The sequence below is a fragment of the Topomyia yanbarensis genome, chromosome 3 (assembly GCF_030247195.1).
Source record: "Topomyia yanbarensis strain Yona2022 chromosome 3, ASM3024719v1, whole genome shotgun sequence".
Classification (NCBI taxonomy): Eukaryota; Metazoa; Arthropoda; class Insecta; order Diptera; family Culicidae; genus Topomyia; species Topomyia yanbarensis.
The window spans coordinates 44962079-45485771 of record NC_080672.1 but is presented as its reverse complement, the minus strand read 5'-3'; the positions used below and the strand labels follow the sequence as shown (position 1 = coordinate 45485771).

At 39.3% G+C, this 523693-nt stretch overlaps 2 protein-coding genes across 15 annotated transcripts; both read right to left on the bottom strand.

Annotated features, from left to right (window-relative positions):
* Positions 1-11089: 11089 nt before the first annotated feature.
* LOC131692917 (phosphatidylinositol 4,5-bisphosphate 5-phosphatase A) lies at positions 11090-96491 on the bottom strand. Of its 12 annotated transcripts, none has more exons than XM_058980317.1 (11): positions 96334-96406; positions 95923-96167; positions 83270-84003; positions 29060-29206; positions 28770-28995; positions 28536-28711; positions 28246-28476; positions 28030-28183; positions 15528-15623; positions 13853-14146; positions 11090-13791 (listed from the first exon to the last, which is right to left on the bottom strand). In XM_058980317.1, the coding sequence occupies exons 3-11, from the start codon at positions 83299-83301 to the stop codon at positions 13510-13512; spliced, it is 1638 nt and encodes a 545-aa protein (XP_058836300.1). In that variant the 5' UTR covers positions 83302-84003; positions 95923-96167; positions 96334-96406; the 3' UTR covers positions 11090-13509. The 12 variants fall into 12 exon arrangements, with proteins under 12 accessions (XP_058836300.1, XP_058836301.1, XP_058836299.1 ...); XM_058980318.1 differs by having other exon boundaries at positions 83270-84000; XM_058980316.1 differs by lacking the exon at positions 95923-96167 and having other exon boundaries at positions 83270-83504; positions 96334-96491.
* A 14977-nt stretch (positions 96492-111468) lies between these two features.
* LOC131687761 (uncharacterized) lies at positions 111469-381656 on the bottom strand. Of its 3 annotated transcripts, none has more exons than XM_058971853.1 (4): positions 379667-381656; positions 121856-121981; positions 112776-113375; positions 111469-112705 (listed from the first exon to the last, which is right to left on the bottom strand). In XM_058971853.1, the coding sequence occupies exons 1-3, from the start codon at positions 381654-381656 to the stop codon at positions 113257-113259; spliced, it is 2235 nt and encodes a 744-aa protein (XP_058827836.1). In that variant the 3' UTR covers positions 111469-112705; positions 112776-113256. The 3 variants fall into 3 exon arrangements, with proteins under 3 accessions (XP_058827836.1, XP_058827837.1, XP_058827838.1); XM_058971854.1 differs by having other exon boundaries at positions 112971-113375; XM_058971855.1 differs by lacking the exon at positions 121856-121981.
* Between the last annotated feature and the right edge of the window lie 142037 nt (positions 381657-523693).

Here is a 523693-nt window from a genome sequence, read left to right as displayed (position 1 = left end):
TTATGACCCTCGCTCCACAATGCAGTTTGCGATAGAATTGCTCAACTGAAAATTATTAAATGAAATGAATGAAAACAAACATTAGACTATAGCATTTTGTACGCATGCACTTCAGAGGTCCAAGGGTTACAATTTCTGTTCTAGTTCTCGGATCGCCAACACATTTTTTTCGATTTTTTGGCCCAGTTCTCAAGGGAAATCCAGTTTTTAACTTTTTGCATACATATTGCATTGAATGAAGAACTTAGATAATGTATTCATAAAGTATTAGTAATAATTCGATTGTCCGTTCATTTTAAAAGGCTATTTTCTATAACTTTACAACTGATTTAATTTCACTTTCAAAATTTCTCGAAATATCATGTTCTAAAAGTTCTCAACCGATATAATATTCGAAAACAGTTATAAAAATGTCTCATCACACTGGTAGATGGATTCAAAGCGTTTTTTTTAAATAAGTGCACGAAAAAACATGCGCCCTTCTAAAACATACTTCTGAATCAAAATGGTTTTACTGTTAGTCGAAAACAAGATTTACAAAACGACCAGAACTGCCAAATATGAATCGGGAATGGTCGAGTTTTTTGATATTCCCTATTTATTTCTAGGATTCATCATACACATCATGACGTTATTTATTTAACTGATAATCGATTTTTTCCTTTGAATGGATATCGATATCTTTATCCTCAAGAAACTGACATAACTGGACCCTCAAGCAACTGACATAGGAACATGACTCAGATAAGCGAGCCACTCAATACGTTGTGTACATTGTGTTAAACTTCATTTTCTAGCCCTAATTTATTTCATTTGAAAATTTATCCCCGCCCTGTCACGAAATCTTGATTTTATCCCTACTGGTAATATATCAGTAGGGTATCTTAAATAAACTTGTTACGTCACTTTTCAGTTAACCCCAGCATCCATAAGCTACACATTGTCACAATTATTTTTCACCTATTTCACCCTTAATACAAGGCCTCTGTCTAGAATATACTTTTTTTGCATAACTAGTAGGTAGGTATTTGAATAAAGAAAACTAATATCGTCCGGCGAACATGTTAGCGATGGCCCTCGCGATGCTAAATTGATATAATCCTTCGGTGTTCGCGATTCTGAAATACTTCGAGGTAATCTTTTTTCTGTGTTCGCGAACATCGCTTCGAAGCTCCGTGTAACTGTTCCAAAAATATCGATCACACGAACCAAGAGCTTAGCTCGTGTTCGTCGAAAACTACGCAAAAACTTTTACATATCTTTCCGAACATCAATGAAATGAACAAGAAGCTTCATTTGTCCTCGCCGAAGAGCATGCAAAAGTATCGCCCAAATGTCCGCAATTACGATGGTAAGCGATTGTGATGCGAAGCTTGTGAATACGAACCAGTAACGCAAAGCTTCGCGCTTTGAAAGTATTCGAACATAGGTTCGGTTCGAATATTTCCTGCCCTGCATATCACTGGACCTCAAACAGAGTAACCACGACGCACGGTTCCCGAACAAGGCTCTCCACCAGAGGTAAAGCTGCCATCATAAACTCAACAATTATTCGCTCATCGAAATATTTCTAGAACCTTTTATGACGTGCTTCTGAAAAGCGTACGCCTCCATATTGCACGATCTCATCGGCGCTCCCCGGCATTATCTTGCCGGTCATCACCAATGTGCAGACAGCCGAGCGATCCAGGCATTTAAGGTTCAAGTTACCTTTTTTAAGCATGTGTTAGAATTGAACGCTTGGTAGTGTGCGTAGGAAAATTTGTGTTCAGCTTTGCCACCGGATTATCCATTTAAACCTTTTTAAAACTCTAAAAGAAGAATATCAGTCGATTTATTAGATCATCACGATTCAATTCATGCAAAATACCTGCTAGAAAAACCATCGGCTTAGCTAAATGGTGCTTTTGAAAAAGTGGCTGTGGTTTTTTCATTGCGCAGTTGTGTTGCGTACCCCAGCTCGGTGTGGTAGTGTGATAAAAAATCACAGCCACTTTTTCAAAAGCACCATCCAGCTAAGCCGATGGTTTTTCCAGCAGGTATTTTGCATGAATTGAATCGTGATGATCTAATAAATCGACTGATATTCTTCTTTTAGAGTTTTGAAAAGGTTTAAATGGATAATCTGGTGGCAAAGCTGAACACAATTTTTCTTACGCATACTACCAAGCCTTGAGGTAACTTGAGCCTTAACCTCACTAGGTGCTGCAGTGCAAAAGAAGACGCAATAGTGTCGGTGAGAGAGCTTCGACCGGCAAGACAAAGTCACTGCGGAGAAGAAGTACGTCTGCCCACGCTCGCGAACTGATTGTCGGACGATACGAGTGACGAGTTTGTTGGCATTGGGTATCAGCCGTCAGCCGAAGGCGTGCTTGTGTAGAAAAACAGTGACCCTTAAGGCTCAAGTTACCTCAAGGCTTGGTAGTATGCGTAAGAAAAATTGTGTTCAGCTTTGCCACCAGATTATCCATTTAAACCTTTTCAAAACTCTAAAAGAAGAATATCAGTCGATTTATTAGATCATCACGATTCAATTCATGCAAAATACCTGCTGGAAAAACCATCGGCTTAGCTGGATGGTGCTTTTGAAAAAGTGGCTGTGATTTTTTATCACACTACCACACCGAGCTGGGGTACGCAACACAACTGCGCAATGAAAAAACCACAGCCACTTTTTCAAAAGCACCATTTAGCTAAGCCGATGGTTTTTCTAGCAGGTATTTTGCATGAATTGAATCGTGATGATCTAATAAATCGACTGATATTCTTCTTTTAGAGTTTTAAAAAGGTTTAAATGGATAATCCGGTGGCAAAGCTGAACACAAATTTTCCTACGCACACTACCAAGCGTTCAATTCTAACACATGCTTAAAAAAAGGTAACTTGAACCTTAAAAGACAGTACGTAGCAAGTGTTATTATCGTATTAAGGCTCAAGTTACCTCAAGGCTTGGTAGTATGCGTAAGAAAAATTGTGTTCAGCTTTGCCACCAGATTATCCATTTAAACCTTTTCAAAACTCTAAAAGAAGAATATCAGTCGATTTATTAGATCATCACGATTCAATTCATGCAAAATACCTGCTGGAAAAACCATCGGCTTAGCTGGATGGTGCTTTTGAAAAAGTGGCTGTGATTTTTTATCACACTACCACACCGAGCTGGGGTACGCAACACAACTGCGCAATGAAAAAACCACAGCCACTTTTTCAAAAGCACCATTTAGCTAAGCCGATGGTTTTTCTAGCAGGTATTTTGCATGAATTGAATCGTGATGATCTAATAAATCGACTGATATTCTTCTTTTAGAGTTTTAAAAAGGTTTAAATGGATAATCCGGTGGCAAAGCTGAACACAAATTTTCCTACGCACACTACCAAGCGTTCAATTCTAACACATGCTTAAAAAAGGTAACTTGAACCTTAAGACCGCGCCACGCGGGAGTGTGAGCAGAGGGGGTGAGACAGAGGGACTCTCTATCGTCGACGGCGGGTCTCCGAATTGTGTGTGTGTGAGTTGTGGCACGGTGCAATTGCGTCAGAAGAAACGAGCGACCCGTATTAGTGTTCCATCAGCACGTTCGAAACACCGATGGCGGTGAATCATCAGAGGGGCCCCTCTGCGTCACGTCGAAGTTCGTCCGCTTATAACAGTAGTCACCGGAGACAGCAAGTGTGAAGCAGGAAAGTTAGGGCAAGATAGAAAAATGTATTTAGGACAACGGGCACAATATACAAGATGTTAACATGATTTATTTTTTTGAATGCTTATTGGCTGCCCGAGTATCTCACTGACACTAAATGCGCTTTAACCGGGCGAGAAGACAAAGGGAAACAGATCTCTTCCACCCAATGAGTTGAGCATGGCTTATTTTCACAGTCTATGGTGTTTACTTGATTTTTATTGTTAATTTTATTGGTTTTTCAATACAATCAGTGCCAGTATATGGACAGGGAGGAAGAAGTGTAACAAACTGTCCAGTCCATTCGAATCTCGACGAGGACTGAGACAAGGTGATGGACTCTCGTGTCTACTATTCAACATCGCTCTGGAAGGTGTGATGCGACGAGCCGGGCTCAACAGCCGGGGCACGATCTTCACGAAATCCGGCCAATTTGTATGCTTCGCGGACGACATGGACATTATCGCCTGAACATTTGGAACGGTGACAGACCTGTACACCCGCCTGAAACGCGAAGCAGCGAAGGTCGGACTGGTGGTAAATGCGTCCAAAGCAAAGTATATGCTGGTAGGCAGAACCGAAAACGACAGGATCCGGCTAGGAAACAGCGTTTCGATCGACGGGGATACCTTCGAGGTAGTGGAGGATTAGGTCTACCTAGGATCCTTAGTAACGGCTTACAATAACGTGAGCCGTGAAATCTGAAGACGCATCATCAGTGGAAGTCGGGCCTACTATGGGCTCCAGAACAAACTGCGGTCTAGAAAGATTCACCCCGCACCAAATGCACCATGTACAAAACGCTTATAAGACCGGTGGTTCTCTACGGGCACGAGACTTGGACCATGCTCGAGGAGGACCTGCAAGCGCTAGGAGTTTTCGAGCGACGGGTGCTAAGGACGATCTTCGGCGGTGTGCAGAAGAACGGTGTGTGGCGGCGAAGGATGAACCACGAGCTCGCTGCAATCTATGGCGAACCCAGTATCCAAAAGGTGGCCAAAGCTGGAAGGATACGGTAGGCAGGGCATGTTGCAAGAATGCCGGACAACAATCCTGCAAAGGTGGTGTTCGTTAATGATCCGGTTGGTACAAGAAGGCGAGGAGTGCAGAAAGCACGATGGGCGGACCAGGTGGAACGTGATTTGGCGAGTGTTGGGCGTAACCGTCGTTGGAGAGCTGCAGTTACAAATCGAGTATTGTGGAGGCAAATTGTTGGTTCAGTGTTATCATGAAATTGATGTTGAACTAAATAAATGAATGAATGTTTTGGTTCCATCTCCGCGCCGCTGCTCAGTATGTATCTTTCCCGCTTTCATCCTAGCGTTAGCCAAGAAACTGTCGAAAAATGTCTAAGGAAGGACTAAATTGTGACGAGGAAATAACGATTATTCAGCTTGTTAAAAAGGCATAGACGTCAGTACTTTGAACTTCATATCCTTCAAAGTTGGAGTTCACCCAAAGCACCGTGATACAGCTCTTAACCCTGACACATGGCCGCAAGGCATACTTTTCAGAGAATTAGAGGACAGCCGTACCCAGAACATTTGGAGCCCGCAGACTGATTTTCCACCGCCTCCAGAAGAAGCATGTACTACCCTAATGCAGACCGGCCCAACAATGGCCATGCAGAGGACTCGGCAACGATTGGCCATTCCACTATACCAAGCTACACCGCCCTTGTGAAGGAGTATCGATGCCTATCGCATACTGGGATGCAACGCAGTTGGTACTATGGAAGCCCTCGATCGCCCCGCTACAGTCGAGCCCTTGCCGCCAGCGTTCAGCAGTCGTCCCGGTCCTGTATGTGTGGGTGGCGAAAGGGTCTTCCAAACCGCCTTTCTCGGCAAGTATTATACAAATTGTAACGATACAACGGTTGAACCGATTCACGCTTCTAGCTCATCGTACGACTCTCGCCGTAAGCTGCTACCATCCCGTTCCTGCTCTCCGCATTCCGTCATCGGGTTCCAACGCATACTGGGACGCACCGCAGTTGGCACTATGGAAGCCCTCGATCCCCCCGCCACAACCGAGCAATTGCAGCCAGCGTTCATCAGTCGTCCCGGTCCTGTGTGTGGGATGGATGAAAGGGTCTTCCAACCAGCCGGCAAATATACATCTGTTCCAAACACTTCAAGCGCTGATGTATTCTTTGCTTCCAGTATTTTGCCTTTTGCTCCGACATCTTGTTATCAGATTCAAGCACTTCTCTTGCCGACGACGAGTCGTATTTTGGGGCGCGACGCAGCTGATTCGGGATACCTTGAATCCCTCACAACAGTGGACCAAGCGACCGTGAGCCTTTCCGATACTGTTCGTGGGATTGACGAAAGGATCTTCCTACACGGAAACATGGCTTCGCTCTCTGCTATACCTGATCCGTCCTCCAACAACAACGAGGTTTACTACAAGAATTTTGGTGGCTTAAATTCATCAACAGACAGCTATTTGCTCGCGACCATGGGTTGCTGTTACGACATTATCGCCTTGACCGAGACGTGGCCAGGTCTATGGTTCAACATTCGATGTCGACCACTGTGACCTCAACAGCCACAAAACGTCAGGCGGTGGTGTGCTTATCGCCGTTCGCCATGGTATAAAAGCCCGAGCGATCAACGATGAGCGGTGGGCGAGCTCTGAGCAAGTGTGGATATCAGTGAAACTTGCCTATCGCAATCTGTTCCTGTGTGTCGTGTATTTTCCACCTGACAGAATTCGTCATTCCAGCCTGATCGATGTACATCTTTCTTCTGTTTTTTCATCACATCAGTAGCAGCCCCGTCTGATGATATTGTTATACTGGGCGACTTCAACATACCTGGCTTGACGTGGTGCCAGGTAAGTAGTGCTTTTCTACGATTGGATATCGACAAATCTGCGCTTATTAACAATACCAGTTGTATTTTGGACAACTACTGCAGCGCAACTCTTCGGCAAATTAATAATGTCATCAACGAGAATGGCCGTACATTGGACCTCTGCTTTGTAAGTGCCTACGCTCCGTACTGCTGAACTGCACCGACTCCTTTAGTCAAGCAGGTGCGTCATCATCCCCAACTACATCTTGTATTCGCTGGTGACGTAGGAGTGAATTTTGCAGACGTGTCAAGCTCTATCGTCTACGATTTTAAAACGCTGACTACGACAGCATCGTTAGCACGGTGATAGATATAAACTGAGACAGAAAAGAATCCGGTTTACCATCTTATATGTCGTTTATTGTTGTTTTAGGCACCGACACTAAGGAAATTTTCCAACTGCTCTCCGACAAATTTTCAAGCGTTTTTTTCCAACGAGCGCCTTCCATCACAACAAGTCGCTGCCGCCGCCAATTTAACTGCTTCTCTAGGACGAACCATCAACCAAATTTGTGTTGATAGTGCTGCCATTCTTGCATCAAATGCCAAACTCAAAGCATCTAATTTCCTGGGGCCAGATGGCGTTCCATCGATTTTTGTCAAAAAGTGCATCAGCGGGCTTTTTGAACCACTTCGGCGAGTCTTCGAGCTATCACTCACTTCTGGAACTTCCCCTCCCTGCTGGAAAGCAGCTGACATGTTTCCAGTTCATAAAAAGGAAACAAATCGAACATTGAAAACTATCGGGAATCTCGCGTTTAAGTATCGAAACTATTCGAGCTGGTTGTTTTAGACCCTATTTTCTTTCACTGCAAACACTACATTCCAGACGACCAACATGGTTTTATGCCTAAATGATCGACAACGACCAACCTGCTCGCGTTCATAACATATGTACTCGATGGATTCGCTGACAGATTTCAAACCGATGCTAATCACATGGATCTATCTACGGCCATGATATCGCATTAGCGAAGCTGGACAAACTCGGTATTCATGGACGGGTTGCCTTCAACGATGAGCTATGGAGAACGTATGGGCTCTAGTTTACAGGAGATTTGCCAACTATTCTCTTAAAATTTCGCGAGTGTTTTCTCCAACGAGAAACTGACACCGACCCAGGTTTCACGCGCGGCTCTTACTGTACCTCAATCATACCAGTCTTTGAACTCTATCAATATCAACAATAATACAACTGGCGATTGGCCAAATGAAGACTTCAACCTCGGCAGGCCCAGATGGTATACAAACTATCATTCCAAAAAAATGCTCTGCCGGTCTAATTGAACCTCTTTGTCATCTGTTTCAATTGTCGCTAACAACCGGAGTATTTCCCGAACTCTGGAAATCCTCCTTCATGTTTCCAGTTCACAAAAAAGGTGACAAAAAAGTAGTTGACAACTACCGTGGTATTACAACGCTAAGCGCAGTTCCTAAGCTGTTTGAAATGACTGTGTTGGAACCCATCTCCAGCCACTGCAAACAGTATATCTCCGAGACTCAGCATGGACTTATGCCGAAACGTTCAACATCTACGAATCTTCTGTCGTTCACTACATATGTTACAGATGCCATGTCGGACGGCCTTCAAACTAACGTTATCTACACGGACCTTTCTGCTGCTTTTGACAAGATTAATCACGCTATTGCAGTGGCAAAGTTGGATAGACTTGGCTTTGGTACTAATATTCTCCGTTGGATGCAATCGTATCTCAGTGATCGTCGTCTAGCAGTCAAGATAGGTGATTGTGTATCCGAAGAGTTCTTTGTTTCATCTGGTATTCCGCAAGGCAGCCATCTCGGTCCATTGATTTTTCTTCTGTATTTCAATGACGTCAACTTTTGTTTAGAAGGACCACGGTTGTCTTTCGCCGACGACCTCAAGTTATACCATAGAATCCGGAATACTGATGATGCAGCTTTCCTTCAACGCCAACTGGTAACCTTTGCGGAATGGTGCGAGTTCAACCGAATGACCCTAAACCCCAAGAAATGTACGGTCATTACGTTCTAGAGGAAGAAAACGCCAATTCGATTCGATTACTGTCTAGCTGAATCCACGATTGACAGAGCGAATTGTGTCAAAGATCTCGGAGTTTTTCTCGATGAACAACTGACGTTTAAACAGCGTATCAGCAATATTGTCGCAAAGGCATCACGCTGTTTGGGGTTCATAATGAGAATATCTAAGCACTTTTCAGATATTTACTGCTTGAAATCTCTCTACTGCTCACTCGTTCGATCAACACTGGAATATTGTTCAGTTGTGTGGAACCCTCATTATCTGAACGGTGTCCATCAAATTGAGACAGTACAGCGCAGATTTGTTCGGTTTGCCCTTCGTCGATTGCCTTGGAGCAACCGTCACCAGCTGTCAAGTTACGAAAGCCGGGGTTTGCTTATTGGACTCGATACATTGCAAGTGCGGCGGGATCTATTCCGTGCTATGACGATTTCGGATATTTTGCAAGATCGAATTGACTGTCCCGAGCTTCTCAGTGCGATAAATATGAACGTTCGCCTTCGCGCCCTTCGCAATAATTTATTCCTCCGATTACCTCTTCGCCGGACTAACTATGGAGTAAACGGTGCCATCATTGGTTTGCAGCGGACCTTCAACAGAGTGTCATCCGAGTTCGATCTTCGCATTCCACGTAGCAGATTACAATTTGACTTTTTAAATAGATTAAGAAATTATCATTAGGACCACACTGTGTCTGTTGATATCTGGTTTCGTTCCTACCTCGATGGTAGGCAACTGCAAATCAGCATTAAGGACTGTTTATCTGCACCCTTCTTCGCTACATCTGGCATCCCACAAGGAAGCCATCTCGGTCCAGTAATATTCCTGCTCTACTTTAATGACGTCAATACCACATTACAAGGACTACGCCTTTCTTTCGTTGACGACATGAAAATTTTTCGACAAATGCGGGATAAAACCGATGCCGAGCTTCTTCAGAGGGAACTGGAGAGCTTTAGTACGTGGTGTGATCTAAACAGAATGGTTTTAAACCCGAGCAAATGCTCAATCGTTAGGTTCCCGCGGAAACGCCATCCGACTCAGTTTAACTACCATTTATTCGACTCGAGCATTCCAAGACACTCTCACATCAAGGATCTCGGAGTCATTATGGATTCGGCACTAACGTTCAAACCGCATACTTCATACATCGTAGATAAGGCATTAAGACAGCTTGCGTTCATCTTCCGAATAGCGAAAAACTTCAGGGTCGTATATTGTCTTAAATCGCTTTATTGCGCGTTGGTCCGCTCAACGTTGGAATATTGTTCTGCTGTTTGGAATCCATACTACCAGAACGGGATTGACAGAATCGAGGCTGTCCAACGCCGGTTCATACGCTTCGCCCTTCGACATCTCCCATGGCGAAACAGATTCGAACTGCCGAGCTATGAAAACCGTTGCCAATTGATACATCTCGATACACTCAGTATTCGGAGGGACTGCTCTCGAACCCTGTTCGTCGCGGACTTACTCTCTGCCAGAGTGGATTGCCCTACAATCCTCGAATGTCTGGATCTTCAAGTCCGCGTTCGAGCTCTACGTAATAACTCTCTTCTGCGAGTTCCATTCAGGAGAACCAACTATGGGCACCAGAGCGCTATTACCGGACTTCAGCGTATTTTTAATAGTGTGGCGACGGCTTTTAACTTCAACCTGACAAGGAATTCGATAAAAAAATTTCTATCCTGAAATGTAATTAGCTTAACCAACCTCCATTGCGGTCAAGGGTCAGTTGGTGATGATACAACAAATAAACAAATAGACACGTCTGCAGAAATGTAGAAGGGACGAAGGGTTCTGGCTTGGAAATCGGCCTGTAGTTGTGGAGGGTCGAACGTTACAGAAATTTCGAATGCGAATGGTTTATGTAGTAGTTTGTAGCATTCCGTTGTTTGATATAAAGTATACTACTTAATTCGTGGTCTGATGTGGTGTTTCCAGTACAGGCCTTCGATTTAATCACTCAGTCAGGAGAATCTGTGATCATCAGATCGATAGAGTTGTGGTGTTCTCGGTAATACGTGTGGAGCCGGTTGGGTGAATTGCTAAACGTAACGTTGATGTGTGTCAGTGCGTCGTGATTCGCTGTTGACTGGGTTGAGGGAACATTGATGTTAAAATCACCGACCACAAACAGCCTGTCGAATCCGATATCGAGAAGGAGTATTTTTTCGAAATACTGGGGAGAAATGAGGGTTCGAACCGTTTGGGATGTAGAGGGCCACCACACAGATGTTCAGCTCGTCCATCTTCATGTGGACCGCGAGAATTTCAAACCTCCAGGTCATAGGAATTGCCGTCGAATGATGATTTGATTATCGGTGTAGCTTTGATTCCTTCGCGTCCAGACCTACTTCACCACAGGTTTCTGTACCGCGACCTCCACTGGTAGACAGCTAGTGTCTGGTGAGATTGTATGCGGGTATGTGGATGGGGCCTTTGAAAAATAATTTGAAAACGACGACAACCCGATACAGAACGGCGTACGCCAAGAAAAGTGTCATCGCTGTATTCAAATCAAACAATTATCTCCAATGCTGAAATGCTCCATATGCAGTTTATTGTTTACTGGTGTGATTTATAGATACTTAAGTGTAAACAAGCTTCAACTTAGTGCATCTGACTCTCGATAGTGTTGCGTTTCTAGCAATGTAAACTTGATAGCTATAGTAGCTTCGTGTAGTTTATTCTACCGCGATTGTTTATACAACGATATTTGCAAAGAATCATCTGTATCTTGAATACAGACAACAACAAAGCGTAACTGCTTTATAAGAGCTTCACAGCGTAGCAGTAGTCTTTAACCTATCATTCGATAATCTATTGAACTAAACTAGTTGTGAACTTAAGCGTAAAACAGTGGTCCGAATTTTGGCAAAGTGGTTGAATTCTAATTCCTATTTGAAAAAGGACCGTGTTTTTTGTTCGTCCCTTTCGAAGGGGTTGTTCTAGTTCTGTTGGCGATGGGGACATTTTGGTATATCAGCATTATTAACTACCCATAATCGCCGGTCAGTCCCACGAAGATGGGGAATCCCTTGATGGAAAATATGCGGTTATTGACAGTCATCAACACATAGCTGAGCGACCGAAAATAAAATTGCCGAGGGCAAAACATGCTTCGTAAAACTCGTTTTAAATATAATTAGCTTGTAAAAATCGGATATAAACTTCACGCGTAAATATTGGACTGAAATCCTTAAGCATCAGAAACGCCTCAAAAGTTCTCAACTACAAAACTCGACAAAGATGAAGTTCCAATAAAAGATGCTTTTGACAGTAATCAAGTCATACGCACGAGCTTTTGTATATCGCCACATTCAAGATTAATGGTTGACTACACAAAACTATCTTGAGAGAATTGGATATATGCTTGGTTGTTTTTATACCAAGCGTTTTTTTTTTATCTGACTCTAACAGAGGAGAGCCTCAGTCAAATTTTGTTACTTTACGTTTATATCCGATTTTTACGTTCTAATATATTGGAAGCGAGTTTTACGAAGCATGTTCTATCCCTGCCATACTTATTTTCGTTCGCTCATATATTAGACTGTAACAATCGGATATAAACTTCACGCGTAAATATCGGACTGAGATCATCCAGCATAAGAACCGTGTAGAAAGTTCTCCACCGATAAGCCTCTAGCATACCGGTTAAAATAAATAATTCAATCACTGGACAACCCTTATAACGTTACGTTCAAGATTAAAAGTTCGATAAAGATAAGTACTTCGTAAGAACCGGTTGAAGTGCCAGTCCGATTTTTACGCTTGAAGTTTATATCCGATTTAGACATTCCAATATGTTTCAAGCCAGTTTTACAAAGCATGTTCTGTTCTTGCGACTTTTATTTTCAGTCGCTCAGTTGATAGTTGATAAATTTATTTATTTGCAATTAAATTTGCGTTGATTTTTTTGAATTTAGATTTATTCTATCGGTTTTGGTGCACAAGCGCAACAAATAACCATTTGGCTAACTTAATTTACATCTTATCTTGTATCAAAACGTTTCATGGCGGCTGTTCCAATTGTAATAATGCTCTAAGTGTTCACGTAGCAGTTCTACTATAAAATCAACAACTCCGCGGAAAGGCTATACTTAAAAGTCTGGTGCAAACAGGGAAATGTGCTGGACGCAATGTTTCGTTTTTGGTTGGTATAAAGAGAAGATCCGAGGTGGCAAAAAATTTAAAATTTATCTATTTTCAGCATTCAAAATTGCAGCAGCCTCAAGAATTGGACTACAAGTTGAACAACTTGCTCATCTGTTTGACTGCCTATAATCGCAAGTCAGTCCCATGTGGATAGAGAATCAATGGAACATGGGACTGACTTACGACTAGTTGACTAGTTCATCAAACAAGCTTTTAGTTTATAAAATTTTGTTTCATCGTATATTTGCTTCATATATAACTTCATTCAATAAATACTACGGTACAGCTTCATACTGTCGGTTAGAGAAAATTTATACAAAGAAAATTGCGCCTTTTCAAATACATCTTGACATGTTCTATGTGCATGACCTATGTTTTTATCGTTGTTGTCCAACAGGGGGAAGAGTCATAAACCAACAGTTGTGTCCACCACCCAGGAAATCTCTTGAAGAATACAATTCTAATTCAATGTCACTAACATCTACTTCGCGCATTGATGATCACGTTGACCCCAACACATTCGTGCTCATTTTAGCCAATTAGATAAAGGTAACCCCATTCGCTTCTATTACGAATAATTCTAATCAAAAGGCCCCTTTGAACAGTAACTGTAAGTTCATAGCAAACTAAATGACCCAATTTTTAACCGTCCTTATCACGCGTTATAACAGCTAAATTTAGTGACTATAATTTATCACACTCGAGTGCCCGGCGAGAAACTGTTTACTTTTCCTATTGTTCATTATTTTGAGCCAGTGCAGTGGTTTCCACTGTGGCTGCTCCTTCCCGGCTAATCGATATCATCGAAGGATGGCGAGGGGCATCGTTTTTCCACTGCAAAAGTGTTACTAATGCCCACCAGACCCGTCACACCACGCGTACCCGTGCTCTGGAAGTACAGTAGTTGGTAGCGAACGCCCAGCGGAACGCTAACATTTTCGGAGAAGGTCAACTCAACCGTTCGGGTGTTCTTCATCTGCTGCTGTTGCTGTGCGTTCAGTTGGTGTTGCTTCTCCTTGTAGCCCTCGGTGTACTCGTACGCCAGGTATTCGCTCAGGCTGGTGAAATCCTCCTAAAATAGTATTATCATTTTAGAAAACAGTTCCAACACAGAGACAAAGCGTAATACTAACCCGATAAATGCCGATCCAGTCGGCAGTACCCTCCTCGAACCCGGCCGGGATCGTGTACTCAATCTTGTTCGGTTCACCCACCGACCACAGCTCGATCGGTTTGAATACGATCGTCCGCTCTGTCGTGTCCTCGTACACCTGTGCGCCATCAATCAGATCGGAAACGAGGTCATCGAATGAGTTGAATGGTGGTGCAGTGGACTCGGTACCGTTGGCGATCGCCATCCGGTAGCTGAGCCGTTGATGGTGATGGGCCTTGAAACGCTCACCACTGTACTGGGGCTTACGGACAACCTGGACGACCGCCATCCCAAAGGTTAATTCGACAATAAACCCCATCCATCGATCGATCGGTTGTCACAGTGTGGATGTGTGGTTGATAGTGCAGGTAGATTGATTTACGCATGGGTGTGTGTGAGCAGTTATTGTTTTGTTTTTTTTGTGCAGTTGTAAGTGCGGATGTCGACCGAACAAAGGATTAGTATTTAAACCGAAGAGAAAAATAAACAAAACACATATTTTTGGTTGTGAAAAACTAAAAGCTAACTAAAACTAGATATTGCCTACGAAGCAATCAACGTAAGATGAACGAAAATGGAGAGGTAAGATGAAACCTAGGAGCAGACCTGGAAGCGATAAATTCTCTAATTTATGCCAGTGATCACGCAAAGGCTTCTAATTCAAGGCACGTGGTCGCAAACAGCCTACTGGGCGGTTATTATTTTGTCACGAAAACTTTTCGAATAACAAGATGTGAGATTTTGAGCGAAATATTGGACGAACCGGTACTCGTCAAGTACAGCATTTGACAGTAAATAAAACAGAAAAGCTGTCGAGTTAACCCGGTTAACCCAGCCGGAAATGATCCGAATATCTGGCTGACTTCAGTCGAAAATCCGGCCAATATGACACAATCGATTTCGACTCTCGGAACCCACTGAGACGTCCAAAAAAATGTTTCAAAATCGTTCAACACGGGTCCAACGATGGGCGTTTGTTAAACGGTTATATGGACGTTGTCCAAATTGGTCCAACGTACATCCTTCATTGGACGATTTTGAAACCAACCGTTCTTAGAGGGAATCGATTATGTCATTCAAACCGAAATGCCGACGGAAACAGACAAAACTGTGAACCTCCATAATCGAAGTTAAAAAATAAGGAAAACGCTTTCCGGAAGGTTTTTACTGTGGGTCTCTTTCGTTTACAGTTATGATTAGTGCTTGGCATATAACGTTATGTCTGAAATTTTCCCTTATCCTAAATTATTCGAACCCTAAGTCGAGACTTGAAACTGTACCAAAAACGTTGAAACAGTATCCGAACCGTAAGTGACCATAACTTTGCATTTAATCGAAAACGACATACCAGAAGATTGACATCTCTTTCCTTTAGCCAAATAAATATGAAGCTACCGAGATTACAGCGCCTCTACTGAACGAAGGTAGGAAGTTCAATGTAAAAGAAAATATAATGTTTGCGTACATCACTGTAGAAAGCCCAGAAAAGGTGTCACTCGTGCCTCCAAATTTTGGACAGAGTTGCCAGTTTTCAAGACATGTAATCTTCGATTTAATTCAATACAAAGTTTCAGCTTTGCGTGCAATTTCCGTGGATTAGATGTCTTCGAATAGCGGGGAAGCATAGAAAAAACTGCAAAACGATACCGACTCACCCGATGATTGACGGTCTTCAGCAATAAAGCGCGCTTTTTGCTGCGTTCTGTCGCGTAATATTTGTGATTGAACTCTTCTTTGGGTTTGATTTGGCACTGTATTCGTGTTAGTGATAATGAGCGAAGATTTGCGGAAAGGTTTAATCATTAGATTTGCGTAGATTGAGGCGATACGAATGGCATTTACTGATAAAAGATAGTAAAATAATACACAAAGCTTCCAAGATATAAAAGCATGAAACTTAAGGCAATATATTTTTTTTAAACAAAGGAAACTCACAGAAAGCCAATGATCAATAACTTATAGAAAGCAGTATGTAAGGACGATGTTCACCTTTACTCAGGCTATACAGGTATGCGCAATTCTTCTGATGCACACTGATTGAGCGCATCCCGACCAGGAGAAAATAGCTGGGCAATAACCCGAGCATACTAGTTTTTGGTATTCATGCCAAAACTTAGTATTAATTGATTATTATACCTTATTGAAGTATAAGGCAGGTATCAAAGAAACATTTTTCAATACCTGCTTAATACCTCAATGAGGTATAATACTTTATTTTAGTATTATTTATGTATTCCAGTTATATTTACAAATACCAATCCAATACCTTATTGAATACCTCCATAGAGTGAATTTTATTATTGGAAGGTTGAAAAATGTTTTATTATTATTCAGGTATTATAATAACTCGTTTCATTATCAAATAGTTATTTGTAGAACATGTCTGTGTTATTTTTTCTTGGTATTTTACCTCTCATCAATACCACAAGGTGGTAAACAGTCGTTGGTATTGATACCTAAATTTAGTATTCCGCAGTTATTTTCTTCTGCTCGGGATACTTATCCAATACTAAAATCCGACGGATATCATAGTATAGCATTTGATAAGCAATTTACTATTAGTTTAAGTACGCTGGGCGTCCCCATAAATAAAATCGCACCGGTTTTTTTTACTGGGACTTTACTTTCCCGATAAAATTGAGCACGATTTTTTCGTGCTTCCGGCCATCAACGCCAACCTTATAGAGTACCACTCGGTAGACTAACGAGTTAATCATTTGGTACGTTTTCAGTCAAGCCTGTTAGAACCGCTGGGCACGACCGACTGAACCCACCCGTAGGCAAGTATGAAATGTAGATTGGGCACAAGGAGTGGAACCCAATGGCCTGAAGTTAGCGCCGCTACTGATGTTTCTAGAAATCTTATTGACAGGGGACAAGAAACGGTGCAAGCAAAAGAAAATATTAAAACAAAAGGTACAGCAGGAAGTAAGAGAGCTAGTTTATTACAGGTCAGATCACTATTGAATTTCATGTCGAAAGATGAGGTTAAATTTAGATATAATTAAACAAAAGGACTGAAGTTTAAATTGTTTGTGGATTTAATGGTGGAAGTGCGGAGTTTATAAAACTATACTGTTGAAGGTATGGTATATTTTCTATAAAAAATTGATTTACTTATTCCTAGTTACAGATACTGAATAATAGATTTAAAGAAAGGAATTACTGTTCAGGTCAGGTGATACTGAAAGGAGACACTGTTCAGGTTGCGTCGACATAGAAGAGTGGAAAACTATTGATGTGAGTTCGATGGATTTGTTACTTAACTTAATTAAACTTAATCTGAACAAAATTAATATTTACAGTTTTGAGCTACTGTTACTAAAAGGTTGTTGCTACAAAAAGGATTGTGCCACTAACTGAACCTAACAAAGCCAGTTGATCGAGACTATTTCAATGGTATCACAGAAGGTGGAAGCATGAAGTACGAATACGGATGACCATAAAAACAATTTCGTGTCAACTTTTAAAACCCAACGAGGGTTTTGATATTGGATTTTGAAGATAAATCCAACTTCGCAAAAAGTAATAGGTAGGGGAGCCCGGGGCTATTCGCCCTTTTAGGTGGATAGATGTGAAAGAATTTTTCGGTATAAGCTCCTAATTGTTAGTTTAAAACCTCAACAACATTTCAGAGTCATAATTTTTTTTTGCGCCGCTCCATGGCAGCGCATTCGACGATTAGCAAAACTACGTTTTTACATCCTTTTACAATGTAGGGATAATTTGGACCTCCCTACGGGGCAATTCAGGCTGTAATTTTTTTTTAGTTTTTTTACCCTTTAATTATGTTTACCATTGAAATCTTTATTGGTGAAACTCCTGAAGATGCAAAAAATAGTCTTAATCATTTGGATCCTAGAACAACTGTGCAAATTCTTAGCTCGATAGGTGAAACTATATTTCTGCGCCACTTTTTTAAGTTTACATGGGATTTTGTATGGGAAATTACTTTTAATACATGTATTTCTACTAAATAACTTTCGCACTTTTGCCCCCCGTGCCTCCTGAGCCGCCAGTGGCCATAATATTGCACATGAAGGTCGAAAAGTTGATTCAAATTATTGATATGTATGCAAAAGGAATAGAGTTCTATGCAAACGATTTCACTCACACTACTTGGCGATTTGTTTACCTCCAGCTGTCATATATAAAACTGTCAGCCAATTTAAACATTTGAATTAGCTCTCGTAAAGCATTTATAATGGTGTTGAAATGCTCTATGTTGCTGTAAAACTTATTCGGGGGACGTAGAATTCCGGTTGGTCATATTCCGACCGAAAAGTTATTTTCGATTTGTTTTCCTCCATCTATGACAGGTGGAGGAAAACAAACCGTTGAACACACTAATGTCGTTTTCGCTTGAAGCAGAAACTAAGTCAGTTTCGGACCTAACTGCTGTCAAACCGTTTGAAGCCAGTTTCCAACCTAGGTTATGCGCCACTGAACTGAAAACCGGGTTGGGTTCCAACCTGAAATATATTTCGGGTTCGCTCACACCACCGCTGTTTGACGAGAACCCAACTCAGTTTCATTAAAAACGTTCATTTGAAGCAACTAACCTGGGTTAGTTTCTAGGTTCTCAATCGAAAACGACATAATACAGTTACAGATTGTCAAGTACTCTATATGTCGGGGTGGCGGTACAAAAGGCCGAATCACAAAAAGCCGAAACCCAAAAGGCCGAAGATGTTCTAACCCACCACAAAAGGCAGAAACCCGAAAAGGCCGAATCATAAAAGGCCGACTCCCAAAAGGTCGAATCCCAAAAGGCCGAATCATATAAAACCGCAAGTCCAACATGCATCAGAAATCGAATGATCTTATCTGTTGTACTCAAGGATGCAAAAAATCGTTCCACTGACAATCGATCGAACCTCTCTACTGATATTTCATCCCCAATGATACTTATTAATAAATACGCAGTGATAGAAAATCGGTTACTATGATCTGATGCAACAACCTAGAAAGATTTTTCATTTTCACTATCTCCGATCAGTATCAGACCTGAGAAAAAATCATCGAAAGAGAGTATAGTAGACTAATTTTCGATAATTTAGATCCAGGAAAACTGAAGTCAATTACACTTCGTCACAACTAGAAGCATGTCAGGAGATCCCAAATCTCAGCGAAGTTGTGGAATATTGGTGGTATTGATGTCCATGAATTTTGGAATATTGGTCTTGGTGTTACTTTAGCCACCCCACCATATGATGTATTGGAACATAGAGTCCGGGTACTGATTGTACAAAACGTTGCAACACTGGAATCTTTATTCGGGCTTTCCCCGTGACTTTGGCCCCTGGTTAGCGTTATCGCACGTTTTGCTCTCAATGCCGTTTTTGGGAAGAAATTCACGAAACAAAGGGAATATTAGCATGAAAAGTTCAGCTGATATAGCTCGCACAGAAGTAAAGAGAATAACTTGTTTCTGGGATTGAATACAGAAATTCTGACCTGTTGTTTATTTATTCCAGTAAAGCGGCAAATATGCAACGAGAACAGTGTCGTAAATATTCCAAACATTATTATTCTATTGAAAAAATCGTAAAAAATCACTCTTCATAGAAAGTTTCCAGTTCCAACCGCTCTACATATTTATTATTCTGAAAAGGTACATCGACATTTTGTAGACCCCGCTTTTTAGCAACTTCGTGGAATAACTTCATTGTGTTCTGTCTCGAGTTGGTGATTATGGAACTATATTAGGCTTAATGCAAGCAGTAGCATGTGTAACAGCGACCAACTTGCCGTGTTTAATATTCTACATAACAGGTAGTACGGAAAGTTGCGCTCAAACTGATATTATTTACTATATCATCATTGGAAGTTGTCAGTTCCAACCGCTCTACATATTTGTCATTCTTTTTGGACCAGTCGGCCTAACGGCTTTCGGCCTAATGACCCAGCACCAGTTCCAATCAAATTCTTTCAAAGGTTCCAATCAAATTGTTGAAAGCTGATCATTCGTTAAAATCTTGTTTTCAGTTCCAAAGACTTTATTTCTCATCCTGTTTGGTGCATTCGACCTAGTGTGCCTCGCTCTACTGACTATTCGGCCTTATGTCCTTCCGCCGGATGACCCTTTGACTAATGACCCCCAGCGTCGTTCTAATCTACTACAAAATGCCCGAAAAGACCTAATCAGAAAATATGTAATGCGGATAGTGTATATTTTAACGAAAAATGGTCAATCAATGTTGAACAGATTTTTAGAAATTCTGCCATGCTAATTATTGTACTATCTTTTCAGGTATTTTTCCTTCTTTTTAACATGAGCTGTTCTTTTGAATTTAATTTAATTTAATTTAATTTAATGAAATCAAAAATAAATTAAAGCAGTTTTCAGCTATCAATTCATGTTATGATATGCACCATGTGTTATTACAATAACCTTAGCGATTTGATCTTGTGCTTCGGCCTTTGGAAGTTCTGCCTTTTGTGATTCGGCCTTTTGTGATTCGGCCTTTCGTGATTCGGCCTTATGTGATTCGGCATTTTGTGGTTTTCGGCCTTTAGTGATTTCGGCCTGTTTTCGTTTGGCTTATGGATGCAGCCATTTCTGTAATGATAAGAGACTAACGTCTTAGACCGGATAGTACCGTGCGGCGTTACCAACTTGATTAAAGCTTACTGCTAGAGTGCTAAAGCGTAAACCAAAGAGAATAGGGAAAGAGACGAATAGTGTGAAGCCAAAAATACCTTATTGAGCAGACCAATCGTGCAATGTAAATAAACATTACTCATGCCTGAGTTGGATGAGATAAGTATTGAACTTCTATCAAAAAAGAAATTTGAATTTTCGTCAGAATTTAGTTCAATCGTGATTGTAAGGTGCATTCTAGAGTATATGTATGAGTAAAAATAAGCTTTAGAATTATTTCATCTCTTTGTTTCGAAATGCACATCGTTTGATAAACAAATCCATCGATCGACATACGGTTTGTTTTCAAAATATAATAGGAGTCATTTAAAGTGCTGCCTGTAGAAGCGGTTGCCAAAATTCTAGTGTTGAAATCATCATAAAGGGAGTGTTGCCGTTTTGACTGATTTTCACTCTTCGTCTCTTTCACTATTCTCTTTGGCGTAAACCACTATTTGATGGAGATTTAAATGATCACCTGAGTACAAAAAAGCAACTCAAACTAAACCCTGTCTTGACTTATGTAATGTTTACTAGCAGAAAACAGCACCTCGTTGATAAGCGATTCGAAAATTTTTGACTCGACTCTCAGCGAAGTGATTTCCCGTTAGTTCTAGATGTTGCATTTGCCACCTTTCTTGTGTACCGGAAACATGACTGAACACTTCCAATCATCGGGTAAAGTGGCACATTGAAAAGGTGCGTCAATCGCTAAAATAGCGCTTGAGAATAGGGCATCGTCAATTTGTCAATTTGAGAAACGAAAAACTGGCGGGATCGCCAGCATCGAACCAGGTGCTCTTTTTGGGTTCGACTAGGAGCGAAAAGCTTGGTAAGGCCAGAACGACGGAGATCATAAAGAAATTAGAATAGTTCTACGAGTTCATTAAAGTCAAGAACAATGTCCATACTAGCAGCTAGACTAGAATTGATTATTATTATAGCTATTAACTGCAAATTCAAAACATACATGCTTAGGCGCGCGTGTGCGAGAAATAGTGCCACCTTGAGCGATGCCGTCCATCTACTGAAGACACTGTGAGTATCATCAAAAACCGTGGTGGCACCATACACAACCTAACCCTAACCTGATTCTCATCCCGAAAGCCTCATGGAAGGTCACGAGTGTACAAGCGTGATTACGTGCTCGGAAAGAACAACGGATAGCAACATTTCATGGCAGTTGACCTCTCTAAAGCGCTAGATTAGGCGTCAAAGGATGATCTACATGCTAATGACCAGCCACAGAAACACAAGCAACACAGGATTCCCTAAAGCCAGGTTCAGCGAAAAAAAAGTTGGATACCTAGAGAGGCGAGAGATGAAAAAGCCGAAGCACGATCAAGTAGAATATTTGAAGGCAAGAAAGCGGTTGGTGCCCTATCGTAAAACACAAGGCGAAGGGGACACCAAACCACCTGTGTAAACATTCGAATAAAAAAAGATGGGTGGGTAATGTCTGCGACATAACCGGAGAGATGTAGAATACATAAGGAACACGTTCTTCAAATATGTTGATACTCATTGGAATTTTCGGACAAAAGGTGATTTGGGTGAGGAATATTTCAAATTATTCTTTTTTTTATTATTCTTTGTATCCTCAAACAAACCGACCAAGTAGGCATCACTGGCTTCATTACGGCTGAGTTTTGTAAGCGTAGCTCGACTTTGAAGTCATACACAACCTTACGAACCAGACGCTGGAATCAGTGATGCCACAAGTACAGATTTATCTAGAAAGGTACAGATTTTCGAAGCATTTTTGGTACAGATTCTGTACGGTACAGATTACAGATTTTTGTAAAAAAGTACAGAATGGTACAGATTTTTTTACATGATATTAGAATGCGAGCGGCGGGAAACCTGGTTCCAGCAAATCAAAGGGTTGATGTCTAAGTGAAAGCCGAGCGAATCTTTTCGGAGTGCATACATTTACTCTTTACTTTATGTTTCTCGCATCCTGTTGATATTACCAGCCCCATCTCAACTTCTCGCTGCCACTGATTTTCCCGAATGAAAAATATCTTTAAGAAAAAAAAATTTCAAGCAACCTTGTCATTATTTGGGTACAGAATCCGGTACAGATTTTTCTATAGAAGAGTACAGATAGAAAAGATTTTTCAACTCCCGGTACAGATTTAATTGTGGCAACACTGGCTGGAATGTTAGCCAGCGGATTAGTTGCTCCGTTGCCCTTTAGTTGGGGCGAAATACTGGCATGGCGACAGTTCCTGATCGGTAGTTGGTTGCGATGGGCCACCAGTAGCTGAGGCACTTTTTCTGACCGTCATCATTGCCAACTACTTTCCTCCGGTGGACTGGCTGCTTGCTAGTGGTTGAACGAATACGAATGATGAGAAAAACCGACCGACCAATATTCATATATGAACCCACGAGAAAGCACTACTATCGCTCTCTCGCTCGTTTTCGTGCCATTCCTGCGCCTTTCCTTTCCGTTCGGCTACCAATACTAGCATAACCAAAACGAATATTCTGTCTTTCCATCGCCTTCAATCTAGTGGCCAGTGCTAGCAAACTTGCATGTTCAGTTTTTCAATAACAACATTCCAACAATATTTTCAAAGAATGTTGCAGATTTGAAAAGAAGGAAGGAAAAGATTTTCACAAATTTAAATTCTTTTGTCTTATTTGTTAGCGCTGATACTGGCCATGGGATGCTGGAGGATTCGTTTTAGTTATGATGGTATTAGCAGCAGAAAGGAATGGAAAAGCAGTGCACGAAAACGAGCGAGAGAGGATAATTTAAATTCTCTTTCTTTCTTTCCATACATCGTATAATTTATATAGCTTTCTGAAAATTATTTGTTATGCACCATAAAATGTAAATTTCAGTTTAACTCTTATTAGAACACAATTAATTGGTCCTGTAAAGAACCGTTTATTGATTTATTGCGGGAGCATAATTCAGACGCACTGTAAGCTTAGCTCGACTTTGCAGTCCTGTACAATCTCACGAACCAGACGCTGGAACGATAGCCTACAGATTAGTTGCCCTTTAGTTGGGGCGAAATTCTTGCAGGGCGACAGTTCCGATGAGTCACCAGTAGCTGGGGCACTTTTTCCGACCGTCATCATTGCCAACTGCTTTCCTTCGAGGACTGGCTGCTTGCTAGTGCTTTAACGAATACGAATGGTGAGAAAAACCGACCGACCAATATTCATATATGAACACACGAGAAAACACTACTATCGCTCTCTCGCTCGTTTTCGTGCCATTCCTGCGCCTTTCCTTTCCGTTCGGCTACCAATACTAGCATAACCAAAACGAATATTCTGTCTTTCAATCGCCTTCAATCTAGTAGCAAACTTGCATGTTCAGTTTTTCAATAACAACATTCCAACAATATTTTCAAAGAATGTTGCAGATTTGAAAAGAAGGAAGGACAAGATTTTCACAAATTTAAATTCTTTTGTGTTATTTGTTAGCGCTGATAAAGGCTATTTAGTTTGCTACTAGCAAGGAGCTGCACAAACAAATCGATTTATGCAGTTAATCAACGGAGGCTGCCAAAAAGTTCGAATAAAAGCATGCGACTAGTGTACTTTGCACGTTCTATATTTTATCAATACTAGAGAGAATCGATAAAATAATTCAAAGTGTAATAGCAACATGCAATTGTGGCAACACTGGCCAAGAGATGGTGGGGGAACACGCACATTCGTTTTAGTTATGATGGTATTAGCAGCAGAAAGGAATGGAAAAGCAGTGCACGAAAACGAGCGAGAGAGGATAATTTAAATTCTCTTTCTTTCTTTCCACACATCGTATTTCTTATATAGCTTTCTGAAAATTATTTGTTATACACCATAAAATGTAAATTTCAGTTTAACTCTTATTAGAACACAATTAATTGGTCCTGTAAAGAACCGTTTATTGTTTTATTGCGGGAGCATAATTCAGACGCACTCCCCACGGACACGGTGAGCCAGTTTAATAATACAAACCGACCAAGTAGGCATCGTTGGCTTCTCGGGGCATCATTACGACTGAGCTTTGTAAGCGTAGCTCGACTTTGCAGTCCTGTACAATCTCACGAACCAGACGCTGGAACGATAGCCTACAGATTAGTTGCCCTTTAGTTGGGGCGAAATTCTTGCAGGGCGACAGTTCCGATGAGTCACCAGTAGCTGGGGCACTTTTTCGGCCTTCGTCATTGCCAACTGCTTTCCTCCGGTGGACTGGCTGCTTGCTAGTACTTGGACGAATACGAATGATGAGAAAAACCGACCGACAGATATTTATATAATCGCGCTAATATGCACTACTATCGCTTTCTCGCTCGTTCTCGTGCCGTGCATGAGCCTTTCCTTTCCGTCCGGCTTCTAATGGCCTAACCAAAGGAATATGCCGTCTTTCCCCCAGCAACTGCTCTCGTCAAGCAACCCAATGCGAATAATCATAGGAACAAACATGTAGTGGACCTATATATAAACTTTTCATTATTTTATTGTTCGGTTGGTCCACTATAGTGACGGCTGTGTGCGGGATGGGCTGAAAATTTTCACTTTTCCGAGTCGTTTTCGAAAGATTTTTCAAAACACAATTTTTTGTTATTAGTGCATGTTATACATACTTCAAATTTTAATACAGCATAGAGGAACATATTTTCAACAAATTGGCCTAAAAATCAAATCACTCTGTTAAGTATGTTAAAAGTTATTAACGTTCAAAATCTGACGCGGCGCCGCAGCCGATATTTTGAAACGGGACCCCTATATTGAAAGCTTAAATGTATTCTACATTAATACTTTATAAATAATGATTGCACTCTATTTCGCCTACGTGAATAACTATTATATCCAAGCTTGCACAGAAGGTCAGTCTACCGCTTGCTGGAAGTCTGCTGGCTAATCGTAGTGGCTAGCGACTAGTTCCTGCTTGCTACTGCCATTTAAAAGCGACTGTTATTTTTCTTATACACATGGACTTAGATATCACGAAAATATTAAAAGAGATACACTGATCGTCGAGGCGAAGAATGGAATGGTATATGCTCAGCTTCTTCAATAAGTAAGAATCGTCGCACTCAGAGAGGCGAGGTGCTCTTGGAACTGAAGAATAACCCCGCGGTCGAAAGATTAGCCTTCAAAATGCTCATGGAAAAATCGCTAGGCGAGGAAGCAACCGTGATGGTTCCATCCCGCGAGACAGTGATTGAGTAGAGGAACGTGCACGAGATCACAACATAGGACAAGCTGAGAAGTGCGCTGAAGACGCAATGTAATCTGGAGGATGCACCAATGGTAGTCCGGCCGAGGAAGGTGTACAGCGGTACACAGGCGGCATCGATACCGGTACTAACATTTGTTTTAGAAAACATGGCTGCTGAGCTCGCTCCACATGGCGAAATGGCTCCTCAATCTCCAATCTAGTTTAATTCCACGCGAGATAATACTGTCGCCAAATTTCTACAGCAGTCAAAGGGACCTTTCATTTGAGATCAAGTTTGTGGTGAATGTGGTGAAGTTTGTGGTCTAACAATCACTGAGAAATCGCTATGGAATTAAGTCAGGAACTTGTCTAATTCCCCCGGGTCATCCAGGTTCGTCATAGTTGGCTAACTTGATTTGCATCATCTAGACCTTGATTCTCCGAACCTTTGCTGGAAAGTATAATTTAAAAATGATTACAAATCCCTCCTTTATATGGGAAAAACCAAAATATCAACTGATCGCAGACGCACATAAACTGATCGCGAATAAACATAAAAAAATCAATCGCAAAAAGGAGAATTATTTCGCGACATAATTTCGCAAGTTATGTTAAACTTGAGATTTAACTGAATGAGTTTCGAACCCTAATTGCTGTAAATATGTGTGATTTGACAGCAGTAAAAAATCGGGAAGTAATGTGATACATACAGGTGGGTCATTGATGACACTTTAGCATTTGTTAAATGTAATGAATTGTGGGGCTCAGATGAACTGGCGCTCGTCTACTCCCGAAACCATTTCACTATCAAGTGGGCCCCAAAAACTCTTGTGTCTAGCACAGTTTGGCCATGCATAAAGACAACGCTGTTCTCCATCAGATGGTTTAGCTCTTAATATTTCACCCGATTGGAACCGATGACTATCCCGAGAGAAACTTAGAACAAGTGGTAACCTTCGCGGTTCAGCGAAGCGCATACAATCGGCACAGAAACTGAGGCTATCTGATAAGTGAGTTCTCTTATTTACTCTGATAGTCAGGCTTCTATAAAGCAACCAAGAAAAGAAGCCAATAATCGCGTGACGAATTGAAATCGAAAATAAAATGTTTGAAGGTCTATACGGTATGCCGGATCGTTCTTGAGTTGCACTCGAACGTGCCAAATGAAACGGAACGAATGTTGTCGGATCTTTTGATCAGAAATAATACATTGCTTGGGCAATGGCGATTATGATGCACTTTTGTCGATTCTGTAGACTGACTGTCACAGCATCTTCGAATGTTTCAAGTTTTTGGTGTAGCGTACCCGAAGGATTTAAAATTGGATAGATTTAGAATAGCACCAGAAGTCTTTGCCAGTGATGTTCGCTAATAACGCAGTACTTTTGGATCATGTAAATGAGTGAAACAGAGAATCAAAATGTATTTTTTCCGCTATGAGTCAACACAGTAGTGGTTGATTTGAAATGCTGCAGACGCCCCTCATTTGACGAGGTGAAACGATTTTTGAATGAGAAAATGATCATTACTAGTATGGAAATAATCTCTATCTAATTTTAATATATGAGAAACACAGTACAGGTAACTCACATATAAAACCGATTCAGTTCGTCCTAAATCACTTAGTAATGAAATGCATACAATCAAACAGGAATATCGAAGTGTTTAGTCTCGAAGTCTCCTTAAAACATACGACATGTAAATACTTCTCAGAATATCTGAATACGGTCTAAAATTCATTGTCGACAGTTATTTAAACTGTTTACAAAATATAGTAAGAAGCAGGGGAATTTAGGAATGAAGAACATCATTAACCAGTAATCAATATTTAGTCCAAGTGCAAACATTTTGTTTTGCCAACTTCTACTGCGGCAGAAAAACAACTCTCATCTCAGTTAGTTAATAGAATTTCTAACGAACAGAAAAGTAGCAATAGATCTTCCGCAACCTAATGGATGTGTTACCGGTTAGAGGGTTCAGAAGCAGGCGCCTGTTGCCAATAGCAAAGCAAAGACTAATGTGTATACACAATCAACCGCAACAATTCCTGTCTGGCGCCGTAGGCGGTGTGTCTGATGATGATGGACCAACGTTCACAGACGCACACACACACATTGAGTGAAAATGGGATGGCATTGCACAAAGTACAGTGGTGAGTTTCCTTTAACCCGATGCGTAGTGATGGAATGGAAGGAAATGAAATCAGGCCACACTTCATTAGCAGTAGTCGATGTATCGCATCAGTAGGAAATAGGAATACATTATGGAGCCTAACTTCATGGCGGGATTGCCTTCCGGAGAGATGTTGGGAAATGTGAATATTCCGCAGACAAATGCATACCTTGATCGTGAACTCACTAGATACCGGCTTGTGGTCACTAATGTTATAGCTGGGATGGCTTTTGTAGGAGGTCTGATCCACCGAGAGTTTCACGTTCCGGTAGTTGTTCTCCTTAACGGCGTACAGTATCCGATCCGTCCATGCGGGTCGTCGCCTAAAAGCAAAAAGATAGTTATTCGATCCAACATTGTTCAGCTGTTCAATACTAGCTCATACTTCATGTCGTAATCGTTAGTGCCTTGCTCAAACTTAAAAGTCGGTGGGAACTGTGGCAAACGTTCGTTAAGTTTTTGGAAAGCTCGGTGTTCCCGCCGGACGAGCAATAGTTGATCTTTATCGATCAATTTCTTCAGCTGATCCTTCGCCACCATTGTCCGAATTTCCTCCGCTGAAGTTGTAGCCTCACCCGTTAACCGAAAGTTGAGATCACCGAACCAGAATACGTAGCTGGAAAACAAAAAACAATTTGTTATGATAATTTAATTAACGTTTTGACCACTAAATACTCATGGTCGAAAATGGACTCTTTCGTTTTGACGTGAAATTTGTGCTCCTGTACTATCTTCTCGTAGTCATTTATCCTCTCCTCCAGCATGTGATCGTGAGCGGCCAGATGAGCGTTTACCAAACAAATAGAACACCCGTAAACGTTTAATCTTATACTAACAGCACCTTTGTTACCCTGTGGAAAGTAATAACTAGATTATTTCGTTATATTCTCCAGAAACCATAAATCATACCCATATCCCACCGAGCCCTGTTCGGGTGTATTCGGTTTCGATCTGCCGCAGGTGAAGCAAGTGTTTCCGCCTGGCGAATACTGACAGTAGCAAGCCCTGCATCTGTTCCGTTTTTATCACAACGTAATCCCGCTCCTTGAGCAGCTCTTTGAACTTCTGGGTCCACAGGTCATCCTTGAACAGGTTGTACAGTGTGTTCTGCGGTTGGGCATTAACTTCTTGCAAGCTGGAAAGAATAGCAACCGTTATTGGTGTAGGTAGGTATTGGAGAAGTTGGTTAATGATCGTACCCAACGACGAAAAAATCTGGAAGGTCTGCGTCATGTCCGGATGTCAGATCCAGCCCCAGTAGTTTGTTAAGTGAAAGGTTCTCCGGAAATTTAGTGCCTACGTTCCAGGTTACTATGTACAGCCTGAAAAGAGTCGGTAAAGCGAGACTGTGCTGAGTTTGGATATAGATCGTTGGTTGAATTGTGTTTGTGTGCAATAACGTTAGAAATTGTGTAGTTAGGTATGTTTGGAAATTCGTGTTAGGTATTTTTGAAATTCAAGTTCGAGATGTTTTTCCGTTCAAAGCGTGGTATCTCGGGACCGGATAAAATTATATTGAGGTTTTAGGTGTTTTTATATACAAAATGTCTGAGCAATGCTACAGCCTCAGAACTTTTAATTTTATTACTTCACGTGAAATGATCCATATACCAAATGAGAACTACACAAGTTGTTGGTGTAATTTTGTGGTGAACTGTATATATACATATATACCTGGCTGCTACTTTTTCTAATCGATGCTACATGATCAATCCATTGTAGTCTATTCTAAGAACCTTCCGATGTCAGCATGTATGTATACTACATGCAGAATTTTTCCTCGAACACACCAAGTACTCGATAGTTTGCCTTTTTCAACGCTTATGCATCATGGCCGTATAGAACAACATGGAGCAATTTGTATATAGCATGTTTTATGTGTGTCTGTAGACTACGTGACATTAGTTAACTACGCAAACCCTAGAAAGTCACATTCGCAGCTGCAATACGCAGTTTTACCTCGCGGCCAACATCGTTACCACATGTCACAAGATATGTTAATTCGTCGACAACCTCGTACCGTACCCCAGTAATTTCCACCTCGGAACCAAATCCGTTCGGTCCATGTACTTTGTCTTGCCAGACTTTATAGTCAGTTCGATTCTCGTGCCCTCTCTTTTAAAAAGCAAGAATTCATCTTCCACTATTCTGCGACCAACGCCAATTATGTCGACATCGTCCGCAAAGCCAAGAAGAACGTGTGAAGTTCACAAACAAAGTCTGCATCCTCATTTCGTACCGAACAGAAATCAAAAAGCGCACCGCTTGCGAACAGCATACAAATAAAAAATACTAACGTGTACGTTTATCATATAGACACAACATAGTTCCGTTATCCCTAACTGCGAGTGAAATGAGTGAACCTCAAAATAAATGTCGACAGTTGCGGGAGAACACATTTGCGATAGACTTTTTGCACACCCGTCTTAGATATGCAGTACGCGGGGTGGAACTGTTGATTATGGTGAAAATGGAATGTATTCTTCTTACAGTAGTTTCACACATACAGACAAGCAGCACTAATCACGTCCAACTCCTTCGGCGAAGCAGAAAGCTTTGTTGTGAAGAGCAATATGGAACACGACGTCGATTATGAAATCGTCAAACGTGTATATGGACAATGATCTTACGGAAATTCGCCTACACGATTTGGCATCTCGCCCTATTACGGATTATATTAAAAGATTCATTGTATTCAAAAGATCGAAGTAAGGAGAAGTGGAATCAGTCAATGGAATCATAACACTTGGTGAAACTTTTTTCACTGGCGTTTTCAACAGTGTTCAGGTGGTGCGAATGCGACCGAATCAACCTATAACTTCTTACTTCACCTTCAAGGGCAGATCATCGTAAGGTTATAACTACATCCAAAGAACACCATGTACATACCCTGGGCAGGCACCCACGTGCCATCACTGTAACCAGACGGCACACAACGGTAAGCTACTAACCAACTACAAATAACACTAACAAAAAACGTTCAACATCTGCTGATACGTCACAGACAGATGTCGGAAAAAACAATATCCCTCGGTAACCGCAAACCAATAGTTAACATACCTAGAGAAGTGTAGTGTAGCGGTAAAACACGAAGTGCAAAAGCAGGAATCATTAGGATGATTGCAGCAGTAGCGTTGCTGAAAAGTGTCCTTACTGAGGGAAACCTCGACTTAATCTCTAAACTTGTCTGACGTGAAATGCCGTACTGTTAGACTAGAAGTCTCCTCAGTGTGGGGAGAAGTTCCGCAATAACTCAAAATTGCCAGAACCCAACCGGTTCTGCACTGCAGTAAAAGCTCTGGTAGGAATGTTGAGCTATTTGACATTTTTGGTGTTCCTTGAAGGGCTGGGAAACTTTCATTTGATCTCAAATTTCTGCGCTTCTAATCAGTAGCTGTTTGATTCGAATTTGCTATGCTATCAAGAGGAAAATATAAGCATGGAATCTCTTTTGACCATAGTTTTTGAGGGCATTAATAGGTTTCCTCACAATGGGATCGTCAGAACCGTACATTTCCTGAGCCAAGAGAGTATAATAATTTGTCGTGGTGACTGGCGTAGTCTTTTAAGGAAACACTTAACTACATAATGCAATGCGCGACACGAGGTACGAATAACCGAACAGACAGACGAAATGTATCGAACAAGACGTAATTAAGTGAAGTAGCCCTTGCAAAGCTCATACGACTTTTGATGGTAAAAACACTTTTGTACCGTCCTGTGTGACAGTCATTCAAAATATTCGCTCACTAGAGCAAGGCTTGCTTGAAACAATCAACTCCGCGCTTTAGTAGATCCACACATGACAAATTCGAATCGGTAATCACACCGTCGATTTTAACTTTGTGGGCAGGCATGTAGACTCAGTATTTCTTCATAAAATACTTGTCGACAGTAATGTCATGTGCATATTTTAGTGAGGATATCTTTATCTAGGCGAACTTCCGTGATATCTGTCACGGTTGAAAATTTCTGCGTCAGTTCTTTCGAATGTTTTACAATTCTTAGAGAATCATCTTTGATCTGAAAAAAAATCACATGTGGTCCGACTTCCAGTTCAAATTGTATGATTTTTTACGAAAAGTCGAAGTTTTCGATGACGAATATTGTTCTTGTTAATTATTTTTACCTTTCTTCTTCGGTAGAGTTAATTTATGCACGAGTTTAGAACCCAACGCAAACTGAAACTTTAATAATACGATGGAATAGACAGAAATTAAGAGGGATTTAGGATTGAGCGAAAGTCAAACATGATAAATTTTTTTGGAAATCTAGGTTTTTGGTATTTTTTTCAACAGTCGGAAATATATATGACGGATTTCGCGCTAAATCATATTCAGAGTTGGCAGCACCCTCTCAGATTTTAATGAACCTTTCTGTACATGAAAATTTTGTCACAAAAAGCAACTTTGCATACTTTTTTTACATTTTTTTTTTCAAAATGCTATAAGGCCGTTACAAATTATTTCCGAAGTTTTTGTCTCTATCCTTGTAAATAATCAAGGGGGGGGGGGTGCCAAAAAAAAATTACATATAAAGAAAGTATGTTTATTCAAAGATCAGGTTATTACAATCCAATTTAATTTCTTTTTGTTTGTCTTCCTCTCGGTTGTTTTTGATAAATGTTTGCGGGTTTTGGTGTCTGTAATTTGCATTGATCGCAGAGTACAATTCGATTTGCTGCAGGTGTAACGCTTCTACTAAGACACTTCGCATATTGTGCAAAGAAACCAGGAAGTGTAGGTCCAGCCTGATAATGCAGACAAATGGGGTCAAAACACGTTATTTTTGTACTCTGATAAAGTTCGGGAAACTCGTTAATATCTGCACCACAGACGAACAACTTGTCTTCGAAGAACTGTTGTATCTGCAACATCTGCTTTTTTTCAATGGCATATCTCGTGTACAACATTCGCGGAAATTCACACTCAGTACATCGGACAATTAATCGTGCTCGGGTGTGGGCCAAAGGGAATGGAGCTTTCGGAAGATTATTAGTGTAGGTTGATGTTGCTGTACTGGCACTCGGAACGTGTATCTGTGGGTTTCCGCCCAAAAACATCGGTAAAGTTTAAAAATTGGTCACCTACAAGCTCGGGACTCGGTAGCCAATTTATGTTATCGAAAACCTCTGAAGGTAATCTGATGCTCTGATGGTACCGGCACGCTGCATCTTTGCATTTTTCAATTTTGATAGTATATTTTGTACAGCGTACGTGTTTGGCTACAAAATCTTTCATCTCTGGAATGCTCATCACGTTAGCCTTGAGTAGATGTTTGGAAATATCAAGCTCTGGCCATCGATAATTAATCAACTGTTTCAGTTCATCGATCTCGACTGAGGAAGCAGGTTGTCCAATCAACACTTTTTCGCCTTTATATGTTAACCTTTGGAACCGTTCGGTTAACAGCAATCTTGCATCCTTCGTTCTGTCAAGAGCTAGTTGACGAAAATCAACTTCCGGATGCCTCTGCTGTGCATCCTCCCACTGTTTCTTACTCAAAAAAGCGCACTTTTTTCGTTACTTTCGAGGTGATTCCTAGCCAATGAAACTCCAACTAATGCAATGTTAGTAATGCTCATAAACCGTTCAGCTGGGTTTATAACTGAAAAAATGGTGGTATTCGTACAACAGCCAAAAAATCAAGATCAAGTTCAAAAACTAATGACATGTAGCTTAAAATGACTTGAAATTGACGTCACATTATGATCTGGACCTCCATCCGTTCCAAAAAACATCATCGGCTTCGAATAGTCGGCAAGAACAAGATTTTTAACAATTTCCGCCGCATGACGGAAAGCAGTGGATGGTTAAAAAATAGCATCCTTCAATATTATCGTAGGCTGTCCGTGATACCACGAATCGGTGAGCTCTCTAGGCGGAACAAGTTTGATAGTTACGGATGGCACGATGTGCTGCGGTATATTATCGTGATCCATTGCGTTTAAACCCTTTTCGTCTAAACCAGCCATCAACACTTGCCTTTGACGACGTGTAGCACTAACAGGTGCTCCTACAGACCCCACGGGAATAGAAGCTTTATCATAAGGAAAAAATATCAACGCGCTATCCGAAAACATGCCTGCAAAGAGTGTTTCGTTGTAAATCTCGTAAGAATCTGAAAACTTTTAACAAACCTGCCATTATTTTCAGATATTGAAACTGCTTTGCTCCGAAATGCTGATCGATATGAGCTTTAAGAAGTGTTCGTTTTTGTAACCCGAATTTAACGTTGAAACGACCATAGCACCGCTTCGCAAGTTGTTCAGAGTTGCTGTTACGTGGAACAAACTGTAACCGAAAATACGCATACGATGGTACGAAATTGTGATCAGAATTCGGGAACATTTTCTGCATCTCATCTTCACACTTCTGCATCAAATCTTGGAGTGACACACAGAGAGGTAATATCCATGTTATTTCTCCATGGCGACGTTCCTCGGCGATAGTACAATCGTTGGCAGCTATAACCTTTTCGGCTGTTTTCCAGAAGTTCGCGAATTTTCCTCCTGATGAAGCTTTCGCTTCGCATTCCAGCTCTAATACCTCGGGTATTTCATACCCTTCTTCCAGTAGTAGCCTGTATCCAGCTTGCAGTGAATTATCCAGCTCACTGTCGTCGTCTGCAACAGAAGTTGGTTAAGTAGGTTGGTTTATGTGACATAAATATGTACTTTAATTTACCTTCTACTGCAGAGACAAATTCTTGAACTTTTCTAGTGGTCCATTTAGTTGTTCCACTATACACTTCGGAAATCCGCTTGATTTTATCCTGCTTCAGACGTTCAATTCTATTCTGCTAATTACGATTGCCGAAGCGATTGAATTCTCTTCTTTCGACACTTTCCAAATAAATGTTCCGTTCGGTTTGAACGACCTGTAGAGCTGTACAGGAAAACTTAAACATAGTCCAGCAATGAACTTATGCTTCAACCTACGCTCGGTTGGAGCGAAAAACACAATATTTATTTCCGAATACTCCGGAAGTTCAGACAGGTGTTGCTCTAGGCTTTTATACCGGAACCTCGCTAGCTCGTCTCGCTTCCCGCATGGAGGAATGATCTTCAAAACACGATTTTCTCGAGTTTCTGGGACAATTGCTTGAGCAGTAGCCTTGCTGTCAATCGCTCTGATGATGTGTCGAATGTAGTCCGAAATTGCTTTCTTAAGTTGCAAAACATCATCAAACACGACTTTCCAGCTGTGTGACTGCAGAAAACGCTTCGTCATTAGTTGTTCTAATTTTTCGTGATTAAAGACTAGCTCATCCAGTTTGATTTGCGGGATGGTCTTTTTTGTGAGTTCCATGGTATAGAACGTCTCTTGATTAGGCGGAATAAAGTGTAGCGTTTCCGGAGATTTCGATACATTCGAAGCAACAGAAAATTTATGCCAATGGCCATCTAATTGCCATAATGTCGTGACGACTTTTGTCATGAATAGTTCCATATCTGATTTCTGATATATACGAAAACCCACTTTGTTCTGCTTCAAATAAACAACAAGGCGATTATAAATTGCCGTTCGACCGTCTTGCTCCGGCCGTTAATCCGGCAGTTTTAAAACCGCGGCGCAGTTCATCATTTTATCAAAAACATTTGTGCTGGTTCGTCGTTTAGGAATATCTGACTACCGGACATTCTATTCGTGGCTGAAATTTTATACAGTTCTTTAAGTTGGAACGATTGTGCTTCAGCATATACAATTTCTATTTGCTCTGCCCCATGGGGTAAATCAATTTCCCGCTGTATTAAATCGAAGAACGATTTTTGTAGCTCAACTCCGATCACAGATTGTTGAATCAGCTTACCATCACTTTCAATTCTGAGAGCAATCGGAACTGTGGTATTCGCGTTCTGTAAAAGAGGTGTAAGCGTTAGTAAACATTAATGTAGAGAGTAATTTTAACTTACCGTATCCATATTGATTAAAATCAATACGATTTTCTCTGCTAGAAGTTGAAATTTCCGGAAAAATCTATAAATTTACGCAATTAGACGTGCGCTGTACGATGGAAAATAAAAACAGTCATTGTTGCCAGTCACTGTGTAGCGATGAGTGAATGACAGGAACCGCTGTTCGTTTCACACAGTAGTGTTCCTCTAGCAAGAGTCTGGACAAAATAAATATAAATAAATTGGTAACCATACGTCAGCACAAGAATATATATGAACACTGAGAAAACTTTTTATACTGCGAAAACTTTTTTTTTGCCCCTCGATTTTTCGAGCCGGTAATGAAGGGGAGGGAGACAAAAACTTCGAAAAAAATTTGTAATGGCCTAATCTAAAAATGACAAATCCTACAAAAAAATGTTGTAGGAGTGAATTTCACAAAATTAGTGAAGTTTTTGAATAAAAATAATAAAAAAAATGCTTCATCGACTTCTACACTGGAAAAAATCGATTTTAAAAATTTAAAATCGATTTACAAAAAAACCCTCTTTGATTTGAATGAAATTTTGTTCCAAGATAGAAAATGATGTTGCTTACCTACCGTCAAAAATTCAAGTTTGGCATTTTCAAGGAAAAAAGTTGTTTGAAAAAAAACTTTTCCTTCTCCAAACTGATTTTTTCAGTGTATTTTCATCGAAAACTAAACCAATGAAAGTCATAATCATCTCAGAATCCAATTTCCAAAGTTGCCTGATACAAGCAAAAAGTATCAGTAACGAATTTGGTATAGCATCTCTGACTCTACTGGAACGAGGCCGAAAGGATTCATTTAACGGAGATTTGGTACTAGAACACTTAGCGCACGACCAGACAACATGTTTAATATCGCGATAACCACTACAAGCGCAGAGACCGCTCTCCACGACCCCAATACACTGGAGATTCGAATTCTACGTTTAATTATTGTACAATGTACATGACCCGAGACATCACCCGTATGGAATCATGACCCTCATCCATTCTCTTGGACCAAGGTTTGTTGATACATTTAGGATTCCTGAACATCCATCACTCCACGAAATTTGCCAATTTTAGAGCGTCCTCTGAGAAGAAATATTTAAAAACTCGTTGAAGTTACGCGATCCTTCATAAATATCACCTTCAAATGTCTTTAAAGTCCACCTTCTCATTATCATTTTAATCCAACTGTCCGCCTTCTCATTACCCGAAATGGAGTACTGCGAACGAACTTAAACTAAGCTAATCTGCAATGATTTTTCAGTACTCAAAAACTCCCACGTTTCTCCAGGAAATACAAAGAGTGCTTTCCATGCTCCATCAAACGGAGAGCCTCCTGTAACTGTAACGATGTAGGCATGGTCGTTGATAGGTAAATATAAAGCCATCAGTTTTGTGGGGAGGATATTGGCATAGTCACTTTTATAATTGCACTCAGCACTGCTGTCATAATAAAAGCGATGCATAGCTGTCATCATATGACGAACGTTCCGTGTATTCCATTCACAGGATGAATCGAATACACAACGCAGGCCCTAGCCACCAGACGAAACATTGTTTCTCTGATGATCCGTCCGTTAATCCGTCGACGGACCGGTGCCAATAATCGCGTTTCTAAACTTTCATCAAGTTTTTCATTTGCATTTGTAGCGTCGAGTATATTGGGAAAAATTCGGGGGATCTGACGTTCAAAAGTCCCTTTCGCGTACAATTCTAAGCAATCTCTGCCCACCACAAAGTAGGAGACTTTACGGTTGTTCGCGTCGGGTACTTCGTCTGACCTTTAATCGTAGTGCAAATGCATTGTGTAAAACCTGGGGGAAATTCCTGCTAGTTTCTAAGATTACCAGAAAAAAAATCATCTAAATCAAAGATGGGGTTATTTTGTAAATCAACTTTAAATTTTTAAAATCGATTTTTTTTCAGTGTATGAGTCAATGAAATTTTTTTTCAATATTTTTATTCAAAAATTTAACTAATTTTGTGAAAATCACTCCCACAACATTTTTTTTTGTAGGAATTGTCATTTGTAAACTATAGCAATTTGAAAAAAAAAATGGTAAATTTTTTTTATCCTTTTCAAAAGACAGTCTAGATCATTTTTGGAAAAACAAAGTATGCAAAGTGGCTTTTAGTGACAACGTCTTCATGCAAGATGGGAGAAAGGTGGGAACATTTGACACTTTTGAGTGTATTAGTATTATACTTGCAAAATTAAGCATGGCGGCCGGGGCCCTTGAAGTAAACATCAACATCCGAACGAGCATCCTGATTCTTTGGCGCACGATGAAAAGTGAGAAAACGCCGAGCTTCACTTCGGATCTATCGATTAGAACACTTATGGACACTTTTTACCTCGAAAAAAACCGATTAAATTAACTATGACCGAACCGAAACAAAACTTATGGCAACAGAAGGGCCCGCTACGTCAACTGTTTGTGCTTTTCTTCTTCATGTCCTCTTGTTTTTTCGGCTTCATCAAAGAAAAATGACAACCGCACTCACACACAGAAAATAAATATATTTCAACCATAGGGTCTGTTGATTAAATTATATAGCTGAATCATATGTTGGTTGTTTTCATGTAACTTTACAATGTTTCACAATATCGCCTTGATGTCAAAGAGAAAGTTGCAGGAAAGTTTACGGGCCTTTCGAAAAACCTATTATTGTTGATGGAGAAACGCGACTAACTTATAAAAAGGTCGTAATAAAACAAAATAATTGTGTTGTTAAAACAAAAGTTAAAATATCTCAAGAACTACTACATTTTAGAAAATTTTTGTTAAGAGCATTTCGATTTAAAATGGCGTTTAGAATCATATTCAAAAAGAAAATTGTATTTTTGACTGCAAATAGTAAGAATTATAAAAAAATGTCAAAAGTTGTTGTTAGGAAAACTTTTTTATTGAAAGCTTCTCCAGGATCCAAATACACTAAAAAAAAGTTGCTTTTACGTCTTTAAAACGATAAACATTAATTTTTTGACATTTTTTGATGGGGTAACGCGAATAACTTTTAAAAAGAGCATAATTACACGAATTAATTGTTTTTGAAGGAGCAAAATTTCAAATATCTCGAAAACTATCGCATTTTGGAAGATTTTTGTTAAATGCATTTTGATTTTAAATGGTGCTTAGAATTATATTATATAGATTTATATTCTGTAATAAAATTACAATTTGTCAATTAGTATGAAATTTAAAAACATGTACGAAGTTATTGTTAGGAAAACTTTTTTACCGATTTTTTCTCCATCATGCAATCACATTCAAAATGTTAGGTGTTTGGTAATAAAATATAAAAAAATTAAAAAATGGGTTTTTCCGCAATTTAAATTTTTATCATGAATTTTTGTTTTTTTGAAAAATGACACAACATTTTTTTCAGTGTATATTTTTTTTTCAGACAGAAGTATTCATTCCCTGTAACTCGTTCTCAGATAGTTTTGCTGTATAAAATACAGTAATCGAACAAAAAAAAATTTGAAATTCATACACGTAGAAACGTTTACGCCCTTTTGAAAAGTTGCTCTTGAGTCAAAATTATCTTATTACCTGTGGAAAATATTTAGTCTTGCATGACGGTGAAACGTGTAAAATTTCATTGGAATCTAAGATGGTCGGTCACAATTTTAAAGATTTTCGGACGGATCTTCGTGGAATTCCTCTTTTACGTTTACTGTTTGACCAGCAGTGGGGTCGCTAGCAGCTGGACTTTTCATGCAAAAGTGAATGGAACATAAATGATTCCATAAATAATACCCTAAATTTTGTGAAAAAGTTGACTTGAAAATGTCATTACCATGTTGCATCTAATTGAAAATGATTAGGAATATATTCTAAATATTACAAGCACACAAAATAGATCGCAAATCATGGACTAGGAATCATGAACCAATTCACGAATACATGAATAATATTTTATGATTTTGTGAACTATTTCACGAGCATGGATATTAGATCGTGACTAATATATTGGGAGTCATCAATAGATTCATTAATAAAATTTCGAGTTTCGTGAAATAGCTTTCGAAAAAATAGCCAGAATGCTCGATTTTGTGCAATAATATTCCCAAATCTATGAATAACATCTGGAGTCAACTTTTGGTTTTATGAATAATTTTCATAGAGTTGCAAACTAGTTCAAGTACAGAAAATCGATTTGGTAGACATAGAAGAAACCGTGACTGAGGTTCACAAAAGAAAAAAAATATTTCCACTATTAAAAGCGTCTTGCGGGCGTTACTGTAGGAAAATTGAACACATGATTTTTGTTCATGGTCCTGTTTTCATAACGTAGAAACGTGATTGTTCCAGAATTAATGGCACTTTATTCACGATTTGGGATACAATATTTTTTCCGTGCAACTTCCCTCGGCATGATACTGTACCTTGATGTGGTGCGGGGGCTTTTACACCAAAGCAGTATTACAGTGATTCTATCACAGAAACTTGGGATACGATTATTTTCTTTTTAGTTAAGCTACATTTTGATCAATTTTAGTTCTTAACTTGGCGACCTTTATTATCCACTGCCATGGTCAAATAATATACAATGCGAGTTTAGGGCCAAGTTCTCTCTGCAGGCACCCTTCTTTTATTGCTATATTTTAAATTATATCCATGCTAACACTCACTAACACAAATTGCTTATTCTCTCATATACACTCACAATTTCTCATTCCAAATGTACAAACGTGGTCTTCTCGATAACACAAATCTGGTCACAAATGCGAACACCCGCGATCTCGCCAATATTCAAACACCCCGGTGATTAGGTGAACGTTTGCACCTAGAAATTTACTTACGCGGTCTCAAACATCAACCCACCGCTCGCGCAATCATGAATCGGTCACGTCCGGAAGTCTCTACCCTAGATCCTAGTAACCCAAACTCATGCCTTCAGTTGGACCAATAGAAATAAATATTAGACAAGACGTCTACATGCGATCATTGAAGAACACGCGCACATGCGAATGGCCACAAGCTTATAAAAATAATGTATCCACGCGAAGTTACATATACATACAAATGCTCGAGTACTTCGCGATTATCCACGCACAACCACACCCACGATCTCGCAAACAGGTTAACACCCCGGTGACTAACTGAACGGTTTAGCACTTATAAATTCACAAACGCGGTCTCAAGAGTGAACCTCCAAATGCCCGAATTTATACACACGAAGTCAAATACACGCGGCATACAAATGCTATTCGCGATCATCTACGCAACCTACACCCGCGCTCTCGCAGACATGATAATACGAACGTCTCAGTACTTATAAACATTCGAACGCGCGCTCAAGCGTGAATCTACCGTCCCCCGCACTCGCGCGATCATGAATCGGTCAAGTCCGGAAGTCTCTATCCCCGATTCCAGAAGTACAGAGGTCCATGCCTTCAATTGAATCAATTAAAATGAAAGCTCTCATATAAACTGGACAACACGATCCATGGCGACATGACTGGGAACTCCAAAGACATGGAGTTACTCACTCCCTGTCAGAATGTGATCCGTACACCGAAAACTAAATATCAGAATGACAGTCCGTATGGATATCCAAGAACACATGCGAATATTTGAATGGCCAGAGGGCTACGAAATCGAATGCATTCACGCAAATTAACATATACGCGAACGCACGCGACAAACACGTTAACATACGAAGGCTTCAGCTCTTCGCGATCATCTACGCACACCTTCTGTTCGCGATCACGCAAACTTTATAACACTCCGGTAACAATGTCAACGTTTTAGAAGTTACAAACGCGAACCCGCAAACGCGCGCGATCATGAATCGGTCACGTCCGGAAATCTCGCGCGATCATTCGTATTCTAGCAACTTAGGTCCATACATTCAGTTATACCAATCAAAAAATAAAGCTCATATCCACTAGACAACACGTTCCCTGGCGACATGACTGGGAACTCTAGTAATATGGAAGAACCTACTTTCTTCTCGAATCTGAACCGTGCACAAAAAAGTATCAGATTCAAAGTCCGCGTGCGATCATTCTAGAACACATGCGAATATGCGAATGAATATATACAAGCGAAATTACATACATGTTAGCATAAGCGACATACAAACGCACACGCCATCGAACACGTTAACGTAAAAGTGCTCGAGCCCTTCGCGATGGTACACGGGATCGCGGAGTTCCTACGCCCGCACATACCTGAACCGTACAATAAACATCACATTCAGAATCACGGCCCGCTAGAATTGGCCTAAAGCAGTGTTTTAGTAGGCGCCATTACCTGTCTCGTCTGCAATTGTAGTATGTTATTCTGACGGGAAGCCCTTCCGAGAATCTAGCTCTACAGCTCCAGTAAAACAATTCTAAAAAAAAAAATATTTTTTTTCCGTGTAACTTCTGTTGTATTTACTTGTCCATGTGCAAGTTATACTTTAATTAAACCTTCACCGCGTAATATTCGCTGACAATGCTGCTAGCATTCATAAATATCGCAACTTCCAACAATTTAATTTCATCTGCGCAGGCCCGTAGCGTGCTGTTAGCCCGGTTGACCCCCACCAAGAACGCCAGCATTAGGAGAGCGTTGAAATCTTGTTCTACTATATCAGCTTAGTAAGGATAAGTCATAAATTAAGTTATTTCCATGTACACAATTAACCATTGTTCGAGGGACCAACTGAAAAAGAAAGCCAACGCAAACATGGAAGGGGCGTAAAACGATACTCTGTCAAGGGCGCCAGAATACCACGCTACGGCCCTGACAGTTGATCGCCATAATGTTGCTTCAACGTGAGACCACGTTTTAACTTCACTTATTTTTATGCATATGAGTTCCACAACAGACTTTGAAGCCATAGTTCTTTGCCTTATAGAAGCAATCAAAACAGTTAGAACTGTTTACAATTTTATGCGCAGAGCAGTTATAGCAACCATATCAGACCGAGCTAGAACAAACTGGGTAAATAATTAAATTATTTATAGTTTTTTTCACTTTATTAACGATTTTCAAGTAGCTAGAGATTACTGAGTAGGGAGGGTTATGAAAAATTAGAGCCATAGTACTCAAGTGTGAGCAAGAATGTGAAATTAACAGATAGGAAAACTAGAAGTGGCAGGGTCATTAGAAATGGGCTTAAAGCCTACCGGCTAATCTTTTGTCTTCTGCTGGTAGGAGTCGAGCTTGGGCAGAATAACTACAAATCACTCAAGTCTACCAACATGTCTCTTGGTAAAGAGACTTATCCCTCTTTACCGTGAGAACCTACAAAAGAGAGGCCACGTAAAATCACAACTGAAAACTTGTCAACGATTAGCATCAATGAAATACTGCTGTTCATCTCTATTTGCCTTCGGACTACCGGGGTAGATTTTTATTAGACTATTGCCGTTGCGCTCACAGTAGTAGCGGGTTTGCTACTGAGTGTAAAGTGGTGTCTGTGTCTACAGAGACAACCCACCGATGCCGATGCCGATCCCATCAGTTCCTTTTTCTCACGGTAAAGAGGGACAGGTGTTGGAAGACTTGAGTGATTCGTAGTTATGCTGCCTAAACTCGACTCCTACCAGCAGAAGACAAAAGATTAGCCCGTAAGATTTTAAACCTGTTTCCAATGACCCTGTCACTTCTAGTTTTTCCGATCTGTGTATTTCACATCCTTGCTCTCACTTGAGTACTATGGCTCTAAATTTTCAACTTTCCCTACCCAGTAATCTCTAGCTAATTGGATATTATTAAAAAGCAAAAATGAAAATGTAACTACATATTAGTCGAAATTGAAAAGGAAAAAAAATATTTATAGTATTGGGTTATAAGCTTATAAGTTACAAGGAAGTGAAAAATTCATTGTGGTAGCATTGTTAGAAAAATTATTAATACCAGCTCAGTTCTGATACAGTATGAAATTAGTAGTGTAAGAAAGCTCTCTGCTAGCATTTAAAGCTTAACTCATAAACCAAGAATAAATTCTGTTCTCAGTAATGCAATTCTGAAAAGATCATTCTCGATGTTTGAAAACAACTTTTCAAAACAAAGAAATCTTAGATTTTTCAATGCCATAACATTTAAAAAACCAAAGAGTACTATTGACAATATCATCTGAAAGTACATCAAATTCGAGATGCCTCGTAGTGGTACTTAGTATTAGGTAGTTTTGCAGCAGAGATCGTTGATGTATCAACCAAATAACAATTGTCCTAAATGGCTTCTTTGAGTGAAACATGCAGGCTTTTCCAGTAGTAAAAAAGACAATTTTGTGTGAATAATATTATGGATAAGTCGGATTATATAAATAAATATTACACAGGTTTGAGTGACCTTCACTGAATTCCCGAAACTTTGTAAATCTAGGAATGCATATGTTTATGTCAAGGTCTCAGCCTTTGTTCGATTTTGAACCCATGTTAATTATTGTTAATTCCCAAGGTCTGCTGTGATTATTTTTTAACTCTTCGCACTCATGAATTAACCTTCCATGGGTCAGTAAACGTTGCAGGCCTTGCACTCTTTCTACCACCGACCGCGAAATTGGGTCTGCTTTCGATACGGTTCAACGGCTTTCACTCGATCGGTATCGTCCGTCACGAAATTGCATTTATTGCAGCTATCCTTCCGCAAGCAACGCACCAACTTCAAGAACACAATACAGGCAACATTCCAGCAGCAAAACACGCGTGCTGCCGTAAAACGGTTTCAAAATAGTTTATATTTCGAACGAAGCCCAGCATGGGCATAAACTTTAGGTCAGTATTTAGTTCGACGTGGTTACTTTCTTGGCAGCGAATAGCAAAACAAATAAACTACCCAGTCTAAAGACGAGCAGCAAATGTTGACTAATTTGCCCTTCAGAGCTGCGACATTCAAATATCCGAAATGGTCTTAAATGCCATTCTCCCAAATATCTTGTTAGACGCTTTCGAAATTCGCGAAATGACACTGGTCTGTGATTTACGCTTCGTGCCTAGCCCAGTGTGCGTTGGAACATTGCACTATTCAACCTTTCCATGACCCGCGCGATTTCTCCTCAACCCCAAAAAACAATTGCCCACGATGCGTACCTTTTCGTCATCACATTGAATGACGCGACCTGCTTGGCGTCATGTCGAACAGATTTTCTCCGTCGCTTGGAAGATGATTTTCGGCGGAACATTCTGAGCAGCAACAGACTGACTCGGTACACACGATCAGCTTTTTCACAGGAACCAACGATTTTCACTTAGAAGTAGAACTAGACTAATGACTAGAACTTGATCGATCGGGTAACTAAGCCACAAAACGAACTACCGCGAAACTCTTCTTTCGCGCGAACCAGTCTGAAAGACACTGAAAGCTTCACCGTTTGGCCGACCACAAACAGACCTCTGCTGCACTGACTGGTCGGTCATCAGCTGGCCCGAAGAAATGTTTCAAACATAAAGCTAAGCCTAGCCGCACATAAATTCATTTGGTTGTTGTTGTGGTTGTGGCAGCTCAGTGCAGCTGAAATCGATGGAGCGCGGAAACGCGATCATATGATCGCGGTACGTACCACATACCTACCTACCTACCAACGTTTACCAAGCGATCGAATGGCGAAACAATGTGCAATCTGCTATGCTGTGATATGCCGTGTTAGGGGAGTGTGGCTTTTTTCAGTGGCGTAAATGTTTTTTGGGCAATAGTTACATTTTGTGTAGAATCCGAGTAAGAAAATTGTATAAGCAAGTTCTAATAGCCTGTCGGTTGATAGATAACGGAACTTGTGCCGAATTCGAGTATTTTTATGTGCCTATTTAAAAGTTTTATTGGAGAAATGTCGAGAAAATTTAAATTGGTTTTCGCTAAAAGTTGATGATTTGGGAGGCAATGTGAAGTTGCAAGATCCACCGGGAAGCATCCAGAATTGGCTACGTTAATAGCACGAATTCGGTTAATGGTAAAGAACGTCTTTATCCAATTGACGATATCTACAAAACAGAAACTGAAGAAGACGGGTTGACTGATTCATATTTGTTGTAAAAAGTGCCCTACCTTCGCCTGCGAAAAAATGCCACACCTTCCCCTACTATGTACGATTGCGACCGGTCAACCAATTGTTGCTAGTGTAATGAATGAGTTTCAGTGTGGATAGAAGCGCCAAAACCATGTGCGTGCATTAAATGGACTCCTTCTGCGAGGGGGAAATTGGTTTAGAGTGCTCCATTGAGGCTTGATCGCTGAGCAACCTGATCAGAAAATCATAAAAAACTCTATCAGAACTATATCTTCCGATGATACTTGTTATAAATTTCTGTGATTTTAACTACAAAACCTGATTTATAACTCAATTTGTTACAAAAATTGTATTAAAAATATCGCCTAATCAACCTGTGATCTTTCCCCGAGGGGAGCATTTCACCCTCAGAAACCCGCGAAGTGATATAGATGCAAATGGAAAGGAATAAAATCGAAGCGAGCTAACAATGACGAAATCGAAAGAGCTCCGTGACGAGGTATGCACCTAACATACACAAACACACACACGCACAAACGAACGAGTCATTGCAACAATTGCAGACATAGCGGACGGTAATTAAGATTTATTTACGGCTTTTACACCGCCGCCGGCATAGTGCTAGCTAGTTTGGCTCTAACCTGCCGTTATTGTCTGGCCTCATACAATCATTAGTCGAAGAGCGCCGAAACGATTGACCGGTAGGAAAGTGAAATTTTATGCGGCAGTCTTGTGAGTGTGTTAGCACAGCGTTTTAGACGATGACGGTTGACGAAATGGTTAATTTATTTCGCGTGGTTCGCGTAACTTCTTCGGAATTCATTAAGTTAGGATACGCTACATTGAGGAACAATTATAAAATTCTACCTTTATTACACAGGATAATCCGTCTATTTTGGTCATGATAGGGAGAGCGCCGCACTATTTCTTTAAATAATCGGCCTTCAATCTTTGGAATGCCTAGAAATTGGTATCAATATCTTTATTATTTTGACTCAAGAGCAATTTTTTAAAAGGGTGTAAACATTTCTACGTGCATTAATTTCAATTTTTTTTTTGCTCTATTACTGTATTTTATACAGTTAAACTTTCTGAGAACGAGTTTTAGGGAATGAATATTAAGGTACGAAAAAATTATGCGCTGAAAAAAATGTTGTGACATTTTTCACAAAAGCAAAAATTTGAGTTAAGAATTGAACTTGCAAAAAAAAACCTAAAGAGAAAAGGAACATTTTGAATATGATTGTATGATGGAGAACTTATTGGTAAAACAGTTTTCTAACAATAGCTTTATACATGTTTTTAAAATTCATACTAATTGATATACAAAACTGTAATTTTATTACAGAATATAATTCTAAGTATCATTTTCAATCAAAATGTATTTAACAAAAATCTTTCAAAATGCGATAGTTTTCGAGATATTTGTAATTTTGTTCCAACAAAAACAGTTAATTCGTGTGATTATGCTATTTTTAAAAGTTATTCGCGTCACCCCTTCAGAAAATGTCAAAAATCTAATGTTTATCATTTTAAAGACGTAAAAGAAATCATGGAATTTTGGATCATGGAAAATCTTTCAATAAAAAAAATTTCCTAACAACTTTTGACAAATTTTTATAATTCATACTATGTATTTGCAGTCAAAAATACAATTTTCTTTTTTAATATGATTTTGAACGCCATTTTAAATCAAAATGCCAATAACAATAAATTTTGAAATGTGGTGGTTCTGGAGATATTTTAAATTTGGTTTTAGCAACACAATTCTTTTGTTTTATCAGCATCTTTTCAGAAGTTATTCGCGTTTCTCCACCAACAACGATAAGATTTTCACAACACCCATAACATTTCCTGTAACTTTCTCTTTGACATCAAGGTGATATTGTAAACCATTTGAAAGCTATACGTAAACAACCAAAATACTATTCAACCATAGGGTGTTACGATTAAATTAAATAGTTTGATCATATTTTGGTTGTTGTCATGTAGCTTTCAAATGGGTTATAATATCGCCTTGATATCAAAAGAGAAGTCACAGGAAATGTTATGGGCCTTTTGAAAAACCTATTGTTGTGGACGGAGAAACGCGAAAAACTTCTGAAAAGGTCGTAATAAAATAAACGAATTGTGTTGTTAAAACCAAATTTAAAATATCTCCAGAACCACCACATTTCAGAAAATTTTTGTTATTGACATTTTGATTTAAAATGGCGTTTAAAATAATATTTAAAAAGAAAATTGCGTTTTTGACTGCAAATAGTTTCTTTTACGTCTTTTTAGATTTTAGACATTTTATGATGAGGCAACGCGAATAACTTTGAAAAAGGGGATAATCACACGAATTAACTGTTTCGTTGGAACAAAATTCCAAATATCTCGAAAACTATCGTATTTTGGAAGATTTTTGTTAATTGCATTTTGATTTAAAATGATACTTAGATTTATATTCTGTCATAAAATTACAGTTTTGTATGTCAATTAGTATGAAATTTTAAAACATGTATAAAGTTACTGTTAGAAAAACTTTTTTACCGATAAGTTCTCCCTCATCAAAATGTTTCTTTTCTTTTTAGGTTTTTGTTGACAAAATATAAAAAATTAGAAAAAATGGGTTCTTTGCAATTAAAGTTTTTGACAAAAATTCTTGTTATTGTGAAAAATGACACAACATTTTTTCAGCGCATATTTTTTTTTTGTGCATAAATATTCATTCCCTGAAACTCGTTCTCAGAAAGTTTTGATGTGTAAAATACAGTAATCGAACAAAAAAAAATTGAAATTAATGGACGTAGAAATGTTTACACCCTTTTGATAAATTGCTCTTGTATCGAATTTTTGCAATTTTGAAAGAAAATCATGGAGATTCATAAACCGACAACTCGAAAGTTTCGTTCGAATCGACGATGGTCATATTTTGTGGTTGCCAACAACTTCAAATCGGTTAATAATAGATAGCAATAGCAAAGACGAAAATAGGCGCAATACCCTACACCGATAGAGCTCATTAACTGGTTTTGCCTTTCTCATATAAAAAGGTTATGCAATCACTCTAAAAATAGTCAATCTAATCCCGACCCGGAGGGCCGAGTGTCATATGCCATTCGACTCAGTTCGTCGAGATCGGAAAATGTCTGTGTGTGTACGTATGTGTGTATGTATGTATGTGTGTATGTGGAAAAAAATGTCACCTCTGTTTCTCAAAGATGGCTGAACCGATTTGAACAAACTTAGTCTCGAATGAAAGGTACAACCTTCCCATCGGCTGCTATTGAATTTTTATTGATTGGACTTCCGGGTCCGGAGTTACGGGATGATGAGTGCGACCATACAGCAAATCCCCATATAAACTGAAATGAAAAATTCTCAAAGGGGGGAGTAAGGGAAAATTTCAAAATCGAATTTGCATTTTTAATGCCAAATGACTTTAAAATGCATGAAACGTTGAGATTTGATGTATTTGATTTTGACGAAAGTTTAATTTTTTGGACTTTGGTACATTTTTGCCTTTCTCATATAGAAAGGTTATCCAATCACTCTAAAAATCGTCGACCTAATCTCGACCGAATATATTTCTGACTTTTATAAGCTTAGGTAGGAGTATACAGTGAGGGGTTGCTACTTTAAAATTAAAACGAGTTTAAAATTTCTTAACAAGTTGAAAATTTTCGGCAAGGTCCGGACCCCCCGGATCTTCCTTCTTGATCCGCCGCTGGTTTCAAGCGATGTTTCAGTGTCGACACATAGTATCTCAAGATCGTGGCTGTCGAATCATTGTATGTAAGTGCAAATCGAACTGAATATGTAATATACATTTCTACCATTGTATTGAACATAACCAGCCATGGAATCGTAATTTGGACAAATGAGAAAGGCACAATTGCACCACTAGGTGGATTAAAACAGGTTTTCGTTGAGAGTAGTCAAACTGGAGCTGTAGAGCTTGGTTATCAGAAGGGTTCCCTGTCAGATTCACTCACTACAATTGCAGACTAGACGGGAAATATCATCCACTAGAACACCGCTTAAGGTCAATTGCAGCAGACCGTGATTCTGACTGTGATGTGTACGGTTCAGATGTGCGGGAACGAGCGTTTATTTGTTCGCGCTAAAGATCCGATGCTATAGCGTTCACCAAATCATCCGGGCGCCTCTTTTTGTTTATTGGGGCTTTAACCTAATTGGTCATTCGCCCCCGGACGTTTTTGCGTTTGCGAAATCGTGGGCGTAGGTAATCGTGATTGCATGTTCGCTCTCGTATATCGTCGCAAACGGCTCGAGCGTTTGTATGTTAACGTGTTCGATCGCGTGGGTGTTTGTATGACCCATTTGCTATATATGTTCATGTAACTTTGCATGTATACATTCGATCTTATTACTGTGTGACCATACGCATATTCGTGTGCGATCTTGGATGATCGCGCGGATCATGAATCTGAGACTTCAGTTTCAGTGCACGATTCAAATGGTTGACGAGAGAGAGTTCTCCCATATCACTAGAGCTCCCGATCATGCCGCGATGAAACGTGTGTGCTAGTGAATAGGGGCGTCATTTTTCTCTGATTGGTCCAACTCAAGACATGGACATACATGCTGCAAGTGTGTAGGAACTTCCGGACGTAACGCGCGAACATGCGAACTCTTGACACCACGTTTGTAAATTTATAAGTGCTAAAACGTTTACTTAGTCACCGAGGTGTTATCCTGTTTGTGAGATCGTGGCGGTAGGTGTGCGTGGATGATCGCAAACGGCTCGAGCGTTTGTATGTTAACGTAATTGTTGCGTGTAACTTCGCATCGATAAATTCGATTTTATGACCGTGTGGTCATTCACATATTCGCGCGTGTTCTTGAATGATCGCGCGAACCGTGAATCTCATGCTTAATTTCAGTGTACGGTTTAGATACTAGTATAGAGTTCCCCCATATCATTAGAGTTCCCGGCCATGTCGCCATGGAACGTTTTGTCTAGTGGATATAATTAGATGGTCGGGTTTCATTTTTTCGAGCCCGAAGCCGACCCGAACCCGAGAGCTTGAAAATTGAAAACCCCGAACCCGACCTGAGCTCAGAATTACGGTGCCCGGCCATTAGACCGAATGGGCATTAGCAGGGTTGCCAAAATTAAATCTGTATTTTTGTCCTTAAAATATTTTCATCTGTATTTACTCTTCGAAAAATCTGTGTCGATATCTGTATCGAATCAGTTGAGTCGTTTAACCTTTTGCTGGATTATCTATCGAATCCTGTGGTTTAAATCCGTCAAGCAAGAACCTGTTTAGATTTTTGTAAAAAAAAACACTACAAATCGTTCTGATATTTTACAACCAGAAACTTGAGCTTTACCGATGCGCACAATGAAAAAATAATTTTCTTCTTCATTTAATGACTTTTATTTATATATAATGTTATCACAAAAAACAGATATAAAAGCTAGAACAAACTTTCCCGAAAAACCTGTGTAAACATTTAAATGAAAATATGTTGAAAATCACCATCGCAAACAGGTTCACATGCGTGAATCACCATTGTATCCAAGTTTGCACACAAGTTTCGTATTGCTGGCCGATCAAAGCGCCGACAAGTGGCAAGTTGCTACTTGCTGTTGTCATTTCAAAGCGATAGTTTTATTTCTTACACAAGCTGATAACTTTACTTGTATGTCAGTTCTCAGTGATGTTATATAACGTCGACCAATGTAGCTGTCGAATTTTCGGACAAACAATTGAGAATTAGCAAAGTCACAGAGCATTACAATTTACGTTTCTGGAAGTAGAGTTCAGCCAGGCGTTTGCTGGGTGCTAACCTGAGTGTATTACAAACCTTTACCTTTCAGAATGAGCGACCACTCTCAAAAGTGAAGATATATTTTAATTAGGCTGTGCACGCAGACAAAGTCGACATAAATCATGACTTTTACTGTGAGCCGTGTTTACCAACACTGCTATTAAACTGTAAAGCAATGTTTGTAAACACGGGTCACAGTAAAAGTCATTTTTAAGTCGACTTCGTCAGCGTGCACATCCTAATACAGAGGGATTAACTGAGAGAGACACAGAGGAAATATTACTGAAACTGAAAAAAATCTTTCTAAAAATAGTTTTTGTTACATCATTTGTCAAAAATCTGTATATCTGCACATACAGATTCTTGGTCTGAAAATGGCTGAAAAATCTGTATAAATAGAGATTATTCTGTATTTTTGGTAACCCTGGGCATTATACCGAATGGACATTAGGCCGAATGGACACTAGGCCGAATGGACACTAAGCCGAATGGACACTAGGCCGAATGGACACTAGACCGAATGGACACTAGGCCGAATGGACATTAGGTCGAATGGGCTCAAGGCCGGATGCTTAATAGAGGATGGAAAAGGAACCGAAGCTTATCCTGCACAGCTTTCGGGGCTTCTCGGTATGAGCTAAATTTCCGTATCTCGATTGAACGTATCTCGAATCTCGTATTGTTTTCATTATCTTAATAATACAATTTTTTTTTTATTTGAGGTCCGAGGACACGGATTGAAGCAATGTGGGGTAGCTACGTTTGGCGCTAATATAATTTATTTTTTACATTTCGTAGGCAACGATGTCCGGCCATTAGGCAGTTAGACAGAAGGATGTTAAGCGCATAAAATTTGTCTATAATCAAAATAATCTGTTCTGAGACAATTTAATCAATCATGCATTATAAAGTCTTGTGGAATGGAAACAATCCAATTTTCTTCTTTCATATTCTTTCTCTTTTATTTTGTCTCACCCTCTACCACTATCTCTTAGTTTTCTATTTTGTTCTACATTCTCACTCAAAATCTCTAATTATTTTCCGAACTCAATTAATTTAAATCATTGATGCTTTATCCTTCTTTTTAATATGAGCTGTTCTTTCAAATTATATAGAACATTGAATACAACTTTTACTAAAGTTCGTTTTCTTTATTTCGATTATGTTAATTAAAACGGATAATTTATTCTAAAAGTTGTCAATGAACATGCCAAAATATTGCCAAATTTTTTTTAAGAAGGCATACATACATGAACAAAAATGCTGTCGGATCAAATATTTCGCCAGAAGCACGCATATTAATTTATTTTTTTTATTTATTTACTTATTGAACCGTATGCAGCGAAGCTAGTGTGATGCGTAACTAAGGGCATAACCGAGGGCAAGCATCCAAAGCAGTGTAAAGCTGCTGAGGATCCCCCGGACGAGATGGTCGCCGACCTGCCCGGTTTGAAGCGATGTGATGTAGCCTCATTAGACGTCCATTTTAATTTTTTATTCCATGCAGTCAATAAATATGTAGCGAAAAATTGGGTGTAAATATGCTAAACGTTATAATTATAAGTTTAAAAAATCTAAATAAATCACCTTTCATGGAAAACTTCCAACCACTTCATCTATACCTCTCTTTGGTTTATTCGGTCTAATGGCCATTCAGCCTTTTGCATTCGGATGAATGACCATCCGGCCTAATGAACATTCGGCCTAATAACCACCATTCAGCCTAATGACCATTCGGCCTAATGACCATTCGGCCTAATGACTGGATATATCTTTTTAAGAACCTATATCTGACGCAAATGATCACTTAATGATATTTCGAGGTGAAAAAATACATTTTAGCTACGTATCCTCCGCATCGAGTGCGGCGTCTCAACCGTAATTTTGATACGGCATCTCTCCCAAAAAAATCGAACCATTTGAAAAAACGAAATTTTAATGTGGTGCTGAGAAATTTTCGGCACTCCGTGATGCAACTGGACGCACATATTTAATCATTAATAAAATTTTCGTGAGTTAATAATAAGGAATATTTTACATCTCCAGATGGCTAGACCGATTCAACCAAACTTAGTCTCAAATGAAAGGTATTGTGCACCCGTAAATGGCTATCAAGTTTCATCCCGATCCGACTTCCGGTTCTGGAGTTACAAGTTGTGGCGTGCGATCACATAGCAAATTGCGATTCAAACCGATACTCCGATGAAAGCAAAAAAGGTAAAAAATTAGCTAAAATGTCTCTCAAACAACTTAAATTTGCTGTTCTAGGTCACCGACGGCCAACCAAACTTTCGTTGACTACATTGACCACCATAGACGGTTCCGGAAGTGCTCGGGAAAAGCGCCCATCTTTCAAAATTGACGAACTCACATCAGTTTCCCGGAAATGGTTCGGCCGATTTTCACAAACTTAGTCCTAAATGATAGCTATAATATCCCCACAGATGTCTATAAAATTTCGTACGGATCACTTATATGGGTCCGGAGATATAGACTAAACCGTCCGGTCACATATGAAATTCCCATATAAGCCGGAGCTCAAATTTTCTTTTCAAGGGGGGGACCCCATGAAATTTCAGAAATCGAATTCTTTTTTTTTGATGCCAAACATCTTTAAAATGCATGAAACGTCGAGATCTTATGCTACCTCAAAAAAAATTTTTTTTTATGAAAATCGACTTTTTGGGGCTTTGCCAATTTTGCACCTTTTTTCAGTTCAATATTACCGTGGCTGTTTTTTCTTTTGCAAAATTTTAGAACTCGAATAATGATTTCTTTTCTTGTATATTTTTCATGTCATGTATAATAATAAAATGTAAGTTATGCATTTGAAAGCTTTTAATGAATATAAACAACGCTAACATTCTCGTGTTCATGATTGAGAAAAGCACAATTGCACCGCTAGGTGGATTAAAACAGGTTTTTATACATACACTTTAAAAAAAACTTTACCATGACAACACTATTATATATTTTACCTTCAAAATTGGATTACGAAAACAAGAAAAAATCCGTTGGCAACATTCTCATCGGAATGAATGCTAAAATAAGACCTCTAGCGAATTCGGTATCGCGGATTCGGATTTTTTTAATGAAACACAAAACAGGCAAAATATAGTGAAGTATTTGATTTGAACGCTTGTTACTAAACAGTACTCACATTTTAAAAAATCCTACCAATTGTGCCATTGTCATGACTTGAGGGTTATGGGAGTCTACCGCAACACGATGCTTTCGCGAGGTGACGCAGAACACGCGAACAAGGGTGGAAATTGTCCATCAATAATTTTCTTTTCTTTTCCACAAAGTCAAAGAGCATGTTTTTCGGAACTGCTTGTCTTGAAATTAGGCTAAAAATTGATATAACTTTCAACTTCAACTTTCAAAATTCGTTCAACGGTTACTAAGATTTCTTTTATCCTCGCTGTTTCATGTATGTTTGTATATTAAGTAAGATTCACACGATACATCAGGCTTCCGTCGCCGGTACGGAACGTTAATGAAACGTCAAGATTAGTTACATGCAGTTAAATGGAAGCATTTACATACAACATCAACGGCACGGAACGTTTTGACGTACGGCACGTTTGAACGGGCACAAGAGAAAAGTATTAAACTTATCCTGACGGTGACGTTCCGTTGACGTTGACGGCAGCTGATGTATCGTCTGAATCGTAGTTCATTCGATTTGGCCGCATTATTTATTTTATTACAGTATCCTGACATAGTGAGATTTTCAAACATCCCAATGTAGCACCTTTATTTACATAAGAAAGGTAAAAATAAGTCTTATGTCCTAAATACAGTATTGATGAACCAGTAGTTTTGTTCCATTCCTACATCCACTGAAGTTTCTTTTTATGCGGGGGATACGTACCGCATAAAAAAATCCGCATAAAAAACCGCATAACTTTGAAAATCCGCATAAAATAAAACCGCATAACTTTGAAAATACGAATAAAAAAATGCATAAGGTGTGAAATATTTTTCAATATTAAGAGCCATAGTTCTCAAGGAAGAGAAAGGATTTGAAGTAAGAAAGTTTACAGAAAAGCGTGGAGTAAGGTCATATGAGCAAGCTTAGAGATTCCCGGCTACTTAACTCTTTTTCTTCTGTAACGCTGGAGTCAGGATCTTTTGGCATTAAATGCGAATAACCTAAGTTTCGGAAGATCTTCCACTGCCGGGGAACTCTTCGTCGGAGTAGGAAAGATCCACCGTCGGGGACTATTCCGAGTAGTCCGTAGCGAATCGCCGGCTTGAATCATCGGGGCGCCAGTGAATCGGACGCAATCCTCCACCGGGAATCGTTGGACTGACCTCGGCATTCTGCCGGACTGCATCTAAGGAAGAATAACGTGTCCGTTAACGGTTGCAGGAGACATTCTTTCGTCGGGGAACTCTCCGCCGAGGTAGGCTAGCTCCACCGTCGGGAACTACGCCGAGTAGCACCGAACGCGACAGACCTTGGTCGTTGGGGCACCAACGAAAGCCGGAAGCCACCCCCAACCGGAATCGCCAGGTCGACCACAGCATCCAACTGGTCAACGTAGAGAGGAAGGCATGTAGAATATCATGTCGTGCAGGACTGATATGGCGGTTACAAGACAAGCGAAATCTAGCACGACCAGCGAGACCTGGAATCAAGTGAAGTGCATTAGCACGCCTCCCCCCTAAGTAGTCATTTCAAATGGAATCGGGGGGATCAGGCAAATGTCGGACTTCTTGGTGGAGTTTAGAGGAATAGGGTTCAGAGTTATCTTCTCTGTTCAGAGTCCCTCACTCTGGCACAAGATGGACGAAATCGGTAGTATGGTCTAACTATTGAACGTGTGCCGGGTCGACGTCAAAGCTTTATCACCAAATAAAAAAATGCACGCTCAGAGACTTTTTTCCGATCTCGCCGAACTGAGTCGAATGCTATAAGAGATTCGGCTCTACGGGCCTCGGTTAAAAAGTCGAAATTCCGACCGATTGCATAAGTTTTATTATGAAAAAGGTAAAAAGGTATTCAGTCATTTTCTGTTTTTATTTTCACTGCATCAAGAATGCTTCTCATATCCTTAACCCAAATACCAGTAATTTATAACCTAAAATAAAAATATGAACATTTCATGTCTTTTGTTTATGCATGTACATTCACGAGGATCTATCTTTCGATAAAAGTCGCTTCAGGTGATGCCCTAGAAATTAAAAGGAAGCTACATAAAAGAATCGCATAACTTTGAAAATCCGCATTTAAAAAACCGCATAACTTTGAAAATCCGCATAAAAAAGTCGCATAAAACCGCATAAAGTCTTCAGTGTACAGCTCTTAATGACATAATGTTATATACCAAACACAAAATGGCTTGATAATATTGTGTAATGTGCATACTAGCGTCAATTTTGCATCTTGTCACTGCATTTTTATTTTGTAGAATCACGGTGTAGAACAATTATTCACCTTCACCGATCATGTGACATATCGCTTTCGTCGCTATTTTTCTCCTTCAATCGATCCGCAATGCCTACGAAGCTCAGCAACAATCTTGAGCCTTGCTTCCGTTGTACCTGTGTGCACACTGGAATATAACCCTTTTCTTTGATTGCTTCACGTACCCGATCGAAGAGAAATAACAAACTTTTAATAGCATGTAGAAAATTATGCGGTGTCGTAAGCATCAGTTGAAATAACAGGAACCTGTAACAATCAGCAATAGTTTTGCTAATATTTTACTGTAACCTTCAGCTCGAGTATGACCTGGAATAATTACGCGAACAATCGATTTTATATAGGTCAAAAGCCCTGGGCTGGGACCGTTCCCAAGATGGGACGTTTTGCGGAGGCATTGTGGTAAGCTTTTGTGTAATTGGTTGTTTGCAATATGTTCAACAGCACACTAATCAATGAAAGGCCTAAACTATTTATAGCTTCCTGCAATGGCCAAAGAAGAATAACGGATTGAATAAATCATATTGACATCGATTTGATCCAAATCAACAGATCAAATGCAATTTATTATTTAATCAAAGCAGTAGGGGGAAGTGAATTGTTCTGGACACTGTACGAATGTGTGTATCTTAAAAACGACAATATTCATTAAAAATCAATTGCGTTATAGAGTTTCTAGAAATGCTACTAAAAGATACTGTTACAAAAACCGCGAACTATCAGATATGTAGTATTGGTCTTTGGAAATTTACATCTGAACTGAACTCATCAGAAGTTTACCATATTCAAATATTTCCAACATTCATTCGCACATTCCACAACCAAACAGGTCCGACAAGGTAGCAATACAAACACGTGACACTACGGCGAAGGCTAAGTTGCCTTACCAGTCATCAATTGCTCGTAAAATGAATGCTTGGCTAGGATTTTATGGCGAACCCCACCCCTCCCTGGTCCAGTCTAGCTCGTAGCGGGATGTAGGATTACAAACTTGCTCAAAACGCTATCAACCTTGACCTCCAATCCGGTCCACTAGCCTAGTGGTGGATGACGTACGAACTGTTTACGGAACCGGATGATGTAACTTTTCAGTGTGATTTGATGGCGTCGTCTCCTTCTCCTACGGAAAGTTCAAAGTGCCTTCACACAGTGCAATGACTGAATACCTATCCGATTGTGTTTCATGGAAAGGGTTTAGAATGCAATACGTATAGAAGCCGTACACAGTTGTGCGGGGTTATGCATATGGCAGCAGATAAATGCGGGAAAACGGAAACGAATCGATATTTCATGCCAGTACCTATGCTACGTACACATTCGTCAATGTTTCAGTACCTAATCATGTTTCCCCCCGTGAAATAGCATTCGGTTTATGTGACTAATGACCCTAATGAGTAATGTATGGAACAATCCATTGGGTATGGTGAGGTGATTCTCTTTGAAACTTGAAACGAGCTCTGGTGACAAAATGAATTCAAAATTCAGAAACATATAAAATTCCAAGTGTAACGCTTCATTAGACTTTAATTCTAACACACACCATCAATTGCAGTCGCTTCTGGCACAAATATCGATTGACGTTGCAGCTGCTTACAAACAATAATTAAAAACACAACCCAGCTGATAATTACTACAGCAAAGTCTGGAGTGAGCGGTGTGATGAACTAGGAATGGAAGGTGATTCGTGATTGTGAAGGTGTTGAACTGAACCCGGACCATGCGTGCTTGAGTCATGTGTTCGCCAGAGCAAACCGATAAATAAGCTGGTGCGGAAAGCAATTTAGATTGAAACATAACTGTCACCAACAGGCAGAATTGTATCAACCGATAAGGTCCTTAAATGTGTCTGACAACATAGTGACAGAAACGAAATTACTAAAGCTACCAGTACGGTCAGGCAGGTGGAAATTCATAGCGTACAATAAAGCTAACTGATAATAGCGAATATCGCTTGTGCAAATATAACTAATAAAATTGGTTTTTCCCAATCAGATAATCACTACAGAATGATATCAAAATTACATATGGTCGGTGTTAAGTCAGACCGGACTAAGTGACAAAATATTGATTTCGAGAACCACGAGTTTAAAGTTTGAATCGCAGCATCCTTTACATTATGATTGGAAATTAATTTTTGCCATAATTCTTGTTTATTGTTACATATTACATATTTGTCTTCTCATTATTTCCCTGATCGGAAGCAAACGATAAGGAGGATGGAGGAAGTAGAATTGGAAGGGTGGGAAAAATAACAGCACAAAAATAACCAGCAGGTATGGTAAACTCACAAGTAGTTCAAACCGCCTGCGAGAAAGCCTAAAGCTATTTACAGCATTGGATAAGAAACTTTGGTATGTCTCTGAGTTTCAGTCGCCCAAACGGGGTGTTGTCTATGTAAGGACGTTCGAAAACTCGAAATCGCAGTTGCGCTACTGCTGGAAGTTGTATATCAGATTATAAGGTTCCATAGTCGGAATCACAAAGATCACACGAAAATGATTCAGCGTGCTGAATAGTTGCCACGTGATAATTGAGTTTGCAGTGACCGGTTAAAGCCCTGGTCAGCATTCCGCAGTGGAGTTTCGAAAAATGTAGATTTTTCGAAATCACTGGGCACGGTTGTTCCAGAAACGCCTTGGTTTGGCGACACGTTTGTAGATTTCACCAATAACGAAGCCATTCCGTTATCCAACTAGTCAAAAATGGCAAGACAGGATCAGGACCAACGAAATAAACCGCCGCACATGTTCTGGCTAATCCGTCCGCCAGTAGTTCTTCGATTTGGGCTCGGTATGCGATCACTAGCTTGAATCGTGATTTGTTTGTACTAAGGGCTTCTCGCGAAGGGCCGATTGTACCTCGCACATAATCACGAAGATTTATTTATTTATTTATTTATTTTATTTATCATCTGACCTAGTTGGGCTTAATGAATATGGGGATGGGGAAAAGCCAATTTGAGTGAAACATTAACTCTTCTCAAATTGGCATAAAAACCCCATATTTTTCCAATTGAATACACAATACAGAACTTGACAGAAAATAACAAGAACTTAACAATAAAAGGAAAAAAAATATAACTAAACAGGTTAATACAAAAAATTAAACAAAAGTAAAAAACAATAAAAAAGCGGCAAATAAAACTACAGATTAAAATGTCGTCGTTAAATATTTGTCAAGTCGGAAAGTCCTTAGCAGCCGGTTCTTGAACGTAGTGGATGACACATTGAAATCGAAATCCGCCAAACACATCGTTGACGGAAGGCGTCTTAATGCATAGCGAACGAATTTTCTTTGAATGGCTTCAATTCTTGCTATCCGAATTAACACCATAATACAGTACAGTGAGCGAAGACAAAGGGGGTCGTTAAATTCATTCGAAATTTTAAACATGAATCCCATCTGGCGGTTTGCCATGTTAATGATATAGTCGAAGTGAGGTCGAAAACAGAGTTACAATATTCACAATTTTTTCTGTATTGCCACAGACTTTTTTCACAATTTTTTATCACAGACGGCAGATTTTTGGCATTTCGATGAAAATTTCACAGATTTTCACAGATTTTTGGAAATATTGTGAATTTTCTCAGAATTTTCGCAAATTTATCACAGATTTTTTTTCCTGTTTTAGTTATCACAACAGATGGTAAAAAGATATTTTTGACCGAAACACAGATTTCAATGTGGCATCCCTGTTAGAAAAGAGAGTGCAGAATCCAAAGTGACTCAACACTTGTCGTACACGCTCAAGATGCTGATCTCCAATACAGTAGTCGTATGAAATTGGCTTGTGTTTGCGATGATACGATATTACACTGCAGTTGTGAATACTAAAGCGAGTTTAAGGAGCACCAGCCATTGAAAGTGTCCAAGAGCTGTTAAAGGGCGAACACGAAATTATTGCGACACATTCAACAGGGCATAACTTTTTTACAATTTGGGTAAAAATCAACCAAATTTTGCACACTTTCTCATTGATGTGTATTATTTATATGCTGTAAAACTCGAAGTCGTGTTTTTCGATTCAACGAAAATGGAGGTGAACCAACGCGAGTCGAGAGAACAAATTCTTTCCAAACACCTGGAATTTCCTGACCTGTCGCACCGGTAGTTGGGAAAAATGTTGAACATTCACCATTCAACCGTCTCCAGAGTGTTGAAGCGGTTCCAGGAGCGGTTGACGTTGGACCACGGCAAAGGAGCTGGAAGAAAACCGGGACCGGAGAACAAAGAGACGGAGGGAAAGGTGAAGCGGATGATTAAAGCAACTCCCAACGTCTCAAGCCGTGATTTGGCTAAAAAGATCGGCATGTCGCAGAGCTAAGTCCAGAATGCAAAGAAGAGAGCTGGACTGCATACATACAAGGTACAGAACTTCCCAAACCGCGATGAGCGGCAACAATCGACGTCTAAAACTCGGGCACGGAAGCTCTACGAGAAGATGCTGACAAAATATGGCTGCTGCGTGATGGACGACGAAACGTATATAAAAGCCGATTTTAAACAAATTCCGGGGTTGGAGTTTTTCGCCGGCAAGAGCAAGTTCTATGTGGACGACAAATTTAAGAAGAAGAAAATGTCGAAGTTCGCCTCCAAATATCTCATTTGGCAGGCCATCTCGTCGCTGTTGTGCTATCTTATGACAAGCGCCATTTTGCACATTTCGAGAAAAACGATTTTTAAAGTTTGATAATGAATATCTCGAAACTTATAAATGGTATAAACAATTCAAAGAAGACAATTGATGCTTCTATCTATTCTGTATTAATTTCCCAAATATTACGAGGATCAGTTGATTATGTTACGAGTTTTTACAATAAATGTAAACAAAAGTCGCACTTACACGTGTCATAGGTGTGTATTGATGACAAAATTTGTATGGCGTGCCATAATCGTGTATGGAAAATTTTCCATAGAAATAAATCATCAATAATTAACTTTTATTTATATCTTTGGCTTCAGTTGGTCTATAAAGAATCGGCGAGATGCATTTTGAAGGAAATGAGTCAGGGAATCTAGAAAAAATAGTTATTTTTGGTTACAGTGTTGCCAAATATGCTATATTTCCAGTTCAAAACTTAAAATGCATTTTTCTCACAATTCGTATATTTTTGTTTTAAAAATTATTATGCCATTGTGTTTCTCAGATAGTTTTACATATAAAAACATCTTATACATCAAGATAATTTGAGCCAATCCCCAGACACAGTCATTTGAAACAAAAAATTAGAAAATTCTCAGCACGTTTCTCACTAAATCTCAGTAACCAAGCAGAATGTCAAAATTCTGTAAACGCCACTTTGTAGAGATTTTTTAGTTAAGTAATGTGGCATATCTAACTCAGTTTACCCCAAAATGGCGTTTGTCATAAGATAGCACAACAGCGACGATCTGCTCTTGCGGACTGAGGAGTGAGCCTTTCGTGACAAAGGGCACAGTAAATGGCGAGATCTACAAATCTGAGTGCCTCGAGGAGCGCCTTTTGCCGTTCTTGCAGCAGCATGACGAAGCTCCGCTATTTTGGCCAGATTTGGCATCATGCCACTATTCTAAAAGTGTCCTGGAGTGGGATGAGGCCAATTCTGTCCATTTCGTTCCAAAGGACATGAATCCGCCAAACTGTCCGGAGCTGCGCCCGGTGGAGCAGTACTGGGCAATGATGAAGTGGGAACTTCGGAAGAGCAAGAAGACAGTCAAAGACGAGAAGGACATGTTAAGAAAATGGAAAAAAAACTGAGAAACTGGTACCGGATGACACTGTAAAGACTTTGATGGAGAGCATCAAGCAAAAATGCGTTCAATTTTACACTCAAGGCTCCATCGATTAACTTTTCTTTTGATTTTTGAAGTAAATATATGTATAAAACTACTCTAAAATTTTGGTTTGATTTTAAACATTATAAGAAAATTGGCATGACATTTTCGGTGTCGCAATAATTTCGTGTTCGCCCTTTATAAAGCTGATGCACAATTTAACGTCATTAGTGTAGAATATACGACAATCCGGTGGTAATACCGTGGCTAGATCATTGATAAAGATTGTGAATAAGAGTGGGCCCAAGTTACCTCCTTGGGGAACACCCACACATCCAATTCTTCTTCCTTTCTGCCAGCATCACGGCTTGATGCTATCAGAAATGGAGAAGAATGATCGCATGGTCGTTCTAGGCGAGGATTTGTGAAGAATTTTTTACCGGCGGTAAAACATGATGAGTTATGTTCTACCATAGACCATGCGGTAGACTTGGGTGCAACGCTCAACTGCTACTTAGCAGAAGGCAAAGGATTCTTTACATTTCCTACCGATCATGTCCATATGAGCCTGCCTAGTCCTAGTTTTCCGTTCTAAGTTTATAACTGATTCACTCTAGAATACCTATCCGTTTTTCAATTTCATTGCTTTCGTTTCTCTTAGTCTCAAATTTGCCGAAAACAACCAACAAAATCGATACAGAATTACACTAGTTGCAATAGCTTCAGTTCTATAGATAATACTCATAGCTATTGTTACTCAAATGAAAGATAATAATTACAGTTATTAGTGTTACTTGTTTTTGTGAAGAAATCTTGTGTAAATCAAAAGTTATAGATAATTAAAAAGGTTGTTTATGATCAACATGGGCATGAATAGGTTAAGAGACGGCACCGCTGGTCTGTGTTCAACCCCAGCCGAGGTCGTTGAGATTTTTTTAGAGCTGAAAAAAATCTGTGGTCAAGTCTTCCTTCGGAAGGAAAGTAAAGCTGTTGAACCGCGGTCCATGAATTTGATGGGTCGATATCTACTCCAGTCTCTGGTGTCGGTCCTTGGCTTCGTAGCGAAAGTAGGCTGATGGAAAATAATTAGAACATGAAGAAGTATCGCAAGTATCGGACTAACATTCCTTCCCTTTCCTTCCGCGATCTACGTTCGGATCTGGCCGACGCCGGTGTTGATCAATAAACACTTTGGGATTACCAGGAATTGCACATTGAAAGATGCTTGGCTCTTCTAATGCAGTAGCAGCCAGGGGGGGGGGGGGGGGGTGTCGCACAAGCTCAAGCTCAAACTCAACATGGGCATGAAGTTTGATCTTTAGAAGGGCCTTAAGGGCTGCAGTAGAAGTTGTCGTAAAAGCACTAGTCAACACCACCGGCGCCATTTTTAGCAGATAGTTTAAATTTGATATGACCGTCATGACCTCTCCCCTCTGCCACCACACAAGGACAGTATTGGAGGTACAATCGTCGTGTAAATCTAACAGATTTGTTTGGGTTGGAGACCTCAGGTCTTTCCAAAAGTTCGTCGTTGCACTGCCCGAAGGCCATGTACGTTTTCTTGACTCAGAACTCAATGTGAGCAGACCAGTTCAGTTTGGAATCCAATATAAACCCAACATGACTTGAATTGCACACATTTGCACACGCTTTTTCGTGAAGAGAGCCACTGAAGTTTTGTTTGAATTAACCGATGATTGAACTTGCCGACACCACCGTTCGACAGCTCTTAATGCTTGTTGCATTAAGTCAAAGATTGTTCCGATGCAAAGTCCGGTAATTAGTATTTGGTAGTTGTCAGCAAACCCGTAGGTTGAAAAAGAAAATGCGTTGAAGCGGTCGGTCCTCAGGATGTAGCTGGACCTTCCGGTACATCTTCTCGATGTCGGCTGCAATGGCGATCGTGTCTGTGCGGAACCTCATGACGATCGACAGCAGGTCCTTCTGGACAACAGGTCCAACGAGCTACTTATCGTCGACGGAAAATCTTGACGACATTTTACACGACGCGTCGAAAACGTCGTCGATGATGCGGGAGGTAGCAGTGCGGGTTCACATCGTCTGCTGGATCGATGTGCGCCATTCGTGCGTATTCGTCCATGAATTTGCAGTATGCGTCCTTGGCGGGTGGATCACGCTCTAGTCGCTTCTCCAGGCTCAGGAAACGACGTCCGGTGATGGTTCTGGATTCGCTGAGATTGACTATCGGATCACTGGTGGGTGGCAAACGAATGAGATAACGACCGGACGAATCGCGAGTTGTGGTAGTAGTGTAAAGTTCTCCGCACTGTTTTTTTTTTCAACGGAATACACAGAACACGGTTCACAGCTTTTAGCTCCTATTACTTCTGCTACGCTTGTTCTAAGCTTCGATCGATAGCGGCAAGATGGCAGATGCGAGTAACGATGGAATGATCGATGAATATCTTCCCGGAAACAGTCCATCAAAACACCGTTTCTATTGGCAACGGCAGACCCTCTCGCAGGGAACGCTTGCTGACATGATGCAGCTCGTGGTACGCTTCACCACCAACAACCATGTCAATGTCGTATGGGATGTGAAATCTGGGGTCTGCCAACGACAACTTGGGAAGATTCCAAACGAAAATATCGATCGGAGCGGTCGAAAGGTTGACCGTGGTTGGTCTATTGAGGATCAGAAACTCAAGTCGGAGTCGTGGAATACGATGTCCACTTCGGCTTGATCATAGCAGTCAATTGACACTTGATCTGCTTGATGTATTTGCAGATAGCAGCTACTGCGATATCCACTTTGGTATGACGAAGATTTAGGGAATTCGCAAGCCTTTTGGTAATGAAGTTGCACATAGATCTGGAATCAGAAAATCAGAAAATCATATCAAGAAAATATCAAAATTATTTCTTGATTTGATATTTATATCATATAACCATATAATTTTGATATATGTCGTTTGGAACGAATTAAGACTAAATTAAAATTATATCATGTTTTGATTTGTCAATAATGATATCAAATAATATATCATATTTATATCAACCATATCGTATCTTTTCAACATAGTATGTACAACAAAATATTATCTTTCCAAGACAGTTTGGCAAAGTTATAACGATATCACCAGAGATAAATACATAAGATAATGTACGCTTTGTAAAGCTACTCGATGATTACAGATCACAACAGAGAAAATGTTCCGCTGTAGTACCACGAAGCAGCAAGTAGTTTTAAAGATTTGATTAGATGGGTTTCGGCATACGATAAGCTGAAAGAGCAACACTTGGTCTGCCTTGAAGAGGAATGGAAGCAAAGCCTGTAACAAGTGCAGGTAAACTATTAAAGAAGAGTAAAAGAGAGAAGAACATACGAAAGAATAGTAACATGCATTTTAAGGGATCATCCATAAATGACATAGCATTATAATGGGGGAGGGGGTGTTTTGTATTTTGTGATGTTGTGTGACGACAGGGAGGTAGGGGGTCATGTCATGCTACGTAGCTTTTTAAAAGAGGAATAGGGGTTGGCCTGATATTACGACAATCTTACCTGTTTCATCGTTTTTTTATTTTTACGGGGTTAAGAGGGGGAGAGTTAACGTCAAGCTACGTAATTACCAGGGGGTATTTAGAGGTTTGTGACGAAATGCTACGATGGGGGAGGGGGTGTTAAAAATCACTCCAAATGCTACGTCATTTATGGATGGTCCCTTAAAACTATGAAGGATGTGAAGTGAAAAACAGGAACGACCTCAAAAAAATAAATGAACTGATTTTAAAATTATATGCTGAACTAACTGCGAGTTCAAGTAGCTGCGTAGGTAATAAAAATTATAAAATTAGTAGCACAGGGAAATTAAATGCACATTTTTTGAGAGACACTTGTACTAAATATAATAATGAATTATCTTTCACAAAAAAAAATTTAATTGAATTTAATTGCATTAATTAAAAATAATAAAAAAATGATTTTTGTGATAAAATGCTGATATTTTCAGATATATTTACTGCGCTCAATTAGATATAAAATATCTTAAATATCCGTTTGTGTGATATAAATATTTTATCAAACCAAGATACAACCAGGATACATTATACTAAAAAAGACTGAGATATAATAAGATATAACCGATACATTTTCTTGGTATAAAAACTTGATATTTTAACAACTATCCAGCTACATTTTATATCAAACAGAGATATATATTTTGCCGTGATATAATATCTTATTTTGATATAATTTTGATGTGAATTTCTGATCGGGGAGAGAAACAGTTTCCAGCAAAACTGTGCTGTGGTCAGCCTGAACCGCTAGGCTCACTTGGCCGTTCGGTTTTACCGAATCGGAGGGGCCAGCGATGTTGGACGCCGAGGAAATCGGCTGGCTTGCCGCGATGACAGAAGCGTATTGCATCTCCGGCACAGTTCCTGGTTTAGTGGCCAGTAAGGAAACAATTCTAGCCCGGGCGCTTCTGGGAACCAGCTCTCGGTGTTACAGAAAGGACATCTCGGGAAACGCTGGGCATTGGAAGAGAAAATGCTTCTCGGAAAGGCGAGATACGAGAGAGCACTGTAGTTTGGCTGTAGCTGGTTGTTGGGACCGATATTGCGGGTTGGTCACGACCGACGTCAGTATGTGCCATCGTCGTTATTGCTGGTTTTCTCTTTCCATGCACGCAGTTGGGTCCAGCTTGTAGCAAAGGAGGTTCATCAACGGGGTGCCCAAATAATGGAATGGCTCGCTTAACTTTGCCAAAGCCATGACTGTGGAAATCGTCACTCAAAACTTGGATTTCTTGAGGATCTTCTCACTTGATTGGTGGGATATCAAATAGAGCTCTAAAAAGTTAACGCTTCAAGGACCACTGGTTGTCACACCGCTTTAGCAATGCTTCCCAAGTCGATGCGTAGTTGTCCGCTCTAATATCTACGGACTCGAATGGCTTTCGGGTTTCATCCTCCAGTGACTGCAATAGGCACTGCAGTTTCGCTGCCGTCGGAATATGTGCATTGCTGTGGATCATTGACGTATACATGTCACGGAATGCGAGCCAACACGAGAAATCACCGTTAAACTTGGGTAGGCTTAGATGGAACGAAGACGAAACATGGACAGTTGCCGTCATTGTGCTGTGCAGCATGGTTGGGTTGGGATCAGCAGCACGATTGGACATCATAAATTCTTTTACCGTACAAAAACGCGTCTCGAAATCCATTCTTTCTTCCAGGTGGGAATCCAACATCTCCGGCTTATCGTACAGTTCGATTTGTCATTATACATCCAGGGACTCCTTGTAGTTCCAGTCCAGTTAATTGGAATTCGGCAGGCAGGTATCGCGAACCTCCACAGACCTCTTTACTGTATTCCGCTATATCACGTACTCCGACAACTTCTTTTCTGCCATTTTTGAGCCACTCCACTGATCTACACTACCCCCACTTTAAAAATCGGAAACGGGAAAACGGTATAAATCGAAAAATCGGACTCCTACACGACACGGAATCGAAAATGGCGTCGCGATATGCCACTTTTTCGCGGAACGGCCGAGAATGGCACGCAAATCGATCGAATCTATACGAATTTACCATTCACCACCACCTTAGCAAAAACATGCATTTTTTTCGCAAGCAGAAAATTTTCAAAAAATTCTTTTTCGAGTTGGCGCAGATCAGCTGCGAATACAAAAGTTCATGATGAACTGCAGCGATAGCGTCCAAAATGCCCCTAACGGTAGGCACCTTTGGGGGACTGGAAAGGGGCAGTGTCTTTGCCGTAGCGTCGCGTCAGTAGCAATTTGCAATGGCATACTCACCGCACCGATCTTTCCTGGTTGGGGTTTCCTCCGATCCGGTTCGAAGGACCAAATGTTGTGGTAAACCGGCCGCTAACTCTGATACCCGTAGTTTCGATTAACTCAGTGTCAAAAGAGGGTAAAACACGATGTTTCTGCGATGATTCTGCGATTGACCTGCAGTTCCTCCGTAGAATCCAACAATTCGATCAAATCGATGAATAACAAAACTAAAGTTACTCTTCAATTTAATGTTTGGCTTTAAAAAAAATCGATAATACGGCAATATGCGTATTATATATTCTAAAAAGAAATTCTAAAAAAATCGTCTTCGCACGTTTTTGGTGAACGAGCATGGACTGAGCATGGAAATTAAATTAATTGGACATTAAATTAATTTAAATGATTATTAAAAATCGTTATTAAACTTCAAACTCATAACATTTTTGTTAGAAAATTCTTATCCAGTTTGAAAAGTTTCAAATTTGGAGGAAAAATTTAGCATTGCAGTCATCAATTGAAATATTGATTGCAGCAAAAGGATTTTTTTCTTCCGTGATGCTATCCAGATCATCGAAGCAAAGGAAGTGTTGTGTGGAAATGAAATTGGAAACCTGAACTTAAGCGACCACGTCTGGTTACACTTTCATTTTTGACCGGAACTAGGAGGTATTTGACAGGGAATCAATAGATGATAATGCCTGAGGGTAACAAATCATCCTTCATTGTGCAAGTACCGATAGTCTAACGTTGGCGTCGGCCAGGAACTACTACACAGAGAAGTAAGCATGTTTTATACGAATCAATAAGAAACATGATCGGAAATTTATTTACTAATTTAATACAACAACTTAGAAACTGTTAAGTATGATGTAGGGAATTGGCATTTGTCGTCGGATACCACATGGTCTCAAAGCTACAAACAAACCTCTAACTTTTCGAATTGTGAAAGGTTATATGAGAGCTGCAAATACTGTAAAGCTGTAAAGCCGGAATTCCTGTCACACTTCTAAACGTTGAGAGTGACCGATTGCACGAAGTACTCCACTGTATGATCAGAATGATCTGAGTGAAAGAAACGCATTCGAACTGTTTGGATGGCCTCATATGGCTAATCAACAAGAAAGGTCATAAACTCGAGTGCATCACACACTTTCTAATTTGTTGTTCAAAGATTCGATCCGATAATCAAAGGAACAGAGCCAACATCATGAGATCTCACATTCTTTTTGGCTTCGTAGACAACATTGACATCATTGAAGTCGATCGCAGAGCAGTGGAAGAGCATTTCCGCATTTTAACAAGCAAGGTGCGAGAATCGAACTGATTACAGGTATACCTCGATTTAACATACCCTCGATTTGACATATTTCGATTTAACGTAATTTTTACCTCGATTTAACATATATGCAAAAAATTTTAATGTCAATGTTACTAAAACGAAATGTTAAGAATCAATATCAATTTTATTCTATGATCCACTTCCAATGCTTAAAGAAACATAGTTTATTTTCGTTTTTTCGCTAGATTATGTTTAATATTCTGAGATACAAAAACATTCTTATTTTGATACCGCGCAACAAAATGAACACACGAATTTGTGGTTCAAGTTAATTCCTGATAATAGTTTTATGGGTTTTTATGTGTAAGCTAAAAATAGATAACTGGAAAGATATGGTTGATGGAAGGTATAGGGCGGTGACAAGATATTGGTGGACGGTGAGTCCCACTAATAGGCATTGGGGCTGTAGCGGTTATTACGAAAATTTGTAATGAAGTCATGACAGTTCCTCGATGTTTACGCACCCAACTAGAGCTTGAACGAACGTAAGCTCGATTCCTGCTAAAGATAATATCTTTTCTCAGGCTGTATTGAACAGGTGAATGTCTCAGTGCATGTCGACATTTTTCAAAAAAAAAACTTCGTTATGGATCGACTCCTCTTGCAAAAAAAATGCAATAGACGATAATGATGGAAGATACAAGTCTTCCTTAAATATACGACTCCTGGTAAGCACACGGTGTTTATTTATACTTAATGTAAACAGAGGAAGCACACAAAAACAATGTTAGTCCGACACTGATTGTGATTATATTCTTTATATATTACTGCGTATTCTGTATATCTGTGTATATTATTCTTAACAACTGCAACGGGTAGAGAATGGTCGTTAGTAGAGATTGGGATTCGAATAAACTGTACTGGCATTTGCGTACGATTTAAGATGGTCGAAGACTCTGGATACTTGGCCCCCAGGAGTACCATAACAAATGTTCACGTTTAAATAGAAATCCAGGAGATAGATCCATTAAATAAAAAAGAAGATAGATCCAAAAAAATGAAAAGAAGATTTCCGTCTTTGTCGCCTGTTACAACGTGAAAGCAAGAAACCAGTGGATCAATTCTTGGCTACGCGGCTATTTTGGAGATCGATAATAGTGACATCAACATTCTAGTGAATTCCACCTCCTCGTCGTACATAAGGATTAAACATTTTTTTTTTAATATTTTTGTACTGTAATTAAAATGTCTTATTCATTTTGATGAGTTTGACTTTTAAACTGAGGTATTGTATCTGTCGTGTACAAAATGATTTAATCCAACTTTTTCCTTAAGGAGAACTATTAACTACCGCTTTCAGCATAACAGTCCCATTTGCAAAATCATTAAGCCGAGCAAAACGCATTTGAAATTCTTCGCTGTTTTCATTTGATTCTTCTTGAATCAGCAGGAATCCCTAGATTTTTTCAACGCATTCTATGCATCTAGCACAAAACTCTTATAACTTAAATAAAAGGGTTAAAAAAGACGCATATTTAATGAAAAATGAGTGTGGGACGATTATGCTGCAATTCATTAGCATAGTCTGCTGAATATACGCATAACAGTCTCATTGTCTATGTGCTATGGCTTCGGAAATGTCATCATAGAGTGCATTGTTTACACATTTCAACAGCACGCATCATAATTTGTTTTGAATTTTTCTGTGGTATATTATATTGAATTCACTATGTCAGCATTAGATTTATTAAAGTTGTATGGCAGTGAGCTAAGTTCGGATGAAGATTTTCTTGGTTTTGATTCAGTCGATGGAGTATGTGAACGTTTCGCACAAAATCGGAATCAATTTCAATTTTCATCTAATCATCAACGTATCGAACCATCTTCTGAATCAGAGGATCCGGTTGACTCTGATGGAAGTTTCTTCGGGGAAAAAATAACACGCAAGAACAACCGCAAAAGAACCTCGAAAGAAATAAAAAAGAAACTCAATGCAAAAAAACGCCGAGCAGCCCATCAAGTAAAGCTACTTCATTGCGATTGCCGGAAAATGTGCTGGGAAAACGTGTCAAAAGAGGATCGAGTGATTGCCCACACATAGCTGGAAAATGTCATGGTTATGACCAGTCATCTGGTGACTGGTCGCATGTTTGCTCGTGACATGTACAAGTTGCGGATTCTTGCGACATGTGACACAAGCGCGTGTACTATGACACGATACATTTTCCCCGTGACATGTCATAAAATTTGTACATGTTTCAAAACAAAACTGGTTTGTCAAGCGGCTGTACATTTACTGAACTGTGACATGTATGTTCGTTTGCGAACGGTCGCGACAATAGAAAAACAGGTTTGTTTGTTATGTGACATGTCGACAATGAACCGGTATTGAAAATGGGTAAAATATTGGATACCGTACTTTGGTGGATAATTGGAAATATAGAAAATGAGATAATTGTTTTTCTTTCAACATTTCACAAATAAATATTGTTTGTTATTGCGGTTTAGAGGTGTTGAAAAACAATAGTTTTAGACATTTTAAACGCACACTGGGAAGTAAATGCGTCAAAATCGAAAAAAAAAATTCATCTTTTCACAGATAAACATTGTTTGTTATTGCGAGTTAAGAGGTGTTTAAAATCAATTGTTTTAGACATTTTAAACGCACACTAGGCAGTAAATGCGTCAAAATCGAAAAAAATTTAACTTTTCACAGATAAACATTGTTTGTTATTGCGAGTTAAGAGGTGTTGAAAAACAATAGTTTTAGACATTTTAAACGCACACTGGGAAGTAAATGCGTCAAAATCGAAAAAAAAAAATTCATCTTTTCACAGATAAACATTGTTTGTTATTGCGAGTTAAGAGGTGTTTAAAATCAATTGTTTTAGACATTTTAAACGCACACTAGGCAGTAAATGCGTCAAAATCGAAAAAAATTTAACTTTTCACAGATAAACATTGTTTGTTATTGCGAGTTAAGAGGTGTTGAAAATCAATAGTTTTAGACATTTTAAACACACACTGGGAAGTAAATGCGTCAAAATCGAAAAAAAAATCATCTTTTCACAGATAAACATTGTTTGTTATTGCGAGTTAAGAGGTGTTGAAAATCAATAGTTTTAGACATTTTAAACGCACACTGGGAAGTAAATGCGTCAAAATCGAAAAAATTTCAACTTTTCACAGATAAACATTGTTTGTTATTGCGAGTTAAGAGATGTTTAAAATCAATTGTTTTAGACATTTTAAACGCACACTAGGCAGTAAATGCGTCAAAATCGAAAAAAATTCAACTTTTCACAGATAAACATTGTTTGTTATTGCGAGTTAAGAGGTGTTGAAAATCAATAGTTTTAGACATTTTAAACGCACATTAGGAAGTACACACAGATAAACATTGTTTGTTATTGCGAGTTAAGAGGTGTTGAAAATCAATAGTTTTAGACATTTTAAACGCACACTGGGAAGTAAATGCGTCAAAATCGAAAAAAAATCAACTTTTCACAGATAAACATTGCTTGTTATTGCGAGTTAAGAGATGTTTAAAATCAATTGTTTTAGACATTTTAAACGCACACTAGGCAGTAAATACGTCAAAATCGAAAAAAATTTATCTTTTCACAGATAAACATTGTTTGTTATTGCGAGTTAAGAGGTGTTTAAAATCAATTGTTTTAGACATTTTAAACGCACATTAGGAAGTAAATGCGTCAAAATCGAAAAAATCAACTTTTCACAGATATACATGGTTTGTTATTGCGAGTTAAGAGGTGTTGAAAATCAATAGTTTTAGACATTTTAAACGCGCATTAGGAACTAAATGCGTCAAAATCGAAAAAATCAACTTTTCACAGATAAACATGGTTTTAGACATTTTAAACGCACATTAGGAAATAAATTCGTCAAAATCGAAAAAAAATTCAACTTTTCACAGATAAACATTGTTTGTTATTGCGTGTTAAGAGGTGTTGAAAATCAATAGTTTTAGACATTTTAAACGCACATTAGGAAGTAAATGCGTCAAAATCGAAAACAATTCAACTTTTCACAGATAAACATTGTTTGTTATTGCGAGTTAAGAGATGTTGAAAATCAATAGTTTTAGACATTTTAAACGCACACTGGGAAGTAAATGCGTCCAAATCGAAAAAAATTCAACTTTTCACAGATAAACATTGTTTGTTATTGCGAGTTACGAGGTGTTGAAAATCAATAGTTTTAGACATGTTAAACGCACATTGGGAAGTAAATTGCATCGAAATCGAAAAATTTTCAACTTTTCGCAGATAAACATTGTTTGTTATTACGAGTTGTTTACTATTTTTACCTGCAACCGTCGGCGTGGCGGCGCTGGGCACACCTCTAATTTTAAACGCATTTTTAAATTTCCATTTTGTCGAAATTACTTCCCGTTGTGCATTTCAAATGTTCAAAACCTTTGATTTTCAAGTCCTAATAACTCGGAAAAACAAGCAACATTCATCTGTAAAAAGTCAATTTCGCGATTTTGACGCATTTACTTCCCCATGTGCGTTTAAAATGTTCAAAACTAGTGATTTTCATATCCTAGTACAGTAGGATTCCGTTTTTGGCAACAATTTTATTTTTTGCTGTTGCCAAAACCGGAACCGTGCCAAAAATTGAACCTTATTTTTAAATTTACGACTTCAAAAATGTTTCAAGGATTTTTAACCATGTGTGAAATGGAATTAGATGAAAGGAAAAAATAAGAAAATTCAATTTTATTCATATGTTTATCAAATTCAGTCTTCACACAGTGATCACCTTCCATAAAAAAGTCGGTCAAAACCTCAAAAGGGATCCGAATTTGATAAAAACTTCACATTGGGGTAATTTTACGTCGCTGAATTCATGTTTGGTGTTAATTTATTATTTCTTTTTACCCGAAAATTTTGGCACCTAGGGAGGTTTGCAAAATCAACATTTACGAATATAAAGTGCACTATATCTGAAAATGCATTTTCAAAAAGACATCGTAAACTATTTGGGAGCTATCAGTTTTATATTCCTAAATACGGGCTTTCGATATGTATTGCAAATTTAGTGCCAAGTTTTGTAGCGACGTTGTATTATGCGGTGTAGCGCATTCATCTGCATTCGACTATAAAAATTGATTCCGTCTAACACTAGTTACACTGCTACCACTTGTATTATACATAAACAATACATTTCTATACTTATTGTTATCATTAAATACGACACATATAGTGTAAAACATAGTTAAGGACATTATACATGCGAGCCACAACATAGCTGGTGCGCCACACACACCCCTCTCCCCTGCCTAACCTAGTATCTGACATGAGCAAATATAAAAATAAGTTTTTCAACACACTAACCTTGCTGGTGTGCCACGAAACTGCTACTTAAGGAAGCTAGAATATTTTCCTATACAATCAATCCGAGTTTTTGACGGAATGCCATCTGTAGCTCCTATTTTGTGCGAAAATATCGCCCCTCTTCACTTGGGGTTTCTTTTCGAAACACTTCTCGTTTTCATTGCACTTTTTCAAATGCACTTTTCTCACACACCACTGCAAAAACACTTGCGAAACTTTAATCGTTTACTAACAAAACTTCAAATTTTCTACCAATGTGCAGATGACCAAAGAAAAATGTTCGGAAACTCTCATTTGTGCGTTTGAATTTTCACTTCAGATTTGAGTTTTTCCTAATGTAAACAAGCGAGTCGGTGCCTAGCAACGTGGCTTCCGCATATTTTCACCTTAACCTTTAAATGCATAACGCTTTTTTAAAACAACATTGCGAAAAACATCACAAAATTATCACAGTAAAGTATTGAAACTGTAAGACAATTTTAACAAAATTAAAAAAAATGATTTGGGCTTTTGAGGATTAATATGACTCCCATGTTTGGAAATAAAGTCAAATGCAATGTCAATTGATACAAAAAATATCTATTGCACATTTTTAAAAGATTTATTATGTACAACAAGAATGTTGACAAAAACGGAGTGTGCCAAAATGGGAGCATGCCTACAACGGAACGTGCCAAAACGGAATCTTACTCCATTTTGACGCATTTACTTACTAATGTGTGTCTAAAAAGTCCAAAACTATCGTTTTTCAACTTCACGTAACTAGCAATAACAAAAAAAAATTTGTGTGAAAGTAGATTTTTTTCCATTATGACGCATTTACTTTCAAGTGTGCGTTTAAAATGTCTAAAACTATTGATTTTCAAATCCTCGTAACTCGCAATAACAAGCAATATTTATCTGTGAAAAGTTGTAAAATTTTCGATTTTGACGCATTTATTTCCCAGTGTGCGTTTAAAATGTCTAAAACAATTGATTTTCAACTCCTCGTAGCTTGCACTAACGAACAATATTTACCTGTGAAAAGATGAAAATTTTTCAATTTTGACGCATTTACTTCCCCTTGTGCGTTTAAAATGTCTAAAACGACTGATTTTCAACACCGCTGAACTCGCAATAACAAACAATATTTATCTGTGAAGAGATGAAAATTTTCAAATTTTGACGCATTTACTTCCCAGTGTGCGTTTAAAATATCTAAAACTATTGATTTTCAACACCTCTTAACTCGCAATAACAAACCATGTTTATCTGTGAAAAATTGAAAATTTTACGATTTTGACGCATTTACTTCCCAGTGTACGTTTAAAATGTCTAAAACTATTGATTTCCAAAACCTCGTAACTCGCAATAACAAAAAATATTGACCTGTGAAAAGTTGGAAAATTTTCGATTTTGATGCATTTACTTCCCAGTGTGCGTTTAAAATGTCTAAAACAATTGATTTTCAACTCCTCGTAGCTTGCAATAACGAACAATATTTATCTGTGAAAAGATGAAAATTTTTCGATTTTGACGCATTTACTTCCCCTTGTGCGTTTAAAATGTATAAAACGATTGATTTTCAACACCTCTTAACTCGCAATAACAAACAATATTTATCTGTGAAGAGATGAAAATTTTCAAATTTTGACGCATTTACTTCCCAGTGTGCGTTTAAAATGTCTAAAACTATTGATTTTCAACACCTCTTAACTCGCAATAACAAACAACGTTTATCTGTGAAAAGTTAAAAAATTTTCGATTTTGACGCATTTACTTCCCAGTGTGCGTTTAAAATGTCTAAAACTATTGATTTTTAACTCCTCGTAGCTTGCAATAACGAACAATATTTATCTGTTAAAAGATGAAAAAATTTCAATTTTGACGCATTTACTTCCCCTTGTTTTTTTTTTTTTTTTTTTTTTTTCGAGAGTTGTCCTACTGGAGCTGTAGAGCTAGGTTCTCGGAAGGGCTCCCCGTCAGAATCACATACTACAATTTGCAGACGAGACAGGCAATGTCGCCCAATAAAACACTGCATTAGGCCAATTGTAGCGGGCCGTGATTCTGAATGTGATATTCATTGTACGGTTCAGGTATGTGCGGGCGTAGGGACTCGCGATCGCGTGTATCATCGCGAAGGGCTCGAAGATTTGTACGTTAACGTGCTCGATCGCGTGTGCGTTTGTATGTCGCGTGTGCGTTTGTATGTCGCGTGCGCGTTTGTATGTCGCGTGTGCTAACGTGTATGAACTTCGCGTGTATATATTCTATTTCATAACCGTGTGCCTTTCACATATTCGCGTGTGTTCTAGAATGATCGCGCGCGGACCGTGAATCTGATACTTAATTTTTGATTTTTGGTGTACGGTTCAGATTCCAAAAGAAGGTGGGTTCTTACATATCATTAGAATTCCCATTCATGTCGCCGTAGAACGCGTGATCTAGTGGATATGAGCTTTATTTTTTTTTTTGATTGGTCCAACTGAATGTATGGACCTAAATTGCTAGAATGAATGCTAAAGATTTCCGGACGTGACCGATTCATGATCGCGCGCGTTTGAGGGTTCGCGTTTGAGACCGCGTTTGTAACGTCGTAAGTACTAAAACGTTCACACAATTTCCGGAGTGTCATCAAGTTTACGCGATAGCGGGCAGTAGATGATCGCGAAGGGCTTAAGCGTTCGTATGTTGACGTGTTTGTCGCGTGTGCTCGCGCGTATGGGACTTCGCGTGTATAAATTCGATTTTGAAACCCTGCGGCCATTCATATATTCGCGGACCGTCATTCTGATCTTTAGCTTTCGGTGTACGGATCACATTCTGACAGGGAGAGAGTTACCCCATATCACTAGAGTTTCCGGTCATGTCGCCATGGAAAGTTTTGTCTAGTGGATATGGGAGTTATTTTTCAATTTTATTATTTTTTTTATTAATTAACAAGGACCTAGATTGTTGGTACCGAGGATAGAGACTTCCGGACGATCCCGATTCATGATGGCACGAGCGCGGGAGTTTGTAGGTTGACGCTTGAGATCGTGTTGCTAAGTTTATGAGTGCTGAGATTTTCACCTTATCACCGGGGTGTAATCACGTTTGCGAGTTCGTGGGCGTAGGTTGCTTGGAAAATCGCGAGGGGCTCTAACGTTTGTGCGCTGACGTGATTTTGTAACGTGTGTTCTTGAATGGTCGCGCGAACCGTGAGTCTGATATTAAATTTTCGGTGCGCGGTTAGAATTCTAGCAGAGAGTGGGATCGTTTATATCGATAGGGTTCCCGGTCATGTCGCCATGAGACGTTGTTGTCTAGGTATGAGCGTATTTTCTTAATTGGTCCAGCTGAAGGCATGGACCTAGGCTTCTAGGATCAAGGATAGACTTCCGGACGTGATCGATACGTAACCGCGCGCGGGGGCTTTTTTATAGGTTCATGCTTGAGACCGCGTTTGAGAATGTGTGAGTGTTAAGACGTTCACTATCACCATTTTTGCTGACCCAGCTGAAGGCGGGTGTAGAATGGCAGTATAGGACTCGAAAAGAAGAAATAAAGGACAATATATGAGAGATGTAATAGATTAGATAGGTACAAGATACAGCTGAATTTATGATCATCACATGAAAGACATACATTAGTACTAAGAATGGGGCCCTAAACCCACATTGTATATTATTTGACCATGGCAGTGGATAATAAAGGTCGCCAAGTTAAGTACTAAAATTGATCACAATGTAGCTTAACTAAAAAGAAAATAATCGTATCCCAAGTTTATGTGATATAATCACTGTAATACTGCTTTGGTGGAAAAGCCCCCGGACCACATCAAGGTACAGTATCATGCCGAGGGAATTTTGACGCATTTACTTCCCCTTGTGCGTTTAAAATGTCTAAAACTATTGATTTTCAATACCTCTTAACTCGCAATAACAAACAATATTCATCTATGAAGAGATGAAAATTTTTCAATTTTGACGCATTTACCTCCCAGTGTGCGTTTAAAATGTCTAAAATTATTGATTTTCAACACCTCGTAACTCGCAATAACAAACAATATTTATCTGTGAAGAGATGAAAATTTTCCAATTTTGACGCATTTACCTCCCAGTGTGCGTTTAGAATGTCTAAAATTATTGATTTTCAACACCTCTTAACTCGCAATAACAAACAATGTTTATCTGTGAAAAGTTGAAAATTTTTGGATTTTGACGCATTTACTTCCCAGTGTGCGTTTAAAATGTCTAAAACTATTGATTTTCAACTCCTCGTAGCTTGCAATAACGAACAATATTTATCTGTGAAAAGATGAAAAATTTTCAATTTTGACGCATTTACTTCCCAGTGTGCGTTTAAAATGTCTAAAACTATTGATTTTTAACTCCTCGTAACTCGCTACATTTACTATCAAAAAGTTGAAAAAGTTCAAAATAATTCAATTTATATAGCGTCTACCATTCCGTTTATCTGCCACTGCACGGTACTTAAACGATCAAGAATAAGATACAGGTCAAACAAGCAAACCATAACAAAATGTTCATCTTTGTACAGGTTCGTAAACTGTGTGACTGGTATCGCCTTACGCGCGACAGGTAAATTATCCTCATGACCAGTCTTAAGACCGATGACGCATTTAAATTCCATGACATGTCACGAGACCAACCATCGAGGCTTGGAAGCTAACCTGTTTGAGACATGAGACATTTTCAGCAGAGCGTGAATGTACGGGTGGCTTGACATGTCGCGAAAAATGTACACAGGTTCCAACTATGTGCCCACAACATATTCTGGAAACAAGACGCCTCGGGTCAGAGCGCGATTATCCGCGAAAGAGTCCAGCGTATTCCTGTCACAAGACGAACAAGAAACCGGTATATTATTGATAATCCCGTTAAAAAGTATCATTACGTCTTCAATATACAAACGTCGAATGGCGAAAACGTGGCTGTCTGCCGAAAGTTTTTTCTAAACGCACTCGGATATTCGGAAGATTGCGGGTAAATTATAAATAATGCTTAAACTACTATAAAACTGAATTTACATTTAAAGCTTCTTTCTACTTGAACTCATGATTTACAGTAATGTTATTTATCGATGTTTGACTTATGATGAAGACAGCGCAGTGAGAGTATCGAAACGTGGGAAGTATAGACGAAGTTCTACGAAGAGAGATGCTATAATAGCCCATATTCAAACATACAACCCAACGATATCGCACTACCGACGTGAACATGCCCCAAATCGACTTTATTTGCCATCTGATCTCGCTGAAAAATCCATGCATCAGAGCTTTCAGGATACGCATGATTTTGAAGTGAGCTACACGACATATTCTCGGCAAATAAAAGCAATGAACATTTCGTTTGTGAAACTGGGGCATGAACAGTGCGAAACTTGCGTTGCGGCATCCGAACACTGTAAAGATTCTGGTCATCCAATCGAAGAATCGACACAGAACATATCTTGTTCTACATGCAGCAAATTTTCGCAGCATAGGCGATTTGCAAAGCTATCTCGGGCTGCTTATCAAGACGACGGCGATGAGGTCCAGCGCGGACATATCGTGCTGGCTGTCGACCTTCAGAAAGTAAGAAGTGTTTTAAAAATCCATACAATTTTTTATCTGCGTTTATTTGTAAGTTATTCAGCTTCCCCGACTAGAAGGGCTTAAAAGCGTGGTTTTTTCTCAGCGGTTGCTGGCATTCAACGAAACCTTTGCTCCTGTCGGAAAGTACACCCGAACATATCCTGTAGTGGCATGCCTTTGGGAAGAATCAGTCAGTGGACGGTCCGCTTGCGATATAACCAGTTGCTTCCATCGCGTATTAAAAAGATATGGCGATTCGATTAAAATTACGCTCTGTTTAGACAATTGTTCCGGACAGAATAAGAACTGGAATCTATTTCTTCATCTAATTCTTCTATTGAATTCGGATTCAGTTAAGGTGAATAAATTAGTTCTGAAGTTCTTTGAATCTGGACACACATTCATGTCAGCCGACAGTTTTCATGCCGCAGTAGAGAAACGAATGCGAAACAATACAGGTGGTCCGATACTAACATATTCGGATTTTAAAACTGTAGTTGGAGAGGCAAAGAAAAAGGTTGAAGTTCTCGATATGACACACGATCATTTTTTCCAAACAACGCTAGTTGCTTCTCAGTATACACTGAATCAACTTCATCCACGCCCATACATCGAGAATATCCGACAAGTAGTTTTGAAAAAAGGAAGCTATCACTTTAGTTATAGCAGCTCGGTTGAAACAAACTGCCACTTAGAACATTGCATTCCGTTTTCAAAAAAGCAGCTGAAAATAATAACTGGTAGCAACTTTCATTTGGAAAACTTTCTCAAGCCACTGAAAGCACCGCGCGGAATAGATCTGAACCGAAAGAATGCACTACTGAGCAGAATTTTGCCAGTTATTGAAGAGAACAAAGAACAATTCTGGAACAATCTTCCACATGTTGAAACAACACAGAAATAATTTTTCCTTTACTTGCTATTCTATTAATTTCTTCGAAATAAAATAATGATTTATGTTGCTACTATTCTATTTTACTAAATGAAATAACGAAAATAAAAATTACGTGAATAACAAACACTTTTTACATCAGTTTTGTATTGATTCGCCAGTGGGACTGTTATGCCGCAATTTGTAAGATGGGACATTACGACTTGATATTTTTTTTGTAATTGGTTCTAACAAACCACTTAATTTTATTAATTTTTCTTAAATTTTAGAACAAATCTTAACCTTTAAACAAAAAAATTCGAAATCGACAATAATGCAGGTGGGACTGTTATGCTGAAAGCGGCAGTATAGCGCTACAATGGCTCGATTTGGTTGTTTTTTCTGCAAGAAGAACTCGTGTGCTTACAAAACTTCGTGACTAGTTGTTTGCTCAAGAACTCAAGTAGTGTTCTCTTTTTGAATTCTGCGATTATCTAACGGACAGGTTGGTCTACCAAGATAAAGATGATACAAAATAGAAACACAAATTTTCTTACTTACTAAAGTTAGGCATTGTGTTCTTCATGCACACAATGGTTAATCCAACTTTGTTGACTATTCTTATAAGTGTCCTGAATTCTGAGAAAATTTTGCGACGAACTTTATGAAATGAATATCTGTTAGAATTGGCGAATACTTGGCAAGGTTAAGATAAATATGTTGTTTATGTTCAGAAGAGCAATCTAATTGTTTAATTGTGAATATGTGGTTTCTATGTCACTGTTGGGTGGATACAATCAGTAATATCCTCGTAAATATTTCGTGTGATGAATAAAAAAAATAATTCTATTCAAAAACAAATGTTTCTTTTGTGTTTCGATTTTACATAAAATTAGATTTAACGTACACGATTGAATCGGAAAATGTATGTTAAATCGAGGTATACATGTATACACTTTGACAAGATAAAGTACACGGTAGCTGATAAAAACGGTGTTTGTATCGAGGGCAACACTAAATTAGATTGACCAAACCAGTTTTAGTTAGAATACCGAACTGTAATTGGCGACGGTTGACGTACGTGCGATTAAATTTTCTTGGGTTAAAATCTCCCTCTTATCTTCAGTGACAACATTCATCGCAATCATGACCGCATAAGTAAATACGAATTTCGCATGAACCACTGTGATACTTGAATGAGACGTCAAATTTAAGGTATCGTAAATTCAATTTGTTTATTGCGTTCGACAGACAATCACCCACAGCACCCAATTACGCGATACTTTCAGTAGCAGCTGTACTAGTACCGATAAAATGATACTAAGCTGCGAATAAATAAGCACCCGTATCTTAGTGCGCGAGAAGCACCAGCGATGCCTTGGCCTGAAACCCCGTACCGCTATAAATTAAATTGAACTTTGTTCCTGTTCAGGTTGATAAGATCGTCACACAGCGAACGAGAACTAATGCAAGATTTGTATCACAAAGTACCTTTCCTTCGAAGCCTGCATTCAAATCACGATCGCGTCATCGCAAAACAACAAACCTTGGCTGATTACAAGTTGGTTTCCCTGAGGTTACTAACAACTGGTTTGTGTTTTTATTCGAGTAGATGATGTCATGCGAATAGCATTTAGTTTTTGAAGGATGAGTGAACTACACAATTCCGCTGAGAATGTACTTTTAACGAGACAATTTGATTTATTTATTTTTATACTTACTTCACATCCCAATTATTGCCACTGGGACTCATCTTTTCCCCCCTGGTCAGCTGGGCAGCTGCTCGACAGACTTTGCAGTGTACTACTTCTCCCACGTTGCAGCAGACGACGACGACGACGATCTCCAAGTTCTATTTTTACTGGACTTCCACGCGTTTGGGGAGACGACGGCGACAACGACGACGACGACGCCGCTACCGGCGCGTGTTCTTCGTTATGTCTTGGGTCAGGTTTTCTTTGCAATATACAAAAAAAAACAAAGTTGAATTACACTTGGGAACACTTAACTTGTGTGTTTGGATGGACAATATTGGTCCCACTACATAGTAATTAAGTGACACTGCAAGTTTTGCACACAGCAAAGCGGGTTTCTTTTCCAAACTGTTACCACTCTGTCTTCTTTATTGCGATGACCACTAAACTCTAACGTCAACCGCAATGAGATTGCGCGGTTGTTTATTACGGAAATAAACTTTATTGAGCACTGGTTGAGTTATCTTATCAATCTACCGATTCACAATTTTTCTAATCGTTCACTGAGTTTATCACGAGCTTAAGGTCTTGTTGCCTACATATGAAGCGTTTTCGAAGAACCAGACCACAAAAACCAATATCCGTTCGCGCTAGTGCGGGTTTTTGTTGCGGTTTTGTGTTCGAAACAAGATTGCCTTGGCTAGTTCCCAAGTTCACAACGAAGGCGTGCTGTTTGTGACCTGTCCACTGAACCGATGCTGCTGAATGATTATGAGTGCCGTAAAGTGTTGATGGAGATAGCTTTGAATGTGTATTGCTATGTACGTTTGTGAGCACATTGAAAACGCTTGGTTGTATGTTAGGGTTGCCAGCAAGCTATTTAATGTCAATTGATATTTAAAGTGTGATATTTAGACCTTTTACTTTCTTTTTTTATTTCGATCATAGAGGTTTTAACCTTAAGGTAATGTAAGCCTCTTCGCGTTTGATCTCTTACGAAAAATTTCTAACCCTATGTGCGGGGTCGGGACTTGAACCCAGGAACGCTGCATAAAAGGCAATCGATTTACCAACTACGCTACGCCCACCCCCATAGACCTTCTACTATGATTTAAATTGGATGAAAATTAACAGTAAACAAATCACGAAAATTTGACAATCGTGGACGCTAATTTTCGATTGATAATTTCGTCGGTAAGTGCACGAGCTGCCTCTCGTAAATTAGGCCCGTTTTCGCTATAAATGTGCTGTGGAGTAGGGCATCGCAAAAAAATTTTTTTTGTTGAATTCTCAAAGCACCCCCCCCCCCTCTCATATTGTGACAAATGTCAAAGTAAGCTTAGATGCCAAATTTCACATCATTTGGACAATTTTAGACCCTCGCCCACTTCGCTTGAATTTTTTTGAAATTGGTTGTATGGGAAAATATGGGAGGAAAATACATTAAATGCTATAACTTTTGAAGTAGCAATCAGAAAATTACAATTTATACCTCTTTTGAAAGGAATTAATCTTAGTATTTGAATGGCGATATTTTTGGGAAAATACGGAAAAGTGGGGTACTGGGTCATTTTGGCCCCAAAATCCCATATCTTCATTGATTTTTCTGCTCTGTGACGCAAATCGTACATATTTTGTAGTATTTCTAATGTGAAAAAATCTCAGAAATCGAACGGAACCCTTTTGACCTTAGTCCGAATACGAAAAGTTGGGGTTATCATAAAATGTAACTTGGTGAACGTGTAAAATTCTGAGGAATAAAACAACAATAAAAACGTTAGAGTTAAAATTCAGAAACATCAAACTTTTTGATATTTACTCTGCAAATCTCATTTTTTTCATTATTTGTCCGAATACCTCAACTTCCCCTATTTTTCCACGAATGAAGTTTTCTCATGTGATCACCAAGCATATTTTACACTAAAAGTAGTAAATCAAATAAGAATTTTGTTGTTAAATGGAGTTAATTTGTGCGATTTTATGATAAAAATATAAAATCGACACTATATGTCAGATAATTTGATGTTCCTGAATTTTACCGGTAACGAATCTATTTTTGTTATAATCCTAAGTAGCGATATATGCACGAGAAGATGATGAAGTTTAATATGAATGACAAAAGGCCATTTAACCCCAACTTATCGTATTTGGACAAAGGTCAAAAAGGCTCCGATCGATTTTTGAGATATTTTCACATTAGAAATACTACAAAATATGTATAATTTACATCACAGAGCAGACAAATCATTAAAAATATGGGATTTTTGGGCTAAAATGACTAAGATTATTTCCTGTCAAAAGAGGCATAAATTGTAATTTTCTGATTGCTACTTTAAAAGTTATAGCATTTGATGTATTTTTCCTCCATATTTTCCCATACTACCAATTTCGAAAAATTTCAAGCGAAGTGGTCGGGGTCTGAAATTGTTCAAATGATGTAAAATTTGGCATCTGAGCTTGCTTTGACATTCGTCACAATACGAGAGGGGGGGCCTTTGAGAATTAAAAAAAAAAAATTTTTTTTTGCGATGCCCTACTGTGGAGAGCTTTTTCGTGCAGTCTTCCCATGAACATCGATAAGTTTGAAACTGTGTACAAAATTTCGTGCACGCGTTCAACATCAAACTTACTTTGCCTTTGTCTACAGGTTCGCCTCGAACACCGAACCCAAGCGAACAATGTGCAAACTTAGGTTTAAACAACGTGTACGTACACCGTGTGCGTACACAAGAAAGGCACACACACAAAACAGAATGAGTCAACACTAGTGATGATGAGTGATAGAAAGAGAAAACTATTGTCAAGAACCTGTGTGTACGAACACCGCGTACGTACATGGGGTTCGGTTGTGCAGACGAACATGTGTACGTGTTTTGGTACGCATTAGCGCGTTCGAGTTTGCACACGAAATGTGGGCTTAAGATGAGCACAGAACTAGAGCGAACATGGTGTTCGATGTTCATTTGGGAAGTCTGTTTTCGTGCAACGTGTCAGCGAATTTAAATTTCACAGGAATGTGATCTATTTTTACATGCCAAACGTGTTTGGTTAATAGGCTATTGCTGAAAAACCAAGGCCCAACCAGGCTACCATTTTTTCAAGCCAATTCTGTCTTTGTTAAAACCAATGAGAGCATGGGCGACATGGGCTTAAAAGCGGCTGAGCCCATCTTATGCTGACTACCGTCAACGTCTTTTTTGTCTTTTTTCTTCGTATTAAAGTTTAAAAAATTTCAAAAGCCCAAGCCTTTAGTGTATTGGCACTGTGAGGGACTCATGACTCACTTTCGTGCCTAACCACTAAAAACTCTTCTTACTCATTTTTTGCCCTTCGTCCCCAAGGAACTACATCAAGGTACTACTTCGTGGGGGAGGGGAGTCATTTTGCTTTCGTCGCACCTCTTTCTTTTGCTCACGAGATTTCCGCATCTATCTCGGAACCCGACTTGATTCATGAAATGGGTCGACATTTGACCCACTTAACTCTCGACTCTTCTTTTGCTTTTCGTTTCCATCTCGTCGCTGTTGTGCTATCTTATGACAAGCGCCATTTTGCACATTTCGAGAAAAACGATTTTTAAAGTTTGAGATTGAATATCATGAAACTTATACATGGTAGAAACAATTCAGAGAAGACAATTGATGCTTCTACCTATTCTGTACTAATCTCTCAAATATTACGAACATCGGTTGACTATGTTGCAAGTTTCCACTAAAAATGTAAACAAAAGTCACACTCACACGTGTCATAAGTGTGTATTGATGAAAAAATTGTATGACGTGTCATAATCGTACATGGAAAATTTTCCATAGAAAAAATTCACCAAATATGAACTTTTATTCATATCTTTGGCTTTATTTGGTCTATAAACAATCGGTTAGATGCATTTCGAAGGAAATGTGTCAGGGAATCTAGAAAAAATGGTTATTTTTAGTTACAGTGTTGCCAAATAGGCAATATTTCCAGTTTAAAGCTAAAACTGCGTTTTTCTACCAATATATGTATTTTTCTTTTAAAAATTATTATTCCATTGTGTTTCTACGACATTTTTACACATAAAAGCAACTAAAACTTTATTATAATTTGAGTCAATCCCAAGATATAATAATTTGAAGCAAAACATTCACAATTTCTAATAACTTTTCTCGCTATATTTCAGTAAACAAGTAAAATTTCAAAATTCTGGAAACGCTATCTTGTAGAGATTCGTTAGACGAGTAACATGGCATATCTAACTCAGTTTACCCCAAAATGGCGTTTGTCATAAGATAGCACAACAGCGACGATCTATTATGTAGGCCTATATCACTCGTCTCAGTTAGTCGTTTAACTGCTGATTCTAAGAACCCTTTCAGCTCCTGTTTCCGTGAGTAATTCAGCTCTCAGCCTTATCCCGATTTACGCGAAGAGTCCCCGGCGGTCAACACACCCTACTCCGATTGAAAGATACCTTGCGGTGGAATTTCACTCGGTATCAAAGCCTGTTTCGTGAACCAATTAGCTCCCATTTTTGACTCGACGTAGTTCAACAGTCCACGGCGGTGAAACTACCCTATCGTGATTTCCCCGGAAATAGATTTCTCCCTATACTGATGTTCGTTTCCATGAACCATTTAGCTCCCTGCTTAGCCCCAAGCAACTTGGTCTACTGCGGTGGACCTAGCCTACTCAACGGAAAAGCCAGTAGGGGCTAAAGTCTGTCCAGCGATTTCGGCCGGAGCATAGCTTCCGGTTCACTAGCGCCCCAACGACCTATCGCTGGCTGTTCGACGCGGTCTACTCGATCTAGTCCTCTGCGGCGGATTTAGCCCACTTACAAGCTACCCGGCAGGGTGTCAAGGTCGGTGCGGCAATTCCGATGGAGTCTGGCATCCGGATCGTTGGCCTTCTAGTCCGGAGCGCAGCTTTGTTGGTCCCTACGCCGATTTCGCTGCAGCTCGGAAAGTATACTCGACACTACTCTGTTGACTGGATCCCATATATGTTCATCGTGGCACATCCCTTCGATTGTCACGCCAGGATTACGGGATTGAACTTCTTCGAACCTAGGGCATTCGAAGATCACGTGCTCTGGCGTCTCTTGCTGGTTCACACACTCCGCGCAAAGGGGTGACCAAGCGTGTCCAAACCGATGCAGGTACTTCGGAAAGCATCCGTGCCCGGACAAGAACTGCGTTAAATGGTAGTTCACCTCTCCATGCTTCGTATGCGCCGACAACGACATATTTGGGATGAGTCGGTGGGTCTACCTTCCTTTCTCCGCGTTGTCCCACTGTTGCTGCCATTTAGCCAACGAGCCCGCTCGGACCAGTCTCCTTGCATTGTGTGCATTTTTATTCTGGTAGGACTCCCCTTCCTCAGCCAGTGTGATGCAGATGGGAATCATCCCGGCAATGACGCATACTGCCTCTGACGATATCGTTCTGTACGCACTCGCGACACGAACAGCCATTAGGCGAAATGTGCTTGTCAACTTCATCCGGTTCCGCTTTGAGTTCCGCGCAGCAGCCAAGCCGGTACGCCATACCTCGGCATGATCCTTGCGTTAGTTGCACTCGAAAACTTCTCACATACATAGTCGACATGGCTGTTGTAATTTAACCGATCGTTGACATTCACACCCATGAGCTTCAGCGCACACATCGACGCTGATCACGACGCTGGATTTTTTATTCGGTTGCTGACCAGCACTATCTCGGTCTTGTGGTGAGCCAGCTGCAACTTGACGTCAGCCATCCAGGTTTCCACGATGCCTATTGTCTCTGCCGTCAACATCTCCACTTCCTCGAGGGTCTCGCCGGTTATCGTCAGGACAACATCTGCAAAGCCGACGACTTCGGCTCCCCTGGGCAGTTGCAGCGTTAACACTCCGTTGTACACTATACTCCAGAGCGTATGGAGCCCTGAGATACCCCGCCGTGACCCTAATCGACCCCTTGCTAATGTTCGTATCGTAGACCAGCACTCGGTTCTGTGCGGCGCTACGGTGATAGCCTCCCAGCTGACACCATTAACGCGTTGGTCACGTCGATCGTATCATCCACTGTGCGGATGGCGTCCACTGTCGATATCCCTTTGCGGAAAACCCAACTGCCTTTGCGATAATCCGTTCACTTTCAGCGTAGGTCGTCGGCCTGTTGAGGATGACCCTTTCCAGAAGTTTACCAAGTGTATCCAGCATGCATATAGGCCGACACGATGCTGGATCTCATGGTGGTTGGTGGCAGCAACACTAGCTTCTGGATCTTCCATCTATCCGGGAAGTAGTCTTCGTCCAGGCATTTCTGTAAAATTTTCCTAAATATGTCCGGAAACGCCAGGATCACCGACTTTAGTGCCACGTTGAGGATACCATCAGGACCAGAAGCTTTCTTCGCTTTTAGCCCTTTTGCCACTATAAAGAGCTCGTCGTTGGAGAATTCATTATCACCAGCATTTCGACTGGCTACATCAAAGAGACGGTGTAGGTTAGATCGTGATTCGGGAAGAGATCCTCCACAATTTTCTGTTTATCAGCGCACATTTCAGCTGGCGTCGTTGGACCCTTCATCTTGGTAATAAGGAAACGGTAAGCGTTGGCTCAGGAGTTAGTATCTACTGCTCTGCACAGCTACTTGTATCAGGTAGACTAATTAAGTACTATCTGGCGTTTAAAAGCGGCGCTAGCAGTCCGGAATGTCACCCTACAATTTTCTCTAACTTCCTCAAGTCATGGATCAGCACGGATGATACTGAGCTTTTCGTTCCACCAATACACCGGACGCCGACATTTTCTCGTTTCCATTTCCTTGGCTCTGTTACGTCACAAGTCCTCGCTAACGTTTCTGACAGCTCATGGGCACTCTGAAATGGAACGAGGCTGGCAGCACGAAGTGCTTCCACAAAGGTCTTTGTCAAACTGCTTTATTTTACACTTCCCCTCACTAATCCTCACTCTCTACGTTATAACGCAATTCCGCCGACCAATTGTATAGTGAATTGCCTGGTATAGGGTCGGTTTGTGCGTCCAACATCCGATTGTACTGTTCTGGTGTCCAACTTGAGGAAGCATAACAGCCACATACGAATACACCACTGATCTTAGCAATCACGAAGCCTTCGTGTGTACTATCCTGCCTGCCTTCGGCTTTTTGTACTCTAGGCATAAGAAGCCTCTCGTCATGTGGTCCTTTCCGCCCTTCTTTATGCAGAGCAAGCACTTCGGTCGATTTGTGCAATCTGTATCCCTTTTCTGCATAGATCAGATCTATCCGAACCTCTACAGATTCTAGCCTGATGGCCAAATGTTAGTGCGCTCCTTACTTTGTCTTCCGTTGTGATCTCGTCCAGATTCCTGCGCTCGACCCTTGCTTCTTGAACTAAAGCTTTCACGTGCGCATCTCCTTTCATCGCGTCTGCCACGAGATCAGTAGATTCTTCTTCAGCTCGAACAACATCTTACGTACGCCTGGTTCTTGCTACATTCTTCTCCAGATCCTTTAGCTTAGGATCCTCTCTCACCCTTACGTCACATCGTCGTTTGCTTTGACGACTAGAGCGTTTCCCGTATACCGCTCCGGGCGTAGCCGAAGGTCTTCTTTCTTCTTTTTCTTCTTTTCATCTTTTTCTCTCTTTACCTTCTCGCTTCTACGGTTTCTACAGTTCGCCATTTGTAGGCTGTTTCGCTGTCTTTCACCGACCTACTTGGGCTTCTTCGGTTCCTCCTCCTTTCTTGGTATTTCCTTAAATCTTTTCATAGAACGGGAATACCGGCCCCCCTCGTGATTTAATAAGCTTCTGCTTTCGCTGTCTCCGTAGTTTTCAGTGTCTTTTCGACGTTTTCAGCTCACTGCCAACGTCTGTAGTTATTTTTTCGTGGACTGTATAAAAAGCCACGATCTCGAGTGCATCTAAACGGCTCATTACTACTCGACGAACTAATTTCTTGGTGGGGACGATGCGACCCGTTAAGCACAGTTGACCGTGGTAATCAATATCATGCCAAGTACTCGTTCTGCTATCGTCGATTTCTCCGACTGTAAGAAGCGTTTCGCTGTTTCCTAGATGTCGACCCTAACCCGTCGAAGAACCTCCTCAGAATTTGATTGCCAGTTTCGAAACTCGAACTCAGCTTTGTCGAAAATATGCCACTCCTCTTCTACAATCCGCATCCTTCTTCTAATGTGTTCTTGCTATTCAGAAAATAATCATCATAAGTGTTATTAATAATCGTCGAGGTAGGATTCTGGATACAACTACCAAAATTCCTGTGTATTTGTGTTTTTTGCATATTGATACGGTGAGCACTTGTACAGGTTCTGATCGAACCAGGAATCTTTCAGCTAGTCGATCTGTTTGTCTGACTAACAGCTCCATAGCATAATTTTTCCACTTTCGCCGGCTGTAAAAAATCCGTTATTTGTATTTGTATTTGTGAGCATATAAATTCATCTGACAAATTGTCTTAATGAATAAAAAAACTTAAAAGCTAATTACGGCGAACAACACGAAAATGGTTAAGTAGCCGTTGACGAAACACGTTGGACGACATATTAAAGTCAAATAAATCTGCAAATTCGTTGAACCGCACGCAAATGAATCGAAGCGGGTCATGCTGACCGTATTGCGTATTCCGAGGTTCCAGGGACAGGAGGTTTCGGCGACGAAGAGGTCTCTCTGGAGCGTACAAACTTAGCTGCATAAGCAGAGAGGGGCAGTCAATGTCGCCCGTCATTAGTTTTGCAGCGAATGAAGCTTGTGAGGTGATTCTTCGTACCTCCAGCGGTTCGATGTTTAGCAGACGGCAGCGGTCTTCGTATGGTGGCAAGTTTATTGGGTCACGCCATGGTAACTGCCGCAGAGCGTACCTTACAAATTTCCGTTGAACACCTTCAATCCTGGCGATCCAGTTAGCATGGCAAGGGCACCATACCACAGCATTAGATTCCAGCAAGGAGCGTACGAGCGAACAATATAATGATCTTAAACACAAAGGATCTCGAAACTCTGCTGCAATTTTGAAGATGAATCCCAATTGTCGGTTTGCTTTTGATACAATATCGTCGTAGTGAAGTTTGAAGGTCATTTCACGATCTAGAGTTACGCCAAGGTCCCTGATGTGCTCTACCCGCATTAAAGAGCTTCCACAAACTTGATAATCATACGCGATTGGCGAACTTTTCCGATGGAAGGAAATCACACTGCATTTTGCGATACTTAAGCACATAAAGTTCTTTTTGCACCATTCCTCGAACAAATGCAGCATACCCTGTAGCTCCAAGCAGTCAGATAGGCACTTGATGATTTTAAGAATTTTCGTATCATCCGCATAAAAGAAACGACAATCCGACGGAAGCAGCAAAGAGTGATCGTTTATAAATAACGAGAACAGTAACGGGCCGAGGTTACTACCTTGTGGAACTCCGGACTGGTTTGAGAACATTTCCGATGTTGTCGAACCTATTTGAACCTGTACACAGCGGTTCGTCAAGTACGACCTGAACCAAGCAACGGCCATTGCAGAGAAGCCAAGTAATTCCAATTTTTTAAGAAGAATTCAATGATCCACGCGGTCGAATGCTGCCTTGAGGTCCATATATGCGGCATCGATTTGCCATCCGGAATCCATGTTTCGTATGCAGTTCGTGGTAAACTGCATAAGATTAGTCGTTACGGAGCGTTTTGGAAAAAAAAAAAACCATACTGTTCACTATGTAACTCTTGCAGCAGGCGAACAGAGTGTCGTTTACGATTATTTCAAAAAGCTTTGAGCAGGCACATAGAGAAGTAATTCCTCGATAATTGGAAACATTACGTTTATCCCCCTTTTTCAAAACTGGGAACAGGTGGGAAAACTTCCAGCGTGCAGGGAACTCACTTTGTTGAGCCGAGAGATTAAACAGCCTAGCCAGCGGGCTACAAAGAGCAACTGCACAGCGCTTCAGCACGGACGACGGAATACCGTCAGGGCCAGCAGTAAACGATAGTTTCAATTTTCGTGTGGCGGCTACTACCATGTTTTGCTGCAATACGCGGAATACTGAAATCAAACACATCACAAGGCATCCTGCACGTTGCTTCTTCTATCTGGATCGGAGTGGCGGAACGATCATGGAATACTTGTTTAAAGTGTATTGCAAAAAGGTTGCACTTCTCGGTTTCGGTGCAAGCAGTTATATTTTCTGAAAACATGGAGCATGGCAGCCCCGTTTCTTTTCTTTTGGAATTGACAAACGACCAAAAAAGTTTGGGGTTCCGACGAAGGTTCTCTTCAGTGCGCTTGACATGACGATTGTACAGGAAGTGATTGTAGCGGAGATGCTGGTTGCTTGTGGCATTCAATTGTCTTTTAAAATACGGCGACCGGAAACTGCAGTACTTTCGCAAAGCAGCTGATCGCGCTCGCTTGAGAGCGCGTAATCTTGGATTTGACCACGGTGGTTTCTGCGGGGGCAGTTTAGGTGGAACGGAACGGGAAACAGCATACTCCACAGCGGCACTGAAGCACTCCACAGCTTCATCAATACTGGTGGACGATTCAATAAATTGCCAATTGGTGGCAACTCCCGTTGTCGAAATTGTAGTTTGACCTCCCGCAGTGGTAAACAGATGTTTGTGAGGATTCCAGACAATACACATGGGAAGATACCAGACGCGATTTTAATCAGAATTGCGTTACTCCCGTCACGCCAAACTTTCTGACAGCTTTTTGGATTGTATAGTTCATGTGCTCATTTATGCTCAGTTTGTCGTTCAGTGTCACCCCAAGGTATGGTTGATAGTTGCAACTGGTTCAACCATCTCTCTATTTCAACAATTGCAGAACATACAATTGCTCGGCCACGTAGTTGGTCAGATATGTTCTTAGAAATATTTAGCTTGATTTTTTTTAATTTAAATTAATCCCTAAACTTTGTCAGTTCAAGGCTCATTAGCCTGATGCACTCATCAAACCTATCCTGCCTATAATCGCAAGTCAGTCCCATGTAGATAGGGAACCCCATAAAACATGGGACTGACTTGCAATTATGGGCAGTATCGCTGTTGGTAAATAAAGCTGTGTCACCGAAATAGTTTTACATGCGCATTCTCCATTATTAATGTGATACACAAAAATGGTCGTAGGTCACTACCCTGTGGACCATTAAAGTCAATTTCGGCTTTCAATGATGTAGAGTCTGCATCCATTTCAGAAATAAATTAGGCGCGGTTTCAATCGGAATAACCCAGATTGTTCACACAATTGTTCTTTAAAGACTGTCTCTAAAAGTTTCTTGCGGATCGGCAGCATTTTTATCGGCCTACAATCTTCCGCTCAGGATGAATTTGGAACTTTTGATACTGGAATGAGGATCGTCTTCTTTCATGCTTCCGGAAAAAACACCTTACCGGAATGACTCATTAATAACTGTTAACAATTTTTCAACAATTATGTCAAACGCATCCACCATACAACATTATACATTCCCGGACAATTTTTAAAGTTTGAGACAATCTTCTTAAGTTTAAGCACATTGACAGGCTTGAAAACATAAAACTGATTTTCGGTTACCTCGCTTTCCACCACTAGCTGCTGGAATCGCTTCGTGAATCTCTTGAACGCTCTTGATAAAAAAAGTTCCATATCAACATTTGAATAGGGCTAATAAGATATGTAAACAAACTTTTGTTTTGCTGATTCCTCCTAATTTGTTATCATTTCAACTTAGAAAACATTTGAAATTGATTCTACCAAGGATAAAGATGTTGATTCATGTGTATTTTTCATGAAATTCAACTCGGTAGCGGAATAATGAGCGAAATAAGTTTGTTTACAAAAGTCATGATTTTTTCCATGTTCAGGTTTGATATGTTTTTTATCATTTCCAGAGCCTCTTGGAAACGCTAACATATAACATTGTTGTTTTTATTTGGCACCTTTGTTAAAGATTACGGACAATTTTGTTGAAAAATCCTTTTCCAAATTTAATTTTTTTTAGTAACGCACTTGCAGTTCTTCGTCAGCAAACTAGAAAAACTTAAAATTTTACAATGAACTCTCTTCGAACTGAAATAAGGTATAGAAATGTAACTAGTAAAGTTAATAAATTACAATTACAATGGAATTGACACGGAGGCGACTGTAATGCAGTGATTCGATTGCCTTGTGCGCAGATCACCTGGGCTCGATTCACAAACCCGCACATAGGGTTCTAGCTCGAAAAGAGACAAATGACTCTAAAGTTGGATCATGGCCCTTAACGTCATAATTTTGAGTTTGTCTAGGATCTTTGGAAATTATTAATCCCAAATAATAATTAATAATAAAATTATTACAGTGAAGACCCGATTTTGCCAGTTTTTTGATGGACTCTAGTAGACAAACCAAGTCAAATCCTTTCTTGAGCATATTTTTTTAATTTTTGAGATGAAAAATATGCAAAAATAAAAATGACTGATGCTATGGATAGGGTTTATAGAAGACTATATAATAGTAAACTGCTTCAGATTATTAAAAAGAAAAAAAATGTCCCGATTTTGTCAACATCATCGTTTTGTAAGCCTAAAATTCACCAAAGGGGCTGATAAAAACTGGTTTTCGCTATATTAACAATGCAAAATAAATAAGCCAAATTTTGCTGGTCACCCTAATCATTCTATGAATCTATGCTGCCCGTTCCTACAGCACAGCACAGGCTGCAGCTTCTCTCGAAGACACGAACTTATGAATCACGCTCCCTTTTAACACCACATGATGTACCCGCTCCGCTCCTACCAACCACAGCAAATATCGTACTGTTTGCTCTGTACTTGTACCACTCCACCCAAAGATCGCACCACAGTTATTTATATTACTATACTCGGCCACCACACACTTAGTTTTTCTTTTATTATTTTCACATCGAAGTACTGTCTTTCACTCTTTTCAATTATTAATATTTTTGAATATTCGTACATGCCCCTTTTACTTTGGAAGAATTTACTTATTTTAAAACAAGCCACTACGTTCAGCAATTCGGTCCAGGTGTAGTATTGCCACTTTGACAGTGGCAATCACGAAAACCCGTCAACGATTATTATCAACATTTTTTTCATCGGCCCGGCGAAGGAAAAAGAGCAGCACAACAAAATACCTTGAAATAAAATTTTATATTAATCTTCGCGATTCGCGACGGAGCCTACCGTCAACGCAACACTATTTCACATCAAGGTCCCGTACTCGACTGACACTTCTTTTCAGTGTGGAAGAATCTGGTTGACAATTTTCGCGAAAACAACATTCGAGACTCGTGAGTATCGCTTCTCGTGAGAGCACAAAATCTGCCGTCAAGGCGAACCGACACGGGAGCGATGTAAACAAACGATCACCGTATCGTGGCGAGGCGAGCGTCATTCATCCGCTAATGGCTAGAAAGAGAGGGTAATAGAATCTCGCAGGCAGGGATGCCATTATGCCTAGCACAGCCAGAGTTTTTTGCAGCTTCCAGACAAAAATACAAACCTCTCCTTCTGCCAGATTTTTAGGTGTTTGCACAAACATTTTGCAAATATGCCACAAATCTTCCAAAAATTGATTGATAAATTTCGATGACTTTGAGGTCGCTGTTAAGTGACAAATTTTGCCAGACATTTTTAGTTGATCTGCCAGATATTCTTTCGACAATACACGGAAACGAAAAACTACCTAAAATTGAGTTCCTGTGACTCAATCTCGTGGTATCGTGTAGGAAGTTAAAATTAGGTAAACCGTGTTGAAGGTAGTTTCCATTTAACGACGGCAAAAATTACAACTCATTGATAGGTTTTTTATACTCAAATTTAAATTGAATTTACCTAATTTTGAGTATTCTCCAAACAACTCAAAAGTACCTTCCTCCACTGAAGATCTCGACTGAGTCGAATCTCTCGTTTTTAAGTGCGAAAGCGACGCACAACTCAAAAGTATGTTAAAAGAATCTGCAGGTTGTTTTATTTAACCGTGTAGTGGCAACTCTGCTCAGGAACATGAGGTTCCACACACTGAATTTGACAGGTTTCTCTGCAGAACGGTTAGGTCTTGTATCTTTTTCATCGGGGTGCTGAACTTAGCAGAGACACCGCATACAATTCTCGACAAACATATGATTACGGCCTAAAAGCCAAGTGTCAAAATCCACTCAATGGAAATTCCAGGCAAACTGTTACTAGTCGAATACAGTTCACAACAGTTTATGAAAGAGAAAACTTTTCTCTTTCATTTACTACCAACATATGTGATTGGCGTGTAACGGTTTCTCCGGAATTTCCATTCAAAGTGGATTTTGACAGTTGGCTTTTAGGCCGTAATCATATGTTCGTCGAGAATTGTTTAACATTTTGCATAGAGTACGGGATTTGGTCATTCGCTCGGAGACGGATTGAAAGTTATTCGAATTCACGTTAAACTGCTTCCCATTTAGTTTAACATGAAGAATAATAGGAATGCAACAAGCATGCTCCTATGGCTAAAACAGTAAATTTATTGGTCATAAATTCAAATCATAACGAAGTATTTCTTAAGCTTGCATGCGTCAGTTTTCAGTAGACCTAAGTTCCCCAGGGAAGAAGCTTTTTAATCGTTGCTGGTATAAACAAGCTACGAGAAAAACGTGCATCCGCAAAGTTTTTCTGCTAAATACGGGTAGGTCTGTTTCATTTTCGTTATGATCGTGCTGATCTTACGTCTTCCCTTCAATTTCTTAGTTGTCGATTAATTTTTTAAAATGGTATACATTTTTCAGGAAATCGAATGAAGAAGCGACAAGAGCAAAATATTTTTTATATTGATATTTAACACTCGGAATACCAAGGGGGTAAAAAAAATGGGAACGCTTACTTTGACCGGTCATATCTCAGCCGTTACATAATCGATTTTAAATCTGTCTTCACCAATATAAAGGTATGTCTTTTGTGAACACGTCGTTTTAAAAAAATAGAAGAATAGAGTTGTCTACCGTAAGTTAGAGTAAAAAGAGTATAACAAAGTCAGTGAGAAAAAAAATGGGAACGCTTCTTTGACTTGCCATATCTTAGCTGTTTGCTCACCAATTTTAATTCTTTCTTCACCATTGGATAGGTAAATCTTTTATAAAAACAGTGAACAAAGAATGATGGAAAACAAATTTGTATATCTGAAGTAATTGTGAAAACAGTAATTGAGAGTCAGTACAGACGAAATGAGTTTTTCTGTTCAAACAATCGTATCACGACCGTTTGTCAACCAATTTCAATTTTCCTTACACCAATGCAATCCTTAGAGCTTCTAGACTTGTAATATATGCAATAAATAGTAGATTTTCAAAAATTACTATACTTTTTCGAGTTTTTACGGATTTTTACAATGTACGTGGCATACGGTTGATTGAAATTCTTTGCGACTTGTTAGTTTTACGGTTTGAAAATTACCTGTTTACTCAATAGTTCTACATATTATACATGGATATTATTATATCAAAATGTTTGCACAAACGTGGAGAAACACAATATTGTATGTAAGTTACTAAATAATAGAGTGTGTTAGGACGATTCAGTAAATACGAAGAAGTTCAGAATTTTAAAATATTCGTCATATAACTTTAAATTTGAAGCGATGACCTATACATTTTAATACACCAATCGATTGTAATTGATGGCGGCTACAATTTCTGAAAAAAACACATTTTTATATTTTCTCAAAAAATAGCCAAAAGTACGTAGAAGTACAGAAATTTCATTTAGTTGGCAAAAAACGTCGAATTCAAAGCGATGCCCCATACCTTTTTATATACCAATCGATTATAATTGATTTTGGTTACAATTTCTGGAAGAACAATTTTTATATTTTCTCAAAAAATAGATAAAAGAACGTAGAACTACAGTAATTTCATTTAGTTGACAAATAGCTTCAAGTGTTCAAAGCTATCACCTATGCAATTTATACACCAATCGATTGTAATTGATTTTGGCTACAATTTCTGAAAGAACAATTTTTTATATTTTCTCAGAAAATAGCCAAAAATACGTACAAGTACAGAAATTTCATTTAGTGGGTAAATAACGTCGAATTCTAAGGGAGGATTTATACTTTTTTATACACCAATCGATTGTAATTGATGGCGGCTACAATTTTTGAAAGCACACATTTTTATATTTTCTTAAAAAATAGACAAAATACGTAGAAGTACGGAAATTTGATGCAGTTGGCAAATAAGGTCAAATTCAAAGTGATGGCTTACATTTTTCTATATACCGATCGATTGTAATTGATTTCGGCTACAATTATTGCAAAATAAACTTTTAATATTTTCCCAAAAAAACGACAAAAATACGTAGAAGTACATAAATTTCGTCTGATTGGCACATAACTACAAATTTCCGTACTTCTACGTATTTTTGGCTAATTTTTTAGAAAATATAAACATTTGTTCTATCAGAAATTGTAGCCGCCATCAATTACAATAGATTGGTGTATAAATTTTTATTTGCAGTTATTTGCCAATCAAATGAAATTTCTGTACTTCTACGTATTTTTGTCGTTTTTTAATAAAATATAAAAAGTTTATCTTGCAACAATTGTAGCCGAAATCAATTACAATCGATTGGTATATATAAAAGTGTAGGCCATCACTTTGAATCTGACCTTATTTGCCAACTACATCAAATTTCCGTACTTCTACGTATTTTGTCTATTTTTTGAGAAAATATTAAAATGTGTTCTTTCAGAAATTGTAGCCGTCATCAATTACAATCGATTGGTGTATAAAAAAGTATAAATCATCCCTTAGAATTCGACGTTATTTACCCACTAAATAAAATTTCTGTGCTTATACGTATTTTTGGCTATATTTTAGAAAATATAAAAATTTGTTCTTTCAGAAATTGTAGCCAAAATCAATTACAATCGATTGGTGTATAAATTGCATAGGTGATAGCTTTGAATACTTGAAGTTATTTGTCAACTAAATGAAATTACTGTAGTTCTACGTACTTTTGTCTATTTTTGAGAAAATATAAAAATCGTTCTTCCAAAAATTGTTACCAAAATCAATTATAATCGATTGGTATATAAAAAGGTAGAGGCCATCACTTTGAATTCGACGTTATTTGCCAACTAAATGAAATTTCTGTACTTCTACGTACTTTTGGCTATTTTTTGAGAAAATATAAAAATGTGTTTTTTCAGAAATTGTAGCCGCCATCAATTACAATCGATTGGTGTATTAAAATGTATAGGTCATCACTTCAAATTTAAAGTTATATGACGAATATTTTAAAATTCTGAACTTCTTCGTATTTACTGAATCGTCCTAACACACTCTATTATTTAGTAACTTACATACAATATTGTGTTTCTCCACGTTTGTGCAAACATTTTGATATAATAATATCCATGTATAATATGTAGAACTATTGAGTAAACAGGTAATTTTCAAACCGTAAAACTAACAAGTCGCAAAGAATTTCACTCAACCGTATGCCACGTACATTGTAAAAATTCTATCTCCTAAAAACTCGAAAAAGTATAGTAATTTTTGAAAATCTACTATTTATTGCATATATTACAAGTCTAGAAGTTCTAAGGATTGCATTGGTGTAAGGAAAATTGAAATTGGTTGACAAACGGTCGTGATACGATTGTTTGAACAGAAAAACTCATTTCGTCTGTACTGACTCTCAATTACTGTTTTCACAATTACTTCAGATATACAAATTTGTTTTCCATCATTCTTTGTTCACTGTTTTTATAAAAGATTTACCTATCCAATGGTGAAGAAAGAATTAAAATTGGTGAGCAAACAGCTAAGATATGGCAAGTCAAAGAAGCGTTCCCATTTTTTTCTCACTGACTTTGTTATACTCTTTTTACTCTAACTTACGGTAAACAACTCTATTCTTCTATTTTTTTAGTTCGACGTATTCACAAAAGACATACCTTTATATTGGTGAAGACAGATTTAAAATCGATTATGTAACGGCTGAGATATGACCGGTCAAAGTAAGCGTTCCCATTTTTTTAGACCCCCTTGGTAGTCCGCGTAACTTTTTACCCCCTTGGTATTCCGAGTGTTAATATAGTACGCTTGACTTGTAAATTTGATTGGATTGAAAGGCGCGCTTCCAATGTAATGTACAACGCATATATTTCAAAACGCCTATGCGCCTACAGGTATACAAATTAAGCACAAACGCTATCGCTCCTCCAAAGCGCTACAAACTGCTACAGTAAACTCACAATAATGCAGCATGCTTATTGTAAAAATATGAAAGATTCATTTGTGATTTTCCCAAATTACGAATATTACTAAGCGACATGGCTTGCTCCGAAAACTTTAAAAGTGTTGTGTATTTCTTTTGAAATAGTTACATGTAGTAATAGCATCTAAAGATCTTTACGGCATTATATGCTGTAGGTATTATATGGAATGTTTGTTACTTTGGAGGAATTTTTCTGGTGTTTCTATACTTTTTATGAGACTTTTGCGGAATTTTCATGCTAATATTGCACTTCTTTAATGTTTTATATGAAACCTTTAGGTATTTTTATGATCCACTTCCGCTATTACTGGTATTTCTATGGTAGCATTTGGTATTTCGAGACACTTTATGTTATTTTATTAAATTTGTGATGATACTTTTGGAACTTTTGTGCTTAGCTTATGGTTATTTTCTGATGTTTAGATGGTGTTCTATGATATTCTTGAAAATTTTTGGTTCTTTATGTCACTCTTGTGGTATTTTTGATTTTCGTACTTTTATAGCGCACTGTGTTGTTTTATTCTCTGCTGAACGTAAGTTTAGCTAGTCTCTCTTCCGGCATTCACGCCACATGATCAGCCCACTGTAGTTGGCTGTGTAAAATTTACCACTCGATGTCAGCATCCTTAGCATCATCTGAAACAAATCTAGGGAAGAAATTATCCAAATTGGTTGAATATCAGTAGTGAAGAACATATCAATATCAGTGAACATCAGCTCAAAAGTATCCAAGCAAATTACTAACCATGATTTGATGCTAATAGACCACAAACAAGTTTTTTGTTGTTTATTAGATTACACAAGGTGGTTTTAGGCAATCGAATCATTAGTTGCTCGCATGTCAAACGAGCAACACCATGACTATAACGTCGAGACGCTATGAATTTTCTGCAGTGGTGGCATTAACCCGCACACAGCTAAGCTGTGTACGGGTACCAGTATTACTTGTACTCGTTTCCTCGCTGTGTGCAAAGTATATTGTGCACTCTTCACCTTGCTGTGCGATATGAAACTTTTCATACATGCACAAGTATAGAATTACGACAGGGGTGAATCGTGTACACACGTTGATTTGCTAAAAGGGTAAGTAGAGTGGCTTTGGATTGAGTTCAACCGAAAAATACATATCAAGAAGACTGGCTACTCTATCCAGAAACTGAAGACAGTGACATCAATACCTCTCGCGGGTAAAGGTAGATGCACCAACAAATACATACTTTTATGTTGAGCTTCCTACCTTGGTACAATACAGGTTCTGTAACTTCCGTCGCTTCTCAATTATATGGGGGAAGGAAAAAGACATCAGTCTTCTTGATGTGTAATCTTCGGTTCTACACTGCAGGGTGCGACGTGTGTGCGCTGCGTTGGGTTGACGATATGGGGGGAATTCTCATACCAAAATGTTTTCGGCGGTTTGTAGGTACGTAGGGTAATGAGCATATTGGCATTCACGATTCATGTTTCGGATATACGTGAAGCGTTTTTTATCACTAAAGACTTGTGGTCGAATCGTTGATCGCCGCGCGCAGGTTGTGTTTTCGCTCTCCGTATACATTGGCTTTATAACGTAACATTCATCTTTCCCGTTTATAAAAAGTTTCGAACTGCAGAAGTTATTTCATGCGCAGTATATCCTGCGATTATCAACGTGTAAAACAAACGCAATTCTACAATATTTTGCTAAACTGTTTTATTTGATTTATTTCAACTACCGAGGTGCCATTGTCCGTCTGATCGAAGCGTCGCTATTTTAATTTTGCTGTGCAGAATGGTTTGCGAAGTGTGTTATACGGCGATCGATTGCAAAGTCGGTATTATTACTATTATTAGTGTGCGCCAGGATTTCATGCTCAATGTGTGGGATTGAACGAGGTTAACATCAATGCACTCACCAAAAATATGATCTAATTATGCGATACGTGTTTGGAAGCATTCATTGAAACTGTCGCTACCTCGCTGACTGAGTCACCAGAGCCGAACCCTTCTTCGAACAACATCGAGTGTGAGGTGGCTTATATGAAAAAAAAAAATCGATGACATTCAAAACACATTATCGCAACTATTGCCTCAGAAGCGCCCATGCCCATTTAACTCTACCCCGGTTTCGTCTGTGGATTCACCGAATGAATCGAAGAATAGAAGCCGGATTGATTCACCAATTGGTAATGCACATCGAATATAGAACCTCACGTTACCGAAAGCGAAGTGAGTGCCTAAGTTACTGAATGTCTCGGACTCAATTCAAATGAAAGAACTGACATCAAAAAACTTGTTCCCGGGTGGGAGACTATCGAGGATGTTGACTATGCGTCGTTCAGAATAGGGCTTGATGGAAAGTGGAAGTCACTAGCCCTGCAGGCGTCGACTTGGCCTCGAAACGTCCGCTATCGTGAATTTGTTAACTGATACAACACTACGTGGAAACCTAGATGTTGAACAACACATTACTGACTACTGACGATTTTGATTATCTTACTGTTTACAATAATAAGTGTTCATTTCCAAATGCAAGAATGTTCTGTGAGAAGTGTTATATTTTTGTCCTGTCTGAAATGTATTAAAATATAAATTTTGTAATTGTAACTAGTATAAGGAACCACCATTGGGGCCAAGGGGCCATTGGTGTAAATAAATAAATAACAAAATAAATCTGACAACATGCTTCTGTCGGTGTTTCGAATGCATGGTTGGCGGGTTATGTAGAGATATTGGTGGGCACGCAAATTGAGTTATGTTAGTGCAGTATCAGTTTTGTTTTTAAAAAGCGACGCGAATCTATAACAATTCTTGCTAGTTAACCTAAGTGGTTAGTTTACAAGTAGGTCGAAAATTAGTAAGCGCCCGGCCAAAATCGTCGCGTATTAAGAGCTTTAAATTAGTGATCGCCGATCAAGGATGGCTCGAATGAAGAGAGTTTTAGTTTAGCTATCCCGGCCAAGACCGGAACTGCAACGTGTAGCGATTGTATAAATTCTAAACTCAGTTTCTTTGACTTACGTATGAAATAATCACGCGAGAAAATAAATTTACCGGTACCGTAAACGAAATCTCCACACGTGTTTTCATTTGCTTTACACCGTGTGCGGTTTTGCTCTTGGTTGCGTTCAACCGAGGTAAGAAAACCGAACCAATACTTCGTTTACACTGCACCCCGGATTGGTTTTGGTTTTCGTTTATCGATGAACGAGTATGGAACAAGTGAACGAGTATGGAATTTCGAATCGCCACTTCATAATGATTTATTTTAAAGAAATGTGTAATATGGATATTTTAGGTAAAAGAAATTGTCCAACACTCGATAATAAAGCAAAGGTGTATAACCTCCGCTAGTTTATGTCCAACATGAAAAATCAAAATTTAAGATGGATGGCTATTCATTATATATACAGCAATTCCATGAAAAAAGTTTTACGATCTCTCAGAATTCTGCAATATTTGGTAGAATCGTTCCTTACCGAAAAATATTAGATTTTCATGGGTTATCATGAAAGGTATTTAAGTATAGTTTCAAGTTGTAGTTATAAAAATATTTTACTTATTTCTCTTCATGCTTCTTCTGGATTTTTGATACAAAAATAAATAATGCCGAAATATGACCCTTTTAAAACCACCAGGATTTTTATCGAAATGGAATTTCTAACCAAAGATGACGCTTGGTAAAAATATTTTGAACGCGAGGGTGTTTTTTTTTTTACAATGGAGAAGACCTTTATGTCCTAGCCCAGTACACGTGCTATTGGTAGGGTCCAATCTACCGCACGGGGTGCACTGGGGGCGTGTCGGACTCGAATGGTGACCAGCCATTAATACCGACTAAACTCCATTGGGCTCCGCCATCATTCCTCCCAGGAACTACCTCTCGGTATTACTTCTGGGGGGATGGCTGTACTAAATGTACTCATTCACTCTCACTCACGCGTTCATACATCCTGCATGAGGCTTACTTGGGTGCTCTCTCAATCGCACTTTGATTCACTCTCAAACACTCCCACATGAGGCTGACTTTTGTGCTCACCTTTTACGTTCCATGCGAGGCTGACTTGTGTGCTCACCTTACTCGTTCCTTGCTAGGCTTACTTTTGTGCTCGCCCCACCCATACCATGTGAGGCTGACTTGGGTGCTCACCCTATCACCTGATTCACTCTCAATCGTGCCACTCTATTGTACCTTTGTCACTCCCCCTGGCATCCCATGTGGGGCATTTTTCTTAGGCCCCACTTCTGACATACCATGCGAGGCTGACTTGTGTGCTCACCTTTTTCATTCCTTGCTAGGCTGACTTTTGTGCTAGCCTCTACCAACCTGTGAGGCTGACTTTTATGCTCACCCTTAACATGCAGTGTGAGACTGACTTGGATGCTCACCCTTTCACTCCTCTGCCACGCCATGAGGCATCGATAGCTTAGTTCCAACATACTACGCTACGACCCTCCCGTCTTGGCATGAGGCAGTCCACTTATACGCCTATACACTCACTCTTCTGTCTTGCTTCGGGGTGGCTGGGTTTACCCCTTACGCGGTTGCCATTCGCTGCGCCAACCTACCTCGGCATGAACAGACCATTCACTCTCTTATTTTGCGCTTGGCCTTTTTCGCTCCAACTAACCAATCACTAGTTAGCCGTGCCCGCCGTCTGTTGCTCGGTTCGCCAGATTACCTGTAGCCTACTGGCAATCTGGATGGTAGCAGCCGAGACTGCGTTCCACTTCTCCACCGTTTGACACATCCGCTGAATAAGGGTATCCGGGGTTGTGTCCCAGCCACAGACGTCAAGCATTGCTCTTCTTTCGACGTCGAACCGATGACATACGAACAGTATGTGTTCGGCAGTTTCATCTACACCTGGGCAGTCCGGGCATACTGGGACCTCCGCGTGCCCGAACCTGTAGAGGTACTGACGGAAACAGCCATGGCCTGACAGGAATTGTGTCAGGTGGAAGTGAACTTCCCCATGGGGTCTTCCCACCCAGCTCGATATGCTAGGTATCAGCCGGTGGGTCCACCTACCTTTCGAGGAGTTGTCCCACTCACACTGCCATCTGGCGACCGAGGTTACCCTGGTGCGCTTGCGGGCTCCCCTATTTCCACGTAGCTCAAAGCACTCCTCATCTTCCCGAATGACCAGCCCGACTGGCATCATGCTCGCTATCACGCAGGATGCATCGTGTGATACCGTGCGGTAGGCAGATATCACTCTGAGGCACATCACGCGTAGGTGCTCTCCAGTTTCTGTAGGTAACTGGTTACCCTCAGTGCTCTTGACCATGACGGGCCGCCGTACCTGAGGATAGATACGGCAACGCCTGCCAGTAACCTACGTCTACTGGCGCACACCTTTGAGCTGTTGAACATCATTCTCGATAGTGCCGCAACAGCAGTCGACGCTCTCTTGCACGTATAGTCGACATGGCTGCCGAAGGTCAGCTTGTCGTCTATAATGACTCCGAGAGACTTCAGACTTCGCTGTGAAGTGATCGCGACTTCTCCCACATGGATAACTGCATGTTGTGCCGACTTGCGGTTGTTGACGATAACTACCTCCGTCTTATGATGAGCGAGCTCCAGGCCTCTCGCGCTCATCCATTCCTCCACCGTGCTAATCGCGTTTTCTGCGGTTAGTTCTACCTCAGGAATTGACTCCCCGTAGACCTCCAAGGTTACGTCGTCGGCAAAGCCGACGATCTTGACCCCAGGAGGGAACTTCAGTCTCAGAACCCCGTCATACATGAGGTTCCATAGCACCGGGCCTAGGATCGAGCCCTGCGGGACTCCGGCGGTAATCGGAACCCTTTTCTGACCGGCATCGGTCTCGTATATCAGTACGCGGTTTTGGAAGTAACTTTCCAGGATCCGGTACAGACCCACCGGTAGGCTAAGCCGGTGTAACGAGAGCGCGATGGCATCCCAGCTTGCGCTGTTGAATGCGTTCTTCACGTCAAGTGTCACTAACGCACAGTATCGAATACCTCGCCTTTTTCGTTGGATCGCTATCTCGGCAGTATTTATCACTGAGTTGAGAGCGTCCACTGTGGACTTACCCTTCCGAAAGCCAAACTGGTTGCTTGACAGACCGTCCGTACCTTCCGCGTACGGGGTGAGCCTGTTGAGGATGATCCTCTCAAGCAGTTTGCCAGTCGTGTCTATCAGACAGATTGGTCTGTACGCCGATGGGTCGCCTGGCGGCTTCCCGGGCTTCGGCAACAGCACCAGTTTCTGCCTTTTCCATCTATCGGGTAAACGGCACTCGTCAAGGCATCTCTGCATAGCTAGCCTGAACATGTTCGGGTTCGCTATGATCGCTGCCTTGAGAGCGTTGTTTGGAACTCCATCCGGCCCTGGAGCTTTGTTCATTGCTAGGGATTTAGCCACTGCGAGTAGTTCTTCATTCTTCACTGGAGCCACCATTTCGACCGTGCCCGCACTGTCTCGTAGTGCAGGTGGCCAGGGGCTTGTGGCTCGAGACGGGAAGAGTACTTCGATAATCGTTGCCAACCGGTCCGGAGACCGTTCTGGGAGTGAGGAGCCCCCTTTGGTCTTGGCCATCACAATCCGGTAGGCGTCACCCCACGGATTCGCGTTGGCACTCTCACACAGGTTGTCGAAACACGCTCTCTTGCTGCTCTTAATAGCCTTGTTAAGGGCCAATTTCGCAGCTCGAAACACTTCACGGCGGTTCTCTCTTGCATCCTCTTTGCATCCTACGTCTAGCTCTGAGACAGGCTGACCGTAGAGCTGCAATCTCGGCACTCCACCAGTATACCGGGCATCTACCGTTTCTTGGCAGTGTTTTTCTCGGCATAGTGGCGTCGCACGCGCGTGATAGAATAGCTACCAGCGCATCCCCGCTTAGACTGTCGGTGTTGGCCTCCAGTCCCAGCGCCGCGGTGAAAGCTTCGCTGTCGAAGTGATTGGACTTCCGCCCGCGTACCTGACAGGGATCTCCCGCCCTCGGATGCTGCACACCATAGTTGATCTTAAAGCGGATTGCTAAATGATCGCTATGGGTGTAGCCTTCGTCTACCCTCCATTCCATGCCTGGAGCCAGACTCGGGCTGGCAAAGGTCACATCAACCCACGCCTCCACTCTGTTTCTACGGAATGTACTAGCGGAGCCATTATTAGCTAGCACAGTATCGAGTTTCGCAAGCGCTTCCATTAGCGCTTGACCCCTGCTATTTGTACAGCGGCTGCCCCACTCCACTGCCCAAGCGTTAAAGTCTCCCGCTATTACTACCGGTTTCCGGCCCACTAGGTCCGACGAGAGCCTGTCGATCATTTGGTAGAACTGTTCTATTGGCCACCTTGGTGGGGCGTAGCAGCTGCAATAGAACACACCATTGATCTTGGCAATCGCCACACCCTCGGCGGAGGGGTGTATTACCTCTTGAACCGGGAACCGTCCCGTTGTACAGATTGCCACCATTCCAGACCCGTCCGACACCCAATTGCCGTTGCCGGCAGGGATGCTGTACGGGTCTGATAAGAGGGCGACAACTGTCCTCGACTCCGAGACCGACTGCCACAGCAGCTGTTGGGCTGCTGCACAATGGTTAAGATTTAGCTGTGTGACGTTCACGGCTTCTTCTTATTTAACTCACCGAAGGGACACGAAGGTCCGCCCATAGCATGTTTATGGGCTTGCTTCTTAGCGGTGCAGATAAGGCACTTGTGTGCCTTAGTGCACCCCCGCTCTTTATGTCCCTCCTCGCCGCAGCGACGACATAATTTGCTCCTATCTATGCCTTTGCATTCACATAAGCAGCGTTGCCAATGTTCCAGATTTATATGGAATCTTCCCGATTTTTCCTAACTGTACAGACATTTGTTTAAGCCAGACATTTTGCCAGATTTTTCCAGATATTCTGAGTTCTACGTTAAACCCCAGAAGAAATGCCATTATACCAGATTTATCTGGCACAGCTAGAGCTTTTTAAGCCTTTAGCAGAAAGATAAACCTCTCATTCTACCACATTTATAAATCATAGAGATTGTTACACACAATTTTTGGAAATCTGGGTCATATTTTCCAAAACAAAAATCGATTAATGTTCTATCAAGACCAAAATGTATGCCAAATTTCTATGACTTTGAGGTAGCTGACAAGTGACAGATTTTTCCAGACATTTTTATTTGATCTGCCAGATTTTCTGGCTGTTCAAATAAAAATAGTTGCTTTCTGAACTCGTAGTAGTTGCTACGTTCCGTCGTCAGCTCGAAGCAATATATCCCATGACTGCCGCCAGGCATCATTTCAATGATGTACAGGCGCGCCTGTTTTATGCATACAATGATCACAGACTACAGAAAAAACAGAACACTCTTTCTTTCGGAGCTAAATAAACGAATTTCAAGGGGATGGGGTGGTTGACTAGTTGGGTGCGAGAAACCGCGCTCTCTTCCACTTTCAATTATGTGTATAACTTCACCACGACGCACGCTCCAGAGTGCACTGCGAAGGAGTGTGCTGTTTTATTAGTTTTTTTCTTGCAAACGGTAGTGTGGTTGCGATTGACGATTTGAAGGAGATTATGTTGGTTTGTTGAATACTGATATAAGTTTCTGTTGATGGTTTGATACTGGGGGCAAACTGGGAAACGTGAAACGAGATTTTCAGTTTACTTCTTTTGTTTGCGAATTTCACTGCTCTACAAGTGAAATGCTTCGTTAAAAGTAATGTCCTGGTACTACTTTGTTATTATCATACGTGACAATTGCAGGGTTATTGCGAAGAAACCTGGTTGGTTAAGGTTTGAATATATTATTTTTATTGGACATTCGCCTGAACTCTCTATTGTTGACATTCCACGGCCCTTCTACTGGCTTTTAACTGTGAAGTGAGTTTAACTTCCAGTGAGTCCAAATAGTATTTGTTATCCGATTTGGTCTTTAATTTATTTTATTTGTGCATGCCATGCTTTGAAGTGGCCTATTTTTAAAATAAATCAGCTAGACGAATGGCTTTTAATTCTACTATACATATGTGTAATAAAATATTCAATAATGTGAGTAGTAAAGGTAGTACTATCCACTTGAAAAATAATTACCCGCTGAAAACTTGGGAACAAACCCAGCAGTTGAATTTTGCCACACATGTGTCTCGGGTGGACGATTGCAAGTTTCGAGGTAGGACCGAAATTTCATTTGCATAAACGCATCGCAAGTGATGTACGTGTAAGTAATGCAAAGATATAAATAACAGAAACACTTGACAGCAGAATTTAATACAATCATGCAAAAGATATTAAAAATTACAGCATTCGAATTATCAGTCCAAGTGTATTCTACTTCACTTCGGCTATGTCTCTGACATTATACCTACCCATCTTTTTTAATTATCTTTATTATATCAATTGGAAAATTGAAATACCATATTTTGGCAATTAATTCTTTGTGCCAAACACAAGCTTTTTCAATGTCGAGTAGAGCAACTGGAATAGCCCTCTGAGGTTTGGTTTCTCTAACAAGTTGATGAGTAGTTGAATGTCATTTTAACTATATTTTTTTTAAAATAATTTACTAATACAAGTATATAGATAAATTTGTCGACCACTAAATGCTCCTGCTCAGTTTTTTTCTGGCTCCAGAATAGTAATAACCTTGGCATTTTTCCATCTTTCAGGAATGTATGCTAATTCAAAACATTTTTTGAATATTTTGACCAAGTATTACCGACTTTATAGGCAATTCACATCACGATCAGCAGTCGTATTGCGAACTTAAAGAAACTGATTTATGTCTGGCGGGAAAAGCCAATAGTTGCAATCATTAGAGTAATATAAAACCACAAATTGTCAGCGATGGCTTCCTTGTTGTGTATGGCGAGATAAACAGAGTTGATTGAAAATGAAAATATTCCTCAATTGAATCCGTGAACGCGCAAAATTACTTCAGTTAACGTGGAATGTAGATTTTAATTAAAAATGAAACCTGCAAGTAAATTAATCCAATGGAAGTTCTTTCGGCTCTATTCCACTGTACAAAAACACGATCACATTTATTCGATTTTTTACCTTATAATATTTCCAAATAATTTCTCGACTAAACTCGTTAGCACTAGTATTTACAACGATATCCACTCTTACAATGTATTGCTTTCGTTTCGGTGTAACTACCACTATTTCGAATACAGCGTTAACTATAAAACTACGCTCTCGTAACTCAGCGCTCAGGGTAGGCTCAGAATTCGAGGAAGACTTATTTAGGTGGCATTGTACGACGGAAGTTGCCTTAATTCGTAATGTATCTGACTTGGCCTTCCGCGAGTTTTATCGGCCCTTGGATCGTCCCATGAAGGAGAAGAAAACTCCCCACCCGCAGGCAGGGGAAGGTCAGTATCAATATAGTAGATAGTTTTTTTTCTTGCACACTATTTCACGGTGCGTTTAAATGTAGATAAATTCTTTCACAGAGAGTATTTGCTGAGTTTTGTTTGAACATGTTCCTCTAAGTTTAACTCATCGCTATATTTACGCTAAACTAAGTCTTAAACTAGGTATTAGATGTATGTATAGTTTGTGTCTATAAACAAGTCTGCTGTCTTGATGAAATGAACACTAAAAGTAGAGCTTTTTATCATACACACGTCTTGTACACGTGTTTGGATGAAAAGGATTGAAAGTAAAAATGATTTCTAAAATTGAATCTGTTGCATGTTATTAATGTCATCTAAATTAAATTCTAACGTTCAAGGTTGAATACGCCAGAACATTTTTTTGAATTATTATCCAAAAGTCCTAGTATGCGTCAAAACAAAAACTAGCTGCGTACTTGAATGTATAACAGTTCCTCCAACGATTGGTAGCTAATACGTCATCAACACCACGTTTTTCATAGACCGTTTTGGCGCATCCTAGGATCTTGTTCAAAAGGACTTCGGTTATTGCTCTATTATTTGCTGTTTTGTTGTCGAAGCTGCTCTCATTTTTCATTGAGTCATTATTTTTTGCCCCTATTTCAAAATTAACCAGATTTATTTAATGAGCCCTCCGTGATGCAATAATAATGAATTCCATAGGTACGGGTGCCTTACTGGGCGTTTGTTGCGTAATTGAATTTTTCCTTTGCTGATGCGAGAGCATAATCAAATTTGTTTGTTGGGTGCTTTTTTTCTTGCCACAGATGGGGGATGAATGCTGGCTAAATTGGCCTCATGGTAGGTCTCATAATTTGCTAAATTAGTACGCACTAACGTACTTCGTTCGTCGGTCTGCCATTATTATACCATGTTGAGAGATCACATTTTCTCGATAACTCTGGAATAGCGGAAAATAGAGGCTTTAATAGGAATTTGGTTGTGAGTTGCAAAAATTGGTGGAAACTTACTAAGTTCTAGTGAAGTGAAAATTCTAGTCCTAGATGAATTTTATCTATGGTTTTGCCGGGATGTGCGGGTGAGATGAGCAAGCGGAATCCGTCGATGTGTTGGGTGATTACGGATTTTTCGCCGTGCTACTTTCTTTCTTATGTAAATTATCCTATTTAGTACGTAGCGGAGTTGTTCCTCCTTACCGATCTTACCATCTAAAATCACTTGTTTCAATCTGTTTCTACTGCAGTTGGTAATATAACGCTAAATCCAAGCATGCGGTGGCGACTGCGGCTCAAAAATACTATTCTGTTCCGTACGCGGGTCTCACATTTGCAGAACCAAAGGCGTAATCCCGTAATCGCTCTGTTTGACAATCGCCAAAAGTTGGAAGCGAGACTGGGAGACCCACGCGATTCGGGGGATTTTGAAATCACTAGTAGTTTTGCGCGCTTTTTAATTTTGCTGTAGGAATCAAGGACCTGGTCGCAGCTCTAGCTAGTACATCATCCCCGGATGGACGCCGCCGCCTCGCTGGAAGTACACGTTCGGATTACTGCTCATCGTTTGCTCCAGTGTGGTGTAGAGATTGGCCTCGTCCGGGCGCATGAATAGACCTTTGTTTGTGGGAGGGGAAAAGGAAAAGTAGAAAAGCAATAGTTAGTGTTGTCAGTGGTTAATGTGTTGCTTAATCATCGATTAGTTTTTAGTATTAAAGAAGTTAATTTTTGCACGATTTGCGTTTAATTTTCACAATATTATTTTTTATTCTAAATACTTTCTATAATAAATACGCATATTTCGGCTTTGTTAAGGTTTGTCATAGTCGCTTGTATTTGCTATGGCGCGTGTGTTCATTTTGGCGTACAAGTATGTCTGTGTACGGTGCAAGTGATAATAAAACGATCATATTTCAATACATAAATTGTCGATTCAGTAAGTTTTCGATATTGTATTCCTTGATTGTATCAGATCAGATAATGCAACGAACAAAGGCGTACTAAAATTTCACAATCCTAGATCTTAGATGTGCTCAGCTTATTTCACTTTCCTGTGTAGTTAATTGGTCTAATGATCACTTTCAACAACACATATTCGACGATGTGTTGCATTTTTTATCTGCTTTCGTTGCACTCCTCCTCCCCCGCAACCGAAGAAATCGGTGGTGCGTTGTTTTCCATTTAACTTAACATTATTTTCTCAAAACATAAAACACAACAGTTCGGCCGGTGTGGCACGCAATCGAAAGTGCAGTACATATCAACATACCACAGAGAAGTGACTGTTTAAGTGTTTCGATTTTGTTGCTCATTGTTTGTTTGCTTGTTTGTTTGTTTAATTTTACGCATTCCCTCCCCGAAAACATGTTGTTTTTTTTGTTGTTTGCCGGCAGAAAACTCTTTTTGTCTGCCTCTGCTTACTATTTACTATTTCGCTAATTTAAGTCAAATTTAAATCCTCTGTCGCGGAACAAGGCACAAGCCTTTACGCTCAAACACGCGAGCCTTCAATGAGTCATGAGATTAAGCGGGGGCTTCTACTGCGGCTACGAGTAACTATACAAGGTTTTTGTTCAGAGAATGAATTTGACACGACACGATTAATTTTATGAATATAACAAATGAGCATCAACGAGGAAAGTGAGAGTAATAATGGTATCCATTATGATAGTTGACAGCATTCGGGAGGTGGTGAATTTGGTGGAGTTACGAAACCGGGAAGTATTTTTGCACGGCTTACCGCTGATTTATGTAGGTACCCCTTTGCTGGTCATCGGTACTTTGCTAGTACCTGGTGATGTAACAATTGATGTTGGCAAAGAGAGAGAGATACGATGGAAACGTTTAAATAGGGCTTTTTCACGTCAATAATTATACTGAGAGATACTGACAGTGACGTTGTGTTGGATCCTCTAATCCAAAGTTTATGGTTTCGACTTGAAACATTTGAGTTTTGCTTCCGGATTTAAATTTTAATGTGGTACATATTCAAGTTTCTAATATCAGCAGTGACAAGCGCGTCATTTGGTTATTAATCTCCCTAAAGCTTAAAAGCAAATTTATGTTTGGTCCTTTACTGCCTATGATCACATATCAGTCCCATAAAGATAGGAAATCCCTTAGAAAACGGGACAACTATGCGAACATGGGTAGTTTATGAACATAAACAAATAAATTTATTGGCAAAGTTGTAGAGAATACCAAAAGCATTAACTTCGCTTAAAAGACTATGTGTCTATCTGTCGATTTTAATAGAAATTTGTGAAAATTTCTATGATATACCCATGAAAATTAGTTTTTTCAAAAACCGCAAATTTCCACAGACGAAGCTATACCAATACGAATCTGTAAAGCAAACACTATCATATCCAGTGATAACCATTTGTCACATACTGTCTTTTGCATGCTAAATATACAGTGAAGACCCTATTATATCAGTCCCCGATTTTTCGTCCCATGATTTTGTCTACCCCCGATTTTGTCAGCTTTTTGACCCGATTTTTTCAGCCTCATGTAAAAATTCGTCTGATGGGCTCTAACATGCGAATCTAGTCAAATTCGAGTAAATTCCTTTTCTAGCATATTTTTCTTATAAATAAGCAAAAATAAATAAATCATTTTTCTTAAATTTTGCACTGTAGGAGCTCCTTAAGGGAAATTTTTACTAAGTGATCAGAAAGGGTTATGAGACTATGTCAAGGGACTAGAGGAGAATATTTTAACCACTGCAGTTATTAAAAAGCAAGAAAAAAGATGTCTCGATTTTGTCAATGTCCCTGTTTAATTATCCTAAAATTCACCAAGGGACTGATAAAAACGGATTCCAAAAATGGCGAAAACTGTATTATGAGGCCGTTCATAAATTACACTACATATTTAAGGGTAATAGAAGAAAGTATGCATTTTGTTACATAGTGGCTAGAGGAAGATGGGGCGCTGAAACATAGCATACGAAACAACAATGTGCTTCTCACTTTAGGGGGATTAATTACCAAACTAATATTTTCTCCAAAGTTGGAAATATTTTGTAAATAACCTTGACTATATCATATTTTTAATAAAGATAGAGGTTTTAATAAAGTGGAGAGAAAATAAATTAAAGGGGGAGTCGATCTTACCCTTATGGGGTGTCGGTTTTACCCGCAGTGCCCAGAAGAAGTCACTTTTTTCCAAGTTTTGCCACCAATAATTTTTAATGCAATAAATATTTTGAAGCGCTTTCGATGATTTCAGAAGAAGCATTCTGCGTAGAAATTATAATTTTCTTGGTTTTGCGATAACTTAAAGTAGTAAGCTTAAGGTGTCGGTTTTAACCATAGTTCCCCTACGTTGTGGTCGGAAAATTAGAAAAAACATGCAATCAATTATTATCTTCGTTATAGAGTTATGGTGTCTTCGGAAAAGTTGCTAGCGGTGTATTTGGTTGAGGTACACTAGTTCGGAATTCAGTCGCTAGGGCGGCGCTGTTATCAGCTTTTTTACTAAAGCTAGATAGAAATGAGGTGTCTTCGAAAAGGCGGAGGTCCTTTTTTTACGTATCTCCTCTGAAGATGCAAACTTTGTAGGTCCTGTATGTTTTGAGATAGAGCATATTTTGGTTAAAAATTTTACTTAGGTACAGATTATGTTTTCAAAAATGCGCCATATTTCAACACTTGTAGGACCTACAAAGTTAGTATCTTCAGAAGATATACTTATAATTACCTGACATACAACTTTGTTGTCGACACCATCTTTCTATCTCGGGGAGAGGGGGGGATATGAAATTTTTTTGTATATGTATGAAAAAATGTTCAAAAACATTCTGAGCAGGAAAAAAATGTTCAAAACCAACAACTCAGGGAACGGGTTTGGATAGTCAAGGTAGGAAAGATAGCTGTTGGTATAGAATTAATGCTCTTCCCCTACGAGGACAATCTGGGCGGCAAACTTCAGACTGTCTAATTTACTGAGGTCTTCAGTTCCCTTGTGCAATTCAGTACCACTTCCTTGTTGAGCTACCGACTGGTTCGCGAACTACTCTGTCTAGTCCCCGACGATAGATCTAGCCTACTCCGACGAAAAGTTCCCCTGCGAGAGAAGTTCGATAGCGAGCCAACCAGTCAGGTGCTGCGGTCAGTTCGGCGATTCCGGTAGAGTAGGGCATCCGGTTTGCTGGAGCCCCGGCGCGGCTGGTGGTGTATCGTCACGATCTACGCGGTCTCGTTCCCGGCGGTTAATCTGACTGTACTCTGACGGAGAGGTCCCAGACGAAAGAAGTTCTCCCGATACCGATTCTTATTTGGTTTCAGTACTACAACTTCTTGAGCCCTTTGGCTCCGTAACCGGTGCCGTTTAGCACCGCAACTCCTTTAAGCCCTTTAGTTCTCTTCTTGGGCCATTTAGCACTACTTCCTTGATGACCCATTCAGCTCCTCGACTTGTTCGCGAACAACTTGGTCTATTCCCCGACGATGGCCCTGACCTACTCCGACAGAGATTTCCCCGCCGGGAGAGGTTCTCCCGAGATCGAGCTAATCAACTAGGTGCCGAGGTCAGTTCGGCGATTCTGGTGAAGCAGGGTATCCGGTGCACTGGTGCGTCAATGACCCACGACTAGTGGTGTCTCGTCGCTGTCTACTCAGTCTAGTCCCCAGCGGTGAATCTAGCTTACGCTAACGGAGAGTTCCCTGGCGAAAAAGTTCTCCCAATATCGATTCTTCTTTGGTTTTCGCTATTTTCCCATCGGAACAACCGGTGGGGTGCCGTGGTCGGTCTGACGAATCCGCATGAAGCGTGACGTCCGGTTCGCTGGCGTTTCAACGACTCATACTCGCTGCTCTGTTGCAATCTACTCGACTAGTCCTCGGCGGTGAATCTAGCTTATTCCTGCGGAGAGTTCCCTGGTGGTGATCGCTCTCCCGAAACTTGTTCGATGCCCATTCCGTTGTAAGACGGTCATGATCTACATCAGCGGTTCTCAACCTTTTTCGTACCACGGACTCCTTAGATACCACAGTGGGTTCTGCGGACCCCCATAGATAAACATCAATTTTGTATGCTATCAATATGTTAGGATTGCAGCTTTCAGCGCCACGGTTGGTATTCCATCCGGACCGGGGGTTTTCTTTGATTTTAGTCACATCGACGCTTCTTTGAGCTCGTCGTTAGTCACTTGCCACTCGGCTGTGTTACTTCCTTCTTCTTGTTCGCCGTACGGTGTCGGTGACCAGGTAGTTGAATCGTGATTAGGGAAAAGACCCTCAACGATTATCTTTAGCTTACCCGGGTATATTTCAGCTGGTGTCGACGGACCCTCGTCTTCGTCATGATGACTCAGTACGCGTCCCCCAGGGATTGGCGTTTAATTCTCAGCACAGCTATTTATGGCTTCCTAAGCTTGATCTCTCGTTTTCTCGAAACGTCGCTTGCGCTCCTCTCTCACTCTACGATCTTACGCTCTGAGCCCGCCTTCTGGCTCTAAGACAAGCAGCGTGTATCGTACTGAGCTACTCATTTAACCCGTAAGCTGCACGCCATCTACTGCATGGCCCTAGTTTTCGTGACATTGTAACGCCACAAGCCGTCACAATCCTTCTTGTTAGATCAGCCGCATCAACGTACTTGATTCCGTTGTTCGTCGAAGTAACTCAACAAAGAGGTTATCGTTAAGGTTGCACAGAGAATGCGCAAAAATTCGCAAACGAAAAAAGCAGTTTTTTTCCACACCGTATGTCAGATCTTCATAAAAATCAATCAGCAGTACTGTAACAACATTCTACATACGCTGATTGATTTTTATGAAGAGCTGACATACGGTGTGGAAAAAAACTGCTTTTTTCGTTTGCGAATTTTGCGCATTCTCTGTGCAACCTTAAAGGCTTTCGTCTTCCACTTTAGCTTGCGGCCCGTCCTTCTTCGTGCTGCAGCAGGGTTCCATTGGCCGATGCGGTAGCGAATCGCCTGGTGGTCTCTATGGGGATACTTCTCTCACACTCTCCAGTCCATGTTCGCCGTCTGTCAAGGACTACAGAATGTGGCGAAATTTCTCTCGGTACCGATATCCGTTTCGTGGATCAATAAGCTCCCAGCTCCTCGCTTCTCCGCGATCTATTTGTTATAGTCCTCGGCGGTTGAGCTAGCCTCCACAACGTACCGTCAGGTAGGTGTCGAGTCTGCAGCCAATTTTCACTACAAGGAAATATTTTCACAAGATAACTTTTGCAAATGAAACTTTGAGAATTTCATTTAAAATATTAGGCATATTTTTGTTTTTAACATATTGCATTTTTTCAAAATTCTCCAAAATACGTCGGGGGGAGGGGGTTCCGTCCCCAACCCCCCCCCCCCCCTGCTACATGCCACTGTAAATGGTATAAACAATTCAAAGAAGACTATTGATGCTTCTATCTAATCTGTATAAATTTCCCAAATATTACGAGGATCAGTTGACTATGTTGCGTGTTTTTACTATAAATGTAAACAAAAGTCGCACTCACGCGTGTCATAGGTGTGTATTAGAGTGACAAGAAAAAATGGGCCCGATCGGCCCACACCTGAGTCTCTAGTCTCACCAGGAGTACTTGCTCCAAATTTGAAGCAAATCGGACAAGTCTAGCTAACGGACCAACGTGCCTGAAGTTTGTATGGGATTTTTCGATAATTTGCATGGAGAAAACCCACTAAATCGCATTTTCGCCGCTAGGTGGCACTGTGTGCATCGAATTATGACTATAATTGAAAATAAGAAAGATAATTTAATTGTCTACAACTCTGTTGAAGACTGCTAGTCAATCCGGCTTCGTTAAAAGAAGTTATTAAAACTTTAAGGTAGTGATGTCTGAGTCAGTTTTGCATGGGGCCTAGCAGTGCATGGTTTGTACCAGTACTCGATTCCCTTCCCACGAATTAAACATTTTTGTGAAATAATGGTGAAACTTATTTTTTTTAGCCAAAACATAACTCGTACTAAGTACTACAATTCTTCTAAACATACTATTCAGCTAAACCTAATCATTATTTCACAAAAATGTATAGTTTGTGGGAATCGATGAGACACAACAATGCACTGCTAGGCCCCATACAAAACTGACTCAGACATCAATTCGTTAAAAGTTTAATAACTTCTTTCAACAAAGCCGGATTGACTACCAGTCTTCGACAAAGCTGTAAACAATTAAATTATCATTCTTATTTTCACTTGTAGTCATAATACGATGCACACAGTGCCACTTAGCGGCGAAAATGCGAGATAGTGAGTTTTCTCCATGCAAATTGTAGAAAAATCCCATGCAAACTTCAGGCACGTTTGTCCGGTAGCTGGACTTGTCCGATTTGCTTAAAAATTGGTACAAGTCCTGGTGGGGCTAGGAATCGACTCAGGGGTGAGTTTTCGAAAATTCATTATTTTTCTGGGCAGTCTATTGTGTATTGATAACAAAATTTGTATGGCGTGTTATAATCGTGCATGGAAAATTTTCCATAGAAAAAATCAGCAATTATTAACTTTTATTCATATCTTTGGCTTCAGTTGGTCTATAAACAATCGGTGAGATGCATTTTGAAGGAAATGAATCAGGGAATCTAGACAAAATAATTATTTTTGGTTACAGTGTTGCCAAATATGCTATATTTCCTGTTTAAAACTTAAATTGCATTTTTCTCACAATTCGAGCATTTTTGTTTTGAAAATGATTATACCATTGTGTTGCTCAGATAGTTTTACATATATAAAAACATCTTATACATCAAGATAACATGAGCCAATCCCCAAACACAGTCATTTGAAGCAAAATATTAAAAATTTCTTAGCGCATTTCTCGCTATATCTCAGTAACCAGGCAGAATGTCAAAATTCTGTAAACACCACTTTGTAGAGATTTTTTAGTCAAGTAATGTGGTATATCTAACTCAGTTTACCCCAAGATGGCGTTTGTCATAAGATAGCACAACAGCGACGAACTTGCCAAAGTCACCATAACTCTAACTAAATTGTGGGTCTCCTTTTGGACGCTAGGTACCCCCAGGGTTACCCCCTCGAACTACGGAAATGTTTGTGAATTGAAAGCTAGTTTAGCTAATGATCTTATTTTTCTAGACAACATGGGTCAATGAACTAGTAATAAAACCGTGTATTTTAACAATAAAAACAATGTTGATTTGGAAATTCGGAAGTTTTTTTCCATTTTCTGTAAAAAATTCAAAATGTGGGTTAGCCCATTTCGGACGCCAGCCATTCAAATGTGAAAATTATGAAATACAGAACGAATCGCTGAATTAAGCTTGACACTGTCTTAGACATTGAGCTAATGTACAAAAAAAGTTAAGAGAATCTCATTATTTTACTCCCAACCAAGGTCAGGCATCTTCGCCCTAGCAACAATAGTTAGATTGTTCGTTCCACGCGGAGTGGAATTCCGCTCCGCCAGAAAATGAGTTCAACCGAACTTACTTTTGTTCAGCTTTTAACAACCTACTAAACTAAAGATCTACAGGCAGTACTAGTACGTAGTACTCAGTGGCGAAGATTGATCTCGGTTTCAAAGCTCTATTATGTCGGGCTTGTTCCAGTAGCGTTCGCGGTGTGTTATAATTTACTAGCATTTTCTGGTTGGTGGCAAAAGTGGGAGGCACCGACCGTTTTGCCCCGTGCGCTTGTATCGGAAGTCGTTGGCATAGTAATCTTTCACTTGCAGACAGTCAGTTGAAGTTGATCGTCGGTCGGGTCGGTGGGTGGTTGGTTTGCTTGGTCTGGAGGTGACGAAAGGGGGAGGGTTGAGTTATTTGTTTCGGGATGAATTGAGTGTTGAGTTGAGCACAGAGTGTTGACGTAATCGAGACGTAACTGAAACCGCCTCGCACTCAAATTCTGTCGATGGTCTTAAGTAATGGTTCGGAATGTAGTGCTGTTAACGAACCTGCGAAATGCCAATCATTAGCGAAAGTGTGGGTGTCTCGGTTTTTGAAACTAACTTGTCCCCGTCTCCAAACTCTTACTTCGAGGGGGGTTTTGGGGTCCCCAAAGCAGCACTTAACTAGCGCGTGGGTTATTTAATTATACATGCATTTAGGTATTAGGGTACTAAAATGAATCAATCAACCGGTAATATCGTACATACCTGGATACCGTGCCTGCTGCGGTGCCGGCGAGGGATAGTAACAGAAGGGATGTGTCATGTGTGCTGGAAAGTAATGATACATGCGGGGCGTGTAGCTCGGGGGTGCCGTAACCAGTGCAACGCGATCTAGAAATATGCAACGGGAAAAAAATGGTTTTTGTGTGTGCGTGGTAGTTTGTTTGTTGGAGTATTTTGTCCAATTTTAAACTATTGACTGTACTTGAGTGTGCGTGAGTTGGGTGCTTTTTTGACAGATTCAATGTTTCCTAATTAATTACGATTAACTTAAGCACTATTTATCAAACAGTAAATTTAATGTGCAATCTAGTCGGTGCTTACGTCTATATTTACAGAAAATGATTCTTCAAACTCTCTTCAACAGCACGGAGTAGGCCTTTTCAATGCTACATCGAGACAGTGTATGGTAAGTAGAAAAAAAAAACCAATAAAAAGGCTTGAGATGCCATAAAAACCAGAGAAAGAATACGATCCCAAGCCCTCTTAATGATCATGATTGATTAGCTTTAATTTAGCATCTTTATGACACTCGACTTCCGATTCTAGCTGAAGCGTTCTCCAGCGGTTGGGCCGCCACCATCATCTGCATAGAATACCGTTTTCAAACAATAAACAACTAGCATGAGAGCCAGGTAAGCCGGGAAGGCTTGGAAGGAAACTCCACGTTCTACAGTTCTTTTTCGCGAAAATCCCACCTATAATTAATGTCCGAAAGTTAGAAGCCGGTGGTTGCGATGTGTGTGAGAACTTTTCCTGTCCCGGTCTCAGATGGTTGGTCGTATATCTCCGGCAACTCAGAGAGGCGCTAACAGGCTGACAATAAATTACCGACTATTGATCGCATCATTATCTGCCGGTCTAGGAGAGAACTGAGATTCTGTTTTACCGCTAGACAGGCATCTGAATCAGATTATTGGAACCCAGCTACACGCCGATGCAGGCGCTGGAAATGAGTTATGCTCTTCACATCATTAGCCCTGTGGCTTGTTCCATAGTCGGAGTTCCGATGGGAGGAAGCGCTGGAATGTTCGGCAGAACACCTCCATTGAAAACTGATAACAACTACATTCGTGGTGTTGGCGGCGTCGTCGTTGTCGGTTGTCGGTTGCGGCAGTGGCTGCAACGAGAGATTGTTCCAGTGGCATTCCGGCCATCACGCCGCTGCTCTACCTGGTTCAAGTCAGTCTTGCACCCCAGGTATGTGCTGGTCCCTGTAGCTACAAGCTCATGGTAATTCCCAAGCTCTTGTGTCTTCTGGCAGCAGTGCAAACATTGCACACAGGAAGAAATTCACCGGAATGTTTGGCATCTCCGGATCGTGTGGAAGCACGGGTTGATTGGCTTAGGGCGGTGAGGTGAGGGGTCACGACAGTGACGGAGAGGACAGTTTCGCTGCGTCGCGCCAATATTGATTATCGCTGGCTTATGCTAATTCCGCGCGCCCGGGACCAAGTGGGAAGTGTGCAAATAAGGAAGGACATTTTTTTGCGTCAGTATCGTGCAGTGCGGCAGGCGGGTGGATTCCTGACATTTTTGAATCGCATTGAGTAATGCCTGTAATGGCTTGTATCGTGTTTTTTTAATGCAACCAGCGGTGTTCAAATAAGCTCAGGTAAAAAGAATTGAAGTTCGGAATGGACGCTTTAATAGTATTCTTAACAGAACAATTAGCTTAGAACGGTACTGTTTAAATCCTTAGTTTGTAAGTTATTAGATAACTTACAAACTAAGGATTTAAACAGTACCGTTCTAAGCTAATTGTTCTGTTAAGAATACCATTAAAGCGTGCATTCCATTGTCTAACGAATTGTTGTGTAAAAACCAAAAAGGATTATGACATTTGCGCGTAAAGAGCAGAAAACCTATAATCAAATTAATTATTGGGGAGGCGTTACGAGTTCGTCTCATCAGAATTCGACAATACATTAGTGACAGAGCAAAGCTAGCGCCGGATTTAATAATGTAACAACGGTTAGGGGATCAAGAAAAAAGATTCCTTAGTTAATCATGCGACTAGATTTACATATTTTTGTTTTTGACCCGAACCACCTTCGCTTACAAGTTCAACCAGCAAAATTCTGATGAATTCGCCGTATTTTCAAACGGAAAAACACATCTGACAGACTGATCAATGCCTCAGCACATTGTTTACACAAAGTAAAGTGACTAAGTGCTTGCGTATAGCTTTACGCGCAGTAGTTACTCTTTGTTAATTCGTCATATCAGTACTCCGTGCATGTACATATTTACAAGCGAACCCATCAGGCGATCACCGGTGGAATGGTCCGCGGTGCTGTACGGTTCCAGAAGTTTTTCTTTTGCCAATGCAATGCGACACGACGACGCTCGGACGCCGCATCGTCACTTCCAGAAGGAGCTACTCTTTTTCACACTTGCATCACAATGCCGCAGTACAATCGCGTAGGGTACATATTTGCATATTTTTTTGTGGCTTTGTTTACCGACATCGGCGAAGCTGCCAGGAGGTGGTAAATAGTATAGGGACTTGCCGTCGTCGTTGTCGTCTACGTTTGTAAATCGTAGCGCACAACATCTCGGAGAAAGGTTGTAAAGGAACGTGCTTAGAATAATAATAGAGCTTGCAAAAGCGACGTAGCGGTCATTGAAGAACTCTGGATCGGGATTCTTGAGAACATAACATACACGAACAGAGCCTTCCTTGTTCCCGGTGCGAGATAAGCTAGTTTAGTTATATGTACCACCAACGCGCCCGTTTTAGAGGACCCACCGACGGAGCTCGACATGAGCAGCGTGAATGTATGAAAGTAAAACCGTATAGGGTAGATGCTCCCTAATTCTTCTCAGTCCCATTATTTGGCTTAGTATCTGATGATTTAATTTGAAACAAATGCATCAACATGGCTTCACTGAATTCGCCATTTGAGAAAAAATATATAATTTAATTTTGGTCTGGAATTTACGTTTCGACATCGTCTCATCAAAATCCGACACTAACTTAGTGACAGAACTAAAAAACGAAGACGTAACAATTTGTGTTCCTGGGCAAACCCATAGTCAAGCGGTTGACCAGGGGTTTGCTGAAGAAAATTTGTGTTTTCCGTTTTTCGAGGCTACTGTCGATCCGGCGCAATAATGGTTTCAAACTCCTTAATGGAGAAAAAATAGTTTTTAACTACATTCTTCTCCACTACGGTAGAGTGTATATAATTTAGGGTTCTAGTGATTTTATAGCATTTCCCGCCTACATGAAACTTCAAACACAAAACGTCACAATTGGGTCATTAAATGAGAGAAAAAAATCATTTTTTATTACATACATCGATAAAGCTGATTTTCGTGATTGCAACAATGTTTTTTTCCAACTCAGGAAACCTAAAAATAATATTAAAATTCAAAATAAAGAAAAATGCTGACAGTCTGGATTTGACACTATCAGAAGGATTTGACACATCGAATTTCACAACAAATGATGCCCTGTCGGAAAAAAATAATACATGTTTTCCCGGTTTTCCCGCAGGGTTATTTTTATTTGACATAAACACCATCTGTAGTTTTCCTATGTATGGTTGCAAGGTTACATAAGATTTATTTTAAAAAACGAAAAAATCGTTTTTATGTATTACAACGATTTTTTTAAATAATGTTATATTATGTGTATTGGACCTAAAATTTATCGAATGGAACGGAAAACTATATATAGCTTAATGACCCAATTAGTCGGAATGCTTACTTTAAGTTGATATATTTCCACTGTTCTCCAACTGATCCTGACAATTTTAACACCAATGGATAAATTAACATTTGTGGATGTGTTCAGATGCCATGAGATTAAAAATTGATTTATTTTATAACATGAAAACATTTGATTTTACCGTGACATGTTTATTTTTTACCCACAAAATTTAATGTATGTATACAATGCTCATGTTCCACTAACACATCAGTAATGCTGAAAAATGCGTTGTGTATTGCATACATACAGAATATTCGTAGGGAAAAACATGTCACGAATAATTGTGAATTTGATTTTCAATCTTGTGGCAATTCAATAAACACGAGATGATGTGCAACCAAGCTAGGACAAGTTAGCGATTTCTGGAGCCAGTGTGGAGCCAATTTGACATTTTAGAATTTGACTAATGGGATACTGTTTTCATTACCACAGGGCTCATTTCGCAGTGTTTTGCCTCATGATCAGTGCAAGTTGCATAATAAAATAATTTGAATTCGTCAATTTTGTATCGTGAATATTTGATATATTAAATAACGCTGAATATTTGAATAAAGACTCGACATATCAATCATTTGTTTACCATTTATATATTAGTTTCCTTCTGATCGAATATCTGTCAATAGAATTCATATCAAGAAAAAAATATTTTGAATTATTTTTGAAGAACATTATTTGTGACGTTAGCCTGTTAGCGTATTTGCAATATTGAAATTTACTATTCTCGTGTACGATTAGAGTGTCACTGACTCATGTGTAAAAAGAAAATAAAATATAGAGATGTCGGGTCATTATCCAGTGATTCTGCGTTTTTATTTAAATCTATTAAGGGAATCTTCTCCTGGAATCGGCGAAAAATCAAAGCAATATTTGAGAATATTTCAAGGAAAATATGAAAAACATATGAACTTCTGCTTTTGACCTCCTTAAATAAAAAGTGTGTAGTCTGCAGACTGTTCTGTAACGAATCGTTCACATAGCGAGATGGTGGAAGGATGAGTCGAATGGATTTATGAATGTTAGTTTTGTTCTTGCGGTTTGAGATGATATTATGCTGGCCAGATTTGCTAGAAACATATAGTATGTGATGTGGCGAAATGTTTGTTAATAAAACGGACATTGTGTATTATAGAAATATATCTTAATATGAAAAAGAAATTGGCTGCACTGCCAACATCGCTAGCCGCATACAGTCTGCAATTAATCAGCAGGGCACAAGAAAAGCAAGAAAACTAAAAATAAGAAGCCAGTTGTCTCGTCTTGTTTTAGCCAGCCCCCTGTCAAGAATGGCGTCTTTGTACAGCCAGCATCACTGCCATGAAAATCAAAACAATAATTTTGGATCGAATTATTGAAAGCTGTATTTGGTTACTAAGTGCTGATGTTCTGAATATTATATGGTATCTAATCATCCCGCAAGATGCAAAACGTCGTGTGGAATGCTTCAATATTGTGCGCCGAGCAAAATTCTTTGTTTGGGGCTTTATAGCTATAACGCCCCATATATGTAGGTCGCTGTCAAACTCCATATGTTGGTATAGGGTTGCATAGTGGTCGGAAACGTCAAAAACGTGAACTTAATTCACTAGAGGCCAAACCATCGAATATATTCACAGGGTGTCTTTGGAGGAATTGTTCGAATAAATATTCCCCACAATCTGATAACAATGGAAATTAGGCATGGCTTACTATGATCGAACTAAAAAAATTAACTTTTTATACTGACGAGATAGAAAGTTGGTGTCTTCGACAAAGTTTTAGAAATGCTCATAGTGAAGAATTTTGTTGAAGAACTTGAGCTTGTAGGAGTAAAGGTTATCGATTTATAAGACGTTTTCTATGACAACCCCCTTAAATCTAGTTTTTTTAATATAACTTTTTTCATTATGACTTTTCGTGCAAACTATGTATAACACAAATATGTAGGTATCAAAACTACATAATATTGTCGAAGACTGTATGTAAAAATACTCATTTGTTTCAAAGTTATTGAAGATTTTTATATTTTTTTACACCAACTTCAACTACGTATAAGAAAGAAAGGTGCAAACCAAAATGCAGGAACAGGCACTTTTTTAACTCTCTAAACTATGCACAATAAAGCTAAGAAGGTTTGGTGCGTGGCACTCTAGAACCCTATGAATAGGGTAAGCTTACTTTATCATGTTTTTTGACTTGACTTTTTGATTTTTGCCGTAAAATTTAATAAATAATGGTATGACATTCTTTTGTAAGCATTAAATTCATTATGACATGTCTATTTGAGTATATATTAGGTTGGAATCTCCAATGATATTAAAAACTTTATATTTTTGCTCCTACGTTTATAAAATCTGAAATATTCAGGTATAAGTGAAAATAATACTTGTAATTGAACATTAAACCAAGAATTTCAAAAATTGGGGCAAAAAAACAAAAAAAATTTTTTTTGCTGATTTTTGTATGGAAAAAGTCAAAAAACATGATAAAGTAAGCTTACCCTATTCATAGGGTTCTAGAGTGCCACGCACCAAACCTTCTTAGCTTTATTGTGCATAGCTTAAGGGACCACTTCAATGGAAAATAATGTGTTTAAAGTGAAAATATTCCAGGAACACTGTTGGTTACTTTGATTGCGTTGACAAGACAAGTCAAACAAAAATCTAGCGTTTCATTTGAAAAAGTCGTTTTTCACTAACGTTCTCAACATGCTCAACAACAAAATCGGTGTGCAAAAATAAGATTATATCCTATAATTTGAGTACTGCGTAACTGGAACTGGTAAAAACATCTTGTGGCTCATTTATTATGATAGTGCCATTAGTTTTATATTAGATTTTTCGGATTTATACAAGGCAAGGTAACGGTACACAGAATAGATGGTATGACAGGTACACGCAAAGAAACAGCTGAACTCTGCCCTTTTGGATGAGACAATCTTTATTTTATTACTGATCGTAAAATTGGAATCAGTATATATTGACTCGATTGGTACGCACCCCATGTTATTCGAAGATTTGTGCCCAGCCTTGTCCCCTTATAAGATTCCTAATAAGAAGGGAAAGGAGACAAAAGGAAGGGGAATGGAAAATGACAACACAATACAATCAACACAAAACAGTAAACAGCATGAATTCTTCATTCCCGGAGGAATAATTAACCCTACTGACAAAGCCTATAGCTCTTTGCCACACTGGGTTAGGAACTATAGCATATCCTTACTAGCTTCCTGTACAAAAGTTTGTGTATGTATATAGAACCAAAAATCCGATTACGTAATTGCGTTATTGTAGAGCAATTACATATCAAAAGATTTGAAGTTCTGTAATCGAATTCACTGTCACACAAATAATACTCAGCACGCTGAGTAGGAAACTTGTGATATTTGAGTTTACAATGTCCAGTCAGTGCTTTGACTAGAATATTACAACCGACACCAAAGTTTTTTTTGAAGAAGAGGAAATATCTAAAAAATAAAAGGTCTGGTGAATTTAGTGCGTCGATAAGGATTTTTTGTAGAATTTGCCATCGAGTGTACAGTAAAAAATATTCTGATGAAACACTCTTTGCTGTAGAGAGGAGGTAAGTTTTATACAGCCTCTGTTGTATTCAAATTATCATTTGGCTACCTAATTTTTATAAACGTTTTTTCACCGTCATATATCTAGTAATTTAAAAAAATTGTAACCATTTATTGTTATAAAAGATATTTGTAAAACTATTCAACTAGCAATCTAGTTGAAAAATGGCTTATGATCAGATGTGATTTCGTTTCTTTTGTAACGCAATGCTTATCTCTACGTTCTACTCATTTGATACCTTATAAACTGATATCATTTTATTGTCAAACATGTTATCGCAATATTTTCAACTTCTTCTAGCGAGGGTAAATTCATAAACTGTTTTTCATCAAACTTTTTCTGTGTTTTCATTCTCTATTTGATTGCCCATTCTATGACAACCGCTGGCAGTTGTCTTTGTTTAATTTGATAACAGATTTCTCATCCTGATCCTATCTGATCCCACAGAACTTTTCTTTTTTGTGCTGAAAATAGTCCCGTAAAATTTTTGCAAATCTTTCCAGCAAAAGCTTACCTCGTACTTCGAAATTTTTTTCTCGAAGTACCCCTTCTTACATCGATAAAATTTTATACCGGCTTTCACTTGAATGTGTAAGTTGCCTGTGTAGCCGCTGCAAGCATTCGACTCACAGTCTGGATTTTCTCGTTTGTCGCTATTGGTCATTCAACGTTGATCCAGCCGTTCCACAGATGCCCTTTTGTATTTTTAACACTTTGTGACTGTAGTAGACCGCCTCGTGAACCTGATACCTTGCTGTGTTTAGTTTATCTCTTATTAGTAGCTCAATTATTCGTTCGTTGAGCTTTTCAACATATTCTTTAGCAGCATCCTGATTCAACAGTCACTGTTTGACTAAGCATGTAAATAGTTCTCTCCCAGCACATCATGGTTAGAATCGACGATTTTTGGAAGATACTAACATCGACGACATCAACGAAATAACCATTTGTCAAAACCTGGTTGTTTTGAAAACACGTTTCACCATTTGGATGTCTACAAATGCGTTTCCGAATATTTTGTTGTACTAAGTATTACACATAGCCATTTTTTCTGCCTGCTGCAATATTGACGTTTACGCTGTCGTCGGTGGTTCTGGGGAGACTCTCATCACCAATAACTAGGCGAAAAAATTCTTCCCTACCGACCTTTGCATTTTCCACCCCGCTGATTAGCTTCACACCATGTTTTATGTACTCTTCGTACATCATGTCTACACGTTTATTGAACTCCCTTTCATATCATCGGGTTTGTCGTTCGTTGGCGTATATACGTTGGTAGTTGAATAACTTGCTTTTTCTCTTCAATAAGTAACATAACTCTTCATCACACTTCTACCGAAGACTGTAATATATTTTTCACATACCATCGCCGGATGCGATCATTATTACCTTACGACGGTTGCAATCAGTTATTAGACTGAATGTAAAAAAATATTCTATTACAAATTTAGGCACTCCAAAAAACGATTGGCTACATTGCAAATGTTCTTTAGAGACAAATGATGTCTGCCTCATGCATAAGTTTCGATTATATACTACTTTTGGTATCTTTATTCACCATTGAATATAGAGTTTTACTAGAACCAGAAATACCGGCAAATGCATTTGTTCATGTTTTGCCGCATCGGTTCCATAAATTTGATATAATCCTTTTTCAATTAGCTCACTAGATAAACCGTTTGACAGCGATGAAAGTGTGTCAACAAATAAGTGAAACTATGGGTAGATGGCCATGGGATATAATTTTTATGAAACGTGTTTTCACACTGTAACAAACGAACAACCATGAATGGTCAAATATGTCAGCATGTTTCATTCATTAGTTGAACGTAAATCGAAAAAATACGCTTCAAAATTGTTTTTTCATGACAAAATGTACTGTCGATGCATTGGTCCATGTATAAAGTTAATAATGTTTCGAAATTTATGTCTCAAAGGATTCAATATTGAATTCTGACCACATTACAACAAAATGCACACAGTGCGCACTAACTTTGACAAATTCCATAGTGTTGCCGATATGAATGTAAACAAAAGGTTACTTTCATAGAACTTTCGGACAGGAAATTCCGATTCAAGGGCCTTTTTGATGGATTCTGCTGACTTGAAGAGCTTTCATTGGGTGTCACAAAGGGATCAAGGTGAGTTGAGTACTATTTATTTGGTAGAGGCTTAGATAAACTGCCCAGAAAATTGCGGCGTCATGTAATAATATGGCATTGCAATCTATACTAGGCCTTTAGATTTCTGGACAGGATATCTTTGCTAATAATGAATTAATTAATTTTGTATTCATTTTAAAATATTTTCTATGCTCTATTTTAGGTATTGAAGTGATTTGAATGCCGTCAGCGCCGTATATACGGTGAAAAAAATCGTTATATGCAGTAAGTAAATATTCACAGTTTATTTTGAAGTGGTCCGTTAAAGAAGTAAAAAAGTGCCTGTTCGTGTATTTTGGTTTGCACCTTTCTTTCTTATACGTAGTTGAAGTTGGTGTAAAAAAATGTAAAAATCTTCAATAACTTTGAAACAAATGAATATTTTTACATACAGTCTTCTCCAATACTATGTAGTTTTGGTACTTACACATTTGTCTAGAACATAGTTTGCACGAAAAATCACAATGAAAAAAGTTATGTTAAGAAAACTAGATTTAAGGGGGTTGTCATAGAAAACGTCTTATAAATCGATAACCTTTACTCCTACAAGCTCAAGTTCTTCAACAAAATTCTTCACTATGAGCATTCCTAAAACTTTGTTGAAGACACCAACTTTCTATCTCATCAGTATAAGAAGTTAATTTTTTTAGTTCGATCATAGTAAGCCATGCCTAATTTCAATTGTTTTCAGATTGTGGGGAATATTCATACGAACAATTCCTCCAAAGACACCCTGTGAATATATTAGATGGTTTGGCCTCTAGTGAATTAAGTTCACGTTTTTGGCGTTTCCGAACACTGTGGGTTGCCAGGGGGCTGGTTTTAGCACCAAGTCATAGATATCAAAGAGAATAGGGAAAGAGACGAATAGTGTGAAGCCAAAAATACCTTATTGAGCAGACCAATCGTGCAATGTAAATAAACATTACTCATGCCTGAGTTGGAGGAGATAAGTATTGTACTTCTATCAAAAAAGAAATTTGAATTTTCATCAGAATTTAGTTCAATCGTGATTGTAAGGTGCATTCTAGAGTATATGTATGAGTAAAAATAAGCTTTAGAATTATTTCATCTCTTTGTTTCGAAATCCACATCGTTTGATAAACAAATCCATCGATCGACATACGGTTTGTTTTCAAAATATAATAGGAGTCATTTAAAGTGCTGCCTATAGAAGCGGTTGCCAAAATTCTAGTGTTGAAATCATCATAAAGGGCGTGTTGCCGTTTTGACTGATTTTCACTCTTCGTCTCTTTCCCTATTCTCTTTGATAGATATCACATATCGACAAAGCTGACATTTAAGGTTGCACAGAGAATGCGCAAAATTCGCAAACGAAAAAAGCAGTTTTTTTCCACACCGTATGTCAGATCTTCATAAAAATCAATCAGCAGTACTGTATCAACATTCTACATACGCTGATTGATTTTTATGAAGATCTGACATACGGTGTGGAAAAAAACTGCTTTTTTCGTTTGCGAATTTTGCGCATTCTCTGTGCAACCTTAAGATCACAAATGTGGTAAACAAGCCGGAAAATATCGACATTTATAAGGTTCTACTTTTTTAATCCTTTTGACAGCGTCGGTAAAGTAGTTTTTGTACGTACAGGTTTTGTTGTTCACGAAACTAAATTTGAACTATATGAGAAATGGTAGAAGGGACTGGGAGCGGGCACAGAGTAGTTCGTAATTCGATTGCCTTGTACACACCTGGGTTCGATTTCCAAACTCGCACATTTGGTTATAATTTTTTCTAAACGACTTTATGTTCCAATGTACAATGTGCGTCCGCGGATTATAGCCATTTTTGAATTATAATTTATAACAAACGCCACACATTAGAGTATTTGACCGAAAAAACCGGCCGAAATTAAGAATTTCATAAAATTTTAACAGTTACATTATACTATATAACTATTGCGCACTTTCCACCAACCTGGACTCCGCACTTTGCAAGTGATCAAAAGTTTAAGGTTCAACTGAGAACGCCTCAATAAGCGGTCATCTTGGAAAACGAAAAAAGCAGCTTTTTCTCACACTGTTGAAAAAATCTTCATGAAAATGAATCAATGTATTCGAGACATTGGTAGAGTATTACTGATTAATTTTTATGAAGAGATTTCCAATGGTGTGAGAAAAAACTGCTTTTTTCGTTTTACAAGATGGCTGCTTTTCCATGCTTTCTAATTTGAACCTTAGTGGAAGAATAGTAAGTGCGCAGCGCGGTTTCTGTGCCACAAGTAATATGTGTTTTAGTAGTTCCTGCGTTAGATGGTAACCATGTTGCGTATATTTTCTAAAGTTTGCCAACATTGCTAACTGTCAAAGATGGAGGTTTGTTTATTCTGCTTGGCTGATTAAAAATCGTGCGTGAAAGCAGAATGCTCAACAAACATATGATTACGGCTTAAAAGTCAACTGTCAAAAATCTCTGTGACAGGAAATTCTGTTCAAACCGTATTTTGACAGTTGGCTTTTAAGCCGTAATCATATGTTTGTCGAGAATTATCCAAACATTGATGATTCGAACTGTTTCCGACTCAAATTTTCTATCTTTTTAATAAATCAAGGCGAGGGTCATACTTTGATGTATTGGGAAGCGTACATTATTTTATTCCAAATGTCCTTCGTTTTAGTTATAAACCTAGAAATATTTTGAAATTTCTCAGATCAAGTTCATTCCGAGTCAATGAAACTTTTCAATCATCGGAGCTTTTTGTTGATAAAGTTAGTGGCATGCATACCCCTCGCGGCTCATAGCAATCAAAAGCTCTTTTACAGTGAATTGACTAGTTTTCTTCACTTAAAATTCACACATCACTTATTCTGTAGCAGCGCAACTAGTGGTCGGATTTAGGATGTTGTGGTAGCGATTTGTCTGGAAAATACACGTAAAAGTGAAAGTTCGAAATTTCGATACGTGTAGAATTAAAAAAGTTGTGCAAGATGGAAGCCGAGAAAAAATATTGGAATGTGAAGATCGAACTCGGATGACACTCTGTTGAAGGTCCGCTGCAAACCAATGATGGCACCGGTTACTCCATAGTTAGTCCGGCGAAGAGGTAATCGAAGTAATAAATTATTGCGAAGGGCGCGAGGGCGAACGTTCATATTTATCGCACTGAGAAGCTCGGGGCAGTCAATTCGATCTTGCAAAATATCCGAAATTGTCATAGCACGGAATAGATCCCGCCGCACTTGCAATGTATCGAGTCCAATAAGCAAACCCCGGCTGTCGTAACTTGGCAGCTGGTGAGGGTTGCTCCAAGGCAATCGACGAAGGGCAAACCGAACAAATCTGCGCTGTACTGTCTCAATTCGATGGACACCGTTAAGATAATGAGGGTTCCACACAACTGAACAATATTCCAGAGTTGATCGAACGAGTGAGCAGTAGAGAGATTTCAAGCAGTAAATATCTGAAAAGTGCTTAGATATTCTCATTATGAACCCCAAACAGCGTTATGCCTTTGCGACAATATAGCTGATGTGCTGCTTAAACGTCAGTTGTTCATCGAGAAAAACTCCGAGATCTTTGACACAATTCGCTCTGTCAATCGTGGATTCAGCTAGACTGTAATCGAATCCAATTGGGGTTTTTTCCTCGAGAACGTAATGACCGTACATTTCTTGGGGTTTAGGATCATTCGGTTGATCTCGCACCATTCCGCAAAGGTTTCCAGTTGGCGTTGAAGGAAAGCTGCATCATCAGTATTCCAGATTCTATGGTATAACTTGAGGTCGTCGGCGAAAGACAACCGTGGTCCTTCTAAACAAAAGTTGACGTCGTTGAAATACAGCAGAAAAATCAATGGACCGAGATGGCTGCCTTGCGGAATACCAGATGAAGCAAAGAACTCTTCGGATACACAGTCACCTATCTTGACTGCTAGACGACGTTCACTAAGATACGCACTTGGATGACAACGTACATAATAGCCCGAAAGAAATCTGCAACCTATTTGCAACATTTTTCCAAGAAATATATACAACTTTTTCTGAACAAGACCGCGATCGCGATTATTTTGCTTTTCTTCCAGATTTTCCTATGGATATTGGCGTCAGTCATGTCATAGTGGAGGACATTTTCAATGCTCTAAACCATTTGGATTCATCAAAAGGTGCTGGCCCTGATGGAATTCCACCATTATTTATGAAAAACCTAGCAACCGAGCTTACAACTCCATTGTTCTGGCTCTTTAATATGTCTTTACAATCTGGAGAGTTTCCCAAAACATGGAAGAGTTCTTTCTTAGTACCTATATATAAATCTGGGAAAAAATCTGACGTTCGCAATTATCGTGGAATAGCCATAATCTCCAGCATTCCGAAACTTTTTGAATCAATCATTAACGAAAAAATATTTCTTCAAATAAAAAACAGAATTACTAACCTCCAACATGGCTTCTTCAAAGGTCGTTCGACCTCAACAAATTTACTAGAATTTATTAACTATTCACTGATTGCAATGGACAATGGAAACTACGTGGAAGCACTTTACACAGACTTTAGTAAAGCATTTGATCGAATCGACATCCCAATGTTACTTTATAAATTAAAAAAAATGGGAATTGAGCCTGAGCTGCGTACGTGGTTAGAATCATATCTATCCAACCGCCAGCAAATAATCAAATTCAAAGGAAAGCAATCTAATCCAATTGAAGTCACCTCAGGAGTTCCACAAGGCTCTCATTTAGGACCTCTATTGTTTATTTTATATGTGAACGATATTTCCTTCCTTCTCAAAAAACTGAAAGTACTAATCTATGCCGATGACATGAAACTTTACTTGGAGATAAGAAATGCCGAGGATATTGATACATTCCAAAACGAAATTCTAGTTTTCCACACGTGGTGTCAAAAAAGCCTCCTACAGCTAAACGTGAAAAAATGCAATTCAATCACTTTTAGTCGAAAACGACAAACATCGAATGTTGTGATTACCTTACGAAGACAGACTGTAGCAAAATGTGAAAGAATTAGGGATTTAGGCGTTATATTAGATTCCAAGTTAAATTTTATTGATCATTATAACACAATTATTCACAAAGCTAACAACATGCTCAGTTTTATAAAACGCTTTAGTTATCATTTTGTAGATCCGTATACAATCAAAACATTATATATTGCTTATGTTAGGTCGATATTGGAATATTGCAGCATCGTTTGGTGCCCTTTTTCAAGCACACATGAAGAAAGAATAGAATCTGTACAAAAACAATTCATATTATTTGCCCTTCGTAAACTAGGTTGGATAGCATTTCCTTTGCCATCTTATGAAGCACGCTGCATGCTTATCAATATACAAACATTGAAGGAACGTCGTGAATTTGCAATGCTTTCGTTCATTAATAATATCGTCTCGCATCGTATTGATTCAGCCGAAATTTTATCCAAATTGAACTTTTATGCACCTTCTCGACAGCTACGAAACCGAAGCATATTCTCAATAACTCCATATCGCACAAATTATGCAAAATATGGCCCTATAAATCGAATGATGGCTGTTTATAACCGCTATTGCGAATCAATTGATTTTACAATGTCCAAACTAAAACTCACACAATATTTTATACATAAAAGAAATTCTAACGCATAAGAAAATGATTCTGTAAAAGCTGAAATTGTTTTATTTATAATAAAATTACGTATATATATATTTTAGTAAATAAGAAAAATGTAAACATTACTGTAACTATACCAGTCTACATCGATTGACGAAATAAATAAATAGATTGCATCCAACGGAGAATACTAGTACCAAAGCCAAGTCTATCCAACTTTGCCACTGCAATAGCGTGATTAATCTTGTCAAAAGCAGCTGAAAGGTCCGTGTAGATAACATCAGTTTAAAGGCCGTCCGACATGGCATCAATCACATATGTTGTGAACGACAGAAGATTCGTAGATGTTGAACGTTTCGGCATAAATCCATGCTGAGTCTCGGAGATATACTGTTTGCAGTGGCTGGAGATGGGTTCCAACACAGCCATTTCAAACAGCTTAGGAACTGTGCTTAGCGTTGTAATACCACGGTCAACTACCTTTTTATCACCTTTTTTGTGAACTGGAAACATGAAGGAGGATTTCCAGAGTTCGGGAAATACTCCGGTTGTTAGCGACAATTGAAACAGATAACAAAGAGGTTCAATTAGACCGGCAGAGTATTTTTTTATAATAATAGTTGGTATACCATCTGGGCCTGCCAAGGTTGAAGCCTTCATTTTGCCAATCGCCAGTTGTACCATATTATTGTCGATATTGAAAAAGTTCAAAGACTGGTATGATTGAGGTACATTAAGAGCCGCGCGCGAAACCTGGGTCGGTGTTAGTTTCTCGTTGAAGAAAACACTCGCGAACTTTTCAGAGAATAGTTGGCAAATCTCCTGTAAACTAGAGCATAGCTCATCGTTGAAGGCAACCCGGATTCCATTCTTTGCTCGTTTACATGCTTCCAGAATGTTTTAGGGTTCGGACTTCAGCTTACGTTGCACGTTTCGCAAGTAATCGGCATGGCAACGCTTCGATGTCTTTTTATAGACTTGGTTAACATGAACGTAGTGTTGTCGCAGCACGTAGCCCCCAAACTTGGAGTACTTCTTCAGAGCGGCTCTTTTAGTCGCTTTTAACCGTCTCAGCTCGGCAGTGTGCCACGCTGGGTGCTTAGATTGAAGGCCACTTCTTTTGGGTACATAACGATCGATAGCATAGCTCATAACATTGGAGAAGGTCTGCACTGCAACGTTGACATCATCATTGTCGAGAATTTCAGTCCAGTAGATATTCGACAGGAAGTCAATAATGCTATTATAGTTGGCTTTTCTAAAATTATAGCTGACGCAGTCATGCTTCACTCGAATCGCTTCAAGCAATATATGGAGGGGAGGGTGGTGTCTAACAGTCTTTACCAGGGGGAACGGTGCTGCGGTAACTTTTGGCGCGTAGTCAGATTTGCTCGAAAAACAGAGATCAAGGATTCTGTTGTTCTCGTTCACCACATTATTCGTTTGGCGCAGCAGATTTAGACTGTAGCAGTCAAGTAAACCAGCATGAAAAGATGACAGTTCGGGATCAGCGAACATAAATCCGTCAGAAGCAGAGGGCCATTTTAATCCGGAGAAATTGAAATCACCAACAATCAGGATCTCATCAACCGGGCTTGCTTGAGCGGAAATCCGTTCCAGTGACTCAGTATGTGAATCAATCAATGTCGAATCGCGAGTGCGGTCCGGTGGAAGATAAACCACGCAAAGAAAAAGTGCGTAGCCAGCCAGTTTGATTCGCACCCACACCTGCTCGACACAGACCCCCAAAGTATCGTCAATCAGTTGCACTTTCAATCGAGGATGGATTGCCACAAGTACACGGTAAAAAATTGACACGTCAAATCCAAATGATTTTGCACTTGAATCAGATCATTTTCCATCACTAGCAATTGAAGTGATTTGGTATTGATTTTCTAATGATTCATAACTAGTAACGAAGTGATCTAATATTTAAGAACTATTCAATGGAAACCACCTTCAAATTGAAATGTATAGCTGTTGAATTCGCACTACTGTATAAATCTATTGAATTTAAATGGTTCCGCTTTTGTTTTAAATGTCAAAGCGCGAGTACGCTAACATTTTTTACAAACAAGCAAAAAGTATAAAACTTGTGGCATTCCCAGAGTATTCTGGAGCGTAAGTATTATACATTTTTTATGCAAGTATTTATTTTCAGGCAAAGGAATCGAACGAAATACATAGACAGATCGTATGAAAAACGTATAGGTTTTTAGGCATTATCCGTCAGCAGCAATATGCAAAGCATTCTAAATTTAAGTGATTTACTGTTGATTTCGTTGTGCTTTGATATGATCTATTCTAAAGGATTGGCACATCGCATTGAAATGTTTGACAAGTAGTGCGAATTCAACAGTAAATCACTTTACATCAACGTGAGAATTTTTTACCGTGTACCCCGCCGCCGGTAGCCTTGAAACTGTTGCGTGAGCTGCGATCAGTACGGAAAACATCGTAGTTGGCACCAAATGCTTGCACTGACAGAGTGCTATCGCTAAGCCACGTCTCTGTGAGGGCGATTATGTCGAAGCATTCATCCGAACTTGCTATCAAATAATCGTCGATTCCTGAATTCATACCACCGGCATTCTGGTAATATATTTGTAGGTTTGAATGCCGCGATTGACTGGAAGCGAGAAGTGCTGATCAATGCTTGCATTAACAAAATCAGGTTCGTACTTGCCGTTGGTATCGATTTGGAAGACCCCTTCACCACTCCTGCACACAGGACCGGGACGACTGATGAACGCTGGCTGCAATGGCTCGACTGTGGCAGGGGGATCAAGGGCTTCCATAGTGCTAGCTACAGTGCGTCCCAGGGTGCGATGAGTCATACCAGCATAGCATAGAGTGCTTAGTTCTTCTGTGATCGTTGTAGAGCCGAATGTGCTATGAAGAGACGTGCTCGTTACGATGGGATCAAAATTTTGTTTTTGACATTGAAGATTCACAGCGGCGGTAGAGCTGTATTCATCAGCAGACTAAGTGAAATTCACATTGAGGGCGTGCAGCATCTTGTATTGCTTCGGAAGGACATATACCCTTCTTGGCTTTACCTGACACAGAAGAAGTCGCCGATTCGTCAGGTAGACCGAGATCGCTCGCCGGGGTACAAGAAGTTGGACAGACGAGTTTATCCAGAATAGCTTGGCGCTACTGTTCACCACCAGATGGATTCTTCTCCGCCTCAATCCTGATGATAGGTCGTTGGATTTTTGAATTGGTCACAAATTTACGGTAGTAGATGTTCTCCGGAAGTCTTTGGACAGAGCCTTATCCCTGTATGATTTGCTAACGCCAACTTTTAAAATAATGAAGCTCAGAGATAAGAGATCCTTGTCCTTAGGAACTAGACGAACTATTCTCGGTTGCAGATTCTCCCCCAGACAATCTTTCACAAGGGTAGAAACTTCATAATCCGTCGTGCTGGGATCGAATGCTGACAAGTAAACCCATAACAGCTCCTCAGGTGGTGAAATTGTTTTTATTGTTTCAAACGCAGCTTTGGAAACACTTCGTAAACACTCCCCAGCAGACGAGTTCCCAGCATTTAAATTGACAACTTTTCATTTGGTAATAAATGTTATATTCCAATTATGCAGCACCTCGATCATTGGAACATTTTAAAACTTCAGTCCCAAACACGTTCAAGATCGAAAACAGTTCCGATAATTATCAATGATTGTGCTATGCAACTAGTTAAATATAGGTCACGCCAATCACAATCACCTTCATCGCTTCCAAAATAAAAGAAAACAACCACATAAAACATCTTCCAAGAATCAACCAGCCCGTCACTGACTGTGTATCTTGCAGACAACCGTAATCGTCAAACGGTTGGTGGTGTGCCGGAACCAACCGTTCCAAGGTCTGCCCTTTACGTAACAACCACACAATAAAATCTGATACCACGCTACAATCTCCCCGAGGGATCAGTTTGATCAAACAGCTTTAACCTAGAAAATAAATCAAACGAAAAAAGGCAGCTTTCTTCGCATTCACAACCCGGAGGGTAAAGCACTGCTGCTGCTGCTGCTGGCTGTCTTGTAACCGTAAAAGATAAGACAGCAAAACAAAACAATGCACACACGAAAAACGCGCACCACATTCTGGCCACAGTCAGTCAGCCAACCAGCCAGTCTCGGTCGGGAGGAATCTTTCGCGCGCCGGGGTTCGTTCACCCACCCGAGCAGGGCACATGTACTGACTGCCCAAGAAGGGTTTGACCTTAGTGCAACCCAAACCACTGCCAGGCAGGCCGTCAGTCAGCTCAGCTAGGACCATTACACACGTCGGGCTGGCACACTCCGGTATCCACGGAGATGCCCGTTCCGAGATTTGAGACAATCATCATTCGTGGTCGGGGAAAAACATAATAATTCACGCCAGCTCACGTGGTCGGAACCTCGTTGTTGCAACGTAACAAATGGATAATGGGGAGAGGAATCGGCGAGGTTGACATCCGCCTAGGATGGTTCCGATTAGAACGAGAATCGATGAAAAACAATGTTTGCATAGGTACCTTATTTTATGTTTAGTTCAATTTAATTGTTTATGGAGAAAGATTTACAATTTGTTACCGAACACGGTCGTCTCGAATGTTTCTAACTCATGTACATACGGTAAAAATTTAAATTGTGGTCTACCCCAACACCAAGCGCGGTTTATTCTCCGTAAAATTCTTCGTCACGGATTTTCCCAAAGATTGCCACGGGGATAAGCGGTAGTTAAAGCTTCTGGAGAAAATTGTTATTTTTTTGTTTTTGTTCCCTCTTCTACTACCTCAGTACAACTACCAGCATATCAAAATGCCTACGTATTTACTATGTAGCTAGTGGGTAAACGCTGTTACTTCAAATCACCTGCACTGGTGATTTTCTAGCTTCCATAAAAAATTCCTATCCCGCTTGCTCCGTGCCCGGAGCTATTAAAAAACCAGCAACAAGAGGATTAAAGTCTGGCGCTAAATCTTTGTGAAACGTGCAGTCAAAACAAATCATAATTCATTCTAATGTTGCCTGTTGGTTGACTCGTATAACTGCCACAGAACGGTTCTTGCCTTTGAATAGGGTATTTCGAGCTTGAAGAAGATTCACTTGAGGCTGGTTTTCAACAATGCTTCAATTGTTAGGACGCAATGGAATTAGTTGAACAGGAGTGACATTTTTTTCAAAACAGTGTTGTATAACTGCGTTGGAAGCATGACAGCGTGAACAAAGGTGGAGTTCTAGCGGAACTAGTAAAAGCTTCTGAACAATGCATAGAGGGTGGCAAGACGATTGAGATTGAGATTGAGTTTGTCTGGAGCAACATTTTACCGACCACCAATAAGCAATTCTCAGTTTGAGATTTCGTTATGATGGTGGCGATCTTTGTATCACACCAGCCATACGAATGAGCTTAATCAGTTTTGTCGGTAAGCCATGTTCAAGCATGATTGGGTGACAGCTCGTTTCACTGAATCGTACGCCGCCTTGAAAGTCACAAACAAACGGTGAAGCCGCAATTTGTATTCTCGTAATGAACCCTGATTTTGTCGCAAGGTAAACATTTGGTCCGCCGTTGATCGTTCTTCTCGATAACTGCTTTGGTATTCGCCGACAAAGAATCCAGCCGACGAGCGCAGAACAGCTAAACAGAACACGTGAGAGTACTTTCTAAGCGGCATAGAGCTATATGCCTTGATAGTTATTACACTCTAGTGTGTGTCCTTTGTTGTAGATAGGGAATATGACTCCATCCAATCAATCCGAAGACATTTTAGTCTCTACGCATCGCTCGATCGAGATACAAGTGTTTTGTTTCCAGTCCGTGCGACAAAGAACAGTACTAATCCGCGTACAAGGTTATCTGGCGCATTCTCTGCCTCTTCGAGGTTTTGGGCTTTTATCTTCTCTTGTGCGTGTATTAAGCGTTAGGCCGTATTCCTCAGCCTTTTGTTAGCAAAGTGAGGATTGAACAATAACCAGCTATATACGCTGGACTGGTGCGTCGTGGGAAGCGAATATACAGATAAGTGAAATCTACCTTTTTGATACATTTGCGTCTTTTTCCCGTCTGCGCGGGTGCTGACCCCGTGCGTTGACGGTGTCGATGGCTCCCACCCCGGATGGCCAAATGGAGGTCGAATCGACTCCCAAGACTCTCCCCCGTCCCAAACAATATCCAGAGCTCTCGACCGGTCCCTATGTGGTCTTCTTTCGGCCCAAAACAAAATCGCTGAATCTATTACAGATTTCGAAAGACCTGACGGAACGATTCTCGACTGTGACCGAAACAAAAAAGATCCGTGTTGACTAACTCAAAGCAGGCAAACGATATTGCTTGCTGCGAGCACTATTACGACACTAATACACGTAATAGTCCTTATAGCACTATAAGGACTATTACGTGTATATTCGAGCTGTAAAAGTACAGTCTGAAGGCGTTGTCACCGACGAAAGTTTGACATGCGAGGATCTGCTGCAGTACAGGGTTGGCCGTTTTAGAGACCGCTTACTTCAGCCAGTGAAAATGCTTGAGTGCAAGCGTTTGCACTCAGTAGTAGTTGCGGGGGATGGTTCAAAAACGTACCCCCAATCAAACTCTTATCGGGTGACCTTCGCTGGTACCGCTTTGCCAAATTGCGTCCTCTTGCACAAGGTTCGTCTGCCTGTACGTCTGTTTGTACCGCTGGTCATGAATTGCACTGTGTAAACAATTGGGTCACACAGCCACCCATTGTAGCAATAAGGCCCGCTGTGTAAAATGCGGAGAGAATCATGTGGATGATTCGAGCAGTAAGAATGCTGAGAAGTGTCCTTACTGTGCATAGATTCTGCGTGATATCTCGGCATGTCCCGCGTACAAATTACGTGGGGATAAACTAAAACGTTCCCTTGCGGGGCGATCCTAACGTTCTTTCGCAGAAATACTGAAGAAAGCTACGCCACCATCCCAATCAAACATCTATGCTCACTTGCCTCCTGACGAGGGCGAGGCTGATGACCCACAAGATGGAACATCTACTAGGGCGCCTAGAAGTTATAGGAAGAGGAGGAACATTTCCTCTCCTAAAGTTCCTTGTAATGGCCAGAAGGTATCCCTTGACGGGGCTCCGAAAGTCACATCTATTGGAAGAGTTGCAACCAAACCGAAGCAATTAGCTCCTGGTCTCGGAGGATTAAGCTCAGAGGAGGAGTTCCGAGCACTTCCAGGAACATCAAAAATCCCAAGTGTTCCTTTGTTTCAGTTCGAGAATAATCACAGCACTGGAATTATCAAACTCTCGGACATAGTGAACTGGATAATAAAAACTTTCAATATAACTGATCCTATTAAAAGTCTTATGTTAGCTTTTCTCCCTACAGTAAGAACATTTTTAAAGCAGTTGACTGCGAAATGGCCCCTCCTTTCAGCGATTGTATCCTTCGATGGCTAACTCATCGAACGAAGTCATGGATTTGATCACTGTTCTACAGTGGAATTGCAAAAGTATCATCCCGAAAATCGATTCCTTCAAAATTTTAATAAATAGTTTGAGTTGCGATGCATTTGCATTATGTGAAACTTGGTTAACTTCAGATATAGATCTCAACTTTCACGATTTTAATATTATTCGCCTGGATCGAGACACTCCCTATGGAGGAGTGCTTTTGAAGATCAAAAAGTGCTATTCCTTCTACAGAATTAACCTTCCCTCGATAACAGGTATTGAAGTTGTCGCTTGTCAAGTAACAACTAAAGGCAAAGATCTTTGCATTGCTTCCATATATATCCCCCCCCCCCCCTAACACCGCGATTGGGCATCGCCGGCTTCATGACATCATAGAATCCCTGCCTGCACCGCGACTAGTTTTAGGAGACTTTAACTCTCACGGTACGGAATGGGGTTGCCTTTATGATGATAACCATTCCTCTTTAATTAACAATATTTGTGATAACTTCATTAATTCTAAACACGGGTGAAATGACACGGATTCCTCCCTCACCAGCGCAACCAAGTGCATTAGCAGAGCTTGGAAAACGAATCAGCTGAAAAAGAACGAACACTCTTCATTCGTTCTTCGCTTCACGAACATACACCCTATTGAACCATTCACCACTGAGCTGCGGAGTTGACGGCTTTGGTTCACCACCACCGAGGCTGGTGAATCATTGCTGTTCTAAAGTGTAGGTATATGAGCATAGCGTAATAGTACCCGTTGCTCATTCTCTCTCCCATTCGAAGAGATATCAACTGCTATGCATCATTCGTTCTCCATAGCAAGCTGTACATAGGCACCCAGATTCTCTTTGCTTGCTGGGTGCGAATGTAGGTACGAAAAATGATGCCGCCCAGCTGCCCCGGAGAGCAGCACTCATAACGAGAATGTGTTTGTTGTCTTTTATTATTTTTATTCGAGATATTCTGTGCGCTTTTCATATGCAATATTTTTTTAGTTTTGTCATCAACCTATTGAATATGTCGAATTGTGAAAATACAAATAGGGTTAAGGGAACATGTGGAGACTTTACCAAGCACGAAATTCAACAATTATTAATAACGTGTTCCATTTGGTACTTAATTTTTTTTATATTTGTTTCGATCCCATCAGCTAATTTTTCATCTTCTTCATTTCGTTTTTCATCTTGCTCCCTTACGCTTATATTTGAAACTTTAAACGCGATTATCACGATATTTGCGGTGACTACGAGTGCCGAAAGAGTTTGCAACGGATTTCAAAACTTTATTTTTGCTTGTTCGTAATTTAACTGCCGTGTCCTTGAACGATTCCATTTTTTCGTCAAAATTTTCATATTAATGTTATGGATTTGTTAATAATTTTTTTCAGGTGAAAATGGTGTTTTTTTTTGGAAAAATCGTTCCCGTTTCCAAAAAGAAGAGAATTTTTTTTCAATCAATCCTTCAAGGACACCACAGATAGATACACTAATGATTTTTATGGCTGATTTTGTGACACGTGAACCTGCAATGTAATCAGTACAGTTAATCCAAAAAAGCAATGCATTAAAAAAAATCAAAGCTCATGAAATACAATCGTTTTATATTTTTAACTAGTACTAAGAACCTCAACAATATGGGAAGAAAAGATAACAGCATGTTATATGCCATTGTTTTTTGTTCTGATATTTTAAAATTCTCTTGCTCCCCAAGCCTTGGTCAAGGCTCCCGCGGTGGGTAGACTTGACCAGAAAAAACGATCACAGAAAAACTTTTGTAACTTTTGAAAAAGTAAATTATCAATTCTGAAAAAAATCGTTAATACGCAGAATACTTTTGCATATTACATTTCAACGAGTTTTGGAAGACATTCAATTATTAAACCAAAAACAATTTGTCTTATGGAATACAATATATTTTTAAATATTCATAAGCCAGTCGTTGTTCAAGTTCAACTCAGGGGTTTTTTTAGTATTACACAGAACTAGAAAAAATCGTAAAAATTTACGTGTTCTGCTCCTGACATATACGAGCATCAAAAATGTTTTAGATTTAATTTTAATTTCACATGACTATGAATTGCGTAAATCATGTTTTATTTAAATGTCAATGAATGCAATTTGTTAAATTGTTTTTATTAACCAGTTGACAAATTTTGAATGATAGGATAATAATGTTGATGGAATAGGAAAAAAATATAGTGTGATTTTTTTCCATATAAACAAAATTTGAAAACATTTTTGGTTGCCTGGTTGCAATAAAAATCTCGGGTAACTTAGAATAAAGGCATTAAAGTCAACTGTCAAGATTCATTTGGAGGATATTCCGAATAAAACTTTATTCGCCAAGCTCGGAATAATTGCAGCGAACTAATCTGTTCAGATCACTAAAGCATTAAAGCGGGATACTAATTTCTTCCCAAAGATTAAAAGGCATGTGTAATTTTGTTATTCCTGCTCAACTTTAGACGCAGCTCGAAGTAATTTTTCGATTATTAAATATTCCACAATATGCCGTACATTTTAGACACTCCGTTAGTAGGTATCCAATTTAATCAGGAGTCATAAATCGTGCTCATCGAATTTGTGGTTAATATTATATTTGTTAATATTTAACCTGTCTGTACAACATTTAGGAAAAGAATGTAGTACATCATAGTTTGAAACATATATTGTCCTTGTTAAATGTGAATAACTTTTAACCAAGCTTATAACCACTTCGTTTTGGTTCACGATTATAAAATTTCAAATATTCGTAAGCTAGAGATACAATGTTAGAAAAAAATGAACCTATATGTGTTGGGCTGAATCGTCTGAGGAACCAACATCCAAAAAACTGATAAATGCATATCGATGTTTGAATATCCACGATTTCCCTAAATTTATAATGCATCGTGAACTGAACTAGTTCTTCAATTTTTTCCCCTCAAACCTCAGCAGAATCAAATAAGCGGTACCTGTTGCCTAATGTCCGCTTCACAAGCCATATGTTCTTAACTGACGTAGCGAAAGACGCTGAAAACCGCTAATATGGCCAGAAAAATTTTATATTCAGATTCAGCATTACACAATGAATCTGAATGGTTCAACAGCTTGTATGTTCTTGAACGAATTTCACTAAATAATCAACCAAGCAAAGAGGAACCACTATTCAAGAGAGAAGAGAATACTGATATCCTCTCTCTCAATGATACTCACAACTGTTCATCACTATAATGATACGTGCTTATGCAAGCGTGTGTGGATATATTCGTTCCTGTTTCTGTTTCCTCGTGTTGTTGCTTCGGTATCCATAGCGGCAATTCATTCGGTTGGGGTGAAGGCAAGCGTTTTACTGAACTGTATTGTGGTTCGTTCGGATTGAATTTGAATGAATGGTGAAAGCTCTGTGCATTAGATTTATCCCTTTGTTCGACCACGCTACAGTTAGAATGCGCGTGGAAGGTAATCCCTGATCCCTACGGTAGCGACCATCTGCCGATCGTAGTCTCGATCACCAACAGCTCAAGACCATTGGAATCAATCAATATTTCGTATGACCTCACACGAAATATCGATTGGAAGAGCTATGCGGTCGCGATATCCGATAACATCGAATCTACCCAAGAACTTCCTCCGGAGGAAGAGTACAGCTTTTTGACTGGCTTGAGTCTCGACAGCGCGAATCAAGCTCAGACTAAGCCAGTACCCGGCGCGAACATACAAAAACGTTCTCCCAATCCCTGGTGGGATAAAGAGTGCTCAGACGTGTACGCAGAGAAGGCCGCCGCGTTTAAGACCTTCCGGAACGACAGGTTACCCGCTAGTTTTCAACAGTACGCGACGTTAGACAGGCGAATGAAGAGTTTGATGAAAGCCAAGAAACGCGGTTATTGGCGCCGGTTCGTCAACGGATTAACGAGAGAAACATCGATGAGTACTCTTTGGGGAACAGCCCAACGTATGCGAAACCGAAACAGTACTAACGAGAGCGTGGAATATTCAAACCGTTGGATATTCGATTTTGCCAAGAAGGTTTGTCTGGATTCCGCCCCGGCACAGAAGATCTACCGCGCCGCGTCCCCTCACGATAACGCGAACGAAACACCCTTTTCGATGGTGGAGTTCTCACTTGCTCTCTTGTCGTGTAACTATAAAGCTCCAGGGCCAGACAGAATCAAATTCAACTTGTTGAAGAATCTGCCAGACTCTGCCAAGAGACGCTTGTTGAACTTATTTAATAAGTTTCTTGAGGCTAACATTGTCCCACACGATTGGAGGCAAGTGAAGGTCATCGCCATCCAAAAACCAGGAAAACCAGCCTCCGACCACAATTCGTATCGACCGATCGCAATGCTATCCTGTATTCGGAAGTTGTTCGAGAAAATGATCCTATCCCGCCTCGACAATTGGGTTGAAGCAAATGTCTTACTATTAGATACACAATTTGGCTTTCGCAAAGGCAAAGGGACGAACGATTGTCTTGCGTTGCTCTCAACCGAAATTCAAATGGCCTATGCTAGCAAAGAGCAGATGGCATCAGTGTTCCTAGATATTAAGGGGGCTTTTGATGCAGTTTCGATCAACATTCTTTCTGAGAAGCTGCACCAGCATGGTCTTTTAGCGACTATAAACAATTTTTTACTAAACTTGTTGTCGGAAAAGCACATGTATTTTTCGCATGGTGACTTATCGACATCATGATTTAGCTACATGGGCCTTCCCCAAGGCTCATGTCTAAGCCCCCTGTTATACAATTTCTACGTCAACGACATTGATGAATGTCTTAACAATTCCTGCACGTTAAGGCAACTTGCAGACGATGGCTTGGTGTCTGTTACGGGACCCAAAGTTGTCGATATACAAGGACCATTACTGTTACTTGCCGAACCAGAAGGGTCGCGGCTTATATTGCCCCTAGTCCCTGGTCAAGCCACGGGGACCGTTTGGGGTGGGCTCCGAAGGCCTCTTTTCTTGGCTAGCTCGAGCTTGAGGCACGGAGGCTTCAGGGTCGGCTCAATGTCACTCTATCCAATCGGAAGACAAACACGGTCTTTTCATTTTTTTTTAATTATTTATTGTAACTTACAATTTTTGTGTATGAGTGTAGGTGTATACAAGGCCGGCCGGCGAACGCTGGGACGAAGCGGGAAACGGTCGGCTGCTGTTGCGAGGGCTACGACGACGGGATGCTGCTGCGATGGTCTGCTGTTGGTGTGGCGATGGTACACGTGGGCTGTTGGGTGGCGGGGTCCTATGTGCCCAGCGATGCCACTTTCTGGCGAGTGCGTCGATAGGCGATCACTGCGGTTGATCTTCGGTGACAGGCCGGCGATTCAAGGGCACTCTGGCACCTCGTAACTGGTTTCAGCTACCTGCTGATGCCTCGGAGGTCGCGCTGGAACCTCGTGGCTGGTTCAGTGAGCTCGTGGGCACTTTTGACTTGCTTTTAGCGATGATGGTGCCACTATCGACGACGGGCTGTTCAGGGACACCACGCTCGGACTATAAGCCACTCCGATGGCTTTAGGATCTAATGTAATATAATGGGTCCTGCAAGCGGATAATATTGACGAGGGAGGGAAATCTTATAGGTTTGCTACTGGGAAAGCTCTTATTTTTATTTCATACCTGATTCCTTCTCGGGATTTATTTAATTAACTTTCTATCACTCCTCTATTTGTTCCACTATAATTTTACGGTATAAAAATATTTCCAACTGTCTATCTTCTTACTTTTTTAACTTTGATGTCTGCCTTTCTTGAAGTCTTTAGCAAAAGTGATTCGCATTCTTTCTATCCTAACCCAGTAGCTTCCCTCTCACTCGCAATTTTCCTCTCCCGTTTGGCTTTATTTCCTGCTTTCCCATGGTTTTCCAATCCCGAGCGTTTCCTGTTTTCCTAACGTGTGTGTAATTTGATGTTTTGTGTTCATGTGTTACATATTAAAGCTTAAGTATTTATTTAGATCGTTTGAAAATAATTTACGTGTGCTTTATTTTAATTTTCCTCCTAATCACATTAAACATTAAACATTATATGAAATATTTAGATACAAAAATAGGCGTTATATATTTATTATCCAAGACACGTATCTAATACTTTTGATAGTATATACTTCCTAACTGTTATACGCAGTATTATAGCGTATCTATTACTGCCTACGTTCGTGTTGAACAGCAGTATGGCAAACTCTCTTGCTCGCGTTTTGCTCTCGTTTTTTGCAACTGGTCTATGGGGTAAAGGGCCCAGATGGTAACATTACAGACTACCTTGGACAATTTGTCTGCTTGGGCTATTAAGCTAGGTATCGAATTCTCCACGGAGAAAACTGAGCTAGTTGTATTTTCTAGGAAGCGTGAACCAGCACAATAACAGCTTCCACTAATGGGTCAAACTATAGCTTAGGTCTTCACATTAAAATATCTAGGGGTCTGGTTCGACTCGAAAGGCACTTGGGGATGCCATATTCGGTATCTGAAACAGAAATTCCAGCAAAGGATCAACTTTCTTCGTACAATAACCGGAACATGGTGGGGTGCCCACCCAGGAGACCTAATTAGGTTGTATCAAACAACTATACTGTCGGTAATGCTTTCGCTCCGCCGCGAACGTACATTTCATCAAACTCGAAAGAATTCAGTATCGTTGTTTGCGTGTCGCCTTAGAGTGCATGCACTCGACCCATACGATGAGTCTCGAAGTGCTGTCGGGCGTACTCCCGTTGAAAAATCGATTTTGGGAACGATTGCTCATTCGATGCGATATCTTGAACCCGGTGGTGATTGAAAATTTCGAAAGGCTTGTTGAGCTCAATTCTTAGACCCGCTTTATGTCCCTGTACTTTGACTACATGGCGCAGAATATTAATCCTTCTTCTTACAATCCCAACCGTGTACATTTCATAAATATTTCAGAATCTACTGTTTTCTTCGACACATCTATGAAAAACGAGATCAGGGGCGGCGAAACTCTTTACGCCCGAGTGGGTAGAAAGCATAGGGCGAGGAGTCCATTAGTAAGGATTTTTTCCCTTTTCGCAATGCACACGCTTACATTACATTCACATTAAATTACGTTCGTTTATGCAAATGGAATTGTGGTACATCGATGTTTTCAAATGTGTGTAGTGCGAGATACATGCGTTGCACATCTCAATTTTTTGAAATGGTTCAATATTTCGAGTGGGTAATTACCCACTCGGTTATTTTCGAGTGGGTAGTACTACCCATACTACCCACGCTTTCCGCCGGCCCTGGACGAGATTAGTGGAATTCCGGACCACATACGCCCACAAGTGGTTCCAAACATTTTTTATAATAAATTCCGAGAAGTCGACTGTTCTAAGATGTTTTATACTGACGGATCAAGCCTCGAAGGGTCCACTGGCTTCGGTATTTTCAATCAATAGTTCACCGCCTCCTACAAACTCAGTGACCCCGCCGCAGAACTAGCTGCTATTCAGTATACCCTTGGAGTCATTGACACATTACCCGCAGACCATTACTTCATCGTCTCGGATAGTCTGAGTTCTATTGACGCTGTTCGCTCGATGAAACCTGGAAAGCGCTCCTTGTATTTTTTGGGGAAAATACGGGAGCTACTGAGTGCTTTATCTGACAAATCTTTCCAGATTACTTTGGTGTGGGTCCTTTCCCATTGCTCCATTCCGGACAATGCACCGTGCACCGAGTACAGTATTGCCAGGTCTCGGATTATGAACACCCTCCGGGCCCGAGGAAGACCACCCAACGTCCCGGTTTGAGATGTGCTGGCAAGCCGCGATGTCCTCTATATGTCTCTTATATACACCTTTGTAAAAACCATCAATATAAAAATTTAACTGCCCCTTCTTATTCGTTACCATTCTCAGAAACGCTCTCTTCCACTTGTACCATACACCCACGAAGGTTTGACTCCAAGGCGACACAAAAAATCTCTGTCGAATGAGCCAACAAACACGGGGCCTACAGTACGAACATCACACGCGCAGATCGCACTCTTTCCGATCCGCATCTGAGCCGTCTGGAGAAACCCCTGCCAACTCGAGGAAGAACACCCGGTCTCCCTGTACAAAATTCTTCTTGCTGATGGCTACCCGAGTCTACATCCTATGCCGTTGATCTCCCGATGCCTGAAACTGAAAGTTAATAACTTTCTTCCCTGCCATCTTTGCCCACCCTCCCTCACTCGGACTCTTATACCCAGAAGTATCACCCCTTACCCCCACCCCCCATCCACCAAATTGCTCCCCGAAGCATTTAGCTCTTTCTGTCTCTTCTAGTTCTAACTATTATACAAAAAATAACTCTAATTAATCTCTCCGAATCTTCACAAAATTGAATCACGCCCTCTAGTTATTCCTAGTTTTAGGATAGATATAAAAATTGCCCCCCTTAGTTAAAAATTATTTGCTTCAATAATCTCCCTGCTAAAAATGTCAAACCATATTGCCATAAAAACTAAATGACCCCCGCAATCTTACGAAAATTATGTATAGCTATAAATTCTTCTCAGTTTAATTTAAAAAAAAAATTAATGTGTAATCCCCTAGTTTTAAGTAATTTGAAATGTAAAAAAACCAAGGTTGGCACCTTTAAGCTAACGCAAACCTGCCTTATCAAATAAACAAATTGAATAATAAAAAAATAATGTGTTGTTGCCATTTTTTCGACCTAGAATAGGCCTTCGACATGACATGGCGGACGAACATTATTAGTATCTTATCCAGTAATGGGATACGTGGGAATATGCTACATTTTATAAACAACTTCCTACGTCAACGATCGTTTAAGGTAGTAGTAGGTAATACATTCTCTCCTTTGTTTGAACAAGAAAACGGGTTACCACAAGGGTCTGTGTTAAGTGTGACACTGTTCCTGGTCGCGTTGAACACCATCCGGTCAGTAATTCCAAATGGTATGATCAAAATGAAATTTGCAGATGATTTCGTACACTTGATGAAAGGCAAATCGGTACAAATGGTTCAAGAGAAACTACAACCAGCATTGAATGAAATAAGCACTTCGAGCAATGTAACAGGATTCAAATTCTCTACGACAAAAACCAAAGCTATCCATTTCTGTCGGAAGACAAGTTGCTCGGTTGACCCCATATTGACACTGGATGGGCATAAGATCGAAGTCGTAATCACTCATAAGTTTCTTGGACTTATTTTCGACAAAAAATAAAATTGGAACCAACATATAAAAACGTTGAAAAACAAAGCGTTGGGTGTCATGCGTTTAATCAGAACACTGGCGAATACCCACTGGGGTTCCGATAGGCGACCCCTACTAATACTGTACAAAGTACTCGTGTTATCGAAAATGGAGTATGGGTCGTTTATTTACTGCACCACACCAAAAACAACTCTTCAAAAACTAGATTCGGTCCACAATCTTGGGATACGAATAGCAACAGGACCGCTGAGAACTAGTCCAGTAAATAGCCTAATGGTTGAATGATGCCACTAAAATACCGACGAGATATCCAAATGATGACCTACGCTACTAAAGCCTTCTCTATACCATACCATCCAATATTTGACACCACGACATCTGAAGTGGACGTGACCAGATATCGAAACCACTCGCCACTTCCAAAATCGTTCGTTTATAGGAACATCGAATTTTCGAGAAATATCAAAAAGAGTTCGAGATCGCCGTTCTTATCATTTCAGACCACCATGGATTGACCAGCCTCTGAAAATTGACTGTTCCTTAGCAATGCTACCAAAAAAATTCCACCACAAACGTAATATACCAGAAAGCCTCCCTAGAAAGATTAGACCGATACAACACGTACTACATAATCTGTACAGATGGATCGAAATCGGATGACCATGTTGGATGTGCAGCACATGGCCAAGGATACGTATCGCAGAAGCATCTATCGTCCAAAACGCCTTCGTACACAGCCGAAATAATGGCAATAGTAGATGCAGTCGATCATTGTAACCGTACTGAGCCCGGCAGACAATTCTTGATCATAAGCGATTCTCTCAGTACCCTGAAAGCATTGGAGAACCCATTTTCTGATAACCCGTTAATCCAGCAAATTCAAGATAATAGAAAAACTGCAAATGGAAAGGAATTTATATTTCTATGGGTCCCTAGCCATCGAGGAATACCAGGCAATGACGTAGCGGATGAACTAGCAAAAAGCGCAAACCATGAGCAAATGTATACTACGCAAACGATGACGTACAACCCAATCTCAATGATTAAAAAGGTGGGTTCAAATCATTGGCAAGCAGAATGGTGGAACTCAACTGATAATAAATCAAGAGAACTGAAAGAGACAATAAAAGAATGGAAGTCTTCACATCGCCGTTCGAGAAGGGAATCGGTGGTTCTAACACGATTGAGAATCGGACACACAATTTTAACCCATGAACACATTTTCAAACGCGAAAACCCCCCAATATGTGAAGGATGCAATGAGCAGTTAACTGTAAAACATGTGATAACAAATTGTCAAGAATATCAACATCTACGAAACAAATACAAAATTAATTTTCAAAGTTTAGAAGACAGACAGGTATCGGAAGTCCAGAGGTGGGTAAGAAAACCAACCGGTACGTATATTCACCGGTATGGTTGTCAAAATCTCAACACGTGTAAAAGAGTGATGCACATCGTATTCGGTTTTGATTTCATTCACACGGTAAACGAAGTCAAAATCTCCACCGGGTCTCAGTTTCTAAAACCAAACCGAGTCACTCAGCACCGTTTACATATGTGCACGAGTTTCTACTTGTGTTCATGTATTCTTAGCAGCGGTTTCGGTTCGGCTTTAGAAAACCGAACCTGGTTTTTTCTATACACGGTGCTGCGGTTAAAAGAAGAAGCAGTAAATTCGTATGCAGTGCTGCCGAATAGACAACTGAAGTGAGTTCAATTAGTTGTTGAGAGTCGATGGGGCAATACCGAAATGGCTGGTTCTGAGCAGTTGTTAACAGTTCAACAATTGATGTTTGTTTCAATGCTGAAAACCAAGATGGCGTACACAAACTAAAAACCGCTACCTTGTTTTGGCGAATATTTGCATGAAACCGAGAAATGCAGATATATTTGATTCGGCGAAATTGTCTAGAGCATATAAATTGACATTAATGCCGAAATGTTTAAATTGAAATTAATGAAAACAATGAAATCAGCAAAGTCAATGAAATAACAAAAACAATAAAATCCATTAAATTAATGAAATCAATAACTTCACATTCATTCAAAGAGTCCTGTTGTATTTATATCGCCAATAGTCGTATCAATGAAATCTAATCCATGTCTGGTTGTCACATTACGTATACATATGTCCTTATTATTACTGTATGGCACATCGAATTGTTACATATATCCTTGCACAGAGGCAATTGTGTGTATGTGTGTGTTATTCACATATGGTAAACAACTCAGACGCAAGTGGAGGAAACTCACTGTTAAACGATTAGGTCCTTATTTACTGAGTACTGGTAAAACACATTTCGGTCATTGTTGCTGTTACTGTATATCGTTTTGACACATTATGGAGGTCCTCTAGAAGGTTTGGTCGCGAACATTCGAGTTAAGAGAAAACTACCACTCAATTATTCAATTACTAAAAAAAAAACTTCATTTATTGAGAACAGCAACCAAGTAACGAATAGCAAGAATACTTTTATTTAATAGGCCGCCGTTGGACACTAAGTTTCTTTAAGGAATAAATATTTCCGGCGATACCAGTCGATGTGTGTATACAAATCTACTGCAGAACAATCAAATTTAAAAAAAAATTGCGCAAACATTCGAATGAAAAAAAAACAAAATTATTCACATTGTAACCAATCACGAAATTGTCCGTCTCATTACAACAAATCATATAAAACGTCCTTCAATCATTAATGTGGATATTGGTCCATACTGTAACCATGCTAGTTGTTAAATCATCATGAATAGGCCATAATTTTTAATATAATTCCACCATTTTGAATTTCTAATTTACGACGCAATTCAAGTTTCGTTTCCTTGGAATTATATTCCTGTTTAAATATGCATGCTTTTAAATGCTAAATCGTTGTGAAAATATCACCATATTGGGATGCAAATTGGCGACGAATAACAATTTTAAATCTCTAGTCAACTTTTTGATATCAAAAATATCCTTGTTTCATGATTTTTTTACCATTAAAACGTTATTAAATGCCAGAATATAGCTCACCATATCATATTTTAAATGACGACAGGCATCAATTTGCGATCTTTTAACATATTTCTTATATTAAAAATTTCCATGTCGCATGATTCTAGATGACAGAATATCTTAAATATACCGTCATCGTAAATTTTGATCTGCTATCTTAGATATAAAAATAGCGGAGACTATTAAATTTCCTTTTACTTTCGTTTTTTGGGTAGTTTCTCACACCAAACATACTCATATTGCAAACTTCCTGATGATAAATCATTATGAAAATGTCGCAATATTGAGTTAAGGAACGCCATTTATGACAACGAACATAATTTATTTGAACAGAAAGATGTTCGAAGACATTTTTTCAATTACCGAAACGATGCCTTATATTATACCCTAAAGAAATTTGTTTAGAATTCGTAATAAAAATACTAGCAGCACTAGCTTAGCCGATAAACATCAACCCGAATACACAACCGCAACACAACCGAAGTTTGGTTTCGTTATTCTCGTGTTTCCTTACCATACTCGTGCACCGGTAAACGAAAATCAAAACCAAACCGCGGTGCTGTGTAAACGAAACTCGGTTTGGTTTTCGTGTCTCGTTGAAACACAACCAGGGGTAAGACCGCACACAATATAAAGGAGAAACACAAACACGTGTAGAAATTTGGTTTACCATACCGGTACTCAACCGGTATTTTCCCACCTCTGATCGGAAGTGAACAATTTAATTAAATTTCTGAAAGAAGGAAATATTTTCACAAGGATTTAAACTAAGTAGGTTAAATATTGAACGTTATTTGAAGTAGATAATAAGTAACAGGTGCTGATAGCCTTTATATGTGCTGAGCACCCTTATATTGTAAATAAAATAAAATAAATCAGATCATCCAGATCACGCTGTGGATTGCTTCGTACACATGGTCGCTTGCGACTTTTGGAAGTTCGGACGGTATTTCACCCTTCCTAACGGCCAGTTATAGAATAACCTTCCAGATTTCTTCTTCGATTCATAGATGATGAATTTCGTGCTAACTCTGTTTAAGTTGGCAGCACCCTCTCAGATTTTAATGAAACTTTCTGTGCATGAGAACTTTGTTACAAAAAGCCACTTTGCATATTTTGTTTTTCCCAAAAATGATCTAGACTGTCTATTGAAAAGGGTCAGACTTTTTTTTTACCAATTTGGCTATAGTCTAAAAATCACAAATGATACCAAAAAATGTTGTAGTAGTGATTCCAGGAGGAGACCATTGGCTCATTGCATTTAAATTAGTATAACGCATCTTTCAGAATGATTAAACAAGCAGCTTCCATCATATTGCGTAAATGTTTTTACTACTAAACCGACTGCCGAAACAGAATCAAAACCGCGACACAAACCGCCGACTGATTAGATCGCAGGCACGCCGTCGCCAATTCACCCAGGTTCATGAACTGACTCAGTGTCGACGGCCTATGCAAACTGAAGAGACGATCAATGAACGTGCGTCACTGCACCCATTTATCAATCTGCCACCGAGCGTGCGGGCGATTTTTCGGCACTTTTCATCGGTACACCGCGTTGGTCACGTAACACTGAAAAATGGTTGTTCCGCAAAATTAGGAACATATGTGAATGCCAGTTCGAGTGGTGTAAGCCAGGTAATTTGTTTGTTCCGGTTGAGCTTGAGAAACTTTGACGATGGAACAAAATACGAGAAACTTGGACTTCGAATACAACATCCCCACCGGTCCAATCTGTCAACATCACTGTTCTCATTCGAGTGGAAGCTCTATGTGGCGAATGCCAGTTCTTTCACGTTCAAGTTCACTGGTAAAACAGTTACGATGACCTTCCCTTCAAATGCCGAAGAAAAACGCCGGCTTCGTTAACCTCGGAAAAAGTTTATGGTCCCGAAATCGTTTAAACACCCTCGCACCTTGACCGCACATATTGCACATCCCCTGGAACACTGAGGGGATAGAAAACCGAACGACGCCGCCGTGTCCCATTTGACATAGTTTACAGTTTATGTCGCGCCTACAGCAAAACGACAAAACAACTACAAACAACAGCAACAACAACAACAACAACGGGGCGAAAAAAAACGTTGGTCTATCATCCTCCACCATCGCCGTCGATAATCGATAATCATGATGATTATCACCATCAGACAGGCACTGCCAGCCAGCCAACGAACGGACCTGACCGTTTCAATACAAAAAAAAACGGCAAAGTCAACCATCGATCGGGGAAAAACTTACAAACATGCAGTTCCTTCAAATTATCCAACCAGTACCGACTTCGTCGTCACTTGGATGTTGTTTCTAGACTTTTTTTTCTCTTCTTCTTTTTTTTCTATTGCTTCTGTGAGGGGGTGGGGTTCGGTGCCATTATGTTGCTTGCATACACATCAGGCACGAGCCCACCGAACCGAAGACATCCGTGTTGTGGTGGTGAAGCGCACTGAATTTGTCCCGTAACGACTCTATGTACAAAAGATGCGGGCTGAAGCAGCGCCGGTGACGGCGTTCTGTGAGTTGGATTTTTCGCTAAAGTTGATCGGGATTGGATTTCCGGAGGGATGAGAGTGGGGCCGGTCAGGAGTGCCTTTGCACCCTCTGTTTGCTCCAGGAATTCGGTCGACTTTTCCGCAGCAAAGAATATATTATGACCAACCAACATTCAGATTAGTCTGTCCTTGAATCTATTATTTCCCAGCCATATTACACCTTTGTTCCATATAATCAAAGGTTTGGATTTTGAGTTTAAATGGCGAACATTTGGTGGCAGCTTGGATTTTTCGTTTAACTGACAGCAAGTTAGTGTCAGTTACTGACGAGTAGCATACGAAACACAACAATTCAACTTTTCCTACCGAAAAGTTTATTCTCCACAGCCTCCTCTGGATAGTTCTGGGTGACACCGAATATTTCAGGACATCCCTGATATTCAATTCTGTTTTGAATATGTTTCGTAGTGGACAGCCGTACGAGTATCATAACCGACGAAAGTTTTCTTGGGCGTCCAGTTACTACACGTGGTTTTGAATAACGAACAAACTATGCGCTTGGTAGTCTGACCTCTTAATCACTAGAGATATTTTTAATATATGCTACATTCGACATAGCGACATTCAATTATCCAAGGACAGGAAGATCTATCGGTTCCGATAGGATATGATAGTAAGTTACTTATAACTATCCGAGCATGCCACAGAGTCAGGAGAGCCTCATTTAATTAAAAAATGCCAAAGCATCCAAACTGCTAAGTTAGAAGACAAAGGATTAAGTTAAACATTTTTTTTGGTTTTTGAGGTAAGTGCCAATACCTTATTTAAGACTTTTTTGGTGGAATCCAATGGGGAAAACAGATCGAAATAGTTAGTTAAAAAATGGCACCCAGGGTTAGGATTCGAACCTGCAACCCTTGGGACTCCAACCAAATGCACAAAGCCTTACGCTATCTCTGGGCTATGATGACATCCCAGGAAAAACACATAATTATCGCATTGGTGACAGTGATCGTACCACTGCCTCTAGAGGAGATCACACTATTGAATTTCTCCGCTGGATTCGAGAAATTAAATAGAACAAATCTCACGTTTTTTGAGAAGGGCCAATAAGCATGCTGTCAAAATTCACTTTGAGAGAAAATTCCAGACAAACCGAGACTCGCCGAGAATGGATGTTAACATTTTATGAAAGATGGAGTTTTTTCTTTCGTCTGTTGCTGTGATTTATCATCGGCGATTAATGGTTTGTCCAGAATTTCCTCTTAAAGTGAATTTTGACAGTATGCTTATTGGCCCTTTTCAAAAAACACGCGAGAAATGTGTTGTGTGACAGCGGCGGTTGTGTGTAATCTATCTCTAGAGGCATTTGTACGATCACTGTAGTCAATACTTATTGTAACTCCGCTAGCGAATGACGGATCTCAATAGTAGCCTGTCTGTAATAACCTACGTACTTGGGACTATTGAGAACCAGAGCTACAGGTCCAAAGCCCTGGTAAAGGAGGATGGTTGTGATGATCTGGGCTGCGGTCACCATGTAAAGCTAAATAGGTCATAACCCCAAGTCGCGTGAAGCGACCCGTGCCGAGGGATGAGTGATCGAGGGGATGAAAAAGATGCTCGATCGTTAACGGAGCCTGTGGGGTACCTGGGCAACCCCCACAGGAAGCGTCCCTTACCACGTTACTGCGGAGCTCTGGCGTGGCAGACCTTTCTTTCTCGCGCGACTCGTGGGATCAACGAGCGACGTGAAAAATAATAAAAACCAAAAAACGGAGGTGCCGAACCCCTTTGCTAAAGATGGTTAGACGAGGTCTCCCCCCAGTGGCGAGAGTAGTGGAGCGACGAGGGCTGTATCCGACAGCACAGGTGAACCCCTAGCAGTGGTAGAAAATAGCCCTACCAACGCGCTGGACGGGTCACTATCCGCGATGCGTAAAGTGGTGGAGCAGCTCGATTCTATAATCGAGTTCACTAACGCGAAGCAAAATATCAGCAAGGAGCTGAAACCGAGCCTGCTGGTGCTTCGGAAGGCTGTTCGTGTCGCAAGACAGGAACAGCAGGCTTACGCCAAGAGGGTGGAGTCTCGAGAAAAGCCCGACAGAACCCAGACAGTGGCCTCCAAGAGGGAGGGAATGGAGAAGGCTGACAGAAAGGTACCTGACAGGGACCTTCCCCTTCTCCTTCTATGGAGCAGCCAACTCGTTCGAAGCGGCGGCTGAGTTCCTCTCGAAGGGCAAGCGCAAGACTACGTCGAATGCGAAGCGCCCTAGGAAGTCACCAGGCGAGGGTGCAAAAACAACACCACACGGCGTGTAACCGTCACGGCCAAACGTCGTTTGGTCGAGGTAAACCGGGGCGAAAATGACCCCGCCGGGCAGAGAGAAGGTGCCAGCAACTCGGCGCAACCGGGGCAGGGGGGCGTAAACCCCTCGACGCTGGTCACCAAGAAGAAGCCGACACCAACACCGGATGCACCGCGGCCCACGAACCAACACCGGATGCACAGCGGCCCACGAAGAAGGCCAAGGACAGAGGCGAGGCCTTATGGTTAAAGACCGACAAGGACAAATACGCCGACGTCCTAAAGTCGATGAGGGCGGCCGAAAGCCTCTCGGCCCTCGGGCAGGACGTGCGCAGCGTGAGACGCACCAATACAGGAGAAATGCTTTTGGTGCTGAAGCGAGGCGCACAATCCAGTCCTGAGTGAAGGCGCCCAGGTGAGGTCGTTAGGGGCGGAAATAACTATCCAGTGTAAGCAACTGGACGAGTTCACGACCGCAGACGATGTCGTCGCAGCCGTCAAGGAGCAATGCGACGTAACAATCGAGCGGGCCTCTGTGCGCTTGAGAGGGGGACCCTCCGGCACCCAAGTAGCCTACCTCAGGCTACTGAAAGCAGATGCCAAAAAGGTTACCGAGATAGGTAAACTGAAGATCGGCTGGTCAGTATGCCCAATCAGCATACCCCAGCCGCCTTCAGTGGATAGGTGCTATCGGTGCCTTGAGTCCGGCCATAAATCGTACGAATGTAAGGGTACAGACAGGATCAAACTAATGGAGGCGCTTGCGAAACTCGATACTGTGCTAGCTAATAATGGCTCCGCTAGTACATTCCGTAGAAACGGGGTGGAGGCGTGGATTGACGTAACATTTGCCAGCCCGAGTCTGGTTCCAGGCATGGAATGGAGGGTAGACGAAGGCTACACCCATAGCGATCACTTAGCAATCCGCTTTAGGATCAACTATGGTGTGCAGCATCCGAGGGCGGGAGATCCCTGTCAGGTACGCGGGTGGAAGTCCAATCACTTCGACAGCGAAGCTTTCACCGCGGCCCTGGGACTGGAGGCCAACACCGACAGTCTAAGCGGGGATGCGCTGGTAGCTGTTCTATCACGCGCGTGCGACGCCACTATGCCGAGAAAAACCCTGCCAAGAAACGGCAGATGCCCGGTATACTGGTGGAGTGCCGAGATTGCAGCTCTACGATCAGCCTGCCTCAGAGCTAGACGTAGGATGCAAAGAGCTCGCACCGAGGATACAAGAGAGAACCGCCGTGAAGTGTTTCGAGCTGCGAAATTGACCCTTAACAAGGCCATTAAAAGCAGCAAGAGAGCGTGCTTCGACAACCTGTGTGAGAGTGCCAACGCGAATCCGTGGGGTGACGCCTACAGGATTGTGATGGCCAAGACCAAAGGGGGCTCTACACCCCCAGAACGGTCTCCGGACCGGTTAGCGACGATTATCGAAGTACTCTTACCGTCTCGAGCCACAAGCCCCTGGTCACCTGCACCACAAGACATTATGGGCGCGGCCGAAATGGTGGTTCCGGTGACGAATGAAGAACTACTCGCAGTGGCTAATTCCCTAGCAATGAACAAAGCTGCAGGGCCGGATGGAGTTCCAAACAACGCTCTCAAGGCTGCGATCATAGCGAACCCGAACATGTTCAGGATAGCTATGCAGAGATGCCTTGACGAGTGCCGTTTCCTCGATAGATGGAAAAGGCAGAAATTGGTGCTGTTGCCGAAGCCCGGGAAGCCGCCAGGCGACCCATCGGCGTACAGACCAATCTGTCTGATCGACACGACTGGCAAACTGCTTGAGAGGATTATCCTCAACAGGCTAACCCCGTACGCGGAAGGTACGGACGGTCTGTCAAGCAACCAGTTTGGCTTTCAGAAGGGTAAGTCCACAGTGGACGCTCTAAACTCAGTGATAAATACTGCCGAGATAGCGATCCAACGGAAAAGGCGAAGCATTCGATACTGTGCGTTAGTGACACTTGACGTGAAGAACGCATTCAACAGCGCAAGCTGGGATGCCATCGCGCTCTCGTTACACCGGCTTAGCCTACCGGTGGGTCTGTACCAGATCCTGGAAAGTTGCTTCCAGAACCGCGTACTGCTATACGAGACCGATGCCGGTCAGAAAAGGGTTCCGATTACCGCCGGAGTCCCGCAGGGCTCGATCCTCGGTCCGGTGGTATGGAACCTCATGTATGACGGGGTTCTGAGACTGAAGTTCCCTCCTGAGGTCAAGACGACGTAACCTTGGAGGTCTATGGGGAGTCAATCCCTGAGGTAGAACTAACCACAGAACACGCGATCAACAGGTGGAGGAATGGATGAGCGCAAGAGGCCTGGAGATCGCTCAGCAAAAGACGGAGGTAGTTATCGTCAACAAACGCAAGTCCATGTGGGAGATGTCGTGATCACCTCACAGCGGAGTCTGAAGTCTCTCGGAGTCAATATAGACGACAAGCTGACCTTCGGCAGCCACGTCGACTATACATGCAAGGGAGCGTCGACTGCTGTTGCGGCACTATCCAATGATGATGTCCAACAGCTCAAAGGTGTGCGCCAGTAGACGTAGGCTACTAGTAGGCGTTGCCGTATCTATCCTCAGGTACGGCGGCCCGTCATGGTCAAGAGCACTGAGGGTAACCAGTTACCTATAGAAACTGGAGAGCACCTACCGCGTGATGTGCTTCAGAGTGATATCTGCCTACCGCACGGTATCACACGATGCATCATGCCAGTCGGGCTGGTCATTCGGGAAGATGAGGAGTGTTTCGAGCGACGTGGAAATAGAGGAGCCCGCGAGCGCACCAGGGTGACCTCGGTCGCCAGATGGCAGCGTGAGTGGGATAACTCCTCGAAAGGTAGGTGGACCCACCGGCTAATACCTAACATTTCGAGCTGGGTGGGAAGACCCCATGGGGAAGTTCACTTCCATCTGACACAATTCCTGTCAGGCCATGGCTGTTTCCGACAGTACCTCCACAGGTTCGGGCACGCGGAGGTCCCAGCCTGCCCGGACTGCCCAGGTGTAGACGAAACTGCCGAACACATACTGTTCGTATGTCCTCGTTTCGACGTCGAAAGAAGAGCATTGCTTGAAGTCTGTGGCTGGGACACAACCCCTGATACCCTTATTCAGCGGATGTGTCAATCGGTGGAGAAGTGGAACGCAGTCTCGGCTGCTACCATCCAGATTGCCAGTAGGCTACAGGTAATCTGGTGAACCGAGCAACAGACGACGGGCACGGCTAACTAGTGATTGGTTAGTTGGAGCGAAAAAGGCCGAGCGCAGAAAAGTGAGTGAATGGTCTGTTCATGCTGAGGCAGGTTTGGCGCAGCGACTGGCAACCGCGTAAGGGGTAAACCCAACCACCCCTAAGCAAGGCAGAAGAGCGAGTGTATAGGCGTATATGCCTCATGCCATGATGGGAGGGTCGTAGCGTAGTATGTTGGGACTTGGCTATCGATGCCTCGTGGCGTGGCAGAGGAGTGAAAGGGTGAGCATCCAAGTCAGCCTCACATGGTATGTTAGAAGCTAGCACAAAAGTCAGCCTCGCAAGGAACGGAAAAGGTGAGCACAAAAGTCAGCCTCATGTGGAGTGTTAAAGAGTGCAACAGAGAGAGCACCCAAGTAAGCCTCATACAGGACGTATGAACGCGTGAGCGAGAGTGAATGAGTACATAAAGTACAGCCATCCCCCCAGAAGTAATACCGAGAGGTAGTCCCTGGGGGGAACGATGGCGGAGCCCAATGGAGTTTAGGTATTAATGGCTGCGTCACAATTCGAGCCCGACACACCCCCAGTACGTGTGGTAGCTTGGCATCTACTAATAGCACGTGTACTGGGCTAGTACGTAAATGTATTCTCCATTGTAAAAAAAAGATGGTCGAGTGCCGTATTAAATACGCCTAGAATTCCTGAATTAATACAACAAATGATGAATTTTCTAAAAATTCTCGGCAGCCGGCTGCCAAAGCAATTAATACATGATAACACTTCTGAGTGTCACATAGACTTTATCACTTACTAAGGTGAATCCAGATTCATGTAACTATTTATCCCATCCCACTAACAAAACCTCCTTTCCGTGACAACCATGGAGATGCCGAGGAATACATGGTCTCCATAACAACGGTTATCACACTAACATTTTCTTTCTTCCCCGATGTCTGTAAGGACGTGGTCGGCGCCGTTATTGAGTCTTTAAAATTCAAAATTTGAGGATGGAAAGCTACTCCCGGTAGTAATCACAAAATGTATGATTATCATGGTCATGCTCAAATGGTTTACCCGTTCGTCCAATAGACATTTAGCAAACCTACCCATTAACCTAAATGACATTTAACTATCTATTATATTTGATTTTGTTTCCTTACTTTATCAATGTTGTACAATTCAGTTCCTATTGGCCGAAGAAGCTTCGTTTATTTTCAATCCATAGTAGACAACAGAAAGTAGAAGACACACGACACAAGACACAAGACACAATACACGATCCACAAGACACAAAACATAAAACACAAAACACAAGACTCAAGACAGAAGACAAAAGACAGAAGGAACAAGACACAAGGCACAAGACACAAGACAACAAGACAACAAGACAACAAGACAACAAGACAACAAGACAACAAGACAACAAGACAACAAGACAACAAGACAACAAGACAACAAGACAACAAGACAACAAGACAACAAGACAACAAGACAACAAGACAACAAGAGAACAAGACAACAAGACAACAAGACAACAAGACAACAAGACAACAAGACAACAAGACAACAAGACAACAAGACAACAAGACAACAAGACAACAAGACAAGACAACAAGACAACAAGACAACAAGACAAGACAACAAGACAACAAGACAACAAGACAACAAGACAACAAGACAACAAAACAACAAGTCAACAAAAGCATTGCAGCTAAAGATGAATCCAAAATATTTCATCAAAAAGTTTCCATCACAGCCCACCGTCATCCTAAAGCGCACTGAACCATCTCCTTCGCGGTAGACATACGGCGGGCACTGTTGCATACCTAGATTGGGTTTGATTACTTTGTCGCTCAATTTTCCACATTTATTACGCCCTAGGTGTGTGCGAAAGCACGCGCCTTTGCGAACGTGGCTGCACTTCATCATCATCATCATCGCCGTCGCCATTATCGAACCACGTTCTAGAGGCTATCCGACAAGTCTGTAGTCATACCAGTTTGTTCCTCTAACAAATGCTCAGAATGCGTCAACAACAAATTCAGTGCCGGCTGTAGAACCCCACCAGGATAGGCTTCTTCCTAGTATCCACATGACACGATAATGGTGATATGATTTATGATTTTTATTGAAATATTGGCCAAGAGGTAGGTGCCGGTGGGTGGAGATCGACAACAGTTCATTTTACAAATATATTAGAGCAACATTGTTGCACAGAGCGGCATGAACTTAATTGCATTGCGCTGATTGGATTTAAAATGGTGTTTGCGTTGGGACTCGTACCGCCGGCTGTTCGGAATCGACCAGGAATCTCTCGGTGGCTGAAGAACCGGTCCATTTAAGCAATCGATTTATCTTTGCTACCCTGTCACTTTGATACAAATTGCGCTCGACATGACAGAGATACAGTAATTTACTGGAATCGAACCATGTCAAAGAAGAATGTGACCAGCTTCTTCGGTAAGGGTTTATTATAACCACGGCAATGGACGGTGTGTCACATCGGTTCATAACAGTCAGTTACTTCTCAAACCGATCACTTGCCCAGTTGAAAGTCACGACGAATCAGATCGGTTTTGTAACAATCGAGCACCATATTTACCTTGCGTGCCGGGAGATTGTGATTCCGTGTGACTTCACACACAAGTCAAGAAACAAATGATCCATCGTCGAAAAGCAAATGCCTTTAAATCTCAGCTCACGCCATCATAAATATTTATTCCAAATTCCTGAAGAAATACTTGTAACCACTAACTCAAAACTGGCCGGAGGGAGGAGAAGAGTGTCTTCACCACAGAGACTTGAATGCTTTTTCAAATGGCGAACCCCGACTAGGCCCCTCTTCACATTCAAAAGGCAAACACAATTAGCCATTGCCGCCGCCGACGCCTCCCGGCGCCACCGTTACCGCCACCGCACCAAACAGACAAAACGTCCACCGCGGCTATTTCGCAACAAACCGACATATCACAGTTCGCCAATCACTCCCATAAATCACCCATTTGCATGAATATTTATGGCGGGTAATCATGAACACTCTATTACTGGGGCAGTTTTCTTGCTGAGGACGCCTCAGTCCATCGGCTGGACTATTCGTACGGCAGAAGACCCATCGTAGTCGCATCCAATTGGCGTTCACTGGGCTCGGACTAGCCCCGTAATCACCGTCAATTTGGTTATCTCTTTCAATTATTTCTACTCTGTTTTCTGGCGTTTTTTTTTTCTCCTGCACCGTTCTGGAATTGCCGTCCCCCCCCCCCCCTCCGCTTTCGGCCAGCAGCATAACCCGCTAGAAAGGTGTGGATTATGGGCAAACATGAAACGTTTCAACCTTGCCCGAGCCAAGCAGCTTCATCGTAACTAGAGTGGAAAACAATTATTATCAGTGTATCGCTGATTTAGCACTCTCCTCTCGTAGTCTTCCGCCCGCTGGCGCTGACTCTGGAGGATACAAGATGGGTAGACAAACGGAACGAGCGTAGAACACGAACACGTTTCGCCTGACGACGGTGTAGTAGGTACGACGATGATGATGATGAGGATGAGGATGATCGACCATGGTGCAGAGAGCGGACCATGGAAAGCACACATTTTCCCCCGCCACCCGAACGCGATCGCTTTTCACGGTAGCCTCAAGGCAATAGCCTTTCCCCGAGAGTACCGAGCCACAACACCATTCCATCGATCGACGCGCGCAAATAGAAAACCCAAAATTGCCCGGTGGGATCCCGCTGCGCTGGCCACGCTCGCATTATTGTGCCGGCCTGTGTGGTGTTGTTGATGCATCGTCTCTTGCCTCGAATGTTCGAAATTACTACAAACAGTCGGAAAAGTGCCTCCGGCAACGTGTGCGAGCTGTCCAATTTTTCGGCTGAGCAATTTGCAGTTTTGTTCTCTTCATTTACCAAAGCCACGGTTTGCCGGTGGATGCGATGAAAAGGCTATGATAAGACGGGGGGAAAGGCGGGGTGTTCGAAAGCGAATTGATCTGTTTGTCATTTGACGTGAACTGATTTTTTTTGTTTTCCGGTTGCCAGAAATGAAGGACACGGTGGAAAATACATTTGGAGAGAAAGCAGCCTTGAGATTGGCACTGGAAGGGAAGGGGTAATAATTACTTGTCGTTAGTGTTTTTGTTTTACAGAGTGGCTGAGAAATTAACGTGATTGACGGTTAGCCGGGCGGAAGATATAGCTTCAATTCGAAGTCTTTCGAACTGGGTGGGAAAGGCGAAGCTGTCGATTGTAAAAGTTTTTCGATTATTGTTAGGATTGGACATTTTTGGAATTAGCGTAATGATCGACCTTCGAAAGTGATCGGTGTATTTTTATGTAGCTGATAAATCGCTTTTAATACTGATCGTTTTTAAATCAATATTCTTATTCTGTTCTGATCGCATTTTTTTTATTTTAACCTCTTTGTTCTATTTTTCGAGTTGGAATAAGTCTAACTAATCTATTACTATACACAGAAAAAATTCGTTCATAAATTGATGAGCAAAAGATCACGAACTGAAAGATTTATGAAAGCCGTGACCAAGTTCCTGAAATTATGAACAATAAATCTCGTATTCATGAAACTATTTGTGTTTTTTTTTTTAAATATGTTTACCCCGAATATATACTTGGCGTTACATTTGAATGTTTGATTGGGTTACTGTTATTGTTTCCTAGACATGTTAGTTTTTGCTGTGATTCTTGTCCATGATTTGGAAATACACAGCTGGCAGCCATGATTTTAGGAACTGATTCGCGATTTTTGTGATTTCTCATCACGTTACCGTGGTATTTCATTCATGAGTTTACTATCGGATTTTTCTGTCAGACTAACGTGATTTATGTTGATGATTTTTGTAACTTCTGCTCATGTTATTGTGATATTTTAGTCATGAATAGAGTAATGCAAGTTCATGATTTCAGAACTTTAGTCACGATTTTAGATATTTTTGCCACGAATTGTGTGATATGTGTTCATGATTCTACGATATAGGTATCGATTTTCGTAACTTCTTTTCATGTTATCGTAATATTTTATTTTTGAGCTTAGTTTCAAATTTGATACGAAGAGTAATGTGACTAACGTTCATGATATCAGCAGTTTTATCATGGTATTCATAAATTCTCTCCGCCTTATCGTGAGCAATTTGACTAATTCGCGATATCTTGTTCTGTGAACTGTATCACGCACGCTTTCTGTCCAGACATCACAATGAATCTTATCTTATCTTAATGAAAAACGATATTCGAGGTCCTAATAGTTTTTTATATCTACTGCTCGTACTATTACTGGTCGCTAGCAGCTGGACATTTCATTAGAAAGTGCATAGAAAAAAAATCATTCCACAATTTTTTTTATCAACTGTAAATGATTAGGGATATCTTCTAAATATTACCACACGCAGAATAGATTGCAAATCATGTACTAGGAATCATGAAGCAGTTCACGAATACATGATAATATTTTATGATTTTGTGAACTATTTTACGAGCATAAATATTGGATCGTGACTAATATATTAGAAATCATGAACTAGCTCACGAATATATGAATAATATTTGATGATTTTGTAAATTTTTTCATGAGCACGAATGTTGAATCGTGAATTAGTCCACAAGGATTAAATGGATTCATGAATAAAATTTCGAATTTCGTGAAATAGTTCACGAGAAAATATCCAGAATATTTTGATTTTGTGAACTAAGGTTCCTATTTATTTATTTTATTATTTATTTAAAGGCTTTAACATCATAGCATTGCGAGATAGGTAAAAAAATATGCTTAACACCTATATGACAAGGTGTGGTTGCTGTTGTATTTTTTTCCCTGGAGAAACGGTGTGGTAGAAGAGTCCCGCATTCTTAAGAAACGATAGTAGCACTTCCTTTCGGGCGTAGTCGTTGGCGAGGATCTCTCGGATGGAGTTCGGTAGATTATGGTGCTGTCCGGTATTGCTGCGCTAATGACACACGAAACTTTCGGTTATCCTTAACATCAACTTGCCTAATATATCTGCAGCAGGAACAAGTCTGGTGAAATGTCGGCGGGCGTGTCTCCCTCTAGCCGCCAAGCTTTCAGCCCTTTCGTTGCCGTCGATGCTGCAGTGACCGGGGACCCAACAGATTGTTGGGAGTGGATCGTACTCGGCCTCGATAGCCTGAATGAAAGTGTGGCGAGGTTTTCCCAACTCGAGGTCGGAGATGACTGACAAAGAATCCGACAGTACGACGACGGGTGTATCTTCCAGTTTTTGGACCATGGCGAGAGAAATAGCTGACGCCTTCGCTGAGAAAACGAATGGTCCTTTGGCGACCAACACGATGTCGTCGGCGGCGTAGACGAAAACATATATCCCAACCGGCAGGTTCGCGAACAAAGAATTCATGGCCACCAGGAACAGTGTTACAGTGAGAACGGATCCCTGAGGGACGCCGTTGACCTCCGGAAAGGCGTCGGATTGTGCACCCTCGATTCCTACGCGGAATGTACGGTCGGATAGGTAGTCGCTCCTTCCATGAAGTGGGCATCGGTTCACCGCTTCAGATGCGTTTAATGCTATCCAAAATCGCCCGCTTGGCTACTGGTGGGGAATGTTCAAGTAAAGTTTTAATACTGATCGTTTTTAAATCAATATTCTTATTCTGTTCTGATCGCAAAATTTTTAATTTTATCCTCTTTGTTCTATTTGTAGAGTTGGAATAAGTCTAACTAATCTATCACTATACACAGAAAAAAACTCGTTCATAAATTGATGAACAAAAGATCACGAACTGAAAGATTTATGAAAGCCGTGACCAAGTTTCAGAAATTATGAATAATAAATCTCGTATTCATGAAACTATTTGTGTTTTACATTTCTTACAATAGAAATGTATAGGATTCGCTCAAACTTTGGAAACATTTTGCGAATTACTTCTATAATAACTGAAATATTTCTCAAAAATCAATATGTAAGTTCACTTCAAAAACAAAATAATGTGTTCATGGTGAATTTTTTTTTAGAGTTCATGTATTTATCCCTTGTATTAGGTGTTGCGTTCAATCGTGAGTTAAATGTTGGATAGTATATTAATAAACAGATTATCAAGTAATTCACCTAGTGGTGAGATAAAAGGTTTCTCTTATAATTATACTCGTGGCATCACCGAAAGAAACTGTATTTTTGAATCCCAAAACTCCAGCGAAAATTTAGCTCTTTGCAAGATGTAGGTTATATTGGTTATGGCGCAAAAATTACTACTTACATTTTTTATAATAAAGATGTAAGGAATCAATATATCGCATAATATACCTATAAAAACAAGGTCTCGGCATGAACCATCATTCGCCATTCCTCACATGCCCCCCCCCTTCTCCATCTCACTCTCTCTCTATCTCTCTCTCTCACTCTCTCTTCGTGTTCGTGGCAACTGTCACAACTCACATCTATCTTGCTATTTCTCTATCCATTTCTAAGTTGTGTGATAAGATCCTCTGCTAATCTTTATTAATATTCAAGCTAATTTCATGTGTGCGGTGTAATTGTGAAGGTTTGAGAAAACAAAACTATTTTTCGTCTGCCGTTACTCTATTATTTTCTTTGCATTTTAGTGCAGAAGAGACTCGCAGAAACAAGTTTAATAATGCATCCTACATGGCAAATAAAATATTTGTAGTTCTGAGAAAATTGGCAAAATATTTGCTTTATGGGAAAACTATAACTATTTTCAATATGAAATAGGTATCCCTTCGAAACGTTGTATTATGGGTAGACAGGTGACCATCAAAAACTACATCAACTCAAATTTAATTCCGTCCTATTCAAAGCTTGTGTATACACTATAATTAAGGAAATTCATTGCTTTCTCAGAAAAATATGTGGCTTAACTGGGTAATATGGATGTTTAACGATGAAAAGTTTCAAAAGAGACATTCCACGTGCGATATTTCAACTCTTCGTATCTCTATTGAATTTTTTTTCGTGATGATATTATTGAAAATGCACATACAAGCCCAAAAATATCCACGAATTAGATCCGGGAAAAGAAGTCTCCCAAAGTCCCCACTCTAGATGGAGGATGCAAGTACAAGGTGTCTTCTAACTTATCGTCGTCCATATCTGCTCTATACTGAGTACACTTCAATTGACGTTTCAATGGCAGTCACAATTAGTAGTGAGGCATTGGATAAATCAGCACACGTTTCGTTTGAGTTTTTCTTATTGTACAAGTCAAGGATTAAGTAGTTGATCTGGCTAAATTTTTGCCATCCTGAAAGTTTGAACCATTTCTTTGTCACAGTATTGGTTTGTATAGGACTTATTTTACCATTTTTCCTGAACGAGAATTCCGAACGAAACAATATGCAAGCTATAAGGATGGTTGGAAATAGACTGCATTGAAATCAATTGCATGCATGCCTTTTATGCTATCAACATAGCCTAGACAATTCACACTATTTATTTTAATGCAAATGGAAACATTGAAATATCTGCTTGTCTCATTTACGAATCGCATTCTTCCTCTTTCGCTCTCTGTTCAAGGGGCTTGAAAGCACATGTGACCTTGTCTCACTTTACTACATTCAATTGCACGTTAAATTACTGGATCAGCAAATTCTATTCAGCACATTTTTTTTCGGGAATATGTGACCAAAAAGTAAACTTTGAATTCCAAAGCAAATTAAACGTTCCAGGTTCCTGATAACTAATTAAAGTCCATCAATAATAACTTTAAATGATCATTGCATTTTAATTAAATATTTTATTCAGCATATTTTTATTCATTTTGTTCATCTGCGTTCATTTTATCTACTTTATTCTTTTCATCATTTGGATTCACTCTGATCAGTTTATTCTTTTCGTGCATTTTACTCATATCATTCATTTAACTTATTTTTCCCCTGTTTTCATTCAATGCATTCTATTAATTTTTTCCAGTTTATACATTTTTTCTTCATTTTATTAATCTATTAATTTTCTATTAATTTATAACCTTTCAACACCCTTTCATTTTTTCATTTCAATCAATGCATTTTATTCAGATCGGTTTCTCATCCTGCTCAGTTCAGAAGCCATAAATCGCTCCGCTGCTATAGCAGGCCAAGTGATCAAATTAACAGTTATGTGTCCAACAAATAAAACACCTTTAACAGGCCAACGTGGGTACCCGGGTACCCACAAATTGAAATGCTTATAACTGCGGCTTCCTTCAACCGATTTGGACACTTTTAGATGTTTTGAATTCAGGAACTAGTCCACTTTTTGATTTTGCAAAATTGAACTGGATTAATGCATCTGGTTCTTGGTAATCTGGATTTTCCGGAGCAATGTTCTAGTACTAGGGAATGATTTGTAAATTTTATTAATGTCCTAGCAATATGAGTATCAAATTGTCTCGGAAGTATGTTATTTATTGTTACGGGACCCTATGGCAATTTGAAAAATGGAATTGGAATGGAATGGCCACTCACGGCCCGACGGGAACCTGCTCCGGAATGTCCGTTCCTGGGTCAAATCACCAAATGGTTCCAAAACCACGAGATACAGCCTACTGATGCAATTCCAAGAATTTTGATACCCATATTGCTAGTATTCCATTAAAGTTCACAAATAGTATCCCAGTACTGGAACCTGCTTCCGGAAATCTGAATTCCCGGAAACCGAATGGAGTAACCCGATTAATTTTTACCAAGTCCAAAAGCGTATGAGTTCCAGAATCCAAAACACCCAAAAGCATCCAAATCGGTTGGAAATTACCTTAGTTATTGGTATTTCAGTTTTGTGGGTACCCGGGTACTCACGTCGGCCTGTTACGTAGTAAAAAAATTCAGGAGCCCCTTCTCACTCCCCCCCCCCCCCTTACTATATCAATAATATTATTAACCCAAAAGCTTGAATTAGTGAAGTTATAAGATGTCACAAACTTTCAATGTCCAGCTATAGGCAAAACATGGGAATTTCATTAATTGAAACTTAAAAAGGTACCCGGGTATCGCGTTGGACACACAACGGTTAACCCGTGCGCTGCCGCTTTGTCTATTTGTAAAAGCAAAAATTGATTCCTTCTACCTAGTGTGTGAATCGTGAACAAACAATGAGTGATAATACAAAGGAAGAGTATGTCCCGTTGCGTATATACTGTGTTGCTGTTGACTTCTCGAAATGTCCGGTAAGACCATCGATTCGTGAAGCGGAGCAATTGTTGAAGGTGAACATGAAGCTCAACATAACAGAAATTAGCGGCGTGCGATTCCATCATTTACGTCATGCGTCTGATTACGTTCAAAAACATCAGCCAAGCAGAATCATTCGCTTCGTAGAATAACTTGAAACACGTCGTCGAATGTAATAACATTTTATACAGTATCCCAACGTATATAGATGTTGACAGTATTGAAATAAAGCTACATGACCTGGCACCACGTACTAGTTCCGCCGCTATCAAAAAACTCATGTCAAAATACGGAGAGGTGGATAGTGTTAAAGAAGATACTTGGAGGAATTTCTTTCCAGGACTTGGCAACGGCGTTCGTGTAGTGAGAATGCGGCCGACAAAACCTATTCCCTCCTACTTGTCTATCTCAGGCAGATGCCCTAAAGGTATTGTACATACTCAACGAACACTAGTCACGTACCCAGGGCAGATTCCTACGTGCCAGCATTGCGATCAGCCGCTACACCACGGAAAACCTTGCGCAGAGGCTGCTAAAGAAATTCCCCCTGCGACGACCCAAGCCGGTATACAGTCGTCGTATGCTAAACCACAACCGGTTGGTAACATCGAAGTAACAACGATTACTGCAAATGTCTCCAAACCAACAACCAACAGCACCAATAAAGAATCAAACACCCATGAAGAAGGATTACAGCAGCGACCCGGAAGTACAAGAAACAAACAAGAACATTCGACCATGAGCATCATGAATGCAGTATCGATGACGACATGGACATGGACGAAAACGCGAGAAAAGACGGACCGAATGACCCTCAAGGTGCGGCAGACAACGCACCTAAATTTTCACCACCAAGGAAGAGGATCTCAACACGCAGCAGCAAGCTGCGTCAACAAGATCCTATGGATAGTTGAGAGTTTATTTTAATTGCTACATATTGTAAAAATTTTAAAAGACCCACGGCTCAGTTATGCTAACGCTTTGAGCCGTGTCAAATAAACAAGAAAAAAATGCATTTTATTCCGCTCATTTTCTTCTTTTTTATTCATTTTATCTATCCAGCTCATTTTGTTTATTTGATTCGTTTGTTTTATTCATTCATTTCATTTATTTTTTGTGCATTTTATTTTCTTTGTTCATTCCATTCTTTTTATTCATTAGAGTCCTCGGTAAAGGAACACTGGAGCCTTTTGATATTTGCACTGCAAATCCCAAAAGGTAATAAACTTCATCCGAAGTGTAGTGCCTAGCTGGGAAGAGTGTGTATCTCAATAAAGACAATCACTCATCAATAGTGATATGTCATAGTTGATAGTACACTTAGATTAAGGAAGGGGCATACCACAATAAATCTAAATATTGGTCGCAGTCGTCCGTCTCAAAAAAAATTCATTTGATCCATTACATTAATTTGATCTCCATTGTATTCACTGCATTCATTAAATTAAATTGATTCATTCAATTCATTTGATTTATTTGATTCGTTTGATTTATTTGATTCGTTTGATTCATTTGATTCATTTGACTCATTTGATTCATTTGATTCATTTGATTCATTTGATTCATTTGATTCATTTGATTCATTTGATTCATTTGATTCATTTGATTCATTTGATTCATTTGATTCATTTGATTCATTTGATTCATTTGATTCATTTGATTCATTTGATTCATTTGATTCATTTGATTCATTTGATTCATTTGATTCATTTGATTCATTTGATTCATTTGATTCATTTGATTCATTTGATTCATTTGATTCATTTGATTCATTTGATTCATTTGATTCATTTGATTCATTTGATTCATTTGATTCATTTGATTCATTTGATTCATTTGATTCATTTGATTCATTTGATTCATTTGATTCATTTGATTCATTTGATGCATTTGATTCATTTGATTCATTTGATTCATTTGATTCATTTGATTCATTTGATTCATTTGATTCATTTGATTCATTTGATTCATTTGATTCATTTGATTCATTTGATTCATTTGATTCATTTGATTCATTTGATTCATTTGATTCATTTGATTCATTTGATTCATTTGATTCATTTGATTCATTTGATTCATTTGATTCATTTGATTCATTTGATTCATTTGATTCATTTGATTCATTTGATTCATTTGATTCATTTGATTCATTTGATTCATTTGATTCATTTGATTCATTTGATTCATTTGATTCATTTGATTCATTTGATTCATTTGATTCATTTGATTCATTTGATTCATTTGATTCATTTGATTCATTTGATTCATTTGATTCATTTGATTCATTTGATTCATTTGATTCATTTGATTCATTTGATTCATTTGATTCATTTAATTCATTTAATTTATTTGATTGATTTAATTTATTTTGTTCATATCTTCAATTTTATTTATTTCATGTTCAGTCAATCCTTTTATTTAGTGCATTCAATTTGTTAGTTTGAGTCAATTTATTCTATTAGTCTTATAACTATTTCTAAATATAGTCTAAATTTTCGTTAATTAAGCTAATATAATTTGATTCGTGTGTATTATAATTTTGATTTACATTAATCATTCTACTCATTTTATGAATTTGAACACCTTTTATTTCATTTTTTGCTTTATTTTTTTATTTCGTTCGTTTTAATGATCTTCTTCCATTTATTTAGTTTATTCGAAATTTTATTCATGCAGGACTAGAAACTGTTTTCATCCCATCTCTAGTTGGGTGCCTACTTCGCATGAGTTCTGCAAATTATTGAATGATACAACAGTGATATGTGTAAGAAATGTCCCATCTCACTGCTAGGTGGATTAAGTTGGTTTTTAAAAAAATGTTTACCCCGAATATATACTTGGCGTTAAGTTTGAATGTTTGGTTGGATTACTGTTATTGTTTCCTGGACATGTTTAGTTTTTGTTGTGATTCTTGTCCATGATTTGGAAATACACAGCTGGCATTCATGATTTCAGGAACTGATTCGCAATTTTTGTGATCTCTCATCACGTTTCCGTGGTGTTTTATTCATGAGTTTATTATCGGATTTTTCTGTCAGACTAACGTGATTTATGTTGATGATTTTTGTAACTTCTGTTCATGTTATTGTGATATTTTAGTCATGAATAGAGTAATGTATGTTCATGATTTCAGGACTTTGGTCACGATTTTTGATATTTTTGCCACGAATTGTGTGATATGTGTTCATGATTCTACGATATAGGTATCGATTTTCGTAACTTCTTTTCATGTTATCGTAATATTTTATTTTAGAGCTTAGTTTCAAATTTGATATGAAGAGTAATGCGACTAATGTTCATGATATCAGCAGTTTCATCATGGTATTCATAAATTCTCTTCGCCTTATCGTGATCTGTTATTTTTGGTTACTATCGGTTTTTTTTACTCGGAATAACATGACAATATGAACTGGAACATAACAATTTGACTTATTCGCGATATCTTGTTCTGTGAACTATATCACGCACGCTATTTGGAGTTCTCAGTGCAGTTTTTGTTTTCTGTCCAGACATCACAATGAATCTTATCAAATGAATAACGATGTTCGAGGTCCTAATAGTTTTTTATATCTACTGCTCGTACCTTTTACTTGTCGCTAGCAGCTGGACATTTCATTAAAAAGTGCATGGAACAAAATTGATTCCACAAATAATACTCCAAATTTCATGATTTTTTATCAATTGTAAATGATTAGGGGATTATCTTCTATATATTACAGCACGCAGAATAGATTGAAAATCATGTACTAGGAATCATGAAGCAGTTCACGAATACATGATATTATTTTATGATTTTGTGAACTATTTTACGAGTACAAATATTGGATCGTGACTGATATATTAGGGATCATGAATTAGTTCACGAGGATTAAATGGATTCATGAATAAAATTTCGAATTTCGCGAAATAGTTCACGAGAAAATATCCAGAATGTTTTGATTTTGTGAACTAAGGTTCTTATTTATTTATTTTATTATTTATTTAAAGGCTTTAACATCATAGCCTTGCGAGATAGGTAAAAAATATGCTTAACACCTATATAACAAGGTGTGGTTGCTGTTGCATTTTTTCCTGGAGAAACGGTGTGGTAGAAGAGTTCCGCATTCTTAAGAAACGATAGTAGCACTTCCTTCCAGGCGTAGTCGTTGGCGAGGATCTCTCGGATCGAGTTCGGTAGATTATGGTGCTGTCCGGTATTGCTGCGCTAATGACACACGAAACTTTCGGTTATCCTTCAACTTGCCTAATATATCTGCAGCTGGAACAAGTCTTGTGAGATGTTGGCGGGCGTGTCTCCCTCTAGCCGCCAAGCTTTCAGCCCTTTCGTTGCCGTCGATGCTGCAGTGACCGAGGACCCAACAGATTGTTGGGAGTGGGTCGTACTCGGCCTCGATAGCTTGGATGAAGGTGTGGTGAGGTTTTCCCAACTCGAGGGCGAAGATGACTGAAAAAGAATCCGACAGTACGACGACGGGTGTATCTTCCGATTTTTGGACCATGGCGAGAGCAATAGCTGACGCCTTCGCTGAGAAAACGAATGGTCCTTCGAAACGAATGGCGACCATCACGATGTCGTCGGCGGCGTAGACGAAAACATATATCCCAACCGGCAGGTTCGCGAAGAAAGAATTCATGGCCACCAGGAACAGTGTTACGGTGAGAACGGATCCCTGAGAGACGCTGTTGGTCTCCGGAAAGGCGTCGGATTGGGCACCCTCGATTCCTACGCGGAATGTACGGTCGGATAGGTAGTCGCTCCTTGCATAAAGTGCGCATCGGTTCACCGCTCCAGATGCGTTTAATGCTATCCATAATCGCCCGCTTGGCTACTGGCGGGGAATGTCGACGTAAAGGGTAACCAACGTTATCCATCCAGCAGACTTGCCATGTATCGATTCTAATACCAGACCAGAGATTCGCTTCCGGTGAAAGGCTGGTTGTATACTTGACCTGAATCAGGTTCGAATCGAACGGGCCTACTCGCAGCCCTTTGTTTGATTCGCAGAAACGCAGCTGGGAGGACGGCGTCTGCGGACAGGGAGGCGAAGTACCTGCCTAGTTCGTTGCCGATGATTGTGGGATCAATCGTCGTGCACCCGTTAACAATGATCTTTCCGCTTGGAGCGTTAACTCTCCGTTCCGAAGTCGACGAGTCTGGAGATATGCCTTCCAAAAATCTGGGCCAGCTGGTGTTCTTTGCCTCCTCTATCGATTTCTTGGCCTTTCTGAAGTCATCAGCTCGCTGGTTTCGGTGTGGGTCGTCCATAGAAGTCTTTTTTGGCGTGCTCTGATGGCTCTCTTGACTTTTGGGCACCACCAGTGCACTGCCTGTCAGGGAGGGTTATCACTTGTCCTGGGGATATAGGAAACAGCGGCCCGATTAAAGATTTAGGTGAGTTCTTCCGGAGTGTATGGCTCGTCCCGATTTATATGGTCGTCTATGGTCTCTTCGTAGCGGGGCCAGTCCGCACGATCGTAGAACCACCGACTTCGACGGGTTTTAGCAGGTGGCATCTGGGCATACGTAACTAGGATAGGAAAGTGATCAATGTTGCATGGGTCGGCAAGATCAGTCCACTCACAACTTCCTGCCAGCACTTCCGAGCAGATAGTGACGTCAATGGAGGATTCCGTCTGTCCGCGGATAAATGTTGAACTGCCGTCGTTGAGATCGATAGCTTCAACTACTCCGGCGATGTCACTTCCTGTCCTATTACACAGACGAGAGCCCCACGTCGTATGGTGCCCATTTACATCTCCCATGATGATGAATGGGGTCTCAACTTGGTCGATAAGCTGTTGAAGTTTGCAACCCACATTCCGAGTTCTGCCAGAAATATACAGGGATATAACGATGCACTGGACTGGATATTTGATCCTTCGTGCGGCAGCTATTAGTTCGGTATCCAACCCAAGTAGCAATTGCAACTTGTTGAAACTTTTAAATGTTGCACAACTGCTACACAATATTTTTTATTGTTGGATATATTTGAAAAGAATTTCCACGGATTTTTAAACTAATTGTGCAACTATGTAACTATAGAGCTGGCCAATAGTGTTAAATATGCAAACATCAATAACAGTTGTGAAACTAATCAGAAACTTTGCTAACTTGCACAAACAGTCTAACAAGTTGCAAATGCCTCTTTGTTTGCCATTCCACCTTAAAACAGAACTGTCCAACTACCCAGTGCTCGACAAATAGCACAGCTATTGTTTTCATTATTTTGCTGCAATTAGGAACATGTTGCACAACATACAAACAAAGTGCGCTTTTTCCATAACATAGTTGTTACCAAGAGAGTTACAAATACTATACAGTAACGAAGCGTGCTAGGGTATGAACCTAAAAGCTTAATTAGCTTATTTTTATATATATATATATATATATATATATATATATATATATATATATATATATATATATATATATATATATATATATATATATATATATATATTTAAATAAAAATATATTTTAGTGTATGAAGCACAAAAATTTTTGAAATTTTTAGAAATAGTTTAATTCTATTAAATATAATGAATAAAGTAAAACTTTATGATTTATCCTATCAAGATAACCCTTTTTATCAAGGGAAGGGTATTGGTCGGGATAGTATAATGACCAGAATGGCCAGACCTACCGTCCGGTAGATGTTATCTCCGCTGGCGGCGTCCCACGAATACCGGTGTCCAAACCACAATGCCAGGTTCGTCTGATCCCGGATGTATGTCTCATGCAATGCCAGACAAATGGGCTTAGTCTCAGCATTGATCCTTTGCAGGTCGCCAAGGCATCCTCACAGGCCACATGTGTGCCACTGGATGGCCAGTGTCGTTGAATTGATGTTAAAGGTGGTAGACTGGGGGCTAGACGAGAGCTGGTCTATGTCCACTGCACGATTGTTCGAAGTACGTGCAAGGGAGATACAAACACCAGACGGTTCCAGACTGAGTGTATCGTACCTGCTTACCCGGGGAGAGGCCGGGTCTGCCGCACCGGCAGCCGCCGGGGACGCATCGCATTTAGGTCATTTTTATTCGAGCTAGTAGGGTCTTCGGTGAGGGTATCGTTGCTCCCATATTGGCAAGGATTAGTTTGCTACTGCTGATGGGTGGCAGACTGTTTTCTGAGTGCTTCTGGGCTGTAACCTTTTCTGGATGTGGTACCTACAGGCGCAAATTTGCCGGCGGATGGATTTCGATCGGGCTTACAGGTATTTACCCGGGATGTGCCCGGGCCTCCCGCACCAGCAGGGCCGGCATGGGGAAGTTTGCATCACAATTGGTGACTACTGGATTCCTGGATGGTCTAAAACGTAGCGGATGCGAAGAGCAACCGGAAACCGGGCTAAGGTCTCGTCGTACTCGTTGCAGTTGGTGAGTTGGTGAGGATCAGTTCTTCCCGTCGGTCCGCCTGGTACGGGAATATCGGGAGATCTGAACCGGTTCTGGTTCAGTGGAGCTGTTTGCTTGTTTTTCCTGATTCTGGTGTTATTTTAGAGATCAGGCGGGAGATCGCCTACTCTGGGACTCAGCAAGATGTGGGGCGCTGGAGGCGGTTGTGGTTCCCGTCGTTTGGTATTGCTGTGTTGGTAGATTTTTGAATTTCTGTCTGGTTTGTCTGTGGTGGATGGTAAGTGCGTAAAATGAATGCTAATGGGGATGTTAAAGGTACTTCCCTGTTGGTGCTCCAATGGTCCTGCGTCAGCAGCCGCTGGGGGTGCATCGGACGTATCCGGAACTTTCCCGGTCAGGATAAGGGAAACAGGCGGGCTTTGTTTTCTGTTGCTGTTGAATTCGATGATTTTTATTGGCATCCCCGGTTGCTACAGTCATTGTAAAGCTAGTCGGACATGACGAAGGACACTTGGAGCACAGAGCTTAGCGTCGTTTCAGTGTCTCAGATGTTTAATTGTCCGGGTAATGAAGGGTTGTTATTGCGGGTATTAGCTCGGGTTGCCCTTTGTTGTTTCGGTGGTGCTAGCTTTGTTTTGTTCCTGGTATGGCTTCGGGATTAATCCACGTCGCAAGTCTGGCGTCTCGCTATTTATTCGCGACTACTATGTTACATTCGGTCGATACCGGGATTGTCAAGTTTAGTTTGTTAGCGTTTCCCTGCTCTGCTGTTGCTGTAGTGTTAGCTCTGCTAGTTTCCTTCGTTACCTCGATGAGTTGTTACTTGGCGATTCTGAGCTGGCGAAACGGCTTCCGCCAGGTGGTTTTTAAGATGTAATATCTCATCGTCCCAGTTATCTTTTGGTGGATAGTTCTTCTCGCCCTTTAGCTTAATGAGAACCACCTTCAGTCTGGTGATAGTGGAATCTTTCTCGTCATCTTTCGATTCTGATCTTGGTCCTCTGCACTTTTGTGTTATCAGAGCTCTTGATTCGGAGAAGGAAAGGTTTTGGGAAACTTTCGCTTTAATGATGGCCTCCTCTTTCATATATTTATGGCACTCTTTTGTTCTAGTTGAATGCTTTCCGCTGCAGTTTATACATTTCGGGATGTTTTATCTCATTGGTGGTTCAGGCTGCAGTTCAGGCAAGCTTCCTTGTTGGGGCACATCCTAGTGCCGTGCCCAAATTTGCCATAGCAATTGCACAGCATGGGGGACGGGTAGTAGGGCCGGATGCTAGTGAGTACCAGTCCGAGGTGAATGTATTTGGGGAGGGTTGAGCCGTGAAAAGATATCACCACCAGAGGAGTATTGCTCACTACTCCGTTGTGCTGCTTGGTGATCCTATGCACTGCTATGACTCCTTGAGCTTTCAGCTCGTCAAGAAGTTCTTCGTTGCGCATGTCTTTGGCATCAATATCGTAAACGACGCCTTGAGTGATGTTGAGTGTGGGGTGAGAAACCACCTCACCTTTTGATCAGCTCGTTCAAACTCAGCAGAGCATTATATGCCTTTTTCGAGGTCGTCCCCAAGACGTATCGGATCCCTCTACCTTCTTTTGTGACCGAAACCACCTTTGTTGGATCGCATCCTAACACTCGTACCGATTTCATAATCGTGAACGGGTTATCGTTAGTCGGGCATCGAACTTACCATCCGATGATTTTACTCGCAGTAGCAGAGTCTGCTTGTCGTTGATATCGCCAGAGTTTAAGGCATAGTCCGACTCAAAGATGGGCCGCTGTTCTCGGGGTGGGGAGAGGGAGAGGTTCCCCCATTTGGTGGGTGTTTATGGGTCGACAGATAGGCGGAAACGGGCCCTTTCGAAATGTACCCACTACACTGCACTACACTACCGCTTGTACATATGGAGTCGATTTCGGTTTGGATTCGCGCGAACGTGCAGCTGTTCAAACCGATGGTATATTAACGAATTCAAACACGTGAAGCTATACACACACTGGCGCGACTAAACACGCTCACGCGATCAGACATAAAAACGCTTGTGCGCTTCACGGTAATACAAATCTGGTAACGCTTGTGAACATGCAATCACGATCATTCGCGCAAACCTACGCCCGCCATTTCACATACATAAAACAATCCGGTGTTCAATATGTTAACATATAAACACTCGAATCTTTTGCGAACATCCCCACATTGTTACGCCCGCGATCTCGCAAACATGTAAATTCCCCGGTGCCTAAGTGAACGTTTTAGCGCTTCCAAATATATAAACGCGGTCTCAAGCGCGAGCATATAAACGCTCGTTCTCACGCGATCGTGAAATCTCCACGCCCCCACATCTGAACCGTGCGTTCAATCAGAATTAACACCCGCTGCAATTTGTCTTAAGCAGTGTTTTAGTGGGCGAGATTTCCAGTCGCATCTGCAATTATAACGGGGATTCTGATGGGGAGCCCTTCTGAAAATCCAGCTTTACAGCTCCAGTTTCAAAAAACTACCGCAAGATTGCATTATGAGAATAACGGTTATAATTGTTATCGTAGCGAACGACATATTTTAACTATTTGGTCAAAATAATTACAACGATCTTGTATCGAATTTCAAAGTATTTATAAGGGACCGAGTAACAGAAAACATGATTTTTGGAATGTTTCATTGCCTAATTTCTATTATTCGCTGTGTGCCGACGTAATTAGTCTGTGGCGTCACGTCTGTTTTTGATGTGTTGTTCAATTTTCATCTATAAAAGAACGTACACCGATTTGGTACATTTGGTATACAATTGAAGAGCCACGTAGTGCAAACGAAAGAAGCAGGCAAATCATAACGTTGCACTCGATTACTGGTTCCCTATTACCACCAAAATTGTATTTTAGATCCTACTAAACTAGTTCGCAACGTTATTTGGTAGTGTGTGGAAGAATTTTTATTTCATCTACTTCCGCTAAGCTCTAAAATTCCGTACAAATTCTGGACAAATCCGTAGAGATATTTTTTCCGGACATACGTCGTGAAATCCGTACAGTCCTCCCAAATTCCGTACGGTTGGTCAGCTTACGCATAACTAATGGTTCGCTTAGTAACACAAGTCTTTTTTGGAGCTAGCGTCAATCCGGCGCTAGCTTAGTCCTGTCACTAAGTTAGTGTCGGATTCTGACGAGACGAAGTCGAAACGCAAATTCCATAACTAATCTTTCCAATTTCTATTACAGTATGTTTGTGCTGCGATGCTTTCTCGTTTTCGTCGAATGAAACTCTATATCTGTTTACGCCTAATCTATAATAGAGGCCCCTTCAGTTTGGATGGTGCCCATCAGAGCACCAGAGTCGCCTCAAGACGGTCTTGGTGCTATTCATCCAGTGGAAGACTGTTGGCTGTATATGATGTTACTAAAATAATATCACCGAAAAATAATGTAAGATATGATTACAACAAAACAACAAAAGTGTTTCGCCCACCCACAGCAATTCCTCTTGCTCCAAACATCTGATTGTAAATTCTGCTGGAAACAAAACGCCATTCTCCAAAGTGATTTGTGTAATTCGTAAACTTAAATTCAGCAGTCGTCCTCCTCGGAAGCTCTCTCCAGAGGTGATTAATAAATTATAGTGACAGGCAAACAAGCAAGCGACATCACTTTTCACAAGAACTTTGCCATTTAGCGCGCGTGCGTTTTCTCTCTCTTTCCCTCGTTCGATCCCAAGGGAACTGACCGGTGTGAATTATGGCTTCGGTGTCGCTTCCCACCTCAAACCATAGCTTCTATGACTTACCCGGTGGTCTTCACCCGGGTCCGCGCTTCGGTTAGCCCCTACAAAGCCCGAAACGTGCGCGTGCGAGCGCAAACGGAAATCGGTGATGGCACGAAAATGATGTACCCAATTCCGCGGCTCGGACGCGGCGTAGCAACTACCGAGTAGCGGTGAACAGAAGCACGATGGCGGCGGCGGTGGCGGCGCGGCCAATCGAAACGGCAATCGGAGAGTGTTCTTCCGGAGTGCTTACCGTGGACAATAAAATAGTCTGACCTCGACCGGGTACGGCTGGTGGGTGGGTGGGGGCGGTGCGCGGTCGATCTGACGGTCGGCGGCATCGTGGTTTGCCACCGATCTGAAACAATTATGCAATCGAGCACGTTTTTCGAATAAAAGGGAAGATCGGGTTGCGGGAAAGGGCGATCATTTGTACAATTTATATGTTTGAATGATTTGTACTGTTAGTTCGCTTGTTGGGTTATATGCTGTTCCCTTCGGAAAAGTTGCTATTTCGGAAGCGTAGTTCGCAATTTGCTTTTTTCTTTTAAATGTTTTCACATGCCACAATGGTAAGTTCAGTAAATCCAGTGATTTGCCTCATAAGCATTTGGAACTGACTTAGTACAAATCTGGCCACAATTTAGTGCTAAGTCAGTACCAGAATCTGACTAATCTTACTTGATCTACTTTTTACCCAACATCGATTTGACGAAAATCACTATCAAACTTGGCAAGGTGACCACTTTGCACATGAAAACTACAAATTTGGGTCATACTAGGAACGCTCCGTAACCAATAGGTTTTTGTTTACATCGCAGCAATAACCTCATCGAACCAAATCGAATCGATACGTTTTGCATTACCATGCTGTAACATGCAAAACACGCGCGTCCTACACATTGATCGCCCATGCAAATAAGCCAGCCCTACAAAATCGAATCTAATTTACAACGGTGTGTAATTTGGTAACAGTTACTTCAACGCATGGAGATGCAATACCGGCGGCATAACTCGGCCATTCCCCGGCCCGTAAACATACACACCCGTGTAACCACAAAGCACGTCACGTGCCATAACTTTGCTATGATCAGACCAGACCCTACCAGCTGGTGCCAATGCCCATTGGGCTCAGTCAGCGTGGCATTCGAGTAATGTTTACTTTTATGCGCCTACATTTCTGCGTTCGTCCCGTCAGCCATCCATCCCATCCCTTATGGGAGGGGGACTCATTACAAACTTCACCCAATCATCTTGTTACGGTAATTCGTTACATTGTATGTACAAATGCTTGATCCCCCCTAGCAAAGGCAACAATTTTCATAACGTCCACAACTGGCATGCGGTTCAAGTGCAACTCCCAAACTGAACGCGGCCAGCGCAAAACTCTGATCTCAATTCGCAACCCGTCATTAGCGCGTCTAGCCTCGGTCCATGCACAACACAAAGAAGCGAACCGCGCTTTTGGATGGTTCGCTACACAGCAGCACTTCTCCGCTCCTGTCTGCCGTCCACTTCCGTCCGGCAGTGCCAGTTTTACTGCATCGACGTGTACTTGTACACAATTACACTCGCGCATAGCATCGAGCTCTAATGACACATATTTTCTCTGCTTCATTACTACTTGCTGTTTTCTTTGCATTTCTAGCTCTACCCGTATATCCAAAAGCTGCCGCAATACGGTGAGTGGTGACGCTACGATTGAACGACACAGAGAGTGCGAAATTTGTAACTACCCGCTCATTTCTATCAATCTATAGCAAGGCTTTCTCCGTGGCAGCGATCGTTATATAATTCATCGAAATGAGATCGATCTCTGTGGTATAATTTAATCGATAATGACACTTGAAAGTTCCAACGATTAATTTTCATATTGACCACGGTTGGAAAGAGCTTCAAAATTAGAAATTATTTTCGTTTATGATTTGTCACTCACCATAGTAGAAGTCAGTTTTTTTAAGGCAAGACTTACTTAACTATTATTATAGAACTGTGTCTTAGTGTCATTAGTTAATTATAATTCCTTCCCCATTTCAAACACCTGAAATACAATATGTCGATCCCCTCTACAGTCACTATCAACCACATTTTCTAGAATTCAAGTTCAATACTTATGCTTTCTGTCTTAAAAATCTAGTTTTTAGTGGTAACATCTTAATTTAGCCTTCTTTCTTGAAAAATTCAGCTGATTTTAGCCTTTCTCATATAGACAGGTTATGCAATTATTCCGAGCATCGCCATCCTAATCCCGGCCAGGGCCAATTTTTTTGACTAGTATAGGTTATCTATATTTGGACAGGGGTGTAGCTAGGGGTATGCGGTGAGGAGTTAACCCCCCACTCCCACATTACATAGCACTATTCTCTAAACCCCCCCCCCTCTCCCATCAAGTTCCTTCCATCAAGTCCCCCCCCCCCATTAGAAAGATCCTCAGATGTTTTCAGGCGACGCGGAAACTGCTCCTCCGCCTAGGCAAAAAAATTCCGCTCGCAAGGGTAAATAGCGTGCGAAAGATTCAATGGAATTACATTAAAATGTTATTTTTATTATTTATTTGTTTATGAATATTTACAGGGTGTTTGGTTCATGTTTAAGAACCTCTGGAGGGATGATTGACTGTCATATTTGGAGAAAAAAAACTCTTCTACACATACCATCAAATCTCAACCGTTACAGAGTTATTGAACTTTTTGTGTAAAAAACTTATTTATTTGAAAATACCTCTAACTCGAATAGTATACTTCATATCTTGAATCTTTTAGATCCATTGGAAAGGTGAGAAAATTTTCTATTGAATGGTGTTCTCATATCTTTAAGTTAATTAGTTTTAATTACCTTTAACTTATAAAGTGGTTAAACGTTGGCATTTTTGATGAGGTTTTTGTTAATTTTCTCAAAATAATGAATTATGATTATAGCAATATCTATTATCCAAAAGTTGGGTTTTGGGACGATTCATAATTTGTTTTTCAACATCATATTCCTATCTCCTCTCGTTTCTTTGTAATTTCATTACTAAACTTGACCTGTACTCAACTTGCAAGTGTTTCAAAGACTCCAATCTAAAAAAATAAGCTTTATAGCGTTATTTCCAAGGCTTCATTGGAAAGCTGAGAAAATTTTCTTTCGATGTATGTTATCCTTTAGTTAAGTGTACTGAATGACTTTTAACTTGTAAAATAACTCAAAATTAGCGTTTTTTGAAGAGTTTTGTAATTATTCTAATTATTATTCAACCAAATTTATCGTTACTATTGTTCATTTGGTCATTATAACTTGTTGTTTGACACTTTATCCATATCACTTTTCATTTCGCTGCAATTTAATAGTTAACACAGCATTGCCTCACCACAAATGTAGTGGGTTCGAAATCGTTGTTTTTGCATACGAAGCGAGGTGATAAAAAAGATTTTGCTTCGAAACTAAAGGAGATAGTTAAATGGAGTCAAAGAAAGAATTGTAGAACTTGCTGAAATGCATTATCTCGATGACAATAATGGTGATATTTCGTCGCTGTTGTGCTATCTTATGACAAGCGCCATTTAGCACTTTTCGAGAAAAACGATTTGATAAAGTTTGAGATTGAATATCTTAAAATTTATAAATGCTACAAGCTTTTCGGAGAAGACATTCGATGCTTCCATCTTTTCTGAAGTAATCTCTCGATTTGTGTAATGATCCGTTGACTACACTTACAGTTTTTGCTTAAAATGTAAACCAAAGTCGCTCGCATACGTGTCATAAGTGTGTATTGATGATAAAATATGTATGACGAGTCACAAATATGCACAGAAGATTTCATATAAAAATGAATCATAACTGATTCGTGAAATTATGCGCTATAGATAGCTATGTGCGATATTATACTTTTCCATGCGATAGCAGCAATATCAAGTTACAAAATGATAGTATTGGAACACAAAGTTTTCCCAGTTTTCCTCCTGTATTCGGGAAAAACAATAAACAAAAGATGGTTCCATTAACAATTTAGAGACAATATATATCAAACAATGTTTGTGTTGATAGGCGACTAGACGAAACAAATAGTCTTCTTGCATAATCCATCACTACATTTCGGTATACTTTCCAAAACTAGTGGAAATCTCAATAGGAAATTTGTTCAATAATGTTGAAAATATAAGCCAACCATTCCCAGAAAAAAACTATGGTAGGAAAAGTTTTGCTCCCGAGACAAAAACCTAGCTAATGGTTATGGTTTATCTGCATAGAAATTACCTAAGCCATGAGAGACATCTATTGGCTTGCTATAAGCTTTTTGGCTTATAGCAAGCCAACAAACTGGGTATGTTGTCTGATATTTCTTTGTCATAAGATAGCACAACTCGATCACTCGTGAAACTGGCGCTTGTCATAATCGTGTTTCGCTATATCTCAGTAACCCAGTAGAATTTCAAAATTCTGAAAACGCAACTTTATAGAGATTTTAAAATTTAGTAACATGGCATATCTAACTCAGTTCACCCCAAAATGGCGTTTGTCATAAGATAGCACAACAGCGACGATTTGTTATTTACTTTTTTTTTAAATTTGGATTATAGGGGTTTTAACCTTAGGGCCATTCGCCTCTTTGTCGGGTTAGAGAAATCTCTTTAGAAAGATCTCTAACCCTATGTTCGGGGTTGGGAATTGAACCCAGGTGAGCTACGTACAAGGCAATCGATTTACCAACTACGCTATCTCCACCCCTAAATTGTTATTTACTTTTTTAAGTAAATTATCGAAAATGCTAAAAATAACATTAACTATAAACTAATTTACTTCTAAAAGAATACTAAATACACTTAACTGAAAGTGTAAAATTTTTTCTGGATTTCGAATAAAAATAAGAAAAGGTACAATAAGTGCTACACTTTTTCAATAAGAGCTAGTATTAGTGAAAATGAGATAAAAATATCAATGTCCAATAACCCAAACACATGAAAGCAAGAAAAGATAAGTGTATCATGTCAAAGAACAAATTATGCAGCTCTTCAAGACTAACAATCTGAATCATTAAAATGGTGATGTTAACTATTAAAATTTTCGCGAAATGAACGAAAAATCGATCAAAATTGTTAAATTTTAAATAAATTACTGTGAAAAGGTTACTTAATCTCATTAACTGATACATATGAGGACATAAGTTAATGAAAAATTTTCTCACCTATCCAATGGATCTAAAAGATTTGAAATACTAAGTATACTTTTTGAGTTAGAGCTATTTTAAGACAACTGAGTTTTTTACACAGAAAAATCAATAACTTAGTAACGGTTGAAATTTGATGGTATGTGTAGAACGATTTTTTCTCCAAATGAGTCAGTCAATCATCCCTCGAGAGGTTCTTAACTCTGTATAAAAGACCCATGGCTACTTTAAGCTCACGCATCAAGCACACGCCAAAAAATAATGAAATTTAAACGACATGTAAATCAATACGAATGTAAACATACAAAGCTTGAATCAAAAATTTGATTGAAAATTAAGTTGAATTCGATGCACTCAATGGGAGCATCAAAAAGCATAGGGGAACTGGTGGTAAAATGAACATGTTAAGCAGTCATTATTTTCTAAATAGTTAGTGATTGAGATACTATAATCACTTTGTATGCTTCTTGTTAGACATGTTCTATACATAATTAATGAAAATACTTCGTCATTAACATATTTTTTCAACTATTATTCTTGATTTCAAAACATGTCTAAAAATGAGACATGTTTATAGCGTGTGGGTAAAATGAACATGTTGCGGTGGTAAAATGAACACCTAGTGACAATGCTTTTTTCGTAGAGAATGTCCTGTATGTAGGCAATGCGCAATATTGATTTGCATTTTTCGAGCAATGTTGATGGCTCAGAGGGACTTAATCCTTGGTACATATGAGAGTGTCACTGAGTCGGAGCCTTCCGTTAAGTAAGTACCACATCAACATTTCCTTTCTCATATCCCAAGTTTCGGTAAAGATGGTGGTTCTCAGGCAAAATTCTCGTTTGGCTGCACCAATTGTTATTCCCAAACAATGATTCTCAAGTAGTCTGGCTGGAAATGAGAGTCATCAGTCTGCAATCTACGAAATATACCGTGCTTACGCAACGCAACGCAATGTTGATGTCCCAGCGGGACATTGCATACACACTGGATATTTTGTTGGTAAAAAAAACTTGTCACGTGAAAATTAAATTTTCTGGCCGTAATATTTACCGATTTCCAATCTAGTGATATTTAAACACATCTACAAACTTAGGGTTATCCATTACTGTCAAAAGTTTTAGGATCTGTTGAAGAACAGTGAAGAAATAGTAGCTTGAAATTTGCGTGCCGACTAATTTTGAGGCTTGGTACTTGGAGTGTTAAGATAGTTCATATTGCCCCCACTACAACCTGTTCATTTTACCCCCTAAGGTATTTTATTTTTAAACGATTGAGCACTTTTGTCATGATGTCAACTTATTGCACTGAAATATCTGTAATAGCCTGAATTACTATGATGTAACCCTATTTTAAAAAGAAAGTAAAAATTCACCTCAAAAGGCCTTATATTCTACATGCCGAATTTAACATAAGCGATAGACATAAATGCCGACTTTGGTTTTTATCATATCTCATGTTTTTGTGAATTTTGTTCTAAATTTAATACATATTGAGTAGATTTGCCTACCTATTCATTTTACCCACAGTTCCCCTATGATTTTACACTTTCGTTCGTGTAATATTACATGTCAATTATTTTACAGCAATATTGGATTATAAATACATTAAAGTGCATTGGTATCCCGTTTAATAAAACTGTATTCTTCAATCAACGTGTAAATTTTTAATAAAATTCGTTGAAGAAAGCACGACAAGTTGTGTATATTTGTGGTTGAACTTAATTTTATATTTATATTGATGCTCCAAATATGTGTAATATAAATTTAAAATCACAAAATATTGTTTTTTTTTTTCTGTGCAGTATGAAACAGGATAGATTTGGAACGCACATCGATGTAGTATATAATTATTTTGGATTTGGCAACCACATGAATCGCGTTAAATAACGAGAATTGTGATTTGTTTGCGATTTGAAAAGGCTGTAGCCAACATGAAGACACGGAAGGAACCATGGAGTGTAAAAGAAAGAATCAGTCAAACCGTACTGTTCTGTTAGGCTGTCAAATTCGAAGAAAGTAGCGCCGTTTAAAAGTAATTTAACCTAAAAGCGCACCAAAGCTGGGAATTATAAATGGTAACACATTAGAACAAATTAAAGAGTTATGTTAAAGACAGGATCATGGTGACATTAAAAATGCAACACATCTATCAAAACTATTGTCTCATTTCAGGACTTTATTGCTTTTGTCGTGCCTATCGACTTACCTTCCAATATATAATCCCCTTTGCAAAATTTCGCAAGAAAATGCCTTCATATAGCACGAACTGGATACACCCCAGCAAACCAGCAATCGTATATAAAAGTTTACAATAAATTACAAATAATGACAGACTAAATCAAAATTACAAATAGTGCAAGCAAAAATTATGTTTTGTTGTAAAAAGTTCACATAAAATGCAAATCTGTGATCGAAATACAATGTTGACTTGAAGTTATTTATTAGTCCACTACAACCTAAAACAAAATTGTACTTGCGGAATAATAAAGACAATTTTGAAACATTGTATAGAAATTAATTTGCAATTGGATTAAGCTGCAAAATCGTTCAAAAAAATAGTCACCTCCTTATAGCACTTCGCAAATTCTCCGCCAGACTAGTTCAATATTTGAGTAATAAAAATGGCTTGAGTACACAATGTAGGTTGTGATTTGACAGGTATAGAAGGTATCATTGGAGTGCCATATTTAGGTTGGATTATGGTATTTTTAGATCGTAATCACAAAGCGATAAAAATGATCAAATATAATCGTTGCTTGACAGTGTATAAATAGATGAGTACATAGCGGCTATGCTGGGAATACGAAGATCTCAGGCTCGAAACTGAAAGTAAATCGTAGCAGGTAATTTTAATAATTGATTTTCCAGTAACTCCAACCTCACCCATGAAAAACATATCTACCAGTGTGGACGTTACTGTGTCTTATAACAGAATTATGGAAATTTCATCCTGATTTTTTATTTTCACAATATTATTTAAAAAAAATAGTTCTTGTTATCACATTGGGGACCTTAAGCTGCATAAACATTCATGTGTGATTGTAAAGTTGATCATATATAAATTCAAAATGATAAGCTAGATGATTGTATAATGCTTCTGATGAGATCAAAATTCGTCGTAAATCATATAGTTCTACTATACCGATTTGTTGTACGTATATGGCCTCCACTTTTGTTCACATAGAAGAGATCTGTGCATTTTATACAATCAATTCATATCGTTGAAGAGTACAGTTAATCAAATTGCAACTTATTAAAGTGAATCAAAATGTTGGCTGGGACGCAATGCTTAGCAATCGACATTTGTGCCCATCGTTAAGACAAGGAAACTGAGTGTCTGCAGATTACCTTAAGGTGATCTACTGTCACAATGGAACCTTGTCACCAATAACTAGTTGAGGAACATTAAAGAGCTTAGGTTTCCGACATATGGCTTCGCCGATGGTTATTGGTGTATCCACGTGTCGAATGATTCGGATCTCCAATCAGTTGATAAGACCACTTTACCTGTAATTACCGTTTGCAATTCTTAGGGTATCTGAAACACCACTGACAGTTCACGTAGTGGCGTAGCCAAGGGGGGGTTTTGGGGGTTAAAACCCCCTCCAAACCAAAATATTTGAATTGAAGAAAAACTGATGCTGACTAGTTTATTTAAATATTCAAATAATAATTTTGGAAGTTTATTATATGTTCATTACATTGAGAACCTAATGTATTAACCATTATGGGGATTTTTTGTAAATTGTGAGAATGGGATCTTGTAACTAATATTTTAGTGAGAATCCTATAGTTGATAAATCATGTAAATATCAAGCAAAATATCTCAATGAAAACGCCTACATAGAAACTGATGAAAAATGGAGTTTTACGCTTGTCTACAGTGATGTCCCTATCCTCTGTGCAGTAAAGAGAAATTGAAATTGCTCCCCACACTCTGGCAAGCAAAACGAGAGCGCTTCTCTTTCGTTCATATACACCACCGTATTTGATATGTGTAAGCGCACGTTGATGGCAGAGGTAAATTTTCATACACCCAACACTGGAACGATCTAGAGTGTGCAGAAGAGCTCTTTAAATTCTCTGTGGTGCGCTCAGATAAAGTCACCACCGCGCGCGCCCCAGAGTCGCTGTGTGGTTTCACTGGCGTGTATTCACTGGCGTGTGATCTTTGGTTTGTTTTCGTCTTACAAGCGGCATTGCGGGTGAGTGATTTAATTTGCACAGGTTATTGCGTTGTGTTGTGTGGATGGCGGTGGCTTATTTCAAGCTTATATATTTTCTACTGAAGATTTCATAGTTGCTTGGTAAAGCTTGCGAGTTTATAGAGTGTTGTTACACTACCGTGGGAAACCTGAAGTATTCGAGCCTAGGGGCAAACAAGGAAAACGTTTTACGTATCAATGTATCGGCTGGTATAAACAAAGTTTTATAATGATCTGTAGTATCAGATTAATCGTATAACAGATGTAAGACGGAATTTGTACATCCACATTAGGAACGGCCTATTTTTTGTTCGACTGAATAACTCAATGGTAATTTAACTTATTTTGATTGCGAATTTGGCGACGCCAAAAAGTAAAGTGATCCATTACAAGTAATGTCCTGGTATTACACACGTTTTCGATTATTATCATACGCAGGCATTGTAATTCTCTCTCACTCACGCGAGAAGAGGCTTATCCGATGTCCAACTTTTCCGAGATAAAGTCCACATAAAACAAAATAACGTTCACGAGAATTCACATTGTTACTTGTTTTTTTCTGTAGCGCGTTATTAAAAATAACGACGTGCCAATTTAGAAGCGCTTCTATTTGACCGGTACAGTGCTTTCAAGGGGTTACAACACTGTAGATTTTTTAAAACATTTAATTTTTATTTATTGGTTGAATTTTGTTTACTAATGCTTTAGGATGCTGAAAATGATATTCCAAAAAATTAATCGCGAAAACAATAAATAAATATTCAATTTTTTTCGCAACGCCTCTTATGTATACCTCGAGTATACTGAAAACGTTAACCGTATTTTTCTCGAAATAATTTTTTTTTTGATCTGGCCGGAAATGTAACTCGAACAAATGATTTTTGATGAGCCTAAAATTTTTTCAGCATGTTCAAGATTACTTTCTCCAGCGATGTACGTGGGATTTAATTTTTTCATTGCATAATTTTTTAATAAGCAAATTTTGTGTCGATTTTTAACACATTTTCAGCTTTTTTCGACTAAAAAATGTGCCATTTCGCGAAAAATCAAGACATAGAAAAAATCTTACGTATGCTGCTTGCTGTCGTTCTAAGAAGTTTAAAAAGCTTTGGTTTTTGGCTCTGGATCAAAAATTACGGGACATAGAGTTCCGGCCGTGGACCGCTTCCAAAAAAAACTCCCCGACGGGAAAATGTTGCACAGCCGCCAACTTGTGACGAAATTACTCGAATAAATCATTTTTTTGCAATAAAGTAATGTTATATATCTCATTAACCCTCTGGAAGTCGCACTTATGGCCCACTGAACGAGCAGCCGCTGATGCTTTAAGACGGGTTCGCTAGATTTTCAGAGCAGCGTGCACTGCCGGAAAGTTAAACAACATCTCGATTCATCTCATTATTACGTCAAGATAAATTCCCGAAATATGTCTATTTTTCGTGCTCTATAGTGGTGCAACCCCTCAATAATTAGTTCTGGAATCTTTTGACGGCATTTTTCTTCTGTGCCATCATTTACATAAATTAGCTGGTTTTCTCTCGAATTTCCATGCGATGGAATAATAAGAGAGAGAGAATTAAAATTAAAACCTAATATGTTCGGGTACGAGTATAGCAAAGAAGTTCAAAATGGCAAATCCACCGTCTTTGCAGTGCATACTAAATTGTTCCAAAGAACGTTTATCTGTATATGACCTCACCGAATAAAAATCTTCTTGTGTAAACCTTGAACCTATAGTTGATTTCGTGACGTGAGGATGTGCTTTTGTTTTCATTTCGATCCGAAAAAGGAATACGATCTACGTTTATCCCAAAAATTAACGTAAACTTCGTATTCTATACATATATTAATCAATTCACCTGTAAGTATTCATGCATACACGTTATCGAGTACACTTCCGTGATTTTTATTCTTAGTCCAATTAGGTGATTCAAATTTTCTGCTAAACAGAAATATAGGATTTGATTCCTGATGAAATAAGTTTTTATGGATATTTAGTAAAATTATATCAGACAATACTAATTATCCTCAACATATTCCATTTTCTTCTCAAAATTTAATGCTAACAAAGTAAATACATAATAGTTTAATAGTTCCGCACTTAAGGTGTGAGTCGCATTTTAGTCATGCTTGGGTCAGTAAAAGCCAAATATTTTACGCTTTTTTGGCTATTCTCGAGCGACGTAGCGATAAAAAATATTTCGTTCTAATTCTAATATAATTTTTTTGAAAATCTACACTTATACTGCATTACAACGATAGCATTAGTTAGACTAATAATATAGTGCAATAAAAGCAGAATGTTGAAAGTTGTTCTACGTGTCTTATGAACTGCCCTAGAATTTTAATTGCAAATATGGGAAATCATTCAACGTATCTTTGGTATGTGTGCAAAGAACTAGAATATTTGAGTGAAAATTCTGCTAAAAAATCGATGAAGTTCTATGGGCGATGTCAATATATTAAACGAAAGCATTTAATCCCAAAAATGATAAAAAATGTTAAGATTGTTTATTAACCAATTTATGTATGTGAAACTTCTTGTACCATTACCACTACCATGTATCATTAATATAGCCATTGCTAATTACGGCTCCTATGGGACATGCAACTATAGATACATTAGCTCAACTATATATAACTTTCATACTTGGTCATACAAACACCGTTTTGTTAAGAACCGGCCACCATACCAGAATTTGCTTTTTTCCATATATATATATATATATATATATATATATATATATATATATATATATATATATATATATATATATATATATATATATATATATTTTGACAACATACCATTCAAGCACCATTTTAATTCTTTCCCATTTCAATTCTGTCGATTGATGAACTTTTTTTGCACGATGGCTTCTGAAGAAAGCTTCGTTGACACTGAAGTAGCCTGATGCTTTCTCCTATTGAGCTGTCGCCGTAATATTATAGAACGTAGTTTTTTATATCATGTTAATCTACAGGTTTTTGGAATCTTTGAAAATCCCTCGGAAATCCCCTGTTCGAAGATCGTGCAAGATGTTTTCATAAGGCGAACTTTTTTCTATATTTTCGTTGATATAAAAGTTCGCAAGCAATCTTTTCTTCTTCCGATATTTGCTTGAACCGAATAATGTTCCCAAACATCGGCACTCTTGAAGCTCACTGACGATTTTTTTCCGTAGCGATATTTTATATCAGTGAACTTTTTATTAGAAAATCGGCGATGAAAAGATTCTGTTGTGAACATTGATATTTTGATATTTTCCCAACACTACCTTTTTGATAAAACACCTCATTCAAGAAAGTTATAATGAGGAATAATTTATCACACAAAAATCGCTTGTTTAAACTTGAGGAAACACCTTACTTGTTACTTGAAAATACGAAAATTTCATAGAGATTGACAGAGATTCCGACAGATACTACCAGATACCTAATACTTTGCTTTGCTGTTCATATTACGTGCAATGAATCCGTGCATTATAATTACGGTCTAAAATACTAACTGACGCAAAAATCTAGAATACGTATAATAAACATTGTTGCTGCTGACCCATTTATAACATCCTTTTATGGAACACAAGATTCATTGTTATTTTTAAAATAAGCGTGAACACTAGTGGCCTTTTTTCTTGACCCCGAAACTGAGCCAATTTATTTCGCTCATTGACGCGCAGAATCCCGGTCCTAGCTCCCATGTTCTTGAAACATTCGCTTTCGCCTGCTGTTTAAATTATTTCCACGCAAAATAATAGACAAATAAAAAAATGAATAACGGGTGTACGCTCAATTGTGATGTTGTATGTAAATTAATTATCGTCACAAGCGTATACCTAATTTTAAACTTGTAGGATTAAGTTATAATAAAACTATTAATACTTATAACACGAGTTTGCATATCAGGTGCCTCTGATCATTATAAAACTCTCTATACGATGATACGTAAAAAGTTTTCCCAAATTGCTCCGAGGACCGAGTACATTTAGTTTTGCAGGTAGTGTAACAATACTTTATAAACTCGTTCGCTTTACCAAGCAACTTGTATGAAATCTTCAGTAGAAAATAATATAAGCTTGAAATAAGCTACCACCATCCACACAACACCTGTGCAAATCAAATCAATCGCAACAACCTGTGCAAATCAAATTAATCTCACTCGCAATGCTGCTTGTAAGACGAAAACAAACCAAAGATCACACGCCAGTGAATACACGCCAGTGAAACCACGCCAGTGAATACACCACAGCGACTCTGGGGCGCGCGCGGTGGTGACTTTATCTGAGCGCACCACAGAGAATTTAAAGAGCAAGAGAGCACGGTTATCTCGCACCCAACTACCTCAACACCAGCGCACACTTAAAATCGGTCTATACAGCTCCGAAAGAAAGAGCGTTCTGCTTTTTTCTGTGGTGTGTGATCATTGTATCCTCTGTGTAGGCATCACACTTACGCGCCAGTGCATCACTAGGGTGAAATGCCATCACTGCTTGTCTATAACAGTTCAGAATCGGTTTTTATGTGCATTTGATTTTTTTGGGTTATCGCTTATATAAAGTGCCATTAGCTAAGATTGGTAATAAAAAACATTGAAAATTTGTCACGTTTTTCGCTATTTGTGATGTATATTTGGGTATCGAATTGAATGGCGCCAAGATTCCATAATTTGGAAACCATCAGCTTTTAGAGGTTTAGTATTTAGCAGCATAATTTTGTTGATTAATTTTTCCAGTTGCATGCATTACTAATTCCAATCAAATTCAGTTCGAGACTTACTGTCTTCAGCAAAGTTTTCAAGAATGTTATTGTAAATAGTTTGGTTGAAGATATGAATGCAACCCGTATTTGTGCATTATAGGCCATATAGCACCACGAATTCCCTTACTAACGGTTATAGGCGACAACAAAGAATTTGGGAGAACACCTTGTAGATGACGTTTACTATCCTAGTATGCAAAAGTGACTTCAACGCCACTTTGGTCAAATTTAACTTTTTCGTATTTTTAAGTTCACTACGAGAATTCGCATCTTTCAGTGCAAACGACTTCAAATATAAATTAAAAATTATCTTTAAAAGCACCCAGTGGAGTGCTCTAGCCAATTCCTCTACTCTGTGTTTAAGTAGCTCACATGACAGTTGATCATTGCCAGCGTTTCAACCGTCCTATTTTTTCATGAATCTTAGGTAGAAAAGGGATCTGTCGTCGACTGCGCGCGTCTCCAAGCTGATTCTTGCAATACTCTCAGGTGTTCGTCAAAATATACTTATCGATCGTGAGAATTCCTGCACATTATTTATAAGGTGTACAGGCTATCCTGTGCGATAACCGGTTTATACAATGCCCCCAGCTTGTTTATGTCACCGATGACGTGATTAACATTCCGCCATAGGCAGCTATCATAGACATGCTCCAGCTGCGCATAAAATGCATCTTTCGCGCCTTCGTGAGGTCAGTGCACATTGATAATGCTATAGTCGAAGAAATGGCCTTTGATCCACACTACACACATCCTTTCGCTGATCGCCTGCCACTTGATCACGCGTTGGCGCATTTTGCCCAGCTCTTGTGCCGTCGCTCGATCCCCGCATTTCCACACATTCTGCCCCGTTTAGCAAAGCTCCTCCAATGCTACGGTTTCGAAGTTGCGAGTTTTCAACTCATCCTTTTCTCGTTGATTGTTAGTAAAGTGGTGTTTTGGGCCACTCGTTGAACTTGACCTAACCTGTCTCGTAACTGACACCTGCGACAGGTATTTAGTTCTTCCTACGGTAGGATTATAGCGCCCATGCCCGCTCACACCATCCCATTTCGCTATTACTGCAGAACACGGTAGTACCCAGTCGATCGCGGCCTACAGATTAAATGTCATCAATAAACCCTCCAACATTTTTGAAAAATCTATGATTTTCGTCAAAAACCCCCTCCAAACCAAATTTCTGGCTACGCCACTGACTACGCATACTCTCTACGATGTATTTTCCCAGTCCCGGATTTGGGTCTCTCCTTTTAACAAATCAAGAAATCATAGCTGATAATCATGGTATTTTAAAAGTTTCCTGTTTCGTTGATTTCCTGTTTCGTTGATTTTGGTCGGTAACCGATGTGATGATGCTGTGAATGATGATGCCTCTTCATCAAAAGCTTCGAAACCCTCCTGTGAATTATTGTCTACTGTTTCCTGTAATTATGCTCGCTGAGAATCCTTACTGAGCACTGAAGCTTCAATGTGCGTCTGCGTTGTTTCAATGACTTTTTGCAGACGTGATACGGTCATATGATCTTCCATTTAAGATGTCTTCAATCTATGCTGTATTTCCCTTAGTGGAGAACAATTTTAGTAAAAACAATTTTTTCTCCATTAAGTAGAAAATTGTTTAAACCCATCTTTGCGCGTGAAGAGCACAAAACCTGTAACTAATTTAGTTATGGAATTTGCGTTTCGACGTCTCATCAGAATCCGACACTAACTTAGCTAACGGACTAAGCTAGCGCTGGATTGACACTGGCTCAAAAAAGCGGAGACATAATTACTCCCGAACGATCAACGACCTTGTATTCTTTGAGGTCGAATGTTGTTTGAAGTCCTCATTTTATTTTCCCTTTGCTATCAACATTTGAGCTGTGTCTGCAACATCAGAGGTGGTTGGAGTTGTTTAGATATTCTATAGATCTGAGATTTTGGATCTGATGGTGCTACCTTACAGGAGTTCCATAAGGGTGCGTCCAGTTGTAAAATGCGGTGTGGTGTAGTACATCATCACGTGCTTTCGTAAATCCTTACACCAAGACCAAGAGCATTGCTAATTTGAAGTCGTTTGAGCTGTGATCTGCAGTGCTGCGAAATTTCAAAATCAAATTTCAACCTATTTAGGCTTGTATTTGCCGAATCCAACATTCAGATTCAACGCCTCCCTCATTCATTAACTTTCCAACTGACTGAAATTTGCATGAATAGAATGCTTGAATGCAGAGGAAAATAAATTCCTTCGTCTACCAAAGCATTCATTTGTTATTATGTAGACGGTTTAAAGTCAGAAATTGGCATCTTCTACATTTTCGAGCATAACTGAACTGCGTAATCTATATCTGGTGCACCTTTGCTCAATAATTCCTCTCAGAGCTAGCACAGAAACAAAATTCAGTTTACTTCTGAAACCAAACATGTCCGAACCTGAATGCGCTGCGTCGGAAGAACGAATGACGAAGGAAACGAACCAAAAATCTCCGTACCGGGTACCGTTATTTTGACAATATTCTTCAAACTCAGTCCCCTCAAATTATCTAGCATTAGTAACCTAGAGCGGTGGAGATGGTGTTCAGTGTAGTAACGGTAGCCTTGGTCGTAATGTGTGCAAAAACCGCTTTAATTGGAAAATCCGAGTAAATAAACACGTTAATTAGAAAGTCCGCGTAAAAACACGTTAATTCGAAAATCCGCGAAAAAAAATCTTGTAAAAAACCGCGCAAAAAAACCGCGTGAAAAAAAGCCCGAGTGTAGGGGACGGTGGTGAGTTGTGCACCATGGGGAGTTCTAAACACCGACAATTCTCGCTAAGCTATAGTTGATAAAAATGTATTAACTACTGTTAAATGTTTCTAATGTCATGATGTCACTTTCTCATTACCAAATGTTGCATAACTGATGTTCTTCATGTTCAGGTAACTAGCGACTAAATATACCAAACAAAAAAATTGTTTACTTAATTGTATTTGTGGTATGTGAAGTTCCTTTATGTAGCTGATTTCCAAGTAAATTAGTGCAAATCACTCCTTGGGCTTTGACTTACAAAAAAAAAATGGTTGAACCTTTAGTATTTCGATGGAGATACGTATTTTTCGAAAATATGTAAAGTGGGGAGTTATGAACCATACATTTCACTGGGTTTTAGAGTTTTTTTTTAAGAACAGTATCAAAATTCGAAAATCAGGGATAAATCATACATATTATGATATAAAAATGTTCAATTTTATGCGAAGAACAGGATTCTGCCACAATTTTGATTTCCCCATGCCACAACCGCGAATTCAGGTGACTTGGCGCGAATCATGTTGCCACCGACTCATTGCGAATCAGATCACTTTTCCATCTTATTTTTTGTTTAGAAATATCTTAAAATTTATCTTCTATAGCCCTAATAAAAATAAATCAAAATATTCCACCTCTTCTACTTTTTGCGATGGTTCACAAGTCCCCACCAAATGCCGATTCCACGCATTCTGTCATATATCAAACAAGACAATGACTATTTTGAATTTCTTTAGCCTGTGGATGTGTTAAGGTGTCCTTAACAAATACCAGCTCTAATATTGAAAATCGACTAATATTTGTAGTAGTTATGCCCCGAAAACAAAACGATGTTCACAACTCCCCACCGTCCCCTACATTTTTCTAGAAATTTTCAACAACTCACGGTGTAAGTAAGGGACGCATTTTACCGCGGGAGTGCGTTTTATCCCATATGGTGACATATAGGGGAGGAGGAGTAAGCTGGATCGTTACGTAATATGTTTTTACTGAAGAAAAAATTTTTGTTTGAAGAACTTGTTACGTAGTAGAAGGGGGGGGGATAGAGAAATTTGTGACATTTTTGGAAAATTTTTGCGTTACATAAGTTATGAATGGTCCCTTATCGCAATACCGTGACATGCAACCAACTCCTCCGATTAGCAAATGACGAATGGTGCTGTAGAAAAAGAAGAGGAGATTATATTTATAGCTTTAAACCGTTTGATTGAGTCACTTAGATGCACAATATTGACGGCTCTGTCCGAAACAGATTCACTCATGTATTGGCATTTTCGCGTTTTCCGAGATCTTCTCCATTTCAATTACTATTGAAATACATAAACCATATAGCAAGTATATATTTTTTCAAGAATTTCCATGTTGGCCCATGCATAAGAGGGGGGGGGCTAGTTTCGAACCCCTCATGAACGTTTTGAATTACTTTTGAAAATTTATTAACTTCCTGATCAGGAAATAAATTTATGCTGCGAGGCTTTTTTACACATAAAATGTCATTTGAGTTCGGTCTCTCTAGAAACAAGTCGTTGAAGCAACCCGTCGAGAGTGGAGATAGTGACAGCAGCAAAGCAGGAGAAACAATGAACGAACAACACGAAGTCGGAGACAATTGGGATAACGTTACCTAGAGCAATGTCACCGCCGGAGTGGCTAAGTGCTAAATGGCTCGCGGAACGGGCATCGGTATCAGGAGAAATTCCACCGCCGTGGAACTCTCAGCACCAGCTACCAGAAAAATAGGAATGAGTAGTGCCAGAAAGAATAAGAAATCCTGCGAAGGTAGTTATGCCACGAAGGTTTGACAGAAAGAAAAAAAACCGCAGCAATAGAAAAAATACGAACGATTTATTCGAAATAAAAAGAGCAAGATCACAATTCCTCCTGAGGTACTATAAAACGATGGCCCCGGGGGCTGAGGATTAGGCTCAGTCGATAAGCATGCTACAATCCACTGCAGTAAGAATCCGACACTACCATGTGCCAGAAGGCAGTGGTGTCTATTGAAGATTCTTTTTCGATAACAAACATAGAACCGATTTGTTGAGCTGAGTCGATTGGTACACAAGGCTTGGCCTTACAGACCTTTGAAAAATCTTCACAGTTTGAGGGATTCTATATCTTTCTATTTTAAGAAACTTAAAAAATCAAGTTTGAGAATTTTCTGTGCGAGGGCCTGTCACAGATAATTAACAGAATTAAGATGACGCAGAATCGTGAAATCGATTGATTTTAGATTTTAGAATGACACGTAGCCCCAGATAGTGCAATAAGACATTCCTCATTTCCAAAAACAATGAGAAAATATTCAATACTAATTGGATGCATTAGAAGATATAGTAAAATGGTATGCAATCGGAATAGTCACATCATAACATAATCTACTGAAAGTCTATTATGAAACTAATTTTCGGATCTAGAATATTTTTTTTAATCGTGTTCGAGCATCTTTAACACGAAATGCTAATAAAGCTCGAATTGAGCTCGTAACTAATTATACACAAATTAAGCCGGTACCGAAGAGAACCTGTTCCAATTGTATTCGCGCGTAAAAACGGCCCACATTCAAATGATAAAACTGTAGGACAACGACATTCCTACCAAATTCGCCATCCCCAGCTCCGTGATCGAGCATAATCAATCGCGTATACAAAGAAAAATCCCGTAAGAAGTCTGCCACCCCCCACCTTTTCCCACACACTACCCAACCACAGCGTCCATGGATTTGAACGCCTGTTTCAAATTTATAGACTGCACGATAAAAAGCGAAACGACTCATAGCAAACGATAACGTTCGCACCGCCCATGATCACCCGCAAGACGCCCGTTGGGAAGGCCCGGGGGGTTTTTCTTTCTTGCAGCCCTAATTGATGCGAAGGCATTAAGTCGAATGATTTTACGACCACCAGTCAGTCCACCGCCGAAATATGTGTCACCCGATCAATGGCAATGGGTCCGTCCTACAATGGCCCCGCTCGGTTTCGTTTGCTTCCTCGGATCGGATCGGTGTGATCCGAGATTCAAGATCCGAGATCCGCGCGGCCCTCGGGAAGGTAAAAGGGGGAAACAGGAAATACCGTTCTAATGAATCAGACTCGCAGATCTTTAACTCGGCGCGAAGGTGCGAGGAGTGTCTGCAGCAGACTGTTTATTCTCTCAACGAGGCGATCGTCCGATCGGCGAAGAAATCTGGCCGGGGACGGTCTCTGGAAATTTGATTCTTCATGCTCATTGCCCATTGTGGTAGGATTTCGGGAGACGCTGACGAAATGGTCTTTTGCGATAATTCTTTCACTCGCTCGGAGGGTAGCGAATCGAAAAATATCGGTTACGAGCCTACATATCGAGACTTCATCTTTGGCGTCTTTGCTCCCTCTTTGCCAATTTGTTGGGTGTCTATTTTTGCTAGCGTGAGGTGGTACCTTTTCAGATCAATTGCTACTCGGCAGGTACGGCAGGCTGTCGAGTGACTCAATCAGTCACTAGGTCAATCTTGATTTGAAGTGGTAAATTGGAAGAAGAAGAAGTTTTTGCGATAAATGCTGATCGTTTGTGGCGAGTTTGGCGTATATTCAGAATTGGCTTGCATTGAATTTAAGTTTAAACTATTAGGTTATTTGCCTACAAGCATTTTCCTAGAAAATGTTGCTCCTGTTAGATTGTAAGTCCTTTAGTGGCTATGGACATTTCTTGCAAGATTGTGAATTTTCAGTCTATTCCGGCTAAATGTTAACACTCTTAAGACAGATGTCTTCCATTCAATTCCACTTTAGGATTATAGTGGATTTAAACGGAAGACATCTATCTTATGAGGATTAATTGTGATATTCCCCTAAGTTGCTCAAAAAGTTTTGTTTTTTTAATTAGTTTGTTGTCCAAAGTAACAAAATCACTTATACGATACGCTAGAAGTAGTCTTCTAGATTCGTTTCTCAAAATAACTAATCTACAACAAAACATTCATAAACCTCTCTTAAATTAAATTGAAAGATGCTCCTGCTTACTAGGTGTATAAGCTAAAATTCGCTGTTTGCTCATAGATGGCGTTAGTGAGTGTATGCCACTAGATACGCCATACGTTTTATTTTCACGACTTTATCATCTGTCCACATTAATCTATGCACATCGTCAGCAATTTTATACAACAACGTACCTCTTTCCGTCGGTAATCTGGTCTAGTTTTTGGCTGGAAAAGAGTGTGTTACTTTTACAACGTGAAGCAATCGGTTTTTCAACCGCATCAAATGCTAGCACAAACGAATGGTTACAGTATTTTATCAAAAACAACATGCAGATCTATTCCAACAAAAAGTTGGTGTCGGTTTCTGATGAGCCGAAGTCGAAACGCACCCATGACTTTAATAAGTTAGGATTTGTGCCCTTCATGTACAAAGACTGGTTTTACCAAAAAATTTCGCCCTAGTGAGAAATTTTGGTGTTTACCCAATTTATCTCCATAGGGTGAAATATAGCATAATGATGCAATCGCCTAGTTGCCCGGTTATTCCGATAGCTGTTCCAGCTAGTAAACTGCTTAATTATCGCAGGATTGATTTTTCCGAGCTGTGTGACTATTTGCTCCATCTGGACTGGTCAACGCATCTAGGAAACAGCGATGCAGATGCAATGACTATAATCTTCTGCCGAGTAATTCAGGACTGGTTACAGAAGAATCTCCCAGTAAAAAGACAGCCTGTTTCCCCGGCTTGCAGTATATCGACGCTGCGAGCCCTTCGGCGAAAACGAATTGCATGCCAACGTCGCAAACGATCGCCGGCTACGCGTCACGACTTTCACGTTGCCAGTGAAGTATACCGGAATCTCAATGCTGTTCTGTATTGATCGTACGTACGAGTTAAAGTGGGCTTACGAAGTAATGCTAAAGGATTTTGGAACTTTGTAAATTCAAAACGGAACTCCACTTCCACTGCAACAGCTTGTGAATTGTTTGCCAATCATTTCGCATCCGTCTTTACTCCCGGTTCAGCATCAGGATCAGAAAACCGATATCGAACTCTTTCTGCCCGGGACCGGATGGGATTCCAGCTGCTGTCTACTGTCGCTGTGCCGTCGCTTTGGCTGAACCTTTGCCTCGCATCTTCAACCAATCATTTGACCAGGCTAAGTTCCCCGACGTTTGGAAGCAATCCTACATGTTCCCGGTGTTCAAAGCCGGAGATAAGAGAAATATCAAGCAGTGTCGCGTAATAACGAATCTTTCAGCTGGATCTAAGTTGTTTGAAATTGTTGTCAATCAATTCATCCTCAGCCGTTCAGCTAGTTATATCTCACCAAACCAACATGGCTTCATGCCCGGGCGATCCGTTTTAACAAACCTGCTTAAATTTACGCTAACTTGCTTCAATTGCATGGAGAAGAAAACACAAGTGGAGACTATGTACACAGATTTGAAAGCTGCTTTTGACCGAATTGACCATGAAATTCTTCTCAAGAAGTTGTACAAGTTCGACAAGCTTACGTCGTGGCTACGCTCCTATCTTACGCACAGAACGCTTTGCGTGAAATTGGACTCTTGTATATCGGCTCCGTTTACCAATAGATCAGGTATACCGCAGACAGCAATCTGGGCCCACTGCTTTTCTCACTGTTTTTTAATGATGTAGCAGTAGTGTTAGATTCCGGGTACAAGCTCATATTTGCCGACGACATTAAGCTGTACTTACTCATCCAGTCAGTCAAGGACTACTACCAACTGCAAGCACTGGATCGCTTTGTGAAGTGGTGTCGAATGAATCAGCTTACCGTAAATATTGCCAAATGCTCCGCTCCGTGATGACGTTCCATAAGAAGAACGATCCGTTAATCTTCGATTACAGTATCGACGGGGTTGCGCTACAAAGAGTCAATGAAGTCTGTGGCCTGGGTGTAATTCTTGACCACAAACTGTCCCTCAATTCTCATATGACCAACATAATTGCGAAAGCAAATCGGCAGTTGGGATTCATTTCGAAGATTTCACGGTATTTTACGGATCCGTACTATCTAAAATCCCTATACTGCGCATTGGTCATACCAATCCTCGAGTTCGTCTCGCCGGTTTGGAATCCGCATCACCTAACTTGGTGTTTAAAATTGGAAAGAGTACAGAAAAGGTTCATATGATTGGCTTTTAGGAACTTGCCTTGGCGTGACCCGCAAAATATCGTGACCGTTGCCAGCTGCTCAATTTGGAGGCATTAGAATGTCGTCATAGTATCCAGCAAGCTACCACTTTGGTGAAAATTTTAAACGGAGAATGTGATGCGCCTGAATTGCTGTCTCGCTTAGATTTCTGAGTAGCGAGGAGAACACGAGATGCATCACTATTATTGCCGAGGTTCCATCGGACATCTTTTGGATTCCATGAATCACTGTCTTCAATTATTCGAACCATTTCTCGAGCTGATGGTGCCTTTGAGTTTGGTGACTCCTCGAAAATATTTGCAAGCAATATAAGACGATTGCGTTTACTGTGATTATTATGTGTATTAGTAGTAAGAAACCTGACATGTAATTTTACTTAATTTTGTACATTTAACTGGATGAATTTGAACGCCTGTCTCAGTCAACAAAAAAACTTGCTTTTTTGTTGGCTGAGACAGCCGTTCAAATTCATCCAGATAAAACCATCCCAGTCGTCATAAACATAATTGTACATTTAACCTTCCGAAAAGATAGTGTTTTTACGCCAATTTGAGGGTGGTGCCTGGTAGGAGGAAGCCCAAGTAGCAATTTTTGTTTCAGTAACTATTTCATAACCACTTGGCAACAAAAAATATGTGCTGTTGCGACTGACATCTAACTTTCTGCGCGACCCAAAAAGCGCAGGTTTAGGCCGAATTTCAACATAATATTTATTGAGCAAAACAGTAAAAACTTGTTGCCGGTTCGTTGCACTAACGATGCGAGCATAGCTAAATGAAATCATATTGTTTTCAACATGTTGATTGTAGGTCGCAACAAGATTACTTAATCATACCTTTTTGCCGTTCACTTGGACTGTCAATCGCAACTGAAAAGTAACCTATTTTCTTATAAATATGTTAAGATTATGTCACCATTGGAAATCAAAATGAAGACCAAGTCCAAATATATGTTGATAATTTAAATAACAGTAACAGTAGTGTCATTTTTCATATCAAAAATTGCCAATGAAGCATCAAATTGCACTGCGCAGCAGAGTCTATCGAGTGATATTTTATTCTACTTCTAATTATTTCAAGCGCTCTTGGTGAAACCAAATCCGCAATAGTATTTAAAAGCCATTTTTCATTAGGAAAACCGAAACATTCTAAAAATCCAATATTATTCAAAGAAAACTCACATTAAACATAATTCAGGGACACAAATTGCTTTGAAGGTAAACATTTATTAAGGTTCGCGAGCCGGTTGAGGTTTTTCTTCCAATATATTAGAAAATGGAGCATATATGCAGTATGGCTTTCAACCCATCCAGGGTCAAATTAAGGATGTGATTTTGGTGAATACGAAACAATATGCTTTCCGAACTTATTTATATTAATGAGCAAAGCTTTTGATTTGTGAACAACCATTTTCCAGCATACGGTTTGTCTCCATTGAGTAATTTTCAGTTTGCATCAAAATATACCTTTCCTTAATATGACCCTGTACTATACTATTCTTGCTGAAACGTTCTAGTCACAAAGTCGTATTCTTGTCATGCATACGTATTAGGCACATATCATCATTATACCTTGAATCACAAACTCATATGTATTGATGAAAGGCATAACTAAATTGACCAATTCATAACTAAAGTTCAGCAAAACAAAAATTGAGTTGTATTTTTGTTTCCATTACGTTGAGAAAATACCCTGGTGCCACTTCATGCGCTACACTTCATATTATACAGGCGTCGAACTGTACGGTGGCGCCAACTATAACATGTTCGGTGTATCGGTAAAAATGTAAACATGTGACATGTATGACTTTAACGAGAAATTTCAAAAGGAAATTATTCTTTTACCGCCAAGGTAGCATTAATACTAATAGTTCAACTATTGGGTCATACTCCTAAAAGAAGCACAGGGAAATATTATTACAAGAAACAATAAAATAATCAATATCCACTAAAATTGGAGCTATTTGAAACCAACGGTAAATCAAATGTATTTATACTTGCGTTTCATATAAAAATCAATGGATAGGAATAAGAACTCAATGATTATAGGAACTGAAATTGGACGCGATTACTATATGAAAAATAAATTTACTCGCAACTTTAATGTTTTCCAATAAAGAGGAACTGATAGTATTTGATTGCTGTAATGCTGCTACTTTTGACATTTTTTCCAATTGGATGATTTGACAAACTGAGTTCGCATCTGATCATTAATTTGGGTCTAAAAATGCCGGAATTTTTTCTACGAGGTTTGTAAACGGTATCTTTTCAATTGGCGTTCTTGGGAAATTCTTGCATTCTTAGACCAAATGTCAGTTAGCATAAGTTATTTATAACAACATCTACAAGACGCTTTACAGATTAAACAGGAAATTTGCTAAATAGGCTGCTATTGTTTTCGGAAGGTACTTTAACTAAACGATTTGTCTCAAATTCGTACTACTCGTTCCGATCTATCTACCATCCTTCTTGTTCTTAGTTCCGAAATTATTTTCAAATATTATAGTTGGCGCCACCGTACAGTTCAGTGCCTCTATAATATCAAGTGAAGCGCATGAAGTGTCATCGGTTAATCTTCGCAATGTAATGGCAACAAAAATACAACTTATTTTTCGTTTTGCTAAGCATTTGTTGTGAGCTTGTTGATTCAGTGTTGTGAAAGCATTTTGTTGATACGTGTGAGTTTGTACTGAAAGGCGTAATGATGATATGTGACGGATACATACGTATAACATGAGTACGACTTTGTAAACTGAAACGGTTTTAGAAAGAATTTTGGTGTTTGACAACTGTGCAATTGTCATAATACATATCACAAAATCAAAATCGCAACTAATTTTCAACAAACACTACAACATCAGCAACCAGTTCGGAACATTAATGAACATGTTCTAGCTGGCAACATAAATGACTATTTGGTGACAAAAGATGTTTTGAAATAACCTTGATGTTATCTATGTTCAACCAATGCAACAAAAATAACCTTATTGTTCTTTCGTTGCAACATAGTTCGGACTTAGACAAATAAAACTAGTTGCGATTTGCTACTTGGGAGCTAACTCAAAAGGACTTTGTCCCACCCAAATCATTTAGATAAATTCTAATAACGGTTGGTAAGTATATTAGTTCTCGATTGCCACGAATCTGATGAACAACATGTCGACTCTGACACACTTGAACCAAATAAAAATATAAAATTTAATTAGGTTAATCAGCGTGAGTTCAATGATGTCTTCGTGTTAACACATTTTGAAATTCGGGTTGGTGGGGGAGAGTAGGGGGATGATTAGTGGGAAGGGGAGGATGCGTTGGGAGTATCCTAACATATTTTGGTATACGAGTGGGTGAAGGGAATGCGGGTGTCAGGTAGGTCTGAGATGGGGGGAGAAAGTTGCGGAGAAGTGTGAAAGAAAGGAGGGATAGATGGGGGATGCAACAATCAACTTCATATTATACCTTTCATTTGAGACAAGGTCAGTGAAAATTGGTTCAGTTTTCACCGATGTTTAGTTTTGGAATATATCCGAAACCCGGAACATTCGGAATTATCGACAGTGGACCATTTATTCCAAGAATCATTGGTTCACTACCAGTGATCTAGACCAGCGAATCGAAGTAATTTAATTTTTATATTTATTTTTCAGATTTTTAATCTAGGAAGTATTACGATTATACCGGTTTATATGAGAAATTCATATATGACCGAAATAATCAAGCTGTAACTCCGAGCTTGAGCTTGTGCGACCACCCCTGGCTGCTACTCTGTTATCGATCTGGACAAGCTTAAGTTGCACAGGGAATATAAGTAGATAATTATGCGTGGGAGTAGCGAAACATATTTCAATGTGCAACTCCTGGTAATCCTAAACTGTTTATTGATCAATACCGGAGCCGGCCAGGCCCGAACGAAGATCGCGGAAGGAAAGGGAAGGAATGGTTAGTCCGATGCTTGCTTTTGCTAGAAGCCGTATATACTACTGCGCACTCCACAAGTATCACGGGAGGAGGATAATTGTTAGTAAGTTATAGAAGTTCGATTTTATTTCTTCTTTACCGACGCCAGAGAGGTGACTCCACTATCTGGACTAGATATCGATCCATAAACTCATGGACCGGGGACCAACGGTTTTACTTCCCTTCCGAAGGAAGACGTGACCACAGATTTTTTCACCTCAGAAAAATCTCAACGATCTCGGCTGGAATTGAACCCAGGCCAACTAAAATGAGTGGCGGTCACGCTTACCACTCAACCACCGAAGCCGTCATTATAATCATCTGTAAATCCGGAACCAATAGTCCTATTTGAATATATATTACATTATTCGGACATCATGGTGTTACCAGTTTATAAGGGAATTTGCTGTGTGACCGTACTCTTCAACCAGTAACTCCGGAACTAGAAGTCGGATCAACTAAAAATTCAATATCAGCTTATGGGAGCGATATACCGTTTCATTTAAAACTAAGTTTGTGCAAATCGGTTCAACAATCTCTAAGAAAATTGAATGATATTATTTGACACACACATACACACATACATACGTGAACACATATATACACAGGCATTTTGCGATCTCGACGAACTGATTCGAATGATATAAGAGACTCGGCCCTAAGGGCCTCGGTGAAAAGGTCGAAATTCCGACCGATTGCATAACCTTTCTACATGAGAATGGCAAAAAGGTGCAAAATCAGCAGTCTCGAAAAGTCTGTTTTTCTCAAAACAAAGAAAATGTTTCGGGATTACATAAAATCTAGACGTTTCATGCATTTTAAGGATATTTTGCATCAAACATACGAATTCGATTTCTGAAATTTCCCGGGCTCCCCTCCTTGCAATAAAAATTTTAGCTCCGGTTAATGAATTTTTTATGTGACGCGACGCTTCGTTCTATATTTCCGGAACCATATAACCGATACGTACGAAATTTCATAGCAGCCTATAGGAATAATAATATCTTTCATTTGAGACTAAGTTTGTGAAAATCGGCCGAGCCATCTCCGAGAAACTGATGTGAGTTTGTTAATTTTAAAAGATGGCAACTTTCCCCGGGCACTTCCAGAACCGTCTATGGTGGTCAATGTGCTCAACAAAACTTTGATGGGCCGTCAGTAACCTAGAACTGCAAATGCAAGATAGTTGGCTCCTATTTTAACAAAAAAAATCCTTTTTGGATTCATCGCGGTATCGGTTTGAATAGGTGTTTTATCTGTGACCAACCCGTAACTCTGTAGACGGAAATCGGATAGAAATAAAATTTCATTTAGTTTTTGGGGACGTAGCATCATTCACTAGAGACTAGGTTTGGTCAAATCGGTCCAGTCATCACTGAGAAATTGATGTAACTGCTATTCTGAATTGGGATACTTCCGCTACCTGGGGCGTTCGGAACCGTCGATGGTGGTCAATGTGGCGAAAACGGATTCGAATGAGTGTTAGTGACCTAGAGTTACAAATTCAAGCATTTGTGGTCACGTTTTGGAAAATATTTCAACTTTTTTCATTCATAGCCGTATATGTTGAGATCGGTATTTGCTGAGTGTTCGTGCTCATCACCTTGTAATTTTGGAATCGCAGCAAATGAGAATGTTGTACCTTTCATTTGAGACCAAGTTTGTAATAATCGGTAAAGAATACGCTGAGAAATAGGTAGGACATTTACTTAGGGACTTGGCTAGTTCTCTGGGGACATCAAGAACTGTCATAGGTGGCCAATGTGGTCAAAGCGACTTAGATGGGTCATTAATGATCTAGATACGCGGATCCAAGTAATGTTGCACACATTTTAATATGTATTGCATCATTTCGACATTATAGTGGTCCCAGTTTATATGGAAACTTGCCGTGTGATCGTACTCTTCAACTCGTAACTCCGGAGCAAGAAGTCGCATCATTAAAAAAAATCAATAGCGACCGATGGGAAGGTTGTACCTTTCAGTTGAGACTAAGCTTGTGCAAATAGGTCCAGCCATCTTTAAGAAAAACTTGACCCATACATATAAGGGGCAGCAGGCACAAGAAAAACAGGCGTCTAGGGGCTTAACGACCCCCCTCCCCATCGGTCCTACTGCGAGTTGGGGAGTTTTGTTAGGGTGTGGTGGCGTTTGGATTGGGCTCTGCTAAACCTCTAAAAAAGCCATAACTCCGAAAGGAGCTCCGACGAAGAGCTAAGAGAAGCTCTGGAAAAACAGTGCTAGCTAAGAGAAGTGCAGATGATGATCCGAATGAGGAAGAGACTTTTCGGCACGCAAGTAGCTTCAGTTAGGCTTCCAGTCGAAGCAGCAAACAAGGCACTTAAAATTGGGAAGATCAAAGTTGGCTGGTCGGTATGTCCATTGAGTGTCTCTCAGCGATCGGAAGTGTGCTTCAAGTGTCAAGAGTTCGGCCACCTAGCGAGAAACTGCAGTGGGCCTGACAGGAGCAAATTACGCAGAAGGTGCGGGCCACATGGCAAAAGACTGCCGGCAGGGTCCGAGCTGTATGATCGGCGCAACCGAAGAAGGTAGCAACCACGTTACAGTAGGACCACGTTGTCCGACCTCCAAGCAGGCGACTGCAACGAAGTCACAGTGGAGGTAACACAAATCAACCTCAACCATTGCGACACAGCACAAGAATTGCTGCGGCGATCTGTAGCGGAGTTTAAATGCGAAATATTTCGGAGCCTTACCGTATCTCGGCCAGCGATAGAAACTGATTAGCAGATAACGCAAAATCAGCGGCGATTTGGACATTTCAGGAAGTGGTATGCATATTCCTTGATTGCGCTTAGCCAACAAGAATTCGATATGTTTTTCTCTAATTCTCTGCTGAACATAACTTTAGCTGGTCTCTCTTCTGACATTCGCGCATCATGCCCAGCACATTGCCATTTACCGTGCTTATTAGCCTTCGGATGTCAACATTCTCTATTCTCCATCCAAGTACTGAGTGTGTAATTCTTCTCTTAAACACTCCGGATACTTGGTGAGTCCGCAAGTTTTATTCCCGAGATTGATCCAGTATTACATCTGCTCCATCATCGTTCTTTTCGAAAGTGGCTTAGGCATTCGCCGACAAAGAATTCAGCCAAAGTGCAACCTGCTAAACAGAGCACGGGAGAGTACCTTATGGGCGGTATTGTCGATCGTAAAGCCGCCGATTTATGGTCCTTTTGTAGATAAGATATATAAAGCGGTTGTCAGCTATTTTCGTCCGCGTCTCTTATCACTTATTTTTATAAAGTGATTCATCAGCAGTGCAATCTTTGAAAATGAAGCACCTCGGTTATGCAACAATTTTATTTCTGATCATATTTTAACCCTTTCATGCTTCATGCAAGTTTTTTTCTAATGCATGTATGGTTTCAAAACAATTTCCTTGAAAACGGTGTAGCCAAGAAACACGAAAAACCTTTTTTCATAAAGATAAGTACTTCGCTCGCAGTGCTAGAAGCTGCTCAATTTTTACCTTCCAATGATCAATACAATTCTCCTAGAATATTTACAATAGTCAAAATGCGTGGAAACCGTAGCCAAGGACAGTCTAAATTGATAATTTTTATCAGTTTTTAATAATATCGCAACATAACGAAGATATTTCAAAAATTTATTTTCCGTCGTCAACGTAAACTGTCCCTGGCAGCACTGCTCCATCGGAACCCAATCAGATCCTATCCTGAATCGCACAAATTTTGTCATATGTATGTAATGTTTTTTGATTTGATAGCATTATAAGAGAACACGTATCCGCCGGTTGATGCCATTCGAGCTGACATTTCATTAGACTGAGCAAACTATTTTCTTTGTTTGTTTAGTGTTTATTTGACCAACTAGGAAACTAATCCACTGGGTATTTTAGGCACGTGGGAAATACGCATGGTCTTGTCTGAGTGGATGTGTGAGGGTCGGGAATTAACAATTCGCAATCAGAATTCAAAATCAGTTACCAAATTTCGGCAGTCATACCAAAACGAAAAACAAATGTTTCATTGTCATATTCATTGGTTTACTTTTTGTCCGTTAAATCATCAATAAATTTATTAATTGTTCTTTTTGTATTGGTTACTTGCATATGCTTTGGAGTAGTACTTACACTATATTACTGTCACGTTAACCATATTTTTTCATAAGTATAGAAATATTTTAGCTTGATTATTGACGCAAAAGGTGACAGGTGCTAATTTCTTTTCGTTCTTATTGTTTTCATTCTTGTTCTAGTAATTAGCATAAATTAGTATATCCGATATTCAAAGTTAGTCGTTTCAAGTATTTCGGAAGGGCTTATTTTATACCGTTTAAGGTGTGCCTTATACCATGTTCACACTACAGAGTTTTAACATGTTATAACAATTAACAACAAGAAAAATGTCATCAAGATAGCGTTAAAACACGTTTTAACTCGTAGTTTGAACGTAGTATTAGATAGCATAACAACGCGAGCGAATAATAAAATAAGAATCAATCGACAGAGCTGTAGCGTGCGGTTGGCCGCTTTTTCCGCTCGTTTTGTCAGTTTCATAGGAATAAGGGGAACGGAAATGCGGTTATGATCTTGCTTCGGATTTGTGGCAGAGCCTTTTCATGCTGGTAAATTTAGCGGCCAGGAGAAAAAATATTGTAATTAAGACTCATTCGCTTTTGATTAGTGCAATGCTGCATGCATGACGCGCGGCACAAACTTCCTATCGTGAAGACAATGCTTGTCGAAGAAGACGCAAAGCAGTCTCGCCAAAAGGCCACCTGACACTAGTTTGAAGATCCGGTGCGATTGTCACTCATAATCTTCGCTCAATGGAGCAAGGGGTCATGGAAACAGACAATGCCGTCCTTCAGATCCACGCATGCCAAGTTCGAATCGATAACTACACCATCGATCTCAACTTTGTGAGCGGGCATGTAAACGCGTTAGTTCTTCGCGTTGTCCCCTGCAACGTCATTTGTTTGCTTAAGACAAAATATCACAATCCTGAGCTTATCTAGGCAAAATTTCGAGATATCTGGCATAGCTGTATATTCCTGCGTCTTGCGGAATATTGGAATACTTCGCGGACCATCTTTGATCCGCAAGAAGATCGGATATGGTCGAACCCAGTTCAATATGTTTGATTTTTAATGGTAGCTCGGATCTTTGGCGACGAATCTTGTTCGACGTCAATTTTAGGATCATTTGTTCGATTGAGGAGTACACTTAATATACGGTAGAGTGCCAATAATAATGGTCTTCTTGAAATTTCAAATCGGGCACGCCTCAAAAGTATTGGTATCTCAAAAAAGGTCCCCATGCAAAATCTGAGCCCAATCAAAAACAATGTCATGAGGCGTCGAGATCGGGGGTAATGTTGAAAAAATGTTTTGTAGTAGAAGACATATTTTTGAATTGAGATGGGACTTGAGTTTGATAATGCAGTTTTTTTTGTATTCCAAAAATGTTTTATAAATATATGAAATGACTAAATCTGGTGTCAATTCGAAAAGAAACAAGTTTTTCGATTTTTATTTGAAAATCACAGTTTGAAAATTATAAATACCAAAGAGGCAACTTTTGTCAAAACAATATTTTATGAGAAGATACAAGACCTTTTGTTTCATGCAGTTTTAAGTCAATTGGCATAGCAAATAAATTAAAAACAGCCTTTTCAAAACCCAGTATCAACTCAAATCTAAAATTTTCCATGTTTCATATAGGCTATCTTAAAACAAAATTCAGGGTGACAGTAGATCTCGACGTTTCATTACATCCTATGCCATTTAGCATAAAAAATTTGAATTCGATTATTGAATATTACAAGGGTTCTTTGTGTTTTTTCGCGGGTGAAAATTTTTGCACTTTGGCCGTTTTGCGGAACCCTTTAATCGCGTCCGATTAAACTAAACTTTTTTTGTTGAGGTGCGTCCGAATTCGAGATCACCTGGTGCGAGAAATTCGATGATCACCTGATTTTCCATACATGCCATTGGCATTCTAATATAAAGTCGTCTGAATAAATGCTCCCTCCGTCGCCTTGAAACACCTAGCGTCAACTGATTTCCTAAAAATACATTAAACGATTTGTTGCTGGAATTTACATGACACGAACGACAGTCAAACCATTTCCATGTACACAAATTATTATTCGAAGGTCGAACTGAAAAAGAAAGCCAAAGTAAACACCAAAGAGGCGCAGTCTGAGACTCCGCCAAGGGCGCCAGAAGACCACGCTACGGCTCTGTCAATCGTCTGCGGAGAAAGAAGCCAATACATAATTGTCATTAATACTAATTCCAAAAAGTATACACGATAAATAATGCATGTATTACGAACCCTTTAATTACATAGAAATATCGAAAAATGTCTCAAGACACTAAAAGTAACAGCTTTTCATTATATTGTGTTGTTTTTTGGAATGCCGTGTTTCGCCGGAATGAAGGAGCATGGAATAATAAAATCGTTCACGTGCCATTTGATTCAATTAAATATATGCAACACTCCCAACTGTCGGTTGTCTGGAGCTGCGGTTGCTTTTTTTACAAACCGAGCATTTCAAAATTAATCCAATAAACGATAAATCTATTATAAATTCTCGGCAGCCGGCTGCCCAGAGTAATAAACACTACTGAGAATTGCATAGATCGTATCACTCATCAAGGTGAATCCAAATTCGTGTAACTCTTTACCCCATCACACTAATGAAAACTCCTTCCCGTGGCAAACGTGGAGATGGAGGTCTTCACAACAACGTGTATTACACTAACATTCCTCTCCTTCCCCGATGACTGTAAAGAAGTAGCCGGCACCATTAATGACATTTCAAAGTATTGAACTGTCGAATCGTGCACACATAGAAAAAAAATCCGTTCATAAATTCATGAGCAAAAGGTCGCGATTTCGTGAACTGGACGATTTACGAAAACTGTGACCAAGTTCCGAAAATTTTCAAAAAACATGGCGTTACATTTGAACGCCCAACTCCTACTTAGCAGAAGGCAAAGGTTTCTTCACATTTCCTTTCGTTCATGTCCATATGAGCCTGCCTAGTCCTAGTTTTCCGTTCTAAGTTTATAACTGATTCGCTCTAGAATACCTATCCGTCTTTCAATTTCATTGCTTTCGTTTCTCTTAGTCTCATATTTGCCGAAAATAACCAACAAATAGACAGCTGTTCATAATTTCAAGAGCTTATTCGCGATTCTCATCACTTACAGTGCTATTTTATTCATGAGTGTACTATCGGATTTTTCCGTCAGACTAGTGGGATCACAGTTCGTGATTTCAGCAGCTTAGTTGCGATTTTCATAATTTCTATTCACGTTATCGTGATATTTTAGTAGTGTGATTCATGTTCATGATTTCAGGATCACGATTTTAGATACTTTTGTCACGAGTTGTGTGACTTGTGTTCATAATTTTAGGATTTTGGCCACGACTTCTGTTCATGTTATCATGATAATTTAGTCATGAATAGAGTAATTCATGTTTATGATTGCAGCATCTTAGTCACGATTTTTAGATATTTTAGACGGCACGAGTTGTGTGATTTGTGTCCATGATTTCAGGATCTTAGTCCCGATTTTCGATATTTCTGTTCATGTTATCGTGATATTCTATTTCAGAGGTTACTTTCAAATTTGAAGAAGAGTAATGTAACTAATGTTCATGATATCAACAGTTTTATCATGGTATGGGTAAATTCTCTTCGCCTTATCGTGATCTATTATTTTTTGGTTGCTATCGGTCTTTTTACTCGCAAAAACGTGATAATATGAACTGGATCATAAAAATGTGAATGATTAGCTATATCATGTTCTTTGAACTATATCACGCACACTATTTGGGGTTGATGAACCTGTTCATGAATTCAATCATAATTTTTAACGATTTCGTGAACTATTTCACGAAAACGAATGGTAATTTGTGACTATTATACTAGGTATGATGAACCACTTCACGAATACATGAATAATATTTCATGATTCCGTGAACTTTTTCACGAGCACGGATATTGGATCGTGTCTAATATATTAGGAATCATGAACCAGTTTACGAATGCTTGAATAATATTTCATGATTTTGTGAACTATTTCACGAGCACTGATAGTGAATCATAACTGATATATTAGAGAATATGAATTAGTTCACGAGGTTTGAATGGATTCATGAATAAAATTTCGAATTTTGAAAAATAGTTCACGAGAAAATATCCAGAATATTTTGATTTTGTGAACTAAGTGATGAAAAACATCATGAGTCAACCTTTGGTTTCATGAATAATGTTCATAGAGTTGTGAACTAGTTCGTGCAAGGGATTGTCGTATAGGTTGGGACAGCTCGATATTTTCGTTACTATGCAGTGTTGCCATCTGTTATTTTTAGCACATACTAGATTCGATCGTAGCTTACTTTTTATACCAAGTTGAAGTTATAGTTCATTATTGTCACAGCTGCACTAAGCAGTGTCAAAAAACGAGCGAAAAATCTTTTGTTGTGCTGATTTTTGCGCCATCTTAAATTGAATCTTTTTCATTGAAATTTCAACGTAAATATATTTAAAGTGTTAAGGAGTAACTAAAATGCTATTACCGATCAGGGTTTTGCGTTTGCTTCATTGGATTTTATTTCTTCGAAAAATTGGTTGGGACAAGCGTGTCGTATAAGTTGGGACACCATACAATTACGCATGCGTACAAGATTGCGTACAAGTTTTACATGTAAAAACTGGTAGTCAGATTAACTTTGTTAAATGGAAGTAAATAAGTCTTTCAGTTACTTATTCTTATTCAAAAATACCAATTAACAATTAAACAATAACCAAAAAATAAATATAATGCATTAAAGTTTAAATTGCCTTTAATTATTTAAATTGTTTGAAGTGTCCCAACCTATACAACACTTTTTTTTGGCTATTTTGCCGTCATGTAGAAAATTGATCCTGAGTCTTATTTAAAATTGCAAGTAAACATCTTCCATTTGCAAACATTAAGCCACATAATATATCTACAAAATAGTGTGCTACAAACTGGAGGGAAATTTAACCCTAGAACGTTGCACTTGCGTTTTCCACCCTAGAACGTTGCACTAGGGTAAAAATGTACCCCAGGCGTTTGATCGCAATTTTCGCAGGTAAAAATACAAACAAAAGAAATGTACAATACATCATTTTCTTCGTTTTTTAATTGCGAAAACAGCTGCGTAATTGAAAGCAAGGAATTTATTGAATCAATGATACATAAGGGGCCATGCATAAATGACGTAGCATTGTGGGGGGTAGGGAGGGTATACTAAATTTGTGACGAAGTGTGACGAGGGGGAGGGTAGGGTCAGAAGTTGTGCGACGTAGCATTATGTTTAAAACCCATTGTTTAGAGAAAACAATTTAATGATCCTCCATTCCCAAGAGAAATGAATTTAAATTCAAACAAGTTGCTTTTGATGCGGTTTTTCATGAGGTAAATTTTACGATTCGTAGAATTTCAATTTCAAGTTCGCAAAAATACGAAAAGATTTTGTATGCAGATTTAACTTGCTACATTAGTTAGCTAATGTTGCTAACTAGTAGACTTAGTTTGGAAGCTGAATTAAATTTTCACTTCGGAATCAACCAAACTAAATTTAGTAATTTAGATGAACGTATGCTACTTAGAATCATTGGTAGGTACAGGATTGAGAGAACTTCTCTTCATGCTCCCCTTGACATATAAAATTCAAAACAAAACTATCAACACTATATTTCTTGAGCGTTTTTTCAAAACGTCATATCTGCAATGAGTTACTCTCTTTGTTTACTTTCTCTTCTGTTAATAATTCGGTCACTTTAACATTTATCCCTCAACTCTTTGCATAATATGCTAGTTAAAACCACCTTCTTTCGATCTGTACTGTAAAATAAGTGAAAAGTGTTATGGTAACGCCGTAAAAATCGATAGAGAAAGTAAACAAAGAGAGAAACTCATTGCAGATATGACGTTTTGAAAAAACGCTCAAGATTTGTGATGAAATGGGCTTATTTTGCGCGTAATTTGCTGTTATAATGAAAATGTTGATAAAAGTCGTCAAACATTTCGAAAGGACATGTATTTAAAATAATTGAAAAGCATGTCATTTTTTTCATCACCCGGGCGCTGTGCATGGGACGAGGGGGAGGGGGTAGGTAAATGCTACGTTATTTACGAGGGGGAGGTTAGAATTTTGTGACCAAATGCTACGAGGGGGGAGGGAGGGGTCAAAACTCGCTGAAAAAAAGCTACGTCATTTGTGTACGGCCCCTAAATTGGTATGAACAAAATAATAAGTGAAAAATTGCGGCTTTGACTTTTTTCACAAAAAATACTTTGCGAATTTTCAACCGACTTGAAAAAAATCAAATGATTCTTAAAGTTGAAAGTATGGTCTTAAACGGCATAAAATGGAACTTCGATATTTTTTAAAGGTGCAACTATTTTGAAGAGTGAAAGTTTAAAAATCGTGTTTTGGAAAATACCACAAAATGGGGTGGAAATTGAAATGAAAAAAATATTTCTGACCAGTAATACATTGGTAACACGCAACGTTACTGTTACAGCCGTTACTGTACGCAAATTATACTTGCGAGCCATTGCTTTGAAAAACTATAAAAAATTCACAATCAAAATCAAAAATCAGCAAAAATGAGAACGATTTATTGTTCCGCTTCGAAAATAAATTAAATGAATTAAATAAATGATTAAAAACGATTATATAATACTAATTGTTACTGACGTAGTAAAACAACTAGTATTTAACCTGGTATTGTCACGAATCACATTTCCATTGACAGCACGAAACCTGACAAAATACTAACGGCAACCGCACACTGGGGTACAAATGTACCCCACGCCAACTTTGACACCTGCTGCCACAAAGGCTATAAGCAAACTGGCTATACCACCTTTTCCTACTCTTACTAGGAACTCTAAATTGAATTATGGTTAGGATCCCAGATCGGTAAATGCCGAATTCTCGTCTTCACACGGCTCCAAAGAAGGCGTGGGGTACATTTTTACCCCAGTGCAACGTTCTAGGGTTAACATAATTATAAGACACATGATTTTTGGTCATTGTCCTGTTTTAATAACGTAAAAACGTGATTGTTCCAGAATTCGTGGCTCTTTATTCACGATTTTGGGAACAATTATGTTTTCGAGCATATAGTTGGATAGCTACTCGCCGGAACCCTTGCGTTGATTCCTTATGCAACTTCGCTTGTTATGGTCAATCACGAAGCAGCAACTACGAATTGTACGGTCATCATGCATATGCTTATGCTCACGCTCAAGTCTTTCGTTTTAATTCTACTTAATTAATTTGTAATATAATAAAATTAAAAAAAGAAAACCTATTCCATTTTCGATCTTTCCAAACACAATATAAAAAGGATACTCAAAAAATGTAACGTAATCAATCCACTGAAGATAAGTTGAAGTGGATCTTAATGCCACTGAACACAGGTGACAAACAAACAATGCCACGACGAAGAAAAATCTGTACCGAAAAACAAGGTGTGTTGACTTTTAATTACTTCCGAATGTAACTAGCCGGGGGTCATTGTACCCATCTACCGATAACAATAAAACATTTCATCGCACTATATATTTTTGTCTCATAATCAATTCGTTCAAAACTTTAAAAGCAATTTCACTTTTTGCTCTCTTCTTCGCGCCCAACTTCGAGGTGACATCGACTGTATCGAATTTGTCATCAATTGCGTCCAAACACTAACACTCTAGCAGTTTTTTCGGGTGGTTATAAATACAACCCGTGGGTAATTAATTTTTTCCCTTTATTCAATCTGCGCACCTTGATCGCCAGATCATCGAAAGATTACGAACGGAAACTTCGGACAACGACCAGCCATAGACACAACAGCGGCTTTCATCTCGGCTATTTCGGCGCTTTGCGCCTAACGGTGCGCACCAAGGTCTCCCAGGTGGGCAGAACAACAACAACAACAACAACAATAACAACAACATAGTTTAAAACAATTCAGCTCTTGGGGAAATTTTATCGGTTAGTTTTATTATTATTTTCCACGCGGGCGAGTTTTGCAATTTATTTAACAGTTTTAAATCGCAGACGAACGAGCGGTGGCTCCTCCCTACCCATCCCGTCGTAGCTCACCAACCAGTCGGTTAACGATGATTTCACTTTTCGTATTTAATTGAAAGCCAAACGGTGAGTACGTGAATCTTAATTAGTTATTATACCCTGTGGTGCTTGCAGGAAAGTTCGAAGACCGTAGGTTGATCGGTTCTGTGGGATAGATGGGATGGGTTTTGTTTTTTTTTTTTGCAAGCATTCCAAACTCATCGACACTTTTTACCCTCTCATCAGAAAGATGCCAGAAAATCTCGTCGATACAAGATTCAAGTCGCACGGGACCTTAACACACCTACGGCACTGAATGTTTTGCCATTTTTCAATTTTCCCAAGCACCGTTTCGAGAGGGTACGCGAATAATATCCCGGAGTTCAGCTCACTGGCCGGGTATTATTTAAAACCCTGACAGTGCACAATTGATCGAACGCACTACTCCATCATTCCGGCACGATGCTAAATTTAGAACGGCGACTAGACTGGGCGGTATCCGTCCGTGCTGTTGGGTGCTCACGCAGATCTTCAACTTCGCCAAAGTTCATCATCATCATCAGCAGCAGAGCAACATCCACATATCAACAGTTGCGCCCCGGTTCTCTCGCCAACCGCAGGTTTCAGAAGACGAAGCATAAATCCCTTGAGCAAAACTGTCAATCAAAAAATGTTTATTTCTTATCAAGATAAACGCTTTACGATGCATCCCTTCGCACGATCCCCACGCATTAGCTGCTGCTGCTGCTGCTTCTAGGCTCTGGCCGCATGCCTGAATCCGATACGTGACCGACCGGCGTCCTTCCAGTTGTGCGGGAAAATGCGGCAATTCACAAGCTCAACCGCAGACAGATCATCAAAATGCACACCGGCGAGCTTGAGTTGTTGCATTCTTGGGATGCGTTTTTTCGTGTTTTGTTGTATTTTTTTTTATTTTATTTCGTTTTGCAACCGATGCTATAACATTCTACCAACTGCAGTTGGTGTTCAATCAGGCCGCAAAAGGATCTCTAAAGCGTTTCTGATCTCTTCAATAAAGGTGTTTTTGCGCTATTTATCCGAGCGATTTTTTTTGCTACCCCGCGCTCCTATAATGAGCATCGATCGAATGTATGCTCCGTGTGGGATGGCATTCGCCGCACCGCGTGGTTCGTGCCATGAAGCAGCGGGGGTATGCAGCGCTATGCGACTCGTCCCATCAGTAGATTGATTTGACTGATATGAACTGAACTTCATGGTCATTTGGTGCGTGTACAGGGTGTGTGCGGTGTTTTGGCGCTGAGTTTAAACGTTAACTTCAAATTTCATTCGTGCGTCGAAAGATTTTATGGCTACATTTTGAATAGTTTACGCTTAAAGCTGTATGCGAATTTAGAACTCAAAAAAAAAGTGGTAAAAAGTTTGACCCTTTTCAAAATTACTGCAGATTTGCCTGTAATACCATTAAAAGTCACGTGTTTGAAGCATGGCATGTCAAGATCAGTATACTGAGTGTACGATTTTAGAAGCTGTGACTTGGTCATGGCACATATGACGAATTTCGCTCTAAATCATATTCAGAGTTGGCCGCACCCTCTCAGATTTCAATGAAACTTTCTGTACATGAGAATTTTGTCACAAAAAGCCACTTTGCATACTGTGTTTTCCCAAAAATGATCTAGACAGTATTTTGAAAAAGGTCAATGGCTATAGTCTAAAAATGACAAATCCTATAAAAAAATGTTGCAGGACACAGTGTTTTAAAACATCGTTTTCGTGCTGAAAATTAATAGCGTCTAAACCGTGAACCATGAAAAGATGAAGCTTCTTATCGCAGTGCGCTTGAATATTTCTTTTTAAACCCATGGCATATTGTTTTGAACATAACACTCGGGGAAAATCGCGTCGACTAACAATCTGGCCACTATATGAAAGTAAAAAGCTAGTACTTTCAGTATGTTATGATGTTGTTTGCTCCCTTTCGCTCCTAAACGAGTTATTTAAGGTGGAAGTTACCCCAAAAATATCGCAAAATTTGGAATATATTTTTAAATTCAACAGATAGGAAGTAATTATGTTCGGCAAAAATATGTGCTTTGATACCGCAAATAACTTTATGGAAAATTACAAGAAGGTAAGAGAATGTCTAAAAAAGTTATCATGAAAAAACTAATTTTATGAGGTCTTCCATACAGTATGTTCCATAACTTGTAAACTATTCAAGATGTCTTCAGCAATATCTTGTAGTAATATTTGCTACAACTTTGCCGAAGACACAAAGTCTCTATCTTAATTAGAAAATAAATTTCGTATGTCACTTATAGGTGAATTAATACTTCTGTGGATGAGCAATCATAAAGGCAACAACTTCTCCGAACAAACTATACTTCTAAAGTTCACGGTTTTGACGCTATTAATTTTGAGCACGAAAACAACGTTTTAAAACACTGTGCAGAAGTGATTTTCACAAAATTAGTCAAATTTTTGAATAAAAATATTGAAAAAATTCTTCATCGACTTCTTCACTAAAAAAATCGATTTTAAAAATTTAAAGTCGATTTACAAAAAAATCCATTTTTGATTTGGATGAAATTTGGATCCAAGATAGGTAATTATGTTCCCTACCTACCGTCAAAAATTCAAGTTAGGCACTTTCAAGGAAAAAAATTATTTGAAAAAACCTTTTCCTTGACCAAACTGAATTTTTTTTGCAGTGCGGTGGTCCATAGTCCAGAGACCAGAACCCAGAATCCCGAAGATAGAATCCAGACTCCAGGATCCACAGCCCAGCGTCCAGAGTCCCGAGGAGAGAGACCAGAATCCAGCGTCGCGAGTCATTAACCCAAAATACTGAGGCGAGTCTAGAGTCCAGAATCAAGAGTTCAGTGTCGTGAATGCAGAGTCAAGAGTCCATAGCGCAGCGATAAGACACCCAGAGTTCCGAAGACAGAGCTCAGAGTCCAGAATCTAGAGTTCCGAGTGCAGAGTCCAGAGCGCAGAGTTCAGAGTTCAGATGCCAAAGCACAGAGTCCAAAACCTAGAGTCCAGAGCCCAGATACCAGAAACCAGAGTATAGATTTCTTATTTCAAAATACTGAGCCCAAAGTCCAGAACCCCTAACCCAAAATAGTGAGTCCAGATTCCAGAGCTCAGAGTCCAGAATCCAGAGTTCAGATTCGATAATCCAGAGTTTAAATTATATAGCCCAGTGACCAGAACCCAGAGTCCCGAGGCGAGAGCCCAAAGTCCGGTGTCCAGAATCCAGTGACCCGAGTGCAGAGTGCATAGCCCAGAGTTTAGAGTCCAGAGTCCATAATTCAGAGTCCAAAGTCCAGAATCAAGATTCAGAGCCCATAGCTCAGAGACCACAATCTACAACCCAGAGTCCAGAGCCCGGAGTCCCTAATCCAAATTACCGTGGCCGTAGTCCAGAGCTCTGAGACCAGAATCCAGAGCCTGTAGTACTTAACCTACAATGCTGAGGTCAGAGTTCAGACTCCAGAGCATAGAGCCCAGAACCCAGAGGCTAGAATCCAGAGTTCATAACACAGAATCTCGAGGCTAGAGTCCAGAGTCCAGAACACAGCGTGAAGAGTATAGCATCCAGAGTAAAACTCCAGAATCTAGAGCTTAGAGTCCACAGACGAGAATTCTCAGACCAGAATCCAGAGTCCTCAACCCGAAGTACTGAACCCAGTGTCTCGAGTTCAGAGCCCAGAGTCCAGAGCACAGAGCCCAGAGACCAAAATCCAGAGACCATAGTCCTCAACCCAAAATACTGAGCCCAGTGTCCCGAGTTCAGAACCCAGAGTCCAGAGTCCAAAGCACAGAGACCAGAATCCAGAGTCCAAAGAGAGTCACAGTCCAGAATCCAGAGACCCGAGTGCAGAGCCTAAAGTTCATAGTCCAGAGTCTAGAGCTCAGATTCCAGAGTGAATGATCAAGACCCCGGATACCAGAGCCCATGGTTCAAAGTCCAGAGTGCATAGTACATAAATTTGAGGCCAGCACCAAGAGTACATCATCAAGCGATGAGAGTGAAGAGTCCAGAGTCCGGGGGGAGAGCCAAGAGTCCAGAATCCAAAGTCCCGTGTACAGATTCCAGAGTTCGGATTCCAGACTTCAGAGTCTAGAGTTCGGATTCCAGAGTCCAGAATTTAGACCCCAGAGACCATAGTTCCGAGTCCAGAGTCCATAGCACAGAATATCGAGGTCAGAACCCGGTGTCCAGAATCCAGCGTGAAGAGTCCAGAGTCCAGAATTCACAGTCAAGAATCTAGACTGACTGGGTATTTTTGGAATTATCTTGACGAGTAGGTGCCTGAAATTTATGTCTGACGCCATGCTGAAATCCAAGATGGCGACCTCCGGACGATTACACTTCGGATTGATTATGTTTGTACAGCACTTGATACTGGGTAACTTTGATTTATACAATTGATCCAAACAGATAATTTTACTTGAACTGCTCTTGACAACTGTTGTTAGTAGACTGATTTAAGGCCTTAGTTTTGTAGTAGTGTTATTTGGTAAAATGAGGATTGATGCAGGTAAGTAACCAGGGTAATACGCCAAACGAATACCAAATTCGTTACTGATACTTTTTGCATGTAACTGGCCACTAACATTTGGGAAATTGGATTCTGAGATGATTATGACTTTTATTGGTTTAGTTTTCAATAAAATTTCTGTTTGGACAAGGAAAAGTTTTTTTCAAATAATTTTTTTCCTTGAAAGCGCCCAACTTTTTGGCGGTAAGTAGGGAATTCCATTAACTATCTTGAAACAAAATTTCATCCAAATCAAAGATGGACTTTTTTGTAAATCTACTATAAATTTTTAAATTCGTATTTTTTTTCAGTATAGGAGTCGATGAAAATTTTTTTCAATATTTTTCTTCAAAAATTTGACTAATTTTGTGAAAATCACTCCAACAACATTTTTTGTAGGATTTGTCATTTTTAGACCACAGCCATTCGAAAAAAATTGGTTAAAAGTGCGACCCTTTTCAAAAGACAGTCTAGATCATTTTTGGAAAAATACAATATGCAAAGTGGCTTTTTGTGATAAAGTTCTTATGTACAGAAAGTTGCATTAAAATCTGAGAGGGTAGTGACAACAAATGTTCGAGTTTGCGCGAAATTCGTCATATTAGATTTTAACCCAAGTACCGTCACTGCATTCCGCTTATGTCGCAGATATTACCCATCTTTTCATACATGTGAGTAAAATAAAAATGTATTTATGATCTATTGCTGATGAAGATTATTTCCCATTCTTCGTTTCAGTTACTAAGAAAATCAATAGCATCCAGCCATTTGCCAAAGTTTAACCAGATAATCTCAAAATTGTGATATTCTGTCTAAAGCAAGTAAATGACGTTAGTCTGTTATGGAGCATTATCGCGTCTGCAACCCGCTCACAAAGTAGAGATCGACGGTGTGTTTACCCGTTATGTATCCGACGCGGTACCCGGGTACCTTTTTAGGTTTCAATTAATGAAATTCCTATGTTTTATCCATAGATGGAAATTGAAACTTTGTGACATCTTAGAACTTCACTAAGTCAAGCTTTTGGGTTAATAATATTGTTGATATAGTAAGGGGGAGTTAGGAGGGGCTTCTGAATTTTTTTACTACGTAACAGGCCGACGTGGGTACCCGGGTACCTACAAAAATGAAATGCCAATAACTAAGGTAATTTCCAACCGATTTCGATGCTTTTGGGTGTTTTGGATTCAGGAACTCATCCGCTTTTGGACTTGGTAAAAATGAATCGGGTTACTTCATTCGGTTTCCGGGAATCCGGATTTCCGGAAGCAGGTTCCAGTACTGGGATACTCTTTGTGAACTTCAATGGAATACTAGCAATATGGGTACCAAAATTCTTGGAATTGCATCAGTAGGCTGTATCTCGTGGTTTTGGAACCATTTGGTGATTTCACCCCGCAACGGACATTCTGGAGCAGGTTCCCGTGGGGCCGTGCGAAAACGCTCGAGCATTTGAATTTCAAATTACGAGTTCATTGAAACCAGAGAACTGTTACTAGCCGGACCTCTGAGACCTTTTTGAGGGCTAATAACGTTCAACTCTTTAGCCGAAACAGAAAACTTCGCAGTGAGGAACAACACGATGTCGAATACGAAAACATCAAAACCAAGAACCGCACGTATATGGACTACGATCTAACGGAGATTCGCCTCCACGATTTGGCACCGTTAACTGCTGCTGAAATAACTCATACCATCTTACTTGACTTTCTAGGGCAGATCATCTCAAGGTGTCAACTACATTCAAAGAACGCTATGCACATACCATGGGCAGATGCCCACGTTCCAATTCTGTTACCAGACGGCACACTAGGGTAAGCCATGCGCCGAAAAATCTTAAGAAAATTTATCTACTACAATCAACACTAACAAACAACCTTCAATATTGGCTGATACGCCACAGACAGCCTGCAAAAAACAAATACCGAACAATCGATAGTCCACGCTATCCCCACCCAATAGATAACATACCTAGGGAAGCAATAAACATAAAGAAGATCAGAGACACTCGAAAACACAAAAAGAACCAAACATCTAACAGCGAAAATCAAAGCTGCAAACAATGAGTGACAATGCAAAGTAAGTTTACATCCCGTTGCGGGCAAACTGTGTTGCTATCGACCACTCGAAATGTCCGGTAAGACCATCAATTAGTGAAGTGGAGCTTAACGTAGCAGAAGTTAATGCGGTGCAATTCCACCGTTTACGTCATGCGGTACTGATTATGTTTAAAAACATTAGTCAAGCAGAATCATTCGCTTCGCAAAACAACTTGAAACACGTCGTCGAACGTAACAACATTTTATACAGTATCCCAACGTATATAGATGTTGACAGTATTGAAATACAGCTTCATGACCTGGCACCACGTACTAACTCCGCTGCTATCAAACTACTCATGTCAAAATACGGAGAGGTGAATAGTGTTAAGGAAGATACTTGGAGAAACTTCTTCCCACGACTGCACAACGGCGTTCGTGTAGTGCGAATGCGTCCGACAAAATCTATTTCCTCCTACTTGACCCTCACATGCAGATACTGTCATTCAAATTCGGCTCAAGCCGATTTAGGTTTATAACCTTTCACCGTGACTTCTTGGAAGCCATAGGTCAGTTTATAACGCTTTTTCGTCAGAAAATCTAGAGAGTGGTAGTGGATACTTTTAAAATCCTGGTGTAGAGATTACTGACTAGGAAAAGTTATGAAAATTTAGTGCAATAGTACTCAAGTGAGAGCAAAGATGTGGAATATAAAGATCGGAAAACTATAAGTGACAGTTAGTGTTTAGCGTTTCAGATGCTCCTCATCAGTAACTAGCACCTTCTTGGTACCAGTTTGATGCTAAAACAAGCACAGATATTCGGGCTTCCAAGATATCACTCATGACAAGCCAGTCATTTATGTTCGTGCAAGACGTATGACTTTTTGCCATTTTTGGTACTAGTTTAGATTTAGCATCTAAGTTACTGATGAGGAGAATCCGAAACGCTAAACACTAACTAAGTTAGGTATTGTGCCCTTTCGCACTAAAACTGGCTCCTTAATTTTTCTTTTGCATACGCTTAAAATCTTACGGACTAACCTTTTGTCTTCTGCTGGCAGGAGTCAAGCATTACTACGAATTGTTCACGTATCAGGGCAAAAACAGAATTGTCTCTCTTTACAACGAGAACTGACCGTAAAAAAGAAAATGTGACTACATATTAGTCGAAAGGAAAAAAGAAAAAATACTGCTGTATTTTCTTTGCAATCGACTTGGTTCCTAGAATTTCCCGGCAAACTGCCCGCGAACCAGGATTATGGAAATGTAGCCTCATCAAAACATCAAAACTCTTCAATCATTCCTTGGGATTCCACGTAATGTAAAGGAATACCTTATTCTGGGGAATTATAGGAATCGACAATAAAACAGAAGTCCCCTGCCCTCCAACTTATCTCCTTCGATTTCTAGTTCATCCAGGTATAGCTTAGGTGGGGATGAAAGAGTTGAGAGGGATTGAAAAAAGACACCCTCGAAGATCTTTTAACAGATCATCCTTCAGCGTAATCGAAAAGTGACCTTTCTCCAACCTTGCTTGCACTCAATAAGTATTGAGACTAGAAGTTTGTATACAATGAACCGAAGCAATGTTGAAGAGAACACCTCTGCGATTGTGCTTCTTATCTTTGATTTTGATCATTTTTTCCATTTTTTAGGAATTAGAAGCAGTACGCTTCTCGCAACAACCAGTATTCACATCTGATGTTGTGGGAAGTGACTCAATTTTCGATTCCCCGAACATCCAAAAAGAATCTACACGCATCAACGGTTTAATCAAAAAGAGTGGGAATTTACATGCTAGCAAAGTTCTCATAAGTAATCCAATTTTTTAAAACCGCTTATTCAAAATTAATTCATTACACAGTCGAATCGCAAGACGTTGCTACATCTAGACGTTAAAATTATCAAAGATGTTGTACTTATGATCAGATAACGACGGTACGCGCTCGTTGGGTGCGAGACAGTTTGCCAACTCATGCGTAATACCGTTAGAGCAGAGAATTACATCTAACACCTCTTCTCTGCCAGCTCGTGCACATGTTTGGTGCTTTCCTACAGTATATGCAAATTTGTGCAGCCAATCTAGTCCATCAATTTGGTGCATCTCAACTTGATATCTGAGCTGTCCCAAATTATGTGGTGGGTATTTGCGTTAATGCCGATTATGAGTGAAAACCCATTTCTGCCACAGTATATGGTATAACCTTTTTAAAATCAACTTTTTTTTATTTTTTACGTATTGGATATTAAATGTATCTTTGGAATGCATATTATTTACAAAAAAAAATGCGAATGACCCTCGGGAATAATAATTATTTTTAACTAGCAGAGGATTTAAGGAAATTCTGTTAATCAGTAGATAGCAAAATCTCAATATTTTTGAAAGAATTTTTTTACCGGGAGAATCCCATAACACGTGTGAAGTAATTTTATACACAGAATTTATATTAGAGAAATCACACTATTTTAAAAAGTCAAGTTTGGAAAGTATTTGTAAAAAAAATGTAAAGCCATCCATTTTCCGATGTGTAGAATTTGTGCAAAAATAACCGCACGCACCCTGTACGACGATTCTCTGGGTTTAGTTTCAAACCACGATCGGACTGGCAGCGCGGCGCAGCGCTGTCGTTGGGTTCTTGTGTTTTTTTTGAGGACGGTGGAATATGTGTCTACTATGTACCCGCTGGACACTGCCGGCCGCCGGTTCGTTTGCCGCTTCATCACGACGTGAGTCTATGAGCTGCCAGTATGTGATCTGGTATTGATTTAATAGTGCCGCGGCAGTTCCGCAGTGTCGAGCATCTTCAGGTGGGAAACGTTTATTGATCTCAGGTATTTGGCCTTCGTGGAGAATCTCACACTACGGGGGCGCCGACGCAGGGTGGACCGTTTGTTCTAGCCGGATTTCGAACGGGGGTATGCTGGCGTGAGCTGTAGTTTGTGACATGAATAGATGTCATGCTCAGTGGCTTACTGTGAGTTTTTTTTAACAACGACACGTTTTGTATGTTCTAGAATATTTTTTCAAATTATTCAAGAAACCATCAAACATTTAGGCAGTTTTAGGTTTATATTTTAAAACCTATCTGAATCCATCCAATGCAATTATGTCCTCATATATCGGCATATGTACAATAATCAGTGACCGTATACAAACGATGGAAGATTTCGTTACTAAATTCAAACCAGCTCCTTGTAAATAAGGTAGCTTTAACTAATTGGCCTCATCTGCTTCCATTAAGTTGTTTTTAGTTCTTTTGATATGTTTATTTTACATACGTGTTCTTTTTAGGTTTTACGGAATAAAAAGTAAGACGAATCAATAAATACTTCGTTACTCGGAGTATGCTGCCGACACGCCAAAGCTATTTAACCTTTTTTCTAAGCCTGATTTAACGATTCTCAGGAATTGATGTTTAATAAAAATAATGCGAATAAAATCAGGGAACTTTTTTTCTTCGGGTCTCATAGAAATCCTGGACTAATAAAACTTTTACCACTCAAAACTGGGACACCGTAAATAGTAACTTTCCATGAACAACCGATTAACCTTATTCCTTCGAATAGCAATTGTAAGTGATAGTATTACTGACATTAACCGTGTCGTTTTTTTATCACCATAATTACTTCTAATTGAAAACCTCACGTTTGTGTTGATTTTGTCAACCGAAGACCGTTAACTGGGCAGCACCGGATTGCATCTTCAGCCATAAAACGAAGCATGACGAATGACACCCTTCTCTCGCATTTATCACCACTAGACTCGATCATTACCGCTCGTTCCATCTCGTTTCAATTTAGCCACGGTTGAAATTAACTTCTAACGATCCTCGTTAGTCCACGATGCCCAAGGTTTTGTCCACTGACTGGCAAGCCTGTCTGTCATCCACAAACACATTCACATGTACCCGGATCGGTGGATGGGATATACTTTTCTCCCATCCTCCTCTCCGTCAAACTATCAAGAATGGTAAATCATCTTTCTCCCCTATTCCACTGGCTGATTGGCAGAGGGATTGTCGGGTCTGATGGTACACTAAACCAGAACGTAGGAATTGTTTCTAGTTTGTGTCCCCGCTGGCTGCCCGATTGACCCTCGAGAGGAGAAGAGAGCACCTACCTCGAACATGTCTGGGCTATTTCGCCCTTGGCTAGAAAGGTCCTGGTCCGTGGGCAAACTGGCGGAGGCGCAATATGTCATAAATTAATACACAATTTGCATTACACCCGAAGGTGCGGATATCGAGCTACACTGGCCGGGGCGAGAATCGTGTTCCGTGTTCTACCAGTGAGTGCGCGCACCCTCGGAAGAGATACACACGTTGGAGTGGTGCAACGAACTTCTGATGAATTACCATTTGTGTCGAAGGGCCGGTTGTTAAGTTCGTTCTATCGAACGAATATTAAGCTGCGATACTTGTTCTGTTTACTTTGCCTTCGTGTCTCGTTTCATCACCTTTGCTGTAACGGGGGGAACGGTGGAAATTCCCCGGCGTCAGTCGTATCGGTCAAGAAACACAACACGGTAATATTTTATTACTTTTGAAAATTAATCAGCCAAAGAAAGTATTGATTCAGAGACCGCAGACCACCATTCTGCAACCTTCAGTCATTCGATTGAAAAAATTAATTTATCAAATAAATCACAATTCGAAATCGATTGCGCAATCGATCCGAATCACGATCTCGGGTTGATGGACGGCCGCCCAAAAGTCAGAGCCCACCAAAAAAAAAAAAGGTTCCCGAACAAATTGAAAACGGTATTTGATAATTAATTCAGATTCCTGTTCTGACCGAATGTAGGTTTACAGTTTTTTTCCCTCTTTGTGGTTTGATTGACTGATAGATAGCGTTTAATCTGTCCTTCGATTTTGAAACGAGGCATTCGGAGAATGTCAGTGCTTCTGGTTCATCATTTGATTCGTGGGTCTAGCGATCGATTTCGGGCGGCAGCTGGATCGCTTGGCGTTGCACTTTTGGTGGGAGCTTCGGCTGGATTCGCTTTCGTTTTCCCTGCGGTCAAGTGTGAGAGGGAACGGTATTTCGAATAAATTTTCAGTTTTGAGTTCATAGGGAAGTTCACCGTTACTCTAATTCGGTGGAATTTGACTAGTTTTTCCAACTGGGAATGAATTTCGTGGCGTAACTGTATCGTATTATCATATGATTCTTCAACCAAAAGACGGTTTCGATTTACATTCCTTGACGGCGAACAGAACTTCTGCGCTTACTATCGAGATATCAGTCGACACTGGTCAGTTGTTTAGTGTTTACGCCAGACGTGTGACTCTTTGGATTTTTGTGTCTCACTAGCACCAATTTGGAACTGGTTTGGATTTATCTAAGTAGCATTAAGTTGGTGTTAGTTACTGACGTGGATAGTCCGGAGCACTAAAAAACCTGTTTTAAACCATCTAGTGGTGCAATTGTGCCTTTCTCATTTCTCCAAACTTTGACTCTATGGCTGATTATGTTCAATATAATTGTGTAAATGCCTATTATATTCTTAGTACACTTTGGACACAATGGTTCGTCAGCTGCGAGCCTGATGAGCAACGCATCGACGGTGAAACACTTAAAAACAAAAAATATCATACTTAATTAGCCTAGTCAGCATTAGTTCAATGTTGTCTTCCTTCTAACTAATTTTGTCATGCGGAGGTGCGTGTGTGAGGAGGGTGAAAAACCCACGAATGAACCGCTCACCAACTTAATTTTAGAATGCCTTGCGATATAGTGTACTATACCTGTACTATACAATGCCCCAAATGGAACAAATGACATTATACGCAATACCCAACCTACGACGCTCAAACATATAGCTTCCCACGATCCAAAAAACCTCACATCAAACATGACAAAGTCATATCACACAAGAATTCCCGACAACCATAATATAAATCAAACCCTTAGATCACGCATTCCATTCTTACAGCATAGCTTCTCACGACACAAAAACCTACTTCATAAACGACAACAAGCACAATCTCAAACATCGCCATGTTTCTCACAGCTAATGCAAACCAAATAAATACAAATCTTAAACAGCGACCTACATACCCTCAAAACAGGACCCACATTCTTAACACCTCAAGCCAAAAACAATTAAACCCCAGTGCCTAAAACAAACTTGCCTTCCGCATCAGAACAGCCAACCCGACACAACATTGACATACAAACCAAAAGCGTATTCCGCACAGGAACTAATGAAAATAAACAGAAAACGGTTCACATTACAAAAGACCTACTGTCGACAAGTGGCAATGACAACGACACAGACAAAGACACCCAGTAACCCACGGTAACTCATGCTCAAAATCCTAAAGTCGACCGAGAGAAAATAATCCACGCATGCGCAAAACGATAGCACAGCGCGAGAGAGAAAAACCAGCTTAGCCTACTCTCTTTGCCCTAAGCAAATACATACACTACCACAATAGCCATAGCAGAAACTTTAGACGTACGGAATAAACATGGCGAGCTTTTCTAAACTACGCCCGGTAGAACTTAGTTATCTATCGGATAGGAAAGTAGCTTTTAAGGACCACATGTATTCCCAGGTAATTTTTTACGCGGTTTTTTGCGCGGTTTTTTACGAGGTCTTTTACGCGGATTTTCCAATCAACGCGGTTTTTTCTACGCGGATTTTCTAATTAACGCGGTTTTTGCAAAAATATTCTAAATCCTTTTGAATGCAAAAGACTTAGACTTTTTTCTGAAAAAAATTTCTAAGTCCTTTTAAATGCAAAGAACTTAAAAGAATTTTTGCAGTTTTTATTTTGCGCGGATTTCGCCATTAACACGGTTTTTGCAAAAAATATTCTAAGTCCTTTTGAATGCAAAAGACTTAGAAGATTTTCGGAAAGATGGAAGAGACGGGTCTGGAAGATTCTTTATGGCCCGCACCCCAACAATATGGGTATTTTCGGAATGGTCTTGAAGAGTAGGTGCCAGAAATTGATTTTTGACGCCATTTGGAAATCAAAAATAGCGACTTCCGGTTTAGCGAAATTTGCTATTAATTGGGATTAATATGGGTATTTTCGGAATGGTATTGACAAGTAGGTGCTAGAAATTTATGTTTGACGCCATTTTGAAATCAAAGATCGCGACATCCGGTTTAGCGGAAATTCCCTACAACCCATGCAATATGGGTATTGTCGGAATGGTCTTGAAGAGTAGGTACCAGAAATTTATGTTCGGCGCCATTTTGAAATCCAAGGTGGCGACTTCCGGTTTGGCGAAATTCGCTATAGCCCAATCAATATGGGTATTTTCGGAATGGTCTTGACGAGTAGTAGACAAAGATCGATGTTTGACGCCATTTTGAATTCCAAGATCGCGACTTCCGGGTTAGCCACATTCACTATAAACCAGTCAATATGAGTGTTTTTGGAATGACCTTAACGAGCAGGTTCCAAAAATTGATTCTTGATGCCATTTTTAAATCCAAGATGGCGATTTCCGATTTCGCGAAATTCGCTATAACCCAATCAATAGTGGTATTTTTGGAAGTTGAAGTTGTAGTACAAATAGTTTTAATTAAACAGTTGAATCTACTTAAATTTAAGCAATATTTAAGGATTTAAGCAATATATTTAATTTGAATAAATTCCAACCCCCAACTCACACCACATACGTCTCTTTCTTCTCTCTCCTCCATTCTCACCGCACTTTCCTGGATGAACACATAAAAATATTTTGCATTTTACTGGTTTATGATTAGATCTTATATTTGAGGGTGATTTAGATGATTGCCCAAATTTTTCATGCGGGAATTTCGGTAAACCGGAAGTCACCATCTAGAATTTTAAAATAACGGCAAACATCGACGTTTGTCTGCTACTCGTCAAAACCATTCCGAAAATACTCATGTTGATTGAGTTGGAGAGAATCTAGCAAAACCGGAAGCCGCCATTTGGGATTTGAACATGGCGCCAAAAATAAATTTTCATGGAAAACCTTGCGGGGAAGGTGCAGATTTATTCATTTCTGGCACCTACTCGTCAAGACCATTCCGAAAATACCCATATTGATTGGGTTACAACGAATTTCGCTAAACCGGAATTCGCCATCTTGGATTGCAAAATGGCGTCAAAAATCAATTTCTGGCACCAACTCTTCAAGACTATTCCAAAGATATCCATATTAATTGAGTTATAGCGAATTTCGCTAAACCAGAAGTTGCCATCTTTGATTTCAAAATGGCGTCAAAAATCAATTTCTGGCACCTACTCTTCAAGAATATTCCAAAAATACCCATATTGATTGGGTTATAGCGAATTTCGCTAAACCGGAAGTCGCAATCTTTGATTTCAAAATGACCTCAAAAATCAATTTCTGGCACCTACTTCTCAAGACCATTTCAAAAATATCAATACTGATTGAGTTATAGCGATTTTCGCTAAACCGGAAGTCGCCATCTTTGATTTCAAATATTCTAAGTCTTTTACTGAGAGTTTTTTTTGCGCGGATTTTCGAATTACGCGGATTTTCCAATAAACGCGGATTTTCCAATTAACGTGGTTTTTTTACGCGGATTTTAAAATTAACGCAGTTTTCTACGCGGTTTTTTTACGCGGTACGTATCCCCCGTGTAAAAAAACCTGGGTGTATAAATAGATTAAGTTGATTGAATAAAGAGACAGTTCTAGACAGTTCTGCACAGTTCTGTGATAGCACACAATCCGTAATTATTGCAGAGAGATACGTGATCCAGGTGGAGTTAAATGGGAAGAGGGTGAGGTTTTCCGTGCATCCCTATCTACGCACCTGTTAAAATCTAGAAAGATTTTTCAATTTTTCTTTACTCCCCCTTTTGAACATTATCCAGTTCCTGCTTCTATGAACTCAGAAACCGTGTCATGGCAAACGTCAAAGTGACTTTCGTTGGTCTTTAGTGATCTAGACTGGCAAATTCAAGTAATTTTGTCCCATTTTAAAAAGTTTTGCGTCATTTTGATGTCATAGTGGTACCAGTTTATATGGGAAATTTTTGTGTGGCCGTACTCTTAAACCAGTAATTCCGCAAACGGAATTCATATCGACACAAAATTCAATCGCTAAGTTAAAGCTAAGTTTGGACAAATTTGTCCAGCCATCTCTGAGAAAAATAAGTGACATTTTTACGCATACACACAGACATAAGGAGCAGCATGGACAGGAAGGACAGGAGTGTAGTGGCTTGACGACACCCCATCCCCGGTCCAACTGCGATTTGGAAGTCTTGCTAAGATATGGCGGGGTGTGGATTGAGCTCTGGTAAATCTCTAAAAGAAGCCATAACTCCGAAAGCAGCTCCGACGAAGCGAGTCTGTGCCGCTTCTGATAGGATCCTAAGATTTCAGTAATATAAGATTTTAGCAATAAAAGCACCCTAGCCCAACCAGAGTGCCAACCGGCAGTAACATCTTGATTATGACATACTGGTCATGGCCCACATCAACGGACAGGACACGGATAACGAATTGGACGGCGACTTTGGGCTGACAGGCATGCTGTTTAACTTCCCGAGTGAGGAAGCACGACTGCCTCCGCCCTGACAAAATCCTGGCAGATCTCCAGGTACCTTCAAACCTCATTTAGTTGATGGCACTAGGTTCGATTGGAGCACTCCCGATTTTACGCCGATCCAGCTCTGAACACTATTCCCCATGAAGAATAGTGTCAACTCTAGCTCTAGCAACCTCCCTGCTTCAACTATGTACATCGAGTGGGGACGGCGGCCCGGAGTTGGGATCGAATAAAGTGGAGCAAAACAAAGAAACTCACACATTCGGAGCAGGCGAGGTGAATCCGTTCGCCAGCGGTGGTTTGGTGAGTTCAGGAGCATGAGGATGGGAAGCAACAACAGTAGCAGCAGCAGTAGCAGTAACAACAACAGCCGGAGCAGAGCGGGATGAGTTACACCCAGTGTTACCACAAGTACAGATTTATCTACAAAAGTACAGATTTTTCAATTTTTATTGGTACAGATTCTGGATGGTACAGATTACAGAATTTTGTGAAAAAGTACAGAATGGTACAGATTTCCGGAGCAAAAATTGTAAAACGATACTTTGATTTTTTTGTTTGGCAGACAGTTAAATAATATTGAGAAAATGTGTAGAAAATTTACAAAATAGTTCAGTGCCTCAGGTTAGTTGGCATAAACAAAGAAATACAAGAAAAGAATATACTTTAGGCAACTAATTAAACAAGTGTAATAACTTTTTTATTGGTGCAGATTTTGGTACAGATTTTCTCAAAAAATAGTACGGATGGAAAAGATTTTTTCACTCCAGGTACAGAATAAAATGTGGCAACACTGGTTACACCCCACAGACGCCAAAAATAATGTCTACGCGAGAAACAATGTACATAAGGGCATCAAGAAAATGGTTCTCAGAATCCGAAAGGCACTACTGTCTGCCATGAACGAATATGATACGGCAACGCGGCGGGCTGATGTAGCTGAGCGAGCATTGGCGTCGTATTGGTATCTTTGGAGGAATTGTTCATAGGCAGCCCTAAGTTTGCGCCGCTAAAACAACAAAAATGATCCATAAAAAATTGAAAAACGATCCATAAAAAAGTTGTCCATGTTCCATAAAACAAAACTGAAAATCCATAAAAAAGTGTGAATGATCCATAAAAAAGGGTGATTTGATCCATAGATTATGTAAAATTGAACCATAAAATGGTCTCAAAAGAGCACTAAAATAGTAATAAAAGAGCAATTAAAATGAAACAATGCTCCATAAAAATATTGGAAATGTTCCATAAAATGATACATTTTGCGCCATAAATTAACTGACATTGATCCATAGAATATTAACAATGTACATTAAAACACGTCGATATGTTCCATAATATCGACAAAAGTGTTCCACGGTATTACAAAATGGAGCAATAAAATGTCAGAAAAAGTTCCATAAATTTGATGAAAATGTTTGCTAAATAATTTTTCTTGGTCCATAGAAGATGTAAAAATGAACATTAGAAATGATTCATATATCGAACGTTAAATTATGGTTCATGGATATTTACAAAACGATCCATAAGAAAATAAAATGCTAAACGATCCATTAATATGCGCTTATGCACCAGAAAAATTAAATTTAATGAATTCATGCGAAATTGCTATTCGAACTAATAATAAAGTTTATTACATTTGGTTGCAATGTCAAACTACAACAAACAATGCATACATTATAGTTAAACTTCAGCTTCCGTACCCAACTAGTCAGCTAACTGACCTTAGCTAACCTGAAATCATTATGGCAACTCTTTAAACGTCAGGGTATTTATGATATTAGAGCGCTGAGTGTTATTAGACCACCTATACAGGCTAGCATGAGTCGCAAATACTATCTGAATAACTATCTGAAGCGAAAACGGACACTTTATACACGAACACTGACTAATGTGGCTACGCCACATCGCTTTCTTGTGCACTGTCCGACTTCGCTGCCGCTCAGTCGGCTTTTAACTAGCTATAGCCCCTATGTTTAAGTAAACCGGGCAAACGAGAGGACCACAGGTTTGCCTGCAATTCCAGCTACGGGTTAATCAATGCCTCGTCCAACGGATCCTCAGCGGCTTTGCGCCGCTTCGGATCCTTGGCCTCGAATATGCGGCCAAGCCGCATCACACTAGCTCCCAGTATAAGCTCACTTGTTAAAACACTGTCACTGTTATGAGAATTATTAAGCACAACTTATTTTTTAAGTTTACCATAAAATTTCGCATGAATTCATTAAATTTATTTTTTCTAATGCATAAGCACATATTAATGGGTCGTTTTACATTTTCTTTGCTTATGGATAGTTTTGTAAATATCCATGTACCATAATTTCGTTCGATATATGAATCATTTCTAATGTTCATTTTTACATCTTCTATGGACCAAGAAAAATTATTTAGCAAACATTTTCATCAAATTTATGGAACTTTTTCTGACATTTTATTGCTCCATTTTGTAATACCGTGGAACATTTTTGTCGATATTATGGAACATATCGACGTGTTTTAATGTACATTGTTAATATTCTATGGATCAATGTCAGTTAATTTATGGCGCAAAATGTATCATTTTATGGAACATTTCCAATATTTATGTGGGGCATTGGTTCATTTTAATTGCTCTTTTATTACTATTTTAGTGCTCTTTTGAGACCATTTTATGGTTCAATTTTACATAATCTATGGATCAAATCACCCTTTTTTATGGATAATTCACACAGTTTTATGGATTTTCAGTTTTGTTTTGTGGAACATTGACAACTTTTTTATGGATCGTTTTACAATTCTTTATGGATTATTTTAAATATTTTATATGCAAAAGTACATTTTCCCATTGTTCATATGAATATTCTCCACAATCTGATAACAATTGAAATTAGGCATGGCTTACTATGATCGAACTAAAAGAAATAACTTTTTATACTGACGAAGCAGAAAGTTGGTGTCTTCGACAAAGTTTTAGGAATGCTCATAGTGAAGAATTTTGTTTTTGGCATTTCCGACCACTGTGGCTTGGCGTCTTCTGGGTCCGGTTATGGTTAGCCGGGGAAGCGAGTGGCTCCTTTGCGATTAGCTTCCCTAATCGGCGACCTGACACCAGTCCAAAGTTCTCGGACCACGACTGGTAATCTAGCTGCACGAACAAAGCCGTTCACATACGCGAAAATGACAAAAATTTACATGAAAAAGTGAACGGTACTGAACAGCGGTGAGCATAATTTTGGATGTCAACAAATACACTCTACGGAGTGTATACCCACAAATAGGTATATTTTCACCAAGTGCTAAATTGTTACCCTGACGGGTTACAATCGGAGTGGCCTGGGTCCAACGTCGGGGACTAGACCGAGTAGTTCGCAAACAGGTATGGAGCTCAACGAGTAAGCTGTGCTGAATAGTTCGAGAAGGAAGTTGCTGTGCTAAATGGCACAAGGGAGCTGAAGGGCTCGGTAAATTAGACAATCTGAAGTTATTCATAGCTCTAACACTTCGAATTGACTACAAAATGGCGAATTTTGCTATTACAATTTTGATTTCATTGAAAAGTTATGAGAAAAACAAAAGTGGGATCAACTACTCTCTATAGGATTAGAGAAATTCATATAATGTAACAAAAATGGAGCCAAATATGAAACATAGAAAATATACAAAATGACAAATTAAAAAAGAATGGAATGCTCGGGGAAAATTTTTGAATTTGAAAGAATTATTGAAAAAATAAATAAAACAAAAGAAAAATAACAAAACGATGAAAAAACTGAACAGAAAATATCAAAATTAATAACCAAAACGAAAAATTACGACGAAGTGAAAAATGGGACAAAACATGGGATGAAATATAACAAATAAAAAACCTTGTATGCATGCAAAAATGAGAAATATGAAGAAAAATAGAAGATATAAAAATCAGCGATTGGAATGAATGGATCAAATGGGTTAACGGACAACATTAAAATGTGAAGCAGTAAAATAAATGGAATAAAACAAAACAGATACTATAAAATTCTCCACTACGAAAAATACTAAATAATGTGATAATATATTTAGACAGCCAAATGAAAATCGTCAAAGTAAAGTCCGGCTTATTATGAAAAACGAGAAAAATAAAACAGAAAATTAAGATGGAAATATGATAACATTTTTTAATTTTTGAGTTAGAATAGGAAAATAATAAAATGAAAAAAAAAGAAACTAACAAAACAGCCTAAAAATTGGGAGAAATGAACAAAATTAAAGAGTAAAAATTAAAATAAATGAAAAACTGGATAAATTTCAAAAAAGGTTTGTGGTTATGTTACACGACCCATACTGGTTTCAAAAACAAAAATTTTAATTTTTATTTAAAATTTGACTATATCGTTTTTGTTGGCTATTTTCGGTAAATTAATAAGAGAATCGAAAGCAATGAAATTGAAAGATGGATATAGGTATTCTAGAGCGAATCAGTTATGAGCTAAGAACGGAAAACTGGGACTAAGCTGGCTCATATGGACATGATCGAAAGGAAACGTGAAGAACCCTTTGTCTTCTGCTGGTAGGAGTTGGCCCCAACTCCTAGGTCGGTTGGTCCCATGATCTATGGGATGTCTTATCTGTTATCTGCTCAACGAGTTGTGGGTCGTAATTTAACAAGTTAAAACATGTAAAACTATATGATCAGCTAGAAAATTACGGTGCGATGTTGTTGACATTAACTATAATATTAATATTTTTGTGTGTACCTCTACCTATTCTGTGAATATATTTTTATAAAGCAATTAGAATTCTCACATGCTTATGGGTTAGGTACAGGGACCATAAAATAGTTACGGAAAATATTGATACTAAATAATTCAGGTTTGGAAAATAAATTTGATTCATTGGATGACTTTCTTCGAAACAATGTGTTATTCAGGTTTATCGCGGAAACCCCTCGCTTTTAAATACTTGCCCAATGAATGTAATTTCTCCACTAATGATGATAAATGCTGATCGACTGACTGTGATTTGGTACAAGTACTCACGCGCATTATGCTGCCAATGTGTTATGTTGTTTAAAATATGGCGAAAGAGTCGAAAGGCCCCTGTGAAAGATTGTAAAACGAAACAAAAAGCGGAACACATTGTCGAACCATGAAGCGCTGGTAATGATCTTTTGATCGTTATGAGTAGCTTTCCGGTTCTGCTGCTAAAGTTGCCCGTATGTAAACAACCGTGCAGTTAAAAAACTCGGCAACTACCTGAAACAGCGATTAAAAACCAGTCCACGCGAGTGCACTTGAACTCCCGATGTCATTACATCCCATTACCATAGTTTCATATCCATGTTAAACCCATCATTAAACCCCGTTTCACACTTGTTTTACTGCAAATTGCAACATGGCAAAAGTGCGATCCGTGTAAGCTGCTAAATGCCAAACAGCCCCACATTGCACCGCATTCAGGCTCATCCTTGACAACAATGCAGGGTTCAGTTGACCTCATTTTAAATTACCAATCTCGACCGAACCACAACCACAAGTAGCACACCGTCGCGTCGCGTTGCGCCGCACCGTGGCCGTGCCTTAACCTTCCGGCCATGATGATCATGACGACGACGACGACGGACGGCCACCACAAGAGGTCCACCATTACACAACTTACACACCCCGGGACCGGGGGTACTCCCATTGCCTGCTCTCACATCCAGCTGACCCATCGGGCAGCGAGATTCCGGCAAGTAGCCCCATTTCTCCTGAAACTTGTTCAGTTTGGCGCGTGCTCACTGCTTTCTGCATCCCCCCCCCCTCTCCCCCGCTCTTTCACCACTCTCTTTTTACGCATACTCCAGTAACAACGTGAAGAAAATCCTCACATAATATTTCTTGTTTGCATAAACTTGGACCGTATCCCACTCACCTACCAGCTCACTCACTTTCCTACCAACGGGGCTGACTGGTTGGGGTTGTCCCGCCCCCTTCCTTGCCTCGATAGAGATGGAGCTGCAAAAACTGGATTAAACAGTTTTCCACTCTAAATTTGCTCCGCGATGGTTGATGGGGGCGCTCTCGAACCGGCCGAACAAGCGCCAGACATGCGGCCTGTTTTTTGCCTACTGTATTGGATCGAAAACATAACTACAACTTCGGCCAAGTGCAGGAGCACATTTAAATCGCCATCGGAATGGATTTATTTCGTTGTTCAATTTTTCTACTCCAACACACACCTGACTGAGTCATGGTCGTCGACGTCGTCGTTGGAGCAGGAATGCTTTTGTTCGATTATTAATTTACTCTAGCCCCGAAAGAGCTCATAAAACATTCGACGACGCTGGTTGGTTTGGCCGCCCGCCACGAACCCCGTTGACAGGCTCCTTTGCATTGGGGTCCGGATCGTGGGTCGCTCGGTTGATTGAAAATTGTCTGCAGTTTCTTCAGTTGGGTAATTTATTCTACAAGCGTGACCCATTTTCGAGTCGGAAAGCATTTGGTATGACGTAAAAAATCGGTGTGCGCTGCTTGTGAACCTCCGAAACCGCACCACCGTGTCGGACTGGTTCTTTTGTTGGTGTTGTTGTTTTTGTCGCCGGATCATAACTTGTACGTGAATTGTAATAATTTGTGCCATTAAAAGCTTTGGTACGTGCTGTTCACACCGTGAAGTGCCGGCACAGAACCGTACTCAGGTAGGGTATTGACAGCGAACACAAACAACCTACCGGATACTTAGTTTGGCCCTAAGGAATGTCATAATTTGTGCCGATTGATGTAGGCTTAATTATTTCAGAAGCCACCTTTACAGGGCAAACAGAGGTAGTTTTCGTCTGACAAGGGCTTTGTAGTTGGAACCGTTCAAAAGCTACAGGAAAACAATGAATATCTTAGGACATGTTTTGGTTTGATATTGACTGTCCTGAGATGTCAAGGAAAACTCTTGATTTGTCCTGGTTTTTCTCCTTTAATTCTAAAATTTTTGTTTTCATTGTGTCGTCATGTTATTCACTCTGGTTCAAGTTGCAGTTACGGGTGTCCACAGGTCGGCATGAGGGTGGAGGGGCGGTATGGCATGTTTCAAGAAAATTTTGTCAACTAATGTAATATATTGGCTAGTACAATGAACTCTAACTTACTTGCTAATGATGTTAGTGTTTTTGATTTTCACGTTAAGCCATTTATTATAGCTGCTAACGGGGAAACCGACCAAAAAATGAACAAGTGGTATAGCGGAAATTTAAACCCCCGAATACGATTTTCCGCTCTACTGGTTGGGATTTGAACCTCCCTTGTGTTACCGCCCTACGCTGCAGTACAGCTCCGTATACAGAACCTTTACTGCGCAAGAGTAGCGCGAGTATTGTCACCTCTGAGATGATCAATTCAAATGCCTTCAGTGGTAATCTTTTTGCAGGCAATTGCAGTCATCCTTCTGCTCAAAGGCTTTCGATCTATTTCTACGTATTTCACATATTGGGTGCAAGTATTCTCATTTTTCAATCGCATCATCAAATTTGTAACAGAAAGTTTTCTACAAGCTTCATTTTATAAAAATTGATTGAAGAATAGTAGAGATAGTTCCCTTCGATTTCTGAGATTTTTTTGAAAATAGGTTATTTTGAGGACAAAATAACCCAGTGCCCAATTTCCCGTATTTTTCGAATAACGGAAATATCTCCATTTAAATACTAAGGTTATTACCTTTAAAAAGAGATATACGTTGTAATTTTTCTAGCGATCCGAAAATTATAGCGTTCAAAATATTTTTCCCATGGTCTAAAGTCAAAAACTTCAAGCGAAGTGGGCGAGGTCTGAAACCGTCCAAATGATGTAAAATGTAGCACCTGAGCTTACTTTGAAATTTGTCACAATACGAAAGGGGGGGGGGACTTTGAGGCTTAAGAAATTTCTGTTTGCTGCAATTCCCTAGCGAACAACACAAAATTTATGTTATTGAAATCACCATGTCGCACGGCCCAACCACAAAACATTTTAAATTTGTCTAGTTTTTCTAATTTTCTTTAGTTCAATTCTCTCAATTTTTAGTTTTGCCTTTCTCCTATAGAAAGGTTATGCAATCACTCTGAACATCGTCAACCTAATCCCGGCCCGGAAGGCCATCTGTCATATACCATTCGACTCAGTTCGATGAATTCGGCAAATGTCTGTGTGCGGATGTATATGTGTGTGTATGTATGTATGAATGTATGTGACCAAAAATATGCACATCGGTTACTCGGAGATGGCTGAACCGATTTCATCAAACTTAGTCTCAAATGAAAGGTACAACGTTCCCATAGGCTGCTATTGAATTTCATTAACCCTCAAAAAGGCAACCGGCTCTCAGAGGCCCGGCACGTTACAATTTTTTAGTTACAAAAAAATGTGTATGCAGTATAAGCTTGGGCATGGAAATTTTTATAAGTAGCTTTGAAATCTATAACAAAAATAAAGAATTGTGAAATTTTCATCTATGGAGTAATGCGCAGCAATGTTTGAATTTTTTACATGCACTAAAAGGCAAGCCGGGCCTGGCAGGCCCGATGTGCATGCAATATTTACTAGGAATACCACGAGTTTTATACATTAATATTTATCTGAAAAAAACATTTTGATGAGTTCATCTTCATATTAGCAGGAATTTTTTTCATGTTTTGATTGATTTTATCTTTTTACCTTTTCTTATAAGAAAAAAATCTTGAAAGTTTGAGCGAATTCTATACATTTCTTGTAAAAATAGCATACGATAATGACGTGTGTCATATTTTTTGGGTAAATACTTTTATTTCACCCACTGTGGTCTACTTGACAATTATTTGGATACAACATAACCTAACTCTGTCGTTATTGTCTATTTTTGTTGTCTATTCTTTGTGTTATAGTTGTCGTAATTATTCAAATTGTAGGATCTAAAAGCAACAAAAAATTTAAACGGCTATAAGACGATATGCCCATGTTTTCAATCGTCTCAAAGAATCTAAAATAATGGAAGAAATTCGAGCAAATTCAACGACGATTCCGAAACTGATTTGCAAAGCGAGGAAGAAGATGTGAATGATATTGCTTCCGACGATGAATCTGATACAGACTCGGAAGAAAAATCTGAATATGTACTCCGGTTATGCATCAGAAGAAATTAATAGCAACCCAGAAGCATTTATTGGTCGTGTTCAAACGAAATGGAGCTCAGAACCAATCGACAGTCGACGTGATCTTTCGAGTACTTTTGGTACCTTTTGGAAAAAATTGATCTTTTTGTTTTTTTTTTTTTTTTTTGAAAAACGCTGAAATCGGGATTTGCTTATTGTTCGTACTCATCATCCTGTAATACCGGAACCGGAAGTCGGATCAATTAGAAATTCAACAGCAGCCAATGGGAATGCTGTACCTTTCATTTGAAACCAAGTGTGTAAAAATCGGTAAAGAATTCGCTGAGAAATAGGTATGACATTATCTTAGGAACTCGGTAAGTTCCCCCGGGGCATCAAGAACCGCCATGGCTGGCCAATGTGGTCGAAGTGCCTTCGGTGGGTCATTAATGATCTAGACATGCAAAGCCAAGTAATGTTGCACATATTTTAATATATATTGCATCATTTGGACATAATGGTGGTATCAGTTTCTATGGAAATTTGCTGTGTGATTGTACTCTTTAACACGTAACTCCAGAACCGAAAGTCGGATCAATAATAAAATAATAGCAATCGATGGTAAGGCTGTACCTTTCATTTGAGACTAAATTTGTACAGATCGGTCCAACCACCTCTGAGAAAAATCGGTGAGATTGTTTGCCACATATATACATCCATACATACATACACACATACACACACATACAGATATTTTACGATCTTGACGAACTGAGTCGAATGGTATAAAAGATTTGGCCCTGCCGGTCCCGGTTAAAAAGTCGAAATTTCGACCGATTGCATAACCTTTCTATATGAGAACGGCAAAAAGGAGCTTGAATTTAGACGGGCCTGAGAGGCCCGGCTTGCCCTTTAATGTTAGGATTTTAGCTTGCCTTCACAAGGGTTAAATTCCGAGTTCCGGTTCCGGAGTTACGGGTTCAAGAGTGCGGACACACAGCAAATTCACATTTTGCCTTTCTCCTATAGAAAGGTTATGCAATCACTCTGAACATCGTCAACCTAATCCCGGCCAATTTTTTTTTTACTTACATAGGTTTTCTGTATTTTAACAGGGTCGTAGTTATGGGGATTCGGTGAGGGGCGCCCCCCCCCCCTTCCCACATCACTCACCACCCTTCCCCAAACCGCCCTTCCCTCATCAAGTACCCCTCCAGGCGAATAAAATTTTCTAATTCCTCTATAATAAACTTCCCTAGTAGGTCTGAAAAACCTGTTAAAATAATTGGTTTGAAATGATTTTGAGTTGAGAGACTAATTTAAAATTTCTTAACAAGTTGAAATTTTTTGGCGGGGTCCAAACCCCCGAGCCCTCCTCCTGGATCCGCCGCTGGTTTCAAGTGTTTCTGCGTCGACACATAGCAACTCAAGTTCGTAGCTGTCGATTCATTATACATATGTGTAAATCGCACTGAATATCTAATAGACAGTTCCACCATTATATTAAACATACCCAGCCATGGAATCGTAGTTAGGATAAATGAGAAAGGCACAATTGCACCACTAGGTGGATTAAAACGGGTTTTTTCTATGTTTTTTTCACATTTATTGTTTTCCATTTTTTCACTTTACCTTTATTACCAATTTTTATTCTTACCATATTTTATGATTATTCTTTTATTTACTTTTTAATTTTTGCCTTTGTTTTATTTTGATTTAATTTGTTTTACTGTTTCTTAGTTTAACATTTCACTTTTCCATTCGCTTATTTGCTCCATTTATTCCACTTGAAGTTTTTTACATTTTCTATTTTACTTCATGTTTTTCATGTTTGCATGCATACAAGTTTCTTATTTTTTATAATTCATAAAAAAATTGTCCCATTATTTCACTCAACCGCAATTTTTCGTTTTGTTTATTTATGGTTATTTTCTTTTCCTTTTTTTTGTCGTTTAGTTTGATTATTTTTGTTTCGCTTTATTTATTTTTTCAATTATTTTTTTTTTAATTTTCTTGAATGTTTCTTATGTCTATATCACCATTTTTCCATAAAATCCATTTTGGCAGTTATGTTTTTGTTCGCTCTTTTCTATATTTTTCGTTTTTCCTTTTTGTTCTATCTTGCTTTTCCTTTCGTTTTGTTAATTTATTCTTCGTTTATAAGCTTGTTTTACTTCCCATATTACAAGTTTTTTTAAATTATTTAGTTTTCTCTTATTTCTTTTAATTCTCTCATATTTGTTACAATTTTTTCCATTTCCTTTTTTTCTGCTAAAAATTTATATATTAGATTTACTGCACTATTTTGAATTTTCTACACTTTTTTTGGTATTTTCAATTTGTGAGGAATTACACGAAGGTCCGTCCGAAACCCATTAAAATCGTGACAAACAACCTTTGATTCCAAAGAAACTTTACACGCTTCACCGGCAAGGAAGGCAAAACATTTTCCACAGTCAATGAAATCATTTTGACCCAATATTGTGGCATACGAAGGTGGAGCTTTTTTTGGTATACCTGGTGGGTGAAGACGATGGGAATAAGAGAGTAAGGGGTTTGATGGGATAGGGGTGGGATGGTGATACGATAAGTGGGGGGAGTAACCCTTAGCCACACACCCCTTTTAAAGGGGTGGGCGTAGCACGAATGACCTTAAGGTTAAAACCTCTATAATCGAAATAAAAAAAAGAATTCCTTTTAAAATTAGGAATGCCTATTCAAATTTAAAAAAAACCGATTTAGCCACCTATCAGTGAGATGAAACATTTCTTACTCATATCACTGTTGTATTATTCATTAGTTTGCCGAACACAAGCAAAGCAACTGGATGAGAGATAAGCACAGTCTCGGGTCCTGCACGAAAAACACTTTGAATAAACTGAATAAATTAAAGAAAAATAATAAAACAAATAAAAACTTAAAAATAATTATGAAGCAAAAACAATAAAAATAATGTATTCATAATATGGATAGAATGATTAATATAAATCAAATTAATAAAAAAATCAAATTGACTCAAATGTAAATTAGACAATATTAAAAAAGTTATGAAATTAAGAGAGTAAATTAAATTGTTTCAAGCTAACAAACTGTCATCCAATAATAAAAAGAACTGACTAATAAAATGAGAAAACTGAATATAATATATGATTTGGGAAAAATCTAACAATTAAATAAAATGATTGAAATAAATAATATGAATAAAACCAAACTAAGATTATTGAATTAATTAAATAAATAATATGAATAATATGGATAGAATTTACCCTTTCATAACTAATGTTTTTCTAGCACATATAGGGTTCCAAAACCGTTTTTCTTAAAAGTGTTAGAGTAAAGAATTACGAAAAACTTGTTTTGAACATAATAGATGCTACATACCGATCCTTAATACACATCTTCTGCAAAGTTTTCGATAGTTCGATTGAGCAGACAAGATAGCCGCAAGCAGTCTATATTGATAAAATTTATCAGTTTTCAACAATATTTGAAAACAACGAAGATATATAAAAATATAATTTTTCATCGATAACTGAAAATGTCTCTGACAGCACTGTTCCAGTGAAATCCAATCAGAACAATTGCAATAGCTTCAGTTCTACCGATATTACTTGTAACTATTCACGCTCAAATAAACAGTGATAGTCACAATTATTAGTTTTACTTTTTTGTGAGGAAATCTTGTCTAACCCAAAGTTATAGCTGTTTGAAAACGTGGTTGTTCATAAATGACGGGATCAATAAAATCAATAAAACGGATAAAATGTATAAAATATTGAAATATTGAAGAAAGTGATAAAGTGAACAAAATATTTTCTTTCTATATATTTTATCATTCTTTTTCATTTTGTTTGCTCTTAAACAATAAAATGATTGAAACAAAAAAAATCAGCCATATTAAAAAGTAATAGAATTAATAGAATTTATTAAATTGGGTCTAATTAATATTCTAGATGAAATGAATGACTGAATAAAATTAGTAAGATTATTAAAATGAATAAAATGTGCGAACCCGAAAAATAATATAAAATTGCATAACTGGAAAAAAGCGAATAAAATAAATTAAATAAATGATACGAATAAGATGCACGAGATAATAAACTGATCGGAATGCATGCAAATAATGAAATGAATACAATAGATAAAATGAGATCAAATAAACAAAATGAATCAAAAGAATGCTAAATGAAAAAAATCATTAAATTGAAATGATCATATAGTTAAAATAAGTCTAATGTTTCAAATGAAAAAAAAAACAAATAGAATATAATCCATCAAATACTCTGGAAAAAATGAGTGTATAGAAAAAAATTAAAAAAGTTAGTTAAACGAATTTCACGACTTCCAAAACCATTGTGTCAGAATATTCTCAAGTGTTTGTGAAAATCCCATTGCAAAGAACACGTTTTCATTCTGCTTTTCTTAGCGGCGTTTTAAGATTATCTGGTGTTTCTACTTTATTGATAGGCCTCAATTAGTCATCAAGAAATCTAGAAATCAGGAATTTGTTTTGGAATTAAAAGATGTCCTTTTGGTCACAGATATCTTAAAAATGATTTTTGTACTGAATTGAATTTTCAGGTCCAGTATTTTAAGGCATAATTGTTAATAGTAAACTGAGATAAGACCACTTGTAAATAGTATTCATTTGCATTGAATTATATAGAAAAGAGTGTCAAATTTCTAGATTATGTTGGTAATTATATTATTGTCAATGGCACAAAAGCCGTACATTCAGTCGGTTATTAATGTAATTAGTGTTGGAATGAGAGAAAAGCAAGGTTAGAACATAAATTAGTTATATTTTTCTCATAGTACAAATATTTTACAGGGTCATTAGAACAGGCTTAATATCTTCCTGCATCTGCATGACTCTGCATCTTCTAGTTTTCCGATCTGTATACTTCACATCCTTGCTCTCACTTGAGTATAATGGATCTAATTTTCATAACTTTCCCTACCCAGTAATCTCTAGCTAATTGAATATCGTTAAAATGTGAAACAAAGAAGATAAACTTTCATTGGAATTTTGTTATTCAAAAATACAGTTGCTCTCGGTGATGCTACGAGTATAACATGAATATGAATTACATTAGAAATCTATTTTCTCACTACTAGGTGGATTACTTGATGATCTGTGCATTCATATGCCATCCAACGACTACCTCACGACTGAACGCAATACTTAATCCAACGGATAAATGCATCAACTCTGGACAATTTTTTACTTTGAAGTAAATTTACACATTGTTTTGTCTTTGAAGGAATTAATTTTTGAGAAGTAGTAAGTTAATTATTAGGTAAATTCACAAAATGTTTTCGGAATCGAATTCCTTGCATCACGCAGATGTGTTTTCATACCCCTATATTCAAAATTGGTTTAGTTTTGCCTCTAAAACTCCCGTAAAGCAATACTCTGTATGTAACGATCTCATTTTTAGTTAGTGTAAATTGGTATGCGAAGAATAAAAATACAAAATGTTTAATATCTCCGCCGTTCGTGAACGGATTTTGCCAATCTATGGGGATTTTACAGGCTTTCTAATTATGCGCACATAATACGGCTACATTGTTTTGTTCGAAAGTTATTTGCTTTAAACCCTCTGTGTTTTGACAAAATTATACATGTCTCAGAAAGTAAATAACATATCGAAAAACAAAAACGTTAGGCAACGTTAGGCCTTTCATTTGAAACTAATTTCGTTAAGATCGGTTTAGCGGTTGCTGAGATAATTACATGACATTAGTGCACATACATACACTCAGGCAAAAAATACAGCGAATTTCATAGGAATATCGTATAATTTTTAGCCACAAGTAGCACGTATGTAAATCATAAGATTATCTTATGAAACGGTATTTATTTGGTAAAATCGGTTTGCTACGATTTCATGTTCCATAAGGCATCTTTGAATTATCATAAGACAATATTATACATTTCTCTTATGTTTATGAGAATCATAAGATGCTCGTATGAAACTCGGGCGACTGGCATATGCAATAACTTGTAAATTGTTAAGGTAATCATAAAAGTCGTATGTTTTTCATATTAATCTTATGAAAACATAGTTTTGTTACTTTTCTAGTCATCGTTAGATGAATCTTATGAATTTCGCTATGCATTTTGCCTTAGTGTACATACCAAAACACACACATATATACATTGTCCCAATTTGTCGATCTGAGTCGATTGGTATATGAGACTCGGCCCTCCAGGCCTCGGAAAGCGTTTTCAAAGTTTGAGCGAATCCTATACATTTCTTTTGTAAGACATGTAAAAAGAAGATTAGACTAGGCTACGTAAACCCACACCAAAGGTAATCACTGACCAGTTGACAGGTCATTGCTCAGCACATTAGAACGAGTTAGGAAGGGCTTAAATAGCGCCTGCAGGGAATACCATTAAGCGGAAGAATCATTCAAACACATTTTATGGGAGTGCGCAGCTCTTGTCAGAACTTCAATGAATTCAACGATCTTTGGTGAAGGATAGATCCTTTTACATTTCTTATAAAAGAAATGTATAGAATTCGCTCAAACTTTCAAGATTTTTTCCGAGGCCCAGAGGGCCGAGTCTTATATACCAATCGACTCAGCTCGACGATTTGGGACAATGTCTGTGTGTCTGTGTGTGTGTGTGTATGTAACGGACAAATTCTCATTAGTGTTTCTCAGCAATGGCTGAACCGATCTTATCCAAACCAATTTTAAATGAAAGAACTAAAAAACAGTATGAACGCTATTAATTTGTTTTTGATTCTGATGTTTAGTTTCCAAGATATGAATGTTTGAATGCGTAAAAATGGCGTTTTTTGCAGTTTTTTTTGAATTATTTTCCGAAATTGACAATATAGATTAACAATTTATATGTTTTTAGACAGCTTTAACAAATACCTTTCGAACAAGCTATAGATTGTTGAAATCGGACTATTATCAAAAGAGATATTTAACATTAAATGCGGACGAAAGATTTTTATCATTTCCCATAGCCAGAAATATGACTAAAAACATGTAATCTATTATTAACGCCAAAACGGCTTATTTTAGGTCAATAGTATCTTCGGAGAATTTAATGGAGGCAATATGCCCTTTCTTTTGGTATTGTGCTTTTGCTGATTAATCCCCCTATGAGTGAGATATTTTTACAAATTTTCTTGGAAGTGATTATATCGAAATGATGCCTTCTACAAATTTGTAGCTCTTACTTTTGCGAATAACTTTACTGAAGACTTCAAATATCTATTTTGAATACTTTAAAAGTTATGGCTTGTTGTTTGTGGATTACTCTTTGTCGCCTATTTATTGTTCAATATAGTAATAATCCATTGAAATAAGCCAAACATTATTTCAATAAGACGAATTTTGTATTTCATTTTTCTATCTACAACCGCTAGAAATAATCACCGAACACTTCCAAGTTGTCTGGAAGGAACTTGATAACTTATCAGTGCAAAAATGTTCATTTGTGCGAACCTTCTGACTGCAATTTTTCTAACTTATGACCATCGGATCGATCTGAAACATATCGGAAAATGAAAAGCGAAATAAATAACTTCAAGCAATGGCGTAGCCAAGAGAAGGTTTTGGGGTTTAACACCATACAACGCCCCCCAACCCCCCTTCCCCCCACCACACCCAAAAAAAAAATTGGATTGAAGTTGAAAATTTATTGATGCAGACTGATTTAATTCAATATTACAATAACAATTATCTGATCCATAGATTGATAACCTGTTGTTGTAAACATCATGAGGATTTTTGATAAATTGTCGGAATGGGGTCCTGATATGTAACTGATCTATTGGTCTTGATTTCACAGTTGTCTAATAGCATCAATATCAAATTCCTGCCTGAAAACATTCCAATAGAAAATTACAGAGTTCTGCAATCAATCATAGTCCTCAGATTTATTTTCAAATTGATCTCGTTTTTGTAGAGATGTACTGTAATAAGGGTCTTTATTTAATTGAAAGAGAAGTTAAAATTGATTTAATGTCTATGAAACATAGAACTGCTCACCAAAAAATGCATAACTTTCAACATTTGCTAAAAATGTTTATGCCTTTCTCATTCACTCTAAAATTCGTCAATCTAATCCCGACCCGGAGGGCCGAGTGTCATATGCCAATCGACTGAGTTCGTCGAGATCGGAAAATGTCTGTGTGTGTATGTATGTGTGTATGTGGAAAAAATGTGACCTCTGTTTCTCAGAGATGGCTGGACCGATTTGCACAAAGTTAGTCTCAAATGAAAGGTACAACCTTCCCATCGGCTGCTATTGAATTTTTTATTGATTGGACTTCCGGTTCCGGAGTTACGAGTTGAAAAGTGCAATCACACAGCAAATTCCCATATAAACTGAAATGAAAAATTTTCAAAATCAAATTTGTATTTTTGATGCCAAATGACTTTAAAATGCATGAAACATTGAGATGTTTGACAAAAATTGACTTTTTTTGGACTTTGGTACATTTTTGTCTTTCTCATATAGAAAGGTTATGCAATCACTCTAAAAATCGTCAATCATACCGGCCCGGAGGGAGTATGCAGTGAGGGGTTGCTACTTTAAAATTAAAACTAGTTTAAAATTTCTTAGCAAGTTGAAAATTTTCGGCAGGATCTGGACCTCCCGGACCTTTTTCCATGATCCGCCGCTGGTTTCAAGCGATGTTTCAGTATCACATAGTATCTCAAGATCGTGGCTGTCGATCCATTGTATGTATGTGCAAATCGTACTGAACATGTAATATTAATTTCCACCATTGTATTGAACATAACCAGCCATGGAATCGTAGTCTGGACAAATGAGACAAGCACAATTGCACCACTAGGTGGATTAAGACAGGTTTTTATTTTGGGAATGCGTCGAGTTGAGACGAAAACGTAATATGATTAATAACGAGGATAACACTTTCCGAATGTAGAGAGAAATTTATGAAAAATAACGATTTCCATTCGACTCTAGCAGGTTCTGATCGATTTTGATGAGCATTTGATTTTTGTTGTATGACCAATTATATGTATAGGTCAAATGTTTAAAATCAGTAATTTAAGGTCAAGATAGCATCATTTTGAAACCGCCAACTTCGGAGGTTTAGTATCTTCGATGAGTTTTACAAACGTTAAAGAGCGCATCATTTGATAAAATAATTTTGACGGTATATCGTCCAAGAAGTATTTATGGTGATTTTTCTCAGGTTAATATTCATGACTACAATAGTCTCAACAAATTCGCTAGACATGAACTCTGTTACTATTTTCTGAAAAATTAATTCTGCATAATTTTAAAACTTCAAAAATTACGGTTTCGGAATTATGCCGTTTGGACAGTATGATCGATTTTCACCAAACCCCCACCAAACCGAATTTCTGGCTAAGCCGCTGACTTCAAGTAAGTAGAAACAAAGTCGTACTACAGTCGTTCACAAGAAACTTCTTCGAATGCTGAATATCTATTATAATACATTGAAACCCTGATTTTATCAGCCAAATATGAACATATGTTTGATGGGCTCTAGCAGACGAACAAGACTGAATTCGAGTAAATCCTTTCTTGAGCATGTTTTCGTTATCATGAAGATGGAAATATGCAAAAATAAAAAGTTCATCATAATCAGAAATAGTTATCAGACTACATCAAGGGACGGGAAGAATATTTTAACAGCTTCAGTTTATTATAAGGAAAAAAAAATTGCCCGATTTAGTCAATGTCCCCATTTTGTCAGCCTAAAATTCACCATGAGACTGATAAAAATGGGTCTTTATTGTATGTATTATTCACTGTGTTTCACATTAATAGGTACATTTCATTTTTGGGGATTTTTTATTGTATCGAACTACAACAATTTTTAGGTAATTTTCAAGGGGTTTTTTTATAGACTTCTTCCAAAATTTGGCGAACCTATTCCAATTCGTATACCAATTAATTGGTATACTTAAGGGTTTATATGTTGCAGATAGAGAAAATACTGAAATTTTCAGCTTTTTTCTTACACAATATTACGAAAGATTATTAAACAATTTTTCTTAATAAGTTTGTGAAAATTATAAACTATTTGAAATTTTTTAATTGTATAATTTTTTTAATAGTATAATTTTCGTGATTTTTTAATAAATAGTGACCATCGCTTCACAATGTAGTCTATTTTTCATGGCTTGCGGTGAGCACGATCTCTCGAATTGCTGAACTGAAAATTATGGAATAGAAATTAATTTTTAGTGTTCTTTACTTTACTCGCCGCGCAGATAGCTCTGAATTAGACCCGCTGGTGCCCTAAGACGATTTCGCTAGATTTTCAGAGCACTGTGCACCCAGTGCATTAACGCAAGTGACGGAAGGTTATCGAAAAGTTTCGTGAAAATGAAAATTCCAGTAATGATGATGACTTTCCCAAACGGTTCGTTTTCGAGAGGTTTTTATTTGTTCTTTGGCATTAGGATTAGCGATAATAATTCAAATCAAGGATACTACTGAGAAGTCACCTTTAGAAAAAGTCGATGTCGAAGTAAAATTTGGAACTATGCACGCATGCACTTCAGAGATAGCGTGATATCCGGAGCTGCGATTTAATTTCAACCCTTTTTTGTGAAAATGGCGATACTTATAAATGTAAACATAAGGCTTTTTTCATACATGCGATTGAGGGCTTTGAAACGCAACCAATTAACCTAAAAATTTGGATTCTACGATATTGCTTTCTTAAACTACAGCAAAAAATACAACGGGCGAAACTGTATTTTTGTTTGTTTATTTAAAGTTTCGCCCTCCACGCTCCATGCAAACAAACGCCCTGTTACTTTTTTTGCTAGCAGTTTAGAAGCGAAACTGTCATTTTCGTATTTTTTTAGGATTATCAAGCTGATACCAGCTGTAAATAGTAACAATGATCGCTATTGAAAAAAACCTGGACGAAATCGGTGGTGTAGAACGGTAGTTATTGTAAAAAAACGTAAGAACGATACTTCAATGCTGATAGGTGGGACCGAACAAGTAAACAATCGCCAAAGGGGCGATACTATCATTTTGTCAATTTCAATAGCAAAAACAAATTTTAATTTAATAATTTCAAATACTTTATGAAGTTTTGGGTTTCGATCACTGAATCATGCAATCTAGGATATAAAAAACACAATAGTTCTTAAAAAGGAAATAAAAGTCTGGAAATATTCACTGTTGATTTTCTTTGAATGGTGTCACTGCTAGTATCGCCCTTTTCAAGAAAAAGCGTTGATTTCTTAGTTCTCAGTCGCGTTGGTAATTTGAGTAAAGTATAAACTTCAAATCGATGAAAAAAAATGCGATTTTTTTGGCTCAGTACAATATATAACCCCTTTGGGAAAATTCAGTTTTCCCACCACAATTTAGATATTTTATTAACAGAGCATTAACAATAATTCGTAGCTATGTCTATTTTATGGGCCATTTTTTCGCTTCCCATTGATTTGATTTGAGATTTCTAGCACTGATGTTGTCCTATGCTGATTTGAGCGATTCTCTGAGTCCTGCCACTTTCCCATGTAGTATGTGTTATCAAAAACATCGCGAAGCATCAAGTTCTAAATGTACTCAAACGATATAATATCCGAAGAGAGTGATAAGAGTTATAAGAAATGTCTTATCACACTGTTAGGTGGATTAAAAGCTTTTTTTTTATTATAGAGGTTTGAAGCTTAGGGTCATTCGTTTCTTTTCGGGTTAAAGAAATTTCTGTTGGAAAAATTTCTAACCCTATGTTCGGGGTTGGGAATCGAACCCAGGTGAGCTACGTACAAGACAATCGATTTACCAACTACGCTATGCCCGTCACCCTCCCACTCACCCAGCTCATGAAGAGATCATAGCGAATTCTTCACACAACATATTAATAGTCTCCAGGAATATTAACTTGTTGGGCGATTAAGCATTGTCGATTGTCGGCATACCCAGCGGATTCACAATAGTTCTATGTAAGGACAAAGTGATCGGTTTTTCCGCACCGTGTACTTACCAGCAATAGTAACGGTGTGCTGATTAACCATATCCGTATAGTCAGCCAGACTTTACTAACTCCAGTACCGTACTACCGAGTCATGCAAGGATTTCATGTAGGTTAGACCAAATTTCATAGATCTTTTCCAATACCAAGATGTAATCACAGATTTTTTTTAAATTCTAAGGAAAGTACTTATTTATGAGCATCACATATAAATAAAGATTTGAACTGCATTTTTTATGTGGCCTCGTATCCGTTACATCATCTTGTCTACAAAAATTGACCCTAATCTTCATTTCTCTTACACGTCTTTGCCGCTCCTATGAAACGCTGGAAAGAGTACAACCCGGAGATGATGCTCATGTTTCATTTTATCGGAGCTAATTCATTCAAATTCCAACGATTATTCAAATCAGAATCAATTAATAATATTCAAATGACGATCTTCGCCCGGATCGAACGCGCTCCCGGCCGAGACGATCCGTTTGAGTGATGATGCTAATAATGTCTATTTGATAAGCTATTAGTTCAGCGGAGAAAGCTGTCGTGCTCTGACCGGCTTCGAGTGGATCAATGTCCTGTTGACGGGGACGGACGGGGCGAGGGGTCAAGCGAGATGCGCAGTAACATAATTGCATCGATTTGTCGATGGATGCGATTTGCCGAACGTAAAAGTGTAGCGATAATGTCAGAATTTTATGCCGAACTCTTCTCATCCTGTATGTATCTAAACTGTCAGTCTACTCCGGGTGTGCTCGGGCAGAGGGCGGAATTTAGTTCGAACGGAGCACATCAGACTGACAGGGAACTTGGTTGGATCTACGGATGAGAGACCGGACCGGCTGCCAGCATAAATGTATGTTAATGAAATGCTCTCGGTGCTTGAAAGAGCCCTGGGAATATAGTCAAGCAGTTGGGAACTCTTTCCCATTCAAGAACGCGGTCGTTTATTATAATAAATTAGAATAGTTCTACAGCGATGGATACGCATGTACGGAGTTCTACAAACCTTTTGTTATGCAGCAGTCTGATTTATTATTTACAAATTGTTGTCAAGTAGGCAGTTAGTTAACATTGTTCAGTATCTTCTTCTTTCTTCTTTGCTCGTCTTTTATAGTGTCTTGGTTTTTCTAGACGCATTGTGAAAATTTATTCAGTTATGTAGTAATTCGATGATAAAAATCGTTTGGGTAAAATAGAGCTTGAGAAGGATGGCAAACTACAAACGTACAGTATGTCACCCGATCATTTGGAGCGAGTTGAACTTTTTTATCGCTAATAGTTAGGCGATTACCCCAAATGACGAACTTTAGTGATTCAATATAAACAGTACTCACTAAAATTTTATTTGTTTCTCCACGAACCGGTAAATCGCACACTGACCCAATTCCGATGATCCGTCGAATTCAAACACAACACACCCCGTTGTCAAAAGTAAAAAAGTAATGACCTTGCGCTACTGTACGGACCCGGACTACACCAGTGTTATCAGAACTGTAGTCTCGAGCCGTTTGTTGAATTTTACGTTCATTTATTTTGACTCGATTTAATTGGACGTTCTTCGAAGCACAAGCGACGAACCCGTTCATTGCATTACTGGTGGTTGGTGCTTTTCCCGCATCGGCTCATAACTGAGCGCAACCAAGCAGTTCGACTCGGCAATCAACCAAGTGTAAAACACGTCTCGTCCAGGTTGAATTCTACGGGTGGAGAGATTTTGCAAAGATTTAATTTTGTAATCAAGTTTCGGAGAATCATCCCTGGTCACATAACAGTTCGATCTCGAAGAACCGCGGCAAAACAAACTGAAATTAATTAAACTTTTTATTAGGTTATTCGCACACGAGCCCAGCCGTCGAGCGAATGGGTTACGCATCACACGTTTCCCCAAACCCGAGTGAGGAACTTTGGGCGGTAACTTTCTTCCGTTTTGTTAAATTCCACAAATAGCAGTCCAGTTGTTTGTGCAAGTCTTGACCGAAGGCCGTTGTGAATGGGAGGAAGTTCCACGTGAGACCGATACAGTTGCACTTTCTTTTCTGGCGGAGAAGGTTTTATCATTACAATCACGATAATGAACCGCCAAACGTTTGTGGTTTTTTTTTTCATTATTTTGGTTTATTTTGCTTCATGGGCTAGTGGCGATCATTACTGGTGGCCCACTTTTTGAGGCGTTGCACGATATAAGGTTTGATATCAATCGAAGACTGCTTCGTAGGGGGCTTTAAAATTTGTTGCATAATTTAATTAGTTCTTAAAATGACCGACTAGTAGTCACTAAAAACATAGTAAAATTTTGAATGGATCTTAGTGAAAATAAATATTAAAGAAGACAATGAAAACTAGAAATCCCAAAATTTAACTCCGATATACCATAAAGGCTGTATTGAATGTTGAAAATTCATATTGAATGTGATTGTTATTTTATTACAATGAGTCTAGTAACAATTAATATTCAAAAAATCAAGCAACATCCGAACATTTCAATGTGCCATGTCGTTAGAAAATGGAAGGTGTACGTCTTTTGTCAAAAAACATACAGCGATCAATTGTTAACGGTTAACAAGCCATATAAGTTACCAAACCGAGATAATAAGTAATAGGCCATAGAAAAAATCAGTGCCCGGAAATTTTTCATCTACATACCTAAAAACTCACCAAATCATGTTACATCATCGGGATGGATGATGAAACTTACGTCACGGTCGACATCCGTTAATTCGATTTGCTTGGAATATTTCAGAATCGAGCCCACGGTTATCCTTCCGAACATGTCCGAAAGAAGAAAACATCGCAAATGACCAAGAAATTTCTGATCTGGCAAGCGATCCTGCGACTTAGGAAAAATAGCACACCCTAAATAACGTCTCCAACAAAACAATAAACGGTTTACGGTGTTATGCGAAAGATTTGTGCTCAAAAGTGGCTCTTGCTATTTAAATAAAATCAACACTATTTTTTTGTTGATTTATTTAGCATCCTGTCACTCAAAACGTGTTGTTGTAGTATGTGGCCAACAATGAGCCAAATTGACCGGTAGTTAGGGTATTTTGGGCCACAATGAACACTCCGTAAACAGTCCAAAATTAGTAAAAGTGAGCTTAAATTGATTTGTTATTCTTTCAAATTAGTTTTGGAATTTGCGTTTCGGCTTCATTTCACGAGAATCAGACACTAACTTAGTGACAGGTTTAAGCTAGCGCCGGATTAACGCTAGCTCCGAAAAACGGAGACACTACCGGCCAATTTCTTCACTTAGATAAAAACCGGTTTTCGTTGAAAACCGTTTTTCGGCTAATTGGCCACCAGTAATCCGAAAACTGGTTTTCAGCGAAAACCGGTTTTCATCCTGTGAAGAAATTGGCCGTAAATTGTGTTCCCGAGCAAATCCATAGTCAAACGTGATGTCCCGATAGAAAAGGTTTAAGCTTTCTATATAAATTCTGATGAGACAAAGTCGAAATTCAAATTCTATAACTAATTTAGTTGTAAGTTGTGGGGGCTTAAAGCGCAAATATAATTTTACATATTTTCCACCTTATTGGAAAAAAATAATTTTTACCAAAATTTTTTCTCTACTAAGATTAAGAAATATGTTCTTCATTTTTTGTATGAAACTACAGATTCCCGATAAAAGTGAATTTTGGAGAGGGATCATGTGTCTACCATTTTTACGAGCATACGCTTTACTACTGAAAATCTACGACTATACAACTTATGAACCGGAATTATTAACATAAGGTTAACATTAACATAGTGTTATAATTCAAAAAGTTTCTGACTTTTGCTTGAATTGTAATAGTATATGTTCAAAGGTGCCAACCTCTGGGAAAGAATACCTACCCTTTTCTCCCGCTCACTTCCAGCGGGCGTACGAGTAACCTTTGTTAAGATCTGTGGTCGCACGCGAGAGTTGCTTCTTAATATTATGAGCGGACCAAAACAGCGTGTGTCCCGGAACAGGCAGCTGAAGTAGAAAATCGCCTAGATATCGCAGTCTTGGTAACAGCTCTTATTCAGGATTTTGTTTCACAGGGGTCTCAAATAACTTTATGATTTGACAAGAATAAAGGCACTTATAAACCGAACATTTTTATTATCGTGTAGCTCTAGTCATCGGATTTGGAATATTTGACAGCGATTTGTTTGGAGAATATACGTGTTTCTGTAGTGAAAGTTTTGTCTCTATAATAATATTGTGCTATTAGGAAAATGAGAAAAGAACCAGTCGAAAGCTAAAGGATTCCTTCTCATGGACAACGAAAACTATTCCAAGATGGATTTCAGGCAGGTTCCCTAGCGCAAGTTTCATCTAGCCATAGCTTGAGATGATGTCCCCAACAAATTCAAAAAATTTTCGCCAATAAAGCCACCCGGAAACCGATGATCTGGCAAGGAATTTGCAGCTGCACACTCAAAGCAAAGCTTTCCATCACCAACAAAACTATGGACTCGAAGCGATATAAATAAGAATGCTTGGAAAAATGTATAACACCTTTACCTAATACTCACAAAGGTTCACTGAAATTCTTGCTAAATTTGTCTAGCTACTACTACAGCAGAAAAGTGCCATAGATGGTTTTCGCCCACAAGAATATCAATCCATCCAACTGTCAGCAATTCCGCCCAGTTGCAAAGTATTTCGTAATTATCATGCAGAAGTTAAAGAAAACTGCAAAGAGGACTCAGGACGCTGCACGAATAGTTCGATGTTGGAACCAAATGGCCGCTGATTACCATGATTAGGTTAGTAACTATGTATGTTTGTTCACTTTTTTAACGTTCTGCTAATTTCACATTTTTAACGTGTTGTCTTTACCGTTGGCTTGGACTTTGATTTACCGTTTGGCTTGGAACAAGTCATACCAAAGCTCGTCCACTGTTTCCGAATGAAAATGTGAATAAATCGAATGCCTAAGCTTTGTTGTGAGGCACTGGTATGCTTTACCATCTCGTGGTAAGCTATTAGCTGATTGCGCAGTAAAGTTTTGGCTCTATTTGGAGCACATTTCACTCTGCTGGCCAGACTACCGTTCTGGCTAAACAACGTCTTGCAACCTATGAGGTGGATGCGATCAGAATTGTGCTGAAGGACTGAAGTTCATATCGTTCAAAGATGAAATGAAATTTGACTTTAAGGTGAGAGCTCTATCTGTTTCAACATAGCTTGAAGGAGTTTTTTCTCGCGAATTCAAAGGCAATCGCATCAATTCAACTGTACATTTTGGAAATCTCATGCATTTCGGTGATGGAGCAGGGTTTCCTCCAGCATATACTCTCGACCCACAGGATAGTCGATCTACCCTCTATTGAGGCCCATTCATTACTCCACACCGATACAGTTGTTGGTATTAATTACTAAAGGCATTTATATCTAGATGATGAGGGCTTTAAGGGTTATTTTTATTATATATATATATATATATATATATATATATATATATATATATATATATATATATATATATATATATATATATATATATATATATATATATATATATATATATATATATATATATATATATATATATATATATATATATATATATATATATATATATATATATATATATATATATATATATATTGTCTTCGAATTAATAATTTTCGTACAGACTGAAATACTATACTAACTTAAACCTATTAGTCAAAATGATGAAAAACGCTATTGAAGAGCTGGCAGCAAACATCTACCGGGTTATTCTGGCCGGTTCTGTGAGTACATCTCTTTTTGACTACATCTGACCCTGATACTCCCCCGACCCAAAATCAGTTACGTCCTGCGCATGTGATACGCGATAGTGAATTTCGGATATATTACCAGAACGTTCGAGGACCGAGAACGCAAATGGAAAACTTGCATTTGGCTGTTGTTGACGGTGACTACATCGTCACCGTTCTCCTGGAAACCTAGTTTCAAGCTAGAATCACATCGCTGCGATTTTTCAATGATATCGGGACTGTTTATTGTGCGGATAGAAGCAGTGATGGCAGCATTCATGGTCGTGGCGGAGGAGTTTTGATTGCAGTATCCACCAGACTTGCCACCTGTTAAATTGCTCAAGTATTGAGGCTGTTTGGACCAAGATCACTATTTCGACGAAGAGCTATTTCATATTTTTGGTTGGTAAATGACTTAACAAGGTGTAATACTACGTGCACACTACGAGTTAAAACGTGTTTTAACGCAATCTTGATGACATTTTTCTTGATGCTAATTATTATAACGTGTTTTAACTCTGTAGTGTGAACATGGTATAATATTGACCCTGTGGTTCGCCACAGTGGCCCTTAGCCTCTTGTCCAGTAAATCCTATCCCTACCTCCCTGTGGTGCCAGCTGGGGTGCGAGTAATCATGGGAAAGATCGGGTAACCAACCCCAGTGGGACCATGGTCGTGTGCTGACAGAAAAGGGGGTTTCCTCTTTTCGGAGGGTGAGTCCATCGGTCTGTTCCCCTGATGTTAGGGGCGGCTCAAAACAGCGTATGTTCTCTATGTTAGGGGCGGCTGATATATCGTTCTCGTGTCAGCGTGGGACTCTAAACAGAGCTGACACGATGGTCCGCCGGCGAGACAGGAGGTTGGGGAAGGCCCAACAATCCGCCCTGGAAAGCTAACCGTTACGAATCGGCAAAGACCTACTCGGAAACATGGAACTGCAGGTCACTCTGCTTTCCAGCTGTCGACAGGATAATCTACGACGAACTTCAACCACGCAACTTTGAAGTCGTAGCACTGCAGGAACTTTGCTTGACAGGACAAAAGGTATCGTGCGGCTACTTTCAACCAGAGCTGTGGCACCACCAACGAGCTGGGAGCCGGCTTTGTAGTGCTGGGTAGGATGCGTCAACGCGTGATTAGATGGACTCCGATAAACGCAAGGATGTGTAAGTTGAGGATCAAAGGCCGTTTCTCCAACTACAGCATCATCAACGTACACTGTCCACACGATGGGAGACCCGACGACAAGAACGAAGCGTTCTTTGCGAAGCTGGAGAGGACGTGAAAATCGTCATCGGTGATATGAACGCCCGGGTAAGACGGGAGGTAATGTTTAGACCGATAATAGGGCCAAACAGCTTGCACACCGTATCGAATGACAACGGCCAACGATGCGTGAACTTCGTAGCATGTTCCTTGGCATGGTAGTCCGAAGTACCTTATTCCCCCGCAAAGATATCCACAAAGCCACCTGACCAACGCACCGAAAACCAAATCGATCACGTTCTAATCGACGGGAGATTCTTCTCTGATATCACCAACGTTCGTACCTACCGCAATGCGAATATAGATTCGGACCATTACCTAGTTACAGTATGCATGTGCTCAAAACTCTCGACAGTGTACAACACTCGTCGTAGTCGGACGCTAAGGCCCAACATCGCACAACTTCGGGACGCCGGGGTTGCCCAAGACTACGCACAGCGGCTGGAGCTGCACTACCCACGGAAGAACAGTTGGGCGCAGCTACTCTTGAAGATGGCTGGAGGGAGATACGTTCCGCCATAGGAAGTACTGCTATAGTCGCACTAGGTACAGCGATTCCGAATCGAGGAAACGACTGGTTCGATGATGAATGTAAGCAGTTAATAGAGGAGAAGAATTCAGCACGGAACGAGACAGAATGTGGAGTGATACAAACAAGCACAGAACAGGCAAACCTCGGTCCTCCGGAGAAAGATGCGCCAACAAGAGGAACGAGATCGCGAAGCGATGGAACAACTGCACCGCGTAAACGACACACGGAAGTTCTACGAGAAGCTGAACAGTTCACGCAAAGGCTACGTTCCGCAAGCCGATATGTGCAAGGACTTAGACGGCAACCTTCTTACGAACGAGTGTGAGGTGATTGAGAGGTGGAAGCAGTACTATGACGAGCGCCTCAACGGTGAAACAGCAGAGGAAGGCGGTATGGTAACGGATCTTGGAGCACGCGCAGAAGGCGATAGGCTGCCGGCCCCTGATCTCCAAGAAGTCAAGAAGGAGATCGGTCGGCTGAAAAACAACAAAGCTGGTGCCGGTGAAGATCAACTACCTAGTGAGTTATTAAAATACAGTGGTGAAACACTGGCAAGAGCGCTGCACTGGGTAATCGCCAACATTTGGGAGAAGGAAACTCTTCCGGAGGAGTAAATGGTGTCGCTTTCCCAATCTACAAAAAGGGTGACAAGTTGGATTGCTGCAACTACCGCGCGATCACACTACTTAGTGCCGCCTACAAGGTCCTCTCCAAAATTCTTTGCCGTCGATTGTCACCATTTGCAAGCGAAATTCGCGATTCGGCAGGTTCGTGCCCACATATCATTTGTTCATCGATTTCAAATCGGCATATGACTCAATCGATCGAAATCAGCTATGGGAGATAATGCACGAGTACGGTTTTCCGGATAAGCTAACACGATTAGTCAAAGCGACGATGGATCGGGTGATGTGCGTTGTTCGAGTATCAGGGACACTCTCGAGTCCCTTTGAATCTCCAAGAGGGTTACGGCAAGGTGATGGTCTATCGTGCCTGCTGTTCAACGTTGCGTTAGTAGGTGTAATAAGGAGAGCGGGGATAGACACGAGTGGCATGATCTTCAGGAAGTTTGTCCAACTTCTTGGCTTCGCCGACGACATTGACATTGTTGGTGACCAACCCTATTAACATTGGCATTCCCTTGTGCTGAGTAATGCAAATTGGATTGCTACCCAGCGGAGCTTCTGCTACCAACGGCTCAACAGCGCGGGTAAATTTATTGGTTTCACTACACAGCTTTACCTACGGCAGAACGAATCTGGCATTGATTAAAACAAGCCGCGTCGAGTGTGGAAGAATTTATGTTTAAATATAACTTAATAGTTTAGTGTTGTAAAGTAAATAGTTATTATTAAAGTGTCGTTTGAGTCTAAGTGAGGTGTTATACGTACTTTGGCCGAAATTACACCTAATCCCAGTGCACTTGGAATATTGCACATACCTATCGGACCACCATCAACTCGGTTTTCCCATCATCCGATCGGAAGGCAGCTGACCAGATCCGGGAACCCCACCGAGCTATCGAACAGACATAATGGCACGAAACTTTGAGGCGATGTCGGAAACGTATATCAGACTGAAACCTGAAACCAGCAGGATTGGACTTGCCATCAACGTTTCGAAGACAAAATACATGGGAGGAAGAGGTTCTAGAGACGACAATGTGAACCTCACGAGTTCGGATTGACGGTGACGAAATCGAGATGGTCGACGAATTCGTGTATTTGGGATCACTGGTAACCGCCGACAATGATACCAGCAGACGGATGGATCTTGGCAAAAAATCGTGCCTACTTTGGACTCCGGAGGACGCTCCGGTCGAACAAAATTCGCCGCCGCACGAAGTTGATTATCTACGAGACGCTGATTAGACCCGTGGTCCTCTACGGCCACGAGACCTGGACTATGCTCGTAGAGCTCCAACGCGCCCTTGGAGTTTTCGAACGAAAGGTGTTGCGTACCATGTATGGTGGCGTGCAGATGGAAGACGGAACGGGGCGCAGGCGAACGAACCATGAGTTGCATCAGCTGCTGGAAAACCATCCATCGCGCATATCGAGATGGTCACGTCGTATGAATGTCGGACGATGACCCAGTGAAGATGGTTCTTGAGGGCGACCCTACAGGAACAAGAAGACAGCGAACACGGTGGATCGACCATATAGAGGACGACCTGCGGACCCTTCGAAGATTGCGAGGCTGGACGCAGCAATGGACCGAATGGAGTGACGACGGCTTCTGCATACAGCAAGAGGCAACAAGGCTCTAGCCTAAACGGTTAGGTAAGTAAGCTATTTCATTCCAGTTATGAACTTCCATTTCACCTGACAAAAGACTGCAATATTATGTAGCTACAGTTGGAATGGACAGAACGACTTATCAAGCAAACGCAAATAATGCTATGCTAGTCCTTGGTGACTAACCTACCAGAGCTTAGTTGGGTCACCTCAAGGTATAGATACTCTCACCATAATCCGTTATCCTAGATAACTAACCCAGCTAGTCGCATGCTGCTAAATAGTTTTCCTTTTCATGGAAATAAGCACCGTTTCCAACCATCAGTGACGTTTTCGTTAATGGGATTGCTCTACCTGTGTTCTATTAACCAAGCTTCCAATGTGATCGTTCCTCTAGATAGCTATCATCCCGGTTTGGAAGTTTTTATTTCGTATATACTGCTGTTGACCTTTATAACCGATTATTGCTGAACTGTGTTGAGACATCCGTGCCAAAATGCCAACCTGCTAGGAAGCCCCCTTGGTCCGAAGCCACTCGTCAGAATCTAAAATGAACTCGTGCCGAAACCCTGCGTATGTACCCAAATCGACAATGTCCTCTTTCCACACGTTTCTTCGGAATAACCAGCAGTTAATACCGAACGAAATCCGAAGAGTTTCTGGTTCCCATCTAGGATGTTTTATAATAGCAAAGAAGTGACCGTTCGTGATGTACCCACTGAAGCTGTTGATAAGAAGTTCATATTCACGGTTTCAGAGTAATCGGTTCCCTCTGCAATCCGGACAACTACTCGTATGCTACAGGAGTCAGTGTCCAGAAAATGATAAAAAAAATGACAAGTTGGGGTATATCGCCACTGGCTTTGATTCTACCTTGAACACCGCGAGGTCATAGTTCAAATTGGTAGCAATATGTCTGAATTCTTTTCTAGAAATTCCGGAATTCCTGAAGGTTGTACGATAATATCCGCTGTTTTCATTGTTCGTGAATGATGTAATCTTCATTTTAATGCATGAAGGGAAGCTGTTTTCGTCGATTACTTGAAAATATTTCTTGTTGTAATAAATGAATTCGATTGCAGTGAGCTACAGAGATGCGGAACATAACGACTTAAATCTCTTTACAACTTTTTTCGCTGGGTTCCTTATCCTTTTTGGCGATACTCGTACCTAATTATCTACTAGCTGGTACTGAAAGTTTCCCGGTGGCGGAATTTCTCCCGATACTGATGCCAGTTTTCGTGAGCCATTTTAGTTCTCAGCTGCAGAGATCACCTACGTCGAAATTTCTCTAGAAAATGATGTCCAGAATTTCTTCGAGTTCGCGTAGAAGGTTCGTTATTTTCTCTCCTTAGCTACTGTTGTTAACCCGCTGACCGACCTTTGCTGTGTAACCGACCTACTCACAATTGTTGTTAATATCAAAACATTTGGAGACTTGTTTCTAGAATGATCAAACTCAAACGACATTGTATGTCGAAGTTTATATTTTTTATTCCTGTTCAGGAAGTTAAGTAATTTTCGAAAATAATTCCAAACTCTCATTGGGAGGGGTTGAACCCACAAAACCCTCCCCTTGCGCACGAGCTTGGGTGGGTTAGATCCGAAACTAGTCCGGATCCGGGAACTGGTCCTGGTCCAGAAGAAACTAGTTCGGCTTCATGAACTGGTACGGATCCGCGGTCTGTCCCGGATTTGGCTCCAAAAATCGCATCGATTTTTTTTTTAATTTTTTGTTGTTCGATCTAACTAGTCAAAAAATCCGGAATCCCGGCTGCTTTCTGCCTGTGTTCCTATGAAACCAACCAGGATTCCAGCCAGAATTCCGCTTGATTTGATTCGATTCTAATGCAGTCACAGTAATCGACCGAATTATCCCGCATACGAACAGCACCGAGGTTGACACATACTAAACTGAACGGTTTGGTTGAGTGATGCAAAAATTAAGTCATGCACACCGAATTTCTTTTCAAGCAAAATATGTAGCCTTTTTCAAGAAATCTCATCAGCAGTGACAGACATCCCCACAAGAGGCTTTCAGAGTTGCACTGACGAATGGTGCAGCTCTGTTCAGTTTTTCTACAAAAGTGTGCCTGGGCTGTCTTTAAATGGAATGCTTCGGATTCCTTGGGCACTGTTTGTACGTAAGGCATAGTAATGAACTCTCCCCACATCAGGCACACTTTCATCGTAAAGATTCTCCGGGCACTTGCCATAGCGGGCATTTGCCATTCAAAATCTTTGCTCCCTGATACAAATGGGTCTTCGAAACAGCAAGCTCCGCGCCTAAGTAGATCCACATCAGACAAACGCGAATCGGTGACCACGCCAGCAATCTAGACCTTACGGGAGGGCATGTAGATGCTTGTCACCAGCAATGCCATTTTCTCACTTGAGATTGGATATCACAATGCTAAGTTTATTTGGATGGACTTTCGGGATATCCATGGATCTTGCGATAGAATATTTCTCTGTGTTAGTTTTTTAGAAATCTTAAGAATATTTAGCGGATTATGTTTGATCCGTAAGAAGCTCTGATATGGTTCGAATGGGTTTAACGCGTATGATTTTTAATGGAAAGTTGGCGTCTTTAATGACGAATTTGGTTCGATATACATTTTATTATATGCTGGATGTTTTTCAGATATAAAGGAGTTAAAAATGAAAGATGAGTCAAGAAATAATAAAATAAAAATGCGGTCACTTACCGATAGCAAATGGAGAATTTTTAATTTTCATCGACGGCGTATCGTGAAAGCATCGTTGTTTTACTCGATTGCCCAAAAAGGAATGTCGTGACGGCATTTAGACTGGTAGTTAGATGTTTTTCAGCCCAGCTATGTTGAAACTATTGTGTATTTATACAATACTTCCTGAGCCCTCTAACCACTTTGGAACGTTTTGTTGGAAAAAAAAACAAAGACAAAGACTGACTGAGACTTCGTCTCATCAGAATCCGACACTATCTTAGTGACAGGACAAAGCTAACGTCGGATTGACGATTGACCGTTTTCGGGACTGACGTCAATCCGGCGCTAGCTTTGTCCTGTCACTAAGATAGTGTCGGATTCTGATGAGACGAAGTCGAAACGCAAATTCCATAACTAATTCAATGCCATATTTTATATATTGGGACGGGATTTTAACACCTATCACCATATACATGAAAGGTTCTTGTATGACATAACGAAAAAATGAGAAAGCTCTCACCTGAAAATTTTGAATATACATGTTGATAACGATATTTGGCCCATCCAACTGCAAAACATAAGATGATCCGACCGTCTGAGCACTATTCCCGCCTATAATCAAGCAGACCAAATTCAACAATAAAGCTTATCAAAATTCAATTTTCCTAATTAATTAATCAACAATAATCACAAAACCGCAGCGTATCCCATTATCCAATTCAATCACGTTTCAATATCCCCTCGCCATCAATCACACCCACCAACGCTCATCACCACACACTATTGCTATTGTGAGGAGGTCATCGCGGGCGGAAGACCTCGAATCGAATACCTACATACTGCGGCTCGAAAAACCACTGTCGAAAAGTAGGTGAAAACCACACGAAAATCGAACGGAACAACGAAAATGGTTTGACCTCCGAGGTGGGGCCACGGCCGCGTGGCGGTATGCTCCATCGTTTTACAAGAGATGCCCAGACAGCGGAATCGGTTCGAGTTGATCGTGAATCAAAGATCAACCTCCAGGTCAGCTGCGCACACTAGGCGCACCAGGGGGGGGGGGGGGCAAAGGAAGGCTAACAAGATGAATTAGGTGCCGTTCGGATTGAGCTTCATAAGCTGATTACATCGATATGGGAGGGGAGGAACGGCGGGGTCTACAAACATACATTCGCGTGTGTACGAGCGGAAATAAGCTGGGAAGAAGATTAGACTTGTTCTACTTTTCTATGCTATGTTTTTTTCTTTCGCGAGATGCGAAAACTAATGGAAGTTTGGGACCTCTCATGCTCTCGGAAACCTGGTGCATTTTTTGATATATCATATAATTGTGATACAGAAACTGCAACACTGATTACATCGTGCAGATACTCTCAAGATAGAAGAAAAGTTGAAACTTGATGTGCCAACGTTGAATCGATTCGGCAGTGTTGCCATAACTCATCCGTCCAATAGTCAGTTAATTTCCCAGCACTGCCATCGAATCTAGTCTACTAAAAAGGAGAAAACGAGAGAACAGTTACAAACAGAACTGTTATATGTTTAGCAGACACCGACTGATGTGAGAGCCTTCCATCTGTTTGCACCCATCTTCAGGTTGGTTGTTTCTTTGGCTTCATCGGCAGGGTGGTTCGGTAAGGGGAACCCGTGATGACGAGGCGGTTGTGCACGCGGGAAGAGATTGAAGAAGTGATACAATTCTTCGCTTTCTATCCGTGCTTTCCACACAAACACAAACAAATACATCATACGTCCCACCAACCGGATTCTCATCGCTCAGTTCAATGCTTCTGGCAACCGTGGGGAACAAGAACGGGATGGACGGGACAGGACAGGGAGCTCTCGATGGGAACCTCTGAATGAAATTATGATGGTAGAGAGTAGAACAAATTTAATGCTAGTTTGTAACCCGCTGGCTGGATGGGAGTTTCTCGCTTGTGGTTGTGTTTTGTTTTCATTAATTAAACAGATTCTGCTGAACGAGATTCTCCACAGTTCTGATGAAAAAAGCGGACTGCTGCGGAGAACTACACGACAAGACCGGGAACCCGTTGAGCGTTGGTTTCTACGCCGCCGTTAGAACGACTATTTTCCGCCCCAGCTTCTGCGGTTGTTACCGCCTCTGGCGTTCTCGATGGGGGACCCGCGTGTAGCGTGACGAAAAAGTAGCAGTTGATGGCAGTAAAATTAATTAATAAATATTGAAGTTATTGCTTCCTCCCAGGATAGCAAATCTCGGTATCGTGCGTATCGATTTGAGCACCGATACCGTTCCCGATCGCTGCTCCGTTCACGCCAGCAGGGAAGGTTAACCACTTGTCAAGCTGACTTCCACGGGCGTTGAGAAGCCGGGGCAAATCGGTATCGGCATCAGTCGATTTTGTTCTTAATTTGCCTTCTAATTGCCAATTAGGAATGGACTAATCGGTCGGAAAGGGCTGCACTCGTTCGACAGTCATGCAATTAGGCGTGACTGCGGTAAGGGAACGGTTCTTGGTTTTTAGTGAGATTTGTGACTGCACTTGGAGCGGCACAGTTCGAAAGGGGATGCTAAAGAGCAGCCGAGAAAAACTAAACGATTATAATTAAAAATGGGCGCAAGCTTGCAAAGGAAAGATGTTAATTACAACTAATCGGTCATCTCGAAGCAGACGGAATCGAAAAGAAGTTGTACTAGATTCTCTTTGAAGTACATTATCAGCAAAGAAACTGAATATTCGTCAATTTAATGAGTTTATTGAAACAGTGATGGCAGTTTCGTATAAAGTTTAAAAAAATAATGAATGTCTAAATACGAATAACAAATATTTAAAGTTGTTAGATCATTCCGTAGCGTGAGGATGAACAGGTTGGCATCTGCCAAGAGCGCCCACCGTGGGAAGCTGAAATTTTGATCTGCTTTACAAAATAAGTGAGGTTAAGTCATAAAATAACCCAAATAACAATTGATGTTTTATAACACGCTACAAGTGCAATCTAACCTTGATTCTTACTAGGGAAGCCAGGATGGGAGCATCATTCCCAGGTACACATAAAATTATTGTTTGAAAGTCGAACTGAAAAAGAAAGCCAAACTAAACACCGAAGAGGGGCAAAACTGAGACTCTATCAAAGGTGCCAGGAGACTGCGCTACGGCCCTGTTAGTCTGGAATAAACAACGTACAAGACAAAGACTTCAAATTTCAACAAAAATTGACAAACTTTATCCACTCGTTTTCTTAGTATCGTATAAATATAAGCAGACGACTTCTTTAAAACTGTGGCAAAGATCCTAGAGTAAGCTAGATCAATTATTATTATCGATAAGATAACCCCATGTCGTACGGTGACAATTGAAATTTTCTCGATGCCGAGAGGAGTTCCGCAGTGTCACAAAGTAACCGGCTTGCAACCTAGACCCAACGAGTTCTGCACTAAGTTGAATCTCTGGTTGAAATGTCACATGAAATTTTCGGTGTTCCTCGAAGCGTTCGAACCTCCATCTTCCTTCTCAAAAGTCTGAGACCAGACCAAAGGTGATGCCTGCTTTGGCTTTGTAGCAGAGCTTCCTCTTGCTGGTATATTTGCAGGCCTCCTCAAGAGATAAATTTTTTACTACAAAGACCCATTAACCTGTAATTAGTGCAACACTGCATGCATGATGCGCGGCACAAATAGTGGATCAGGCAGACGATCCTTGTCGAAGAAGATGATCCACGTATGTCAAGTTCAAATCTATAACTACACCATCGATCTCAACGTTGTGGGCATGTGAACGCGATTCATAGTTCTTCATAAAAGGCTTGTCGGCAGTAATGTCATTTGTTTGCTTTAGACAAAATGTCACTATTCCGAGCTCATTTTATCTATTCCTAGATATCTGTCACAGAAAGAAAACCGGATATGGTCGAACCTAGTTCAACGTGTTTGATTTAAAATGGAAAGTCGGAGTTTTCGATGACGAATCTTGTTCGACACACATGTTAGGATCATTTGGGTTATTTCAAGAGAGTTCATTTATGTACTGGTCAGAGCCATACGCAAAGTAAAAACTGAAAAATATGAAAGAAGAGATAGATATTACGGGGAATAAAATTTTGAAGACAAGTTTGAATTGGTCATTTATCTTCACTCGATGTATGGCTGGATGCAACTTATTTTCTTTGAAACTTAAATGAAGAGCCATAGTACTCAAGTGAGAGCAAGGATGTGAAGTAAACAGATCGGAAAACTAGAAGTGGCAGGGTCATAAGAACAGGCTTAATATCGTACGGGCTTAACTTTTGTCTTCTGCTAATCAGGGTCGAGCTTAGACAGCATAACTACGAAACACCTGAGTTCACTAGCATGCGTCCTGGTATAAACAGACAGATCCATCTTTACCGTGACAACTGTTTACCGTGACCAGTCGGGTGATTCGTAGTTATGCTGCCTAAGCTCGACCCTCATTAACAGAAGACAAAGATTAAGCCCGTACGATATTAAGCCTGTTCTAATGACCCTGCCACTTCTAGTTTTCCGATCTGTTTACTTCACATCTTTGCTCTCACTTGAGTACTATGGCTCTAAGTTTCATAACTTTCCCTACCCAGTAATCTCTAGCTAATTGAATGTCGTTAAAATGTAGAAAAGAAAATGTGACTAACATAGTCGAAATACAAAAAAAGGAAAAAACTTAAATGAAGAATTTGTGAAATTCATAATTTCAGGAACATAGTCACAATTTTCGTAAATCGTTCAGTTCACGAAATCATGATTTCTTGTTTGTGAATTTATGAACGTGTATCCTTAAACACCTCCTGTGTACTAGTCTGCCTAATAACATCTTACAGGCTTGGAAAGAACATGCTTCTACAGTAAAAAAAATCCCAATTACGAGTGCTCGACAGAGTTTCTCCAACGACTGGTATGAAGTTTGGAATCGATATCGGTCAATCATCCTACAGTTTCTGAAGGCTCTAGGGAATCATTTTACGCTTCGAATAAGTCTCAGCAAATATATTTTGCTGCATGTGCTGCTGTTGAACTTTCAGGTGATAGATGTTTCGCTTGTGATCAACCAACAACATCCGCTATACAAGTGTTCGAAATTCGGGTTTACAGTGGCTGATCAACAGCGTTTGGTCAATTGGAAACAAGGGCATTTTTTTTTTTGGATTGTGACAAATGTCAAAGTAAGCTCGGATACTAAATTTCATATCATTTGGACAATTTTGGACCCCACCCATTTCGCTTGATGTTTTGGAAATTGGGAAAATATGGAGGAAAATATATTAAATACTATAACTTTTGAAGTATTACTCAGAAAATTACAATTCTTAACACATTTTAAAGGAAATAATCTTAAAATTTGAATGAAGATATTTTCGTATCTCTAAAAATACTAGGTTATTTTGCCCTCAAAATCCCCTATTTTTAATATTTTTTCTACTCCATAATGCAAATTATGCATATTTTGCAGTTTTTATAACTTAAAAAATCCGAGAAATCGAAAAGAACCTTTGCGACCTTTCTCCGAATACGAGAAGTTGGGGTTATGGAGCCTTTTGCCATTAATATTAATTTTATCATTTTCTTGTGCATTCAACCAATTTTAATAAAATGTACCATGTTGAACGCAGAAAAGCCTTAGGTAGAAAATAAAAATAAATTCGTTATCATTAAAATTCAGAAACGTTAGATTTTTTGACGTTTAGTCTCGATTACTTATTTTTATCATTAAATAGCACATATCATCTCCATTTAACAGTAAATTATTAATTAATTTGCTACTTCTAATGAAAAAGTTTCATTTCTGGAAAAATACGAGAAGTATAGGGTATTAGGACATTTTATGAAAAAATGTGGTTTGTAAAGTTAATATAAAAACCCATTTTAATCCACCTGGTGATGCAATTGTGCCTTTCTCTTTTATCCAAACTACGATTTTATGGCTGGGTATGTTTTTGATATAATGGTGGAAATGTCTATTCTATATTCAGTTCAAATTGCACATACGTACAATGAATTGACAGCTTCGAACTTGAGTTGCTATGTGTCGACGCAGAAATACTTGAAATCAGCGGCGGATCCAGGTGGAGGGTTTGGGAGTTTGGACCCCACCAAAAATTTTCAACTTATCAAGAAATTTTAAATTAGTTTCTCAACTCAAAATCATTTCAAACCAAATTTTTCACTGGTTTTTCAGACCCACTATGAAAATTTATCCTGGAGGAACTAGAAAATTTTATACGGGTAGGGAGGTACATGATAAGGGAAGGGCGGTTTAGGAAAAAGTGGTAAGTGGTGTGGGGGAGAGAGGAGAGTATTCCCCTAATTACGCCCCTGTCAGGGCCGGCGGAAAGTGTGGGTAGTATGGGTAGTACTACCCACTCGAAAATAATCGAGTAGGTAATTACCCATTCAAAATGTTGAACCATTTCAAAAAATTTAGATGTGCAACGCATGAATCTCGCACTACACACATTTGAAAACATCGATGTACCACAATTCCATTTGCATAAACGGACCTGCATTGCGAAAACTGAAAAAATCCTTACTAATAGACCTCTCACCCTATGCTTCCTACCCACTCGGGCGTAAAGCACCTGGCCCCTGTTAAAATACAGAAAACCTATACAAGTTAAAAAATAATTGAAAAAATTGGCAGGGATTAAATTGACGATGATCAGAATGATTGCATAACCTTTCTATAGGAGAAAGACAAAAAGGATGTTTCTGAATTTTACCGGTACCAAGTCTATTTTCATTTTGTTCCTATAAATTCTCCATGTTCAACGAGGTACATTTTATGAAAACTGATTGAAGAATTATAGAGTATATGCACGAAAAAATGAAAAAAAATTAAAATTTATGGCAAAAAACCCCTTAAACCCCAACTTCTCAAAGGTCGCAAAGGTTCCGTTCGATTTCTCAGATTTTTTCACATTAGGAAAACTGCAAAAAAGCATAAAAATCATTAAAATAGGGGATGATAGTGATAAAATGACACAGAACCCCACTTTCCCGTATTTTTCGGGAAATATCTCCATTCAAATACTAAGGTCATTTTCTTTAAAAAAGAGGTACGATAATACGACGCACACTGTGTCACCGGTGAAAATTCGAGCTTGTTGATTTTCTCCATAAAAATTTCGAAAATCCCATACAAACTTCAGGCGCGTTGGTCCGGTAGCTAGACTTGTTCGATTTGCTTCAAATTTGATGCAAGTACTCTTGGTGGGAATAGGAATCGACTCGCTGAATCCGCGCATCCAGCTTTCACAAATTCATTTGGACGTAAAAATCATCAGGATTTGACGTAGTATACTTAGTGGTTCACCTATCTCACTCTCCTCTACATAGCAGTGCTGGGCGCCATCACGGTATTAATGGCAAATCTAATAGACAACAAATAAAACGGCAAGCAGTCAAAACAGTAAGCGATGCTTGTTGAGTAACGGTTCTCATTCCAAGGAATTTGCAATAGTGAGATAATTCTCCTGTGAATTTCTCACTCATTGGAATCATCATTGAGAGGAATTGAAAATGATCATTATTTTATTTACAATATAAATATAGTGATCTTATTATAAACAATACACTAGTACAGAAAGATGCGGTAAAACGCACCCCCTAAGAAAATATGATCATAGCTTTGCTATAGAACTTTTATCGAGAAAATTTAATTATTGATATCGTTCAGCCGACATTTTCCCCTGTACAGGGTTGTTAATACGATACATTTTTCATGATAATTTATCGGCGTTACTCGTTAACGATCATGTATCGTCATCGGAAACTCCGTTAACGATAATGTATCGTCGCCTTCATCGTCATCGTCGATAATTGTATCGTCGTATTCATCGTCATCGTCAGTTCATCGGTTATCGCGATACATTTTGCGTTACTTTCCCGTTTCTTGGAGTTGAAGTTGATGCGGTTAACTTTCAATTGTTTAGAAATAAATACCTATTGAAGGACATGTTGTTGGCAGTTGAAAATCAATAGTTTTGGACATTTTCTATGCACAGCGGGGTCCGACGATGCGTCAAAATGATTTTTTTTCAACTTTTCGGGAAAGTGTATTATATTGAAGGGAAAGTTGAAAATCAATAATTTTCGACAATACGCAGAAGAGTCCGACGATGTGTCAAAATGGAATTTTTTTTAACTTTTCGAGTAAGTTGCACAGAAGAGTCCCAGGTGCACAGCGTTTCCAAGCGGCAAAAAGGTGATCAAAATTGTTTTGACCATGAAGAAAGCCAAATTTTTGAGCCATTATGTAATTAGTAATTTTTAGCACACAAAAACATACATTGAAATAACTACTAAATTACTATTATTAGGCCATTCACAAATTACACTACACATTTAAGTGGTGTGGTGATTAACAGATTTTATTATAATTTTAATTTAAACTAGAAGATTTTGGATTTTAAAAAGGACAATGAATACATATTTCCAATGTTTGATTTCCTTTTCTAGTTGGGAAGCTTTTAGCCCCCTGCTCCGCTTCTTCTCTCCATTATGTAACAAGATGCTTCATGTTTCCTTCTTTTACCCTTAAACAACGTTGAAAATAATAGAATTTTAATCGTTTTTTGAATATAGTGAAGACCCGTTTTATCAGCCCCTTGGCAAATTTTAGGCTGATAAAACGATGACATTGACAAAATCGGCACATATTTTTTTCTGGTTCTGAAAAGACGAAGTCGAAACGCAAACACTTGGACTAACATATTTTTATTTCTTTTTAATAAACCGCAGCGGTTGAAATATTCTTCTTTAGTCCCTCGACAAAGCCTCATAACCCGTTCTGATCATTTAGTAAAAATTTCCCTTAAAGAGGTCTTACAGTACAGTATTATTATTTTTGTATATGTTGCATCTCTAAGATAAGAAAAATATGCTAAAGAAGGAATTTACACGAATTTGACTTGAACGTAGGCTAGAGCCCACCAAACGATGCTGATAGTGTTTTTTACAGATTTGTATTGGTATTCATCTGCGGAATTTTGCGGCTTCCATACCAAAATATAGCTTTTTGGACACTAAAACATTCGATAACTTCTAAGTTGTAAGAGATACAAATCAACTTAAATTACAAAAATTCTGTATTTTCTTATGCTGAACAAAATCTTGGAACATTTTGAAATTCTACAAAATTACCAGGAAAAGTATTTTGAAAAAAGCAATTTTCAGGAGTATATCAAAGAAATCTCCACAAATGTAAATCAAAATCGACAGATAGACACATGGTCTCTTCAGCTAAGTTAATACTTAAGATATTCTCAACAACTTTGCCAAGTAAAGTTTTTTTTTATTTTCATGAATGACCAAACAAAAACTTGCTTCTCAGCTTTAGTGGGATTAATCACCCAACTAATACTTTTTAAATGCAGAAAAAATATAAATAAACTTCGCTGAAGACACTATAGCTAAAAACTGTTTTTCGTGGTTCAAAGAATTTCTTTCGCCTTTTTGCCACTTTGAAACATTGTGCACTGGTGGATCCTCCTGTGAATTGCAAATGTCCAAAACTATTGATTTTCAACTGCCAACAACATGTCCTTCAATAGGTATTTATTTCTAAACAATTGAAAGTTAACCGCATCAACTTCAACTCCAATAAACGGGAAAGTAACGCAAAATGTATCGCGATAACCACCGATGAATTATCGACGATGACGATGAATCCGACGATACATTATCGTTAACGGAGTTTCCGATGACGTTGACGGGTGGTTAACGTTATCGACGATGACGATTAATTATCGATTAACAACCCTGGAATCACTATCGTAACGCTTGCTAAAATATTCAAAAGCATGAAAAATATATAATTTTTCAATATCATTATAAATTACTCTTTGAAAAATAAGCTAGACAAAACGCACCTGTGTGGGGGTAAAATGCACACCAATTATGCATAATGCACTAAAACAACGGGAAGGAATGCTTCGAAACAACGGGGCCTAATGCTGGGTTAACAAGCAAGTATTTCTGTTTTCTGTTGGGATACTACAAAAGTGTGCCATTAAATCGCCTTAGCTTATGAAATCACGTGACAAATGAATAATTTATTTAAAGTCACGCAGTGTCGGATCCAGGGGGAGGGTTCTGGGGGTCCGGACCCCCTCCGAAATTATTTTATTTGGTGAAAATTTTTTAATGAGTTTAAATTTTATATTAGTTTCAAACTCAAAATCATTATAAAAAAATTAACCAGCAAAACTTATATTCATTGAATAAGATTGTAACGTAATACGAATTGTACAATTTTCATTTTAAAATCTAAAAGTTGGACCCCTCCCGAAATTTTTTTCTGGATCCGCCCCTGAAGTCACGTAAATAAAAAAAAAACAAATCAAGCTCATGAAATCATAAGGTTTTCAAAACGATTTTTCTGTTTTAGATTATGGCAGGGTAAAGGTTTCAGCATGAAAAATACACTTTTTTGCGAATTTTTTTAGAACGATTTCATTCATTCTTTGCATACACAGTCTATGTAAAAAATACTTAACCCCTATGTTGAGTTTTCATGATAAATTTTCAATTTTAGCGTGAAGGAAACCGCTGTTCGAGACCTCCCTTCTCTCCAACAAGCTTTATCGGTTCAGTTATTGAGGGTTCGTAATCAGAAGGAAATCCAGACTGAAACAACGAAAGCCTGTTGCAAAGGACTCCCGAATTCAACAAATAAGTCTTTTATTGACCTAGAGAGAGGGAGAGTGTTGAGAGTAGAGGGTCGTCTGAATTTATAGCAATGGCCATACCGAGCTAAAAATTGTTATGCGAGCACTATCATCAAAAGCTACTCCATGGTGGCGGCCGTATTTGGGTTACGGTTATTTGCGAGGAATTTTAATCCTTGCAAGACCGTTAGGTCTTGCAAGGATTAAAACTGCTTTCGCTGCACGCGCTACAATTCTGTACCAATACAGCAACAATTCGGTTAATTAACAACATATTTGGAGAAGATTTGTATGTTGTACTTATATCTAAAAATTTGTGTCCATCTGCCAATAAGTCTTAATAAACTAAACTAAAGATAATTGAACTAATGTAACCCCGAGCAAATGGAAAACCCATAATACCCCCATGGTCATGGCCCAATTTCGCCTCCACTGCATGGTTTTATGATAGTGTTTTGAATGGGATCAAACCATGAAAACACCATAAACGTGGTCTTGTAAATCGCACATAAAAACCATATTTTGGTGTATTTATGGGTTATAAAGACCATTCTATGGTGTTTGAATGGTTCCGAAAATTGGCACGAATCGCGATTATGGGGGGTGGGCGTAGCGTAGTTAGTAAATCAAATGCCTTGTACGCAGCGCACCTGGGTTCGAATCCCCGACCCCGCACATAGGGTTAGAAATTTTTCATAAGAGATTTTTCTAACCCGAAGAAGCGAATGACCTTAAGGTTAAAACATCTATAATCGAAATAAAATAAAAGAATCGCGATTATGGTCTTTTTAAGGGGTTGGATGGTGTTTGAGCCTATAAGAATTTGCTCGGGATAGCAAACGGTGAAGAAATTGTAATGAATTAATAACGAATTCGAAGTGCTCGTTGAAGTGACCTACCACCGCTAAAATCGGACTATCGACAGCGTAGTTTGTGTTCACAATTTCGATGTGTTGCAATGCTCGACGGCGAAGAACTCGGATTGGGACGTAGAGGTAGATTTGTCCAAGGAGATCGGGTACATCTCGTACTCAGCCAACATAAGCTTGAATATGACAATACACTACGAAGTATGAAGAATTTGCTTTTATATTTTCAAGTCATCGATGAAAAACGGTTTCCATCCAAGCATTAGAACGAAAACTGCAGCATTCACGAACAATGAAAATAGTAGCAGATCTAGTGCACTACCTTGAGCAACTTCGGAATTATTAGAAAAGTATACAAGGAAGGATCAAAGCCAGTGGCAGTATCTTGCAGCACATCCTAGTTTTAAAAACTTTGCTAGCAGTGTCCCGTGTTTAACTGTGTCGAAAGCGATCTTAAGATGCAAAGCGAAATGAAGCTAAAGAAGGTTTCTATATTAGTCGAAATATGACAGGACCGTTAGCTCCATAGTAAGTGCGGTGAAGAGGTAATCGGAGGAATGCATTATTGCGGAGAGCTCGAACGCATACGTTCGCATTTATCATACGGAGAAGCTCGGCACAGTCAATTCGATCGTTTAATAATAATATTTATTCACCTAAATTTAAATGTTTATAAACAAAAACCTATAAAAAGTGTAACTCTTTGTTTATGTAAGTTTTGTTCTGTTCCATGGTTCACAAATGGTACTCTAACCTTTCATTCGAGTGCTATCTTTTATCAGTATAATCCGCAATTGCAGCTATTTACTAAAAAAACAAATTTTGATAAAAATCGTTGTCTTGCCATTTTTGATTAGATACACATCAATTTAGGCGTAACATGTTTTTCTTTTACTTATAATTTTTTCACTCCTCGTGAGTTAAAAGATACATGATTATATAGTCACGAACTAGCATTGCACATCATGATGGGGGAAGAAAGCACTAGCGCTTCCCCCGTATGTACAGTTGTAGATTACAGGAGATTATCAGCTCAGTATTGTTATAAAATTATCGATGAAATGGATAGTAAAATACGCTCATCTAGTCTCCACAAACTATTCCGTTCCATCCCAGCTGCCTTGCATACGATCGATCAGTGTGCACCCGAAGCGCGATCCGAAACGATTGGCGGGCAGCAATAAATATTTAATAGGATCAATTTATTGAAACTCTATTCCCACTTGTCCGCTTGTTATCACCTTCGTCTTCGAACGTGCACTGAACTAGTCCCGCTCGAGATCACGGCACTTGGTCCGGCTGTCGATCTGTCCGTTCGGTTGTCCGTTCGTACCTTCGGTTCTTATAGCAATGACCGCCGGAGCAATTGATCGATGCAGTTTGACCGACCGACCGCGGCCAGACCAGGTGGTAATTCGATTTCAACTAATTTGCGGGGCAATCAGGGGCGCGCTCCACGAACCTCGGCGGTCGCTAAGGGGCTAAGAAATTGAAAATCCTGCTTCCATAAAGGGACTGACATTACCCGCTCGTTTAAATCCATCCCGCGATGTGAGAGCGAGGGAAAAAATAGTCCTAGAATGCAATCTCATCGCCGCGGCCGACATCGATAAACTGACCACAGACACCGGTGATCGGAATCAAAGACTGCAACAGGATGATGACAGCATTTGTGGCTTTTCAAGAAGATCCATCAGCAAAACCGCAAATCAGCAAAACTTGCTTTCGATTTTATATTACATGTGTATTTATTTTCTTCGCGCGCGGTTTCATTCTGGCCGCAGCTTATCGTCACGAGTGGGTTCTTCATGGTTTGTTAATCAAATGCAGCTTCATTAAATTGACGAGTTTCGTTCGTAGCTTACGCAGCCGGGGGTTTTGCAGCAGCAGTTTATCCTGGAAGGTGCTTCCCTTCAGGTAGAAACACGCAGAGAAATCGGAGCACGGTTCGGGTTGGGTTGAATATGTGCAAACATTAATCCTCCATGGTCACGCAAGGTTTTTCGCAACGTTGTCGTCGTTGTCATCGTTTTCGTTATGGAAACTCGGTGCGTTAATGCGGTCGAGTGAAGTGGTAAAAAAATCCGTAAAATGGAAATTCCATTTGAAGGAAAATTGGGAACAGTTACTTGGAGTATGATATCGAAAAGTGAAAAATTTGGTTTGTCGAAACGAATTTTTACATAAAAAATATTCGAAGCTATTATAGAAAACATGCAGGTTTGATAAATTAACTATTGAATTTGTTTGGAACAAACTGGAAGTTTTCAAATATTTTTATCAAGACATTGCAATGTTTAAGGGGTTATATATACCTAAGCTGACCAGCTCTGATGTAAAAATCCTTACACCTCACCGCAACGAAGCGTAATCGTTCACCACGCTCAGGCAGACCGTTCGCACAATGTACGAATTTTTTCGTCAGAGTTGGTCAGCTTATATATACCGTAGTTGGTCCAAAAGTCAGTATAATTGTATTACATGCGTGCATTTTCGTTCAGTGTATGTTTATTTGACAGAATAGGCAGTATCCGATTAGAGTGTGTTCCATTCCGTTCCTATTGTGCTTGTTTCCAATTAGCGTGTTTTTCCCGTCCGGTTTGCCGCTAAATTATGAAGAGAGCATATATAGAGTTGGGACTCGAACCTAGGATCCTTGACGACTTTGGCGCTAACGCAATACCCTATGCTACAGTACGACTCTGGATACAGAACTGCCACTGTGTGCCTCTCAGTGGTAATTTTTTGCACTAAATTTTCGTCATCCTCTCGCTCAAAGAAATTATATCAATAATCGTAATTTGCGTGATGTCATTCGTCTTATTGACTCAGTGATGACTGACTCGAGGAAGTGATGAGTTGTTCGTCTGCCCGTCTGCCAAAGTCAGTTAGACGAATGAGCTGGTGTCGATTACTGATACTATTCCTTGTACTTAGTGTAGAAATCAGGTAAAAATAGATCGAAGTTCCTCTCAGAGCAGACTTTTAAATTGGTCATCTGAGAGGTTTCAATACCCTTAACGGCGTAGTGACAGTTCTGTATCCAGAGTAGGGCATTGCAAAAATTTTTTTTTTTTGAATTCTCGAAGGCCCCCCCCCTCTCATATTGTGACAAATGTCAAAGTAAGCTCAGATACCAAATTTCACATCATTTGAACAATTCTAGACCCCCGCCCACTTCGCTTGAAATTTTTAAAATTGATGCTATGGGAAAATATTGAGGAAAAATATATGAAATGCTATAACTTTTGAAGTAGCAATCAGAAAATTACAATTTATACCTCTTTTGAAAGGAAATGACCTTAGTATTCGAATGGAGATATCTTTGTTTCTAGGAAAATACGGGAAAGTGGGGTACTGCGTCATTTCGGCCCTAAAATCCCCTATTTTTAATGATTTTTCTGCTCCGTGATGCAAATCATACATATTTTGTAGTTTTTCTAATGTAAAAAATCTCAAAAATCGATCGGAGCCTTTTTGACCTTTGTTCGAATACGAGAAGTTGGGGTTAAATGGCCTTTTGTCATTCATATTCAGCTTCATCATTTTCTCGTGCATATATCTCTATTATTCTTCGCTCAATTTTCATAAACTATATCTTGTTGAACGTAGAAAATCCTTAGAATTATAACAAAAATAGATTCGTTACCGGTAAAATTCAGGAACATCAAATTATCTGACATATAGTTTCGATTTCACATTTTTATCATAAAATCGCACATATTCACTCCATTTCACAACAAAATTCTTATTTAATATACTACTTTTAGTGTAAAATATGCTTAGAGATCACATGAGAAAAGTTTCATTCCTTATGAAAAATAAGGGAAGTTGAGGTATTAGGACAAGTAATGAAAAAATGAGATTTGTAAAGTAAATATCAAAAAGTTTGATGTTTCTGAATTTTACCTCTAACGTTTTTATTTTTGTTTTATTCCTCAGAATTTTACACGTTCAACAAGTTACATTTTATGAAAATTGATTGATGAATAATAGAGATATATGCATGAGAAAATGATAAAATTTAATATGAATGACAAAAAGCCCTATAACCCCAACTACTCGTATTCGGACTAAGGTCAAAAGAGTTCCGTTCGATTTCTGAGATCACATTATAAAAACTACAAAATATGTATGATATGCATCACGGAGCAGAAAAATCATTAAAAATCTGGGATTTTGGGTCCAAAATGACCCGGTACCCCACTTTCCCGTATTTTCCTAGGAACAAAAATATCTCCTTTCAAATACTAAGATTTTTTCCTTTAAAAGAGGTACAAATTGTAATGTTCTGATTGCTACTTCAAAAGTTATAGCATTTAATGTATTTTTCCTCCATATCTTCCCATAGTAATAATTTCAAAAAAAAATCAAGCGAAGTGGGCGGGGGTCTAAAATTGTCTAAATGATGTGAAATTTGGTTTCTGAGCTTACTTTGACATTTGTCACAATATGAGAGGGGGGGCATTTAAGAATACAAAAAAAATTTTTTTTTGCAATGCCCTGATCCAGCATAGGGAGTACCTAACGATGTTAGGATTCTTGTCAGCAGAGCGGATTTTTTTTCACAGGTGTGAGCTCGTCTATTGTACTTGCTCATTTTCCATTTGTTTATTCGTTTTCAGCCTTAGTGAAACTGGTGTTAAACGGAGCAACTAAATTAAATAAAAAATAAAGCATATCAAAAACAAACAAAAAATAAATTACAAAAAATAAATGAAGAAATGAAGCAAATTAATAAAATCAATTGCATAAAAAAATTATTAAACTAATTGATGAATAAAACAAGTAAACAAAATAAAAAGGTAAATAAATAAAGCAAATAAAAATTATGCAAAATGCATTATGTACTATGTATATTTAGTAACAATACACAATCAAATAAAGTTTTAAAATGAAAGAAAAAATTAATTAAATGGAATTAATAAGCCGGACTAATAAAAATACAAAAAAGGAATATGACGCATAAATTTATTAGATTATGAATATAATAAGTGGAATTAATCAAATGAAATATTAAAAATGAGTAAACCAATTGAATAAACTAAAGCAAATAAAAAACCAAATAATCGTAAAAAATTTGAAAAAAGTAATAAATACTATACACAAGATAAACCAAAAGAGATGACGAAATATAAAAACGAATAAATAAAACCAACAAAAGTTCATTTTCTCAACTATCCTCTCACATTCGTTTGTTATTTTTCTAATTGTTCATATAGTGCAACAATATAAAAGACAGTTAAGCATTCCGCTAAGCTAAACCATCGGTTCTCTACCTTTTTCGTACCACGGACCCCTAGAAATCACTCTGGGTTTCTGCGTACCTCCCCCCCCAGGAAAAACATCGATTTTGTATGCTACCAATATGTTACTCTCAGTTTGACGACGCCGGTGGTTGAGTGGTAAGCTTGACCGCCACTCATTCCAGTTGGTCTGGGTTCAATCCCAATCGAGGTCGTTGAGATTTTTCTGAGGTGAAAAAATCTGTGATCACGCGTCGTCCTTCGGAAGGGAAGTAAAGCCATTGATCCCCCCGGTCCATGAATTGATGAATCGATATCTAGTCCAGATAGTGAAGTCACCTCGCTGGCCGTCGGTAAAGAAGATGTAAAATCCAACTTCTATACTTACTAACAAAAATATCCTCCTCCCGTGATACTTGTGGAGTGCGAAGTAGTATATACGGCCTCTGGCAAAAGCAAGTATTGGACTAACATTCCTTCCTTTTCCTTCCGCGATCTACGTTAAGGCCTGGCCGGTGCCGGTATTGATCAATAAAACACTTTAGAATTACCAGGAGTTGCACATTGAACAAACACTGAAGAAAATTATAAGTAGTAATCGAAATACCGGTATCTGTTAAATAGTGAAGTGCAAGTGCATTTAACTATAAAAACGTAGTGGAATTAAATGGAAGAAAACCATTGAAACATTACACTGAACGATGTTTCGACATTCTCAAGCTTAATTATCTACTGATTCCCTGTGCAACTTCAGCTAGTCCAGATCGATAAGAGAGTAGCAGCCAGGAGTTGTCGCACAAGCTCAAGCTCAATATGTCATTTTCAGTTTGTTAGGAAACAAAACTTGAAATTTCAATATGCGCTCGAAAAATATACTTTCTTAGCGGACTCCTAGCAACGACTTCACGGCTCCTAGAGGTTGAGAATTACTGAGCTAAACCATTAACCATTGCAAAAAAAATGAAAATTGCTGTGCTGAACTCTCAAAAAGGCAAGCTGAAATTATGACTTCAAACAGCATCGCTCCTATGACGCAATGAAACCATATACCTCTTTTTTGTCGTTTTTCTTAGTGAGAGAATCTGAAGCCCGAAAACGCTCGATCATTTGTATTTCAAATTACACGATCTGTCTTCGAGTACACATGATGGCACTATCCGTAGATTCATGTCGCAATAGGACGAATTAGTCTCCGCTAAACACGATTTAAGGAGAGATTACGTCCTCGGAATTTCCGATGGCGTTCTGATGAAGCTAAACGACTATATTACTTCACTAATAACCTGGAATCTGGGGTCACCCTACGCATAAACAACGTTGGGTACTTCGACTAACAGACCGCCACATGTCGCTTCTATGAGTAATTGGCACATTATGGAAAACCATGCGCTGTAAAACTCGAAGAAAATACGTAAACTACTATCAAAATAAACACGAAGACTACACCACCTATAGCTGGATCACAGTGATTTGTCCAATCAGTCTAATCAGTCGCTGGCCAAACCACCAACGACTACAGTCAGTTCATTTGCTACAACAGTAACTTACACCAACAAGATGCAGACAAAACGCAGGAAGGCTTCATGGCTGCAATCAGAATCAAAGAATTTTCAAAACGATTTTCAAGAAGGCAGTAGCAATGATAGTTAAATAACACTGGAAAAGCTCCACCGCCACAATATCGGAATTGCGACTGCTTATCCGAGGCCCGGTGAAGCGAGTCACTCATACCATGTGAATCAGTTCATTGAGATCAAAAATATCTGTATGTGTGTGTATTTTTGTGTAAGTATGTGCGTATGTGTCAATTTGACACTGTCAAATGATCTCGTTCAATTTTCTAAGAGATGGCTGGGCCGATTTCAACAAAATTATATTCAAATGTAAGGTATAACAGTCTGCTATTGAATGTTTATTTGGATCAGAGCTCTGATTCCGGAGTTAAAGGTTGAAGAGTGTGGTCGCACATCCAATTCCCGTATATACCGGTATCACGTTGCTTGTAAAAGTTGCAAATATTAATAAAATATCTTTAAACTGCTGGGATTTGGAATCGGAAGCTTCGAGGAAGTGACCAAGTCTCTGACTTGAATGAAGATATTCTCCGGGATGGTTAACTCAATTTTCACAAACTTAATTTCAAATGAAAGGTATAGTATCCTTATCCACTACTGTCGATGTTCATGTGGGTCGGATTAATGGTTCCAGAATTATGAGTTAAAGTGTGTGGTTACACATAAAGAAAGGGAAATGATTTCGGCAGTGCAGTCACGTAAGAGTTTGCGTCGATTCTAACTTATCTTCGTGGTGAAGATAAGTTAGAATCAGGAGCGGATCCAGAAAAAAATTTCGGTTGGGGTCCGAAATTTCGATTTTGAAATGTTTATTGTACAATACGTAATATGTAATATCCTCATGTAATTAAAATCAGTTTTGGTGGTCGAATCTGGTATGGAATGTTTTTGAATTAGAATGAATTTAAAATAGAAACTATTTTAAAATTTCTCAGAAGTTAAAAATTTCAGGGGGGTCCGGACCCCCAGGACCCTCCCCCTGGATTCGCCACTGGTTAGAATCGTCGCAAATTCTTAGGTGACTGCACTGCCGACATCATTTGCCGTTCTTACAATTGCCTAAGTCGAAAAGAATCAAGTTACACATAAAGTTTGCTGAAGCTGCTTTTCCTTTAGTACTACAAAGACGATGTTGATGGATATGACAAAATTTCTTAAGTAGAGCCAACATTGTTTTCTTAAATAGAGCCAACATTTGGTAACTTACCCTACACAATCTAGATGTTGACTACATTCTGGTAGTATTTGAACCCAAAAACTGAATAATTTTCTATTGTTAAAAAATAGACTTGAATTGTCAGTTTGAAACTTTGATGTTATGGATGTTTATACATTCGGGTACAAAAGATCGTAAAATCGGGAATCGGCAACTGGGTGTTCATAAATACGGATTGACATTCTAATCATGTAATCTTTTGGACTAGGTTATGTTCAAACGTCTGGGGTAATGAAATTTCGAGTTATTTGAAAACTGCTGTGACAGCCGCTTTCAAATAACTTTAAATCTATAAATCTTCTAGACTAGTTTCAGTGTGTAGTACATTATTTACTTCAACGGATTAAAATGTTAAATTCGCTCTTCACCGTATCAAGAGGTTTTGTATGAATTATATTTCTGCCAGTTTGCTACTCCAGCATAACTGAACAGTTCAATAGATTCACCCAGTTCTGTACCTACTAATAGAGAAGGCACAGAAAAAATAGGTCCATAAATTCATGAAAAGAAAAATCACGATTTCGTGAACTGAACAATTTACGAAAACCGTGACAAAGTTCCTGAAATCGTGGATAATTGACCTTGTATTCAAGAAACTAATTGTGCTTTCAAAAAACTAGTTCACTCCCAAAATATACATGGCGTTACACTCGAATGGTAGCTCCCTAGACATGTAGGTATGGTTTTTGTTATGATTTTTGTTCAAAATTTGGGAATACACTGATTCATATGAACTATATCAACTAAATGAGCCGACAGTGAAACGATGTTCATGGTTTCAGGAGCATTTTCCGTATTTTCTCATCACGTTACCGTGGTATTTTATTCATTAGTTTACTATTGGAATTTTTTGGAAACATGATTTATGTTCATGATGTCAGTAGCTTAGTTTCGATTTTCATAACTTCTCTTCGCGGTATCGTGATATTTGAATCACGAGTGGAGTCATTTATGTTCATAATTGAGTGTGATTTATGTTCATGATTTCAGGATCTTACTCACGATCTTTGTATTTTCTATTCACTTGATCGTGATATTTTAATCACGAGTAGAGTCATGTATGTTCCTGATTTCAGGATCTTAGTCACGATTAGTGTGATAAATTCGCGGTATCTTGTTTTGTGAACTATATCACGAATACGATTTAGGGCTCTGTAATGTATTTATGGTGCTCAACGCAGTATTCGCTTTTGGTCCAGACGTCACACTGAACCTTATCAAATGAATAACTGGAATATTTGAAGTCCTAATAAGTTTCTTATATCTGCTGTTCGGAGCTATTAGTGAACATAATTTTATGATATTTTATGAAAAAGTGCATGGAACAAATGTTTTTTTTATTTTGATTATAAAGGTTATTCGTCTCTTTTCGGGTTAGAGAAATCTCGTTTGGAAAAATTTCTAACCCTATGTGCGGGATTGGGAATCGAACCCAGGTAAGCTGCGTACAAAGCAATCGATTTACCAACTACGCTATGCCCGTCCCCATGGAACAAAATTCACGAATTATAATTCATATCTATGTACGGAACCATGAACCAGTTCACGAATCAATGAATTATCCTTCAAAATATTGTAAACCATTTCACGAGCTCGAATGGTCGATCGTGACAACTGACAATTGTACTTAGTATAATGAATCGTTAGTCGTGACTATTGTACTAGGAATCAAAAATCAGTGCACGTATCCATAAATAATATTTAATGAATTTGTGATCTGTTTCACGAGCACGATTTTTGAATCGTGATTTACATATGGTCGGTGTTAGGTCAGACCGGACTAAGTGACAAAATATTGATTTCGAGAAAAACGGGTTTAAAGTTTGAATCGCAGCATCCTCTACGTTATAATTGGAAATAATTTTTTTGCAATAATTTTTGTTTTTGATTACATATATCAATTCTGGCAAAAGTAGAATGTAGCTGAAGAAATTCTTTATCCGGTGTAATCGTTATCTCTTATTTTGATGTTTTGCGACTTAGTCCGATCTGACTTAACACCGACCATATTAAGAATCATGAATTAGCTCACGAGAATTGTAAGGGTAAAATTCCGAGTTCCGCGAAATAGTACACTAAAAAATATTCCGACTGTTTTGATTTATTGAACTAATTCTCAACTACAAAAAACAGATAATGTTCATCTTGACATGTACAAAACATGATTGTTCCAGAATTCATGGTATTTTATTCATGATCTTTAGCGAGAAATTACAAATCCATGGATGCAGTAAACCATTTCACGCCTACGGTTGATGCTAAGTTCCAAGATATTATTAAGTTTATACAGAAAATAACAATCCATGGAATCATACTTTGGATAAATGAGAAAGGCTCAATTGCACCACTAGGTCGATTATAAAAGGTTATGTTTATAATTATTTATTTGTTGTAAATATGTTAAAAACGAGGCCACTGTTAAATAACCGAGTATTAAAAAAGAATGTAAATATCATTTCATTCGACAAAAACTTTTAAAACTTTAGTATCTTCAACAATATTGTTTGGATCAACATTACAAGCAACTTTTCCGAAGACTTCCAGTCTGTAACAACATTTTTAAAATATCATATTATCCAAATCACTTCAAGAATAATTCATACGATAAATACGAAAATACGTGACTTTTGTGAAATATAGAATTGTCTGAAGAATACGATTAAAGTTGCAATTTTCAAATACAGAAGTATTTAGTTAGTGAGAAATGTCATTCTAAAATTCAAATAGTATTTTTTGTATTTATTTTATATATCGGCATTATTATCCCATGTTCTATGGGATTCTCTACATACATGGGAGAATTATGCGCAGTAGGGTACTAATTTCATTTAAAACACTTCAGCCTATTTTTAAACCTATTATTATCGAAGAAATGGCCCTATTAAAATAAAGATTTTGATCGGCTTTTGATAGGGGGAATGTTCCATGGACAGTTACAAAAAAAAATCGACGTTAGATGGATTGAATTAAGGTGATGTACTGACTATTCAGCATTACACTGAAAGGTCTGGCGTGCAAAGGAACGGATCTATTATCTCGATTTCTTCAGTTCGACGACGTCAACGACATCATTGCAATCGATCGCAGAGCAGTGGAAGAGGTGATTTGCGCATTCTAAAAGGAAGGCTTTGAGAACTGGATTGACTATAAACTATGACAAGACAAAGTTTGTGGTAACTGGTCAAGAACGATGCAACTCGAACGGTGTTAGTTTCGAGGTGGAAATAAGTAAGGTACAACACAACAAGTTCAAATATCCTTAAATGATATTGACATTATGTGACAGCGATGTTGGCAAAGAGAGGAAAAGGCGTGTTAAGGCTGCGACTAGGACTTTCTACGGTTTGCATAATCAACTAAAGTGACGTAGCCTACAGACATCGAAAGGGTCATAAAACACGTAGACTATAATGGACTGAACAGGTAGCGCGAATGCCGGTATAACAACCAACTAAGGTTATATTCAATAGACTTCATCGACTTCGGGGTAGCTCCCGAGCTCGCAGACTGTGCGATCGAAAACGGTGTACTAGAAGACTGGAGAGTTGCGATCCAAGATCGAAAAACCTGGAAGTGTACAATACATCCCGTCAATGCTAATCTGCGCAGACACATCCATCTCTGACCAACACTTCCTACCGCTTCATCCCACTGTGTGAAAATGAAGATGCTCCACCGGCAGCGACTCATCTCATTCACACCTTTAAGAACCCATCTTATAGCCCGGTAGAAGTGTGAAACCAAATTATGCTCTTCACAATTCGGAAGGCATTGATGGTACTTTACGGGCTCACTCGAAGTGAGCCCCAACTATCATTTTCTACAGTGGAATGGAAGACCCCGGCTAAGTTCTAGGCAAGAAATAAAACGACCCAGCCATCTTTTCCGCCCACACCACCGCCGGTGAATGAATCTTACCGCAGCAGCAGCAGCAGGGCAGGTGTGAAATGTTTATGAACATTCCAGTTGTAAACAAAACAGAAACTTCGATTTCATTCTCCTCGGTCGGTCGGCGTCCATCTCACCGGTTACCGGCTAGGTCATTTACATCTTCACTCCCATCAGGGTACGCTGTGTTGCGCTGGATATGCTAATGAAGTGGACAATCATCGGCCGGTGGAACAGGGGATGGGGATAGGTAAACAGCAGCACCAGCAGCGAGAGATGTGAGATAATTATACGCACAGCGAACTCTATCGGCTTGGATGCGTCTGATGCGGGTTGCGATCTCGATTGATAACGGTAACGGGCCGGGGAGCGCGTGGTTTTTTTTGAGGTGAAAAGCCTACTATACTATAAGAAGAAAACGGGCGAATAAATGTTTTGCTCAATTGGTGGGGGAATTCCGAAGCCGATCTCAGCAGATGGGATGCTTTCGGTTGACGGAAGTTTGGTCGGTGGTAATTTATGAAGAATTTTGTTTGTTTCGGTTGCGCCTCGGGCGGGTACTATGTTGGCTAAGCTACTCGAATCTAAGCACCGTTGACCTACCGCAACAAACCGACCGGAACGTGCTCGGTCGATATCGGTTTGAAAATTTGTTTAATTCGATCGAATAGATCTTTTTGATGAATCGCGCTAGTTGCGTACAGTTAATAAAGAGTTATTTACGGGCAATTCTTTATTCTTGCCGTTGTAGAAACCGTCGTAAACTTTACGTTTCAATTGATGTCGAACTGTTCGTAGTACGATGAATGAACAATTAATTCAAACCGAAAACTATTTTTGTTCATATTTTTATTATCAGTATTTGGAGTTAGAATCATTCGGTCCCTATCGTTACTAACAATCTCCCTTCTCGCGTGACACTTGTGGAGCACGCAGTAGTATATACGACCTCTACTGCCCATAAAAGTATAAGAATCCCATATTGAAAAACAGCAAGCCGACAAAAACGCTGTTCAAGATTTACATTTTCATTGAGTCTTATGGATGGGACAGCCATATTTTGGTATTTTGTCGATATTTCCTAAACAAACCTAGTAATTTTATTTGTGCATTGTGATTCAGTGGTGATGCAGAATACAATCCAACAGATAACTCATTTACGACAATAATCCATTTGGGACTCTTATGCGTCTAGCAAAAGCAAGTATCGGACTAACATTTCTCCCTTTTTTCGCTGCGATTTACGCTTTGGCTTGGTCGTTCCTGATATTAATCAATAACCCACATGGGATTAGATAGAGTTGTACATTAAAGGAAGATTTATTAGTCCAAGGCATTATCATCTACTGGTTCTCTGTACAATTTCAGCTAGTTCCAAGCAGTAACGGGGTAGTAACCAGGGGCTCGGGAGATATGTACCGCTCCGCAACCAATTCTACTGTCATCACCTTAGAAAAATGCCTTCTAACCTAGCAACTACTACTTATTGTGCCGTACCACGCAAAGTGCCCCTAAGTAGGCACCGTCACCAGAGCAACTACAAAAACCAGATTCGCCTCAACTGATTTGCCCCAGCTGCCAGCGCGCGGTGGTGTTGTAATGATTTTATTATCACACACCAAAAGTTACGCCATGTGGAACAACTCTGGTGGTGTACTTCCATGCCACTACTTCCCCGGCTGGCTGGTTGCTAATGTTGGCAGCTGCCGTAAAAGGCCCCTAGCCCGGCCCGGGCTCAAGTGGTTCTGTGCCGGGGAGACCTTTGTTCCCATCAGCAGCCCGGCAGCAGCAGTCAGATTGAGCATTTTTCCGTGCATATGTAAGCAATTTTTTTCCTTCCTTCCCTGTCTGTGTGTTTGGTTTCTCGAGGTTCAATCAAGACAAAAGTGAAACTTGTAGTTGCTGTTTTTGGTTCGGTTGTATTTCTCCCCCGTATGATGGGAACTGATCATAATGTGAACAAATTGAATCACACTCGGATAGTATATAGCGAGGTCGGAACTTGCGCCAGAGTTCAGCTAGTTGAACTCTGAGTATTTGAACAGGTTTGACCGCAACCGTAGGCCGATGACTTCAGTTCTTTTTTTATTAAATTAATTTATCGATGCGGTTCGATGCCTTAGTGTATTAACAATAAACAAGTTATCATAAAAAGCTACTGTACATTTGCTGGAATCATCGGTAAGAGGATTCATATGAGCGATGATTCAAATTCTTAGTGTCGCTTGACAGCGCCAAGGGGATTTTAATTGCTAATTTTTTTCACTAATCGACCGAAATGTTGAATTATTTGCCAAAACATGTTTAAAGTTGTTTCTAACAAACCCACTATGAATTTAATATAACACTAACACCTGAAAACTAAAAGATTACCCTTTATAAATTGATTTTCAAATAAATTGATCCGTTTTAAAATATCATCCCGTGCGTGCAGTTGTGTGGCTATCCGAAAGGCCCTGTGACCAAGATCATATCTGTCTGTTGCACATGTATGACTTCTGTAAATAGCTTAAAATTGATTTTCAGAATATCTTTAGATAACGATGCAGTAAAAGCGAAATTTCCCAGGCCTTGATGTGAAGCACCAACCGAACACCATAATTTTGCAAAAATGTGAATCAAATTTATCTATAGCACTATTCGTATTTAGGTGTTTGAAGGGGACGGAGCATCTGCCTAGGGGAGTGCACTTGAAGATACCAGACAGCCAACTATTGTGAGATAGTCCGACCTACTTCCTTGACCGGATCTGGGTCACTGAAAGCCGTTTCGCCGAATTTAGTTTTAGCTCAATGAATGATTACCAAAAGGGATTTCAGTGGTAAACAAATAATATTAAGAATGATTCGACATTTAAATTTGATCTCATTGAACGATCCCAAAGCGATAAAATATATAATCAAAATTCAAGTCATGCCAATGATTTCGAAATGATCTTCAGTGAAACGGCATTCGGCGAAATAGCTATCGGTGAAATGACCTACCCCACCTTGACCACCGGTTCCAAAGATCTTATACTGATCTTTGCATGTGTTTCAATCGATTAGTTGGAGTGGTGCTGTGATAGCGAGAATTGAAGCTCGCCCACCAGGAAATGAGCAGGAGTTGGAAAATTAAGATCTTCCAGCTAATAGGAGATGCGTTGGAAGGAACTGAAATTTAACATGCTTTCAATTTGAGCAACGAGCGATAAAAATGGTGCTGCTTTGAATTGGATGCCACGACAAAACGATGTGCAAAGTAGCTGATTTTATCTGCTGCAAAAACTCTAGCCGGAACTACCGTTCTACGTGGTGTGCGCCCATCAGACACGCGGTGCTGGTACACAAATGGTGTCTCCGTTGTTGGAGCTAGCAATATTTCGCCGCTTGCTTAGTCTTGGAACTAAGCTAGTGTCGGGTTCTGAAGAGAAGATGTCGAAACGTAAATTCTACAACTAATCACAAATACTCATTAGAGAAGTATTCTAAAGGAAGTATTCAGTACAAGATGACTGATGAGTCGGGCAAAAAAGTGGCTTGTCCGAAAAATGGCATTGATTCATCGACAGTATCAACAAGCTAAGATTTTTGGGCGAGGAATGGGGACAGAGCTAACAGGAGCGACCCTAGATTTGGTAATGAGCAGACGACTTTAAGAACTCCCAAATTCATTGGTCGATGAAATGAAAACCCAGCAGCCGCAATCCTTTCCTGAAGCATTACAGAAACAATGTGGAGCATACGATCTCCTGAGACAAGGATGTATCGAGTAATCCTTGACTCTCTCAAACTGTCGAAAAACGCACGGCACGTCAACCCTTAGCTCGTCTGGAAGAGGCTCGTCTGTGTTTTTTATGTAAAAATGTCTGAAAATTGATTGCTAGTACATAGAGCGACCGTACGGTACGCTATTATGCCCGTTTTACCCCAATCCCCCTTTCATTTGAGTTTATTTTCAAGACTGCATTTTTAACCCGGAAGAAAGTTGAATAGGGCTCACCAAAGTTAGAATTTCTTATGTAAACAGGCCCAGATAATCGTATAAAGATAATAAGATTCATCTCTCGAAACGTACCCCAATTCTCCACACAACTAAAAGTTTAAGTTAATCCTGGCTTTATATTCGGTAAATGGCTATATGCGGCTAATCCAAAGTGATAATTCCTATGTACAGACGTCCAGGTTATTATTTGAATATAGTTAGACTGACTGCCCGAAACGTGCGTACTCGTTTTACCCTAATTGCTGCCATAACTCAAGTATAAAGTTAGACCTGGTTCTACATTTCCAAAAGAGGCTAAGTGCGGCTGATTAAAGCAGTATTTCTTACACAACAAATGCTGAGGAATCGCTAGAAGGTGGCTAGACTGACCGCACAAAACGTGTATACCCGTTTTACCCCACTTCTTACCCTAACTCAAGTGAGAAGTTAAACCTGGCTGTGCTTCTCGGAAAGTGGCTGGTTTCTCAAAAGTAGCAATTATTATGTAAAAAAATCCGCCAAATCGATTGAAGGTAGACTGACCGCACGAAACGTGTATAACCGTTTTTCCCTAATTCTTCACATAATGTTGTACCTTACTTATCATTTCAGTTAAATCTTAGTGACAATCTCAACCTTGAAAAATTGTATAAACTTTTCGATTTTTAGTTATATTTTGCCAGTATTGTAACTTTCCTCAAATAGACATTTAAATGTAGCGAATTCAGTGGTCTTATTCATGTATCGAAGCACATAGAATATTGTATTGGTAGAATCAAAGTGGATAGACTGAGTGGAAATGAATCACGTGGAATCAATGAACATAAATTATAAACCTTCTTTGCGCTTTCCATCGATTCGCGTAAATTTGTTCCTGAAAAAGTTTTCATCTGTGCGCAACGAAAGCACAGATTGTTATCATGGACGCATGCAACCGCGTGTACACATTTGCCTCAAGCATTGAAACGTATATCGTATCCGTATACGAATGGAACGCACGTACCAGGAAAAATAGGTCAACGCTAGTAATGATGGAGAGTAATGATAGTAATGATTAAGAGACAACAAGTGCCACGACGCGCAGTCTACTTTCTACTTCTGCCCAAGTCAGACGTACAATCGAACCAAGTGAACAACAGCCAGCAACCTCTCGATCTAGTGAGCATTGTCTCGAGAACAAAGGAAACATTCAATTTATTCGTGCCGTCATGAGTAAAGTTGACGAAAAAAGTCTGCTCCGACCCAACACAGCGGTCGTTGACTTTAAATTCTGTTCTATACGATTGAGTTTTAGTGAAATGGAATACCTGCTGAAGGTGAAGATGCAGCTTAGGCTCAAGGAGGTTATGTACCTTCAGTATCATCATCTTCGCAATGTAGTACTCATATCATTCAACACGTTAGCCAAAGCTGAACGTTTTGTTTTGCTGAACAACTTGAAGCACGTGGCTGAAAGTGATAAAGTTGGAATTAAGATTCCCGTGTATATAGAAAAAGACTATGTAGATGTAAAGTTACATGACCTATCACCACGTACCCCTCCTAATCTAGTTGCAGAATACATGTCGCGATACGGAGAAGTAGAATCCGTTACACCTGATACGTGGAGAAATTTCTTCCCGGGTACACCTAACGGTGTTCATGTGGTGAGGATGCGGATCGAAAGACCTATCCCCTCCCACTTGACTATAAAACTTAAAACTCACGAAGCTACTATTAATCAAACTACGTTATGCACCCACGAGGGGCAAACTCCTACGTGCAAGTATTGTAATCAGACAGCACACCACGGACAACCTTGCGCGGAAGATACAGAGGAGAATTCATCACTACCGATTCCCAACGAATCCACGGAAAACCAACCCAAAGAAGAGTTTTCAATACCAATACCTGAACCACAAACGGTTGCAATATTTGTGGCAGCTGTTCAGTCCATATTGACAACTGCAAAATCAGCATCCAGCGCCCCAAATACCACTGTAAGCAATATCGGCGAAGAAGATAAAAATAATGACGACGGATTTACACTGGTCACCCGTAAGGGTAATAAGCAGGAACGAACAATCGTTTTCGAGCTCTCCATCGAGACAGAGGTTGTTTTTTCTAGTCCGTAGTGCTGTGTGAGGCGATAAAGAATAGTTTTAATCCGCATTCAAGGTTATTTTGCCAGTTCGGTTCGGTCCTCAGTCTTTTGTTCGCGTGTGAGGATTAAACAATAGCCAGCTGTATAAGCTGGATCGGTTCGTCGTTGGACACCAGTTTAAAGCTAAGTGGTTTTTGTCTTTTGTAACACATTTATTGCTTTCTTCCGTCTGCGCGGGCGCTGACCCCGTGCGTTGACGTTTTCTATGGTTCCCTCTCCGGATGGTCAAATGGAAGTTGAATCGGGTTCAACTTCTAAGGCTCCCCCCCGGCCCAAATGCTATCCAGAACTCTCAACTGGTCCATTTGTGGTCTTCTTTCGGCCCAAGACTAAATCACTGAATCTTCTTCAGATTTCTAGAGACCTGACGGAACGGTTCTCGGCTGTGACCGAAATTTCAAAGGTCCGCTCGGACAAGATAAGGGTGTTGCTAGCCAACTCAAAGCAGGCAAACGATATTGCTTGCTGTGAGCACTTTACGCGGGATTATAACGTGTATATTCCGGCTGTAAGAGTACAATCCGAAGGCGTCGTAACCGATGAGAGTTTGACGTGCGAGGATCTGCTGAAGTACAGGGTTGGCCGATTCAGAGACCGCTTACTTCAGCCAGTTAAAATACTTGAGTGCAAACGTTTGCACTCAGTAGTAGTTGCGGGGGATGGTTCAAAAACGTACCCCCAATCAAACTCTTATCGGGTGACCTTCGCTGGTACCGCTTTGCCAAATTTCGTCCTCTTGCACAAGGTTCGTCTGCCTGTGCGTCTGTTTGTGCCGCGGGTCATGAATTGCACAAAGTGTAAACAACTGGGTCACACAGCCACCCATTGTAGCAACAAGGCCCGCTGTGGAAAATGCGGGGAGAATCATCTAGACGATTCGTGCAGTGAGCAAGCCGAAAAGTGTCCTTACTGTGCGGAGAGTCTGCATGATATCTCGGCATGTCCCGCGTACAAACTACGCGGGGATAAACTGAAACGTTCCCTTGCGGGACGATCCAAACATTCTTTCGCAGAAATGTTAAAGAATGCTACGCCACCATCCTCAGCAAACATCTATACTCACTTGCCTCCTGACGAGGGCGAGGCTGGTAACCCACAAGAGGGAACATCTACTAGGGTGCCTAGAATTTATAGGAAGAGGAGGAACACTTCCTCTCGTAAATTTCCTTGTAAAGGCCAGAAGGTGTCCCTTGAGGGGGCTCCGAAAGTCACATCTATTGGAAGTGTTGCAACCAAACCGAAGCAATTAGCTCCTGGTCTCGGAGGATTAAGCTCAGAGAAGGAGTTCCCAGCACTTCCAGGAACATCAAAAATCCCAAGTGTTCCTTTGTTTCAGTTCGAGAGTAATCACAGCACTGGAATTATAAAACTCTCGGACATAGTGGACTGGATAATAAAAACTTTCAATATTACTGATCCTATTAAAAGTCTTATGTTAGCTTTTCTCCCTACAGTGAGAACATTTTTGAAGCAGTTGACTGCTAAATGGCCCCTCCTCTCAGCGATTGTATCCTTCGATGGCTAACTCATCGAACGAGGTCACGGATTTGATCACTGTTCTACAGTGGAATTGCAGAAGTATCATCCCGAAAATCGATTCCTTCAAAATTTTAATAAATAATTTGAGCTGCGATGCATTTGCATTATGTGAAACTTGGTTAACTTCCGACATAGATCTCAACTTCCACGACTTTAATATTATTCGCCTGGATCGAGACACCCCCTATGGAGGAGTGCTTTTGGGGATCAAAAAGTGCTATTCCTTCTACAGAATTAACCTTCCCTCGATAACAGGTATTGAAGTTGTCGCTTGTCAAGTAACAACCAAAGGCAAAAGCCTTTGCATAGCTTCCATATATATTCCCCCCAACACCGCGGTTGGGCACCGACGGCTACAAGACATCTTAGAATCCCTGCCAGCACCGCGACTAGTTTTAGGAGACTTTAACTCTCACGGTACAGCATGGGGTTGCCTCTATGATGATAACCGGTCTTCCTTAATTAAGGATCTTTGCGATAACTTCAATTTGACAATTTTAAACACGGGTGAAATGACACGGATTCCTGCTCCTCCAGCGCGCCCGAGCGCCTTAGACTTGTCCCTTTGCTCAACATCGCTGCGGTTAAATTGCACGTGGAAGGTAATTCCTGATCCCCACGGCAGCGACCATCTGCCGATTGTAGTCTCAATCAATAACGGTTCAAGGCCATTGAAATCAATCAATATTTCGTATGACCTCACACGAAATATCGATTGGAAGAGCTATGCTGCCGCGATATCCGACAACATCGAATCTACCCAAGAACTTCCTCCGGAGGAAGAGTACAGCTTTTTGGCTGGCTTGATTCTCGACAGCGCGAATCAAGCTCAGACTAGGCCAGTACCCGGCGCGAACATACAAAAACGTTCTCCCAATCCCTGGTGGGATAAAGAGTGCTCAGACGTGTACGCAGAGAAGGCCGCCGCATTTAAGACCTTCCGGAACGACGGGTTACCCGCCAGTTTTCGACAGTACGCGACGTTAGACAAGCGAATGAAGAGTTTGATGAAAGCCAAAAAACGCGGTTATTGGCGCCGGTTCGTCGACAGATTAACGAGAGAAACATCGATGAGCACTCTTTGGGGAACAGCCCGACGTATGCGAAATCGAAACAGTACTAATGAGAGCGTGGAATATTCAAACCGTTGGATATTCGATTTCGCCAAGAAGGTTTGTCCGGATTCCGCCCCGGCACAGAAGATCTACCGCGCCGCGTCCCGTCACGATAATGCGAACGAAACACCTTTTTCGATGGTGGAGTTCTCACTTGCTCTCTTGTCGTGTAACAATAAAGCTCCGGGGCCAGACAGAATCAAATTCAACTTGTTGAAGAATCTGCCTGACTCTGCCAAGAGACGCTTGTTGAACTTATTTAATAAGTTTCTCGAGGCTAACATTGTCCCACTCGATTGGAGACAAGTGAAGGTCATCGCCATCCAAAAACCAGGAAAACCAGCCTCCGACCACAATTCGTACCGTCCGATCGCAATGCTATCCTGTATCCGGAAGTTGTTCGAGAAAATGATCCTATCCCGCCTCGACAATTGGGTCGAAGCAAATGGCTTACTGTCAGATACACAATTTGGCTTTCGCAAAGGCAAAGGGACGAACGATTGTCTTGCGTTGCTCTCAACTGAAATTCAAATGGCCTATGCTAGCAAAAAGCAGATGGCATCAGTGTTCCTAGATATTAAGGGGGCTTTTGATTCAGTTTCGATCAACATTCTTTCAGAGAAGCTGCACCAGCATGGTCTTTCAGCGACTTTAAACAACTTTTTACTAAACTTGTTGTCGGAAAAGCACATGCATTTTTCGCATGGTGACTTATCGACATCACGATTTAGCTACATGGGCCTTCCCCAGGGCTCATGTCTAAGCCCCCTTTTATACAATTTCTATGTCAACGACATTGATGAATGTCTTGACAATTCCTGCACGTTAAGGCAACTTGCAGACGATGGCTTGGTGTCTGTTACGGGACCCAAAGCTGTCGATCTACAAGGACCATTACAGAATACCCTGGACAATTTGTCTGCTTGGGCTATTAAGCTGGGTATCGAATTCTCCACGGAGAAAACTGAGCTAGTTGTATTTTCAAGGAAGCGTGAACCAGGACAACTACAGCTTCTATTAATGGGTCAAACTATCGCTCAGGTCTTCACAGTAAAATATCTAGGGGTCTGGTTCGACTCGAAAGGTACTTGGGGATGCCATATTCGGTATCTGAAACAGAAATGCCAACAAAGGATCAACTTTCTTCGTACAATAACCGGAACATGGTGGGGTGCCCACCCAGGAGACCTAATTAGGTTGTATCAAACAACGATACTGTCGGTAATGGAATACGGATGCTTCTGCTTTCGCTCCGCCGCGAACATACATTTCATCAAACTCGAAAGAATTCAGTATCGTTGTTTGCGTATCGCCTTAGGGTGCATGCAGTCGACCCATACGATGAGTCTCGAAGTGCTGTCGGGCGTTCTCCCGTTGAAAAATCGATTTTGGGAACTCTCATATCGATTGCTCATTCGATGCGATATCTTGAACCCGGTCGTGATTGAAAATTTCGAAAGGCTTGTTGAGCTCAATTCTCAGACCCGTTTCATGTCCCTGTACTTTGACTACATGGCGCAGAATATTAACCCTTCTTCTTACAATCCCAACCGTGTGCATTTCATAAATACTTCTGAATCTACTGTTTTCTTCGACACATCCATGAAAGACGAGATTAGTGGAATTCCGGACCACATACGCCCACAAGTGGTTCCAAACATTTTTTATAATAAATTCCGAGAAGTCGACTGTTCTAAGATGTTTTATACTGACGGATCAAACCTCGAAGGATCCACTGGCTTCGGTATTTTCAATCAAAAGTTCACCGCCTCCTACAAACTCAGTGACCCTGCTTCAGTTTACGCCGCAGAACTAGCTGCCATTCAGTATACCCTTGGAGTCATTGAAACATTACCCGCAGACCATTACTTCATCGTTTCGGATAGCCTCAGTTCCATTGACGCTATTCGCTCGATGAAACAAGGCAAGCACTCCTCGTATTTTTTGGGGAAAATACGGGAGCTACTGAGTGCTTTATCTGACAACTCTTTCCAGATTACCTTGGTATGGGTCCCTTCTCATTGCTCCATTCCGGGCAATGAGAAGGCAGACTCCTTAGCTAAGGTGGGTGCCTTAGAAGGAGACGTTTACGAAAGACCAATTTGCTTCAGCGAATTTTTCAGTATTACTCATCAGAGAACCCTCGAAAGTTGGCAAACTTCGTGGAGCAGTGGAGAGCTGGGAAGGTGGCTACATTCGATAATCCCTAAGGTATCGACGAAACCTTGGTTCAAGGGGATGGATGTGGGTCGTGACTTCATTCGTGTGATGTCCCGACTCATGGCAAACCATTACACGCTGGATGCACATCTCCGGCGTATTGGGCTCGTGGATAGTGGTATCTGCGCTTGTGGCGACGGCTATCACGACATCGAGCACATTGTCTGGGCGTGCACCGAGTACAGTTCCGCTAGGTCTCGGCTAATGGATACCCTGCGGGCCCGAGGAAGACCAACCAACGTCCCGGTTCGAGATGTGCTGGCAAGCCGCGATGTTCTCTATATGTCCCTTATATACACCTTTGTGAAAACCATCAATATACAAGTCTAACTGCCCCTTGTTATCTCCTTATCATTCTCAGAACGCTCTTCCACCTGTATCAAACCATCTGTATCGAATGAGCCAACAAACACGGGACCTACGGCACGAACATAACACGCTTAACTCGAAATGTAGCCGATCCACATCTGAGCCGTACTACGAAATCGTCTGGAAAAACCCCTGCCATCTTGAGGAGGACCACCCGGCGTCCCAGTACATGATTCCCCTGATGAAGGCCACCCGAGTTTGTAATCCATCCGTTGATCTCACGATGCCTGAAACTGAAATAATTTTCTCTCCCTGCCATCTTTGTCTACCCTCCCTCCCCTGACTCTTATACCCAGAAGTAACACCCCTACCCCCCCTCCCCCAATATCATCACGAAGCATTTAGCTCTTCTTGTCTCTTCTAGTTTTAACTATTATATTATATAATCTCGTTGAAATTGCCCAACTCTACTACCCACAAAAATAACTATAATTACGAATCTTTACAAAATTCAATCATGCCCTCTAGTTATTCCTAGTTTTAAGTTAGTCGTAAAAAATTGTCCCCCTTAATTAAACATTATTTGCTCCAATAATCTCACTGATAAAAATATCAAACCATATTGCCACAAAAACTAAATGACCCCCCTAATCTTACGAAAACAATATTATCCCCTTGTGTAGATATATAAGATAGCTATAAAATCGCATTAGTTTCATTTTTAAAAAAATCAATATGTAATCCCCTAGTTTTAAGCAATTTAAAATGTAAAACAAAACAAAATTGGCACCTTTAAGCTAACGCAACGTGCCTTATCAAATAAACGATTTGAATAAAAAAAAAGCAGGAACGAACATCTGAGCACCAAGACAACGATAGAAGAGAATTAAATGATCCCCATGACGCAGTAGGCGAGCCGCGAAAGAAGGTCTCCGCTCGCAATAAAAAGTTGCGCGCACGAGATCCAACGGGTAATCAATAATATTTGCTTTTATTTTTAATTTTCACATATTGTTAACATATGAAAGATCCACGGCTCCGTTTAGCTACCGCTATGAGCCGTGTCAAATAAACGAAATATAAAAAAAAAAGTGCCACGACGCTATATTAACAGTGTTTGAATAAAACACAGTCGAGCTGCACTGTACAAGCGATTTTTTGCAAGTGTTCTATGCGACAATGCGTTCGTGATTGTACATAAAATGTGTGTATGAAGTGAACACAGCACAAGGGAAAGCATGATGTTTGATCGGACAAAGGCAGTCGCCTGTTGAACGGCACCGCGCTGCTTACCCTCAGAAAGCGCACTCCGAAGTGCTCTGTCTGCAGTTCAACAGGCAACTGAGCTTGTCCGACCAAATCTGTTCGTTAAATAGTCGATGATGACGTCATTTGCAGTATCGTAGCGCGCTAGGTACCAGACTTGAGAAGCGCTACCTTCTGTGCGCATATGCGTGGTATTTTGACTATATTATACATTGTTTGACTTTATAATGCCATGATATCAAAAATCTATGTATTTATCCATTGGAATCTGTTCTTAGAAATATTTCTGAGCGATATGTGCATAAATTCCGAAAATGTATCGTGAGATGGCTGAATTATAAACGTTTAAAATTGGACCACTTTTCGTTACATTCCATTTTTGTTAAATTTGCAAAGTACACCCCCATACCGAAAACAAAGACATAGTCCTACGACACAAATCGATAAGAAATGGGTAGTCCGAATTAGAACAGGGTTGGGGTAATTCGGACCTTCTATTTACTTTTGCGCAGAACCGTTTATACACAATACGGAAAAAGATCGGAAAAAGTCGCCTTGGAATAAAATGTGCGCAATTGATCAGGCTTTCAGGAAAAAAAACTATTTGTTTGTGAATCGGTTGACACGTTCCAGTTCTATAGCTCATTAAGCCTTACTACGTCCGAATTGACCCAGTTCCCCCTACCCCGCATTTTAGGAAGAGGCTGAAAGCGGCTGATACAAAGTAATTATGCTATATTTCACCCTAAGGAGGAAAATTTGATAAAAACCAAATTTCTCGCTAGGGTGAAAATTTGTTGGTAAAAACCAGCCTTTGTACAGGAGGGCACAAATCCTTATTGCATACTGTGTTGCGTTTCGGCTTCGTCTCATCACAAACCAACACTAACTTATTGTCGGAATAGATTAGCGCCGGCTTGACGCAAATCCCTTAAAACTAAAACACACTTTGTGTTTCAATCGAACGACTGATCAAACGTGATGTCCCGTTCGAGCAGAAGTTCTGTTTATGCCGATGAGACAAAGTGACAATAAGTTAGTGTTGGTTTCTGATGAGGCGAAGCCGAAACGCAACACAGTATGAAATAAGGATTTGTGCCCTCCTGTACAAAGACTGGTTTTTACCAACAAATTTTCACCCTAGCGAGAAATTTGGTTTTGATCAAATTTTCCTCCTTAGGGTGAAATATAGCATAGTGCTTTCGCATGGGCCTGTTAAGCCAAGACATGTTTCGGTTTCACTTTGTCTCATCGGCATAAACAGAACTTCTGCTCGAACGGGCCATCACGTTTGATCAGTCGTTCGATTGAAACACAAAGTGTGTTTTAGTTTTAAGGGATTTGCGTCAAGCCGGCGCTAATCTATTCCGACAATAAGTTAGTCTTGGTTTCTGATGAGGCGAAGCCGAAACGCAAAACAGTATGATAATTTTTTATGTGAAATGGTCCAGGGTATGCATTGAAGGTAGCTAAAAAATTCACTCGAAATATGTGTACCTCTTTTACCCTAAGTTCCTCTCATAACTCAAGCGTAATGTTAGACTTGGCTGTACTTCTCGGAAAGAGGCTGAATGCTGCTGATGAAAAGCACTTATTCTTATGTACAAAATATTCGAGTTCAGCCTGTTTCCGAAATGTAGTCAGGTTTAACTGACAACACGAAATATCAGAAGAACTAGGGTAAAACGGGTTCACACGTTTCGTACGGTCATTCTATCTGTAATCAATTTCTCGGGTGTTCATAAATAGGAAATATTACTTTTTATATGCCTCACTCAACCTGGGGTAAAACGGGTACACATATTCCGTGGGGTTGTTTTATTTCAACCGATTCCCAAGAATGTTTTAATAAGAATTATTACATTTGATCAGTCGCATTCAGCCCTATTTCTGAAATGAAGGGTCTTATTTCACTTTGCACTTGAGTTATTAGAAGAATTGGGGTGAAACGGATACACAAGTTTCGTACTGTCCTTCTAACTAATCTGGGTAATCCGCTTCACCAAAATTTCTAAAAATCTGTTTTTTTCGCGCTGAATCCCTTGACTATACCCCTTCCCCTCCTTAATATCGAAGCAATACTGTTGATGCCAATTTATACATATTTCATTGATTGCAGGCCCAGTAATTAATGAAATTGTCTCCTTCAAGGTCGATTTGAGCCATACATTGAAAAGCATCGCACTGGATCGACCGTCATGGCCGGAAGGAATTATATTTCGCCAATTTGAGGAATATGCTGTCCAATAATTTCGGAAGCGTCTAGTGGCGATCTTGACCCTAACGTCTGCAACATTTTTAGCAGTAGCAACGCAACATCAGCCGAGTGCATGCACTGTTATGTGGATGGACTGCAGAAGCAGGCACCCAGCAAAACCGATGCAAATGATACCGACATCACTCGTTCGCCTTCCAGTAAACTCGGAGAACATGGAGGATTCGTTTCTGTATCATCAGGTAAATACTTAGATAGTCAGATGATGCTTCCGTTCAAAATCAATCCCCTTTGCAGGCGCATTATATTGCTTTCGACCGTCTATCAACTGGCAGTATATGGAGGCCCTGTTTAGCACTATAGAAGCCCTTGATCCCCTGTCACAGTCGAGCCATTGTAGGCAGCGTTCGCCAGTCGTCCCGGTACTTTGTCCAGGAGTGGTGATGGGTTCTTCCAAATCGATACCAAGGACAAGTACGAACCAGATTTGGTTAATGCAAGCACTAATCAGCTCCTTGCTTCTAGTCAACCGCGAAATTAGTACCTACAAATATATTATCAGAATGTCGGTCGTATGAAGACAGGAATCGATGCATTGGCGTAGCAGAGAGGGGGGGGGGTGTTTGGTGACAAATATTTTAAAGCAATTTAAAGCTAATACTTTGAATGAAATTCTCTAAGTTTAATTTACGAAAGTTATCTTCTGAGAATATTTACTTGCGGTGAAATTTGGCGACAGACCTCGGCACCTACCGGACGGATCGCTGTGAAAGCTAGGTCTGTAGCCTAAGACTACAGCGAGTAGATCGGGGCGAAGGGGGGGAGCTAAATGGCTCCTGGTATCGCGACAAAACTGGGAGTTAATTGGTTCACGAAACGGACATCGGTTCCGAGAGAAATTCCTCCATATTCTGTGGTCTTTCATTGACGACGAACATAGACTGGAGAGCGATAAGCATACCCATAGTAGCCACCAGGCGGAACCCTGTTACTGCACGGAGAAGGGCGACCGGCAAACTAAAGTGGAAGGCGAAAGTCTTCAACAAAGACCTTTTCCTTGAGGCATTTCATCCAGACTGAGTGATCGAGAACGTTGATGCGGCTGATCTAACAAGTAGGATTGTCAATGCGGAAGTGTACGATGGAGGCATGACACTGCGGTTGTCTTAGGAAAGAGAAAACCGTCTGTTTCGCGAACACTGTGCCACTAACTATAAAGGGTGAGACACTTGAAGAAGTGGACGTGCTTCTGACGGAGACAATAGACGCGATCGAGCACTGGATGAACGAGGTCAAACTGCAAATAGCTCACCACAACACGGAGGTGTTGTTAGTCAGTAACTGCAAAGCACTTCAGCGGATACAGATCAACATCGGAGGGCACGTATTTGCATCGAAGCGTGCACTGATGCAAATGGGGGTGATAATCGACGACCGATTGAGCCTAAAATAACTACGTCGACTACATCTGCGAAAAGATGACGAAGGCAACGAACGCAATGCCAAACGTCGGCGGATCGAGAAGCAGCAAGAGACATCTGCTAGCTAGTGTTCCATCATCTATACTACGACACAGTGTTCCTGCCTAGGATGCGGCGCTGAAGACCACGCGGAACCGTGAAAAGCTGAACAGGACGTTTCGGCTGATGGTGGCACGAGTTGCGTACAGGACGTACAAAACACTATTGTCGGAGGTAGCATGCGTTATTGCAGGGATGATCCCTCTTTGCATCACCCTGGCGGAGGGTATCTAGTGCTACAATCGAAGTAACAACAGAAACGTGAGGAAAATGATAAGAATCGATTCGATGACGAGATGGCAGCGGGAATGGGACAATACGGAGAAAGGAAGGTTTACACTTTAAAAAAGCACTGTTTTTATGCGACTTAGTGGAACCTTCCGGTTCATCCCAAACCGGTTGACGTGGATCAATAGAACGCACGGTATGGTTAACTTCCACCACACATAGCTCTTGTCGGATCTTGGCTGCTACAGGAAGTTTCACCATCGGTTCGGGCACGCAACGTCACTGTTGTTCCCGGAGAGTGATAACGTCGAGGACACACCAGAGCACGAGGTCTTCGAATGTTCAAGGTTCGAAGAGATACGTTGAGAAATGCTTGAAACGGGAGGGCCGGACATCAACCCGGAATCGCCGGACCGACCAAAGTACCCTACCGGTTGACCCGAAAGAAATATAGCGAATATCAGGAAGAATCGGATCGGGAGAACTTCTTTCGTCGGGGAACACTCCATTCTTCGTCGGAGCAGGCTAGATCCACCAATGCAGGATAGTCTCAAGGCGCTCTGATTTTCCCGTATGTGGAGCATTTTTCTTGTACTTTCATTTAGTTGCCGAGTGGTTTGTCCGTTTTAGAATTGTTGACCTTTGAAAATAAGCTATGGTGGTGCAAAAACTGTTTTTGAGGGGCCTCTCACAAACAACGCTCTATATCTCGCAAACCGTAACAGCCACAATATTGATGTCTTTGAAAAAACTCTTCGTGATAAGTTTTCTACAACTTTGCGGTGTACATACATTTTTGAAGCAGATAAATTAGGCAATTCCGATCCGATCTGACGAGATAAAACGAACGGAAGTTTCATTCCAAGAAACTTATTCAAAGCCACAACCCCCTGTTCTGCTTTTTGGTACCACTGTACTTTAAGCGCCGGTCAAAATTTCCTTTTACTCAAACGGCTTTTAAGACACCAAATATAAAAGCACATGTTTGACCATGCTACCTCAGGTTCGACTGTTCCGCACACAAGTAGCGCAAGGTTCTTGCAAGAACTTTGTTGCAGCCCCCGTGTGTTTCACAGCCTCACGGCTTGCAAGGTGACAAGAAGCATGGCCTACCCCGATCGCGCATCGCACCGCCCGGTTCGGTTCGGCCTGCCACCATCACCACCACCGCCAGCCGATCGTTTCTTGTTCGAGGTGCTGTTCTAGCAGCTGAGTAACAAGTTGAACCAGCATTGCAACGCGATGGCGAGACCCAGACCCGGAGATAACGATTACCAACGCGCTGCTATAGATCGGAATCGGCTGATATGCCCGCTCGTTCGGTAGTCGATAGGGAGGTACCTCCGACCTGCGGCTATGTCGGGACACATAAATATCGATGCTGCATAAATAGACAAAAACACGAAACTGCAGGAGCAGAACAAAAAAAACGTGCCAGCATAATAAAGGCTTCCTCCTCTTTGAATCACTTTCCGCTGTGACTGTGAACTTCAAGACTGCTCCCCAGCATGCAGAACCTTCAGTAGGCACTGGATCGTTGGCCACAACCTGTCTGTTTGTAGCATGTAGTGTCCCCTGTGGCCGTGAACTAGCAAAGCACGGTCCAAATGTGGCAATGGCTTCCAGACCGATCAACGGCCTCCACCTCCCCCATTTCTAGCGACCAGAATCAGACCGAAGGCGACTCTTGGAATGGAGTCAACTATTTTTCACCCAAGTACACGTAATCAATATTTAATTTATTTAATTTATAAAATAAATACAACTGATTTAGCGCTGATTATGGGAATGGTGACCTCCCTTCCACGCCGCTAGCTTTCTATGCTCCCACCACTACGGGACTGTTCTGCTTCCTAACGAGGGGGAGTCAACTCACGTGTTCGGCATTTCATGCGGGATAAATTATAGACTCTGCGCTCTGTCTGAACTGACCGGGATCCAATCTTGCGACGGCGATGAAGACGACGGACGATGCGAAATCATGGCGGTGTATGGCGGTGAGTAATTTTCGATGTTCAATTAGTGCTCCGTTGACTAGATCTGCGTGTAATTTGAGATCGGCGTTTTGTGATTCGCGCCCCGGCTCGGGACCGCTCGATCGCCACCGCCTAGTGAAGTGGAAATGATCACGCTTTAACGCTAATTATCGCGATGTGCTACTGGATGTGTTCTTTTTTACCATGTTCGAGCTCCAATTAGGAAGAAAACACGGGAGAAAAGTAGATAAGCACTTTGGCAGTGAGGGTCGATGGAATTGGATGAAATTTTACGTCTGGAAGCTGGTGGGGTGGGTTTGTGATAGAAATATGTCCTGAGTCTGAAAAAGGCACCGGATCTAGCCAGGTATCAAGCTAAAGTATTGGCCTTATGTCCTATCGCTAGGAGATCTGTCCAAATTGAAGATCTAGTTTTATGACTGAATATCTGACCAGGGTTACCAGGGTTTCGTATTTTGAAATGCAAGGTCTTGTAACGTTAATTCATTCACGAAATTTTGATCTTCCTTTTCGACAAGTTTCTCAATCATACATGACGAGTACACGATTGTTATAACGACTGGCACAAAAATATCATCCAAGAAATTATGAATATTTTCTAACAATAATAATCCAAACAAAACGACGTCCAACTGTAGCCTCTCCAGCCAAAGTCATCTCAAAATGCCGCCTTCGGGTGCACGGATTCTTCATTCAAGATTCAAATAAGGAAACCGCTTCGAACTCTAAGTACATCTCGTATTAATTGAAGTTAGCACCTTTTCAGCATTCTTGTCTGCTGCCTGTGTTTTGTGTGCACTTGTCGATTTCGAGTGCAGTTCTTGTCGCTGACAGGACAAACAGAGCCCGCGCCCCTCCCATGTCCCTCCTGGCACCATCATCCATCCTATTTCGTCCCGTGACGTCTTTTTCCACGGGTCGGGTCGGCTCGTCGGATGGTCGTTCATGGTCGAGGCCATTCCATTCTGCCGCAGCAGTTCTCTGAAGGGTTTACTTTTCATCCCATTTGGAGGACTCCCTTTTCCTCGCAACAAGGGGATCTTCGTTCTAGTTTGTGCTTTTTTTCTTCTGATTGTTTGTCTCTTTCTACCTCGCTCGATGCTCACATACACCGAATGCGAGACTTTATAATGAAAACAACAGTGAATGCGATAAATATTATAAGCCTATAAATAACTCTAATCAACTCCTAATATGGGAACCCGGGGTGTTCAGGTTCCAACAACTCCAGCCAGTAGTGGAAGAGAGTGTATCTACAGTAAATGATAAATGTACAGTGCTAACAATTTACGATCCAGCTGATGGGTGTCGGTGAAGAGTTGAGAGCAGAACTTGTCACATTCCCTGTTGTTCTGCGGCATATCAAAGTGCGATCGGTTCTTGGCTTGGCTGGATCAAACAAGTTGCCAGGGAGGGAACTAGGGTGTTAAAGCCTCCATTTTCCATAAAAATTTATATGGAAAAACACGAATCTCCACAACTGTTAGCAAAGTTGTGTCCCGAGAATATGCCAGAAAAGGTTCAAACAAATTGATGAGAAAATAATGAAGGAGGTTTTGTAGAGAAGTCTACCCTAGTAACAATTGAGGTTTTATGACGCTCTTGAAGCTCTTCTTAAAACATAAAATGCACTTGGAGGGTGCTATAAAACTAGAAATGCTACTTGGGTAAGCACTAAAACTGTCCGAGAATCAGTACTTCCTCGCTAGTAATTGTAACGTTTAACAACATTTGTAAAGAATGCTTAATATTGTGCATCTTTTCACATTGAAAATGTCTTACTGCACTATCTATGTATTTGATTTGTTTATTGTTTTATTGCTATACTGATTTTGTATTTCATTAGCACACTATTGAAAAACAAACAAAAATGAATAGATCTCGGAAAACGTGAAAATTCCCATACATCAGTTAATTTATCCCAGGCAGAGCCGTCAATAGGGAGCACCTAAGCATTTCAATCAGACACGGGAGGCTATTTATAGAGGTACCGCGTGTTCGTTTGCGTCAGTCGTTGCTCGATTTTCGCACGAGTAGGTCGGATAATAACGGGCATGGCGTAGTTGGTAAATCGATTGCCTTGTACGCAACTCACCTGGGTTCGATTCCCAACCCCGCACATAGGGTTAGAGATTTTTCCAAAAGAGATTTCTATAACCGGAAAGGAGGCGAATGACCCTAAGGTGAAAACGTCTGTAATCAAAATAAAAAAAAATTACGTCCGGACGATGCGATAAGTGGGGCATGGCAAACTTTGCATAGACCAACTCATTTCGTGTATGCAGTTTCAAATCTCACAGCAGGGGGAAGAGCACGCAATACACGTATACACGATGATTTGCAAAGTGGGTGGGTGGGTGGCCTTTGGTTGGAACACTATAGGGTGTTTGTATGCCACTTGTGTGTTTGTGTTGGGACGGGGACAAAGGGAACAAATTAATTTTTTTATGATTGTGTGCGCGTTTGGTTAATGAGACGCCATAGGTTTTTGGCAGTTGGTATGCACGTAGGGTAGTGAGCCCATTTGGCACATACGTTTTATATTGTGGATATACGTTATGTATTTTGGCACTAAAGCATCTGGCATGTTTCCGCATGTTCAAAGCACGGGAAAATTTGATTGGATTTACATCTACTGAAATACGGGTGTGTGTTGAAGATGTTGGTGGGTGAGCGAGGGTTTATGTTAGAACGGAGCTTTATGATTTTTGTTTTTAAAAAGGTTAAACTAAAGCGATCTTTGGTAGTCAACCTAAAAGTAAAGCCTTCTGACGAAGAGAAAACGTCGATTAAATTTTATCCCAGGTTTGCAAGCATTACAATTGTGTGTTAGGGCATTGCAAAAAAAAACTTTTTTTTTTGAATTCTCAATGACTTCGATATTTCTGAATTTTACCGGTAAAGAATATATTTTTATTTTGTTCCAAAGGATTTTCCACGTTCAACACGGCACAGTTTAATAAAATTTAATGTAGAATAATAGAGATATATGCACGAGAAAATGATACAATTTAATATGAATGACAAAATGCCCTAAAACCCAGCTTCTCGTATTCGGACAAAAGTCAAAAAGGTTCCGTACGATTTCTGAGATTTTTTCACATTAGAAAACTTCAAAATATGTATGATTTGCATCACAGAGCAAAAATATTATTAAAAATATGGCATTTTGGGTCCAAAATGACCCACTTTCCCGTATTTTTTTAGAAGCAGAAATATCTCCATTCGAATACTAAGATTATTTTCTTCAAAAAGTGGTATAATTGTACTTTTTTGATTGCTACTTCAAAAGTTATAGCATTTAATATATTTTACCTACTTATTTTCCTATAGCAAAGTGTTTCCAAATAGGCAAAAACGTGATTTTCGAGCTATACTGTCTTCAGCAAAGTTTGTCTATAAAATATTCCCCATCTTATTAAAGTATTAGTTTGGTGATTAATCCCTCTAAAGCTGAGAAGCGAATTTTTGTTTGGTCATTTATGAGAATAATAATAAACTGTATTCAGCAAAGTTGTAGGGAATATAATAAGAAACAACTTTGCCGAAGAGACTACGTATCTATCTTTTGATTTTAATACACATTTGTGGAGTTTTCTATGATAGACCCCTGAAAATCACTTTTTTTCAAAATAACTTTTCAGGGTGATTTTTTAGAACTTCAAATTGTTTTAAAATTTGATTCGGCATAAGAAAATACACAACTTTTGCTATGCAGGTTTGTTTCTATCTCTTATATCTGTGGAGTTATCGAAAGTTTTAGTGCCAAAAAAGCAACATTTTGATATGAAATAACACTTCAATCCGCAAATTTCCGCAGACAAAGCCATATTCATTCGAATCTATAAAGCAAACGCTATCAAATCCAGGGATAACCATTTGTCGCATGCTGTCTCTTACATACAAAAACATATATTCAAAAACGACTATATAACCATTCAAAAATTACATCACACATTTAAGGGTAAAAGGAGGAAGTATGAAGCATGTTGTTACACGGGGGAGCGGTAGGAAGGGAAAAGGTTAACATAGCTTGGTTATCCCTGGATTTGATAGCGTTTGCTTTATAGATTCGAATGAATATGGCTTTGTCTGCGGAAATTTACGGATTGAAGTGTTATTTCATACCAAAATGTTGCTTTTTTGGCACTAAAATTTTCGATAACTCCACAGAGCAGTGATAGAGTTAATCATGAGATACTGATAACAAAGCTTGATAAGCTAGGGTGTTCTACTATATTCTGCCATTGGCTTCGATCCTACCTTGTACACCGTGAAGTCGTTGTTCAAATTGGCGATATTGTTTCAGAATCCTTTATCAACACTTCCGGAGTTCCTCAAGGTAGTACGCTGGGTCCACTGCTTTTTTCACTGTTCGTGAACGATGCAGTTTTCGTTCTAAGGCGTGGAGGAAAGCTGTTTTTTGCCGACGACTTAATTTTTTTTCTTGTTATACGAAATGAAGCCGATTGCCGTGAGCTACAGCATCTTATCGACACCTTTTATAGCTGGTGTGTAAGAAACATGATGGTCCTTAGTGTTGCAAAATGTTTTATCCTCAGCTATTTTCGAACGAGAAATATGCTTACCTTCAACTATAACATCGCAGGAACTCAGCTGCAACGCGTTGACCACGTGAAGGATCTAGAACTCATTCTTAATGAAAAGCTAACGTATACTCATCACGTCTCTGCGTCCATCGACAAAGCAAATCGATTACTGGGATTTATTTTCAAAATTTTCAGTGAATTTCAGGATCCTCTGTATTTCAAGGCTCTTTATTGCTCATTGGTGCGCCCGCAGTTGGAATTTGCAAACGTCGTTTGGTGCCCCTATCAAGCAACGTGGAGCCTTAGGATCGAAGCAGTCCAGCGTAAATTCATACGATATGCGTTACGTGGATTGCCGTGGAACCATCCGTTAAACCTGCCACCGTACGAGGACCGTTGTCGTCTTTTAGGACTTAATACTTTAACGCATCGGAGACATGCAGCGCAGGCTACTTTCGTGTCAAAGATTCTGCTGGCTGAATATGATGATCCGGAGCTACTAGCGCAAATCAGCCTCTACGCGCCTACCCGGTCTCTTCGCCCACCAGCCCTGCTGCATTCTGAAATGCGCAGCACTAACTACGCTGAAATTGTCCAATTTTGGCAATGAGTCGTCGCTTCAACGAGTTTGCTGAAATTTTCGACTTCGTCATGAATTCTTTGCAGTTTCGTCGTAGTGTATTGTCACTAGTTTAATTGTGTTTAGTTCAACTTAGTTTAGTTTAGTTCATTTAGACAAATTGTCAGTTGGACATTTTATACAAATACAAATACAAGTCAACTAAATTAGAAAGATAATGTTTTCGGAAAAGTTTTTGAGGAAGAATAATGGCTACTCGATTATGAATAGATTATTTACTGCTCTGATTCTTGTTAATATTATTTAAATTTCTGAAGTAGCCTCAAAACGAATAAGAGGATAAATTCATCAACCCATTCTCTGGCGCATTGTGAGAGTATTCAAAATCAATCTGCCATCATCAAACAGCTCTAGAACTACCGATGAATTTCACTGAAGAAAGCCTTCTTCTAAACTGTCATGATTTTGAGGTGCTAAAATACGTAAATTATTTTTTTCTTTCTAATGCCACCTAGTAACTGAAATCCACGTTAATCTGATAACGCCATTTTCATGAATTATCAAACTTTTGACTTAAGCTACTACGTAGTAGAAGTTGTATTCTCCCTAGCAATGAGTGAGTTCTGAACTAATCTGATCACAGTAAGATAAAACTCAACCTGTCGATGTATTTTGCCAAAGATACCACTCATCCCAATTATCCTGATCCCGAGAAATAAAAATTGAAAAAAGCTTGCTCACTAGCGCCACCTGACGGGTCCATTCCAATTCAGTCTGTCTATAATCGAGCAGCCCTTGAATTCCTCAAGAACTTTGCCGAAAACACCATCTTTCTAAGTTACACTCTTGAGATGTATCATAATTTACCAGGTCTTAAAAGTGTCTGCGCACACTAGCGCTGCATAGTAAGAGTATTCTAAACTAATCGTTGGGTAGTTCTGGACCTCTCAAGCAACTTTGTCGAAGATACCACCCTTCCAAACCGCCTTTATATTGAGATGCAGAAATTGAAAGAAGAAATGCGTATTTATTAGTGTCACCTAGCGGGTTAATTCAAAATATTATTTACATTGTCAAACAGCACTTGTCCCCCTGGAGAACTTTACCAAAAACAGCGTTTTCCTAAATTATCAGACATTAGAAATATATGATGTTGAGAAAGTTTCATTTTCATTAGCGATGCCTAGTGGGCAAGTTCAGAACTAATTTGTTTGTCTTAGGACAGAGCTCGACCTGTCTATGAATATTACCACCCTTCCAAATGATCATGATCTCGAGATACAGGATATGAAAAATAATGCTCACTAGCACCAACTGGCGGGTCCATTCAACTTTAATCTATTCATAATCGAGTAGCTTTTGATCTCCTCAAGAACTTTGCCGAAAACACCATCTTTCTAAGTTATTAGACTTTTGAGATATATCATTATCTACTCCATGCTGAAAGCATCTACGCTCACTAGCGCCTCATAGTGAGAGTATTCTAAACTAATCTGTTACCGTTGGGTAGTCCTCGACCTCTCGAGAAACTTTGTTGAAAACACCACTCTTCTAAACTGCCTTAATATTGAGATGCAGAAATTTAAAGGAAAAATTCGTGCTCACTAGCGTCACCTAGTGGGTAAAATCGAAATTTTCCTATACATTGTCAAACTGCACTTGTCTCTCTGGAGAACTTTACCAAAACAGCGTTTTCCAAAATTATCAGACTTTAGAAATATATCTATAATGTTGAGAAAATTTCATTCTCTTTAGCGCCATCTAGTGGGCGAGTTCTGAACTAATTTGTTCGCCGTAGGACAGAGCTCGACCTGCTTATAAATATTGCCAAAGACACCACCCTTCCAAATGATCATGATCTCGAGATACATGCTTTGAAAGAAAATGCTCACTAGCGTCGCCTGGTGGGTCCATTCCAGTTTAATCTATCCATAATCCAGTAGCCTTTGACCTCCTCGAGAACTTCGCCGAAAACACCATTTTTCCAAGTTATTAGACTTTTGAGATACATCATAATCTACGATATGTTGAAAGCTTCTACGCTCACTAGCGCCGCATAGTGAGAATATTCCAAACTAATCGGTCACCGTTGGGTAGTCCTCGACCTCTCGAGCAACTTTGTTGAGGACAGTACTAGTCTATCTAATCACGTTGTTGAGATATAGAATTATTTTATTCCATTTGATGATAGTCGAAATTACGACGAGAATTTCGATTTATTTACTCTCTCTTCATAACACCCCTGGCGGCCTAGTTCTCAACTAATTGGATACCCAATTACACTAAGTTGTAGGCCCAAGTGAGTACAACAACTTTGCCAAAGAAAGTATGGCGCTACATGTTGACACGGACGAAATAATCGGCCACAGCCCCAATTAGTCGAAATCCCATAAGCTATGGGTATCCTACAACGCGGGTACCGCGCAGTAGGAATCCGCGCAGTAGGAAGCCGCGTTGTAGGAGACCCGACTGTACATATAAAGAATGAAATTTAAAAACAAAAATTATTTAAATAAAGTAAATGAATAAAACGAATTGTACGAATTTGAAACACCGTTTCAGAAAGTTTTGAAATTTTTGCTAAAATCCCATTATTGAATGGCTAGTTAACATTGCACTTTATAGTGTGTCCATTCTTGTTTTCACCTTTTCGTTTTGGTTGACGGTGTTTTGTTTTATTTATGAACTTTAATTAATTATCAGCGAATTAGAAGGTTCAATTCCAAAACGGTTTTTTGGTCACAGATTTCTAAGAAAAAAAAAGCGCAGAATCGAATTTTCAGGTTCAGTATTTTAACGCGTAATTGAAAATAGGAAACTGAGATAAGGAAACATGTGCTTTCAAGCCCCTTACAAAAGAGACGACAGATGCTGTACGTGAATGAGACAGATAAATATTTCAAAATATTCATATGCATGGATTATATTATTGTCGATGGCACAAAAGCCGTGCATGCAGTCGATTACAATGCAGTATCTTTGGGGCCATACACTAATTACGTAAGGGCATATGGGGGGAGGGGGAGTTGCAAAATATCTTACAAATTCTTATCTGAGGGGGAGGGAGTGTTTGTCCTTTCTTACGTAATATCATAAAATAAGTTTAAAATTTTAAATCCGTAGGGAAAATATTCTTTTTAATAAGAAAAGGGAACTATTTTCATTTGTACCATATAATCCTTGTATATCAAACAATATCAGTATTTTTTTGGTTCTTGGTTGTACACTGTTCTGTTCGGGAACTGGAGTCACAATATGCCTTACAAGTTAAGAAGTGTTGATATCCTTCGTGTTGTTAGACCGACTTTGTCCTTTTCAAACGTTCGATTCAAACCCGCAAGGTATCTGGAAAATGTTCTAACATGCGATTGTCAAAGATCTTGAATATCGAATATTTCCAGAGTGTGAACTGTATTTTAATTCAAGAAAATTCGAAGATGGTTAACTCGGAGCTATGCGTACGATAAGCGTCACAGCTGGAACTCAGAATAAATTCATGCCAGAAGAGGTTATAAACTCTTTTAAATTCTACATCACAAGAAAATAGATTCAAAGGAAGTGAAATATAGCACATAGATCTAAATACTGGTCGCAGTGGTTCGTCTCCAACAAAAAAGTGGAATATAGCAAAGCAGATCATGTGGACCAAATTGAAGTTACTGAATATCTGACAACAGTTATTCTTTCTACTGGGCGAGATTGGCATGGAATTAAAATTAAAAATTTTGTCATGAGTTTTCTTGCAATAATTCTATACATATCGTTTTCGCTATCTTATTATTTGATGAATTAACAATTCGATTTTTTAATTACGATAATCATGATTAGATCTTATGTAGGGGGAGGGGGAGTTCACCAAAATCTTACAAACTCTTATCTAGGGGGGAGGGGGAGGTTGAAAAGCTCTAAAAAAGCCTTACGTAATTAGTGTACGGCCCCTTTCCAGATATCCTTATAGCTTGCGATTTTTTTCTTTGAGAATTGTCGTTTCGGAGATATTCATTAACGAGTCTTATATAAATCAATACCATGTAAAAGACTTCTAATTGTGACTAACATTGATAGTTCAATGGAAGCGCTCTTATCATTGAACAAATATTAGCAATTGAAACTTTCGCTATATGTTAGAACAATCATTATACTTGCATCCCCCATCAAATGTTCACGAGATATTTGGGAGATTTTCCTCCCGGGTCTAATTTGTGGATATTTTTGGACTTTGATCCAAAAATTGATGATTTTTCATAAACGATCATAACAATACGATGAATGTGCATTTCAAATATTATTATCACAAAACAGGTGTTTTTAGTTTTCAAATGATATATTTGAACATACGTTTAATTCAAAATTCAATAGAGATGCAAGTTCAAATGGCTTACGTGGTATGCCTCTTTTAAAAATTTTTATCTTCAAGCATCCTTACTTTTCTGAGATTTACAACGATTTCCTTAATTATAGTGTATATAAACGCACAGTATAGAATTGCATAAAATTGGAGTTTATGTAGTTTTCGAAAATTTGGTCACATGCCTTTCTATAGTGCAACGTTTCGAAGGAATATCTCTACATCGTCAGGAGAAAGCAGAGTTTGAACATCAATTAGAGTTAATTTTCTCATAATGCAAATATTTTGCAAATTTTCGCAGCTTTACTAATATGTTCTTTGCCAAGTAGGATGTAATAATAGATTTGAATCCGTTAGTGACTCTGTTGTGTACTAAAATGCATAAGTGATTTGTATTTCCCTACAATTGTTGCACAAACTCCAAATAATGTTCCATAACTCTAATCCACCATTCAGGATCATCTGTTTAACAAATAGAAATCATTGAATAATTAAGGTATGTAAACATAGAAAAGCTGGATTTAAATGTTTTGTGTTACCCTCGTCAGTAATTGACACCAACTTGCTGTCAGTTAGACGATATATCATAGCTAACAGGAAATTGGCGCCAGTTAGACATAAAACAAAAACAGGCCTGGGATCCGGGTCGTATTTGGGGGCCCGCGTTTTTACCCGGTAGATGGACGAACACGTCTGGTATACATAGAAGAGCAATAAAAATATCAATAGTAATTTCTTTGTAATCATTCGTCTTATTAAATTATTGTATGATGGAAGTGTAAAAAATGAAAACTTTATTTGATAGTTGACATTTGTTAAAACAAACGTTCTTAAGGGAATTGTCTGCTTTCTATACAAGTTAAAAAAGCGAGTTTTGTTACTTGAATCGAGGAATACACTACGAAATATTGAGAGGCCAATTCAAAGTATGTTCGAAGAAAGCAATAGAGCGTCAAACAGGAATGCGAGCGCACGGACGAACGCATCCGCCCTCTTCTACGTTCGCTTCTTTGCTGGCTGTGCTGGTTGTTAGCGTGGAGATACTGGGCGTGATTGTTGTTGAGTGAATACTTGTTCCTGTAAGAGCCGTAGATATTGATTTTGTAGCTATTTGTGCTTTGGCATAAGATAACGGTGTGCTGCTTACGCTTATAGCAGGTGGGCTTTTTGTTCTTTTGCACAAAGTTTTCCGTGGTGTAGTGTCTTTTTGCGGAATTCTTGCATTGGAATCTTCCATGGGTGCATAATCATTAATCAGTGTTGTCTGATGTAACGTCCCATTTTCGGTTGATCCGCATAAAATGGTTACGTATGAAGGAGTTGGTTTGTACAGAAGCATTCTCACCATAAGAACAACGTTAGGGACATCCGGGAAAATGCGAAGTTTCAGCTGTTATGAAAAGCACTTCTCCGTATCTTGACATAAATTTGCTAATCACGATGTCAGGGGTGTGTGGAGATAATTCATGTAAGCGTATCTCTGCACGTTTAGTAATTGTTTCACTTCTCGTGTAGCTGATCTTACAGGACATTTCCAAAAATCAATAGCAACACAATTCGTCTGTAATCGTTTTACCGTGTGTCTATAGCGGAACGATTTTTAGTTTCTACTCTGGGCGAGATGAGAAGATAGACTGAGCTTAACTAACCGTTGAATAAAATGGTTAAATTTGATTTTTTTGTATTGTTATAGCACGTACTAGTATTTTTCCTCTAATATGCATTTTGTTGAGATAGAAAGGTGATTTTGGGTCTCACCAAAGATGCGTATGATGTCTATAAGAAACCAATTATAATGTGCGGAACAAAGAAATCAAATCAGTTCAGCTCATGCAACAGCAGCAGTGCTTAATTGCCTACTGTACTCACAGTTGTTTTATTTGCGTCTGATTACTGTGTTCTGTGTCTATATTGTTGTCACGTCGCACATATTTTCACAGCTTACTTATGTAAATAGAAAATCTTTTTGATTTGATAATTTTAAACGAGAATTTTGAGCTGCATCTGCTACCTTGTCATTTTGCTTACAACAAAAGCCAAAAACTGCTCAACCGCTATCAGCAAATAAATCAATCCATGTGTCGCTTTGTCTGCACAGTAGAAGCAAAATATTATGTTCCAAGCTACTGTGTCGAAACAAATGAGTGACAATTACAAGCAGAAAGTTGCTTATTGCGGTCAATTCCTATTTACTTTTCGAGACATTCCATAAGATCTATTGTTAAAAGTACAAATGGAGCTAAAGATTGCCAATGTTTACACCATACAATTTCACCATGTTAGACATAGCGTGCTGATTAAGTTCCAGGCCATAATGGAACAGAAGCGTTTGTTTCGCAAAACGAAATATATCAGATCACTGTTAAAATACAAATTCTAAATCCTTCCGTGGGTTGGAAGTATTATTCCTGGCATTGTAGCAGCTGCAGATCCTATTTTCCTTACTCCTAACCTTACCACTTCCCCAATCCTTCGCATCAGGGAAATGATGAAAAAACGATTCATGGCATGGCACAGATCTCCGATCTACATGAGGAATGTACCATTTGAGCCAGACGATACTGATTCCTGAGTACCCACAAATTTGAGAACTCATAACTATGTGGCAATTTTACCCTATTTGGATACCGCTGTAAGAAGCTGTTGAAATTCGCGTGTCTGGCACGCTATCTGTAGATGTGGCAATATGAGTCAACCGGAGTCAAATAGAAACCGCGGACTCACGAGTTTCACACGGCTGAAGAGATACTAAGTCATACTGCACTAGAGGACTTAGGTTGAAAAGGGCCTGGTAGTAATACAAACCTTGGGGCCCGACGCGGCTCTCGACGGCCCTGAACACAAACAGTTCACACAACTAATGTTCGTCGCGGTGCGGATGTGGGCGGTAAATGGTTTGTCCGCACCGCAACCGCAAAAAATAATAAAACCGCACCGCTTACCGCAACCGCACTTTATTTACCGCACCGCACCGCGCGGTAATGCCGTAAAATTTTTATATTTTAAAAAAATAGTGTTAATAAAATGTTATTTTTATTCACACGAAATTTAGCTTTAAGAGACTCCTCAGAATGTAATGTTTATGAAAAAATCAACTTTTGCCTTTTCTATTAATAAAATTCCGTTCATTTTAAGGCAAACATTATACATTCAAAAATGTTCTACTGCAGTAATAGGAAAACTTTTATTTTAGCAACCCTTCAGTTAATTTAAAAAAGGGTAATAAAAATGTAATAAGAAATGAAGTTGCATATTTTTTTCTTTAAATTTTCATATTTTCAATGCTTTTGACATATGAAAATAAAATGTATGAATTTCGCATTTACGTAGTAAAACCACCTTTCATTCTTAAAGGACTTTTACCAACAAAAATTTAAAGTCGAACTACCAGTACTTCTATATAGTAGCACATATATTCCAATACAGTGAAATAAAAACATATTGCATTTCATCAAAAATAAAAACATATTGTATTTCATCAATAAGAACGACGCCATATTTGACGAAAAAATTGCTCTATACATTACATCTAATCAGGTGTCCGTTCTCAACCGGTACAGAATTATTGAACATTAGAAAAACTGCAAAAAATGTATGATTTGTAGCATACAGCAGAAATGATTTTTAAAAATAGGGGGTTTTACGGACAATATATCTCAAAACTCTAACTTCCGCATTCTTTAAGAAACAGATGTATTCTTATTCAAAAACTAAGATTGCTCCCTTTAAAAATGTATGAAGTGTAATTTTCCTAAGGCTAGTTCGAAAGTTCTAGCATTTAATGTATTTTCCTCTAATATTTTGCCAATAAGCCAAAGGCAAAAACTTCAATTGCAGTGAACGGGAGTCAAACTATGTGGTATTCGGCAAAAAAAGCTTCAAAAAGCTACAAAATAGTCTTAACTGAAAAATATTAGGACTAAATTCGGTAGAAAATTATAGTAAATTTGAATGGAAGTACGCGAAAAAAAAGTTATGTAGCATACTTTTTGAGAAAGAGTCCATTAAAATTGACGGTAGAAAAATTTACATTGAATTTACACAGCAATCAAAGAAGATAGAAATACGATGTTGATGAATGAATGATAGAATAATCATCCAAATTTGGACCCCTCCTTATTTTGGACGCTTTCATACATTTGTATCCTTTACTGCCAATTATTGCAAATTCGTTTGGTTTGACGAAGATAATTATATTCTTTGGGTTGTGTTTAAATCCCAGCATAATTAGTTCATCTCTAATTCCTTTAAATTAGTCAAAATTCGCAATTGAAAAATTGATATCGAAAACGATTCATAATTCCACGATTACCAACAGAAATCGGGAGAAGCGATGCACTTTTAAATTGGATTTAAGAGTACAAATTTATTGTTTTTAAATAATCTAATAATTTTGTCTCTATTTGGATCTTGCATTTTTTGTATTTGAAATGGTTAGTTTGTGAATTTTTACTTAGAAGTATCAAATAACTAGTCCAAAATATGTCGTAAAAATAATAGCGTTAAAATATTTCGGACACAGCTAGATTTTCTTTCGTAATAGCAGTCTGTTTATCAATTTAGAATAATCAAAATTATCACTTTATTAATTATTTTTTTGTGGTGCGGTTGCGGTAAAACCGCACCGCATCTGCGGGAAAAAGCGTCTCACCGCACCGCAGATTTTGCGGTGCGGATGCGGTGAACACCGCGCGGTTGCGGTAATTACCGCAACCGCGACGAACCCTACACACAACAGCCATGAACGCCTAAACAAGTGGCTGGTACCGAGTGATGAACAAAACTCATTCTAAAAACAGTGCAATGCATTATTTTTTGTGGACAGTGATGCACACTAGTAACTACTTAGTGTTACTATTTCCAACTAACGGAAGCACCTGACAATTTTTCTACTGATGAAAATTCGAAGTATACAACATAGACAATTTAGGAGTACGGGATATAAAAAAGACCACGTTTGTCCGCGGAGGAATAGGATGTGGTTTAGATTGAAATTTTTTCTATCCACTTGGTATTTGAACTAAGCTGTGTGATTTCCTATTGTCGATTTTTTCTTTATGCCCAAAGTGCATGATTTTTTTTGGTTTTGGGAGAAGAATACCGGATTGGAAACGGCAACTATAACTCCTTTCTTGGCCACACCTCTGGCCTACAGCTTTTAGCAGATTATAACTGATAAACAAAGCAGTTGTCATGTACTAATAGCTACAAATTAACCACTAAAAAGCACCTGAAACCGACCTGCTGCGCTAAAAGCTTCCTAATCTGATAGCAAACTTTTCCTCCACGGAATCCACTGCGCCACGCTACTTAGGTAATGGTTGATTCGGGGGAAAATTCCGCCTGCTTGCATCATTGAGCCGGCTTAGGTTTAGTTCGGCTATCTGCAGTAGATCGCGGTAGAAAAAAACAACACGAACAACACCGTGCGCACGCGGGTGTAGAAGAAAGTGTTTACTACTAGTGTTGTTTTCACAATAATAATAAAAATAATGCTTAAGACGACGATGTCGACGAAGAGTCAGAAAGCGCAACAAAACATGACGAAAAAAAATGTCATGATTTCATCTCACTTACCACCTTCGCATCGGGTACGGCAGCGAAATGCATTGCATTGCAATGGTATGCACTTCGATTGTTCCGAAACTTGCGGTAAAGTTCCAAGTGTGCGGTTGCTGCTGGCGGAGGAAGGATGGATGGTTGCGGGATGCTGGCTTGGCTGGCTTGTTTTGTTCGACTTGAGCGGATTTTTACTTTTCTTTTGTGTTTAAGGTACAACCGTGTACGACACGCGGGCGTTGTTAGCTATTGTTGTTGTAGGCTGGAAGCGCAGTTGCAGTGACTGTGACTGTGTGCCACGTTTATGTGTGTGGTTGTGTGTGTTCGGTGCAATTAATTGCCTAGCGCTTGATTATTTGTTGCAAACAGCGAACGACGACGGTGTGGGGTTTCTGATATGATGGTGATGATTAGAAGAAGCGCAGAAGCTGCTGCAATGAATTACCCGGTTCGGATGGTTAGCAGTACTTGTACATAGGTAGGTACCTATATTATGGGTAGTTTTGCCTGGCATGGTTTAAATGGATTTCAACACGCAAACCACGGTCCCTTCTCTTATCACTAGCTCCCCCCTGGTGTGCTTGCAAAACGGTGAAGCAAGCGGAACGTTATGTTTTAAGTTAGTGAATCGTTTGGTGTAACAAAATCATCGACAAATGTAGCGAAAGGGAACCGAGTGGGGATTGCGGCTACCAAGGCGCATGATTCGCGTGGGTGAGAGTGAATTTTTTCGTTCATCTGTTCGGTAGAAAGTTCTCGCCGCTTCGATTGGTTCGCTGATGAAACAAGGCGGAGAAAAGTTTTTGCTGAGTGTAAGCTGAACCGCTTTGTAGTTGATTTTTCGTACACATTTTAACTAAAATTAGCTACAGGAAATTGATAAATTCAGTTCATATAAAATTGCATCTGAAGCAGGCCCGTAGCCAGGATTTTGTTTCGGGAGGGGCTTAAAAATTATTGCATAAATGTTTTAATTCTGATGACCTGAGATAGTCACTGGAAACTGAACGTAATTATAAAAAGTTCTTAGTGGAAACAATTCCAAAACTAAGACAATAGACTCTAAAAAACCCTAAAAATATGTTGTCTGTTACAAGAAAGGCTATAGTGCATCGACGAATTAAATTTGATTATTATTATTTATAAGTTAGAAATTTCTCTAGTTACAAAAATGAATATGACACATGGAAGAGAACACATCGCACTTACATCTAATTTGCCGAAGAGGTTTTGTTTTAGAGTTGTCTGTTTTTAAATTACAGCAAATTATCCGTTTCCTGCGTAACTTTTGCAAAACTTTTTGTCAATTCGTTAAACAAATATGTTGACGCTAATCTGCTCAGCAATTGATTGGTTTTGGAATAAAAATAATTAGCTCTTGATTTTTTCATCAAGATTGGACTTGACTTCTTGAAGTTGTAATGTTTGTCTGATTACAAGTTGTTTTACCACTATTTGGGAAAAGTTTCAACTAAAGTTGTTGTACCTAATGTACCAAAGCTGTACAGATAACGAAGACGAAATGAGAAGATCAGAGCGCAATTCCAAAAGCACTCATGTTGAGTGTATAGAAAAGATAGAAGAGTGATCTGGAGTCGATTTCGATTGGTTGATTTTTTTCCTCTCTTTTCTCTCTTATTTATTATCTTTCATTTTACTCCATGATGTGGAAAAACAGAACGAAAGACTGTCACATACTGAAGACATGAAATCGAAACACTTATCCCATTTTATTGGCTTATAGATTCAATCAGTCCCAACATTTTAGTCGCTCTTCGTGATAGCCTATTGTTTTACCACTTTTTGATCCGTCCACTTTCAAAATAATTTTCTTTTACACGTCTGTTGCAGATATCACGGATTAACGGATTAACAATGTATTAGTACGGAACGAATTCCTCGTAAAAATGAAATGAAGCGTCAATAAAAATGATAATGCGTTAAAATTACGCGATACAAAAACTGTCTTCTCGGCTTAGTCGCTCTCAGACAAATTGAAATACTTTTTGTATAGCAAAGTACAGAGCACAGAGTACACAATGTGCACTGACCTAATACAAAAATTCAAAATTGTGTGGAATTCAAAAACTTATCATTTAAAAATAACAAACGGGGTCGTGGGTCTTTTATATTTTTTTTCCTTATGTAAACAATAAAAATAATATAACGAGCTTAAATTGTTGTCCGGCATATCTCGCGCAAGCGCTTAGCCATTTCCTTTGGAAACCTGTTTACGAGGCGAGGAAATATTTTTTTCCTCACCAACTATGTCTTGGAGGGGGGGGGGGGGGGGGGGTAAGTTGTTCATTTCTATCTCGCTATTGTACATGTCCGTGTCATCATTGTAGTTGCTGCCTTTTTGTTCGCGAATATCTGATTTCTTTCTTGCTTCTCACCCTCAATAATTGGTCTTCCGATTGGATTCCATTTTTCCCAAATGTGACATTAATCTGCAAGTAAACGGTATCCGATCTAGTAGAGAAACATTGATTTTCTCATCGTCCATATATACAGGGTGTTTGGTTCATGGTTAAGAACCTCTCGAAAGATGATTGAAGGTCATATTTGGAGAAAAAATCGTTCTACACACATCATCAAATCTCAACCGTTACTAAGTTATTGAACTTTGTTGTCTTCAAATAGCTCTAATTCAATACATATATTTTGTATTTCAAATCTTTTAGATCCATTGGATAGGTGAGAAAATTTCCCATCGAAAAATGTCCTCAATTGTTTCAGCTAATGAGGTTAAATAACCTTTTCACAGTAATTTATTTAAAATTTAACAATTTTGATCGATTTTTCGTTCATTTCGCTAAAATCTTAATAGTTAACATCACTATGTTAATAATTCAAACTGTTATACTTGAAGAGTTGCATAATTTGTTCTTTGACATGATACACTTGTCTTGTTTTCAAGTGTTTGGGTTATTGAACTTGGATATTTTTATCTCATATTCACTAATACCAGCTCTAATTGAAAAAGTATGGTACTTATTGTACCTTTTCTTTTTATTTAGAAAGCCAGGACCTTGCAGTTAAGTGAATTTAGTATTTTTTAGAAGTTAATTAGTTAGTGTTATTATTAGCATTTTCCTTATTTTCTTAAAAAAGTAAACAATAAATATCACCATTATTGTCATGGAATTAATGCATCTCAGCAAGTTCTACAATTCTTTCTTTGACTCCATTCAATTATCTCTTTTAGTTTCGAAGCAAAATCATTTTTATCTCCTCGTTTCATATGCAAAAACAACGATTTCGAACCCACCCCAAGTAACAATTCAAGTTTTATAGTACGCTAGAAGAGCAGTCTAAGCTTTATGAGTTGTTATAAAACTATCATAAAACCTAAATTGTTACTAGGGACTACATTTGTGATGAGGTCATGCTATGTTAACTATTAAATTGCAGCGAAATGAAATGCGTTAGGGATAAAGTGTCGAATAACAAGTTATAGAAAATGTTAAGGGGCACCAAATGAACAATAGTGACGATTAATTTAGTTGATTAATAACGAGAATAATTACAAAACTCAAAAAACGGTAATTTTGTGTAATTTTACTAGTAAAAAGTCATTTAGTACACTTAACTAAAAGATATCTGTACATACATCGAAAGGAAATTTTCTCAGCTTTCCAATGAAGCCCTGGTAATAGATATTGCTTCAATCATATTTCATTATTTTGAGAAAATTAACAACAATCTCATCAAAAACACTAACTTTTAACTACTATACAACTAAAGGAAATTAAAACTTATTTCCTGAAAGATATGAGAACACCATTCAATGAAAATTTTTTCCCCTTTCCAATAGAACTAAAAGATTTAAAATACGAGGTATACTTTTCGAGTTATAGGTATTTTAAGATAAATAAGTTTTTTTACACAAAAAGTTCAAAAATACAGAGTTATACGGTTGAGATTTGACAGTATGTGTAGAACGATTTTTTCTCCAAGTATGACAGTAAATAACCCCTCGAGAGATTCTTAACCATTAACCAAACACCCTGTAGAAGGATCTTAATTATAGCATTGTCACACACAACCATGTGTTTTAAGTTGTTTGAAATGAATGCTTTCGTCTGGACTAATTTGTTGAGCGATAAATGCCTGACATGGTAGAACTCGATAAAGGCGGTTTCCGAAAGTCTAACCTCCATTTACAACTTACAACTGCTCGGTCCTATGCGAATCATCAATAATTTTATAATCACCGTATTTGGCTGGAGCACCACTTCTTGCTTCTGCTACTCACTGATCTCCACAGATTACTACAGCAAAAATTATAGTAACAATTTCTTTTATTCTTCAAACCCACAATATAAAAGTTACTATTTTTGTCTTTCGCTTCGCACTGGCTCGAGCAAAACCATAAAGCACACTGAATTTCGTGACCATTGCCTGTGGTGGTTAGAAATAGCCCTCTCCAACTTTTTCTCAATAATCTGTTCAAACCAAATGAGCAACAAATTTTGTTAAAAGTCGTCGGTTTTTTAAATTTAATTTTGAAAAATTTCGGGAGGGGCTTTAGCCCCCTAGCCCCCCCTCTGGCTACGTGCCTGATCTGAAGTCCAGCATATTTGAAATTAGATGCACAGTAAAAATTTGCTTGCGACATAAATCACTACTTTTCCGTGCTGTTAAAACAACCTGTGTATTTGTCCCGTAAACATTCTGAACAAAAAAATTTATTTTCCCGCTGCTTCAAAGCCAAGTCCTTGTTTGACTGATGCATTTCTCGTACGACGCCAATCTTTCAAGACTAATAAATATTTGCCCACGCCAGACAGACAGCGTCGACATCGGGCTTCCCGAAACCGAGGGTGGAACCCTACAGATCCCAATCCAATAATCACGGTTCAAGCGTTCAGTTCAAGTTGAATTAAATTATAATTAAGAACCCAGCAGGCACCGGCGGCGGAAGAGGTGGTGCATCAAGCCCATGCATGCTGCCCTTGGCATAGATTGGAAATGCGCAGCTGCGGAACGAATCCTACCTGCACACTAAGGCGCGCGGTGCGGGATATATTGGAAGATCTACTTCTGTGCTAATTGGGCCGCGACTGTGGGTGCAGCGGGAGAATATGGCTGACAATGGCGTCGCCATGCTGGATTATAGGTGGAAATAAATAAACTTGTAGCACATGTTCTCCGTACATCAGAGCAGGCGGCGGAGGCGAACTCCTTTCGGTTCGCACACGAAACCGTGAAAGATTATCGCTTGGGCAGGCTGTTGCTCACGAGGCTAGAAAGTTACTATGTATGTATGCTACGCTAGGGTGGGATGGGGTAAAAAAGTTCACTTGAAAATTACTACAGATTATTTGTCAGCTGTCATTCGAGAATCCGGAGAATGATAGGCGCCGCCACACTGTAACAAGTTTGGTAAAGACCAAAAATGGGGGCGTAATGTCATATACATAACCACAATTACGTAAAATACACTTAAGTTTTTCCCTTCTATCTTGTGCTGTAAATTGTCATTGGAATCTCCAAGTTAAGCCATTGCACAATATAGGCTGTACGTTTGCCCTAATGTTGCATTGAAACTCTATTGTAGAATTAGCACTGAAGCTCTATATTAGCATCATATATGCATGGCGGTACAGCCGAAATATAACATTATGACTTATTCTGCATATAAAAAAATGATGTTCCTGAATCTTACCGGTTAGAAATATATTTTAATATTGTTTAATTTTGAATTTTCCATGTTCAACAAGGTACATTTTATGAAAATTGATTGAAGAATAATAGAGATATATACACGAGAAAATGATCAAATTTATTATGAATGATAAAAGGCACCATAACCCCAACTTCTCGTATTTGGACAAAAGTCGCAAAGGTTCCGTTCGATTTCTGATATTTTTTCACATTAGAAAAACTGAAAAAATATGCATGATTTGCGGCACAGAACGGAAAAAAAAAATAAAAATAGGAGATTTTGAGGACAAAAGGACCCAATAACCAACTTTTCCGTATTCCGACGAAAATATCTCTACTCAAATATTAAGGTTATTCCCTTCAGCAGGAGGTCCGGTAATTTTCTGAGTGCTACTTCACAGTTACAGCATTTATTATATTTTTACTCTATATTTTCAATTATTTCCTAAATTTTAAAAACTTCAAGCGAAGTGGGCGGGGTCTAAATTGTCCAATTGATGTAAAATTGCTTGCTTAGGCTTTCAAGATAGACATTTGTATGCTGGTGCTATGAAATAGTATTAATAACAATTAATAAAAACGGGCTGTCAATCTTTGCACAGTAATAGCTTAATATTTCCCCTTTTCTGGCATAATACCAGCATTATATCAGAATATAGAGCTTAACGGCACTTTAGGACTGCCTTATATGTAGATCAAAAGCAAATATTAGGCTACGTTATAATGCCTATTGGTTGCTGTTGGTTGGTTGGTGATATTTACAAGGACCGTACCTATTTTAACCTTTACAGTGCCAGTTTTTATTCTGTCTGGAAATTTTGTTTCAGTTTTGCTCTCATTTCGTAAATTTTTGACTAATTTAAATAAAACCGGCTTTAGAAGATCTGGAATTTTGTGCAGAAACTGGATTAAATTCCACTTCTTTTAAAACTGGTTTCATCCAAATTGGTTAAAAATTTACTAAGTGGGAGCAAAATTAAAATAAAATTTCCAGGAAAATTAGCTGTTTTCAAAGCCGTTGACCTCTTCCGAAATTAAACCGAATTTCCGTGAGGTATACATCTCATAAATTTAAGTAATTTTTTAAAATGCGCTGTATATGACTATTTTGCATTAAACCTTCACAATAGACATGAATTGGACCAGTCTTGGAGACCGAAAATATATTCAGCAAGAACTTAAGAAAATGTATATAATTTTCTATAATTCCAGTCTTTTGGGTTCATAAATTTGAACGAATTTATGAAGTTCTGTCAATTATGTGGTTCTACAGCAACCGCAACCGCGATATGGCCATTACGGCGCCGGTTCCGGATGGAATCAAATGACGTTTGCCGCCATTTTGAAATCTAAGGTGGCGGCTTCGGGTGACCACAAAACAGTGAAAATAATCATCAATATGGATGTCATTTGAAAGGGAGTGGTCAGTAGACGACAGAAATTGATATTCGACGCAATTTCGAAAACTATGATGGCCGTTTCCGGTTACCGCAAAACAGTGGCAAGCATCGTCCATATTAGTGTCATTGTAAAGCGGGTGGTCAGCTGAAGACGGAAAGTGATGATTGATGTCATTTTGAAAACCACGATGGCGGCTTCCGGTCAGCTTAAACCAGTGGGAACTATCATCAATATGGGTGTCATTTGAAAAAGGAAGGTCAGTAGAAGCCAGAAATTGATTTTCTGACGCCGTTTTGAAAATCAAGATGGTCGCCACAAAACATCGAAAACCACCATTGTTATGCGGATGGTCAGCAAAAGTCAGAATTGGTTATTCAAGCCATTCCGAGGCCGCAGATGGTAGTTTCCGATTTCAAAGAAACAGTAAAAACCAACATCAATATGGGTGTTATTGGAACGAGGACGGAAATAGATGTTTTTGCTGTTTTTGAAAACAAAGACACCGATTTCCGGTTACTACAAAACCGTGAAAACTCTCGTTAATAATGGTCAGCAGAAGACGAATATTGATGATTGACGCCATTTCGAAAACCAAGGTGATGGGTTTCGGTTATCACAAAACAGGGACAACCATCATCATTATGGGTATCGTTTAAAATAGTGTGATTAGTAGAAGATCGAAATTTATTATTGACGCCATTTTGAAAAGTAAGATTATGGTACCACAAAACAGTTAAAATCATCATCGATATGGGTTTTATTTAGAAAGAAACGATAACCCAAGTAACAACTATTATTTCAGCAACTATTTCATAATCAGTAGACAACAAAAATATCTGCTGTTGTGACTGACATCTAACTTTCTTCGGAACTCAAAAAGCGCAGTTGTAGGCTGATTTTTAATATCGTTATGATTGAGCTAAATATTAAAGACTGTTCCGTCGCCATAACGATGCGAGAATAACCGAGTGAAATCATGTTGTTGTCAAAATGTTGAATGCAGATCACATCAACATTAGTACGTTCTAGCATTAACTGTTTACATGGGCTGTCAATCGCAACGTAAAAGTAACTAATTTTCATTCAAATATGTTTGGATTATGTTTCCAGTGAGAATGAAAATGAAGACCAAGTGCGAATAGAAGTTTTCAATTTTTATATGAACAGAACTGTAATTGTTCATATCGCCACCGTACAGATATAGCGTTTGACTCGTCATCGGTTTCTTTCTTCTAATGACCACCTGCGTTTCGAAATGGTGTCAATCATCAATTTCGGTCTTCTACTTACCACTCCCTTTCAAATGACACCCATATTGAAGTTGATTTTCATGGTAACCAGAAGCCGCCAACTTGGTTTTCGAAATGGCGTCAAAAATCAATTTCTGTCTTCTACTGACCACCCCCTGACCTTTTGTAATGTCGGGGAAGTGGGGCAAGTCGGACCGCTGGCCAACTCGGACCCCCAGCTGTGGTAATATTATGAAAAGCTGTGGTTAATATTATGGAGCGCTTTTTTTTGAAAAATATGTAAGTCGAAAAACAAGATTTTTTTGGCAACAACAATTAATTAAATCAAGTGCATTATCGTGATTTTGTATCAGCCGCTTTTCGTTTAATCGGTGTGTGAATAATAGAATATAGGTTGGTCCAATTCGAACCATTATATACGATTTGCGATCGCAAAAAAACCGTTTGAGAGGAAAGTGTGCGAAGTCGGTCGATCTTTCAAAAAAACATAAATTTTCGAAAATCGGTTGATTTAGACGTTATGGAATTTTCGTTTCGAATTCGTCTCATCAGAATCCGACGCTAACTTAGTGACTAGACTTCATTAATTCTTATCAGCTTAATCAGAACTCCTTTTTGTTCCAGGACATCGCGCAGGACAAGGAGTTTGCTCGCAAATACAATTACTGTTTTCGTTTTTTGAAGCTAGCGTCAATCCGGCGCTAGCTTAGTCCTGTCACTAAGGTAGCGTCCGATTGTGATGAAATGAAGTCGCAACGAAAATTCCATAACTAATTTAGTTATAGGTTTTGTGCTCTTCACGCGCAAACATGGCTTTGAACAATTTTCTCCTTAATGAAGAAAAATAGTTTTTATCAAATTTTTCTCCACTAAGGAGAAATATTCCATAGAGTAAATTCTAGTTTTGAAATTTTTCAGTTTTATATCATAGAGCTGTCAAAATTGTGAATCTAGAACTGGACCACTCCTGAACGTATCTACCTATCATTATTTGACCCGAAACTATTTCCCCAGTTGATAGAATCTTGTGCAGAATACTCTAAAGCTCTATACGTGTTTCAAATGTAGTAACAAAAAGAACAACAACGTTCCAATTCCAATTAGAAACTCTAATATAAAATCTTACGCTGCTGAAATTGCCCTTCCTTTAAGTATGCACAAACCCAGTTGAATTCGTTCGTACTTTAGAAATACCTTCAGAAGTCTGTTGTCAGATGCCTGCCTTAGTGATAAAAATGCATCACGTATATTCGAAATATGAAACGTGTGCGTCAATAGGTTAATAACCCGAGGTTCCTCCACCCCGCCAAAATAATTTTGACATGAGAATCACCAACTCATTACACACATAAGCATAAAAATAAACTAATTTTTCCCAACGCAAACTCACAAGCAGGGAATACACACGTCGCTCGCTATCGAGTGTCGAACTCAATCCAAATCCCCCCACCCGCCCACATTGCGAATTGAACTTTACACACAACAAAGAAATGGGTGCATATTCGCAGACGAGTAGCAATGTTTAACCGCTTATTGTACCGTCCGGACGTTATAGTCATGATGTTGCACGTTTGGCATGCGAGCGACGAATAATTCAAACGGACACCTTTTTTTATAACTTGACGTATTTGATTGAGTCTGTTAGGTGCCCCATATTGATGGCTCTGTTGGATCAACGAGCGATCTTGGTATGACGGATAACTACAATCATACGATGGCGTCAAAACGCAAACTGATGGATTTTTCTTCTGGACCATACCTTTTACGATATTATATGGATTCCATAGTTTTAAGCTGGAAGTTCCGCATAGGATGCTTAAAACCCTCAAACAGGAAGTTCATACGTATTATGTTTTGACTGTTGTTCAAAATAAATTCCCTTTCTTTATTCTTAGCATCTTGGAATATCAAAAGAAGTTTCGTGTTCGTGTTTGAAAGTTCAAACGAAGCTGTACGTGAAATTCTTGATAACGTAATTTGTGCACTCTTGGCAACTTGAAGGATCAAAAGTAATTCGCTTGTGTACTATTGGCACCAGGAGAGCTTCCATAAGTCCATTTGTGTATTCTTAGCAACTTAAAGTCAAGAAGAGCACACCAGTTCAATCCATGAACTATTAAAACCGGATTTCGCAACAAAACAGAAACTTGAATGCTAAATATTCAGCTTTAGGAGAAGAAATTCTTGGGTGACAACGAAGTCTAAGTTGTGTTCGTAACCTGCTACAGCACCTGTGTGCTACTCAAAAGTAATATACCAATAGGTTATAGTACGTACACATACATATTATTCGGTAAGCAGGTGATGGTAACGTTTTATTTTTCTCGACAATCAAGGCACGTGGTACTGAATAGATTATTGCAACTACAAACTTCAATATGTGCCCGGTTTGCACTGTACTGGCCATGACTGCGCCCAGCACCTCAAAATCAACAGCCAATACCGCAAGCAAAAAGCGAATGCCACAGGCATATACACAATCGTGAAATGCCAGTACAAGAAGCAGGCAGAATCATCCGACCACAAGTGCCAAGAAAATACTAGCGGCGAACATTTAGGACGTGTACCACAATGGCAACAAAGGCAGACCGGCAGACCATTTCACAGTGCACAGTGGTCCAGAATCCAGCTTTAGCAGGGATTTGAAGTTTTTACTACATCTCAACAACTTTGATTTATTATGTCATTAGCGAATGTTTTCGTAGTTTGTAATCTCCTTCATTTTGTTAAAGCAACAGTTAGGGTGGTTCTAATTTTACCAAAATCGAAAAAATTTCTTTTTGATCATTCTAGATAGAACCATACTGTTTAGTTGCAGAACGAAGGATGATACTTGACACAAAAATTAGGTGTGATGAGGAAAACGGGTTTTAGCTGGTTTTCTCCTCTTTTTTCAGTTTTCGGAGCTGTTTAGGCGTTTTTTGTTTTTATTTTTAGTACTAACTAACCGATTTCGTTAATTTTCTCTATCATCATTTCAGAGAGTGAGTAAAGACGCTAAAACCTAGGCTCTTTAGCCAGGATATGGCTAAATACCTGTGACATTAGCCCTCTTATCCAAGTCACTCCCAACGATTTATTAAACCCCCATCAAATCGAATCGGTAAATCCATTTATCCAGCTTCAAAATAGTTCGTTAATTAAATTCTTCAATAAATGAATAATTTAATTGCCGCATAATTTAAAATCATCTTCGTTTTGTACGCTGAACACGTGGCCTGGCCGCTTTAAGGATTGTGTAGCATATCATATGTACTACAAACATTAATATTGACTAGAAAAATTGTAGGTCAACGTTAGCAATTTTCCAGGATCCCTACATGTATTGGCTGTGTTTGTGTAGACTAGACTAAGCTGGACTAGGACCATACCTTATATGTGTGTCGCAGCTCATTTGACGACAAAAGCGTCGTGCTAACAACGCTAACTCGCTCAGTACAATACTGCGGAGTAATCATGTCGCCGATAATTACTGCTTTCACAAAATTCATTATCTGTTTTTTTTTATTCAGAACAACGGTAGACATTCGAGTTCAAAAAATCAAGTTAAATTTTGTATTCAAACGTTAGAAGTGTTTTGCTTCAAAATATATTTTTCGGTGACTCCTAACAAATTTGTAATTCGTCTGGTTTGAACAAATAAATGAGACAATGTTGAAGCAAATTGCTATTTCAAGCCACTACGGCCACGATATTCAGTGCGCTTTTGCTTCTACCTGAGTCAGTGAAAAACAAACGACAGAAACAGCCTCTTTCATATCGTGTGCCTCGTCTCACGAATGAATGAAACTGTTACTTTAATTATTGCCATGGTAATCTGTCGAGATGAGTAAGTTACATAAGCAGGCGGTGGTGATCCGGTCAAATACGGAGGCTATTAACTTCTGGTCTTTTCGCATAATATCGAGTATTCGTGATGTGAAACATTTGCTGAAGGTGAAAATGGAGGTTAGGCTTACAGAAGTCGCCTTTATTAAGTTCTACCATGTCAGACATACAGAGCTGATAGTGTTCAATTGGCCCAGATGAAAGCAATTATTTAGCATAAGAACTTATGCAAAGACGTGTGTGTGTGACAACGTTATAACCATGACCCTCATATATAAGGACGATAAGAAAATCCAAATTCGGCTACAAAGAACACATCTAGGAACTACTTCCCGGTATTTCAAATGGTGTTCTAGGGTTGAGAATCTCAGGCAACCGACCCATTTCCTTCATGAGTGATTCACATACATTCTTCACATAACCACAATCACTAACAGTATTGACAACGGCAAAAGCTGCTTCAAGTACCTCAAAACCAACCAAAACTATCGTTGCACAATGGTCCAGAATGTAAATTTCGCTGGAATTTTGACTTTTTGCTAAAACAAAATAACTTAGCCTTACACTACGTTAAGGAAAGTTGTTATGCTGTGCAAGGTCCTTCATATCGTTTAAATAGAAACTAGGGTGGTTCTAAGTTTAGCAAAATTAGAAAGTAAACTTTTTAATGGTTCGAGATAAAGCTTGACTGTCTTCGATGAAGTTGTAGAGCAACACATTTTAAACAGAAGACACGCAGGTTCTATCTCTTGCAATTTCCATTGCACAACAAATCCAAATGTCAGCTTTAGGGTGTTGCTTAAGGGGGGGTAAGGGTTTCAGCGAGAAAAAAAAAACTTTTTTCGCGATTTTTTTTACACAATTCCGGTAAAGCGAATTAATCAAAACTTTCGTGAATTATAATGCATCATTTCAAAAATATTTTGTAATTTTTTCATGCAAAAATATCGACGAGCGGCTCGGTGACGAAGCTTTTTGGACAACATCTCTGAAAAAACACGATTTGCGGTGTTCACTGCCATTCAAAAACTACTCAACCGATTCATTTCAAATTTCGCATACACATTCTATGTAAAAAATACCTAACCCCTACGTTGAGCTTTTGAGATTTTTTTACGATTAAGGGGTTTTTTGCCTTTCTCATATAGAAAGGTTATGCAATCGCTCTGAAAAACGTCAACCTAATCCCGGCCCGGAGCGTTGAGTGTCATATCCCATTCGACTCAGTTCGTCGAGATCGGAAAAAGTCTGTATGTGTGTGTATGTATGTGCGTATGTGTCAAAAAATATCACTCATTTTTCTCAGAGATGGATGGACCGATTTGCCCAAACTTAGTCTCAAATGAAAGGTACAACCTTCCCATCGGGTGGTATTAAATTTTGTATCAATCGGCATTCTGGTTCCGGAATTACGAGTTTAAGAGTGCGGCCACACAGAAATTTCCCATGTAAAGTATAGAAAAAATTAAAAATAGAATTTTTATTTTTTATGTCAAATGTCTTTCAAGTGCATAAAACGTCGAGATTTGATGCAAACTGGAAAAAAAAAATTTGACGAAAATTCACTTTTTTTGTATTTTGGCACATTTTTGCCTCTTTCATATAGAAAGGTTATGCACTCTGAAAAAACGTCAAGCTAATCCCGGTTATTTTTTTTTGACTGACATAAGGTTTCTGGATTTTTAACCGGGGCGTAGTTGAGGGTATACGGAGAGAGGTTACCCCCCCCCCTCTGCTGTTCACTCCCCTTCCTTTAAAATACCCTTAAATCATTCCCCAGACCACCACCCCATCCAGCCCGTATACGCCCCCCCCCTTTCCTCTCAACCTCATCATCTTTAAACCACCACTATATCGCAAAGTGTACCAAATTAAGCTGGGGAGTCGTTCGTTCGTGGAATTTTCGCCCTCCTCACACACCCACCCCAGCATGACATAATGAGTTAGCAAGTAGATAACATTGAACTAATGCTGATTAGGCTAATTAAGTATGATACTTTTTTGTTTCAAGTGTTTCACCATCGACACGTAGCTCATCGAGTTCGTGGCTGGCAAGCCATTGTGTATAAGTGCAAAAAGTACTAAGAATGTAATGAACATTTCCACAATTATGTTGTACATAACCAGCCACCGAGCCATAGTTTAGAGAAATGAGAAAGGCACAATTGCACCGCTAGGTGGATTAACACAGGTTTTTACTTTTAAAATGGCGGAATTTTTCGTGAAAGATGGCAATTTTTATTTCAAATGAGTTAAAAGTACCCTTAACTGAAAAATTTTCGCAAGAACTCAACGTAGGGGTTAGGTATTTTTTACATAAAATGTGTATGAAAAATTTGAAATAAATCGGTTAAGTAGTTTTTGAATGGCAGTTAACACCGCAAATCGTGTTTTTTCTACAGACGTTCTACAACAAGCTCCGTCACCGAGTCGGTTGTCGATATTTTTGCATGAAAAAATTACAGAATGTTATTGAAATGATAATAAATGTATAATAATTATACACAAAAGTTTTGGTCAATTCGTTTCACCCAAAGTTCTAAAAAAAAAATTGCAAAAAAAGGATTTTTTTCTTGCTGAAACCCTTAACCCCCCTTAAAAACGGTTTTATTTCTATAACCTTTGTAGTTTTTATTTGACACTATTATTGAAAATTATTTAAGGGCGCATATTTTTTTCATGCGAACCAACTACTAAAATATTTTCGTTTCACAGTTATGAGAACTTTTACTTTTGCAAATAGCATTTTCCACGATTAGGGCACTTAACCTTAAATCCAGCTGCTGTCATATCAAACAGCATGCTTTGTAGTTTAGATCACCAAAAAATTGCAAATATGATATTTTTGTAACTTTTTTTATTAACGACTAAGAGTGAGTCAAGTCAAGTGAACCATATTTTTCAATATTAAGATCCATAGTACTCAAGGGAGAGCAAGGAGTTTAAGGAAAAAAGCTTTAGAAAAGCGTGGAAAGGGTCATATGAGCAAACTTATAGTTTACCGGCGACTTAACCCTTTGTCTGCTACCGCAGGAGTCAGGATCTTTTGGCATTGGAAATGCGAATCACTTGCGTCTGCGGCATGTCTGGACGAGCGTAACGTGGCACTTCATGCTGTCGGAACCGTATATCTTTCAATATTTACTCAACGCTAGTTCATTTCTAGTGAAAAGTAGGGCACGATTTGTAAATTTTAATAATGTCCTAGCAATTTGAGTATCAAAACTCGTCAAATTGTCTCGAAAGTCATTTATTTATTGTTAGGGGACCCTATGGAAATTTGAGAAATGTAATTGGAATGGAATGGCCACCCACGGCCGCACGGAAACCTGCTCCGGAATGTCCGTTCAGGGGTCAAATCACCAAATGGTTCCAAAACCACGAGATACAGCCTACTGATGCAATTCCATGAATTTTGATACTTATATTGCTAGTATTCCAGTGAAGTTCACAAATAGTATCCCAGCACTGGAACCTGCTTCCCGAAATCCAGATTACCGAGAGCCGAATTAAGTAACCCGATTCATTTTTACAGTTTACATTTTTGCATTTCAGTTTTATGGCTGTCCACGTCGGCCTGTTTCGTAGTAAAAAAAATCAGGAGCCCCTTCTCACTCCCCCCTTACTATATCAACAATATTATTAACCCAAAAGCTTGACTTAGTGAAGTTCTAAGATGTCACAAAGTTTCAATTTCCAGCTATGGATGAAACATGGGAATTTCATCAATTGAAACATAAAAAGGTACCCGGGTACCGCGTTGGATACATAACGGTTAAGAATGAAATTGTTTAAAACCATATTTGCGCGTGAAGATCACAAAACCTATAACTAAATTACATATGGGATTTGCACTTCGACTTCGTCTCATCAGAATCGGACACTAACTTAGTGTATTGGTTTACTAAGCCAAACCAAGTTTCGATTTCATTAATTCTGTTCAGCTTAATCAGAACTTCTTTTCTTGCGGGACATCACGCAGGACTAGGAGTTTGCTTACAAACACAAATAGTTATTTCGTTTATTGGATTTAGCGTCAATCTGGCGCTAGCCTAGTTCTTTCATTAAGTTTGTGTTAGATTCTGATGAGTCGAAATCGAAACGCAAATTCAATAACTAATTAAAGTTTTTCTGGTGCTCTACAACTTGGTAGAACAACAAATTGCTCTTACTCTTGCCATTGTATAGGTAGTAATATTACCTTAAAATTGTTTGGCTCACTATCGACGACATCTGGTGACGATTTTGTAAACTGCGCGTGTTTCCCTATATATTTTTGTCCAAAATCCCATTCAAATTTTAAGCTTTTGGAGAAGGGGTTAGGGTTAACTGATTTCGCCCAAATTTTAATAGTGTCATTTTCCATGATTTGGAACGACGCTAGGGGGTGTAGGTCGCGATTTTTTTTCTCATATTAATTATTGTCACCCTATCACATACATACCGAAAACCCTAACAATCTTATTGCCAGTAGAAAGGTCAAAACTCGAGAATGCTTTGTCCGCATGTGGTACGTTTTAGTCCCACATCGTCAAACCCTACAAAGAGCCTTCGCTGCGAGTTCGACAACGACAAGCTGCAACCATCTCTCCAGACCGACCAACCAACCAACCTCCGCGACTCCGCTCGAGACCGAGCGACTGACACAATTGAGTCCGGTATGGCAAAGACATAATCCTGCACTTTATGGGGCCCGAGTTGCACTTTGTATGAAAAATGACATATGACTCGTGGCTGCCATTGTGCGCGGCGTTCCCCGCGGTGGGGAAGGATAAATTTAATTAAAGGAAGAATCGAGTGTAAAAGATGCTGGCCCGAGTTGATTTAGATGTCATGTTTACTATTTTTATTGCCAGTTGGAGAACGGGGTAATGATCTACAATTGTCATGCCCGCTCGCCGGTCCTTTCAGCGCTAACAGAGCAGAGGGTCATAATTTTTAATTAGTACCACTTATCGGTACCATGCGGAAGAGCTCGGCCTGTGAGCTTGGAATTGATTTTTTCGCACTTTACTTGAGTGATTACAGGACAATATTTTTGCAACATATGGCGTGACTTCGATTCGAACCGCTCTCTGTGGACAGTTCTGCCTGTGATGCAGTCATTCGACAGCAGAAAGCGAAAAAGTCTTTTCAGTCTTTTCAAGGCACAGTGGGCGTTTCAGCATCCTCTTGTCGTCCCTATGCCACATACGTGTGATTCTTGCTACATTGAAGTTGGAGTTGGTTTGTGCCGTCCGTTCGTCCGTCCGTCCGCCCTCGCCGGTTCAGATTCAACAACGGGTAGATTTATAGTTTTCAATTGCTGCGCTAAAGTGGAACCAAGTTCACGTATTATCACTTGTTGGAAAACAAATAGTTTTTTGCCCTACAACAACAGTTCAGTTCTTCTTTTTCTGTCTGCTTGCCAAGCCAGTATTCCATGCTGGCAGAAACGGCCCATACCATTACGATTTCTGGTGCTTGTTCTTTTTCAGACTATTTTTTTGTCGTGAAGCTCCCGGTTGGTTTCGTTTTTATATGCTCGGTCACAATTAACAGCCCCCGAGAGTGTTGTGTTCTGGCAGCTTGTTTTGCCAGCTTTGCCCATCAGCTTTTCCCCATTCCACTCCCATTCGCTTGGTGTTACATTGGCATGTTTTACTTGTTGGACAATTTTCACTTTTTCCACGGATTGTTCGTTCGTTTGTTTGTTTGTTCGTCGAATGGTGGCACTGTCTGGTCGAAGGGGAGACGGGTACCAGGTATCGGGATGAACGCTGCAGTGCAGTGGCATGGCTTTCCGCGTACCAAGACACTTTGAAGAAGAGAAGAGCTGATTAGTTTCAGAGGAATATTTCTGGGAAAATGTAAGTGAATAAACGATTTGAAAAATTAGTGTATACAACTTTACGACGGATGCTGAATTTCATTAAAGTTACAAGTTAAAATGAATATATATGGTAAGGACTTCTTCTAGGGAAATGGTCAACCAATTGTAGTCTGTATTCATTTAGCAACCATATACACTTGATACATCTCCACGATCATATATCATTGGGTTAAGGGTGGGGTTCTATAATTTTAAATTAAAGTTAACATTTGGGTTCGAGTCAGGTTTTCCTTCTACAAAAACGAATTGATGATATTGCTATCGCAATCTTTATTTATTCATAACCTTGAATCTCTTGAATTCGTCGTATTTTCTAGTTCATTTTATTCAATTTGTGTTTCAACTTCGTCTTATCAGAATCCGACACTAACTTAGTGACAGGACTAAGATAGCACCGGATTGACGCTAGCTCAAAAAACACTATTTGTGTTTCTGAGCAAACCATAGCTCTGTGTGATGTCCCGCAAGAAAGTGAGTTCTGATTAAGCGGATGAGAATCAATGCATTTGCACCATATGCACTATACTATATTTCTCCTTAGTGGAGAAACATCAGGTAAAAAAAGTTTAAAGTGAAAGCTTCGATTTCACGATTAATTCTCATGGGCTCGAAAAAAAAATTATTGAATATTCTGAAAGTACATACTTTTGAAAATATTTGTGCGAAATTTCATCCAGATCGGAGCACTTTTTCAAATTACAGCCGTTTGTAGCGCGATGGTTCTTCCACGAATGAAGTGGACACAAAACTTTAAACGCAATTATCTCGAATTGAAGTGAATTTTTAAAAGTACCGTTGCCGGGAAGGTGGTATCTCAAAAACTATTCATCCGATCTGTTAATTTTTTATTTTTTTTTTTTTTTTGAATTATTTGTATCTATATTCTCGTTTACTGGAACGGTTCCTTTTTCATCATTTTTTTTTCAATTTTTTGCAATGAATTTTTGTTTAAAATTTTGAACACCGGAAATCTCAACATGTTTTTTTGCAAGAAAAAAAATTTATTGGGCAATCTATCCGTTCAAGTACACAACAATATATTTTTCTTTTATAATCGTTTTAGTTTTTGGATTTCAATTGAGCGGTTCGACTTGGAGAGCGTTCACCGCAAACCTCTGCCAAAAGAACTTGTTTCGGGGGATAGGCCATAACTCCGACAACCTTGAATATTTGTTTTAATTCAACTTTTTTTCTTCTATCTTCGATAGTACTACCACCAAACTGTCTTTTTCAAATAAAATTTGCATAGCTCACTTTTTCGCCTATAACCCTCAAAACAAAATTTATTATATCTCGAGAACAATTTTGTTAGGAGAATTTTGATTTTAAATGGCGTTAGGAATCATATTTAAAAATAAAATTGCCTTTTTGACTGCAAATAATATGAGATATAAAAATATGTCAACAATTGTTGTTAGGAAAACTTTTTTATTGACACATGACATGACACAAATACTCCGAAAAAGTTTCTTTTACGTCTTTAAAATGATAAACATTTTATGATGGGGTAACGCGAATTACTTTGAAAAAGGGCATCATTACATGAATTAATTGTTTTGATGGAGCACAATTCCAAATATCTCGAAAACTATTGCATTTTGAAAGATTTTTGTTAAACGCATTTTGTTTTAAAATGATACTTATAATCATATTCTGTAAAAATATTACAGGTTTGTGAGTGTCAATTAGTTGAAATTTAAAAAGATGAATAAAGTTATCGTTAGAAAACAAAATTTACCGATAGGGGATGCAATAACATTTAAAATGCTTCTTCTCTCTTTAGACTTTTGTTGACAAAATAAAAAAAAAATGTTAAAAAATGGGTTTTTGCAATTTAAATTTTCAACATTAATTTTTGTTTTTGTTGAAAAACACCACATTTTTTCAGTAAATATCTACTTCGTGCGAAAGAACTCATTCCCTGTAACTCGTTCTTAGATAGTTTTGTTGTATAAAATTCAGTAATCAGTTTTTTTTTTTTTTTTCGAAAATGTTACATGTAGAATCTTTTACGCCCTCTTAAAAAATTGATCTTGAGTCAAAATAATTATATTGACTGTGGAAAATGTTTAGTCTCCCATGCCGGTGAAACGTCTAAAGTTTCATCGGAATTAAAGATGGTCGGGCGTGATTTTAAATATTTTCAAACGGATCTTCGTGGCATTTCTCTTTGGCGATATATGTGTATTGGTGACCTATAAACGTTTGAAAAAAAAAATCGCAGGCACTGAAAAATGAGCTCGTACGGAAAGATAGCTAACCAGTTCTTCTTTATCCATCCAACCAAGCTATCAGATAACTACGGGTGGATGAAATTTATATAAAAACACCTGGACGATCTCACAATAAATAAAAATAAATAATGGACTCACCCAGATTTGAACACATGCTCTTGCGCTTCGTAGCACAGACTACTAAAACTGTTCTGCTTTTGAACATGAGAATGGATCCTTAAAACTCGTACAATAAGTCCTTCCGCAATCAGATGCTTTCTCTCTGCCACAATATTACGCTTAACGATGTTGGTGAGGAATGAATAAAAAGCAGACGGAAAAAAAATCTCCGTGTGTTGCTATAACAACCACCCAGTCAAAAAGGGCAAGTTGCTGGCTAACGGGGGGCTATTTGCCAACTCGTATGCGCTAATTGCCCTTCAATTTGCCAGCAAATTGCTGGCAATTAGGGGGCTATTTCAAATGCAACATTTGGGCGATTTGCCGCCGTCATTTTTTAGCTGCTCTACCCGCCCTTAAATCGCCCCTAAATCGCCCAGGGAACGCGCCATTTAATCGCCCTTAATTGCCTACTATGAAAATTACAAATAATATTTATTTTCGAATTCATTATGTACTCACATAAAATTTTCACTACACTAGGTAATCACCACCAAACTATAGGAAGAATCAATGGTGAAATTGGAATTGCACACCAAAACTTATCACAATCTGACTATTATTAAGAGTTTAGGTCAGAGATCTTGTTCCACTATATTTACACACGATTCCACAATTTCCCACATTCGTTGGCTAAATGAAGTGCACTAGACAAACAAAATACAAGCGAGAACACGCCAATCGTTTAAAAAAAAAACTATTTTAAGCTTAAGCCAAACATGAGCCGCCCTGTTTGAAAAACGCAAAAATAACCAAGTTCTTTTCAGCCGCCAGAAAATTTGTCTAAGTATTGAAATCGCCTTTAAATCGCATTCGCAAATTGCATTTGTTCCTAGGGGCAATTAGCACAGGCGAGTTGAGTTAAACGTCAAACTGTTTAAATCGCCTGACCATGTTCGTCCGCATTTTTTTGACCGGGCAGTAGAGGCAAGTGAATGTGGTGGCAGATGCAGTGATTTTCTACAATTGCAAAATTGCAAGGAGTTTTAACTACATCATTGCAAGGGATGCTAATATTAATTGCAAGTGAATGTCGCTTGCAATTAATGCAACAGATTTTTTTGGGTGTAATTGACAGTCCTGCCCAATAAAAATCGGCTCAACGGCAAAGTCCGTCGAAATAAAAGGTCAATTACTGGCAATAAAATGTAGTGCAAAAGATTTGCTTTCTCACGATTTTGAATGAAATTCCGGATGGTGGAATCGCCTTTCCCGACAATATGAAGCGCTTATTGTTTTTCATCGACAATATAGATTCTGAATTTATTCGGCGTGCAGCTCAATTGAAGTAAGTAGAAAAGGTATATTGTCAGATGGATTGCTAAAATGTTGCGTTACCGAACTTGGACAGCTTGGATGGATGGAACCATGGATATTGCTAGAGGCTGCCCTTAAGGGGGAGTGCTGTCACCCTTTCTGGGGTTTGGGGTTTAAAGTAATATTATCGTCAAGCCAAGCCCGGCCACAAGTCAAATGTAAACAAACTCGGTAAATTGATACAAGATCATACCACCACAACAGATAGCCGAGTGGCCTCTCTCGAAGCACAAACCGCATTAATAGAACATTGTATACAATGCCAGCACAGGTTCGTATTTTAGAAAACCACGATGGTAGATCGCACATTCCGTCCAACGTCTCTCCCATATTTAGAACACACACCGCTTATCATCAACAGTCGCTCAGATGTAGACAATCTTAGCATCATATATGCAGCTATGTTGCACACTACAAATAATTATATCGCCCGCAAAAAGTCCACTCCACCATAAGCTGTATTCGAAACATTTCCACTCTAGAATCGCAACATTTCATCTTCTACACAGAACTATACAATTTCACCCATTTTGCTCTAAACAAGATCGATCATATTTATTTAACCAAATGTGTAATTTCATCGTTATTGCAGTAAGTCCAGATTCAGTTTAAATAGTTCGTCAAAGTATATGTGTAGCTCGTCAAATTTATTGTGTATAATTTGTAGCATTTGTGCCAGAAGCAAAATCCCCATATAGTGACCATCCACTTACATGTCAGTAATATGAACGAGAAACGATAATCAGTTTTTGTAAGTTCTTGTAATATGTAATGGTAATTGTTAAATGTAAAAATTGTCCACGATGTTACTCCACAATATAGTCTCCCCTGAAGAAGGCGCAAACAAGGCGTCGAAACGTTGGGATTTAAAAACAAGCAAGTCGCTTTGATCCACTAAGGACTGCAGCCGTTTAAAATTCTAGATAACAATAATCCAGTCGAAAGTCCATTAATTACATTTTACCACAGTTTTTTTGTATTTCTGCATTTACATTCTGCTTTTTTCTCCTATTCTCCATTGTTACCATATTTTTATTCTATCCATCTTTACATTTTCTTTATTTTTGCGTTTATTCCATCATTATTACTACCACTCATCATAATTTATCATTATTTCTCATCTATTCCGGTTTTTGCAATTTTTCGAGGAATTCTTTATATTTTTTGCCTTTCTCATATACAAAGGTTATGCCACTCTTTGTCATTGTTAACATTGTCAACCTAATCCCGGCCCGGAGGGCCGTCTGTCATATACCATTCGACTCAGTTCGTCGAATTCGGCAAATGTCTGTGTGTGTGCGTATGTGTTTGTGTATGTATGTATATATGTATGTATGTATGTATGTATGTGTGTATGTGACCAAAAATAAGCACATCGGTTACTCGGAGATGGCTGAACCGATTTCATCAAATTTAGTTTCAAATGAAAGGTACAACTTTCCCATAGGATGCTATGGAATTTCATTAAATTCCGAGTTCCGGTTCCGGAGTTACGGGTTTAAGAGTGCGGACGCACATCAAATTCACATTTTTGTCTTCCTCCTATAGAAAGGTTATGCAATCACTCTGAGCATCGTCAACCTAATTTTTTTCACTTGCGTAGGTTTTCTGTATTTTAACGGGGTCGTAGTTAGGGGCATACGGTTAGGGGCACCCCTAACATCACTCACCACCCTTCCCAAAATAGCCCTTCCCTCATCAAGTACCCCTCCACGCGAATAAAATGTTCTAATTCCTCTAGAATAAACTTTCCTAGTGGGTCTGAAAAACCAGTGAAAAATTTGGTTTTAAACGATTTTGAGTTGAGAGACTAATTAAAAATTTCTTATCAAGTTGAAAATTTTAGGCGGGGTCCAAACCCCCGAACTCTCCTCCTGGATTCGCCGCTGGTTTCAAGTGTGTCAGCGTCGACACATAGCAACTCAAGTTCGTAGCTGTTGATTCATTGTACGTATGTGTAAATCACACTGAATATCTAATAGACAGTTCCACCATTATATTAAACATAACCAGCCATGGAATCGTAGTTTGGATAAAGGAAAAAGGCACAATTGCACCGCTAGTTGGATTAAAACTGGTTTTTGTCTATTCTTTCATTTTTTAATACTCTGCTTTTTTACTTGTTTCTTTTGCCATTTCATCCAAATATTAAAATCCATCATGTATTCCAATCATACCCTTCTTCTATTTTCTTTTTTTTCTGCATTTTAATTTTGTTTGCATTTATACAAGATTTTTTGTTAATTCATCCCAATTTTTCGTTTTTGCATTTCGTTATTCCGATAGTTTAATTTTTAATTTCAGACCATTTTATTATTTTTTACAAGTTTTACTTTGGATTTCCTTTTGTTCATTATTGTTATTTCATATTTTTTCCATATAACCTATTTTTGAAATATTTTTCTGATGACTATTTCTCTATATGTTTACTTTTCTTTATTTATTGTTTTTTTTCAACATTCCTAAAAACATTTGATTTGTCTTTTTGCCGTTTGTTTCGTTTTATATTTTATCCGTTTTTGAATTTATTTCAAATTTCATTTCTTCTGTTTTTTCTATAGTTTAATTTTTTAATAATTTTATATATTCTACAATTTCTGTTTTTCTCCATTTTGCGTGTTTCTATAAAATGTCGTTTCGTTTTTTCTTCTATTTTTTGTTTTACATTTTGTTTGTTTGTTCCATCCATTCCTTCCAAATTTCTTCGAATTTTTGTCTTTCCATCATCCCAATTTTTTATCTTACTCTACAAAATTTTCCGATTTGTTCATTTTTTATAAATCTTTCATTGAAATTTTAGTTTTATCCTTTATATCTATTTAACTTTATGGATTCGTGAAACTTTGCTCACTTGTTCCATTGCTTTAAATATTTCTTGTTTTTGATTTTTTTATAAATTTGATTATATGCGATTAATCGAGTTTTTCAATTTTAGGCATTTGTTATATTAATGTTTGTATTCTCATAGTACTTTTTTCATCTTGATTGATTCTCAAGATTTTTTACTTCCAGCGATTTTTCATTATATTCAGCATTTCTTCAATAATTTTTGATTTCTTTAATCTTTGCAATTTATTTGTCAAGTTTCCTGTTTTCTTTTATTAATCTTTTTATCTTTTCTTGTTTGTATTTTCCGATTATGCATTTTCTTTCTACGGCCCTGACTGGGGCTAATAGGTAAGCTGACTTTCATTTCAAATATCCTGAGCTATGCCTTGGGTTTGGAGCAAGTGCTGAAGAAAAACTATTTTGATTCCCTATCACCCCGTTCTCTATCAAGACGGTTTTTTCAAATAGGAAGACATGAGAATTCCTCGCTTTACATAAACCAGAACAAGTTAGTAATGACTCCAGATAGTGCCTGCAGGCAGTGATGCCAAGTATTTTTCCAAAAAGTCTGCTATAATTTTCGAAAAAGTCTGGAATTGTCTGGATAGCCTAATTTTTTCGAAAAAGCTTGAGGATTGAATTTGAGGCTGCGAGCTTTCAGCATCTTGGACTGCTGAAATTTTCAGCTGATGATAACTCAACAAAATTTATTCGCTTTTAGTGCAAAAAAAACTTTGCTATTCTGTGTCTCCAGTTAGTCTAAAAAGTTTTATTTTCAAAATCGTAGCTCGAACAGGTGGTTTAAAAATCTACGATGCATTTTTGTATCTCATTTTGTTATTTTTCAAATTTTCTGGATAAATCTGGACAAATTTTCTGAAATCTGGATCGGACAAACATAAATCTGTATGTCTGGACGACGCTTAAAAATCTGGAAGAATCCAGATAAATCTGGAAGGTTGGCACCCCTGCCTGCAGGAAATGCCACCAAATAAGAAACGTCTAAACACATTCTATGCGACTGTCTAGCTCTCGGCTCATTAATACTTAGTAAAGGACTGCGAGATCTTAAAGAGATCAGAGAAGCTTCTACACGCAACATATTAAGGTTCTTTAGGAATGTTAACTTGAGGGACTATTAAGCATTGTGCAATGCGTACCTAGGGGATTTACGATAGTGCTATGTAAGTATGAAGTGATCGGTTTTTCCTCATCGTGTACTTAACAGTAACAGGAACGGAAAGGTTTTACAATTGAATGAGCTCAGCTTTGTTTTCATTATTTAAACTTCATATTTTCGTAAGAGGTAAAATGTTTTGGTTTAGCAAGCAATTTGTAGCAGCAACCTAATAGGCTACTTCTCTTGTCAATTTAAAAACAAGAATAACGAAAAATAATAGGGAGTGGTACGATCTATGAAATATTAATGCAACCAATCTTCCGAAACGAAACATATCTGATAAGTTTTGTTCAAATGATATTCTAAAGATAAAGGCACCATTACAAATGTAATGAAATTGCTCGATAAATATATTTTCGCTGCCAGACAGGTGGAAAGCGAATTCGTTCTAAAATTCAAGCAATTGACTGTGGCGAAATAAAGCTTTAAACCATGGCTTTATTATAAGTACACCCAAAATCCGACGAGTATGTTTCTATTACGTTTGGGTAATATTCTATTGCCTTTTCGGTAACAGACCACGCAATCGGTTGCTGTTCATGTATGTCCATCACACACTCAAACACTTTATGTGTCAACCTCGGCTCTGTTCGCATGTAGAATAATTCGGTCGATTTTTATGATAGTATTAGTACCGAGTCATACCAACCGGAATCCTGGCGGATATCCAACCAAATTCAGGCTAGAATCTATCCCAATATTGGCAGAAACCAGCCCGAATTACGGATTTTTTACAGGGTAGGTTGGATAGCAAAAAAAAATTTTAGGTAGTTTCCTGATCCGACCTAGTTGCCAGATCCGACACAGTTCCCGATCCGGACCAGTTCTCGGATCCAGACCAGTTCCCAAATCCGGACCAGTTCCCGGATCTGGACCAGTAACCGGATCCGGACCAGTACCTGGATCTAGCCCATCCCCTTTCCAAGTCCGGACCTGAACCAGACCCAGACTTGGTGCTTAGATCCGGACAAGTGTCTGGATCCAGACCCTCGGTTAGGACACGTAGATCCAAACCATAGGCCTTGCTTCCCATAAATGACGAAAGGACTGTTCATGTTTTGTGCAGTCGTTATCTTGCTGTTAACGTCCGTGATAGAAAAGAAATTTCAATTTAACACCGGCCGAAGTACCCCACCACTATTCTGAGTCGTTTTTTCTGACTGTGCTTTGAAGCTAGCCGAGTGTGAGCCGATCTTCAAATACAGAATGTGTCGTGTAGAAAAATCGAACCTCGTCTTTATCCCCATTGTGTTCACTTCACTTGATGCGCAATACAATGACAAGCGAAGTGCTACACGCTTCCACACAATCCGACGTGTTAATATTTATTGAATAAGAATTGATGAAACATGAGTGCGACGCAGAGAAGATTTGAATGTGTTGATATTGCCGTTTGGGGAATTTTTTGTTGGGACCGTTTTAGCATGAAATGTCTTGCTATTAGAGCATATTTTTCTTATTACCGCACACTGATAAAATAAAGTACCCATTAATGCGTTGAAAACTACGCATTTTCAATAAAAGTGGAATAACCCATTAAATGGGTAAAGAGTTTGTATCCATAAATGAGTACAGACCTTGTACGTCAACCTGGGTATAGTTTACCCATTATTTTTCGCAGAATTGTTACAACAAAATGCGTAAAAAATACCCATTCATGAAAATCGCGCCAGAATTAAAAATACTGTCAATAGAATTGTTTCTGAATTTAAAAAAAAAAACCGATTTAATCCACCTAGCAGTGAGATGAGACATTTCTTACACATTTCACTATTGGATTAGTTTGCAGAACTCACGAGAAGTAGGCACCTAATTAGAGGTGGGATGAAAACAGTTTCTATTCTTGCACGAATAAAATCTCGAATAAACTAAATAAATTATAGAAATCAACAAAACGACCGAAATAAAAAAGTAAAGCAAAAATGAAACAATAGGTTTTTAAATTCATAAAATGAGTAGAAAAATTAATGGAAATCATTATAATTTTGATCCAAATACACGAATCAAATTAGATTAGGTTATTACATAAAAATTAAGATTATATTTAGAAATAGTTATAAGATTAATAGAATAAATTGACTCATACTAACAAATTGAATGAAATAAAACGAATGACTGAACATGAAATGCATAAAATTAAAGATATGAATAAAATGAATCAGATAAATCAAATGAATCAAATGAATTAAATGAATCAAATTGATTTAATTCATCCAGTGAATACAATGAATCAAATTAATGAAATGGATCAAATGAATAAAAAGAATGGATGAACAAAATGAATAAAGTAAAAATAAATGAAATGCATAAATAAAACAAACGAATCAAATACACAAAATGAGCTGAAGTGATAAAATGAATAAAAAGAAGAAAATGAGCAGAATTAAATGCATTGATTAAAATGAAAAATTGAACAACAGTAATAGGTTATATATTAATATAAAGAAATAAATTGAAACAAATAAATTATTTGGATGAAATGATTAAAACTGAAAAAGTAGTCAGATTATTAAAATGAAGAAACTGAACAAAATGAATAAACTGGAAAAAAAATAATAAATAATACAATGAAAACAATGAACGATATGAGTAAAATGCACAAAAAGAATAAACTGATCAGAGTGAATCCAAAGAATGAAACGAATAAAATAAGTAAAATGAACGCAGATGAAAAAAACGAATAAAAAGATGCGGAATGAAATAATTAATTAAAATGAAATGGTCATATATTTGAAGCCAAACACATTTTTGAATAAAGAAAATGAATAAACCGGATTGTACGAATTTGAAAACCATTGCATCAGAAAGTTTTGAAATGTTTTTGAAAATCCCATCTTCTGAGAAAAGGCTAATAAATATGCAATGGACTTTCTACGGCTTCCATCTTTTTTTGGTTTTATTCTTTTTATTTTCATGCTTCATTACTTGACGAATTCAAAGTTTACTTTTTGGTCACATATTCCCGAAAAAAGATTTATGTGCAGAACAGAATTTACTGGTCCAGTATTTTAACGCGCAATTGAATATAGTAAAGTGAGACAAGGTCACATGAGCTTTCAAGCCCCTTGAACAGAAAACGACAGAGGGAGAATGCGATTCGTGAATGAGACAGGTAGATATTTCAAAGTTTTTATTTGCATTGAAGTAAATAGTGTGAAATGTCTAGGCTATGTCGATTGCATAAAAGCCGTGTTTGTATTGTTTCGTTCGGAATTCTCGTGCAGGAAAGATGGATAAATAAGTCCTATACAGACCAATATTGTGAAAAAGAAATGGTTCAAACTACTCAGTATATCCAAATATGGACGACGATAAGTTAGAAGACACATTGTAGTTGCATCCCCCATCGAGAGTGGATACTTTGGGGACTTCTTTTCCTGGATCTAATTTGTGGATATTTTTGGTCTTTGATCCGTTATTTTTCATGAAAGTTCGTACAAATACAACGAATGTGCAGCTGATACAACTCATGGTTCATTCGTCTGCGCAACGTTCCGTCTTCCATCTGCACGCCACCATAGATGGTACGCAACACTTGTCGTTCGAAAACTCCAAGGGCGCGTTGGTCCTCCACGAGCATAGTCCAAGTCTCGTGGCCGTAGAGGACCACCGATCTAATCAGCGTCTTAAAGATAATCAACTTCGTGCGGCGGCGAATTTTGTTCGACCGGAGCGTCCTCTGGAGTCCAAAGTAGGCACGATTTCCCGCTATGATCCGTCTCTGAATTTCTCTGCTGTTATCATTGTCGTCGGTTACCAGTGAGCCCAAATACATGAATTCGTCGACCATCTCGATTTCGTCACCGTCAATCCGAACTCGGGTGGGAGGTTCACATTGTCGTCTCTAGAACTTCTTCCTCTCAGGTATTTTGTCTTCGAAATCCTGGCTTCAGCTTTCAGTCTTTGAGCATATATTTCATTCGAAATTCAATAGAGATACGAATAGTTTAAATATCGCACGTGGAATGTCTCTTTTGAAAATTTTCATCGTCAAACTTTCATATTACCCAGTTAAGCCAAATATTTTTCTGATATAGCCATGAATTCCCTTAATTATAGTGTCGATACAGGCTTTGAATAGAATTGAATTAAAGTTGAGTTGATGTAGCAGCAGACAAAAAATAGTTTTGTTTTCTCAAACCTTCGCAGTTACAATTAATAAATATTTCAGATTGGCAGAAGATCTTATCACACAACTTAGAAATGGATACATAAATAGCTAGATATATGCGATAGAAGAGAGACAGAGAGAGAAGAGAGAGAGAGAGAGAGAGAGAGAGAGAGAGAGAGAGAGAGAGATGGGAGGGGCGTGTGAGGAATGACAAATGATGGTTAATGCAGTGACATTATTTTATAGGTATATTATTATGATATACTGATTCTTACATTCTTATCATAAATAATGTAAGTAGTAATTTTTGCGCCATAACCAGTATAACCTAAATCTTTCAAAAGAGCTAAATTTTCGCTAGATTTTTGGGCTTCAAACATTCAGTTACTTTCGGTGACGCCACAAGTATAATTATATTAGAAATCTTTTATCTCACTACTAGGTGAATTACTTGTTAATCTGTGTATTGATATACCATCCAACATTTACCTCATGATTGAACGCAATGCCCAATCCAAGGAATAAATACTAGAACTCACTGTTTCTTTATCAACACATTATTTTGTCTTTGAAGTGAACTTATATATTGATTTTTGAGAAATAGTTCATTTATTATAAAGGTAATTCACAAAATGTTCTCATCATCGAAATCCTTGAATCACGTAGATGTGTTTCCATACCCCGATATTCAAAATCGGTTTAGTTTTGCCCCTAAAACACCAGTAAAGCAATACTCTGTATGAAACAATCTCATTTTTGGCTAGTGGAAATTGGTAAGCGAGGACTAAAAATACAAAATGTCTAATATCTCCGCCACTCGTGCACGGATTTAGACAATCTATAGCTTGTTAGAAAGGTATTTTTACAAGCATTATATTTATGTGCTGTTTGTGGGACAATATTGTATTGTTCGAAAGTTATTTGCAAAAAACCTACCATGTTTTGACAAAATCACCCATATCTCAGAAAGTAAACAACATATCGAAAATCAAAAATAATAGTGTCAAATGGCAACGTTAGGCCTTTCATTTGAAACTAATTTCATTAAGATCGGTTCAGCCATTGCTGAGATAATTACATGACATTTTGTACATACATACATACACACATACACACACACACACACATACAGACATTGTCTCAATTTGTCGAGCTGAGTCGATTGGTATATGAGACTCGGCCCTCCGGGCCTCGGAAAAAGTTTTCAAAGTTTGAGCGAATCCTATACATTTCTTTTGCAAGAAATGTAAAACATAAAATAACACTCATTTCACATTATTGTCTCCCTACAACAGTATAGGAATCTAGATAGAGATCCTATTCCAAAACTCCTCAACAAAATAAAACCACCAACTAGATATATTTTTGATGGCTGGATGTTTTGGCTGTTCTAAAAATGCCGAACTAGTGCATATTTGCAACATCCTCAGTAGTCTAAACAGCCGTTGTTTTCGGTGCATTGCTGAAATGTTCCGTTTCCACCACGGACTCCGATGCAGGCCGATAATTTGCAGGTTCCGCTACAATCCTTAGTTAGCAGGTTAACTTGCTTGAAATAATTCTTAAGGAGTTTTCATCCATTGTTAAGATGAATATACCCATTGACATTACCTCATCGAGTAGTTGACAAATGGATATAAAGTACTCATTGTTAGAAACAAAAAAGACCCATTTTTTGAATAACTTCCGAAAATGGGCAATTTGAATACATAAAATGGGTAAAGGTATTACAGCCGAGTTTTGGGTGTACCAAATTTAACAGTCAATGATGCTTTCGTGTAACATTTAATATAGCAAATACATTTTCATGGGCCTTCAGCACACTAACAGGAACCTTATATCAATCATACAATAATAGTCAGCCTCAATCCCCAACCAGGTAAGAAGATCTCTTCGAATTATGAGGCTCAAAACACACACACCGTTCCAACTTGAACCGACTAAAATTAGGTCAGCCGATGCCCTCAATTCCCGTTACCTCAAAAATAGACAAAATAGCACCACCTACCTACAGATACATATTGCGAACAAATTACCACCGAGTAGTCGTAAACCCCTGGTATCAACCCTTGATTCGCACAACGCTTCCCCGCCAATGAGTTTATCCGAAACCGATCCTCATTCCATATATTCAGTCATTGCGTTCATTGCGCTTATGAAACCAAATCACGCCTGGAAAGAAGCCCCCAAAGCCAAAAATAACCCGAAGCCGCCTCGAAATTAAAATAATTCGTAAAATTTCGCGCCAATTACTGCCCGAATTCCACCATTTCTTCTTATTCCTTAATTATTTCGCCGCCGCCGTCCTCGTTATTATTTTTGCATAAAACTGCCACATTCAGCGTAAACCAGGGGACCAAAGGGAAACCAGTCAGTCTGCCGAGAAGTGGTGGGAGGTACGAATTTTACGATTTCATTAGACAACTCACCTCACGCAGCAAATCGAACCGCGTCGTCGAGGAGCGTAGAGTTCTGGCAGAAGTGACTAAGAAGATCTTTGCCGCATCAACAACAGAAAAAAAAGTAATAATAAAAAAACACGCTGCCGTTGCCGACGTCGCCCCATTCGACGGTGGTGTATAATTAAATTTGGAAAATTATGGCAAGAAAATAACAGGTACATTTCCGAGCCGACTGTTTTGCTCGGTCCGGCCGCCGTGTGTACTGTTGCTTCGATTCCTTGGCCGTGGCTGCTACGCTTCTGGCATAGAGATTGAGAGTGCAAGAACCGAAACGCATAAAGTTTAATCGAAACTGATTGTATTGATTCTAAATTACAGGGGGAAGCCGGGGGAGCAAAAGTCGAACGAAATGGGCAGAGAAATTCGCGCTGCTTGTTTTGTTCAATCCATTCAGCTGAAATCGAGTCGGGTTCTAAATGGGGCAGAGTCAGGCAGTGGCTGTTTATGGCGATTCTTAGGGAATCTAAAAAAAAACTGAAGTTTGTGGTTCACTTAATTCTTGTTGTTGGCTCCGGTTCGGATGATGCGGCAGAACTCAGAAGTGCAAAATCCAGAACAAACGGACTGTTTGCTGTTATGCCCTCGTTCAGGCCGTTTGACCGTTGGGTGGTAACCAGATTCAGCCGGGGAGGACCCGTCTTGGATTGGGTCTGGTCGTGTCTCCTTTAACCCCCACAATCATGCCGTAATGAATGGTGGCTAATACGTACTCATTATGATAATTGGCAGTGGTATAATCTTGGCTGATTTTATTAGCCAGCGAGTTCAGTTCCAGAGGGCAAACTCTTGACGGCTTAGATCGCCGATCGATCGAGTCGTGCCGCACCGCGCCGTAGCAGATTTAGAAGTTTGTTGAACCTCCCCCGGCACAGCCAGCAGATAAATTCTGACAAACATACATTCGCACCGGTTCTTATCAGGTTCGAACAAGCCATCGCCATCAGGGCTTGGCTGCTACTTTGGTTTGAAGATTAATTGATTCAATCCTATGCTGGCTGTGGCCGCTAGCACGTTGGCTGCTGGCTGCTAGCCGCACGGTGCGAAAGTGAAGAGCCTACGATAAGGAACTTGGTTGGAAGTGAAGAACTTGTTCTGCCACCACGCCACACCGCCATCGCACCGCACAGCAACCGTACACCATCGTGATCGAGCGTGAAGACAAATAAGAGCTTCTAAGGTTCACTAATTTGTTATTCCAGTGAGTGGTGTTCTGAGATGCCCGCCCATCTGCACACTTTAAAGAGCGAGAGAGAGAGGTCGCCAAAGCCCCCGCCTGCCTATCCGGGAGGCACGATGCGATGGTTCGGTTCGCCGGCCGATCGAGGCCACCCGGGCAAAACTAACACCCGCCGCGGCTTCGGTCCCGCTCGGAACTGCGGAGACTGCGAAACTTGATAATGTTATTGAGATAAGCATATTAGGTCTAAAAGGATAAAAGAAATATGCGATTCGCGCGGGGCGGATAGCTTGAGAGCGTTTGCTTCGGGTTCGTTCTCGTACGTAAGGTTATTTTTATGATTTGAGGGATGAAATAATCGATAATCTTAAGTCAAGATTCATTTTTTTCGCTTTTAATGATCTCTTCACATTTCAAAATGAACACTCTTTGCTTCCATGATGGAAGCCGGTAAGTGCACCTAAAACGGATGGGAATTTGAAAGTTACATGGATAAAAAGCTGCACCCAAATTCTCAGTTTAAATTCACGTTTAACAGAGCCACCTCCCCCCACCACGGACCCAAATAATTTTTTTAGGCCGAATAACCCGCAGATTGCCCGATCAGATACACATAACAAAAAGATTTCAAAACTATCTCGAGTTACTTGTTATAATTTTCTGTTATTTTAACTACTAACGAAACCAAATTTATAACACAATCTGTTACGAAAATTTTATTATGTTATTTCATTTTGATCGGGTGGGGTTCCCAAAATCTTAGAAATTTAAAAAAAAACATGGATCATGTCTTCACATATTAAAACCAAAGTTAGTTTCTTCGCAACGATTTAATAGCATTCCCGAAATTCTCACGCAATCATTTCACTGTTAAATTACTGATGTACCACGTGGTGCCGTCTTATTAGAACCAAAAGTTGTCAAGACTACTTACTTCAAGTTTGGGCAGTAACCCGTCTTTTAGCATGCTTTCAAGCCAAAACTCTTCCGTAGAATATGCCATGTTGTTACATACAACAAGCCAAGTTATTGAGAACGGTGTCCAATCGTTTCTCGGCCATCGTCGCTATGTTTTGTTCGATGCGTACTGGATGTACGCCGATTTAGTCGCCTATCCTCCAATAACGTGAACTGCGATTCCAACGTTTCGATTGTATGGCGAATAGTGGACCCATTTGTTTGATTCGATGTTCGATAGTATGATCGGAGTGCACGAAACACATTCCAAACAATTTGAGGATGGTGAGCTGTTGTAATTCGTCCCATTATGAAATAGCAAACAACACTGAACAATGTCAGCATGACAGTTTGTTGTTAGCACCCGTTAATCATTAGAAAATGCCATATTTAAAAACGTGTTTAATCCACCTAACAGTGTAATGAGACATTTCTTATAACTTATCACTCTTCGGATATTATATCGTTTGAGAACATTTAGAACTTGATGCTTCGCGATGTTTTTGATAACACATACTACATGGGATAGTGGCAGAACTCAGAGAATCGCTCAAATCAGCGTAGGACAACATCAGTGCTAGAAATCTCAAACCAAATCAATGGGAAAGCGAAAAAATGGCCCATAAAATAGACATACCAACGAATTATTGCTAATGCTCTGTTAATAAAATATCTATATTGTGGTGGGAAAACTGAATTTTCCTAAAGGGGTTATATATTGTACTGAGCCAAAAAAATCGAAATTTTTTTTGAATCGATTTGAAGTTTATACTTTACTCAAATTTCCAACGCGACTGAGAACTAAGAAATCAACGCTTTTTCTTGAAAAAGGTGATACTAGCAGTGATACCATTCAAAGAAAATTAACAGTGAATATTTCCAGTCTTGGTTTTATTTCCTATTTAAGAACTATTATGTGCACAGTGCTCTGAAAATCTAGCGAAATCGTCTTAGGGCACCAGCGGGTCTGTAAAGAATACTAAAAATTAATTTCTATTCCATAATTTTCAGTTCAGCAATTCGAGAGATCGTGCTCACCGCAAGCCATGAAAAATAGACTACGTTGTGAAGCGATGGTCAGTATTTATTAAAAAATCACGGTTAAATAAAAAATTAAACTATTAAAAAATTTCAAATAGTTTATAATTTTCACAAACTTTTTAGGAAAAATTGTTTAATAAGCTTTCGTAATATTGTGTAGGAAAAAACCTGAAAATTTCAGTATTTTCTCTATCTGCAACATATAAACCCTTAAGTATACCAATTAATTGGAATACGAATTGGAAAATGAAATGTACCTATTAATGTGAAACACAGTGAATAATACATACCATAAAGACCCATTTTTATCAGTCTCATGGCGTATTTTAGGCTGACAAAATGGGGACATTGACTAAATCGGGCAATTTTTTTCTTTATAATAAACTGAAGCTGTTAAAATATTCTTCTCGGCCATTGATGTAGTCTGATAACTATTTCTGATTATGATGAACTTTTTATTTTCGCATATATACCGATATACCGTCAAAATTATTTTATCAAATGATGCGCTGTTTAACGTTTGTAAAACTCATCGAAGATACTAAACCTCCGAAATTGGCGGTTTCAAAATGATGCTATCTTGACCTTAAATTACTGTTTTTAAACATTTGACCTATACATATAATTGGTCATACAACAAAAATCAAATGCTCATCAAAATCGATCAGAACCTGCTAGAGTCGAATGGAAATCGTCATTTTTCGTCCAATCAATAAAAAATTCAATAGCAGCTGATGGGAAGGTTGTACCTTTCATTTGAGACTAACTTTGTGCAAATCAGTCCAGCCATCTCTGAGAAACAGAGGTCACATTTTTTTCCACATACACACATACACACATACATACACACACAGACATTTTCCGATCTCGAAGAACTGAGTCGATTGGCATATGACACTCGGCCCTCCCGGTCGGGATTAGATTGACGAATTTTAGAGTGAATGAGAAAGGGGAAAACATTTTTGGCAAATGTTGAAAGTTATGCATTTTTTTGGTGAGCAGTTCTATGTTTCATAAACATTAAATCAATTTTATCTTCGCTTCCTATTAAATAAAGACCCTATTTACAGTACATCTCTACAAAAACAAGCTCAATTTGAAAATAAATCTGAGGATTATGATTGATTACAGAACTCTGGAATTTTCTATTGGAATGTTTTCAGGAAGGAATTTGATATTGATGCAATTAGACAACTGTGAAATCAAGACCAATAGATCAGTTACATATCAAGACCCCATTCCGACAATTTATCAAAAGTCCTCATGATGTTTACAACAACAGGTTATCAATCTACGGATCAGATAATTGTTATTGTAATATTGAATTGAATCAGTCAGCATCAATAAATTTTCAACTTCAATCCAATATTTTTTTTGGGTGTGGTGGGGGGGAGGGTTGTATGGTGTACCCCAAAACCTTCTCTTGGCTACGCCGTTGCTTGGAGCTATTTATTTCGCTTTTCATTTTCCGATATGTTTCAGATCGATCCGATGGTTATAAGTTAGAAATATTGCAGTCAGAAGGTTCGCACAAATGAACATTTTAGTACTGATAAGTTATCAAGTTCCTTCCAGACAACTTGGAAGTGTTCGGTGATTATTTTTAGCGGTTGTAGATAGTAAAATGAAATACAAAATTCGTTTTATCGAAATAATGTTTAGCTTATTTCAATGGATTATTACTATATTGAACAATAAATAGGCGACAAAGAGTAATCAACAAACAACAAGCCATAACTTTTAAAGTATTCAAAATAGATATTTAATGTCTTTAGCAAAGTTATTTGCAAAAGTAAGAGCTACAAATTTTCTGAAGGCATCATTTCGATATAATCACTTCCAAGAAACTTTGTGAAAATATCTCACTCATAGGGGATTAATCAGCAAAAGCACAATACCAAAAGAAAGGGCATATTACCTCCATTAAATTCTCCGAAGATACTATTGACCTATAATAAGCCGTTTTGGCGTTAATAATAGATTACATGTTTTTGGTCATATTTCTGGCAATGGGAAGTGATAAAAATCTTTCGTCGGCATTTAATGTTAAATATCTCTTTTGATAATAGTCCGATTTCAACAATCTATAGCTTGTTCGAAAGGTATTCGTTGAAACTGTCTAAATATATATAAATTGTTAATCTATATTGTCAATTTCGGCAGATAATTTAAAAAAACTGCAAAAAACGCCATTTTTACGCATTCAAACATTCATATCTTGGAAACTAAACATCAGAATCAAAAACAAATTAATAGCGTTCATACTGTTTTTTAGTTCTTTCATTTAAAATTGGTTTGGATAAGATCGGTTCAGCCATTGCTGAGAAACACGAATGAGAATTTGTCCGTTACATACACACACACACACACAGACACACACACACACACACACACACAGACATTGTCCCAAATTGTCGAGCTGAGTCGATTGGTATATAAGACTCGGCCCTCCGGGCCTCGGAAAAAATCTTGAAAGTTTGAGCGAATTCTATACATTTCTTTTATAAGAAATGTAAAAAACCTCATGGCATGTTGAATCACCCTGTATTTATTTGTCTCAGATCGATTACGAACTAGCTATGGTATTGGAAGACCGAAGCAGGATATTTGTTGTGTTTATTGCGCTCTGATGATTGATTTTTATGATGTACATTGCTTTAACATGATTTCTTGAAAATCAAAATTTACTGAGTGCAACAGAACGAGATTTAATACACTGAAACTTCCATTTACGAACCAAACCAAGGATTCGTAAATTGAATAAGTTCTTTAAAAAGTGTTTGTTATTTGCGATTCAGTTCTTAAAACAGTTCGTTTCTATTCTTATTAAAATTCGTTGATTTCGGCGATCCTCGATTAGTTTTTGCTTTGCTTGCTTCTCAATTATTTGCTTATATCCTTCTTTTTATCATGAGCTGTTCTTTAGAGATATAGATAATGTAAAACAATCTGTCAAACTAGCCCTATTGAATAATTACCAGCTTTATTATTCCGGAATGTAACGAAGTTTCAAATGCGAATGTTTGTACATATACTGAACATACGGTTTCTAAACTGCTCTAGTTCTTGCGGAGAAGCTAGCGTAATGCGGTTTTGCCGCATAACCGAGACCAAGGATCCGAAACGGCACAAAGCCGCTGAAGGTCCACCAGGTGAGGAAGCCGCCGACCTGCCGTCAGAAGCGACGGCCCCTCGCAAGCAAACCTGTGATCCACCCGTTTGCCCGAATTACTCAAACCAAGGGGCTATAAATTAGTCCCACGGAGCGGCACCGTTGTCGACCAGCATACAATTTGAAGCGATGCGGCGAAGCCACATTAGGCGTCAACTCTATTTATTCATTCAATTGCGCCACACTTTCTTGAAGAATAATAAACTAATAAGTCTTGGTTTATTTGTATTCTAAATATATTAATGGTGAATAAACTTTTTGTTTTCTTTAAATATAATGCAAAAAGATGACGAAAGTATGCTAAACATCTAGTTTTAAAATTTAAAAACCATCGTGAAAATTCATCCTAAATTAAAAAATGAACTGGGCCAATTCGGACCTAGTAAGGATTTATGAGCCATAGAATTGTAACGTGCCAACCGATCCACAAATAAATTTTTTTTCCTGAAAGCCTGAACAATTGCGCACATTTTTTTCGAAGGCAACTTTTTCCGATCTTTTACCATATTGTGTATAAACGGTTCTGCGCAAAAGTACATGAAAGGTTCGAATTACCCCAACCCTGTTCCAAATCGGACCACCCATTTCTTATAGATATTTTGCAATAGAAATGAATTCCTATTTTTGCCTATGTTATTCCTTTTTGATTTTCACTAAATTTCGAATTGTGAAATGAAATGTTCTCTTTGATATATAAAACTTTGTAGGAAATATACAAAAAAAGTAAGAGCTGGGCCAAATTATCTAAAAATATTACGTCGAAATCTGTCAACCGATTTGCGAGAACCTTTGTTTTCCTAGAAACTAGATCGACTGCGCACACTTTCCTCTCAAGCGGTTTTTCGCGACTGCGTATCAGACCGTATATACGGCAAAAGGTCTGAATTGGTCCAACCCATATTTTATTATTCATATACCGATTAAACGAAAACACTTTTTAGTCTCATCCAAAATAAGATATTAAATAAAAGATATTATCCGGCAGATCCAAAATTACGACATTGCACTTGATTTAATTAATTTTTGTTACCAACAAAAATTTTGTTTTTCGGCTTACACTTTTTTCAAAAAAGCGCTTCGAAACAACATTCACTTCTAACATACGCACACGAAAACTGAGAACCGCAAAATTTTGTGAGATAGAGTAGAGCTACATGGCAGTCACGAAAATGATTAACACGCTTCTCATAATATTACCATAGCTGAGAAAACGGTGGGAGTCCGAATTGGCCCACTTCCTCCTATTATTTTGAATCTTGTGATTATTTTTAACTACTCTATTTGGTTCTCTTATTATTTTATCCACTCTATTGACCATTCGGCCTAAACAGCGTTAGTTCGGATTAACAAACATAGGGCTTAATGATTATTCGGCCTAATGTCCAATCGGCCTAATGTCCATTCGGCCCAATATCCATTCGGCCTAAAATTTACTCGGCCTAATTTCCATTCGTCCTAATGTCTATTCGACCTAATGTCCATTCAACCTCATGTCCATTCGACCTAATGGCCATTCAGCCTAAGCCTAACGACCATTCGAGCTAATGTCCTTCGACCGAATGACCTTCGATCTAACGGCCTTTGGCCGTACGACCTTCGGTCAAACGGCCTTCAGCCTAATGGTCGGACTCCATTTGGAAATCCACGATTGCTATTTCCAATTGAGCAATATTCTCGATAACCCCAACAATATGATTATTTTTGGAACGAGCTTGACAGGCGATGATGAAAATTGATGTCTGGCGCCGTTTTGAAATCCAAGATAATGAATTCCGGATCAGCAATATTCTCGATGATCCTAACAATATGGGTTGGCCAGTAAATACTGAAAATTGACAATTGAAACCTTTTTGAAATTCAAGATTTAAGATTCATAGTATACTTATCCGGTGGAACATTAGGGGAGCCCTGGGCTATTGGGGTACGTTAACGGAAGCCCCTTTTCTACGTTTCTACGTTGTCTCTCGTTGTGTACCTCAAGTAATGTGAAACGCATTATCCGATGTGTTTTTGTTGCAAAACATTTTGTTTTGTTGAAATTGTGGGCGATATTGTGTTTTCGAGCATACTAAGTAAATTTTCCAAATTTAAAATACTTTGTGGTATTTATATTATTCGAATCCGTAAAGATATTGCATCTATCCACAAACAAAAGTTATTTTTCCAATAGTTTTTAATAAAATATGCCGTTGGGGTAAGTTGGCGGTGCTGCACGCAGGGCAAGTTTGCGGTACTACTTACAGTGCAAAAAAGTAATCAAAAAATTTTATTTCTGGAATTCACTCCAAAGTAAGAAAATCTTTTTCTTGTGTATCTCGCCAATGTAGGAGACATTTATTCCGGCCAATTGCATGAAGAATTTCGAAAATTTGCTTTTGAATAGGGAGTACGCGTTAAAGTCAAAATGCCGCGGTATTGAAACTGAAATATAATAGCAAATGTCGGTTAATATACAGTTTTCTCGAAAAGACATTCAGCACGTTCCAAAAGGACCCTTGCAGTAATGGAATCTCCATTTGATTGCTTAGTTTTTGGCGTATCCTCACATACCACCAACTTACCCCGGGGTAAGTTGGCAGGTTTTCCGCGTCACATTTTTTTGTCTCTAAAAATGGAGACAATGCATCAAACACTTTAAAAAAAATCAGAGATGTTGCCAACGGTCTGCTCTTTCATACCGCGTGTTCTATTTTGCAAGATCTACCTACATCAATGCGATAAAAATTGAAAACTGAAAATACCGCCAACTAGCCCCGGTCTCCCCTATACTATGAATTTAACAATCCAAGATTGAATCCTAGGTTGATCAATATTCTTGATAAACCTAATAATGGGTATTTTTGGAACGGGCTCGATGAGTAGATGATGGAAATGATATTTGGGTGCCATTTTGGAATCCAAGGGGGCGACTTTCAGTACAGCAAACAAAAAATTTACCGTAACCATGGCATAGGCTTGATCAGTAGATGACGGAAATCGATGAGTGAAGTCATTGTGGAAGCCAAGATAGCAACTTACGGTTTAGCAAAATTTTCTATAACCATTTCCCATACTGTGGAGGTTATAGAGAATTTATCTAAGCCGAATATCGTTTAATTTAAAGCTTCAGTTGGCTGTCATTATCCGCCATGGTTTAAAAACCATTTCCCATTTTTCCTTTCGGTATGATGAGCAAAAAAGAAAAAAAATTATAATAAAATGTTCTGTTTAAAACCCCAATTGACACTCTTCTAATTAATTGTAATGAATATCCTTAATGGCCAAAACCCGGGTTTTCGTTCTCACATGATATGAATGTTTTACGTAAATTATCTTTAGTAAGTCTCGAATTGAAATACCTTGTCTTGTCCTTCACGGTAAGTGCACTACGTTTGCTGCCTGGACTATATTGCATATTTTTGATTGAAATGAAATATGCCGAATAAAATCTTCAAGAAGAGTTGCAAAACGAATAAACCCACAGCATTAGAATAGCATTAAATCGGCTTTCTATTTGCTCTATAATGGCTTCAAATGCACATGTAAAGCTTACATGCTTTAAATATCCTGAAGCATGTACGCGTTATAGCAGCTTTATATACGCATATAGAGCAAGCGATAATGCTATATGTCGGCTGTGCAGTTATGCTTTTACTTAGTTCGGCAGATTCGTGATCGAAATTAGTAATCGCATGTCGAACTGAAATCGAAGAACTTAACATTTTAAAAACTATCTACCTTCTATGTATTGGGTAGCCGGTCATTCCGGTATTACTGAATATAAATGGACGAATTTGCTAGGGCTGGCACTGCGACTGACTTCGTTGATCCAGAACCAATTTTACCACGCTACTATTCAGCATGCTGAGTATGATTCGTGTGATCTTTGTGAATCCGATTAATAAACCTCACATCATGTAACTGCTATACAGTAAGGCAATTGCGCAGCCGGATATACTATTGTCGCTAACCCAATGTGGCCAAGAGCTATAGAATGTATACTGATATTGTTTCTATGGAAGTGAGGAATCCAGGCTGCTTATTGTTTTCTGTTGTGATTGTATTATGTTGTCATTTTCCATTTCCCCACATTTTTTTTCTTTCACCCCCCTTTCCCTTCCCATCAGGAAAGTGGTGAGGCGACATGGGAAAGTTCAAATCTCCGAATAACATGGTGGACGAGCCAATCGAGCCAATATATTCTACCACCATTATATTCAGGTACTCATAAAATAAAGAAACCTTTCTGAAGACACTGAAGTACCGAAACCACGAGTTTCGACGCAAATATCAAAGTCCGGTGGCAACACATAGATTCCACAGATATATTGTCTAAACTATATTTTAGTGCTTCTCCTAGTCAATTATGTAGTCGTGATCTGTTTACGAAACATCAACAACGCACAAATTACGCCAAGTTCGGACTACTAAACTACCCATAATTGCATAGTTGTCCCGTTTTCTATGGGATTTCCTATCTTTATGGGACTGATATGCGATCATGGGCAGTAAAGAAATTGAAAAATGATTAATCCAAATTTGCCTGGAAGGAAAACTGAAAATATATTTCAAAACCTTACGGAATCATTGTATACAGGGTACTTGGCTTCGTATGGATTTATTATTATAATTAGGGTTTCTAGTATCTACCTGCTACAGAATTCGAACAAATGCGAACCTCTAAATAGTAGTTGATATTAAAATCTCGCCAAGCCTCGGAATTAAAGAAGGTGCGACATTCTTAAATATTTTAAATTTCCAGCTTGATTTTCTTACAGCTAATCAAACGAGCGGATTCATTGGTTACATGTTGATTTGAAACGATAATTAGTAAGCAAATTAGACGATACAACTACATTTAATACAATTCTTTCTCTTTAGATTTTCGGTGACAAAAAATAATAAAAAAACACAATGGTCTGACTACCGATGGAACACACGTGAAAAGTGTGGTAATAAAAAACCTAAATCGAATCGAATGAATCCTTCAAATTATAGCGCATGGTAATCTCAAACTTTTTACCACAAGATAGACTAGCGAGAGGAAAAGCACCAAAAAATTTCGGAAAGAAACAGAATTAAGAATGAAAAACAAACTGAGGCTGCAATGTCGATTTTTTCGCGACGAGTAAATGAAATAATTTTGAGAGGCCCAAAAAACTTACTTTGTATATAGGTTTATTAGGAATAGATAAGCAGAATGATTAGAAACAGAGTTTGAAATTTATCCTTTCGTGAACCTAAATCGGCGATATTCAACCCATTTCAACCACCAAAACAATTTCTAGAATGTGAAACAATCGCTAGCTTTTCTCGATAAGATAGCAGCCAGCCTCACCTTTTCACGGTATAACATGAAATAAAACTCTAGAACAACTAGAGTTTATGTAAAATCCATCTTGAAAGAGTAGATACTGATTCGTAGAATTAAAATACTACAAAAATATGAAGTTATATTTGTTTTGTTATAAAAAATTTATTGTTTTCTCTGTACTTGGTTTATAACGAGGTTCGAAAGCGCAAAAATAATCACGCTTCCATATTGGATTGTCAGAAACTTTTCGAAAATGCACAAGATGCGAGAAATAATCAAGGGACTACCGGTTTTGTGGAAATTGATAACATAGTGCTGTGTTCAGCTCAAAAGCACCAGCACTATATTTAATGAGAAAAAAAAATATAATCGACATGACTCAACAGTCATCATTCCACTCAGATAAGACTATACGTATTTCCATCGCACATTTAATGCCTCTTGCATTAGTTCTCTAGTTGTTCAAATAAACACTAAATAAACAAAAAAAATTAGTTTGGAAAGTTCAATGTACGCTCGATTGGCTCCACTGGGCGGATACGTGTTCCCTTACAATACCACTAAACCAACGAACATTTAAAATTACCCTCAACAAAATATGCGCAATTTTGAAAATAATAAAATGAAGACTACTACTTATAAGTAATAAAAAAGATCGAAAAAATAGTTACATAACCAAGGTAGCTCATTTTTAAAGACAACACTATTGATGAATCATCCTATTACAAAATTGGTGACGAATTGGATAAAAATAGCTGAAATGTCATTATTTTTTTGAAGATTATCTCAGATCATATTTCGCGTATAACGCCAACTGGTGCAGAATATGCAACCATATTTTTGCACTGAGATATATCTTGATGATTTTTTCCATGCAAACTTTAGCCCGATAATAATTGCTGGCCGACTTTGCACAAAGTGTCACAGTAACATTTCTTTGAAATTATTAATCTGTTAACACCTTTTCAATTATAGAGGCCTCTTAGGTCAATAGTGACCTCAAGTGGTTTTATAACGACCCTCCACTCCACGCGCATTGCTAAACTACGTACACAAAATCCAATAGAAAAGCTACATTTTTTACATTACTTTGCAATAAAGAGTAAAGACCAACGACTCCGCTGAGCTTATGTTTCGAGCAGTTTAAAACAAAGGTATTGTAGAATACACTCTGGAGAGATCATTTTTTGAAGAATTCTTGAAAATTGATCATGTCCTGGTTCAATAAAAATTTATTTTCCTGTAGTAAACTTTAGAGATGTACATTTAATATTGGACTGAAATTTCGTTTCAAAATGTTCAATGACTTTTCAAACCTATAAGAGATGAAAGTTCTGGTAACTATTCTAAATAAATTCTATACGTTTGCAAAATGTTTTAGTATAATGTTTATTATTGGAATATTTACTTTCAAGCTTTGAACCAAAATTTTTGAGCTAATCAAAATTTAGGACTGCATTTTTCTATAACTATAAAAATCTATTAGAGAAACTATTAAAAACTTTTCTGAATAGATGCTGAATGAATTGCACTAACAACCCGCCCTAAAACTAATTTCACCGATACAGCAAAGTATGATATACTCATAGTTCAGCACATGAATTGTTCTCTTGCTAGTATTCCATCCATTTACCAAAAACCGGCTTATCAAAATTCCTCTTGAAAAATGTTGATTGCTGAAACTATCAATAAACAAAATAATGATCAGCTTTGCTGCCTTTGAGTGAATGTGCGGCTAAGCCCGTAAGAAAAGTAAATTGGTTCATGTTTAGGGGCCAATAGACAATATCTAAAATAATTGTTTTGTAAAACTCATTTCCTAGCAATGTTTACATGTAAGTTTTAATCCAAAAGAGCCAAAATATATGTACGATTTTCCACAGAACTACTGGAACCCACATGGCACCCAAATATTTATTCGTAGCGTCAACAAAATACCTGAATTAGTTATGGAGTTTGCGTTTCGACTTCGTCTCATCAGAATCCGACACTAACTTAGTGACTCCTTTTCTTGCGGGAAATCATGTAGTACTAGGGTTTTGCTCAAAAACACAAATAGTGTTTTCATTTTTTGGAGCTAGCGTCAATCTCGGCGCTAGCTTAGTCCTGCCACTAAGTTAGTATCGGATTCTGATAAGACGAAGTCGAAACGCAAATTCCATAACTAATTTAGTATTAGGTTTTGTGCTCTTCACACGTTGACAGATAGTTTTTAAAAAGTTAGTTTTTAGCAGATAGTTTTTTAAAAAAAAATCCTTAATGGAGATAAAATAGTTTTTACCAAAAGAAGAAATATAGCATAGTGAAAAAATGTTTTATTTTTTCATGCCAAAGTTGTCCCGTCCTAATCAAGGCCGTTCAGTCCAAAAACCGGACACAACTTGTTACCCAGCCAAACTACTGCTAAATACGCTATATTTTTTCTCTTGGCCAATACAAACACTAATTGTTCCGACAAAAGGTTACAATTTTCAAGATGACGTCTTCTGAGTTAGCACGCAGAAAAGCTGTCTGCGCAAATATATAGAAAATCGCAATTTTAAAATAAAATAGAACCTCTCTGGGCCTGAATTTTACAGTGCAACTAGTCGAACAGATGCTCCTGAACAACTAAAGTGCGAAGGTAGGCATAGCGCAGCTATGTCTTCACACCAAAAAATAATGATATTTAAACGATATGTATATCAATACGAATGTAAACATACAAAGCTTGAATCAAAAATTTGATTGAAAATTAAGCTGAATTCGATGCACTCAATGGTAGCATCAAAAAGCGTATGATTTTACACTTCCGTTCGTGCGATATTACATGTCATTTATTTTACAGCAATATTGGATTAAAAATACATTAATGTGCATTGGTATCTCGTTCAATGAAACTGTCATTTTCAATCAACGTGTAAAATTATTATGAAATTCGCTGAAAAAAGCACGACAAGTTGTGTGTATTTGTAGTGGAACATAATTTAACATTTATTTTCATGCTCCAAATATGTGAATGAAAATAAATTTTAAATAGCAAAATATTTTTTCTATGTTGTCTTGTGCACAGCTCACCTGGGTTCAATTCCCAACCCCGCACATTAGGTTGGAGAGTTTTCGAAAAGAGATTTTTCTAGCCCGAGGAAAAGAACGAATGGCTCTAAGATTAAAAGCTCTATAATTGAATTAAAAAAAAAACTAAGACGCAAATTTAAAACAACATTTCCTGAAAAGTATCTTGTATGGCAAGCTATATGCTTTTGGGGATTGAAATCTCCGACATTCGTAATAATAACTATAAATGGTAAAATTTATGGGCAGGAGCATTTCAAAAGACGATTGTTGTCTTTTCTGAATAAGCATGCAACTAAACCGTTGTTTTGGCCAGCATTAGCCAGCTGCCTTTATATCAAGTACACGGTTGCTTGATATGAACAGCTTCGCCTAACTGCCCGAATGCACTCCCAATCGAAGCTTACTGGTCTATTGTGAAGGAAATCATCAAGCAGCTTAGTGAGGAACTATTACCGATTCCAGAATGTAGTTTCAAGTGCTTCAGCACTTCGAAAAAAGTTAAAAAAGGCACTGTGCCTCGGAAGAATAGAGCACTTCACAGCTTATGAAACTGAACACACATAATGTAATGCAATTTTTTTGGAACGATTGTAGCATTTTTTGTGAGTCCGGATTTTGATATGAACGGCCTTTGCTCATATCAAAATGTTGTTGATTGTTTTAAAACTAAAAATATTTATCAAACATGTAACGCAAGTTCGAGATCACGAACCATGTGAATAGTAGACCTTGAAAGGCAAACACATCTCGGTGAACTGCTTGGCCACAAAGTGCAACATTCTCATTCTATTCGCTTATCATGTGACCACATACCTTTTGGAAAGGGTTGTTTGTGTAATTTTACAGTTGAAAAATATTGTCCAAAAGTTGCAATGTCACGGCTAGTTTTTTACTCAATTTCAAAACCCATTAGAGACGGTAGCGTTGAATCGGTTGTTAAAAAGTTTAGTGTTAAACAACTTCTTTGGTCAAGTCACTGAATTATTAGAATTAGTGATTGCTGAATCATTATCGGTCTTCACTTTATAACGAACTAAGATATAAGAAGGATATATCACTGACTGCCTTCCCAATCGGAGAGAATCCTTGTTTCAAAATAAGGCACATTTTCTGTCCACGCACTGATACAATCAATCGTCTTCTAGTTTTCCGTTGCTGTTTCAAAGAGTTTGAAGTTTTAATATTTTTTACGAACGACACGAAAAACTCCACTACTTCACACACTCATATTTACAATTGAACAAAATTATATACTCGCTGAAATCGACGCCAAAAAGTAAAGAAAAAACAATCCCAACAACTCACCTCCGCCCAGCGTTGCAACGGCCTGATGCTTGGAGGTGGTCGTCGTCCCAACCACGGTTCCATTGTTGGTCTGCAGCGTCGGCGAGGCACCCATCACCCCGTACTTGATGGGTTTGAAGTGGAAAAATGACGGCGAATATCCGGATCCGGCACGGCTTAACGAACTGAAACGTTCCTCGCGATCTTCCACGTACAGACCCTCCTTGCCCATGGCCGCCAGCTGGCGGCCTTTTGGCATAAACATCACCAGAAACACTGTCGAAGCGGTTGCCACCAGTCCGAAGGCTAAACATGCGTCACGATGCCGATCGGCCACGGCCAGTCCGCACAGGGTCCAACCTAACCAGATTGGGATGATGCCACCGACGGCCAACCCGATATACGTTGCCTCCCGATAATTATCCCGGATACCGCGTGATTTAATCGCCAGGATGGCGACAAAGACGATCAAGAACACGACGTAGATGAGGGATAACAGGAGCTCGGAGAAAGATGTGTGGCACAGTGGGATCGTGGGCGTCACTTGAGCCAAGTCGCTCGCTGTGAGAAGAAGATAGTAGCGGCTAGAAATTGCAGTACCACCGTTGGAGATTGGAACCTGATCCACGACGGGAGGATCTGTTAAAAGCCATTGGGCTCCCACCGCCACTTGAATAAGAACGGCAAACAGAAGCAACAAACCCTGGTAGGGAGCCGGTAGATAAACTCCGCCATTTAGGCTGATGAGAAAAACACATTTCACCAGAAGAGATGCAAATACGAGCGCAAAAGCGACTCCTGCACCAAAACGCATTGTTGCACACGAGAGCACTGTTGGATTAACAGTCAGGACTGCTGCAAGTCCCGCACAAGCAAACAAACCAAGAAGCAACATTTGGCCAAGGAAAAGGTGACGGCGGCTCGGAGATGTTCGCCAAGCCTTACAGAGGACAAAAATTTCGAAGGCTGCCATCATGATCATCGACAGCGAGGCCAGTACCAGCACCGGTACTACCCAGGGTTCTTTCCGCAGCCCGCTCGGATAACTGGTTGCAACCACGGTTGGCGGTGTGACGTTCAGCTTGTGGGTATTGCTGTTGCTGTTGTGGTGATTCATTGGATTACGAGCAGCTAGAATTACACCGCCAGGACGTAAGGTTGTCGATCGGGATGCAGCAGGAGACGCTGTCGATGGCACTACGAAAAATTCTGTAGACATTTCTAGTCGATGTGCTTGCGCCGAAGACGCATTCGCACCACTACCGCTGCTGACATTCAACTGACCAGCCAATATTGCCAAGCTGTTTTCCTTAATACTATCACTTTCCAGCAGCAAACGCTGCTCGTCATCATCACTATCAACACTTCTACTCTCCACAGTCAAATCTTCCGGATGCTGGTGATCCTCTTCGTGATCACCATCTTCATCCTCTTCATCTTCTTCGTTATCTTCCTGATCCGGAACAGGCTCGTTGTCCTGTTCATCATCGGCAACCGCATAGTACTCACTGTCACTGTCACTGTTAGTATCCGTATCCTCCAGATTCTGGGTAACACTAGTCACCATCACATCACTTCGTTTGATATCATTGGTATTCACCAGCGTGTGTAGCTCTTCATTATTGCTCCCACCGATCAGCACACCGGGGCCTAATCTTCCCGCGTTCCGGTAGCTCACCCCGGGATACACATTCCCGGGTCCTGGTTGTCGCCGGAACTTACTACCACCACTGCTACTACCACTGGTGGCCAACGAAGGCCCGACAGCACTCGCGATCCCGGCACCGGCATTCCCGTCCTCCACGTGGGGTCGATTCCGAGGCGCTAACCGGTCGCCAAATCTCGGAATATTCAACAACTCGCGATAGTTTCGGCTTTCCTCTGCGTTCAGATCGCTTAGCTCGCCACTGCTACTACTTGCGCCAGAACACCGATTCACTAAGCTCGCTAAGCTGAGCGTAACAATCGTTAACGCCAGCATCAGCGCCGACCACTTCGGCCGACGAGCCATAACTGACTGACACAGAGCATACGGTCCAGAATCACGATCATCGCCACCATCGCGGCACACGCTCTCGCGATCAGTTCTCTCTCGCGCGCGCTCACTCGTTTCTATTCTCTTTTATTCTGTTTCGGCGAAATGCAGCATAGCTGCATATAAACAGTTTCTCGCGCATAACCAAACCGGTACCCAATCGCTCTGCGCGTTGCAATTTCTTTCGTTCTTACACACCACACGCGGGAGTTCAAGTTCGCGGCTGTCTGGGCGGCTCGAAATGCACCGTCATCGATCGTTTCGATGCAGCGGCGGCTAATGATGACGATCGTCATCAACTGGTTCGCTCTGTTTTGGACCCTCTCTGTTTTGGATCGCTCGTTTTCTCTCGCGCATTCTCAACAGTGTGCCTGCCTGCGTACGGACAGATCGGGAGCGTGTAAGGTTTAAAGGGACTTATGCTACCTCGCTCGGATTTGTTTGGTCCGTAGTACGCGTACGGTATCGGGCGGGAGAACCCATCATAACTGCTGCTCAGTCAGCCGTAGTTCAAAGTCAATGCTTACGCGGAGAAGGTCCCAGCATAATAGCAGTGATACGGTAATGATGAGTCGCGTAACCATTTTTACTGGGACAGGTAATAGCGCGCTTGGGCACTTGCGTGAAAGTTATGAATAGCTACCTTATGCAACCAGGAGTAGAAGAGATTTTTTTCTGTAAGAGGTTTTATTAAATAAAAGCGAAGCTAAACCTTTTTGAAAGCACAAAAATATTTAAATGTCATTAATTATTTTCGTCCAGCCTATAAATATTTATGCCATGTACCATAACAGATGCATTATCAAACTTAAAGTTTGGAAGCTTTACAGTAATTTGCTGTCACAAGCATTTGGAGCTGCACTGTCAGAATACTCGTTTGATAAGGAACTGAAAAAAGGTTATGTGGACTGAATATACTATTGGTTGAACTATTTTAGCCTTAACTATTATAACCCATTTGAACTCTAGTATTGGTCTACTTAAATTAAGCTGCACTATATGGTGAACAAAAGTGGTAATATCTGTGTAAGTGCTTTAGTACAACCCTTTTAATAAGATTGAACTCAGACCCGTATTCAGAATTTTGGTTCGGGGGAGGCTGAAAGTAATTTTCATAATACCCTTAGTTTTGATGACTCGAGAGCTGCCTGGGAACAAAATGAAATTTTGAAATGTTTAAGTTCGTACAAGTTTGAATTAAACTCAATGTAAAGTAAAAAAACGACTTAATTCACCTAACAGTGAGAAGAGACATTTCTTACACATATCACTGTTGGATCATTCATTAGTTTGCACAACAAATGAGAAGTAGGCTCCCAACTAGAGGTGGAATGAATATAGTTTCGAGTTCCGCGTGATTAAAAACTTCAATAAACTGAATAAATCGCAAAAAATAAATAAAGCAAATGAAATTTCAAAACTATTAATTTGTTTGCTGTTAATGATAAAAAGTAAACAAATTCGTGAAATGAGTGGAATGATTAACATGAATTATATTATTAAAATAAAAAAATCAAATTGGTTTAGCTCATTAAATGAAAAATTAGATATAAAATAGTTATCAAATTAATAGCATAAATTAAATTGAGACAAACTAATAACTTAGATGAAATGAATCAATAAAATTATTGAAACGGAGAAACACAATAAATGATATGAAGTGGAAAAAAAATAATAACACGAATAAAAATAATAGGGGAGCCCGGGGCTATTCGGACCTACCTAAGCAAATCGGCCTTTTAGGTGAAGAGATTGAGAAGAAATTTATTGGTCAAGGGTCCTAATTGTTAGTTTGAAACGTCAGCTATACAGGCCATATTTGATTATCCATAGAAAATGACTCGATTATCCATAGTGCGACCATTCGAAGAAATTATTATCACCTACAATTCCTGGAAGCACAAAATTGTAAATAATGGCAATAATTAAGGAAAATAGAGAAATTTAATTTTATCAACAAATATTTCAATTTAATTCAGTATGCTATAAAATGTTATGCAGCTAATCGATTGGCTACAAACTTTAATTTCCTGTAGATAGGTTCAGTGTATTCCTACCGATTGGTTGTTTACATAAATCTCTCCAACTATTTTTACTTTTTGATGAGATTTGTGAAGTTTTTATCGTGTTAATCGACTGAGAATGTTGTTTTTCACATTGTTATTGTGCAGTGTGAAAGTGTCTCCTGTTTGCTTTTGTGTTGCGAAAAAACCAGCGAAGAACGCAATTGAGTGAACTTCTGTGACTTAACCACAAAAAACTTTCCACCGAACGCAATGCCATCTATATTTCATTGTTCGCATTCTCACATCGGCACGCATTATGGCAATTGCATGCGATCACTGCGCGAAAACCGAGATTATAACTACTAGAGGTCGCATGTCACTGTTAACACTGACAATTTATCATCTTTCTCTTACATACGCTAAGCCCATTAGCTTGACTCATATTGCCCCGGGTACACAGATGTCAAAGTAATGGGATACAATATGCTAGAGCGAGACCCCATGTTTCAGTCCGCGAATACGTGGAGACAGTAGCGCTTTGCTCCCTCTAGTAGTTTTAATTTCTTTTGTCAAATCAGATGACGACTTTATCGAATGCATGGGTTTTTTGAAAAAATGTGGTGCATATGCAATGTGAGAAACAACTTAAGGGACCATTCATAAATTACGTAACGCTTTTAGGGGGAGGGGGTACAACAAGTTGTGACATGTTGTGACATAGCGGGTAGGGGGAGTTAGCTAGATCGTTACGTAACATGTTTTCACCGAAGAAAAAAAATTTTTTCTGGGAATTTGTTACGTAATAGGGGAGGGGGGGGGATGGAGAAATTTGTGACAATTTGTTAAATGGGGGAGGGGGGAGTCAATTTTGGACAATTTTTGCGTTACGTAATTTATAAATGGTCCCTTAACAAGCCGTTTTTGAAAAAACTTACGGAAAAAACCAAATTTATTTTGGATGTGCAACGAATGTGTCAAGCTGATGAAGTTTGCTCGCTTTCGCGACACCGTTTCTTCGCTTGGATGTGTTATCGCTGCCATTGCTGGAAAAACGGATGGCGTCTGTGCTGAACTAAAGGCCGTGTTATCCAAAAATAACCAGCAAATTTCGCGCCTCGCTAGAATGGTTTCAACGCCTACTCTAGTCCGGCCAAACTCCGGTACCTCTTGACCACCTCAGAAACGTCGTCGCGAGGATGGCCTTGATCCGAGCAATATTCTTGTTGGTGGTCGAAGCTAGTCGATAATAGCAACATTATTACGGTTCCACCTCACGCGCCGTTGCTCTGGATGTATCTTTCCCGCTTTCATCCTAGCGTTAGCAAAAAGACTATCGAAAAAATGTCTAAAGAAAGACTAAATTGTAACGAGGACATAAAGGTTATTCCGCTTGTTAAAAAAGGTATAGATGTCAGTACTTTGAACTTCATATCCTTCAAAGTTGAAGTTCACTCAAAGTACCGTGATGCAGCTCTTAACCCGATCAGAATGAAATAACAAGATTATAACAGAACACAAGTTTTGTAACATAATGTGTTATAAATTAGGTCTCGTTAGTAGTTAAAATAACAGAAATTTATAACAAGTAATAATGCGAGATATAGTTTGGAAATATTTCTGTTATGTGTTTCGGATCGGGAACCCTGACACATGGCCGCCAGGCATACTGTCCTCCGCCACAGTCGAGCAATAGCAGCCAACGATCATCAGTCGTCCTGGTCCTGTGTGTTTCATGGGTGAAAGGGTCTTCCAATCTGCCGCAAATGGCAAGTATACATCTGTTCCGAACACTTCAAGCGCTGATGTATTCTTCGCTTCCAGTTTGTTGCCTTTTGCTCCGACATCTTGTTATCAGATGCCAACCATTTCGATTTTTGTCAAATTTTTGTCAAAAAGTTAGCGGGCTTCTTGAACCACTTCGGAGAATCTTCGTGCTATCACTCACTACTGGAACATTCCCTTCCTGCTGGAAAGCAGCGCACATGTTTCCAGTTCATAAAAAAGGAAACAAATCGAACGTTGACAATTATCGGGGAATCTCGTGTTTAAGTGCCATATCAAAACTATTCGAGCTGATTGTTTTAGACCCTATTTTCTTTTACTGCAAACACTACATTGCAGATGACCAACACGGTTTTATGGCTAAACGATCGACAACGACAAACCTGTTCTCGTTCACAACATAAAGAAATGGATTCGCTGGCGGATTGCAAACCGATGCTATTTACATGGATCTATCTGTGGCCTTCGACAAAATCAACCATGATATCGCAATAGCGACAAACTCGGCATTCATGGACAACTTTTGCGCTGGTTTCGTTCCTACCTCGATGGTAGGCAACTCCAAATCAGCATTAACTGTCTATCTGCACCATTCTTCGCTACATCCGGTATCACACAAGGAAGCCATCCCGGTCCAGTAATATTCCTCCTCTACTTTAATGACGTCAATATCACATTACAAGGACCCCGCCTGTCTTTCGCCGACGACATGAAAATTTTTCGACAAATACGGGATAAAACCGATGCCGAGCATCTTCAGAGGGAACTGGACAGCTTTAGTACGTGGTGTAATCTAAACAGAATGGTTTTAAACCCGAGCAAATGCTCAATCGTTACGTTCACGCGGAAACGCCATCCGACTCAGTTTAGCTACCATTTCTTCGGCTCGAGCATTCCAAGACACTCTCACATCAAGGATCTCGAAGTCATCATGAATTCGGCACTAACGTTCAAACCACATACTTCATACCTCGTGGTAAGGCATCACGACAGCTTGGGTTCATCTTCCGAACAGCGAAAAATTTCAGGGACGTATACTGTCTTAAATCGCTTTACTGCGCGTTGGTCCGCTCAACGTTAGAATATTGTTCTGCTGTTTGGAATCCGTACTACCAGAACAGGATTGACAGAATCGAGGCCGTCCAACACCGGTTCATACGCTTCGCCCTTCGGCATCTCCCATGGCGTTCGGATGTACTGCTCTCGAGCCCTGTTCGTCTCGGACTTACTCTTACAGAGTGGATTGACCTACAATCCTCGAACGTCTGGTTCTTCAAGCCCGCGTTCGAGCTCTACGTAATAACTCTCTTCTGCGTGTTCCGTTCAGGAGAACCAACTATGCTGGCCTATATTGGCAATTTTAAAATGTAATTAGTTTAAGCAACCACCATTGGGGCCAAGGGGTCTGTTGGTGATGGTAATAAACAAAATGCCACTTTGCATACTTTGTTTTTTCCAAAAATGATCTAGACCGTCTTTTGAAAAGGGTCAAACTTTTTTTAACCAATTTTTTTCAAATGGCTATCCAAAAATGACAAATCCTACAAAAAATGAAAATTTTTACAAAATTAGTCAAGTTTTTGAATAAAAATATTGAAAAAAATTTATCATCGACTCCTACACTGAAAAAAATCGATTTTAAAAATTTAATGTCGATTTACAAAAAAAAAACAATCTTTGATTTGGATGAAAGTTTGTTCCAAGATAGGTAATTATATTCCCTACCTACCGTCGAAAATTCAAGCTAGGTACTTGCAAAGAAAAAAACCCGTTTTAATCCACCTGGTGGTGCAGTTGTGCCTTTCTCATTTATCCGAACTACGATACCATGGCTGGGTATGTTTACTATAATGGTGGAAATGTCTATTCCATATTCAATGCGATTTACACATACGTACAACGAATCGACAGCTTCGAACTTGAGTTGCTATGTGTCGACCCTGAAACACTTGAAATCAGCGGCGGATCCAGGAGGAGGGTTCGGGAGTTAGGACCCCACCAAAAATTTTCACATTGTTAGGAAATATTAAATTAGTTTCTAAACTCAAAATCTTTTCAAACCAATTTTTTCACTGGTTTTTCGGACCCACTAGGCAAATTTATTCTGGAGGAACTAGAAAATTTTATTCGGGTAGGGAGGTACATGATGAGTGAAGGGCGGTTTGGGAACAGGTGGTGAGTGATGTGGGGGAGAGGGGGTACCCCTCACCGTATTCCCCTAATTACGCCCCTGTTAAAATACAGAAAACCTATACAAATCAAAAAAAATTGGCCGGGATTAAGTTGACGATGTTCAGAGTGATTGCATAACCTTTCTGCAGGAGTAAAGCAAAAATGTGAATTTGCTGTGTGTCCGCACTCTTCAACCCGTAACTCCGGAACCGGAAATCGGAATTTAATGAAATTCAATAGCATTGGAACGTTATACCTTTCATTTGAGACTAAGTTTGAGTTACCGATGTGCTTATTTTTGATCACATACATACATACACACATACGCACGCACGCACAGACATTTGCCGAATTCGACAAACTGAGTCGAATGCTATATGACAAACGGCCCTCCGGGTCTGGATTAAGTTGACGATGCTCAGAGTGATTGCATAACCTTTCTATACTGCCTATAAAAGCATAAGAGCCCCATATGGAAAAACAGCAAGCCGAGAAAAACACTATTGAAGATTTACATTCTCATTGAGCCTTATGGATGTGACAACCATGTTTTGGTATTTTTTTCGGTTATTTCATATCAAACCTGGTAATCTTATTTGTTCATTGTGATTCAGTGATGATACAGAATACAATCCAACAGATAACTCATTTTCGTCAAAAATCCATATGGGACTCTTATGCTTTTATGGGCAGTATAGGAGAAAGGCAAAAAGTTATTTGAAAAAATTAATTTTTTTTTCAGTGTATTTTTATCGAAAAATCGATGAAGTCAATGAAGATTTTTTTGGATATGTTTATTCAAAAATTTGACTAATTTTGTGAAAATCACTCCTACAACATTTTTCTGTAGAATTTGGCATTTTTGGATAGCCATTTGAAAAAAAAATGGTAAAAACAAGTTGGACCCTTTTCAAAACACAGTCTAGATTATTTTTGAAAAAACTAAGGGTGCAAAGTGGCTTTTTGTGACAAAGTTCTCATGTACAGAAAGTTTCATTAAGATCTGAGGGGGTGCTACCGGGTGCGCGACGTTTGGCATAAATACGTTAGGCATAAGTACGTTAGGCATAATGAACGTTAGGCATAACGGACGATTGTCATAATATACGTTAGGCATAATGGACGATAGGCATAATTCACAAAAGTAAAAAAAATAATCGCAAGACTTTCGCTATTATGGAGATTTCAACCCTACGCTTGTTTTTTCGGGTTAGAAAAAAGAGACTCCAAAATGAAAAATAGTAAGCGAGATATTTATTCCTTGCAAGTGTAATTTTTCTCTATTTTGTCTGTGAACGATGAAGAAAGTATTCATCCATTTAAATGAACAGATTTGGTAAAAGCACATTTCATGCTTTTTAGATGTATTACCAATACAGTATACTGCATCCAAATATTTAAAAAAGCAAAATAATGAACGAACATTGAGTTTTGGTACTAATGGAAACTTGTAGTGTTATGTACAGCATCAGCATTAGGGTACGGATTTTATGTTTGTGACGAATGACGACCTACTCGTCACAGTACACGAAAAAACTCTACCTCATAGCAGACAGTTTCCGTAGTTTTATTTTTGATAGCCTCGAGAATATAATCATTGACCTTGATAATATGTGAGATAATCCATATAGAAGCAGCAATATTCGTATACCGTAAATCGGGGTGACATTGATCACTTTTCGAAGTAATCATTACATATTTTTAGACGCAACACATTTTTTTTTTCAAGTTTAATATTTTAAAACATGTACTGATGTATGGAGAACAAGATTGGATGGTTTTACCTTAAATTGTCAGTTTACAGCTATTTTTTCAAAAATAATTTCAAGTTGAAGTCCGTTTTCGTGTTCCGGGGTGACTTTGATAACCTGCATGTTCACCCACATTAAGTTATTGATGTCAATGTTTTTCATTCAAATGTTTGTTGAAACTAATTCTGGAAAGATACTCATTGTTAAATAGATGTTAATTGGTATTAAACAAAGTGTTTCAATATACTGTAAAATTCGAGTAACCAAAATTCGTATAATTTGTGTCCAACTAGAATAAAAGATTCAGAAAACCTTCTGAAAAATCAATGTACAAAAAGTTTCATCCATTTTAACACGTTGAAATATTGAACAATAAAAAAATGTTGCGAATTTTAGCTTAAAATAATTTGGAATAATTGCCAACTAGTTTCACAAAATAATGTATTCAAAATAAACAAACTCTTAAAATTAAATTTAGCATATCCCAATCTAAAGGAAAATAAAAACTCGCTTGTAATTTATTACTCTTGCTCAAATCTGAGATTTATTTCTTTTATAAAAAATAGACACTTTAAGAAGCTTCGTAAAAATCAGGTAAAGTCAAATTTCGGTTTTTTGTAGTTTTTGTACCCAAAAACCGAACAATATACTCAAAAAGTATAACAAATCAGTAGTTTATAAGTTTAGAGTAAAAATCATTTCAAATTAAAATGATTCGGTAGACTATTCTGGTTCAGTAAGCGATCTACGAAAAAAGTTTCGAGTGATCAAAGTCACCCCGATGATCAAAGTCACCCCAGCTTACGGTATTCGTTGAATGAATAATAAAATGCATCATTCTTTCATTCATGAGTTGTTCTTCATGGTTATATATTTTCTTTCCAAATTGATGCGTTTTAGCAGTTTTCAATAACAATAAGAAATAACGAAGATATATCAAAATTCCATTTATAAACGCTAACTGAAAATATTTCTGGTAGCACTGCTCTAGCGGAGTTCTATCACGCTAATAACAATAACTTCAGTTCTAGGGACTTCTAGCGCTGAAATGAAAGGTAATCATCCCAGTTACTAGTCTTACTTCACAATGTATACGCGAACGCGAAAATGCAAAAAAACGCTTAGCTTGCATGCATCTAGGTACCCACCGACCACAGCCTACCCAGTTTTCTAGATAAAACGACTTTACAATCCCGTAATGTCCTATAGACTGATACAAACACTGAAGAAGATTGCAAGTAAATAAATACCGGTATCTGTTAAATAGTGAAATGAAAGTGCATTTAACTATAAAAAACATAGTGGAATTAAATGGAAGAAAACCTTTGAAATATTAGTCTTACTTGTTTTTGTGAGTAAATTCTGCCTAAATAAAAAGTTATAGCTGTTTTTAAACGTTGTTGTTTATAAACAACATGGGCATGAAAGGGTTAATGTGCGTAATTTATACCCTAATACGATTGAAACTGATTTTGAACAAGAGTGTTTAGCTTATTTTAGTCATGTGCAATTTATCGGTTGTTCGCCAAGACATTAGCACAAGCGGAGTTTCCGCATGAAAAGCATTCGTTATGCATCTTTTATATTGGTGAAGATTTCTTCAAGTATATATAATAGAATAAAATGCTGAATTTGATCAGCTTCCAGAGTAATTCTGCAACATCAAAAATTTCAAACATTTGTGCTATTACGATCCGAGGTCGTCAACGCCAAAAGTAATTTCTTTATGCCTAACGTACGTATGCCAAACGTCCGTATGCCTAACGTATTTATGCCTAACGGGGTACACCCAATTTGGCACACCCAGGTGGCTATAATTAAATCGTTGAGGTGAGAATAGATGCACAGAATAGTTTTTATCTACCCATATTCAGGTGATATAAGATTGACAAATTGTCCAATAAACACAAGTTGCAAGTAGAGGTTCCATCCCTGGAATTTATTTCCCGGGAATTCCTGGATTTTTGCTTTCTCGGGATTCCCGAATTCCTGGAAATTGTGTTTCCTCACTCCCAGGATTCGGGAATCCCGGGAAATGTTTTTTTTTATAATTTATTCCATAAAACTTACCTTCTGCTCGAAGAAAAACTGTTTTCGATGAAAGTATTTGCAAATAGAGTTTCTTTAAAAAAGCGATTAATTTTAGTTTCAAAAATTGGGATGGGTTGTAAAGATATCGTACTTAATGCAAATGCTATTTGGTCCGTTCATCGAATGCATATTTCGTCCAATGTGTTATACTGGAATTGAAATATTGAATTGAAAGATGTTGGTATTGGATAAACTGAGTGACGAGTTATCAAATGATTCAATGCTGTGTAGTCCATCAAATCAATATTTTCTGGCAACTGTTTTAGGACAGATGTACATTCAATCAATCAGGTTTTAAAACTTTTTAATTTATTCTTTTATTTTCAAGGGAACAAGTCATTCTTTTTAATTTCCTTATGTATTCCCGGGATCCCGGGATTTCCCGGTAATTTTTTTTATTTATTTCCCAAATCCCGGGAAGCTGAAAACCGTCGGAAAATGGAAGCTCTAGTTACAATCAAAAATATGATTTTAATTCATCAGTTCTCTCAGGCCCAATAATGGGCCACTTACGCTGAACTTTGACTACATGCTAACAGTACACAACCCGTTACCTTCACTGGATATAGTTGGGAGCTTGATATAAAAGGGTACACAAAATTAATCAAATTGGGGGTACATAAGGCAAACCTATCATAAAGAAAGAATCAAAGCTCTACTATCTACATTCATTTTCTGGTCTCATAATATGTCTCGCTCCAGTATATCGCAACTCATTACTTTGATTTACAGGACGTATATCATACTTATGGAATTTTCATATGTAAGATCAATGTTATGCTCTGACAAGTGCTAGAAGTGCATTGCACCGCATAGAGCTTATAATATCCTTTTTTAAATATGTTGAAGTGTATATTATAGACATTTTAAAAAATGGACTTTTTCCAATAAATTGGCATGTTTTTTTAAACCATCGTTTTGTTAAAACAATAATCATCGGTGCTCCTAGAAGCTTATGTTTAAAAAATACAGACATGCTTTAAAAAAATTTAAATGTAAAACGAAAGCATTGGCAGTTTGAAGCTAACGCATAGTACCGTTTCAAATAGACTGACCCAGAAAAAAACCCTTAATATTAACCCGAGTACTTTTCCCCTTAATCCTACTGTTCACGCTCATTCATAAAAACTCAAATTTGAGTGGCCAGCCACTCAAATTCATAAAAAGTGCACGTAGTCAAAAAATGAGTTTGCTTCGTTTACTCAGTTTTGAGTTTGGGATGAAAATGTCAACTTTGAGTAGATTTTACTCAAAAAGCAAATGCAAAAAATAATCAATTCGTATTTTTAATATAGCAACAAAAATCTCTCCGGCACTTCAAATATCATTTACCTGAACCTCCAGCCGCTAACGATGCCTGGAAATATAATCCGATAATGTTTCTCCTCCTATTTCATGTAAATCAGCGCCTCGTTGTAATGGCAGAAACTACAAAAAACAGGAAAAAGTAATTGATTTGAATAGAAGCAAAACTCAGATAAACTTACCTTTTAATTTTGTGAATGATCCGAATCAACTCTACAACTGCTATGTCGGCGACTTGGTCTTTTATCCAAGTTTTAATTAACGTCGAAGTTTATTAATTTTTTCTTGTCTTTAAGTGGTTTTTTCACTCGAAATTTCGAAAATTGAATGGTTACTCACTAGTTGAATTAATTTTACTCAAATAAAAACTCATTTTTTGACATATTGCTCCCATTTTTGAAATTGAGTGTTGTGTACTCAAATTTTGATTAGTTTTGAATGAGCGTGTTGTTTTCGAAATCGTCGCAGAAAGTAGAAATATAAAACCATTATGCCAGACTGTTGCGTTCAGTGAAAATAAAATAAATAAAAAACACTATGAGCATCACAAGTTTGCCCTCGAAATCGCAAGTTCTTTGACCTCACTCGGCAACCGAAAAGATCCTCACATTGCATTGTCCCATCCGGGGTCTGAGGCTGATCGTTAACCGATTAAGAGCGAACCTTTCTTCCTCCACGCCTTTGCAGAGGCTTTCAACTCGCTTTCCAGTACAAGTCGTCGTACGGGGGAAGATCATTTCGCTCGAAAACCGACGCGTAATGCCGTCTTCATCTCTTTCTCTTCCTCCGCACCGCCTTGCAGACAGGAAACACCCCTGGAACAATTGATAACAACAAAAGGTTGAAAGAACTTTTTTTATTAAATACAATTCCTCCAAATCTTCCTCTCGAGAAAGCACGAACGAACCGCGCCAACCTTATAAATATTCATGTGCATGCGCACATGTATCTTAATTTTGAACGATTCTTGCCGCGTCGCGTCGCGTCGAAACGACGATTTAATCTCGGGCTAATGCTTTTCCGTTCCGTTTCTCATCGTCGCAACCGGAGCCGTCACCGAACGCGCCTGCTCGCTTTGCCGCATTGCAATTGTTTTCAGCGCAATTTCAGCAGAATCCGCACTCCGAAAATAAAACTATTCGTGGCATACAAATTCAACCTTTGAAAAGAAAACGAAAATACTATCGCTCGGAACTTGAGCCACCATCAGGAAAGCACGTTCGTGTGTGAGTGCCCGAACCAGGCTGGAATGATTCTTCCGCCGTCGTCGTCGTGTTGCCGGGAAGTTATTTTTATCTGTGGCGGCAAACAGTGCATCCTTAGCTGTCCACATCAGGATGGAACGAGTTTCGAGTGGCTTTTGCATATATGCACTTGCTTATCCGCCCTTCCTCCCATTCTTTGGTAATCCATTCCATCCCCGTGGTTGTCCTCGTGATCGCCGTCGTCGTCGCCGTAGTCCGCCAAATGATACCGATCGTGATATTTCACCAGGAACTTGAAAACGAAGACACCCGGGACGAACTTGAACTTAGCCCCCTGATCCCGGGACGTTGCAGAGCAAATCGTGGGTCGTATTTTTTGGACACTTTCGCGGTTGAAGTTGTCACTCGATTTTACTACGAAGGACAAGTTTTTCAATTCTAAAAGGAGATCAATTTGAATTCGAAAAGGTTCGACACACGCAAGAAACATGCTTATTTGTAAGCGCATAGATTACAACGGCATCACTTGATGGCAATCGCGCTGCCAAGTTTCCAACTTGAACGAAAAGATCTGAAGTCCAATTCGCGTGTCTGACAGTCGTGTAACTAGCAACCGTATAATAACCACATCATCGCCGTTGTCGCTGACGGAGGGTAACCGATTAGCTGAGGATGGGTTCGTGAAAATAATTACTGGCCAACCAAGCACACCCGCGTTGGCGTCATCATCGTCGTCGTCGTCGTCGTCGTCGTCGCCGCTTGGGTTAATCCTTAAAGGCCATTTTGCCATACATACCTGAAAGATCGTTATAGAAAATCACATTGTGAAACGAATGGCTTTCCAGCGAGCAACATGCAAAATGTTGTCCAATGTAATAAGGCTGCTACGCGGGGAGAAATTTGCATGCAACCATTATTGCATCGATAGGTATAGAGGTATATAAAATCACGAGCAGCACCGGGTGAGAGTTGTAGGTAGACTCAGCCAACCAGTGGGGAGTGGGGAGGTAATGGCGATAGCATAACTTCTAATATGTTCCACGCAATGGGCGTCGGCTATCGATATGCTGTGCAGGTGAAATGGAGAAGAAAGTAAAATTGCAAGCTCTCTTCGCGGACAGCGCGTTACTTTCAGTCGATGGTGATGCGCACATATCTGCAAAGAAAGAAAGCGAATCGAATATTCTTGCGAGGTGCAGCAGAGAAATGAGTACATTGACAAGCGATTACGTGACGCCGGTTGACTGCATTCGCTTTCCGATTAATACTTTCTTGGCTCAATTATTAGGACGGTTATCTTGCGGGACTTTCCAGCAGATTATAGACTAAATGATGGAAGGTTCCAGTTGAATAAACAAGGCTGCAAGCTAATTCCCCCAGGATTCTTTATGCGAACTATCCCCTTAAGTAATTAATGGGCCTTTCATATGGAATGATGTGCATGATTTCTATTCCGTCTATCACGATTGGTTGGGAAATAAATTGTACCGCCCATATTTATAGATTATGATAATTGTGATGTTTAGCGTCGAAAGAAATTTTAAACAATCGTGACCTGGCAGAGAAGGCAGAATATTTGTTCTATCGGTTGGCGAAAAGACAGCTAATTTACTGTGGAGATTGTTATCATTTTTGAAATATACAGCTCAGTTCGCTTTATAAATTCTTCTAAACTGGTCGCATTGCACGTCGCTCGAAACATATAACAAAAGTCTACTGCAAAAATTGATAAAAAGAAAGAATCGAAATAATAATTTCAAAGCTTTGTGCACTATTCGGGTTCCAATTTTTACCTGTCCGACAGACCTCAACTGACAGAGCGGCCTAGGTGGCTCTATTAACAATTAACAACGCTCAATCAAAACAAACCTGCATAATTGCATCTGTCATCTTTGGTGAAGCACAGTCAGCACATTTATTTCAGCAAGAGGTGAGAGGTTGCCGACCTCCCTATGTTATCTGTATACCAAATATAAAACAAAAATACTACGCCTATCTGGACTTATAACTACGTTCATGTAGCACAAACAAAATTTATCAAAAAACTGTTTTAATGACAAACAAGCAATCGCGCATGCCAATGATGGTGCATATATGGTTCAAAGTCTACGAAAGAATAAGAAAATGAAGGAGAATCCACATTAGACTGCCCAGAAGAACCATAAATTTTTGAAAACTCTATCGGCTTGGCCCTGAGTCGATTTCTAGCCTCACCAGGAGTACTTGCTCAAAATTTGAAGCAAATCGGCCAACTCTTGCTACCGGACCAATATGACTGACGTTTATATGGGAGTTTTTGACAATTCACATGGAGAATACCCCTTTTTCATCGCTAGGTGGCACTGTATGCATCATATTATGGCTGCAAGTAAAATTAACAATGATAATTTAATTGTCTACATCTTTGTCAAAGACTACAAGTTAATCCGTCTTTGTTAGAAGAACTTATTAAGCTTCTAACGAAGGCGTGCCTGAGTGAGTTTTGCACGGGGCCAAATAGTGTATGATTGTGTGTCTGTATCGGTACTCGATTCCCACGAACTATACATTTTTGTGAAATAATGGTCGGGTAAAGCTAAATAGTATGTTTAGAATAATTTTAATATATAATTCGAGTCGATTTTTTCAAGAAAGAGTTGAAAAGTTAGAGTTGGTGCCCTCTATGCGGTAACATGCGGAACCTATTATTTCACCAAAATACATAGTTCATGGGAATCGAGTACTGAGTCCTGTTAGACCCCATGCAAAACTAACTAACCCATGCAGATATCACTTCGCTACAAGTTTAATAACTTATTCGAACAAGGTCATGTTGATTTGCAGTCTTCGACAAAGTTATAGTCAATTTAACTTTTTTTATTTTCACTTGTAGTTTTAATCTGATGCATACTGTGTTCTCTAACGGCGAAAAGTCAAGCTAGTCGGTTTTGTCCATGTAAACTGTCAAAAATTCCCACACAAACATCAGGTAGGGTAATTTGCCAATTATTGCACGTTTAAGCATGTTGTCAGAGTATTTTCAACTTTTATCGTAGACTACAACGTTTTGGGCGAAGGATTCTTCTCTAGTACTCAATTGTTTAGCTCCTAAACATGGTTGCACTGTTTTATTATGATCGTGTTACAAATAAACCTAAAATAACGAGTTTAGTATTGCATATTATAAATCCAATTGTTGCACATCATCATAACCTTGCAATCCTATTATTGCACACTTGGTGTCTAATAGTTGCACAACCAATGCTGGTGTATCCAACTGTTGCACACATGTGCCTATCATTGCACAAATTATAATCTATCCAAATTTTTCTCGAAAATGATAGGGGTTTAAATGTTGTGATTGACTGTATTATCATAGTAAAATTACACTACAATAATTACAACGGTAACGTTTATTTCATATCACGAAAATAACATTTCAAGTTCTTTATCTCCTATTTTCATTCTCATCGGCAAACTTGGAGCGATTGCGAACTTTTTTTGGTGGCACAGCCTTCAATGTCCTTGGAAGTTTCCGAGACGGTTTCCTGGCTTCCTGTTTTAGTCGAAGATTCAATTCCTGTTCCATCTTTTTTTGTTCCCTCATTTTCATACGCTCCTGTTTCTCTTTTTCTTTTATTTCCTTTTTTGTAGCACGATCTTTCTTTTTGAGCTCTTTTTGAAGAGCTAGACGTTGCTTTTCGTTGTCTTTATCTTCCAACTCCTTTAAACGTTCCCGCGAAGTAAGAACAAAATGACGCTTACTTGTGTAGTTTCGTTTGACATTTTTACGTTTTGGCGTCGCAGGTATTTTGAAAAATGATGAAATGCTGTTTCTGCGTTCATCTTTCTCATTGTTTACAATTTCTTCGAGGACAACACGTTCATTCGTTTCCGGCTCACTAGAGTTGGACGAAGCTGCAGAAATCACAACCATATCATTCAAATGATTATCTTGTTCCGACGTAAATGCATTTAGATGGATTGGCTCAACATCGTAAGTGATCCCAGAAACTTCATATGTACTCTCATTATCTATAATTTCCACAGAAAGATCGTCAGTGGTAGGTGAGTATTCCAAAATTTCGTACATTTGGTTAACTGGCAGATTTTCAACTTGTTCGCCAACATAATCTGTAGAAGTTTGAGGGGCGCAACTAGCAGTGCAATTTGATGTCTCATCATTTCCAAATGTTGAATTTGTTGCATCGATCGAACTCAAATTTTCATGATCATTACCCATTGTATCGTCATCCACGGCATAGTCCAAGAGAATTGATTTGTAGATGTAAAGAAGGGCTTTCTCGGAATTGTTTGAAATTTCCGCTTCAGGCATATCTACCATTGATTTTATCTTAGAAGTACTGACCATCCTCAAGGCTTGTTTAATTTTGCTCAACTCAACGGGCACCGTCTCATTTTCCGTTGGAGGTCTTGTAATGGGAACGTGTGGTGAATAGTTACTTGTAGCAAGACATCGTGAATAGTCAACAGCATTAGCATCGTAGGGAAACAATCCACATTTGCGAAATCCGGCGCGCACGGTGGATTGTGAGACACCACGACTAATCGCTTCTTTTAGCACACCACCAAAATCTTCGATTGTAAACATTCTACCATCATTACGCATTTTCCATTCGTCAACACATTTGCTCCAACTATTTTTCAACGGTTTGAAAATTGCTACGTCCGCTGGTTGCATTATATGTGTGGCATTAGGGTACAGAGCAATAAGAATAATACCAAGGTCGGCACAAATTTCCGCTGCGTCGTATCCGGTATGCGAAGAATGTCCATCGACAAAGTAAATTACTGGGAATGTAACATTACGACGAACTAGAGATGGGTGCAATATGTTTTGTATGTATGCAACAAAATTTTCACTATCCATCCATCCTCTATCTGATTTCCCGATACCCCACTCTGGATCAAAGCTCACCAGAAGTTGTTTGGACAATCGCTTATAGGGCAGGATAGCATCCGGAGGAAACATGTATCCATCTGCATCAAATGTGAATAGCACAGTAACATTTTTCTTAGAGTCCGCCTGCTGAACTAAATATACATTGCAATTTCCTTTGGAAGCAACAACAGATTTTGTGACCGGATCCAGAAGAAACATTGTTTCGTCACCGTTCAATATACGCCGGGGGTCCAGAAAAACATCGTTTAAGTTGTTGTCTCCCAAGTACTTTTTAATCTTCTCAAACCAACCACGTATGTCAGCCTCTGCTACCGTGGCACCGGCCATGGTGACATTTTCAGGTTTTCGAATCGAAAGTTGCTTGTGTCGGCCAAGCAACAGTTTTAGCCATTTGTTTCCTACAATATAATGAAATTCATAAGCATTGATGAGCTATGCTGTTTTACCTGAAGCTGTCATACCTGGCCTATTGTCCTTAAATGGTGTTTGGCGAGGATTCTTGTCGAGAAAAGCTTTCACTCTGGATATAAGGGCATGTTTTGTACAAGGAAAACCACGGCGTTCCATTTCCTGCACCAGCTGAACTATTTTCGTTTCCTCCTGTAGTGAAAGAACAGTTTGTGGGCCTCTGCGAAGTTTTTTTGTCCATTTCGTACCAAGGCGGAATTTGATGGTTGATTTTGGGACTCCAAAGCACTGGGATGCCTGTCCAAGAGACATAGCCTTTGTTTTTACGGCATTTATGCTTTTTTGTAGCGCATATTCCGTATATCTTTTACGGATTTTCAATGGTTGTGGAACTGATAAAGTGAATTCGAGAAGCAGCGCAATATTTTCCTGTAATTTGATATTGTGATAAGATAAAGTGATATTTTAAATTCTTTTACGTTACCTGTCCATTGCCCATTGTATAGTCAGCAACCTGAAGAATCCCTAAAAGTTGTTGGATACGCTGTTCCTTTCGTTCCGTAGAAGCGAAAAACAAAAGCTGCATGGAACTGTCAAACTCTGCTACACACGGAGAAAAAGAGGTTATGATGTGTGCAATAAAATAGGAACGGAGAAATTTGTTTGATCCAATAATTAAGCGATGATTAAAATAAATGTTTTTATTATTTGAATAATAAATGTGCTTTAACCAACAACAACAATAATGTTGTTCAATCAATCTTGCTTAGTTTCAATTTTATAATGCTGTAGAAAAAGTTTTATTTATTTACTATAACCTTATTTCACTAAGCTATTTTTTAGCGTAAGCCAACTAAGAAATGAGAATTTGTTAAGTGATTATGAACTGCACAATTTCAATCTTATTTATTGCAACTGAATCATTAATTTTTTTGCACTGAACAGAGTTGATCCTCTTCTGAACAATTGGTAATTTAACATTTAAATGTAATTCGAGCCCAACTCTACAGTTAATTTATAAAATAAGCTCTAGAATACAAAGTGTGCAATAATTGGGTGATGTGCAATAATTGGCAATCTACCCTACGTTTGTGCGGTAGCTTGACTTGTCCGATTTTCTTAAAATTTGGAGCAGGTACGCTTGGTGGGACTAGGAATCAGCTCAGAACTGGGCCGACGGGGGTAATTTTTTTCTTGTTACTCTAGTCCACATTGACCATTCCCAAAGGCTCTGCGCTTCGAGAGGTCATGCGTGCACGCGCCTAGCAATCTCGTCGGTGGTTGGAATCTCATTTAGCGGGTGGTTGCGACGTCGGCGTCGTGCCCTTTGATTTGAGTACGTACAGTGTATGTACATACATTGCAAGTACTTTGTCGCGGGGAACCATAAGAGACAGCGAACTGAGGGCAAAGGTTGTTTCTGACTTCGGGAAAAAGACAACCCGATTTGACCTGAACTTCTGAGGTTGAAAGTCAATGGCCTAGAAATGGTTTAAGGAGGTTTTGTATCGGGAATGAAAGGACGACTTCGGCACAAAATTTGTGGTGGGAAACTATTGCACTTCGTGAAATAGTTAACCATTTCCGGTAACGAAGTTTCGAATAAACGCTTATTCTGAGGAAATCACAGTTTGTTGCGTTCACTTTGTTCTGCATCGTGGAAGAGGCAGGAGTTGTTCAAATAGTTGTGCCGCGGTGTAGGACTTAAGGTAGTTTTTTTTAAACAGCGTGAAATTCTTTTAATTAGTTTCACTAAGAAATTTCCCTTTTCCTGTGCAGAATTAGCTAGGTCGAAAAGTGAGTGCGCAAGTTCATTCGCACGGTTTCGGAGTGCTAAAAGTAGATCGACGAATTAAGGTAAATTCCCGTGTTTTTGGCTTTTTGTGTGCAAGTGCGTATTCTCATACCAACGAATGTTGGCATTATTTTCACATATAGGCAATTTGTGATCAAGATCCCGCCACACCGTATTCGTAGCCAGAAACGCTTCTGACCCCACCATCCAGCTTCAAAGAACCCGGTAGTTCGATCCACGTGCCGGAAGAGCAGCGAGGCTGCTAGGCAGGGAAGCCATCAACGAGTCGTCAGCAATATAACGACACGAGGAAAGCCAACTGAAGCATTGCCATCTTCGGTTCCAAATCGCCAACCGACCGTGAGCATCGCTTACGTTTCGCAGAGTATCGTCAGCATTCTGCTGAGCATCGTCAACGTTCCGGTCAGCATCAGTTCCGGTTCCCGGAAACCGCCATCCACCACGCCTCACGTAAATCGATGTTGTAAGTACGTTCCATATTTTTATTACATGCGCATGTTAGGGAACAGTACACAACACACGCTAAGACCCTAGGGCCACGAAATGTGAAAAGGGAATACGCACACAAAAGCCACTCAATGAACACGGTACCGATTAGCTGCACAGGGTAGAGCACTAAATGAAAGCGGTGAACCGAGCAGGAAATTAGCCGAGACCGCAAAGACGGTGATGAGAGTTAGCTATGCTGAGAGAGTATGGGTTCGAATCCAGATGTGGAAAGTGTTTGAATTATTATTTTTTTTTGTTGGAATAAACTGAAGTGAGATGAAGTCGATTTGAATATCCTAGCAAAGGTGTATTTTTTAGTGGTTCTGGTGAAGGTTTTCTCACGCTGTTCGGGTCGATAGTATTTCCTTTTTTGCGGGTTAGGTTGACCCTTATGTTTCAGCCTCCTCTCCCACCTCTGAAGCGAACAGCGCGAACGATACACATAGAATTGTGCCCGTGATGATAATTTAGCGGTATGCTCTTCTTGCCGACCGATGTTGTCTTGAAATTCTGGGTATGAAGTTTCTGGCGACTTTTTTTTTAATGTATTGGTGGCCTTCTGAAGTTGTTTGGGGAAAGTCGGATTGTTTTGGAACCGTTTCAGAAACAACCAAAACCTGCCTTTGGATAGGGTCTCTAGCTGGGCAAGCCACCAAGGTTAATGGTCTCCTAAGGGAGTGGCGCGAAAATCATTCACTAGTTAAATGAAGGTTCCGGTCCCGACTCCCCCAGATTACAAGTTGATACTTGCAAAACTTCCTCCCTGCATCAAACTAGTTTTAAGTGATTTCAACTCCCACGGTACGATATGGGGTTACCTTTATGATGATAATCGATCTACCTCACTCCACAAGCTTTGCAACATCTTTAACATGACCATTTTGAACACAGGTGAAATGGTACTGTTAGATTGCATGGGGAAGGTAATCACTGACTAGTGACCATCTGTCAATTGTCATTACTACACCCAAAACAAAAATCTCTTGCAATGATTGCAAGCGACAATCACTTGCAAATAATGTTAGCATCGCTTGCAATTTTGCAGTTAAAGCCGCTTGCAATTGTTGCAAGCATATAAAATCACTTCATCTCTCGCTATACGTACATACGTTTCTTCAACACACTGTCAAAGGATTACCACCACATTTACATGCCTATGCTGGTTGGTATAGCACGGCGAGTTTTTATTTTCCGTCTACTTTTTATTCATTCCTCACCAACATCATCAAACGCAGTTTTGTGGTTTATTCATTACACACGAGACGGCATCAAATTGCGGATGTGACAATTGTACGAGTTTTAACGTCATGTTCTTATGTGTAAGGACAGATCAGTGCTTATAGTTAGCGCTATGATGCGCAAGGACCTAAGTTCAAATCTGGCTGCGTGTTTTACTTTTTTCATTAATCGTGAAATCATCTGTTTATATATGACTTTTATCCACTTATTACTATCTGGTAGTATGGTTGGGTGGATAAAGTATTGCTTAGCGATCTGTTTGTGCGGGGTACATTTTTCAATGCCAACAGTCTTTTTTTCTTACGCATATTGGTCACCAATACACATACATCGCTAATACATAGGCAAAATTCGGTTTTTCTGTTTCTTGCATTGCATGCAAGGAAGCTTCTTGCAATTTTCGCACATTACCAGAACGCTTGCAATTTTCGCTCGTATTTATTGCATTAATGTAAGCGAATCTTACCGGGTACGTTTTGGGTGTACTGCTAATGATTCAGGGCCACCGAATACAATCAATGTTTTGTATAACCTCACACGAAATATTGATTGGAAGAGCTACGCGTCCGCGATATCCGACAAAATCGAGTCCACACAAGCGCTTCCTCCGGACGAAGAGTAAGAGTTCTTAGCTGGCTTGATTCTCGACACCGCGATTCAAGCTCAGACTAAACGCGTACCAGACGAGAACTCTCGCGGGCGTCCTTCCAACCCATGCTGGGACAAAAAGTGCTCAGACGTATACGCGGAGAAGACCGCCGCGCATAAGACCTTTCGGTACGAAGGGCTACCCGCTAGCTATCGACAGAACGCGATATTAGAAACACGAATGAAGAGTTCGATGAAAGCCAAGAATCGTGGTTACTGGCGCCGGTTCGTTGATGGATTAACGCAAGAAACAGAGATGAGCACTCTTTTGGGCACGGACCGGCATATGCGAAACCGAAACACTACTAACGATAGCGTTGAATATTAAAACCGTTGGATATTCGATTTCGCCAAGAAGGTTTGTCCAGATTCCGCCCCGGGACAGAAAATCTACCGCGTCGCGTCGCCTCACGATAACGATAACGCGAACAAAACACCGTTTTCGATTGTGGAGTTCTCACTCACTCTCTTATCATGTAGCAATAAAGCTCCAGGGCCAGACAGCATCAAATCAAAGACTGCATATCAAGAATACTGGCAACTCTGTGCAGAATCTGCAATAGAGACGCCATAACCGCTTCTCGTTTGTATGGGGGAAGAAAAGAGATAACAGTCTTCTTAATATGTAGTCTTCGATCAAATTCAACCTATTGAAGATTCTGTCAGACTCATCCAAAAGACGCTTGTTGAATTTATTTAACAAGTTTCTTGGGAGTAACATTGTCCCACAAGATTGGAAACAAGTGAAGGTCAATCCAAAAACCAGGAAAACCAGCCTCCGACCACAACTCGTATCGACCGATTGCAATGCTGCCCTCTATTCGGAAGTTGTTCGAGAAAATGATCTTGTTTCGCCTCGACAATTGGGTTGAAGCAAATGACTTACTGTCAGATACACAATTTGGCCTTCGCAAAAGCAAAGGAACGAACGATTGTCTTGCGTTGCTCTCAACCGAAATTCAAATGGCCTATGCTAGCGAAGAGCAGATGGCATCAGTGTAGATATTAATGGGGTTTTTGATTCAGTTCTATCAACATTCTTTCAGAGAAGATGCACCAGCATGGTCTTTCAGCGACTTTAAACAACTTTTTACTAAACTTGTTATCGGAAACGCAAATGCATTTTTCGCATGGTGACTTATCGACATCACGATTTAGCTACATGAGTTTTCCCCAGGGCTCATGTCTAAGTCCCCTGCTCTACAATTATTACGTTAATGACATTGACGATTGTCTTGCCAATTCATGCACGCTAAGGCAACTTGCAGACGACGGGGTGGTCTCTGTTACAGGGCCCAAAGCTGCCGATTTGCAAGGACCATTACAAAATACCTTGGACAATTTGTCTGCTTGGGCTCTTCAGCTGGGTATCGAGTTCTAGACGGAAAAAACTGAGTTGGTTGTCTCTTCGTGAGCAGGCGCAACTCCAGCTTCAATTAATGGGTGTAATGATCAATCAGGTCTTCACATGTAAATATCTCGGGGTTTGGTTCGACTCTAAAGGTACCTGGGGTTTAGTTATCTGAAACAAAAATGCCAACAAATGATCAATTTTCTACAAAAAATAACCGAAACATGGTGGGGGGGCACCCAGGAGACCTGATCAGGTTGTACCAAACAACGATATTGTCCGTGATGGAGTACGGGTGTTTCTGTTTCCGCTCCGCTGCGAACATACACTTCATCAAACTGGAGAGAATCCAGTACCGTTGCTTGCGCATTGCCTTGGGTTGAATGCACTCGACCCATACGATGAGCCTCGAAGTGCTGGCGGGCGTTCTCCCGCAAAAAAAATCGATTTTGGGGACTCTCATCCGATGCGACATTTTGAACCCGTTGGTGATTGAAAACTTCGAGAGGCTCATCGAGCTTAATTCTCAAACCCGATTTATGGCCTTGTACTTCGACTACATGGCACAGAGCATCAATCCTTCTTCGTACAATCCCAACCGTGTCCGTTTCCTAGATACTTCTGATTTTACTATGTTCTTCGACTCATCCATGAAGGAAGGAATCCCGGATTATATGCAACCGCAAGTGTTCCCCAATATATTTTATAATAACTTCCGAGAAGTCGACTGTAACAAAATGTTCTACACTGACGGATCAAATCTCAATGGGTCCACTGGCTTCGGTATTTTCAATCAGTGCTGCATTCGGTAACCGTAAACAGAAAACCTTCCTATACGGTCGCAAGTACTCATATTCGACTCTCTTTCCGTATAAGTTCTCACACTGTGACAGCAACATAGAGTGTCAGTCATACTACGTGAGTGCATTTGCGAAAAAATGTTCTGTCTTTTCGCTCTTTTGTTCACTCAGTTTGACTGAAGGCTCTCGATGACAGTCAGTTTTGAAAATTATTGTCATTAAGCCTAGCAAAGGAAATTTTAAATTCTGCACGATGTAAGCCTTGAATTCAATATTACAGTTCAAATACATTACCTATTAAACAATTGGTTTGGTTGCTAACCGAAAATTGTGTGAGAAATATTGTCTTTCATTTTCCGTCACCGTTTTGATAAGAGTTGTATGCCACGTAAATTGCTCATGTAATGTCATATTTAATAATATTCATTCTGTATTCTATGGGATTCCCTAATAACATAAAACTAACTTCTGTTTATTCGCAGTCTAGAGCACTCAATCACAGTAGGCAGGGTTAAAATGCAAGGAAATCAAAAGAAATATATGTTGTGTTTTGATCATGTTGATGTGTTTGGTTAGTTATGAGTATCATTTAAGTTTAACTATCAGTATGTTACTGATTTCGATCAAATTTTAGACAAGTGCTAAGGGTCAATAAACACTGACTAGTGATTGAATCGTATATGGTGATTATTTAGTGAATAAAAACTATGCTTGTTGAATTCGCGTGGTAGACAAAAAGGAAAGAGAAATTATCATTGTGTGTTGTCACTTGACTCGATTGTCTGCGCCCCGTCATTTTTTTCTCACTCTCCCTCGTCACTGTTGTTGGTACTCACTATGCTCAGTTTCGGTTGCTCAAGTTCTCTCAACTGAAACAGACGATCATTTTGATTTGTGACTGAAGCTTTGTGTACATTTTGAAGAAAAAGTGATAGTCATGATTTTGTGCAACTCTGTTTTCAATAATACTATCACAACTTCATTCAAGCTCAATGATCCCGCTTTAGTTTAAGTCGCAGAGTTAGCTGCAATTCAGTACACCCTTGGGATCATCGACACTCTGCCCACAGATCACTACTTCATTATTTCGGACAGCCTCAGCTCCATCGAGGCTCTTTGCGCGATGAAGCCCAAAAAGCAATTCCCATATTTTCTGGGGAAGATACGGGAGTCCCTATGTACGTTATCTGAAAAATCTTACCAGATTACCTTTGTCTGAGTCCCCTCTCATTGCTCTATCCCGGGCAATGAAAACACCGACTCTTTAGCAAAGGTGGGTGCATTAGAAGGTGACATATACGAAAAACCAATCTGCTTCAATGATTTTGACATTAAAAATGTCTTACTCCACTATCTGGGGCTAGGTGTAATTCTAAAATCTAAACTATCTCCCATGTAACGAAACTATGTAAGGTTTGCACGCTTATAACTCCGATATTACTAGATGGATTTTAATCATTCATACACCAACCGATTCAGAAATACCTAAATTAAATATTGGTAATAATTTAATATCTCCCCAATAAAAGTAGACTTTTGGAAATTGGTAAAATTAAAAAGTTCACGAAAAACGGGAAAATTACCATTCGTGAGGCAGATTTCTCAGACACAGCCGTCAAGAGAGGGCAGCTTAGTTGCTCAATGAAACACGAAAAGTCATAAATAGAAGCAACGCATGTCCGTTTAAATCAGTTGTTGCTCTTATCCCATACGAGCTACATCGTCTCCGGGCGATGCAATAAGCGCTATCGATTTTCGGTAACGTTGGCATTTGCACACACTCGCACCTAAGTGACTAATACTACGTTCACACTACGAGTTAAAACGTGTTTTAACGCTATCTTGATGACATTTTTCTTGTTGCTAATTACTATAACATGTTTTAACTCTGTAGTGTGAACATGGTATAAACCATATACGGTTAGTTTATAAATAGAGGTGACGCGTACCCGTTTGAATCAGTTTTTGTTCTTATGTCGAACGGGTAAGATCATGGCTGCAGCGTCTGGGCACTACAATAAGCGGTAGACGCTATGCATTTTCGGCAGCGGTGGCCGTGTGCGGATTTTTCGGGTACCAGCACGGTGTCACAGAATGATTTGCAAAGTGGGTGGGCGGGGTGGTTTGGATTTGATTCAATACGGTGTGTGCTGCTTAAGAGTGTTGCGTTTGAAAAAAATATATGTATTTTTATGCATGCGTGTGCGTTGTAACTTGTTAATCCATGTTTACGGCGCTTTGTAACTGCGTAGGGTAAAGAGCCTATTGGTTTTCATGTTTCATATTTCGGTTATATGTTTTTTATCAGTAAGGCATCTGACAACGTGCTTCTGTAGTTATTGCACTGTTCAGCAGCGTAGTATTTTATATATAAGAGTACACTCAGGTTTTTTTACGCGGGTTTTGAAATTTACGCGGTTTTCATTTATCCCCTGCGTAAAACAACCTGAGTGTAATTGCATCGGAAACAATCACATTCCCAGCAGAACTTTTTGTTTTCTAATTTCAAACACTTTTGTTTCGTACTGCACACAACGGAAAATTTTAAAACAGAACTTACCGTCACAGCAGCAGTTGAAGCGGGTGTTCTTTTTCGATTCAAATTCAAGCCATGTCTTAAGCGTTACTGGACTTAAAATTGTTTTCCCAGTTTATCCAGTCAGAATATCTGTCCTACCCTTTTTTTTAAACACACTTCTAATTGCGTTTTAAAGTATACAACAAATAGAACGGTTGGGTATAGGGTAGACGTGCCCTTATTCATCTCATTAGTCAGTATGCCACACTATTTTGTTGATAACTCGACTTAGAGTTACTGGATTGCGCTTAAATAGGTATCATCATCTTTGCTACGATCCTAAGAAGCAGTAAAGTTAAAAATTTTGTCTGGAAAATGTGAAATGCTCCCGCTTAAGCGAAGCGAAAAGTCGAGTACAATGTACCCTTATTCATCCTATCATTTGAGCTAATGCGTTGAATAGAGATAGCAGATACTGCTCTAACTAACGTGTTTAAATGGGTGAGATGAATAGAGGAGCTAAGATAAATTAGGGAGCAGTAACCCTACTAATTTAAATTTTAAATTATAATTATGTCAGTTAATTATGTCAGTCCTATTACCACATAAAACACCTATATAACATAAAACGCTGCAGAATCGGTTTAATAATACAATGTTTACACTACAGAGTTATAACACGTTTTAATAATTAGCAACAAGAAAAATGTCACCAAGATAGCATAAAAACCCGTTTTAACTGGTAGTGCGAACGTTAACAATGTAATTTATCAAATAATTTCATTTTTTCCACCACTAATCGATCAAGAAATACTTAAACTTAAGATTGTTTACTTAAGTTCATCAGTACATTATTGAAAATTTAAATGGAAAATGAAATTTCATATTTCATGGAGAATCTGTATATTTCCGTTGGCGGGCGTAGGCTTCCTCATCACAGCTCTCAATATGGAACTTTTCTTTTGAATATATTTTCTGGACAGACCAGCCTATTTTTACTAGATGGATCAGCCAAATAATGCCAATCACCTAGTGAGATACTTGATTAATTCATAGATTACCGTTAAAAGACCTTCAATAAATTATGTTTTGATGGGGAGGGTATATAGCAAATTGTAATATATGAAAACAGGCGAGTGAACAAGAACGTGAGTCGATATGTGTGATAGATAAAATTCATTTGCACGCTCTTGAAAAAAGCTTCATATTTAATGTCACCGTGGTCGTGTCCTGTACACAACCCTTAATTTTTTTTTTTAGAATTTGTCGTCAGAGGACACTTAACAGTTGGCAAACCTGGTGGAGCAATGGTGAACTTGGACGATGGCCACATTCCATTATCCCAAAGGTATCAACGAAACCTTGGTTCAGGGGGATGAATGTGGGTCGGGACTTCATTCGTGTAATGGGCTTGCGGAGAGTAGTCTGTACGCTTGTAGCGTGGGCTATCACGACATCGAGAACGTTGTCTGGGTAGGCGCCGGGTATTGTGACGCCAGGTATAGCAGGTTTGGTTTATTAAACTAATGGAGAAGGCTTTTCGGTGATATCGGTATCCTTATTATGGTGAACTACGAAAGTAGGCACCAGTAAGGACCGACAGCTATTGATACTATGATTGCCAAAAATTGACTTAGTTTATTCTTCATAAAGGTTTGGTTTATATGCTGGTTACAGAGAGGTTCTGATTCTATACATTGTCTATGTTTGAGCGAGACAACTGGCATACACATTTTGTAGCCGGTATGTTCAGTGAGATTCATTGAGTTGTGAGTTGCTTTCTTTGCATTTTTGGGTACGAGCGTACGGAATGTATCGCTCGACGTGAGTGACTGTTTGTTTATTATCAGTTTTCTAAGGGTGTACATAACACAGGTCTCAGTTAAAAGATTCCCTTCGGGCCCAGTTCGGGATATGCTGGCAAATCGCGATTTCCCCTATATGTCCCTTATCTATATTTTCATAAAAACAATGAATATCCCAATTTAGTCCCTCTCTTTTATTTGTCGTTTTTAGAAGTTCCCTGTCCTGCCTTGTGGAGCCGATCAGCACCAGAGTGCCATTATGTTACCGCCATCGCTCTAACCACGCAATTTGAAGTGAGAGCGACCCGATTCTCCGCAGGTCCGACGACTCGCACCCATCAACCCATCTTCCGTTTGCCTGCAAGTAGAAAGTTTGATCTTCTTAACTGTCCCCATATTCTCCAACTCTCTTCTGTTCCTGATATAACTGCTGCAACACCGATGTTGGAAATCAACCACAATTGCATTCTGTATTCCTAGTTTTATGATAGTTGTACTTTTGTTATAAGAAACATTCTTTCCCACCTTGTATATCAAACTGCATTCCTAGTTTTGAGATAGCTGTTCAATTTCTCATAAAAACTTATTCCCCTTTCAAACTGTATTTTTAGTTTTAAGATAGTTGTAAAAATTTTCTTAAAAAAACTTATGTTTCCCCTTTTGTATATCAAACTAGATTCCTAGTAGATAGTTGCAAAAAACTTCTAAAAAACTATTTCATCCCACTGTTGTATATAGCGTTGCATTTCTAGTTTTAAGATAGCTGAAAAAATCCACCTTGTTTCCAAAAAAAGTTTCAAAATTGTAGCCTCCAACACACCCAGAAAAAATCGTGTGATATTAAGTATCCTGACCCTGACATATACGAGCATCAAAAATGACTTAGTTTTACGTTTGATTTCTATTTTACATGACGTTAAATTTCGTAAATCTAGTAATTTTACTTTACATATAGCGTTTGTTCTGAATGGTGATAAGTGTAATTTTAGGTCAATGCGCATGTAAAGTATATGTTTCATGTAAAATTAAACGAAACACGGTTGTTTTTCCTCATTTCGTGAATTACGGTTTGTTAAATTGTGTCATGGTTGCAAATATGTCAACGATAAAGTTCATATTTTTGGTGTGTAGTTTTAAGATATCCAAAATGTAAAAAAATGGATTTAGCACCGCCAAGCTAACGCATTTATGCCTATCAAATAAACGAATAAAAAAATCCGCCAATATATTACGTTCTTGAGTCCAGTAAAAGTCTCGATAGCCCTGTCAATCATTCCTATCGCTTTAGAATCCACGGGGAGAAGATAGCCCAAATGAGCAATAACTAAAGTAATTTCTCGAATTGACAAGCCTGTACAGTGACGTAACTAAGATAAGATTAATGGTTTACCCCTTCCCCCACGTAACCTGAATGTAAAAGAAATTTCCATCCTTCAGAATATGAAACACTCGACTGAAAATCATTCACGCTATCGCCGTTTTTTAGTTGCAGGTACACGTCTTTACTTGATTTCACACTTTTTCCCATTTGGTTGAAATTACGGATGCTAGCGCAGGGGCCGAATGCAAGCCCTTCAACTCAACATTGAAGCATTAAAATAACAATCCACAATCGCCAATATCCCATCCCGAAAGACATGCATCTCTCGTCTACGTGGGCAGTAAAACAGCAGAGACAACCAACCGAACTGACTGATAGAATAGGTTCTAGCAGCTCAGGTTGATCCCGACTGACTGCTGAGTAAACAGAACAAGAGTCCCACTACAGGGCCAACAATGTTGCCTGTGTCGTGCTGCAATCGGAACCGGTACCGACACCGGCATCATAGACCATACCATACAGTCAGTTGGCAAGAAAACGAATTGAAAAGCGATTTTATTTCCATAAAAGTGCATCCTTCTACGGGATTGGAGCATTATTATGGTAATGATGATGAAGATGATGGGGGCATACATAGTTACGGCTTGATGGTAGTAACAATTGATCGGATTGCCCTGGGGAAGTCGATTACGGCTTCGGCGGCTTTTTTGAAACGGGGCAACCACAACAGACGACTGACCAAACCGTGATGATCGGGGATTGCGTTGCTGTTGGTTTGAAATTGGATCAATAAATAAACTAGATTCTTTATCGATGCATTTGTTTCACGATATTGATCTGTTACTCCGAACATATATCCATTAAGATCACTTGCTTTTTCTTGTAATAGTATCAGGTCTAGTAGTTTTGTTTACATTACAGGTTTTTTTTGCTAGATTCGCACCCAAATCGAACCTGTATAAAGTGATACACAGGTTTCGAAATAACCGATCTGTCCCGTATATCTACAATAATAGAAAAGGGATTCAAGCAGAGGGGAACAATTTTTACATTCCGTGATATCACCGAAATCATGTACTCAATAATAGCTCCCAGCGTAGCATTCCGAAGAACAACATGCGTGGTAAAATCCGTTACATGCTGAAGGGCTTGTTATGAGACGTTTATTGAAAAATAAAAAAACACGGCGCGTCAAATCAGAGACACCGAGGTTTATGCGGATACCGACCGGCCAGTCTACACTATCCCAGCACCGTCTGACAATACCAATCGGCAGACCGGCATGGAACAAGCGCACAATAAACTAGAAAACCAGAACACGATCAATTCTAGTTTTATGAGCTTCCCTGCACCATTTTCCCCCGAAGGTGGCCGATCTGATGACCACAAACGGTAGCACCGCGGACCGACCAACCGACCGACCGGCTGGCAGGATTTGCGGCAGAGGACCGGGAGACCGGGACCGAAGCGTGTATCTCGATTTTTAATCGCTCATCTCGCGAATGATTATTATTCAATTTTCTTGTCCTATTAATTTGATGTAAATTGGTTCTGGAGCAGTTCACCGTGCCTCGCGGAAGGTGATGATGCCTGACGACTGGTATAGGTAGCAGCTTCCATTTCGCGCGGCCCTGAACGATAACCGCGATGGAACCGTTCGGTCGCGGAGGTAAGGCGGGGAAAATAACATCATAAAATGTCACGATTTCAGTCGGCCCGGTTTGAGCGCTGGCATAACTGTGCGATCGGATGGGGGAATTTGTGGAATTTAACAGTATTTTCCGGGAATCGAATTAATCTTCTTGTTGCGTCCGATAGGGGTAACTAGGTTGTGTGGCTACACCGTACACAATATGGATGGGAAGTGATTATACAATATTCTATTAGGAATATGTCAGCGGATTTACCTTCCTATGAATTTGTTCAAACTTACGGTATCTTAAAAATAACTCGATATTCAAGACATCAAAGAATTTATGCGCTAACCAAATATGATAATCCCTGCGGTGCTAAAAACACGTTTACAAGATGTAGAAGATCTTAATCGAAGTGAGAACATTACATACAGAACATACATAGAATCTTCGTAGGAAGAGAATGTCGAAATTTTCTATACAGGGTGTTTGGATCATGGTTAAGAACCTTTCGAAGGATGATTGATTGTCATATTTGGAGAAAAAAATCGTTCTACACATACCATCAAATCTCAACCGTTACTAAGTTATTGAATTTTTTGTTTTAAAAACTTAGTTTTCGTAAAATAGCTCTAACTCAAAAAATATACTTTGTATTTCAAATCTTTTAGTTCCATTGGATAGGTGAGAAAATTTCCCATTGAATGATATCCGCACAAGTTTCAGTTAATGAGGTTAAGTAACCTTTTCACAGTAATTTAATTAAAATTTAACAATTTTGATCGCTTTTTCGTTCATTTCGCGAAAATCTTAATAGTTAACATCACCATTTTAATAATTCAGATTATTAGGCTTGAAGAGCTGCATAGTTTGTTCTTTGACATGATACACTTATCTTTTCTTGTTTTCATGTGTTTGGGTTATTGAACTTGAATATTTTTATCTCATTTTCACTAATACTAGCTCTTATCAGTGGCGTAGCCAGGGGGGTTTTGGGGGTTAACCCCCCCCAAACCAAAATCAATTGAATTGAAAAAAATGATTGGTGGTGACCAATTTTAAATTAAAAAAAAATAATTTTCAATATTTAAATAATTATTTTGGAAGTACTACGATGGGATGCATATGAAAGACGGAATGCGGAGACGGCTTATGAACAACGAATTGCAACAGTAGCTTGGAGAACCACCCATTGTTCGCTCAGCGAAATTTGGGCGGCTGCATGTTTTCAGAATGGTGAACAACTCGGTAAAATGGTTCTCGAAACTAATCGTTCCCAACACGTTGCATTCTAAATCACTAAGAACGCGTTGATCTCCCGCCAGCATGCTCCAGGTTTCTTGGCCGTAGAAGACAATCGGTCCAATGAGCGATTTGTAGAAGATTAACTTCATTCGGTGTCGTACCTTCGTCGATCGAAGGGTTTTTCGAAGCCCAAAGTAACAACGTTCTCCTCAGGAAGCATGGGAAAATTCGCTCACTCGCGCGACTGTTGCTAACTGTGGATCACAAAGTAGTCAAAATTTTGTGCTCACTAATTAACCATAATCAACGCATGAAGGGAGAAGTCTAATAACTTCAGAGCAGGTCACTAGATGGGCAAACTGCGAATCAAAAGTGAAGCTTAAAAAATTTAAGAGCAGTGTCAATTCTTCGCTCGTGAATGTTTGTCACGTAGCTTCGCGAAGCTCACAAAGGTTTCTTCATGCATGATTAAAACATAGTACCTATTTTTGCACTGGATTTTTTGCCGACAGATCGCGTTATGGGTAGTTTTGTGATACACTACTAGCAATTCGATCTACTGAAGTTCCTTGCGGCCTATTTGTTAGCAGTGCATTGTTGCAAAATTTTAAAACCATTGATTATCAGCTAGTTTTAAAATAGTATATGGTTTCCCAAGTATTAATTATATTGTGCGAATATGAAAATGAAATAAAACTATATAATGAAAATCCTATGCAAACCGCGAACCGCTCGAGAAGAGCTTCGCGAACGAAGCCATCCGCGTTGGGGAAGGAAAGAATTAAAACACAACTGATGTGCTTCTTCGTTGGTTGTTCTAGCTTTGAATCGCATGTGTCCGTAACGACAGGTTGCTAGGTATCATTTTCGAAGCTAACAGAATGCATCACAACTGAAGAAAGCTTGCTTGCGAAGCGCGAACGATCGGTTCACGATGCGATTTTTCCCATGCTAGAGTCCTGCTAGAATACTTTTCTAAATTTCTCTGTTGGTGTCATTATTGGCGGTCATCAGTGAGCCCAAATACACGAGCTCACCCAGTAAACAAAATAACGACTAGGCGGGTTAAAACATGCCGACGAGCGGTAGGCTATTGAAACATTGTTCTAGGCTACCCGCTGTAACTCGCCAACTATCTGCCCTAATTGTTTGAGTATCAATCAACTCGATATCATCGTCATCGCTTCAACCGTCAGTCGGATGTACGTTCCCACCATCGTCTCAAGATTGTGTGGCACAATATTGACGTTACCGGCGAAGCTAAAAAGCTGAGCAGACATCCGGAAAACCGTGTCAGTTTTAGCTCTTATTATCACACCTTACCGTAGCCCTTTCCGAGTTTCAAAAGGACTCAAAAGTATTTCTAATACTCATCACATATCACTCGATCTATTTTCGCTGGTCCGGAAATCCGCATTTAGGCGTTATATGCTAGTTTTCTCAACGATCTCGCTTGCTAACGGTGTTTCAGCAATATGATTGCTCGATAACTATTTGCAGCAATCCCGCTTAACACCCTTTTTAAAGATGGGACATACTACTTCGTCCATCCAATCTTCCAGTGAAATCTGTTTCTCCCAGATCTTTAAATCCACCTAGTGGAGTACTCTACACAACGCCTCTCTTCAGTGTTTTAGCAGCTCACATGGCAGTTGATCATTGCCAGCGGATTTATCAGTCCTCAACCCGCCGATCACCTCATGAATCTTCGGTAGATCTTGCGCTGGGAATCTGTTGTCGGCTGCGCATGTCCCCAGACTAATTCTTGCGATACTCTCGTCGTCTACTGCTATTTCGATGTTCGTCATAATACATGTGAAATTCAATTAGGTTTTATTATTCAAAATAGTAGGATACAATGCAAGTATGTATTTAATCGCGGCCACACAGAACACTGGCCGATCGTTCTGGCCTCTTCGTAAGCACTAAACCTCTTCTCCCGTGTTGCAAGGGTTCTGGACTCCAAACCCCGTAACGCTTCATGTGAGATGCTGCACTGGTCGTTTTTCTAGGCCCCTCTCCACTTATCTTCCCAACTTCATACCTGATTCAGCTTCAAGGTGCTATCCTTGTACGGTCCCAGATACTCAGCCGCATACTTTTTTCCAGGACCAAACTGCGTTCGTTTGATAACTACAACATGTCATTCCGTTGCTCGTCGAACTGCTCAAGCCTGATTTCTTCTAGCATCTCACATAGATGGATATCGCCTTCGTAACGCATTTGCACACCAAACATTGCCTCGAACGGACTCACACTTGTACTCTGATGTACGCCTCCGTTAATGCAACGTTGGATGTTTCCGACGTGTTTGTACCATTTTATTGTATCGTTCATACTCAGCTTTGTTAAAATTGTAACTATAACCTGGTTTACGCGCTCGACCTGGTCATTGCCTCTCGGAACTCCAGTGGTATTCTTAAAAATTGTTCGATGTAAATGCAGCTCCCTTGTCACTAACGATCCGCGTCGAGTTCCCGAAGACTTCGTTTTGTTGCATCAGCCTCGGAACAACCTCCTGAGTATTTGTCGTCTTAGTCGGGTAAATCCACACATATTTTGTAAAAGAATCTACCACCACGAACAGATACTTATATAGCTTCTCGGTAGCAACCATTGGCCCAATATGGTCAACGTGATACGTGTCAAACGGAACTTCACCTTTCGGAATCGGTGTTAGCAACCCGTCGATCTTTCCTCTCTTCCGTTCCGCCAAGATACACTTCACACAGCATTCAATTTGTCTTTTAATCTTCGCAGTTAACTGAGGTACGTAGTAGTCACGTTTTATCATCTCTTCCAGCTTTCGCACACCGAAATGTCCATTATCATGTGCTCGTCTAATAACATCGCTCTGCAGCTCTGCTGTCACGACAATCACTTCGCGTCCATCAACCACCTTCATTAATACCTCGCCACTCACAATACAATCCTCAAAAGATTATGTCTTCAACAGTTCGGAAATAACTCGTATCTTCTCGTCACGGTTTTGCGCATTTTTTATCATTTCCACAAGAGGATCACTTGCAGCCAACATTACGGGCGCTCGACTCAACGCGTCAACATGTTGCATCCGACTGCCAGGGCGGTGCTCGACTTTATAAGTGTATTCTTCCGTTCAGCGTGAAATTGCCAACACTTCCAGATGGTACGCACTATAGTTCTTTTCCGCACTACTCGTTTGTTGACTCATGTACGAAATAGGATGAAATTTTTCATCATTTTTCTGTAGAAGCACAGCCGTAACCTTCTTTGGATGCATCAGTGAGCAACTCTGTTTCCGCACCAGGACAATAAATCTTTAACAATGGGTCCGACACCAAACACTCTTTCAGCTGCTCGAAACTACGCTTTTATATCTCTCCAAACTCGAATTTAACATCCTTTTTCAGCAGGGACGTTAACGGTTTTGCAATTAATGCATAAGCTGGTATGAACTCCCGAAAATAGCTCGTAAGACCTATAAAGCGCTGAACTTCTTTCTCATTACGCGGCTCACGGAAACTTTTCACAGCCTGGATTTTCGCGGGGGAAATCTTATAACATCCTTCACTGATCACATATCCGACATAATCGACTTCTCTTTTTAGAAATTGAGATTTCTGCCAGTTAAATTGCTCTCTGAACATGCAGCCACTTTTAACACTTCCTTCAGGGTTTCAATGTTTTCCTCTTCGGTTTCCGATGGGATAATCAAATCGTCCACATAGGTCACAAGGCGTCCACTCTTTATCAACTCGCGAAACACATCAGCAACAAATCGATTGAAACTCCCCGGACTGAGGCTTAATCCGAATGGGGTCTTCAGAAATTCGTACTGTCTCGCGTGGGTTACAAAACTAGTGTATCGTTGACTCGTTGTTTCTACCGGCACGTGAAAGAATGAATTTTTCAAATCCAATGTAGTGAATATTTTCGCTCCTTTCAACTTGCCCACCTCATCTTCTATATTCTTCATGGGATAACAATCACGCACTACTTTCCGATTCAGCTGTCGGTAATCCACACACACCCTCATTGACCCATCTTTCTTCGGCGCTAAAGTAACGGGACTCGCGTATTCGCTCGCACTTTCCTTGATGATCCCAGCTTTTAGCCATTCGTCGATGGTTTTCTCTACTATTTCCTTCCCTTTTGGTACAAATCGTCGTGGATTGATATGCACTGGATCTTTTAAAATGATACGCGTTTCCAAGCGACTTTTCACATTGCTTTTCGGTACATAGTTTAAAACAATCGCTTTGATTTCGGCAGCATACGCGGGTGCAACATCAAACACGTCGCCGTCATTGGCACTTTCGCTTAAAATCATCATAATTTCATTTTCTTCATCAGATTTAGTTGCACTACTCTTCTTCTTTATTCGTACACCACATTTGCTTATTTCCGCATCCATATAATTCATCGCATCCATGCCCAAAATCGCATCGTATTCCATCTATCCCACAGGCACAACGTAAAACGACATATTCGCATAATCATCGTCACCAACACAAACATCGATCTCGATTGCACCGCGCGCTCGCGTTTTCGTCGCTCCGAATCCGGTAAAAATCATCCGCGCACTGCTGACTCGTGGCTCTCCAATTTTGCTAAGCACACTCTCACAAATCAAGTTGTATCGGCTTCCCGTGTCGAATAATGTACGAAGCACAACGCCATTTGCTTCAACCTCGATAACAGGCATCTTTTCTTCCTCGATTGTGTTTACCTCGGGTTCTTTCTCTTTTTTACAGTCTTTGGCTCGGTGGCCAAACTCGCTACATACGAAACACTTCGGGCCGTGCGATTTCATGTCACAATCGTTTGCGTAATGTCCACGTTTGCCACAGTTATAGCACCGAACTTCACCGGTGGTAGTATCTCCGACTTCTGATTTGCTTTCATATTTAAAGCTCTTTTTCACTTTGTCCTTGTCGTTCTCAACTTAAGTGTATTTCACCGCTCTATCGCGCATTTGACTTTTCATTTTCTCATATTGTTTAACTCGCTCTTTTAGCTCAGGTAAGGTTTTTGCTCCATACAGGCAAACTTTGTTCGCCGGCTCATCACTCACACCACGAACAACGTACTCACATAGCGTTTCCTCTTCAATGTTGCCACGCTTTGCAATATTTTACATGTGATAGATGTACTGCAAAAAAGATTCTTCTTTCGTCTTTTTGCGATCGCGCAGTTGCTCGTGTATCTCAGCACTTGTCACTTTATCTTCGAACTCATTTTTCAGCGCCTCTTTCAATGTGGACCAATCGTTAAGGCCAGATGAACTATACACAAACAGCTTAGCTGTGCCTCGTAGCAATCTTCTTCCGTAAATGAACTTTTGCAAATCATTCCACCCAAAATTCGCACAGGTTATCTCAAATTCGGTTAACCACTCACACACGTCACGATCCGATTTTTCTCCGAAAAACTTGTCAACGGAATCACCGATATCGCGGAATGTGAACTGCAGACCTCGCGTATTTTCTTCTTCACTTGAAGCCATTTTCTTCTTATTATTTTTCGGCGTCGATGTTATTATGGTTTCATTATCAGACGAATTTTCTTCAATACTCTCGTTGATCTAACGTAGAAGCAGCCCGCTCAGGTTATGCTTCTTTCCACTTGTTGGCTAGTTTTTTTGCCGCACACAGTCTACGGATCTCGTTTATCGGCAACTTTTGCTTCTCGTAAGTGCAGACATATCTGTCTCAAGTTTCGTTCTAGTGTCACACAACTCTTAGATCACACACATTATGGAGAATTTACTTCGCTCTCAACTCATAAGATTGTGGAGACTTTTCTCGTGTCATGTCCGGTCTCGCTCTCGGATCACAACTCTCAGATCACACACGTTGTAGAGAATTTACTCCGCTTACCGAACTCTCTCGAAAATCACGCGAAATAAAATGGCGACGCGTCTGTTTAATTTTATTTCGAACACCAAATTGTTTGTCACTTCAATCACTTAATTTTCGACGTTAATACTTGCGGGGATTTCGGTTGAGCCCCCATGTGAAATTCAATTAGGTTTTACTATTCAAAATAGTAGGATACAATGCAAGTATGTATTTATTCGCGGCCACACAGAACACTGGCCGATCATTCTGGCCTCTTCGTAAGCACTAAACCTCTTCGCCCGTGTTGCCGATTCTTACATACACTCGGTCGTGAGAAGGTCTCCATTAGTATCTCTTCATATGTCAGGCTGTGGCACCTACTCGTAGACTTTTCATAACTCTATACAGATTCTCCATCGTCTATCTTCCTGTAGGCGATTTCGAATCTATATTCGCACTATGGAAGGTGCGCGCATTTGTGATGTTGGAGAAATTTTTTCCGTTCATTAGAACGTTGTCGATTTGGTTATAAATTTGTTAATCAGGTGATCTCAGGGGTGAGGTTCATGTCGCTGATGAGGAGCTTCACTTTCTGCCGTGGGCTCCAAATGCGCGTAAAAGGTATTTCTCGTTCTCGGGTTACGCTTCGTGAGGGCAGTGCACGTTAACGATGCTGTAGTTGTAGAAATGGCCTTTGGTCCACACACCTCCTTTCTCTGATCGTCTGGTGCTTGATTACGTGTTGGTGCATCTTGCCCAGCACTACAAAGCTGATTCCCAACTTGTTTGTTGTGCCGTCGCTCTAGTAGAATGTAACCGCGCGATGCCCGCTTTTCCACACATTCTGTCCGGCCAAGCAAAGTTCCTACAATGCTACGTCTTTGAAGTTGCGAGTTTCCAGCTCATTGTGTAGGATTCGTTCGAACCCAGGGAAGCAAAAAGACTTACAGTTCGATGTGCCAAGTTTCCAATCGTAGTCCTTTTTACGTTACGTGGGCTTTGATCGATTATTCCAATTCGCCTTGTCCTCCTGATTCTTCGTAACGTGGTGTTTTCCGGGCGGCTTGTTGGGTTTGACACAACATCCCGTCTCCTCGGACAGCCGCGCCGGGTTTCTTTGCCACCTCACGTATTCAGTTCTGTCTATGGTAGGGTTATAGCGCACATGCCCACCCGCACCTTCTCATTTCGCTTCTACTGCAGAAGACGGTAGTACTCAGTCGATACCGGGATACAGATTAAATGTCATCAATAGACGCACAGGAAAGCATGAGATAGGCGCTTGTGAACACTGGGAAGTATTCACCATTTGATGACCAACCTTCGAAATTGATTGCTTCGAAATTTTGTGATGTTGACCGTAAGATATTTTCCATTTTAAAACTCTATGAAGATATTGAAGGTATTCTTTATTTTTTTCTTATTTTTAGAATGAAATGGTAACCGCTAAACTTTTTTTGTTTGTGAACTTTCAATATTGTATCAAATTTACATTATATTGAAGAATTTTCGAAAAAGCAATAATTTTCGTCAAACCAACCAATCCCCCCCAAACCAAATTTCTGTCTACGCCACTGGCTCTTATTGAAAAAGTATGGCACTTATTGCACCTTTTCTTATTTTTAATCGAAAGCCAGGAAAATTTTGCGGAGAAAAATGTATTAAAATCTTTCAGTTAAGTGAATGTAGTATTCTTTTAGAAGTTAATTAGTTTAAAGTTAGTGTAACTATTAGCATTTTCGTTATTTTCTTAAAATAGGAAATAATAAACATCTCCATTATTATCATGGAATTAATTAATCCCAGCAAGTTCTACAACTTTTTCTTTGACTCCATTCAATTATCTCTTTTAGTTTGGAAGCAAAATCATTTTTATTGCCTCGTTTCATATGCAAAAACAACAATTTCGAACCCACTACATTTGTGCTGTGTTGACTATTAAATTGTAGCGAAATGAAAATCGATAGGGATAAAATGTCAAATAACAAGTTATAGCAAATGTTAAGCGGCACTAAATGAACAATAGTAACGATAAATTTAGTTATTTAATAATTAGAATAATTGCAAAACTCTAAAAATAAACGCTAATTTTGAGTTATTTTACTAGTAAAAACTCATTTAATACACTTAACTAAAAAGATATTTGTACATACATCGAAAGAAAAAATTTTCAGCTTTCCAATGAAGCCTTGGAAATAACGATATAAAGCATATTTTTTATATTAGCATCTTTTAAGAACTTGCAAGTCGATCACAGGAAAAGTTTAGTAATGAAATTACAAAGAAACGAGAAGAGATAGGAATATGATGCTGAAGAACAAATTATGAATCGTCCTAAAATCCAACTTTTGGATAATAGATATTGCTATAATCACAATTCATTCTTTTGAGAAAATTAACAAAACCTCATAAAAAACACCTGCTTTTAACTACTTTACAGCTAAAAGATAATTAAAACTAGTTAAACTGAAGAATAAATGAACATTATTCAATAAGAAATTTTCTCACCTTTCCAATGAAACTAAAAGATTTAAAATATAACGTATACTTTTTGAGTTAGAGGTATTTAAAGATAAATAAGTTTTTTACACTAAAAGTTCAATAACTCTGTAACGGTTGAGATTTCATGGTATGTGTAGAACGATTTTTTTCTCCAAATATGACGGTCAATCACCCCTCGAGAGGTTCTTAATCATGAACCAAACACCCTGATCTGGCAGGCGGTTTGTCGATGCGGAGAAACAGATCAATTGCTATTTTCTTGATCTGGCGTCTTGCCACTGTTACTAGTTCTATGACATCACGGTCCCTCCATTTTATGATGTTTTCTATTTAAATGTAACTATTTTCATGACCGAACTTGGCCTAGCGGATCAGAACCCCAGCCAGGAAGGATCCTTGGTAATCAGTAGGGTCGTAACACTAGCCCTTTAATTGTTCTATAAATTAGGTGTCGTCTGCGAAGTCTTTCGAAACAGAAAGTCAACTTTCTCTACGATATGTAGTGCCAAGGCTTTGCTTTGATTTTTTGCATTGAGGTTGAACTGAGAAAGCTTGGAAAAGCGGTCATCTTGGAAAACTGAAAAAGCAGTTTTTCTCACACCGCTGGAAAAATCTTTATGAAAATTAATCAACAGTATTCTACCCATGCGCCGAATACTTTGATTCATTTTAATGAGGATTTTTCGTTTTCCATGATGACCGCTTTTCCAATCCTTCTCAGTAGAACCTTAAAGACTACTGTACTTTTACACAATATATTCGGCCGTATAGTCAAACAAGTGAAAACACCTATGTATATCTCTATAATTATGGTTTTGCTCAAAATGAAAGTTGGCCTTTTCTCTAAAATATTCAGGTCAGAAGATGTGGCCCAAAGAACCTTGTATACCCCCTAGTAATGAAACCCAAGTGCTTAGATACCCGATTCTGAAGATTTTGAATCATTATTATTCCATGGTGGCAGACACACTACTTTAGTACCCGCAAACTCATTTAGCACCAAATCGTACGGTAAATCCACACCTCTATCAATCACTGAAGTTAGTGCTCTCCATCCAGACGACAATCATACACAAACACTTCGAATCATCACACCGAAGCCCTCTTCATGTCGATCTCGGCAAAAGACAGAACCACTTTCCGTTTCCTTTCACAAACAAGAATGTTGACATTCTTCCAGAGCGTAGCCGCCACTTGTGGCGCACAAAAAAACCATCCACCGTCGATGAGTGCCTGGCCGCCCATCGTTACCCGAGCGGTTCGATCTTAAACCTGCCGCTTCGAGGGGTGTGCGTGTGTGTGTTTGTGTGTGTCTCTGGTCCGACCGGGTGCGTGTACGATAAGAAGAAATGATGACGCAAGATCACGTTGAGAGATCTAGTTGCGATTGCACAATCTCATAGCTGCGGGGTTCCTGGCATGCCAGGCTTCCCGGATGATTTGCACCGGTCGGTCGGTTGGTCGAACGGACGGCACTTCGATCTATGCGCGGCACTGGATGGCGTGAGCAAGATGCTGCCGCGGTGCGTTGCGTGGTGGAACGGGGGACCTCGTTTGGAAATAGAAAGAAATTGCTCGTGAAATGAAAGCCGATTTCAATTTTCATTTTTCTGCTCGCCTGGCTAAGCGCAACATGAGCTCTCACTGCTGGGGTTCCGCAAGGCCGGAAAAGGAGGACCTCAAACCGAAGAAGAGTGATTTTTGTGCCATCACATCAGTGGAAAGAGCAGAAGCGCTGACGACTGGGCGCGAGGCGGTGTGCCAAGTCGATTAGACCTTCTGCTGGTGCTGCTGCTGCCTAGTCATGTCTTGTTAGCATGCATGACTGACATGATGTTATGTTTGTTATGATGTATTTTATTGATAACATACCCACAGCGAGAACTCAAAGGCGCGGAGAAAGAGCCAGGACGGTATTTTTACTATTTTTCTTTTTACTCTTTTACACTACTTTCGAGTCACTCTGCAGCGTTTCTCGGCGAGATCGGGGATGGAGTTTTTTCACGAACTCTCTGCTCTAGAATCGAACCGTGATCGGATAATCTCACATCTTTGACATGAATTTGTTCTGGGAAATGTTACCATGTCACCATTGACGGATTACGTGGTGTAAGAATTTGTGGTACAATTGATCGCTAGGACTGATTGGAATTCCAGAGACATTTGCCAGGGCATCTGGCCGGAGCAAAATTCCAATTAGGACAATTAAATCATTGGAAAATTGGGGTTTATTTACAGGGTTGCTGTTTGTCGTCTCACTTTTAGCCCGAATGGGTAGTAAGATAAGCATAGGTTGAGGGGCCTATCACTAAGAATTTGTCGCATTTATACAATACAAATATGCCGTAATCGTATTTAATAAAATTGTTGGAGATGCAATTTTGCAATCAGAATCGTGGTACACCGAGGATTTAAAACGCACGTGCATGGCAGACTGCAAATTTTAGATTTGTTCCAAAGTTTCAAGTGTGTAAGGACCCGTTCTTAAACCGTGAACCACGTACAGTCATTAGAGGACGGGGGGGGGGGGGTTCTAATAAAATTTGCGAGGAGAAGAAGCGGTTTTTGTGTTCGTCTACATGGACTTTAATTTTTCATCCCTCTTATATTTATAACTATAAAAAGGATTTAAAGAGAGTTCTGGTCACCTTTCTAGTCGATTCAGCTAGAAGTATTCATTGCGGACACTTCAAAGCTAGTACACTAGTACAGTTAATCAGTTTTTTTATTTACACATATATACATAAAATAGGCTAACTGGTAAACCATTACGAAGCCGGATATTCTTTAAAACTAAATATTTATAACACTTATCTTAAATTACAGTATGACAAAATATGAAGGAAATTGTGAAATTATAATTGAATCTTTGAATCAATGATGAACGCATTAAGCAGCTTCATGAATTATATATCCATGGTACCCAAAACATCTCTAATTGGTGTAAAAAGCTGTCTTCCAATCCGCTGCAGTTCATGTGACATATGTTGTCGCTGGGATTCATATCTCTCACATTTCCATACTAGGTGGTCTATGTCGCCGTAATCCGTACCACATTCGCATAAGCTTGACTCCACGAGATTGATTCTATAAAGATGCGCGTTTTGAGTGTAATGGTTCGAAATCAAACGAGATAATTTTTTTATAAACATCTGATTGCCATCTACCGAAGTAAACCAAGGAGTGAGATTTGTTTTTGTGAGGATACTGAAGCAGTATCGTCCTTTTAGACTCTCTTTCCACTGTTCCTGCCAACAAGTCATTGAAATTTTTTTCAATAATGGATTGAAATCTTATGGTTCCGTTACTCTGTGGTATGGTTCGCCATGCAATGTTCCACGTTTGGCCCTTAAATCTGCCTCCTCATAGCCAACTAACCCGCAGTGTGAAGGGATCCAAAGGAAAGATACCGAATAATCATTGCGGTTAAGAAGTGAAATTGTGTCCTTAATTTTTAAAATAAGTTGGCTATTTATATTGGAAACCCGATTGTTCCCGATTGCTTCGAGTGAACTGAAGCTATCAGAACAGATCATGAAGTTTCCCACAGGTAGATATTTGATTAACTCACATACGTATAGAATTGCGCTCAGTTCAAAGATATATACAGAACAAGGATTGGCAAGACATAAGCCTGCTGAATCGTTTATTACTGAGCCATCAGTATAAAAGATGTTATCAAGTGAGTAGTTAGCTAATTTTTGCCTACACACATTTCTAGCATAATTGGAATGCAAACTTTTTGCCATACCTGACAATGTTTTGGCAAGCGAGGTATCGATGGGTATCTGAAGGGCTATAGTTGAAATTTCTAAATCGTAGAATCTCACTATACTCGAGGGAGTTGACGGTATCAGTAAACATTGCCGATAGGAATGCAGAAATCTACTATCTGGTTTTGGCTCGAAGAGTTTATCCAACTTTCCCATTAGTTCGGTATTGGACATGTGGTTACTAACAAGGTATCACAATCGTCTGAACTCTCGATCGAAGCAGATCGTTTTCTTGTGCTGTGCATAGAGTAGATCAATATAAATATATACATTGTGAAGGCCAGTCATTGTTTGCAGCAGGCTTTGTTCGCCGGTGCCTAGGTTGGTGAAGTGAATAGTTCAATAACCGGACAAGCCGCTATATAAGCTAAGTATCTTTTTTTTCTCATTTCCCTTTCCCCCGATCTGTCGCTACTTCTTAGATCCCTTTCCCCTGAATATAAGTTTCATCTCTCGTTTACACCACGTGCTATCCTCGTGCCTAAATGGCCGAGGGCGAAGTAACATTGGATGGGAATGATATTCCCATGGATATACCGGATAAACCCGAAATTACTCCCTCCCCTGATTCCCCCAGTCCTCCTCGTATTAAAACATACCCACCCAGTTCAACTGGGCCCTGGGTGGTCTATTTCCGGCCCATTACGAAATCGCTTAATATTTTAGAGATCTCACGGGAGCTGACTGCTAACTACCCGGCCGTAGCTCAGATAACACGTGTTAGAGCTAATAAGATACGCATATTAGTGAATGACCTCGACCAGGCAAACCAGATTGCTCACAGCGAGCGCTTTACAAAGCAATTTAAGGTGTATATACCTTGTTTGGCAGTGGAGATCGACGGGGTCGTTGCCGAACCGGGTTTGAAGTGCGAAGACGTGTTGAAGTATGGAGTTGGTTGCTTTAAGGACCCCTCACTTGAACATGTGAAGATTCTGGAATGCAAGCAATTGTATTCAGCAAAAACTGAGAATAATAAGACAACTTATTCATTGTCAGACTCGATTCGGGTGACTTTCTCCGGGTCTTCCCTCCCCAACTATGTCCTCCTGGATAAAGTTCGTCTACCGGTTCGCCTGTTTGTACCGCGGGTAATGAACTGCAGCAATTGCAAGCAGCTGGGCCACACAGCCACCTATTGTGGCAATAAGAAAAGGTGCGGCAAATGCGAGGGAGAACATGAGGATGACTCTTGCAGTGGAGAAACTGAGAAGTGTATTTACTGCGGGGGCCTTCCGCATGATCTTAAATCATGCCCCGCGTACAAACAGCGCGGGGACAAAATTAAGCGCTCCCTTAAGGAACGCTCGAAGCGCTCTTATGCAGAAATTCTTAAGAATGCTTCGCCATCTGTCCCTTCCGAAAATTCCTTTGCTCTTTTGGCTGGCGTTGAGCAAGAATCTGACGACCCACAAGAGGGAACATCTTTGGTTAACCCAGGGGAGTCCAGGAAGAGGAAAAATCAAGCTTCCCCTAGATTGCCTCGTAAGGGTGCCAAGGTGTCGTCCACTCAGAGTGCGCCAACTACAATCAATAAATCCAACGGAAGTGATGCACTAAAGCCGAAGCAATTTGCTCCAGGACTTGGAAATTTTAATTCTAACAAGGAGTATCCACCACTTCCAGGGACACCAAAAACCCCAAGTGTTCCCTTTTTTCAAACAAATACTCAGTCCAGTAGCGGACTAATGAAATTTTCTGACATAGTGGACTTAATTTTCACAGCTTTCAATGTTACTGATCCTCTTAAAAGCATTCTGATACATTTTCTCCCTATGGTGCAAACATTTTTGAAACAGTTGACTGCTAAATGGCCCCTCCTTGCAGCGATCGTATCCTTCGATGGCTAAGTCATCAAACGAGGTCACTGATTCGATCACTGTCCTACAGTGGAATTGCAGAAGTATCCTCCCGAAAATCGATTCCTTCAAATTCTTACTAAACAGTTTAAAATGTGATGTTTTCGCATTATGTGAAACTTGGTTAACTTCCGATATAAATCTCAACTTCCACGACTTTAATATAATCCGTCTGGATCGAGAAAACCCTTATGGAGGAGTACTTTTGGGGATCAAAAAGTGCTATTCTTTCAACCGAATTAACCTCCCTTCGACACCAGGCATTGAAATTGTCGCTTGTCAAGTTCTAATCAAAGGTAAAGACCTTTGCATTGCTTCCATCTACATTCCTCCTAGAGCCTCGGTAGGGCACCGAACGCTTTGTAATATCACGGAATCCTTACCGGCACCGCGGCTAGTTCTGGGAGACTTTAACTCGCACGGTACGGTATGGGGCTGTCTTCATGATGATAATAGATCAACATTAATCCAAGATCTTTGCGATAATTTCAACATGACCATCTTAAACACGGGAGAAATGACGCGGATTCCTACACCACCAGCACGCGCAAGCGCGTTGGATTTGTCGCTTTGCTCGACATCGCTACAGTTAGATTGCATGTGGAAGGTGATCCCTGATCCCCACGGTAGCGATCATTTGCCTATCGTGATTTCAATTGCTAACGGTTCAAGACCATCGGAAACAATCAATGTCTCGTATGACCTCACACGGAACATTGATTGGAAGAGTTACGCGACCGCGATATCCGTTAAAATCGAATCCACTCAAGAACTTCCTCCGGAGGAAGAGTACAGGTTTTTGGCTGGCTTGATTCTCGACAGTGCGAATCAAGCTCAGACTAAACCAGTACCCAGCGCGAATACCCATGGACGGTCTCCCACCCTGTGGTGGGATAAAGAGTGCTCAGAGCTGTACGCGGAAAAGTCCACTGCATATAAGGCCTTCCGGGAAGACGGGTTACCCGCTAGCTATCTACAGTACGCGTCGCTAGAAAGGCGAATGAAGAGTTTAATGAAAGCCAAAAAACGCAGTTATTGGCGCCGGTTCGTCGACGGGTTAACGAGAGAAACAGCGATGAGCACTCTTTGGGGTACGGCTCGACGTATGCGTAACCGTAATAGTACCAACGAGAACGTGGAATATTCAAACCGTTGGATATTCGCTTTCGCCAAGAAGATCTGTCCGGACTCTGTCCCGGTACAGAAAACGTGCCGCGCCGCGTCTCCTCCCAATACCGCGAACGAAACACCGTTTTCGATGGTGGAGTTCTCACTTGCTCTCTTATCGTGCAACAATAACGCCCCAGGGTTAGACAGAATTAAATTCAACTTGCTGAAGAATCTGCCTGACACTGCAAAAAGGCGCTTGTTGAATTTATTTAACAAGTTTCTTGAGGGTAACATTGTCCCTTATGAATGGAGGCAAGTGAAGGTCATCGCCATCCAAAAACCAGGAAAACCAGCCTCCGACCACAACTCGTATCGGCCGATTGCAATGCTGTCCTGTATTCGGAAGTTATTCGAGAAAATGATCTTGTTTCGCCTCGACAATTGGGTTGAAGCAAATGGCTTACTGTCAGATACACAATTTGGCTTCCGCAAAGGCAAAGGGACGAACGATTGCCTTGCGTTACTTTCTACAGAAATCCAAATGGCCTATGCTAACAAAGAGCAGATGGCATCAGTCTTCTTGGATATTAAGGGGGCTTTTGACTCAGTTTCTATCAACATTCTGTCAGAGAAGCTGCACCAGCATGGTCTTTCACCAATTTTAAATAACTTTTTGCTAAACCTGTTGTCTGAAAAGCACATGCACTTTTCGCATGGCGATTTAACAACATTGCGATTTAGCTACATGGGTCTTCCCCAGGGCTCATGTCTAAGTCCCCTGCTCTACAATTTCTACGTGAATGACATTGACGATTGTCTTGCCAATTCATGCACGCTAAGGCAACTTGCAGACGACGGCGTGGTCTCTGTCACAGGGCCCAAAGCTGCCGACTTGCAAGGACCATTACAAAATACCTTGGACAATTTGTCTGCTTGGGCTCTTCAGCTGGGTATTGAGTTCTCCACGGAGAAAACTGAGTTGGTTGTTTTTTCTAGGAAGCGTGAGCCGGCGCAACTCCAGCTTCTATTAATGGGTGTAACGATCAATCAGGTTTTCACATTTAAATATCTCGGGGTATGGTTCGACTCTAAAGGTACCTGTGGATGTCACATTAGGTATCTGAAACAGAAATGCCAACAAAGGATCAATTTTCTCCGAACAATAACTGGAACATGGTGGGGTGCTCACCCAGGAGACCTGATCAGGTTATACCAAACAACGATATTGTCGGTGATGGAGTACGGGTGTTTCTGTTTCCGCTCCGCTGCGAACATACACTTCATCAAACTGGAGAGAATCCAGTATCGTTGCTTGCGCGTTGCCTTGGGTTGCATGCACTCGACCCATACGATGAGTCTCGAAGTGCTGGCGGGCGTTCTTCCGCTAAAAAATCGATTTTGGGAACTCTCATATCGATTGCTCATCCGATGCGACATTCTGAACCCGTTGGTGATTGAAAACTTCGAGAGGCTCGTCGAGCTTAATTCTCAAACCCGATTTATGGCCTTGTACTTCGACTACATGGCACAGAGCATTAACCCTTCTTCATATACTCCCAACCGTGTTCGTTTCCTAGATACTTCTGATTGTACTGTATTCTTCGACACATCCATGAAGGAAGAGATTCGTGGAATCCCGGACCACATACGCCCGCAAGTGATCCCCAATATATTTTATAATAAATTCCGAGAAGTCGACTGTGATAAAATGTTCTACACTGACGGATCAAATCTCGATGGGTCCACTGGCTTCGGTATCTTCAACAATACTATCACCGCTTCATTCAAGCTCAATGATCCCGCTTCAGTTTACGTCGCAGAGTTAGCTGCAATTCAGTACACCCTTGGGATCATCGACACTCTGCCCACAGATCACTACTTCATCATTTCGGACAGCCTCAGCTCCATCGAGGCTCTTCGTGCGATGAAGCCCAAAAAGCAATTCCCATATTTCCTGGGGAAGATACGGGAGTCCTTGTGTACGTTATCTGAAAAATCTTATCAAATTACCTTTGTTTGGGTCCCCTCTCATTGCTCTATTCCGGGCAATGAAAAGGCCGACTCATTAGCAAAGGTGGGCGCATTAAATGGTGACATATATGAAAGACCAATCTGCTTCAACGAATTTTTTAGTATTTGTCGTCAGAGGACACTCAGCAGTTGGCAAACCTCGTGGAGCAATGGTGAACTTGGACGATGGCTACATTCCATTATCCCAAAGGTATCAACGAAGCCTTGGTTCAGGGGGATGGATGTGGGTCGGGATTTTATTCGTGTAATGTCCCGACTTATGTCCAACCACTACACCTTGGATGCGCATTTGCGGCGTATTGGGCTTGCGGAGAGTAGTCTGTGCGCTTGTGACGAGGGCTATCACGACATCGAGCACGTTGTCTGGGTATGCGCCGGGTATTTGGACGCCAGGTCTCAGTTAAAGGATTCCCTTCGGGCCCGAGGTAGACCACCCAATGTCCCAGTCCGAGATATGCTGGCAAATCGTGATTTTCCCTATATGTCCCTTATTTATACTTTCATAAAAACGATAAATATCCCAATTTAGCCCCTTTTTATTTCTCGTTTTAGAAGTTTTCTCCTGCCTTTTGGGACCGATCAGCTCCAGACTGCAACTATGTAACCGCCGTCGCACTTACCACTACGGAAACTGAAGCGAGAGCGACTCGAGGTCCGATGACTTTTGAAGGATTCCCCGCGGGTCCGAAGAATACCATCCGCCAATCCGACCTACTAGACTGAGGCGCTAATTTGCTTCGCTGATCTCCCGTTTGCCCGAAAGTTGCAAGTTTTGCTCTTCTCTCCCGGTCACCATCTACGCTTTCTCTCCCCTGTCCTTGATACAACTGCTTCTACAGCCCCCTCTGAATATCTTGACCAAGCATAAGTCTCCGCTAAAAAAGTTCAAATTTGTATTCTGTATTCCTAGTTTTAAGATAGTTGTAATTTTACCTCTTTGTTAAAACTATTGTCCCCCATCTTGTAAATAGAATTGTATCCCTAGTTTTAAAACACCGGTGAATTTTCTCATAAACATTTGTTCCCCCTTTTGTGTACCAAACTATATTGTTAGTTTTAAGATAACTGTAAATATTTCCTAAAAAACTATTACTATTGAATTCCTTGTTTTAAAATTTTTCATAAAAAAAATCTTTTGCTCCCTCTCTTGTATATAGAATCTCATTTCTAGTCTTAAGATAGCTGTAAAATTTTTCTTTTAAAAAAAAAAATATTTCGCCATTGTAACCTCCTAGTTTTAAAATATCCAAAATGTAAAAACAAAAGAATTTGGCACCGCCAAGCTAACGCATTTGTGCCTATCAAATAAACGAAATGAATAAAAAAAAAACTAACAAGGTATCGGTTGTTAAGCTCAGTAAGACGTATGTATAGCGGCAAAACACCAGCTAGTACTTCAACTGTTTGAGTATGAGTAGAATTCATTCACCCTAAGCATATACGCAAGCATCTAAATTGTATCCTTTTCAATTTTATGAAATGAGTTTTTGCGGTTTGTTGAAACACGAAACTACCATATTCTATAACAGATAATATAGTGGTTTTATATAACTTAATCATAACTGTTGGTTCTGCTCCCCACCATGTACTAGAGATCATTCTGAGGAAATTTGTGCGTTTTTGACATTTTTTAACTAAATATTGCACATGTGCTCTCCATGTAGATTTAGAGTCATACCAGATCCCTAAGTATTTGAAACAATTAGTATGTGAGAGTGTCTGGTCATATAATGAAAGGTTAATTAACGACGGGGAATGCTTTCTTGAGAATACAACTATTTCGGTCTTTTCTACTGAGAATTCCAAGCCGAGATTCATCGCCCAGTTCTCTAATTTGCTTAAAGAACTCTGCAGGCGTTGTCTCATAATTTCACCATTTTTGCCAGTACTCCATAAACAACTATCATCTGCATATTGTACCAGAACACAACCGTTTTGAATACATTGGTCAATTTCACTAACATACACCCAAAACAATTTCCCAATGCAAAAAAGGCATTACATCCTTTCGTGCATATTCCGAATTAGAATCATGCCTTCTTCGCATTGTAGACCAAGCATAGCTACGGCATTATACCAACACAACTTGATTCATGATGAAATAAATTGTTTGAGAATACACGCTACCATATTAACTGCCCGCATGTAAAAGTATTGATTGATTTTGCTTGCTGAGACTGCCAAAAAGGTGGTGTATTCTATACATGAATACCTCTGTGGTGTTTGTAAGTTACGCGCAATTCCAACCACACTAAACGCGTGAACAGTTTACGAGAGTGTGTGATATACGCGTTGTTATTTTCCCATAGCATGGCTTTTGCAGTAAAATCATCGCTCTCTCATTCTATGCTTCAGAGAAGGGTGGAAGAAAATGATTTGTGCTCAGATTGATTTGCGATGATCGTTGACCAGGGCTATTGCGCGCTGGATTCGCATGTTCGGGAAATAATAAAAACTGAAATGAGTAACTGCCACTTGAGATATCTGACGTTTAAAATACGCACACCAAGATCTCTCATTTTTATACTACCGCCCTCCCCTTAAGCCCACAAGCGGTTTGTTTTCCTCCCAATTCGCAGTGCAAATGATTTGTTTTCCTCCCAATTTAAACGTCAAAACGACACAATACTAACGCAGCGGGATAAGTCTCTGCTGCTCAAAAGTGCAAAACCATGACATCTATTCCCTTATAGTTTATGATATGTACTTTAAACTTACACCCAAAACGCGAACCGTATGAATTACATGCGAATAAGCATGATTCTAATGAGAATTTTGCATTGTAACTGGTATAATGCATATAAAGCGATATTGGTCCGGGACAAAAATGCATTAATGCGATTACACCACATAAACTTACACAAACCCACAGTTGGGAATATATTAGTGAATTTAACGATATCGGAGTATTAGTATAAAAATGACTCCGCACTAATACGCATGTAAAGGACATCTCCACTCGGATACATGTGCGCTCTGAAAATACTAATACACGCTCAACGACCTGTTTCCTTTTCGCCTTTCTACTGATCACATGCTGCATATTGGAGAGAACAGTTTATAGCATCATCAAATTGGTGGGGTGTGGGTGATGATTATGTGTTGATAATATGTTGAGCTTTCGGCGTTCTCTCAACCATAAATTTACCAGCGATATGCGAGTTCTAGCCACTAGATAAGTTCATAAATGTTAATAATGATTAATGATTATTTAAGCGCACTATACGCAGGAGAAAGTTACGTATATGGGAACATTAGGCTAACAAGTTAATTCAACATTTGTCTGATGGAAGCCGTCCGCCATTCATTTCTGGCATTCCTCATATCAACAGTACTTTTAGGTGATATCATATCGCAGTAAAAGTATCTAAGTTTAAAGTACATATCATAAACTATAAGGGAATAGATGTCATGGTTTTGCACTTTTGAGCAGCAGAGACTTATCCCGCTGCGTTAGTATTGTGTCGTTTTGACGTTTAAATTGGGAGGAAAACAAATCATTTGCACTGCGAATTGGGAGGAAAACAAACCACTTGTGGGCTTAAGGGGAGGGCGGTAGTATAAAAATGAGAGATCTTGGTGTGCGTATTTTAAACGTCAGATATCTCAAGTGGCAGTTACTCATTTCAGTTTTTATTATTTCCCGAACATGCGAATCCAGCGCGCAATAGCCCTGGTCAACGATCATCGCAAATCAATCTGAGCACAAATCATTTTCTTCCACTCTTCTCTGAAGCATAGAATGAGAGAGCGATGATTTTACTGCAAAAGCCATGCTATGGGAAAATAACAACGCGTATATCACACACTCTCGTAAACTGTTCACGCGTTTAGTGTGGTTGGAATTGCGCGTAACTTACAAACACCACAGAGGTATTCATGTATAGAATACACCACCTTTTTGGCAGTCTCAGCAAGCAAAACCAACCAATACTTTTACATGCGGGCAGTTAATATGGTAGCGTGTATTCTCAAACAATTTATTTCATCATGAATCAAGTTGTGTTGGTATAATGCCGTAGCTATGCTTGGTCTACAATGCGAAGAAGGCATGATTCTAATTCGGAATATGCACGAAAGGATGTAATGCCTTTTTTGCATTGGGAAATTGTTTTGGGTGTAGATACTTTTACTGCGATATGATATCACCTAAAAGTACTGTTGATATGAGGAATGCCAGAAATGAATGGCGGACGGCTTCCATCAGACAAATGTTGAATTAACTTGTTAGCCTAATGTTCCCATATACGTAACTTTCTCCTGCGTATAGTGCGCTTAAATAATCATTAATCATTATTAACATTTATGAACTTATCTAGTGGCTAGAACTCGCATATCGCTGGTAAATTTATGGTTGAGAGAACGCCGAAAGCTCAACATATTATCAACACATAATCATCACCCACACCCCACCAATTTGATGATGCTATAAACTGTTCTCTCCAATATGCAGCATGTGATCAGTAGAAAGGCGAAAAGGAAACAGGTCGTTGAGCGTGTATTAGTATTTTCAGAGCGCACATGTATCCGAGTGGAGATGTCCTTTACATGCGTATTAGTGCGGAGTCATTTTTATACTAATACTCCGATATCGTTAAATTCACTAATATATTCCCAACTGTGGGTTTGTGTAAGTTTATGTGGTGTAATCGCATTAATGCATTTTTGTCCCGGACCAATATCGCTTTATATGCATTATACCAGTTACAATGCAAAATTCTCATTAGAATCATGCTTATTCGCATGTAATTCATACGGTTCGCGTTTTGGGTGTAGATGTTATATAGTAGAGGGCTAAGAACTGATCCTTGCGTCAGACCTGCAAAGCTATGACGAACTGTCTTTACTTCGTTATTGTGTATAAAGTGCATTACTTTCAAAGACAAAAGGGAAAATAAGATTGAGGTTATTTGGTTTGGAGCACCCAAACGGAATAGTTTGCGACACATAATATCTATTAATACCGTGTCATACGCACCCTTTATATCCAGGAAAACCGCCGTTAATTCCTCTTTTGATTGCATGGCAAGTTGGATGTCAGTGGCTAATAAGGCCTGGCAGTCCCTCGTAATGCGGTATTTACGAAAGCCATATTGAGACGGAGATAATAATTTGTTTTTTTCTACCCAACATTCTAATCTTAGGTGAAGTATTTTTTCAAATGTTTTTATTTAAACAGGATAACAATCCTATGGGGCGGTAAGATTCAGGTTGCGAGGGGTTCTTCCCTGGTTTCAGAACCGCTATGACCTTAACATCTTTCCAATCGTCTGGTATGACGTTGTTCCTGAATATCCAATTGAAAGATTCTAAAAGCAATAATTTACCTGAAGCAGGTAGATTTCTTATCAAATTAAACTTAATGTTATCCAGTCCGGGGGCGCTATTATTGGAAGCGACTAATGCACTTTCCATTTCCGCTAAGGAAAAATCGATTGAGAGCTGACTTACCAAGTTCGATTCTTCAACAAATAAGGGGGTGTCGTTAGGCACAGCTAGTGGACAAATACGATTGGCGAAATCTTCTATCCAGTCTGCATAAAACTCTTGCTGATTAAACGCATTCGGCTCGAAATTGCGTAATTTACGTGCCGTCGTCCACAAAGTCGACATGGCCGTCTCTCGAGTTAGCGTTTCTACGAAATTCCTCCAGTAGTTTTTCATTTTTGCTTTTAAGATTTGTTTACTTTTGGCTTCAATCCTTTTGTAAGTTAAATAATCCTCAAATCTACCAAATTGCCTAAACAGTTTGTATGCATCTGACCTTTGTGAAACGATTTTCGAGCATTCTACATCCCACCATACTGTGGGAGAAACAGAGAAAAAGATAGATTTTCTTGAAAGAACTCGGGGCTATTGGGCGGTTGGGGTAAGTTGGCGAAGTACCTTTTTCTCTGTTCATATTAAGCATACAGCGCTATCTCTCGTTGTGTACGTCAAGTAATGTGAAATACATATTTCAATGTGTTTAGGTTGCATAACACTTGGTTTTGTAGAAATTGTGAGCATTATACGTTTCTGTGAGCCATTAAGGTTGGAGAGAGAATGGGCCAAAATCGAAAACGAAAAAAGTAGTTTTTTTCCACACCGAGTGTTAGATCTTTATAATAATCAATCAGTTTATGTAAAATGTTGTTACAGTACTGCTGATTGATTTTTATGAAGATCTAACACTCGGTGTGGAAAAAAATTGCTTTTTTCGGTTTCGATTTTTGCCGATTCTCTCTCCAACCTTAAGCTCCCCGCTTCGTCTAGCCCCCGCATGTGTGTATTAGAGTATTGCAAAAAAAAAAAATTTTTTTGTATTCTCAAAGGCCCCCCCTCTCATATTGTGACAAATGTCAAAGTTAGCTCAGATGCCAAATTTCACATCATTTGGACAATTTTAGACCCCCGCCCACTTCGCTTAAAATTTTTTGAAATTGGAAGTATGGGAAAATATGGAGGAAGAATACATTAAATGCTATAACTTTTGAAGTAGCAATCAGAAAATTACAATTTATACCTTTTTTGAAAGGAAATAATCTTTGTATTTGAATGGAGATATTTGTGTTTCTAGAAAAATACGGGAAAGTGGGGTGCTGGGTCATTTTGGCCCCAAAATCCCACATTTTTAATGATTTTCCTGCTCCGTGATGCAAATTATACATGTTTTGTAGTTTTTCTAATGCGAAAAAATCGCAAAAATCGATCGGAGCCTTTTTGACCTTTGTCCAAATACGAGAAGTTGGGGTTAAGTGGCCTTTTGTCATTCATATTAAACTTCATCATTTTCTCGTGCATATATCTCTATTATTCTTCACTCAATTTACATAAACTATACCTTGTTGAACGTGAAAAATCCTTAGAATTATAACAATAATAGATTCGTTACCGGTAAAATTCAGGAACATCAAATTATCTGTCATATAGTGTCGATTTCACATTTTTATCATAAAATCGAACATACGAACATTTAACAACAAAATTCTTATTTAATTTACTACTTTTAGTGTAAAAAATGCTTAGGGATCACATGAAAAAAGTTTCATTCCTGGAAAAATAGGGAAAGTTGAGGTATTAGGACAAATAATGAAAAAATGAGATCAATATCAAAAAGTTTGATGTTTCTGAATTTTAACTCTAACGTTTTCATTTTTGTTTTATTCCTCAGAACTTTACACGTTCAACAAGTTACATTTTATAAAAATTGAGTGAAGAATAATAGAGATATATGTATGAGAAAATGATAAAATTTAATATGAATGACAAAAAGCCCTATAACCCCAACTTCTCGTATTCGGACTAAGGTCAAAAGGGTTCCGTTCGATTTCTGAGATTTTTTCACATTAGAAAAACTGCAAAATATGTATGATTTGCGTCACGGAGCAGAAAAATCATTTAAAGTATGGAATTTTGGGGCCAAAATGACTTTCCCGTATTTTCCTAAAAACAAAAATATCTGCATTCAAATACTAAGATTATTTCCTTTCAAAAGAGGTAGAAATTGTAATTTTTTGATTGCTACTTCAAAAGTTATAGCATTTAATGTATTTTTCCTCCATATTTTCCCATACCACCAATTTCAAAAAATTTCATGCGAAGTGGGCGGGGGTCTAAAATTGTCCAAATGATGTGAAATTTGGCATCTGAGCTTACTTTGACATTTGTCACAATATGAGAGGGGAAGGCTTTAAGAATTCAAAAAAAAATTTGCAGTGCCCTAGTGTGTATGTATGTGTGTGTCACATAGGGTCACTCAATTTTCTCAGAGATTCCGGAACCGATTTGCACAAACTTAGTTTCAAATGAACGATATAACGCCCCCATAAGCTTTAGTTTTAGATGAACGGACTTCCAGTTCCGGAGTTACTGATTGAAGAGTACGGTCATATAGCAAATCCCCTTATAAACTGGTAACACCACGGTGTCCGAATGATACACAGTGAAAACCCGGTTTTATCAGTATCCGATTTTATCAGCCTCTGATTTTATTAGCTTCATATGAAAATTGATAGTTGGTAGTTTGATGGCCTCTAGCAGATGAACGAATTTGAATTCGAGTAAATCGTTTCTTGTGCATGTTGTTCTTATCTTAGAGATCCGAAATATGTAAAAGTAAATATTAAATTTTTTTTTAATTTGCGTTGTCAGACCCCCTAGGGAAATTTAAAGTAAGTAATCAGGAAGGGGTTGTGTGGTTATACCTAGGAACCGAAGAGGAATATTTTAAAAGCTTCGACTCATTAAAAAGAATGAAAAATATATGTCCCGATTTTGTCAATGTACCCGTTTTATCAGCTTAAATTTCACCAAGGGACTGATAAAAACGGGTCTTCACTGTAATACATATTCAAATAGGTTCAACATTACTTGGATTTGCGGGTCTAGATCCCTAACGACCAACCAAAGTTGCTTGTACCTAAGCGTATGTCACACCCTTTTTAATATATAATACTTTCATTGACTGCTATTAAATTTCATTCAGTACTGACTTTTGGTTCCGGAGTTACAGCGTGGTTAACGCGGTCATATAGAAATTTCTCATATAAACCGGAACAATCATAATACCTCATAGGTTAAAAATCTATTGAAATTGACATCAAATTACCTCGATTCACTGGCCTAGATCACTAGAGGCAAATCAAAGCTTCTTAGAATAAATTGTCCCTTATCGATAATTCTGGAAGTCTCGGGTTCTGGACATATTCCAGAACGGTGATGATTGAACCAATTTTCACTAACCTAGTCTAAAATGGAACACCCTGCCATCCACCGCTCCCCCTCTTTCCTCCCACATTCTTCCCCAACTCCGCATTTCAAAATATGTTAACATGAAGACAACATTGATCTGACGCTAATTAAGCTCTTTAATATTATATATTTGTTTAGGTTGCTCATCAGGTTCGTGGCAATCTTGCACTTATATATACTTACCAATGGAGCAAGAATGTAATAGATATTTCCACAATGTTATAATGAATGTAACTAGCTTTGATAAATGAGAAAGGCACAATTGCACCACTAGGTGGATTGAAAGGTTTTTTTTTTAATATACGATTGGGGTAAGTTGGCGGTGACAGGGTAAGTTGGTGATACTATCTACAGTGTAAAAATAGACATAAATTATTTTTCATTCTGTAATTTACTTCAAAGCAAGAGAATCTTTTGCCTACCTCGTTAATGCGGGAAATATTTATTTCGACTAATCTCATAAAAATTTAGAATAATTCTACTTTCACTTATTATTTATTTATTGATTTATTATTTATTTGTTTATTTATTTATTTATTTATTTATTTATTTATTTATTTATTTATTTATTTATTTATTTATTTATTTATTTATTTATTTATTTATTTATTTATTTATTTATTGATTTATTTATTTATTTATTTATTTATTTATTTATTTATTTATTTATTGTTGTAAAACTATTGTAGACCGTTTTGTTACATTCGGCGCTAGCTTAATCTTTTCACTAAGCTAGTGTCGGATTCTGATGAGACAAAGTCGAAACGCAAATTCCATAACTCTTTCATTTCAGATTGTTTGAAGAAATCTGGCAAAATTCCAAACATCTGGCAAAATATCTCACTTGTCCGCACATTTGAAGGCAACAGGCCCGATACCAGATAAACGGACATTGGCAAAGCTAGCAATGATAGAATGAAGCAAATTTCGTGTTAAAATTTATCCCCGATCGTATGAATAAAATGCAAACAAAAACCATGCATATTAGGAATTCAGCTTAGTCCAATAATCACCAGAATTCAACTGTCAAATCTAAAATAACAAATTACCAACACGTTCCCAAGCATAGCAGAGCAATTTTTCAACCAAGCACACATTGTCGGCCGGATCTTTAACCTCTTTCCGATTCGATAAAGGCACTACTGCGAAACGTATCATGTGTCTTACAACTGTCAAGTTACGGGTTCTACTCCCGCAGCAAAGAGGAGAGTCACCAACGCCCAGTTCCGTACCAAGATGTGACTACTTGGGCGGTGCTGTGCAATGGAATTCATGACTGGGGGGGGCACCCGATTTTTTTTTCCACTCGCCGACCAGTTGGCCATGTCCAACTTGAAGTCTCCCACAACTCCCAGCTGGCGGCGGCCTGGTACGGTGTCCAGTAGCGCTAGATTGATTTATGGTTTCGAGTTCTGCGGAAAACAACGACAAACAACCTACCCTGCTGACGGCGGAGTGCAGAACACCGTGTTTTATTCCCGATTCTCATTTTTCAGCGTTTAATTATGGAAGTGCGTGTTCCCAGCGTAAGTCTTCTTCCGGAGGGAACAGAGGACGGGTACATGCAACCGTTTATCCGACCGTAATCAGTGACATCTTCGAGAACGCTTGCAATTGACTGGCTGACTGACTGACGGACGGTGAATCATGTAAGAACTATTTTTTTTGCTTACTTGTCGTGCTTGAACGATAAATGTTGCAGTCCGCTCTCGTCGTAGCAAAATTCCGTAACTCGAATCAACCGAACCGGCCGTGGGTGTGCTTTTTGTTTTGCTTGGTTCGCTTGACCTGGCCGTTGGGAAACTCATGCGTTACGAATTGAAGCAATTTTCTTGGTTTGGTCGGTTTGATCGGTATGCCACCGACCGGGAAGATGAAGCGTATCCATTTTGAAGCTGACGTAAGGCGGAAAAAAAATTGAAGACTCTGCCGAAGATGTGACCACAGCGATAAATTGTCATCGTGAGTTGAGTGCATGGGTGGACTAGTAGGAGCTTCGTGAAGAGATCTATAGTTTTTTTTCCTGAGAGCAATAATGTTTGTTGTTTGCCATATTTTAGAAAATTTATCAATATTCTCTATTTTCTTTAGGAATGCATTGCTCTTTGGATGGACAAAACGAAGTAAATTTCTTAAATTTACACTCACTTAGTCCCAGTCCCGAGTCGTGGGTTAACGATGAGATTATCTCGACACTTTCTATCGTCAATGGAACGAAACTCTGGTGATTGCCTCGGTCATGAATTAACAGTTCTCACACTTATCGGTATCCTCTTGGCAGTCGGACTGTTATATTGGTAAGTGAAGATCAATATCGACCGGTTACATGACTACAAGCCAGCCACACAATGATGAGCTTTGCAGGTCAATATCGAACACGTTACGAAATACTGCATGTAATGCAATAATGTGGATCAAAATAGATGCATTCGAATGGTATTCGAAACGGCATGAAATTGATGGTCAGCCAATTGATGAATGAATCAAAAATCGAAGAAAACATCTCTCCTTCAATAAGGTATTTAATGATCGGTTCTTTGACCTATGGGGAGCAGCTCACGTTATAAAGAAGGAAAGATTTAATTTGAGACCAATTCATTAATATAAAATTTAAAACAAAAATCAGTATTTTTGAAAATAGCTTACGATCAAGCTCATAAACATCCCTCCCCGGGCGAGCACATTAGATATAAATTATTTCTCAACAATTAATCAAATAACGCAAATTTTCTGTTTCTGTTTGTCGTACATCTGGCTCCCGTTCCGATTTCACCACTTTCTCGTTTTCCGCCACCCATTGAAAAGCTTTACAACCTCTATCTCTCTCATTCTTTCTCCGTACTACCAGCAAACGTCTGCATTCAGAGGATTTCCCAAGCGCCAATTCATCTAATTCCGAAAACTACCACGATCGTGCTCTCCATAACACGCGATTGTGTGATGCGGGGGCGGGGGGCGCACGCAAGGGTCCAGAGCGCTGGGCAAACGGAAACTATTAAAAACATGTTCATTTATTTATTGAGGTTAGAACGAAAGAGTTCTTCTTCTCGCCCTATTCCGACCGACCGTTCATTCCTAGCAGTTGGCAGTTGATCTCGCCGACTAGGCCCAACAGCAGCGGTCCGTAAATCAACCGACCCCGGGAAAGCCGGAAGATTTACGAAGTGAGCATTTTTCAAAGCCGTGTTGCACCTTTTACGGGAGAGGGCGACCAGTCGGGCACCGAAATGGGTTATGTGCTTCGGAGAAGTTCCAGAATAGAGCAGACCTTCAACTTCTATTAGACGATGTCTTTCCAGTTCAATCCCGAGCGGGCAAGGGAAGAAGGCATACCTCCTTTTAGCTTCTATGGGAAGATTAATTATGACAGTGTTGGAATTAAATCTCTGCAAATCTGCACGTCCAGCGCAGGGTCAGGGCGAAATTGATATTACCGTGGTGGTGGCCTGCATGGAGCGTAATTAACGCTGATGCCGACGCTGCTGTGGGGCGAACCGTGGCACCTTTTGTTACCGGCTATAAATCTTCCCGTCCAAATCCAATAGAACCAGGCAGTGTCAATGATCATCAGCATCGATAGATCGGTAGATAGATGGATAGATAGATCGGCACAGAGCAATGAACAGTTATTCCCTCTTCTCTAGGCCACCGGGTTGACAGGTCCGGCCTCCGGCCACGGTGGGCGAGAGGGGAATGCACGGAAACAGGCGTGGCGTGGGTAAAAGGTCGGCCGGCATGCTATACATGAATAGATTGGGAATCTGTTTGAGAAAATTTCAATCCGTGGCATTGGTGCTTCTTAGAGCATTTGCAATTCAAAGGCAACTGTAGTTGATGGACAGGACAGGACAGAACTTTCCTAATCTGACGCCTAAGTCCTAAGTAATGTGTCACTGGGGCTGTGGGAAGTTGTCGCCATGGTGTTGGGAGAAAAACAGTCCCTTGACAACAGCGAAGGGCGATTCGAATTTATTTCAACAGGAGAAGGTAATTATGCAATATTGTACAGATATTACATTTCTTATAAAAGAAATGTATAGAATTCGCTCAAACTTTCCAGATTTTTTCCGAGGCCCGGAGGGCCGAGTCTTATATACCAATCGACTCAGCTCGACGATTTGGGACAATGTCTGTGTGTGTGTGTCTGTGTGTGTGTGTGTGTATGTAACGGACAAATTCTCATTCGTGTTTCTCAGCAATGGCTGAACCGATCTTATCCAAACCAATTTTAAATGAAAGAACTAAAAAACAGTATGAACGCTATTAATTTGTTTTTGATTCTGATGCTTAGTTTCTAAGATATGAATGTTTGAATGCGTAAAAATGGCGTTTTTCGCAGTTTTATCAAATTATCTGTCGAAATTGACAATATAGATTAACAATTTATATGCTTTTAGACAGCTTTAACGAATACCTTTCGAACAAGCTATAGATTGTTGAAATCGGACTATTATCAAAAGAGATATTTAACATTAAATGCGGACGAAAGATTTTTATCATTTCCCATTGCCAGAAATATGACCAAAAACATGTAATCTATTATTAACGCCAAAACGGCTTATTTTAGGTCAATAGTATCTTCGGAGAATTTAATAGAGGTAATATGCCTTTTCTTTTGGTATTGTGCTTTTGCTGATTAATCCCCCTATGAGTGAGATATTGTCACAAATTTTCTTGGAAGTGATTATATCGAAATGATGCCTTCAGCAAATTTGTAGCTCTTACTTTTGCGAATAACTTTACTGAAGACTTCAAATATCTATTTTGAATACTTTAAAAGTTATGGCTTGTTGTTTGTGGATTACTCTTTGTCGCCTATTTTTTGTTCAATATAGTAATATTGCATTGAAATAAGCCAAACATTATTACGATAAAACGAATTTTGTATTTCATTTTTCTATCTACAACCCCTAGAAATAATCATCGAACACTTCCAAGTTGTCTGGAAGGAACTTGATAGCTTATCAGTGCAAAAATGTTCATTTGTGCGAGCCTTCTGACTGCAATTTTTCTAACTCATGACCATCTGATCGATCTGAAACATATCGGAAAATGAAAAGCGAAATAAATAACTCCAAGCAACGGCGTTGTCAAGAGAAGGTTTTGGGGTTTAACACCATACAACGCCCCCCTCCCCCAACACCCAAAAAAAATTTATTGGATTGAAGTTGAAAATTTATTGATGCAGACTGATTTAATTCAATATTACAATAACAATTATCTGATCCATAGATTAATAACCTGTTGTTGTAAACATCATGAGGACTTTTGATAAATTGTCGGAATGGGGTCCTCCTGATATGTAACTGATCTATTGGTCTTGATTTCACAGTTGTCTAATAGCATCAATATCAAATTCCTGCCTGAAAATATTCCAATAGAAAATACCACAGTTCTGTAATCAATCATAATCCTCAGATTTATTTTCAAATTGAGCTCGTTTTTGTAGAAATGTACTGTAATAAGGGTCTTTAGTTAATAGGAAGCGAAGTTAAAATTGATTTAATGTCTATGAAACATAGAACTGCGCACCAAAAAATGCATAACTTTCAACATTTGCTAAAAATGTGTTTGCCTTTCTCATTCACTCTAAAATTCGTCAATCTAATCCCGACCGGGAGGGCCGAGTGTCATATGCCAATCGACTCAGTTCGTCGAGATCGGAAAATGTCTGTGTGTATGTATGTGTGTCTGTGTATGTGGAAAAAAATGTGACCTCTGTTAATCAGAGATGGCTGGATCGATTTGCACAAAGTTAGTCTCAAATGAAAGGTACAACCTTCCCATCGGCTGCAATTGAATTTTTTATTGATTGGACTTCCGGTTCCGGAGTTACGAGTTGAAGAGTGCAACCACACAGCAAATTCCCATATAAACTGAAATGAAAAATTTTCAAAATCAAATTTGTATTTTTGATGCCAAATGACTTTATAATGCATGAAACATCGAGATTTGATGTAAACTCGAAAAAAATAATGTTTGACAAAAATTGATTTTTTTGGACTTTAGTACATTTTTGCCTTCGGACCTCCCGGATCTTACTATGTGATATTTATTTATTTCAAGTCGTCAATCAGATGTAGACCGGTTTCTTACAATAATTATTAAACTAACTTAACACTAGTTGAAATTTTGGTTTACTTTAAACTGCTGCTTAAGTTTTGTTTTCGACATAGTGAAGTCAATGCTTTCGCAATGTTTGTTGTAAATATTCATCATTTGGTTTAAAGGGCCAAACTTGGCATAATTAGTGCGATGGCGAATTGTACAAAAGATGCTGCGGTTACGTAGTTGTCGAGAAGGAGCATAAAAATTTAGTTTCGATAAAAGTTCGATTGAATCAATACGATGTGATACAATGTCGTTTACAAATGATACCATAGAAAATTCACGACGATCTTTCAAGGTTTGAATGTCAATTAGCATGCACCGTGCTTCATAAGATGGCAAATGTAGTCCAGTCCAACCTAGTTTACGAAGAGCGAACATCAAAAACTGCTTTTGTACTGATTCTATCCGGTTTGCATGCGTTGCTGAAAAAGGCGACCAAACTATACTACAATATTCTAGTGTTGAACGCACATAGGCTACATATAATGTCTTTATTGTGTAGGGATCTTGGAAATTATAGCTGAAGCGTTTAATAAAACCTAGTGTGCTGTTTGCTTTGTTAATTATTGTGTTATAATGATCTATGAATGTTATTTTGGAATCTATAATAACTCCTAGATCTCTTATTCTGTCACACTTTTCTACTTGTTGATTTCCCAATAAGATTCTATTGTTCTGTATATTATTCTTTCTACTCAATGTTATGGAATTACATTTTTTTACATTCAATTTCAGCAGGCTTTTATTACACCATGTATAAAATATATTTACTTCGTTTTGAAATGTCTGAAAGTCTTCACCATTTCTTATTTCTAGAAATAGTTTCATATCATCAGCATATATAAGAACTTTTACATTTTTTAGAATGAAGGAAATGTCGTTAACAAATAAAATAAAGAATAGCGGGCCCAAATGAGACCCTTGAGGGACTCCTAATGTAACTTGAATTGGGATTGATTTTATCCCTTTAAATCTAACAGCTTGTTCACGATTTGTAAGATATGATTGTACCCATGTAAGAAGTCCTGGCTCAAACCCCATTTTTTCTAATTTAAAAAGTAGCATGGGTATGTCGATGCGATCAAATGCTTTGCTAAAATCTGTATAAAGAGCTTCAACGTGGTTTCCGTTATCCATTGCTGTTAATGTGTAGTTAATGAATTCGAGTAGATTTGTACTTGTAGAACGCCCTTTGAAAAAACCATGTTGCACATGGGTAATTCTGTTCTTGATTTGGTGGAATAAATTTTCATTAACAATCGCCTCGAAAATCTTGGGAATGCACGAGATGATAGCTATTCCACGATAGTTACGCACATCGGATTTTTTACCATTTTTAAAAATTGGAACTAGGAAAGAGCTTTTCCATGTTTTAGGAAAACAACCTGATTCTAGAGACATGTTAAAAAGCCAAAATAAAGGAGCGGTTAGTTCTATTGACAAAGTTTTTAAAAACACCGGTGGAACGCCATCAGGTCCAGGGCTTTTAGAGCTATCCAAGTTTTTTAAGGCATCCATGATTGTATGTACTTTTATCTGTTTAATGTTAATATCTCTTGAAAGTTCTGGGAGGAATGAAAAGTATTCACGCTCTCGATCCTTCTCTGAAAATGTAGTGTAAACTTCCTGGAAGAATGTTGCAAAAAGATTGCAGATTTCCTCTGAGTTATCGCCTACCTTTCCATCAAGATGCATTTCTGTTGGGAAATAATCCGATTTTATTTTAGTTTTTACGTAATTAAAGAAGTTTTTTGGGCAAGTTTTTATATTGCGTTCTGTTCTTGCATTGTACTCTTCAAACGCGATATCAATGGCAAGGTTCAATTGATCGCATAGATTTAAATAATTTGTTAAGTTATCTTCGCTGTTGTATTTTTTGTAGATTTTGTGTGCTTTCTGCTTACGATTTTTTAAATTTTTGATTTCTCTATTAAACCAGATGGGATGTTTTGAGTTATAGTGACGCCTTCTTCTTTTCAATGGTATATCTTCGTGAATGACTTCAAATAATATTTTGTAGAATATGTCTACGGCAGCTTCAACATTTTCTTCATTTCTTAAAATCATTTGCCAGTTTATTGCATTAATTTTTTGCCTCAAGCTTTCATAGTTAGCGGACTCGTAATCAAATACCTCCTCAAATTCACTATCACCAGGTCTGTCGTTAACATGCAAGAATATAGAAAACTCAATGGCTGTACGATAAGCTTCATTCTTCCATAAGGGAGTAAGTGATTCCGTTACACAGAAGTCTTCGTCTATATTCGTCATTAATAAATCTAAATAGCAATGTCGCTGATTTCTTATGTGATTTATTTGATTAAGTCCTAAACTGGCAGATTTATCGCAAATGAACTGCAAAGTTTCATTTTCCCCTACAACAGGAAGTAGGATGCTCTCATTATCAGCATCTGGTATGAAATCAATACCGCGTTGATTGAAATCGCCATATATGTGAACTTTTACGTGCGGGGAAAGACTATTAATAATGCATTCAGCAGCATGATAAAACTTTTCGTAAGTCGTTTTTCGAGCAAAATTTGGAGGAAAATACACCGAAGCGAAAACGTGAGTTTCGTCTTTAACATGTACTTTCACCCACACATGCTCGAATTCTTTTGATTTTATAGTTTTGATAACTTCTGCATTTAGTTTTGCTGAAATCGCAATCAAAGCGCCCCCTCCTGACTTCTTACCAGATACATGACAATCACGGTCATCCCTAAATACATTGTAATTGCTCCCGAAAACTTCTTCACTTCTCACTGTTTCGTCCCAGCTAGTCTCAGTTGCTAAAATTACGGAATAATGACAACCTAATATTTTGTTTTGAATCACATTCATCTTAGCTGCACTTTTCATGCGGTTAATGTTTTGGCAATAGACCAAGATTTCTGTTCTTGACTGAGATTCTCTAGGAGAAGTGTTAGTTGAATGGGAATTAATTAGACCTAGCTCTACCTCTTCTAAATCTTGAATCGCAATATTATTTGTCAATTCATTATTATCTTGCTCTAATGAGCGCGTCGATAGCGGCAAAAACACTGACAGGCGCCAATTCCGGAGGGGTACATAGGTGTGGCAGCAGCTGTTCGATGTGAGGTGCTAGGTTGGTCGGTAGGGCACGGGTTTAAAACATCACCTCTGTGGAATGCAATGGTAGGTCTGAACGAAGTTGAAGGTGGCCTCGAAAAACGTTTCTTTGCCTCAGCCAGTAGCTCTCTATCCAACGGAAGATTGTCGATGTCACGGCGTTTGTTATCGTGGTACGCAAATCTGCTGTGGTTGTAATTACATCCGTTATTTTTGTCGAAAATTGTGTGGTGCTTGTAACCGTGATTCTTGCGACGCTTAGTATTATTATTACTGTTTCGGGTGGTGTCAAGTGCATTAGCGGGCCTCTGTTTATTCCGTTTCTTCTTTATTCTTGCTTTCTCCTCCGCTTTTTGTTGATTGAGACGACGCAATTTACGTGCGTCGTATTCGGACCAATCAGCCTTCCATACCTTAGAGTTGCCAAGGAAACGCCAGCCTGAGTTACTGGCTGCCTCGACGGACATCTCAGCCTCTAAACTAGGGGAGGAATCTGTTGCGGGTGAAGCAGCAGTCTTTTGTTCCAGTGAGTTTACTGCACTAGAAATTTGCTTTAACTCATCGATAATATCATCCGTGAATATTGGGTTTACATAACTCATATTCTGAGCCGAACAGTTGTTAGCCATGTCAGTTATCACGCTGCTGACCTTTTCAATTTCTGAACAAATTTGTTTCAACTCGCGTGTCATATCGGTGGTCAGTTCATTGACATAGGCTGCGATGTTGTTTTTCGTAGCTTTCATCGATATGTCGAATAATGATGTTAAGTGATTTTTTGTGGCAACGACATCAGTTTTGCCAGTTTTGTTGGAAGCAGCCAGCTCATTCCACAACTCCGAGGTTTTGGCTATGTGTGCAACCGCGTTATTATGATTAGCTGCAGTTGTTTTAATTTCGCCTTTCAACTCGTTTAAGAGCATTTCGATACATTCAAATCCATCTCGGACATTGAAGTTGCTAAATGTGGATGTGAGTTTGTGATTCGACTCCATAACTAGCTTGTTGAGGTTGATGGCTTCTTGTTGTTGTCTGTACAGTTTATCGAAATTTAACTCCATCACGAGACGCTTCTGGCACTCGTAGCATATTGGCAGCATGTATGTTAGTATTCTTTGCTCATGATTCCTCTGAGCACCAACGCATGCAGCGTGGAATTTTTTCCCGCATGATCCATGGCAGTACCACACATGTTTGTCGTCACTCACTGTACAATTATTAATCGCGCACGGCATGTTTTACTTACGTAGCAATGATAAATGAAAACAATACAAATTAAAACACGCACGGTTAAACTTTAAACGGCGCAAATGGAAACGCGACCGAACTGTAACGACGACTTGAATGCACCTGAAAACATTGAAACATCGCTTGAAACCAGCGGCGGTCAAGCGATGTTTCAGTATCACATAGTATCTCAAGATCGTGGCTGTTGATCCATTGTACGCATGTGCAAATCGTACTGAACATGTAATATTAATTTCCACCATTGTATTGAACATAACCAGCCATGGAATCGTAGTCTGGACAAATGAGACAAGCACAATTGCACCACTAGGTGGATTAAAACAGGTTTTTATTTTGGGAATGCGTCGAGTTGAGACGAAAACGTAATATGATTAATAACGAGGATAACACTTTTCGAATGTAGAGAGAAATTTATGAAAAATGACGATTTCCATTCGAATCTAGCAGGTCCTGATCGATTTTGATGAGAATTTGATTTTTGTTGTATGATCAATTATATGTATAGGTCAAATGTTCAAAAACAGTAATTTAAGGTCAAGATAACATCATTTTGAAACCGCCAATTTCGGAGGTTTAGTATCTTCGATAAGTTTTACATACGTTAAACAGCGCATCATTTGATAAAATAATTTTGGCGGTATATCGTCCAAGAAGTATTTATGGTGAATTTTCTCAGGTTAATATTCATGACTACAATAATGCCGTTTGGACAATAAGATCGATTTTCACCAAACCCCCACTAATTATAAAATTGGTATTGTAAAAAAAAACGTAAGGGCGATACTTCAATGCTGATAGGTGGGACCGAAAAAGTAAACAATTGTCAAAGGGGCGATACTATCATTTCGTCAATTTCAATAGCAAACACAAATTTTAATTTAATAATTTCAAATACTTCATGAAGTTTTGGGTTTCGATCACTGAATCATGCAATCTAGGATGTAAAAAACACAATAGTTCTTAAATAGGAAATAAAACCAAGTCTGGAAATATTCACTGTTGATTTTCTTTGGATGGTGTCACTGCTAGTATCGCTTTTTTCCAGAAAATGCGTTGATTTTTAGGTCTCAGTCGTGTTGGAAATTTGAGTAAAGTATAAACTTCATTTCGATTCAAAAAAAAAATTCGATTTTTTGGCTCAGTACAATATATAAACCCTTTAGGAAAATTCAGTTTTCCCACCACAATTTAGATATTTTATTAACACAGTATTAACAATAATTCGTTGGTATGTCTATTTTATAGGCCATTTTTTCGCTTTCCCATTGATTTGGTTTGAGATTTCTAGCACTGATGTTGTCCTATGCCTATGCTGAGTCCTGCCACTATCCCATGTAGTATGTGGTATCAAAAACATCGCGAAGCATCAAGTTCTAAATGTTCTCAAACGATATAATATCCGAAGAGAGTGATAAGAGTTATAAGAAATGTCTCATCACCCTGTTAGGTGGATTAAAGGCGTTTTTTTCAACATGTTTTTTCATTGGATTAAACTGTGAATACTTTACGCACGGAAAAAATGTGTTCCGAAATCATTATTTGGAAAAATTGAGATTGTACGTTATGTTACGTTGCGTTGTGACGATCATTTTGACGGATAGCACAGTCTCATTGTGTTTTACCACTGATAACAGAATGGTGCTGAACTGAGCTGGTTCAAAGTAATGATTTCGCGAGTTTTGAATTTTAGCCATGGGGTGTCTTTGAGAAAGTTTTAGTACAAGAGAATTTTTTTCCTTTTATATTATTTATTTTAAATATTAACATTCTAGGACTAAATTTTTAAACCTATCCACTGGCAAACATCATTGAGAACGTCAGTGTATCCACTGATTCTGTCACTCTCAGACCAATCGGTCTATCTTTCAAGTTGATGCAGTGTAACGTTGAAAAGAATAGTAATAGTCCCCTACCAAGGCTACCTTGCGCATTCTCCGCCTCGTCGAGGTTTCAGTATTTTTCCTTTCTTTGTGCTTCTGCGAGTTCACCGTTATCCGGCCAGTAAGCAGTGAAGCAGTGTTTTTTCTAGTAAGCCGTCTGGATGCCGTTATATACACAAGTTAAGTACCGTAATGATACTACACTTCCCATTCTCAGATATAATAGACAGCTTGCACAGGGCAATGATTTCCCCTGACAGGGGTTCATCTCAAGGTGAGATGGTTGTCGGAACAATATCCCAACAATATCCGGAACAATAAGTTCAAAACAAAAATTGTTAGAATTTATTAAAAAAAATTCGTGTTCTGCGGGCCATGACAGAAATATCGAAAATACGTCCCTGATAAGTTTCGGATGGTGGTAAATAGCTTTAACAAGGCAAATGATATGGCTGGCTACAACCCTTTTACGAAGGTATATATACCATCGAATAGGGTTGAATGTTCCGGGGTAGTTTCCGATCCGAGTTTGAATTACTGACACATGGGGTTGGCTGGTTTAAAGATACCATGCTTCAGTCCGTGAAGAGACTGGAGTGCAAATGATTCCTGTGGAAAGGAATCGAAAAGTGTCTCTACTGCGGGGGAAACCCACTTGATCTCCCGCCATGTCCCGCGTACGTAACATCTATACTAACTTGTCTGCTGACAAAGGCGACTGTGATGAACCCCAGGAGGGAACATCTTCTTCTATGCCTAGAAGCAATAGAAAAAGGAGGAACTCCTTTGCTAATACATCGAACGAGGTCACGGATACGATCACTGTTCTACAGTGGAATTGCAGAAGCATTATCCCAAAAATCGAATCTTCATAAATGCGTTGCGTTGCGTAAGCACGGTATACTTCGTAGATTGCAGACTGATGACTCTCATTTCCAGCCAGACTACTTGAGGAGCATTGTTTGGGAATAACAATTGTTCCAGTCCAAGCGAGAGTTTCGCCTGAGAGCCACCATTGCGGGCCACGACCATCTTTACCGTAACTTGGGATGAGAAAGAAAGTGTTGATGTGGTACTTACTTAACGGAAGGCCCCGACTCAGTGACACTCCCATAAGTACCACGGATTGGGTAGTGGGTGGGTTGTTAGTCATGATTCGCTTCAAGCAAGCTATGCGACTGAGACTATATTTTCATGCATGTTTGAATAGTTTATTGACTGTAGGATACGTAAATGTTCTAGGCGTTTAAACTCTGGTTAATCGTTTATTGAGATTGTTTCATCTAAAACAACTTGAACTCCGGACAGCCGGCAGTCGGGAGTGTTGTCGACAAAGTAAAATGGATCGTAAACAATGAGTTTATAAGTGGTATGGTGGAACATTCAAAAATTATGTCATACAAAGATTACCCAATACTAACTAACTCTCTGTGATATTACCACGTTATTTTTCCCCTTGGTCTAATACGAATCAAATTATTTTAGTTTTTCCTTCATTTTGTAGTAGCACTTTTATGCCGCTACTAGCAAAAGTGTTCATGTTCTAAGGAATTTACTATATACATGGCGCAATCGCGCGTAAAACGGCTGATTGCGTCAAAGCACATGACGTGCTCCCCTTCCATTTATGTCACAATTATTCATATCTCTTCCTCCTAATAGCGTGGCAGAATTTATAAATGGTCCTTATTGGTATAATCACAAGCATATTGAGATCCTGTAAATTGAAATTTTCCACCTCGTTCGAGTTAAACTTTCCGATATTACAATGAACACGCGAAACAGAAAAAATACAAATGCTGTGTTCCTAAACGATATTAACAGCATGCACGAATCAAATACCTCCCGTTTCCAAATAGTACGTACTTATTCTTAGCTCAGTATAATTGACTGATGAGTTTATGGACTAAAAGTAAAGCATTAAATATGACCATAAAATATTTGTTCCTCGTGCTGAAATGATTGTCGCAAATTGGTAATTGGATTTGAATTGATCTTGCGAATTGTCAATTCTCCACCCTCATACATAATTCAAAAGTCATTCACTCAGACAAGACCATGCGTATTTCCCACCCGCATTAAAGACCCAGTGGATTCGTTTCCTAGTTGGTCAAATAAACACTAAATAAACAAATAAATTAGTTTGTTCAGTCGAAAGAAATGTCAACTCGATTGGCATCAACCGACGGATACGTGTTCCCTTACAGTGCCATCAAATGAAAGTACATTTAAAATTACATACGACAAAATATGTGCAATTCAGAATATAGCGAAATGAAGATTGCTTAATTATTTGCATTTAAAAAAGATCGGAAAAAGCACTGCTGATGAATCACTGTATAAAAATTGGTGATAAGGGACGCGGACGAAAATAACTGACCACCGCCCATTATCCCAAAAATCGAATCTTCATAAATGTTGATAAATTATTTGAAATGCGATGCATTTGCATTATGCGAAACATGGCTTGCTTCAGAAATAGATCTCAGAGTTCACGATTTCAATATCATTCGCTTGGATAGAGAAGACTCTTACGAAGGCCACTTTTGGGGATCAAAAAGTGCTATTATTTCAATCGAATCGACCTTCCCTCGATACCAGAAATTAAAGTTGTCGCTTGCAAAAACTAGAATTAAAGACATTGCTTCCACCTACATTCCCCCTAAAACCTCAGTTAGCCGCCGACGGCTTTGCGATATTGCAGAACTCCTCTCCGCACCGAAGCTAGTTTTAGATTATTTCAACTCTCACCGCACGGCATGGGTGACAATAATCGATCTAGTTCACTCCACGAGCTTTGCAACAACTTCAATATGCCCATTTTGAATACGGGTGAAATTACACAACCGACTCTCCAAGCACTTGTCACTCTGCTCGACATCGTTGTGGTTAGATTGCATGTGGAAGGTAATCCCTGATCTCCACGGCAGCGACTATCTGCCAATCGTAATAATTATTTCTAACGGTTCAAGGCTACCGAATACAGTTAATTTTTCGTATGACCCCACAGGAAGAGCTACGCGTCCGCGATACCCCACAAAATTGAATCCACACAAGAGCTTCCTCCGGAGGAAGAGTACGGATTCCTGATTGGCTTAATTCTCGACACCGCGATTCAAGCTCAGACCAAACGCGTACCACACAAACACTCTCGCGAAAGGCCTCCCAACCCATGGCGGGACAAAGAAAGACGTGTACGCGGAAAAGGCCTACCGCGAGTTGTCGATAGTACGCGATGTTAGACAAGCGAATGAAGAGTTTGACGAAAAACGTAGTTAGTGGCGCCGGTTCGATGACGGACTAACGAGAGAAACATTGATGAACACTCTTCGGGGCACGGCCCGACGCTTACGAAACCGAAACAGTACCGTTGGATATTCGACTTCGCCAAGAAGATTTGTCTAGATTCCGCCCCGGCACAAAAGACTTATCGTGTCGCATCTCCCTCTGATACCGCGAACGAAACAACTTTTTCAATAGTGGAGTTCTCACTTATTCTCTTATCATGTAACAATGAAGCCCCACGGCCGGATACTTGTTGAACAGTCTGCCAGACTCTACCAAGAGACGCTTGTTGAGTTTATTTAATGAATTTCTTGCAGATAACATTGTCCCTCAAGACTGGAGACAAGTAAAGTTCATCGCCATCCAAAAACCAGGAAAGTCGAAGTAAATGGCTTACTCTCAGATATACCATTGGGCTTCCACAAAGGTAAAAGGATGAACGATTGTCTTGCGTTGCTCTCAATAGAAATTCAAATGGCCTTTGCTAACAAAGAGCAGATGACATCAATTTTCTTGGATATTAAGGGTGCAGTTTCTATCAACATTATTTCTGAAAAGCTGCACCAGCATGGTCTTTCACCGACTCTAAACCGCTTTTTGCTAAACTTGTTGTCTGAAAAACACATGAGTCATTCCACGTCAAATTTACAACCAAGATTTTAATTCATTCAAAAAAATGTTCTTGCATTGTTTAGCTAGAAGTAATAGACACGAATTTTTTGTGTTGGCTGAATATGATTTTTTTTTCAAATTATTAATTTTTGAACTTTTGAAGTAGTTGAAATTGAACATTTTTCAATCACTGATAACTCGGAAACGATTCGATACATGTAAAAAAAGATCAAATAAAAAAGTTGCGAAATGAAATCCGCAATTATTAGAAACAAATTTAATTTTTTTAAGGTTGAGCCATATTGTTTTCTTATCAATTACTTTAAATATTAGGAATCATGTAAAAAAGATTGTGTAAAAATTTGGGAGTGGATATCAGACTACTTTGCGAGGTATTACAATAATAAACTTAATTGGGGCATCTGAAGCAGTGGGCAAAAAAAATCGTCGTCTTTTTTATCCGCTTAATTGTTGGTATCCGCTTAATTGTTGGTATTGGTTGGTAAGCCTTACAAATCTTATTGAATTTCCTATGTCAGAGAATTGTATCAATAGTTATCGTGTTCCCGGCGACACTCCTCGACGTGGAAATGGTTGGACGTCTAATCCTGGAACGCTCGTATGTGTGGCTCTGCGTGACTGATAATATCTTAGCATTACACAAAAGATTCATTATTGTTTTGCCTTCAAAATCGTAAAACGAAATGATTTTCGGATTGAGTAGTTTACACCATGCGCCCCCTTAATTAAATAGATGCATTTCACTGATTTTATTAAATCTATATTATTCATGTGATTTATTTTATTTATTTCATTAATTTCATATATTTCTTTATTTTATTTATTTCGTTACATTCACTCTATTCTTTTTATTCATTTTGTTAATATTTATCATTTTATTTACTTTACTCTTTCCATTCATTTGATTCATTTCATCTCTTTTATCCCTTTTCACCATTTTTTCTACTTTCCATCAATTTCTATCCGGTTTATCCATTTCATCCATTTTATCTATTTTATGCAGTTTATCGATTTCTCCTTCCACATTATCCATTTTATCCAATCGATCCATTTTATCCATTTTATTCGTTTTATTCTTTTTATCCGTTTTTTCGTTTAATTTGTTGTATTCATTTTATAAATTTTACTCATTTTAGTCATTTTTCTCGTTTTGTTCATTTTAATTATTTTATTCTTTATATTCTGTTAGTCAGTTTTATTCAGTTTTTCCAGTCCATACATTTGGTTTAAGTTTACCTTCGAAATAAACTTCACGCATGCGGTCTTCAATTGAACCAACAATGGTATGATGGCGGAATAATATGTACCACATACCGTAACTTGAATAAAATAAATATATTAAACACTATAAAAAATGCTCAACTGTCAGACATTATAGATCTGCAGATATGCTTTGACATTCGTTACAAATCTTCTGTAGTTTGATTCCACCATAAAACTCCAGCATTTTTAAAAACAAACTCCTAAAACTTTCACCCTAACGTTATTCAACCGCATGTACGCTGATTTCATTAAAGTCTAAATTGAGCAAATCTGCCATACGAACCAAAGAAGGATAGCAAACGATCGAGTTCTAAATAATTCTTGTTAAAACTGCATAAGCAATCACATTGATGAACTCTTCACATACAAGTACTCCCGGAATCATTCGTACGGTGACTCTCGAACGGATAAGACGATCTTTCCTGTCCGTTCAGCTTCCTAATCCGGTTTCAAGGTTCTCCGCCTCTCCAAAGTCTTTGCATTTATTTTTTGTTTTGTGTGTGTATGTTAACCGTTATTCGATCAGCAGAGCAGTGGCAACCGTTTGTCTTTCTTGAGAGCTGCCTGGATACTCATATAAAAGATAAGTACCGCTATTATATTACCGTCTACATTCCTCTCTTTCTCTCTCTCTCTGTCGTACCAAGCTATACTGGGTAATAGGCACGTGCAAAAATTACTTCCCCTGGTAACGGTTCGCCTCAATGTAAAACGGATGTCGAAATTCATGCTCCTCAACTGGGCCCTTCGTAATTTTTCCGGGACAAAAACAAAAAAATGTTTGAATCTATTGCAGATTGTTCAAGTTCTTAAAGAGAGATATTCGGCCGTGAGTAATATCGGAAATTCGCCCTGATAAGCTTTGGATGGTGGTAACTAGTTTGAAGCAGGCAAATGAGATTGCAGGCTCCGGTCCTTTTACGAAGGAGTACAGAGCATATGTACCAGCCAACCAGGTAGACATAGATGGGGTCGTTTACGAAACGTGCTTGAATTGCACGGATCTGTTGTTAAACGATTAGCGATCTTTCGCAGAAATCGATTAGCGATCTTTCGCAGATAGATACTGGTCACTACCAATATCTTCACCAACTTGTCTACTAAGGAAGGTGACTCTGATGAGCTCCAAAAGGGAACATCTTCTGGTATGCTTAAAAGCAATACAAAAATAAGAAACATTTCCTCTCCAAAGTATCGTTGTAAAGGCCAGAAGGTGTCTAATGAAGACATTCCAAAAATAAGAGTTTGAGGAAGTACTTGTACAAAATCAAAGCAAGTGGATCCTGACCTCAGAAACCTGAGCTCAGAGAAGGAGTTCCCAGCACTTCCCGGGACATCTAAAACCTCATGCGTTCTCATATCTCAGAAGGACCAGCGCGGAAATAATAAGATTATATGATATTTTGAACCGTACTTTCCCAGTTTTAAATATTTCTGACCGTCTTAGAAGCATCCTGGATAACCTTTTCCCCGCAGTAAAACATTTTTGATATAGTTGACTGCAAAATGGCCCCTTCTTTCAGCGATTATATCCTTCGATGGCTAATTCATCTAACGAGGTCACGGGTTTGATCACTGTTTCACAGTGGGATTGCAATTGCAACAAAGGATCAAGTCTAACCATACAATAACTAGAATATGGTGGGGTGCCCATCCAGGAGATCTGATCAGGCTGTACCAAATAATGATATTGTCAGTGATGGAGTACAGTTTCTGCTTCCGCTCCGCTGCGAACATACATTTCATAAAACTAGAGCGAATCCAATATTGTTTGCGTATTGCTTTGGGTTGCGTGAACTCGACTCATATGGGCGTTCTCTCACTGAAAAATTGATTTTGGAACCTCTCATATCGATTTCTCATACGATGGGATAATTTGAACCCATTAGTAATTGCAAATTTCGAGAGGCTTGTCGAGCTCAATTCTCAAACCCGATGTATGTCCTTGTACTTCGATTACATGGCACAAAATATCAATCCTTCTTCATATTATTCCAACCGTGTCAATCTCCTCCATGCTTCTGATTCAAATGTATTCTTCGACACATTCATGAAAGACAAGATCTGTGGAATCTCGGATCACATACGTTCGCAAGTGATCCCACACATCTTTCATAGTAAATCTCGAGAATTCGACTGCAACAAGATGTTTTACACCGTCGGGTCAAGCCTCGATAGTTCCACTGGCTTCGGTATATGCAATCAAAACCTCACCGCCTCATTCAAACTCAATGATCCTGCTTCAGTTTACGTCGCAGAACTTACCACTCTTCAATATACCCTTGCGATTTTTGCCCACTGATCATCGCTTTATCATTTCCGACAGACTCAGCTCAATAGAGGCTCTTTGTTCGATGAAACCCAGAAAGCACATCCCGTGCTTCCTGGTGAAAATGTGGAAGCTTTTGCGTGCCTTGTCTGTAAGACTGTTACCTTAGTTTCGGTCCCCTCGCATTGCACTATCCGGGGTAATGAAGAAGCTGACTCTTTTTTAAGGCGGGCACTTTAGAAGGTGTCATCTACGAATGACCAATCTGCTTCATGATTTTTTCAATATCTTTCGTCAGAGGACGCTAAAAAGTTGGCAGACATCTTGGAGTAATTGTGTTATCCCGAAGGTATCAAGGATTTTGAAAAATGAGTGTGGGTCGGTTTTTCCTTCATGTGATGTCTCGGCTCATGTCCAATCACTGCACGTTAGACGCTCATCTCCAACGTAGTCTCAATTATTGAACTCACTTCGGGTCCGAGTAAGATCTCCCAACGCCGCGGTTCGGGCTGTAATGGCTAGACGCGATCTTCACTATATGTTCCTCGCATACACCTTCCTAAAAACCATCAATATATAGATTTAATTGCGCTTTTTATTTCTCTTATCATTCTCAGAAGTGCCCTCTTCCATCTGTATCGTACACCATCGATAATTTGATGCAACTTCAAGTTGACACGAAGCATTTCTGTCGACGGAGTTAATAGACACGGGACAGACAAAACCATCACATGTGTAACACCCCCTGATATATCTAATAGTACTCCTAGTTTTATGATGGTTATAAAAATGTTACCCTCAAGTTAACACAATTAATTTTTTTTCGAGAGTAGTCCTACTGGAGCTGTAGAGCTAGGTTCGCGGAAGGGCTCCCCGTCAGAATCACATACTACAATTTGCAGACGAGACAGGCAATGGCGCCCACTAAAACACTGCTTTGGGCCGTGATTCTGAATGTGATATTCATTGTACGGTACGCGTGTATAATCGCGAAGGGCTCGAGCATTTGTACGTCAACGTGTTCGATCGCACGCGGACCGTGAATCTAATACTTTATTTTTGGTGTACGGCTCAGATGCTAAAAGAAAGTGAGATCTTCTTGTCTAGTGGATATGAGCTTTATTTTTTGATTGGTCCTACTGAATGTATGGACCTAAGTTATTAAGACAGAGAGTAATGGTTTCCGAACGTGACCGATTCATGAGCGCGCGAAAACGGACGTTTGTAGGTTCGCGTTTGAGACAGCGTTTGCAACTTCATAAGTACCAAAAAATTCTCCTTATTACCGGGGTGTTATTAAGTTTGCGTGATCGCGAACGTAGGCGTACGTTGTTAATCGCAAAGGGCTTAAGTGTTCGTATGTTAACGCGTTTGTCACGTGTGATCGCGTTCATGTGACTTCGCGTATACAAAACTGGATTTTGTAACCGTGTGGCCATTTCTATATACGCGTGCGTTCTTGGATGGTCACGCGAACCTTCATTTTGATAGTCGTCGGTGTACAATTCACATTCTGACAGGGACTAGAATCCTCGGTCATGTCGCCATGTAACGTGGTGTCCAGTGGATATGAGAGCTTTCTTTTTTTTTAATTGGTCCAATTGAAAGCATGAACCTAGTCTGCTGATATCAAGGATAGAACATCCGGTAGTGACCGATTTATGATCGTGCGACCGCGGGAGTTTTTTGGTTCACACTTGAGACCACGAAAATTTATAGGAGCTGAGACATTCACTTTATCACCGGGATGTTGTCATGTTTACGATATCGCGGGTGTAGGTGCCGTGGATAGTCACGAAGGGCTCAAGCATTTGTATATTAACGTGTCTGTCACGTGTATGCGACTTCGTGTGTATAATTTCGATTTTGTAATGATGTAGTGTGTATTCTTGTTTGATCGCACGCGAACCGTGAATCTGATGCTTAATTTTTAGTGTATGGTATAAGTAGAGTCCGTTTCTCTTCACTGGAGTTCCAGGTCATGTCACCATGGAACGTGTCGTTTAGTGAATGTGAGCGTCACTTTTTTGATTGGTTCAACTGTAGACGCTAGTCCAGACTGCTAGGGCCGAGGTAAGATTTCCGGACGTGACCGTTTCATGATCGCGCGAGTGGTGTGTTAATGTTTGAGACCGCGTTTGGAAGTTTAAAGATGCTACGTTTACTTAACGACAAGAGTTTTTTCATTTAGGCGAAATCACTGGCGTAAGTATGTGTGGATTATTGCAATTGCATGGTCGCGTTTGTAGCCAGGTTTGTGTTATCGCGAAGGCCACGAGCGTTTGTACCTATATGAGTATAGATAGCGTATAGTAGAGATATACCCACCAAAGGAATCATAACATGCCCAATAAAGAAAAGAAGATGCCCAATAAAGAAAAGAAGAAGCTTGATAAGAAATGTATAAATTGACCGATACTATTTTGGTATACATCAGTAATGGAAAAGCAAACTAATAGAAGTGCAAAAGTACAGACTGATGAAGTAGAATAACAGCAAAAGTCAATGCACGACGACCCGCCAGTCGGCCACATAACCGCGCACAGACCAGTCGTAGAGCGTTTGTATGCGCAGGTGCAGAGTATGAAGAAACATAAAATATAAAAAAGGCGCATAAGCCCTCTCGGTCTCCTCGATGCACCACTATCGAGGCGTAATGTAATAACCATCTTAAAGCAGTGCTGATGCACGCAATTTGCCTGAAAATGTTTGCAATACCGTCAAACCCCTCAACCTTGGTGAGGGAAGTTAACACAATTAATTGCTCCAATAATCTTTCTGCTAAAAATGCCAAACTGTATTACTAATCATAAAAGTAACTCTAATTGACTCCCCTAATCTTAATAAAATTACACTATCTACTCTTGTATATCGATTTGTACCCCTATCTTTTAAATATCTGTAAAATTTTCTTAGTCTCGTTTTAAAAAATATATTATGCCTAACATATAAGAAATTTAAAATGCAAAACAACGGAATTGGCACCTTCAAGCTAACGTGAACGTACCTTGTAAAAAAACAAACTGAATAACAAAAAATACAATAAAAATTACTGGTCTGCCTTATGCCATTGTTTCAAGAATCTAGGAATTCTTCTGAAGTAGGAAAAAAATTCTGCTATATTATTGAGTCGTTAGTTTAGCATTATAAAAAGAATCAATCTCATAAAAAATAAGGGCAAGTGGAAGGACTTGATTATTTAAAAAGATATATAAAAAGTTATTTTCACTTGTCTGACAGTATTGCCAAACATATTGTGTGAAAGTAAGTAGTCCTGAATATATAAAAGCAAAACAAAACCTTGGTACTACTTTCCATAGCGAAAGTTGACCTTCTGTTTCGAAAGACTTCGCAGTCGATTCTTAATGTACAGAAAAATTTAAGGATTAGTGTTACCACAACAGCAAATACTACCTGGCTTTGATCCACCAGGCCAGGCCTAGTCTTGAAAATAGTTTCATTTAAATAGAAAATATCGTAAAATTGTTCTAGTGATCAAGAAAAAATAAGTTGATCCGCTCTCCGCATCTAGAAATCGCCCATCAAATCAGAAGATTTAAAGCAAATTTCGACATTCTCTTCGTTCGAATCTTCGATGGATATTTTTCTACTCATTTCGATTTAGTGTCTTTTTCACCTTATAAACGTGTTGTCTTTGTCTAGAACACCTTGCATTTTCTGGCACCGTCAGGGATTGTCATATTCGGTTGGCGGCTGAACACTTTCATTTCTTGAACATCCATTGTTGTAACTAAAGTATATTGTAACTTGTAAATAAATAATAAAAATCAAATTCTATATCAATAATTTGTGGATGCAGTATACCCTTTTTTGTACCAGTAGTTCCTAACTTATCCCAACAGACTCTGCCCGTGGAAAACTTAGCAATCAAGCACATCACAGCTATCGAATTCACATTAATCCTAGCTGAGTGATTACATCATGACTTTGTCGTAACGCAAGAACTCTCACATACTGGGAAGTTCGTCTTGGAACTTTCAAGACTCGAGTGAGAATCTTTTATTTAATTCCCCTCAGCACTGATCGCATGACATGTATCGGCTGATGTCCTGAGCAAAATAATTGTTTCCAAATAACAAGAACCACGTATAAGGAAGGAATTTCTTTTCTTGAACCTGAGATAACCGGGACAATAATCAAATGTTTGGTAAGTAACGGTACGCATTTTTATTCGTAAACTGGAATCATGTGACCAGGAACAAAATTCCCATTGTCAGTTGTGCAAGTGTCCTGTGCGCTGAGAATCAGCTGCGAAGTCTGTTGAACAAAAACCGAAAATTCCACTTTTTCGATCGCGTAAGCAGGAATTTGATCATGATATATTGTTTTTTCACTGACCAATACGATTTTCATAATTATCCAAATTGTTATTGTGGAAGATGAGACAACGTTTTATCCGCGCTTAATCTTCTACCGTCCAACAAACAGTAAAATTAAATTCGAAACTGAGTTTAATCACCAGCCTGGCAACACTTGCCGAAAAAAATTTACCAATATGCGACAAAAATCCCATAAAAAGGTTGCATTCTCGTTGGGTAATTAAAAGTGGTCCCGTCGTCGTTCATTTAGCTGCCAAGTGCCAACAAGTTTCACCAGAAACCATTTTTCAACGTTGTTTTGTTCGTGCAAGACGATACGACGGAGGCATTTGAAAATTATCCTCACCAGAAGGTACAGCTCATTCTTCATTCTTAAAGCGTTGAGAAGCGTCGTTGAATTGCGATCCCGTGCGCCGCGAAAGGATCGTTTATTATCGTTATCTGAAGATTCTACTCGCGTTTCCCCAAAAAAAAAATAATAAGGCAAAAAGTTCGCGTAGGAATTTCTCATCCCCTTTCAATTCCCGTCTGTAGAGATGCTTTTTTCTCGTAATGGGATGGGGAATGGGTCCGGTCTGGCTTTGGGTAAAAGTGACAGTCGGAGGTCGTGGAACATGTTTCGACTGTGGAGTAATAACAAGAATAGCCGTATAAAAAAGGTAAAAAAACGAGAATCTTGTTTATGCGATCTTCCTTTCGTTTCATCGAAAAAGCAATTATTTGGAGCCTACTGAAAGGAGTTCAAAAGCCCTGGCCCCAACAGTTGTCATTGGATTTCTTAGGATTTCATTTGTCGATGTTGTCTAGTAGGCTGTTTGATTAAAGCTGCAATGATTTTTGATGGAGAATTTCTTCCGAGAATAATTCACAATAGATTCCGATGCAACACTCGTTCAAAAGGTGATAACAAGAAAACTCTATTAGTATAAATTAAATGAAAAGTCACCTCTTCCGCCTTGAAAATCGCACGAACTCAGTCGCTGGCTTCCCCACCCCGATACAGTGTCGGTATTACCGTGGTTGCTTCAGTGACAACGGTGTCCCATCGCCAGGCTGGCAAAGCTGCAGTAAATAATAAAACACAATTTCAATACATTATCATTTTAGCTAACGAATTGCCGTTGAGTGCTCCCCCTCGAGCCGGCTGACGAAGGGCATTAAATAAACGGGAGAACAATGAGACCTCAGGCGCACTGACTCCGGAGCGTCGTCCAGAAGTGTACCACAGAGCAATTGCACCCCAGGATCGAAAACCGAACAGCACAATCGAACTCGGGAGTAGCAAATATTGGACCCGCAGCGGCAACGGCGACGGCTGCAGCGGTGCATTGGAACGGAACGGAAGAATGCAATTGGCGTTGCATTAACCTAACAAACGATCTTTACTGGCTGTTTGTTCTGAAAACGCTGCTGCCCTCTAGGATGGCCCGGATAAATATGGTGCGACAGTACGCGATGCTTAGGCGGTGCAACACGGAGCGCTGCGAAATGGTTAGGGATGCTCAATCTAAAAGATAAATGGTTTAACTTAACAAAACAACCTCATATAATTCGAAAAGTTTCTTGATAAACTGGATTTAAAGAGTCGTGGATTTACGTTTCGGCTTCATCGCAACAGTATCTAGCAGACAGACTTGACCTGACAAAACGGTAACACTACCTTTGTTCACAACAAAATAACTTTTCACGAATAATATCCCGAAAGCACATAAGTTTGGATTGGATAAGACGCCTAGTTGTGGGGCCAGATCGGTCTGCCAGATACTTATGGGACAAACTCGAAACGCAAATCCATGGCTTACTTGAGTTATAGATTATATGCTCTTCAAGTATAGACGCACAGATCATTTTTTGAGCAAATTGCCCACCTTCTTCAAGATTGGGTGACCTTTAGTAACTCTTGGTACGCCCCGGAATACAAAAAAAAAAGTTATTGTTATTAATTATTAAAGGTTTTCAACTCCAAGGGTCATTCGCCTTTTTAGAAAATAATATACATTTCAAAAGAAATTTAAATTAACGAAAAGTGAATAAAAAACCGGATATTTTTGCTGTCGTCAGTTCTGGTATCTGCTCCTTGGTTTAATTTACCAAGGTCAGGTTTACCGTCTGCTACCTGCTCAGCGTTCCGTCTGCTTTCGATCGCTCGCTTATAATTGCGACCATGTCGTCGTTGCTAGAGCAACATTGATTTTCGCTATTAGATGTTGGGTGCTTTTTGTGTTTTTGAGTGACTCTAGCTATCCGTCTTCTTTATGTTTCTTACTTCCCTAGGTATGTGCTGTCTGTGATGTGATTCGAAGATTGTTTGTTAGCGTTGATTGTAGTAGATGAATTTTCTTTAGTTGTTCAGGCGCATGACTTACCGTAGTGTGCCGTCCGATTACGGAAATCCTTATCTAAAAGCAGTAATATTCTTCGACAGTGAATCGAATTAACAACATTTTAATAATGAAGATACCCTTTGAGATTATAAGTTAACGCAGCAACCTGTACCTGATCAGAATTAGGGCATGATGCCTCCGTTACACGTGCATAAGTATTGTGAGGAAATACTTTCTTACAGTAGCGTTTCTTTCTTTCATCTATATATTATTTTGTTGTAAGATTACAAATGAGTACCTTTTCAAACTATACTGGAAGTTATCTGAACCACTTTTGAGCAGAAATAGAATAAATTCATACTATTCCCGGATATTATTACAGAGCGAGACTTTCCCATCCGAGAAATTCAGTAGTCACGATTCAGGGAGCTAAAACCGAAGAACCAAATTTTTATAATTAGAACTCTAGAGTAGCCGTCTTCGATGGTTTCGTCCTTCACAAAAGTGGAACTCTCGAAGCACACGCTGCCTAAAGCGGATGAACCTCTTCGTATGACTATTCTTATTCAATGATTAACTATTTCGCATCCATATCATTCATACATTCCTTCTGCTTTCCATCGCTCGCTCATGTTTTCGTCCATGTCGTCGTCGCTAGAGCAACTTTGATTTTCGCGCTTAGATGTTGGTGCTTTTTTGTGTTTCCGAGCGACTCTGGTATAGTTGACGAATTTTATTTTTTTTAAAAAAATTTTATTTCGACTAATGTCACACTTTCTTTTTTAACTTTTTAACGACTTTTAATTAGCTAGAGATTACTAAGTAGGGAAAGTTATGACAATTTAGAGCCATAGTTCTCAAATGAGAACAAGGATGTAAAATATACAGATCGGAAAACTAGAAGTGGCAGGGTCATTAGAAACAGGCTTAAAAGCTTACGGACTAATCTTTTGTCTTCTGCTGGCAGGAGTCGAGGTTTCGAATCACTCAGGTCTACCAACATATCTCACTGCAAAGACAGACTTGTCCCACTTTACCATGAGAACCGTCGCAACTCAAAGCGGATGAACCTATTCGTATCGTATTCGTATTTGTCGTATCCATTTTATCAAAGTCAATTGTTAAGAAATATCCATAAACCCAGGCAACCAAGTTCTATTTGCAAGAAGATTTCAGCTCGTTAAACGTGAGCTAATTAGCCAACTCATGCTCAATACTGTCGGATCAGAGAGCTTGATCTAACATCTTTCCTATCAGATGATCCAAATGTTGGGCGGTTTTCTACATTGAGTATATTCAAATTCGTGCTACTTGGGTATTCTACCTCCAAAATTAATATCAGAGTTGTTTTAAATGAAACTTTTGGCAACGCTGCCGAATATGAGCCTTGCTAGTAACGAATCAACTATGCGTGTTACTTTCGCGAAAAACAAATATATCAACAAGACATAAAGTATTTTAACCGTAAATTTATAGGAACAACATCATAACAGCCAATAATCCACTACAGCCCTGTGCTACCTCAAAATATTGTTTGCTCTGTATACCCGTGTTTGTGTACAGTTCTATAGCAGCAGCGTAGTAGTATTCAGACAAATAGCAACGAATGATGTTATCGACAAATATTCAGCGGGAACTACGTGACAAATTTACAAAACTTTAGACTTCAATTGATGCTTCACATTGACAGCTCTGTCCGAGATTGACTAGTAACATACATGCTTCGAAATTTAGTACAAAGTTTGCGAACATTTTCCGACCAGATTTGGGTAATTCCATTCAGCACACAAAAATTTCGAACGGTCAAAATCGCACACTCGTTATTGCGAAATTTCCCAACCCATAAATTAAACCTTTCAAAGTTTCCTACTAGAATATGTTCATGAGAATTACTTGAATTATGAAAAATTTACCATACCGAAAACAACATTCTTGTGCTGCGAAATAAAATCATTAAAATATTAGGATTCAATTTACCCAGGTTCAAATCAACACCTCGATTTACAGAAAAATGACAGACGCTAGGAGCAATTATGGATCACTTGAGGTTCTGTCTTTCGTCTGTCATGCACCATTGATGATGAAATTGTTACTCTTATATTTATAGAATCGAGTAATTTTGATGTTTCACTTTGAATACAATTTTAAACTTATTATACTCTTACTATTGTTTCGATTGGTGAAAATGTGAAATAGTTACGTGTTATATTATCATTTTGTGAAGTTCACATGGCTCAGTTATTGCACTACACATCCTATGTAAAAAATACCTAACCCCTACGTTGAGCTTTTGAAATAATTTTTGAATTAAGGGTTTTTTTACTCATTTGAAATAAAAATTGCTATTTTGCACGAAGAATTCCGCCATTTTATGAGTAAAAACCCCCTTTATCGGAAAATTATCGCGAAAACTTAACGTAGAGGTTGGTTATTTTAAATAGAATGCGTATGCAAAATTTGAAATAAATCAGTTAAGTAGGTTTTGAATGACAGTTAACACCGCAAATCGGGTTTTTTTTCTCGAGACTCTACAAAAAGTTTCGACGTCGCTTGTCGATAGTTTTGCATGAAAAAAATACAGAATGTTATTGAAATGTTACAATATAATGCACAAAACTTTTGATCATTTCGCTTCATTCAAATTTTTTTAAAAAAAAAGTTCTTTTTTCGCGCTGAAACCCTTACACATCGACCCTCCCCCCCCCCCCCCCCCCCTTCCGCCTTAAGTATTAGTATTTCACTGCTTAAGAAAATAAGATTTTTTTTCATTCTTCGCCATTGTTGCTGAACGCAATTGCTTGCTATACAAAATTTAAACTGACCGACTACATACGGGGAACGTGCCATTTAAGCCAATATATTCTGATTCCTGATTCCTGATAGCAGATCTTCGCAAGTAATCCCAATAGCGGTTACTACACCATCAATCTCTACTTCCCGGGCAGGTACGTAGATACGATACTCCTTGGTAAACAGTTCGCAGTGAGCAATATTTGTAGCATGTAAAATGTCAATCACAGGTAGCGTAGGTCTATCTGGCTTTGAACGTTGGCGATATCGGCCACAGCCGAGTAATGCTTAGTCAGATCTTGCGCTACATCGATGATGTGAACTGAAATGTCCAATGGATGATAATTAGGATATAATTTGTATCGAAAATAAAACTTATCGGCATTATTTTTGTAATTTATATCGTGGTGGTTGTGTTTGGTTTGCTGGCGTTTCCCTGCTCTGCTTTTACTGTAGTGTTAGCTCTGCTCGTTGCGTTCGTTACCTCGTAGAGTTGTAGCTTGGGGATTCTGAGCTGGCAAACGGCCTCCGCCAGATGGTTTTTTAAGGGTAGCTCTCATCGTCCCGGTCATCTTCTTTTGGCGGATTTTTCTTCTCCGCTTTTAGCTTAATAAGCTTCGCGTTCAGCTTAGCGATAGTGGAATCTTTTTCATCGTTTTTCGCTTCCGTACCTTTTTGAGTTTATTCGACGTAACTGGGTCCTCTGCGATTTTGTACGATTAGAGCTATTGCTTCAGGGAAGGGAAGATTTTAAGAAACTTTCACTTTAATGATGGCTCCTGCTTCCATGTATTTAGACGTACTTTTTGACATAGGACTACGTCTTTATTTTTGATATGGGGGTGCACTTTGAAAATTCTACAAAAATAGTTTGTAACGAAAAGTAGTCCACTTTTAAACGCATATAATTCAGCCATCTCACGATAAATTTTCAAATTTTTGCGCATATCGCCCCGAAATTCTTCTAAGAATAGATTCCAATAGATAAACCCAAAGATTTTTTATATCATGGCATTAAAAATTTAAATAGTGTACAACATATTCAAAATGGCGCGCATTTACACACAGAAGATTGCGCTTCGCAAGTCCGGCACGAGAGGTTTGTGTACCTAGCGCGCTACGCTTCTATGAATGAAGTCATCATCGACTATTTAAAGAACGGATTTGGCCGGACAAGCTCAGTTGCCTGTTGAACGGATGCGGAGCAGATCACTGCACTGTTTGTTTTCACAGCCTGTGTAGCTGAGTTAGAAGTCTGTTACACTGACTGTGTAGGTACGCTATCCAGTGCCGCCCAACACGCGACTGAGCTTGCCTGTTCAAACATTATGCTTTCTTTTATGTTGTGTTCGTTTCCAGCACAGAATTGCTTGTACATTCGAGCTCCATTTACAAACACGGTTAACATAGTGTCGTGGTAATAGTTATCTCTTTCGCTCTACCCATCATCATCAGCGTTGATTCATTTTGCTTTGTGCGCTTAGGTTCAATGTTTGAGGCGAATGTCTAGGTAGGTATATCTAATTTGTTATCAGGGTTACCATATTCACAGATGTTTCTGTAATGTCACAGATTTTTTCACAATTTTTGATCACAAATTCTTTTTCACAGATGGCATTTTGATGAAAGTTTCACAATTGTTTGGAAATATTGCGATTTTTAACAGATTTTTCGGAAATTTATTACATTCCTGTTTCAGTTATCACAGATAGTAAAAAGATATTCTTGACCAAGACACAGATTTCAATGTGGCATCCCTGTTTGTTAGCGGTTGCATGCGTAAACTGCACGATAGCAATCCCAGCTTTCGTTGCGCAAAGACGAAAACTTTCTTAGCAACAAATTTACGCGGATCGATAGAAAGCACAACGAAAGTGTATTATTTACGTTTGATCAATTCATTGATTCATTTCCACTTTACGCGATTCATTTCCACTTAGTCTATCCTATTTTGATTATGCTAATAGGTACATACTACAAAACCTATTTATGAATGAATACACTGCCACTCGAAAAACCGTTTCAAAACGCATCTAAGTTCATATATAAAATTGTTTTCGATTCTAATGTATTTATAGTTTCGATATCTGATTAAGACCACTGCATTCGATACATTTGCATGCGTACTTTAGGAAAGTTACAATAATGGCAAAATATAACTAGAAAGCTTGGTCTATACATGAAATGTGATTATATTGTCTAAAATTTGATTTTTCGTCACCGCACAGTGGTTCCATTCCTTAAGAGAGGCGGTCATAAATATATTTAATGCAAATTTTGATACAAAACTGCATTTCTATAGTAAATTTGGGTCGCAGAATTCAAATTTCGCAATAAAAAATCGGTTATATCCACCTAACAGTGTAATACGGCTTTTCACATTTACTTTTTTTTGTTCCAGAGTTTTTTTTAGTATCGAATAGTACAAGTTGTGCTGCGCTGGTAAAAAAGGAATAGTTATTCATTGAAAGTTCTCTAAATTGTAGCTTCTGCACCTGAACGCAAATATTATGATATCGTCTTCGGTGAGCATAATATCTCGAATTTTAAATAAATCGTGTATTTTTTTCCTTTAAAATGATGGTTTTCGTGAACAACCAATGTGTTTTCCTACAATAAAAATTATCTCATAATAAAAAAAAACTTTGAATACCAGCTATTTTAAAATGGAGAAATACTACTTGTACTTGAGAACGTAGTTGTAATACGAAGTAAAGTGAGACATTTGACTCGTACATCAAATATTCCGTAGTGACATGTGTTTCAAAGAGAAGCGTCAAATAAATCGATATAACTCAAGTTCTAATGATTCGATCGATAAGAAATTTTGGGAAAATAACAAAGAAGCTATATAGTTTCGAGATCAGTAGTAATTATTATCGTAATATAATTTGACAATCTGATATAAAGTTTTTCGTCTTGCATTATCCCGTTAAACATGTACAACATCTTAGATTTTCTAGGCATTCTGGGCGCAGAGATGCGCAGCTGAAACCTAGTTTAAGTGGAAGTGGAACGTCTGACGACCATTTTGAAAAGAAGTTCGGGAAGGATATCGAGGGACAAAGTTAGTTAAAGTCATATTGAAAATTTTTAGGTTAATTTTTCTATTAAATATACAAATAAACTCATATTTCTGCCCTCCTTACCCTCCAAAAACTGAAAATTATCATTTGATACAAAGCTAATAGTAGTGCTATCTGAAAAAAAAATCGAATATTAAAAATTACAGATCGACAAAAACATTTTTCTGGCAAGCTATCAATTATCGATATTATTTACATTATCGGTAAATAACGAGCCACCCTATGCATTCTTCTATATACTAAGAAAACCAGTTCAGTATTGACAAACTTAATTATGAAACTATAAAATGTACATACAGAACGATATAATCGCAAGATAAAAACACGCCTTCGCCGAAATATTTTTTTTTGTATTATTGGCCTATTGGGGGGACCACTGTGCACCGGTCCGGGTTTTTGCCACACACAATCGAAAAGTTTTACAGTACAATTTTTAAAAGCGTGTGCTATAAAGATTTAGTTCTAGATATTAGTTCGGTCACGGTTTTCTGTCTTCTTTCATCAGATCTTCTCAAATAAGTTTAATCGGATTCGATCACCTACTACAAATGAAATTACCTGATAACCAAAAAGGTTTGGTTCAATATGTAACATTCGATGTTGATTGGTTGTGCTTAAACTATACGTAATATATATTTGATTTATTATTTCTCTAAATGTACTAAGAAAATAAATATTTTACATTAACTAGAATAGTCCTACGTCTACAGTTCGTGCAACCCCATAGGGCTGACCCTTGTAGTTTTGTTTAGTTGGGCGCTCACCGTTGCAGTTAATGCACTTGGGGACGTTAGACGCTAGGGTTATCTGGATCTGGTGGGTGCTTCAAGCTACAATTCAGGTAAGTTTGCTGGTTGGGGCACACCGTAGTACTAGTGCGTACTAGTCCAAGGTAAATGTATTCGGGTATGGTTGATTCACGAAAATATATCACCACCAGGGGAGAATTGCTCACTACTCCGTTATACAACTTGCTGATCCTACACATTGATTACATTACATCATTACATTATTTATTTATTTGTTTGGTATAATTTCATCTGACATAGACTGTCTTAATGAAAACTTAAAACTAAAGGTTAAAACTAATCAAAAATTTAAACATTACGAACAACACGAAAACTATCAAGTACTCATTGACGAAACACATTAGTCGACACATTAAAATCGAAGAAATCGGCAAGTTCGTTGAATCTCGAGCAAACGAATCGAAGCGGATCGTGCTGTCCGTACTGTATATTTCGTGACTCCAGGAACAAGAAGTTACGACGACGAAGTTGTCTCTCAGGTGCGTAGAAATTCAGCTGAGTAAGCAGAGCAGAGCTGTCAATATCGCCTGTGAGTAGCTTTGCAGCGAATAATCCCTGTGAGGTGATCCTTCGTACCTCCAGCGGCTCGATGTCTAACAGACGGCAGCGTTCCTCGTATGGCGGCAAGTTGATTGGGTCTCGCGACGGCAGAAAACCGCAAAGCGTACTTTACGAGTTTTCGTTGAACGCCTTCAATCCTGGCGATCCAGTTTGCATGGTAAGGACTCCATATTACGACATTGGATTCCAGCAATGAGCGTACAAGCGAGCAGTACAGTGATTTTAAACAAAACGGATCACGAAACTCCTTAGCAATTTTAAAGATGAAACCCAATTGTCGGTTGGCTTTTGACAGGATATCGTCATAGTGGAGTCTGAAGGTCATTTCACGATCTAAAGAAACGCCAAGATCCTTAACACATTCTGTCCTAGTAAGAGAGCAGCCACAGATTTGGTAATCATAAATAATGGGCAGAGTTTTCCGATGGAAGGAAATTATGCTGCATTTTGAAATACTTAAGCCCATAAAGTTTTTTGTGCACCATTCCTCAAACAGATGCAACATTCTTTGTAACTCCAGGCAGTCGAGAAGGCATTTAATTATTTTAAAGATTTTCGTATCGTCTGCATAAAACAGCGGATTACAGAGAGCGAGTGCACATCGCTTTAGCACGGATGACGGTATACCATCAGGGCCAGCAGCAAAGGATAACTTCAATTTTTGCATGGCAGTCGCTACCATGCTTTCAGTTATATGCGGAATACTGTAGTCAAACACGTCACGTGGCATTTCCCGAATAGCTTTTTCTATCTGCATCGAGGTGGCGGAATTATCGTGGAATACCTGCCTAAAATGTTCTGCGAACAAATTGCACTTCTCGCTTTCGTTGCAGGCAGTTGCATTTTCCAAAAACATGGAGCGAGGCAGGCCAGTTTCCTTTCGCTTTGTGTTGACGAACGACCAAAAAAGTTTGGGGTTACGACGAAGGTTATCTTCTGTGCGCTTCACATGTCGATTGTATAGGTAGTGGTTGTAGTGACGATACCGGTTGCTTGTGATGTTCAACTGTTGTTTAAAATAGGGCGAACGAGAACTGCAATATTTCCGAAGGGCAGCCGATCGTGCTCGTTTGAGCGCACGTAATCGTTGATTCGACCACGGTGGTTTTTGCGGGAGTGGTTTAGCTGGAACAACACTTAAGACAGCATTCTCCACAATGGCGCTGAAATGTTCTACTGCCTCATCAATGCAGGTGGACGATTCAATGAAGTGCCAATTGATGATAGATAATATAGCATTCAATGTGGCGTAATCGGCTCGGAGAAAGTCCAAAGAATTCGTAAAAGTGGGCTCTTCATAAACAATTTGAGTGGGCATACTAAAGGTGACAGTAAGAGCAGGGTATTGATACGACTCCTTGACCTTTAAGCTTGTCAACAAAATCTTCGTTGCTCATGTCTTTTTTTATTAATATTATAAACCACACCCTGAGTGTGGTGCCCTCGGATAGGAAGCCGCCATACATCAACAAATCGGGTTTCGGGAGAAATTGCGCCGCCGGGGAATACTCTGTCGGTGTAGGATTAGGTCCTTCGCCGGAGGCCAGTTGAGTAGTGCGCGACGTAGCACCGAGTTCGGGTCGTCTAGGCACCAGTGAACCGGACGTCAGGCTTTACTAGAATCACCTGACTGAACTCAACACCCTACTGGGTAGTTCGTGAGTAGGCTAGATCCACAGCCGAGGATTAAAGTGACTAGATCGTGTCGAATAGTTATCAGTGGTTCGTTAGAGTGCCAGTGAATTGGAAGCAACGCTCCACCCGGAATACTGGTTGGCCCGTTAAGCAGGCTACGAACATCGATATCGGGAGCAATCTACGGTCGGGGAATTCACAGTACGGTGGATTCACCGCCGTGGGCTATTCGATTTTATCGTGACAAAAATGGGAGCTAATTGCCTCATGAAACAAACATCGATACCGCAATAAATTCAAATGCCAGGGAACTGGCAGTCGGAGTAGGGTAGTTCACAGCCGAATAATATCCGAGTAGATCTCGATAAAGCTGGGCTGAATTGCTTAAGAAGCGGGAATCGGTGTCGGGAGAAATTCACCCGTCAGGGGACTCTCAGTCGGAGTAGCGTGAGTTCACTGGGGACTATCCGAATAGTTCGTGATATGGCTGGGAGCTGAATGACTCACGGAAACAGGAGCCAAATGGCTCATGAAATCAGCATCTAAACGGCTCACTTTGACAATAGCTAAATGGCGACATAATAGATGAAGCCAAGATACAAAAGAAGAGTCGAGAGTTAAATCAACGCTCAAAAGTTGAGCCATTTCATGAACCAAGTGAGGATCCGAATAACTACTCTGAACTTTTGGATTTGGTGGAGGCGCGCTATCACTCAACTTGTTCCGAGTTTGTACTTCTGGTATTGGTGGGAGAAAGTCGATCTCGATTTTTTTTGGCTAGGTTGGAAGATATACTGGTTGCGTGGACCGAGCGAAAAATTGGGGTTTTAAACGCGGAACATGTGTTGAAAACAACCATCGGCTCCGAGTGAATGACTGTAACTGTTGTGTCTAAATATTGCTGAGCGAATACGATGTTCGTGAGTTACTGAGACAAATGCACCTTTATAGATTATCTCTTACTCATCGTGAAAGAGTTAAGCTTCTCCCTGAAAAGAGACCAACTGACTATGCTGCCAAGAATCCTGTCATCGCAACTGTTTATGTTTATGTTTATTACCTACACCAAAAGGCCCCTTGGCCCCAATGGTGGTTGCTTAAACTTATTACATTTTAGTATTGACAACATTTTCACTTTTATCGCATTCCGCGTCCTGTTGAAGTCAAAGGCCGTCGCCACACTGTTAAAAATTCGTTGGAGTCCGGTAACAGCGCTCTGGCAACCATAGTTGGTTCTCCTGAACGGAACTCGCAGAAGGGAGTTATTGCGTAGAGCTCGAACGTGGGCTTGAAGATCCAGACGTCCGAGGATTGTAGGGCAATCCACTCTGGCGGAGAGTAAGTCCTAGACGAACAGGGCTCGAGAGCAGTCCCTCCGAATACTGAGTGTATCGAGATGTATGAACCGGCAACGGGTTTCATAGCTCGGTAGTTCGAATCAGTTTCGCCATGGGAAATGTCGGCGAAAGAAAGGCGGGGTCCTTGTAATGTGATATTGACGTCATTAAAGTAGCGCAGGAATATTACTGGACCAAGATGGCTTCCTTGTGGGGTGTTGGATGTAGCGAATAATGGTGAAGATAAACAGTCCTTAATGCTGATTCCATCAAGGTAGGAACGAAACCAGCACAGAATTTGTCCATGAATACCGTGTTTGTGCAGCTTCGCTAAAGCGAAATCATGGTTGATTTTGTCGAAGGCCGCAGATAGAATGTAAATAGCATCGGTTTGCAATCCGTTAGCGAATCCATCGAGTATGTTGTGAACGAGAGCAGGTTGGTCGTTGTTGATCGTTTAGGCATAAAACCGTGTTAGTCGTCTATAATGTAGTGTTTACAGTGAAAGAAAATAGGGTCTAAAACAACCAGCTCGAATAGTTTTGATACGGCACTTAAACACGAGATTCCCCGATAGTTATCAATGTTCGATTTGTTTCATTTTTTATGAACTGGAAACATGTGCGCTGCTTTCCAGCAGGAAGGGAATGTTCCAGTAATGAGTGATAGCTCGAAGACTCGCCGAAGTGGCTCAAGAAGGCCGCTGATGCACCGCCATTTGGCCGCGGGGAACTAGATGCTTTCAGTTTGGAATTTGCTACAAGAATGGCAGCATTATCGACACAAATTCGGTACATGATTCGTCCTAGAGAAGGAGTAAAATTGGCGATGGCAGTGACTTGTTGTGGTGGAAGGCGTTTGCTGAAAAAAAAACGCTTGAAAATTTGTCGGAGAACAATTGGCAAATTTCCTTAGTGTAGGTGGCCAAAACTCCATTAAACGTCAACGATTTCTCCGAACTATTTGATTTTAACTTCACCGCATCTGGCGCATTCAACTGGTTTTAAGATGTTTCATTAAGACATTAAATGTTAGATGAATATTTTTTACAAACGCAAATAAAACTTTGTAGAATATCAGATTGCACAATCTCTTTCCGTTGTAATACATTGAATTAGTTTTTCTCACTGGCACCACCGCGGCTCAGTATTTTTCAAAGGAGACAAAAGTGTTTTTCAAAAGAAACAAAAATATTTGTCTCGTATTCGGCGTCGATGACAGAGTGGTAAATGTCGCTGCTTCTCGTCTCAGTCGGTCTGAATTCAATCCCAGCAGAGGTCACTAAAATTTTCTGACGTGAAAAATCTCTAACAATGTCATTCTTCGGAAGGTAAGTAAAGCTTTCAAACGCGGTCCACTTGTGGCCTACCGCCTATTGGACCTGCTACTATGAAGTGTGGTTATCTCTAAAATGCCGTTCTTCGATTCGTTCATCGAATTTCCAGGCTTATTCTTCAACAACACCCTCAGTGCAATCCAACTGCAGACCTCACACCCAGAATGAGCACCCCTAGCAGGCAACAGCACAAGCAAACAAGCGACGATGATTCCCATCTAATAAATGCATTTAAATAAAATGCGCAATAAAACTCATATTGACTTATGGTCGCCAATTAATCAAACGCAGTAAATTCTGAATAATGGTAAAACCGGTGAATCGCGGTGGCTGTGCGTCGGAATGCTGCTAGCCGCAACCACGGGCAACCAGTAGCTCGCAGCTTTCTATGTACATACCTTGCGCCGCCAGTGGAAAAAAAACTAGGGAACCCACAGGGCGACTGATGGGCACTTATGCGCTGCGCTCTGGGGAGATAGAACATGGACGGCTGATTATAAATTGGCCTGCAATAATGGTAACGGGTTGGGTGATTGTGCATTTGGGGTAGCACCGTTGATTGCATTTCCATGTAATCGGCCACCCGAGTTTCTAGCTTCAAGTACGTAACTACATGTGGGTACTTCGGGCTTCTGGTCTCCGATGATGACGGTGGGTGTTCCGCTGGCAGGATGGCACTCGGTGGAATTACACTTTTATGATCGGGTGTTTGCTTGTTGGGGCCTCCTGTGAAGTAGTCGAAATCAGCATCGCTTATCGGCTGATTAGCTGAACAAGAAATTCTCGCCTCGGTTGTTAAACACATCGATTGATTTTCGCTTAAGTTAGGTTAGGATCGAACAATTGCAACAATAGTTTACACTATTTCATACAGTGGCAAAAACGAAATAAATCTTGATTTCCCGTAGATATGTAACTCAAAATCACCAATATTCGGTTCTAATTTTATATATATTCCATTTTCTCTTAAATATTTCTGCACATATTTATCACATCGGGTTACCAAAGTTCACAATCAAACAAACACTCATCGCGAAAGGAAGTCATGCTGAAAGAGGAATCGCCAAAATAAAGTGTTTCAACTCACGAGTGTATTCAATTTTCTGATCACAATGCAGCTCTTCACCGTCGTAACTTCATCCGCTTTGTCCGTGTCCCCGTCAGCCTCAACATTTCCTCGGAAATTGAAAGTTCGCCCACCACACAGGACCGCAGAAGGATCAGCCAAAGTTGACTGACCTTCACATCGTTTTGAGCTGAGCTGTTGCAGTTGCTCGATTCTTCTTGTTTTATCCTGCTTTCGGCTGAAGAGGGCATTTCTGAAGATTTCACCATGTTCGGATGATTCATTTTTTCACATTTTCGCGTCGGCAGCGGACAGGCCCGTAGCCAGGATTTTGTTTCGGGAGGGGCTTAAAAATTATTGCATAAATGTATTAATTCTGATGACTTGAAACAATCACTGGAAACTGAACGTAATTATGAAAAGTTCTTAGTGAAAACAATTCCAAAAATAAGACAATAGACACTAAAAACTCTAATAATATGTTGCCTGTTACAAGAAAGGCTATAGTGCATCGACGAATTAAATTTGATTATTTTTGATTTACAAGTTACAAATTTCTCTAGTTACAAAAATGAATAGTCAAGAGCTCAAAGTATTAAGGGCTGCTTGAAAATGCTACGCTGCTTGTAAATGCTACACATTCGATACACCTTTACAATTTGTAGAAGACGCTAAATTGGAATGAGTAGAAAAATATCCAAAAACCCGTCTCATGAAACTTTACATGCATTTGCTAATCAGAAGAACGAAACCAACGTCAAGGTTGTCCCCATGAATAGGAATATATCAGTGTGAAATCAAAGTTTACCGTTGCAAAGAATGTCCGAACAAAGTGAATGTCGAAATTTGCTTCAAATCTTCTGATAAGGCAGGCGATTTGTAGATGCAGAAAATAGGTTCAACTCCTATTTTCATGATCAGGTTTCTTTCTACTATTACTAGCTCTTTGACTTCATCCGAAGTTTGCGTTAACTCGACTTTATGAAATTTTCAATTTAAATGATACTGATCATGTCGTAATCAAAACAATCCTGAAAAAACACATATTTTTTTCATTTGACTCTCATAGGTAATGGGTTAAAGACTATCTTCGACAACATTATCAGGCAACTCAGAATAACTATCTTTTTATCTATTTAAGTTGATTCTTTTTAGGTACTTTTTATATCATTGTACTTATGAATTAAAAATATCGTAGACTGATTTTCCTAGATCCCTAAAACTATAGTAAAAGTCAAAATGTAAAGTGAGTGCAAAAACTACTGATTTCACTACAAAGCAAGAATGCCTTAGCTCTATTGACTTTTGACAATCTTGCAAAACCGTTGTAACTTGAGAAGATTACCTAGATTAAGTAAATATTATATTTGAACATTTTGGTTTTATTTATTTATTTGAAGGTTTTATTTCGGAATTCGTGGGGTTTTGGACAATGTCAAATATATATTTCAATGATTTAATCTACTAATGGAAACTACTCAGAATTTAATCTACTGAGCGAAACTGCTCAGAATCTATTCACAAATCGAAAGAAAATTACTTAGCACTGATTACTCAATGCTTCTAATTTACATAAAATTTGGTAAATATAACATTGATTACACCACCAAAATAACTAGAGACTATAAACATAGATAATAATTTCAGCATCACTTGCTTCCGACACATGGAAGAGAACACATCGCACTTGCACCTAATTTGCCGAGGCTTTCTTTTAGAGTTGTCGTTTTAAATTACAGCAAATTATCCGTTTCCTGTAAAACTTTTGCAAAACTCTTTGCCAATTCATTAAACAAATATGAACACTAATCTGTTTAGTAATAGGTTTGTTTGTGAATAAAAATAATTAGTTCTTGATTTTTTTCAATCATCATCAAGATTGGAAGAGATGTATGATTTCTTGAAGAAAGTTGTAATGTTTGTCTGATTACATGTTTGTTTTATCACTATTTGGGAAAAAGTTTCAATTAAAGTTGTTGCACCTAACGCAACGAAGACGAAATGAGAAGATCAGAGCGCAATTCGGAAAGAACTCGTGTTGAGTGTATAGTAAAGATAGAAGAGTGATCTTGAGTCGATTTAGATTGGTTGATTTTTTCCTCTCTTTGCTCTCTTATTTAAGATTATCTCTCTCATTTTATTCCATGACGAGCAAAAACGGAACGAAAGACTGTCACATACTTAAGACATGAAATCGAAACTGTTATCCCAACTTATTGACTTATAGATTCAATCAGTCCCAACATTTTAGTCCCTCTTCGTGATTGCCTATTATTTTACCACTTTTTGCCCGGTCCACTTTTAAAAGAATTTTTTTTGCACGTTTGTCGAAGATATCACGGATTTACGGATTAACAGTGTATTAGTACGGAACGAATTACTCGTAACAATGAAATGAAGCGTTAATAAAAATGGTATTGCGTTAAAATGACGCGAAATGAAAATTCTATTCTCGGCTCAATCGTTCTCAGATAAATTGAAATACTTTTTGTGTAGCGCAGAGTAGTGTACAGAGAACAGAGTGTACAGTGTGCACTGACCTAATACAGAAATTCAAAATTGTGTGCAATTCAAAAACTTATCATTTAAAAATAACAAACTGGGTCGTGGGTCTTTTATATATTTCCTTTTTTTATTTATTTATTTATTTATCACGCACATCAACAGGCCGTACTCGGCCCCAATGATGGAAACTTAAACTAATTACATCTAAAAAACTGCAGGAATCGATTTCTCAATGATATTCGAGACAAATGAAAGTCGAACAAGTGCGACACACGATTGAAGAGGCGTTGTAGTCCCGTGATAGCGGCATTAGCTGTTTGAATAGTTCTTCGAAACGGCACTCTCAGAAGAACGTTTCCGCGTAACGTTCTGGACCTTGCTTGGATGTTAACTCGCTCTAGTAAATCTGGAGAATCGATGCGTCCTGACAGAAGATCAGAGATGAATAAGGCTCTTGCAGTTTCTCTACGACTTATGTAAACAATAAAAATAATATAACGAGTTTATGTGGTTGTCCTACAGATCTCGCGCAAGCGCTTAGCCATTGCACGTGGAAACCTGTTTACGAGGCGAGGAAATATTTTTTTCCTCACCAACTATGTCTTGGGGGGGAGTAGTTCATTTCTATCTCGCTATTGTACATTTCCGTGTCATCATCGTAGTTGCTGCCTTTATGTTCGCGAATATCTTCCTTGCTTTTCGCCCTCAATAATTGCCCTTCCAAATAGATTCCATTTCTCCCAAATGTGACATTAATCTGCGAGTAAGCGGTATCCGATCTTGTAGCGGAACATTCATTTTCTCATAGTCCATATACAGAAGGATCTTAATTATAGCATTGTCACACACAACCTTGTGCTTTAAGTTGTGCGAAATGAATGGTTTCGTCTGCACTGATTTGTTGAGCGCTAAATGCCTGCCATGGTAGAACTGGATAGAGCCGGTTTCCGAAAGTCTAATCTCTATTTACACCTTCAGGATGCGAATGATCAATAATTTTATAATCACCGCATTTGGCTGGAGCACCAATTCTTGCTTCTGCTAATCACTAATCTCGACAGATTATTACAGCTACAATTAAAGTAACAGTCTCTTGTATTTTTCAGACAAGGCACACAATATAAAAGTTACTTTTTTGTTGTTCGCTTCGCACTGGCTCGAGCAAAAGCATAAAGCACACTGAATTTCGTGACCATTGCCTTCGGTGGTTAGAAATAGCCTTCTTTAACTTTTTCTCAATAATTTGTTCAAACCAAATAAGCAACAAGTTTTGTTAAAAGTCACCGGTTTTTTAAATTCATTTTTGAAAAATTTCGGGGGGGGGGGCTTTAGCCCCCTAGCCCCCCCTCTGGCTACGTGCCTGGCAGCGGAGACTCGTTGCGCAAGCGGCGAGGAGACTTTGCGACATTAATTATCCCTTTTTCAGATGCAAATTATTAATTCAGCGTGAAATTTATTTGGATGCAGCGCGAAAACGTTGCCATTGTGTGGATATTGATGCGTTTGTAACCTGAATGAAGTTTTAGTGAATAAAGCACGAATCGCATCCTTCTCCGCGCGTCAACATATATTGAACGCACTTGATTAATGTCAGCCATTTACGCCTAACTTCCCTAAAGGACCGCCCAGAATGTTGCAGAATGTTCCCATATAAAAATATTATATCCACTCACTTTTTGATAGCCGATGAAATTCATGACTGTTTTTGTGCCTGTTGCGTTTGTTTTTTAGTAATCTGCACAGGTTCAATCCTGTGAATCGAGAAGGGAATGCAGTTTGGGGGGAAATGGGATGCTTTCATCGCGGTGGCTGATTTTGATGTTTCGTCATGTTACAAAACCAGAATTCTTGATGAATCATGCCACTCAGTGAAAGACATTTGGAAAAGTTTCCCAACAAAAAGCCAAAGCAGAGTTGGTTAGCTACCCGATCAGAATGAAATAACAAGATTATAACAAAATGCAATTTTCGTGACATATTGTGTTATAATTTTGGTATCGTTAGTAGTTAAAATAACAGAAAATTATAACAAGTAACAAAGCGAGATATAGTTTTGAAATTGTTTTTGTTATGTGTTTCTGATCGGGTAGGGTTACCAAATTGGCTTAGGGCAAATTAGGGACACACTAAATGAAATGTTAAAGTATGTAGCACTTAGTATTAGGCAACTTTATTAATTCTGTAGCAATGGTCAGATTTGGAAAGCTATAACAGCCATTTGCTTTCAGTTTGTTTTAGTAGAAAAAGTTTCGTCTCGATATAATCAGTAAGAAATTGAGCTTAATGGAAGACGAGAACAAAAAGATGGGTGGGTAATATCAGAGACATAACCGTAATGAAGTAGAATACATTTAGGTTTTTCCCTTCTAACTTGTGCCGTAAATTATCATCGGAAACTCTAAGTAAGTCGTTTGGGATGATTCAAATTTGGCAAACAAAAATTACAATCATTATTTATCAAATTCGTAAAAATTACCATCGCAATGAACATTTTCTCCATGACGACATTTGCAAGGACTATTATTACTTTAATAGTAACATTATGTACTACAAAAATCTAGAAGTAAACCATTCCTGAAAGTATCCTTTGGTCATTACTTGACTCAAAAAATGTTTCCCCACTCCATCGAATCTGATTGTAGTGTGCTGAATACTCTTTATTCAAAACACAGATCTAAATGTGTTTCAAATGAAGCAACACACAGAACGGCAGCACAGCAGTTTCAAAGTTTGAAACAAAACTGGATGATGGTAAATCAAAACGTTCTACTACAAATGTGATGGTTTCCGTTTTAGTTCCACTTTGAAACTCCTATATAAAAATCCACGCTGCTGAATCTGCCCTGTTGAATTTGATCGGCATAAAAAACAAATGCTTACAAACCTGGGATAAAAATAAAACCATCCATAGTCCCTGCACTAGCATGACTCCCTCACCTACCGAAATCTCCAACTAACCCTCGCCTTTAAGTAAGAACAAACACAGTTGAGTACGCCCGTGCTTTAGAAATACCTATGGAACGTGTGTGCCAATGGGCTCATTACCCTAAGTACCTACAAACCGCCAAAAGCATTTTGACATGAGAATTACCAGCCCAACGCACACACAAGAATAAAAATAAATTATTTTTCCCAACGCTAACTAACAAGCAACACACACGTCGCACCCTACAGTGTGCTGAACTCAATCCAAACCCACCCTACCAACTTCATTTTGCAAATCATCGAGTATACACTAATCCAACCATGCCATAGCATTACTATACTCGTTCATTTCTAATCGCGCGCGTAATAAGCTTTGCACAAAGCAAAGAAACGAGTGCAAATTAGAGCTTGGTTAAATGACCAATCATGATGCTAGGTAGCATGCTAGGACGGCAGGTCGTCGGGGCACCTGAGAACTGGAAGTCATCCTCCCCTCGAAATCGCAGGGCTGACCTCGGCACCTAACCGACTAGCATCGAGATAACTGTTTCGAGAGTAATTTCAACGTCAGGAAATCTCACCGTCGGAGTAGACTAGGCTTACCGCCGGGGACTAGTTCGGGAAGTAGCACCGGCAAATGGTCGTCGGGGCGCCTGTGAAGTGGAAATCACCCTCCACGCTGAATCGCAGGACCGACCTCGGTATCTGCCCGGGTAGCATCGGTTTCGGAAGATCTTCCACTGCCGGGGAACTCTTCGCCGAAGTAGGAAAGATCTACCGTCGCGAACTATTCCAAGTAGTCCGTAACGAATCGCCGGCTTGAATCGTCGGGGCACCAGTTAACCGGACGCAATCCTCCACCCGGAATCGCTGGACTGACCTCGGCATTCTGGCAGACTGCATCGAAGGAAGAACAACGCGTTCGTAAACGGTGGCGAGCGACATTCTTTCGTCGGGGAACTCTCCGCCGAGATAGGCTAGCTCCACCGTCGGGGACTACGCCGAGTAGCACCGAACACGACAAACCACTATCTCTATCTCTATCTCTATCTCTATCTCTATCTCTATCTCTATCTCTATCTCTATCTCTATCTCTATCTCTATCTCTATCTCTATCTCTATCTCTATCTCTATCTCTATCTCTATCTCTATCTCTATCTCTATCTCTATCTCTATCTCTATCTCTATCTCTATCTCTATCTCTATCTCTATCTCTATCTCTATCTCTATCTCTATCTCTATCTCTATCTCTATCTCTATCTCTATCTCTATCTCTATCTCTATCTCTATCTCTATCTCTATCTCTATCTCTATCTCTATCTCTATCTCTATCTCTATCTCTATCTCTATCTCTATCTCTATCTCTATCTCTATCTCTATCTCTATCTCTATCTCTATCTCTATCTCTATCTCTATCTCTATCTCTATCTCTATCTCTATCTCTATCTCTATCTCTATCTCTATCTCTATCTCTATCTCTATCTCTATCTCTATCTCTATCTCTATCTCTATCTCTATCTCTATCTCTATCTCTATCTCTATCTCTATCTCTATCTCTATCTCTATCTCTATCTCTATCTCTATCTCTATCTCTATCTCTATCTCTATCTCTATCTCTATCTCTATCTCTATCTCTATCTCTATCTCTATCTCTATCTCTATCTCTATCTCTATCTCTATCTCTATCTCTATCTCTATCTCTATCTCTATCTCTATCTCTATCTCTATCTCTATCTCTATCTCTATCTCTATCTCTATCTCTATCTCTATCTCTATCTCTATCTCTATCTCTATCTCTATCTCTATCTCTATCTCTATCTCTATCTCTATCTCTATCTCTATCTCTATCTCTATCTCTATCTCTATCTCTATCTCTATCTCTATCTCTATCTCTATCTCTATCTCTATCTCTATCTCTATCTCTATCTCTATCTCTATCTCTATCTCTATCTCTATCTCTATCTCTATCTCTATCTCTATCTCTATCTCTATCTCTATCTCTATCTCTATCTCTATCTCTATCTCTATCTCTATCTCTATCTCTATCTCTATCTCTATCTCTATCTCTATCTCTATCTCTATCTCTATCTCTATCTCTATCTCTATCTCTATCTCTATCTCTATCTCTATCTCTATCTCTATCTCTATCTCTATCTCTATCTCTATCTCTATCTCTATCTCTATCTCTATCTCTATCTCTATCTCTATCTCTATCTCTATCTCTATCTCTATCTCTATCTCTATCTCTATCTCTATCTCTATCTCTATCTCTATCTCTATCTCTATCTCTATCTCTATCTCTATCTCTATCTCTATCTCTATCTCTATCTCTATCTCTATCTCTATCTCTATCTCTATCTCTATCTCTATCTCTATCTCTATCTCTATCTCTATCTCTATCTCTATCTCTATCTCTATCTCTATCTCTATCTCTATCTCTATCTCTATCTCTATCTCTATCTCTATCTCTATCTCTATCTCTATCTCTATCTCTATCTCTATCTCTATCTCTATCTCTATCTCTATCTCTATCTCTATCTCTATCTCTATCTCTATCTCTATCTCTATCTCTATCTCTATCTCTATCTCTATCTCTATCTCTATCTCTATCTCTATCTCTATCTCTATCTCTATCTCTATCTCTATCTCTATCTCTATCTCTATCTCTATCTCTATCTCTATCTCTATCTCTATCTCTATCTCTATCTCTATCTCTATCTCTATCTCTATCTCTATCTCTATCTCTATCTCTATCTCTATCTCTATCTCTATCTCTATCTCTATCTCTATCTCTATCTCTATCTCTATCTCTATCTCTATCTCTATCTCTATCTCTATCTCTATCTCTATCTCTATCTCTATCTCTATCTCTATCTCTATCTCTATCTCTATCTCTATCTCTATCTCTATCTCTATCTCTATCTCTATCTCTATCTCTATCTCTATCTCTATCTCTATCTCTATCTCTCACACACATATAGACACACACTCACTTACACGTACATGCACGGGGGGCAGCAGGGACAGGAAGGACAGGAGTCTAGGGGCTTAACAACCCCCCCCCCCCCCCTCAGCCCTACTGCGAGTTGGGGAGTCTTGCTAGGATATGGCGGGGTTTGGATTGGGCTCTTCTAAACCTCTATAAAAAGCCATAGCTCCGAAAGCAGCTCCGATGAAGCGAGACTGTTCCTCTTCTGCTAAGATCCTAACATTCCAATAATCCAAGATCTTAGTAATAGAAGCACTCTAGCCCAATCGGAGTGCCAAATGGCACATCAGGATCGACGCCAGTAACATTCTGATTACGGCATACTGGCCATGGCAAAAACAGGCAGAAAAGCAGTTCAGCCTAATGCTAGATCAGTTAACCGAGCAGTTGATTGCCCGCGAACGAACGAGCTTGATGTGCTTCTATCTCTCGTTTCGCTAAACTGCAAGAAGGATTGTGGCGGCTTGTAACGCAACAATGTCGCGATAGCTGGAACCACACAACAAACGGCGGTGGAACGAGACGCTTAGCACGATACGCGCAGCTTGTCTCAGAGCCAGAAGGCGGGCTCAGAGAGCGATATCGCAAACAGATAGAGAAGAGCGCAAGGCAGTGTTTCGGGAAGCTAGGGCCGTTTTAAAACGGGCGATCAGACAAGGAGCTGTGCAGTCGTGATGGCAAAAATGAAGGGCTTGACGACGCCTGCCGAAATGTGCCCGATTAAGCTGAAGATAATGGTCGAGGGTTTTTTCCCCACGCACGATTTAACCCATTCATGCCCATGTTTTTTGTGGACAACAACTTTTTACATTTCTTATAAAAGAAATGTATAGAATTCGCTCAAACTTTCAAGATTTTTTCCGAGGCCCGGAATTGTGTTTTTGCTGATTAATCCCCCTATGAGTGAGATATTTTCACAAATTTTCTTGGAAGTTTTTCAAAAAAATTTCAAAATCAAATTTGTATTTTTCATGCCAAATGACTTTAAAATGCATGAAACATTGAGATGTTTGACAAAAATTGACTTCTTTGGACTTTGGTACATTTTTGCCTTTCTCATATAGAAAGGTTATGCAATCACTCCAAAAATCGTCAATCATACCGGCCCGGAGGGAGTATGCAGTGAGGGGTTGCTACTTTAAAATTAAAACTAGTTTAAAATTTCTTAAGTTGAAAATTTTCGGCAGGACCTGGACCTCCCGGCAGGTTCTGATCGATTTTGATGAGCATTTGATTTTTGTTGTATGACCAATATGTATAGGTAAAATATCCAAAAACAGTAATTTAAGGTCAAGATAGCATCATTTTGAAACCGCCAATTTCGGAGGTTTAGTATTATTTTGACGGTATATCGTCCAAGAAGTATTTATGGTGAATTTTCTCAGGTTAATATTCATGACTACAATAAAGTCTCAACAAATTCGCTAAAGACACGAAGTTTGTTACTATTTTCTGGAAAATAATTCTGCATAATTTTAAAACTTCAAAAATTATGGTTTCGGAGTTATGCCGTTTGGACAGTAAGATCGATTTTCACCAAACCCCCACCAAACCGAATTTCTGGCTACGCCGCTGACTTCAAGTAAGTAGAAACAAATTCGTTCTACACTCGTTCACAAGAAACTTCTTCGAATGCTGAATATCTATTATAATACATTGAAACCCCGATTTTATCAGCCAAATATGAACATATGTTTGATGGGCTCTAGCAGACGAACAAGACTGAATTCGAGTAAATCCTTTATTGAGCATGTTTTCCTTATCATGAAGATGGAAATATTCAAAAATAAAAAGTTCATCATAATCAGAAATAGTTATCAGACTACATCAAGGAAAGGGAAGAATATTTTAACAGCTTCAGTTTATTATAAAGAAAAAAATTGCCCGATTTAGTCAATGTTCCCAATGTCAACCTAAAATACACCATGAGATTGATAAAAATGGGTCTTTATTGTATGTATTATTCACTGTGTTTCACATTAATAGGTACATTTCATTTTGGGGGATTTTTTATTGCATCGAACTACAACAATTTTTAGGTAGTTTTCAAGGGGTTATTTTATAGACTTCTTCCAAAATTTGGCGAACCTATTCTAGCTTATTAAACAATTTTTCCTAATAAGTTTGTGAAAATTATAAACTATTTGAAATTTTTTAATAGTTTTATTTTTTATTTAACCGTGATTTTTTGATAAATAGTGACCATCGCTTCACAACGTAGTCTATTTTTCATGGCTTGCGGTGAGCACGATCTCTCGAATTGCTGAACTGAAAATTATGGAATAGAAATTAATTTTTAGTATTCTTTACAGATTTAACTCGCCGCGCAGATAGCTCTGAATTAGACCCGCTGGTGCCCTAAGACGATTTCGCTAGATTTTCAGAGCACTGGGCACCCAGTGCATTAACGCAAGTGACGGAAGGTTATCGAAAAGATTCGAGAAAATGAAAATTTCAGTTGTGATGATGATTTCCCCAAACGGTTAGTTTTCGAAAGGTTTTTATTTGTTCTTTGGCATTAGGATTAGCGATAATAATTCAAATCAAGGATACTACTGGGAAGTCTACTTTAGAAAAAGTCGATGTCGAAGTAAAATTTGGAACTATGCACGCATGCACTTCAGAGATAGCGTGATATCAGGAGCTGCGATTTCATTTCAACGCTTTTTTGTGAAAAGGGCGATACTTACAAATGTAATCATAAGGCTTTTTTCATACATGCGAATGAGGGCTTTGAAACGCAACAAATTAACCTAAAAATTTGGATTCTACGATATTGCTTTCTCAAACTACAGCAAAAAATACAACGGGCGAAACTGTATTTTTGTTTGTTTATTTAAAGTTTCGCCCTCCACGCTCCATGCAAACAAACAGGGCGATACTTTTTTTGCTAGCAGTTTAGAAGCGAAACTGTCATTTTCGTATTTTTTAGGATTATCAAGCTGATACCAGCTGTAAATAGTAACAATGATCGCTATTGAAAAAACACGGACGAAATCGGTGGTGTAGAACGGTAGTTATTGTAAAAAAACGTAAGGGCGATACTTCAATGCTGATAGGTGGGACCGAAAAAGTAAACAATCGCCAAAGGGGCGATACTATCATTTTGTCAATTTCAATAGCAAAAAAACGCTTTTAATCCACCTAACAGTGTGATGAGACATTTCTTATAACTCTTATCACTCTCTTCAGATATTATATCGTTTGAGAACTTTTAGAACTTGATGCTTCGCGATGTTTTTGATAACACATACTACATGGGATAGTGGCAGGACTCAGAGAATCGCTCAAATCAGCATAGGACAACATCAGTGCTAGAAATCTCAAACCAAATCAATGGGAAAGCGAAAAAATGGCCAATAAAATAGACATACAAACGAATTATTGCTAATGCTCTGTTAATAAAATATCTAAATTCCTCAATAAATGCATTGTGGTGGGAAAACTGAATTTTCCTAAAGGGGTTATGTATATTGTACTGAGCCAAAAAATCGAATTTTTTTAATCGATTTGAAGTTTATACTTTACTCAAATTTACAACGCGACTGAGAACTAAGAAATCAACGCTTTTGCTTGAAAAAAGCGATAGTAGCAGTGATACCATTCAAAGAAAATCAACAGTGAATATTTCCAGACTTGGTTTTATTTCCTATTTAAGAACTATTGTGTTTTTTACATCCTAGATTGCATGATTCAGTGATCGAAACCCAAAACTTCATAAAGTATTTGAAATTATTTAATTAAAATTTGTGTTTGCTATTGAAATTGACAAAATGATAGTATATATAGAATATAGTCCCTTTGGCGTTGGTTAATTTTTCGGTTCCACCTATCAGCATTGAAGTATCGCCCTTACGTTTTTTTACAATACAAATTTTACAATTTGTGGGAGTTTGGTGAAAATCGATCTTACTGTCCAAACGGCATAATTCCGAAACCGTAATTTTTGAAGTTTTAAAATTATGCAGAATTAATTTTTCAGACAATAGTAACAGAGTTCGTGTCTTTAGCAAATTTGTTGAGACTTTATTGTAGTCATGAATATTAACCTGAGAAAATTCACCATAAATACTTCTTGGACGATATACCGTCAAAATTACTTTATCAAATGATGCGCTGTTCGTATGTAAAACTCATCGAAGATACTAAACCTCCGAAATTGGCGGTTTCAAAATGATGCTATCTTGACCTTAAATTATTGTTTTGGAACATTTGACCTATACATATAATTGGTCATACAACAAAAATCAAATTCTCATCAAAATCGACCAGGACCTGCTAGAGTCGAATGGAAATCGTAATTTTTCATAAATTTCTCTCTACATTCGGAAAGTGTTATCCTCGATATTAATCATATTACGTTTTCGTCTCAACTCGACGCATTCCCAAAATGAAAACCTGTTTAATCCACCTAGTGGTGCAATTGTGCTTTTCTCATTTGTCCAGACTACGATTCCATGGCTGGTTATGTTCAATACAATGGTGGAATTAAATATTACATGTTCAGTTCGATTTGCACATACGTACAATGGATCGACAGCCATGATCTTGAGATACTGACCGCCGCTGGTTTCAAGCGATGTTTCAGTATCACATAGTAAGATCCGGGAGGTCCGGGTCCTGCCGAAAATTTTCAACTTGTTAAGAAATTTTAAACTAGTTTTAATTTTAAAACAGCAACCCCTCACTGCATACTCCCTCCGGGCCGGTATGATTGACGATTTTTAGAGTGATTGCATAACCTTTCTATATGAGAAAGGCAAAAAACTCCAAAAAAATCATTTTTTTTCAAACATTATTTTTTCGAGTTTATATCAAATCTCAATGGTTCATGCATTATAAAGTCATTTGGCATCAAAAATACAAATTTGATTTTGAAAATTTTTCATTTCAGTTTATATGGGAATTTGCTGTGTGATTGCACTCTTCAACTCCTAACTCCGGAACCGGAAGTCCAATCAATAAAAAAAATCAATTGCAGCCGATGGGAAGGTTGTACCTTTCATTTGAGACTAACTTTGTGCAAATCGATCCAGCCATCTCTGATTAACAGAGGTCATATTTTTTTCCACATACACACATACACACACATGCATACGTACACACACATACATTTTCCTATCTCGACGAACTGAGTCGATTAGCATATGACACTCGGCCCTCCCGGTCGGGATTAGATTGACGAATTTTAGAGTGAATGAGAAAGGCAAAAACATTTTTAGCAAATGTTTCATAGACATTAAATCAATTTTAACTTCGCTTTCTATTAAATAAAGACCCTCATTACAGTACATCGCTACAAAAGCGAGCTCAATTTGAAAAGAAATCTGAAGATTATGATTGATTACAGAACTCTGGAATTTTCTATTGGAATGATTTCAGGCAGGAATTTGATATTGATGCTATTAGGCAACTGTGAAATCAAGACCAATAGATCAATTACATATCAGGACCCCATTCTGACAATTTATCAAAAGTCCTCATGATGTTTACAACAACAGGTTATCAATGTACGGATCAGATAATTGTTATTGTAATACTGAATTAAATCAGTCTGCATCAATAAATTTTCAATTGCAATCCAATATATTTTTTGGGTGTGGTAGGGAGGGAAGTTGTTAAACCCCAAAACCTTCTCTTGGCTACGCCGTTGCTTGGAGTTATTTACTTCACTTTCATTTTCCGATATGTTTCCGATCGATCCGTTGGTTATAAGTTAGAAAAATTGCAGTCAGAAGGTTCGTACAAATGAACATTTTTGCACTGATAAGGTATCAAGTTCCTTCCAGACAACTTGGAAGTGTTCGGTGATTATTTCTAGCGGTTGTAGATAGAAAAATGAAATACAAATTTTTTTTTATCGTAATAATGTTTGGCTTATTTCAATGGATTATTACTATATTGAACAATAAATGGGCGACAAAAGGTAATCCACAAACAACAAGCCATAACTTTTAAAGTATTCAAAATAGATTTTTTATGTCTTCAGTAAAGTTATTCGCAAAAGTAAGAGCTACAAATTTGCTGAAGGCATCATTTCGATATAACCACTTCCAAGAAAATTTGTGAAAATATCTCACTTATAGGGAGATTAATCAGTAAAAGCACAATACCAAAAGAAAGGGCGTATTGTCTCCATTATATTCTCTGAAGATACTATTGACCTAAAATAAGCCGTTTTGGCGTTAATAATAGATTACATGTTTTTGGTCATATTTCTGGCAATGGGAAATGATAAAAATCTTTCGTCCGCATTCAATGTTAAATATCTCTTTTGATAATGGTCCGATTTCAACAATCTATAGCTTGTTTGAAAGGTATTCGTTAAAGCTGTCTAAAAACATATAAAGTGTTAATCTATGTTGTCAATTTCGGCAGATAATTCAAAAAACTGCAAAAAACGCCATTTTTACACATTCAAACATTCATATCTTGGAAACTAAACATCAGAATCAAAAACAAATTAATAGCGTTCATACTGTTTTTTAGTTATTTCATTTAAAATTGGTTTGGATAAGATCGGTTCAGCCATTGCTGAGAAACACGAATGAGAATTTGTCCGTTACATACACACACACACACACACAGACACACACACACACACAGACATTGTCCCAAATCGTCGAGCTGAGTCGATTGGTATATAAGACTCGGCCCTCCGGGCCTCGGAAAAAATCTTGAAAGTTTGAGCGAATTCTATACATTTCTTTTATAAGAAATGTAACAAATTTTAATTTAATAATTTTAAATACTTTATGAAGTTTTGGGTTTCGATCACTGAATCATGCAATCTAGGATGTAAAAAACACAATAGTTCTTAAATAGGAAATAAAACCAAGTCTGGAAATATTCACTGTTGATTTTCTTTGAATGGTATCACTGCTAGTATCGCCCTTTTCAAGAAAAAGCGTTGATTTCATAGTTCTCAGTCGCGTTGGAAATTTGAGTAAAGTATAAACTTCAAATCGATTCAAAAGAAAAATTTCGATTTTTTTGGCTCAGTACAATATATAACCCCTTCAGGAAAATTCAGTTTTCAACAATTTAGATATTTTATTAACAGAGCATTAACAATAATTCGTTTATATGTCTATTTTACGGGCCATTTTTTCGCTTTCCCATTGATTTGGTTTGAGATTTCTAGCACTGATGTTGTCCTATGCTGATTTGAGCGATTCTCTGAGTCCTGCCACTATCCCATGTAGTATGTGTATTCAAAAACATCGCGAAGCATCAAGTTCTAAATGTCCTCAAACTATATAATATCCGAAGAGAGTGATAAGAGTTATAAGAAATGTCTCATCTCACTGTTAGGTGGATTAAAAACGTTTTTAAACAGCTATTACTTTAGATTGAGGCAAGATTTGTTCACAAAAACAAGTAAGGCTAATGAATGTGACTATTGCCTTTCATTTGAGTAATAACAGTTACAAGGATCAGCTCTAGAAGCGAAGTTATCGCAATTAATCTGACTCGATTCCGATGGAGCAGTGCTGCCAGAGACAGTTTACGTTGACAACAGAAAATGATTTTTTCATATATCTTCGTTATGGTGCAATATTATTGAAAACTGATAAAACTTAACAATTTAGGCTGTCTTTGGCTACGTTTTCCATGCAATTGGACTATTGTGAATATTCTTGGAGAACTGTATTGAGCATTGGAAGGTAAAAATTGAGCAGCTTCTAGCACTGCAAGGGAGGCACCTATCTTTTTGACAATAGACGTTTCGTGTTTCTTTATCTCACCGTTTTCAAGGAAAAATAGTTTTGAAACCCTACATGCACTAGAAAAAAGTTGGGCATGAAAGGGTTAACTATCTACCCACCAACACCGTAGGACGGAGAAGTAGGAGCAAACACGGACGGTCGGCAAGAAAGCCCCCGGTCCGGATGGAATACCAAACGTGGAGCTGAAATCTACGATTCTGGCATATCCGGATATGCTGCAGAAGTGTCTAAATGAAGGCAACTTCCCCGAAATATAGAAGGTCCAGAAGCTGGTGTTGCTTCCGAAGCCAGGGAAGCCACCGGGCGATCCGGCCTCGTACAGGCCCATATGCCTGCTGGATACACTCGGAAAACTCCTGGAAAGGATCATCCTTAACAGGTTGACGAAATTCACGGAAGGTGAGCGCTGACTGTCCAAGATGCAGTTCGGATTCCGCAAAGGAACATCGACAGTAGATGCAATTCGTACAGTACTGGAGAGTGCAGATACGAATTAGAGATCGATACTGCGCTGTGGTCACGATAGATGTGAAGAATGCATTTAACAGCACTAGCTGTGAAGCCATCGCTACAGCGCTGCACAGAATGAGAGTTCCCTATAATCTATGCCAGATCCTAAAGAGCTTCTTCCAGAGCAGAGTGCTGCTGTACGAGATGAGCGAAGTGCAGAAGTCAATGCGAGTAACAGCAGGCGTTCCTCAGAACTCCATTCTCGGTCCAACTCTTTGGAACGGATCTACGATTAGGTCTTAACGCCTTGGCTGCCCAGGAAAGTGATAATCGTGGGTTTCGCTGACGACGTATCACTAACTGTGAGACACGTGAAGAAGTGGAGGTGTCGGTGACGGAGACAATAGACGCGATCGAGTGCTGGATGAACGGTGTCAAGCTGCAAATAGCTCACCACAAGACGGAGATGTTGTTGGTCAGCAACTGCAAAGCGGTTCAGTGGATGCAGATCGACGTCGGAGGGCACGTGATTGCATCGAAGAGTGCACTGAAACAATTGGGAGTGATATTCAACGAGCGGTTGAGCATCGACAACCACGTCGACTACGCTTGTGAAAAGTAGGCGAAGACTACGAACGCAATAGCGAGAATCTGGACAAACGTCTGCTATCTACTGTTTCATCATCGATACTCCGATATGGGGTTCCTGCATGGGGTGCTGCGCTGAAAACCAAGCGGAACCGTGAAAAGCTGAACAGGACATTCCGGCTGAGTGCTTACAGAACAATATCGTCGGAGGCAGTATGCGTTATCGCAGGGATGATTCCCATCTGCATCACTCTGGCTGAGGACGTGGAATGCTACCAGCGGAGAAATGCACGTAATGTAAGGAGACTGGTCCGAGTGGACTCGTTGTCTAAGTGGCAGCAGGAGCGGGGCAACGAAGGTGGACCCACCGACTCATCCCAAATGTGTTGGCTAGAGTGCATAGGAAGCATGGAGATGTGAACTTCCATTTGACGCAGTTTTTGTCCGGGTACGGATACTTCCGAAAGTACTTGCATCGGTTTGGACATGCTTCGTCACCTGGAGTGTGTGAACGAGCAAAAGACACCGGAACATGTGATCTTCGAATGCCCCAGGTCCGAAGAAAATCGTAGGGATATGTCTGGTGTGACAGTGGACAAGATCGTCGAAGAGATGTGTCACGACTAGCATATCTGGAACGCAGTCAACAGAGTGGGAACGAGCATATTCTTCGAGCTGCAGAGGAAGTGGCGAAGGGACCAACAATGTAGCGCCATTGGCTAGAAAGTCGCTGTGAAACTACAAATCGGGATTCGAACTCTCCGTCGGTGTAGACTAGGTCCCCGACGAGGACCAGTTGAGTAGTACGCGACGTAACACCGGTTCCGGGTGGTCGGGGCGCCAGCGAACTGGACGTCAGGCTTCACCGGAATCGCCGGCCCGACCTCGAAACCCTGCCGGGTAACACGTGCGTAGGCTACGTGCGTCGAATAGCTAGCAGTGGGTCGTTGGGGCGCCAGTGAACCGGAAGCTACGTTCCACTCGGAATCGCTGGATGGACCTCAACACCTACTGACTGGCACGTTGAGTAGGCTAGGTCCATGGTCGAGTAGATCGGGACGAAGCGGCGGGCTAAATGGCTCACGGAAACGAGCATCGGTATCGGGAGATATCTACCGCTCGTTTTCGGGAGAACCTCTCTTGCCGGGGAATTCTCCGTCAGAGTAGCCTAGATTCATCGTGGGGGACAAGACCGAGCAGTTCGCGAATAATATTGTAGTAAATTTGGGAGCTAAATGGCTCATCGAGAAAGTGGGGCGAAATGGAACGAGAGGAGTACCAAAGGGCCTAGAGAAGTTGCGGTGTTAAATGGCACCGGACAGGAAACCAAAGGGCTCAAGAAGTTGTGGTGCTGAAACCAAAGCAGCATCGATTGGTGCATTAAATGTCTCAAAACACCATCAACTTCATTTTAAGCACACAATTAATTAAAATGTGTTTAATTGAAAGTTAAAGTTGTTCGTGTAAAATTAATACGATAGTTATCTATCTAAAAGCGGAACACTGCACTGCTACTGCATCATGCTCTGCAGATAAAATCGCAAAAAAATCTCCTGTAGGCGATTGCAACAGTTTCATAATTATTATTATCCTTATTTCGTTTCACGTCAGAACACGATTGTGTACAACTCCGGTCTAATTATTCCACGTCATTCATCAATCACTGGACTCGGTTCGGGGCTTGTCAAAATATTTGACTTTCACGCTGAAAGGTGCATTTATATATCAAGCAAGAGAACAGGTTGGAAGTTGAACGTGCTATTGTGTGTTTTTATTTCCCCCTGCGGCAGCTTTGTAACGGACCATTATTAATTCGGGAGTAATTTATTAAATTTCAATAAAATTCAGCCGGAAGCGGAGCGGTGGTAAGGCGCACTCCGAAGTAAACCGATTCCCTTTAAGCTGTTATTAATTTAATTTTGAGGACCGAGTACAAAAGTTGTAGTCAGTGACATCACAGAGTACGAGTGAGATAATGTGTGGCCGAATGAAATTGGGATGTGTGTATGTGTATGTCTGAGTATTTGTGACAGCTGGGTCAGGGAATGGATGCAAAACTGGCGTATATGATAGAATAGGGGGTAATCTATTGTTTCGCGAGCAAATTTTCTCCATCCGAGGATAAGTTTCTTACTCTTTTTCAGTGTTCAATTCGTGCATTCGGTTCGGAAGATCGGATTGGCTAAATAATCGTATGATTAGTTTACCGACGCACGTGAATCATTCATTCCCGGTCAGTATAGTATGACAAAATCCGTAAACGAATGCAATTGTGATTGATGGTAAATAACTGTCATTTTTTGGCATTTAGACGAGTTTAAGTAGTTTGATTGCATTTTTCATGTATTCTTTTCTTCTACTTCATTAGTCCACTTTTGTTGTACTTCTATTAATTTGCTTTCACACTACTCATCAAAAATAATATCAGTCAATGTATATGCTTCTATTTTATCTCTTTGCATCTTCTTCGTCTTTATTCAGCATGTTAGTTTTCATGTTCACTATACCTTAAATTAGATTCATACAAACACTCACAAACACAATCAATTGCATATTCTCTCATAAACACTCGCAAACTATCTCATTCCAAACATATGAACGCACGTGGCCTTCGCGATTACGCACACGTGGTCTCAAACGCAAACAAGCAATTTCAATCATCCACTAATAGGAGTAACTAGAACAAATTCTTGGCCAAAAACAAAAAAATTTTATTTCGATTTTTTTGTTTCATTATATTTTTTTACATAGCTAAGAACCTACTGTATAACGTGGCAAAATGAGGAGTATATCAAAAATTGTTAAAGAATTTTTGCATGTATGCCCAATGGTGATATTTTAAGGGACATTTTAATTGTTTTCGTTATATATTCAGCAAAATCACTTTCTAGCGATGATGACTGTATTAAATAAGACAATATTTTAATAAACATAGTTCAACACAATTGTTTGTTTAACTTCAGCTTAAAAATAATTAAAAAAATGTAGACTTGCTGTGCACCAACTTTAAAAAAATACCCTTTTTAAACATTTTATTCCAAATTTGAATAATAAAACAGTTACATTATACGGCTAGATCCGGCAAAGTTGCTGAAGCAGTATTACAAAACAAGATTTCCGCTATACAAAAAATATGTCCGATCCACCAATCCCAAGCGATTTGAAAATATTGAAATTTTTACTAATTTGAGGTACACGGAAATGCTGTAGGGCCAAATATTATGTTTGCCAAAATGTATCTCTATGAAAATATGCACAGGCGTCCCTTTTCTTCTCCCTTTCCCACTAATCAAATGTTTATGCAACTGGAAAAACAAATGTATTCCCAAAGATCACCTAGAAATTACTAGTATTCGAAAGGATATAGAAAATTGGTCTCTGCACTCGTAGGTGGGTAGATGCCAAATTGTTCCAAAAACTAGTAATTGTCTATTTTTAGTTCATATTAAGGCATAATAACAACAATTGCAGCAGCAAATAATTTTGGCCAGGATTCGACCCCAATTACTCCTCTATGCGTTCGTGCGATCATGAATCGGTCCCATCCGAAAGACCCTATCCTCGGCCCTTGTAGCAGAAAACCATGCCTTCAGTTGGACCAGTCAAAAAATGACGCTTATGTCCACCAAACAACATGATTGGGAACACTAGTGATATGGTGGCGATCTTATTCTCTTTTATCAATCAACACGTTAACATACAAACGCTTAAGACCTTTGCGATCATCCACGTACACCAAAGCCCGCGGTCTCATAAACATGATAACATCCCGGTGATTAAGTAAACGTTTTAGCACTAATAAACTTATAAACGCAGTCTCAAGCGGAAACCTTCAAACGCCCATGTTAGCGCGATAATGAATTGGTCACATCTGGAAATCTCTACCTTCGGTCCTATCAGCCGAGGTCCATGCTTTGAGTTGGACCAATAAATAAATAATGCCCTCATAGCCACTGGACAATACGTTCCACGGCAACAAGACTGGAAAGTCAAGTGATATGAGAGAACTCACTCTCTTCTGGCATCTAAACCGTACACTGAAAATTAAGTATCAAATTCACGGTCCGCGCGATCACCAAAAACACACGCGAATATGCAAATGGACATACTGTTATAAAGTTCAATTTATGCACCTGAAGGCGCTTACTGGCTACCACACGTGACGTAAACCAGCGCCCCCCCCCCCCCCCAAAAACACGTTTACTTACAAACGCCCCAGGCCTTTGCGATGATACATCAAAACGAACATGCAATCGCGATTTTAGTGGGTGACGTTTCCCGTCTCGTCTGCAATTGTAGTGAGTGATTCTTGACGAGGAGCTCTACAGCTCCAGACGACTCTCGAAAAAGAACTGGACAAATGTTTTCCACCTCCATAAAAATTTTAGATAATAACCCAAATCAGGGTACTTTTTGCAAACATTTTCTGAAAAATTACTCAGAATACATAAAGCGGACTTAACATTGGAGTGGAACACCCAAATCACATTAAAATGCAATATTACCCCAGTTCACACAAATTTAATCACACTCCCACTTCTTTCTAAATTTCAACTCCACAGCTCTTCTTAACACCCAGCATTTAACCTGGTTTTACCGAAACCGTCCAGGTCGGATGGTAATTTTCACTTCACTTTATGCGGGTGACTTTCTGACGTTCGTATCAATTACGTAGTGAAGCAGCGCAACGTTCCTCGGTTGATAATGCTCCGGCGAACCGAAGCCGCTTTTTGTTCGAACCGGGTACGGCCCATCAATCAACGCAAATTTGCAAAGATTGAGTGGGGTGGGGCAACAGTTGGAGCGATACTAATGTAACTGGGCTGAATGCGGAAAGAAATCGAGTTTTATCATTTTTGGCGAGTTGATTTGTTCATAAACAGCCTTTATACTAGGCAAACAATGAGACAATTTAACCCTTCTGAAACTAACATATACGAGCATTCAAAGTAACATAGTTTTACGTTTGTTCTAAATTTGACACTACTTCATAATGACGGCTTTTTAAGTGTTGGCAAGTGTAATTTTATGTTGCTGCACAGTACAAACAACTTGTTTAACATATTTTTAGTGTATGTCATGTAAAATTTATAGAGGAAGGTTACAATTAGTCTTGTCGTATGTACTTTACGTTTTAACTAATTTCGTCATATAACCGATAAATTTTTTCACTGTGCTATATTTCTCCTTAGTGGAAAACAATTTTGGTAAAAACTATTTGTGCTCCATTAAAGAGAAAATTGTACAAAACCGTGAAGAGCGCAAATCCTATAACTAAATTAGTGAATTTGCGTTTCGACTTCGTTTCATCAGAATCCGACACTAACTTAGTGGCAGGACTAAGCTAGCGCCGGATTTACGCTAGCTCCAAAAAAACGGAGACACAATTTGTGTTTCTGAGCAAACCCCTTAGTCAAGCGTGGCGTTTCTTGGAGCTAGAGTCGATCCGGTCACTAAGTTAGTGTCGGATTCTGATGAGACAAAGTCGAAACGCAAATTCCATAACTAATTTAGATATTTTTTTTATTTTTTTAGTCAGTATTATACCATCTGGATAAAGCGGGCACGCATTTGCCCCACTCGACTCCCCGTAGGTGAAAATGATGAAGCTTCTCGGATTCAACTTCGCAAATCAGCGACTCATCCCGTATGTACCGAAGCGGACATTTGACCGGTACGGTCATCTCACTTCTACCGCTTCTCGTACAATTTGATACAAGTAACGGATTGCGTCGTAAGTTTCGCTCTATCTCTCTCTCGTTCTCACTCATTCGGCCCATCTTCATTATTATTATCGGAAACTGATTACGGCTTGCGAATCTGTCTAGCGATCGGTCGGTGGGCTGGTTTGCAATCCGCCAGAATTGATTGACTGACCGGGCGTCGACCAACCGGGTAAGACCGAGAGCAAACGGCGGCGACCAGCGTCCAGTCAGGGGGCGGATGTTGGTTTGAATTAAAAAAGTAAGGTTAGATTAGAACGGTGTCCGGCGCAGTTTAGCTCGTTCAGATGAACTGTTGTCCGCCTCAAAAATCGATTCAACGGCTGTTAGTATGAGGTTTGATATTGCCAACCAGAACAAATTTTGAGATAAAATTAGGCACGGGACTCACAAATGCACAAATTCGAGGCGCCGGATTTTGAAAAGTTGGATTTTTTTCGAAAACATCAAAATGTGACTTTTTAAAACCAAATTTGGGATCTTTTTTGTGTGTCCATAGAAGTGTTTGGGGGTCAAGTAATTCATTTTTGATGTTCACTGTTACCTTTGAGTGCAACCCGGGAGCAAAATGGCGACTTTCTTAGTGAAATTGAATGTTAAACTACAACTGTTTAACTTAGATCAGAATTTTTAGCGTTAAAAATTAAACGTCGATGTAGTTTATTTTTATGACTTAAAATTTAGAGACCCATTTTGTGCAGGAAAATTTTGTTTCTTGTGAGATAACTACCGCTATTATATTACACTCACATCACTGGGCAATAGGCCCGTGCAAAAATGACTTTCTCTGGCAATGGCTCGCCTCAAGGAGAGATGGATGTCGAAAAAAAATTGACTACCCGACTGAAAGTGTATTCATCCTCCTCAATAGTTTGAAGCAGACAAATGATACTGCAGAGTATATGTACCAACTAATCAAATTGTAATAGATGGCGTCGTTTCGGATTCGAGTTTGAACTGCGCGGTTCTGCTGACACACGGGGTTGGTTGTTTTAAAGATCCCATGTTTCGGACAGTGAAGATACTAGACTGCAAATAATTGCATTCAGCATCAGTCGCAGCTGACGGGAAAAGGACCCATGTCAACATCTATTATGGGGTGACATTCGTGCTGTCTGATCTACCAATCTCTTTTTTGACAAGATTCGTCTATCTGTTCGCCTTTGTGTGCAGCGGGTCATGAACTGCACTAATTGCAAACAACTGGGACACACAGCCTCACAGGCGTGCATTGAGTATAGTTCTTTCAAGTCTCAATTGATAGATTCCCTCCAGGCCAGTGAAAGATCACCCAGCGTTCCGGTACGATATGTTCTGGCATGTTGTGATGTTTTCGGTATGTCTCTTAGCGACCTGTTCTTGAAGTCAGTTGTCAGTCCAGGTTGAGATTTCTTTTCGCTCTCTTTTCAGTAGTATCTACCCGAGCAAACGAAAAGCCCATAATACCCCCATGCTCATGGGGTTTGACATGGGTGTTTGAAATGGGTTCAACCCCTAAAAACACCATCACCATGGTCCGGTAGATCCCATATAAAATACCATACGTTGGTATGTTTATGGGTTACTGAGACCATTTTATGGTGTCTTGATGGTTGTGAATTTTGGCACGGACCATGTTTAAGGTCTTTTCAAGGGGCTATGTGGTGTTTGAACCCATGAGTATTTGCTCGGGTATCCCCATCGTATGATGCCAGCCGCTGCAAAATCTGCCCTGACTGCGAAATTCTGTTACGGGATTATTTGGAAATCAAATGCTGGCCAACTGGAAGTATTGTACTGGCAACGGTCTAGAAACCCGGTACAAAAAGATAACCTGCGCTTTCAAGGACAGACCGGCGCTACAGCTCATTTGCCATGATGCTACAAGATTATTTTCTTTTTCTTCTTGTCATCGTAGTCTGATCTCTCTTCCATATCCATGAGACGATCTCTGCAAGTGTCATATTGAGGTTGGTTCCCCTTGTGGATGTCTTTCCCAAAAATAATTTGCCTTTCCTACAAAGGGCTGAAAAGTTTTTTCCTAGTCTTAAATCCCTTGGCCTTTATTGCTATTAAGGCCACACAAAATTTCTAGTCCCTAAAAGTGTCTTCAATTGGCAACTTTAATCTTATTACACAGTCTTTTGTATACCGATCAAAATTTTGTAACAATTTTTCCCCTTAGTAATATTCCCTCCCCTAGGTTGACGGATTTGACGGTATTGCAAACATCATCAAGCATATTTGTGAATTTAAAGAACCTCTGACGTATGTACAACTGCTTTGAGATGGTTATTGCATTACACACTGGTGCATCGAGGAGACCGTGTATGTTTCTTCATGCTCTGCGCGAGCCCAAACCAACGGTCAACCATTAGCCTATGCACACTGGAGGGGCCACCGTGGATTATTTTTTTCTGTGGGCTGTGTTTGCAAACATTGTTCCAAAGCTTAAGGGCGGTGTTTGTGCACACGGCTCGCAGTGGGGGTCATTGCGTGTCGAATTCTCGGTCGAATCCGTCATCGTGCACAGGCAAATTAAATAATATAAAAGCAGAAGCCTATTAGTGGTTGTGTTGTAATAATTGTAGTTTTAAGCAATTGTTATAGCAATTGTCGTCCATTTGTATATGTGCTCGCCTGAGTATTTGTAACAGCTGGATCAGGGAATGGATGCAGATCTGGCATATATGATAGAATAGTGGGTAACCGTTTTTAGGATTCGTTGGTGACTTTTCTCCGATGTTCAAGCATTCATGTTATATGTATTCTTTTCTTCTAATTCAGTAGTCTACTTTTGTTGTCTTTCTATTAATTTGCTTTTCCACTACTCATTAAAATAATATCGATCAAGGTATACGTCTGTACTTAACATCTTTGCATCTTCTTTAACTTTATGCGGCATGTTAATTTTCCTTTTTACTATATCCTAAATTAGATTCTTACTAACGCTTACTAACACAGTCAATTGCATATTCTCTCTTATACACTGACAAACTCTCTCATTCAAAACATACAAACGCTCGTGGCCTTTGCGGTAACGCAAATCTGGTCTCAAACGCGAACAAGCAATTGCAATCATCCACAAATACTTACACCTGCGATAAAGCTAACATTAAAACAATCCGGTAGCGAAGTGATTGTTTAAGCATTTATAAATTAATCAACGCAATCTCAAACAATTACCCACCGCTTGCGCGAGTATGAATCGATCACGACCGAAAAACCTTTCCCTCGACCCTTGTAGAAAAAAATAAATGCCATCAGTCGGACCAATCAAAAATGACGCTCAAATTCACTAAGTAACACGTTGCATGGCGACATGATCGGGAACTTTAGTGATATGGGGAATCTCACTGTCTTTAATCATTCAGCACGTTAACATACAAACGCTTAAGACATTCGCGATCATCCACGCACGTCAAAGCCTGCCCATAAGTTAAGTGCCCATAAGGTAGTTAAGTGAATGTTTTAGCACTTATAAAACTACAAACGCGGTCTCAAGCACCGGAAGCCTCTACTCTCGATCCAAGAAGCCTAGACTCATGCCTTCAGCTCGACCAATAAAAAATGACGCTAATATTCACTAGACAATGGTCGTTCCAGGGTAACATGACCAGTAACTCTAGTGAAATGGGAGAACTTACTCTCTTGTAGCATCTGAACCGTATACTAAAAATTAAATATGTTACTATGTTTTAATTGCCGCAAGATTCTACTGTATCGATTTTGTTGGCTATTTTCGGCAAATTTGAGACTAAGAGAAACGAAAGCAATGAAATTGAAAGACGGATAGGTATTCTAGAGCGAATCAGTTATAAGCTTAGAACGGAAAACTAGAACTAGGCAGGCGGTAAAACATGATGATGAGTTATGTTCTACCATAGACCATGCGGTAGACTTGGGTGCAACGCCCAACTCCTACTCTGCAGAAGGCAAAGAATTCTTCACATTTCCTTTCGATCATGCCCATATGAGCCTGCCTAGTTCTAGTTTTCTGTTCTAAGTTTATAACTGATTCGCTCTAGAATACCTATCCGTCTTTCAATTTCATTGCTTTCGTTTCTCTTAGTCTCAAATTTGCCGAAAATAGCCAACAAAATCGATACAGAAAATTTAAATATTAGATTCACGATACGCGCGCGATCATTGAAGATGGCACGAATATGCGAATGTCTATACGGTTTTAAAAAGTAGTTTATATAAGCGAAGTTATATAGACGCTAGCACATGCAATAAAAACGTCAACATACAAACGCTCGAGTCCTTCGCGATCACACATACACCCGCGATCTCACAAACAGAGTAACACCCCAGTGACTAATAGAACGTTTTAGCACTTATAAATTCGCAAACGCAGTTTCAGAACTAGACCTACACACGCCCATGTTTGCAAGATCATGAAACGGTTACGTCCGGAAGTCCCTATCCTCGGCCCTAATAGCATAGGTCCAATGACTTCAGGTGGACCAAACAGAAAAATGACGCTCATATCCACTAAACAACACGCTTCATGGCGACAAAAAATCGACTTTGTACACGCAAAGTCACATATACGCGACAAACATGTTAACATACAACTGCTTGAGCCCTTCGCGATCATCCACGCAACCTATGCCCGCGATCTCGCAAATATGATAACATCCTGGTGATAAGGTGAACGCGTCAGCACTTATAAATTTTCAAGCGTGCTCTCAAGCGTGAACCTACAAAACTCCCGCGCTCGGGCGATCATGAATCAAGTCACTTCCGGAAGGCTCTATTCCCGGTACCAGCAGTCTAGGTCCATGCCTTCAATTGGACCAATTAAAAAAAGAAAGCTCTCATATCTACTAGACAACGCGTTCCATAGCGGCATGACCGGGAACTCTAGTTATATGGAAGGACTCACTTTCTACTAGCATCTGAACTGTACACGGAAAATTAAGCATCATATTCATGGTCCACGCGTGATCATCCAAGAACACACACGAATAGGCGGAAGGACACACGGTTATAAAATAGAATTCTTTCACGTGAAGTTACATACACCCAAGTTTTTTTAAGCGGTGGATACGTACCGGGTGAAAAACCGCATCAATTATAAAATCCGTGTAAAAAACCGCGTTATTTCGAAAATCCGCGAAAAAACCCTCCGAAAAAGACTTCTGATGTTTTTTTTTTGCCCGGATTTCACAAAAGTTCTTTTAAATGATTTTTTTCCTGAAAAAAATTCTAAGTCCTTTTAAAACCAAAGAACTTAATAATTTTGACAGTTTTTTTGCGCGGATTTATTACCATTACCACGGTTTTTGAGAAAAATATTTTAAGCCTTTTAGGATGAAATAGTCTTAGAAGATTTTCGGAAAGATGGAAGAGACGTGTCTGGAAGACTCCTTATGGCCCGCCCCTCAACAATATGGGTATTTTAGGAATGGTCTTGACGAGCAGATGCCAGAAATTTATGTTTGGCACCATTTTGAAATCCAAGATGGCGACTTCCGATTTAACTAAATTCGCTATAACCCAGTCAATATAGGAATATAGGAATTGTCGGATTATTGGATTTCAAAATAGAGTCAAAAATCAATTTCTGGCACCTACTCGTCAAGTCCATTCCGAAACTACCTATATTGTTGAGGTGCGGGCCATAACGAGCCTTCCACACCCGTCTCTTCCATCTTTCCGAAAATCTTCTAAATCTGTTGCCTTCAAAAGGATTTGTAATATTTTTTGCAAAAAAACGAATTAATTACGGAAGCCTCGCAAAAAAACTTCCAATATTCTTTGCATTTAGAAGAACTTGGAATTTTTTCAGGAAAAAGTTCAAGTTTTTTGCATTCAAAAGGACTTATAGGAATATTCATGCGAAATCCGTGCAAAAAAATACTTCCCAAAATATTAGTCTTTTGGTAAGAGTTTTTTACGCGGATTTTCTAATTAACTAAATCCGCGTAAAAAAAACTTATAAAAAAACAGCACAAAAAACCGCGCAAAAAACGCGTAAAAAACCTGAGTGTGCACGTTAGTGCACACGACATACAAACGCACACGCGATCGAACACATTAACGTACAAACGCTCGAGCTCTTCGCGATAATACACGCGATCGCGAAGTCTATACGCTTGCACATGCCTGAATCATACAAAGAATATCACATTCAGGATCAAGACCCGCTGCAATTGGCCTTATGCAGTGTTTCAGTGGGTGACATATCTCGTCTCATCTGCAATAGAGATCTTTAGGGTGTGCGGGTTAAGGCATATTCTGATGCAGATTAGTAACGTGAGTTAATATCTCAGTCCTTTATCAATTTTTAGGCCCGAAACCATTGTAAAAAAACATTTTTTAGTTTGTTTCCTTTTGTGACAATAACACATCCAAACCCATGCGACTTGCACGACTCTATAGGTTGCCTTATCAGATCTACCATAGTTTGTAGATGAAACTTTGGATGGCAGGCTGCTTGCGGATTGACAAAGTATCAGATCATGCTGTGTGGGGTGCTCTCCCGGTTAATAGTCATTTAGTGGGACAACTGTCAGTTTGTTGGTTGAATTTAATTTGGTTTTTTTTAATTTAATAATCAGAAAAGAATAATTAAAGTTTCAAAATGATATGAGTGCACTCGTAAAAACACCCGCTATCAATACAAATGAAAAACTGGCACAATTTTTCCAAATTAAAGATCCCTATTGTAGTGTATCATTCTGACAGAGATCCTTTCCGGGAACTTAGCTCTACAGCTCCAGTTTGATTAAAAAAAAATGTCTTCAATTCGTTTATTTGCGTTAGCTTAAAGATGCCAATTTTGTTTTATTTTACATTTTGAGTTACTTAAAACTAGGGGATTACATATTGATTTTTTTTTAAATGAAACTAGTGAGATTTTATATCTATCTTATATATCTACACAAGGGGGTAATATGATTTTCGTAAGATTACTCATTTAGTTTTTATGGCAATATGATTTGACATTCTTATCAGTGAGATTATTGGAGCAAATAATGTTTAACTAAGCGGGACAATTTTTACGACTATCTTAAAAGTTGGAATAACTAGAGGGCGTGATTGAATTTTATAAATATTCGAGGACATTAATGAGAGTTCTTTTTGGTAGTAGAGTTGGGCATTTTCAACGAGATTATATAATATAATAGTTAAACTAGAAGAGACAGGAAGAACTAAATGCTTCGGAAAGATATTTGGGGGGGGGGGGGGGGGGGGAATGTTAGGGGTGTTACTGCTGGGTATAAGAGTCAGGGGAGGGAGGGTGGACAAAGATGGCAGGGGGAGAAAATTATTTCAGTTTCAGACATCGGGAGATCAACGGATGGATTACAGACTCGGGTGGCCTTCATCAGTAAGAATCATGTACTGGGACACCAGGTGGTCCTCCTCAAGATGGCAGGAGTTTTTCTAGACGATTTCGTAGTACGGCTCAGATGAGGATCGGCTACATTACGAGCTAAGCGTGTGATGTTCGTGCTGTAGGTTTGTTGGCTCATTCGACAGAGATGTTTTGTGTCGCCTTGGAGTCGCATCAAACCATCGTGGGTGTATGGTATAGGTGGAAGGGGGCGCTTCTGAGAATGATAAGAAATAAGAAGGGGCAGTTAAATTTTTATATTGATGGTTTTTACGAAGGTGTATATAAGGGACATATGGAGGACATCGCGGCTTGCCAGCACATCTCGAACCGGGACGTCGATTGGTCTTCTTCGGGCCCGCAGGGTATCCATTAGACGAGACCAGGCGGAACTGTACTCGGTGCACGCCCAGACAATGTGCTCGATGTCGTGATAGCCATCGCCACAAGCGCAGATACCACTATCCACGAGCCCAATACGCCGGAGATGTGCATCCAGCGTGTAATAGTTTGCCATGAGTCGGGACATCACATGAATGAAGTCACGACCCTTGAACAAAGATTTCGTCGATAACTTAGGGATTATCGAATCTAGCCACCTTCCTAGCTCCCCACTACTCCACGAAGTTTGACAACTTTTGAAGGTTCTCTGATGAGTAATACTGAAAAATTCGCTGGAGCAAATTGGTCTTTCATAAACGTAATCTTCAAGGGCACCCACCTTAGCTAAGGAGCCTTCTCATTGCTCGGAATGGAGCAATGAGAAGGGACCCACACCAAGGTAATCTTGAAAGATTTGTCAGATAAAGCACTCAGTAGCACCCGTATTTTCCCCAAAAAATACGAGGAGAAAAAAATATTCTCTTTAGTATTATTATAAAAAATATTTTCAAACAACATATTGTAGTTTTAACACATTTAAATTGTAAAACAATGAAATTGATACCGTTGGGCTAATGCAAACGTGCCGGATACAATAAACAAACTGAATAAAAAAAATCCGCTGTCTGCCTCATTTCTCGTATACTTAATTTTTATTAGTCTTAGGGAATAATATGCTTATTGTTATTATTAATATTATATTATTGCGCTCTAACTTTTTACGAACTTGGTTTGCTATTTCGAACTTACTTTGGTTGTAAATAACTAGGTGAAATATCAATCACAAAGAAATACACGTTCTATACCAAAGCTTAAACCATCGTCAATCGAAAAACACCAGCGTTGCTACTGAATATCCTGATCTTTTCATCACGACTACCAACTTGAAGAATCGAATTTTAAAGCAAAATAAATAAATTAAATACCGTCTCGAACTTGAACTTGCTGGCATCAGAAAACCCGTATGAGTACAGCTTTTTTTTGATTACCTAATTTTTCCAGCTGATGACTTCTTCACCTTCGCCGGTGTGCACCAGGAAGTCGCCTCGCTCACGTCAAGACAAGACGCTTACCGGTGTGTGGCAGCGGCAACGACGACTCGAACGCCGATCGGCGCGACCGCGACGTGTGCCCTAAATGTGCAGAAATTTTCCATGTTTGCCTTCGACCCAGTGCCCGCGTCGCTGCTGCCGATACCGCGCCGATGAGGCCGGCTCTTGTGGGTAGCGAAGAAAATGCTCATTAGATCCAGCCGAGTTCACATGCGCCGGGGGCCGGCCTGCCCTGTTGGATCTGAATCGAACACAGACCGCCAGTCAGTAGTACCTTATTGGTTTTTGAGGTGATCTTCTAACTGTACATTTTTATTCATTCTAGCCATTTAAGGATTCCTGTGGATGCCCCCGGATCGCGCCTCCGTTCGGTTCCGGGATGCACCGGAGAAAATTGTAAACAACGCCGGGCAACATATACAATTTTTGCGCTCAGGAATTGCTGTTATTATTATTATTATTAGTATTATTATTGCAGCTTAATAACGATCGAATGATGATCATTATTAGAGAGGGGGGTTCCGTATTATAATGCAGCTCAATAAGCACCAAGTGGCAGGCCGGCCACTTACGGGGAAAGTCATCCACAAGAAGGACGGTATTGAGGCCAATAATTTATTGGAGACGAAACACTATCCGGGCCGCAAATTCATAGCCACCCACCCAATCCGATCCCTCCTGCCGATGAAAGAGATGACCCCCCGACTGCATACCTAAGGGATTTTACACTATAGGGTTGGGGCAAACTGGTCAGTTCCAGTCGGTTTGCTCCCTCGCTTCGAACCGATCGGCCTGGTGGGAAGAAGACTTTTATTAGGTCACGCTGCGCCAATATGATCTATCCTGGGTCCTCGATCCTCATTAGCTGCAATTACTGTCCAAGTCGTGTGGCCGTAAATAATAGAATGTGGGTAAAGTAACGATGTCATGCCGTAGGGGGATGCAGCTGCAGCGTGTCCAGATAGCTTGCGGAAACTGACCTGTGGGAACACAGCTGCCCACACGTTGCTGTCCGTGTCGATCTAGAATCTAACTTAATACGCCTAGCGGTGCCTGACAGCAATCTTTGCATGTAGGTAGTTTAATAGTTAGAAACTTCAAACGATTGATGTGTTAGCTATAAAAACAAAATAACCATGTTTCAAAATGCACATTACTGCAAAAGAAATATCAACTTCTTCCGTCACCATGTTCTGAACGCAAGTCAGCGCCCATCGTTCATTGACCCCCGTATCATGAAAGTCTCGCAACTCATTTTTGCCTATAGACATACACGTTATAATATAGACACACTTGTCGCAGCTAAAAGATACCTAGTTCCTACCCTCGCCTGTTGCCGCATCATCACTTCGCGGGAATATATGGTGTCTCGTCTCGTCAATGACTCATCATCATCATCACCCTGCTACCCGAGCCGGGTTGGGTGTGGAAACTGGAAATATCCCGGAGGAGAACCACTTTTTCAAAACTTAACAACACACATGGATGAACGGGTCCGCATCAAAGATAGCAGCAACAACAACAACAATCTGTCTTGCGCACCCATATTAGAACTGCACTGCCCGGGTCGCAACCGTCGTCGGTCGCCTTGGACGGTCTCAACGAAAGTTCTTGACTGAAATGCTAGCTCGCCAATCAACTCTCTCCTTCAGCTAAATTGCTCCGGGAGAAATTGATCTAGCAGGAAGAAGCAAAACTAAAGAACAAAACCGGTGGGACACCAACCAGATCTTGTGCGGATACCAAAACACTAGAATTTCCTATAGTTAATTCGTTTGCCTGGGAAGTCAGCGCAACGAGTCAATTCCTCACAACAATCCCACAGCTAGAGGACCTTCTCCAGAGGTAGTAGGTTGCTGCTTTTGCGGAAGGTAGGCAGGTGCTCTAAAGGGACACGAGACCCGTTTTTCTGCTACTACTAGTTTGCCCCGGGTGAGAAGAATTGGCGGCAACCACTGCTACTACATACTGCGTCAATGCTGCTATAGTACAAGTTCGGTGGTTGCAGTTGGAATGTACATAGGCGTAGTAAGCGGTCGGGAGATGATGATGCATAACATCACCGTTAAAAATTCCTAATTTTCGGTTTCAGGTTGAGTACGGGTTTCCCAGTTTTAAAATCTCGGCCTCAAGTTCGAACAAACTGAGACCCGACCACTTATAATGCTCACAAGTGGTATTTGTAAATCAATCAGTTCACTTTCTTTAGGAGTGTCGTCCACATGTAAATCGTCACTGTTGCGCTGTCTTATGACTAGCGCCATTTAGCACATTTCGAGAAAAACGATTTGTAAAGTTTGAGGTTGAATATTTTGAAACTTATAAATGGTACAATTCAGAGAAGACAATTGAATGGCTGGCGTCGAAAAGGGGCTAACCCAAATTTTGCATTTTTTACAGTAAATGGAAAAAACTTGCGCATTTCCAAATTAACATTATTTTTAATGTAAAAGTACATTATTTTATTAGTAGTTCATTCATCCATTGTCTAGAAAAAATAAGATTACATGTAATGACTTTTCAATTCACAAGCGTTACAGAGGGGCTAACCCAAGGTGCTTAGAGTTCTAAGGTGATTCGTCTTTGGCAGTAGCTAGGTGAGGAGAGAGGTAAGCGTGCAGCAAGCTGCGGGGACGGAAAATGACAGCGAACAACATTGTTTACATATTGAAATCCAAGCATACATGCAAACAATGTTGTTAGCTGTCGTTTCTAGAACCAACATGGCTGGTCGGCGATTTCGAGGATCGTATCACCTGAGAATAAAAGCTCCTGGGATAACCCACAATTCAATTTCATTATCTTTCGTTTTAGAGTTGTACCTTTTCTACTGTGTATCCCGGTAAAGCTCAGTAGCAAGAGTCCCCTCGAACTGGGTCTCAGGGTCGGCTTACTACTGGGTAATCGGAGGGGTTTCGCGGACAACTGTGCACTTGACTAAAATGGGTTTGTTAAATGAGCAAATTGAAAATGAAATCTAAACATTAAAAACTTGTTTTAATTAAATGAATTTTACTTTTACTAAATCACTGTTTATTTAAACTATTGCCTGTGTGTGAGTGTGTATGTGGGACCGGTACGTACCGCTGCTGTTGCTGGAAGTTACTGGGGGTTCGGGGCCGTCCTGCGAGCGCTTGCGTGGCTGCTACTGACAACGTTGGGGTTCGGGAACTGGTGACAATGGTGGCTACTCTATTTCTCTGGTGGGCTTGGCAGGTTCTTGGTGGCGTAGCTGAATATCAATTGCGGCTGCTGGTGTCTTCCCTTATTGGCGTGTATCGACAGGCCAAAGAGGATACCGGAGTTACCGTGCCGAGAGGGATAAGTCCTCCTTAACGGCCATGGCCCAAGGCCAGAGGACGATCGCTGGTCTTTTACGGGTTAGACGTAGCGATCATCCAGGGCTCGCTAGGCCGAATCATGTGCTGCCGGGTGAGGATGATCGCGGCACCCAAGGCACGGAAAATTATATAAAATACCAAAAAAAGGTCCTGTGAGGGAATTCAGGGGACGAGTATTAGTCCAACCCATAGTAGCTAGCTTTGGATCAATCCGTATCAAAACTCTTCAATTACCCGAACGAACTTCCATCACCTCACGTATCAATGCACTGTAATACTATGTTAACTTACTCCAGTTTAAACTCTTAAGCAGACGAACGCCAGATTACTTCTGATCATTGGCGGGCTCGTCAAGTAATCCAGAAGTCTTAGATGGCGAAAAAAATTGGCAGTTTTCCACGGCTTTCTGGAGACGACTTTGGGTGTGTCGCGCTACCATTTTTCGCCTGTCGTACAACAGATTTCCTCCCCCTTTCCTTATCTGTTATACGGTTTGGTGTTCGTTGGTTTTACCACCCACTTGTACCCACTGTGTTGTTTTAGTGTATTAACAATTATTTACGTTTCGTTCTTATTCCTACTAATCCTAATTCTAGCAATTAACAAGTAACAAATTTTTTATTATTTACATTTAATGTACTAACCCTACTAATAATTACCCCCTAAATAATTTATAAACGTGACAGTACATTAAACATTTAGGCACATGCTTTAAATAACTAAAGGATTTTGTAGCAAACGGTTACAGAGTTATGGTGTCTTTACCGAAGTTGTGTGACATTTAGCGCTTCATTTCATCATTTCATATTAGTTCGGAATTCAGTCGCTAGGGCGGCGCTGTTATCACCTTTTTAATGGAATGAGATAGAAAGATGGTGTCTACAGTAAAGTTGTATTTAAGGTAATAATAAGTATATCTTCTGAAGACACCAACTTTTTAGGTCCTACAGGTTTTGAAATATCGCGCATTTTTGAAAACATAATCTGTATGTAAATGTTTTAACTAAAACCTTCTCTATCTCAAAACGTACGGGACCTACAAATTTTGAATATCTCCAGAAGATATGTTTAAATGATAGCACATCTAGTTTAATGAAAAATTTGATAACGGCGCCGCCCTAGCGACTGAATTCCGAACTAGTGTGTTTCAACCAAATAAAGCGCTAAGTGCCATACAGCAACTCTTCCGACGACACCATTTCTCTACAACGAAAGGATTGATTCCACGTTTTTGCCTTTCTCAATAGAAAGGTATTGCAATTGCTCTGAAAACCGACTTTTTAATGGAGGCCCGAGTGACATATACCATTCGATTCAGTTCGTCGAGTTCGGCAAATGTCTGTGCGTGTGTATGTATGTGTGTGTATGTGCGTCTGTGTGTGTACGCGAACACAATCTCATTCACTTTTCTCATAGATGGCTGAACCGATTTTCACAAACTTAGTCAAACTTAGTAAATTCTGCAATGAATGTATAATGGTGAAAATTTTTCCAAAATGTGACCACAACTGCTTCGATTTGTAGTACTAGGTCACTAACAGCCATTCAAAGTCTTTTTGGTCACATTGGCCACCATCATCAGTTCCGGAAGCCCCGGCGGAAGTATCCAAATTCAGAATAACAGTCACATCGGTTTCTCGGAGATGGCTAGACAGAATCAACCAAACTTAGTCTCAAATGAAAGGTGTTACGCCTCCATAAATTGCTATTTAATTTCATCCCGATCCTACTTCCGGATCCGGAGTTACAGGTTGTGGCGTGCGATCACATAGCAAATTGCGATTCAAACCGATACTCCGATGAAAGCAAAAAAGGTAAACATTTCAAATGTCTCTCAAACAACTTAAATTTGCAGCTCTAGGTCACCGACAGCCAAACAAACTTTCGTTGACTACATTGACCACCATAGACCGTTCTGGAAGTGCCCGGGAAAAGTGGCCATCTTTCAAAAACTAGCAAACTCATATCAGTTTCTCGGAAATGGTTAGGCCGATTTTCACAAACTTAGTACCAAATGATAGCTATATTATTCCCACAGATGTCTATAAAATAGCGCACGGATCGTTTATATGGTTCCGGAAATATAGACTGAACCGTCCGGTCACATATAAAATTCCCATATAAGCCGGAACTCAAATTTTTTTTCAAGGGGGGGGGGGACCCCATGAAATTTCAGAAATCGAATTCGTATTTTTGATGCCAAACATCTTTAAAATGCATGAAACGTCGAGATTTTATGTTATCACGAAAAATTTTTTTTATAAAAATCGCCTTTTTGGGACTTTGCCGATTTCGCATCTTTTTTTTCAGTTCAATATTACCGTGGCTGTTTTTTCTTTTACAAAATTTTAGAACTCGAATAATGATTTCTTTTCTTGTATATAGTTGTCATGTCATGTATAATAATAAAATGTAATATATGCATTTGAAAGCTTTTAATGAATATAAACAACGCAAACATTCTCGTGTTCATGATTAAGAAAGGCACAATTGCACCGCTAGGTGGATTAAAACAAGTTTTTTTAAATGAAATTTAAATTGTTAATATGCATTTTTGTGAAATATGACATAACAAGGACATGCAGGAGCCGACAGTTTAGATGAATAAAATAAGGTAATCGAAAAATTTTGTTTTGAAAGTAATGGTTGCAAAAATTTTTCTGCCCCTTCAAAAATGGCTCTTGTATCAAAATATTGTAATAGCCAACGAAAGTCACGGAGATTCATAGACCAATTTCAAAGCTTTGTTCTAATCGGCGATAGTCAGAGCTAGCTTAGAGTTTACCGGCGACTTAACCCTTTGTCTGCTACCGTAGGAGTCAAGGTCTTTTGGCATTAGAAATGCGAATCACCTGAGTCTGCGGCATGTACGGACAAGCGTAAAGTAACTTGTTACTTTATGCTGTCGAAACCGGCAAAAAGTTAAGTCACAGTAAACTTCCACACTAAGCATTTGCGACGTTGAAACTCGTTGAATGAGCTAGTTTTTTTGTTTTTTTGGTCCCTCACCAAGTACCTGCCTGGGTGTTTTTATTTATCGACTATTGTGACTGTATCAGTGTCTGTGATCTATGGTCACATGTGTTGCTGATTCTCACGGTGTAGAAGTTGGATATACTTCTTCTTTACCGACGCCAGAGAGGTGATTCCACTACCTGAACTAGATATCGAACCACCAATTTCATGGACCGGGGACCAACGCACAGTGGTCGGAAACACCAAAAACGTGAACTTAATTCACTAGAGGCCAAACCATCAAATATATTCACCGGGTGTCTTTAGAGGAATTGTTCGTATGAATATTCCCCACAATCTGATAACAATTGAAATTAGGCATGGATTACTATGATCGAAATAAAAAAAATAACTTTTTATACTGACGAGATAGAAAGTTGGTGTCTTCGACAAAGTTTTAGGAATGCTCACAGCGAAGTATTTTGTTGAAGAACTTGAGCTTGTAGGAGTAAAGGTTATCGATTTATAAGGCGTTTTCTATGGCAACCCCCTTAAATCTGGATTTTTTAATATAACTTTTTTCATTGTGACTTTTCGTGCAAACTATGTATAACACAAATGTGTAGGTATCAAAACTACATAATATTGTCAAAGACTGTATTTAAAAATACTCATTTGTTTCAAAGTTATTGAAGATTTTTACATTTTTTACACCAACTTCAACAACGTATAAGAATGTTTTTCAATTTTTTCCGTAAAATTTAATAAATAATGATATGACATCCTTTTGTAAGCATTAAATTCATTATGACATGTCTCTGAGTATACATTAGTTTGGAATCTCCAATGATATTAAAAACTTTACATTTTTGCTCCCACGTTTATAAAATCTGAAATATTCAAGTATAAATGAAAATAATACTTGTAATTGAATATTGAACCAAGAATTTCAAAAATTGGGGCAGTAAAAACATAAAAAAAAATTTTTTGCTGATTTTTGTATGGAAAAAGTAAAAAAAAACATGATTAAGTAAGCTTACGCTATTCATAGGGTTCTAGAATGCCACGCACCAAACCTTCTTAGCTTTATTGTGCATAGTTTAGAGAGTTAAAAAAGTGCCTGTTCGTGAATTTTGGTTTGCATCTTTCTTTCTTATACGTAGTAGGAGTTGGTGTAAAAAAATGTAAAAATCTTCAATAACTTTGAAACAAATGAGTATTTTTGCCTTTCTCATATAGAAAGGTTATGCAATCACTCTGAAAAACGTCAACCTAATCCCGGACCGGAGGGCCGAGTGTCATATCCCATTCGACTCAGTTCGTCGAGATCGGAAAAAGTCTGTATGTGTATGTGTGTATGTATGTGTATGTGTGTGTATGTGTGTGTATGTGTATGTGTGTGTGTATGTATGTGCGTATGTGTCAAATAATATCACTCATTTTTCTCAGAGATGGCTGGACCGATTTGCCCAAACTTAGTCTCAAATGAAAGCTGCAACCTTCCCATCGGCTGCTATTGAATTTTGGATCGATCGAAATTCTGGTTCCGGAATTACGGGTTTCAGAGTGCGGCCGCACAGAAATTTCTCATATAAACTATAGGAAAAATTAAAAATAGAAGTTGATGCAAAATGTGTTCAAGGTGCATGAAACGTCGAGATTTGATGCAAACTCGAAAAAAAAATTGACGACGATACACTTTTTTGGATTTTGGCACATTTTTACCTTTCACATATAGAAAGGTTATGCAATCACTCTGAAAAACGTTAACCTAATCCCGGAGGGCCAAATTTTTTTTTCGACTCGCATAAGGATTCTGGATTTTAACAAGGGCGTAGTTGATGGTTTACGGAGAGGGGCAACACCCCTCCTTCTGCTGTACACTCCCCTCCTTTAAAAATCTCCTTAAATCACCCCTCAGACCACCACCCCATCCAGCCCTCATACCCCTCCCTTTCAACCCCATCATCTTTAAACCACCACTATATCACAAAGCATACCAATTTAAGCTGGGGAGTCGTTCGTTCATGGGACTTTCGCCCTCCTCACATACCCACCTTCGCATGACAAAATGAGTTAGCAAGCAGATAATATTGATCTAATGCTGATTAGGCTAATGGAGTATGATATTTTTTTGTTTCAAGTGTTTCACCGTCGACACGTAGCTCATCAAGTTCGTGGCTGGCATGCCATTGTGCATGAGTGCAAAGTGTACTAAGAATGTAATGGACATTTCCACAATTATGTTGAACATAAAAAGTCTCCGTGCCATAGTTTAGAGAAATGAGAAAGGCACAATTGCACCGTTAGGTGGATTAAAACAGGTTTTACATACAGTCTTTGACAATATTATGTAGTTTTGATACCTACACATTTGTGTTATATATAGTTTGCACGAAAAGTCACAATGAAAAAAGTTATATTAAAAAAACAGATTTAAGGGGGTTACCATAGAAAACGCCTTATAAATCGATAACCTTTACTCCTACAAGCTCAAGTTCTTCAACAAAATTCTTCACTATGAGTATTCCTAAAACTTTGTCGAAGACACCAACTTTCTATCTCATCAATATAAAAAGTTAATTTTTTAGTTCGATCATAGTAAACCATGCCTAATTTCAATTGTTATCAGATTGTGGGGAATATTCATACGAACAATTCCTCCAAAGACACCTGGTGAATATATTCGATGGTTTGGCCTCTAGTGAATTAAGTTCACGTTTTTGGCGTTTCCGACCACTGTGCAATGGCTTTACTTCCCTTCCGAAGGAAAACGTGACCACAGATTTTTTCACCTCAGAAAAATCTCAACGACCTCGGCTGGAATTGAACCCAGGCAAACTGGATTGAGTGGCGGTCACGCTTACCACTCAACCACCGGCGCCGTCATAAGTTAATGTCGGATTCTGATGAGACGAAGTCGAAACGCAAATATCATAACGAATTTAGTTATAGTAGAAATATAGCTTAGGGTTTTGGACTTCTTGGTATAATCTGCCTAAAAAGCTTCAGTCCGGGACCGATTTCTACCGAATGTATACAATCATCGACAGAAGAAGCATATTGAGTTTGTTGTTGAAGGGATATTGTATCCAGAATATTGTGCTGAGCCCCACGGATCTGGATTTGATAGCCCCTCGAACGGATAATATAGTGGACTATGCTGTGTTCATTTTACCCTCTGTTATTCCAAAATATTTTACCACCAGATCATTATCATAGACCAGACAACCCGGTTGTACTAAGAGAAGGCTTGATATACGCCGTGGCCACATACGGCTGACGCTGGCGGTACATTGGCATTGCTCATTAACCATGTCAGCAAATCTCGCTACGGCTACGCATAATAATTTGATCAGCGCTTTTGGGTTGGTAGTATCCCAGGGTAATACCGGCGAAAACTACTACAGGACTACAAATTCTTATTTGCAGTATACCAATATGGATAGTGCATTGTACCAATCATTACTAGAAGATCCAAAATTTAAAAGTCGTCCATTATTCGTAATAATAGGGATTCAACTTCGGAAAATTAGACAATAAAGTATCGCTACTTTAATTCCCGAAGAATAAAGTAAAAGTAAAAAATGACAATTATGTTCAAAACTGTTTATTTTACAAATTAACTCTCGTCCGGTTTACCCTCCATTAAATTGAAACGGTCGGTAGGGTTGTATAAATGGTTGAATAAATTCTTCATTAAATTAATAATTTGATTGCCGTAGAATTTTGAATTATCTTCATTTTGTGCGCTGCACAATTGGCCTGGCCGCTTCAATGATTGTGTCCCATTTCAAGCAACAATTGATATTTCTTAGCACGCTTCAAGTGCAACCTAAGTTTTATGTGATATAATAAAACTACCATAAAACCATTTTAAAATTTTAATTTTTTATTATATTTACTATTCCGCATTTTTTTTAATAATTCCTCGGCCAAATCACTTTTTCAAAAACTCCGCTAAGTATCAACACATTTAAAGTACGGCCTCTTAATATATTCTACATCTCCTCGGTTATGTCTCAGATATTACCTATCTATCTTTTTTCCAAAAAAAACGTATTAATTATTCGTATAAATGTAGGTTTAAAATCAACATTGCACTTAATTTTGAATTCGTGAATAACCATTGTATCAATGCTTGCATGCAAGAGCCACACAAAATGTGTCTTTGTCGAACAGCTTTATTCAAAAAATTCGGCAGCTTTAAAACTTCAGGATATGAGAGAATGGACTTTTCTCTTTCATTTGCGAACAAAAGCAATACAATTGGTTCGGGATTCTAAAATTACTTTTTATGTTAAAGTTTTTCGTTTGAAAACTAAGGTTTTACAATAAAACTAGTTCATAGTTTTAGCCACCAGGTGGTACTATAGATATTCAAATATTACTGGAAGTGAGAATCTGATGCAGAATTAAATTTTCTACAACTTTGTAGAAAACTACAAATCGATGTAACATCATGCGAGAAAGTTTTTGAAATTTTATCAGTTTCGGGGCCTACGGATGAAGAAGTCGATTTACAAGAACTCACAAAAATCGTTTGGTTTAGTTGAACAGTGCTTGCAGATAAATTTAAGTGCTCACAGAGTCGGACAAAATCGGAACACTAGTGTGTTAGTGCAAAATTATGAAATCACTCCCATCACAATCTTCTACTAGCAACGCCCATGTCCCCCTAATGATGGCCCCCACGAATGGTGTCCGTAGTGTGTTTGCCTACACATTACAAGATCACAGTCACCCGATTACTGCGATGCTGGATGGTCGGCAGGTTGTTAGGGATCTTTCCCAGCATCGCATCGCATCACACCGGAGGCGCTTCAGCAGTCGAACCAACGACGAGTAGTCTACGTTCTATCTTCTGTCTGAATAGGAATTGTAGGTACCGATACCTACCGAGCCACAGAGGAAGTGCAGTTATTATTTTGCACCTTGCCGTCGTTCTATGAATGCCCCGGTGGTTGTTGTAGGACCCGGTGAGAAAAGGCATCGAGTAGCAAACTTGTGACGGAGTTCGAGCAGCTAAAACGAAGGACAACAAAAAGCACAAAATCAGACAACCGACGAAGGGCAGGAGGAGACTAATTAAAACATGGCAGCAATTTAGGTAACGGTTTTGCAATCATGTAAGTGTGATTACTACGCAATAAGTAAAATGCGTTCGATGTGTAAAGGCATCGCCGGGGCGACCGTCGTCGTCATCGTTCTGTCATGCCTGGATAGTGGGCAAAGTGTGAAAAGCTATCCACCTGTGCTGCGATCGTCGGGCGAGGAAAGTACCTACGTCCATACGTACATATATGTAGAGCCTTCTGTATGCCTTCGGAACTTGTCAGTAGAAGCGTGCGCGATTGATTATGAGGGCGTTCCTGTAATCATCAGTAGTCGTTGGTACGCGAGTTGGCATTACTGTTTGCGAGGTGGTAAGATTTTTTTTTATTTGCTCTGTCTATGGTTGGTTTCACACGTTTAGAAAATGTTCTCGTAGTTCAGGCTCTCATTAGTGCGAGTGATGTAAGCTTGGAATGGTTTTGCGGTAGGGCCTATTCGTTGGCGATGTGGTTCTCGGCTTCTGTAGGCAGGGTTTGAATATTGAATACGTGATAAACTGTTGAATAATAGGGTTTGAAATTGCTTTCAGTCCAATATGAAAGTACCAACGATTGATCACTAAGAATTCGACCATGATCCTATACAACCGTTCCAGCTCAACAGGATTTTTATAAAAAATTGGTTATGCGTGAACTATAAAAACATTGTCGAAAACATAACGGGAACACAACTTCAAGGCTTGAGTGAAGCATAGAATTTGTAACCAAAAGGTCAGCTTGATTATTCCAAACCAAACCAAATACTTGAAAAAGAAGAGTGACCGTTAACCGTTACACTCGCTGCTCTAATCCAAAAATAATAAATGATAAATGCAGTTGAAGATAGCTCCAAAGTTTAGGTATATATTTAAGTCTCATTAGAATGCCGCACTTATTACAACAGAAACCATCGATCAACAAATCTAGATTCAGCTTCGCCTTCGTGGCAGAGATGCTGCAATTGTACCATTCATTGAATCTTTCGAACACTGTACAAATATTAAGCCTCCTTTCCCTTGGTACAAGAGCTCATCTATCGGTTCTAGATAAGCTCGAAAAAATACTGCTGACTCAGGGCACGGAGCGGTTGAAAAATAAACAAATGCCTAAAAAAATAAATCGAAGCTTCCCTTGGCGTGGTGCCGCTCCAGCTAGCTAGCGAGAAAAAGTAGAACATTTTCTTTCGGACCCACACGCTTGGGTTGTTTGAATGGGAGCTTTTGTTGCGGCGGCGGTGGGCGCCCGCACAAAAATATATCGAACGGGCTATATGTTATTTACTTTTTACACGCCGAATAAAGCCCTCGAAGAGAACTGCGCCAATCAGTAGAACGGTTGTTTCATGTAAGGGTTTAATCAGAAGCATCCATCTAGTGATTTGTTTGAAGCCAAATGCGGAGTTTTAGTGACTGAAATTAGAACTGATTCAGATGAGAAACAGTCGATGTTTAAAAACCTTCATGATCACATATTCTATTGTAGTAGAGAAGCCATCAATTGAATTTTGAGACCTAAGGACACAATTTAACAGAAGTAATCTACTTTTGAATTGAAATCATCTTATACTCT

What these genes read in the sequence shown, in the direction of transcription:
- LOC131692917 (XM_058980316.1), bottom strand. Translation starts at nt 83,301, where the DNA reads ATGAGTCCCAGTGGCAATAATTGGGATGTGAA. An exon ending in GGCAATAATTGGGATGTGAA is followed by an intron (nt 29,207 to 83,269) that starts GTAAGTATAAAA and finishes AACTCAGCACAG; the next exon opens with TCTCGCTTTACCGACTCTTT. An exon ending in CCAGATTTTTTCGTCGTTGG is followed by an intron (nt 28,996 to 29,059) that starts GTACGATCATTA and finishes TATTCTTTCCAG; the next exon opens with CTTGCAAGAAGTTAATGCCC.
- LOC131687761 (XM_058971853.1), bottom strand. Translation starts at nt 381,656, where the DNA reads ATGGCTCGTCGGCCGAAGTGGTCGGCGCTGATGCTGGCGTTAACGATT. An exon ending in CGTTGCAACGCTGGGCGGAG is followed by an intron (nt 121,982 to 379,666) that starts GTGAGTTGTTGG and finishes GCATATTTCTAG; the next exon opens with ATCGCGTTGCACTGGTTACG. An exon ending in GCAGCAGGCACGGTATCCAG is followed by an intron (nt 113,376 to 121,855) that starts GTATGTACGATA and finishes CCACAAACAAAG; the next exon opens with GTCTATTCATGCGCCCGGAC.